General features: G+C 51.5%; 3 protein-coding genes across 6 annotated transcripts; 2 read left to right on the top strand and 1 right to left on the bottom strand.

Annotated features, from left to right (window-relative positions):
- Positions 1–12,797: 12,797 nt before the first annotated feature.
- AKAP1 (A-kinase anchoring protein 1) lies at positions 12,798–21,609 on the top strand (the record flags this gene model as incomplete). The annotated part of the gene is made up of 10 exons (XM_080630256.1): positions 12,798–14,394; positions 16,347–16,480; positions 16,858–16,984; positions 17,443–17,573; positions 18,359–18,536; positions 18,992–19,142; positions 19,774–19,841; positions 20,766–20,839; positions 21,276–21,341; positions 21,486–21,609. 10 exons carry the CDS (start codon positions 12,798–12,800, stop codon positions 21,543–21,545), a joined length of 2,586 nt encoding a protein of 861 aa, XP_080486382.1. The 3' UTR covers positions 21,546–21,609.
- Positions 21,610–38,001: 16,392 nt separating this feature from the next.
- Positions 38,002–251,436, top strand: MSI2 (musashi RNA binding protein 2; the record flags this gene model as incomplete). Of its 4 annotated transcripts, none has more annotated exons than XM_080629938.1 (13): positions 38,002–38,063; positions 38,232–38,272; positions 38,416–38,497; positions 38,767–38,851; positions 42,947–42,988; positions 114,332–114,424; positions 166,973–167,021; positions 201,863–201,945; positions 209,306–209,420; positions 215,019–215,093; positions 229,541–229,603; positions 247,035–247,243; positions 251,312–251,436. In XM_080629938.1, 13 exons carry the CDS (start codon positions 38,002–38,004, stop codon positions 251,351–251,353), a joined length of 1,041 nt encoding a protein of 346 aa, XP_080486064.1. In that variant the 3' UTR covers positions 251,354–251,436. The 4 variants fall into 4 exon arrangements, with proteins under 4 accessions (XP_080486064.1, XP_080486065.1, XP_080486063.1 ...); XM_080629939.1 differs by having other exon boundaries at positions 229,541–229,648; positions 247,089–247,243; XM_080629937.1 differs by lacking the exon at positions 251,312–251,436 and adding an exon at positions 248,982–249,031.
- Positions 251,437–287,420: 35,984 nt separating this feature from the next.
- MRPS23 (mitochondrial ribosomal protein S23) lies at positions 287,421–290,008 on the bottom strand. Its single transcript, XM_080630090.1, has 5 exons — positions 289,903–290,008; positions 289,634–289,801; positions 289,020–289,097; positions 288,783–288,906; positions 287,421–287,804 (listed from the first exon to the last, which is right to left on the bottom strand). The coding sequence occupies exons 1-5, from the start codon at positions 289,944–289,946 to the stop codon at positions 287,649–287,651; spliced, it is 570 nt and encodes a 189-aa protein (XP_080486216.1). The 5' UTR covers positions 289,947–290,008; the 3' UTR covers positions 287,421–287,648.
- Between the last annotated feature and the right edge of the window lie 208,974 nt (positions 290,009–498,982).

The raw sequence follows: 498,982 nt of genomic DNA, 5'->3' as shown, positions 1-498,982 counted from the left end.
AAATCCTTCCGCAGCAGACAAATCACTGCTGGTAGACCTGAAGAGCTCCTGGTTGCCTTTGACCTCTGCTGCCACCTGGCAATGAGGATGAGAAGCTTTTAGCATGTGCTATGGCTGATTTTTGACTCCTGTGTATAAATAGCAGCAGTTCCTGGCAAAAGCTCATGATCTGCGTGTGCCTCTTGTGTTGGGGACGTTAGCTTTGCATAGGGATGAATCTGGGAATTGGGAATATGGAATGAGGATTGGAGTGTGTGTCTCCATAAACCTTAGGGCCTTGTTTGTTATTAGTTTGGACTTGTATTCCATTTCTTGTTGAAATGCAGGGTTAAGGAAAATATTTTGGTGTTCAGGGGTGCAGGAAAGAAATCTGCACATCACTTCCCTAAAGTATTTCAAGTTGGAGTATAGCGTTCTGTTTGCCTGGTGAGAGGATGGGCTTCTGTCTCTCAAGTTGGAGCACCTATTTGCCATTCATGTCTTTCCTTCAGCTTGATGTGGCCATAGGAAGGTGACTTAATCTGTCTTGGCTTTGCTTTTTAAAGGAAGGGCTGCCAAAGCTGAGGCAGGGAGGCAGCCTGCAGTCTTCAGGGGAAGCCTTTCTGTCTCTGAGAACAGGCCCTGGTGTAATTTGGGCAAGGGCTTGTCAGTGCTACTGTAATACAGATCAAAGTGAAACAGGCCTCTCTCATCAGTCTCAAGTATGTTGTGTAACTTCTCTAAGCAAGCTGGTTCAGTGCATACCAGTTATCTTCCTGCTCATTCAGTCCAAATGACTCTCTGGAGCCTTTGCAGTTCCTTCCTAGTGCAGATGAATATAAAGTGCCTTTTCCACTAATATTTGCTGTTCTTCTCTGGGTGCTTCTGCTACTTGCTCTCAGCAAGCCAAGCCTCAGGCACAGAACTTCCAACTGAAAACCACTACTCCTTGCTTTCTGTTTATGTCTAGTGCAGCTTTTGTTTTGAGAAGCTGCTTATCAAGCTCTCATTGCTGTGCACAGTAAATCTAGTGAGTAGGTCTTGATGCTGTTCTCCAGATACCTGCTTGGTGTCGGTGCTGCCTGTTTTCTTGCTGTTCTTACAGTGGTATCAGTGTGTTGTGATTTAAACCTCACCAATCTGTCTCCTTGAAAATGCAAGCCTGGTTCTTGTCTTGTGTGCAGAGAATATTGGAAGCCTTTGCTTTCTTCAGTCTCTGCTCCGGAGTGTTGTACATGCCTGTTTTGTGGGAATTGATCTGGATATTGGGCACTTGACTTAGCTGGTTGCTTTGAAATTTCGATTTATAAGCTGTCCTGTAGTGGACACTCCACTACTGCCCATAGCAAGGGCTGCATGAACTTCACTGTGGAGAAGCAAACACAAAATGCTAAGCATTGGATGTAGTTTCTGTGAAATTCTGCTTTGCCTGTATGGCAGAGGATGCTTTTAAAAGTAATTAGAAGGCTAAATGCTTTTAAAAGAGTTGAATCTGGACCGGAAGGTGTGTTGAGGAGGTAGCTGTTTGGAAAGAGTCCCAACAAGTGATACTAAGTGGGTTGTTTGTGACCTGAAAGATCATCAGTTCCAGCCGCCCTTGGCTTTAGATGGCTTTACCCAGTCAGGGGTACCTGTGCACAGAGTGCATTAGCCTCAGTCGGAGGACTTTCACTGCAGTTTAAAGCTGGGTGAGAATAGAAAGGCCGTGTGGCCTCTGGCTTGTGGGCTAAACCCTTCTGGGTGGTTTGAGGCAGAACATTTGACCTGACTGTTTCTGGAGAGGACACCGAAGCTGGCAAAATAAAAAAAGCCAGCAACAAACTTCCACCAAATCCTGAGGACCAGCCAAGAAAGATAAAGGTGCTATTGGTGAAGTGATGCAAAAGCAGTTTCTGAAGTCTGCTTCTGCATCTGAGACACCTTTCTGGCAAAATGGTGTCTGTGATAGAGGATTCATAGGGAGACACTCTGAGGAAACCATAAATGATGAAATGATTGGAGTAGGAAGGTAATAGGATAGAACATGCATTAAGGAGCTTGATAGTCAGGGCTAATGTTAACTACTGAGTGTAACCTGTGATGAGTTGTGTAGCAGGAGTGATGAGCTCAGGGGTGATCAGTGCCTGTTGGGAGGGTTGCTGGTGGTCTGTGTTAGTGTATACAGGTGCTCCTTGGTGATTTCCAAAACATCAGTAAAAAGCCTGCTGCAGTTTAACTGGGCTGATACTTGTGTTGTAAACTGAGTGTAACATAGAAACCCTTTGGGGTTCTGCTTTGACCCAGAAGTGGTGCTGCTGGAGTGTGGAGCTGTGCTGGGACAGTGTTTGGTGCCTGGGGTGTGAGAAGGACACAGAAGAAGTGACTATAAGATGAAATACTAATAAAGCCTGGGCCATCGGCAGAGCAGCCTCAGCTGCAAAGGTGGGGAGTGAGCTCTTGTAGGAACATCAAGAGCAGGTTTTTGTCTCGGAGATAAGACAGCCTGGTGTTGGTAGCACTTCTTGTTCCACAGCCCTACTTTAGCTCTACAACAACCAGCTTTTTCAGCCTTTTACTTATGTCATAATTTACCCCTCTGCACGTATGACTTAGTTCTTAAATAGTTTAAGGTTGTGGAGTGGCTTCACTCATAGTTTTCATTCACACAGGAGCTTGTGTTAACTGGGCTGTGAAAAGGTGATATTGCTTAAGGGGAGTCTCTTGCTGTTCTTGTCTCATAGTACTGGTGTTTAAAGCAGCAGAAATGGATGCACAACACCTTTAATTATTGAAGTATAGAGACACTTACCTGTTCAGTTCTTTTCAAAAGCGCCATCGAGATGAGACCTTGCTCGCCTGGCTCCTGCCTGTCTTCGTGTGCTTGCAGCTACTGAGTCATGTTTGGTGGCCCCCACCTCTGAGTGATGGTTGCTTACCCCACCAAAGAGAGAGGTATATAGGAAGGCTGTACAGCCTGACTGGTGCTCAGAGTGTGCCGTGTCAGGGCCTGCAGCCTGGGGACACGGGCACCAATTCAGCTGTCAGGGAAAACACACCTGATGGCAAGGGTAGGTCGAATAAGTCTGTTTCTGTGCAATAACTGATTTTTAAAGGTGTTGCCTCCAGTTCTTTAGGGTTTTGTCAACTCTCGTTCCTACGCCTCCTATAAGGCAAAGCATGTGCTACTGGTTATTTTTAGCATGGAAAATTTTAAGAGCCCACGTGGTCCCATTTAGTTTGAACTCTGCCAGCCTTGTCCAGTTCTCTTTCACCCAGATAGGATTTATTTCCTGAGTGCTCTATCACTAACTATAGGGTCTACATGGAGTCATCCTGTCTCTGCTGTTGAAGCTGCATTTCCAATTTAGCTGCCTGCTTGGTTGCTCTGTGATCCTTCAGGACGGTCTTTAATTCCAGCCTCGGTTTCCACTGCTTTTGGAGTTTGGAAGCGTAACCTCTCAAGTGCTGGGGCAGGAGGGAAGCAGAAGAGGCAGGGACTGGCAACACTGTGGGGAACGTCCCTGCAGGGCATGGGGGCTCCATCATTTGGGAACTGTCCTTGTCTCCCAACTTCTAGAGACTGGAAGCACCTTGCCCCCAGAACAGGCCTTCCTGTGTGTGGAAAGCCCTGGAAATCTGGAGCAAGTGCCTGCTGAACTCTCCTCTCGGACCTTGAGAATGAATTATCTGGCTTCTGTGTGAACGTTATGCTGCAAACATTTCTAACCTTATACTGATATAAGGAAAGCAAGTGCCTGGAAAACATAGGGTTAAGGTACTTCTAACTAAACTTAGGTCTAAGATAGAGAACAATGTTTGTGTTGTAAGTCTGCGGTGTGATAACAGAATTTCGTAGTCTTACTAACAAGACTGAACTATTTCTTTCCATCCTTCTAATGAGTGACCATCCTTCTAATTATCAGTTAGTTTGGAGGCTCCTCTGGGAGCCCTCGAGATTTCTCGGGAGGACTCCCTCAACTCACTCAGATCACCGCAGGGGCAGACAAGGACCATCCCTAGTGAATCGTCAGGTATCTTTGAACCAGGTAAAGGGGATACCCATCAGTCGTAAGGAGACGTCCTACGCAAGGTAAAGAGCGCCGGTGCTCCCCCCAAGGGTTTGGTGTATCAATACATGGGTGGTAGGTAAAGGCGTATACCTGGCTGCTGGTAGACACAAGAAGCAGAGGCATCTTGTGGTTTGGGTCCTACAAAACACAAGGGGTGTCTTGTGGAAATGGTTTTGGGTCTTACTGGTATTTGACTTATTTTGTGGCTTGTTACAGTAATGGCTTTGGTCTTGTGATTTTGGTATTGGTGACAGGATGTTATAACGGTGTTATTGATTGTTGTTTGTTTGATTTAATTTTAGTCTCTGTCTCAAGTGTTGTAGCTGTGTGGAATGTGTCTGTGGGATGCCGTGTGTGTGTACATGTGAGATTGATAATGGGAAATCAGCAGAGTGGAGAGATCTTGGAAAAGAGTCCTTTCGGGTGCATTTTGGTGCATTGGAAAGAACTGGGGGGGTTTCTTGGGGGCTCGGTAAATGAGAAGACGTTGGTAAAGTATTGTAACCAATGGTGGCCTTTGTATACCTTGGAAGATCAGGAAAAATGGCCTAAAAATGGAACTCTGAACTATAACACATTGTTACAATTAATGTTGTTTTGAGGGGGCAAGGAAAATGGGATGAAGTAATGTATGCAGATACTTTTTTCACTTTAAGAAACCACCCGGAGTGACAGACAGAATGCGAAATTAATATAGCTCCGCCAGATCCCTTTGGCTATGGAAAAGGACAGGGAAAACCAGAAAGCTAAGCTGGAGAGATGTTGTTCAGCCTGTGATATTGGGGGAATGATGTTTAGAGTTAAGAATAAAACAGAGTAATCAGGAAGATAGGTAGGAAAATTATGTATCAGAGGTACCTCCAAGAGGAGCACCTCTGCATCTGTCTTATCTGATATTGATGACTATTGATGATAGAGATGACTGTCCCTGGCAACAAGCAGCAGATTCCCATTCAGAGTTAAGACAGGGTCAAAGCAGAAGTGCTGTTGCAGAAGCAGGCCTCTGCAGCCGCTGCAGAGCAGGGTGAGCAGCTGTGAGGAAAAGAAAAAGGGGAAAACCAAAGGGGAAAGGAGGAGAGCTCGTGCAGCTCCTGTGTTTGAGCATGGGATGAGTGCTGGGGCAGGCAGACAAGTGGGAGCAGACGGACTGAGGGCTTGTTGGATAAATGCGGAGGGGAGTGAAGGAGGAAGCATGGAGAGCGTATAGGAATCGGGAACAGGTAGAAAAGAAAAAGCTGAGTTGTGCTATAGCCATGGCAATGGTGGTTGCTTTGAAACTGGTGGAGGAGGAATGTCAGGTGGAGGTGGGGGAGAGAGTTCTTACTGGATCGGTGTGCGTGCTGGACGTTGGAAGTGGAGGCTGCCCTGGGGAGAGCGCCATGGGGTGGCTCTGGTGACTGAATTGGAACTAGACTGATGGGGCCCTGGGGAATCTACCCTAGCAGATCCACTGGTTACATTAAAGCTAGGGGCTAGAGGAAATGAAGTGGAATTTTTAGTGGATACAGGAGCAACTTATTCAGCGTTAAATCAGAGGGAAAAGAATTGTTGCAGTTGTAGGAGCTACTGGCTGCCAAGGAAAAGGGAAAAAAAAATGGGCATTCTTTCTGAAACCTTTAGAGTACAAATTGGGAAACCAAATAGGAATGCACAAATTTTTATGCATGGCAAATTCTCTAAAATCTTTATTAGGGCGAGAAGCAACATTTAAAGAAGGCAAAATGGGATTAAGAGTTAAAACCGATCAATTAATTACAGTTTTGAGTTTATCTTTAATTCAACAGAAAAGTGAACAGGAGGACCTCCCTGAAATAGAAGAAATCCTGAATCAGTTCTGTCTGGGAGCATGGGCTTCTGAAGGTCCAGGTAAGGCGAAAAATGCTTTGCCTGTTATAGTGGAAATAAAAAGAGGGGGGCCTGCCCAATTAGAATAAACCAATATCCCTTAAGATTAGAAGATCAAAGGGAATCAAAGAAATCATTGTTAGATTTTAAAATATAGATTATTAATTGAATGTGAATTGGAAGATAATACTCCTATCTTGCCAGTAAAGAAATATGATGGGAAAAGTTGCAGATTGGTTCAAGATCTCAGAGCAATCAATAAAATTGTAGAGGATATTCATCCAGTAGTAGCTAATCTGTATACCTTATTGACTAAATTGAATAATAATCAGAAATGGTTTGCCATCTTGGATTTAAAGGATGCTTTCTTTTGCTTACCATTGGCCAAAGAAACCCCAAACTTATTTGGTTTTGAATGGAAAATCCTGACCTGGGAAGGAAAACCCAATTAACTTGGACTTTATTACCCCAAGGGTTTAAAAACAGTCCAACGAGTTTCAGAAGTCAGTTAGCACACGAACTAGAATCACGGAAGCCACCCACTCAGACAGGGACTCTGTTACAGTATGTGGATGACCTAGTAATTGCCACAGAAACAAAGGAAGGACGTGTCCAGTGGATGGTGGGATTATTGAATTTCCTGGGTCTGAATGGTTATTGGGTATCCAAACAAAAGGCCCAACTAATTCAAACCTGAGTTTCCTACTTAGGATATGAAGTAACAGGAGGACAGAGAGAACTTGGAATTGTTAGAAAAGAAGCCATTTGTCAAACTCCACGACCATTGACCATCAAGGAGCTCCAGATGTTTGTGGGAATGACCATATGCCGCAGACTTTAGATTCATGATTATGGTGTTCTGGTAAGACCATTATATGAACTGTTAAAAGGAAATCCTCCCTCTTTGGAATGGACCGATTCAGCAGAGGGGGCTTTTAGAAATTCAGAAACAGAGCTAATGAGAGCTCCAGCTCTGGGACTTCCAAATGTAAGCAAATCCTTTTGGCTATGTTCTTATGAAAAACAGGGAATAGCCTTGGGGGTCCTTGCTCAGAAACTAGGACCCTATAAAAGGACAGTGGCATACTTTTTGAAACAGATGGATGAAGTGAGCAAAGGATGGCCTGAATGCCTAAGGTCTGTGGCAGCGGTTGTCATGAATACTGAAGAGGCTTGCAAGTTCACCTTGGGACAAAAGATTACTGTGCTGGTGTCCCATGTTGTATCAGCAGTCCTGGAACAGGATGGAGCCCACTGGTTATCTCCTTCATGGTTTTTAAAATACCAGGCCACCCTTGTGGAACGTGATGATACGATAAGTGTGGTCACTAATGCTGTGAATCCAGCATCCTTTTTGCAGGAACAACCAACAGAACCACTAACACGACTGCTTGGCCACTGTAGAGACTGTATATTCGAGCCGACCAGGTGTGATTCTTGGTTTACTGATGGTAGTAGCCCCATGAAAAATGGTGAGCGAAAGGCAGGATATGCCGTTACCACCACTTCACAGGTAATAGAAGCTAAACCTTTACCTGCAAGCACCTCTACCCAAAAGGCAGAATGGAGCCCTGGAATTGGCTAAAGACAAAAGGATAAATATTTGGACTGATTCTAAATATGCATTTGGTGTGGTCCATGCACATGGTGCCATCTGGAAAGAATGAAGACTTTTGAACATACAAGGGAAACAGATTAAACATGCTACAGAAACTGGTGCTCAGCTACCTGAGGAAGTAGCTATTTTGTATTGTAGAGGGCATCAACAAGGAGGCCTTAATCAGAAAATTGGAAATGATTTGGCCGATTTTGAAGCCAGACAAGAAGCTGAACAATCTAAAATCATGTCCTTAATCCCTGATGGCAAGCTAACAATTGAGAAATCTGAGCCTAGATATTCAAGGCAGGATAAAAAGTTGATTGAAGATCTGAAAAGACAGGAAAACAGAGGGTTGGGTTCAGATACCTGATGGGCGAATTGTAATTCCCTATAACCAACTCTGAAAGCTAGTTCAGGAGGAACATAAAAAAACCTCATTGGGTAGCAACTCTTTATATACAAATTATAGGAAGGAATCTATACACCATAGTTCAGTTAGTGACAGAGCAATGTCAGCTCTGTCTTAAGAATAATCCTAAAACTGAAAATAGGAATTGAATTGAGACAATTGGGAGAGGAAGTTATCCAGGGCAACAGTGGCAAATAGATTTTTCTGAGTTACAGAGAAAAGAAGGTTATTGATATTTATTGGTGTTAAAAGAATATTAGGGACAAGAGCGACAGGTTTGGATTATCCGATTCACCCTTTCAGATCTGGAGACTGGGTTTAAGAATATTAGACCTGTGTACAAAGAAATGCCACAGGTGTAGGTCACTATTCAAATTGCAATCACACTATTAATAGAGATGGTATCATAAATCAGTGGTGGCCCGTGCCTGAAGGGAAAGGATGGTATTGATTATGTGGAGAAAATGCTCCTAAGACTCTACCCCACCTGAAAGGGGCATGCACCTTAGGTGCTGTGGTACCCAATCTTATTGGCTTCACAAGGAGGGGTTTGTTCCATAATCAATGGTTCCTATAGAGATCAAAGTGGCAGAATTGAAACAGATGTGGAGGAAATTTGGAAACAAACTGAAATATTTCATGCAATGACCAAGGATGGTACATACCTCTTGGGGTTTTGAGGAAATATGGAGAAAGTTAACTTCATGGTTACCTAATCTGTCCTAGTTGAGGCAACTGGTTGCAGGAATCTTAATACTGATTGTTTTAACACTGATTACTTGTGGCATGATAGTGTTCTTTCTGGCATTGTAAAAGGTCCATAACTGATTATGAAGATTGGAAAAGACATAAGGTTAGGCAACAAGTTGAAAGTGGTAGATACTTTGCCAGAACTCCTGAGTAAAATGGAGTTACATAGCAAAAGGATTTGCAAAGGTAAAAGAAAAGGGGGGACTTGATATAAGGAAAGCAAGTGCCTGGAAAACATAGGGTTAAGATACTTTTAACTCAACTTAGGTCTAAGATAGAGAACAACATTTGTGTTGTAAGTCTGTGGTGTGATAACAGAATTTAGTACTCTTACTAACAAGAGCGAATTATTTCTTTCCATCCTTCTAATGAGTGACCGTCCTTCTAATTATCAGTTAGTTTGGAGACAGTGACTCCCAAGCATCTGCTAGCTTGGGAGGCAATAAATTTTGTGGATGAAGGTCCCACTGTTCTATGTCTTTGCCAGCTATCAGAAACTTGCAGATACGGCTGGTTTCAGCTCCTTTGTGATTACTGGCGCATCCAACTGTGCCAAAGGTGAGAAGTGCACCCTGAGGAAGACTGCTTACTTCATCTTGAAGACCCCTGCCCATGACCATCGACCATTGGAGGGCAGTGCGCAAGCACCAAAAGGAAGGAGACTTATGATAATGAGTACCCAAACTAATTGTAATTTCCCCACCTAACTCTTGAACCTAATGAATATGCATGTTTGTGTGTAATAAATATCTGCTTGCTTAACCCCTCGGGGTGCAAGTTAGGAGGAGCGATCCCCCTTGCACCTGGTGCTGTAATAAATATACCTGCTTTATAACTCTCGTTGAGTTGTAGAGTCTGATTTCGTGCTTCAATACGGATGTGTCTTCTGAGGGGTTGTTTGTGCTGGCGAGAGAAACAAAGCGGCTTAAAAGTGCTCTGGGATCCTAATGCAAGCAAGTAGAATAAGTTGACTGTCCTTGCCTTTGTTTTGTAAGGTAGGCGAGTGTGTGGATTCATTCTTGTCCTCATCCCCCTGATCTTTACCAGGAGTTTTCCATAAATCAAGTCAGGATACAGATTTGCAGAGCCGACTGACCCCTATTCTCCCCTTGGTGTCTTAATCCTATCCTGACCTACTGTAGGGATTATTTAGCAAGTTGGAAAAGCCTCATGCCCTCGCTGCAGCTCCCTGTGCCTTGATACAAGGTGTGACATTTAGAGTGGATTCCTGACATGCCAGGAGGAAGAAGTGGAAGCGGCTCATGGTCTGGGGCAAGCATGTACAGTGTGCGAGCTCTGCGCTATTTCTGGCGCAGGACTGCACGGAGCCCTGCATGTTGGGGAATGGCACTGGTGCATCCGGTGTTCACACTGGTTCTGGCTTCCCCAGGTTGCTTGTCTGTGCCTCTGGAGCTGCTGTGCTTCCCCAGCTGGCTCCTCCTGCCTGGAGAGCGCAGGGGCTGCTGGGCCAGGCTCCTCCAATTTGGCGCTGCTTAAGGCCGTGTGATTTGACAAGTTGCCATGTTCTATTCTGCTGCTGGCAGGAGAATCCCAGGCTTGCTTCCCCCCCTCCATGTGTTTAAATGATCCCTTTGCTCCTGCGGTCCTGAACTGGCTGTCGAGTTGGCAATGGAGAGGGGGTTTTGTCACTTTTAAACCTGTTGGAAAATCGGATGCGGGCTGTAGGAGCTCCCCTGTGGAAGAAATGAGAGAGAAGTATGTGCTGCATCTTACAATGGCTGTGTTGAGCAGGTTGAAAATCGGCTGTCTTCAAGGCATCACATGAAAGTGGTGTTGTGACCAGCATATTAAAATCAGGCCACCAAAGTCTTCCTGTCGTGTTTATGCAAGGAGATGTTTGTTAATGCTAGCTGTCCCCTGGCCAGCCCAGTGCTTTAGGATGTCTGCTTGTGTCTTGTGCAGAGCCACTGCCTTTTGTCCCTTTCTAGCTGAGAAGGATGTGGAATTCCCATTTAACACATCACTGGCAGTATAATGCAGCTCTTGATGAAGCTAGTCAGATTAAAAGCATGAACTGAAATGAGCTTTGCAAGGAGCAGTGAGCGAACCCACCACTGATCTAAACATCACGGAGTGGAGATCTTTAACTTAAATGGTATCAATGTGTAAAAGGACTCTTGGAATTGCTTTGTCTGCCAGGTTTGGGATGGGCCTGGCCCTCTGTGAGGCATCCTGCTGTCTCGCTGTGCTGCAGAATTGTGGGGGACCATTGTTTGTACAGTTGGTGCAACATAATAGGGAACAACGTAATAACAGGGCTGTCTGTTTAACCAGGGAAGCTTGCTGGGAATGGACTTGTGAGCTACTTTGAGTTTGTGGTGCTCTGTGAGCCAGCTTGTGGAGTGGTTCTGCATGAATTACAACAACTTAAGCAGGCAGCAGATGAGCACTTGAAGTCACTCTCAATGTGCCATTGTGCTGGAGAGCAGAAATGGGTACCTTTTGTTTCAGGAATGTATGTACAGGCTTCATGCTTTCCACTTACCAAGTTCCAAAACCCAAACATCCAAATAACTGCATAGATTTATTGTGGTGTTCTGTTTTTTAATTCCAAGTCTCAGATGTTGCTGTTAACTGAAAGTTGTCCTCAGCAATAAGCCCTGCTGTCTGACTGGAAGGAACTTGGATTTAAGAGACATCAGACATGAGTGTCGCAGAGTGAACAAGACTCAAGTTTCCTGTGTAGATCAACATTGGTGATATGCTGGAGATGTTACTGGCCTTCTTAAGTCATGTCTGCAGCTGAGCTTTGATTTGGGGTTGAGCAAGACATTTTCTAGTCCCTGTTCCTGCTGTTCGTTTATTTACTTGCCTTGACCAGGTTGGACTTGGAGCAACTTTCTCTAGTGGAAAGTGTCCCTGCCCATGGCAGGGGTTTGGAACTGGATGAGCTTTAAGGCCCCTTCCAACCCAAACCATTCTGTGACTTTATGACTGTATGACTCTGCAGCAAGCAGTACAGAAGCCAGGCTGGTGTCTGAGATAGCTTGGATGAAATTGTGTGTTTGTTCCTGTGGGATAGGAGATTGTGGCTGGAGGAGGTGAGAAATCTGGAGTGTATATTACATGCTCCAGGTCTTGGATGCTCGGTTTGGGTCTGAGGGAGGCATGGTTTTGTCCTTAGCTAAAGTGTAATCAGCTGCTGGGAAAATCAAGGCCCTGAAGGAGGTATCTGGAAGCAGGCTTGCTCTGATAACAAAAGGTGTTTTCTGGTTGAGACAGACTAAGCATAGTTGAGAGACTGACTTGATTGTCTCGTCTTTTTATACTTCTTTCTACTTCTGAAGAGGAACTAGATAATACTGTTTTCCAGTGGGTGGTTCCCATCCCTAGGATTTTATCTCCTGAAAACAATCTTTGTCTTTGTTGCTTACTGGTGAAAGTCTTTGGGCCTGTTTGGAGAAAAGCCTGTTGTGTGTAAGCATTGTCAGACACGTGGGTTCTGCTTTCATTCCTGCCCAGTGAAAATATAAACTGAGTGTCCTTTGCACTCTTTGTTCTGGGGATGTGGGGAACTTCAGCTCTGTGTGCCAGCTGTAGGCTTGCCTGAAGGAAATAGAAAGGCCTCTCAGCCCTGCCTCATATAACCTAGATGAGGCTTGTAGATGGAGGAGCATGGCTGGGACATGAGTCCCAGTAGTGTCCAGGCAGGGAAGGGTTCACACGCTTTCTGGAGTAAAAGAGAAAGCTTTCAGCTCAGAAGTCAGAGTAGCAGCTGTCCATGTAGGAAATGTAATGTGGAATAAACTGGTGGTCCAGCAATGCTATGAACCCAGCCTGCTGCTGGAGAGACTGCAGCGCTGGATGCTGTCCCTGTGTGTAGCAAAGGGGAGGCAGGGGAAAGAAGATGAAATGGGTTTGAGTGAAAAGGAGGGTTAAGGTGAAACTGATGACTGTAATGGGGAGAAATGTCCAGAGATCCCTGGTCTTAGGTAAGGTTAGGTCTTAGGAAAGGATCTTGTTCTGTGGTCTCTTGTAGAGCAGAGATGTGAATTTAAAAAGCAAATGGAAAACAAGCCTGTTCATACTACTAGAGATACCTCAAGGCATTTATGAAACTTTAGTCTTCCTGTTCCCTTTCCTGTGGCTATTGTAACATGTTTTCTGTTTCTCCTTCTAGGTATAACTGCTGAGACTTTCTAAAATGCCGTTATGCTTCCGGAATCACGTCACGTATGCCGTACCTGGAGTGCTGGCACTTCTTGGGTGCTGGTGGATTTATTCCCATAGAAAAAAGCATGGAACCTATCAAGATGAAGAATCAGTAGCTGCTGAAGAGCAGCAGGAAGAAGTGACAGAGCAGGATTCAGCACCAGGAACAGAACCATGTGTTCCTCAAAGACAGCTCTCCTTGCTGGAAGAGGAACACGCAGAGAACAAAACCTCGACCTCCCTGCTGACAGCAGGGTTGATGATGCCCTCTGTTATGTGTCACACTGATGAGAGGCTGGATCTCTCACCAGACTTGCCAGTAACAACAAATCAGCCCAGCACCCTTGAGAACGACAGTGAAAAACTAGAAGAAACGGGATCTCAAGACAAAAAGAGTGTCCCTGCTTATGTTTCTCTCCCTTGGGAGTCTGCCTGTTCAGAGCAGCCAGGGGAAGAAGACGTGTCCAGGTCAATTGCCAGTACTGTACCTGTGTGCCAGGAGGAGGAGGACACACAGCCAAAAGGAGATGAATTGAGAAGAGAGAAGATTAGAGGAGTGGGTTTGTGCAAGGAAGACATTGAGAAAATTGAGCAAGTGACAATACAGATTGTTTCCAAGGTCATTTTGGCAGCAACTGAGGAAGTGCTGTCGGGTGCTGCAAGTGATGGGTCCACTCAGATCTGCCAGGCTGCTGCCAGTCGAGTTGAGACACCTCTGGAGATGGCAAGTGTCGTTTCCTCTGATCAGATGCTTGCAGAGGAAGCTCCAGTAGCCAGTGAGAATGCTAGGAGTGATGCTGTGGTACCAACATCCCTGCAGGCAGAGGAACAGGGTCAGAATGTGACACGTTCAAGCTGTTTAACACGTGGCTGTTCATCCAGCCCTGAAGAGGGAGACACAAAAGACTGTTGGAAGAAGAACCCTGTACGCAGTGAGGGAGTGCTGCCTGCTCCTGCAGGTGATGGGTCCACTCAGCTCTGCCAGGCTGCTGCTAGCCAAGCTGAGACACCTCTGGAGATGGCAAGTGCTGTTTCCAGTGATCAGACACTTGCAGAGAAAGCTCCGGTAGCTGATATGAACACTGCTGGAACGAATGATGCTGTGGTCCTGACATCCCCACAGACAGAGGAACAGGATCAGGATGTTACATGTTCAAGCTGTTTAACACAAAGCCCCATTGAGGGAGCCACAACAGACTGTCAGATGAAGACCCCTGTGTGCAGTGAGTCCCGAGGAGGTGGTCGGACTCCTGTGGGAAACCACAAAGGTTCTCCAGAAAAGGCGCCTTTGGTTAGGGAGGGCTCTGCATGCAGCACATCCACATGTGAAGGTGGGGCATGTGTGCAGGGCCCGCTGCAGAGCACAGTGCTGGCTGTTGCATCAGGCCAGCATTCAGAGTTACGGAGTTTATCTGCAACCCCAGACACAAGTGCTGGGCAGAGCTCCGGCCCAAGTGAAACTCAACCTACTCTGAAGCTGCCTGAAGACAATGAAGTGCCATACAGCAATGGAGTACTGCGAGAGGATGGTCCAGACCTGTGTAATGAGTGTAGCAAGGCACCAGGAATAGATGGAGACTGCCCACAAGGTAAGCGATTTGCAAATGCTCTTACACACACAGAGTGAACAAGCATTTTATGTGCTGTAACCCTCCTGCTTCAGGACATGTGCAGGTAAATCTTCATGTTTAATTTCCCCAGGAAATGACTATTTAGCCCTCAGGTGCAGGTGGGTCTGCATTTGCTCTCAGAATTCGTATCTCTGTAGGATCCAGTGTTAGCTGATTGATCTTCAGGGTATACTGCAAAGGGGTGAACAGGTTAGTCCTCATTCAGCGCAAAGCTTCTTGTCTAAAGCTGAGCACGTACTTGAGTAGCCCAGTGAAATGGACTGTGTCTGGATGGAGGCCAGGCTGCTGAACACCTTGCTGGTTTGAAACCTGCTCATCCCAATGGTTTCTGCTTCAGTTTCAGCAGCCTCTAGCAAACCCTGGGCTCTTCTCTGTGTCTGTGAGCTGCTGCTGTAAGGGTCCATGAGACAGGTTTCTGAGGTGCTGCTGGATGAACCTGGGAAGTGCTCTCATGAACTGTGATAAGATCAGTTGGTTGCAGACCAATTACCCTGAGGCCTTTTTACTTGGAAGGGAAGGTACATGCCAAGAAATCCCAACAGGGAACAGTGGTCATGGAGTTTCCCCATCTGTTTGTGTTGCTTTTGTCTTCTAGATCCTGGATGAGGTGTGTGTGGCAGAATGCAAAGCTCTCTGAGCAAGTGTTAACCTGTGTGACCTTGGGATGGATGTTAAAGTCCTTTATAAGACCCTGTGGTGCCAACAGCCCTTAATGACAGGGTGCCTTTTGTAATTGCTGCAGAGTAGTTGGAAGGCTGCTTGTTGCAGGGCATATGGACTGAGTTTGCCAACAAGTAAGGATTAAACCCACAGAACGTTTTCTGTAGTGAGAGTCACTGTAGGAAGATGATAGGTTTGCCTTGTTGTGAATGCTGGTGTGGCAAAAGGTACAAATGTGTTGTGGAGCCTGGTGTTGATGAGCTGAGATCTCGGCACCCAGACAGCAGATGAGCAGGGAGAGGGGTCAGAGCAGGGTGCTAATGTGGGATCAGAGGTCACACAGCTGACCCTCACACCCAGGCTTTGAGGCTTCCATCCCCATCCTTGCCTTTCCAGGCATCTGTGCTGTGTTCCTGGTTAAGATGTGGCAAATGTGAAGCAGGTGTTTGGTTTATTTTTCTCTTTGGTCCTGCTCTGGATGGCCTGAATACTTGCAGGCAAGTGAGGGTCTTCATGCTTCTGCTTGGTAATCTGAAGGAAGGATCAGCCATGTGTCACGCTCATTGTATCTGGGATGTGACCAGGAGGAAGATGTTCGAGTTTGCCCCCCTCCCAAGTAGAAACGTTCCTGGTATCAGCTGATGGTTTGGGAAGAAGCTGTAGCTTGCCTCTGGCACCTTGCTTCTTCAGGCATATGACAGATTTGGGCAAGAGGCAGTCCCCTACCACCACTAGCAGTGGACCACCCCTGGCACTCAGGTCGCTGTGCACCATCTGCTGGGGCAGGAGTGTAATGTCAGCACAAAGAGCAGATGAACAGGTTGCACATCCCTCCTTGCCTGCTAAACTCCCCGTGAGGAGCCCTGCCCAGGCCATGGGTAGAATGCAGGATTCCTTGGGCAGCAGCAGGCTCTCATTCAGCTTTTGGTAACTTTGACTTTTAGTGTCTTTGTCTCAGCCACTGTGTAAGAGGTCACTGTGTTTGAAGGATGATGGCTCAAGTTGGGCTGCTTCCTGTTGCATTCCCAGAGCTGTGCAGGCTTTTCTCTAAGAATAAAAGCTTTCAGTAGGCTGCATGTGATGGGAACCCTTTCTGACACACTGGAGAACCCGATACAGGAACACCCTGAGTGAATGCATGAGAACAACTCTATGTAACCTCTCTATGAAATGATGTCTTTTCATGGCCTTGTGCCTGGGAGCTGGACTGGGGGGTTGTCTGAATGCTGATACATGTGCATGTCTTGCAGGATTGGATGAATATGGCACGGATTTTGTGAACAGTGGCTGTGCCATGAAGAAGACAGTGTCTCAGCAGAACACTAAGATAGGGAAAGAAGCCAGCAAGTGCGACCACGTCATCTGGGAAATAGAAGTCCCAAAGGTAAGCAACTGCTGGCCTGCTCCTGCATCCTGCCCTGCCCTACACAGCCATCTTCTGGCTCTTCCTGTCCTGCACTGGCTTGGTGCTGTCCCAGGGACATTAACAACAGATGAGGGTTTAAGTGATTAGCTCCCCTTAGGACTCAGCAGGAGGGAAGAGCCAGGACAAACTGTAAACAGGAGGCACTCAAGGCTGTTGCACTCATTTTTCCTCATGATCTTCCACTTCAATCTGTTGGTCTGATGCTTTGAAAGCATTCAGAAGCTTTTGAGGGTGCACAGTTATTAAGAGCAGGTGATGAAATAAGCTGCGGAGAAGAGTGTTGTTTGATCAATATTTCTCTTGCTGACTGTTGCTTTCTTGTCCCTTTCGTAAAGGAATTAGTTGGCCGCTTGATCGGCAGACAAGGAAAATTTATGAGCTTCCTGAGGCAGAAATCTGGTGCCAAAATCTATGTCTCGACAAAGCCTTATTTCCAAGACTCCCAGGTCTGTCACATTGAAGGTAAGTGGAAAGTCTCTTAATTCATTGTCTAATATGATTCTATGTACCTTGGGGGCCTTAATTAGATGGGCAAGGAGTTTAAACAGGGTTAGTGCCTCTTAGTCCAGTGCTTTACAAAGCTGTCTGTTCAGTGCTGTTACAGTAGAGGTCTGTGCCAGGTCACCTGTGCCTTGGCATGTGAGCCCTCTGTTCTAGAGCTGAGAATGTGTTTCAATGTCTTCATCTGCTGTAGTTTAACCAACACCATTTGTAGGATCACTTTGGGCCTACAGGAGGAGCTATGGGATGTGTATGAGCTCGTGTTGGTCTCGTATCAGGTTACATGGCCAATCTGCTAAAACTTAAGTTGTTGCTGTAGTGCAGAAGGCTTCTGGTAGCTATACTGGTTCATGTGGCAAGGCTGGGGTTGTCCTCACCAAATCCGTGCTACAGACCTTCTGTGGGACTTTGTCTTCCAGGTTTCCCACATCAAGTAGAAAAAGTACTGAGCCTGATTGGCATGAAGTTCAAGGAGCTGTGTCTCGCCAACGTCCACGGTCTACCTCCACCAGCACCACTGACGCTTCATTCCCTCCTTATGACTGCCTGGGTGAGTCCCAGCTTGGTGGCTATGCTGATGTCAGGGTGGAAGGCTGTTGCTGGTCACTGCCATTGTAGGATGCTGTATCCGTGTGGCTGGCTCACAGATGCCCTCAAACCCAGTTTGATTTTGTGTGGCTGGTTGTTGTTGTCCAGCTGATTGAACTGTTAATAGATCAGGTTTATCTACCTGTTCTTCCACTACTGTTCCCATTGTGCCTGTAGTAACTGTTTCCTTGGATGTGAAGATAGGCTTTATTCTGGAGAATTGAATTTATGCTGGGAAATTAAAGGCATTTTGGATGTATTCCAAGCACAGTAATGCTCGGAAGCTGCCCGGCACAGTGGCTCTCTAGCAGCCAGGGCAAATGACTTCGAAAATGAGGCCTCTGTGACAAATCTTGGACAATCCCTGTGAAGATTACCTTGATGTTTAAAACCTCCATGGGCAGGGAATCCTGGCAAGTTGCACAGCGTTGATAGTGCAGCATGGCTTGACCCATCATTCCTGACTCTGCTCACTGATCTCTTGGGTAAATAAGTCTTGCAGCTGCTCTGTGCTGATAGTCTTTTTGGGTACAAGATGGACCCCAGCCCAAGTCTGATTTCCTTGAGAACAGCACGCAGTTAACAATGGGTAGCCTTCTGCTCCTGATCCAAAGCAGTCTTTAGAAGTGAAATACTACAGTGCCGTGGCTGTAAGCCTCAGGAGGTGCTGGTGGAACAAGGAATTGCTGTGAATGAAGCTTGAGTTGCAGTGAACACTAATGAGAGCTTCTTTTCTCCACACGACAGCTCTTCCTTCCGGATGGAGTCACTGTGGAGGTGGTTGTGGCTCACCAAGTCGATGCAGGGCACATGTTCCTGCAGCAGCACACTCACCCCACTTTCCATGTCCTGAGGAGCCTTGACCAGCAGATGTGCATCTGCTACTCTCAACCTGAAATTCCAACCCTGCCAACTCCAGTAGAAGGCAAGTAACTTGACCGTTCAGTTGAGAAACTTCGAGGGTCATGTGAAATCCTGCTGCCTTGAGTTAGGCTTGGGAGGTTTCCCAGTGCGTGAGATGTGATAGTTTGTTTGTTATTCCATTTATTTGGGCTTTTTTTAATACATAAAGCACAAGGCGTTGCTCTGTTCTTCCTTACCCCACTCATCCCTGAATACTTCTCCAGCCACTTAGTTGCATATTGAAATTCAGAAGGAGATAAGGCAGTCTTGGGTTATTTCTTATCTACCTGGCACCTGGTATATTTTTGCTGACTAAGTGTGGAGCTACTCCCACATCTTCATAGTGTCACTGTCTGTACATGGTCTAAAGTGGAGGGTGCATCACATGGAAAGGAGTTACTAGTCATAACTGATGCCTGAAATGCTGATTTCTGGAAATCCACTGAGCTTTCTTCTCTGTACCCTTATGTTCTGCAGTTGGTATTATCTGCGCGGCTCCAGGCCTGGATGGGGCATGGCTACGGGCTCAAGTTATCAGTTACTTTGAAGAGACCAGTGAAGTGGAACTCAGATATGTGGACTATGGAGGATATGACAAAGTGAAGGTCGACACACTCAGACAAATCAGGTCTCTAGCTCCTCTTCCATGGCCTGAGGCCATATCTGGCTTGAATCTTCTTCAGAGGCATCTGTATTGTTTGAATTATTCTAGGTTTTTCCACAGCTGAAGTGGGAATTGGTAGAAAGGTTTGTCTCAGCAGCAGGGATGGGTTCCCTGGCAGCACAGCAAGCTCTTGCAAGGCTTTACTGAAGGGGAGGGAAGAAGAAATTGTGACTTCTGTCACTTCAGCATGGCAGCTGAGCAAAAGGATGCCTTTGGGAGGCCCCAAGGTGTAGTTAGTTGCTGAGCTAGGAATAAGATTGGGATTCTCTATGCTTCAGCCCCACTGTCTGGGAGAGCTGTATTGGATGAGGGTTTTCTTACACAAGTCCATTAAATACTTGCTTGTGCCTAGAGGTGGGAGGAAAGCAGTCAAGCTTCCATGGTGCAGGTGGCTTTTGCTTGGAGCCCAGTCCAACCTGGCATGCTCATCAGACAATAGACTGCTGCTGCTTATGTTGCTGGGAGGTTGTTTTTGACTGTCATCAATTTTAAACTAAATCCCTGTTACAGCAGTTGATTAATCAATGTCACCTGAAAGAACACAGGAGTGACTTAAAGCCCTGTTCTTATTCTGATGGATTCTCTTTTCTTTAAGGTCTGACTTTTTATCGCTGCCTTTCCAAGGAGCAGAAGTTTTACTGGACAATGTGGTGCCTCTTCCAGGTAATGGAGCTCCTGACAAGTACTATTGGCGGTCCTACTGCAGTGTCAGTGGGTGCCAGCGGTGAGCAAGCAATGATTTTGCCTGAACCTGCCCTCTCCTATTGCAAGCACAGCTCTGATGTGACTAGAGCAAGGACTGGAAAAAATGAATGTTATTCTTCTAAATGTGCTAGCATGGCAGAACCTGTCAGACTCCAGGGGAAAGATGATAAATGTCCAGGCTTTTTCCTGCTTGGAGGAGAGAGTGAATTACTCTCCTAAAGAGCAAGTCGGCAGGGCTGGCAGTGTAGTAAGTGAAGTAGCTGTAACTACTCTGCCACCTTCTGTCATAAAGTAGCTGTAAATGCGAACTTAGTTTTAATGTGTTAAACCAATATCTGATACTTTCCTACTAAAGTGACTGATGTGTATGGTTCTGTGTTCAAAATGCTACCTGTGTTCAAAATACTCAAGCCCTGGCAGAGTGTCACAGTGGTAGAGATGCCTGATGTCTGGGGGCCTAAAAAGCTGCCTTGTACGGAAGGGGTTTCTGTAGGAGCTGGGGGTCAGGCGGGTCAGTAGTGTCTTCAGGGTCAGTCAAGTCCTGAGGCCCTTGAGCTTAGTTTATTAAAGATCAAAATACTAATGACAGCTCAAAGGTACTGCAGATACGCACTTTTCTATCTTTAAAGCCTCCTAATTCATCAGCCACTTAAATTCGTATTAACTTAGCTAGTGGCTTTAGAAAGCACTTCGTTCTTCCCTTCAGCAACCCAGCAGGCATAATGCTTGTGTGATCTCCAGCTTAATAGACTGGTTTCAGCAACAGTGGGTGAGGATTCAGTGGCCTAATGGATGTAGGAGGTCAGGCAGGATGAGCTTAATAGTCCCTTCTGACCTTTGAAGCCTGTGACTCTCATTTGTTTTCTCCTGCTCTTCCCCAAGATGAGGATCACTTCTCCCCTGAAGCTGACGCGGCTGTTGGCGAGATGACCAGAGGCGCAGTCCTTGTGGCGCAGGTACGTGGAGCTGTTGGGAAAAGTCTTGTTGCTGATGGTGCTGCTGCTGTGACTCTGTGCACCCCCCATCCTGTGTGTGTGTGTGTGTGTGTGTGAAAACAGACAACAAAGCCAGAGCCTGGAAGTCTGGCTGCTGGGCAGGGTCTTGCTGAGAACTTCCTGGTGTAGCATCAGTTACCGCTCAGGGCTGTGTGGCTGGGAAGGGATGAGTATTCCCTCTTGTGGGTGATGTGGGCAGAAAGCCAGGGTATGGATTTGAGTGATGAAAGTGAACTTGCCCACAGGGTGTTCCAGCTGCTGCCTGGTGGCAGGAGCTACATTTCCTCCAGCCTACACATAGGAAGGGGTATCTGATAGGGAGTGAATGATGCTGGCCTTGCATCCTTCATGGCTCACACCAGAACTGCTGCCCACTCTGGTTTTTCTGTGTTTCCAGGTCACAAATTATGACAGTGCAACAGGACTGCCACTGATACAGCTGTGGAACTTGACGGGCGATGAGGTGCGTGTATTGACACACCTATTTTGTTGGAGTTGATGCTAATGCAGGCTTTCTGTTGTTGATTAGGAACTTGCTGATTGGTTTTTCTCTAGTGGGTTGTTCACCTTTCTACTTTTTGTTTTCTTTCTTTTCACCTCCCTTTAGGTGGTGTCCATAAACAGAACTCTGGTGGAAAGAGGCCTTGCTCGGTGGCTTGACTACTAGCAATGTCCTACCATTTCCCTAGAAACACATACCTCATCTTGGTGAAAGGCGGGGTTATTAAAAGCCATAATGACAAATACTGTAGCTTTAAAGCAAAAAATCGTCTCTGGCCTCTATTCAAAAGCTGAATGGGAAAAACCTTAAAACCTTACGGCTCGTTCGAAGGTAGCAAATGCCCTTTAAGCTGTGGTTGTTCCCCATGTATAATACCCATGAACTTAGTGTCTGCTTTTCCTTCAAAGTTACATTGGTTGTCCTTTTTTAACAGGCTCTGCCTATGAAATTAATGAATGTGATTAAGGAATTTAATGTTCAGTTATGGATTTCTCTGTATTGTGCCACTAACCTGCATAAACAATATTCATCTTGTGTCTTCCTTATGCCAGGAGGTAGATGAATTGCATTCGTTGCACTTACTGTGGCACATGTCTCACTGCAATCATGGTTTTTAGGCTTGATACGCTTAAGGAAGAAAGCTGCTCTGTGCAGATGCTTGAAGGCAGGATGTGTTACCACTACAATTTTTTCTCTGAAATGATGTGTATTTAAAGAAAAAAACTGATTGCCAAGCCCAATTGTAGTTTATATTTTTCTAGCTGTGCAAGTCTGTAAATATATATAAAAAACCCCAACACTGTAATATTTTGTACAAGAAAAACACTGGAAACAAAGGGAACTTTACAGAAACTTTTTCACACCAAAATGTTCTCTGTAGGTAGAACTGGTTTGGGGAGTGCATTAGGGTAGCCAACATTGGAGCATCTGAATGTTGGGAGTGTTTCAGCTCTGCTGTATAGAGGATTAGGATTCCCTTAGGTTGCTGTCTGGTTGGAATTGTCATCACTGCGTTCTTTCCTATGTTGCTGTACAGTTCTGTTTAAAAAGAAAGTAATAACTTGGCATTAAAGCTGCAGTGGTGTTCTTCTCTCTTTCCTTTTATTTTTCTTTTTTCTCCTTTTGAGATTTCTATGACATATTTAAAATTCTGTTCAAATAATTTAAGCTGACTTAATACTCTTTAAACACATGGCCTCTAATGTATATCATGTTAGGTATGTACTGAGCTGGGATTTATGGCTGGCAGAGAAGATACTTGCCAGGAAGAGGTTGATGTAGTCAGTCCTCAGAAGCTTTTTCAGGTGGATTCAAGTATGTCTTTGCATCCTATGAGCTAACATGTCAGTGTTTGGGTAGTTCCCTACAAAAGCATTTGGTCCAGCCCTTCTGATATGATATGGTTATATCTCTTTCTTTTGAGTTCTCTTCAGTGCTTATGATTTGACGTTCATGTTTGCAGTAACATCCAGTGAAAACTCAATTTGGTAACTAAGTGAAATCTATAAAACACGTATTATCTTGGAATGTTTCTTTCCATTTCAATTAAAGCTCAAATTTTAAGCTGTCTTAATCAAACTGTGATGACTAAGAGCCTTCATTTCCTGACCTCTTGTGATGTAGGGTTGGGAAGGGAGCTTAATGGGGTAAGCAGGTGAGATCAGACCCTGATCCTGGCTTTGCAAGAGATGCAGAAAGGTCAAGCTTCAAATCTCCGGGGCTTCATTTTACTTCCAGCTGAAACCTAGGTTTATTTTTTATGATGAATTACTTATTAGAAAGCCTTAGTCTGAGCACTGGTACTCAAGGCTGTTGGGACTGTTACATATTTGTGGAATTAACTTACTCTGGATTCAGGGTGTCCCTTTTGTCACACTTGTGCGTTGAAAAGAGAAACTTGGGAGTCTGTTTCTGTTGTGCAGGCTGTGAAATCCCCTCTTTAAAATGATGACAGGTTTCTTGTTGAAGCCAAGTAGTGCAATGATGTCAACAGTTTGTCCTTGCTCTCAGTACTCAAGGTATTTGAGCACCTTGCAACTGGAAAAGTCTGTTCTTGCAGTAAGCTGGATTCACACTCCCTGTGTGGAAAAGGGAGGGCATGGGCTGGACTGGCCACACTGGGGCTTCATGGAACCACGTGCATTAAACACAAGTTACTGCAACAAGACAAAAAGAATTGAGGAGGAACAATCACACAATCCTTTTGATGCTGTGAGCTTGAACCTGCCAGTGCTGGCACTGCTTTTGCACTTCTGGAGCCGTGGTGCATCCTCCTGCTGTTGGCATGTCTGGTGGTGGGAGCGCTCCACGTTCTCACAAGTAAAGGAGCAGTTTTCTAAGCAGGGTATTAGCAGGAAACGCACAGAACAGGCAAGTCTGGAAATCCTTACAGGACCTGCGACCACCCAAGTTCAGCTCCACCAAAAGCAGGAGGCTCACAAGTTGAGGATGAAGCCAGACAAGCTTTATACCTGATGCGTGTCTGTTCCTGAGAAGCTCTGGATGTTCTCTGCAGGCTGAGGAAACTCTGTTATGTTTTGCTAAAAGAATAAAAAAAGTTGAAAAAGTGTTTCCTGTTTGTTTTCTGAATTGCCTGGAAGCATCCTTGGCTAATCCATCATCCTGAGACCATGGAAAAGTGAGTAATGGCCCCTGCTTTGGCTTGTCTATGCTGCTTGCGAGTTTATAGACTTCTCTGTCATCTGTCTCTGTTCCAGGCTGAAGCATCTGAGGTGTTTAGCAACTTGGGTTGGAGCTAGTGGATGCCATACCTCCTCCCTGACACCCAGCCTGCACTTTCCTAGCCCTGTAGAGCTTTTCCTGAGGTGAATGCATGCCAGAAGCTTTCCTTCTTTTGCTGAATCGAGTAGAAAAGCTACTGCAGATTCCGAGGTGAGTATTTTGGTGTCTAAAACCAGGGTTGGCTGTTTATGAAGGTGTTCTCCATCCTTGTGGAGAATTTATGAAGGTGTTCTCCATCCTTGTGGAGAGCAGGAGGTGACAGGAGTTGTGCTGTAGCTGTGACTGTGTAGCAAGGTTTCAGCCTTCCCCTAGGAGAGGGGAGAGGGGATCAAAGGGACTCACTGGTTTGTGTGGTTCGTGTCCCACCTTCAAAGCTCTATGTGTTGCTCCTTCCCCAGGAGGCCACTAGAGTTTGGTGGTCTTGTTTCAAGCATGAGAACAGGGACCCTCAGCTCCTGAGCCGAGGTGGGTGAGCAAAGCGTGGCGCTCATTGCCTGTCCCATGTTGGAGCACTGGGAGCAGTGGGAGAGCAGCAGATGGCACTCGAACCTCAGCTGAGCATCGCTGCTGGCCGCTGCTCTGGGTGGTTTCCGCAATCGAAGCGCAGCTGTTCCGGCTCCCAGTCCTTGAAGGAATATGTGTAATCTTGAGCCATAAGATGTGGCTATAGGACCTTGATTTACATGCTTGGGATGTTCTTCTCTGCTTGCAGGTCCAGATTGTATCTCTGCTTGTGCCGATTCGTCCTTACACAGTGTCTGGACTTGAGATGATAACAAAAAAGTGTTCCTTTTCCCTTGCAGAGACTGACCCCTGATTTGGTTGGGTTTTCCTCCGGTGGCTGTGCCTTTCTGCATACAGCTACCCCAGAGCACAGAACCAAGATCACTTCTTCAATCAGATAATTTCTTTCCCACCCCCAACCAAACTGAAGTGAGCAAATTGTGCTCACGCTGAGAAATGGACTTGTAGATGTGGATACTGAAAAGCACAGCTCAGTGTGCTGTGCAAAGAGGCAACAGCCAGACAAGTACCAATGAGTCAGAAAAGGAAATTCCTGTTGAGATGCCGCAAAGATAGTGCATGAAGGTGTTTGTGTTTTGTTTAATTATAATAAATTCAAACCTTATTTTCATATTTCTAGGCCCATTTATATTTGAGACAGATCACAAACTGAGAGCATGACATTACTCTGACACAGGCAAACCCAGTGCTTTTAGGAGCCTTTAGGTAGGTGAAGGACGCTGTACATCACTATTGTAATCTCACTTTGTTTATTAAGACCCAACAGAAGTAATTCAAACCTGCTCCCACTGCTCAATGGCAGTGAGCACTGTGTACACCTGCTTGGATGTGAGCTTGTGTTGACAGGCACAGAGTATGGCAAACTGTAGGATGAATCATCTTGCAAAGAAGCCTGGCTCTAGCACAGATCTTAGTCAAACTGGGGACCTGTGGTGGTGTCCGTGCAGACACACGCATTTGAGGGCTCTTTTTTAGCTCCTGTAGTGCTCTGTGCTGCTCTGCTCCCTGTGTATTTGTGATTTTCCTCCCTTAGTTGGCTTTGCTTCATGTGAACTGGGCTGTTGTGTTCCCAGTGATGCTTCTGAAGCCTCTGGGGTGGGGGCTCATGGTCTGTGCCTGCTGCTTACTCAGGTTTTGCCCTTCAGCAAGACACCCAGGATGGGTTTGCCCAGGAACACCAAGGAACTTACCCTGTTCCCTGCTGGAACAGCCCAGCCTCCAGCTGTATGTGCCTGGACACCCCCCCCCCCCCTTATGGAAAATGAGGAGAAAAAGCTACTTCTGAGGCCCTAGCTCTATCGTGTGTGAGATCCATATAAATACATGGACTTCAGTTAGCAGCTTGACCTCTCTGGCACTGTTCTTGCTCTGCAGTGAAGAGGTGCACTCTTTTTCCACTCGTCTGACTCCTGTGTAATAGAAGGGCTAAATGCTTATTACCTTTCTGTAGCCTTTTCCAGTTGCCAATCAAATGTGTCTGGTTTGGAGTTTTGTTTTGTTTCTTTGTTGCTGTGACTATGCAGGATGCTCTATCTCACTGTAATTATGGTTCCATCATTGTCTTGGCATGGAAACATCTGCTGTCTCCCTGCGATCTCCACTTCTGTTTCTGTAGAGAATTTCATGGATCACGATGACCTTCTATTTTCCATAACATCTCATGCACCTCGGCTGTTTGTCTTGTGATACCCTGCCTCTCCATCTACTTCTTTTTCCTATCAGCATCTCCACTGCATTCAGGATTTCAGCTCGTCTGGTTATCAAATCAATATCTCACTCACCATCTCCTCTGCATCACATCCACTGTAAGCGCAGCACCTTTGCACCTGACTGCCTGGGCTGTTTTCTCCTCTGAGCTCAATTCATCATCCAGCCCATGTCTAATATCTTTGTTCTTCTCATTTAACATCTTAAAGTTAATTTTCTCAGCCTTTTTCATTTGCATGATGTTGTACCCTCCGGCTGTGTGGGTTTGAGGCCGCTGCTCCTCCCGGCAGTGGTGTGCCCCAGGATGGATGGAGGATGTTGCCATTCAAGGTGAAGTCGCTGCTGGCTGCTTGTGACAAACTGCAGTGAAGTCGGAGCATGGCGAGGGTTGGAGCTGAAGGGCTGGAGAAATACAGGTTCAAGTACTGGGTTTGTGTGACCTTGTTTAAAGATCACAGGGTCCATGAGAGTGATGAACAGAGACACTTCAGTTTTTATTTCATTCTGGCACCTTTTATCACCAGGACTTTACTGGTATGCCTATTCTCTTAAAAAATATTCATAAGAAAAGTCAGTCCTGTATCTGCTGCAGAAGGGCCAATAAAACTCTTGAGAATGACAGGGTCTTAAATCGTAGAATCAGTTGGGTTGAAAAGACCTTTAAGATCAGAGAGTCCCACGTTGCCATACCCCAAAACCTTTGACCAGATCAACTTGAGGGAGTGAAATTCTCTTAAGTCCTGTTACCTCCTCCAGCACTCCTTGCTTTGTGCCCCATCTGTAAGATGCACATCCCAGTTCTCCACCTCCTCGTCCTGAGTCTCTCCTGGCAGCAGGAACCCCCCCATCCCACAGCTCCTCCATACAGCTTTAGCACCGTGGCCACCAGCCTGGCCCAGGGCGCTGGGTGATGCTGCAGCAAACCTAATCCTGAGAATATTAAAAGCACGTGTTGGGGGTTTTATTCACCCTCAACCCATGGTCTTTGTAAACTGAGCCAGGAATGTCCTATTCTTGAAAAGCTTTGGCCTCTGGAAGGTGTGACTGAGAAATGGCTCTCTATATGCTGGCAGAGGAGAGGGGTGTTGGTGGAGAGCAGAAGGCAGGGTGGAGGTTAATGAATCATGCAATAACTTCTTAGAAGGGTGGAAATTAAACTGTGCAGACATAGTTTTGTCCTCTTTCAGGAGCGTAGCTGTTTATGAAGGGATGATGTGTGTACTTTTTTTATACCATTTTAGAATATGCAGTGCTTGTGTATACTTGTATATAAGTAAGGCTGTAGAATCATAGGTGAAGGGACCTATTCATCCGAAAGGAGTTACGTGGCTGTCAGTGCCTATGTGTTTGGTCAGGGTTTGGCACACTGTGTCCTTGCCCAGGCAGAGCTGCCAGAGCATGGCAAGATGGCTGCATTCACATGGACCCAGCTGGAATTCCCTGCAAGCAGATGAAGCTGCACAAGCCTCTGCATGGAGAGATGCTGTGGTGTGAGGGATGCTGCGATGTGAGGGATGCTGCGGTGCGGGTGCTCCTCTGCTCCTTAGGAGGCTGCCTGGGAGGGCAACACCAGGCAGGTTGTAACACTGGACACGGGCTGGCTCTCTGGCAAAGGCAGGTACCTTCAGAACACGCTGGTGCTGGTTTCTGCCCTTCCCACACTGTGGCTGTGCTGCCTGTCTCTTGGGCAAATGGCTTAGCCCCTAAGCCTCAGTTAAACGGTGCGATAAGGCTTGTGCTTTTGTCTCTGTAAAGGGAAGGATGCTGTAGCTCCAAAACAGGGTTCAAATGCTGGGCCAAGTGTTGATCTGGAATGGGCTGAACTAGAGCAAACCAGACAGAAATCAACTAGGGAATAAACATTATAGGAAGTAATCTCCATCACTTCATGCTCCAGTGGCTTTGAAATAATTGGCTATTTCCTGGGCACATCCAGATGAGCTGATCAGTGTTCTCCCTGTTCCCTTTTCTGTACTTGTGCTCCCTTGGAGACCTGATTGTCCACTTCTCCCTTCCCCTTCACCTCTTGGCTCCCCCCCTCCCCTAAATTTCTACTGGAGTTTGTATTTCCCCCCCAGCAATGTCTCTGGAGAACCACAAATGTGTAATATGTGTCCCAACGCTTGTATTTCAATAGTGTGAAGCAAAGCACATCAGCACAGGCAATTTCCCATTCACCACATTATTGCTATTTAAAGCACAGAGGTATAAAGATGATTGGCAATCCAGCTCTCCCAGCACTGCTGGCTGCTGCTGCCTGCCAGATTGGGAGGGTTTAATGTTGGCTGCTCCATGCAGTCATTCCCTCACCTTTGACTTGCAGATTTCCTGGTGTTGAAATAGGGAAATCATTTTTGGTGGCAACAGGCACATTGCTTGCTGCTGAAAAGAAGGAATTATTAAGTATGTATACGTGTGTATATGCACAGCGCTTCCATCCATACAGGGGCTGGTCAGGTTTTCCAGCTGAGCAACCTTTCGCAGTTCCCAGCTTTGCAGATGTGTTTTACCTGAGGTTTCGGAGGGGAGAGGGGCTGGATGGGAGGTGAGAGATGGTTTCGTGTCTATTACTGTTATGGAAGAGGGAGGTGATCTATGAGGGCTTGCGGTTTTCCTTCTCTCCGGGCTCTAATAGGGCTCTCTGGCTGAGCTGAAGGGTGGTGGTGGTGTCAGTGCTGTTTACAGAGATGTGTTGCTCTGGGTTAATGTGCAGTGTGATTGAAGATTAGACCTTTATGAATTCCTGTTTAAGACGACCTTGCCCTGGTTATATTTAAGTATGAAGTGACAAACAATAGCTATTCTTACATGAAAATAAGACTTTGCCTTTACTGGAAATAGTGGCCTTGGAGGTGTTTTATTTATGCCATATAAAATCTCATGAATACAGCATAGGTGGGTAGGTTTTTCCTGATGTTGCTTGTTGAGGTCCATACTCCGTGCCCTGCTGGGAGGTGTTCTGTAGCCCCATTCCTGCCCATGGCTCCCAAACCACCTCCCTGTCCTGCTCTGCACTGCGCCACGCTGGCTGGAGCTGTTGTGCTGTGTTAACAGTGTTGGGGGACACGAGTGGCTCCCATCTGTGTTCCTTCACCCTGAGGTGCCTTTTCAGGGCTGGGTGTTGTCTCCATGCTGGTGATGCCGGCCTGGGTGAAGCAGTGTTGTTGGTGTGAGCAGAGCTGTTGTGGGTGCTCTGGGCTCACTGTGAGGGCTGTGGGAGAGCTGAGAGCTCCAGCAGGCTCCTGGGCTGGGAAAGGGAAGAGCTTTTGGGTGATCTTGGAGGAATGTTGGTCTCCTGCAGAGGCACAGACCATGCAGAGCCCTGGCAAAAGCTGCCTTTGGAGCCAGGGAGCCGGTGGCGGCACTTTGTCACCATATTTACACTTGCACTGGCCCAATGTGAAGCATTTGGCTCTCCTCCACTTGCGGAAGGGATTAGTTACTTCATAACATCCAGACAAGATAATCTCTCCAGTTTTGCCTGGAAGAAGTCCCTGACAAAGAGCAGCAAAGCTACACTAACGCCAGATGAAACAATAATTGAGTTTGCCTTCTTATTACTTTCTTGGCTAAGTTTGTGTTGGTTTTAATTTCATTTTTGTTGTTGTTGCTGTTGATACGGAACAGCTCAATACTGCCCCTGTATTGATTCGAACCAGCAGCATTATGTCTCTGGTAAACTGCAGCCACACAGGGAGCGGAGCATGAAGGGGAGGGAGGAGGAACTCCGGAAAGTTTGGAATGCTTCCATGCGGTTTGAAAAGAGAAAGGAATGGGAGTTGTTCTCCAGACACCTGAAAATGGTCCCACCGGTCCCAGCTGGGCACCCAGAAAGGAATAAACCCGAGGATCAAAGTAAATAATCCAAGTTTCCCAAAGTTCCTGAAAGCAATGAATGAAAAAGTACCGTCTGTCCTGAGCTTGCTCCTGCTGGTGGATGCTGGGGTGGCAAGAGGCTAACGCTATGTGACGAGTAATGCATCACCGGAGCAGTGCTGCTCTGATGATGCATTGCACTAATACATCATGGGAGCGGCAGAGCCCTAATGATGTATTACACCAAAGTGGCCTCACTCGGGAAGAAGGAGCCCAGGAGGCTCTGTCCACCCCAGCTGAGCACTGCACGAATCCTCCAAGTGTTTTCTTCCCTTTGAAATATCCTGATGGGACATGAAGGGCACAGCTGAGGGTGCTGAGGGGCCTCCAGGCCTGGTTCCCAGCTTGTGGAGATCTTGATGTGGAAAGGTGAAGCTGAAATGTTCCCAAGTGCCAGCTAAGCAAATGTCACCCTCTGGAGTGCCACCGTGCCTTTAGCCCAGCCTCCTCGAGCATCTTTGCACCAGCTCTGCTGGAATCATCAACAGCTCAAGTGCAGTGCCTGGTCCTGCAGCATACAGCAAGCAGCATCCGTACAGGAGGTTTTTCGCCAGTACCAACTTATCCCACCACTATTTTAAGGGTAATATAAGAGGCTGCCGTCAATCTTGGCCTCTGAGCAAGACCTGTCATCCTTATTTCCTTTCTCTGCTCGCTAAGTAATAGCCTCGTATATTTTTAAAGGGATTGTCCTTTGGGTTCTTTTTATTTGTCATTCGGTATCAAAGCTGTAAAGGTCACGTCCAGTCCTTCCCTTGCAGCTTCAAAGACCATGCGTTTATTTTAAACAAAGAGGAAAAACCCAGCAATTTCAGAAAACCACTCCACACCCAGGGACTAGGGAAAGCTCCAGGCATCAGCACCAAAGCTCAGTGATCCCAGCTCAGCTTAAGAGCAGCTTCATTTTGCTTAGCTAGAACTGGTTCACAAGCATGCTTACACTTAGAAATCACATCTCTGTAGTTGTGCCTGTTCAAAACCAAGGTACCAAACTCAAGTGTCGAATCCCCAGTTCTTATTTGAGTTAAATGTGGTGCCTATGGCAGTTTGATCTGGCTCAGGACGACACGCAATACCTCATCTGGCATTAAGTTAGAGGGGAGGGAGACAATGCCCCATCCAGCTGAGAGCCTTCGGTATGGAATTAGCTCATCCAAGTAAGTGGAATAAGTATGAAGTGGCAGAGTGACTTTTTAGAGGGTGCTGCTCCACATGGGATCACGGTGGTTCTTTATTTGGTGTCTGGAGCCTGAAAACCAGGTTTGCTGTGCTGTAAGGTGCGGCTTGCACAGGCTTTTATACATGGTTAAGCGTGGATGTGAGCTGCTGCACGGCAGGTGGATGATGCAGGAAAAGAAATGAAGGACCCAAAGCTCTGGATCTGGCTCAGGACCATAGGAAGCATCATTATAGATCCTATTGCCCAGAATCTCTTTCCTGAGGAAGCCTGTTCAAGTTCTTTGCATAGCTTGATCTTGACATCGATGAAAACTCCAGCTGAACTTCAGCCAAGAAGGGACAGGTACGTCAGCACCAGTTGCTTAATTGTGTTTGCATCCAAATTGCTGCAGTAGATCTTTGCTTCCTCGAAAGCGATTTTCTTCTGCTCTTTAATTCTGTGGAACAATATGAAAGACATGAATCTTCATGAAACTGCACTCCTAATGCAGCAGAGGCTGCACAGCGGTTGCAGGCTTTGCTTTTTATCACACAAAGTCCCGGGGGAAGTTCAAGGTAGGATCCTTGCATCTCAGCTCAGCAATCACAAAGAGGCAAATAAATAAAGCAGGAACTTGGCAAAGCCCTGATTCAGCAAAGGCACGAGCACAAGTTCAGCATTAAACTCTGCTGAAGATGATGTGGAGCAAAAGAGTTAATCTTGTGGATGCCCGAAAGTCAGACCAGGAATCCAGGACCTTGACAGTCAGTGCATTGGTGTTTTAAATCTGTTTTAAAGGGGAGAGGGTGCTTAAAGATGAGGAATTTCTTGAATATGGGAAAAGAATGCTTCTCGTATGAGGATATTTCTTGGTATTAACTCAAAGACTAGTTTTGGTCCATGGTGCTCTGGCATGATTTTGGCCAAGACACTGATGCCTTGATGGAGGCAGTGTGTGTGTGTGTATATGGACAAGTCCAAAGGAGGCTGTTGTGGGGGCCCAGTGACTCTGGGCTGGGATGCTGGAGATCCCTGGATAACGTGGTGAAGGGCTGGGCTGGGGTCGTTGTGTCCCAGCAGAGCAGGCAAGTACCAGCTTCATCTCTCCTGAGCTCTTTGTGCTTATCTGATCTGTGCCTCTGTAATGATGTGGTTAGAATTAAATTAGGGTGTTTTAATGCAGTTACAGCTACATTTACCAGGCACATCTCTTCCTGACGTACGATGCTGGAATTTAAGATATGGCCGGAGGCTGCATAGGAGTTCTTGTCTCCCAGGCTTGTTGCAGCCTTCCCACTTGCCACCCCAGGCCCTGGCCAGAAAGGCAGACTCAGGATTCCAATTCACATCTGCTGCTGGAAGGCCAGGGAATGACGCTGAAGGTAAATCCGGGAGGGAGGGACCAAAGAGCCTTGGTAATGGCCTTGGTCATAGCCAGTGACTCCTACCAGCACACAGCCGTACTTGAGGCTGTAATGGAACCAAGTGTTGCTGAGGACACAGCCCTTTGCATGGAGAGGTTCACACAGTGGGACCGGAGCCTTTTTATCCTGGCTTTTCAGGTGCAGGAAAATACCTTCAAAGGTGATGCATGAGTGGCTGATCTTTAACCAGCGTCCCTTCTTAGTGTAACCCTGACAGCTTTATATCCATTGAAGGTCTGTGCTGAGCTATTCCTTGTTGTGTGGCGTGTCCAGATCTCATAACAGGCTCCCCCACACGGTCCCTATTAGGGGTGAACTCACCTGATATGTCAGCATCCCCAGTGAGCCTGGTTCCTCAGCCTTTTGGGGTGTTTTCATCTGTGTTGATGTGCCTGATGGAAATTCATAGCGACGATGCCCTCTAGGGAGTGCCTTGTTTTTCCTACCCCTGATTCAGCTTCAGCCTCGTGCATTTTAAGTGCATATGCATATCTAAATGTGTGTATTTATACAGACCCTGCCAGTGCGTGTTTTGCAGTAATTCTCCTTGGATGCTCTTGCTTTCTCCTGCAGTCAATTTGTTTGAATGACATGGAACTGATAATGAACGTGGTTTCGGTGCTGAGCAATTGGGCTGGCTCCTCATTCCACCTCTCCTCGTTTTGAGCAAGAACGTGAGCACTTGCTGTGTCTGTTTTAGATTCCATCATGGAAGGAATAATTGAGATTGAGATTCTTAGTCACTCAATGCAGAAGGTCAGGGAATTAATGCTGTGTTACATCCAGACCATTCATTTATTGTGCCTCTGTTTTCTTCCTCCCTTAACTGTCTGTGGAGGAAAACAAATGTGCCACGGAGAAGGTAACATATCTTCAATGCTGTGCACATCCCCAGCCTCTGATAATGCACACTGTTTATCTTTATTTTGGGGGTGTTCCAGGGTACTTTTATCATCATAATTGATTCGTGGCGGCAGGGGAAAAAACATCCCGGAGTAAGAGGAAGAAATGATTCCAGTGAATCCATTGACTCCGTGGTAGCATTGATCTCCTTCTGGAAATTATTTATAGGAGAAGATTCATAGTTACTAATACTGGTTTGGACGTGGGGAACAGTTTATCAGAGGGTCTTAAAGGCCTTTGGTAACAATTAATCAGGTAGAGAAATAAGGTAGGGAGCCTTGTTTGGGGAGAGGGAAGGAAATGGCATTCCTGGCATAAATCTAGCTACAGCTATTTGTGGTCCATAAAGCGTCTCCTTAACACACGAGAGCTGCACAGGGGCAAATGCAAACCTCTTCTTCCCCTGCCTCGCCTCCCTGTTTTGTACTGTACTTCATCTGTATCCTGCAATTCTGCAGGAGGAATGGCACATCTGAAAGGGCACGGTTTGTTTCAAGGGGTCTGGTTGGTTGTTTTTGGTGTATATAGAGAGCGAATTGCCTGGAAGTGGTGAATAGAATTAAACACTCCAGTTCTGAACAACAAAATTCTCAGGGCTGTCTGTTGGTTTCAAAGCTGATGAAAACAAAGCAGGCTTTGAAATCTTTCCTCACAGAGCTTCCCCCCTCTGCTTTATCTCAAAGATGGGCTTGATAATATTTGGGTTTTATTCTTTTGAAACAGTTGGAAAATGCCGTTTTCCCAGTTCAGATGAAAATCTCGATGTTTTTAATAAGGTCAGTGTGACATCTTCATTAGCAAGGTGCTAAAATAACTTGATGCAGATCTGGAACTTGCACTGGAGAAAACTACTGTGTCTACCCAAAAAGTCTAGAGCCACGTTTGCCCTAGGTGCGAACTGGGATTGCTTCCCAAAAACTGTGGGTTCTGGGATAACCTGTTTCAGTTGGAGCACTGGCCAGGGTGTTTTTAAGCGACTCCTTTGTGTGCAGCCAAACTCCAGTGGCTTTTGTTTGGTTTTCCCTGGTCTCAGGGAGCTGCAAGTCCCATGGACGGGCAGTGCTCTGATGCTGGGTTTTGGGGTTTTGCTTCACATGACTCCAGGGTAGTTTTGTCATGAGGATTGATGAGTGATTGAGCAGCTGGTAATGGAGCAGGACTGACAGTGTGCGGGGACCGGCAGAGCTCTCCACTCAGGAATGCAGGTGGGTATTGAAGGGTGGGCAGCCCAAAAGAGAAACATCTCAGTTCTGTGGCAGCTTTGTTTGTAACTATCCCAGGGAAGCTGCTGGGTGCTGTGCATGTGAAAGCCTCTCCTCTGCTGTGACTGCTTTAGGGTATGTAGAAAGCCTTCACCCAGCTCTTTGGAGATGTCCTCTGTGTCTGGCCAATCTTCCCTGGCCCCCCAGAGAAGTCTGAAACCATGGTCCCCAGAGACATCGCTTCCTTTCTTTGTGCCATATCTCCTCCAAGGCAGAGCTGATCTCCCAGCGTGTTCCTGTACCTTGCTGCAGACACTGAGGGTAACACCAAAGGCAGAGATGCACCAACAAGGCCAACTCTTTGCAAGGACATGTTCTCCATTTCACGTGATCTTTGATCTCCTGGCAGCTCCCCATGTACTGCCCCTCTGTGATGCTGCCTAAATGATGTTTGCAGGTGAAGCCACATCTGGGCACCAGGAGACCAGGCCCCAGTGCACTGTCAGTCACCAGGGGTTCCAAAACCCACCAGCCAATCAATCTCAAGAACTAAATGATAGATGGAGTATAATGTAGGTTGTTATTTCTTCCTTATGCACAAAAATGAATTATTCAGTAAAGATTTAGATCCTTTTTATTATGACACTGGATTTACAGAGCGTACAAAACATAAATGCAGATTTCTCCAGCGCCAGACAGATGAACTCATCCTCCAGGCAGCCTGAGTTAGATGCAGCCATTCAGCATCGCTGCACGGCAGGGACAGGATGTCCCGATGGCTGCAAGGTGGGTACCAAGGACCTACACCTCCTAAGCTGCCAGCTTCTTTACCTAGCAGAGGATTCCCCAAAGCCCCATGTTGGTCTAGGAGCCCAAGATGTGTTTATTTCAGGAGTCAGGCTCTCAGGACCCATGCATCTTGTATGGCATTTGGAATCATGTGTCACTTGGGCCTTATAAATGCTTATCTGCATCTCAGCCTCTGATCTGGACAGAGCTGCCATGGATCAAAAGGAAATCAATTGTTAATGAGAAGTGGGTGCTATATGATTATGTGGCTAGATAGAGTGTTCCTGAATAGCTGTCTATGGAGCTACCCTCTGGAATTTGGGTTGGTTTGTATCAACAGCAGTAACTTTGCTTGTTAGTGGGATAAATGCTCCTATTTTTAATTGTGCGGCTGGGGAGGTCGTTCCCACTGACCAGCAGTTACTGATGTCAGCTTCATGGTTCATTAGCTGCTTCCGACAGTCTGCTGGGAGCTCAGCCTTAGCATGAACATGAGAGGTCAGAGAGAGGAGAGCAAAGGGCAAGGCTGCCAGTGCTCCCTGGGTTGGAGAGGAGGCTGGAACAGCACCTTTGGGGATGGGTGGTACCCAAGGAGCAGGACAGTGGGTCCTGGTTTGTCACTGTGGGCTTCAGGCACTGAAGCCACCTCCAGAGCATCCCTGGTGAAGTGGGTATGGCTTTTGCTTGCTGGGACAGAGAAAGGGGTAGGATCCTTTTCTAGGGCCATGCTGACCCTGGAGGGTTTGCCCCTTATGAAGAGGGGGTTTAATTGCTTGTCCCGGATGTGTGCTGACCAGGATGCAGTGGCAGGTCACTGGGCTTACTGGTTTTTAGTGACATTCCAGAGCATCAGATGTGCTCCATATGCACACTGTTTTGCATTGGGCTGTTATCTAATGCTGTGGCATCTCCCACTTCCCTCGGGCACACTGTGTTCTTGGGAAGCAGAACTGGTTTCTGAGCATCTGGAGGAGAGGGGAGAGCTCTGCACCCCCTGTCCTGCCTGTGCTGCCCTCGGGTTCCTCACAACCAGTCCTTAGTGGGGTTTCCATCTTTCTATATCTACATCATTTAAGGTTCGTAAACCTCACCAAAATTGGAGCTAAACTGGTGAATCTCAGCTGCGTGTGCAGGGGAAACAGGGAAAACCACTGCACAGATTGGAACTGCTCACCTGCTGAACCCGGCTGTGGCGCTGGGAAAGGCGGAAAAGAGGAAGTGCCGATAAAGTCCTTCAAGAGCCATTTGACCTTTACTGCTCACCGACGGCAGGGATAACAGTGCCGATTGGGTTGTAAGAGAGAGAAATCCATGTTTTCTTCTCACGGGAGTTCCCTCGGTCCATCAGCAAAACCTGCCTCGTGCTTCCTCACCCCAGGAAGGCAGAGGCACTAAAGGGGTGATGGAAGCCCGGGACCCGCACTCCTCACTTGCAATTGCCCGGTGATTGTAAGGAGAAATAGCCAAGATCTACAGGAGGCTCCGAGGATGGAGGGGAAAGGCTCTTCTTTAATACCCCCATCCATTTATTTGCACGCTGGTGCCGCTTGCCCCGCGGGGGCAGGGCCTGCTTGGTTCCTGTCCCGGCTGGAGTAGGGATGCGGGGGCACTGGGCTGCGGTAACACAGGACGTGGGGGTACCGGGACGCAGGAGCCCCAGGCACAGGGATGCGGTGGCACTGGGGCTCTGCGGAGGGCAGAGCGGGTTCCGATGGCCGCCCGGGCTTGGGGACGGGATAAACGCTGCCCCACGGCTCTGCTCCCTAAACTTCCGCTTGGCCTCCTGGGCCGGACCCGTCTTTCCCTCTCCAGCGGGTTGTTCCCAGCCTCTGGAATTGCCTCATGGCCATCAGCGCTGCGGGCACGGGAAGGGGAAGGGGGGGGGAAGAACAGCTCGGTGCCGCGGGGCGCGCGCGCGGCGGTGACGTCACGGCCGGGCCACGCGACAGCGGCGGGCTCCGCCCCGCGCGCGCGGGGAGGGCGGGGAAGGAGGGGTTGGGGGGGGGGGGGGGGGGGGCGGTGCGGGCTGAGGGGAGGGAGGGAGGGAGGGGAGATGGCGGCGGGGGGGAGGAGGCCCGGCGCGGCGCTGAGCTAAGCCGATCCCACGTGTGACGGATCTGGCTGCTGCCCCAGCGCCTCTCCAGTGAGATCCTCCGGTAGCGGAGGGAGGAGGAGGGGGGAAGGGAAGGGGAAAGGCAACCGGAGCGAGCCGAGCCCGAACAGGAGCCGGGCCGGGGGGGGGCGGGTTGGGCGGGCGGGGGGGGTCCTCTGAGGGGGTCTCGCTCGGCGCGGCCATGGAGGCGGACGGCAGCCAGGCTACCTCGGGGAGCCCCGGCGAGGCGCAGCACGACCCCGGGTAAGTCGTGGAGCGGCGGGGCGGAGAGGCGAGGACCGGCCGTTTCCCCCCCCCCCTCCCCTCCTTTCACCCCTCACCCCCCGCCCCGCGCCGCGCCGCCGTGAGGTGCCCCGTCAAAATGGCCGATCCCGCACCGGCGCTCAACTCCGCTCTCTTGTCTCCCTCCAGCAAGATGTTCATCGGCGGCCTCAGCTGGCAAACCTCACCAGGTACGGACCGCCGGCCCCCCGCGCCCCTCACCGCGCACCCCGCGTCCCGCCCCGCGTGGGCCGCGTCCCGCCGCGCCGGGGCCTGCCCCCCCCCCCCCCCCCCATTGCCTCCGCTGCCTCTCGGCTTCTCTCTCTCTCCGCAGACAGCCTTAGAGACTATTTTAGTAAATTCGGGGAGATCAGGGAGTGCATGGTCATGCGGGACCCCACCACCAAGCGCTCCAGGTAACGCCGCCGCCGCGCTCACAAACTTCGCGAGTTGCCGTCGGGGCGGGCGGACCCCGGCCCCCAACTCCCCTCCGCTGCCCCTCGCGTGGGGTCTGCGGGAGGTTCCCCCGCGCCGCGTCCCTCCGAGCCGGGAGGAAGGGAACAAAGCGGCCGGTGGAGGCGGAGAGGGGCCGGGGGGGTGGGGGGACAGCGCTGTGGGTTTGTGGCTTCTCTCCCAGTCTCTGGTTCTCATCACCCCCCATCCTCTCGCTCTTTGTCTCTCGCAGAGGCTTCGGGTTCGTTACGTTCGCGGATCCGGCGAGTGTAGACAAAGTCCTGGCTCAGCCCCACCACGAGCTGGACTCTAAGACGGTAGGTCCGTGCGTGGGGCTGCCCGCCCGCCCCTCGTCCGCGGCGTCAGGGCGACATGGTGACAGGGCGACAGGCGACGTTACAGGGATCCTGCCCTCGGCCGCAGCTGCGGCTTCGGCTGGGTTTTTCTGCGGGGCGGCGTCAAGCTGTCATTGAGCGGGGACTTGGCATGGCCGCGTTTGTCCTGGTTTTTCCCCAGACTCTGCCTTTAACTCACCGAAAGCGGTAACTTTGGTTTATTTTTCAATGCGAATTCTCCCCCACCGCCCGGTGGCTCCTCCCCCAGCAGCGGGTTGCATTGAGCGGTGACATTGAAAACATCGTGAAGTAAAACCCAACTTTTTTGCTCGGTGTTCCGGTGCAGAATGCGTTCTGCAGGGAACTTTCCACTTCTGCCGATTGATTATTTCTCTCTCGGTGCGCGTGTGTCAAGGTGGGAGTGCTTGCTGCCAAATCCTAGGAGCTGCTTCCCGTGCCGTTTCCCGAAGTCGTTTTTTGGCAGGAGCCCCCTCACCTGTGTTGCCAGGGCCCTTGGGAAACCTGGATGTTAATCTATGGGAGGCTCTGCGAGGGCTCCGGAGTGGATGCGGTCGAAAAGCACAATTCCCTGTTTGTTGTTGTTTCTCTTGAGCTTTTTGCTGTGCTCAGTCTCCAGTGGATAACATAAGGAATATGCTCCTGGGATTCAGCTCAGCTCTTTTTTTTTAATGAGTATTACACTTGCTTTTATTCTTTTTTTCCAATAAAACCCCTATACATGCATTTTCCCCCCTTGACCTGATACGTTATGTTTGACCTGGCACTGAAAATGCCGTTTTGGGCTTGTGTAGCTCTAGGCCCTGTTTTGTCCCTGCCATCAAGGCCATGCACAAAGAACTAAGTTTTGTGCCTCTTACTTTGTTGCCATGTAAAGCTTCAGCAAACCTGGAAGGGGAGGAGGGAAGGACACTGGTAGAGGTCATTATCGCTTTGGTGCTGGTTGGTCTGGAGGGGGCTGTGTTTGGGAAGGGAAGGATGGTGTTGGTGGAACTGTGTCTGGCAGAGCTGCTGCTGGATATGCCAAGTGTGCTCGTTGCTGTCACTGTCTTTTGTAGTATATGTGCTGGATCTTAAAGGTTTGATTTAACGTGAGCACGGTGCTAGGAGGAATCCTGACTCAGTGCTGGAACGTCTTGTGTGTGCCTGTGTGTGCGAGATTACGGTTAAACGAGGGATAGACAAAGCAGGGAGCAAACACGAGTGTGTGACTTTTTCCAAATGTAATTTATATGGAAACAAAAAGCCCAAAGCTCTCATAGAAGCAGGTGGAATCTCGTGTTTTAATTCGACCCACAAATTCTGCTGGGCTTGTCTAAACATGTAGCCCATGCTTGCACATGCCTTAATGATTTGATTTTAGGTTTAATCAGATATGGTAAGATAACTGATTCAACTGTGCTCCCTGAGATTAAACTCCTCAGACTTTTCGTGTAGAGCTCTGTTCTCTATGTGTTTTTAAAGCTAATTTTAGATAAGAAGAACAAAGGCAAACAGTGTCTTGAACGAGGGTTCTTAAAATCCTAAATCCTGGGAGGACACCCTGTCATATTTCTGACTATAATTAGGTCCTCCCCCAGCTTTTTCCTGTAGCACAGTCTCGTCCCTGCAATGTATTAATTTGCTCAGCTCTGGGGGAGGGGTGAGAAGCTTCGCCAGGGCAAACGTGCCTCCGTTTTGATTGTGTGATAGTGATTGGATCAATCTGAATCAGAAATTAACCTCAGAATCAGTAAAGCAGCTTCAAAGTACGATCCAGAGCTAGGCAGGTTTCCCCTTCAGCCCTGTGTGTGTAGACATATTGTAGTAACTGTTCTTTAGCATAACATAGCATTTGACTCTGTTTCAACGTTCAGCGCAGGAGGCAGATCGGTTGGGTATTGGCATGGAAACGTCGCTCTTGTTTACAGTTACGTTAAAAGCTTTGTTTAGGTAATGGCCATTCCTATCAGAAATAGTATTAGAGTCATTCCTAGAGGACTTGTAGATACAGTAAGTAGAGTTGTACCTAACTAACTAATTATTTTTTTGGTAGAAGTTTGTTTTTTTATTTTGGTTGTTTTTTAAATAGTTGACAGGGATATGCAAAAGGTATGGATTTGCCGTGTCCATGGCTACTGTTCCTCTTCCAAGCCCACGGGTGCTTATCCAAAAGGTTTTGTGAAGGAAAACCCAGTTATTCAAGCAGGGCTGTCGCTGTGGTGCAAAGAACTCCATGCTCTTTGAACTGACCTTCAAAAATGAATGTGTTGCTTTCGAGTTTAATGGCCCCTTCCAACTTTTTCCCGGCGGGACTGTGCAGTGATGCCCTTCTGGTGGGACTGGTGCTCTTTGCTGGGAAAACTTTGGCTTTTGAAGAAGCAAATGTAGAAATGTGCACATTTGCCTCCACATTTGGGTATTGCTGTGGAAAATCCGTACCTGTTGTATTTCCCCAGTAGACAAATGCCTAGTCAGTGCTGAATATATTTGTAGATAATGTTAATCTCTCTGAAAAGGTTAGCTTTCTAGAGAATTAATTTTACTTTTGATGCTTTTTGAACAATAAAGTGGCATGTAATCGCTCATTTCTCAGGTGTGTCCTAAAAAAAGCTACTACATTTATATCTGGTGCAGGCGAATCAGTTTATCGGTTGCACATCAAATGTTTGTGATATTTCCAATTTTGACAAATTAATTGAGTAAAACTGCTTTTTAGGAGAGTCTCGTGGTTACTGATCAGTGACAGGAATACGTATCACCACAGAAATAACAATACCAAATGGAAACAGCTCCTTTTCCTGGTCAGGGTTAGCTTGAGGGGGGGAAACCTGACAAAAATCAAACCCAAGCTACTAATGAAAGCCTCTGCTTCAGAATATGCCTTAACACAAGCAGGATTAGTTTCATCAGCGTGTTACAGTCAAGACACTGAAAGCGGTTGCAGGTAGCACAGTTAAGGTAGGATTTAGACCTTTAAAACATCGTTTTCCAGATTCTTTCTTTAGAAGATGCGTGCGTGCAGATGCTGCTAAAACCAGAGGTGAAATCAGCAGCACGGAGATGTTTTATTGCAGTCATTTTTACAGATGACAGTTGAGGCTGGGCAGTTGTTGGAAAGGTTTTTCTTCCCCTCCAGCCATGCCTCTGCGGTGGTGTCTTTTTGTTCTGAAGTGATTTTTTGAGTGGTAGAGAGGAGCCACTTTCTGAACGTGACCCGTGTGGAAGTTGTTTTTAAAACTGCAGAATTAGCATGTGGGCACACTTTGGAATGGGAGTCGATGCTGCACCTTAGAACAAGGGAGCAGGGGCTAAAACAAGGGTATTTTTTCTTCCTTTTTGTCTCTGTGATAGCGTGCTTCGCTGGGGAATACTCCAGGGTAATTCCTTCATGGAAAATAATTAAGAACTTGGTTTCTCTGGTTTAAAACACTTGTATGTTTTATGTGCCTTGCTCTCCTCTGCCCACCCCTTCCCATAAATGCCCCTTTGTCATTTTTATTGCTCACATGTGTTCTTTGAGGGGGAGCAAACCAGATCAATTTGGCATATTTTTGTCAAGGGTAACCTAGTAGTTCTTCTAACGTTTTAGTTTTAGCAATTGAAATGCGAATTGGCTTTGTGTTCTGCATTTCTCTCTTTGTGTGGTGTTGCCAAGTCAGTTGACAAAACAAAGCAGAAAAGAAAAAGCAACCCCAAACCCAACTGAAGGAAGGTGCAGGTGTCAGGAACAGCAGGTGAGGATCTGATCAGGCGTGCTGGCTGTCTCTGTGCGGCCTCCAGAGCATGCAGATAAGGGTTAACATGCAGTTTTGGTTGTAGAGGCAGCACCTAGAGACTAAGAGGGAGCTCCCTGAGCACCAGTGGAGGTTGTTGCGTAGAAGATGATGGAGGAGGTGTACAGAAGAGATGTTTTCTTCTACTCTTCCTGTCTCCTGTTCCAGAGCAGTTCTGGATGAGCCGGTGTGCTGAATGATAAGCCTGAGAAATGAGGGATTAATAATTCAGTGATTTAAAAACAAAATAATATAAACTGACAACAAAAGCTATGTTGTTGATTTCCCCTTTCTTTTTCCTCAGATTGACCCTAAAGTTGCATTTCCCCGACGAGCACAGCCTAAGGTAAGTAGGAGGATCGATAATAGGATTTTAGGCACACAGAGAATCATTGTTGCCAGGCAGTTCAGGTTTCACACAGGGAATTGGCAATGAAAGCTTTTAAAGCCAGTGCATGGCGTCTTAAGGGTATCAGTGTATGGCTGTGAAACTACAGGAGAGCTGCTTTGTGCACTGTTACGTGTCTCCAGTTTAACTGTCTCCGTGCGGAGCCCCGGTCGGTCGTGGCTGGCTGAGGAGGGGAGGCTTCTCCCATGGTGGTGGGAGATTGTTGCTGCTTTACTCGAGTTTGTTACGCTGTTTTACGCAATGTGTTTTGCCTGGTGTTTATGAAGAGCAGTCAGATTAAGTGCAGACTTCAGGCTTGTTTTGAGCTGAGCTTTCAGTTCTGTGGTTGTGATGGATGGGAATATATCTCTGCCTTCATTGTTTGCAAATTTCCTTTTGTATAACTTCAGAGATGTGCTTGGAGACTAATAAGCGTTGGGTAGCAAGTTGCTGGTGAGGCTCTGAACTCTTCAGGCTACGGGGTATTCTTTTGCAAGAACAGTGAAACAATGAGCTTTAAGTCTCCAGCCGATGAGGCTGACTGGAGGAGTGACCTCCTCCTTCCAGGGGACTTGTGGTAGTGCAGCCAGCTTCCACGCTGGGACAAAGGCAGTGTAGTGATGTGCAGAGGAACTTGTGTCTGCGTGTGCTTACTCTGACACGTCGCTGGTGCCATTTCTGCTGGAGGAGTTGCTTATGGAATAGAAGTGGTTGTTGCTCTTCAGGCTGTGCCTAACAAAACCAGCAGATCCGTTTTAAATCCAAATGTGCAGCCGGTTGTATTTGAATTTTGAAAGCCAGAGGCTGAAAGAAAACTTTTGTAATTGACATTTTCTTTTGTGTTTGTTTTTTGGGACTCGGTTCAGCTGGTGTGTGTCACTTGTATCCAATGATCAGCTTGGGCTAGCTCAGTATTCCTTAAAAATGGAAGGGCAAGGCTGCAAAGCTGCAGATGCAAGTCAGTAAGGAAAAGTGCTTTAAAGTTGGTGGCAGGAGATACCTGAACAAGTCAACCCAACAATTTTATTGCAGATAGCTCCTCAGGAAAGCAAGCAGTTTAATAGCGTGTGGAACCGTAATGTTAAATACTGTACAGAACACAGAGCTAGTGTGTAATTTAAACCCCTGGGTGTGTAGCAGGAGAGGTGCTAGTGATTTCTTTAAAGGAAGAAAGAAAAAGAGATAAACCCCAACATTCTACTTGCAGAATTTTAAACCAGACTAATGTAGTCAAATATTTAGAGGTTCTTTTCCTCATAGGCCATATCTAATAACTACTTAGTGAGTAATGACGTGCCTGGCTTGCTTCTGTGCTAGCAAATTGTTTCTAGTTTGTAGGTTTGTGGCTTGCGGATTCTGCTGTTGGATTAATGCTGCCTTTAGAATACAGTTCCAAGTTATCAGGATTTTGAAGGGTTTCCTAATGGAATTATGAAGATGATTTTGTGCTGTGACTGATGTTTCTTTCCCCCTTCCCAATACCTTTTAAAGCCTTATTTACATTTTAAACTGTCTTCAATTACCGGTTATCTGTTTCTACAGTGTTCTTTGTACAAGTTTAGAACTTGGAGCAGAGCTGTTAAGCTGTCCCGTGTGATTTCTTCTATAACAATTAAAAAAACCAGGGCATGTCTTATGCCGAGGATATTAGTGAGTTAAATTTCCCTGTTAATGTAAAACCAGGTCAGTTTTACAAAGGGGAGTTTGTTTTTCTCCACGTAGGGTTTTTTTTTGGTGGTGGTTGTTTCTTTTGGTAACAGACCTCTTTCAAGCATGGGGCAAATGCTGGAACGCAGGCTGGATTCCACTCTTAGCAGGGACTTGCTCTCTGGAGAGGTCATCAGGATCTGCTTCTGCTTTTTACACACATCTCCTCCTTCCTAAAGTGTCAGGATTTCTACGGGCTCTTGAAAGAAAAGCTTAAGATTGGAAGGAGCCTTATTAGGAAACTGGAGAAAATCAGCTGCAATAAAGAGCAGATTGGTATCAATTGTAACATTATCCTGGGCAGCATTTCATCATCTGCATTTTCTTGTTTTCTGTTTTTTTAATTAGATACTGAATTAAGGTTTTGGACTTGTTCCTTCATCCCAGTTGAATAGCGAATGCTCAGTGTTCAAATGTGACTGTGCTTTAGTCTAATTAACCAGCAAATGCTCGGGCCTGTGGAGATTAATGGCATTTAATGAAACGCCTGTGTCTTTCTCTGGGTGCAAGGGGAGATATTTTTTCTGGTCTTCCTTCCTGGTGTGTTCAGCAAAATGGGGATTGGGTTTTTTCTGTCGCCTTCCTGGCAGTGACTGGGTGCTGAGGTGGAGGCCAGGCTGGGGTGCGTTCCCCCTTCTTGTGCAGACAGACCTTCTGGCAGGCTTCCCTCCATCCATCCCATCCCTTTCCTTCAGGAGCCCTTTTGACCTGCCTCGGCAGGATTAACTCTTCAGTAGGCAGCAGTTCTCGGGCTCCTTTGCCAGCTCACATGCTTGCTGTGGCTGTGGGGTCACGCTCGCTTATTTGTGCACGCACAAGAATCCCTGCTTGCTCCTTCTCCCCTTTTCTGGTTCACTTTAATTGGCGAGTCTTCCCCTTTCAAACGGCAGCCCAGTAAAAGGCTTTCTTTGGGGCTTTTTAAACTGCATCTCCATGATTTGACACCTCTCTGGTGATGCAAATTGGTTCCTGAGCAAGAAATGGCAGGTTGTAACAGCGGAGCATTCTTCCCTGATTTTCTCAGAATGACCCTCGCAGAATATCCTGGGTGTTTGCCTCCAGTGGATGATGCCAGGATTTGTAATCCCGCTCTGCTTGTGAAGTCCGGGAGCACTTGCAGCCATTGTTTTAGGAAATCTGCTGCAGGGGTTGAACTTGTTGAGGTTCTGGTGTATGGCTACCAGTGAGATGAAAAGAATAGCCAGAATAGCCGTATGCTTTCTCGCTGCTGCTGTTCCTTGATAAGAATCTGTCTTGCTTCCAAGTGCTGGAAGGCACTTTGTAACAGTTGAGCATTTATAACTCTGCTGACTTAAAAATCCTTAAAAAGCAGCAGTGACGGGGTAGTAGTTTTGTATCTCCTTTTGAATACTGAAGACTACAGTAATGTGACTTTTTAATACATGTAGCCTGTCAGTTCTGACGGTATCTGCTGTATTAGGTGGAGAAGCCTTATCAAATTTAGCATGTTCAGTAGATATTCTCAGTTGTAAGCAATTCCCTGCCTCACCCCTCTGCCTTGGGGATTTACTTAAAGAACAAAATAAACCTGAAGAGCAAAAGGACAGCAGCCTCAGTCCGTGAAGCAGCTCCGTGGCCATAGGAATACCTTTGTGTGATGTGTTAATATAGAAATTTGGATGCTTTGTCGTACAAAGCCACGTATGAAAGGGAAGCGTCAGTCAGAGTTTACAGTTAGTGAGGTGACCCACTGAGGTTTTTGTGCTCAGGTTTGTCCAGTGTGGGAGTGAAGTCCCTGTTCTTCCCAGCACTTACTGCAAGGGTGTAATGCATATGGCTGGAATTGCTTTGGCAAGTCAACAAGCTGCAGCTCCTTGTAGTAGTATTCGGTGTCACAATTCTGTTATCATTGTGTATGTGACTTGCTGACTGTAGTCTGTATCCTTCCTCTTCAGTGGCTGTTAAATGAAGTTAAAATCTGGTCTGTGTGGGTTGGGTAGGGTCTTCTGGTGACCATTTGGTCACAAAACAGCAAAAGGGCTTTATCTGATGAAGGAAATGAGATGGTGATGCTGAGTATCGATGGTTTTGTCAGATGTATTTTATTCTAACAGAGAACGGTTCAGAACTGGTAAATGGTTCTGGCATGCCTGCACTCCAGTCAATCTATCTGCAAACTGTGTGTACCCTTGTGTGTGGAGTAGCTGGTTTCCTGCCTGGTCAGGCACATGGGCTGTAAGAGGTGCAGTTGTGCACATCTGTTCCTCCTTCTTGGGCAAAAACCAGCAGTGTCAACAGCTCTCTTTTCATTTGGGTGGCTGCTGGTTGAACCCACGTGAAGCTGGCTATTCCAGAGCAGTGAATGGGGGGCATGCCCTTTTGGAGTAACACCCAGGCTAACCTGGGAGAGACTTTTTAAAGCTAACCAGTGGATGTGGATGTCTGATTCCAATTAAGTTGAGTGTGGGTGGGGTGTCTGCTTCCATTGGCTGCCTGATAAGCATGAGCCAAAGTAACAGGGAGAGATTTCATTCCAAAGCAAATGGTGGACCTTGAAAATCAAGAGTTCTGTTGTTTGTTTCCTCCCGTGCTCCTGCCTGGAAACTCCTCCAGGTTAGTTCACTGCTTCCCATCTTATTGTAAGTATTGGGTAGGCTTTGAAGTCTTTTTCAAAAGAATGTGAACTGAGCACACGAGCAGAGCTCCGGGTTCTTCCTTTCCTGCCACCCTTCCTTCCCCGCCAGGCTGTGGAGAGCAGCAAGGTCAGACCTGTTCCCTAGGATTCCTTTTTGTCTTTTTAAATTCCTCTGTGTTTGCAGGTCTGGATGGAGTAAGAGGAAGTGTTTCCTGCTTTTGCCAATGGGCGTTGATGTGTACCTTAATAACATTGCTGTATCTTCTGCATACAGAAGTCCTTACCAGGCAGTATGAGGGATTTCTTTTCATGGTTGATGGCCGGTGTTTGGATATCTTCTTCAACCAACCTTGACGTGTAGATCCCTTGCCCAGGGTAAGCTGCTCCTAGAATTTGTCTGTTTCTAGCATTGGATGGTTAAATGGAAAAGTTCATGAGTCTGAGTATTGGCAAATCAACCCAGGTCTTCTCAGGTAGGAGGGGATCAGGGTTTTGAAACCCACTATGCTGGACTCAGATTCCTGCTCTCTCTGACCTGTTCAAGCAGAGCATGATCTCTGTTCTTCGATGCAGCCAGAGGAAGGAAGTGGCTATGCAGGCTGTTTTGTGGAGTGCAGTGAGTTGTGTCAGGAGCAAGAGCTGAGCTGGGGTTTTGTTATTCTGCTGGTTTGGGAGATGTAAACACTCATTTCTTCCCCCCAACTACTCAGGTGGATTGTTCACATTGACCTTAATCCCCACAGACTGTCTTTATTCGTGTAAAATGGATGTCTTTCCGTTGTTACTGCCTAAGGTTGTCTTTCATGTTAAGAGTAGTGTTAACGTACTGATGTGCTTTCCTTCCCTTTGCCTTACTGCTAACTAAAAATTAAAATGAACATTATCTAACTTGGGAGTTTTAATTTTTGGGGTGTTTTTAAAGCGGATTCCCCATTCCCTGTGCTTTCCTGTATTGCTGGGTTCTTTTTAATGGTGTCTGCCAGGTAACTTCTCTGCCCCGAGACTTTGCTGCTTGGATACGCCAGGAAAGGGTTGGTGGCGAGAGGGTCAGGGAAATGGGAGAGCAGCATCACGCTGACACCCTTGTGCACTCCTCTCTGCTTCCAGATTGAGCACATCGAGTCTGCAAAGTGCTGAGCCTTTACCAGCCCGAGGGTAGGTCTACTAATGACTGATCTAAACCCATCAAATTCATTTATTTGTCACTGCCAGTGACAGGCCAGTTAATGCTAATGGATTCTTTTTTTAGCCTGTTGACTCTGGTGATAGTCTCATAAATGTTGTGAAATCCAAAGCATTAAGGGAACTTGTAACTTGTTTTTAGAGGAGAGCTATTGAAACAGGGTAACATGTTGCGTGTGGACCAAGGTATATGTTATGTTGGGAAGGAAAAAGAGCAGCTCCTCTGTTTCATTAAGCCATACATAGATGTCTTTGCTATTCCTAATAGTTATTTGACTTTTCAATTGTGTTTTTGTGTTCTCTTTAAACACATTTTGGGTCATGCTCTAAAGGGAGGAGAAGCTGTAAATAGAGCCAGTCATCTTAGGAAAAAAGGGCTTGTTTCAGATAATGGTTCATCTGCAGGGCCTGAATCTTCTCTGTCCCTATTGTGTGAAAGCACTTAAGCATATACTTAAGTTGGCGTAAGCATGTGGGTGAGTGCTTTGCTGAATCAGGGTGGACTAAAAGCATATTATTAAATGCTTTGTTGTAGTGTGGAGCCTGTAGCAGAAAAAGATTGAGATGACTTTGTGTATCTGACAGTACTTTGTATATGGTCAGTCCCATCACTTCTCTTTCAGAGAGAGCCAGTTTCATCTCTCCTTTTCTCCTTCTACCAGATGATCTCACTCACAAGAAAATATTAATCTGCTGTTTCCTCAAAAAAGTGATTGCAAGGTCAATATTGAACAAAGAATAAAGTAAAAAAATCATTGTCTAAGCTTAATTTAGTCTCAGCCTTGCAATCACACATTCTCTTTGCCTTAGTCACCGGAATAATTCTTTAAACTATGTGAGCAGTGTTCAACGTGGCTTAGGTTTGTAAGAGCTTATTGCTGTAGAAATTGTGGTTTGCTGAGTAATTTGGAAGTTACTGTGGGTCTCTGTACTCAGGGCAGCATGAGGTACTAATAACTTCTAACTGCTGGCATTTTGCTGCTCTCCTCTTGGAAAGATTTCCTTCATTTTCTGAGTGCAGAGAAAATCTGGGGAATGTTGGGAAGTTCTTCTCCCTGCTCAGTCATTCCTGGTGCTGGGACATCTGCAGCAGCTGGGTGTATTGTTGTGGAGGATTGAATTAAGATTGTACTTTGGGTACTTTGTATTATAAAGAAGGAGCCTACCCTGCCAAGACTTGAGCAATTCTACACATGAGGAATAGCTGCAGAGACCTCAGCAAGCACAGATAAATGCAGGCAAGGCTTCTTAATATGTTGGTGAAGTGCATGTGGCAAGAAGGGTGAAGGAAAAGAAGCATTGACAGGAGCAGAAAGCGTTGTTCCCTCTGCCCTTCCCTCCCCCAGCAAAGACTTGCATTAATTTCCCATTGACTCTGATGTACAATAGGGAAGAGGTTTCAAGCTGACTGAAGGGGCAAAGGTCCAAGGAAACTACTGTAGCAAGAGCTGATGCAGAGTGACAGTAATGAGGTGGCCTGGCAGGTGGGAGGGAAAATGGTGGGGTGGGAGAAAGAAACTAATATCTGCTGAATTAAGTAGTTCCCAGGGTTTGAAGTTGTTAAGTCCTCTTGGGTTTATTTTCCCCTGTATGTGCCCTACAACTGTGAGATATGGCTGGAGCTGAGAACATGGGCAGGGTCCTGGTGCAGGTCCTTGTGCTTCAGTGCTGGGTCTCTGGCAGTGCTGGGTCTCTGGCAGTGCTGGGTCTCTGGCAGTGCTGGGTCTCTGGCAGTGCTGGGTCTCTGGCAGTGCTGGGTCTCTGGCAGTGCTGGGTCTCTGGCAGTGCTGGGTCTCTGGCAGTGCTGGGTCTCTGGCAGTGCTGGGTCTCTGGCAGTGCTGGGTCTCTGGCAGTGCTGGGTCTCTGGCAGTGCTGGGTCTCTGGCAGTGCTGGGTCTCTGGCAGTGCTGGGTCTCTGGCAGTGCTGGGTCTCTGGCAGTGCTGGGTCTCTGGCAGTGCTGGGTCTCTGGCAGTGCTGGTGCTGCCCAGAGGACACGGGATTCTTCTGCAGTGTCCCCAGATGTGCTCTGTGCTGTTTTCCTTTCTGTTTTTTGTATTCCTGACTTTGAGCTCATCGTTCTGTGGGTCAGTTGTACGTCAAAAAAGGAGGTGAGGAGCACAGAGTGGAGAAGTGTTCTGAGACTCTGGTTTATTTAAAGTAGGGACTGTGAAGTGCTGGTAAGACTTTCAGTTTCTTGAACGCTGGTGGAAATGCAGTGCCTATTAGAAAGTCAGTAGAGGTTTTTATAACAAGTGTTGACCAAACATCATTCAGGAATCTTCTCAAAGGGTTATTTGGGGTGTGAAGAACTTGCAAGGAGCTGAGCCTTTGTCCCAGGTATCTGTAAATCTCGCCGGACTGAGAGGTATGGCTCAAGTGGGAGGACAACTTGAGGCAAGAACTGTTTTTTTGTTTGCAGACCCTCAGTGCTGCAGGTTTGCTGTTCTGCTGCTGGAAAAGGTGTTGCTGAAGGGGATGTTGTGGTTGTTCTTTTGCAGCCCGTGCTGGAAAAATGGAACTTGTGTATTGTTTCCATTTGACCATGTTATCAATCATTTATGTTCAGAGATGTGTCAGTGCTGTTCCCTGCTCTCAGCCCGAGCTGTGCACAGAGCCTAGTACGTAACTGAGCCTTTTGCCAAAGGTTTGCTGAGTGCTGTGACTGTAAGGATGTCCATTTGCTAGGGAAAGTCACCTACTCCTGGTGTTGTGTTTGGCAGACCTACAAAGCCTAAAGCAGTGCTGGGTGCTCAGAATGGTGGGAGGGAGCAGAAAACATGGGAAAGCAATCTGAAGTTAATGCTGAGCTGTGAAACATGAGGAGTTTTCTGAGGACACAGCGGGGATCAGCCCCATCTTGGGGTCTGGGGCTGCTACCAACCATTGGGATGGATGGTGTCTCTGCCATGTCTTTAGGGCCCCTGGAGATGTCTCATGGGAGTCCTGAATGAGCCAGCTGCAGTGAAGGATGTTGGCTTCTTACAGCTGGGGCTTCCTCTCCTCAAATAGTCTCTAGTATAAGGTGTTTGGAGTTCTTTTAATGTGTTTGTACTGGAGAGCTCGTCTTCCTCTCCAGTTGCTTTCTGTAGGTGAGCTCTAACTCCAGCCCTGGATGGGTGGCCAGCTGAGTGCTCAGCATACCTGCCATTTGAACCCTGTCCTGTTCAAATGTTACTGGGTGGAAAGGTCCCTTTGAAACCTGCTGTGATCGTATCCCAGGAGCACTGTTAGCTGGGTTTGGCCACTGAGGAAACACAGAGTTGATGCTGGTAGGAGTTTGGTCTTTCTTGGCCCTGATGGGCCTGGTACTGATGCTGCCGTTGAGCCTGGAAGAGGCAAGGCTGGGAGGGAAAAGGGCGGTGGGATTATCCAAAGCATCTCAGTGCGGCAGAGAATGTTTCCTGGTGCTCAGGTTTGGTACCATGCAGTAAACATCTGCTTCTGGCTGAAAAAGCTGTTGGCAGCGTCCCTGGACGTTGGGAAGGAAGTGTGTGAGCGCAGCGCTATCGTACGCTGCCAGCTCTTTGTGACTTGTGTCGAGGGGTTAAACTGAGGCTGGTTTTTTGTTTTTAACGACTTTTGATTGGAAAATTTATAAGGGAGGCCCTGCCTGGAGGGGCAGCGCTGTGCTGTGAGGCAGAGCTTCCAGCTGCGGGGTGCTGAGGTTCCAACTGCTGCGTGCTGGGGCTTCCGAATGGCAGCACTGAGGTGAGGCTTCGGGCAAGGGGGAAGTGAGATAAGAACACTGGGAGAGGTAGATTGTTGTATGAATTATGGCTGAGGCTGGGTGGTTACAGACTCATGTTGGGGCTTGGGAGGCAAGGGGAGGGCTGGCAGTAGATTTAAATGGGCTCAGCAGTGCATTGCAATGCAGGGTTGATCCTGGTGCCCTCAGCGAGGAGAGAGGAGGAAGCGTGCTCAGCTGCAGGTGGCCTGGAGTCCCTCTGCCTCCAGATAAGCGCTGGGTGCTTAGCCATGCTGGACGCTCCTCCACCCCATGGGCCTGCTCCTAGACACTGGCTTTCTACTTTGTGCTGTAGGACCATGCCCATTGCTCTCTGGGTGGCCTGTCCTGTCATTGCTCCCTCTTGGAGCTTGAAGGGATGGATGCGATGGTTTCTCCATGGTATGCAGAGGAGGAGTGCGTCCTGACATGCGTCCCTTGCAAAGCGTGGCACCAGAGATGGGCTGTGCTGTGATTGTTCCCCTTCTGAGTGGGGATTTCCTGCCCTCACCAGCCTGGGATCCAGGGGTGGGTGAATGCAGGGAAAAGCACCTGGAGAGAGTCTCCTGCTGCAGTACCTTTGTGCTTTAAATTCCTGACTCACCTAATCCCATGAACTGTGATCAAAGCAGCAGTTGATGCATGCGATGTGCTGGGCAATGTATGTATGAAGAGGGAGTTGTGATCAGCTTGTATGATTTTTAATCTCCCACCCCCTTTTTCATCTGGTCACATCCTCTGTGTCATTAATCTTCCAGATCAAATAAAGTGATAGTTGAAAGTCCTCCATAGTTACGATTCCCCTGAAGTTTTGTGAATATGGCTTTGATTTTGTTGTAGTCAGTTTAGATTTCCGGAGCCGTGTTTTGTAGGTGTCTCCATGGGATATTTTAGTAGGGATATTTCTCTCTCAATCATGTATGTGTATGCCAGAGGAGAAGAACAAAATATATTACAGAATAAACAGCAATTTAGTTACCAGTCCGAAAGCTTTAATGCTAAGGAGCCATGAAGTATAGTTTATTGGAACCATAATTGCAGACATAAGCAGTGATTATCTGTCTTCATGCTTTTATAGTCCCCATCACTGTCATCTGAACACATGAAGCTGATGAGAGTGTGAGCAGAACGTTATTCAGCTGATGCTGTTTAATCCTCATGTCTTGCAATATGTGGAAAGTAAAATAAAGTGTCAATTCATTTGAAAATTATGGGGAAAGAAAAAGGAGGGAGAGGGCAAGTGTCCTTGCGGAGAACATAACCTTATTTCATCCAGCTTGGAGCTGAAGGGATGCAGTTGACAGGGTAAGCATCTTACATGGATGTGGTCACAAGGAATTTTGCTGTTCTTGATGTTCTTGGAGGTCCTTGGCAAGTGCAGGACTTCATCTCTGGAGGTGCCTCCCTTTGTTGCCTTGGAATGCTCTGAATTTCCTGCAGCTGAAGGGAGGGCAGCAGCACCTGTTTGTCCTGTGCTCCAGAGAGCTGGAGAGCGTTGGATCAAGGCAGACAAATGGATGCTGCCAAGTGCTTCTTGAGGTGGAACAGAGATCAGAGAGCAAGTCCTGAATTGCTTGGCCTGATTATTGGTGCTGGTTATGCAGGTGAAAACGTGCTCTGGGCTGTGAAGAGGCAGAGGGAGGAAGAGGTGATTTGGTTGTGTGCAAGGTTCTTTTCCTGCTGCTTGGCAGGCCTGAGGATCTGAAATGGTCAGGATTAACGGAAAACTGGGAGTGGTGGTGAGCTCACTGGGGCTTCAGAGGGCTCAGCTGAGCTGAGTTTACTTGACTGAGGCAGGTCTTACTGGGTCTGCTTGCGGTGTTGCTGCCTTGCTCTTCACTGCTCTTCACACAGGTGTGTTCATTGCCTTTGTTAATTTGCCTAATTATCACTGAAATCACCTGCTTGGGGTGGGGGAAAGTGGAGAACAAAGGAGTAGGAGTCAGAAGGGCTGTGATCTCCAAAGGGACAGCACAGGAATGGTCCAGAGTTACATTTGGGCTTTAAGGAGGTACCTGTTTTGTGGGGGATTTTGGGGTTGGGGGGTGCACATGTTGGGCAGGAGATTGGTTGTACTTCATTTCCTTTTTTTTCCGAAAACGTAGTGGCAAAAAGTCTCTATTTTGAAGGAGGAAAGTGGATGCAGAGGAATCTGGAACTTCTAAATCTGTTTTTATGTACTCTAGCACTGATTAGGACCAGGTCAGAAACAGAACTGATAATGTGTGGGTTTGATGGGCTTTTCTGAATTTCTTAGTGAAATTAGCAGGAGTTAACCACTAAATCCTGTTATTAGAGCAGGTCAAAGTGTTATTCAAAATGTAGCTGAAAGTGTGTGGGACGTAGGTTCCTGGAGGCCTCACCATCCTACTTTCACAAAAGACTTATGTGCTGAAATGGCTTCAGCTAGTTTAAATCTGACCCTTGTTCTTATCATATGGAGATGAGGTAAGAGATTGTCATCACTCTTGTTTTATGGATGTGGAAACAGGAGTGCTGTTCATGTGTTCTGCAATACTCGAAACAGTGGGAATTGCTGGTGCCTTGGGAGAGGGTTATTCCAAACCTGGTGCACTGCATGTTTCCATGTGTTGGTGAAGAGGGGAGACGTGGCTTTGGCAAGCTAGGTACTGGCTGTGCCATGGTCAGTGCTCTATGAGTAACTCTATTTTCTTCAGCCCCCACAAAGTGACGAAGTGATGTGCAAAGATTGCTTTAGTGTTGCATCACTTGAGACAGGCATGAGTCAGGCGTGAAAACCCTCTGCAGAGGGCTTTTGGAGCTAATAGTGGCTTATTGGAAACAGTTGTTGGGAACAGGCCTTGTTTCACTGAGCATTTGAAGCATCTTAAGAATGGTGCTGGTGGTGCTCAAAGCCTGAGCAGGGCACAAGCAGAGGCTATAAAACGTTTAAGATGGAGGGGCTAGCACCTGGAGGAACAGACTGAATGAAGTGTGCCCATCTGGTGCTTCAGAACCTGTGGTGAGCTACTGTAGTATGGGGCAAGAAAGGAAAGCAAAGGGCACAGAGCTGCTCCCTGCCAAGGTTTGATTAATTTCTGGGGGAGGCTCCATGTGTGTGTGAATACACACAGCACAAAGCAGTGCTGGAACCAGGGCTCTGTGCATGGAGGTGTGCTGCTGAACTTGGCTGCTGAGGAGTCTTGCTGTCTGCGTGGTAAGGGGAGGCCGTGTGGGAGGCAGTGCTCTGTGCTTGCTTCTGAGCAGTATTTAACCTCTCTGTCTGCTTCCATTGCTGTGAAATGCTGCTTTTCCAAACACCACCACTGCTGCCATGGCTCTGAGCACCCTGCATGCACTCAGCATCCTGCTGCCTGTGGAACGGAGCTGCCCCTCTGCACGCAGATGACTTGCTGCATGGCATGTCTGTAGAGAAGGGATTGCATACTAGGCTTGGAGTCCCAAGCTGAACAGCTTGCAGACCTTGCTGTCCTCCCTTGCTGCTGCAGGCTCCTCTGCCAGGCGAGCTGGAAGCTGTAATCCGTGTGCTTTGGGATCCTCTGGCAGGCAGGGCTGTAGAAATGAGGAGTATCATTGTGTTTTATTGTGGCTTCTAAGAACGCAGTGTGTTTGTGCTTCGGGGAGCCCCAGGGGCTTTGTTTTGCACCAGGCCCCAGCTATTCTTCAGCAGAGCTTTCCCGGAGCGTGATCTAGTTGTGCCCATTAGGAGTGAGAGACGGGCCTGACTGATTTCTGCTCCCTGCTGCATAATAAATCTGATACTAAAATTAGTGCTGGTCTCCCTAGGCCATAATTCTTGCTGAGATTATAGAGAATTGTGTGTGCAGAGAGGAATTGTGGTTTGTGTTTGGGTGTTTTTTATAACCTTGAGTGTTCAATTTCCAGGTTTTCTACTAGCCCCCCGCCCCCCTTCTTTTTCCCCCTTTTCCTCTCTTTTGGGAAGTGCTTAGCCGTTCTGTGTATTTTGGCTATTTAAGCCTCTGTCACTGCAGGCAGATGAGTTCCTTGGGAGCTCTTCTGAAGGTTTTGTAATTGAGTCTTTTACCACGGCGACAGGATATTATTAACCTTCAGTAAAGCAATTTATTTCATACTCCTTTGTGGGGATAAGCTTTTTTCCCCCCAGGAAAAGATGGATGCGGGAAGGGGTGTACGTGCAGGGTTAGAGCTGGACTTGCAGCAGTGATTATGGTTTAAAAAAAATTAATAATTTCCATGAAAAACCAGCCAGTTCTGTTCGTGTCAGTTTAAAAGAAACCTTCAATCCTGAATGGCTTCCACCCCTGCCCAGTGCTTTATTTTAAAGACCATCCTTTTTGCCTATCAGTGCCTTTGAAAGGGAGTTGTATTTCATCTTGGAGCTCCAGCTATTTGGCCCCTGTGAGCACTAAACCATTTTGTTTTCATCTTTGAGACGGCCTTAAAAGTGAACTGAGAGCTGGAGGCAGGAGTTGCGTGCGGGGTCTCCCTCTTGGCATGGCCTTTGCCCTCAAATCAAATGCAGACTAGTCCAGAAGCTGTTAAAGATTGGAGAGCTCCTGGAATAGCAATTTCCAGTGGGCAAGCGGGAATGCTGGATAAGTGGCCAGCCTGGCTGAATAACTTGTGTTTTCTATTCAGCATGGGGACAAAAGCCCCGGGCTGGGATTGTGGGGATCTGGGCTGGTCTGTTGTGTCATCGCATCTCCCAGTGCCTACGTTTGTCTTTTAAAGGAAGATAAGACTCTTTCGTTCCCCGTCTAGTTAGACTTTGCTTTTTGCTTCAGTAGACTGTTAAACTTTAAATCAGCAACGTGCTGGTCCTGGTTCATGTCTCACTTCAAACTTTGCACTGTCGCCGAGCCTGCTTTCGAAGGAGTTCACCTTGTCTTGCTCTATGAATCTGTTCTCCTAGCTATTATATGAGATAGATGTGGTGTTATTGCCCCATTCTACAGGAGAGCTTGGATGAGAGTTCAAGTCTTTTGTCTAGAGCTTTACGTTGGTTAACACACTTGAATCTCTTGGCGCTGTGTGCAGGCTTTAATTGCAGAGTCATTAGTTGTTCCACACTGTGTGTCCTTAGCATGTGAACTGCTTCTGCCTTCCTGCTGGAACGAGCATCCTAGAGAAAGTATTTTGGTCTGCGAGGGTTTGAAGTGACCTCTGTTAGGGCTGTGCTCCAGAACCACGGGCTCCCAAGATGATTTTCCTGCCTTCTACCCACTTTCTGATTTTCCAGTTGCATTCAGTTATTTTTATCCAGACTTTCTAGCACCAATTCAGTGGTTCCATCCCTTTTTACATTACATTTCCATAGGCTGTGGCAGGAAGCTGTTACTGTGGACCTGCTTTTGCTTTGAGTGTGGACTCCTCGTGGAAAGGGCACCTCTTGCTTGGTGGCCAGGACTTTCAGCAGCAATGCTGTGTGCCTGGCATGTGTCTTGGTGCCAGAGAGAGGAAGGCTGCTGGCCCTTGCCAGCCCTGCCATCTCTGGGATGCTACAGGAGGACACTGAGCTCTGCTGCTCACGTCCACAGCTCATGTGGGCTGAGGTTATGAACCATGGCACAGAGCGGGGAGTAAGGCAGTTGCAGAAAGGATGGGTCTGAGCCCAGGAGCAGACACACTGGCATGTGTTCCTGGGAGCAGGTACTGCTGATAGTAAACATGTTTTGTTGGGATAAAGGGGAAGCACATTGTGCGCACTGTCCTTCAGTGGGGTGCATGGGTCTGCAGACCGGACCTGCCCCTTCTGTTGAGGTTTTGAGTATCTCTGTGTGTTGTGGGTAGCATGAACCGAGACTTCTCAAAACAAAGATAAATGCCACAACCTTGCTTTGATCCTGCAGTGTTCAAACGCTGGCAGTTCAGTTCCTGTTGTGTCTTGTGGCTCTCCAGGCACGGTGTGATGGTGGCGATGCTTCAGGGGATGAAGGGGCTGCTGCAGAATTTGCCCTCCCGCGTTGCCTCTCCTGTGCTTATTCCCCTTGGGAAAGGGGCACTTCCCTGTGTGGTCCTGCGACCTCTGCTGAAGTTCCAGAGATGTGTTACACGCAGCAGAACCTTTCTGCTACCAAAACACTTCCTGGCCTCTCCACACGCTGGTTTTGTAGAACTTTGCAGCTGGTAGATTTATTCTTAGGTCTTCAACCAGGAATCTTTCTATTTTAAAATGCTCAAAGCACCTTTTTCCCCTCCCTTCCTGCTATGCCCGTTGTTGTCAGAGCCCCACAATCTGTAAAAAACCAGTTTTTCTTTAAAGCTTCCCCACCAGAGATTTAATTAAAATATTGTGAAAGGCAGTCATTGAAACGAGAACCCTTTGGAGTGGAAGGCACCCTGGTTTCCCTCCGCGCAGCTTTTTGTCACCATAGAGATGAAAAGAGAAGCTCAAAATTGCACTTTCCCCTTGTGTGTTGCTACTGAGGCAGGTAGCAGCTGCTGAAATCTAAAGGGATGGGCCTGAGGGGGGGGCATGGCTGGGGCTGCAACGTTAACTCTTTAGCACTGGATCGGGATTTCCTTTCCCAATGGAAGTTTCATCTTGGTTTGTTATTCTGGTTTGATTTCATGTAGCTCAGGGCTGGAATTACGTGGGCTCGCGAAGGGGAGGACCAAAGGAGCCCATCCTTTTTGTGTGGATGAAGCAGAGCTGAAGAGCTCTGTGGGCAGCGTGGCTGTTGGGTCTGTGCCGGGGTGTTGGGAGCGGGGTGTGCAGCACCACGTTGGTCTCGAGGTGTTTTTGTATCAAGCCAGTGTTGAAATCCACCTCAGCCTTTTAATGCCATCGTGTGAGTGTATAAATCAGAGCTGCCCTTGCTCTGCAGCGGGGTTCAAGCCTGTCTGGGTCTTACTCAAAGCATCTCAATGTTAGGACTTTTCTGGTTTATTTTTCTTTTATAATGAATGGGTTAAGGTTTTTTCCTTTCAGTGACCCCTCTGGAAGTGCAGGGATTAAACCAGGAATCCGTGCTGCGAGTGATCAGACTGCTCTGATAGAGTTTTGCAGGCAGTAAGACAGATGAAGAGTACTGGAGGGTGCGTGGCAATGGGCAGTGTTTTGCTTTTAATCATTTTAAAAACAAATTTTTCTCCCTAATTGAGGGAAGAGGAGGCTCAAGTGGATTCTTGGCACAAACACCTCAGACAAATGAAAGCACAATATATATCCAAGCTGTCTGCTGTTGTGTATTTTACACAATACCTGTGCCTGTGCCTGATCTCAGATGGATGCAACGGTTTAATCTGAAGCTGTTTGAGTGAGACCTGTTGTGTTTAAACTTCCAGCTAGAAAGTGAACATAACCCATGTAATGGCATTATTAATGGGGAGTAGCACTAAATTGTAATTTGCAAATTAATGGTTTAACTCTGAGATTAAATATACAGCTGGGTTCTTGTGTAATGTTACAAGGCAAAATTAGATCACGTATTTAAAACCAGAAGGGCCTCCTCCAAAGCCAGCGGGTGCCTTCCCAGGGACTAAGCTTTTGTGTTCAGCCTTTTCCACCCCATAGCAAGGTGCAGACCTGTAACACCAGCAAAGTTACTTGAGTGTGGATTGTGCCCTCAGGAGCGGGCTGTCAACCTCTGGCTACCTGAGTTACTGATGCATTTGGACCAGAACAATAAAATGACCTGTTTCCATGGCGGGAGTGACTGGGGCCACCCATCTGCTGGGTAGGTTCAGCTTGTACCTGGCAGGCTGGTCCGAGCCATGCTGTTGTGCATTCATATTTGAGCTCTTGCAAGATTATAGATGAATTTTTAAATGAGGCAGGATTTGGGAGCCGGGCTCAGCTCTGATGCAGTTTGCCCTTGTGCTTTCCTTGGCTGTTGCTAATAGAAGTGCTGGCCTGAACCAGTGTCTTGGAGACTCATCGATTTGCTAATTGCAGATAATCGAGTCCCTGCTCACACTGAGACCACTTTTGTTCTCTGCCGTTGCGGCAGGATTCAGGCAGTGCCATAGCCAGAGAAGTGGGGTTTGAGCTCTCATGTTGTTAATTCCCAGGGGTGACAGAGTGTTTGGTATTGCAGCTCGATGAACAAGGAGCTATTGTACCACTGACCTTTCCGGCTGGGGCTGAGGCTCACCGGTCGAGCTGGGGAAAGGGATGCTCTGGGAACTGTGTGTCACAGACTTCAGCACTTGTCTACATTTGGTGCAGGCCTTTTTCTGTTCCCCAGCTGCATTGAATTGCTGAAGGATGAGGGGCAAGGGGCGATCATGGCTGACAAGCCTTTCTAATGGCTGTACGTAGAACAGCAACTGATCTCAGGCCATGAAAAACCAGGAGGAAGTAAGAGCCTTTGAGGAAGACCCCATCAGCTATGGGCATGCCTTCTTTTTGCAGGTGTTGCTCTCCTGAGTCACGAGAGCAGGGCAAATCCTCTTCAGCTGCCCTTGCTTTGCTTTGCAGGTGGAGAAGCTGAGCACACTGCCTTGGCTGAAGCATTTTGCAGAAGTAATGAGGGTTTTTCCTTTTGCCCATGTGTGTGCAGGGCAGTGCATGCCTCAGACAGAGGTGAAGGAACAGGTTGGCTTTTCCCAATGCTTACTGCAGGAATTTAGAAGCAGGATGCAGCATTTGAACGGCAGAGCAGAACCAGCTTTGGTCACTCACAGTGTAAAACGTGTGTTAGTGCATCTTGCAGTGGAGAAGGGAATAATGTGTGTTTGTGATGCTCAGAGAGCACAACAGTTGACTTGGGGTGCACAGGATGAGGGATCCCAGCCCAGGTTCCCCTAGAGCCTGTTGTCACTGCGCTGCCGCTTTAAAGCCAGACCAGAGGAACAGATGATCACTGGACAGCTTAGGCTACATAATCTCTTTTGGGTTTAATGTCAGGCCTCCCTGAGCCCCATCCAGTGCCAACTCCCAGTCTGGCTCGTAATACTGCTGAACTTCCTGTTAATTTCTCTCTTTATTAACAGTTCTGTCACTGTAGCATGCTCTCTCACTGGCTCTGTGCGATATGCGTGCCTTGGAGTCTATTCCTCTGCTCTCTGAGGTCTCCACTGCCCGTGCTTCCTGCTCCTCCACCAGCCTGCAGCTTTCCACATGTGTTTTCTTTGCTGGTTCCAGAGAGGTTTATGAAAGTGGCTGTGGGGAGGGCATCGGGAGGCTGACTAGGCATGGAGCTGGCACGAGGAGTTGGCTCTTTGCATTCATGAGTGAAGCTGTGAAGGGAGAATGGAGGCCTGGTAGGAAAGACCAGCGCAGTGGTGGTGAAGTGATGGAGCTGATGGTGATGGTGAAGGTGAGATAGGAGAGGCAGCAGCTGGATGGCTCTGGTTCCACCTGGATGGAATCCTGCTGCTTGCAAGCACAGATCCATCAGCCAGGCTACATTTTAGTTAAGTTTAGCTTGTTTGTTTCTAAAAGGGCTGTTTTAGAAGGGGGAAAAAACAAGGGGGAAAGCTATTCAGATAATCCACCTATTTTCTGTTCTCACTATTTTTCTGCTTAAAAAGGAGTTGATGTGTTCCAGGGCTGAGTAATGACTGGTTATCTGCAAGTTTAGCTTGTTTGTTTCTAAAAGGGTTGTTTTGTTTCTGTATGGAGTTACTAATTGTTGTAAGTAAAGTTCAGGCTCTTGTTTGATCTTTCTCTGATCACTGGCATGTAGTAAAAGACCAGCGAATGTGTGCAGTAGAGCAGTGGTGATTTTGGATGGTCAAGGGTTGTGTGTCAGGATGCCAGTGCTTTTTCCCTCATCCCTAACTCCATTCTCCCCACCTGCTAGGATTGTCACTGATATCTTTTATGTGTCCTGATGGCAGCATGTTTCTGGCAGTCCCAGCACTGATTGTGTCCATGTCAGTCCTTATTTTTATTTAAAAGGAGAACATAATTAAAGTATATCCATACGTATGTGCATATATTTGCAGGGGGGAGGAAGAACTGAGATGTTATTTCAGATCCAGGTCTCAGAATCAAATGGAAATTGCAGAATGTGTGTTCAGAGCAGGCTGTGATTTAGCAACAACCTGGAGCCCTCGAAACACTTCTGCACCCAGCGCGGCAGCTTCCCGTGCATTAGCTGTTGTGTGACGGTGTCGTGTCTGTTAAAGCAGTTGGAAAATGTTGCAGGGAAAGTATTTAATGTGTTATGAATATCAGTGCAATGAGGCAGCTGCTTATAAAAATGGCGATAAAGCCCTGAAGAGCAGAGAGCAGCACTGGGCTTTCTGCAGACACACTGGTGCTGTGCTGAGCTGAGGTACAGGATTCGAGCTCTTAGTGTCTTTTAATCTCATGGGTCCTTGATTTATGTTTGCTGCTTTAAATGATGGCTTAGCTAGGAAGGAGGCTAGATGAGGGGGGAAAGGGGTAGGGAGGTGGGCAGGACAGATATGTTCACTTTCTTTTGTTAACGTAAGCGATATTGCCCTTCCACCTTGTATGGCGGTAGCTAGGACTTCCTAAACTCTTAGTGTCAGTGAATTATGAAGCAAAACTGATAATGCCATCATGATCTTGACCGGGAGCCAAATTGTGCATAATCCGGTAGTGTTTCTGGATGTCTGAACCACTCCAAATAAATCACAAAGTGCTGGTACTAGTCAGCTGTGGCTGTTTGCTGAAGTGGTGGATTGCAGGTGCTGATCCCGAGGTGAGGAAGTCTCTAAATTGTATTTGGAGAATGGGGTATGGCATTGCTGGAGCACTACAGCATCATTGCACTGTGTAACATGAAGGAGCAAGAACCCAGGACTGCTGTGTTTTCTTTGTTTAATTTCTATTTTGTTTTATTCAATTCATGGGTTTAACATTTTGGGCTGTGTCATTTTGATAGCAGATGTGTGCAAACAGAAGTCAGGACCGAGATGTGTGGGGAACATTGATTTTATTTTAAATATAAATAAATGTATGAACACACATACACCCATAATGGATGCCAGCATCTTTTACATATTAGTGTTTGTTCAAGTGTACAAGAAATGTGATTGACACCACTGAAAAAGGGAAGGGGAAAGCAAAATGAGTTATAGCTTCTGGTCCCTAAACTGCTATTTCTTACAGTATCCTGGAAGAGCCTTCCTGCTAATGATGCTGAGCAATAAATAACAGGGAAGATTAATAGCCGCCTATGGTAGCAAATTATAGTTGATTTATTGCCCATAATATATACAGGTGCAGTTAATTTAATTAAACACAAGACCTTTTTAATGCTGTGAACACATCGCTCTCTAAAAATGCAACAGCACTCTGGTACCATAATAAGGCTTTAAGTGAAATAAGCATCATTACAAGCAGAGCTGTAGCTGGGCTGATCAGCCTCCCATGTATTTGGGGGAGGGAGTGTTTTTCCATAACCATTAATGCCACTTTGAGTCAACTTACGCCATAACAAAGTCTAATTTAATAGACTGATGCAAGTTACCCCATCTCTGCTTCCTCGTGGAGCAGCAGCTTCCATGAAGCAGCATATGTAGCTTGTTATTTTCTTGGCTGCCTTGACGGTGCTGTGCAGGGAGGGCTGGGGCTTGGTGGTGTGGGATCTCACCCCAGGGATGTGAACATACAACAAACAAGAAGTCATCGTTCCCTGGAGCCTCTCCACTTCTAGTGGGTTGTCTGTTATTCGTCCCCTATCTGAGGCTGAAGCAGTGGGCTGTGTTAAAACAGACTCTGATAGGAGAGCCAGTACAAGGTGTATGCAGGCAGTGCTCTGGGTTAGCTTGTCCTCATGCTTACTTTTTCTGAAATCCCTTCTTCCTTTCAAATTAAGTGAAGTTGAAGTGGGTATTCATGGCTATATGCATAAACCCACAACTTTGGCCTGCCTTTAAGCTGTTCCCTCTGCTTCCTGTTTTGTATCCTCACCGAGCAGGGGATGGTGAGCCTGCCCTGCAGTGGAACCTTTTGCAGCTCATCATGATGCAGAGTCAACTACTTCTCCCTGCACATAATGGGAAGATGTTCTATGATACTCTGCCACCATTACTTGATTATTTGTGAAAGTGTAAAAGGCTCAAGTAGCTGATTGATTAATTTTTCTCTAAGTTTTTCTTCCCTCTGTTGCCTTCATTTGGAATATGTAATCAGCAAAGGAAAATGTATCAAGAATAGATGGGGATGCAGATGAATGCTTAATTTTCTCTAATTCAGGCATTCCTGGGGGCCTGTGTATCCTGGTGCATGCTGTGCTAAACAAATCCCTTCCAGCGTTTGCTGGGGAGGGAGGAGTGACAGCGACTTTGGTGTGTTTTTCTTCTTCTGCACTGTAGTTTCTCTGTTGTGCAGCAGTGGAAGCTGCTCGGGGAGTCTGAGGAGCACCCGTGGGCATGGCTGGAGGGGGCTGCGTGCGAAGCGCGGTATCTCCTCACACAAATCAAACATCTACTTGACCTTTCTGTCCCTCAGCACTGGGAAGAAGTCCAGCAGCTCTTTGACATAAATCTTTCCAGTCCGTTTGCTTTGGTCCAACACTTCAGTTGGTCACTGTTAAGGCTTCCGAGTTTAGCTTTAAACAGAGACCTGTTGTCAGGAGCTGGGGGGGGAAGCGTGGAGGAATGCAGGATCACCCATGAGGGGGTTGAGGTTGAGAAGAACTGGACAGGGGTCCGTGTAACCCTGAGTAACTGCAATCATGTGGTAAAGTACCGGTGTGATACTGAGTGCTTCCATGGCTCTGCTCCCAGGTTGAGTAGTGGAAGCCTCCAGGTAGTGTGAATTAAGGCACAGGAGGAAGAAAAGCAGAGATTCCTCATTTGGGCAAAATGTGCTATTTTAAATACTTTTCCAAAATAAATAGCATTCCCAAGCAAAAGAGAGCAAAAACTATGCTGATGGCAAGTACAAGTCCATACCTGCCTGTATGAAAGCAACCACTTCCTTTCTTTCTCTTTTGGGTTCTTTTTCTGTAGAGGGCTGGCTGGCTGGCTGTGTGCTTTCTGGATGAGGATCTCCACGTCTTGGTTTTTTACCTGTTTAATGGGTGGAGTAACAATCTCACTTCTCAAGGAGTCTGTTGTGAAGTGCTTATGAGCAATTGGGGCTGAAATGTCACATTTGATAAGGCTGCTTGAGAGCTTCATAAAACCTACTTTTAATCCAAATTATGTTTGATGATAAAATCCTGCAAGATGTACTGCTTCAGTCTGGCTTTTGCTCTTCTCTGTGGTCACTGTCTGTGTTAGGATGTGGAAGGGAGCTGAGAACAAAACCTGTACCATTACTTTTATGCTTTGAGCAGAGGGGGGAGAGTTGACTGAAAACTTCCTTGAGAATGGAAATACTAAAGGTATGTTTTAATTGCCGATACAAATGAAGGCTGTGTTCTAACGAGGTCCAGTGTTTGCCCTTCTGTGCTGTACTAATTCTTCTTGTACTCATAGTTCTGATTCTGTTCCCTCAGCCGGTGCTTCAGGAAACGTGTTCCTCTTTGAGCATGTCTGGTGACTCAGAGGCGTCTCCTTAGCATCTGGTGAGCCTAATTGTCATTATTAATCTGCCCCATGCCAATCTGTCTGCAGAGCAGTGGTGAGAGGAAGGGAAGGTGCTGCATGACTGGGTGTACATCCCTGTGCCTTGTTCTGCAGAGAGCTGGGACTTTGGACGAGGGGTTAGTGAGAAGCCTGGGCTTGGCTGATATTCTTTCGCTTCTCGTCATTGCCTCCGGTGCCATTGGAAATGAAGAGTTAGTTCTTGATGGGTGTTGTTAATTTGATGATTTTAAGTTGTGTTTATAGAATCACAGAGTGGTGTGTGTTGAAGCGACCTTAAAGCTCAGCCAGCTCCAACCCCTGCCGTGGGCAGGGACACCTTCCACTAGAGCAGCTTGCTCCAAGCCCCTGTGTCCAACCTGGCCTTGAACACTGCCAGGGATGGGGCAGCCACAGCTTCTCTGGGCACCCTGTGCCAGCGCCTCAGCACAATCTCCCCTCTGTCAGCTTAAATGCATTGCCCCATGTCCTGTCACTCCTTGCCCTTGTTTAGGGCATGAATGTATGTGGAATAATTGAAATAAGAGTCTGAAGGGTAGCAGCTCTGCATGGATGAAATACTGTAAGATTTGGGTTTTAATGTACACTGCTGCTCTGACTGGCTTGGACAGCAGTGGAAAAATTCTGGTGTGAGCAGTTCCACTTGCACGTTACCTCATTAGAAACTGCGATGAGGTTCCCTGGATCCCACTGGGTTTTCCTTGGAAGCTGCTTAGTTTTCATGCAAGCCTACTAGTGTCTCTTACAAAGCCCCTACATGCTGCTGAATGGCCCTGCTCAGGTACAAGGCAGCTGCCATGGCTCTGAAGGAGGAGTTCATTGCTGCAGTGGCTGGAAGCAGTGTCCTGCCTCACTTGGCCATCCATGTTCTAATTATGTAATGCTTCTATTCTGGATGCTGTGGGCGAGTGTGGGGTAAGTTAATACCTCACTTCAGAGTTCAGAGACTCACTGGAACCAGATACAACTTGGCATTATCTCCAGAGCATTTTCAGTTTTAAACACACTTGAATGAAATCTCCCACAGTGAAATCCATTCTCCTCTCTGGGTCCTGTAAGGGTTCTGCATTCCTCTGCTCTAACCCCAAGGTGGGCAATACCTTAGTTTTGAAATCATCTTTTTTCTTAAGCCCAGACACTCTCTTCCAGTGCCTGTTCCTGGGGAAGGCTTTCAGCACCTTCTCTGCTGTCTATCTTTAGGGCTGTAACTCTCACTTCCCCATTCACTTAATCACAGGCTTTTCCTTGGTTCTCCTCGTTCATCAAACTTGACTGGCTGCTTAATGCCATTTTTCCCCCCTTTTTTTTTTCCTGACATAGTGATTTTTGCTATTACTCCATACCAGCACTTTATTGCCTTTGGCTTCACAATAAATTGGGGAAATTAATAGTGCACGATTGAGAGCCTCTACTTTAAAATAGACCCAGAAATAGATATTTTTATTGCTATAAAAAAATCTCTTTTTTGGCATTCCTTTTGTTTTGAGCGAGGGGCACATTCTGCTTTAACAATTTTATCATATGTGTGCTATTGCAATTTACATAAATGAATTTTAAATACAGTTACGAGCTGTGGGAAGATGTTATTGTCTCTGCACAATGAGTGTGGGGATTTATGCTGTGCATACATCTTGTGTTAGATTAACATTTGTTCCCCTGTCTCTGTTGGATAGTGTCGTGATGGAGACTTGAAATCTTTACATAGGTACTTCTCAGGCTTATTTAAAACAGCAATGGAATTATTCTTCTTTCAGTCCATTCATTTCATGTAAATATGCCTTTTGGATAGTTGACTTAATTCTGACGGCATTGACGGAAATCACTTGTGTTACAAAGGAGATGGAGCTGCTGGTAAGGCCTTCCCATCCCCAGAGATAAACCAAGTCTTGTTTTTGCCCAGGTTTGTGTGTGTGGAAGTCAAGCACTTGAGCTGTTCGAGTGAAGTGGGTCCAACCATGTGCTGAACCTTCTGTTGCTGTGATGGATTGGGACCTTCGTCACAGACGTTTTCTGCTGTGTTTGTCTGTCTTTTGTCCAAAGCCATCAGTGGCAGAAGTTGGTTCAGCTCCTGCCAGGACTGTTACAGTCCCCAGCTCTGCTGCTTGTGACCCGAAATCAAAGCGGGTTTCCATGTGGGGAGGTGGCAGCCTTGCCATGGTTAGTGCTTGGTGAGCAGGCCCCTCTTGGGGGTGAAACCTCAATGCAGTACATTTGTGCTCCGTGTGTCCCGGGGGAGGTGATGGCAGAGTTGTCAATGGAATTACAGCAGTTTGGAATGAGGATCCGCTCTCTTCCCACCCTTTCCAGTTCCTGCTTTTCCTCCAAGGGGAAAACAACCTGCAAAATGCCTGTTTGCAAATCCTGCACGTTCTTGCTCAGGATGATGTGGTGATGAAGCATGCTATGGAAGAGAGGACTTTTTTTAGCTGGAGATCTGGGTTTGGACAGACTGGTCACATAGCACCAAAATGAGTAAGAGACCATTCCCGAACACGTCTGGAGAGGAAAGCTAACCAAGTGTAGCGAGGCTGCTTGCTGACTTGCCAAATCCCAGCCTCTGGTAAATGCTCTTGCGGGAGCAGTTAGCATGCACGTTGTGAGGAGGGAGAATACAATTTGACTTCAGGCTGCTGATTATCCGGTTGCAGTGGTTGAATTCCTTTCAGCTGTAGTGGTGGTCTGAGTTCTGGGGACAATTACGAGCTCTTTTAGATGTCCCTTTATTTCCACAGCTTAAAACCGGCCATTTGGGGCAGATTCACTTGGATAATGTGGCTTGCTTTCAAGGCTACCTGTTGAGTCCTGACTACCAAGAACTGGATTTTAAAGAGGTTCCCAGCCAAGTAAGGGCCTGTTGCTGGGAACTGGTGTGCACAGGCACGCGGAGGGGTGTGAGGGAAGAGTGCACACACCTTTTCTGTGCACACCAAAGGGAATAGATTGTTATTCTTAATTTATCCTCCGCGCAAGCCTCCATCTGGATTATTTAAAGCGGACTTCATTGGGCAGCTGTTCAATTAATCTCAGTTTGTGTCAGTGTTGCCTAGAGAAGGGGGATGGCGCTTCAGCCACCGGCAGCACAGGCACATGCACCCAGGCAGTGCTGTTTCACGTGCACGGTGCTGGCCGTGGTAGACCGGCTGTGTGGGTGCTGAGGTGCCTGCTGCACACCCTCGTTTGCTGCTCTGCAGGTGAGGGCGTGGAAAGCGAAGTGGCTCTCCCAGGGCTGAGGGAGGGATCCTGAGCTGGGTCAAGCATTCCCATTCTCCAGCCCATGCTGTGGGTGTACTTAGCTGCCAAAACGCGTGTTGGTGGTGTTTGTGAACGTCACAGCCCTTGCTTTCCTGCCAGCTGGAGGCTTGTCCCATTGTGACTGAGAGCAATGCACTCGCCAGAAATGTTTTCTCTTAAAATAAAACTGAACACAAGAAAAGCACAGAGGTTGGGTTGTGCCTGAGGGCGCTGCTTGGAGAAGGGAGCACTGTTATGCAAAGCCATGGTTTTAAATCTTCCAGCTGATTTGGAAGGATAAGGGACAAGAGAGAGATACTGAGGTTGAAGAAGGGGGAAAGCTATTCAGATAATCCACCTATTTTCTGTTCCCACTATTTTTCTGTTTAAAAAGGAGTTGATGTGTTCCAGGGCTGAGTAGTGACTGGTTATCTGCAAAGGGAAGTTTCTTTCAGGGGCTTTTGGAGAGAGAAGAGATTTGGGCTCATGGGATAGTGTGGTTTTGGTCTTTTTTTGTTTAATCATTACTTGACTGAGCCAATTCTGCTTCTAAACTGTACCTGAATGTTTCAATGAGGGGGGCTTGTGTTATCCAGTTGGTACAGTGAAAGCTTTGTGTGCTCTAAGCTTACCCCCCTTGCTCTTTCCACTCCTGCTCTTGGCATTGCCTTTCCTGACTGAGTCTCATTTTTGGGCTGTCATTAGCTTTCATGGAAGGGCATGAATAACACTTCTTGTTAGGTACATGAAGGTGCTGCGTGGTTTTCCATAGCCCAGCGCCCACCTGGAGCTGGTTTTAGACCTCTCTGAGGAGTTCCTGGTGGATTTGGTAGATCAGTCTGCTGGGAGATGTCCTGCTGGGCAGACAACGGTCAGGTTCTTCTGGCATCTCTGAGGCCTCTCTGGAGTCACCTCCATCAGGGGAAATGACTGATTGGTGCTGCGTGAGTGTATTTGAGTTAACTCCGGGTGCCTGTGCCAGTTTCAGGGGTTGGATGCAGGGTGCCTGCTGCAACTTTTTGTCTAGATCAGCTGTTTGCTCATTGAGGGCTATGAGGGAAGGCAGCTTTGACAAGATATTGCTAGGCTGGAGATGCAGCCATTCACATATGCCAAGGTTGATTAAACTGCTGAGGAATAAGTGCCCTGGAACACAGTGCTGCTGGTACACTGATGGTCCCTGCCTGCCCTCCTGGAGTCATTACAAAGGCACCAGGAGAAACATCTGGAGTCAGAAGCTTTATCCTCTGAGACAGTGACTGCACTGGCCTTGCTGCAGAGGAACAGCGTGGACTGCGAAGTCAGGGTGTGATTGTCACCGAGGTGGATGCTGTGTGCTGAGGCGCTGGCACAGGGTGCCCAGAGAAGCTGTGGCTGCCCCATCCCTGGCAGTGTTCAAGGCTAGGCTGGACACAGGGGCTTGGAGCAAGCTGCTCTAGTGGAAGGTGTCCTCACCTGTGAGCTTTAAGGTCCCTTCCAACCCAAACCAGTCCCATTCTGGCAGGAATTGTCTCCTTTAGTGGCACTGCAGCATGGCCAGGAGCTGCTGTTAGGGACCCTGCACTGGTGGTGGAGCACACACAGCTGAGAGGTGGTCTCCTTTTCCAAAGGCCTTTCATCTTATTGACAGGATGGGGCTAACGTGGCCATCCTCAATTTGACCTTACTTCTGTGGCTGCTCAATAGCTGAGGGAATGGCTGAGCCTTGAAGTGGATGCAGGAGTTCTGGTTTGCGGCCTGTTTCGTCTTTGGTGTCTTTGAAGGTCCCAGCTGGTGTTTCTGGCCAGCCTAACCCATCCCTTGGGAGAAAACATTAGGTCATTGCGACTCCATTTGCAAGGGCACGGAGCAGGGTAGGAGGCAGTGGTTATTTTCAGCTTTGACTGACCAAGGCAAGATTTTAGACAATAAAAAGGGTTTGTGTTCTGCTGCCCATTAGCTCTGGTTGTCCAGATTCAAGAGTTTATATCATCTGGTATGGAAGGAACCAGGCAAGAGGAAATAACTGGCCATGGGAGTATGTTTGTGCAAGTGTTTTTGGTGGGTATTTTGGAATGCTTGGGAAAGCTTGGCTCTGGCAGCCCTGTGAGGTAATGCAGTGTATTGACACCCTTTGGGTTGTGCTGAAACCTCCCGATAGTGGAAGAAACACGTGGCAGCTCTCCCTCTCACACCCAATAGCTGCTGGAGGGTTGTGTGTGTATTTATAGTCACGTCTTTCGCTTCTGAGTTTTCCCTTTCCTGTGTTCAGTGCCTCATTCCCGGAATTTCAGCCTACTTTGCAAAGAAGACTTGACTGTCAAAGCAATGCAAGGGTGCTGGGGTTGGTGGCCAGCCTGCTGTGCTGGGTATCCAACCTGCACCCGCCTCCTTCCTCATGGAGCCTCCAGCGCTTCCCTGTCTCTGTTTATCTTGTCTGCTCTCACTGTGAGTGTTCTGGAGCAGGACTCTCGCTCTGTTGATGTGCCGTGCTGCAACAGGGTAGGGCCTGATTCTCTCTAGACCTCCATGGGTGCTGGGATAACAGGAGGAGAACAGCAGTGCTGATGAAAGCATCCTCAAATGCCGTTTGACACGCTGCAACTCGAATTCCACCTCTGCCAAAGGAAAACGTTGTTAGGCAGTTTAATCCAGAGCGCAGGGAAATGGCAGGGAGTTGTATAAATATTGCAGGGAAGAGCCACTGGTTCCAGATGTATGGAAATGTTGGACTGAGAGCAGGTGGAAGTAGTTGGATTCAGTCTTGTTTGTTTGCTTGGTTTGGGTTTTGGTTGGTTGGGTTTGGGGGGTTTGTTTAGGTCATTTCAGCTCAGCAGAGTCTCCCTGATTTGAGAGTGGAAGGAAAGGGTGGAGAAGGGAATGTTTGCAATTAGCTCCTTACATGATAAACATATATATCAGAGTGACTGATCTATCTATCATAATGTGATTTCCATCACTTTGATATATTTGAGTGATACTGAGGGGAGAGGAGGCTTGCTTTCCCTGCAAAATGGATCTGAAGCGCATGTTAATGTTGTTTTCTGTCCTTCCAGTCTCCTCCCTGACAGAGTTTAAAGTCTGGAGGGGGGAAAGCAGCTTTAGTGCCATCGCTGTCATGCCTTTGCATCTTGATGTTGCTTGCAGCTGCCATCCTACAGATAAAAACTTGTTTCCTGAGCCAGCGGGACTGCTGCTGGAAAATCTGATGCGTTCCCTTTTCCAGGCACTGAGGATTCCTTTTTTCCTTGAGAGTGAGGCCCAGGGACCCTTTAGGTGCCCTGCGAGGTTGTATGTATGATGTTAAGCAAATAACTTCTCTTCTGCTTGCTGTTTTTTATGGCTTTCCCCTTGTTTAAGGGTGGGTGCTTGGACTCCGTGTTTACTGAAATCCCGGTTTGCTGCGAGATCCGAGTATTTGCCAGAATGTAAACAGCAGTGACCTTGGGATTTGGAGCCCTTATTCAAGGAGCCAGGAAAGGACAAGGTCTGCTGGGATGTGGGATGTGGCTGTGCGTAGTGGAGTGAGCTGTAGGGAAGCGCTATCGGAGCTCTTTGTAGCATGAGCTTTAGGATCCAGCTGAACTTGTTAAGGATGTTCCTTGCGGCAGGAACTGTGTAGCCCAAAAGAGGAAGAGTTTGCTGCCTAGATCAGGAGGGGAATATTGTTAAACATGTTGTAGTGTAAAGACTATCTCTTATTAATGAAATTTGAAGGGAAGTTCTTACTGGAAGGAATCTCTTGAGCTTCTTTTAATGAAATGTGAGGAGCACCTTTAGTGCTCTCTTTAAGTAGGACAGCGGGTGAAAACAGGAGAGCTTGGGAGCAGGACCATGGAGAATGCATTTTTAAGGCCTTAGTGCAGTCTCCTCTCATTCCTTCCTGTCTTTAGCCACCTTTATAGTGTCTGATTATGGTCTTCTTGCTCCAGCTTCGTTTGCACAGCACCAAGGTCTCAGCATCAGAGATGGTGCACTGCCAGAATATGGCTTATTGCACCCATTTAATGATGGAGTGGGGATCCAAGACTAACCAACGTGAAATGGAAGAGATTGAAGCAAATCTTCCCACCTGCTCCATAAAATGAATATTTTCTTTTCTATCTTGAGAACTTGGATGTTGCTTCTCTTCTGTTGACTTGTATAAGTTATGTCTCCACGAGCAGCGAGCTCCTCCTCTTCCATAGATCATCTTGAGATCCCTGGTTTTGCTCTGTTGCAGCAGGAGGGTGGGTGGCATGAGGAGCTGATCGATGCCAACTGGGTTTTAAGCATCCCTAGTTTCAGAGTTTAAATATTGTACCAGCCTTTCTGATTTGAGGTGGTTTTAACCTCCTGCCTCTGAGCTAAAACAGCTCATCTGCCTCTCGTTTTTCAGGCTTCTGTATTTATATGAAGCCATATGTAGAATATGTAAGAGCTTGTAGCTCTCGTGGTAGCAGTTAAAGAAGGGGAGGGAGTGATGTGAGTGCCACGGGCTGCTTGACAGTTAATACTCCCCCAGCTTCTGATCGGAATTCAAAGTGGGTTTGCACCATTTGCCTTCCATCTCATTTTACTGCATTAGTGGTTAACCTCAGCAGGACACTCCCATATTGGTATTATTTTCTTTCAGGAAAATTGCCCAAAGAAAATGAAGTTCAAGTCATATCAGGCAGGGGTTTTAAGCCCGTAAGGGGAATTCCTCTGCACGGGGCACTGCTGGGGAAGGAGGAGAGGCACCAGCCTTGGTTAGAGAGAGGTAAATCAGGAGATCTGTCTCCTCCCACAGCCAGCCAAGGCTGGGAAATATGATGGTGAAAGAGGCTGATAGTTGCCCTCCTCTTCCTCTTGCACAGCTTCTGATGACAGTGCCAGAGGAGGTAGTGAGGAATATGAGCTGTGGTGCTACCAAAGTGCACGATTAAGATGTTCACTACCAGCCTGCTTTCATTTCACTCTTTCAATAAAGTAATCTGCCCTCCCCAAACTCCTCTTCATCATCTTTTCTTTCTTTGTTTCTGGTCCCTTGTGTTACCATCATTATGTGTTGCTCTGGAGATGGTTCTGCACATCTGACCATGCTGCAGCAGATGGGTTGAGTCACTTTGGAAAGCAACTGGGATCCTCCAGGACTGAAAGGCTGCATGAATGAAGGGGATTTTCTGGTTTTGTGTGTATCCTTTGTGCAAGTCTGTGTCTGGTTTTGTACTTCTGGTTTTGGCTAATGATGGTTTCAAGCTTTTTTAAGGGGTGTTTTACAGAACAAGGTTGGTGCATGCCCTGTTCTCTGGTTTTTAGCGTTCAGGTAGCAAGCTGTGGTGGCTGAGTGTTCCTCACCAAACGTGGAATGCTGCACAGGGGTGCAGGTGGTTTGGATGATGCATATTTCCATTACTCTTAAGCTGGATTCTGATTTCAGTGGTCGGGTTTCCATGTCCTGAATTGGTTTTGGCGATAGGAAACGCTTGCTAGCAAAAGTGATTTCCTGTGCGTTTCTCTTCCCCCTAAAGGAAGATTGAACACTTAGTCCTGCTCTCCTAATCTGAATTGCTCTGTGAAAGCTTAATTTCAGAGTGTGCTCCTGAACCGAATTTGCTGTTCCCCACTGGCAGGCAGTTTTGAAAGCGTATCTATAACATACACACAGGATGGTGAGGGGGAGTCATTTTAACCTCTGCCAAGAGGGAAAACACAACAGTTGGGAGAGGCACAATGTAATGATAAATATTTTATTGACATGTTCCAAACATATTGGATGTAAATTGACACTTGCTGAGGGTTTTTTGAAGTTTCCCTGTGAATTTTTACATTCTTGTGAATCTGGGTTCGTTGAAGTGGCTGTAAAGGAGCAAACCTCGAGCCAGTCCTTCTCCAGCAAAGGGACCTGTGTGAACTGTGGTGGGTGATGGGAACCTCCCTGTGTGGATGAACCCCCTCGGACAGCCCTGCTATGAGCTGGGCTTGCTCTTCTCCTTGGGAGGTGCTGGCATATGGAAGGAGTGCATGAAAACCTGCTTGGCTTGGCTCTTCCCACAGTACAGGAGAGAGAAAACTCACCTTTGTGTGAGTGAAGGATGGGGCAGGAGGTGTAGGAAACTATTCCCCAGCTCCTAAAGAGAGCTGGCGGCTCTAGGGAAGTGGTAAGTCAGGTTTCTTGTGTAACCTTAACTCAGTTCTTGAGTAGCTCTGGAGAAGCAAAAGAGCTTGCAGCAGAAGCAGACGTGGATCCCTCTGCTCCATGTCCCCGAGCACGTGGGATTCTTGTCCTCTGTGTTCCCTTCATAGGGCAGGAGCAGAAAACTTGGGGTAGGAGGACTGAAGAAGAGCTCCCAAGGGTGACTGGATGGCAAAGTGACCCTGGCTGGCGGGCTGGTTCCTGGGAATTCTCACCCTCCCATTGCCAAGGAGCAGAAAAGCTTAGATCCAGTCTGCAGCTTGCCGTGGTGGTTGTGCTAGGATTTTAGAGAGGTGTCCTGAGTTTATCGGCCTCCTCAGAACTTGAAGGTTCTCCATTAGATATGCAGTAACAGTTTTGACTCTTGCAGCATTCTGCTGCCTGCCCTTGGCTGTTGGCTTTCTAATTGGGGATGGTTAGAAAGGAAAAGGAAGCCCAGGTTTGGATGTACAATTTGGCTGCAAAAGGTTATACAGCACTGACTCCATTGCAGTTGTACAATTCCTTTGCTGGAGTATTTTGAGGCTTTTGTGATTTTTAGTCTGTCTAATTAGATTTCTGGGGCTTGGAAGCCTCTGCTCTGACAGAGCCCAACTGGCAGAGTTAGCCAAGGCTTTGATGCCATGAGGAATCCAGAGGCAATAATGATGTCTGTGTTTCAGTAGTTAACTGCAGGGGTTTGCAAGAACAAGTGATTCGAGCTGTGGCTTTCCAGCTGAAAGTGGCCCGGTGGCAGCGATTGCTCTGCTGAGTTGGTTGTAACACCGGGGGCATGGTGTGTGAGTGTGTTTGTGCGTTCGTTCTTTCATGGACTTTCCAGGAGTCAAATCTCCCATTCCAATGCAAGGTTAGGAAAACAGCCTTTTAAAAATAAACAGAAGAGGCTTATCTGCTGCAGTGAATCTCCCTTCTGGAGCCTCAGCCTGGCTGAGGCCATGCTAGCTTTGTTTGAAAGATACTTCTTTAGAAAGGAAGAGCTTGGGGGAGTGAATAAATCACTGGAGGTGCCTTGGGCCTGGTGCAGGGGTTGTTGAACTGACCCTGTCTGCAGCCTGCCACATCCTCACATTTCAGTCTCATCCCCTGCAGAAAGCAGGACATGGAGGATTAAGACCTGAGTAATGCTTCCAGGAGGGTGCTTGCAGGCTGGGACACCTGATGCTGCTTTGTTAAATGTGCATTTTCTGATGTTTGCTGGATTGTCACAGGAGGCAGGCAGGGAATCTGTGTAAGCGTGTCTCATCCTTCATTTAGTAGCATGTCATGCAGTAGATGTACCCGGTGATAACCCATTTGTTCATGTTGTACGTAGTTTATTTGGAAGGTTTTGGAGCCTTCCCCTCTCCTGCACTCTCTTGGTGACAGCATCACCTCTGCTGCCAGCTCCTGCTGCCAGACCCCATGGGACAGCACTGTGGGAGCCGTTGGAAGTGTCCTACTGCCCTTTTCCTGCTGCTCAAAGTGAAGTTCTAGGCATGTGAATGCCCCTGACAGTAAGGGGAGAATAGACACTATTACTATGGAGGCTGTTCTTTGCCAGCTACTAGCAGTGACACAATACTGTCAGAGTCCTACACTGTTGTCTTTTTACCTGCCTTATTTTGGTGGGTTTTTTTCCCCCTGTCTCTCATTAGATTGGCTGTTGGATGAGATGATGGTGGTTACAGTCTCCAATTCTGCCTTTCAGAAGCAAGACCTTCTGGGTAATCACAGCAGAGCAAAAGAATTAAACTTGCCAATAGCCCCAGGAAATGTGGCTTGGAGGAAGCAGGAAACACAAGGAATCTTTACCTACAGCCTTCATTAGAAACGCTCTGCATCATGCAGTGTCTTTCTGCTCCGTACCCACCTGGATCTCACGTGGTCCTGTTGAGGAAGTGAGTTCATATGCAAACACCAAGGAATGCAGTTCACAGGTCTGTAGCTCTCCGAAGAAAATGCCTTTAAAAACTCTTTTGAGGAGGATAAAGGGAAAGATCAAAAGGAGCCGACCTTTTGTCATCTCCGAACAAGCCAAACGCTCTTCCCAACTGTTCGCTATGGAAATATCCCTCTTACAGAAAGGAGTGTTGTCCTCCCACCATTGTGTCTAATCTTCTCCTGACCTGAAAGCAGGAAGCCTTTATGCACATGGACTTCTTTTCCTCCTGCATCTGCTTTTATCTTGCTTAGCTCACCTGGCTTGGGCCTGTCTAGTGGTATGTGCGAATGTGCCAGTGCAGATGTGATAGGACTTGAAGAGAACTGAAGATTAGCTGAGCAATGCTTTTTTTCCTCTTTTGCCATTTTAATCTTGGTTAAACCTCTTAGTCAGAGGGTGATTTCCATTTCATCTTGAGTTACTCTGGGCTTCCATGGCGCCTTTCAAGCTATAGCTTGCCTCCTTAAACTTCTGATGTAACCCCTATTACTGCATTACCCCGATGGCTGCGAGGAGCTGTACCTACTTCTGGGTGTATAAGTATGTTCTCTTCTTTGCCTTCATTTGTCAGTGGTTTGGGTTTGGTATGAGCAGGAACAGAAAAGTTTATGCTTGTTTCAGAGGGAAGGCAACAAATGTTTTTCTGTGATCAAAGCAGAACTTGTGGGGATATATAATGGAAACTATTCCAGGCTGTTTAGAAGCTGATGTAGAGGAGTAAGCCAAAAGGAGGAGAGATGAGTGTACCGAGTTCACTTTTTCTTTCTAAGGCAGACTTTTGGGCCTTTCCTGGTCCTGAACTGCAGCATCCTTTCACTAAGCAAATGCCTTTTCTTTGCATGTGTCTGATATTTACTGTGGATTCATGATGTGCAGCCAAAGGGATGTGAAGAGCACCGGCCCTACTTGTGATGTGCTACCTCAGCAGAGCCACAGAAAGTGATGTTTTTATTTGGAGTTGGTTGGTACTGGAAGGGAGCTGGTTCTATAGGAAGTAGGGATTCATATATGTGCCTTACATGGCTTAGCAAATGTATTTCAATGCTTTTAGAATGCTACAACCAAGCTAAGGGTATGTCTGAAGATGTACTTGGCATGAAGTTGTAGCAGGTCTGCTGCTACAGCAAACCTGTAACTAAACCTGGTTCTTTGATAAGTAAATCAATTGTATGCTGTGTTTTCCTCCTCTCCTTGCATCAGGGAAGTGCAGGTAGCTGTTAAGCTGACTCTGCAGCCTCACAAACAGCCCCAGGGTGGTTGGTAGCCCTTTCCAGGCCAGACCTGTCGGGAATTACTTTTCATCTGCAAATGGTAGTCCATGCATGACCTGGTGGCCTCATTCCTTGGCTTTGGCAGCCCGTGGCCTCTCCTTCAGAGCACAGAAATGCCTCTTGATTTCCTGACTGAACTGCTTGTTCCTGAGGAAAACCGAGTGTGTCTGCAAGGCTCATTTGGTAACAGACCCCGTGAAGCCTTAGTGCAGTTTGTTTTACCACCAGTTAGGATCCTTTAACTTGAGCCAGCTTTCTTCTGTCTTGTTGAGAGCTTGCCTTTGGGTCTAGGGGTGTAAAACCCTCTGCCACCCAGAATACTTTGCTATTCCTTGCAATGGCAGCTTCAGGCTGTTGCTGGACTGAGAAAAGCTCTTCATTATGAAGTGGAAATCAATGTAGTTAATATCATACCAGCTAAAGCTGGGCTGTGTTTAGAGGGCTGTATGTTGGAAAACTAAAGATGGTCAAGAGCTTCTATTGCTTTCTTCGCATCCACCAGCCCTCTCCTTCTTGCTGTTTTATCAAGAGATAGTCCTGTATAGCTTCTGAGGTGTTGCAGAACAACATTCATGTTGTGGAGCTCATGTGGGCCATTCCCAGATGGATAAAATAGTAAATGCATGGAGAATGTTTTAGAGTGGGGAAAAATACTTTGTGTATCTCATATTTAATGCTTTCACTGTCTTTTAATGACAACCACCATGGCACATGTGTCAGTGAGCAGCATCACCTTGTGATGGATGAGGCTGAGCTGATGGAGAATTGGAAGAGGCAAGAGCTGCCCTGTTTGCATCTCATCTCCCCCAGCACTCTGCAGACCTGCCAGTGCAGCAGGACCCTCCACTGTCCTCCTCGTGATCCCTTGAGTGCAGCCTCGCTCAGTGCTGGGGTCGAACTGCAGAGCCAAAGGTTAGCGCAGCTCTTCCAAATCAGCCATGGCTCCCTCCCACACTTCACATCTGAGCAGCAGCCTCCAATTATGGCCCGAAGATGCTGCAAGAGCCTCACTGAAGGGTCATTATTTTGTCACCAAGGTGACAGTTTGTTACCCTGCCAGTTGTCTGGAGTGCAGCAGGGCACTTCACATACAGCTGACGTGGGTTAGACACGTTCTAGTGAACAGACTGGAAAGCTGTATCCGTGGTTGTTGCCTGCCCGAAAAAACAGTTCCCAACAGTTGCATCTGTGAAGAGGCTGCTTTGAATTGGTGACTTCTGCAGCAGTTGTCTGCTTTGTCCTTTTTCTGCCTGGAAAAGGGGATGTGGAGAGAGTTGTCCTGATTTGGAAGTGCGTTTGGAAACATGAATCTTCAGAAGGTGCTGGGAGATAGGGAAGGGCTGTTCTGTTTCTCAGATGGGTAAACCGAGACGTGGCACAGTGACTTGTGCAGAACTGCCAGAGGCCACCCAGGGATCTCCTCTTAGACCGAAACCAGGTTTCTGTGCTTATATTAACATATATTTATAATACCTCCCTTTGGGAGGGTTCTCCAGACTGTCCACTGTGGATTTTTACTGCGGGTCATGAACCTTTGGGGATGCCAAGTGTAGGTTCAGGGTTTTAATTCTTCTTGTACGTTAGATTTTTATGCTGCACCTCAGTAACTAACGCTGAAGCTGCTGCTTTGCCAATAGCTAAGTACTGAACAACCATCCCTTGCTACAGGGGAAAGAAACAACATCTCTGCTGTGTGCCTCTTGCTCTTCTTCAGGGCTGGATTACGTGCATAGCGTTAAAGTCGTGTTGCACATAACATCGTGTTAAGCATTTAACAACTCTCATTGCCACAGGTTGTGTTTTGGGGGAATCCTCTGCTGTCTCCTCACAGGAGGGATGAGATTAATTCCAAACTCTGTTCCTTCCATTTTAAGCATGGGCTTTGGCAAGGGCTGGGTAAGACTTTGCCTTGTCTGCTTCTCCTGCGGTGCACCCGCCTTGTGCCCTCTGCAGTGTGTGGGGCAGAGCTCCCAGCAAAGGAAACCAGTGGAAGAGGAGCCACTGGGAGTAAAGCAAGCTGCTGGAGCTTGCCAGCTGGCTTTTCTTAGTACTCTGCCACCTCTCAAAGGTACCCTCAGCTTGGGGAGCGCACTGTAATCCTGACAAGTCACTTAAAGCAGTGTAGGCAGTTAAAGATTAATTTTGCATGCAGTGACCTCTTTATTTTTAACTGCTTTTGCCTCCTGCATCTTTAGAAGTAACAAACAAATGCTCCAGCCCCCTTGGAAAGACAATGATTTCACTGGGACTGTGGACATGCCATGCATTACATAAATATTGGTGCTTACATGCCTGCTGGTTCTTTGTCCTTGGATGCTGAGCCTTCCAGCCCTGCTGATCATGTTTCGTAAGAGCCTGGGAGGAAACACAATCAGCATTTAAGGCACTGATGTCACTTATGGGTCAAAACTGCTTCTCTAGCTCAGGCTGCTTAGCAAGGTGCATAGATCTTTATTAGCGTGATCAGACTGGTTTATCTGTTACTCCAGTTTAGCAAACCACAGCTGCTGTTGCACTCATCTTGAGCTTTTAGATGTCTTTGTGGTGTTTATTGCAGGATGCAGAAGAGCTTTACAAGCACAGTTCAAGCCTTGTGTCATCTCTGGAAGAAAAGTAACAAAGCCTTATCCTTTTGAAGGCAGGGGGAGTTAGAGCAGTGATGCACAGGGAAATTGTCCTTGTAGCACCCTTGATGTGTTGCATTATGCCCCTTCCTCCCCCAAGGCTTCTGCACGTGGACAGCAGTGTTCTCCTCCCACGATGCAGTCATGCTGCTCTTTTAGCTCAAGTAATGGGGTATTGTGTTAAGGAGCTGCAAGGCCCAGTTTTCAAACCCTGCTGCTGAGTGGTGTTGGAGGTAGTTTTAATTTCCTGAAGACTACATAAAACTCCAGTGGAGCTCGGAGTTGTTCTCTGCTTGTTTCTGCAGCTAGGCCACACTTCCTTGCAGAGAATGAAATCTAAATCTCTACATGATCTAACAGTTGTTGCCTAAAATATGAGCAGAATCAAAGAACGAAGAATGTGTGTTGTTAGAGCAGCTTGAGAAGCTGAAATACCGACTGAGGCAGCTGAGGGCAGAGAAAGAAGGGGTTTTATGGGGTTTTTCTAGAGTATATAATGTGTTAAATTAATCTTTGCTAGCAAAGCCTTTTAAATGAACTCAAAGTAATTGTGTATGTGTGCTGCTGTAATTGTAAGGTCACTACTCAGATACAGCCCTGGAGAGGATAATTTTTGGTGCATTATCTCACTCCTTGGATCAGAAATCCTTCATAAAGAACTGGGATGTATGCATAAGATAACTGAAGTGTAACCTGCAGGAACGTCGTGGGGCTGGGGGAGAGCCTGGTAGACTTGTTTAACCTTTGACCGCCTCTTGGCTCAGTGGCCCTTGGATACTGCTACTTCATGGAAAAAGTTCTAAATATAGTTCTCGTTTGTTGTTGAATAATGACTTTAGAGGGTGGATGTTGGAGTTTCCAGCTCCTTGCAGGGCTGAGCAGTGCAGGAGCTACGTCCTGTAAATGAGACCATTAGTGAGGATTGAGGTCAGTAATACTGCTGAGCACTGCCACGACTGACTTGTTGATTTATTTGTAGAATATTCTGGTCAAAGTCTGTCTTGAAAAGCTCCCTAAGATGAAACCTGACGCTTGGTTTTGCCCTGAAATGATGATTTTGCCTTTCCAGTCCCTTTATTGCCTGGTACATATCAGCTGCCAGGCACAGGACCTCGCTGTCTGTACATCTGCTTGTAGAGCTGGAGGGATTTTGGAGGTAAAGAGAATGGGCAGGAAATGTTTTGGGGAAAGGGATCAAAATGATCATCTTTGCCTAGAAGAGAAGAGCAAATCTAGGGGCAGGTGAAGAAGTTCACCCAGAAGTCTCTGATGAAGCTGGGATCTGAGCCTCTTGTTTTTCAGCAGCCAGTCCTGTAAGTGGACGTTCAAAAACCCTCTTGGCTTTAACCACCCAGTGAGTGAATCTGCTTCCTTTGTTGCTCTGTTTTCCCAGAGCTTTTACCTTAGAAGACCCTGCCATCTTGAACAATTTCCCTGTATAATGCTTGCTCTGCTGCTGTTACATTTCACTAACTTTCACTTGAAAATCAGATGCTTCCCTATCTCTTCTTTTTACTTCCTTATGCAGCTTTTCCCTGTGCTGTAGCTCATTAAGTTGTGCAGCTGTGTGTTATTTAACATCATAAAGCGCTTTAGAGATATCATTCATAGCAAAGGATACAAAATGAATGTGCATTGTAATTCCAGTCTCGAGGTAGCAAACTTGTCTGTGGAGTTGCGACTTTAACTTTATGGCTTTGTAGAAGCCCTTTTCTTTATTTAGTGCTTTTCTGATTCGTAATGATTTGTGTGTAAATACGTTTATGATGCAGTTATTAAGTAATCTGTATAATCATGTACATTAATATAGGCACGAAGCTGTATGGAAAATGTCAGTTGTTTTTCTTTCCACCAGTTCAGCAGTGGGTGATGTGCTGAACCGGGCTGCTGCTTGCTGGCACAGCCTGCGGGTATGTCCTGACCTGTGGGCAGAGGGTTCCTGCTCTGCTGCAGGCTGATGCAAACAAGAGCAAGCACCAGCCCATGCCCTCCGGGAGGCCGGTGTGCTAATGCCAAGGGGCTGACCTCGGAGGCAGAGGAGATGGCAAAGCTTTGCTTCTCAATTGGTTGGTACCGAGAGTGTTGCTGGAGCCTGGCAGCACAGGTTTGGAGCAGGCAGGCCAGCTCTTCTCTGTTGTATTGAGGGTTTGTAACTCAGGATTGAAGTGTAGCTAGCTTTTGATCTTTCTTTTTCCTTTCTAAAGCAGGTTACTGAGCTTTTGTGTGTCTGGGTTTTCTCATCTGAACCACGGAGGTCATGTATTTCCACTCCAGGAACACAGAGAGCCGGTTGATGTCAGTCACTTAGGAAGCCAGGGATGATAGGATTGGCTCTGTCTATATCTGATTTCCTTGATGTTTGTTTTGTGTGTGTGTGGTTTGTTGTTGTGTGGGCTTTTTGTTTGCGTGCTTTTAAATTCAAGTGCTCATTTTGGGGCCTAATTGCCATTGCTTCTGCCTGGATCCTGGATCCCTGTCAAGGAGCTTGCTGGTAGCTCTGCAAAGCTGCTGGAGAGCCGGAATGTTGGTATTGGAGCCTGCAGGGAGCCGCGGGGATGGGGAGGCAGCGAGGGCTGGTGCTGGGAGCTGCAGTCTTGCTCCTGGCATGGAGGTGAACCAACCTCTGCTGCCTTCAGTGGTGCTCAGCCTGGGGTGATGGGGGAACCAGGCCAACTTGTTTGTTGGGGCACAAGAGCAAGCTTGTGTGGGGCAGTGGAAGCAGCCGATGTAGAAGTGTGTCCCATGGCGCACAAGCATGGTGCTCTTGAACGTGTGCTTGCTTGTGTTCCCATGAGGGATGGATTGTGTATCTTTTGCCCAACAGTGGTGGGTGGGAAATGGCTCTTCGCGGGTTCACTGTGTGCATGTGAAAGCTGCGTGGTCCCTCGTACATTTTGCAGTGGATGTTGGATGCCTTTAGGAGCGTCCTTGTGTCTTGCAGAACATCCCAGTTAATACCTTTTCACATATCCCCTTAAATAATCATTAAAAGCATTTTTCTTCTTTCCTTTTTTAATGTAAGTATCCTGGCCAAAGCAAATAGGATGAGGAATTAGAGCAAGCTGAGGCTGGTATAATGTACTAACCCATGACTCCTAACAGCAATTAACGCAAAGGAATGAATGTTTTACAGTGCCCTGCAGTTATCCTTACTCCTGGTTGTAAACTGCAATAAGCCTGGTATCTGTGTGCTCACCAGACTAACTGCCATCTTTATTACATTACATGGTTTATTGCTCAGTTTTTCTTCCATTTCCAGGCCTCTCTCAGGCTGCTCTCCTTCCCCTTCCAGAGTGACCCCAAAGAAGAATATTATAGTTGGTGCAGCTGATTTTTGATACAGTTGGGTCCTGATGCTTGTGCTCTGCACAGCTCGGTGTTGGTCCGTACTGTTCTGTTGCCAGGGTTGGAGGTGGCTGGGACAACCTGTCCTCTTGGAGGGGGGAAGAGATCCGAACTGTACCCTGTTGCTCTCCAGTGCTGTGTCTTGGACTCCTTAACTTGTAGTAAGTTTGGGGCAGAACCTGTAGGTAGAATATCACAAAGTGAGCTTGTTTTGGCTGTGCAACCACGAGATGGATAAAAGCAGAGCTGTTGGTGCTTCCCAAGTCAAGGTTACCACGTCTAGCCCCTAAGTCTTACCAGTGTTTATGTGCAGAGGAGGAGATGGGAGAGAGCCTGAGCTTTAGGAGCTTGCTGCACATGTATAGTATTGATAAGTGAAGACCATCTGTGTGAAAACTTGAAGAGCTGCACTCTTCGGGCAAGAAAAAGAATGTGTAATGTAAAATGCTGTTACTTAATACATTTTTTGCTTGGAAGCTATAGTCAACACATGCTGTAATAGTTCTCACTCGTGTGATACAGTAGCAGTGTGACACTTCAGATTTATTACTTTTGGTTTCTCTTTAAAGAAACCCGGTCTCTGGAAGCAGAAGAATGCTGCTTGCTCTTGAGCTACAGAAGGGAAAATGTTTCAAAATGACATAAATCAAAAATATATTAAAGGCCAGCAAAAGAGATGAAAAGTTTTTTGGAAGATTGTCTATAATGTTTGGCAGAAGAGCTGAATGTGCTGTGGTTTTTGGCTGAATTTGTAGATGTGAAATACTCCAGGGTCCATCTCCTTGAAATGAGCTATTTTTATGTATTTTAGATATAAACGCGGCAGTATTGGTGTGTGAATATAACGTATGTATTAGCGTGTGTATAATTTGTCAGATATATATTACATGATATAAATTCAAGTGCTGTTTTACGTAGAGTATTGAGTTACAGTTACTTGTGTAGTGTGCAACTCGCTGGATACCTTGATCTCAGCCAACACATTCCTGTATCCTCCTGTTGACTACAGGGCTGGCAGTTCATAATTTTTCATGTAGATTCATTTCTCTCTGATACATGCATCTGAAGATAGACTTTATAACAAGCATGTTACTGTATGGATGTGCTAAGCCGTTTCCTGATGAACTGCACCTAATCCTTGGGAAGCTGCGCTGGGATTGAGGGAAGCCAGCTTTAGAGGCTCGCCTGTGTCCCAGCGCGGCCGGATGGGAGTAGTCAGGCCAAGTGGACCAGAAGGAGCTGGCTTTGTGCTTGCTTTCAGTGAACTTTTTCATGACATGTTTCTTCCCCTTTTAATGCATTTTGAAGTTCAGTTCTGTGGTTGTGCTCTATGTAACCAGCTCACACCACAAAGGACATAGTGTGGGATAATCAGTTAAAGCCACTGCTTCCTCCTCTGATGCTTTGGCCTTCTGCCTCTGATTTCGAGGAGGTTTCTGACATTGTGGGCAGTCACCCTCTGACTGTACCCCTTTACTTTTAATCAGGGATGGTTGTTTCAAGTCAAGTTTCTCTAGCCCTTCCTCCTGGATGGAGGGATCTGGTACCATCACTGCCCCATGGTTCATGCATTACAAGGCTTTTCCATTCTTCCCTTTTTCTCCCTAAATGGAGACTGAAGTTTTGCAGGGGAAGAGATTTGAACCCTCGTACCCCAGTCACTTCAGTGGCCCTGTCTGGCACAGTTTGTACTCCTAAACTCAACTGCAGACCTAGGGCTCAGGTCATCTTACAGAGATCTCTGCATTTCCATCTTATGTGTCTGTGGATACAACAGCTTCTGAATTGTTACTGACACTGCTCAAAGTGTTTATGAGAGGCTGACACTTGAAAATGATCCATGAGAAGTGAGTAGAGTGATGTGAAAACAGTGATGGGTTTGGCTTCCAAAATGAATCTCCAGGCTGACCCTCCAGGCATGGCTCCTGGGTTTGGAAGTGACAGTGCTGGAGAAGATGGAGCCTTCTTCTCATCTGCTGCCAGCAGGGGCTTCAAGGGATCTGCAGATCAGTGCAAATGGAAGCCAACAGTGGTATGTGGCTGTGAGTGTGTTTGAATGAACAGACTCCAAAGTAGCAGAGACTTACCTTAAAGCTTTTATGGTAGAACATAGCCAGTGGTTATTACCAGTAAGGAGATGTGTTATGATGAGGAGTCTGTGCACCTTGACCCCAAAGGACTTCCCTTTTCAAGGCTGTTGGTGCAGCATCTCCCACTTTGCCCCGAGTTGTACCAAGCAATGCGTTGTAAAGCTAGGCTCTAACTCTTTACACTTATGTCCTTTCTGTTATAACTCTTTCCCAAGGTGTAGCAATGCCCATAATGCTCCAGAGTTTTGCTGTTTGCAGCGGGGCCGTAACAACGAAAAGCTACATGTAAACAGCTTTGTTGGCTACTTTTACTTTCCTTGCTCATATTGTACACCTTAAATGTGCTATTTCTTTTGGCATAATGGCAAAATCGCTGCTTATGGGAACTGCCGTAGATAATACAAAAAGCTCTTTGAAAAGAGCTTTATCAGAGTACAAAGTACTTGGAATTGAAAGCCCCTAGAGGGTTGCTTTATTTTCCCCCTTCATTCAAACTTGTAGTGGTGCAGGATCGAGATACATCGTGCCCTATTTTCAGCTGATTTGCATGTTAGAGAGAACGGAGTAATTGGTGTTTAACCAGAACAAAAGAGGATCTGTTTGCTAAAAGAAAAAGAATTCTTGAAGTAGACCCTAATACATATACTGCCTTTGTCTCTCCTCTCATTAAGGATTGAATGGGATGGCCTGGTAATTAGAATGTGGAAGGCATTGCTTTGGTGTTGATGCTTTTTGAGCTAATTGGTTTGAAAATTATATTTGATGTAGCTCTAAGGGATGTTGGCACAACACCTTCTTGGGACATGGACATCCTGTACTCCATTCAGCTGCAGGAACAGGCACTCTGAGGCAGGGATTTGTCTTTTGGGTCTTTTATTTATTAAATCCATATTTACCTTCCCAGTTGAATACACAGGATGCATTGTCGCATGTAAGTCATTCATCTCTCGCTGGTATGAAAACCTTGAAGTGACCTTGGAAAGAGATTAGCCCCTCTTTTCCCAAAGAAGTACTTAGTTCAGACCTCAGCAGAGCGGAGATTGGAGCTAACCTGGGTTTGGAATTCTGCCTTTCCGCATTCTTGGAAAGGTTTCGCCGTTGTTGCTTTGTTGTTTCTTTGCTTTTGTTCTGACAAAAAGGTTAAAACAAATGCAGTTCTGGAGCAGGCTGGAAGAGGAGGCAGGCCTGGAAACATGAGTGGGCTTGCTTTGGTCAGTGTTTGTCCTCCTCCTCTTCCGATGGTGAGGACGCTAGGGAGATGTTGGTTGCCTTTGTAGATCCTTCCCTTAAATGTTGAAATGGGATCGTTTTAACCTGGAAACCTGAAGTGAGAAACTTTAGAACCACGTTTTGGATCTCTTGAGTTGCAGAGGGAATCTTTGCCTCGAACAAGCCCATTGAGTGTGCTTCTGTTTCATATCCCCTACATGCACAATGGACTTGGGGTGGGTGGAGGCACTGGGAAATTCAGAGAAGGAAGATGTCTTGCTTAGACCAAGAGATGAAGAGCAGAGAAGCAGCTGTGCAGAATAGCACAAACCCAAGCAAGATGGAGTGTTGTACATAAATGCTTTTACACTTGGTATTCATCCAGCACATGGGTGGCTCAGCGAGGTTTCCTGGCATGCCATTCCTTGTTGGCTGCAGTTTGGATATCCCCAATGGCACCACAATGCTGCTCTGAGGTACCCACAGCACCTGCAAGTGCATTGGGGTGTGTGACATCAATAGCATCTCCAAAAGATGGAGCTTGGAGAAGGGTAGGAAGAGAAGCTCGAAAGACCACACATACATTGGAGGCCACAATGCTGATACTTCTTTTGTTCCTTTCCTATGAGTTCTCCCTATGTAAAAGTGGGCCTGAAAGACAGAAGGTTTATCAGGGGTTAAACAGACTGAAAACAAAGGCAGTGCAATTCTGGTCAGAGTTAAAACAAGATGTTGTGGATTGACTCAAACTGAAACTTTTCTTTTCCCCCTTCCCTTTAAGTTTTGCCAGCAAGCCAAAAACATGTTTGTTTAATCACAGGCAAGCTTCTCCTCCCGGTTTGTTGGTTCTGTTTTGTTTTCAGTTTAGCCAGCAAATTGCAACATGAAACTGTTCTGCCAGTGCTGCTTCCAGTTGGGATTGCTCCGAGGAAGCCGCGTGCGGCTCCCTCTCTCTCACACTTTCTCTAGGAACCATCAGAATATGTTCACTGATGAATACCTCGGAAATTATAAATGAACCATATGGAAGTGCTTCCCTTTAAGTAACTTGTATGTTCTGATGATAGCTAATCCCCTTAAAATGTGTTTTTAATGACCAGTTTGCTTTCACCTGGGGTCATTAATGCTCTGAAAATGGCTGTTAACTGCACCAAAGACACAGTTTTTTGCCCAAGCAAGAGTGCTGCTGAGCACCATCTTTAATGGTCTAACAACACTTTATTCCTGCCCTGCCTTCCGGATACGCTGGCTCTGTTTTTAATGGCTGTATTGGAGAAAAGCTGTTTATTTTCTGTCTGCTAATGACTGATCTCGCAGGCTCTGGAGCGAGCCATGTGCGGTGTGCGGGCACTGGAGCAGCGCCATGGGGCTGCGCAGGGACCGGGTGCGGGGCTGCGATACTGGGAATCGTCATCAAGTCCTTAAGGAACATTTAAACTTCAGACCAGGGGCTGTGGTAATTCTCCTGCCTCCTTCTACTTAATTTGGGTGCTAATTTATTGCTTCTCTCTATTCCTCCTTCTATCACCTACATGCAAATGCCCTGGCAGCCTGCTTTATGGATAACACTTAAAACATAATGGTGCAATAATGGCTGGTGAATTGCAGTGGAGATCTTGCTGAAGTGCTTGCAGTATCTGCATTAATTTCAAATGAATTAATTGCAGTTAATACTATTGTATTTAAAACCTGTCAGAAGACATAAGGATGATTAGGGTGTAAGTGTAAAACGTTATTTCGGAGCAGCATCAACATGTATTAAAATAGCAATATGTGGTGTTAAAGCATGTCTGACCTAATGGCCATCACCGTCATCTTTTTTGCGAAGAAGAGATGAATCAAAACTATCTCATTGAGGAAAAAGAGCGGCCTTAAGCCCATTCATTTTTATCCTTGATAGCAGTTGAGCTTGTTCTTTACCCCGGTGCTGTAGTTAAGCGCAGTGGCAGGATGAAGGAGGGGGTTTATCCGGCTGGGCTTTGGATGTTATTGATCTCCGGTGCTTGCACATGCTGCTGCTAAACCTCATCTGTCACCAGTGGGTGGTTCCAGCACAGACGCAGGAGAAAGTGGAAACAGACTGCATGGAGCTATGTAAGAAGCATTTATTTCATGTTTATTTCCAGTCCCTCAGAACAAATTGATGCTATGGCGAATATATTTATTACCCAGCAGTTAATACTTTAAACCAGAAATGTCCCAGTGCCTTTCACTTGAGTCCTTGCGGGTGATGCCTTGAGCATCTACAGCAGTGCTGGGAATTACCCCCTTGGGCATGTGTCTCCTGAGAGGTGAATTGGGTGGTTGGTCCCTGTGTAAGCCTTCATGGGATGAACTGACACTGATTGGAATGATGAAGGCTGCAGCACTGCTGGGCTGCCGGAGGGATTGCAGGCATATCCCAGCACTGCTCCTGTGCTGTGCGAGAGGCTGGGATGCTCCTCGCCTCCAGGAATGAGACACAGAACTGCCTGTCTGGGTACGGGCTGGAGCTGCGCGAAGGTGCTGCGAAGTCGGCAGCGCTTAGTGATTCACCCTGCAAAGTGGGTGAGAACGGGATGTGGGCTCCAGGCTCTGTGCTTCCCACTGCCCCCGCTCCCCAGGGCTGCGTGGCCCAGTTTGAGCACCCTGGGAACGGGAGAGAAGTGACTTAAACACCAAGAGATCCGCAGTGGTGCTGCAGGGAGGATGCGCGGGAAGGGGCCGGTGCCTCGGATCATCCCCATGATTGCCTCTTTCGTAAGATACCTCTTTCATAAGTTGTGGATGCTGCAGCAGAAGTGTGACCCTCCTGCGTGTCAGCTCCTGTCCCCGTGCAGCGTCTGCTCTGCTGGCTTGATCCCATCCACACGACCAGCCCCTGGTCCTACTGCATCTTCATCACTGTCCACAGTGAATGTTACCGCTGAAACCCTTTCCCAGCATGTACTGATGGGGATCAGGGGTCCTTAAGGCTGGACTGGTAAGGTCAAAAATGAAGTCTTTTAAGGTGAGGCAAGTGTGAATGGAGTTGAACTTTATTTAATGCTTCCCCCAATGTAAGAGCAGTCAAAGGCTAGACCCAAAGATGTGGTAGCACGTGGGCAAAAGACCTCTGCTCTGCCGCATCTTCATGAAACCTGGAGGTTCAGAAGAGCAGGGAGTAAGAGCAAGTCACTGCTGATGTTCTGCAGCCATCATCTCATTCTGGGCTCCTGCCACACCATCAGAGAGGGTTCCGCGTCCTCACAGATGGCTTAGAGAAGCAGGCATGTGACTTCTTCCAGTTTACACTTGTATTTCTATTTTAGTTCTTGGTGTCTGGCTCTGAAGAGCACTACACCTGCAGGTTGTCCCCTGATGGTGGAAAGCACAGGATGCAGCTAACAGGTTAAGACAGCTGTGTTCTGTTCATCTCAAGCTAAGTTCTGTTTGATGACTTGTAGATGTGGTTTCCATCTGACGCAAAGGTAGGGGTTTCAGGGCACATCTTTTTCTTTTAACCACCCAAGCAAACCCCCTTGATGTGTTCCCTAGTTCAATAATCAGTTTCCATGGTCTCTAATTAAAACTGTGCTTTAGCTGACTTAGCTGCATGTCTCAATACACAAATGATTTATAAAGGGGGGAGAAAAGGATGTGCTAATCTGCAGCGAGTGATACTCTGTGCTGAAGTCACTTTGTGCTGCTTGTGTTAGATATGCTTAAGTGTTCGGTCCTCCCTTTAACAAGGAGTTTGACTTCATTTTTTGAAAGGAATGGCAGTTGTACTGTTAAAAGCTTTTTATTGATGTAGTTTTGTATGTGTGTTTACATTTATATGTAAGCGTAATTATGTAGTGGAGATTAGCAGTCACTTGAGGCCCTGTCTTTCCATTTGGTGTGTTACTAGTCATTTGCAAATTTGTTTCAGTGCGGGTCAGAAATTCTGGTTACCATTAAACATAATACACGGAGTGTTCCTGACGCACCATTTCCTCGGCCAGCCCTTCTGCTGCGAATCTTATCTGATTTCCTAAATGCAGCAGGGAGTTCATCATAGTCTTTCCTGTTCTTAATCCATCCTGATGTGGTAGTTTGGTAGCCACTTCCTGATGAAGAAACCCAGGCTGTGGAATGTTCTGAAGCCACAGATAACCCTCTGTTTAATCAGTTACCTGGTAGTGGAGATGTAGGGTTACATGAGTGCATCTGAGCTGTGAACATGCGTGTGGTGTTGGGCTGTTCTGTGCGGATTTCTTGGGTCTGTTGCTGTTGGCTGGTGGAGTTTCTTCATGGTCAAAGAGCTGCTCCGTTGGCAGCACACTGTGGTGTGTGTTAGTGTCACCTCCCTCCTGTGCCCAAAGACCAAGTGGCTGCTGGGCTTGGTCCATGCGGTGCTCCAGGAATGATTAGAACCATTCTGCTTCCTCCTCTCTCCCTTCTCCGCAGTGAGAATAGAATGTGAGGCCTGAGGGTGTCCTGGCTCCCTCCTGTAATTGCATCATTCCCACTATTAACTGAAAAGAGCAGATTCTTTCTTTTTAATAAAAGCTTCCTCCTATGCATTCTTGAGCGTTGTTTCAGTTTGCAGCTCCTCAGGCTGGAATGCATCCAGACGCCGAGTCCTTATGTTTCCTTCATGTCCCCAAACTCTCTTGCGAGCAATTTGCATTCCAGCACTGCTCAGTTGCACTTTGCTCAGTGGAAAGGAGGAAGGTCCGTGTGGAAGCGTCTGCTGATGTACGCATGGTGCTAGTAGGAGCTAATTGCAGTGTGGATGCTTGGCTTCCTCCAGGCAACCGGAGCAGGATATTTCTGTTGTAAGATCCTGTTGGTTTAAGGTGAGAGGTAAGTCAGAGCTTGCTCTGCTTGATTTACAGCTGGAATCTTGGTTTGAGGTTTGGTGGTGAAGATCTGAGGCGCTCGGGGGGATGTGATCAAAACCAGTGAGCTGAAGGCTGTTCCTTGAAGAGTTGTTGCAGAAACTTAGGAAAATAAACTTTGCAGTTCACTAACTGAGAATAATAAAGGGAAGAAACACTCCAGGGCACTGGTGAGGAGCAGCATGATGTGTCATTTGATGGCTCAGCCTTTAGCAAACACTACAACATCATAGGCAGCTGTAAAGGTTTGTTACTGTGTCCCAAGGGCTGGTTTGTTGGAAATACATGAGTTTCCAGGTATCACAGCATGCTGATCCATCTTCTGTGTTGTGTAACAAAATCGGGGGGGGGGGGCGGGGAATGATACTGGGAGGGGAGACTAATAAATCCCAGGTACGAGGTTTCCACTCCTGCCCCATGGTTGTGTGAGATGCAGATGGTTCTCAAGCCTTCCCAAAAAAGTGCTCCCTGCTTGCATATTGAATTTGGGCTTTCCCTTCCCAGGCTGGTGGGATATCCTGGTTGCTTTTCTCCATGTGTTTTGTAGCTGCAGTGTGGCTTCATGATGGAAACGAGCCTCATGCTGGAACAAAGCGAACCTCTACGCAATCCTAGCAGCATCCTACCCAAGCACTTCCCACGGCTTTACATGGCTGTGTTCTAACTTTGGTAACAGCAAACACTCCGTGTTTTGAAACCCTCTTAATTTGTGCTGTGAGGAAATGGGCATAAAAATAAAATGGGCCTGCACAGAGACGTTGGATTGAATTTTGACTCCGCAGAGAGGGCTGCAGATGGTGACGGCGCAGAGCAGCGCGTTGGGTCCTTGTCAGAGAGATACCTCCTGAGAGCTCTGGAGCTGTTCCCTCACCACATTATCGTCATTATTGTTGTTGCTGTGATTATGATTATTGTTATTATTGTTGTTATTGTTATTACTGTTATTTGCAGTTCTAGTGAGTGAACAGTTCAAGACAGGTCGGGTGCTACACAAAGGCTGACCTCTGCTCACAACACAAGGAGCAAGTTCTTGCCCACAGGCCTTGTTGCACGTTGCAGTGGCAAGTGGAATGCAAAGCTTCCTCCCCCATTCTTGCCCTCCTTTGATGGAAACACTTGAAACACCTTTTTAAGTCTGTTTTAAATGCTCTTTTATAGCCATGAAATACACCCTTATGTGGTTTTCAGGGCTCTTTAATTTTTAAAAGCCTTCCTTATTGCTGCTGCATGAGGAGAAATTTTTAGATGATGGGCAGAAGCAAATGTGACATTCTGTTCTGTATTAAAAGTTAATTTAGGGCAGAATGGCAGACCAGGAAAAGTGTCTTGTCTTTTCATATACCTCTTTGTAATGTAATTGACCCCTGCTACCTCTGCAAGGTCTGGCACTCCAGCAGTGGAAGCCGACTGCCCTGGGGTGCAGTGAAAGGAGTGTGCCCAACCAGAATACATGCAACTTGCTGCATTGGAGGGTTTTGAAGCTGTTAAAGCATGTCCTTGTCTGAAGCAAAGCTTGAGGCACCAGGTTTGGGCACTGAGGGAGATGAAGCAGGTTCCCTGTGAGGGCAGAGCAGGGAAGGCTGCTTTGCATGGATCTAAAGGGGTGAATTCAGCACCAGGCTCAAAGCCTGGTTAGTCTTGAATGTAGATGGGTACCTGGGTGTGAGGACTGACCTCTAGGCCACTGGGTCTTGAGTGCAAACCATGTTGTTATTCAGAGCTATAAAATCACTTCTGTGCCTCAACTGATCTGAAAGGAGTACCTCATGCTGCCTCCAAGTCTTAGCCCTGAGTCGGTTTGTGTCCTGTTGTCTTACAGGAATGCTTTGGTCTTGTGCTGACTTTGGGCATAGCAGACTATTAAAAATAACAAATTAATTCAGATTGCGGTCATGGAAACAAGGTTTTCTCTAGGACAGCTGTTGTCACTGTAGAGATTGGTAAAAGCCTTTGATACCAGGAAGCTGGAGAGAAGATTTGTAAAACATAAAGGCAGGAGACATCCAGGATGGTCTCAGCCTTCTGGAAGACGAAACACAACTTTGCCATAATCCTCATGGTTCCCTTCCTCCCCTGGTAGCATTAAGTGGAGCCTCTCTCCAAAGGCTTTCTGCAGGCCCTGGGCTGAAGGAGTCACAGGCATCGTCCATCCTTCCGAGCGCTCCCTCCACACTGGAGCTGTGGGGAGAGCAGCCCAGCAGCATCCCTTGGCCCTGCGTTAGCTGTGTGGTCTCCATCAGAGGTACCAGCTGGGGGTTGCTACTGGGACTTAATTATGCACTTCTATAAAATGCATCATAAAACCTGTTCATGCCTTCTGTTGGCTTGAAGGAGTTATTCTCCCCTCCAATTGTGGAATGCACACAGTAGGAAATTGCCTGGGTCTGTAGTTTTGTTGGAGCAGCACTGGTCAGCCCCACAGCTTGCTAGTAAATATTTCAGAGCCACCTATGAAGGAGTATTGAAATAATTCTGATATCTATATGAGTGGCTGTCCTTGGCCCAAGCAAATACCCGGAAGCTTTGGTTCTGTTCTGGGACCTCTCTTGGCATGCCACTGGAATGCCCTAAATTGTAGACCCTACATAAACACTGGCCTGTTCTTGTTGGCTTTGGATGTCTTTGCCATTAAATCTGATCCACTTTTTTTTAGCAGTAGTAGGTACAATGTGTTTTTGTACTTCCACAGCCCTTGCAAGGAAGGATTTAAAAATATCGGACATGCATTAATTTAGCATGAGCCCCATCAGGGCTGGGAAATGCTTTTCCCATGTCAGCAGTCAGAAAGGTAGGAGGAGAACCCGTGTCTCCACCTGCCTCAGTTCTTGTGTTGTGTTTTATCCCTCCCATTGATATAAGAAATTAGAAGGGGAAGAGAGAGGCTGACACAGCAACCAGCATAGCTGAGAAATGGGTGAGCATAACATTGATTTCCTACAATCTTGTATTTATCTGGAGAGTGAGCTTATGCCGGTTAAAATCACAGAATCCGAGACTGGTTTGGGTTGGAAGGGACCTTAAAGCTCATCCAGTTCCAGCGCCCTGCCTAAATCCACTTAAATCAGCTGCTGCCTTGCAGGGTCCCTGCATTGCTGACCATGGTGGGGCTGCCCAGGAGGTCTGTGGGATGGAGCCCCTGGAGCAGAGCAGTTGTACAAGTCATTTGTGACAGTGATCAAGCACAGATCCAGAAATGAGTGTGCTGGGTGATGGGCTGAGCTGGCATTGCTCGGGAGCTCTCATCCTACGTGTTGGATGAGTTAGTTACTGCTCAGTATGGGTAGGTCTGACAGCTCATCTCTCTTTATGGTGGGGTTACTCCCAGCAGCAAGTCGTATGTTTGACAGTATTTGTGGGCTTTTAGGGCTCTTCATCCTGTTAATTTGACATTATTGAAGTTCTGTTTCCCAAACTGCTGTGAGTTAAAGAGAGAATGACAGCTCGATCTTTATTTGAGTGCGCAATATTTATCTATGTAAATTGCTAGTATGTTTGCCTTTATCTGGAGATATAAATAGAGGAGATGTATACAAATATAATGAGGAGGCACAGGAAGCTGTTTTGTTTAAGCAGAGTGCAGCACATTAAGCCGTCATGTCCTGACACTTGTTTGGTGGTGGAAAACAAAAAGGGAAGCATCTCGCTTTTGTTGGGAGGCATGGAAGTTGCTGCTTCTTTACATGTGGGGTGTTACGGCTTTAGCACGCTGGAATCACTGGGGGCTTTATTATTATTATTTTTCCTTTTGGCAAAGACAGAAAAAAGACAAAGGCTCAGAATAAAGCCCGTAATTTCTGCTGGAACTGTGGAAACATGGTTAGTTGTGCCGCAGCAGGCGGCTGCGGGGCTGGATCGGCGGGCACCAGCAGTGCACTCGCTGCAATCAAAGTTAAGTGCAGAGATTTAATTAAATGGCAGCAAGGCTGGCAGCAGCCTTGTCAGGCAGCAGCACGTTGTCACACCCAGCAGTTCCTTCAAGGAACATAGTCCACAGATGGTGTCTAATTGATAAATTAAGGTTCTGGTGCCTGATTCTGCTTACGTTTAAAGGTTTCTCTTTCCTTAAACAAAACCTTCAAATTGGAAGAGATCTGAAAGCACAAGGAGCTGTGTTTCTGCATTGAGGGATGCACACTTGCTGTGTTAAATGGAGAAGGTGCTTGTGTTATGTTTTCCGTGTCTGTTTTCCATCCTGGAAAAGGTGCAGCATGTCATTGGTGAGGTACTTAACTGGAATCCCGGGTCCTTAGTGCTCAGCTCCTGTGGACCTCCCCCATGTGCTGGGGCAGGTAGTCACATAATCTCTTACAGCTTTTAACAGCTTTGCAGCGTGCTGGTCTCTACCTTAAAGCTCTCTGACAACTTTTGGACCTCATTAGCAGCAAATGGAGATCCTTCAGAGCTCCATAACCTGCTTGGCAGAGCGAGGCTGATCAACAAGGGGACCGAGCCTGGAAGGACTTGGTGACTAAGTGACTAAGATCTCACTGCCATGGTCACCTGCATGTATTGCCAATCTGTTATATCTGTATTATGTATATAATATATATGTTATATCTACATATCAGAACCCCTATTTATTTTGGGGTTCTGGGCTGGTTTTATGTTTGCCCCCTTGCTTGGGTGTTGCTGAGAGCTCCCCACCATGTTGTGTTGCTGTGAGGGAACCCAAAGTCCTGCAGCAAACCTGGGGAAAGCTTCATGTGCCATTGTGGATGTCTGTACTTGAGTAAAGGAAGCCAGCAGGCCCTGTTTTCCCTCTTTTAACATGAAGATCTATCGGGAGTATTTTGTCTCGGTGTGTTTTTGATTTCCATGGGTAAATACAGTTCAAGGTTTAGCACAGCACTTCAGAGGAGGGGACAGAAGAGATTGCATTCAGCTCTTCAAACACACTTTGCATCATGTCCTTTAATGCTGGAGAGGGCCTTCTGCCTGAGCTAGTGGCACCTTCCCTCTCTACATAAGTGCTTTGAACAAGGATGGGAGTTGAGAGAGAGGGCATTGGGCTAGGTAATAGATCTGTGTACTGTATGTGTGTATGCACACCTATAAGCATTTGTATATCTAAACATACAATATTCATTTGTCCCTTGCTAAAAACAGAAGAAAATTGTTGACCTTCCAATGTCATACTTTAGTCAGGGAATTTCAGAAGATGCATGCGAGAGGGCAGTGACCATTTCACTGTAGATGGGATGTAAACCCAGGGCGCAGATTCCCTAATTGCTCTTCTGAATGTGTTGTGTGTCTTTTTTGGCTTTGCCCTTGTGGTAGTAAATTCTCCATTAGCCGGATTCTACGTGATGGAGCTGAATCCGTTCTGAGCGATGGAGCTGAATCAGTGCTTGTTATTTTTGGTTACTAACAGTATACTTGAATTCAGTAACTCGACTGCTCCCTTCCCCCTTTCTCCCCTCTGTGCCTAAATATATCCAGCCAGTCAATCAGCACTGGCAGGCATCAGTGCTATGGCTGTCAGATTGAGTTAGCTGTGGATAGCCTAAACTACCCGCTTGTTTTGGGGCTTGAAAATGTATTCAAATAGTGGCATCATAATTTGACTTGCAAATAAGTACAGTCTGGTAATGGGGCCCTTGTATAGAAAGAATGATGCAGCACTTTAGACAAATATATGTCTCCTTCCTGGGAAGCAGATTAGGAATAATACAATACATGCTGATGTTTATGGCTGCACGCTCAGTGAACAGAGACCGTTCTGAATTGTCATTAATGGTGGGTTTTGTAGTTTTTAATGGAACAAAGGAAAAACACTGGAAATTAAAGAGATGCTAATGGCTTCCTGGGAAACTTGGCAAACATTTGGGTTAGAGGCAGATCTGCTCCGGTCATCGCTTCCTCTCTTAATTTCTCCCCCCTCCCTTATCTAGGCTTGTTGGTTGGCTTAGAGCAACACTTACACAAACACATTATCTGTGTCGCTGCTCCTTCCCAAAGTGAGGGACTGGCCTGTGCTGGTGACGGCATAGCTATTGCCACAGCAACCAGGCAGGATGTCACAAATTCAGAAGTGTGATTTTACATGCAGAACAGCAGCAGGAGCAGATGGATATTGGAAACAAAATCCCCACCCCCTCCCTCCGCCGCCTTACCCTTCTTCCGAAAGGAATAACAGCGTTCCTCGCAAGGTCTCTGTGCGAGCCCTCCTGGATGCAGCATAACTTCCATGGCTTGTGTCTGTGCTCTTGTTTCATTAGCTTTGATCGTGGCCTGGCTCGGAGGTTAATCCTGAGCTTAAAAGTGAACAAACCAGCCACCCCTCACGTGGGGCATCCAGACACATTTGGTACCCATCTCACATAGAAGTTTATGGTAACACCCACCCACCGTGTGGGCAAAAGCCTCAGGAACATATGCTCAGTCTGTTTGCTCTAAAGAGATGATATCGGGAACAGACGCAGAGAGAGGTTTGCACTTATCACGTGGGAGGTCAGGGCCTCTGGTTTGGAAAACATGGAATTGGTTCAGTGACCCAGTTGAAGACTCTCTGGGCAGCTTGCAGAAGTCACCATGGGATGGACACGCACCAAGTAAAGCTGGGGTGCAGGAGGAGCCCAGACAAGCTGTTCTTTGTGCTCCCTGCTGAAGCTTGATGCATACAGGAGGAATGAAGCCAGATGTCCACTGTTCACACATCATCAGGTCATACGAGATGGTTATTACAGCATCCTCAGATGGGGAGGAGCTGTAAGAACCTGTTGGGACATCCCGTGCTGAAAACAAGGGCAGAGTAGTGAGTGTCCTGTGCAGAAGGGTTGGCATTATCTGGGAGGGATTGTCCCCACTTGCCCGTGGGCTAGTGCTGTGTAGGGTTTCTCCTTACTGGTGAGCTGTGGATAACAGATCCTGTGTTGCCAGTGTTGCTCAGTGTATTCCTATTGGAACTGCAGGACGTGTTGGTGTGTCAGAGGAATACCTGCAGGGTGATGGGTGAAGGCTGACTGCAGAGGTGCAGCATCCGTGCCGCTGCTGACCCCCTTTGTCACGGCCGCCTCTGACCTTGCATTCCCTCCTCCCGTTGAAGTAACCTTGGCACTTCTTTAGGAGCCTGATTGATCTTGTGGTACTGTAACACAAGTGCCTGGGTTTCAGGAAGCGTGCCAGAGCCTCGCAAATGTCAAAGGGATGTGCCCTTGTGGGCTTACCATTGACGAGAAGCAGGGGAACCTCGGTGATCCCCGTCTCAGCTGATGCTGGTTGTTCCTACAAAGCCTCGAGCAGCGTCTTCTGTCAGACCTCCATTTATCAGAAAATACGTTGTAGTTGTTTGTGTTACAGCCACTTCAGTGCTGATACAGGAAAGAAACAAGACCTGGGGAGTCCTGGAGCCCTGATCGCTTCCATAACCTGGCCCTGGGGTCCTCAGGGCTCCTGTTGTGGTGGGATTTGTAGGCTCTGGTCCGGTGGGCTGAGGCACTCTGCCTTGCCCTCAAGTTTAAAGTTTCAAAGGAGCTGGGTGTCAAGCTTGCACTGACTTGAATTTCAGCAGGAGCTGGGTGTCTATTTTGGTCTCGTGGCAGTAGGGTTGCAGACCAGGATCCCCTGTATTCTTAGGTTGTTACTTGACTTTGAACGCACCAGCTGTGAACCTCTGTGCCGTTATTGGTATGGATCACATGGAGTTCTAATTAGCTTGGGTGAAGAGAAATACTGTAATTGATTTAATATACAAATGTCCCTTTGCTTTCTTTGGTTTATGTGCTGGAAAGATTGTATTAGAAATTTTCCATTGCAAGGGAGATTTAAATGAGGTTTTAGGGTTTTCTTGAAATCAAAACGTGCCTCTAAACCATCTAGATGAAATGTACTATTGATATTTCACTATTTCAGATAAAGTAGATAATAAACCCAGTATTATTATTGTTATTATCATTAGCTTAATGGAACCAGTCTCTGGTGGTGGAATTGATGCAGTCGGAGGTGACTCAACAAATCCAAGTGCTCTTTGGTTCAGCCAGTCACAAAGCACAATCCCTTTGCCATGAAGGTTACAGCACATGTTTTATTGCAGAGGGATATAAAGTGTTTTCATCTGCATGCAATAGGGATTCGTGGAGGTAGCATCCTGTTTGTGAAATGCAGCTGGAGGTTCATGTCGTGGTCATTCACCGAGACCGAAGCAGGAGCCCAGCTCTGCTGGTGATGGCTGGGGTGGCTGCTGAAACGTGAACAAAGTAGGTGGTAGTGCTGTCAGTCATGCGTCCTCTGAGGCATGGCCAGGGTGGGCAGACTCTGCTGTCACTGTGTCATGTGTTGGCGGGTGGTTTTGTTGCTGGTTAATCCATTTGCCAGGTTTACCCTCGATGTCCCTTGAGGGGCAGTGCGCTGGGTAACAAACTCAGTGTTTGGGGTTCCTGGTAAAGGTGCTTTCACCATCAGATGTGGACACTGTAAAAGTCAGGCTGTTGTCAAAGGGTAAAACGGAACTGCTCCAGGAATGGGCGTTTCCTAGGAGGAGATCCCAAAGCTGAGATGCGTTTGATCTGCAGCTGGTTGCAGGCTTCAGTCAACCTCTTCCGGTTTTATTTCTTCAAAACATTATGGGATTTTTTTTTTTTTATGGTCACTTTCCCACAAAATTTCCTGTAAAGAATGACTTTTTTTTCTTGGAAAAAAAAGAAAACATCAAAACCAAAAAACCCCGAGCCCACAGGGCTTTGTCAGAAAGCAATTTAACCTGCTCTAGCCCATGTGGTTCTATAAAGGGCTGTTAGTTAAGCTTCTTGTGTTCTAACGTGCCCAGAAATTCCCTTTTGGGGTGTGGAGATAACGCTGTCTTTGCTTTATTGAGGTACAGCACTGATCCTGGCGAGCTTTTTCACTTGGGAGATGCCCTTATGGATAATGTCTGGAGGACTTTGCCTTTTGAGGCTGGTGCTGTGATCAGGGGATGCTCTCAAATCAGGACCCGTCAAGTACACGTTTCTGCTTCAGGAAATGATCCTTTTCTCTTGCCATTTGCCTTTCCTGGCCCATCTTGCATTCATCTGCAGTGCCACTCCTTTCGCTGTCACTTCAGTCTTCCTCCCAGTTAATTGACTTGGGAGATGATGCTAATTTTCCCTGGTTGGGGCTGCCACCTTTGCTTTCTCCTCATCTCGCATGCACATCCTCTCTCTTCACCTGGTTCCTTGGTTCCTAAAAGCCTGTAGGCAGATTCCCTGTGCTGCACAGGGAGAAACCCAGCACATGATAGCGGCTTCTGCAACAAGTGGTTGTGTCTCTGTGGACTGGCTTTATCCTGGAGGCCGGGTTTTATTTCTCAGTGCAGATATTACTGTCAGCAGCAGGACTCCTGCTCTTTACCTGCTCAGAGCCTTTGGTCTTTCCTCCTACCTCTATCCCTCACTCATTTCATTTCTGTTGTTCTTCTCTGTGTTCTTTTATTGCATGCTGCTTAAAACCCCATAGACTCGGAGCACCTCCAACCTCCTCAGGTAGCTCCATAAGAAATACAGCAACCCTGATATTAATACCTGTTCTATCAGGGATAGGCTGTTAGTGCTGGAAATGATCTCTCTTCTCCCCCAGTACTTTACAGATGAGCACTGAAAAGCTTCTTTATTCAGTTTGACTGTTGCCATTATGTGGCGAGGCATTCAATAAAAGTTGTGATTTATGAGATGTGTGTGGCCGTTGTTGTTTTTTGCTCTGTCATCCATCAGGGAGAGAAAAGCCAGGCCTGATAATTCTTGGCACAGAGCTTTTTCAGTTAAGAATGTCAGCTGTCAGCCTGTCAGGAGAAGTTATTTCTCCGGGTTTGTTTTAAATAGGCAGAGATCCTGCTTCTTGCTGCGCCCCGTTGATAAGAGAGCGCTTTCTGTACTGCTGAAAAGTGTGTCCCATGGCAAGGCCCTTAGTGCATGCCCACTTCAGCTTCCCCAGCTTTGTGTTTTCAGTGTGTGACAGCGCTTGATTGCTTAATATAAAAATGCATTCAGTGTCCCTTTTGCAGCTTTTCTGTGGGATTTTCCCCCTTTCTCCCGCACTGAATGCAGTGCCCTTCCCCCCCCTTCTCTGTGACTAGGTGTTCTAAAAGGGGTCTTTTGCAAAATATGTGCACATTAGATAATCTGGGGTTGCATAAAAGCTCTTTCATATTTGGGGGGCTTTGTGCATGCATAAAGTAGACCTAATTGAAGGCAGAGGCTGTTTGGCACGAATGTGAATACAAGGGTGGGGGACAGAGGGGAAGATTTATGTTAACTCAGGGTGAGGGGGGTTTTTTTCCTTATTAGTTATTTGCAAAAATGTCTCAAAAAGTCATTTTGATGCAGCGTACAATAGTATCACAAACTTGTGCTTTGCATCCTAAGTGCCTGGTTAGAGCACAGTTAGAAGCTGAAATCATTCCTCGATTAGTCCCTGGAGTCCTATCTAAGTCTTTAACTCTCAGCATGTGGTCTGTGATTTAACAATGGATGAAGGATTGCTGAACTCGAGCTGAATGTATAACCTGACATTTCCAAACCTGCAGCCCCTTTGCTTTCTCCTCTCCCCTTCTTCCTGGAGAAGATCCATCAAACCCTCGCCGCAGCTGGCAGTGTATTTGCCTGCAGGGCAGAACTTTGGAGCTGGGAAGAGTGGCAGACCACGGTTCATGAAAATGGATGGGAAACCACTATCAAACAGAGGCGAGGAAGGTGTCTGTGCAGTTCGTGGGTATTACATTAGGGCTATAAGTTCTCTTGGAAGGCAGGAGGGAATTGGTCCTGCTGTCTGCATGCAGCTGTGGGTGCAGCTCGTGATGACCTCCTTATTTTGATGCTGTAAGCCTTCATGTAAAAAGGAAAACATTTCCCATGCATTAATTCAGTCCGGACAGCTCATTTACATACTTCACATCATTTTAAAGATAGGAGGCTGGAGAGGTGGGATGTAAACCTCTGTGAGAGGCTTTGTTGTTAACCTGCATGAACTATTTTGATGTACAGCACCACACACTTAGCTTATAGATGCTCTCATGGTTCATAGGTTATTTCTGACAAATGCTGGCGTGGTCTCCAGCCCTGTGTCTGGCTGTGGGAGTCCAGGTACAGGGCTTCTATCTTACATTGAAATTCCCAGTGCAGTTACAGACCCTGTGGTTCCTTGGGAGGAATGAAATTCCCCACCATGCTGTGAAGCGGCATTCTCTCTGTGTGCACGTTGGGACTTCAAGCTGAGGGAGGTTTCTCCAGTGCCAGCAGCACATCTGCCTCTTGAGGGGTGACCTGCTGGGAAGGGAGTCGCTGCTTCCCTCCTGGCACTGTATCCTCTGCATCCCTCTTCTGTGATAGAGTTTAAGCTCACATTACAAGAGATAGCTCCAGAGGTCTTCAGCTCAATACCCATATACCAGCCAGGAGGCACATGTTAATAGCCTTCAGATTTGGCTTGAGTCAAACTACACAAGTGGCTGTTCATGGGAAGTTGTCCCAGCTTTTCATGTCCTGCCGACCTGGAAATCCACTCATCCCGGTGACTTGGCCTTTTAATGTGAGCTTTTTGGCAGTGTTATAATGATGTAGGTACTTTCAAGTCTGTAAGTGTATTGAGCTGTGATAGTCTTTGATACTGGCAGAGTTCTCGTACTGGGGAGGGAGTGTGATTGCAGCCAAATGCTTATTTTCAGTAACAGAATTATTATTGGAGACCTTTTGGTATTACAGATCAGGTGAGAACGAGTCTCTTCACATAGCAGGCATTGCTCTGGGAGCCAGTAGGGCACCTGCACAGGAGAGAGCCTTGAGGGGAAGGAGGGAACCAGCAGCCCCTCTTGTGATCCTTCTAGGAGGCTTAAGCCGTTGACCAAAATGCCACAATTCAGTGATTTCTTTGAGCTGTGCAGCTCTTGCAGCCCCGGGGGAAAAGGAGATGACAGGACTGTCAGAATGACAACAGTTTTCTTTTAATCCACTCCCTGCGCCAAGTTTTGTGAGCGCTGGAACAAGGGGAGCCTCGAGTTTGAGAACAGAGAGAGAGGCACGGGGCAAAAGTGCCTGCGGTTTTGATGTCCTGATCTGCAGGGAGTTGGTTCTTGCTGCTGTCATGGGAGGGCCAGGCTCAGAGTGGAGGTGTTGCCCAGATGTTCAGATCATTTGCATGCTTGGCTGACAGAGAGCAGAGTCTGTGAGCTCCGGTGTGGTTTGCTGGCTCCCTGCCTCCTGTCCTGGAGCTTCCCCTTCCACGTTGTTTTTCTTTCCCCCACATCCTCACTTTGCAGAGGAAGCTGTGATGAAGCCATCCTGAGGATCAGTCGGACCATGGCTGCAGCACAAGAGTTGGCTCAATCTGGTGGATGAAGTCTGCCTGAACCCATCAAGGTCTTGCTTGGAGATGGTCTCATTAAAGCGCGGGTGCTGAGTCACTCGGTGTGTTCTGCCATCCAAATGCTAATGTATAAACACATCCGTTTGCACAGAATCTCTTGCCAAGTACTTGGGTTTACAATGTTAACAGCTTTAAATAAATTCTTCCTGGAGATAACTGATTTATTAGGCTCCTATCCTTCCGAAGGCAGAGCTAGTCACAATTAACAAACAAAGCAGCGTGAGGCAGTTATCATTCTGGGTAATAAATCTCCCAGTGTTGGGTACCACTTGCTAACGGGCTTTGGAAGTGCAACTATACGTCAGTCAGAGCGTGCCTTCAGCCTGGGCAGCGTGTGCGTGTGGTGCAGTAGCTGTCAATGTGCTGCAGTGGTGATTGCTGTTTGTGCACCCGGGGGTGTGCTGGGGGGGTGATGGGTTTGTGATCAGCAAGAGGCAGCTCTGCGGTGGGTGCAGCCCCTTGCAGCGTGCCAGGGTCCATCCGTGCTCCGCTGCTGGGGTTGGGTTGCGTTGGTCGCACGTTGCGTCTCGGCAGGACTTGTAGGTGTAGAAACCAGGGATCTTGCTTCAATGGGGTTACTGCTGCAGAAGGGCAGCGGGTCAGTGGTTTCCTTTCTCTAATGAACAGAAGTGTGTGAGCTCCAGGGCTCAACGTGCTGTGGATAAATGAGGCGGTTTGATTCCTTTGCTGGTGCTTTTGGGGGATCCAGAGCCTGGAAAAGGAAACGGCTCTGCACTGGGAGTGGATGCAGGGATTAACTCTGCAGGTATCTGCTCTTTCTCCTTTGCTCTCAGGGGTTTACCAGTTGTCCTTGGTCCTTCCTTACTTCCATGTTGTTTGTATTGATCCTCCCCTACTCCTTGGCCACAATTTCTCACACTTACCCCCTTTCCTGCCCCTTTGTCTCAATGCCAGCTCCTCTTTCAGCCCAACATCCTCTTCTGACTCTTGGTCTTGATGGCGCATGGCTAAGAAATGAGCCCTCCAAGTTTTGATGGTGGTAGTTGTTGTTGTTGTTCCCTGACAGCATCTTTGGTTGGCTAAACCCTGGTCCAGGACCTGTTAGTGTGATTCCCAGCACTGGGAGAGATTTCTTGCCGGGTTTGTAAAAATGATGTAAATGGATCCGACATCCTGGCTATAAAACATCTGTAACATTACACATTTAGTTATGTTACTAGAGACTTGAGTTCATTTTGATGGGTAATATTTTATCTGCTACTTTCCCCCTTCTGAAAGCAAAGCTTTCTGTAGAGGAGGATTTATAGAAATATATTCCCAGCACAAAAAAAAGTCCTGCACATTAAGACATTGGGGTAAAGGAGAAATAATGTCTTTGTGTGGAGACCTTGGCTGATTTATCTCTTGCTCGGTAGTTTGGTGTGACCTTCCTAGCTAGGAACAATATCTTTTTATTCTTCCTTTAGTAACAGTAATGTCACTAACGATGTCTTGCACTATTCCAGCATCTTCAAATCAGCCTTTCAGCGGGTTAGATGTTTAATGAGTGAAGCCTCACGGGCTCCATTGAGCTGTGGGGGTATAGTTTTGTTCTTTTTGTGGAAATCAAGGCACACCGCACTCGATTGTGCAACGTACTCAACCTAATGAGGCTTCCACAAACGCTGCGGGTTAAAATGTGTGCCTGAATGCTGAGCCCTGCAGACTCCAGCTGAGCTTCTCCCCAGACTCTTTGATACATCAGCCCTACGGAGACTGAAGTGGCTTGCCCCGTGGTCAAGAAGTGAGTAAACATCACACAAGGGAAGGAAGCTCTTGTAGCTGCACGGTGCTGCCTTCCCTTGGAAAAAAGTAGGAATGTTTTCTCTTGTCTTGCTTCCACTCTTCATTCGTGATGCTGCTCCTCAGGGGCCCTTTTATTCCTAGTCAAGGGTTATTTGATGTGCTTTAGAGCGACAACTATGTTGCTTTCATAATGGCTGGTGGGTTCCCTCCCTCGCAAGGGAAACATCTCTCTTTTGTGAAGGTAGGAGTACTGTAATTCCTGCAATTCACCAACCCATTTGTAGGGGGGAAGAGGAGAGAGGAAACTGCAGCATTTCAGGGAATTGTGGAAGTGTTTCAGCAGCAGCAATAGGCAAATCTGGACATTGTGCAAGATTGCAGTGGTCTCGCATCGGAGGAGAAGATCACCCTTGTGAAGAAGCCAAGCAGCATGTTGCATAGACATTAGCTTGACTCAGCAGATGAAGTAAAACTTGCTCATCAGTACCTGATTGCCATGTGCATCTGTATTATGTAGATGAAATTAATCAAGGCTAAGGGTTAAAGTTTTCCATTTGTTCTTTTCAGAGAAATCATCTGGAGTACGTAGGGAGGGAGGTAAATTGCTTCACGCATTTCTTTTCCCTTCCTGTGAATTTCCCTTGCTTGAGCAGAACATTATCTAGACTCCTACCAGAGAGCTCTCATCCCTGATTTGACAGGGTTATCATGAGGAATTAGTTGATACTAACTTAGAAGTATTTAAATTATGTTCTGCTTTCTGCACTGTAGAGGCAATAAACTTCTCTTTGGAGTGAGTGACCTCAGTGCTTGGAGCTGGGAGAATTTATAAACTCCCACAGAATGCCTCTTCTCAGCCTCTGCACTGGGCTGTGCTATCGGATTTTGTTAAATGCTGTGTTCAACCTCCAAATGCCTTTCTTCCTTCTCCTTCTTGTGAGTGCATGCTGAAAGAAAGGGCCATTGCCAGCAGCAGAAAGGCCATTGTAGCTGTAGGACCACATGTGTTTGGGCATACTGACAGAGCAAGCTGCTTGCATGCTCAAGGCATGGCTGGTGGAATGGTGTAACTGCTTTCTCCATGGTGTGGCAGTGTGAGTTCGTGGGCTTGAGAAGCCCACCTGGTTGGTGGACAGCAGCCTGTGGTTGAGCTTTGTCTGGGCTTCCATGGGCTATTTGGTGCTCAGCCTTGGGAAGGGCTTTGAGGCTGGCGGGTGGCACCACAGCTTTTCAAGTGTGGGCCTTTGTGATCAGTTGTCTTTGGAGCCTTCCTCCACATTGACCTTGAGCATGCCCTTGTAAACGTGTTCTTTCACAATTGAAGGACACAGGTTTTCTGGGTGTGTTGTGGATATGGTACATGCTGGTTCTGTCTAGAAGGTGGTACAATATAAACAGCGGAACTGATGAACGTTGTAGTGCTCACTTAATGCTGTGTCCCCATCAGATACTGCTGCCATGTCTTTGAACGCGAGGTCTCTGGGCACAAAGCCATCTCTGCCTCTTTTTGCCTGCACAAGGTGAAGTTTTGCCAGTAGCCTGCAGATTTAGGACTGGAGTCTTAATTGCTTCCCATTGGGACCTTTGTCCCTGCATTACATGGACATTGCAGAAATCCCACCCCAGTGCACAGTCACATTGGGCAGTGCTCTGCATCTGTAGTCCTGAGGTGTGTTCATTTAGAAATAATTATCTTCATTTAACCTTACTGATGCAGGTTTTAAGCTGAGGAGTAATCAGGCCTTAGAGGAGCTGTCTGCACTCAGCTAATGTGGAGAGCTGCCTTCCTCACCATACCGTGCGTGAGGAGCTAAAGCAACCAGAGGGACTGGAATAGATATTCCTCTGTGTTCCCCTCTTCCTGCCTCTGAGCCTGGCTTCTGTCACCCAGAGAAGAGTTAACAACTAGAGCACGGTGGAAGGGAGCAGCCCCGGGGGATATGATAAAACTGGTTATAGCAGGGCTGTGGGGCTATGATCTATTCCTGCTCTCCGAAGGAGGGGCAGTTTGGCTCGGGTGGATTTTGCTGTGTCGTTTCATACAAAGCTTGAAGCCAGATTCTGCTCTCGCAGCTGGGGCTGATTTGCAGGAGATTTGGTCTCCCATGAAGAGAGCTCTTCGTGGTGGTGCGTGTGAATGGGTTGCTGTGCCCAGGGTGCAGGGGGTGGCTTGCAGGGTGCTTTGGGGAGGGTATGGGATGCTCCCCCCCCTGTTCCCAGAGTTAGGTTGTGGCCTGTGATGGGCTGCTGCTGGTTAACTGTACCTGTGAGTGAATGAGGGGCTGGTCCTCCCAGGGGACCGACAGGAGAGTTCAGTTTGGTCGTGGCTGGGGAGATGAGCAGGAAGGGCTGCGCTGGACCCAGGCCAGGTTTGCTTGTGAAACGCCACAAATGGCTTCGGTGATTGCTGCCAATTCAATCTGTCACAGAAAAACCACTGTGTGTGTTCTGCCTCCTGCCGATGCCAGAGTCATGGAGGGAGAGAAGTCAAACACCAACCCAAACCTGACCCTTGCAAAGGTGACAGCAAAACCAGAGACAGCCAAAACAGGGACAGAGTCAACGGTTTTGTTTATGGATGGATACGGAGAATACAACCCATCTGTATTGTCCACAGCAATGGAGGGAACTGATTTAGCCAGCTGGGAATCTGTGCTGCTCCTCTGGATCAAAGAGCCCTTTCATCCCTGCATACCTTCCTATAGCTTGAGTTGGTTGTCAGGGGATGGCGTTAGCTTGCACAGGGGTCAGGCACAAGGTATTTGCACTGGTTAAGTCTTGCTGAAATCCTATTTTGAATACTAAAGGCATATTACGTGTGGCATATAAAGCATTGCTGCCTTTGCACACGATGGAGTTCCTCTTGCTGTTGGGGAGCTCGGGAGTCTAATATTTGCTTAGCTGATGGTACGTGGTCAGCAAAACACGTCCATCATTTGTCAACCATACAGTAATGCCTGGGGACAGGGATGGATCCTGGGTGTTCTCTTGGTGAGTGCAGGAGGGATGTCAGCTTTCAGCACATGTTGCTTTGCATCATGTTTCAGTTTGGGTTTAATAGCTTTTTGGAACTTCCTGTAAGGATCCTGGAGGCAAAAGGGAAGAAACTTGGAGAATTCTTGCTTATGGTTTGTGCTCTGCCAAAGCAGCCCAGCAATTTAGTTAACAAGATCACTTCCCCTGTTACATGAGTTATTGTTGGTTTTAATTAGAGGTAATGCTGTAGTTTGAATGTACAACACAATGGGGTATAAAATGCAGTTCAGCGTATATAGCAAAGATGATTTTTTCCAATTATAAACCTATTTAGAAGGCGGATACGTTAGAAATGATGAAATGTCGAGCTGCAGGTTAGGTGAGCAAGCTGGAATGCGCATGCACCCACGCATCCGCGGGGCCGTGCAGGAAAGAGGGAAGTGCTCTGGAAAACAGGTCTGTGTGCATAATTAGCTCAGTCTGACATTAATGCTAATTTCAGCATTTGTGATGCAGGTTCAGTCTTAGTACCCTGCCCCACTTCTACCCCACAGAGAAGCTGAGGCTGCGAAGCTGTGATGAACTCCAAAGGGTGCGCACCAGAGCCAAGTTCCTGCGCAGGTTTCCAGGGTGTTCTCCGATCCTCATGTGTGTTCCTTTGCTTCAGTGCCTCTTTCTGCCTCCTGCTCATGGAGAAAGTGCTCCTGGTTTAAGTAGAGGCTTGGAGAGCATCCTGGTGTTCTGACTCCGCTGCCGTGTCACTTCCTAACTGTATGGCACCTCTGGATAACCCATTCACAAAGCACATGCCTGAGGTCTGAAATTCTGGGAATTCTGCCAATTATTTCAGGAGCTTAAACTCCCCTTTGGGCGTTTTTAATGGTTGTGATGTCAGACAGGTTCAGTGGGGAAAGAAAAGCCACCAAGAAACTAAGTTGGTGCCTGAGTACGTGGGGATGTGAACGGCAGTGGAACTGAAGGCTCTGACTGTGCAAAACTCCAGTTCCTTCATTTTCCTTGAGCGGTTTGGGATTAGCTCATGGAGTGTATTGACAGGTTTGGGGCGGGATTTTTGTTTCCAGAGACTGTGTCTTCAGCCTGTGGTAGAGATTCCCCTGATAGGTCCCAGTCCAGTCTTAATTACAGCCTTAACCTTGCAGAAAGTGGCGTAAAATCAGAAGACTCATCCTGCTAAAGCAGGGTGCTGGTTTCCTGCTTCTGCACCACCTGGAGCGTCTGCTCAGCTTCAGAACACAGAGGTGAATGTGTTTCTCACAAGCCAAGGCAGTGAAGAGCTTGTCACCTTGACTGGCTCTTCACAGCAGTAGTCACATGTGTTTTGATTAACTGCAACCCCAGCACAGCACACAAACAAAGCAATTCTGCAGGTACTTACAATTAACGGGCTCTGTAACCAGCCTTAGATCTCCCTGTCCCCTGTTGATTCCTTCTGCAGCGAGACAGACGCCTTCAGTATACAAAAGCTTCAAACCCATCTAAGATCTGCTTTTGCAGAGCCCTGCGATAGTGAGTGATAGATGAATTATACTGCAAATTCCAAACAAAGACATGAAGCTGGAAGTGGTGTGGTTTCGCTGTGACCCAGACCTCTCGGAGTCATTCATAAAACATGGGCTTGTGATTGATTCACACAAATCACTTCCCATTGCCCAGGCGCTGCTGTTCCACCCCAGGCAAGGAGCAGATGGAGCCGCTCTCTGAGGGGCTTGAACCCCAAATCACTGCGGGTGACTGAATCCTTTTGCTGGTTGTGGGAGCCCCCCCCACTGCAAATGACCTCCAGAAAGCAGATTCTGAATTAACTTACAGGGAAAGACTCCTCAGTGGCTTTCACTGGGGGACTGCAGGCTGGGACCCATAGGTTAGGGCTTTTTGTTATAATAAAATAACTAGAATGAGTGTTTTCCTTAGATATATACATAAATGTTTTTCTGTACTTACGGGGTTTTGTTATAGGTAAGCTGATTTATTTTCTGAGCCAAATGAGAAACTTTGATTTTAAAAAACCTTCAGTTTTTAAAAGAGAAACTCCTTGCTTGGCTCAGTTCCTTGTGCCTCTGATCATTTGTCATCTTTAATGGTTATTTCTTCCTAATATCTAATCTTACTCTCCCCTCTGGCAGGTTAAAGCCATTCCCCTTGGCCTGTCCCTACAGGCCCTTGTCCAAAGCCCCTCTCCAGGTTTCTTGTAGCCCCTTTAGGCACTGGAGCTGCACTAAGGTCTCCCCTTCAGGAGCCTTCTCTTCTCCAGGCTGACCCAGCCCAGCTCTCCCAGCCTGGCTCCAGAGCAGAGCTACTTTGAAACCTGTTACTGGTGATTCAGTGACTTGACCTCACAGAAGGTGCAGTAAAATCCCGGAGTTAGGGAATACTTGTGGGTATTTGTACTGTTTCTTGAATGCTCTCTCCTGTTTGGCCAATGTGTTTGCAAACCTTTGGTATTAGACTGTTTGTGCTGCGAGGCTCTGGGCTGTGGGTCTGGTGCAGGGCTCTGTGGGAGCTCTGCAGTGTTCACCCCCATGAAGCTCTGCCTCCTGACTCCTCTGTTGGGCTGGCGAAGGAGGATTTGCAGGTTAGAGCAGGACTTGGAGGCTTTGTTTCCAGTTGGTCCCAGTCCCGCTGCAGTCATCTAATAACTGCAGAGCGATGAGGCTGTACCAGCACGGACAAGTCAGCAGCGTGCAGCAGTTACCTGGCATTGGTGTTGGAGACAGCACGGGGGGCTTCCAGCACAAACAGCAGCTCCTCTGCTTGGCTGAGGCTGTCCTGGGTGCCCTGGGCTCCATCCGAGCTGAGCACGGTGCTGGTCTCACCGCTGGCTGTGGGCAGCCCCATGGCACCGTGGTGAGATCCAGATCCATAGGGGTAGAAAGCTGGTTTCCAACCCCATGCGTGTGTCTTGGCCATGTCTCCTGGGCTGATTGTTGGGTTGGGGGTGAGAAGAGGACTCTGTGGTTGAGTCTGATGGGGCTGAGCCCATGGTGGGGCTGGGGCGTGTTGTTACCTTGTGCTGTGGGTGAAGGGAAGGCAATGAACCTTCCTGTTGAGGCATGTCAGGATGGGAGAATTGCCCAGGCTACACGTTCCTTGTGTTCCTTTGCTGAGGGGAAGACGTGTACCAAGGCAGTCGAACCGTCTCTTCAGGAACAGGCAGATTGTAAAAGCAGGCTTAATTTTGTGCTTCACTTTTGTACCAAAGAGCTGATTTCTGAACCCATTTCCCATCCCGCAACACATCTCAAGGCATTAAAATATTGTGAATCTGCTTGTCATTGCCAATATTTCCTTTGACTGAAGCTATTGAAACAAAGTAGGGTTTTTTTTCCTTTCTTCCTTAACCTTCAATCTTGCCTCTAAAAGAAGGAGCTCTTTTCTGCCTTTCTTTCTTGGTCAAATATAAAAATGATGATAATTTCAAATATTGCTTTAGAATAATTGCTTTCCTCCCCCTTTTGTATGACAACAGAAGCTTGGCCTGATCTTAAATCAGATGCTGGCAGGCAGAGGGCTCTTGACAGCCCTGCAAAATCCTTTAGTTACAAGTCGGCTTTAGCCAATTCTTTATTTGTAAATGACAATTTTCTACAGAAAAATATATGCTTGGGCTTCAATTTGGGAGCCCAGATTGCGGCCAGGGAAAATAATTGAATTTTTACACTGGGTTTTTTCTCTTTTCTTCCTAACTTAGGAAAAAAACCTCAACCGAAGCTCTGTGAAGTACGTTAGGGGCTGATGGAGGGGAAATACCCACCCCGCTTCATTTGAGCAGCAGCGATGTGATGTTTAATGTGCTCTGCGCTCAGAGTATTTGGGGCTCCTGCTAGGTTTTGGGGGGATGGCTCAGTTCTGTGCCTGTGCTGCACAGCACCATGTGTCACAGAGCCTGGGGGGCAGTTTGGGGAGCCCCACTGCTCACAGTGGGTCTGATGTGTGCCCGGCCATCTGCCCTGTGGTGCTCCCTTTGCATTGCTTCTGCATCTGCTGGCTATTGTGTAACCAGGCAAGTCCTGGTGCTGGAGTTAGGGGGCATTTCTTGCCTCCGGTCTGTGTAAGTTGGCTTCTGTCATCCAGAAACCAAACTCAGGTGCTTTACTGCGTGAATTTGTTATTGATGTGAGTGTTGGCTTCCTGAGTTAGCAGTCAGTGTTGTGTTCAGAACATCTGTGTGTGGTGGGGTAGGCTGCTAGTGAGCTGTCTCCAGTTGTAAGGTCACTGCCTGCTCTAAGCTGGGGCATTTCCCCTCTGTCCAAGTGTACAGGGACGATGCCAACCCCATCAGAGCATGGTGGGTCAGCAGGAGGAGCTGGGTGCTCAGCTGGGGTCTTGGGAAACACAAAGGAGTTTCTGATGGGCCTGATCCAGCCCTAATGGACAGTGATACATAAACATTTTGGGTGGAAGGTGGTTTGTGGCAGCTGGAGGAGCACTGGATCAGCAGCTCTCACCATCTTCCTTAGTCTGGTTGTTTCTAAAGTAACTGTGCAAGTTCTTTGTAAACTGACCCATGGAAACTGAATAACACAACTCTTCAATTCGATCTAATCACCTTTTGCCTACCAAGGAGCATGCACTCTGCCTTTAGGAGGGGAAATGGCTCGTTGTCTTTGAGACAGCAGCTATGAGGATACCACACTTGGCCTCCTTCACTCCTCTTTGCATTGAGAAGCACAATAAAACCCACTTATTAAAACAAAATATCCAGGGGCTACAGTTGTTATTGAGGGGCCGTGCTCAGCCGTGCCTCGGGTAAAACCCAAGCAAGACAGAGTGGGGAAAAGTATCTAATCAAATAGAATCTGAACTGCTCTGTAAAGGAATATTCCCATTAAGTGGCTTAGGGATGGTATCTGAAGACTGTGTCTGTTCTGCACGTACTGTTTGAAATAACCCGGTTAAACCATGTGCTTGTCTTGTCGTTTCTTACAGATGGTCACAAGAACAAAGAAAATATTTGTAGGTGGATTATCGGCTAACACGGTAGTGGAGGACGTAAAGCAATACTTCGAGCAGTTTGGCAAGGTAAGGTCCTGCCCCAGTGCGCGTGGCATGGTTTGAATTCCTGTCCTTGGCTTTCTTCCTCCTTTCTTTCTGAAGTGTGTCTTGAAAACACAAGTGCAGGGAGCTCTGTGCTCGGAGGAGGCCACGCTTGGTGCCTTGCAGAGCAATTTCTTGTAGCCTCTGGAATCCCTGTTCTGTTTGGTGCATGTGTACAGCATTGCAATGCTGTTTCATTAAAGAGGGTCACTGGGAGGTGAATCTGTGTGTGTGTAAATCAGCCTTCTGTTTAGCCCTGACTGCAGGGGCAAAAGGAGCAGATAGACCTGTTGGAGGGAGCTCATTAGGTGGTGAAAATGCCTGGAGGAGCCAGTGAATAGGCAGTAATGTGGAAGCCACTAGAATATCCATTTCATTTCTTATTTAAACATCCTCACGCAACATCCTGAGGAAATTTATGTAGAATCCTGACATCATTTAGAAGAAAGTGTGTGCACAGCAGGAATCCTGGCCCTTGCCAGAATAGTCCTGTCTGTGATGGAGCAGCTCAGACCCAGGGCTGTGACTGGGGCTTAGTGCCATCAGCTTCCATGGAGCTTCCTGGACCCGAAGGCTTTGGGATGCTTGGTCAGGAGTCCAGCAAGGCGATGAAGAGCTTGTAGAGCCATCTGCTCCAAGAGCAGTTCGTGGTATCACCTTCCATGGAGACTCCTGTCAGCCCCACTGCCTGCGGGGCTCTGTACAGCTCGATTCCTCTCTCTCAAGTACACCAGCTGATGGTTTGGGTGCGCGATCACATGAAGACGCAACAGGATATCCCAAAGCAAAGCAGCTCCCATTCCTTGTAGTTCATTTATGTTTCTCTTATCTGCCCCAAAAGCCTTGGTCGGGCAGTGCTTTGTTGAGGGCTGAGGGGGTGAGTTTATAAATGATCCCTGTGCTGGATTGATGGTTGTTTTGCAAACCTTTCATGTTATTTGCAATAATAATCTTCGATTCTGGCAGGATGTTTACAGCCTGCTGAGCCTTTTATTAAAGGATTACACGAGCTTTTGGATGTTTCTTCTGTAGTTACTTCTAATTGCAGAACTCTTCTAACCTGTATTTTTGAAGTTAATAATAGTTTCAATGGAAGTGCTTTGCATATTGTCTGGATGCTGCCTTAATACAGTCTTTTTAATTTCACCATCTGGTAGTTTCATGCTTGCAGTTTTACAGTCCCTGAGCATGCAGACAACAAGGCTGTGTTTTTCAGGAGTGACTAGTGATTCGGGGCACTTCAGTCCTGCCTTTCTTGAGGTGGCTTGAAAGGGGGTTTCCTTTCCAAAGGCAATGCTTTTGGAAAACCAAGTGTTTTTTTCAAGTGTCTTAATTTGAAGGCTTAAATTAAGGTGCTGAAAATAACTGCACAAGGTGTGATGGAGGCTGGAACCTGTTCCTCTGGCGGTTATGTGCTGCGTGGTCCAGTCCTTAGAGACCAGCTCCTGTAGGACTCAGGCTCGCAGGGCTCGGTCCCTGTGATACCAGGTGACATTTTCCAGGTGGATCCCTGTTTGATGGATCCCTATTCTAGCTTGTGAGGAGGATGAGGTTGGTGATGTTTTGAGGAGAGGCTTCTTGGCCCTGTCACTGCGTCTTGACCTTGCATACAGGCATTTGGGTTCTCTCTGCTGTGCTTTGCTGTTCATCAACTGAGACAGTTTGGATTGTGGGGTCTTTCAGGTGCTTCTCCCCAAGGCTCTGGTAGTGAGGAGATGCAGAGCTGATGGTTAATGACCTGAGGAACCTGTGGTCCAGCTGAATTAGAAGACTCATTTATGTGCTGTGGTGGGTGTGATGTTGCATTCAGCTATAATGACCCAGAACTGGTCCTATGGGACCTTCTGGGAGCTGCTTCCTTCTCCATTTGCTTCCTCACCTTTCCTTGACTCCCTTGCTCAGATTGCAAGCTCTTTGTGGCAGGTGTTGGTGACCCATCCATGCACTGCTTAAGGGACAAGCTTCGCTCTCCAGTCAAGCCATTGCAATGCAGACAGCGCATGGTGATGAATTAGCAGGGTTTGCATTTGCTTAGCACCTCCTTAAAATAAAGCAAATTGCATTAGCTAAGGTGCAGAGGAGCCGCCCATGTTTGATAAGAGCATCTCAGGTGACTTGCTCTTTGAAATGCTGAGCTTATTTATTGGTGTGGAAAAAATTGCTTACCTACTGCTGCGATTCTTGAAATCCTGTTTGTACTTGCTGCAGAGAAGAGCTTTGCAGCCAGGGAGGTTGTTTTGGTAACTGGATGCAGCTCTCAGCATACACGACGTGTTTAGAACAGCTCCCAGCTTTGGGGCTCGCTCCTTTAACTGGAGCTGGCAGGAAAGGACGTCAAGTGTTGAATTGAAAACTGCAGCTTTTTGGAAAGTAAATGGCAGGATCTTTTTTTCCTCCAATAAAAAGTGCTTTAATGAACCTTCTTCCCTGACTGCACCACTGAAAACGCCTCCTGTGAGAGCACCAAAATACGTCGTGATGAAAACTCCTGAGACTTTGATTGTGAAATTCCTGATAGCGATTATTTATTTCTTCCTGTAAAGCCCAGGATCTGCAGGAGTCCCAGCTTTGATTTCAGGAAGATGGGCATCCCTGGCTGCTGTAAGCTATGGAGGAAAACTGGGGAATCATAGAATCGTGGAATGGTTTGTGCCTGAAGGGACCTCAAAGCTCATCCAGTTCCAACCCCTGCCACGGGCAGGGACACCTCCACTAGAGCAGCTTGCTCCAAGCCCCATCCAGCCTGGCCTTGACTGTCCTGGTACCTGATCCCGGTAGTCGAATGCAGTTGTTTCTGTGATGCTCTGCTATTTCACTCAAAGATGGTTCAAACATTCTGGCAAACAAAATAATTCATCGGCAACATCACCCATCTGCAGCACTGCCCTTGTGCTGAGTGAAAAGCTGGCTGTTAAGACGAGGTTGTAAATGAGGAAGTGCTGGAAGTGAGGAGATCCAAAGAGAAGCTCAGTGGGGCTGCGCTTCCCTCCCCTTTGGAGAGGCCCCAGGTTCTGCCTGAAGCCATCAGCAGGTCTGTGGCTTTCTGGAGTTGTAAGCAAAATGGTGCTGGAGGAGATCAGGACGAGCTGGAGCATTTCAGGCTTCTGGTGTCATTTAAATAAAAGGGGAAAAAGAAGCAAGAGCCTCTGAAAGCCTCACTCTGGCTGTGCCCACCAGAAGAAAGCCCCCAGCCACTAAGGAATTGCACTTCTCGGGACGTGAGTGTTCTGCACCTTTTCAACTGGAAGGAACTGATGATGAGGGCATTCTTAGGGTCCGTTTTTACTGGCTAATGCTCCCTTTAGAGAGCTCCTGTGAAAGTTGTGCAGTCCTTAGTTTGCGACTTGCAATTATACTTCACATGGCGAACTGTGTAATTAGTTTGGAAGACTTATGCCTAGTCATTGGTTTATCCTAATCGGCTTTGGCTTTTCCCAACAACAAAGTGAGCTTATTTTCCTAAGCTGAAACAACTCTGCTCCCTTTGTTCCTCTCTTTTATTGTCTCATTCCTTTCATTCTGTTTTACTGCCAAAGTTTTGTTTCATTAGGCCTACAAGTCATTTCCAATCCAGTGGGCTGCTACAATAAGGCCTTTATAACTCAGCTGCCCTGGTTCCCATGTCCCTTCTGGTCTGGAGCCAGGACTTGCTGTTTGACATGGGATTTTAACCCTTTCGGTGCCCCAGCTGCCAGCACCCCCTTTGTCCTCATCAGAGAGGTGAAGGCTGGGATCAAGGTAGATTGGTGGGACCATGGGATGAGCCCATGGACCCAAACGGTCGCGTGTGGCTGTTAATGGATGTGTCCATGTGGTTGGGCTCCAGGTACAACGTTTGGACCCAATTACCACAAACCAGTTCCAAGTCAAATTCTTCTTGCTGGAATGCTGTAATGAGCCTTGGTGGGAACAGCCCTCTGAATGAAAAGGCCACTGTGTCCTTCCAGCCGCTGCTTCCAGCACGATGGGAGCAGGGTTGTGTTAAAGGTACGTTTCAGTTGTCTTGAGCTATTAGATCAGCCCGTGTATGAGTGGTGGTGTAGAAAAAATGCTGTTTTGTTGTGTGGGAGAGAACCCGTTCAGATTGATACCCTTGAACAAGAAGGGTGATTTGTAGATGAGATGTGGAAATAGTTCTGTGCGTAAACAGTATTTTTCCATACTGTTATTTCTAAGTGCTGCAAGAGCAGTGCTGCTGCTGGTGCTTCCAGCTGCTTCCCTCCTCCGAAAACTCTCAAGCAGGACCATTTGCTCTACATTTGCTCCTTCACAGCAATCCTCAAGCAGTTTTTGGGGAAGGGGGCTGTGGCATCTGCTTTTTACTTGGGATTTTCAGATGGAACTGGGACCAAGCGCTGTGCATGAATCCTGTGTTCTGTTCTGGCTTGCCACGAGGCCCCCAGACAACTTGCAGGCGTGTTTCGACTCTGCTTGGAGTATGTTGCTTCCTCAAGAACGGCTTTTAAGGTTTGGGAATTTTGAAGCAAGGCAGGATTTCACAATTACCTCTCTGGATCTGAAGGGGTTTGTGCAGACACTTGTTATTTCCTGTGAGACGCAAAGCAGGCCAGTGGAATAACAGCATCTTGCTTCTGATGAAGGGGGGGGTCTGCTGTGAAACTGTTGAGCTTCTGAAGCTTGTTGTTTTCTCACCTCTCCCTTCTATAGCCAGGACTTGCTGTTTAGTGGCAGTTGAGCAACTGAGAGGAGAGTCACTTCTTTGCTCCAGGCTCTGCTCAGGAAGCTAAAGCTGGAAGCAGCGAGGAGCTTGTGGACACAAAGTGTGAGAATGAGAGTTTCTCCTTTGCTTGTCCATCCCGACGCACTGTAACACAGACAGCAGTGTAAATAGGGACCAGTTTAACCACTGAAATCTGCTGTAATTGGGTCCCTCTGCTTTCTCCATGTGCTGGGAAGGGGAAGGTGTGATCCGGGCGGAGGAGTTGAGCCCAATGGGGTGGTTTTACATAACGTGCTTCCTACGTGCTTTCCTCTGACAGCTGTGAAAACATGGGAGAGAGAACTCCTTGTTTGGCAGAGCTGCCTGGGTGTGAAGGAGTTAATGTGCCCTCCCAGCATTAACCACTCCAGTGGTTTACTTTTCCCTGAGACCTTGAGGTGGCCTCTGAAGATGTTATTACAATAGAGTTGTTAGCATGAGAAAAGGTGGTTTTCTCGCCATGGGTTCATTTTGGGGGGATTTGGAAGTCTCTGTGAGCTGGGGCTGAGGCCAGAGTCAGGAATTCTGCTTGTCTGAAAGTGAAAGCTCAGTTAATTTAGCTTTGGCATCCAGTTTGAATTGTATTGTTAGGTCTGGTGGACATTGATATGTAGATTTAATGGTCAATAGGATACACGGATGGTCTATTCTTGAAGTATTTGCTTTGCAGGAGAGTTGGGGTTTGGTCTGACAAGTTGTTAGCCTTTCACGTTTTCCAGCAGGTTCAGTATGGATGAATTGGTGACATCTTCGGAAATGGACAGATCTGGACTCTTAAGTTATGTTCCAGTCTGTAATAGCCAGAGTTCCCAAAACATTTGTGATGTGCAGTAATAGAGAGAATGTGTTGGCATTGTTTTAACTGCTGCTAACCTCAGTGTTCCCTTGCAGAGTGACTCGGAGCTCAAGACCTGGTGTGGAGTACCTTATTGCTCATTATATTCTTTTTTCTATCTACATTATGTACCTTGGGAGAAGCTGCTCCATCTGAATCCCTGCACCTCCTCAAAACAGCGAGCAATAGGCAAACACGTCATCGTTTGCAGCATCTGATGAGTTTGGGGTGATGAAAACCAGGGTTTGGGGGTCCTGTTCTGTTACAGTGGCACAGAACAGGATCCAGCCTTGCTCACACTCCTGCTCTGCCCTTTGCTTGTGCTTTAAAGTGCCACTACGTCCAGATTGCCTTATTAGAATGTTATGTCCATGATATTCCAAAGGATAATGAATGTTCCTTTAAATGTGACAGAGGCATCTGAGATGCAGGGGTCCCTCATGGCCTAAAGCACTTTGATTATTCCTCCTCCGTCCCGCACCTGGTTGCCTCTCAGATTTTAAGCAGACTGAGAAACTCGATCATTGCTCAAAGAGAGGTCGGTGTTTGCGTTCCATCAGTGCACGGTCGGGCGCAGGAGTCACTTTTTCAGTGATCTGCAATAAGGCGCACGTGTTGTGGAAGTGGTTTTGGTACAAATTAGGCCTTGGTTTCTACCTGCACTTTATAGACGAGGAAATGCTGTGCAGGGTTTGTGGGCACGGAGGCTCTATCGGGGCTCGGCACTGGTTTGAAGCACAGTTTTAGTTCCCTTTCTGCTCTGGTTAAATGAAATGGGAGGAAGCTGCTGTGCTGCAGCGCTGTAACCGTGTGAGGTGAGGTAATGGTGGCAAGCCCCCGAGCATCTGCCTTCTGTTTCCTACATGCCACCCACTTGCTGTCTGACTTTGGGCAAGCTGCTTTATCTTGCCTTACGTTTCCTTGCGTTTCCTACATAGTGAGCTCTGCAGGGCATGGGAAGTGCAGATAGGCCAACGCTTGGGACACACTTTGTCAGTGTGGACTCAATGCAGACGAGCACAGTCATTCTGGTTGTGTCCGTGGCCATGGTGGCAGCACCCGGGCTGGTTCAGGTCACGGGATCACAGCCTGGTTTGAGTTGGAAAGAACCCCAAAGCTCATCCAGTTCCACCCCACTGCCATGAGCAGGGACACCTTCCCCTAGACCTGGCTGCTAAAAGGAACCCGGCACCAAGGAGCCCTAACAGCAGGGCCTGCATCCTTTGCTTAAAATGCACTGATTTTAAGACAACTAAATGAGCTTTCAGGTTCCTTCCAACCCAAACCATTCTAAGACTCTATATTTCCAATATATGCTGCAAAATTGCATCAGATTCCACTTTGACACTTGAGGTGCAAGCTCCTGGACTCTCCAGGAGGTTCTTTACAAGTGCAGGCACTGCTCCTGACATCCATCAGATGCTAACCTGCATCCAGAGCTTGTGTTCCTTGGGTAGCTCCAGCTGAGGGTGCCAAACTCAGGTTTTAACATTGGTTCTCTAAGGAAAAAATAGCAGTGGTTATTTAAAACTTTGTGGGGAGCAATTGGAGCTTGCACTGGGTTGCTCACAAATTTGGGGTAGGCTCACCAGGTAAAGTGAACTCCTTAAAGCTTAATCACTTGGAGAGTGTGTTTGATCATTGTCATCGTGCTCCATAATGAACACACCAGTATTGAGTGACAGGCTGTGAAACGGGAGGGTTTTTTGCTCTGATTCTGGGCCCTTAAGAAAAGGGATTTTAAATGTATCCATGGAGGAGCTTCAGATCAGTTGTTCCAAATGTGGAAAAAGGGCACAGGTTGCTGGAAGGAGGTGTAACATCTCTTCCATGTGAAAGTGAGTGGTACTGGGGTACCCATCACCCGCTGAGCTGGTGCAGTGCAGGGTGGGACCTGGTGGTTCTTGTTTTGGTTGTGTGCTTGGTCTTATTATTTATCCCTATGGTTTTCCATGCAGGTGCTAAAACTCCACAAGAGAGTTTTCAGGCAGTGCTAGGGGTGCAATAACCCAGCTTTGCTCACACATACAACAGTGAGGTACAACCAGCTTAATTAAACTCATGCTACTTCTGCAGAGGTAGACTATGCAGTTCATTGACATCCCTCTTCCACATGTGTATCTCTCTTAGGAGAGCTTAGTGTTTCTTTTTCTGGGGAAGAAATGTGCCTGGGAACATTTTTTCCCTAGAAAACCAGTTTCTGGTGAAAAATGTGTGTGTTTTGGTGCAGTGGAACAGCAGCCAAGCGTGGCAGCATGGTCAGCATCAGTCCTGTCAGTAACCGTCCGGTGGTGGGTGATGTGCCAGCCCAGGGAGGGAGAGATGGGGGGAGTTGTGGTGTAGTGTATGTATTTATATAGAAAGAGGCATGTGGCGCAGGATATGCATTTATATAGATAACTTCAGAAATGGGGACAAGGGCAAAGTAGCTCAAATGAAGAGCCAATTAAGATAATCTAAGCAGAATGGGGATTAACTGCCTCTTAATCTGAAGGATACCTAAAATGCATGTGGCTAGTTTAGATCCGTCAAATGTTGTCTCTGGCAGGGGCATTCAGAAGGGGTTGGGGGTCAGTAGGAATTAACAGTGGTGCTTTCAACTTATTGTCCAGGGCTAAATGTTGTTGAAATAGTGATCTGGGCTCTGATGGGTCCTGCCAGCGGAATATATCACAGGATATGCCTCTTTGCTGTAATGTCATAGCCGTGGAGGTTTGAAGAAGTACTGGATGTATTGTAAAGATTGCTCATATAAAAGGAGTTCACCTTTTGCAGTTTTTCTTTTCAGTGGCAAATCTATCAGGGAAAAGCTGCTGTGTGTTCTCTTACTTAAAGTGAGTTGCAGTGCCCATCGTGACCTTTGCTGAGGCTCCAATGAGGCAGGTTGGTCCAAAGGAGCCAGTGATGCACCTTCCCGTACCACTGGCTGGTTGTGGAGCCGAGGTTATGTTTGCACCGCTGCTCCAGGACGTGGATGCTAAATCTCAGCCAACACACATGTGTGCAGGGTTCCACTGAGTATCTTCATTGTAAGGCTGGTGCTGGAGGAAGGGGTGCGTGGTAAAGCCGTGGCGATGCTCCGCTTTGCGGGACCTGCTGTGCAAAGCGCTGACTTTTCGGGAGAAGGTCCCTGTGTTGACTCTATTACTGTGATGAGTGGTTTAGCGAGTTCAGATCGGTGCCATGTTAATTGTCAGGCCTGGGAGGGTGGGAGCAGATTTCACCAGGGGCAATGGAAGAGATCCAATGAATTTCCACTCTGTTTCCCTGCTTGGCAAACCAGCACTTACTGTCACTTTGCATAAATAGGTTTATTTCAGAGGGTCAGCCGTCAGCACTCCCCCTCTTCGCCTCCCGGCCCACCCTCCCCTGAAGGATAGGAGGCCGACGAGCATTTAATTTCCCCAACAGCAGGTGCTTGTCATCCATCTGAAGATAGCTGCCAACATCTGGTGCAATTGCCTCAGCAAACGCCGTAACAAGGCGGCCTGCAGTTCAAACGCAGAGAGAGCATTGCCTCTTTAATGATAACAAGCTGTTGGCTTCCCCTCGGAGATGAATTCATCTCACAGATGTTTGTCTAGTTTTGGCAATCTTATCACTATAGCTTTGGTGATTATGCTCAACTGGAGACTATTACTATAAAAGAAGTTTGAACTTGTTCCATTTTTGCATTATTTATTTATTTAGCCATTTATTTCTTTGCTTTCTGGATATAATTTGTATCAACAACTGTAATGTTGAGCCCATTACCCAAGTACCCTTATGATTTTGTACTGCATCTGTTGAACAGTAGCGCGCTACTTGACATTCCCCACTGGCAAATGTCTTTCAGCCACGCTGACGTTTCTAACATTCCCCATCAACAGCTTTGTGGTTTGAACCCTCTATTTAACACTACATTTTCGGGGATGACTTGGCTCTCGCTCTGTCTCTTCTCTCTAATAACTGCAATAGACTTACTATTTCTGCAAAGCGGGAGTCGCCAGGCATGTTCTGGATACTTCCATTTGGATAGGGGCACGCTGGTGACCTTGGCAGGGGTTTGTAATGACAACGTAGGAGCATCTTCATTGTTGTATCTTGAACGCTTCCAGCCTCAGAGTGATCGTGTGGAACGCGGAGACCTGGAGGCTGAAGCCTTCAGAGCTGCTGTTTGCTTTTCTAACACGCCTGTTTTGTTGTGTTCTGTTTGGTTTTTAAGGAGACAGTTTTCTCCTGAGCCTGTGGAAGTTAATTCTGGTAAATGGGATTTATTTTTGGAAACATGCTTGTGAATAGGTGACTCATGCCTCAGTGAAGATGTGTCACTGTTGGTGGGGACACCACGTATATAATTTCTTAGCCTATAAATAGATGTCAGTCCGAGTATTGGTGACACGGTGATGCTTTGCCTGGACTCGTTAGCTGCAGAGTGGCTTCTGAGGAGAGTGCTCAGTGTCAGTCCCTCCTGCTGGAGCAATAATTCCTGCTGATGCTTAAGGCATAAACATCAATAGCTTTATGAAATACTGGGAGTACTTTAATTGGCACAGGGAAATCAAAACGGAGGCACATTCCGTGGCACCATCGTGGGGTGTACACTCATAGTGCTGCTTTCCCCTGCAAAGGTGGGAGAAACTGAGTTGGGGGGTTTGGGTGCTTGTCAGAGGCCAAGGGTATCTCCTGCATGGTCCTGGATTCAGACACGCTTGCTGCTGTCACGGGTGCCTTCCCTTCTGTCACTGAGGGGGATGTCAAGCTGAACATTGAGGATTAGAGATCACCACTGTTTTCAAATACTGGAATTAACAGCTCCTTTTTTCCCCATCACTGATGCTAAACTGGTTCCGTGTTGTTGATGTTTGCTCAACACCATTTACCCACCGACACAGCACATATGGTTTAATGTCTGTCCTTTTTTCCTGCTCCTGCTGTAGTTACAGTATTATTAAAAATCCATTAAATTTTGATGTACATCATAAAGTGTGTGCTCCCCTGAACGCGAGCGCCGGTAATTATTTCTGATGAATAAACCAAAAGGACAAGTATGTAAGAAGTTCATCCTGCAGCTTTCAATTTTCATTATATACATCTCCTTCAGGGGCAATCGTTGTGATGTTGCAGCTGGTTATTTCTGTGGCCTGGCTCTCCCTAAGGATGGGGGATGACAATGCAGACTTGAACCAGCACAAGTGCCAGAAGTGTGTTTGTGGGCAGATTTGCAGAGAAGTGGTTAAAGCAGAGGAGGTGCCTCTTGGGGAGGGAGAGGATGCGATGAGCACTGCAGCACAACAGCAACTTTCTCTTGAGTTCTTGTTCGTTGTGTATGGGCTTTGTGGGATCTTGGAAAGTAACCCAATTATTTCTCATTAAGGTAACCCAGAAATCCAGCAACAAGCAAGGTGTCATTGCTAAAACCCCACCAGGAAGCTAGGCAAGCTCTTCTTGGTTTCCAGGGCCTGAAGCAGGCAAGGGAATCATTAAAAATAATGCATTACAGTGTCCATAAAGTTTCATGCAGTATATAGCAGTCCATAGGGGCCTTACCTAGTTTTCTGTATATGATACGTACATAATGGTTACAGCGTCTCATTAACTTGCCCATAACACTGAATGTGCTTCTCTTTAACACCCCCTTCAGGCTTCACATGATGTGCCAAGCATTTCCTGATAAGCAGGAACTTAAACATTTATCAGGCCTGTCTCTTATCCCCACCAGGCTGAAGAAGCTGTTGGCTCGCTCGTGTCCATTTAGTTTCCTATCCCTGGCTGCTTTGGACAGAACCCAGCTCTGGCAGGGCCCATTCTCTCCCTGACAGCATTTCCCAGGCTTCTGCTCTGGTTTTGAGACACCCCCAGGTATTTCTTGAGCTTAAGAGCATGTCTGCACCCAGAGAATGAGTCTTGCACATAAACCCTCGCAGGGCCCTTGTTCTTAGCAGCAGCAGCTGCACACAGCTTTTAGCTGTCCCAAATAAGAAAGCCCAATTATCCCCGAAGTCCTATAGATCCCATCAAATCCTTTGTACTTGTGTGGTTTTTTGCACTTGGGTATTCGTGCTGAAACTGCTCAGGACTTGATGGGATCTCCAGGGTGACTTGGTTGCTTTTTGCCCAGGAAAGATGTTTTTCAGGGCTTTGCACTGCTGCGGTGGGAGGTTTAGCTGAGTTTCGATAAGTTAGCACTGAGGAAAGGTGATGTTTTGAGCTGCTGTGGCTGTCAGGGGAGCTCAGGGGGGAGGAGGAGGGAGACAGAGTTGTGATTGTGCTGAGGCCACAGTTTAGGAGTTCAGCTTTGCGACGTGGCACTGATTCCCTTTGTTATTTTGGCCTTATTTGGCTTTCCATCCAAAATGTGGGACAAATCGTGTGGCTTTTGTACCGCTGCTGTAAGTGCAGGCTGCTCGGAGGGGGGGCGAGCGTGGCTGTGTGCAGCACCTTGCCATGACCTTGATCAAAGTCATCGTGCTGCTGTGATACCCAATGGTGACGAATAAACTCACCTTCGTGCGGTTTAGGCTGGCTGGCTTTGTTCCTTCAGCCCCATCCTCCCTGGGAAGGATTTTGTTTACTTTTCCTGAATGGAAGAGGCCCTGTTATCCATAGTCCTCGTTCAAAAATAAACCTCCAAGAAGGAAAACAGAAGGGAAGGAACAAAGCTCAGATGTTGTCTGATAACACAGAGCAGAGGCTGATCTGGAGTTCAAGGCAACTTGAAGCAGAGGTTTGTGTAAGCGTGACCCAAATCCTAACATTTTTGGGTGGTTTGAACCTCTGCCTCCTGCACCTTTGGAAAACAGTCAAAAAAGAGAAGAATTCTGCAAGTAACATGTATTAATCTTTTTGTTATTGTTTCCTTCCCCCCCTCCATCATCTTCAGTTAGATTTATGCTCTGGAGTTCACGAAGTCCAGTGCTATGGGAAAGCTGTATTTCATTTGACCTTCTGACTGTATTTTGAGTTTAAGAAAGTCAAAAATACCCGGTAGAGACCAAGCTGCAACACTTCTAAGCCCAGCAGCAGCTTCTTAAACTGGGAGAATAAACAGGGGTGAGAAAGAGGGGAGGCCTTTGCCTGCTGCCAAGGGGACTTGTGGGACCACAGTGGCCCACCCCATGGGACAGCCCCTGCTCAGGCCTCTGCCAGCTCCATGAGCTGCTCTTTGCTAAGTTCAGCAAGCTTTTGTTGTCTTTAGTTACTCTCTGGCCACTTGAAATGCCTTATTCCTGTTTAGAGCCTGGAAAGCCCTCCTGTCTAATGGACATGAGCTCTCCATAGCCAGTGATGTGGGAGGGGAGTGAGCTGTGCTGGCTGCTTATGAGATCTGGAGTCGTTTACTTGATGGGCTCTTTAGGCTGTGATGGCTGCCCATCGTGTCAGGAGGAAAAAGCCACAGAGATTGAACACCAGGATTGTGAAAGCAAGTGAATCAACACAGACATCACCCCATGGCGCTGCTCTCTGCAGCATCACCTCCTCTGCTGTGCTGCGGGGTCCCCAGTGCCACCACAGTGTGTGTGCAGGGGACAGCGTCCTCTTGCCTGGACCTTGAGTACCCAGATCTGCCTGTCCTGGGGCTGGAGGCTGCGTTTGCAGGAAGAGCTTATGGGGAGAGAGAAGGGGGCTCGGGTGTTTCTTGTAGTGAGGAGTTCAGCTTCTTTGTCCTGCAGGCGGACTAACGCTGTGTTGGATTTTTAACAGGAAAGCAAGACTGAGCATTAGAATCACAGCTGAAGGCAAGGTGCCCTCTCCCTCCCTGCTGTGTGATGCTTCAGAGCGCACCACGTAGCACAACTGACTCCTTTTGGTCAGCTGGGGAGGCTCACGCACCTCGCCAGGCTGCCTGGTGGCAGTGGCAGAGCGGTCATTGTAACCCCAACGCTTCCCTTGCTGAACGTGGAGCTCAGGAATACACACACGAGCGGCTGGGACGCGGCCACGAGCTGGGTCACACGTGGGAGTGCTCGGGTCACTGCAGTCACGTTGGGTGGCTTCATGCTGCCCGACACAGGGCGTGAGGCTTCCTGCCTGGCTTAGCTGGAACCCAGCCCCTGGAGCGCCACTGGCTTAAATACCTTCAGTGGCACCAGCACGTGCGTCTTTAGCACTTTGTGGTTGTCTTTCTGGAGTAAATAAGTAGTGAATGTTGGCTGCTCCCTGCCCCCAAAGGGCTGAGGAGGATAAAGGAAAACCTGGGTAATGCCAGACCTGCACCTTGCTCATCAGTAATTAGGGTGCAGGTTCCTGGAGGAAAGAGCTTTGTGCTCAGTTGACTCATAGGTCATGTTTTCCATTCCTACTTTCCTGTTTAAGTGGATGGGTTTATATACTGTCCCTTGACCTAAAAATTTGCTCTGTGAAATGTACAGAAGGTGCAGCCTGAGTAAAGCATCTTTTGGGACTGGAGGCTTGCTTCTGACCTCTATTTACTTGATGTAAATCGAAGTGGAGTTAGAGTTGTGGAAATAGGACAGGCCAGCTCTTGCGTCAGGGGCTGTTCAGCCTTAGCTGTGGTAATAATGCAGTGTAAAAATGCTAATGCGTGGTACGGCTCTGCCGTGGCCTTTGGTGATCAGGGAGCAGCTCTAAAAATAAGAGAATTGGAGGTAATTGATGATCTCAGCCAGATTGATTGGGAATATGAACTGGCAAAGCTCCTTGAGATGAACAGAGCTGTGCTGATGGCACGCTGGTTGACCTGAGATGTGAATGGGATACTCGTGCTGGAAAAGACATCCCTAATGAATGAAGGACCTGCCTGTGCTTTTCCATGTCTCATTCCTCTCCATACTCATGTGGCCTTCACGAGCAGGAGGTGGTAGTGGAGCACCGGTGTCACACACAGCCCCAGCAGCAGCCGCGGGAGCGTGTGCTGGTTTCTTACAGCCCAGGAAGGAATCACTCATTTGCTTATAGTGCTCCTGAAATATTAATGCAGAACAAATCATCCAGTTTAAGCCAAACATCAGAGTGAGGAGAGAGAAATGGTGTGTGATGCTCTCCGTGGTTTGTAAGGGAAGTGTGCCTCTGCTGTGATCGAGTCCTCCTGGCACAGAGCCCTGTGTAGGGAGCAGAGCATCCCTGGTTGCTGGGGCAGTGAGAGCTTTGGTCCCTCACCCTGCCCTGGTCCCTGAGGTGGGATGGGCAGAGGAACTGCACTTACTCTGCATGCTCTGTGGCTGATGGGGAGGCTACTTGGAAAATGTTACCTGCTTTTGGGACTTTTTCAACCAAACTGTTTAAAATATGAATAAAAACTGTTTAAAAGATGGTGAATACGGGAGACATCCTCAGCAGCCTGCTAGTGATAATAACACTTACATGGCACTTTACATCTTCAAAGTGCTGTCCAAGTAGTTGATCTGTCTTGTCTTTTGCAGCGATGTGTAGTTAAGCTGGAAGGATATTGGCCGGAATTTGCAGCAGTTCATCAGCCACATCTGTAGGTGAATTTACTTTTCTGCTGTTCCGTGCTATGTGAGTAAACTGCTTTCTCCTGTGTAGCTTGACATTGATTCCAGCCTTTCATCTTGGTAGTGAAGATGATCTTTAAGCAGAATGGAGGGAAAAGATGTCTGCCTGCCTGTTGCGCTACAAAAAAGATGAGACAGCTTTACAGAAAGAGGATGTTCCTTTTTTTCAGCCTATATAAGTACAAATGAACTTGGACCCTCTTAAAAGGAGTGTGCTTTCTTCCAGACGAGTGACCTCCCTACCTCTTAGCCACACACCAGCTCAATATGGGCTTTATGTATTCAGGTGCAGCTAACGGCAGTCAGTGTTTGTTGTTTCCTTGTCACTGGGGTGAAACTCAGCCTTGTTCTGCCCGATGGAGTTCTGGAGCTCTGGGATGGTTCATTGCCTTAAACCTGGATTTAAACTGGTTTCTGTTTCCTTAGGTTGGAGGCAGGGACAGGCAGGGGGGCAGAGGTAGTGTAACTGACAGCTTGCACCTTGTTGGTGTGGGTCAGATGAGGGTCCTTGTGGACCCCAAGGAGCCTGGATGTGCTCCATGCTCTGGCTGCCTGTCTCCATGTGGCACACAGGCTGCTGCTGTGGCTCTGCCATGCATCTCTTGGATAACCTCCCCAGGGGTTTTCTCTCCTTTAAAGGTGTTCCCAAAGTGCATTGGGTGAGGCAGAGGAACTGCCTGCGATCAGGTACTTTGTTTTTTTGCTCCTTAATGTTTTATGACAGTCACAAGCACAGTCTGTGCAATGCAAAGCTGTTGTTAAGCCACGTGCATAACGCTCGCAAATGAGCTGCTCCACACCCAGGCCCACTTCCCATTCCCTCAGTGCCTCCTGCTCCCTGCAGTGTGCCTATAGGAACCCCGGATGTCCAACCTGAGCAGTGCCTGGGCAGGAACTGGAGCACAGAGGCTCCCAGTGCTGGGGCTTGTGGGGAGGGTGCAGGAGGGACGCAAGCATCCTTAATGAACAGGGCCAGGGAGCGAGCGCCAAGTTCCTAGAAAGAGGACCTTGCAAGGAATGTGCAGATGACATGAAAAAGTAATTAAAAGGAAAGCCCTAATGCGACGTTAGGGGGAGATGCAGCTGGAACTTGAATAAGCAAATGTAAAGAGGGAATTAGTTTGCAAGCTTTCCTCTGAGGAACTGATGGGGAAAACACAGCAGCAGCTTCTGCTGATGTAAATTGGCATCGAGTCCCTTTGCTGAAGAGCTCTGGCTTGCGAGTCTGGTTCAGCTTATATGTGCTAGTCCTAGACCTTGAGAACACCCAGCGAAGAGGATGTGGTGTTTTGCAGAGGTGACTTGAAGGACACTGGTTTCCAAAGCGGAGGAGACTGCCTTCAAAACCAGATTGAAACCCTTGGTAGCGTAGCTTGCCCGGGGCAAACTGGTGGTTTGCTATAAGTAATATTAATGTAAGTGCAGAATGCTTTAAATTATCGGGATGATTTAATCTGTGTGATTTAAGAAAATCATTTATCAGCACAGCTCTTGAATAAAAATAAAACCCCAAGTGAAACAGAAACCTTCAATTAATATTAGCACTTCTCGTTGCCTCTGGAGGGTAATACACAGAGACATTTATTTTTAGCCGTGCAGAATTTGCATGTGTGTTTCCAGATGTATTCTTAGACTTTGTTCTGCTTAAAATTCAGCTGCCACAGTATGGAAGAGCCACATTTTCTTCTCGTTCTGTGGCCTTCTGTCTCTGCCACTTTGGATGTTATTTTTCCCCCCTCTTTTTCCTCTCTCTTCCCAGCAGGGTGCTGGGGAGGGGATGATTTAGGCACCGGTAAAGCTCTGCTTCCTCTGAACTTTGGTCCCTCTGTGGGGAGCGACCTATTTAGATGAGGCCCTTTGATGCCGTGGGGAGGTCAGGGGAGGTCAGAGCCCTGGTCCTGCCAGCAGTCCCACAGATGCAGGAAGCCAGGCTCTTGTGGAGGCTGCGGTTGAACCAGGCCCTTGTTCCTTTCTCTCTGTGTGCGTTTGTTCTCTTCCTACATTCCTGAGACACAGAGGGCCGGATCCTCCGCAGTGCAGGGAGCAGGGCAGGGGTGAGGACACGGCGCTGGATTCTCTCTGGCTCCCATTCCCTGATGGGTGGATCGCGCAGTGCTTCCACAGACACACGCTAATCGCTACCCTGCCTGCCCAGCTCCTCCTTCGCAGCCCCGGCGGGGCTGGCTCCTTCCTTACAGCTTGTTTGCTGAAGAAGGGGGCTCTGCAGATGTGTTACATCCTCCAGCCTTTTGAATCTCTCTAATTGCCATGTGGAAGAAAGGGAAGGAGGAAGAACGCTCCTCTCCTCTGCTTGGTTGTCCCGAAGTAAAATCCCAGCTGAGCAGCTGAAAATAGATGGTCAGCTGGTTGTGAGGGCCGGAACTAGCCCGGGGAGCATGGCATCTGTCTCCCAGGAATGCTGCCTGGCCATCAGGCCGGATAAATCAGGGCTAGTGCTGCTCTGTGTCAGCGTGAGGCAGGCTGTGCTGGGGATGAGGAGCTGCCTTGCTCCAGTCCTCTAACATCTGCCTGGGACTCGATAGCTCACTGATCATGGACACTGCAGGTTGAAATCACTGATGTGATTCCGCTGCCCTGGCAGTGCTGCTCCTCCTCTTCCTCTTTGGTCTGCCCAGGAATCCCTGTCTATGAAGCCACTTTTAATGGTGCGTTGAATAACTGATCCAGCTTTAATAAAGAGTTAAGAGATAGGATTACAGCTGTGCTATCAGCACAATGACCAGGTCTGTGTTTTACCTCCTGGTCCTTCCCTCCACACACTGCCTCCCTCCCTCCCTGAGGCTGGGCTGCTGCAGTGACAGCGCTGCTTTCCCTCAGATGCAGCACAAACCACATTTTTCTAGTGGCTGAATTTAATCACTGAGATGCAGAACACTGATAGACTGAATCAATTTAATTCCTATTGCTCACGACTGGGAGGGGAGCGAGGGGAAGGGGAAGGTCATAACCATTTAGCAAACAACAACTTGGCTTAAACATGTCACCACCAGGTCAGTCGTTGGGGTGGGTTTTGAACCTGCCCAGGCCAGGACCTGTGGCAAGCTTGGGAAGTGGGCAAGATGCTCTCACACGGTGGGGAGAGGTCGTTTGTTGCTGTGTGAGTGCTGAGATGCTGGAGGAGCACCTCCCGTCACGACATGAAGTTGATGCTACCCCTGCTTTTTTTGAGGGAGCTGCTGGAAACGGCATCTTTTGGGTCTCTAAATGTCTGGAATGATGCGTGGTGGTGCTGGGTGTTTCGGTGCTGTGAGTGTTTGCCTCAGAACATCTCTGCCGATGGTGCCACATCTCTTTGGGAGCCCTCAGTGACCTCCTGTGGCACAGTCCTGCTCACTGAATAAGGGATTTAACTGGAAGTGTATGGAGACAGGCTGAGAAAGTTGGGGCTGTTCAGCCTGGAGAAGAGAAGCTGCATGGAGACCTCATAGCAGCCTTCCAGTATCTGAAGGGGGCTACAAGGATGCTGGGGATGGACTCTTCATCAGGGACTGCAGTGACAGGACAAGGGTTAACGGGTTCAAACTGAAACAGGGGAAGTTTAGATTGGATCTAAGGAAGAAATTCTTTACTGTGAGGGTGGTGAGGCACTGGAATGGGTTGCCCAGGGAGGTTGTGAATGCTCCATCCCTGGCGGTGTTCAAGGCCAGGTTGGATGAGGCCTTGGGTGCCATGGTTTAGTGTGAGGTGTCCCTGCCCATGGCAGGGGGGTTGGAACTGGATGAGCTTAAGGTCCTTTCCAACCCTAACGATTCTATGATTCTATGATTCTCTGAGGCTTCTGTCAAAATAAGGCCTGGCTTTTCCTAGTACCCCTTGCACTTACATTGAACCCGTTTCATATGGAGCCCAAAGCTGAGGGTTTGTTGGCAGTGGTTTTTCTAAGGCTGTTCAGAGCATGGGATGTGCGGGTGTCCGCCCAGCCCCACATCTGGGATGCAGCCGGTGCTTTCAGACAGTGCTGCACTTTCAGTGATCCCAGGAGATGAAACTCCAGTGACAAGAGATCCCCGGGATTCTCCAGGTGAGCTGTTGATGTTGGGTTCCTCTTTTACAAGCATCCAGTCCTCCCAGGAGAAACCTGAGGTGCATCAGCCAGCCTTGAGTGCATTTCAGAAGGGTCTTTAACAGTTTCTCACGTGGCTCTCACCCAGGTGGGTGCTGTCACTTCTTCACTAGGCATTAATAACTCAGCAGTGATGCTGTGCTGCCCTTTGTAGGGAACCCACCTCCTCCAAGGTACCGTCCTGCTGGACCAGGCAAAGCAGCAGAGCCCCACGTCCAACTGCTGCAATCCCCCGGGAGCTGGCATTGGAAGCAGCCTCTGTTCCTCAGCGAGACATGCACTAGTAGTGAAGTAATAAAAAGCAAACTTGGCCAGCTTGCCGGCAAGCTTGGTAGCCTGCCACAGCCATCAGCCCATATGCACAGTGGTAAATAAAAGCTGTAGTTGAATTTCTGTCAAGTTTTATATAATACTCATTATGATATGGAATGGAACGGAGGGGGAATCCCTCTTCAGAGTATTCCTACCAAGAAAGAAATCTGAATGTCTCCTTCATTAAGTAGCTGTGCAAAGGGCAGTGATGCTGTTGCAGAGGGAGGTCTTGTTCATTGCAGCCTCTCTGCTGCTTGTGGTACCTCCAGGAACTGCCCCAGGGCTGCCCTGTGCAGGCTGGTGTTCAGGGACAGCCTGGGGCTGAGGAGCTGCACAAGGATGCAGCAAGCTCCATATGCAGAGTTAACACAGAGGGGTTTGCCTGCTCTGCTCCTGGAGCCTGGTGCTGCCTGCACAGCGGAGCAAGGACGTAAACCCTAGCAATGACAGCGGGAGCAGAAGGGGAGGAAGTTTGCCTGCGCTTAGCGATGGTCAACTTAAAAATAGAGCCGTTTATTTATAGCTTGGCAGCACGCTGCTGCCCCTCAGCGAGTGGCACAGCCTGTCTGCAGCCGCACGTGTGTGCATGCAGCTGTGGGCAGGGAGGTGATGTGCGCGCTTGAACATGCTCCGTGGATGTGGGGAGGCCACGTTCCCAGTGGGATGGGGGTGCTGCTCCATTGCTCCTCTCCCAGCCTTTTGCTGCTTCCTCTCCAGCACAAGCCCGTGTCCATGCTCCTTGCTGTCTGGTCGCCATGTGTGGGGTATCAGTGACATCCCACCCGTCCTGGGGCTGTTACTGTACATGCCCTTGTGCTGTGTTTCATTGCAGTGGGGCAGAGCTGTGTCCTTCCCAGAGCTCCAGCACTTTCCTCACGTTTGGCCTAAGAGCAGACCAAGACTGGGGGGAAATCCAGCAGCACAGTGCCTTGTGTGCCATGGCCAGGAGGCTGCTTGTCCCCAGCCCCAGCACTGTGAACCAGGTGTTGTTTGCGATCCTAATTCATCCCTTCCTTCCTTTTGTTCCTACACAGGTATTTTTGTCATCATTGATGTTTTCTGAGCTGGCTTTTTTGAATGTAAGTGGAAAAACTGAGATGGTTTTGACCTAGTGGGGAGGAGAGGAGATAGAGCCTGAGTGGAGAGAAGCTCTTAGGATGGCTCATGCTGGAGGTGATGCGGGGTAATGGTATAGGGTTTTATTTGTACAGTCACTTGCATATTCAATTCTGACCTATGGTATTTCTGGAATAATCAGCAGAAGAGTGTAAGCTTTTGATGGAGGCACTGTCAGTCATAAAGGCTGGCACTCGTGAGAGTAAACATAGCTTTTAGGAGGGATTTGAATAGAGAGGAAGGTCCAGTACCTGGACTGAGCTTGACTTCCCAACGCGCAGCATGCGAGGCGGAAGCATTCCAGCCTTTCCAGCAACTGCTGACTCTCTGCCTAAATCTATTCTTACCTAGAGGACCCTTTGCCTAAATTAGACATGAAGCTTCAGTAACATTTGTGAGGGAGTGTTTTGCGCTTGAAATGAAACCAACTGGTTTGATTCCAAAGAGCATATTGAGGGGAGATGAATGTCTTCCCATACACAATCCATCTAAGAGCAGTTGTCGGTTCTTTCTGGGGTTGTTTTGTACTGAAGAGGGATTTTGTATTAAGGTGTTTCAACTGTGGACTGCCAGTTCAGGTTAGGAAGTTGGGGCTGCTGTTCCACTCGCTGCTGTACACTTAGGGGTAGGATTTCTGCTTCAGTTTTCAATCTCCTGAGCTTTTGTCATTTTTTCTCACAACCTCATGTGCTATTTAAACACTTTTTTATTTAATCAGTTATTCTTTTAAGCAGGCTTTATTGTATAAAGATTATCATGCATAAGAGACGTCTATAATTAGAAGGGGGAATTGGAGCTATCAGACAGTGTTTTAGTGAAGAAAATTACAGTGTTCATAAACTGTTTGGAGAATGGAGGCAGCATATATTAACATAGAACAAGTTTTGTGTAACCCTAACTGAGGATTGCCTCTTGCTCACTTGGGCTGCTCCAGGGTTCCTTCTGCAAGCTTCATCCTTGGCTCTCATCCTTCTTGTCCTCTGTCTTTCCTCCTGGCAGGGAAGGGGAAACAATCCTGTCTCTGCTTTATTGCAATGCTGTGGGGCTGGCTTGAAGAACTGAATGTTACGTGCAGGGTTTAGTCCATTCACTTCAATGGCAGGTGAGGTTGAATGCTGGTCAGTGGAAAGCTTCCACAGTTCCTGCTCCTGCTGGTTTGTGAAATCCAGATGCAAGCTCTGGTTTGGAGTTTTCTTTATGGGAAACAAAATCAAAATAGCTTTCCCCTCCTGCTTGGAAGCAGGCATTACTTCTATGGCAAACATCAGTTGGCAACTTGACATCGGTTGGGCTTTCAAAGCCTGACAAGAGATTTGGCTTTACCTGCTCCACTGCCTTGTGCTCCCCTGCTCCTCTCACTAGCGCCCAGTGGCTGCTGGGGACCTGCCATCACTCAGATGGACAGCCCAGATGATTTCCAGCTCCAGGGATTCAGCAGTGGGATGAACACAGGGGGATTTATAACCTCGTTGGCATTCTCCTGTTAACAGTGTGCATAAGCCAAAGTACAAATGAACATACAAAGCTATTGTGATATTCCGTATGCAGGTAGGTAATTTATTGGGAACAGTTACTGTGCACATCATTTGTGAGCAGGAATGAGCAGGAGAAGGTGGTGTGTGCTGCAGCTTGGCACTCTGCCTGCAGAAGGTGTATTGTCAGAGTTTCTTCTCCCTCCATCTCCTCTCCTTCCCCATTGAGCTGACATGACAGCAGGGGACCATTGATTTCTGCTCTCCACGTTGTTAATGAAAAATTCCTTGTTGGTTCCTAGCTCTCTAAATCCTTTGAGACAGCTGCAACAGTTTAGATACTTGAGGAGCAAACATGCCAGCCCGGGTGATGGATGACTTTGTGAACTTTCAGGGGACAAAAGGGTAGGCTTTTGTTGGCTGAGAGAGACTTGTATCCCTGTAATTATTGTGTTTCTGTATCCAGTTTGCTGGGCACATTGTGGTAACTCAGTACACAGTTTCCATCTCAGATGGCAGATCCGATTTATCACGTTTCTTAATGCTTAATAATTCTATTTAGAAGTTTAGATCTAGGCCTGAGTCTTGGTGATGCTAAATAAAGGCTTCTCCTGCTTTTCCTAGGACTCCGAATGCAGCCCTGATTTTCTTCTCTGCTGCACATCTTTGCCAAGCTACAGCCATTAATTCTGAGAGAAGGGAAGCATTATTTTAGATCACCTTGTGATGCTTTGTTGCCACATTTTATGTTCCTGGACAGCACGGTAGTAGAACGCTCCCGTTTTATGGAGTGCAGGGTACAGATGGCAACTCATTAAAACTTTAGTGATAATCACCCTTCCTATGGAATTACCACTTAAATCTGGTTAGTGGAGGAGGAGGAGGAGGAGTGTCACGGAAACATGCTTCTTCTGGGTGATTTAAAAGCATATGGGATGGAGTGTTTTATGTGCACCCCCTTGTCAGGAGTGCCCAGAGCAGATTGCCAGAATTGGTGAGCAGTTAGAGTTTAATGGAGGTACAGGAGCTTTTGCTCTTGATCCCTTTGACAGTTGAGCTGTCTCCTTCAAGTGCATTTAAAAGGGAAGTCTTTTAAATACCCCTTTTTTTCTTAGCAGAATAAATGGAGGCCAGAACAAGTGTGTGAGGCAGCTGGTGAGGAGCTGTTTGGTCATTTCAAGGTTGGGAAGTGTTCTTTGGGGAGTAATGCATCATTGTTAGATGGCTTCAAAGCAAAAAAGGTACTTGCTTGTTTGTCCTCACTTGTGCAGATGGGAAGAGGAATGGTCCCAAGGGCTCCCTGAGAGCTGGAAGTGCCTGGGAGCTAGGAAAATATTTGGATTCAAGTCTCAGCGCTGCTACAGATTTTCTTTGGGGCTTGAAGCAAGTCACTGATTTCTTTTCTGCCTCGGTTTCCCATCTGTAAAATCTGATTGTCACTGCTGTTATTGGAGCAGAGTACCGGAGGTGTGTGCAGAGGAGATTAGGAAGTATTGAGGTATGAGCAGGATTGAGCATTAGCTATGGGTAGACACAGTCTTGCAATGTATTTTGAGACTTAGAGGCAGGAGTCTTAACTGGTGAGGCCCCGATTCCCAGAGGCAGGAGGGGATTGTCTCCTCCTCCAGACACCTGCATCCGGAGGGTACTGAGCAGCATCTTGAATGTACCAACACATTTCAGCCCAGCGGTGTCTGAGAAGCCCCCCACATAAATTGCTCTTGTTAAAAATGTCACCATTTTCTCGTAATATATTGTTTTAAAATGGAGCTCAAGGGTTTGGGTTTGTAACCCTGGAACAGGCACCAGGATTTCTAGGCAGTGACATCCGAGGCTTTTTCCTGGATTGTTTTTCCTCCCATCACCCCAGCATCCCTTATTGCCTGTTTGCTGCTAGGAGGGCTTTTCATCTCATGCTTCGAGTCGGCAGAGCGGATGTGTGATGCTTCCTGCCTTTCCCTGTTCCTCCCTGTCCTCTTTCTTAGCAAGTGCAGCATCTCCAGAGATGAGTCGTGCTCAGAGAAGCCAGGGTGAGGATGCTGGATGATGCCAGCACACCTTCACACCGAGCTATCGCATTGCAGCAGCGGGAGCAGCGCAGTCCAACTTGGAGCAGCCCAGCAAATTATCCCTTACAATAACCTAAATTATCTGCGTAATGCAGGTACAGGCAGGGCCTGGAACCCTTTTTTCCCATTCCAAGGACTCGTGTGGAGGTATCCCTGTGTGCACAGCCCTGCAGAGCTGTCTGCTCATGAGCTGCACTGGAGGGCAGCCAGTGCCGGGCCGGGCTCTGCTCCTGCTGTTGGCTGCAGGTTTGCTGGCGTGCGTGGGGTGAGCCACCAGCCCGAGTTTGGCTCCTGTCCCCTCTGAGTCACATCTGTCTGCTCTTCCGACAGCAAACAGAAAAGCTTTGCTGTTTTTTGGGTGCTGCAGAGCCAGGAGCTGCGTTCAAGCCTGCGCCCTGCTTCACTCTATAGCTGCTGCGGGCAGGCCTGTGCCTGGCTACAGCGCGGGCCAAGAGCTTAAGTTCCGTGTGCCAGGGAAGTGGTGGATGCTTGGGGGGAGCAGAATGAAACGTTTCGAGCAGCATCCTACCCTCAGTCCGTTTTTATGCGGGAAAACCATGATGCAGGGTGGGACTCAGCCAGATCTCTTAAATATGGACCCTCGTCCTCGTTACATCTAGATTTGAAGTGATAACTGTCTATTCAGTGTATTTGCATGAATCCCTGATTCTGTCCTTGCATCTTGCAGGCTGGCTGTGGCTCAGTCTCCGCCCTGCACTCCGCTGTCACTCAGCCAGTTGTTGGAGACTGGATTTAAGTGCCTTTGGGTGCTTTGTGCTTATCTGGTAGGCTGCGTTTTGCCTCGTTCGTCAGCAGTCAGAGCTTCCCGCAGCCTGAGCCCTTGTCTGACAGCACTGACGTGACTGAGAGACAGCAGAGGTGACCAGCAGCTCCCTCTGGTACCGCTGCTGTAACGCGCCCTCCTGTGAGTTCTTGAGGGACCCCAGGACCGTGAGTGAGGACACGTTGGGACCTGATGAGCGGGCTCGCCCGTTGTCTCAGGGGAGTGTGGAGGTGCAGAGGAGCCCCATGTGCTTACCAAGGAGCCAGCAGCTCTTGGCCTGTGGGAGAATCTGAAACCACAGCCCAGGAGCTGCGGGGTGCTATAGAGCATCATGGAATGGTTTGGGTTGGAAGTCGGGTTAAAGCCGTTCCCCTTGTCCTGTCCTTACAGGCCCTTGTCCAAAGCCCCTCTCCAGGTTTCTTGTAGCCCCTTCAGGCACTGGAGCTGCTCTAAGGTGCCCTTAAGGAGCCTTCTCTTCTCCAGGCTGAACAAGCCCAGCTCTCAGCCTGAAGAGGCTGTCAGCTTTGGAGCCATGCGTGTGCTGCCCTCTCCTGTGGTGGCTGTGGGAGACTCAGCAAAGCAGATGAGTGTGGGTTTTTCTGCCTGTGTATTTGTGTGCAGGACAGTGAGGAAGAGCAGAGCCCACCCTCTTGAAGGGATCATCTTTACACAAGGCACATTGGACAAAACACAATAAGATTTGTGTGTCGTTTGTTCCAGGGTAAACACGTGCTCAGCAGCAGCAGATGTGGAGGCCGTGGGGCTGAGGCATCACACGTGCGTGGCTCGGGAGTGCTGTGAAGCAAGCTGAGCAGCTCCTGTGTGCATGGAAGTGCTTAGTTCTGCTTTATTACCACCCCTACCCCCAAAAACAGACGGAAAAGGACATCTGCTATTGCATAGCTTAAAAAAGAAGCTGCAAAGGAGAGCCCGCTGCCTTCCCTGCTGCTGAGCTCAGTGGGAAGTTCACCGAGGGGCATGGGAGCTGCTCTGTGGTCAGGCATCACACCTTGACGTGTGTCTGTGGTGCTGCTTGGTGGGGTTTATGTGCGGTTATAAGTGATGTGTAATAATAGCCAATGCATATTCATTTTTAATAGCGTTCTGCAACAGCTCCCGATGCTGAAATATGGTGTCTCTGTTGACAACTGCTATTTTTGGTGGGTACAAACCCCGAGGCCTCTGCAGAGCTTCTGTGTGTTTATAAACACTGCTGCCTGCAATGAGGAAATGTGGTTTTCAGCATCTCAGAGCAGTCAGTAATTCTTCTCTCTAATACATTGGAAAACTTCAAAGTCACTTACTTGGACTCCTGATTGCAGCAGTTAAGTTTTCTTTTGCCCTTCTTGTCTTTCAAATGTATTTAGCTACCAAGTGCACAGATACTGGGAAGTGGGGGTAATTTAGACAGAGACCCCCCTGCTTTTTGTATGGCTTCAGGAAAAGTTTTCCTGGACATAACAGTCTCGGAATACATGGGAATGCTCTCGGTGTTGTAAGCATCACATTTTGTTTGGTCTCTCGGAAGGAAGTCCAGTTCCAGGTGCTGGGGCATTGCTGTTTGGTCTCAGGCAACTATAGCTGCCCGTTTAACCACCTCTTGCACTTGTAGCATCTTTCTCAGTGGTCTTTGGAGGTTCAAAGGCATTTTTGGCTCTCCCAGGAGCACGAAGAGTCCTCGTGGCTGTTGCTGCGATCTGTGCATGTGTATATCTCATTTTTCTGGTTACGGTAGTTTAAACCCCATGAGCTCTCTGTGCTGGTGGGGATGTGCGATGCACTCCCAGCCGCTGCAAGGGTATTGACCCAAACCTAATAATGAAATAGATCTATTTTAGACCAAGTAATTTTCACTCAGCTCGGTACCCAGCAGCCCTGGGCAGGGCTCTGAGTGTTGTGCTGGTGGGGATGGTAGGACACAGGGGACCTCTGTCCGGCTCCCCAGGAAGGTGAGTGAACAGTTAAAGGCAGCATCTCAAAACGCAGCGACTTCCCTGTAAGGAGTCCAAGCTCTCAGTGTCTGCCATAGAAGGGTTTTCTGATACAAAAGGAAAACAAGTCCAGATCTTCCTTGCAGCACAGGTGAGCAGTGATGGTGTTGGTGGTATTAGGCTGGCAGAGCTTTGACCTGGCTGGGGCTGGGTTGGAGCACTCTCTATCAGGGGTTCTCACTGTTTGCTTGTCCCCAGGCAACCCTGGGGACAAACTGTTCCAAGTTTTAACCAGTGTCCCCTGTTTAAGTTTGAGCCCGCTACCCCTTGTCCTGTCTCTACAGTCCCTAATAAGAATGCTCGGGAGTGACTCTTCATCAGGGACTGTAGTGACAGGACAAGGGGTAATGGGTTCAAACTGAAACAGGGGAAGTTTAGATTGGATCTAAGGAAGAAATTCTTTACTGTGAGGGTGGTGAGGCACTGGAATGGGTTGCCCAAGGAAGTTGTGAATGCCCCATCCCTGGCCGTGTTCAAGGCCAGGTTGGATGAGGCCTTGGGTGCCATGGTTTAGTGTGAGGTGTCCCTGCCCATGGCAGGGGGTTTGGAACTGGATGATCTTAAGGTCCTTTCCAACCCTGACTATTCCATGATTCTAACCATGGTAAGCAGGCAGGCAGCACACGAGCTAGGATTTGATCATTACCAGTTCTTTTGCCCCTCTGTCTTCCAGCTTTTACTTGGTTTCAGGGATTCTTCCCTTTGCCTGGAGATGAGAATTCCTCTTAGTAATTTTTCTAGGAATTGTTTTCTCCCTCTTCCTGAAAGTCAGTCCAGAAACAGCTGGAGACTGATGCCTCTGGAGAACATGGGGCTGTTTACCAAGCACTTCAATCACTGCAGCAGTCATTGCAGTTTGTTCTTCAGCGTCTGCTGGGTCATCTGCACAGGTTTGGCTTTTATCTTTACCCTGCACCAGGAGCAGACACCAATAGCCACAATCCTGCTGCTTTTCCCTGTTGGGGGGGGAACCCAACCCCTTTTCCCTGAAGGGTTGGGGTCTGGGTACCACTGACTCCTCACTCCAGCCCCAGCATTGTTGAAAAGGGTGAGCATGCACATACTGTTTTTTTAATGGTGAAGGTGAAGATTGCAAGTGCCCATAGCCTATAGCTGTGTCTGTGGTTTACCAGCCCCTCGAGAGCGTTTGTTTTCCCAAATAACCCTCTGAATTAGTCTGTGTAATTAACTCGTGAACTTATTTGAAATGATAACGGGGTAGGAGGGAGGAGCGGAGCCGTCACGGAGCCGAGTAAGCCGATAGCAGGGCCTCACCTCTCCCCACTGCTCGCAAGGTCGTCTTCGACAGCTGTTGAGGCGTAATTAGCCAGCGCGGGCTCCGTGGGCTCCACAATTGAGAAATTACAGGGGTCAGTGACTCGCTGCCTTAAATTTTCATAAGTACATAAAAACAAAGTGCTGCGGCATTAAAAATTAATCCCCCCGAGCGGCGGCTTCGTCTCCTTGCCCATGGAGAGCCTGAGCGTGTCCGTTTGTCCAGCGGGGCTGGGCAGGTTGCGGGTGGTTATCTCCGGCCCGCGCTGCTCTCCAGGCAACAGTTCAATGGGAATGTGGAGCTGGGTTGTGAATGTAAGCAAGGTCACGTTTTGTTTATGCAGACGCAGAGTGAACTGTGGCCCTCAGTAATCCTTCCTCTCCTCGCTAGCTCAGCCTTTGTAATTCCTCTAAGCTGCTCACAGAGCAGAGTCGGGATATTCACACAGTCAAGTGGATATTGTGCAAGTGTTGATGATAGTGTGCGGCTCGTCTCTTCCTAAGCACAGCGATGTTCTATTAACACGGGGGGGTTGAATCTGTCAGCATTAACTTTATAAGCCTAATTTCTTTACCTTATTTTTCTCCTCTCCCTTTTGGAGCCTAGTTCTAAAACTTGAATCAGAGCTTAAGCATGGCGAGGGCGCTCTCTCCTCTCCGTGCATTCCTCAGGAAGCATCCAGCCAGGGTGTTTATACAAGAGCAGATCTGGGAGCTCTGATTTTACAGCTTGGTGCATGTGCGCCCTTCTGTGAAGCCACCAGAACTTGGTGCAAAGCAGGAGATCCCCGTCCCCGACCCACCTGGCATTGTGTTCATTAAAGATGAGCAGCACGCAGAGCAGGGAGGATGGGTTGAGCCTGGGGGTGGGTTTTGGTATGAGACGTTTATTTCCTTAAGTCGTGTGCAGGAATTCGTAAAGGAATCCAATGAGAATATTTGCTTTTATTTAAACATGAAAGTATTGGGAAGATGCGTGTTCTCAGAGTGCCCCAGGGGTAGCTAGGAAAAACCAGGAGGTGCATTAGACATAGAAGCTGACTTTTCAGATTGCTGGAGAGAGGATATTAGATCTTCTTCCTCCATTCCAAGCACAGTCCTTTGAGTTAGCCAAGGTTATTGCTGACCAGCTTCCAGCCTGCATAATGTGACGGGGTTTATATAGCAGTTCATAAGGTTCCCTAAACAACAGCTCCGGTGAAACTCTGGGGACCTTCTGGCCAAACTCCCCTCATAGGAGGAGAGAGCTGGGGACAGGGGCATCCCTGGAAGCTAAGCTTCCCAGTCCTGCTCTGCTCCCTGCCAGCGTGACCTTGAGCTGCTGAAATACGCAGCCAGGAACAGGAAGGTTAAACTGCTGCTGATGTTCTGTAGTTCACAGCAGAACATGCCCTGCCATGCAGCAGGGTCATGGTACAACCGCCGGACAGGCTGCAGGGTCCATAGGTGCTCTGTGTCCACACTGGGTGGTAAATAAGGTGCATACCCACGATGCTCCCAGTGCAAGGAACCTGCTGAAAAGAACCTTCCTACTTTTGACTGGTGCAGGGTAGCAGTGGGGATGAGAGGTGGCTTCCTCCCGGCCTGTTTCTCCACACTGCAAAGAAACTGGGGGTTTTTACCCCCAGCCCTTTAGTAAGGACTCAAGGCAGGGCTGCATGGGGCAGGATGTGGACCTCTCCCTCATCTGGCTGTCCTGAGGGGGTGATTGCATCCCTTTGGAGGTGGCTGACATGGACCATCCTCTCCTCCCCACAGCTGCCTGCACCCAGCTGCCTTTTGCCATCTCCCCTTTTGTAAGCAGTGAGGTGAAAGAATAGCAAGAGCCTGATTAAGATGTTTTTAGGTAACGTTTGCTCAGCTGCGAGACGGCACAAGGATTCTCGGAGTCTATTGGGCAGCCGGTGCCATTGAATCGTGAGGCTGATGTGAAGAATTGGCACCTAATGGCTTACAACTGGAATAAATTCCCAGCAATTGGACCACGGAGAGAAGCTCCTCTGTGTGTGTGTGTGTGGGGGAGCCCGTGGCCCTGCGAGGGGCCGCCTCTCGCTTCAATCACCAGCCGGGATTTTTCCCTCCTAATTAGGGAACGTGAGGAGTTCAGATCAGCCTCTATTCACTGCTCTGTTTTGACAAAGCTCTTTGATGGGGAGCGGGTTGCTGGGGGGATGCTCTTCTCCCCTTCCCTTCTCCTGCCGCGTTTTGTGAAGGCCAAAGCTGGAGAATTCCTGAAAAATTAATGGGGCCTCAATGGGTGCTTTGCATCCGCTGCTCCCCCTTCTCCTGCACCCACCACGGGGCACCACTGAAGAGTTTGCAGCATAATAACTGCACAGCGGCTGCTCTTTTGTATGTAAATATGACCTAAAGCAGTGCAGGGAGCCCCTTGGCCGCTGTCACCCCAGTGTGGGCTCGGACCAACACACTTTGCTCTCTGAGATGCTCCGCTGGGATGCCACACATGTCACCGGGAGCTGCATCGCCATCCTGCTCCATGGGTGCCACCGTCTCCTCCATCCCCAAATGCAATCACTGTGCTGCTCAATAATTTAAAGAGCTGCCTCAGAGGAGTTGGGGGCAGGGGAGAGGGCTCTGCCTTCAGAAAACACCAGGTCTCTCATTTTAGTGTTTGAAATATTCAGGAGCATCCTAGAGGGCTCTGAACTCATACGCGTCTGCCTTTTTTCCATTACCCAGCAGTCCGGTGTGGTTTTCATTACTGTTATTATTACCTCTTTCCAGTTAGCCCGGGCTTGTATTCCAGCCTGGCTTTAAAACGAAAGGTGCTGGGAAAGCTTTGTTTTAAAGTCAGACCTGGCTGTGTAGGTCTTCCATCTCCTAAGGTTTCTGACTGTGTCTCTTCCTCCAGGACACTTGCTTTCCTGTCCAGGTTTGGAGCTTGGCTGAGAGTTGTTAAATCCCTTATTGTTAAAGTTAGTTGTTAAACTAATCTCTGTAGTTGTTAAATCTTATGTTAAGTCTCTTCTCTTCTCCTTCAGAACTTAGAGTTCGCAGTTTGCTGTAGTGATTACTTGCCTCATCCAATGAAAAAACCCCAGCCTGAGTGCTAATCCATGTTTACCATCGGGGATGGGACTGTGGGCTATGGTCCTGCATCTCCCAGGCTTCCCAACCTTGACCTGGTGCATTAAGAGTGGAGGTCAAAGGCCTTCCCCTTTCCCTAAGTAGGCTGCTGTTGGTTTTATTCCCTTTGTTAATGCAACACACAGCCCCAAAGGGGAAAAAAACCCAAAATGAAGTGAGAAGTCTCCTCAATTTGGCACTGTGTAAAGGCTTTTTAAAGCTAAACAAGAAAACCAATTATTTTTCTAACTGCTTTACTCCTTCAGATCTTTCACTGTAATGGAGATTTAGAATCCATCACTGTTTAGCTATTATTTCTGTGTAAAGAGTCATGCCCTATTGCACCAAGCAAACAGTCAATTTTTTCCATTATACTTAGCTGCAAATAACAAGGGTATAGAATAGATGACCCAGGTTGGAGCCTATTTTTCTCCATGTGGAGCTCTGCGTGCCCATGTCCCTGGAGGAAGGTGAGGAGGGGTTAAAGGCATTGCCTGGGCTTTCAGTGGACATGCTTCTCACTCCCTATGGCTTGTGCCCAGGGAAGAGGCTGCAGGGATGGCAAGGGCAGGATGCGGGGATGGCAAGAGCAGCCACTTGCACATCCAGACCCTTCCGAGCCCTTCTATGAAGGTAAACTTGATTTAACAGCGTCACAGTGACTGTATCCACAACCCCAAACCTGCAGATGCCTTGTGGTGAAGAGCTGGACCACGGGGAGCCATCACCATGGCTGGTTGTCTTCTGCTGTTGTCTCCTTTGGATGGGAGCTGCCCACACCTCCCCATGGACCAGGATCAAAACATGTTCTAGAGGGATGCAGGGTGCACGGGGTGCAGGAGGTCCCTGGCTGCCTGCGAGCAGCTGGGACTCGAGAAGGTTGCTCCTATTCCCGTTCGAGTTGGCTCCTTCTGATGGGTGTTTGAACGCGGGAGCCTCGCGGCGCTGTGTTGTGTGAAAGCGTGGCAGGAGCCAGCAGCTGCTTTTTAGACTTAAACAGACACTTGAGGTTAACCCCCCCCAAGTTCGATGTAAACTTCCTTCTGTGCTATTGAGTTTGGACTGCATCCAAAACCGGGATAATTTCACTTTATGTCATTGACTCTGTTTAGGTTTTGCGTTTCATGCACGTGGCACTGCTGGGTTTTGCTGTCCCACAGGGAGCAGCGTTCACGTTGTTTTCAGGGTGGGGTGGTCCATACCCAAAAGCTTATTTTATTGTGTGAATTACTATTTATCGAATGTGTTTTAATGAAATCAATGCTTCTGACACAGGGTGCCCAGAGAAGCTGTGGCCGCCCCATCCCTGGCAGTGTTCAAGGCCAGGTTGGACACAGGGACTTGGAGCAAGCTGCTCTAGTGGAAGGTGTCCCTGCTCGTGGCAGGGGGTTGGGACTGCATGAGCTTTGAGGTCCCTTCCAACCCAAACCAACCTGTGATATAGGATGTCCCTTCCAGAGCTGAATTCCCATGACTTCCCCATTTACATTTCCATTCCTCTTCCATGTGTTTGACTTGCATGACGAAGAAAGGACTTCTTTTTTTCCCCTCCTTTCTTTTAAAAGTATTTCCTGTATCGCCTGTTCCCAATTGAGGCTTTATTGAGAAACAAATGCTTCTGGTTAGCTTCTGTATGGAACACGTCCAGCTTTAAACCATTGCCATGAGCAAAATTCATTGATGGTGGAAAAACCCCAAACCCAAACATTCGCTGAGCTGGGGCCCTTCTGCCTGTGGGCCAGTGGGAATTGCTGTAAAGGAAAATAACATTTATATATACTTACAATGGATTAATGTATACATGCACGTGTAGACAGGCAGAAAGAGCCCCTGCTCTGCTGGGCTGCGGAGCAGTGCCATGGATGGATTGCTTTGTTTCTTCACTTGTCTTGCTCCGAGAGCACAGATCAAACCAGAATCTCGTGAGGAGCTGGGTCCTCCTCATGCAAACCTGTTTTCCTCTTGTTTTATCTCCCTTTGGGCATGGGAAGAGCCCAAAGAAGTAAAGGAAGGCTAAGGAGAACCTCCTCTGTGACCTGCAGAGCTGCCCGAAGCTCAGCGCTGTCTCTGCTGCTTCTGTCCTCCTTCTCCCGTCTTTTTTCATTGCAGAGCAGCATATTGAGTGGTTTGGTTTGGTTTGGTTTGGTTGTAGCTTTTGTTTTCCCAAAGCGATGCACATGTGTCAGGCAAGCAGAATGGAACCATTTACAAATAAATAAATACAAGGAATGGAAATAACCTCGTGTAAAGCGGCAGAAAAGCCCCACGATCAGCAGCATCAGCCACACTCACAACGAGGCACACAAATGTGCGTCAAAGGCACATTTGCTTCCTGTGAGAACCCCTGTGTGGAGGCATCTCTGTGATGCACCCGCTTCTGGGGCTGCACGAGGAGGCTGTGATGGGTTTGGGTTTGAGTTGGTTTGTTTTCGTCCAGGGTTGTTTTGGTTATTTTATGGTTGTTCCCGATTGCTGCGGTTTTGATACAGCCTCTTAAAGAGAGCTGTGTGATAAGCAACAATCATTAAACCCAAACGTCCTGCCTGACTCGTGGTGGGTTTTCCCTTCACTAAATGGTTGCAAGGATGGGAATTGCTTTGTCTTACTTTGGTTTCCCATATATCAGCACCTCACCTGGTTTGGAAAACTGTGTTTGTTAGGAGATGCTTGTGGTGTGGGTGTGGGGCCCTTGGGTCATTTTCTGACCTGCCTACAGAAGCAACTGTCCTTTATGAGGGTTATTGTTAGAGTATTAATGAACTGAACCCCATCCTGTCACAGGAATCCTTAGCAAGGTGTTTATTTCTCTTTAAAAAGGGAAGCCAAATAGTTTCTTCCCTATTTTATTAAACAGTAATATAGGTTCAGCCTCTGTTCTGGTGAGTCTTTAATTGGCACAAAAGGGCAGTTTAGCTTCATCTTAAGGAAGGGTTGTCAAACCAGCTGGAATTGTTTGCTGCTCAGAAGCAGAGAGAGCTATATACTATGATTTGCATCTTCTTTTCAACCATTATATAGTGCAGCAAGTTGCTTCATTGGCATGAAAAGAGCATCTAATGAGGACACTTCTCCATCTCTGATGCTATCCCTGCAAGGAATAGACTTCTTAATAGAAATCTAATTTCTGGGCTGGGGATGGCAGATTTATACCCTGTGTGTCGTGTCTGAGGGTGAAGTAGCTCACTTTGGCTCCTGACTCCATGGAGCAAGGACCTAATGAGCCAGGCTGTAATAGGCTCTCCATTAAATACAGCCCAGGCCTGTGTCTTGTCATTCCCTTTCCCCATCCCCTGCATTTCTGGAGGTGATAAACCCCCAGATCTTGTTTTGATCAGCGTTCTGGAACATCTTGGCTTGAATCAAAGCAGCAAGAAATTGGGTTTTGTGAAGAAGTTCTTAAATGAAAGAATTCCATTAATGTGGTTTTTGTATTTTTAAATCCATGCAGTGATTCACAGTAATTCCTTTATATTCTGCTGTGTCTCTCTTGTACAACACAGTGGTTTGGACTGTTAACTGCAGCATATTTCATGTAAATGGTTTTCTGCTTCCTGAGTGTGTTCTGGGGTTCTCTGTCCTGGTTGGAGAGGAGATACCACCCCATGCTGCAGACACTCGCATAGGTCAGTGCATACTCAGGGTAAGCGTGGAGGAGAGAGCGCACTGTTACGGGTGATAGTACAAGTACCAGCCTGGGCCTGTGGGCGATGGCACAAGTCTTGCTCAGCCTCCAATGTTCACTTGAGTTTGACATCAGAAACCAAGGCCGTCTCCTCCTCCAAGTTGTTCATTTAACCTTTTGTTCTAATCCCTTTGGTTGCGCTGATGATTTAAGAGAAGCCCAAGGAGGGAAGGGAGCGCTGTTACTCTTTATAGGTCAGGACCAGCATTGCCACTGCTGCGTAGGAAGGAAGCGTTGAGGATGCAGGAGAGGGAAGGCAGAGCACAATGAGCAGGGGCACAGCACGTCTGCTAGGAAAGCACTGGGGAGGTGAAGAGGGGCTTTTGTTGAGTGGCTGCTCCGTGGCAGCCGGCTCTGCTCCATAGGGAATGCGCACCCAGCATTCTCAGGATGCTCTCTGTTTGCCCAGGGAGTTCTGTGCTGTGTGGACACAGGATGTGCTGCGGGAGCCCGATGGGACCGATGCTGCCAGCATGGGCTGTGTGTGGTGCTTGGCACGGCACAGATCTCTGCTGCCCCTTTGCAAGCGTTCTGTGCTATATCTGCAGCACGGCGTCCCCACGTGTGTCCTCCAGCGGGGCACTAAGCTGAGCAAGGCTGGCACTTAGCAGCTCCTGGAAGAAGCTGTACAACCCAAACAGTTGGCCATTTACTGCAAACAATGCACCAGCATGTCTTAACCTTTAGGTTAGCTGGGAACAGCAGAGATCTGTCCTTTTGGTTTCATTGAAGTACACAGCAACCTTTTAACAGCAGAGGAGCTGCAGCAGCTCTTCCAGAGCCCGTGTCTGATGCCACTTATTGATGTGGGGGGAAAGGAGCACCCGCTGTGAGTTCAGCTTCTGCTGCTTTATGGCACAGAATTAAAACTTCCTGGCAGAATAATGAGGGATTCAGCCTAAACCCTCTCCATTGCCGTGCATGTGGCTTGAGTGCTTGTCCCCAGGCATTGCTCTCCTCCTGGGATGGGATGTCCCATACCCGGTGGGTGCTCTGCAGGGAGCTGTCTCCTGTATTCAACGCTCACTGAAGTCGTCAGCAGAATACCCTTCCTTTAACAGAGGCAGGTGTTTTAATAGCAGTGGTTGAGAATTTTGCTTGAAAACCCCAAAAGGAAGTGATTTTGTGAAGCTCTCGGTGGCTGTGTTGTGATGGTGGTGCTTGGCGGGCTCCAGTCTGAGAGCAAGCCATTAATGCAGATTAAGCGACACAGACACAGTGGGAGCAGGTAATGTTTGTTATTCCTACACTATTTTATTTGAAAAATAATCAAGATCCATTTTATTTTATGGCCTTAGGAAGATGTGAAACTTTTCCTAAAGGATCTGGTTTAAAGGAACTGAATAGCCTGGTCCCCTCTGGGCAATGGTCAGTGCCTGGGGGGCTGGTATTGCTGTGCTGGGGTACAGGGAGCACCGGGTAGTTCCAGTATCCCAGTTGTAGAACATGAAGGTGAGGTGCCAGCGTTGCAGGGGCGCCTGGGGTAGTGCGATCAGTGCTCATGAAGTGCTCAGCAGTGTCTGTGGCGAGTGCTCTGGTCCCATCACACCCCTGAATTCCTGGGATTGTTATTTTTGCTGGCAGCGGGGTGTCTCTGCTGGCTCTGATGCCAGCAAGCGCTGTGATGCCTGCCCTGCAATCCAGGGGGATTGGGAGGGAGCGAGGAGCTTTATTTGGATGGAGACAGCTTTCAGGTCTTGGGTTTCATTTTGTTGTTGTTATTGTTGTTCTCCAAATTCCCTTCCAATCCATCTGCTCTCCTGACATCCCTTTTATGTTGTTGGAAAGACAGGCCGGCGGCTGCATTGCGAGTGTGCTCAGGTCAAACTCCTGGCTTTTATCTTTGTTCTCTTGTAGGTGATGGGTGTTTGGGGAATAAAATGCTAATCGCAGGGTTTAACAGGCCTTTGTTTGCTATTGTCCAGCTGTGCTCCAGGCAGCAGCAGAGATGGGGAACAATAAACAGCGAAAGGAAGTGGGGATTTTAAACAGAACTCTTTCTTTTCCTCTTATTCCGGTGTTCCTGGAATATGACACATTCTGCCTTTTAGTCCCAACTACATTAGTAAAAATAACAAGGCAAGGTGCATTCAACACAGCTCTCAGCAGCTGAGGGTTTGGCTTCATTTTTTGATGCATGTATCTCCATCTTTCTGTATGTGTTTATGGGGCATGAATGTATGCTCTGAAGGTGCTGAAAAAGAAGTAATTGTGTTTAATGACTAACCCTCCTCATGTCGATGTATTCTCCACGTCATTGTCCCTTGGGCTACCACGGTGGTTTAGCCTGGGCTTTGGGGAGCACCATGCTGGAAGGGGCTTGAGAGCCAAGGTTCTTGCCTCTTTGGGCAGCCTCACAGAGTGGCCTGTCCAAGGCTCTTACCCTCCCTAGCACTGTTGAGAGCTCATTTGGCACCTTGCTGCTGCGATGGCTGGAAGCAAGTGCCGAAGTCTTCACTTCTACACTGCCAGGGATGGGGCAGCCACAGCTTCTCTGGGCACCCTGTGCCAGTGCCTCAGCACCCTCACAGGGAAGAACTTGTGCCTAAGAGCTCATCTCAATCTCCCCTCTGGCAGGTTAAAGCCGTGTCGCACACTGAGGTAAAGCTTTCCCACTTAAACCATTCTCCATGCAAGCTTTAGTCTCGTTTTGCTCTGCCAAGCACTGCTGAGCATCCCCGGACGCAGCTGGTTCTTCTCCATCACATTAAAAAGCCCAGGGCTCCCATGTAATAAAATAAAGTGTCCCCACTGTTCTTGTTTCAGATCATAAATACCAAGTAAGTAATATTGTGCTCTCCCCTTCTTTCATCTGGCTTTAAAATTGAATCTCCAAGTGATTTGCCTGCTGGGTGCCTGTGGACTCGCGGGAGATGCTGTTTGTGTCCATGGTCTCTATGGGCTGTGCCAGCACCGAGTGCTGCCGGCTGTGCTGTGCCATAGAGCCCTGCCTTGGCTGCTGTCTCTTGGGTCCTGGGCTCTTAGGACAAGTTTAAAGAGGTGTTGTTGCACCCAGGCTCTGAGATGGGTCTGTCTGTGTCCCCCTGTCCTTCCTGGGCTTCAAACCCACCCCTCCTCGTTGTAAGTTATCTGAATCTCCCTTTGAAAACCACCTGCTTCAGAAGCGGTGTTTTTAATAGCTGCAATGTTCTTCAGTTTTAAACCCCGAGAGTGGCTCTCCAGTAGGAATAGAAGCTGAAAAACAAAGCAATCAAAGGGAAGCTGTCCCGCTTGCTGGGCATGTTTGGTTAGCAGCATCCCGTGGGATGCTGATCTAGTTCTTTACACCAATGCCTCTCCATGGGGTGAAAAGCTGGAAAGTTGCAGCCCGCAGCATGTCTCAAACTCATCCATGGCTTGTAACGTCTATGGAATGGAGATATCCGTTCTGCTAGAGAGCGTATAGCAAAAATAATCTAACCTATTCCACCCAAATAAATCAGTCTGAAAATAAATCTCTCGTCGTGCTGTCTTTATAAATACCTTTTAAATTGAGTATGAGTGACAAGATGTGGTTGAGTCACTAGAAGAGCATCTCTGATAGTGTTGGAGAAGCCTTTTTAGATATATTTTATATCCCAATTGTCATTGCAGCCGTCCGTACCGCCTGCGCTGCCCTTCACTGGCTGCAGGGTTTAAAATGACAATTGGGAGATTGAAGATGGAGATAGACTTCTGAATGCTGCTTAGGGCTTCCTTGATGGGGCCTGGATAGCTAGGAAGGGGAAAACATCTCCCTGCAAGCAAGGGGCACTGCTCCTGGAGGCCACCTCCCCATGCCCCTCGTACAGGGGACCAGGAACACGGGAAGTGGGAGATGAGGCTGCGCATCCCTCGCCCGGAGCAGGGCGCCTGCATGTGCTTATTAGATTTTCAAATGTTATTTAGCTTGATTGCAGCCTTTTTACAAAAGGAGTTAAGACGTGGGTATAAAAGATAATAGAAGTATAAATTGCAAGGCAGGTTCTTATGAAATCAGTGGATTACTCATTTGAGCGCTCGGTGCGTGCTAATTTCACGTTGCTATGGCACCTCCGGGTGCAGGGGGGGCAGCCCGCAGAACACGGGGCCCGTGGACCTTTGTGCGAGGCAGATAACGCCTTGCAAACAACCTGGGCTGAGTGATGAATTGCCTCTATCTAGCACTGTCCAGAGGGATCCAGGGCAGACAATGAAAGAGGTGTATCTGACTAGTGAGTGTTTTCTGGAGTTAGACCAGAAATCACCCATTTCAGCCTTGAAATCTCTGTGCATTGTCTTTAGTGGCGGCGCTTCCCGGTCTGTCTCCGGGGCAGACAAATCTCAGCAAGGTGAAAGTGAACAGCTCTTTGGTCTGTTTGCAGAGCTGCAAGGGACTGTTCTCAGGGTTCTCTGTTGAATTCCTGTGGTGTTGGACACTTGCATTTTCACTCCTTGGCATTCCCGAGGTGCTCGGACCGATCATGACTTTCTGCAGTGGATGGTGATGCAGTGCTGGGGCCACTGAGCCAGCCAGTGGCACTGGAATGCGATGGGAAAGGGGAGGCACAAAGCTGGTCCTGGATTGTTTGTGTCTAAAATGTGCTGAGACTCGGTGTCAATGCAGAAACAATCATTTTGGAAGTGGGAGTCTTTGGAGATTTTTGGGTGCAGCAGCCAGGCAAGACCGGTTCTATAGCGTGCTTGTGTCTTAACAAAAGTCCTGAGTGTTCCCTAGGCAGGCGGATGTAGGACAGACAAATCCACCGGGCTCACAAACCCCAGGTGTGTTCCATCAGACACACACGACTCCAGGCTGGCACCTTCCTTCCCCTGCTGCACTGTGCTCCCTGCAAGCTCTCATCCATCTCTGAGCACACTGAAGCAGATCTGAGGGCCTTTGGTACCGGTGACCAGAAGGAAGGCAGCATTACCCCGAGGGAAACCCCCACTGTTCCACCATGCTGGTACCTTCTCCTCAGTGCTTGGTTAATTGAGCCCAGTGCGAGTGCTCAGGAGCACGGGTAGCTAATTCTTTTCCCCCAAGACACCAAATGCAGAGAATATCTGTGTGTATATGGGGAAGCATTTGTGGTGGTTTGCACTGCATAGTCTTAAGTCTTCCTGCTGGCACACGTGCTAACTGCTGCTGCACTTCAGGTAAGAAGATAATGATCACATCATTAAGACACTACTACAGCTGGCATTACTTGTTAGGTCAACATATCGATCTTGACATTACGCTGCAAGATTGTTTTTAGATAATGCCTGTCCATCCTGCCTCTTGCTCCAGGAGGAGAGAAGAGGGAGAGAGGAAATGCAAAACCAGAAGCAACTTGGCACAGGTCTTTCCCCTCCAAATACAAGCTCTTTGCTCCTGAAGAGGTCTGTTCTGCTGCGGAGGCTCCTGCCTTGTTGCTGCTGATTGGGTTAGTGGGAGAGTTCCTTTAAGTCAGTAGAAATCCCAAGGGAGTTGCTGGGCTTGTGGGTGGGTGGGTGGGTAAAAAAGGCTCTCCTTTAGCCTTTTGTGTTGTGTTTGTGGGTGATGCTGGTTTACACCCACCATGGATGATGCCCAAAGAGCTGAGGCTCTTCGAGTGCAGGACCTTCTATCTCAAGCTCCGATGTGCTTGGGGTCCTCCTGGACTCAGCACATGCCAAGAGGAGGTTGTGTCTGCCATTGCATTGGGCTTTGCAGGGCTCTCTGGGTGATGGGGGCCACACCAGACAGGCTCTGTGCTTGCCACGGGCACCAGTAGCACCAACAGGCTGTTGCCTGTCCCCAGGGAAATGACCCATCAGCTCACTCCCTGAACAACCGCTCTGTAACTGCAGAGCTTCCCTCTGAAGCCTGGTGTACATTTGCATTGTGCCTGTATTCCGAGCATATTAGAAATGTTGGCAATACCATTTCTATCTTGCTGGAGAAGAAAACACCTCTCACTTTTTAATAAATCTCTGCTTGTCTTGTTATCTCTGCTGTATTGAAGCTGTCCAAGGCAGTTTTTCTCATTTCATTGGGCTCCTTTTATAGCAAACTACTTACAGGCATTTTGTAAAAATAGCAGTAATGTTACTTTTTATATATCTGTGTATGTGTTTTATATCACTGAGGCTTTATTTGGTATTTTAATCTGGGCTCCCTGACTGCACTTTCAAATCAAAAGTGATAGTTCACAAAATGTGTGATGTTTTTAAGTCTCTGGCTTGCAAAGAAGTGATGCTTGCACAGTGCTGAGCTACTTTAGTATCCCCCTCTAAATATATTTCATTAAGAACGGTCCATATGGTGTGTCAGGGAGAAGGGGAATGCAGAGCAGAACCTGTGTCTGCCAAAGAAAACTGTTTTGATCTAATGCTCAGCATAGTACAACTTGGGGGGGAAGAGAAATAAACACTGTCAGATGGGTGCTGCCAAATTCCATGAGTTACCGAGGGTTTCAGGCTGTTCAGTGATGGTTTTTTCCTTCTGGATACTCGAGTTTCTGGAGTCTTGTGATTTACACAGGACTGTTCATTTCCATTTAAAAACACCGTAGGAAACAGCCTCAAAATACAGGCCCAGGAAGCTCTGGTGTCGCAGGTTCATAGAACCCTCGGCTGCATTAGATGTGAAATCTGGAGGCTTTGTAAGCGCATCCCCTGCTTTGGAGAGGGTGGGTTGTGCAGTAACTTGCTGCAGAGACAGTCAAAGCAGAATGGCTTCATAAATAATAGGAAATGATGTCTCTATGATGCTGTGTTTCCATCGGTTTTGGTGAGGCAAAGTTGAGAGGAGCTGGAAGGGTTTCATCCTGATGGGCAGCAGCTTTGGTTACCTGAACAGGGTGTTTTGCAGAGCTCCTCACATGGAGCAATGGAAAACCTCACTCAGGTTGTCAGAGAGCGTAATGAGAGCGTAATGTGAAGTGCAGGGTCTGTTTTCATGGTGTTACAAAATGACCCTTTATGGTAGTTGTGCTGTGAGTCAGTAACAAGTGACTCAGGTAAAATAATCCTTTCCATCACCCATAGCCTCCTGGCATTAAACTGCTGGGAAAGCCCTCGGGGACAACAGGGACTGCTCAGGAAGGGAAATCACTTCGTTCCCTTCAGTCTGGGTAGCATTTTGGCTAATCCTTACAGCAGTTCTGGCTCTCACTAAATGGGCTGGAGGAGGGGAGGGATGAGGGGAGTTGTTGGTGAGTGTTACAGGAAGGGCCAAGCGAGTCCTGCACAAGGTCTGTATGTTGAGGGTGGTTTGTGCCTCAGCCTTGTGGAGGTGGGACAGATCCCTCCACTTTTCCTTACAGTCATTCCCCAGCTCACAGCCAGCACCTGAAAACGCACTAGGATGAATCTGTGAACCTTTTCATTGGTGGCTTCAGGTTCTTTTCCTTTCCTTCCTTTTCCTTTTTTCCCCCTTTTCCCTGTTTTCAGCATTGCCTACAAAATAAACGCTGTGCTCACTACAGCCCTTCATCATCGCAGTGTTTTCAGCAGACACTCAAGAATTAAATATGTACAGTTTCCATAATACTGATTATCCCTGGTTAAGTGCTATTTTAGAGGTATTAATTTCTGTTGCAGTAACAGCCTCAGCACTTAACACCACCAGGCGTGCTTTCCTCAGTGCCTGAGGCTCGCTGTGAGCCAGGATTTGCCCTCATGTCCATGGCTGGGAGTAGGAGCTGGGTTTGATGAAGGCTGCCTCTGTCACTTCTGATACCTTCTGGGTTTTTGTATGCAGCAACACAAAGCACAATTAGAATACAGTTATATATTCTCATAGTTATTAAAGCTTGGATTAACATGACATAAAGTTTTGTCTGGGGAGCCTTTTGCTATGGCTCAGGGAGCATTTTCGTGTGACAGTAATAGGCTGCAGTTAATATACTTGAATGATACCAGAATCTGTGTAATAAGACAGAACAAAGGGGGTTTATTTGAAGCTGAATTACAAAGGTGGAATTATCATTGTGAACAATCCACTGAGATCGCAGCTTAATTATTGTATCTCGCGTTACTTCGGCATAATAAAGTGCAGTCAGTGAAGCAAAGTTAAGGCAAACACATCCCCACAACACCCTGTCAGTCATACGGGATCGATGTGTGCACCTGACACCTTGTTCTGAACACCCAGATCCTCTCTTTGCCCGTGTTTTGCCGTTTGTTTGATTTACCGAGCCTGTTTGCTGTGATTCAAGAGACTCTTGTAACGTTTCTGGGAGAGATTCATCGCTGGATGTAATCCATTCAAATAGCTGTTGGGCAAGAAATAAGAAGTGTCTGAAGCCAAGAGGGTTCAAACAAACCCTTCAAAGGCAGCTGTTGGGCCCTGCAGAGGAAGAGGAGGGAGGGCTCTATTGTTCCACGGGGCTTGGGGAGAAAAGGAGTGAAGAGGTGGGAGCTTCCTTTGGAATCCCGTTTTCCCACTGTGGGTGAGTGCGCAAAGGTCTCTGCAGCGAGGTGTCCCCTGGGAATGCTGGGCTGGGGGGCCCTGAGGACCAGAGGGGTTTGGGGAGTGAGGAGAAGGGGCCAATGTCCCCTGTAAAATCCACCTCAAGGTGATGTTCAGCCTGAGCTCCCTGATTGAGCTTGAATTAAAGGGGGCCAGGCTGGAGCAAGCATCCGAGGTCTTGAGTGATGACAATGGCATTTCATGTCCAGTGCTCCTCGTGCTGTAAGACCCTTGGGACAGAAGTGGGCTTGATGGCAGCTTGTCAAGGGGTGATTGCCGCCAAGGGTTACAGGTAGCGATGCTGTTCTGCACGACCAGACTTAAAGGCACAATCCCACGAGCGGCTCCGTGCCTCTGTCCTCTCATCAGGACTTCCTGGCATATTTTAAAAGAGGTAAAGGAGGAATTTAAACCCACAACCAACAGAAATCAGAGCTAGAGCTTACTTTGTGTTATTTCCCTGCTCCTAAAGGTGGGTGACGTGATGCTGGCTTGGGATTCAAACTCAAACAGGGGAGATTTAGGTCAGATATAAGGAAGTTGTCACTAGGAGGGTGGTAGCCTGGACCCCTGAGCTGAGAATTTGGCACCTTGAGTGAGGCACTTGTTACGGTAAGGTCTGGGTTGTGAATGCTTTTGCCATAAATGAAAACCATCCCTAAACGTAGAGCTATAAACTGTGTGAGATTTGAGGTCGAAAGACAAGGGAGAAGAGAATTCTGCTCAGAAGAAACAGCCCTGGAAAAATACTGTTTAATATGCAAGTCAGTTTGAAAAGAACAATAAAAGGAAACAGGATCTCGCAGGAAATAAAATGAAACTTTTTTTCATTACAGTCAAGGGAAACTTAGATGAGTTTTCCTTTGCTAATAAAGCGCACTGTTCGTTTTGCAGCTGAGCCTTCGCCGAAGCTGACTGTGGCAATTGTTCATCTTTCTGCTTGCCTTTAAACTCTGGGCAATAAAAAAGCCCTTCATGCATCAGGAAACATAGTAATGCAATCCTTGCCTTATCTTCACACTTATTCAGCAGGTATTTACCAAAGGGCAGCAGGAAGCTCTTTAAACTTGATCCTGTGCCTTTGCTCAGGATGTCTCTTAATCAGATCTGTTTACCTGGGTCTGTCCTGCGCTGGATCGTGCTGCAGAGGCAGCAGGAGCAAACCCCTTGGTTCTTGTGGACGGTGTTCTCAGCATACCCTGTCACAACCACAGCCCTGAGCTCCTGTTACTGTGCAGCTGAAGGGCACTGAGCAAAATCCCTGTAGGTTATTATGGTCTGTTTAGTGGGTAAGAAAGACTGATGCTTGAAATGCTGTGTGTTTGTACTCCCAAATGGGAGAGGGAGGTGTGTGATTAGGTTATTTCTCTGTCAGCTTTGTCACTGGGTGAACAGGAGCTTCTTTTCTGCTCAGAGTGATGAGTAACACAGAGATGCAGTGAATTGTGATGTGCTGACCCTTAGGTCTTGATTCCACAAGGTGCCTGAAAGGAAAATGAGTAAATGCCATTGATGTCTTCAGGAACCACATCTTAGAAGGATTTAATTGTGCTTAACTGCGTGCTTGACATTGAGTCATGCTTAATCAGAGAATGGTTTTCTCAAAGTAAATCAGAAATAGTAACATAAATAGTAAATAGTTCATTGTAGTTCTTATTTCTGAGGTGTTGTTCCCGAAATGGTCAGTATGTGACTCAGAGACACATTGTACTTTGGTGTTCAGAGAAATGATTGCTGATGCTCTTTCTGGCATGTGGCTTTTAATGGTCTCTCTGCATCTCATTCTCTGGCATGTATACCAGCAGTAAACCCACCAGCTGCTTGTGCTTTAGTGTTGCCCCAACAGGGAAAGTGCCGGGTTTGGAAGGACCAGACTTCACCCCATGTGCAGCGCACTTCACCTGAGGACCTGCAAGTGCTCCACAGATACTTGAAGCTCCTTCTCCTCTGAGAGAGCTTGTGGCCCTATTTGTTGTGGGTGTTGCTGGGTCCAGCTCCCATGTGGAGCCCTGGAGGAGGCTGTATGCTACCCAGACCCTATGGGAGGGTCTGGAGGCAGCCATCCTCTGCCTGTGTCCATATGGAGCATCGCAGCAGGGCGGTGGGATGTGCACACGTATGTTCACCAGCCTCTCTTCTGGCTGGTGTTTTCACAGCCCCATGGATTCCAAACTCTGCAGCTAATGGGCAGCACCTCTCAAGTGTTGTCTGGCAAAGCACACAGATTGCAGCTTCACGGTGCTAATATGCAGAGGAGCGCTGTGAGGGGAGGAAGCATTATTCCTGCTGACGGCAGCTAATGTTCCATGACACTGGAATCACAGAGCGCCTCGCACCTGCCTGGCTGAAGTGCTGAAGGAGCAATGTTCCTCCGGAGCTCCCCTCGTGGCATCACCGTGGTCCAGCCCTGCCCTCCAGCACCTCTTGGGGTATGGAATGGGGTGGGAAGACTCATCCCAAGAGCAGCTGGTGGAGTGATGGAGCTGAGCTGAACCTCGGTGCTGTCGGCTCCTGTGGTTGTGCCATGGCTCTGGGGATATTTGATATATCTCGGCTTTGGTTTGAGTGATGTGGTTACGTGGAGGTCTCAGCATTTGCTTTCAAAAGAGCCAAAGTTCTCCTGTGTTTCAGTGGCAGCTTAAACACATAAACCCTGATGGGCTCGTGTGGGCACCAAAAAGACTGCGTTAAAATCATTGTGATGCATTTAATAAGTGCAGTTTGTGCGTTTGCCGCATGGTTTGATCCTGCAGGCAGCTGGTGAAGAGGTAGGGCTGGAGCGGGACGGATGGAGCTGGGGTTCTTCACTCAGTTGTGGATCTCACAGGAAAATACTTACCAGAAGTTACTCAGTTTGAGGGAAATTTGTAGGAAATAGTGCACAATATGTGCACGTGTGCAGGGAGATGGGACGTGTCGAATGAACAGCTAGACAAGGATGCCTGCGGGAGGGAGATCTGATGCTGGCAGGGAACCAAAGGCAAAGGTTTCCGGGATCGCGGCTGGGGCTACATACGGGTCACTTGCAATGCCAGTAGCTTGATTTCCCTCCTGGTCCCTCCCTCTTCCTTGTCTGTGAGGTGGGTGAAGCACAAAGCTGTCTGGAGGCAGGGTGAATTAAATGCTTGTAGCAGGGTTTGGAGGCTCTCCAGCAGATGGTTTGAACTAGGTTCTGTTCTTGCCTCTCCAGCGAAGGGCGGCAGTGGGAGCGCTGGGATTTAACGCTGGCTTCCAATGAGCAAGGTCGGAATCTGCTCCTCCTCTCGCCTTGTAACACGCACTGGAGGGTTTCTAGCTGTTGACACGTATTTGTAAGGTCTCAGTCGGGCCCTGTCTCGTGCTGTAGCACGGACCAGCTTTGATCAGTGCAGACGTGCCTGTGGCACCGGTTTCTGGCAGGATTGGAGGTTGGAGTTTTATTACAGCAGAGATGGAGGCGCTGCTCGGATTCATAAATACAGTTTTTAACCAAATGCTGGTTTGATGGGAGCTAAAACACTGGAGAGGCAAGAGGGGAGCAGCAATGCCACAGGAGACGTGTCCCCAAGAGAGCGGGGTCCGCAGCATTTAACACATTGTTCTTAGCCCGTCTCTGTGTGTGTTACCAGTGACCACGTGTACCAGATGCGTGCTGGAAATCTGATGGGGACAAGGGAAGTTCTCAGCCAAGACAGCAGGTTAAAGGAGAACTCCAAGAGCCCTTACATATTCTATAGCTTGAGTATGGCAAAGAGCCTTGCTATCATCAATACTTCATATTCTTGGTGACAGAGAAGGAATTCATGAGAAACATCTATGGGGTCATCTTTAATTTGTCCTGCTGTGGAAGGCTGTTTTTCTGGACACCATTAGTCATTCTTACACCCCCTTGGTAGAGTAAGCATTGGGTAACATGTTTGTGTTTTGCAGGAGCGTTTTGAAGTCCAGGAGTAGCCACTGTGCACTTTGGCAAGCAGTTGGGATGCTCTTTGCCATGTCACGGCTGGTGAGCAAGCCCTGAGATTAACGTGATTGAATGACTGTCTTAATTTCAGCCCTGATGGAGCAAAATTAGTCACAATGATATGTGTGTGTTGAATAAAATTGTGGGTTTATTAGCTATAATTGCTGAAGAAGACTTTTTAAAGCCTTGACTGCTGGGGGGAAAAATTTGCTAGCACTGGAATTTGTTCTTGCACAGTATGGCATTGATTATTGTCATGGTGCATAATATGTCGATCCTTGTCTGATAAGTTGTTACTGTGGAACACTGGGAATGCTCAGCGAGGGACCGTGCTGTGTGTGAGATGAAGGGCAGTGGATGGGGATGAGGATGCTGTGGGTGCCTTCAGATGAGGAGCCGTGATGGGAATAGCAGCTTGACAGAGAGGAGGGGGAAAGGTTAAAGCATTTGTTGCTTTGTTTAATTCCCCTGTAATCACACCCAGAAGCGTGCTGGAACCATCTTCTCTTACCTGTCTGGTGCAGGGTATGCATTTGTCTTAATTCCTGTGGAGGGGAGGCTGTAAATCCGCAGGAGCACGTTGCTGGTGCTTGGATTTCACACACGTGTTTTGAGTACCAGCACCTGAGAGGTTACTGGCAGACAGCTCAGAGGTTTTTCTGCTTCAGAAAGCAAAATAGTGGAGGGGTTGTGCCGTGTGTATAAAGAATTTGAGGAATTAGACCAGGATATCCAGCACTCTTTTCTTGGGAGAGCAGAAGAAGGGATAGAGCTGTAAAGTTCACAAGTTGTAGATCAGAGGGGAATGGGAACAGCCCAGCTGTGTTCAGCTCAGTGTCATCCTTCTGGACCTTCTGTTCTCCTAGGGCCCAGTCTGAATTGCCACAGAGTTTGACAACAGTGTGTTACTTCGTTTGTCTGCCCTCATTCTTCTTTATGTTGAAGGGATAGAGAGCATAGCACCAAACCTGCTTGGGAGTGTTGAGAGGACACTTGAGCAAATGCAGGAACATCTCAGCCTGCTCTGGATGTGTCAGAAACTCAGGGTTTGGGTCAGGAACATCTTTCCTGGGCTGGATGCAGAGTGTGAGGCATAGAAAAAGCTGGTGTAGTTATGGTGGTCTCCCTGTGTAATTTACTCAGTGAGTAAACCTGATTCAAATAGCAAAACAAGAGCTTGGATATGTGAAGTAGTGGCTGTTGTTGCTCCTGGGGACGTGCAGCACCTTGTAAATGACCATTGGCTTTACAAGCTGCATGTACATGGGGCACCTCTTGGGTTTGCTGCTCCATCACATGGCTGTAGAAATACAACCAGAAAACATCCTGGTTTGGCCACTGCAGCAGTCAGTGGAAGCTCCTTGCTCTGTGTCTGGAGCACTGTCCTCCAGAGGCTCACTGAGTCACTGCTGGTCCTCACTGGGCACTCAGCCTGGTCATTACAGTGCGAGCAGGTTTGATCCTCCCTGATGGCTCAGGGCTGCCCCATGGAAAAGAGGAGCTGAAAACCCTGAAGAGGGAAGTGAGAGGAATGAATGGAGAATACGGTGTGTTCTTGTGCCATGCCAGATCAGTGGCATTAAATTCAGAGCCTTTCTGAGTACAATTAATGGTCATTTTATTTAGGTCACCCTGGTTTTGTTGCTTTAAATGTACACCTCCGTTAAAGTGGAAGAAAATCAAATACATTTATCTCTGTGGAGCCTTTTGTGAACTGGTTGGGCATATTTTAAATAACCCTGGGAACTGTTAGGATTATTAAAGCCTTTGGCTCCTCCAGGTTTTTTTCTTTCCTCCTATTCTCCCGTATTCCTCCTTCCAGGCAGTGAGTAATGAAGTGGTGCAGCCCTTCCTTAGCTCAGAGCCCCAAGTGGGTTGAAAAAGGAAAGTTAAATAAACTAAAGCCCATTAGTTAGGCTTTATGTAAGAAACTGGGTCTAAATTGGATGTATGGGAAGGGTATGCTGGGACAGAGGAGTCTGTTGGGCTTAAGTGTCTGTTTGTAACTGGTATTATCTGGCAAGTCTTCATTGTCTTTATTTTATTTACCCTATGTGCTGAGGCTGTTCATTGTGTAACACGTTCTCATGCCCAGGACTAGCTCAGACTCATCAGCTCCTTTAAGCCTCCCTATTGAGCCGTGATACATCTAAAAGATGTACATTTTTGATGGCTCTGCTCAGGGGCTCAGCATCTGCACGGATGGCACCCAGCTCTTCAGTGTGCTGTTCTTCACCATGCCCAGAGAACACACTCGCAGGAGCCACTTCAGTGGCTGGTAGCTAGGGTCAGTGCTGGTGGGTGACCAGCCAAGCCTCAGAGGTGGCAACTGCATCTTCCAGCCCTGTTTTGACACAGGAAAAGCTTCTCTGTGTGGAATCCAGGTTGAATGGGTTGAGTTGAGACCTGGCCGTTTGCACTTCAAGCATCTTTCAAACGCCGGTTGGAGGAGGGGGTTAACGTTCGGACACTCACAGCTCCTCAGTGTACTTGAGTTTCATCTGTGGGTTGGTTTTTTTCCCCCCTCCTTCCCCCGAAACAGGGCTCAATTTGCTTACTGCAGGGTTTACTGCCGGTTACCTTGACTGCGTCCCTTAGTTCTCCTTGATGCAAACTTGAACAAGCCGCTTGTGTTTGATTCACGGAGACCCGTGAGAAACGGGCTGTGTGTGTGAGGCACTGTGGCTTTCTCATTCTATTCAGCCCTTTGTATATTCAAATTCTTCCAGTTTCAGTTCTTGCTGTTCTGCCAGATTTCCATACCATTGATGGGCTTTCTGAATTAATAAGTCTCTTTCTCCCCCCTCCCTCCCATACCCTCACCACCTTTTTGCAAGTGGTGAAAAGTTTCTCTGCGCGCTGCCCCTCGCATTGATTTCCCTCTCCCTTGTCCAGGCCGCTCTCAGATGTTTTATTTTGCAAAGCCTTAATAGAATTTTCCCTTTGCCGTTGCACTTTATCTATTCAGGAGGTTTCAAGAAGTCTCATTGTGTCAGCGGACTATGGAGGCAAGAGGCTATTCTTCTGCTACAATGCCTGCCCTAAAAAATAACGCAGGGTGGGGTAGGCTCCGAAAGGGCAGAGACGGAGATAAAATGTTCTGACCTTAGGAAACAGAAAAGATAACCAATTAGACATTGTTGAAAGGGCACCAGCTGGCTTAAAGAACACCCCACTGATTATTCTCTCTTAAAGACAGGCTTGGTCCACATCTGAAGCTCAGCTGCGGAGCCGCTTCTCCCCTTTGCAGGCTTTCAGGTTTGAACTGGTGGGGCTGACCCTTTCCAAGGTAGCTGCGTGTCTGGTTCTCATCCCAGAAGCAGGTCTGGGGGATGAAGTGCCCATCTCCAGGGTACCAGCGTGCCTCAGGGTCCCAGCCAGCGCATGGAAACCTCCTGGATCAGCCCATGCAGGCTGCGTTGTTACTGCTAATAGGGGTTTATTTGCATAAGAAAGCCCTCTGCCAAGATCATCATTCCAGCAAGCAGGGCCCTCCTACATGGCACAGAGCGTTGCTTGCCCAGAGGACTGTGTCTGGTGGGGGAGAGGATGTGTCACGTTGTGGAGGTGGGAAAGGTGAACAAAACTGCAGCTCCCACTGTGACCAGGGACTGTACCCAGGGCCCCTCATCCCTCTCAGTGCTGGTCTTGTGCCAGGACCTGTCCTTCTGCCCTGGCAGCACTTGGAGGAGCAGGATGAGGCTGCACAAGAGGCTCAGATCAGATCCATAGTGGTGCCGCTGAGCCCAAGGGGTTTGCACCCCACAGCTTCGGCTGCCGGGAGGCTTTGGGCTCAGGCATGGCCATGCTAAAGCGAGGTTAGCATCGTGCCTCATTTCACGTCTCTTCTCCTCCTAACAGCGATGCAGGCAGCCCTGTGAAAGTCCCCAGTAATGTCCTCGCAGGAGAAGGAGTCATTCTGAAATGACAGCCCTTTCAGTGTGGGTCCAGCCTGCAGCCAGCATCACCTCCTGGGCAGGGGACCAGGGCTGGTGGATCTGTGCTGCAGTGTGTCCAGGACCACTCTGGGCTCTGGTTTGGGATGTGAGGCAGGAAGGTTGCACTGGGAGAGCTGAGTGTTAGAACTTACTGGTGTGGTTGGCACACTGGGGTGGACCGAGGAGGAGGAAGCAGGGATGCTGCAGGAACCTGCACGAGGTGCAACATGTAGGTTTGGGATGCAGGGAGGCCAAGACCTGTGAGAATGGAAAGTAAAGATTGCTGTGCAAACAGAACCCCAGGGCAGAGATAAGCGGTGGTGCGGGGTGAAGGGCAGCTGTGTCCTTATCTGCCTCCTGGTATTGCTCATACTCGTGAGTTTTCTTCCTTGGAGTCAGGAAAGACAGCAGGACAAATAGCTCTGTGCTCAATGTGCTTTGGATTTTTCAGTGCCTCAGCACCTTTAGGTCTGGCTCAAGATGGGTATCGAGGAGCCGTGCTGTTCCCCACCATCTCAGGCCGTTGCTAACCCAGTTTGCAAACCACTCTGAAAAAGTGAAGTACAGAGGCAGGTTTTAGATGAGGACGTTTCCTGCAGCACCTAGGACCAACCTGCCCAGCTCCTACAGCCTCGGAGCAGCCGTTTGAACATGGGATAATGCTGGAAAATAAACTCCAGCACAACATCCTTCTAAAATAAGTGTAAAATTTTAGGTGTGGCTGCACGGATTAAATGGAGGTGGAATAAATCATGCAAATAGTAATGAAAGTTGAAAGCAATTTGGTTGCACTTCAATACGTTTCATCAGTCATCTCTCTTCTGAAGTGGAAATGCCAAGCCTGATGCGAATTGAACCTTCTCCCTCCTCCCTCTCCCCTCCTTCCTCTGGCTTTTCAAAAGGCCTTTTGAAAGCCTCTGAATACCTTTCTTGCCTGACCAGGTTTTACCCTGCTCATACTTCTTGTAACCTCCTTATTCTCAGCCAAGACAGTGACTCTAATTTGGAGAAGACATGGGCTTGATTTGCATCCCCGGTTCCTCTCTTGATCCTTCCTTATCTCCCTGCAAAAGGGAAAAAGGCTGGGATGAGGCACGGCCAGGGACCGACAAGAGGAGGAAGAGCTGCTTAGATACGTGGTTTTTTAGGGCAGCAGAACTTTCGGTGCTGGCTTTTCTGCTTTGGGATCAAGTGTCAGCTGGGATGGGGGTGGAAAGCAGCAGATTCCCAAAAGGAAGAGCTGACTGAGCACAAGGAGATCAGATGCATCGTTTGTACCTGAGCTGAGGCTGCTGCTGCCCTCATCTCCCCTCCTGTCTGTCTGCTGTCTTTGTGAAGGTGTTAAAGCACACATCTCCCTTCTCTCTTGCAGGTAGAGGACGCCATGCTTATGTTTGACAAGACAACCAACAGGCATAGAGGTAAGAGAGAACGGGAGCTCAGGCGTCGCATTGTATGGCAGCTTCTGCATGTGAGCACAGCCCAAATCACTGCCAGCGTGATGACCCGGTGCTTAAATCCAGTGGTGCTAAACCCCTCTGTCCTGCAGGTGCTGCAGAGGAGGGGCTGTTTGGCACGTAATGCCATGTGTCCTGTGGATTTGCTCATCAGAGTTGATTTTTCTGGTCAGTCTAATGACATATCTTTGGGAGGACCATTGCTGGGCTCTGTACCATGGTGGCTGTCATTAGGTTAAGCTGGACATAAGGCCAGTGAAGCTGAGATACCAGGAAATTAAGGTGCTGAACCCCTCCGCTGGGGTTTCAAGCATGCTGGGGTTTTGCAGCTGAGGACTGCTCGTCCTCTGGCGATGGTAGCTCAGAAAAGCAGGATGTGCAGAAGAGGAATTTCCCTGCCCATATTTCACAAGAGAGACAAGGCTTCATCACTGCTTGTACAGCTCAGTGAAAATGAGCTGAGGATTACTTTCAATGTTATGGCCATTCCTTTCAGCAGAAATAGATGATGCTCCTCTGTCTCTCAGCGAGCGGCTCATGTTATCGCTGCAGGCAGAGAGCAGCTCAGCATCCGCTCCGTTTGTCTGGGATGGGGTTAGATGTACCTGGGCTCTCACAGGGGCACCAGAACTGCCCTGGGGACAGGCTCAGAGCCCCTCTTCCCTTTCCTCTAAATGGCATTGATTTTATGCCACCAATCTCCCTGCTCTACCGTGTGTGTTTGGAGGCAGTGCAGGAAACCAGTGCAGCTTGTGGCTTCTGCCCCCGTGCGACAGCATGGACATGTAACCCTGAGGTTTGTCGTTTGCCCTTTGCACTCCGGCCTCTTTGAGGGGCTCTCTTGATGGATGTGGTTACTGTCTCCGTGGTGGATGCAGCCTGTCTGTTTAGAGGCTGCTCCAAGGTGTTAAGGAGCCTGTGCCCGGCCAGGCAGCAGTGGGAGCATGGGGAATGGGAGAGGGGAGCAGCCCAGCTCATCTTCATCTCCGTGGCAGGGTCAGAAGAGCTGACCTCCCAGCACTGTGTGAATTATTCACTGCTCTGAGACTCGCCTTAACAAGGAACTTGGTTTGTGTGGATGGTTGGGGGAGTCGGGCGAACCTCCAGGATAGCGTTCCCCCCCTCCAGCACTTCCTTCCCAGGCACTGGTCCCTCTCTGTCAGGGATCGTAGTACCCTGTAAAAGACTTGCTTGGAAGGATAAGCTCCTCAGAGAAGGCGAGTGACCCCCCAGCGCCCATCAGTTTGTAACAGGAACCAAGTGTTCAGAACCCTTACATACTTTGCAGAGTTCAGCCACTGGCAACTTCCTTTTATATCCAGGAATTTTCTACCCTTCTCTTTGCAACCACCCTGAAACGGGCCATAAATACCCTTCTCCATTCAGGATCTTGGCATGTTGTTTGTTGCGTTGAAAGCTGTGTTATGCGGTGCTTTTGTGCTGGGCACAAGGGCTCTGGCCCTGCTCTGACGTGATCTGCAGGCAGCTTGGCTCTGGTACTGGGGGGTCTGGTCCTGGGAACACACATGCTGAACAGACTGGGCCCTGGTGAATGTGTTCCAGCAAGGCTCCTGTTTGTATTCCGTGTTTTCCTCTCTTAAACCGTTCCTTTAACCTTGCAAGTTTATGCAGTGTGCATCAGGCTGCAAACACATCCTGGTGTTCATCTCCACCAGGCTTTTGCAGCCTGTTTTCCAAGTCCCCAACCTTGTCTCTCTGCCCCTGTCACCCCACAGAGCAGGTCTTTGCTATCCCTCTCTAAGGGCATCAGGGGCTCCATGGGGCTGGCTTGTCCTGGGGGACATCAGCCTGTCCTGTAGCCCATCAGCAGGGCTGGATGGCTCCAGCAGCTGCCCCGTCTCCAGATAAGGGCTCTGCTCCGGAGATAGAAAGTCTCCATTTGCTGCCGTGTCCCAAATCGTGGAGTTGGTTCTCACTGGGGCTCTTGGCTGTGCCCACAGCGAGCTCTGTTGCTCCCCAGCAAACTCACTGGTGGTCACCAGTTAGTGCTTGCCTTCACTGGGATTCATTGCCCCGGCAGGCAGAGACTCTGCAGGGACAGTAATCGAGCAAGGTGCATTAGTCCTTCCTTTGCTTCCTGCAGGCAAGGCACTCGTCCCCTCCCTGTGTACCTCAAGGTGATCCCTCCTTTGTCCCCGCCGGTGGCACTGTGCTGCTGTAAGCACTTTGCAAGGCGCGCGGGCACCGGGAAGCGTCCGTGTTTGTGCTCTGCTCGTGCTGAGCTCTGCTCTAACAGCTCTGCTTCAGCTTCTCTGTGCTCTGTGGGGAGCCCTGCTCTCAGCTGTGAACCTGAGTGAGCAGCCCCACAGGATGGATGCCTCTTCCAAGAGCATCTTTCCACTGTCTTGTCTGAAGAAATGGTCCGTAACTGCTGAAGGTGAGGGCTGCAGATGTGGGGGCACTTTTAGCTGCCATGGAACCTTCTGTGTTCTCCACAAAAGGGCTTTTTCCCCACAATGTCTATTGGAGACAAGAGGCAACAGGTCTTCCTTTTTTCCCCAGGAATCCTATGACTTTATTTCATTGTTTTATTTTAATAGCCTGGTTTACATGCAAGCCACAACATTTCTCTTTGTATTAGCATTCTTGTGTAATCTCTTTACGTGAGATATAAGGGGGGAGGAGCGAAAAGTCCAAGAGGATCAAAAGCAGACTCCAAATGCTGTTGAGTAGAGGTGATGCTGCCCACACCTCTGGTGTGCTTCATCAGTCAGGTTCTGAACCCACGTCTATCCCTGCCCATGTGGTCCAAGGGTGCCTGGAGCTCCCTCCCCAGGTCTTTACCCCTGCAAGTCCAGGTGGAAGGAAGAAACAAGTGCAAAAGGCAGATTAAAAAGTCATCTTCATCTTCACACTTGAATTTGTCCAGTCCTTAGTGACATTTTTCCTTCTCCGCACAGTAGCTGGGGCTAATCAGGCTAATCCACTGGCTAGTGGGCTCTTGTGATGAAGCGAGTCCTGCTGCATCAGTGGCTGATAAAATCAGCCCAGATTTTACAAATGGTGCCATTCTGATTGTGTAGGAAAGCGTGTTTAAAATGCAGCAGCGTGCAGCAACAGTGGCAATGGCAATTCTGAAATCCACTTGCGGGTTGCAATCTGTATCTTCAAATTAGCCCAGGCAAAGAGGAACGGCAGATAAAATACCTGTTGTGGTTTACTGTAGGTAGGCCATGCCTGGAATAATCAGCGTGGGCCAGGGGAGGGAAAAGCATTAACATCCCCTCCCTGCTGCTCCAAGGTGAGATGAATTTCCTGGAAGCAAACTGGGGAGATCTGTTGCCATAATTCTGGCACATGTGTGTTACTCGTGTGTACGTCTTCTGGTAGCGTGTAACCCGCCTGCACACGCGGTGCTGGCCCGACACCAGTTAGTAAGTGCAAACACACAGATGTCACCAGATGTAGTAAGAGGGGTTTCACAACTGCTCATCACTGCTTGGAAACCCCACTCAAAATAAACCTCAAGGCCTTGCCAATGGAGCACATAACTTCAATAGCATTGAAAGTGTCATCAGGCTCATCATGATGTTGCCTCCGCTGGTGTCTTTCTCTTGCTTAATGTCCAGCTATTTCTGGGTGTTCTCTAAGGAAAATAAGACTCAGGGCTATTGCAGTTCATGCCTGTCTGTAGCATTATTAAAGGCAGGCTGCAAAATCTGTATTTGATAGTAATAAGGAGCAGTTAATTCGGGGAGTATTATAGGTAAAACAATCCCTTGCTTCAATGGGATGCCGCATCTTCTCAGTAGGATTCTCCTTCTAGCTGGGCTGCTTAATTGTAATAGTGGAACACAGTGAAGTAACACTTGCAAGGCACATGTCTCTGGGTTAGTTTAATTAAAATGCCATTTCTTCTTAGAAACGAAGTGTTGGTGATGCTCTGTTTCTGTAGCCTGTACTGTACTTCTGCACGTCCATACAGGGAGCAAAACCACATGCAAAAGTTCTCCGACCACTCTGGAAGATCACTTTCATCATGTTCTTCACTGCCTAAAGTTTCGTAAGCTGGAAATTACTGGGTCAGTCCTGAAAGGATTTAGTAATTGGAAAGAAGAAAAAAAGAGGGTGGTGTTATTTAGTTACCCTTGCAAAGTGTAGATAAAATCTGGAGTTCAGCATTAGTTATTGATCTTTAGGGTTGGAGGGAGCCTGGCAAGATGATGGTGTCCTTCTGACTTCATTATGGAAAGCAGCTCCAGAAAGCACAGCAATTCACTGCCAAGCACAGCCGCCAGCGGGGCAGCGCGGCCACATTGTCCTTGTGTTTTGCTGGGTGATCCCAGACAGAAGCCTTGGCTGCTGCATCCAGCCATATGTGGAGAGAAGGGTTGGATGGAAGTGTCTGAGCTGAGAGGTGAAGGAGCGGGCTCAACCCTTCCCAAGCTTTGCTCCTGCAGTGGAGTATCTCCTGATAAATCTTTGCAACTGCCTTTCCTCCCCTTTCTGCAGTTGTTGAGCATCGAGGCAGAGATGAGTCAAAGGAATGTGGTATATTGTTTAGTCATCATAATGGGATGCTCTTGATCACAGCTTTTGATGCTCTCTACCCGCATGTACTTGTTGCTGCTCCAGAAGCTCTCCTTTTGTGACAGTCCCACGTCTTGAACTTGCAAAAAGACAAAGCTTTTGAGTGATTGAATCCCCCAGGCTGTAATTGCCAGTATTGAAGGTAATACTATATGGTTTTCAAAGCCGTACAGCCCCCAGAGTTATTTTCATATCAATTAACTCTCTCTCACGGTTGGGAATGGCAGGGAAGAGAGGAGGGAAGTGACAACATGTGATTTGGACTTCTTTAATCTTAGAACTAAACAAAGTTGAAGAAATGTGAGCTATCTGTGTGACACTGACAATATCCTATGTGTTAGGGGTTAAAACATCTCCCAAAGACAGGCAGTGATTGTGGCAGAGCTTTAAAATGGCTTGGATTTGTACAGGGAGACTGCTGGTACCCTCATGTAGCATCGCAGCAGCCTTCTGGAGATGTGGGAGCTCTGGAGATGTGGTTTGATCTAAAGCCACCGAATTCAGACCAAAAGATGCGTTCACCTCGTACCACTGCGCACGGGAGCACGGCGTCTGCTGCGTCCTTCCCGTGCCTCCGCTCTCAAGCAGGAACGTGAGGGTCGTGCTTCGTGTTTGTGCCATCCCCATCTGCAGATTTCAGTGCAGGAAAGTAATTGTCCAGGTGGAAGCGGTTGGTATAATGGTTGTCTTTATTGGAAGAGACAGGAGTGATGTTGTTAGTGAGATATCGTCTGTGCCTCGGCAAAGGATGATGCTTTTCCTAGGAGAGAAATAGCCTTTTGCATCCTGTGTGGCTGCCAAAACCTCAGGTTTGGAGTTGACCTCTGAAGTTATAATTGACATTTTTATAGATGAGATATAAATATAATTAAGAGCCACTGCAATTATTTGTTTAGTGCCATCTCCCTCAAGCAAGGCAAGGTCGTGTGCATGTGCAAATACCTCCCCAGGCACTTTGGAGTAAAGAGTAGTTAAAATATATAGAAATAATTGCCTAATTTGGTCATTCTCGGCGTCGTTTTTCTTGGCAGCAGCCTGGCGATAGCAGCGAGCAGCAGCTCTTGGGCTGCTCGCACAGTTCTGCTTTCAGAAGGATGGAGCTGAAGGCAGAGCTGCTGTTTGGCCAGGTTTGACCGCAGGATTTTGGAGAAGCATCCACAAACACAGTGGGGATGGGGTTTTTTCAGAGCATAAAGTGCTTTGAGGGCTTTGGATTAAAAGTGTAACCTCAGATATAAATGGAGGCAGTATTATTGTTATTGCTTCCCTGGATGAGACGGGCTTTTATTTCCTTGTCAGTTTGTACCACTTCATAAATGGGACTCCAGAGAGTGCAGTTGTTTTGTGGGAAGTTGAAATTCATCCCAGGGACCTGAGGACTGCAACAGGGAGAGATTTAACCCTTGGTGCACAGAGATGCTGTGTGTTTATCTGCTGCCAAAGGCACCGCGGATCAGAGGGAGGGGAGCTGCAGATGGGGGGGGTAGGGTGATTTTTAGGCAAATATTTGCTTCAAACTTCAAATGAGGGCTGTGAGGAGTCGCCGGGATGGTGATGGCTGAGCACGACCGCCGTCACTCAGACCTGTCTGTTCAGATTGCCGCTATGACACTTTAGATGTGCATGGTTTTAATATTACACCCTCCCTTATAAATATTCATGTCCTAAACCGCATTAACGCTGACGAGCGATATTCACATCCCTGCTTCATGTCGTGAGCTCACCTCCTTCCCAGCTGGATCCAGGGTGGGAGCTGGCATGGCTGACGGTGTTGAGATGGAGCACAGGGAAAGGGCTCATGGTTTCAGCCCCGCTCATGGGGCTGAGTGGCCATAACCCACCAGTTTTCTTATTGGCATCCATTCCATTTCCCTCCTTTGCCTTTGTACCAGGTGGTAAGCACTGTCTATGAGTGTTACCCCCCTTTCAGGGTGACCGCCTCTCTTGGATTGGTGGCGTTCACACAGGGACATGCCAGTGGCCCTGAGCTTGATGGGCTTAGTGCTGCTCCCTGCGTTGGTGTTAATAAACACAAAACAGAAGGGAAAAGCTGCCAATTCTTGGATCCATCTCCCTTGCCTTTTAATTTCCTGGCCAGCGCCTATTGCTGCTGCATCGGGGCACCTTACGTGGAGTGTAAAACTAAATGCATTCAAGCCAGTATGAGCCCTGCATCCCAGTAGACTCCGTCTCAGAATAGCAAATAAGGCTCCTGGCCACGCTTTTCAAGGCGATTATTGAACATCTCGGGTGGTTACAGTCATCCTGCCCCCAGCCTCATGCTGGATAACGCCACCTGAGGCTTGGAATAATTGCCCAGCTCTGTACTGTCTGTCATACCTTATTGCTTAATTTTATACCAGTAATGAAAAGTACATCCAGAGGAGGAGAAAGAGCGAGCAGCTGCACCGGCCGGGGCGCACGGAGGGATGGATGTGTGCAGGTCTTGCTCTGAAGAAGGGAGAGGCTCAGCTTGGCAGCAGCACTCAGGAGAAGACTTGACATTTTTATTCTCTTGTTTAACAAACAAGTGCAATAATAATACGGGGGGAGGGGGGAAGATCCCAGTACCATTAAAGGATGCAGACACAGCCCAGCAGTTAGTTTGGAAGTCTCCAGTTACACAGACTTTCAGGTAAATATCAGCTTAAAAGTACATTGTAAAGGACAGTAGGTTTGTAAAACTCGTTTGTATCTTGTCTTCATAGTTAACAAGTTACTTAATTCCCCCTCCCCAGAGGAGAGCCCTACACAGCCAGATGTTTTTGACCTTTTCCAGCCTCTTCTTTATTAAGCCTCATGCTGGTAGTAACAGGCTGGGGGCTCTCCCTCAGCTCCTGCAGTGCTGGGTCCCTGATAGCTCTGCAGAGGGGGTGTCAGGTACCAACAGAGGCAGGATCCTGCTCCTGCTCTCATGCCCGAGATGGAAGTGGCCGCAGGAAGGGAGGGTCAGAGCCAGAGCGTGAAACCTGCAGGCAGGAAGCGGAACAGGAGGAAATCTGGCATTTTCTGTGGCACCTGTATAGAAGATATTAAATGACTTTTCAGATATCAGTTAAGCTTCGTGGGATGCAATAAATGATGGTTTTGTACCTTGGCAGAGGCTGGCACCCATTTGCCTCAGATGGGAAAGCAGAGACACAGGAAGATGGGAGATGGACTCACAGAGGTATCTGTATGGTGTCCAGGGCTAGACATAGGCAGGACCATGAGGAGGAAGCTGGGTATTTCATTCCTGTAGAACTGCAGTTAACTGTTGCTATCTTGAGAAGAAAAATCTTCCTATTCACTTGTACTGGGCAGCATCAGTAACTTCATGCAATTGGGCTGCAGTTGTATTGCAGAGTAAATCAGTGAAGCCTCTCTCATCTCTGAAAGGTTCTTCAGGAAATGTAAAGCAAGAGTTGTGCAAATGTTCAAGAACTTCCCTCAAATGATGGTACAGACTCTGTTCCACTTGCAGACGGTCGCTGTGGGGGAGCTGTGCCAGGGTGAGGGCTGTGTTAGAGCAGACAACGTGATCTTCCCAGCTGGGGCTGCGCTGAGGAGACGGAGAGGTCATTTTAATATGCCTCCAGTTTGCCGTCTTTATTGTCACTGCTGAGCAGCCAGTGTGAGTGGCAGATAAATTAGCAGAAATCCTGATGATCTGTGAATGGAAAGAAACTTTAATGCCCTGAATAAGTCCTTGCCTATGAATCTACTCTGCTGATGAAACCAAACCCCTTTGCTTCCCAGAACGCAGGAGAGAAGTGATTAGCAGGTAGCTTCAGGTCTTGGGGGACTATTTGAAAATGTTAATTGAGGAAAGGCCAGAAACAGGAGGAGAACAAACTGCAACATTTACATAGGGAGGCAGTCTTCCTACAACAAGCAGCATTAAAATCAGCGTGGTGACCTTGAGAAAATAGGCAGCTACTCACAGCAGCCCCATGCCCAAAAATGTGATGTGAAGATATGGAGATGCAGTGCACAGCTTCGACTCCCTGGTGTGTTTGCTGTTCCCAGTGGATCAGTGAAGGCAGACTGGCCAAGTCCTCTCAGATGTGCACTGGGCAAGGAGGAGCTTCTATTTTTCATGTATCTGTGCTTTGTATCTGCTGATTGTCATAGAATCCCAGCCTGGTTTGTGTTGGAAGGGACCTTAAAGCTCATCCAGTTCCAAGCCCCTGCCGCGGGCAGGGACACCTTCCACTAGAGCAGCTTGCTCCAAGCAGTAACACATCCCCTGTCCCCAAAACCTTGAGATTCAGCAGAAACTCAGGTTACACAAACAGTGCTGGTAGCAAAGGCTTTTACCCTTGAATGGGCTCTTCTGCTTCATCTCTGCTGTCGTCACCATCCCTGGCAGTGATTTGGGTTTTTTGGGCATTTATTTGTTGGTAACTCAGATGAGGGATGCTGGTCCGAGCTGTAAGATGCATCTGCATGGGAACATGAATGCAGTCTCCTGCCTTGCTGGCTGGGCTGGTGTGCTCAAGCATGTGGCTGTCCCCAAAACCCCACTCTGTGCCCAGGGTCATTTTTGCAAGGCAAAAGCTCTGAGTGCCTGCTGCCAAAGGATGGCTTGGCAACGGGGATGTGTCTGGAAACATCCCTGCCCTGCAGTGAACACTTCACAGCTCTGGCACAACATTTCACCTGATCACAAAGGCAAATGAGAAGCTGCTCAGATCACCAGTGTGGGTATGTAAACTGTGTGCAGGGTGTGCAGGCTCACATGGGCTCATCACCGTTTCGCATCGCTGTGCTCTTTCTTACCTGTGCTCAGTAGTGGTTTTCCCAAAGCGTTGAGTTTTGACTGAGGATTTCTTTAATTAGGTTGATTAATACGTGCTGGTGAGGAGAGGTTTTGCTTATTCTGGGTGTTTTGTGTATGTAAGCTGAAGTCAGAACATCTGGTGCTTTTTTTTGCTGGATCCGATAGAATAAGTTGAAAAATGGCTGCTTTCAGAAAAGTGCAGGTCGGCGGGTTTGGGTGCTGGGGTTTTATTTACTTGAATTTAATGAGTGTTTTCTGGACCAAAAGGAGCATCCTCACCTGCTGTAATCATTCACAGGTTGTTCTCCATGTTAAAACACCCAGCAATGCTAGCAACTTCCTCAGTTTTCTGCTTTGGAGTGACAGATACAACATTAGTAACCTTACACAGCCCTCCCTTGAGTGATTTCAAAGCTCTTTGCAGGCATGTGGTGAATTAAGCTTTGCGTTGTCCCAGTGAAGCCAGTAAGGGTAAGGTGGGGATCAGGGTGCGGGGTGATGAATTGCTTTGGTGCTGAGCATGGGTCTCAGTCTGACTCTGTGGCACCATCTCTCTATGCTCACTCTTAGTGGGGCCATCGCCAGCCCCAGTATAAGTCATCTGAGAGTTGTGTGGTTGACTTCAGTCCCAGCAACGCCCTGGTGATGGAAAACATCCGCCTCATCCGTAGCACGAGTCACACGTGAACACACGTGTCCAACCGTGTGCTCAGAATTAGAGCAGGATCCATAGGGAGAAGCCTGGCAGGAGAATACACTTAGAGCATCATTGGAGCAATAAATATTCCCCCGTCAGCTCGCAGGATGTTCGGATGAGCTGAAATCACTTCAAGCTATCAGTGGCGGGTTTGGCTGTTGCCAGTCCCTGTTCCTGCAGGCCTGTTTCCCCCTGGATCAGAGGAGCAGAGGGTTTGCTGCCCTCCTGCAGCAGAGCTGGGCTGTTGGCAGAAGGTGCTGGTCCCTTCCCGAGCTCCTAAGCTCTGTGCAGGCTCCTCACCCCAAGCAGGTCCCTTGGGCATGGGCTGGGGCTGGGCATTGAGCAGACACCCACCAAGAAGATGGTGAGAGCCTGTTCCAGCAGCTCTGTTCCTCTTCACCCACAAAACAAACTATAATAAAGCACTAAAAACATTTGTTTTCCAACAGCCTGTGGATGTAACTGCAGGAAAACAAAACAGGAAATCGCATTCCGTAAGTGTGGGACTTGTTCTGCTGCAAATCAGGAGCCTGTTCCCCTCTGCACAGGGTTTCTCCCTGATTTCCCTTTGTCCCTCACAGGGCAGGACCCTGGGTGCTGGGATTTTGGGGGGGTTCGGAAGCAGCACGAGGGCGGTGGGAGCTGGAGGTGGGCTGATAACCTGCCTGTCTGCTGGGGAAGGAGCAGCTGCAGAGGGAGAAGGGAGCAGCTGTGGGTATGAAATTAGTCATTCTGTGGAGAAATGGGTTTGATAAATAATAAAACAGTGGTATTAACAACAGATGCTTTCCAGGTCAGATGACTTTGATAAAAGCATCCAACAGCCATGGCTAATGGTATGAAAAATGTGTATCTATATTTATAGCTCTATCTATATGAAAAGGCATAGAAACAGGCACGTGTTTGCGGATGGATGTGTGCGTGTGTGTGTGTCCATGCTCACGTCTAAATGTACCTGGCATTTTGTTTCAGTTTTCAAGTGACAGGGAGAGTGTCGCTGCTCCTGTTGTTTGCAGCCTTTGCGACTCGCCAAGAAAACCTGGAATGTGATCCGTGTCTCCCTCCCTCCTCTCCTTAGCTCCATTTGTTTTTGTGTTCATCCCTTTTCATTCTGGTTTGATGTGTAAAAGGCCGTGCCTTACGCAGTGTTTCCTTTCTGTGATTTGCTGTGCCCTTCTTCTTGTTCACCTTAAATCTCCGATAAGAGCTCCCGGCTGCTGCCAGCGGAGAAGGGAATGGCGAGGAGAGGGGCTTGAGGAAGCCTTCCCGAGCATCGTGAGGAGTGCAGGACCTGGGTTGCAGGTGGGATGGAGGAGGCTAAGGAAGGGGAGGAAGCACAGTGGCACCAGCTGGGGTCTTCTCACCCAGCCATTGCCTTTGAACTCCCCTTGCCACGGCAGCCCAGCAGCAGGGACCTCTATCACCATGTTGCATCCATTGTAGCATGGTGAATGCTGATACTTTAGCAGGGGTTGGTACCAGCCCCATCCCAGTGATGCCAATGGTTGTTGACCATTTCCCTCTCTTTTCTCCTGCTAAATTACTTATTAGTGTAATTGATTTTAGTCTGATTATTGCCACCACCAATGCTGTGCATCAGGGGAGAGGCAGGAGTTGGCTCAGTGGTGGGGTCAGTTTGTTCTCCCCTCAAAGCCATAAAAGCAAACCTGGGGATCGTGGTGTTTTTAGAGGGTGACCCAATGTTGCCTGCGAGTTTCCAGCGCATCCTGGTAATTGAAATGCTTTGGGATAACTTGGTTGTGCCGGCTGAATATGATTTATCAGGGGAAGGCATCAGCAGTGGGAATATCAGTAAATAGAACTGTCTGACATGGCAGGTCATTTTTAGTTTAATATAGTAGATTTAATGAACTCTTGTCTTTATAATTCATTGTACTTACCGAATGCATCCATTTCCCCTCCGTAATGACGTTCGTTACAGATCTGTCCTTCGTTAAAGGCTTTATTAGGGCAGGCAAACTCAACTCGCTGAGTCGCAGCGCTGCGTTCCCCAAGCGCGAAGGGTTATCTAATGGATTGTTGCCTTTTGCATCCAATACTATTAGTAATAAACGTGGCCAAAAACTTCCCTGAGCAGTTCATGTATTATTAATCATTATTATTATTGAATGTCTTGAAAGGTCCTTTGCAAAGACCTTTGGTGTGTGTTTTTCCAGCTCGTTGGGGCACGTTTATCAGCTCTTGTTGCCACGACACCTCTCCAGTAGTTCGTGCCTGTTGGAGTGTGTTTGGGTCAGAGCCGACAGCAGTCCCCAACTCTGCTGTCAAGTGATTTAATAGCATTTGTGTCCAGCCTAACCCAATCTATCTCACCTCGCCGAGGAGAAAAAAATAACCCTGCATCAAAATTACTGCTTTTGGAACTGTCTTGTCTCTTTTGAGTGGGAACTGGAGACAACTAGACAAGCTTCAATGAGAGCGAATAAAGAAACATTACTTTCTGAACACAATCTTCTGTTACCAGTCACTTTTCAACAGACATTCAATCAAAATGCTAATAGCAAAGGCAACAAGGGAGCAGGGTTATTGTAATACTAATTGATAGGCTGCAGGGATGGGTTTTGATAAGTGCTGTTGAAGATAGATTTTTGAAATATGATTCTCTTTAATTACAATGATGATAACAAAAAAAGAACAAACGATTTAATGATAGTTTTCTAGGTAAGAGCTTGAGGATTTTTTTGTTCAAGTTATTTTGTAGGGGTTTTTTAAGCCAGAAATCACCTTAAAAAATAAAGCCATAGAGGAATGTAGTGACTTTATCTAGACTTGTGTGGCTACTTTGCATCAAAATTAATGCTGTCGAATCTGAAGCTCTTGAATAAGAAATCCAGTCATTTATTTATACAATAGACTCTGCTGAAAGCCCACAGTTGAAGCCACGTTGCATGTAGGAACACATTTAATATCTAATGCTATAATAATTAGGATCAGTTATGCCAGCAAGGATTTTAAAATGCATTTTGAGAGAGGGGAAGAATGGGCTGAGGGGGATGCGCTGAGGTTTTAAGTTCTGTGGGTTTATCTGGGGTACCAGGTTTGATCATATTAATGGAGATTGTAACACTCAATGATGGGAAGCTCTAAGCTAAGACCCTTTTCCCTGTGCAGCAGCTGGTTTTCCATGTCCCGGATGATGGGAGAGCAGTCCCCAGCCATCTCCATCCCCATCTGAGCCTCTTGCAGTCTCCGTGGGGCACACAGCATCCCACCTCCTCTGGCCCCTAGGAGATGGGAAGGCAAAGAGGAAGGGCAGATCCATCAGTAACAGGCAGCCTCTGCTTCAGCTAATTTGTGATGAATTAATTGATACCAAACCAAAGAAGGGAGGCTGAGGGAGTGTGTGTTTTGCCTTTGTTGATGTGTGTGGGGGCTCTTTCTTGGGCAGGGAAGGGTGATCTCTCCTGCCTTTCAATTTGTCAAGCTCTCTCTCAAAGATCTGCCAGAGAAGAAAGGGTAATTAATAGGCTTGAAGTCATTTCCGATGTGTCAGTATTTCTGCCTTGCTTCCAAGTGATAATGTTCGCTGGCTCGAGGCCTCCAGGGAGCCTTCCATCTTATTAACTTGTCTGGGAGAAGCAGTGAGTGGGGACAGCTTGGGCCAGTGGGTGACATGAAATAAGGATTTGTGGTGTAGTGAGCTGTAAACACGGGGGCTGGCGAAGTAAAGGGTGGAAAGGAAAAAATAAAGGGAGAGAAAGATGTTAAAAAGGCCACTGGTCTTGTGTACTTGGGGGGGGGATGGAGGTTGTTCAGGGCAGCCTGTACCCAGCCTGTAGAGATGGACCTGGTGTTGTGCTGTGTCGCCCGTGGGCAGGCTTTTATTGAGAAGTTCAACACAAGGTGCTTGGTTTTCAGCAGACCAAGGGCTGGATCCTTCTCATCACTGCTGTTTGCCAAGCCGGTTGCCAGTTTCTGTGGCTTTTCTTAATTGCATTTGCAAGCTTAAGTGTTAAACATAGTACACTTCTGCGTGAAGACACCTTCGTTCTCAGAACACTGCAAGGACTCTGTCAGGGCAAGCAATAAAATGGTTATAGGTGGGTTCTGGGTTTGGATGTGCTCAGTTGCCTTCTGGCCTTTGACTTCAGTAAAAGCTGCAGGATGCCCTGGGAAAGAAGGAGAGAGGGATGAGTGAGTCACGTCCCAAAGTTCACCGGGATCAGACGGGAGATGTCTCGGAGCAATTCTCTGTGCAACTGAGCTGATGGGTTTGCGCAGCATTGAGCATCGGTGCCGCTGGAGCTCTGCCCTTCATCACAGACGTGGCCTTACATGAGAGCGATGCCTATCTACATATTTAACCTTCTCTGCTTTTCCTGGTGTGTTTCCAAATTCTCCTTTGTAGCAAAAGCACAGGAGGAGGTGGCATTAGCCCCAGGAGGAGAGCGGGATGGAAGCAGTGCTGGTCTCCTCCGCGTACACGCTGTTCCTTGGAGATTGTTCCCTTTTCCTTTTTGAAGTAGCAAACCACGTGTCTCGGGTCACTGGGAAGGAACAGGATGTCTTTCACATATTGACAGGTTTTCTTCTTCTCCTCTTCTCTGATCTCGCTCCTGTTTGTCAAGCTCACTTTTCATTTTCCAGAGAAACGATGATGACTGAACAGCTCTGACAACCTCTTTGCAAAGTGTGCGAAGGCCACAAGGGGAGGGGGAAAAAGGAGCCTCCTCAAAGCTCTTCACTGAACTGGCAACTTTTCCTCTTCTGCTGCAGAGCATATTTCCATACAGTGGAGTTCCCTTTGCAAGCACTTATAGGGGGGCTCTTGTATAATCTAATTAAAACTTGGTTTAATATTCTATGGCAATGAAAACTGAATCCTTCCTGTTAGAAAGAGTGATGTGCAGGTATTAGTCCTCTTTGGCTTCTTGTTGTTAGCTTCTTCAGCTGTTAACACTGGTTTGTGTCCATTAACAGCGCTTACTTCTCAAATGATGAGTGATAGATAGGGATAGGTGAAAGCTGGGTGCTGGATTTTACTCTTTAATGCTGATGTTACTTCCTGGAGGTAAATAAGGGGAGGGGATGCTGCGCGGTGTTATCTGTGAAATGAAAACACAGTCTCATTATTTGAGGGTGGAATTTGGTGAAGGTTTTCATCTGAAGCTTCATTCTGACTTCTTGCAGCTAATTGCCTGCTGGTGAGTTGAGGCAGGTACTGCTAATGCTGGCCTTGAGCAGGAAATCATCTCCTGCAAAGCCTTAGACTCAGAGCGGGAGCCCTCGGTAGGGTGCGGGTGTTGTTGCAGGTGAACATGAGGACGGGTTCTCCCTGATCCCACATTCCCTGCCCAGCTGGATTGGAAACAGGAGAGGAGGATACAGCTGTGGGACAGGATGGAGCCACCCAGCAGAGCGAGTCCCTCTTGATTTATACTTCCTGCCTATCCCGAGCTGCCATCGGCCCCAGCAATGCCCATTCCAGGTTTCGGGATGCCTGTGCCAGGCGGAGCATTGTGCTGGCTGCGAGCAGGTGGCAGCAGCATTTGCACTCCCTGACTGCCCGTGTGTTTAATGCACTTTCTGCATTCATTTACAGTATTCTTTTCTGAGAGCTTTGAGTTCTTCCCATTTAGAGGACAGAGAGAGCTGGGGTAGGTGTGTTCTGTATGCACGTGGAGGTGAAGGAAGTGCTGACCTCCAAATAGCAGGTAACAGCAACCTGCCTCCATTACCAGAAAGGCAGAGCATCTGCAAATACCCGAATGATTCCTTCTCTTTCCTCAGCTGTCTTCCTGAACTTGATGTGACACGTGCTGCAGATATCTCTGTTGCTGATCTATTGGAAGTTTCCATCAGTGACTGACAGCAGGGCTGCTTCTGTGTGTGTCTTGCTTGTGGGCAAAAGATAACTTTCAAAAGCCTCGTGTTTATCTGGAGAGAGCAGAGTGGTGAGGCAGGAGCCCCAGGCCAGCCACGGGGACGGATCAGAAGCTTCCTCTGCACGGGAGCAGAGATGGGAGGATCTGCCATGGAATGTGCTTCCAAAATCCCCTGCTCCCTCCTCCTCTTTGGGGAGCCAGGCACTAATGAATCTGTACCAGGCTGCAGGGACCCAAAAGCAGTGCTCTGTAGTGATGGCAACTCGGGAAATGGGAGCTGCATGGAGTATTTGGAAGGAGAGGGATTTGCTGTGCTATTTCTGAGTCCTGCACTCTCTGGCAAAGGATAAAGTGTGAGTCCTAGGCTGGATGAAACACTCGGGCAGGTTTCAGTCTTGAACGACAATGGCATCATGCAGTGGTTCAGCACGTTAAGTCTTTAAAACCATATGTTCAATGTGTCCTATCACCAGAGCTTTATATTCTTGGTGATAACAATCTGCAGCACGTTATCTATGTGCTCTCGCTTGTATGTTTCTTATAAGCTGATAAACTTTGAGCTGGATGAGAACCAAGTGTGCTTCCTTGTTAATGTCTTGATTGGGGCTGGAATAGCCTGTCTGGAGGTTGATAACGGAAGAGCCCGTTTTGGATGAAGCTCAGCACCTCTGGTCTGGGTCCTCCCGCTCATTGGGCTCCAAGCATTGCAGGGATCCTGCTGGCTCTGCCCCTAGTCCACAGCCAGGTTGCTGGTGGGCACAGAAATAACTAATACCAGTGGTGTCTCAGAAGAGGGATGCTTCACTTCGCTTGGCATTTTAATCTCTTCCAGCACCAGGTTGGAATAAGCACTTTTTTGGTGCGCAGTGATTTATTGTGCTAAGAACTGAGGCATTATTCATAATTATGCAGTTTATGAGAGGATCCCTGGCAGTTTCCTCCCCTGGTAGCCTGTGGGAGCTGGCTTAATATTTAAATAAGGGCCCTGGGGACAGGACACGCCTGCTTTCAGCGTGGGGCTCAGTGCGGTTGCAGGCTCAGCCTTATTGAACCAGTGTCTAATTACCTCCATCCAGCACCGCTGCTCCCTTATCAGCCGGCTGTGGGGCAAGGCCAGCGTTTAAAATGACATGGATTGTTAGAGAGCATCAAACTTTTTAATACAGTTAATGATCCTCGGCTATAAATAGTCTGCTCCCCTTGGCTGCAGTAAGGCTTTGGTGCCGTGCCTCAGAGCTGCAAGGCTTTGCTTGGCTTGTTGGGGTTTCTTTTTTCCCTCTGTATATACTGTAGGTCTTGCTGGATTGGGAAGTGAGGGTCTGCAGAGCAGGAATTTGCCCAAGATCATGTAAGGGGTTGGTGGATGAACAAGGTGGGGAACCTTGGCAACCTTGGCAACCTGTGTATGCTGTGCCCCGAAGTTTCCTTGCTATCTGTCAGGTTGAAATAGGTTCATAGAGGAGAGTTTGGAAGCAGAGCTCGCTGAGCTCGGTGCCTGTACTGCTGAGGCAGCAGCTTCTCAGCTGCAGCCCAGGAGCTGGAGTCAGTGAGGACCTGGTCCTTGTCCTGCTCCGACCCTGAATCCTTGAGCAGGTGTCCATCTGCAGAGGGGAATTGTCTGTGTGAAACCTGCCCGGTGTGTTTCTGTGCGCTCGAGCTGCATCGTGAGGAGTTCCTGTGCTCTGTGAGCACTCACACATCCCTGGGGATTGCTTTACCCTTTACAGAATGGGATCTGAACCAGCAGAGAGACCCGAGAGCAGCACTTAAAACCTCCGAGTGCTGCGAACACTCTGAGCCGGGTGCTGGGAGCAGTGTGGGACTCGGGCAGGGTGTCAGGCTGAGCTGTTGTGGTGGGTTCCTGCTCCTCAGCCCTCGTTGAATCTCCCAGTGAAACAGCAGCAAGGGGAAAGCCCTCCAACCCTGACCCCACTCCTTGCCTTCCAACAGCAGCAATGAGATGGCTGCATCACCCAGAAGTTGCAGCAAGATTCTGCCCCAGCTTTGTTCTCAGGTGCCTGCAGGCACAGTAGGAAAAGGTCACTGCATAAACACCATTCTCCAAAGGCAATTCCTTTGTCTGTTCTGAAAGCCAGGAAGCAAAGGGGATTCTAATCTGAACTGCTCTGCAGTGACAGCACCAGGAGTGCCTCCCTGCGCCTTCCTGGTTTCAGGCACATCCTAGGCCAAAAGCCATCCTGTGCTGGAGAAGCACACTCGATCTGTGGGGTTTTGGCTTATCTTTTGAGGTCCCTTCCAACCCTGGGGATTCTGTGATTCTGTGCCATGTGTTTGCTCCTGCTGCGGGTGAGGATGGAATCTGGTGGGCTGGGACGAGCACGGGTGGGAGAGATACTGGAGGTGTGGGCTGGCAGCACTGGAGGGAACGCTCTGGTGGGTGTCATTAGTTCACCTTTCCCTCTGCCTGCAACTGCTGGTGGTGGCACTTCTGTGTTTAAGCGTAAAGGTTTGAGCGTTGTCCCTGATGGTTTGAGCAAAGGTTGGGGAAATCCATAAACCAATGTCACCAGGAATGCAGGGAGAAGAAAGCTTTTAATAAAGGCCTGCTGCTGGGCGGATGCACCTGGGAACCGGGCTGGGATGAAGTCGGATGGGAGGGAGGCTGCTGGAGAAGGTCACCTCTGAAGGTGGCGGATGAAAAGCAGCATGGGCCGTGCTTCTGGGGGAGCACTGGCAGGAACCCATCAGTCCACAGGTGTTTGCTTGGCCTGTCTGTGGTGTGCAATTCCCTGCATCCCGGGGCTCGGCTGAGCATCAGCTTGAGGAAGGTGCTTGTGCTTGGATCAGGGCAGGGAGTGATGGAGGGGAGCAAACTGGAAGGGAACCATCCGCATCTGGCGTAACTGCCCTGAGCAGGCTGTCAGGGAGGCTGGAAGGTGACATTAAGGCACTTGGGGATGACCAAACCATGGTCATTGGATGTCCAGTGCTCAGCAAAGTGCCTCTCTTTTGCCTCATTTATCCATGCATGGTCTCGAACAGCAGCTGCAGAGGCAGGAGAGCATCTTCTGCATCTGAGGAACAGTAGAAAGCTGATTGAAGTTATTGACATGATTATTAGCAAAAGGCTCTGGATTTTGTGCCTGCAACATGCCTGCCTGAGCCTTGTTTTCCTTTCCCATTACCAGCAGATGTGTTTTATAGAGCTGTTGGCCTCTGTGTGGTCCCTATTAAAAGTTTCCTTTCCCAGGGTGATTCTGCGCTTTTGTCGCATCTGGTTCTTGAGCACTTTGTACTATCAAACAGCAAAACTGCTTTTATTGATGCAGCAAAGAACATCGGGATTTTCCCTACAGTGCTCCCAAAATACACTCTTGGCATATGTTTTTTATGCCTGGCTTCCAACAGTAGAAAAAAACCAATGAGAATATGTGAGGTTCAATGGGAGATGGGCAATATCAACATCGGATAGCAGCAAAAGCATTGCATCCACAGTTCTGGTGAGCGTAAAGCCTCCTACAGTGTCCTGCCTCTGGTTAGGGCAGCCTGAGAGTGGTTGCGGGTGCAAGGGGCGGAAGATGCTTCTGCAAGTATCCTTTGGTTTGTGATATCCTTAGAAACAAGCAAACCCCTCAAAACATGAGGGCAGAGTTGTGTTTAGGGTGCACTGACCTGGCAGAAGGGCGCATTTCCAGCCTCAGGGAACATAAAGGGGTTGAATTCAGTCAGTGCCTGTGCTCTGTCATATTGTTATTTATCAGTTCTTTTGGAGGGTCTTATTATGTGGCCTTTGTTTTCCTTCAGATGCAAGGTGCTTGTTACAACCCTTTACTCGCCTGCCTTCCACTTCTAAACTGCCTTTCCGCAGCAGGTTGCATGTGGCGTAGTGGGAAAGAAAAAAGTCTGTGTACAGTGATTGAAGATTTCTCCTTTATATAGCACCTTTGTAAAAAAAGAGTGTAGTGCCATTGAAATCAAAGCCCCGCTCTCCGGGATAAAGGGCCCTGCAAATTGACCACAGGGTCTTTCAGAGCAGGCCGTCTCCTTTTGATACAGACATTGCCAGGGGAAAAGAAAAGGGGAAAATAAGGTTGTGGTGCCCATTCCATCGTGTTTACGTGCGGCTGGGCTCTCGACAGGCTGTCACCCCCCAGGGGTGGGGGAATGGAACGTCACTCGGTGCTCCCGCTGCCAGCCAGGGAGGAAAACCATAGGAAAACCAAGTCCCTGTCCCCTAGAGCTACAGCCGCTTCTCTGGTTGTCAAGGGAAAGCTGACGTGGATTTCTACATGGTGTTGCTGTAATGAATGAGGGCTTTTCCCCCATATACCAGCTCTAAATTTATATGTAAGGAAGTTATTATCTTAATGTAATTCATCATGTGATGCTAAACCTGAGCCGGTCCACTCTGGTAAGCGTTCATGTGCTGAAGGAATTGATGTTACCTCTCTCTGCCAGTGGTCTTGAACAAGAGCACACTTGGAGCTTATACTAAAAAGGGCATTTCCCCCATCTCCCCTATTTCCTCTCATCAGAGCTTCCCTGGGCACATCACACATGGGTATTTGAGCATGTTTGAGGCTGTATCATGCACCCCTCGGTCAGACTGGGCTTGCTGACCTCCCCTCAGTGGTGGGAGCTGGCTTCCAGGAATAGCTCAGCAAATACTTTGCTCTTTACATGTGTATCCAGAGGAACAAATGGTGCGTGTATTGAAAGCATCTGTCATGGCCAGACTCTCTCCCTCACAGTAGTATGTGCTGTTTGCTTAGGCAAATGCTGATACGGTGCATGAGCAGCAGGGATGGAGTCCTGGCCAAGGATATTAATAGTGTCCAAGAATGCTGTGTGCTGCCTGAAGCTATAGCCTGGAGGGGTCATACTGCACAGCTCAAAGGTATTATTGTAACCTGAGGCTAAACTTCTCATTTTTGCTGGTATTTCCCTTGACCCTTGTCAGCATTTATTTCAATTCCTTTTTCTGTTGTTTGGTGCCTAATTCTGTATTCCTTTGCATTGATATATGTCAAGTCAGCAGAGCCCATGCTCTCCTTCCCAGCCAGGACTTGCAGTGCTTTGGGATGCAGCCCAGGGTGGGCAGAGCCCCCATGCAGAGTGCAGACCTGTCAGGAAACACATGGCTGAGTATTGTAATTGGCTTTTTCATGCAGCAGCGTTGGACCTGGCAATGAGCTGCAAATACAGCAGGTAACCCACAGCTGTGACAATTGGATTAATGAAGGATGGGGACAGTTTGTGGGTCCCTCCATGGAGGTGCAGCCTGTAGAAACGAGTCCTTGTGTGCTCCTTAAGTGATCTTTGCATTGATTCAGGCACCAAGCTGGTAGGGGCTGTGGTGATGGGGCTGTACCAGTCTCACACTGGCTCTCCTGTCCCCTCCCAGTGCAGGAGGTGCTGATCTACTTGAAGATGTTGGGACCTTTGAAAGGTCCCTTGCAACCCAAACTATTCTATGAGTCTCGGGTGGGATGTTCCCATTGGAGCACAGCCCTGGCTGGGTGCTCTGCCTGTGGATTGCAGCCAGCAGCACCCCTGCAGCCTGCTTTTGGAGCAAGCCCAAGGTAAAGCATGGCCTTGCACCTCCCCACTTGTCTGAGCTGATGCTTGTGCGTTAATGAGAGGACAGACACCTGCATGTTCGCAGTGAAGTGCCCTTCGCTTTGCATTCCATCCTCTGCAGTTGCAGAGGGAGGGCTGGCAGTGTGATGTGTTGGGGGAGGCACAGTGGGTCTGTCCCCCAGCCCCGAGCTGTCACAGCGCCAATGCAGTATCCAGGTAGCAGGAGTCACCTTGAGCGCAGCCCCGCAGCCACTGACACATCTCCCCCTGCCAAGTGCGCTCTGTCGCCAGCGTCGTGTCTCTGGGGGTGCCGCTGGCAGCTGCGGGGCTCTCCGGTGGTGGAGATGAGGGTTCGGAGGCAGGAGCAAGGAGAAGGATCTGGGTTGGGTGGATTGGAAGGGGAGTGGTGGCAGGTTTGGGCTCGTGCCTTCACCGCGGAGCTGCCTCGCGCCTCCCCTCCGCTGGCTGAAATCAGAGCACAAATCCCTGTCCTTGCACATCCCGGTTTCTGGCTGAGGGGCTGGTCAGCTCCGAGGACATGGGAACCGAGCAGGGGCTGCCGGGCTCGGCAGTGCTGGCTCACCATGGTGGTGGTGAACCCATCACCAAACCCAGGCTATATCCGCACCAAGGGCACTGATTTACCGGTGCCTCTGGTGGCACATTGTCTGGTGAAAGAGCTTGAAACTGGACCAAGACACAAATGGGCCTTGATGGGGCCAAGCTGGAGGTCTGTGGGATGGGTAAGAGGTGCAAAGCCCTTTGCAAGGTCAAGCATGCAGCACTGTGGATGCTCTGCTTTACTCTCCTTTCACCACGAGCAGAGCTACTGCTGTGCTGAGGTAGAAACCATCCCCTTCCTCGTGCTGTTATCAGCCTCTGTGTTTGCTGTATTTGTGCATCCTCAGGATGCAAAGGCACTTCACAGTTTTACACTTTACTTTTACAAAGTTGATGAATCCTAAAAGCTCCTGCTCCCGGGTCTGTCAGTGAGGTTTTGGGAGGCAGGGAGCTCTTCTGGGCTCTGTCACAGGAGAAACTCCTCTGGGGAAGCATACGTCCAATTTTTAATAATCCATTTCTATAATTGAAAGATTTCACATTTCTTTTGTAAGAGCAAACGTCTGCTTAAACATGGAGACAAATACAGCCAATAATATGTACTTGAAATTTAATGCAAGCTAATTCAGTTTGGCACAGTCCCAGATACGCTGATTAAATGGCCTGTGAAGTGCTACAATATCTTGATAATGTACATTCTACATTTGATTATATCATCAATTATGGGGCACCTCATAAAGTCTGGAATTAGGGAAAAAGCTGGGAGCAGATTGTGCCGGTGCAGAGTGGGGTTTGGGGCAGCCTTGAACAAACTTCTGCAAGGGAAGGTGTCTGGGTATCTTCAAAGGACCAGCCTTTAGTAAACCAGGCGCAGCAGAGCATCCCTGTTCAGCGAGTGACTTGGTCTAAAGTGAAATGAAGTGCCTACAGCTCCTGCTGGCCTTGCTAAATCTCACAGGGATGTGTGGCCACCATGGAGAGGTGACTGTGAAGCAGATGCACAGCACAGTTGGTGTGTGAGTCTCATCCCTGACTCCTTTTCCTGGAGTTTCTCCTGGTTTCTGGAGCACAGAAGGGATGGATGTGGGCTCCTCCTGGGTGCCTGTTGCATGGTCAGGGTGAAGAGGAAATAGGGTGCAAGAAATGTCTTCCCCCATCACTCCCTTGATTTTTCTTGGCACATTTACTGTTTTCTATCAAGAGGTGACCTTGCACCATGTTTTGAAACAGTTTATGGCAGTGATTCCATGGTGGGTTTAGAAGGGAAGTCCCACTCCTTGGCCAGAGTCAGAGTTCACCTCTGTGAACTGGGGTTTTCCTGCAGCCATCAGTGGTAGCAACCTCAAAGCAAGAGCAGAGCCACCGTTCACCAGCACTTCCTTGCTTGGGGGAACCCAAGTGTCCATCCCTAGTTGGAAAGCACATCGCAGCCAGCTCCTCCATCATCTGTCACTGGTGATGCTTGGCATGGTGGGGAGCCCCGAGCTGTCACCCCATCTGAGCCACACACCCAGGAGCATCCATGACCATTTGGCAAGCGTTTCTCATCCCTTTCCAGGGCAGTTAGTGTTTCTGGGTGACTGGCTACAGCAGGTTAGGGGGGATTCGGCCTGGGTTTTATGGCCCTCCCATAAGGGAGGGTTGATGGGAAACAAATGCGTTATGGCCCCAGACAAGCTGTTGCTACATTTTTTGTTTCGTTTTAAAGCAGCACTATCAACCAGTTGGAATATAGGCCTGGAGTATCGCAGGGAGTAATCTAATTAGTATGAAGTCAATTCACTAGTTCCTTTTGTATCTCGTGATTAAATAAGTGGGAAAATGGCTTGAAAATTAGGTGCTAGAACAACCCAATTACATTTCTGTAGCTTTTTGTATTCAATTTCATAAACAATTTTGCTCTTCGCTGGTTAATCAGTGAATGCCTTTTTCCAGTTTGAAAAGCACTTTTGAAATTATAATGCAATTAAATTGTGTGTGGATGTTCTGGCATAGCGAGTGTGAAAGCTGGGGGCCTGGCAGCAGGCCACGGTGTACCTTGACAGTAATGAGTTCCTGAGCTGGCAGCTTGCTGGTGTCGCTCATAATATTGTCCATGCTGGGTTACTGTAAAATGCAGGCGCCTCGACTCCCTTCCAGCCAGGATCTGGGTATCGGATCCTCTCCCTCCCTGTGCACTGGGACAAGTCCTTGTTGGATCCATCACCACTGCGGGTGCAGAGACCAGACCCTACGATGTGCTTTGTGCTTGGGGAGCAGGTCGGGATGCATGTCATGGGCAGTGAGGATGGAGAGGATTATTTTCCTGGGGGACATAACTGGGACAAGTAGGAAAACATCTCAGCGTCTTGTCCTTCTCAAAGTCAGCACAGATTTGCCCTTGGCCTCCTTACCTAGTAGCTCTTGGCTTGGGGAAGCTGTGCATCCAGTCAGTGTCCTCTCACTGAGCACGTTCTCCCCAAGTGAGCTTGTCCTATGGGCTCTGAAGCTGCTGTTTCTCTTATCATTCGCAAAATCCATAAGCACTGAGGTGTTGTTTAAGCTCTTCACAGCCAAAATGCCAGTGGTCCATGCAGTATGTGAATCACGGTGCCACATGGCATCTCATCAGATGCCAGCTGCAAGCCACTTGCAAGGGCCGCCTCTTTAAGGCCATCAGACTGTGAAGACCACTGCCTGCCATAGGTTTCTGCTGTGCTGTGGCCTGTCTCCATGGGCCTTTTAAGGTCAGAGTGTTTCAAAGCATGGTTTTTATTCTTGTGGGGTATTTGTCTTGTGTTCAGCCTGCTCAGGGCGAGCAGGAGCTAAATTCAGCCTCTTAGGGGAGGCAGCTGAGTGTGATCACTGCCTCCTGTGATTTACAGCCGAGCACCTCATGGGAAAGGTAGGAAGCTGGGTTAAAAGAAAAAGAAATAATGTTAGAAATAATGACTTGCTTGGCAGGCTTTAACAAGTTCAGTAATGGCATTAGGTGCCCTTGGCTCAAGATAGTAACCTCCTCTTAAATGATCATTACCTGGCTAATAAAGACCTCAGAGCAGGTCATTACAGCTTAATTTAGACATAGCATCCTGTTTGGTTTGCGCAGCATTGCCATCTTTCAAGTTGTGGAATCTATTGCCTGAATGCCGTGCTCGGGATTGGGATTTACTCAGGTTTTTCCTCTCCCAGCAGCTTCATGAGGAACTGATGCTCAGTCTTGAGCTTAGCAGCTTGTGGGGATGGGGATGGATGTGCATGGGTAGGGGAGAGAATGAGGGGCTTTTCCAGCTTGCCTTCAGCTCTATCTTCATGAGCGTTGGTTCAAGGCAGGGCAGGAAGAAGTGATGGGAATGGATGATGCTGTTTGGGAAAGCTCTCAAAACGTGTTTAATGTCATGTCTTTAAAATCAAAGGGGTTTAAATGAAGGCTGTAGGGCTTTGCTCTGTTGAAACACATTGTTTCCCTTGGGAAGAGGAGCTGGTTTCAGAGATGGGTGATGGCAGCCAGGTAGGAAGGTGTGCAGGAGCAGGGGTGCAGCCTCGTACCCCCTGTGCATCCACCTCTGCTTGCTCACGATGAGCCATCACACTTCCCTACCCCCATTAGCAGCAAGTCCCGAACACCGGTAATTACAATAACCAACCCCCCTGTTATTAATACTTCGCAGCCATCTCTTTGATAAGCCCATCTTCCCAGCCAATTTCCTATTTCCACTGAAAGCGAAGCCCCTTCCCTCCCAGTTTTGTAACTCTGTTGTTACAATGAAGAAAAGGAAATGGAAAAAAGGATGGTCCCCACCAACCAAACCGTAACCCCCGGCTCGGTGCTGCACCACCTTTGTCAGCTCCGCGTAGAATTATGCATCATGAATAAAAACTGCTGTCAACATGCATTGGTTTGAAAACATCAGAGCATATGGTATGTGATTATCTGTATTGTCAAATGCAATAAAGTGAATTTGGATATAATAAAAAATGTAATATTTTAGAGATTTAGTAATAAACTGTGGAAGAATTGACAGGCAGAGAGGGTTTGATGCCTGTAGGCAAGCAGATGAAGATGGCAGGACGTTGTGCTTGGTGGGCAGCAGCTACTGCAGCTGCATGAGGAGCTGGGTTAGCTGGCACCCAGGGCACGATGGCCTCCATCCCTGCCATCACCCTTCACGCTGCTGCTCCTCTTGTCCTTGTCCTCTCCAGGCTGGCAGGGGCAGAGACTCAACACCACCACCACTGGCTCCCGTGGCCAAGTCTGCACCCTTTGGCTGCAGGAGAGGTGGTGAGTGGTGTCCGAGTGGTGATGAGTTTCCTGGGCTTGCCCCATGGCACAGTGAGGGGCTGCAGGGTGCTCATTCTGGGGACAGAAATCAGTGTTCAGGTTGGTCACTGGCTCTGTGTGCTGTGGGTCTCGCTGGTGGATGGTTGGAAATGTTCATTTGGAGCATGAGGTTCCCATTGTGGTTGTGGATGGATTCATTGCATTTTGCAAGCGTTTGGGGCTCTGTTCTTTGATAGCAAAAATTAATCTGTTCGATGAGGCCACACTTCTCCCACCCAGCTCTCCCATTGCTTTCAGACTCATTAGAGCTGGGAAGTTCATACCTAACCTGAACAGAGCAGTGAGAAGCTGTGAGGAGCAGGAGTGAGTGGTCCCAAATGCGAGTTAAATACAGCCAAAAAAGCAAACGCTGCCCAAGACAGCTTTTCCTTCAGTCTCTCACATTTCAGCTGGTGCCTTACTTCTCGAGCTGCTGACCAGAATGTGCCCATTGAGAAATGATCTCTCCAACGGAGAGAAGTTGAGTCAGGAACAGACTTTGGGGCCTCCTGTGAGAAAATTCAGCTGCAGAAAGTGCAGACGCAGGAGTATCACACGTACGTGCAATTTGTCTTAGGTCACCGCTAATGCTTCTAAATGATCTGTGAATTCATTAATGGTTTCTGTTAATTAACAATATGATAAAACTGGCATTTAGTGAGTTGCCGTGTAGTGTGCGCTTCAGTCATTATGTACTCAGCGCTTTGGTTTGATTTCAGGACGTTAATAGGAGCGTGTTTTAATGAAGATTTGTTGTTATGAAGAATTCATTACGAAAAGTTCAGGTACCACTTCTGGGAGTGACTGCAGGGACTTTGGCCGGAACCAGCATCCTAGCGCCTGCAAGGGAGGCAAATGTGCCCTCCAGCCTGGAAATCTATGGCCAAAATGGGTTGTTTGAGAGGGACAAGTCCCTTTTCCATTCCTGCATCCTCCCATCCAGGGAAATCATTCCCAAAAGGCAACTAGGGTGGATTTTTGCCTGTTCATCGGGGCAGGCTGCTCTGTGGCGCAGCGCCTGCTCATCCTAAGGTGCCTTTTTGTTTTCCTGAGCGATGCTCCCATTGCAAATGTCACGCAGTCGTGGGAGGATGGAGCAAGGACCCTGAGCCTTGCAGCTTTCCGGAACAAAAGCGAAGGAGAGTCTTGCTGGTGCCCTTTATCCAGCTGCGCGGCTGACCTCAGCCCTTGGCTCTCCTGCCGCGCTGGTATTGAAGCGCTCGCACCTTGCGTGGAGGGTTTGATCCAAGGCACTCATCTGCTGATTTAATTCTGAGACTCCACTCTCATGCCATGGAGTATTTATTGACGCTTTAAATACCTGCCCGTGGCTGCCGGCAGAACCTGACTTGTTTTCCATACCCGACCCAAGATGTGCTTAAACACCAAGTGGATGTGGGGGCTGATGAGCAGCATTCACAGCAGCGCTGCCAGAGCACACTTTACAGTTACATAAGGGTGATACTTTCTATCCTAGACCATAGGTGTTAACCTTCTCTTTCCTCTTCCATCTCCTGGTGCATCCCTCTCCCTGTCTGGTGGGCTGAGTTCTTGTTCTCCATGGAGCAGGAATGGTAGAAACCTCTCCTTAGAGGAAGTGTGCCTCAGACTAAGTCTGTGTTTTGTGAATCTGGAGAGAGTTACTTAATTGGAAACTGAATCCTCTCCTTTGGTGTGTTTGCAGCACAGGAAATTGGAATAACAGGAAATAAGGAGTTGACAGGTTTTGTCGTGGATTTTGAGCTTTGGTGAGCTGAGTTGCAGTACAAGATGAAAACTTAAAGGAAGGGACTAGAAAGTGGGGGGAAGAAATGTGGGACCTGGAGCACAGGGAAGATTTAAGTGACTTCTCCAAAGACACATTTTAAGAAGGCAGCAAAGTCAGGGCTGAGTTTTCACATCCTGTTCTGATGCTAACAACCAAATGGCTTTTCCCAGAGGCAGGAGTACACCCACAGGTCCCCGTTCCCAGGCTCTCAGGGTAATGACTTGAATTACCTTTGCAGACAGCAAGGGGCTAGAAACATCCCTGGTTCACTGTCTGAGCAATTAAGATGTCCCAGCCCCTCATTCTGTTTGTCGGTGAAGAGGAGACTCGGTGGCAGTGATTACAGGGCTTGGTTTCCTCTGTTCCCATGCAGGTTTATCATCATCGTCATTACTATTTCTATGAGGCGGTTTGGCAGTCTGGGGTGCCTGGCACTAAGTAACTTTTTCCCCTCTGATTACAAGGGATGTGTGAATAAAGGAGGATGGTATCGATTCACACCAATCTATGCATCGACTGTGTGGGAGCCACTTGCAATTCCCAACAGCACCAGAAAGCTTTGCAACAGGGAGAAATATGACCAGGCAAGTTGAGAAAATAAATTAAACTAGTGTCAACGTTCCTTGTTTCTTCCCTCATTATTAATGGATGGAACGGGGCTCGTTTATCAAGGAGAGGAAAAATTAATTGACACGGGCTCTAATGCCATTATGCCTGGCTTGTCTGGTCACATTGCTTTAGTTTGAATTTTTCTTTACCTTTTGAAAGGCATTTTATTACAGTTTACAGGACCAGCTGCCAAAACCATTGCTATAAATAAGAAGCAGGTGCATAAATAATGCCACAGCAGGACTGGACCTTTCTCTGTTGCAAAGCTTAAGAAACTTAAATGTGGGGAGAAGAGAGGAGGTGTGAAACAAACACAAATGAGCAGGTCAGGTGCTAGACTGAACACAAAAGGGGAATGGAGCCTGAACTGATGTTTCCTCATTACAAGGCTGCATGCTGCAATGGGTGTCAAAGTAGATATTCCTATCTTCATCATGGAGTATAGTGATAGGACAAGAGGAAATGGGTTCAAACTTAAACAGAGAGATTTAGGTTAGATATAAGGAAGAGATTCTTTCCTTAGTGAGGGTGCTGAGGCGCTGGCACAGGGTGCCCAGAGAAGCTGTGGCTGCCCCATCCCTGGCAGTGTTCAAGGCCAGGTTGGACACAGGGGCTTGGAGCAAGCTGCTCCAGTGGAAGGTGTCCCTGCCCACGGCAGCGGTTGGAGCTGGGTGAGCTTTAAGGTCCCTTCCAACCCAGACTGTGTTGTGATTCTATGATTCTCTCTGTTGGCACAGTCACTTGTCAGGCAGTGCCAGGGGCCAGTGGGACCACAGGGACCCAGGGCCAGGCTCCACAATGGAACTGTGCTGGCTGGTTGGGAGTCTGGAGCAGGGCAGTGCTGCTGGAGCGTGTTCCATGTATAAGAGGAGGCTGATCCCGCATTAACAAGAGCAGCAGCAGGCGACTGGGGGGTTATTCTTGCCTAGCAGCAGGAGTGAGATTTAAGCAGAGCCTGCATCACTTACTGGTACGATGTGGACTATGTAAATCTCTTCCTTTCTCCTCTCCGTGCTCTTGTCTCCTGCCCTTGGTCTTTGGGATTATTGTGCAGGCACAAAAGAGCCCTGGTGATTACTTACTTCCCAGAACTCTTTAAGGAGCTCTCTGGTGCTTTGGTGTGCTATAAATGCAGTAAGAGGCAGCCCCAGCTGCACAGACCCTGCCGGGTCACCAGACAATACAGACTCAGCCTGGGTGAAGAGGAGCACTGCAGATGAGACAAAGCGACTCTCTCCACATCATCGGGTGACCCCAGGACAGCCTGAGAGCTGAATCAAGACTCCTCCAGCTCTTGTCCCAGCGCCTTCCCCCACCAGAGCATCTCTTCTGGTGAAGAGCCTCTGCTCAGAGCAGCAGTGCCTGCAGCAGGCAGTGGTGTACGTGCCTCTAATGACAGTGGGTTTGGCTCAGGGGTCCCGGTTTGCTCATCAGAGCCCATCAGTGGCTCACCCCAGCATTAACCTGGGTTTAACCTTTCCGGTGCAGGATGCAATCACCTTGTTTTCCTTGTTTTAATGCCATCACAGGCTTGAAAGAGCGAGACCTTTAACCTGGTAAGCTGCTTTCGTGCGATTCTCCTGATGAGTGTCGTCCTCTGTGTGTGCAGACGCAGCTGCAATATATAACACTGAGCACACAGCTAAACCTCGGGCTGTGGAAAAGTTGCTGCCAGCAAGCAAGAGAAAGCAGACATATTTCATCGCAATGGTGTCGTCATCTCGGCTGTATTTTACTGAGGTTGACTTAAAAGCTCTCAAGTGATGACAAAGGTGTGAAATATAGTTGGTTCGAGTGTGAAAAAACCCAAAATGCAGAACACAGGAGCACTGACATTTGGTATCTCCAGCATGGTTCTTAATATTATTTATGGCTTCTACCCAATGTTTTTAACATCATTTTAATCTTTTGATGGTTTCAGTCGTTTTCTCTGAACAATTTCTCTTCTTTCTGGAATACCATGGCAGAAAGTGCTGCAGCTGAGCTCTGCTTCACTGCCCAGAGCCATCCACCCAGTGCTGTTCAGCTTTCTTGGCTGAACAAAGCTCTGGATCAAAGGGGCTTCTTGATATAACCAAGGTGGGTCAGAGGATGTCCCCAGCACCGTCGGATGTCAAGTATCTGGGTTGTGTCTCTAGGCTCATTGTAGACGTTTTCTGGGGAACTCAGGGTGGTTTGGATGCTTGGGACTGTCTTGCCTTGTGCTAAGAAATAACCAGATTTTCCTTCCCCTGTGAATAATGCTGTTTCCTAGTCACTGTTGATAAAGCCCTGTTCTGCAGGCGTCCAGCCCAAAAGGGACCTGGTCTGCGGGGTACCAAGGACCTTCAGCTTTGGGTACTTCAACTGAAGGCAGCTGCATCCTCTGGTAACTGACCCCCAGGTATTTCAGGTTCTCGTTAGCAGATGAGTGAGTAAAAGAAGTCCACCTGAAGCAGTGGACTCCTGTTCATTGTGTGTTGCTGGGAGCAGGAGCAGTTCCACAGCTGGACCAGGCTGGAGCAGACCTGGGATGCTGGAATCCTCTCACCAAAACCTGCTGCCATGGGAGGCAACGAGGTTGGACTGGATGGGGACAGCAGAAGTGCCCAGGTAGAGCAAACCCTCTCCCTTTGGAGATCGTCCCATCCAGGCTCAGGATGATCCTCATACGTTGTCTGAGTGCCTGGCAGTGCTCATTAACCACCAGATGAATAGGGTGAAATGACTCTGTTTTCTGAGCCGATGCTAAAGGAAGGGTTTTAAACTGAAGGTCACAAATGCAGGTCTCAGCTTCCTTCAGTGATCAGGTTTGGCTTGAAGCCTCTCGTTTGGGGGGCATCCGTTTGCCTCTTACTTTATTTTTTCCCTCTTCTTTGTCTTTTCTTCTACAGAAAAGATTATTCAAATGAATATTCAGTTTTATTCATTTGAATAAAAACCCCAACCGTTTGACTCTGTTAAATGCTTATCTCTTAAATAGAGCTTGTTAGCTTCCAATAATAGCTTCATTCAGAAGGATGCGGTATAATTTCATTTTTAAATGGGTGCTCCTTGACAACCGGAATCCTATTTCTGTCACCATTTTAAAGAGCTGCCTTTGTTTTGTGTTAATCTTTTTCATACACTTTCCCAGAACCATTTTTTTTGTTGACTCTTAGTACCTCTCAGCAGAAATAATTGTCTGTGCAGTCCAGGCAGGTTTCTGAGAGTTTGGGTAATTTAAATCGAGCATGTATTCATTATGCCAACTAATAAGGCATGCGTGCAGTAATTGTGTATGTGTGTGTGTGTGCGCAATTATTACAAGTCAAGTATTACACCTATTGCAGTCTGAGTCAAAAAGCGACCCATTGCCCATCACTTTCATGTAGTTTTTCAGTCTGGGGCATATGATCTCTTGGGGACTGTTCATTGAAGGAGTAGTGGCATCTCTTGAATAGCATCCGATGGATTTTAGAAGCCTGGATGTGTGTAGATTAAAATCCTCTGGTTGCTTCCCAATCGGTTAAGATCTTGGTAATAGTAAAGGTAAAGTACCCTTAGCCTTTGGCTATGGATGGAGTACCGCGTGTGCTGCTGGAAGGAATAAAAGATGGAGTTGGATTTCCTTACAGACCCCATCCCATGTTTTTCCTTGCCAAGCCAGCTAGACTGGCCTATGTGGAAGTGTCATTGATTTTCTAACGACCTGCAAATGAGTGTTGACACCTAGGGGTTGTTATTTGATTCTTGTGATGAAATCTGTAATGCAGAAAGCTGGGTGGGTATCCAGTGTAATCAGACAAGTAATTCCTTGATAAACCTGTGTTTAAGCCATATGGAGTGGGATGAGAATGGGAAACTTCTTTCGTGAGTCCAAATGTGTAATGACTGCAGTGGGCTTTCTGGCGGTGGTAGGCATATTAAGGCTAATCTCCTCTAAATTCCCTCTCCCCTCCATCCTGGCACTGAGACCTGCCTAAAGTTGAAAGAGAAACCCCTCCACTGCAGAAGTTGCTAATGAGCTGCTAATGATGAAGATGTTGCTGGTGCTCGAACAAGTAATGACTCGTAGCCCTGGACCGGTCCCATAGCTGGTCCCTGGTGAGGTGCCGGTCCCAGCTCCAGCGCCGTGCGCTCCGAGATTCCTGGGATGCCGTGCGCAGGCAGTAAACCACAAACATTCTAGTTTAACTATGGGTCTGTTTCAGGTAGGTTTAAATGGAGTAATTCAGAAGGCAAATGAAGGACTGGGGTTAAGTAAAATACTTCAAGCTGCTACATGCTTTAAGTGCAAAGGAAAAGAGCATTCTGAGCGCTGGGCTTGAGCCTGATGTGCTGCCGGATGATGTGCTATGCTGTGGAGGAGCTCTAGAAACCATTTCTGGTGGGTTTTCCCCCAGTAAGAGGGTCTAAAGAGGGATGGGAGCATTCCCCATCGCTACACGTACTGTGCCTTCCCAAACAACGTGTCTGGGAGCTGTTCACACCTCACCTTGAAATGTACTTCACAGCTTCCAATATTGTAGCCTGCAGAATACATCTTGTACCTGTAGGTTGCTAAAAAAAACAACCCTTCTAGCTTAATATTTCTACTGTGCCCCACTGCAGCAAATTATGCTTAGAATGATGAAGTACTGCTTTGGGACCCTGGCACAGAAAGTACGTGTTGCTGGGCACAGACTTGGAGCACTGGGTCTGCTGGGGGGAGCAGGCTGCTGGTGCTAATCACAGATGGGAATTGTCCATAGCCAAGTGGACTGGAGATGAGAGCTCAGTGCTGTGTTCCCAAACAGCCAGGGAACTGGGATGAGCAGCGGATGGATGGACATGCAGATACGAGGCAGCAAAGACAAACTGCTCTAATGCTGTGCATGGCTGAGCGGAGGGGTTCTCACAGTGCAGAGCTATCTATGGAGTACATGGACAATAACACTTGGGAGCATTGGGTTCCTACCCCTTTCCCAGGGGTAAGGGGTGCTGGTGGAGATGCCCCAGCTCTGCTCCTTTGGCTGGGAGCCTGGGGTGAGGAAGACATCACGTGCTGTTCCACCAGAGTTGGAAGCAGTGTTGGAATCTCCACCATGGGAGTTTCCAGTGCAGTCTGGAGGATGAAGTTCATCTTGTTGTCGCATCCGTAAGATTTCATTAGCTCCATTGGTGTCAGTGTTGACTCACACATCAAGCCTTTGCCAGAAATGTAGCACATTGGCTTGGTTTTTGTTTGTGAGCTTGGTTGTTATTTTCTGCTCAGGAACATGACAGTAGAGCTGTGGTGGGCTGCCAGATTTCTTTCATGTGGCCCCAGCAGAGCAAATCCCATGTACAGCTACAGGCAGGCAGCAGGCATCAAACGGCCCTAAACCAGCCCAAATCCAGGGCTGCTTTGAAGCAGCGGCAGAGAAGAGAGGAATTATTAGATCAGAGGCCTTCAACGTAATGGTTTCTTGGAGGCCTCAGGATGTCCTGATGAGGTATTAGAGGAAGTAATTCAGGAAGAAAGGGACAAATAACCACCTCCGGAGCGCACTGCCCCGCGGGGCCGGCTGCATCCGTGCGGATGGAGCTGCTGTGGCTGCGCTGCTGGCCCCAGCACACAGCAGTGGGGACCTTTGGTGTCCCATCAATGGAAGCAGAAAATGCTGCTCCATGTGTGGGGAAGCATTGGGGTGGGATTTTCCTTGCCCCTAAATGAGGAATCATCTCCTGTCTTCCCGTATTTTTATTTCTTTGGGTCTCTTAATGAGTCGGCTCTAATGGAGAGGTCCTGTGGAATTAAACAAGAGATAAAATCAATATGGTTCCATAGAAATATAATTGGGTTTTGTCGAGATTGCTCTTAAAAACCTATAAGGTGTGAAAAAAAAATACGACCTTATTGTAGTTTCTGAGCCATCATGTAACTGGGGTGTAACTATCCATTAAATTCTGCAGGATGGATCAAAAAATCCATAAGGAGATTTTAGTTCTCCATTAAATCCTATGGAAGAGCTGGAACAGAACCATATTCATTTTCCTAGAGACAATGCTTCTTCCCTCCATTAGTCTGTAGCAAGTTCAGCAGCAGCTCCATGGACAGGAGGTGTATTTATATATCCATATTTTTAGGAAAGCTTTCCCAAGTCTCTGAGTGATGCTTCACTGAGATGAAATTGGACTTAACTCATGGTTTTCTTTCCCCCTCCCCTTTTTCTTTCTTTACTAAACAGGATTTGGCTTCGTAACTTTTGAAAATGAAGACGTGGTGGAAAAAGTCTGTGAAATTCATTTCCACGAAATCAATAATAAAATGGTAAGTTGGGGTTGTCCTGCAGTGCCCATTGTCACAGACACGCGCCATGCCGGGTGGTGGCCCTTTGGGACAGCCTCCTCCATAAGGTTCACTGGGTGTCGGCACACTGCACTTGGTGCTGCTGCTGGACCATATCCCCTGGGAAGTCACGGCTTTGTCATCAAACCACAATCAGTTTCCAGGCTCAGGCCATGAGGGAAGTTTCTCCTAAGTGACAGTCAGGTCCCAGGTTGCGGGTTGCCCTGTCAGTAAAGCCACTGCGCCAGATGAAGAAGGGCGTTTGTGTTTCAATTGATGCAGTAACTTTGATATTTTCAGCTAAAATATTCTTTTTCCCTTTGTCAAAACATCCTCTGCTTCTCAAATGTGTATTCAGATATGCATTGTATATTGGTCTGATATGTGTTCACAGACTTTAAATTCAATAATAGAGCTTTTAGTGTGGATAAGATCAAAGCAATCTCCTTGGCATATGCTGGAGGCCTGATCCAATATTTGACTTGCTAATTTTTCCCAGGGCACTGAAATAATATTCCTCATATTGTTCCTCTCTGCAGTATGCATCAGAAATAAGAGGAAGGGTCCCCTTGGCAAGCTGAGAGGTGGGATGGCAGGGCAGGGCTGGGGCAGTTCCCCTGGCCCTGCAGGAAGCCTCTGGCTCCATCTCAGATGGGTGCCACAGGCTTTACCTCTGCCCTGTCCAAGCATCTCGCTGCTTCCCTGCCTGCCACCAGCGATACCTCGCCTGAGACACGTGTGGGTTGTGGAGGAGGCTCATTTCCCTATATAGAGTTACTAAATGCTGATTAATCTGCCTTAAAATAAACCACAAAGAACAAACCCCAGCCACCCCCACAACATCCAGCCGACAGACCCAGCAACAGAGTATTAACACCCCGAATGTAAATGTAGGTAAGATTGTCACTTGGGAGGGAAGAGCTGCGGTGCTGCACTCCAGGATACTCCTACTGCTTCATCACGGGTGGGTGCGTGTCACGTCACACTCTGTGGGTTTAGTTACTTCACACAACAAGGCTCAGCCTTCCCCTGGTACAAATCAGTGCTCCCCAGTATTGTCCTGCTGAGGAGCTGGATGGAGGATTCTGGTGTATCCCAGCAAAACCAGTGCCAGCAGCGAGGCAGGTCCCGTTGTTTGATGCTTCATAGCAGGATCTGCACTCGTGCATGGTAACACTCGTGTTGGCACAGCCCCATTAGGGGAGGAGTGGTGGGAGGGTTTCTTCCCAGCTGAAAGGCTCCCCAGGAAGGTGACAGCAGTGCAGGGAATGTGGAGGATGCGACAGGGCAAAAGCAGTCGAGGAACATCACAAAGAGGCAAAGAAACAGCGTGGGCTGGTGGTGTTTTGTTGTTGTGGGTCATTAAAATGTGCCTGCTTGGTGCACGATCCAGGTGCCAGGAGGCTTTGAGAGTTCTCCTCTTGTCACTTCTTCTACAGCGCTAATTTTAAAGCAGCCCACGAGGGAGGAGATGAGACATGATCCTGTCTTGGGACTGACTCATCGTCTTGCTGATGTGTCTGCAGATGAATTACCAAACCCATGCAGGGCCAGGAGAGCTTGTGCAGGCGCGTGTGACCGGGAGCTGGTACAGATGGCCAGAGGTGACACATACCTGGCTGGGGGTCAGGGATAGGCACTGCTGGACCTTCCACAGCGCCCTTGGAGCCTGACCACCCTGGCTCCATTTTTAATATGTCCTCCTCTAACACTGAGCTGCGATGGGGATGGGTTCCAGCTCGAGGTGATGAGGTCTGCTCAGTAAGCTGGGGCAGGGATGCCCCATCCTCATCCCTGGGCTGCTCAGATGGAGCATCTACAGCTCCATGGGCATCTGTTTGCCTGGAGTTCGCTCCTCCTCATCTCCTGGATGCTGTCGTTTCCCAAAACATGGGGGCAGGCAAAGAGTACTGGGGCTGCTGTTGTTCAGGAGCCTATTTCTAGCCTCCTGTCTCCCTGGCAGGCTATTTTTAGCATTCTGCTTCTGTTGCCATCTGTAAAGCTTAGAATGTCAAATGTAATATTAACCGAGCGGTGTGAAAGTGAAAAGAAAATGCCAGCGAGTTATTTAATAAATGAAACTTGGAATTTACGTGGGAGGCCAAAGATGCTCTCCAAACATTGCAGGGAGGGGGAACAAATAGAACTCAACCAAGCTATCCCCTGAATATAGTTGCTTTGATGTGAGGAGACTGCTTTGCAAAGAGAAACCTGGTTTTCTAAGGGCAGCTGGAAAAGAAACGGGATGGAGTAATTTGTTTGCCTTCAGATCCCACTGTAATGGAGTGGTTCACATCATGGGTATAGTGGGATAAGTGCTGGTGAGCAGTGTGGTGAGCCTGGGCACTTGCGTGGAAGTTGGGATTTAGAGTCAAGACTCTGGAGCAGCTGACTAAGGTGTTAGGCTGGTTTAAACGAGGTTTGGATGCTGCACAGCACCTGTGGCTGTTTCTCGCTCTCATGGTGGGTTTTGTGGGGCTTTTTGGTGTGGGTTTTATTAATGGATCAGGGCTCTCCAGGCTTCTCCCTGGACTGGAAGCCTTCACTGTGTGCTGATGCTGTAGGCGTATGTATCACACACCATGTGCCTTTGAGTTTTCATCCACATACGTTGTAGTGTAAGGCACCTCCATCCCTGCAACCAGCTTGTAGAGCTGGAGCCTGGCACATGGCAGGGTGTTGTGTGAAGAGGCTGATGGTCACAGTGGTGGGTTCTTTGTACAGGGCTCATTGCAGCGAGGGTGACAGGACCCGGTGCTGGGCAGGCAGGTACCCAAGGTGCCGCTGACATCTGTGGTGCTAGGGAGAGGCTGGAGGTGCTTTGGAAACCCATCAGTCAGCTGAAGGACACTGCAGACCTCTTGCAGGTTGGATGCATTCCTATAGCGTTGTCTTCAGTGTGCTTTAAATGGCACCACTCCTGAGCTGTAGAGTGATGCCGTCCTTGCCAGGTTCTCCAAGGGTGGCTGGGTCCTTCAGGACAAGGAGGAGCTGGGTGCTTTGGGGACACACTGAACTGATGAACCACAAGAAGCTCTTGCAGGCTCTGCTCACCCATAGCTGCTCTTAACAGTCTGAGGACGTGACGTCCCATTGTCCCTACCCCACCTTTGGCGATGATCTAATGCACGTGTTTAAATACGCTTCTAACCTTTCTTCTGTTTCTGGTGTAGCCCTGCCTTTGCAGCAGGACTACCTGAATACTGATTTCTCTGTTAGAGGAGGGATAGTTTGGGCTGGCCGCAGCAGGAGTGACATGGTGTCCCCAAGGTAATCGAATCTCAGCTAACCGTGAATCGCACGTTGCTGGCAAGACAAAGTTGCCTTGTCTTTGGGTGGTAAAATGGGGGTTTTGTGCATTGTGAATACGTGAGCATTCTGCTTTCCTCAAAATAGCCCAGGTTTCCTTGGAAAGCTTTAGCCATGGGGGTTTGAGACATCCTGGTGCTGAGAGCTGACAGCCTGTTTTGTTGCGCTGGGTATAAGAGGCTTTTCACTCCCCATCTCAGCCGTCCTTGGTTCTAGTGGCTTTGACTGCTCGGCTTCACCCAAGAGTACCCCAGTGTAACGTTCATTCTCCAAAGTAGACTAAACAAAAATAGTGAATTTGAGTTTCCCTGCCTTATTTTATTTTCTTAGCCTTAGAGTTAAAACTTTCTTTGTTGGGCTGCTCAAGCGAGGCACATCCCTCGTGCAGGGGAGCTGGGAAACCTGGAGAGTATTAAGATGTACAGAAATGCTGAACTGGAAGTTTGTGCAAGATCCAGATTTATGTACTGAGAGCCCACGTCGGGCAGGCTCTTGGGGGTGATTCTGTACAGAGCTGAGCATGGACTCGTAAATCCAGGTACGTTCCCTCTTGGAGAAGCCCTGTTGCACATCCCGGCACACGTGTGATGTCCCTGCTGCCTCCAGGGTTTTACCCTCCTGGCTGTGTGATGGTTATGGGCATCTCCATCCCATGCCCCAGGAAGGAGAGGGATGGCTTCTTGCAGAAAAGCAGCTTGGCCCCTATTTTTCCACTTTTCCTGCCTCTGTTGGTGTAGAGGCACCATCCAAACCCACCACATTGCCCACTAACGTGGGGCTGCACCTCCTGTTGCTGCTTTTCCCCTGTTTGCCCATGGAATGGTACTTGAGCAGCTTCTGAAGAGCACCCCAAAGCCTGACGTTGCTGAATGGGGAATGTAAAAATCTACCCAAGATGTGCTGCCGTGGATGGGGTCATGCAGCCCCTTCCCAAGGGATGGCACTGGGGGACAGGGCTTCTGGTCCCCTATCTTGCATTTCATCCCTCTCAGGAGGGAAGAGTCTCTGCTGGATAACAGGGAATATTTTTGCCCTCGATACGGGGTAAATGTGTTTACAGAGGCTTAGGAATCATTTTTCTTTCCTACTGGTGACTTTTCCTCCCCCTTTAAATCCCAGGTAAAACTCCTTTGCAGCTCACTGCCATTCCCTTTATATCCTGTGTGCTGTGAAAATCATCCATCACGCTGGTCCTTCAGAGAGCAGTGGTAGGCTGGTCCGTGGCTGCAGAAGCTAATTGCTGGGTTATTGTTTCTAACGGTGCTAATCCAAACTTCATTTTGCTGTTAATTGTCAGTCGAGCCAGGCTGGATTGTCTTTGTCATCCCGGCTGTCTGCAGCACGAGGTGTAACCAGTGCTGCTGCGGCGCTGCGGGTGATGGCCAGCCCAGAAAGATGCAGTTGTGAAATGAAATGACACACTTGTGGTGCTGGAGAAATTAGATGGGCTACTCCTGTGAAATGACCCCCGGATCCTGAATAAGTGAAGGACAGTTTGAGACAGTGTTGTGTTGGTGAGAGGAGGCTGGTGCTGGTGCTCAGCGTTTGAGCTTGTGTGTCCTGGAGCTTTCGGGGTGGTTGATGGAGAGGGCTGTGGGGCTTCTGGGGGAGGCACACAGCCCGATTAGGCTGAGACTCAACCATTGAGGCTCAGGCTTAAGGCTCCCTGGGAAGCTCTGAAGGCTTCATCCCTATAGGACAGTGATGGAGCTGGGTGCTGGGCACACATATCCCGTACTGTCCTTGCTCTGACAGCAGCACCTCCACGAGCATCATTGCATGGAAGTTTTCTTTCCTTTCTTTTCTCTTTTGTCTTAATATTAGGGCTCAGGAACCATGTGAGGCACCTTGGGGATCTCCATTGCACACTCGATAGTGATAGGCTGAGAAAGTTGGGGCTGTTCAGCCTGGAGAAGAGAAGGCTGCATGGAGACCTCATAGCAGCCTTCCAGTATCTGAAGGGGGCTACAAGGATGCTGGAGATGGACTCTTTATCAGGGACTGTAGTGACAGGACAAGGGGTAACGGGTTCAAACTTAAACAGGGGAAGTTTAGATTGGATATAAGGAAGAAATTCTTTACTGAGAGGGTGGTGAGGCACTGGGATGGGTTGCCCAGGGAGGTTGTGAATGCTCCATCCTTGGCGGTGTTCAAGGCCGGGTTGGATGAGGCCTTGGGTGCCATGGTTTAGTGTGGGGTGTTCCTGCCCATGACAGGGAGTTGGAACTAGATGATCTTAAAGTCCTTTCCAACCCAAACTATTCTATGATTCTATCTGCATTGCCATGTGTCTGCAGGAATCTGTATGTGTGTGTGTGTGTGTGTGTGTGCAGGGGATGGGGTGATGTGCAGGTTGATGGCCCTGCCAGGAGGATGCGCTGGTCCTCACCCCAGCCCTTGCTGGGGTATTTCTCTCCCAGAGGTCTTGCTACCCCAACAGCACTGAAGAGGAGGCAGAGGAAACCCTTGTCCCCCTCTGCTCTTATCCCGCTGCCTTCTGCAAGGATCCAAATGCTTCTTGGCAGAGAAATAGCAAAAGAGGAGCTCCAGAAGAATTTTGCTTCAAACTTCACTGGGTTGGGGCCGTTTGTGTGCAAGAAGAGTGTGTTTTGACAGCATTGGCAGTGTCTGAGCATTGTAGCTTCAGGAAGTGTTGCAAGCAAGTGAAGTAAATACGGTCTGTGGAGATCTGCAGCGGGAAGGGAGGAGTAGGTGGTTTTGTTTAAAATCCTCCCATTACAGGCAGTTAACCTTTATGTTACCTAAATGAAAATTGTATAAACCTGGAATTTCCACTGATCAGGTTGCCTAGGAACAGGCGGTTGGTTTTCATAAGACAATGAACACACAGTCACTGATCGGGCTATTAGGCACCTATTATCCTGCATCCCGGCTTTGTCTGGGGTGGTTGCCTGCTTGTGCGAGTGATGGAGGTGATACAGGAGGCACAGAGAGCAGCCCCATTCCCAAGCCCTTGCCTGCAAGCTGATGGTGATCCCACTCTGCTCCCACTCTGGCCAGGCAAGGGATGGGGGGTACCTAAATGTGCAAAGAGGGTTCAAGAACTGATTGAAAAGCAAAGTTAGAGGCATAAGGCTCCGACCTCTCCATTCAGGCTAAGACCCTTAACCTCAGAGCAGCAATTCTCATTGTGCCAACCATACAGATGGGGCAGGCAGCGGCTTGGAGATTCCCTGCATCCTGTGCAGGGATGCACTGTGTGTCTGCACATTTTCCTGTTGCTCAGAGCAAGGTGTAGAGCCATAGAAATGGGTTGGGATAACTGGTTAGTTCCAGAGCAGCTTGCTGGCACAGAGACAGTCTGCTTGACGGGGCAACTTGGTGGTGCTGGAGCTGGAAAACAAGGGAAAGTGCTTTATTTCTCCCTTTCCCTACCCGAGGAAAGGCAGGAAACCATGACCTGGTGTGGGGTTGCTGGATCCTGGGTGTCCTGATGCTGGCTGGGCTGGATTGCTTTCTCTCCCAAGGCATTGGTGGAGACTCACAATTGCTTTGAGTGGCATTAAGCAACTTCAGAAGGCAGCAGGAGTAAGTGGAAGTGAAAGAATGCAGAGCATTTATTAATAGGGTTTACAGAAATTTTCTGCTGGGTAGAAATATCGATTCTTTATTCCTATTTTAAAAGGAGCCTTTTGTAATGATCACCGAGAGTCATTTTCTGTTATCGATTGCAATAGAGCTGTGCTGGAGACCTCCCTCCATTCATTCCACTCCCGCGAGTACCATTGAGAAAGGAACGCAGCCCAGGTTTTCCTTTCAGGAACTTCTTAAATCAGCAGTTCTGTCATCTTTCCAGTGGGGTTTGCTCTGTGTGTTTAAAGAGACATACACGTTTGCTCTTTGAAATCCGGTTACGCTGTTCTTAAAGTTCACCTTAGAGGGGGAGGCGGTGTGGGGAGGCAGATGCTAAAAATAAACCTCCCCCCCGGCCCCCCCCAAGTAGATCAGTTCTGCATTTGACATTTACATGGAATTCATTTGCATCTCATTTGTACATGTTTCTGCTCAATAGGTAGAATGTAAGAAAGCACAACCTAAAGAAGTGATGTTTCCGCCAGGGACGAGAGGAAGGGCACGTGGATTACCGTATACCATGGACGCTTTTATGCTAGGGATGGGAATGTTGGGTAAGTGCCGTGGCCACCACACGTCTCCCGGAGCCAGCGGCTCCCGTGTTGTGTCTCTCCCTGCTTCTTGAACCCTTAAGCCATAGGGGTGAGCAGATCCCTGCACCCGCGTGGGTGCGGGTCTAGGACTTCAGCAGGGGTGGAGTGGGGAGAATGATCCTGTCTGGTAAATGATTAACTCCCCCCCCCCCTCCTCGAATATAGAAATTTGCATTTAAATGGATGTTTTAAAGAGGCTGTTTTACTCTTCCTGGCAAAAATAGAATGATGAAAGACGCAGGGTGTTCATTCTGACTGAAAATGATCTCTCCCCTTTTTTAGAGGAATTGAGTCACACATTATTCCCCTTCTTTTAAAGGTATCTCTGACAGCTCAGCATAGATAATTGAAAATCCTGCCGGCTCCTCAATGGCCTGCAGGATGGGGAGAGCAGGGAGGAGCGCACCAGTGCAGGGCACAACAGTAATTACAAGTTTGAAGGCGATGGAATGGTATTTTAGTCCCGAGTATTGTGTCCAGGAAATACTAATTAAATGGGATAAATGATATTTAATGGCAACATTCCATTTGTGCACGAGGTCTGCTTAGTTACAATTGGTTCTCAGTTGTTTCTGCCTAGATAGTTCTTTCTTTATAGCGTGACAGCCTCTTGATGCTCTCTCCTCAGATTTGCTAAGCCGATCCACTGCCAATGTACTTTTGTACAACTCCATGCATTTTCAGCCTCCTGCTCTAATTGTATCACTGGACTTCCCCTTGGTTGTCACCCTGTGTGTCCATAAGGCATGCATGAACAAGAGGGCATCTGAAGGTGTTCCCAGGCAGAAATGAGCCTTTTGCAGGCTGGTGTCCCTCGTATGTAGCCTCTCTGGGCTGCTTTGAGTTTTCTGTCCTGGATTTAGATGATCCCAGAAACTCGAGCATAAAAACCAGCTTGAAAGCTGGTGCTTGGTTGTCCTCAGCTCTGCCAAGCAGGTTGAGATGAGCTGGCTGAGATGCTGGAGGATCCCAGAGCTTCTGGATTGAGCATCAGGTCAGAGGAGACTGTCCTATGAGGATCAGGCTGTTACAGAGACATCTGACTTCAGGCCCTGCTTGATTTGATAGGCAAAACTTCCCTGCCTTATTTGCTTTCTCTCTGAATTAATAGTGCTTCTGTTTGCGTGGCTGGAATGATCCATTTCAGGGATGTGTAATTCAGTTACTTCCACTGATCATCTATTTTTCTGTCCCCACACTCTACCACCACCCTGCCCCGTAGTGTTTGGAAATCGCATTTTATGGTTAGAATACTTCTCTTGTCCTAGTCAGTCTGTGGTTTGGTTGCCGGTATGTTCCAGGGTGCTGGAGCATAGACACTTCATTGCTCTCATTTCTCTTTCTTTACCACTCGTGGTGCCCGAGGTTTGGGGTAGTGAAGGTGGTGGAGGAGAGAGCCCGGATCACCCTGGGCAGGTAGAAGGACCCGGGGCAGGATCCCTTATCCACACACCACGGACAGAGCAGCCTCAACCCCTCTCCCTCCAGCTGGGCAAGGAGTGAATGGAGCCAGAGTCCACCCCAGTGACCTGAAGGGAAAATTCAGTCCTTGGGTGCAGTGTGATTCCCACCAGGATGCCGCACGGGAAAAAGAGCATTTCAAGCCATAAGAAGCAAGGGAAGAAGCCCTCAGCGAGCAGATCTGCATCTGCACAGAGCCAGCAATTTGGGTGCCCCTTGGCAAATCCCTGTCCCGTTGCAGTGGGGTGGGTCAGGTCACCCCCACCAGCCCTGCTCCGGCCGGTCTCACAACACACTGGTTAGATTGCAAATCAGGGTGACTTGCTCAGAATTAATGATTGATTCGTGTTGAAGGCCAGATGCTTCATTATCTGCTCGAGCTGCTTTTTCATCTTCCAAGTTCCTGCTTTGCTACAGTGGCACCGTGTTAAATAATTAAGTGCTGAACAAGGAAATCACAACACACAAAAGCAAAGCTGTCTGGATGGCCATTATAAAGCCCTGTGTTCAAAGGCTGCCTCCAAGTGTTGGGAAGGGGGATGATGGGCAGCACCTCAGTGGGGAGCCCGAATTGCTCCTTCCCAAGCCCTGAAGCTGCTCGAGGTAGGGCCCCATCCCACAGGGAGAGGGGGGTAATTAACCCATCAAGTGATGAGATGCACAAAGTAATGCCCCGCCGGAGGCAGCGTCTGCAGTAGCCAAGGATCCCAGGAGGCTGGTGCCAGCCCTGCCCCGTTCCTCCTTTGCTGGACTGGAACAGAGCGGCTGGGGCTGCTGTTGGAGGATTTTTATACCTGTTTCCAGAAGCCCTTGTTCAAGGTCACCTTCTCCAGATGCTGCTCATGGGCAGAGGAGGGAATGGCAGGAACGAACGCACAAGACAGCCCAAAGGAAAGAGCGGGGAGCGGCTCCCTCCGAAGCTATTAAGGAAGTTGGTCTTTTTCATTAATCACAGCCTCCCCGAGGAGCCTGCAGCAGCCGGGGTCTAAAGGTGCGTAGGCAGCCGCTTCTCTGATGATTTGGTTGATTGGAACAAAATTAAAGTGTTCTTCTGAAAGGATTTTCTGACTCGGGGAGCGTGGGCAGACTCAGCCTTTTGCCAGGGCTGCTCCTGGGCTGTCTCAGGCTCTGTCTGCTGATGGGACACACACAGGCTCAGGGGAGGCCAGGGACATCCATTAGCCACTCTGCATAAAGAACAAGCTGGCGTGGGTTCAGTTCCAGGATCTCTGTCTCCCTGGCAGCCCACCCGGCCTGAAGAGCTGCTCCCCAGCACCAGGGATGCTCGTGAAGAGGCCCCGTATACCCCCTCCCAGGCGGGACACATCTGCGGCTGAGTGGGGGATGTTCAGTGGTCCAGAAGCTTGCCATGTGCCCAGAAGCCTCACCTCTGTCACCCAGGGGCATGCGGGTGTCACTGCATTGCCCCACGGCTTTTTGCCCCTCCATTCAGGACAGAAAACTTGGAAAAAGAGAGAAGAGAAGGCAACTGAGGAGCAAGGATAATAGGAGTTGTCTCTGCCTCCCCTCCCATCTGAAGCAGCTTGCTGTGGGACATCATGGTTGCTGTTACGGGGTTCAGCTCTGGAGGCAGCTGAAGCACTGCTCAGTCTGAGCTGGGGCCCCACAGGACTCGCTTCTTCTGGCAGTGGGCGTCTTGGACCTGCTGGTGTTTAATATTAAAGTTGGGCTCTGTTTAACTTGCAAACCCCTCCCAGGACAGGAGCACTCGGCACATAAAACTTACACTCCCAGCCAGCTGAAACAGCGTCTGTATGAGCACCAGGTTTCAGGTCTCTACCAGGCTCAAGGCAGAGCAGGCTCTGCGTTACTGCACACGCTCAGTCTAGGTAGGCTGAAGTCATGCATAAAAGAAGCTTGTGCCCTTCAAAGAAAGTCATTCCTTTTTTCCATCAGGCTGTGTTTAATAGAGTAGCAGCTGCCTCTGAGGCAGGATTTGGGATGGGGAGCCTTTCGTTAGCACTGGATTCCTGGGGGCTGGCACAGCTCAATGACCCCCCCAGGCTCCCACAGCAGCACTGCAAACACAGCCACAGCCTTGCTCTTTAATTCCCACGGAGCAGGAGATAGGTCAGCTTTGGAGAGGGTGGGATAGAGGGGAGTCAGGAGTCCATCTTGGGTCTCCTGTCTTTCCAGGATCCTTGTCCACCAAGAGCGTGATGGGCTGATGGCCACCCAGCCTGCAGGATGGGTGCATTGGACCTGCTGCCGCTGGGGTCAGAGGCAGGAGCTGGGTGGAAGTGGTGCTGGGAAAGCAGGTTTGGTTGTTGGTTTTGAGTTTAGGGGGTTCTCACTTTGGAGGAGGTAATCCAGGCAAAACTTGGGGTTTGGTGTAGCAACAAGGGATGATTAGAGATTGATCATTCCCCAGGACTCCTGAAGCAAATAAACTGCTCGGTGCCCAGTGCGGGATGAGAATGGCATCTAATGGGAATGGTGGGTAGGTCAGCATGGCCATAATTTGGCTTGATGAAGCATCCACATGGGCACGGTGTTAATGCGCTATTGATATTCAGCCAGGCAATTTCCCCTGCGCGGCTCCGGCTTTGACTCGTTAGAGCAGAGCTGGGCACTGCAGCAGCAAATGAAGAGGAAAATTGAAGTAATGTTGTATTACAAATTTATGATTTCATCTGCCCGACCTCGAGCGTGCCGAGCGCTGGCGATGCAGGCGAGAGCCCCCCCCAAGGCAGCGCTGCCACCAGCTTCCCGGCCTGGATGCATTCCGCACCCCACTGACAGCTCCTGAAGTTGGTTGGCTCAGAGCAAAACTTGGTGGTTTGCACGTGGAGAGGACAGAGGTGTTTCTCCTGGTGGAGCTCGCAGCGCTGTTAATGGCACTGCGTACTCAGCAAACAATCCATTTATCAATATTGTTGTTTTTTAAAGAAAGAGGAGGAAAGATTTGTAAAGCTTAACTCCGAAAGAGCTGATTTAATGACAGAGGTGATTAATTTCTAAGGGAATCCAGCTGTTGAGCTGTGAAATAAATAAGCAGGGGCTAAGCAGTGTGTACACAGCGCTGAAAGCCGCTGCGTGCTGTCCGGGTTCGCAGGGCTGCTTTCCCCTGGCACTGCTTAATCCCGTAATCAAAATTCATCCAAGCAATTTTATCTTCTGGTTTTAGGTTATGATTAATAGTACGTTCTATGTATGTATAAATCTCATCAGGAGCGGAGGGACTTGCAGCGGCAGAAGAATAGCTGTATGATATATGAGCGTGTTAAAGAAGAAATAAAAGCAGAGATAGGAGACCCCCCAGAAGAGCCACTCGGCTGCTAAACGTGTGCCTGGGCTCCAGTGGTTTGGGTTGGAAGGGACCTTAAAGCTCATCCAGTCCTCAGACACAGGCAGGGACACCCTCCACTAGATCAGGTTGCTCCAAGCCCCGTCCAACCTGGCCCTGATGCAGTAACTCGAGCATCTTTATTAACCAATATTCTCATGATTAAGCTCAAAAGCTGCCCGAGGTTGGATGTGTTTCTGTGCCTATCTCAGAAGGTGCTCTCAGAAGCACTTCTCGTGGCTGGGTTTTACTTTCCTGAAAAATTAAAAGCTCTTTGACTCCCTGGCTCATTGCTGTGGCTGCCTCCAACTCTTGATGTGTTAACTGTTGTCCTTCACACTCCCGGGATAAAGAATTACTACTACCTTAATCTCCAACTGTCAATAGCTCTGAAGCAAAGTACATTCATTGTAAGCTCTCCAAATGTCAGAGCAAACCTGTGTTATGTGTTTAGCCTTAGCATTTGGCATTTACTCTTCCAGCTAACAAGTATGCACAATCCTTGGACTTGAGATACCAAAGTGCATGTTAATTACCTGAGTGACAGATCTCGTGCACAGAGCCCAGCAGTCAGCGAGTGGGGAGGGCAGCCAGCTCCAGGGGTTTCTGTTCAAGATAATACCCAAACCTTTGGCAGCTTGGCATGAGCAGAATAAATCTTGGGGTTTGATACCTTCTGTAGCATCGCCTCACCCATCCTCCATGCCATTTTGCCTTGTATTTAACAACAAAAAACCTTCATTAATCTTCAAATTTCTCTTTCTTTCTCTCTTTTTCTACATTTGATCAAGGTTACCCAAATTTTGTTGCAACGTATGGCCGAGGATATCCCGGATTTGCCCCCAGTTACAGCTATCAGTTCCCAGGTATGTACATTTCATGTCCAGATTTGCTTTTTTCCCCTTTCCTTCCTTTTCTTCTTTTTCTCCTATCTTTTTAACTCCATAGCTGCAAGCTGAGACAGGCAGGTCTGCAGGGAGCATCTCACATACCAGCAGATCCTCTTGCTATTTTAAAATAGATATCTATATATACATCCTTTAAATCCATTTTTTGCTAACGTGTAAATTGGTACTGGTTATTTGAAAACAAACTTCTTAAAACATACAGCAACAGAGATAATTTAAGAGCTATTACCCTCCCTTTGATGGGCTTTTCCTTTCATGTATATTATAGAGACGCACGCACAAACTCACACATTCCCATTCTGTCCTCTGGTAAGTATGTATTCATTACAAATGAAGTCTTGGAGTGTAAGGTCCAACCTTCCTGTGTTCTTTATTGATACCTCTGGTGTCCTTCACAGTTTCTAGCCTTGTGCTGATGGTTCAGTTTGGCTCTGGTGTGGTTTGCCCCTTTCCGTGATGTGGCTGCCAGCAGCCGCAGCATTGGGACCGAACTGGGGCTGAACACCCTCATGGGAAGGTCCTTTAGGGTGGGTGAGGATGTGGAGGGATGCTTGGCTCTACCCATGGCACACTGAGGTGAAGATGCAGCCTCGTGTTTCGCTCTGGGTCATTAGAATGAAACACCGTGTTGGAAGCATGCGTGTTATTTACATCCATCAGACAAACAGTGTCCTTGGGACGGTAGTTTCTGGTTTTTGCAGGACTGACAACACCAAAGGAGGCAGTGCTGTAAGGATTGAGTTTTATTGCCATTTCACTTCACAAATGCTAGGGCTCTACTTACAGCTCATCTGCCTCTTTCCCACCCGTGCTACACCCTCCCAGTCAGAGCCAGCTTTGTGACAAGCGGGTGGCAGAGGTCCAGGCTGGCAGGGTGCAGCGTTAGTTGAATTAAAGAGGAGGCTTCAGAAGGCATTCGCATGTTGTCTCACACTTTCCTCCTCCTTTCCTTGTACCAGCTGATTCGTATGAAGACAGCTGAATTAGAGGTACCTTTGATAAGTTAAATGATGAAAATCGGCAGCTTTTAGATGACTTTAATTATAAACATGTCTAAAATGAGCATGTCTGCTGGCTGACAGCAGAGGCACCGTTTGACTCTAGCCCTCATTTTAATATAAGGGCCTTGTTTTTCAAATCAGGCCTTCCAGTTGTTTGCCAGTTGTTTTCAGTCTCTTGCAGAGATTGAATAGGCAGGAGGAAACCAAAGTGCATTGTCAGCACTGGAAAGGAGGTGCACCCACCTGCAGGCACCAGTTATGCCTTTGGGAGCAGGGCAGCCAAGGGGAGATGCTCAGTCCTCTGTTGCCTTGCTTGGATTTCCCTGCCCTGTTGCTCTGCCCGTGTTGTTTGCTCCAGTCCCACTAAGATTATTTATTCCTTAACAGCGGTCAGAACCATTCATAGCATTGTTAGGTGGTTTGTCCCAGGTGATGTGGGACTCTGGTCTTTAGAACCATGACCTGTCAGAGCAGTGTGATGCGCAGGAGCCTGGCCAGAGGCATAATGCGAAGGGTTTGATGCCCATCAGCAGGATGGGGTGTCCTCACTGGAGTCAGGCATTGGGAGGGAGGAATGCTGGCAGCAGAGAGCCCTGTGCCATGGGAGCACAGCCCAGGGTGCCCAGGGAGCAAGTCAGGAGTTGAGGATGGGGATGTGCCAGCACTTGCTACTCACGCCTGCCATGGGAATGGCAGTGGAAGTGCCACTCACACGGTTGTGTCGTGCTGTGTCCTAGCTGTCTATGGGGCTCTGCCACTCTCACCCTTCTCTGGTGGAGGGAGCCATGTCCTGTGGCATCCAGCACCTACTCTTCCCCCAGACACTCATGGGAAGGAATGGAGTTGGCATCCTGACCGACCAGCCATGGGGAAAGGCACTTAGTGCTGCAGGATGAATAGCTTGAGCGTGCTTCTAGCACATAGTCATCCACCTTAAAAGAGCCTGAACACCCCAGCCCTTCCCTTACAGTGTTCTGGCACTTGCAGAACTGCCCGTGGCACCCACAGCATGACTGTGGCTCAGGGTGTGAGATAGGAGCACGTGTGGACCTGAGCGAAAGCTGAAATCTGTGTTTTTAATGAGCTGTCTACCCAAATGCTCGGTGTCTGATAGGAAAAGAGAAATCCTTGGCTCTTCCTGCAGGAGCATCCCAGGCAGCCCCGCCTGCCTCCCAGCTCCACGGTGCCTGACCAGCAGTGGGGTTGCGACTGCGCTGATGTGTATGATAAGTGTAGATATAAAATAATTCATCTAAATACAGAGCTGTGTTCCTGCAGCTCGTTACGGAGACCTGGCCGTGCTTTCTGCTACAGTGCAGTTGTGTTGTAAGCCCTGTTCTGCTGCCGGTGCTGCAGTAAACCAGCCTGGGCTGGAGCCAGGGCTGTCCTGGGAGGGTTCATTGTCCCTGGGGGGTGTCATCACAGAGCTGTGCTGGTGGCAGTCACCATCCCACAGGCTCCTCGCCTGCCACTGGGCTTTATTCCGGGTCCTCCTTGCGTTGTGCTGCCTATTTACTTCATTAATAAAAATCCCTAATGGAATGCCCACCTGAATTGAGCTGTCCCGTTGGTGCTCACCACTGTCCCAGTGAAACGAGGGTACAGATGTCATGATCCATCTATTTGCATTTCAATTTCCATACTGGAGCTGCTGGCAGGTCCCCTGGATGGGTCCAGTCCCGCATCCTCCTCTGCTCCCTGTCCGCATGGGCGAGACACACGCAATCGCTTTGGTGACTGCTCTGTCTCCTCCCATCATGTTATTTTTCCTCTATAACTCAGTCCAAAGCCTTTTCTTTTCTTTTTTATTGCAATCACTCCCTTTCTGTGTCCTTTTTTTTTTTTTTTTTTTAATTTCTGGGACTTATCTTTTCAGTTTAATCTATTAATTTCTGTTCTTATTTCACTTTGCAGACTATTTGCCGATTTCACAAGACATAATTTTTATCAACTAGTTCTTAAAGATGCATAACAAATTAATCGGGGTTTACTACAGTGCTAATGAGAGAGAGACAAAGCCTGGGTGGTCCATGTTTAATATCAATGTCCACTGAAAAATTGCTGCTCTTACTGGCTGGTTTGAATGACTGGACTCTTTAATTCTCTTTTTTGAAGGCTCCATATCCTCACTGCTTTGAGTTTGCTTTTTATTTCCTTTTTGGTTTTATTGGGGTTTTTTCCTCTGCTTTGTGATGAGTTTTTAATGCCCACTTGGAATGTAACTCACAAGGATGGGGATCAGGGGCGTTACGAAGGCATGACTTCTCACAAACTTCTTAGAAGTGATTTTATCGTGGAAGCAAAACAGGATGATGGGGGTCTCACAAACAGCCCCAAAGAGGGACACTGGCTCTTGTTAACACAGAGACATTGAGCAGTAGCACAAATCATGACCAGCGTCTCCTGTCACTAGGATCATTAGCAACACAGGGTTTAATTGCTCAAAATGAGTGCCCTGTGCCTGCAGGTGTCACCCTGTGGCTGGTGGCTGTGGGTGCAGCAGACCCACATGTGGTTTCTCCTCTTCCATTCCCTTTGGTTGGTGGCTCTTTCTAGAGCTCTCATAATCATCATAGAATCATGGAATGGTTTGGGTTGGAAGGGACCTTAAATCTCATCCAGTTCCAACCCCTGCCATAGGCAGGGACACCTTCCACTAGAGCAGGTTGCTAGAAGCCACCAAAACCAGGGCCTGGGGAGCTGCTGCCCTGCCCCATGCCTTGTCACCAGTAATGCTCTCACATTCTCTGTGCAATTGCTTCTAATTCCAGCCTTTGCTTGCAAATCATGGGATGAGCTCTTCCCTGCCAGCTTCAGCTGTATCGCACCTCTTAATCTCCACCCAAATCTCAGAGGAGCTGCAAGCGCATGTGGCCATGGCTTCATCCATTGGCTTCATTAACAAGACCAGGTTCTGACTTTTGGGCAGCAAACACACATCTTATTTAAATGCTGGTTTTCTTGAAGTGTTTCTACCCATTTCATAAGTTTGTGAGAAGTAAATTGCATGCTTACAGTAGAACTGTAATGCATTTTAATGTTTGTTAATCCACTTGTTCAAAATGTCAGTGTCAGAGGCTCTACAATACACGGCTGTGCTGTTCATTTCATTAAAGATGCTTGATGTAATAATTGGGTAGTTTTCTTTTGGCTTTCCTGCAAGCAATAGCATTTTTTCTTTAATCTGTATGGCTTCTTATTATTTTGTTTGGGGTTTTTTGCTATGAATTGCTTTGCTTTTGTGAACTTGTCCTGGTGTGCATGATTTGCAAACATTTCTGCTATTGTGAATTTTCTCATTTGTTGTAAATAGTCCATCTGTGCTTTTCTTTTTTTTTTTTCTTTTTTTTTCCTTTTTTTTTTCTTTTTTTATGCCTTTTCTCCTGTAAGTACCTGAGGTAGAAAATGATAATAAATTGTTTACAACGGCTGTGCTGTGTTGCTGCTCTCTTAGCTTGCAGGTTTCATATATTGGTTTGGACGCACCAAATAACCAGTACCAATGACAGTTGAATAAAAGACTAAAACAACCATCACTCACAGTGTGTGACCCGGTGTTTGAAGAACCTGCAGATGAACAGTTACGCACGAGGTGTGTTTACAGCAAAAACTAAACTCAGTGCACTTGTAATTGGGGGAGAGGAGTGATGCTGGGTCACAGTTAAAGTGTTGCACCACTGTGGTCAGTGCAGACCGTGCCAGCGACCGAGGTGGGTTTAAGCATCAAACCCATAAGTGTATTAGAAACCCTTGTGGCCAGCTCTGCAGCACTAAAGGGCAGGAATCTGTTCCTGCTGTTTGGAAATTGAAAGGAAAATCGGGTGATTCCTGTCGCTGTGAAGGGCCCTGGCTGCAGTGGCAGCCGGGGTTCTCAGTTATCCCATCCTCCATTGTTACCTGGATGTTCAGGGATGCTCAAAGCTATTTAGAAGCCTTCAGCTCAGGAATTTAATATTAGGGTTATTTTAATTAAGGGTTTGTTTGCTTGTCTGTTTGTTAAAGCTGATTAAAACCTTTGTGTATGGGGAGAGGTGGGAAAACCCAGATATTTCCACAAACTTCTCAGAGCTCGGGGAAATACACTTGCTTATTAACACTGGTCCTCCATAGTCTGCAGAGCCCAGCCTTGGGTCACGCTCCTGCCGTGCTAGGTGCTGTGAAAACAGCACAAGATCAGTTTGAAGTCTTAAGTTGATGGTTTTCATTATTATAAGAGTATTTAAGACCATCTTTCTGTTAATCTGTAGAGGTTAATTTGGTTTCTTTCCTGGTAGCAGTCACAAACTGTTGACTTGTCAGCCGTAGGAGCTGGCCGGAGGTGTTCTGGTGTGGTAGTTACTTGTGATGCTTGCCTGGTAGGTCTAATCATTATTTTCTGGGTGAGGAAAAGGAGCTGGTACCAAAGACAAGGGTAATTACTACAGTAATGACATGCTTAAGGCTTGTTTTTCATAGTGACTGAGAAGAGGGGAGGTAAGGAAGTTCCTGTATCTGTTATTCAGGACACCCAGCAGTATGAGACCAGGCTCCTGCAGGTCTCACTCTTGGTTATTAGCCTCTTAACAGGGAGTGCAGGGGGAATGGGAGGAACAGTTTGTAGAGCTAGCATCCTGCAGAGCTTACCATCCCCTCTGTGTCAGGTTGTGGTGGCACAGAGCAATGGCCACACCGAGGAGGTGCAGCTTTGCTTTGCTGAGTGTGGCCTGGCACGGTCCAGGAGTTGGTACGTGCAGCTCCTTGGAAGGAGCATAAACCAGACCCCACACAGCACTTGACTGATTCACCAGCCAAGGTGTGGCTCCCAGTGTGATGCACATGGTGCCTCAATGACCCAGAGACACATTCCCATGTGCAAAAGCACCCAACTATCCACTGTGGTGGTGTAAAGTGATTTTAAAGTGGAGATGCTGCCTACACGTGGCTCCTTTGCCAGTAGGGAGTAATGAAGTCAGTATTAGTAACAGTCAGCTCTGTAAAGCACTCATTTAAAGCGTTGTTACACAAGTCTAAGATTGTATAGCATTTAGTAATGGGAGCAAAGTTTGTCTGGTCATGATACCTTAATGATCAAACTTAACATTGAGAAAGAAGGAGAAATTGCTGGCAGCTGCAAAATAGGAGAGAGAAATATAAAAGATACTTTAAATTGTCTGTTCCGTTGGTTAAGCCTTGTAACAGTACCAGATGCGGAGCAAAGCTGGGAATGTTTCTCACTCCTTTGTCTAATCATTAACTGCTTAAAATCTGCTCTGCCCATCCCTGTGCTGCATGCCTTAGTTTTGTCCCCTTAAAATGTTATTGCATCTGCATGGCATAAAAGTGCATTTACAAAGTGCATTTGAATCTGCTGGAACCACCTTAATCACCACTCTTCAACCTCTCCGTTTCAGCCTCCATCAGTGGAAACAAAGCCCATAGGCTGGACCTGATTTACAATTAGGATCTGGGGGTTTTTTTGCTGGCAGAGGGCAGGCTGAAGAGGGACCATTCACTTTGCAGGTGCATCCCTGGAGTGAGGAGCAGCTGGAACCGCAGACAGCAAACTGAGAAATTAATATAGCAAACCCATCAATTTCCAGCCAGAAGGTGTTCCTTCAAGTTGTGCTTAGGTGACAGAAGCTTTTGTTTTGACACAGGAAAAAATGGTACCTGGAGATGTTCCCTGAGGCCAGGCAGAGTTTATGTGCTTTGCCTCTTGGGCATATTTTGTCTGGGAAGAGCTGCATTTTTGTGATGTAGAGAATTGCATAAAATTCCTTTTTCATGTCCCATTTTTCCCACCCCTTAAAATAGTTTCTGGATGTTAAATTGAAGGTGAGGTTTTCAAGGGATGCACTGTTGATCTGAGTCAATGGTCCAGCCTCCACCACTTTCCATGGCAGCAGAGTGTGGCCAGTAACAAAGCTGCCTGTCCCCTTTTCCTGCCCTCTCTGCATGAGCAAGGCTGCTCATGAGGCTAAGGACCAAAGCTGCCCAGATCCTTCATTAGGTTTTCTCTTCTGATACCTTGGGTGACTGCTTGAGCAATAAGAACATCTTGAACGTTGAACTTCAGTGCTGATTGTCCTATTATTAACTGCTCACTGATCCGTGCGTGGAGTTCGGGACAGGCTTTAAAACTTCAGGGTCATTGCCCTGAAAATGAGTGATCATAAAGGGACAGGGAGGAGAGAAGAGGAATAAAAACACTCTTTGCATTTTGGGGTGATGCTGCAGCAACAGAATTCCTGAGTGATGGTTCCTGCTGTGAACAGGCCCCAGCTGCAGCAACTGGGAAGTGTAATGAGACTGGCTATGCACGAGAGTAAGGAGGCATAATGCAAACACACACGTATGGAAGAAAACATGGATAAGTCCTATAGAAAGAAGAATGTGGTCTGGTTAATGCCAGTTCTGCTGTAAGGGATTCCACGTGTCTGAGCTAGCCAGAAGCACAATGGCTAGCTGCTTTTACACCTTATGTCTCTGTAGATACAGGTTTTAACTGTAAAGCTGGAGGTTGCAGAGAACTTAAGGAGATTCCTGTCCTCAAAGCACAAAAACATTGAAATGTGAATGTTTTTCAAGCACACTTGGGCGGATTTCAAGCTCTTAATTAAGCGTCCAAGTCCTCCTTTGCCCAGAGGCGGTAATAGGTACTCGCTGCAGTGATGTCCTGAAGGTTTCTGGCCTCAGCATCACAATCCTCTCCCCTAACCTTTTTCATAACGTGGATTAGGAAATCCCTAGGGACAGTTCCTCCAGCGAGGCAGTGGGAAGCTCCCTATCTGCCAGCCATGGCTGTTGCTGCTGCATCTCTCTGAGAGGAGCATTCACTTGCGACTTCAACTCACATAGGTTGTGAAGAGTTTCCTACCTCTGATAACCTTGTCCCCTGATTAATTCTCTTCTCTTTTACATACTTGCCTCTTGTCTGCATTGAATTTTTCCACCTTCATCCTCCAGACATTAGTTCTTTCTATGCCTTTGCTCATCATCAAAGATCTGTCTTTTAATAATGCTTACCCAGTTTAGGTCATTCATAAAAATTTAACCAAGCAGTTTAACCAAATAGCTCATTTTCTGTACCATCGAAGCAACTGAAATGAAGCTTGAAGCAAATCAGTGCCACTTTGCTGAACTTTATATATATTCCCTCCCGTGGTTCCATCTAACCTGCCCTTGTTCATTCAGCAGCAGGTGACTGAAATGCAGAGCTGCTGTGCTGCCTGGCAGCCTGGGTACAGTGAATTCACAGGTATTCCTCCCCCTGCAGCGGTCCTTTCATTTATACTTACGTGGTTTATTAAAAATCAATAGTAAATGTTTGGCTTTGGGCTTTCAAATGAGAAATGCTTTCATCGGAGTGCTCAGCTTGGTATTAACCAGAATTGCTTTCAGGAGGCCATTTGGTTCAGCTTCTCTTTCACCCACATCAGCTGCATTCACCTCAAGCTCATAATTCTCTGTGTTTCACCAGTGACTAAATTAGGGAGAATCCAGATTACGTCTTGAGATTGACTGGTGGGAGGCATCGTTTTCATAGGACACATCACAGAAGTCTGGCAGATGCCTTGAAGCGGCTTTAGGATGGGAGCAGTTTCTCAGTAGAGTAAATAAACTCCATCAGCTCCCAGCTTCGGCTTTTTGGTTTGCGGTTGTTTGAATAAATAGTTTTCTTAGAATAAACTATTTGCCTTTGAGAAGTTTCCCAGTTTTCTGCACAGTGAAATAACCTCAAAGGGGTTATTGCACTTGAAACAACACAGAACGATAATGTGGAGACAAACAAGCCTTTGTCTCACTGATGCATCAAGTAATTACTGGGCAAAAGTGCATCATTCTCATTTTAAAACCCCTGGCCTGAGAGTGATAACAGCTGAAAAATGGGTCATTTGCTGTACATAAAGTGGAAGTGCCCAAGTTGAAATGAACTCTATTTGGGGTTTATTGTTTGGTTGAAATTCCAAAGCAGAAGTATTTGTTCATAATAACATCCATCTGCAAACATGCATCCGGTGTGCAGCGCGTTACAGTGGCTGACATGGGGAATTCTACAGAGTCTTGCCACGCACGGTACATTTTAAGCAGGAGATGATTGTGCCTTGGCTAGCTGCAGCGAGCTGCTTAATGAGGCTTCCATTATGCGTGATGGGCTGTAGCTGAAGTTCACTAATTTTCTGACCTGGTGAAATAGATTTTAATAAGCTTGATGTAACACAGCGCATAAAGACAAAGGGAAGCACTTAATGGGGCTGTCACAAGCAAGTACTCTGGGTGGGCTTGGAGGTGCTAAAAGTGTTAATAGAATTGATCAAAAGCTTAGGAAAGCAATTCTCATTGCCACGGAGGTCTGCCCTGCGCCTCGCCTCGTCCCTTCTGCTTGCTGCTGTGTGGATGCCGCTATCCCACTGCTTTAAAGACAAGCCAGGTGGGAAACACGAGACATTCCAAGCAGGGCTTGGAATCGCCTCCGCGTTCAATTCCTACAGCAAGAGCTGTGGGAGAGCTTAGGGAGAGTCTTCAATCAAATCCCAAAGAGTTAATTGCTACTAAACTGTGATAATGAATTGCGAATGATTGGTAGAATCCCGATCTTTCATCAATTCTCGCTGAAACTTGATTTCTCTGGGTATATTCTTCTCTAAACATTGAGCGTTTAATCTAAAGCTTCAAATGGGAGCAGGGCTTTTTTCCTTCTCGTTCTTGTTTCCTTATAGAAAGCTGGGGGGGAGTCTGAGACAGAGAGGCCTGAACGATGAAGGGTTTGAACATAAAGGGATTGTTTTGGGACGGAGCTTTCCCTCTTGCGTGCTCACCAGTAAAGGCTACATTCTGTCCGGTAAATGGGACCCACGCCTGCCTGCCTCCCAAAAAAAAGCCACCAGGCTCTTCTGCTTCATGGGTGTGAGTCTCTGATACTTTTGAAATGAAGCCTAAAGATCCTACAAAGAGGATAACGCTGCCTAATGGAAAGAATAATGCAAGCGAGAACCCATTTGAAATGACAGCTCTGAGCCTCGCAAAGCTTTTCAGTGCTGATCAAAGCTGCTGGTAACCGTGTTTGAAAAGAGGGGGTCGGTTTTTCCCCCTCTCCTTTTCCCACTCAACCTGCAGATGATTTTATATTCCAGACTTTGCACTTGTCCCCTGGGAGATCAAGTGAACCTCCTAAAGGATGGGTGTTCGCATCAGCACACTGGGGAGCACTACTGGGGCCAAGTGGTGTGGGGGGGTACAGCCTCAGAGCTCCATCCCGTGTGCATAGAGCCCCCCCAGGGAGACGTGGTGCTTCTGCCGGTGTGTGCAGATACTGCAAGCACTCCATAAACACAGAGGGAGGATTCTGCTTGCGAGGCGCAGTTTTATGGGGCCCTTTATGTTATTCCCCATGCGTGTCCCATCATTTGGGTTGTTTTCTGAAGTCTGGTGGTGATTTGAGCATCTCAGCTGCTGGTTTTATTCCTGTTTTAAATCCCTGTGCTTATTGCTGGAGTATAAACATATGCCCTTGTGTGCCCCAAGTGCTTTTGCCGTTACAAGCAGAGAAAAGTCTGTGTGTGACATTTTTTAATCGAAGAACTAATTTCATCATCTTTGTGACTGCTTTTTGGTTTGATTCCTATGGTCTGGCTGTTTGTAGAGGATGGGGTCTTGTGTCCTCTGGGGGTGCAAGACATTTGGGGTCTTCAGGGGCTGAGCAGAGCAGGTCTGAAGGAGTCAGTGGTAGCTCCTAGGGAAAGCCAGGGCTGCTCATGAGTCTTGGCAGCATGCCTGGAGTAAGGGGTTTCCAGTTGCTCCTGGTGGCCTCGTAGCCAGCTTCAGGCTGGGGTAAAGGAGAAGTCAGTGGTTTGGGAAGGAAGCAATCCCACCAGAGCAGGAGGGAGCGTGTCCTTCCCCAGGAGCCCTTGATCCCCTCGAGTCCTCTGTAAGCACTGTCCCTCCTCAGGCACTGTGGCTCCCACCAGATCTGTTCACAAAGCCATAGAAAATCCACTAAATCCCAGGCTCCTGGTGTTGCCTCCTGGGTAATGCCAAGTGCAGGACTGAGCAGCCAGCCCGGATCCAGCCCTGCTCTGGGCTGCCCCTCGATCCCACTTCTCCAGGCTCTTGTGCCTTGGGGAGAGCAATTGCTTGCAGGCAGTCATTGACTAAATCTGTCACCTTAGGGCAAAGCACTCGAAGCAGCCGTCCATCTTCCCTGGCACAAAGCTGCCTCAGGATTTAAAGTGGAACTGTTGGTGCAGGGAGCAGCAGAATTCATCTGTGAAACATGGAACTCCAAACACTGGCTTTAGCTCATTGGGAGCAATGCGAGAGCATGAAATCAGTGTGAGTCCTCAGGGCTTCCCTGAACAGTGTGCGAGCCCATTGCAAAACACTTAGTGTAAGGTATCTTCTAATTGCAATGCCTAAAGTGGGCACTTCCATCCTGTTAAGCAGCTTTGGTACCTGGCTTTCTCTAGGCAATTGTAAGCAGCGGATACACAAAGGACAGGGATCATTTCAGCAGGAATCGGAGTGCTTTAAACAGACACCGAATGAGTTGATCTCTGCTTTGGATTTTCCAGTTGACTTCAGAGAGCAGAGGGCCAGGGGAGGGCACTGCGCAGGCACACAACCTTGCCCAATCATCAGTGTGGTCTGCGGGACCAGAAACAGGCTCTGTGGACAAGCAGGTTCCTTCTGGGGGCTGGCGACCAGCAAAAGTGCTTGCTAATGCTTTCCTCTTCTCTAAAGAGCTGCAGATAGCTCAGCTGTCAGATGTTCATCCGATGGTATGGGAATACAGGCGGAAAGGTGGTAGAGACAGGAGCTCTTGGAGTACACAGAACAGGTTCAGTGTTAATTGTACCGTCACTGTGGTGCCATCCTTTGAAGTCTTTGCTGATGTGGAAGTTTATAAACAATGGGAGGCAATAATCCAGTGTGACCAAAGTGCTTAAATAGGGCCCTAGGGCTGGTACGAGGGGAATTACAGAGATTAGTGCTGGAGCTTGAGACCAGAACCTGTGAGCATCCCTGGCTGCTGCAAATGTCTTTCGCAAGTCGTTTTGCTTCTTTGTGCCTGGTTTGATCCCGTTTGCGACGTGGGGACAGCGTCAGCTGCTGATCACTGCTGCAAGGTTCAGGAACAAACAGCACAGAAGTAGGCACAGTCGTGAGCAGCATTAGTGCAGACGAGCTGATCAATGCAGTGCCTGGCAAATGTCATTCCAGTGGTGAGGATTAGTTACTTTCAGTACCTTGCATTGATTTCGGGATCCTCCAGTGATGGAGCCAGCCTGGGATTCTGTATCGGTGAGCAGGTTTTGCCAATGATAATCAATCCTGGTTCCATCTCCCGCTGTGGCTCTGCCCTGCTGCCAACTGCAGCGTTCCTTGGCCGAGCGCAGGCAGCCCATCACACTTGAGTTGTTTGGAATGCCATGTCGTGGAGATGCTTTTATCTCAGAACCGGGATAATGGCTTTCTTTGGGGTGGAGGGATTAATTTTTCACACATCTGTCCCCTGGAATGCAATAACAGAGCCTTTGTTCGGGCGCTTTCTGTTGCGTGCCATCTCCACCCTTGTTATTTCATCATTCTTTTGCATGGCAAAACTTTTTGTCCTGCATTTCAAATAGATACTGAGCGTCCCTGGCACTTGAACAAGAGAAACAAACTTTCCAGTTCCACTTTTTATGCTGTTTGCGGGCGATGCTGGGTGATTTGAAGGGGATTTGATTGGGTTTGGCAGAGGCGTTTTATTCCATGGAAAATCCGCAGCTCCTCTGATCCCCTATTGATGGTTTAGGGAGGCCCTGGAGTCTCCAAATGCGATTTGCTGGTGGCCAGCTGGTCCTGGATGTGCCTTGGGAACGCTGAAGACACTGCTCTTGGGACATGGGCAGGGAGTGGAGGAGGAGAGGCTGTGGGGATGGTGCCAGCTCTGCTCCTGCCTTACCCACAGCAGGAGGGCTCGGGGCTTGGCCTTGGCATGGCTCTGCATGGAAACAAAGACCCAGAGCCTCAGCCCTTGTCCTGCAGATGCTTTCCTGCTGTTTGGAGGTTGGTTTGACTCTAACACTGAGGTCTTCTCACTCCAGCGTATCACAGGTCCAGCCCTAAATGTATGTTGGGGGTCCCAACCAGGGTTGGTGGCTCCATCACCAGCAAGGAGGAGTTTAGCACTTGGGTATTTGGTTAGAATAGTCCCCTATCTGGATGCGCTTCCTCCTGCATCCCACTCCACACATTCTAGCAGTTCATCACATCATAAAACCAAACACATTCCCACTGACATGAAGGGACAGGATTTGATCTGTGTTTCGTAGGCTCTGCGCACAGGGAACAGCAGCCAGGGGTAGCAGAGCCTCCATTTACCTCTACTGTTTTTTTCCCCCCGCAGCCCTATTACCATATTTAAATGCAAGTATGTCTGGTTTTAATTGCTGTTTTCAGTAGCTTCAAGTCTCTGTAGCCTAGTTGTTCTCTGCTCCTTTCCTCCTGGTAGATTGCCAGTAGCTGAGATGATCGTGCTAGAGGTAGCGGGGCTTGTAGTCTGCTCATGCCTCTGGGTCTTCTCTCTTCTGTCGCCTCAGTTGTTCCTCTGTGGTCCTGCAGCATCGCAAAGCAGCTGTGATCAAAGTCCTGGAGCCCTCTCAAGGGGCAGGTCCATGGTGGTCACTACCCCCAGGGTTGTCCTGTTGGGAGCAGTCGGAGCTCCCCAGAGGCCAGGAACCACCAAGGGTTTGGTTGCGTTGCAGCAAGGGGGGTTTGGGGTTCTTGCTGGTCATTGGACCTTATTGCCCTCCTAAAACACCAGTGTTTGAAGTCAGAGCCTGCGGCAGACCTTTGAATATTAATGAAGTAGAGAGCCTAAACCTGCACTCTCGCCAGCAGCATTTCATTCCTGTGTAAGGGCTCGGGCCCCTGTAGCAGGGTGTGTGTGTCTTAGAGCTCCTTGATCTGCAGCTGGTTTGCTTTCAAGAGCTTTTTCCTTTCTCTCTTTCTGTTTTAAATTACATTCCAGTGATTTTTTTTCTGCTTGATCCCAGCAAATCTGTGATCTCGACATGAGGGCCTCCTCGTATTTTCCATTAGTGCTCTGTCTATAGATCAGCATGTTATTATCACGTGCAAATAAGCAAAGAGGAGAATTCCCTGTTGTTTTGGGAAGCCGTCTGACCCCAGCCGATCGAGGGCACAGGGATGTAAGCGCTGTGCCGTGGCCAGGCACCACCAACACATTCCTCTCTGCCAAGGGGATTTGAGGCACCTTTGTGCCAGCAGAGACCACTGGCAGTGGGCACGTGGTGATGGCTCCGTTAGTGGCATGGAAAGCCGGGATGGCAACCTGCGGGAGTGCCGCCGCATGCCCTGCACTGACTCGTGGTACCCGCTGGCTTCTGTCTTTACCCTTCTCCTTCTCTCCACGGCCAGGTTTTCCGGCAGCGGCCTATGGACCAGTAGCAGCGGCAGCCGTGGCGGCAGCAAGAGGATCAGGTAGGGGGGCCCGCGGAAGAGCAAACCCTCAGAGTGCAGGGTCAGGTAAAAGCTCTGTCGGTATTCTGTGTGGCTGCAGCTCTCCATCATTTCTCTGATTTCTTCCTCACACTTATCCCGGGGACCTGAAAACAAACGATCAGAAACCAAAAATCATAGAAAAGCGTTAAATCAATCAATCCCAATCCAAACCCAAACTACAAGCAGAGGCCATGGAGCACCTCGCAGGAGATTGGCATAAGAACTGCCAAACCTGGGGTAGATATTCTGACTTTTCTTTCTTTATTCCTTTATTATGTTGGTTTCTTTGGTTCTTTGGTTTAAATTTGAGGTTATAAAAGAGACACCCCCCCCCCAAAAAAAAAAAAGAAGAGATTAATTTGTGGTTTTGAAGAAAAGCTTTGGTTCCTCATGGAAAGCTGGTGCTGGGTTGAGGGGGTGGCAGTGGCACTGGGTGCTCCCGCCATGCCCGGAGCCTCTCTCACCTCCTCCACCATGGCCAATGTGAGGGGTCCAAGTCCCCCTGGGGACAGTGCCTTCTCTTGGCATGGGGTGATCACAGCAGCTGGCATTGGCCACCCCGTGTGTTCAAACCCAGCCTGCCTTCATGAGAAGCAGCGAAGCTTTCCTTCCTGCCCTTCTGAAAACCTTTATATTTTTCCCTTTAAGGGGAATAAATAAATCATTGCCAATTTACGACCTTAGGTTTGAAATTCAGCTCAACACGGGGATTCTAGCGCTTTGCTCAGGGGATGAAGTGTTCAATGCAGCCATCAGTGAGCTGCCGGCCTCAGCTCAGCCGGGCCTGGCTCGTGGCTATGGCAGCGGCTCTGCAGCTCACTCATGGCACAGTCCTCCAGCGGGGGCTCCTCGGAGGCTTTTCCGGCATTCCCGGTGGATAAACCCGGCTCTTCCCGAAAAGATCCGACCGAGCCGCTGCAGGAGGGGTTGCGAGGAGGGCGCAGGTGTGTCTCGAGTGCGAGCCTGATGCCATGGAGGCCAAAGAAAGACACCAGGAGAACTCCGTTCCATGCAAACTGGCACTGCTTGCAGGCTACAAAGGATTATCTGTACCAGTTTCATCTTGTGGCATGTAGAGAGCGCCTAAGGGGTGACTTGCCAGACTGGTTGTGGGCATTCCCCATCTCCCGGCTTCTCCTTCTGCCCCGTCGTGGAGGGGAAAAATCCAAACCCAAAGAAAACAAACAAAGACAAAAAGAGATTGATTTTCCATGCGATTTCAGGAAAACAGACTTCATCGTTTCTGCCTCTTCCCCATGTTTTGCCCTTCAGGTTTTGTTTTACGTGCAAACAGAGCTGGTGAGTTGCCCCTTAGCAAGGCACAGAGGGTTTGGCTGGATTAACGTTGCTTCCCTGATGATTATTCCTTTTCTTTTTAATCGGAGTGCTTTTGGTGCCCATTACAACTGAACTGAGCATTGATCAATTCTGTGCCTGAAAATCATTTGTCTTTAATTTGAGTGTCTTTTGGTTTTCCTTCTGTTGGGTTTCCTGGTTTTGGTTTTGGTTTCTTTTCGGTTTTGTTCTTTTTTCATTTGAACTTGCAATACGAAACTAAACCTAACCCTACATTAACAGCACCCTTTCTGGCAAGTTTAAAGAGCAGTATGGTGTTTGGAAACGTCCTTCAAGCCTCAAAATTGCCTGTGTGCACTAAACTGGCAAAACTGAATCAGAATGAGCCCCCATCCCGTCCCCAGCCCTGAGATCTCAAGGAGGAAGATGGGTTTGTCACTGGCCCTGTTCACATTGGCAGCAGAACATGCCCTGGGAGCAGTGATGTATCACGTAGAGTCATTTCCATCCAAAGCCAGATTTGGAAGGGACATCCTGGGTTCGCCACTTCCATCCAGCAACGGTAGTGAATTGTATTCAGGAGCAGTCGAGAGCAATCAATCTTGTGCTGCAGTGTATGGGCCCGATTCATTACAAGAAAAATGGTTGGGGTTTGGGGTTTTTCCTTCTTTTCCTTGGGTTTCTTTTTCCTTTGCAAGTTTGCACAGCCTTCCTTCACACGTGCCTAATCCAAAAGCACAGCTGGCCCATACTGGCTCCTTTCTGCCAGGAAATGGAAAAGAGCTGGGAAACATCCAGGCAGGAGCATCCCACCACCCCTCTGCTCACTGGGCAGTGCTTTGCTGAGAGGTCCCCATTGCTGCTGCCCCTTCTTGCAGCACTCCAGCCCCACCAGCTCACTCCAAATTGACCTCCTCTGCTCTCTGGCCCCATCCTGCTGGCTCTTCCCCACCTTCTTGGTGTCACTGCCAGAATGATGGGCACTGATCGCCTTGGTTTCTCCATGGGGTGTTATTCCTCCTCTTAGGAAGCCATCCAGCAAAAGGAGCCCACCCAGGGGCAGTTACCTGCACGGGGGCATCTTCCCTCACCCTTTCCTTTCCTATTGCAGCATGCAAGGATGCAGTCACCAGTTTACCGTGCTAGATAAGCAAGTTCTGTGATCTATCACAGCAGCGCTCTGCTGCAGCCAGCAGAAAGGGACATTTCCCCTTACTCGTGCCTCAGTGCCACTCATAAATTCAGGTCTAGCCAAGCTGCTCACGTGCCAGCAGGGTGAACGCAGCGATGCTTCTTATAAATCATATCCCCAGTCGACATCCCAGTGACAGGGCGATAGCTGAGGTCCCTCGAGCAGACAGAGGGGTCTGGCCACATCCATTCACGCCGAATGGGATTGTGCTGCTGAGTCCCTCAGCTCCTCGTGACAACCTCATCCATTCTTGGATTTTTTTTTAATGAATTGGGACCTGAGCCATGGAAAATGAGCAAACCTGAAAGCCCGAATGTGCAAACTCCTCCTAAACAACTTCACTATCAGTGTCACGTTTCGTTTGCATTCACCTGACATGTTTTACGTGTAAAACATTCTTGTCTTGTAAGTAAATGCAGTCATGAGGGAGGGGGGACACACACATTTTTGACATGCATTTGACATGGGAGGGATTCATTTGGCAGGAGAGCGAGACAAGGAAAATTTGCCAGGAGAGGGGTTTCATTCCTTCCTCTGTGGTTCATTGACAAGTCTGAGGTTTTTCCAGTTCCCAACCTGTTGCCACCAACTATTCCTCCCTGAGGACTGGAGACAAAACCCATAAGGCCATCCATAATCCAGCCCAATTCCTACTGCTTGGCACCAGGAGGAGCAGCACAGGCTCCCAGGGGCACACTTTGCCCACCCAGATGGCTGGTGGCACACAGAGGTGGGACAACACGGTGCCACGGCACCAAGAGCTGCTCCCCCCATCCCCAACCCCTGGCACATCTGGATTTTGGGCACCAGTCCCCGGCTTGCCAGCGCTGCCTTTGAGCCCTGCGCCCTGACAACCCCTTACTGTACTTTATACTTGCCAGCTATAACAAATCTCGTAACGTGAGCTACTGACCTTGATGGTGAGTGTGAGCAGTTATGTTTTGTTGTTTTCTCTCTTGCTTGGTTGGGGCTGCTGTGAGAGAGGGTGTCTCTGAGGCATACTTTCCGGCCTCTCTTACACTCGGACGTGCACACCTCCTCTCAAACACTCTTCTGAGCGCTCTCAGCGGGAAGGTTTGTCCACACCTATTAATCCTCTCTCAGTGTCCAGCTTCTTGTTAGTAGCAGCTGGTTGCATGTTTTTTGCTTGTTCGGACGAAACGGTTCAAGAAACGACTCATATCAACTCTTGAGAAATGTCTCTATTTTTTTGTACACTTTCTTTCTTTTGATGTTTTTATTAATTTCCCTTACTTAAAAAACAACACACTTGTCGTCCCGTAAAACATTTCACATCTCCCCTTGCCTGTTCTTAGAGTGTATGTATCTGTGGGACTGAACTAAATGCATGCACTGTAGTAGTCGTACTGGTAGCAGTAGATGTAGTTGTAGAACATGCATTGTTGAGTTGATATTATAGGTATAACGTGAACTAGCGTGGCAGATAAAAGCATAGCCTTGGTCTGATTGAAAGCGTAGGGCTATCGATACAGCAGAGAGCTGCTGATGGCTTGGATCCATAGTGCCCTGTTTGTTAAATCCCTTTATCTGGAAGTTTCAATTGAAGCCGGCTGTAGGTAACCTACACCCTCTGTACAAGAACCCGCACATGCTCTGATGTTGATAGGAAAATTGCCTCTTTTTTTCAAATTAACCCCCCTAGGAATGAAAACACTAACGACAACGATATTCTCTTCTTTTTATTTTGTATTAAAAAGAACCTGAGATATTTTTTAAGTCATTTTACAATCATGGTTTCTTCATCAGCCTGTTACTCGTCCATGTTAGCCCATAGAATCATTCGTTGGCAGTCGTAGACCAGATTTGCCCAATGCGGATCACTCCATTTGGGTATCTAAGTGGTGGTGTGTGTGTGAAGCAGCTTCCCACAGACTGTCCTGAGACATGAAGCCATTGGGTTTAGGTCATAAACCTCAAATGTTGTTATGCAGCCGAGGCACTGAGCGAGTGATGGGTCGTACTCATTGCCATGTCACCCAGCTTAAGGAATGTTTCGAAATGAAGATGTAGCATTTCATAAACAGCAGCATGAGGAGGTCGAGGCAAGTCCATCATCTCTGCCATCGAGCCAGCACGTGTCTTTGCTTCCTGTGCCCAGGTTTCTGTGCTAAACTTCTTCCACAGGTGAAGCTGCAGGCTGTCAATTTAACAGCTGGTAATTGAGACCCTGCATTAGGCTTTGGATTATTTGTTTGGTTTGTTGCTTGACAGAAAGCATCCTGCTGGGAGTAGAAAAGATCCTGTCTGGCATGGTCACACCTTCCCTCCTCCCTGCGGCCGTCTCTGCAATCCAGATGTGCTGAGCTGGAGCATCTTCCCGCTCCGCTGGGGGTAGTCAGGGCAGGCTTTAGTGCACGTATTCCAGCAAGCGCTTGCAGAGGAGATAAAATATCCAGAATGGGCTTTCAAAATGTAATTAAGGATTTGTATCCGCTCCTTACCTCTAATAGAACATAAAGTAAATCAACCAAACAACCACGCGGATGGGGCTGACGTGGTGCAAGCCTGCGCGAGGCAATCTGAGCCACCCCTATGGCTTTCCTTAGTGCTACCAGGGAGCTGAGACACTTGTGCATCGGGAGGGAGAATAATTTCCCCCTTAGATCTCAATCTGCCGAGGAGACGGGGGACCCACTGTTTAATGCGCCAGGCATATGATGAAGTGAGGAGTGTATCTGAAAGTCAGCAGAGCGACAAATTGCATGGGGCTTAAGAAGCCTTGTCTTACACTTAAAGAAGGGGCTCTAAAAATTTAGTCTTGTCATTAGGCACCCATCGTGTTGGCAAATGACGGTCATAAAAAGGGGGACAACAGTTGGTCTGTGTGTGCAGAAGAAGAGGAGCCAGCACCAGCTCAGAAATGTCCTAAGGAGCGTTTCAAAGAGCCGGTGATGAACCAATTTGGGATTTATACGGCCCGTTGATAGGGCTCCCTTGTGGCACAGCGGCTCTGATGGAGCTGCCCTCCCTCTTTTATTGTACTATATAAAAGTACATAAAGTTTAAGGCGAGCTGTGTAATCTCAAAAGCCAGAACCTAACAAGTGGACCACTTGGGAGCAGCGGGCGGGCTGGAATTTCTCACTGTGCTGGAACCGCCAGTTATTGTGTGACAGAACCTGGCGACAGATGCATCAGGAAATTAATGGCTGCATCACTTTTATCCTTTGCTTATCTTCATAGCAGAGGCTCTGGGGAGTGTTGCAGGGGGCCCGGCAGGGAAGGAGAGATGGGGGGACCCCACGCCATGGTGGGCTTTGGGGAGGGATGAACGCAGAGGTAGTGTTGTGTGTTAAAGAGAAATCACAGCAGCCGGGCTGTGGTGAATTCACCGTGCATCTCTACTTAGTGTGGCGTGGCTCTAGAGGAGGCCACGCTGCATTTCTTTGGGTGGTTTTGGCCTCATTCTGGGCTATATCCTCTTTTCTGTAGGCATTGTAGTTACTTTTATGACTGCTATCCCAAATAAAGAAAGGGAGTCATTTCTGTCTGCAGACAGCAGCGCTATGCTGGTTCAAGGTGGGGATCGCACATCCTACAGTGCCAAGGAGAAGATTCAGTAGATCTAAAACAATCGGGTGCTGCTGCTGTTAGGCCTTGACCACAGCAGCGGTTGTTTCACAGGGCTCCTGGCTGAAGTCTATTGTGGTTAAAATACATCAGCTTTAATCGATAATTTTGTAATAGAAAACCTTGTGCACTTGCTAAATCATCGCCAGTGCAATTAGTGACCACCTCTGAAGTGCAAGGCTTAAGTACAGGGGAAGTTAATCTTGAACGAATTTAGCAGCTAACTTTTAATAGTCGTTTCAATCAAGAGAATTATTTTCAATGGGAAAACACTCCTCATCCGAGCTCATCCCTGTGTCCTTGCTGCTGCTCTTGGCACACAGGAAGTGGTAATGGTGTGGATGCTGCCTTGTGCAGGCTCATTGCCCATTCAGGGACTGGTTTGCTGGTGCTCTGGACCACACCAACCACTGGGCAGTCATGCTCCAGCCCTGCAAAGCCCTGCAGCAGCCAGTTATCAATGTTCCATTCCCTTTCACTCAGTGGAAGGGGAGGGATGGAGCTCTTGGCTGTTGTAATCAGACTTTGTTCCACGGGAGATGCAGACGAGTCATTGTAAAGTTTGAAACAGGGACCTTCAGCATGAGCTCTGCAGTGCAATGAGATACTTGGGCCCATGAGCACATCTCATACATTTTAATCACCAAACATGTAAAGTATTCATTGAGCTGAGGGGTAACTTGGCTGGCAGCAGTAGCAGGCTGCTCCCCATTAGTGCAACAGCTACTAAATGGGACGCGGCGCACGTTTTACTGACGTACTGTTGTGAGTATTTTCATGCTGATTCTTTCCCCAAGTGCTTTAAAAGTTAATACATAATTACAGTTATTGTTTTATCCCCCTCTCCTTTCTGAAATAGAAAACTGAGAAAGAAGCAGTGGAGTTTTGCCTTGCAGCAGATGCTAGCGTGCATCTGGCACTGGATTAGCTTGAGCGCGGTGGATTAGTGGTTGCCAGAGAACACAGAATTGGTCTGCAGGTATAGAAACTTGAGCTATTTGCAAACAATAAACTCACACAGTGGGGTCTTTGTAGGGTGTTTCCTGACAGTGAAGAGCCCAGAGCTTTGTGCCATGGGGAGTCTCGGGTGTCTGTGCCCAGATCCTCCCTTGCCAGAAGCTGGGGTGTTAGGTGCTGACAGCAGAGCCGGTGCCACCCGCTCTGGTGGGCAGCAGCTTCTCTTGGTGTTTTCTCATCAGTGAGCTCAGGTTTTCCTCTGGGCGGGTGTTACCATCCGCTCATGCCATTGAGGACCCCTCGCTCCACCTTGCTCAGCCGTGGCTGTTGATGTCTGTCTGGCCAAGAAGGGATGCTCGAAGTGCCAGCTCCTCTCTCTGTACAGGCGCCTGGTGCAGACTCTCCCACAGATCATTGCACAGGAAGCACTGGGGGCTGGGGGCAGGATTTCTCTTCTGCTCCCAGGATAACCCCCCTGTGCTCCCTCACATCCATCCATCCATCGCACCGGGGGTCCATCAGCAGTGGGAAGGTGCCCCCTGGGCAGTGCCCTCCTGCTACGGCAACTTAAAATATGCAGCAAAGCAAAGAGCAGCTTTTGTTTTAATCTTCCCCCTCTATTGTCTGTTATTGTACAAAAGGCTTCAATTTAAAATTAACAGGAGTGATAGCCAGTTAATGTGGTACAGTGGGAGGCCAGAGTTTCTGTTGCTATGGCAATGGAGTTCGGCTCATTTGTTTTGTAGATGAGTAATTACTACGCAATTAGAGTAGGCTAAAAATAAAGGGGCCTTTTTTTCCCTGTTACTCATTAATATTAATAAAAGACCTGTCCGGGCTGTGGTAAACAATTAATGCGGATGTGGTTGCCTGTGGTAAAAGTAGCAGCAGCTTTCGTGTTCCTCAGTGCGAAGTGAAAGCACCGGCATCGCCTGGCTCAGCTCTTCTTTCATTTTAAAGAGAAGAATTATTAGAGCGAGGTCTGCGTTAGCACAGCATCAACAGCTTGGGCCTTGTTTGCCACTTGGGTGGATGGTAATAAGTGTTAGAGCTTAATGTGCAGGCACAGACAGCAGGTACCACGCTGGGGTCAGGTCCTGCGAAACAGGGAGCATCTGAGTTGGGAGCCAGAGAAGCACAATGGCAGCAGTTCCCTGGTGCAGAATTCTCTCTATTTATTCCCCCTCGCCTGGTGTTGCCCAAGGAAGAGCCCAGGGCAGTGCTGCTGCTGGTGCCTTCTCCAGTGAGCAGCACTGGCTGCAGGTGCTCCGATGCAGCACATTAACAACCATCGAACACCAAAGAAGAGTGAAAGGAAACAGTCCCAAGCACTTGGTGTGAAGTGTGTAAACATTAAAGTACGCCAGATTTTAAATTAACTGTAAAACCAGTTAAATTGACAGAGAAACCTGTTAGGAAGATGACTAATGGGATGATTTAGTTACCTCTCTGTTTGATTTGCTTGTCGCAGGGCAACTGGTGAGCATCCCTTGCTGGCAGGGAGGGCAGGAGAGCTGGGCCATGCCTGTCTGGTGGGCACAAGGAGCTGTGGAGTAGGCACCTCATGGCCCCAGGATGCTGAGCACCCCTAGAAGTGGCCATAAGTAAAGTGGAGCCTCTCCAACAGGCAGCAGAGGCACTGAGTGCCCCTGACCCAAACCCCTCAAGCGCTGTCCTGGGGGGGGGTTGCAGCCAAATGGGAGCTGCATCCCTCCCAAACTGTTTAACTAATGGAGGGAAGCCTAGTACAGCCTTTGTAAGGTCGACATTTGTTTGTTGTTAAGGATCTAATTAGAAACATGAGAGGGAGCTGAATGGCTGCTTGCTCGGCTAATTAGCGACATGCACGAAGACCACTTTGAACTTCAAGGACACAAAGCTATTAGCGCTTACATCAAAAATGGATTAAACTTCTGTGCTTTTATAATGATTAAAGATGAGCCGCTCGAGAGGAAATCCTTTTGTACGGCTGTGACAAGAGCTGGCTCCCTGATTGCAGCTCCTACAAGCGCAGCTTTGTGTGGCCTCCGTGTAGCGCTCAGCCCGCCGCGAGGGTGACACCGCTAACTTGCAGTATGGAAAAGGAGATTAGGCAATAAATATTGATTGCTGGCAGAAGATTGCAGCCAAGCTGTAAGTGCATTTATTTGTGCTGCAGGGCTTAGAAAAGATGAATATGTTGAATTTTGTATCTTTTCTTCTGCAAATTGGTGCAAATCGACAGCTTCCAGGTGTTGCCGATGCTTCGGATGGGTTAATCACAGTATTTCATAGAACTACAGAATCCCAGACTGGTTGGGGTTGGAAGGGACCTTAAAGCTCACCCAGCTCCAACCCCTGCCACAGGTAGGGACACCTTCTACTGCAGCAGAGCATCCAACCTGGCCTTGAACACTGTCGGGGATGGGGCAGCCACAGCTTCTCTGGGCACCCTGTGCCAGCGCCTCCGCACCCTCACAGGGAAGAGCTTCTGCCTAAGATCTAACCTAGATCTCCCCTTTTTCATTTTAAAGCTGTATTTAGCAGAAGCAGGTGCTGCTCACCCACCAGCAGCATGCACAAGAGGGACAGTGGTTGAATTTCCAGCTTGCCCAAGCTCGTGGGACCCCCCAGCTCTTGCTCTCTGCTCATCTAAGGTAGTTTAGCAGTTAATATTGTGTCTCTGCCGCCTGCTCCTCACCGTGCTGCTGCACGAGTCCCTGTGCTGCACGGAGGCCGTGTCAGGAACAGTTGCCACAAGATCCCAACTTCCATTATCACACTGACGTGCCCAGCTCGGTTCCCAACAGCTCTGGCTGCTGTGGGTCCGAGGGCTGCGAATAGCTGTCAGCATCCCTGCGCAGGGGCTGTGCAGCGCTCCCTCCCCAAGCTCTGCTCACTTCCAGCAGTAATTGCTGAGCTGGGAACCTGTTCACCACCCACTGCTTTCTGTCGTTAGCCCTGCGATATTTTGATGTGTGAAGCTGTTTCCGAAGGGGCTGCAGAGGCAGGACAACCTTTTAAAGTGTGACTGCAGATAGAAAATAGCGTACAAATAGCACCTTGTTACGGCAGATCGCCGCTCTCCGTGTCTCTTGGCTTCATCACCACTTATTTTACTGATGAGCCCAACACTTGCTTTATTTTTCTCCCTGCAGGGCCAGTATAGCTGCAGGGGAGGGACAACTGCTGGTAACCCGGGGCTGCCTGCCTGCTCCCCATTGCAGAGCCGTGACAGGGGAGGCACAAAGCTCGTGGTTTGATTTTCCAGAGTCAGGACTGAGCTGGCTGTCAGAGGCAAGACATCCCCGGGTCTCTTCAGTTGCAGAGGAGCTCTGTCTGCCACGGGCATCTTACAGAGAGGTGTTTGCTTTTCAAGGCTGGTTGGGAAGAGCAGAGCAGGGAGGTCCCCATGAGAGATGTGCTAAATGGCACCTCTAATTGTAGCGCAGGGTTTATTTGGTTTCCTGGTTTGTCTCCCTCTTCCTGTTTCAGTTAGTTGGGAGCTGTTTGTACATTGTTCCTGCCCAGCGTATCCGTGTGTGTGCAGCTCATTATCTCCTGAGACATTTTGGAGTTGGAGCATTGATGTGAACTGGAGGTTGTGCCGTGTGCTGCCTCAGACATAAAGCAATACTGGGGGTAAAAGCGCAGGTACAAGAAAGTGATGCTTCAGCCTGACCGCAAACGAACGTGTTTGTGCCTCTTGCTGGAGCTGTGTGCAGGGATGGGTATAGAAAAGAAAGACCCTGAATGTGAGCATTTAGTTCTCAGCGCTGTGCCTGTGCGCTCTTGTGGCCTCGACAAGCAGTGGAGGACCAGGAGCACTAACGTCCTATTGCAGACTGGCATTAATTTGTACATCCAATCTTGGGTAAATCACATCTTGCTTGTTAGCATCTCTGAAAAGCAAGGGACAAGCTCCCATTAACTTCAGCCATGAATGCACTAAGAATTAGTGTTGGCCAGGCTGTGTGTAATCTGGGTGCAGTGCTAGCTGATGGCATTCATAAGGCTCTGAGCACTAATGATGTTTGCATGTGGTGGTGAAGTTTTCCTGCAGTCCATACTGTGGCTTGTTATTTAAAGTGTCAGCATCCCACTGTGGTCGCTGCTGTGTTGGTCACGCACACTGCAGTGTGGTGTTAGTGCTTATGCTACACAGGATCCCCAAGGAAGGATGTGATCTTCCCTGCTCCAGTCTCTGTGAGTTTACTGTAATGTCCTCTGCTGTTTGTGTGTGGGTCATTGCAAAGGCAGGGCAGCAGGCTTGAATGCTTGGGAACGGGGTATTCCTTCTGTGAAAACTTCCTATTAAAATCCAATTAAATGCCTCCAGACTGTCATGGAGTCTCCTGTCCTAGCTTGGCTGCTCAGGACCCTGCTTTGCTGAACCCATCGTGGGCAGAGGGATGGGCAGCAGTGTACAGATAAATACCATCCACTCCCTGCTGCCACCAGGGCTGGGGTACCTGCTCCCCATCAGCTCACCCTGCCAAGCTGCTGCCAAATGGCACCTCCCTGCCCTTGCCCTCGTGCCTTGCCCTGTTTCCATCCCTGTCAGCAGCGTTCCATGTTGTTATATCATTTACTGCTTCGAGCTGGTAGATGATATTTGCAGCGTGTTATATGAATTTTTCATAAAGCTAGAAAAACAGCCTAATCTTGTGAGCTTTGAGTCTTGGTAGTGGGTAATGGCTTTGATTTAAAGCGTTTTGTCTTAATGATAGTTATATTGAAAATTTCCTGCTGCTTTCAAGCACATTTAGTTATTATCATAAACATTGATGGTAGAAATGCCTGCCAAATCGTGCGTGGCTGTTTATGGTAGATGAGAGAGTCATCCAGAAATTAGAGAGCTGCATCAACAAGTTGTCAGGAAGCCTGTTGGTACAGGAAGCCACCCCGGGGCTGGTGGGACAAGGCAGGGACAAGGAGGGCATCAGAGGACAGAAGTACAGATGTGTCTCTGCAGGGTGCAGGTAGGGACGTGGGTGCTTGGGAATGGGGAGGAGCTGGGGCAGCTCCAGCCAGCTCCGTTCCACTCTCCCAAGTGCCAGATGTATTTGTGGCTGGGATAACGGCGCTGTAGCTCGTCCTGACGTATCCTGCCTCTTCTCAAAGAGGAGATCCAGTAAATCATGTGCTGGTTTCTTGCAGTCTCGAGGTTTCTCCCTCCTGTGCTCTGTGGCTGGAGGGCAGCCACAGGTCTCTGTAACCACATTTTGCACTGCTCTTCACCTTCCTTCGGTTTTGTTTTGACTTTTGAAATAGTCTCATTTGTTACGTATTAAAGACAAGCAAAACCACAGTAGTTAACAGAAGGAGCCAGTGGTGTTCAAGTCTGTGTGGTTTGGTGCTATAGGAGAGGGATCAGTGTTGTCACCAAAGGCTCCATGTGGGCTGTGTGCAGGGGACGGTGATCCCCATGCAGGTCCTGTCTTACACCTCAGAACATATTTCACATGGTTTATTTCCTTCAGAATACAACATGCTCAAAAGCGTTGCTTTGTCATCACGTCTAACAAGGCCCTAAGGGACCAACCATCAGCCCAGTACCAAGCAAGTTCTCCTCATCAAAACCCTTACCTTTCTTCTCCCTTTCCCTCCCTCTTTCCCTTCATCATCCATGGCTGCATTGAGTTTATTTGGGTGGGATTCCAGCATCCGACTTGTGCTTTCCCAGCTGCCCAAGGCGTTCAGAGCCTCATTAGTGTAATGCACTGCTCACCAGGGCTAACACCGTAATGACTCTAGAAATTTCTCAAGAGTTCATTGCAGGAGAGTTTATCTTTCAGTGGTGACCTTTCTTGCTGAACGCAGATTAATGCGTGCGGGGTCTGTGTTAACATGGCAGCGTGCAGGAGAAGGCACTCGATAAGCGAGCACCATCCCTGCTCCCAGCAGAGTGTATGTAGCACCGAGCATCCTGCCCCTGTGTGAGCCTGGGCTGCCAGGGGCATTTTGGGCTCCAGCTCTTGGCTCCTTGACGTAAATCACTTGTCTGAGTGGTGCGTTGAGAAGCATCGTACATGGGTGTTAAATGTGGATAAAGGCAGCTCTGCCAAAGGACACCAAGATGAGTCAGTAATAAACCAGCTTTGCTTGTTGAAGCACTGTCTTGAGGCTATGGATGCGTGTTGAAATCCTCTGCAAATTCATATTTATTTTAGCAGGAAGACTTTGAGCAGATTCTCTTTCAAGGAGGTGCAGCTTGGGCAGAGGAGAGGGTGCAGTGAACATGCATGGTTGCACCAAACACGTCCCTGAGATGAGACGGGCACAAGCTGCACCAGGGAAGTACAGCAAACCCTGGCCTTTGCCAGCAAAACCTGACCGCTGTAAATACTAAATGCTGGCAGTTGTATATGGCAAGGCACCAAAGTCCTTTTATCCATTTCCAGCCTTGGCAGCAATGGCATTTCTCTGTCTCTTCCCATCGCCTCTGGAATACGGAGGCAGCACCAATGTTTGTTGTGGCTCTCCCTGCCACCCATTCAGACAAGGTCCAGCTCTCGCTGTGCCAGCCAACGCTTTGCATTTTAAACAAGCCTGTTCTGGGGCTGCCTTATGAACCCGCGTTTGCTTCAGTGTCTCGTGCCCCTTCTTGCTTTCTCTTATTGCTTTTCAGTGCTCCCCCAGCCACCGCAGTGCTGGGCAGGGTAGAGCCTGAGGCTCCCCAAAGCCCGTCCCTCTGGCCTGCAGGCAAACGTGCACTCACTGATCAAAATTCAGAGGCTCAGAGAAAGTTAAGGTAGGAAAAACCACAGCAAATTCAAAGTGAAGCAAGCACCATTAAACTTCCTTGTTCCCATCACTGCCACATCTCTTGGCTGCTGTCTCTTGATCTCCACCGGCATAGGAAGGAGCTTCTGTAACCCAGAGGATGGGGGATCGTTGGAGCTGAAGAAGATAAAAGTTGGTTAGCGGTGACTTACAGACACATTTAATCTTCTCCACATCTTTGCCGACTTTGATCTATTCCAGGGCTTCCTGGTGATAGCTGGGATTGCAGATGATGTGTAGAGGAAACCCTTGAGTTGGAGGCACTGATCTGCAGTCTCGGAGCTCTGAAAGCATCCCGTGCAGGGTGTTTTCCTGTGCAATTGGTTGTTAAATTGGACCTGACCCTTTCAGAGCATGCTGGAAATGGGTACTTTGACTGCCAGGCCTTTCTGAGTGCTGGCAATGCTTGTAAGGGGAGGAGATGGCCCTGCCAACCCCCAATCAATGGTGAATCAATCCGATGGGTCCTCCCAACCCAAAGTCAGGCGATCAGACGAGGCAACAGGTCAGGCTTTGCTCCTGGTCTCTATTGACTGGCATCAAGACATGGTCAGTGATTGCCTCCCCTTTCCTGGGACAGCACAGTCTCCTGATGGTTTTTCAGCAGTGTGCTTCCAATCTCCTGCCCTTCATTATTTCCCATTCTTACTGCAGGATGTCGGTGGCCAGGAGAGAATCTCAGATTCCTTCCAGCCTGAAAGGCATTAATCTTAATGATTCCAGCACCTCAGAGCAGCCACGGCTCTTGGACAGCTTCTGCCTCCTCCAGCAACTGAGCTGCCATTGGGAGCGTTGTCATACATATACATGTCCCCAGGGAGTCTCACATTTGCTTTGAGGACTGAAACAGTGTCTGCAGGATTTGGGGTTTGGTTTTTTCTCCTTCATTTTAGTCCCAGATTGCTGCAGGTGTGTGTAAAACAGATTTGTTCCCAGGTATTTCTTACCAGAGCACGTCATGGTTTGCATGTTGGGAAGGTTGTTCAAGGTCCCTTTACTGTTGTTTCAGAGCGATGGTTAAAGTGCCTCTGGCTCCAGGTGAGCTTGTGTGCAGCTGTTGGAAGAAGACAACTACTTAGCAGCTCGCCATGGCTGAGTGAATCGTTTCTGAGGGGTGCTCACCCTCCTAGCAATTACAAGAGCTTTTCTGTTTCATTTATTGGGGCTGGAGCAAAGTGTCAGCTCTGTAAAAGCTTCCAGCCCTTCCTGTGCAGCGTTCCAGGCATTGTTCTGCAGGGAGCACGGAGCGGTGCCGGGGCATCCCAAGGCTCTGCAGCAGTTCTCGGGTGATGGAGCAGCGGGTGTGCTTTTGGCATGCCCGGTTCTCTGCAGGCACTCCTGTGAGCAGTGTGGGGTCCTCAGCTGGTGTGCAGCAGGTAGAAAATTACCTTTTCCTTGCATTCCATACCCACAGTCAGAAGGACTTTTGAATAACCAGTTGCCAGCTCTTTCTGTGTGTATGAAAGCCGAGATTTCCACTCTTCTTAGGGATGTAAATGACAGTGGCTGGGGTGGTATGGTTGATGGGGACTGAGCATCTCTCCTGGCTTACCAGTCTCTGTTTGCTGTTCTCTTTGCAAGGTTTAAGGACATGACAAAGCGTGTCCCCTTGTCACCCATGCACAGTCTGTAGTTGCAGGTTAATGACACAGAACTGTCTCTCTGGATGCCACGGTGTCTGTCTGTCCCGTTAGCCACAGCATCACCACACTCATGAGCACATGGCGTGGACAGGGCAGCAGGTGACTTTGGCCATTATGTGAGCCAAGGCTGGTCCCTGCTCCTAGTCCCAAGGTGGTGATGGTGCCATGGGCTCTCCTGGTGCTGCTGTGGGGCCCCACAGGAGTACAGTACTAACAGGATCCCCCCTTAACCTTGCCCCGTCCCTCTGCTCGCACCGGCCAGCTGGGTTTTCTGTGTGACTTGGCAGTAAAACTCACATCCATTTTATTGAACCAGGAGGAAGAAAGGGGGGAAGAAGCGCTAGCTTAGAGTAATAAAGGGCTTTTGAACATCTCAGCTGGATATTTTTTCTTCATGAGTGAGCAGGCCAAATGTTATCTTGACATTTAATCTTTAATAATCAAAAAAGGCGCTTTGTTTGCCAGTGAATTCCAAAATCTGTTTATTCTCCCATGCCTTATTTCTTTTAACTTGCTAGCTTAGATGTCCTACTTACTTTCCCCTGCTGCCAGTTCAGAGCTGCGTTAAATCAGTCATTTTGTGAGATTTAGTTTCCTGTCACTGCAGAGCTGCCAGCTTGGCTCTTTTTGACCAGTTAATTCATTCGCTTGAGAAATGGGGACCTCTTGGGTGAGTGGTGCAGAGAGGGAAGGGGTCAGGGCAGGAGAGGTGGTGGCCCGCTGGACTTGTCCCACCCCGGGCATGTGTACACCAGCGTGCTCAGCCTGAGTAAGCAGGAAGGCCAGTGTTAGCTGTTTGCAGTGTGTGTCTCGGTGCTGCCAGTACCTGCATGCAGCAGGGATGTGGTGGGATGCAGTGTGTGCGGGCAGGGAGGTCTCCATGTGCTTCCAAAGGATTGTGCAAGTACCACTGAGGTGTAGCTCCAGCTTCCCACAAGCCATCTCCATCCAGCTCCTCCCAGTCCGCTGACTTTTCGTTTGCATTGAAACTCCTTCCTCATAAATCCTACATCCAAAAGCAACTGTGAGAAACGCCAGAAGCCTGATCATCTAACATGCTTTAATACCGAACCTTCTTCTTTAGTGCCATCCTTATTTACGTTGTTTTTCTGTCTCAAAACTAAAAAAAAAAATAGAAAAAAGGGAGGAAAAAAAATCAGGTTTTGTTTTACTTCCACGTTAGGAGGTGAGTTCTCATCCCCCCTCTGCAGTTCTTTTTTGCTTTTGATCTTTATTTCTTTGTTTGGTTTTGGTTGATGTCCCAAGCATGAGTTTGGAGACGAAGGTAGGTCTTCGCTCTCCAAATCGAAAGGAAAAAGATTAAATAAAGCCACACTCTCCTTGGTTCATACTTAAAACAAACAAAAATCAATCCAAACCGTTCCGTTCCGTACCATTTAAAACAAACAGAAATGAACTATTGAGCTATTTCAACAGCTTTCTGATTGAAAAGGGCGGGTTTTTTTCCAAAGTATCGAATGGATCCAAAACCGATTTTCCTAGACGTGATTGAAGTTATTTGCTGTCAACATTTTAATATCAATATTACCACAATGTGTAGTCTCAAACTAGTTCCTTTGTAGTTTGCATGGGATGTGAATGCTGTCTCGGCGTGCCCAGACCTAGAGAACTTGTTACTACTGCATGAGCATCAAGTCAGATGTTGAAAAATACCTATTATATTTTGTGATAATTTGGTGAAAATGAGCACCTCCAGTCTCTGGTTGCAGTAGTGTGTTGAATGATTGTTCTTTTTTTTTCATATATATCCATATATATATATTTTTGGAGCTCTAAGCTTCGTAGTAGTACGGGCTGACTCTTATCCAGTACTTGCTCTCCTATCGCATGGCCTTGGTTAAGTGTTAGAAGTTGGGCCTAGGCTGTTTATTCTGGTGTTTGGCTTTGTAATAACGGTGCATGCCCGGCGTCTGGCCTCATACCCAGCTTTATTCTCTGCACACCAGTCTTGAATAGCTACAGTGCTCAACCGAATTTTGGCGCACCCGCTTCCCCGGCAGGCTCCAACCCAGCCCGACCCGGAGGCTTCCCCGGGGCCAACAGCCCAGGGCCCGTCGCGGATCTCTACGGCACGGCCAGCCAGGACTCCGGCGTGGGTAACTACATAAGCGCCGCCAGCCCGCAGCCGGGCTCCGGCTTCGGCCACGGCATCGCCGTAAGTACCGCGCGCGCGCCGGCGACGCTAATTCATGGGCAAGGGTTGGCGGGGGGGGTGTCTTTGTTTAATGACGGGGGTAAGGGGTGTGTTGGGTTGTTGGTTCATTGTGACCTGACGGCGAGCGTGGTAGCGCCTTGCTGCTGTAACCTGCTAGAGCTGTGCCCAACTGGAGATGCCAACAGGCTGTGCTGTTCCAGGCTCCATCGGGGCTGGAAACGCCGGTCTGGTGCCTTCTGATTTGACACGTTTCAAAAGGAAATAATTAATAATTATGGGCTTTAAAGTTCTGCTTACCTACAGGGGCTTTATATCAGCCCACCCACCCATCCCAGCTGATGCACCCATTTGTAGACAACGCACTCGCACTTAAACAAGCAAAAAGGGGCTCATTAATTTGGCTGGGAAAAGGGGTTCATTCATTTGGCTGGAAAAAGGAGCTCATTAATTTGGCTGGCAGGACCCCAGGGTGGCCGACAGTCACCCCAGTGAGGGGATGGCAGTCCCACCACTGCCTGTTGCTCATCCCTACAACTGCAGCATCGCTGTGCACGGGGATGGATGCTGGCGTTTGCTGACCTCCTGTGTCACATCCAGCCGGGTGCAGCATCCTTAAATCCTGAAGGTTACAAGTGAGTCGCTTCCGTTCTGTTGTCAGGTCGTTGGAAAAGTGGCTCCTGCCTGGCTCGTGGGTCTGCAGCCGCACTAATGAGGGCAATGAGATCTGCTTAACAGAGCTGCATGCTGGTTTTCGGATCGCACTGTTTTACCTGTGTGTGTTAGCATGAATGTGGTTGGCCCTCTTTGGTGGCTGTCAGTCTCTCAAACAGAACAATCGTAGCTGAAGTTGTTTCCCTTTTTGTAGTAAAACAATGAGGGGTTTTTTTCCTCTTGTGGTAAAGTACAGAGGTCTCCCACAAAATCCCTCAGCCAGAGCAGAGGATTTCGCTCTCTGACCCAATTGGATGAGTGGGGGGCACAGGAGCGTAGTGCAGACAAAGTTCCTGAGATTCACTATTACTGTATAAGCAACCAATACCCAAAAAGACAAAACCTTCCGTTGGTGCCTCTGTGCTCAGTTCCCATCCCAGTCCTCCCCTTCCCGTGGCCACACCAGGGACTTGACAACCCCTTTGGATCAATTCTAATACCAACCAGGGAATACGACTGCTCTGCTAAGAGCTGCATCAATTTAAACTGCCATCTCTCACCACTTACAACACCTCTTATTTCTATTTTTCACCTAAAGAGAAAGACCTGTTTGTTCTTGAAAACTTGGGCACTTTGACCTCAGCAACATCCTGATCTGTCAAGTAATAGGATATGAGGTACAAGCCTGGGAGCCCGGATTTGTCTGCACTAACGCTTCTCCAAAGAACTGCTCTGTATTTGACTTGCAGATTGGCAGCCTCTTAATTCCCCCAATAACTGCAAAGAGTCCTGTAGCTTTTTTTACATATATCTTCCTTTAACACTCGCCATTTACTAACTCTGGTTGAAAAAGAAAGAAGGGAAAACCCAAAGCTTATTTTTTGGGGAATGAGAAGGTGATGGTCTTGGAAAGGTAACCCTAGGGTGCAGCACACCGAGTCCCTGGTGGCCAGAACAGCTCCTGGAGATACCTGTTCATGCTGGCAACACAGTCCTTTCAAGTCCTGTGATAATTTCTTGGCAAAATTAATGATCAGCTGTTCCCATGTACTGAGCACTGATGAACTTAACAATTGTGCAATTTTAGGGCCCTTTGATTGCAACGGCTTTTACAAATGGATACCATTGAAACGTTACACATGGTTGGTTGCCATCTCACTTGGAGGTATTACAGTATATCCCATTTGTACTTCGTGCTGAACTACCATCTCCCCTATATTTACTTTAAGTGAACAGTTTTTTTTATCTTCATTTTGTCTTTCCTTGGCCTTTAATCATTCCTTTCTGTGATTTGTGTTACTCAGATCGATCTCACGGGTTGGAAACTGGAAGGTAAATTGGGAGCTAAACACCCCCAAAGTCACGTTTTCATAGCCATGGCACTTAGTGCAATAACTTGGAGAGTCAAAAGCCCCACAGAAACCAGATTGATCCCAAAATCCAGTGGGGAAACGACCAAGTGCCAGCTAACGGCATCCTGGTTGGGGTTATAGATCTGCTACCAATACACTGCTCTAAAACCAGACAAGCCCTAGTGCCTTATTACAGAGCGCCCATCATTCTTAATTAAGTGCCGTACCCAATATTAGAGCTAAAAGATAACATTGGAACTAGTAACCATAGAGCGATTATTAAGATTAAACCAAAAATGAAACCTAAGCAAATGAAATTAAAGCCATTACCTGTGTAATGCCCCCTTGGAGTGCCGCCAGTTTCCTCCCCTTTGAACTAAGCTCAAGTTAATTAAATGTTTAATTACTAGTATTTTATTTTCCTGGCCTTTGGCATGCTCATCTTTGCAAATGAATATTCTTACACCAGGAGTAAGAGATGAGGAAAGTCACTCGGTAAAAGCAGAAGTTACCCCCTTGAAAAGGCACAGGTTTCCCTCTAGAGCTCTTAGTCCGTACAGACAAATGTGATGGATGTGAGAGATTTCATTGCTCTGCCTTTTACCCAGCACGACCTGATCGATGTCACATGTTTTGCATTCAAAATCAGTGCATGGAATTAGAATCACAGTTAGTCAAGGGGCTGGGAACTGTGGAAAACGTCTGGAGGCTTTAAATTACATAGAAATAGATTTTTATCTAAATACTAGTGGATAAAGGGGGTTTCTGTTTGCTCTTCACCCACTCACACACGCCCCAGATTACCTGAAATTGTGCCATCAATTGATTTGCTGCACCAGATAATACTTTTTATGGGAAAGAAGAAAGTGGCTCGAGCACTTTTGCTCTATATCAGCCTGTTACTATTTGCACGTATCAGTGTGTGTTCAGGGATCAATTTATTAGAACCCTTCACGTTTCCCAGGCTGTCAGGTGTTGTAATACCACAGTGGTACACCCCACCAGTGGGAGACCTCAGCACAACAGCCTAACTCACGCTAAGAACGCTGCAATAAAGGCAGTGTTTATCATACTAATGTATTGTAATCATTTTACACTTACCACAACACATCAAACTGTAACCATCATTTACTGGCCAGTATTAAGATCCAAACCATTAACGACTTAAAGCCAGAAAGTGCTTTTAATGGCACTCATTACTAATTAAAATAGATTTTTGTGAGGAGGAAATGAGCCTTATTATTAATTCTTCAAGGACCACTGAGTTTGAAATCTTTATTGCGGCGGCACATCCCGAGGCGTCTGGTCCCTCGGCTGCCCCGGGGCAGGATGCGGCTGTAGAGGATGGATTTGGCTGAGCTGTGGGTCCCTGGGGCAAGATGTGGCTATTCCCATAGACCTGTGGGTGCTGGTGGCACCTCGCCATGGGCACAGACACCTGGGGGTGGTTTTGGAGGTCATCCCCAAAAATGAGTGACAAGGGTACCAAAAATGAGTGACCAGTCCTGGCCATAGCCAGCCCTGCAAGGGCTGCTGCAGAACCGGTCCCCCAGTACTTATTTCCATCTCAACATTAAGCACGATAGGAACAGAGCTTTAGAACCTGAAGCTTCTGTTACAAAATAAATCATCGGCACTGCAGTGTGTCCGTGTAAAAGTTGTTATTTTCCAAGTACTTTAGCTGTGCCTTTAGAAAAACCTCATTTTAGCCAAGCTGTGTAAATTCCTGGCCGTAACAGATGCCCAAGGAACAGGCTTTGTCCTTCTGATATATCAGGCTGCATTTTATTGTTCCTAAAGCAGACTAGCACACAGCTAACCCCTGCCTGCCTGGAGCCCAGGCTGCTCTCCACAGGGACTGGAAAGTAGGACCAGCCAATACATTAAACACGTTCCCAGAGCTGGGAATGCTGCTGCATTTCAGCCGTGTCGCTCTAATTCACCCTTAGCGTGGATCAGAGCACGCTGCGGCTTTGCAGAGCATCTAGGAGCAATCAGGGGGGTTAAAAATCCTACTTGACCTCGATTAACTCCATGTCCTGTGTCTCCCTTCTCCTCCCTGCAGAGTCTCTCTGGATGTCCGGGCAAGACGGGGCGAAGTTTCTGACGGGCCCCACGTTTGGGTGATCTCATCAGACTTTGAGCACATCATCATCACCGGTAACGCAAACTGGAGGTGGCACTCGACGGACTTAGGTTGTCTGAAACAAAACAAATCTCTCTCATCATCTCATGAATCTGCTGTACTATAAAAACAACAGCTTTTAAAAGTATGTATATAAAATCCATTTCTTGGTCGTTTTATTTTCTTGATGGGTTTCCCCCCCTCCCTCTTTTTAAACCTCTCCAAACCACGTTTTTTTGGTAGCGTTTTGACATAGTCTCGTAGCCACGTAGTTCTAATTCTTTGTGTATCTAGCAAGAGCCTAACCATAGCGTAACTGTTTATATTAAGAGGTTTCTTTCGTTTCTTCTTTCCCACCTCCCCTCCTTCTCCCTTCTGTTTTACGTAGTTGTTGTTGCTTAAAGGATGCTGAGATGGTGACAGGAGTCTCAGCCGCTGGTACCGGCTCCGCAGCCGGCAGCAGGCACGGTTACGGGGTGGCCTTGCAGGGCATGGGGGGGCATGGGTGAGCAGCAGGTTCTCTAGCCCTTCTTTTCATTTGTGGTGTCTTCTTTAACCTATAATTCTCTCTATTTTGGGCAATAAGGCAAGGACTACAAACTTTTTGTGCGTCCTTTTTTTCTATAAGTGCTTTTTTTTGTTGAAAGAGGTGATATAAGGTTTTTTGAAATCGTGAATTCTGAAAAAAAAAAAAGAAAAAAAAAAAGAAAAATACTGTAAATACAATTCCATTAACTACATAGAAACTATTAAGAAAGAGAAATACAAACCTATTTTTGTGATGGAGTCAGCCTAAGGCAGTTTCTCTATGAAACAAATGGAAGAAAAGAGACAAGGTGTTAGAGGTTTGCCTGGCCGCCGGCGCTGGCCCGCGGGAGGTAGGTGATGCCCACACTGCTCGGCTTGCTCCGTAGGCATGGTAGACCTTCCAGCTCTCCTAGCGTCATACCAGCATCTTCGCTATCAGACGTGCACAGCTTACAAAGGAACAGTCTAGTGGTATCGGTTATTTTCATTTCAAAACCTGCTTTTTTTTCTTTCCCAAGACTGAAAAAAAAAAAAAAGAAGCTGCGATTTATTTTTTTTTGGTCCTATTTAATGCATTTACGGTTCAAAGCACACCTTTCGTTCTGGGGGTTTTTTTAAGTTGTTTTCAACTCGATCAACTTGCTGTCCAGTCATTTCAGCTGCTCTGGGTAGCCTGGGTGGAGGTGAGGTCCTTCCTCCTCCTCCTCACTCACTACTGCAGGCAGAGCAGCTTCCAAGCTCGCATGGTTACCTGTTTCATCCATTACTTTCCGTAGTGACAAATTAAGAAAGCAACTTTCGGTTGTGGTTTTTTGGGTTTTTTTTGGGAATACCTCAGTGCTACAAGTTTTACCCTAGAAGCAACGGAAGATATTTTTTTTGTTGTTTCCTTTGGTTTTTTTTTTTTTTTTTTTAATTTATTGTAGTTATAAACAGAATTTAAAAAAAAAAAGAAAAAAAAGAAAAAAAAAGAAAAATAAATAACTATAAAACATCATTGCACTGTGACTGGTAGGGGAAAAACTGACAGTTTCCTATTTGCACATGTTTAATATTTGGCTGTTATATATAATGGTCCTCTTGTCGGGGGAGGAAACTTAATGAAGGATGTCTTTTAATTTAAGTTGTGTAATATGGGTTGCTAGGGCCTGCAAACAGCAAACCTAGAAGTACAGCCTGGTCGAGGTGGCATTACGGACATACTGTAGCGCGGCTAGAGTTCTTCTTTTTTTAACGTACTCTGGACAAGGGTTTTCTTGCTATTTTTTTAACTTGTTACGTTTATAAACTTGGTACTTTGGGTACAGGCAGTACAAGACACTGAATGCGACATTTGTTACCAAGAGCTGCTGCACTCCTATTTTTGTAATCTTTACTAACAAGTAGACTTAACGTAGACGTTCACTAGACAAGGTAGAGCGAGGCATCTGTAACAAAACCAAGGCACCATACTGCTAACGGAAAGGAGAAATCCTTGGTTCTTCTTGTTTTTAAACAACAAAAGAAAAGAGAAAGAGTCATGCTTTTTATGTGATCTTTTAGGTTTTTTTCTTATTTCCGAACAACCAGGTTTAAGCAAAATGCTGGACGCTTTTTAACTCTTGAGACTTGATCAAGTAATAAAAGAAATGAAACAATTCTTTAAAAAATAAAAATGTTAAAAAAAAATACAAAAAAAAAAAAAACAACCTTACGAACCAAATTCCCTGGAATTCAATATACCGTCAGGGAATTTTTTATTGCTATTTTGTCAATGTTGATGATGTACTGTACTACCAGTTGGTTTTCCTCTCCATTCCCTGTCACCTCATAGACTCTTCTTTGTTGATCATTGTTGTATGTTAATAGTGTATAAAATGCTATCTTGTAAGAGTGCTGTCCTGATGCTAGTGTAGTGAATTTCTCCCCCCCTCTTTCTCTCTTCCTCTTCTAGTACATATTGGTAGGTGTATCGTAATTAAGGTTATAAATTTAGATGTAGTTATTCAGATTTAGGACCAGTAAGGATAGAACTTTCTCTTATTTAAGGAAAAAAAAAAAAGCTAATAATTTTGGGAAGGTTTTCCTTTCTTTTTCTCTTCCTTTTTTCCTTTGATTTCTTTTATTTCTTTGGTTTCTTCTTTCTTTTGCTGATCTGATGCGGTTTCAACTAACCAAAGGTCTCACAACGTTAAAAAATGCTGGCAAACTCTTTAAGGCATTTGTAGATCCCCCCCTTGACGTTGAGAGGGGATGTGCCATACTACCTTAAATGCTAATGCTAGATATGCAAAACTGGATTTTTTTAGTTTATTTTTTAACAGAGGGAGGCACGGTATATTAAAAATGATTTTACTAAGAGAAAAACAAAAAAAAGAACCATATTTTTTTAAGAATGCTCAGAAGAAATTGCTAATCTGTGTGAATATGTTTTAGATGTTTATATACCTTTTGAGAAGTCCCAGTGGCCCATAGCACAAATGTCGTGGAATCCGATATGTTTTGATGTGGCTACCTAGACTTAAGGTTCACGTTAGTCCCCCCCCAGCTCATCTAGAGATCCATTTCGAAGGGGGTTTTGGTTTATTCTCTCTTTGTTCAGGGAGTTTGGATCAATTTTTTGGCGCAAAGGTGCAGTTTCACCTTTGTTTTAGTCAAGTGCAGCGAGCGAAGGCTCAGCCTGAGGGATGTTGCCCTACTCGGCATCCTGCTACCCTCAGAGTGACCAAAAAGAGCAAGAGTTCCATCTTAAGCTGTATGAAATGGGCACCCAAAGCACTGCAGGGGGGCCATCCCCTGCCCAGCGCTCCCATGCCATGGGATGGGCTGTATGCCAAACACAAGGGATGTTTAAGAGCAAGCCCAAGAGCTCGGGTACCCTCCCCTTCAGTCTAAAGCAGGCCTTTGCCACGGGCTTGATTAAAATGAAGCCTGATCTGTCCTGTTTTAGTTTTTCTCTCCTCCATCATTGTTCATTCTAAGTTGAATTTGTAGCTTGGACTTTAAGGTAGCATGGCTCTCTTTGCTGTAAGTTGATTTCTTTTTCCATTGTACAGCAGTGAATGTTACACATCTTTGCTAGGCTAGTTCAACCATCGTTGTTGGTAATACCGACCTGAAAGGTGTTCACGTTTCTTTTCTTTCCTGCTCGGAAGCCTAGGATGCTGTTTTCATCTGTAGTGTGAATGAGGGCTAGCGACTCCAGCCACAGTTCCCTTCCTGTTTCGTTTCTGCCATTCACTCAATGCAACATAATCAATAATAAAGCAATATAGTTTACTGCATTTTTACTGAAGGCCAGCCATGGTTATGTATGATATTGCATATGAAACTGTTTACAAAACCAAACAACACTAACTCATAGCTGTCTTTTATGCTATGGAAATGTCTCTTGGGTGGAATTTTCTGAGTTCTCTCTTTGTTTTAGTGGTTTGGGGTTGTTTTTTCTCTTTTTTAAGCGAACTAGTTCAAAACAGAGAAGTGAAGTTAGTGTCAGGTGAAGAGACAGGATGCATCGAAGACACACCGGCAGATCCCAGTCTGCGCACAGACACTGTAGAGTTTCATACGTACAGAATCCGAGTCAAGGCCGTTGCCGTGTGCGAGCGCTGCGCGAGGCGATTCTGTAAGCTAAGCAATACTTTAATACTGTACTTTAAATTACCAAAAACAGCAAAATACTCACAAAAAAAAAAAAAGAGTCGTTTGAGAAAGCAAATCCTCGTGCTCTCGGTTCCCAAACAGTCCGACCGTGTTGTCTCGAGAGCTCCGTGTCGGAGCGGGGGCAACCCCGGCTCCGTCCCTACCCGTAACACCGCGCGCGGGCTCGTGTGTCGCGTCGACCGTCGTAGGTAGCAACCCCCCCATCATCCCCCGTTGTACGAGGTCTGAACTCCATCAGTACTAGGATGCAAGTCTAAAGCATTTCAGGTGGTCATAAATGTACCTAAATAAACTATGGCACAGTGGCAGGCCTAGCCCTTCCTTTTATACTTTAGTATGAACTGATGAGAACTTTGGTAGTGACTTTTTTTTTATATATATACATATATATATGTATCTATATATATCAAGCATCTTTCAGGTCTCTGTGTATGGCTTTCTGAAGCCCTGTTGTAAAATACTATGTGGATGGGGGTCTCTCACATCACAGATGTGGAAAGTATAATTTTATATTTGTATTTTCAAATAAATAAGTTTGTGAAAGGTTTCCATCCTCTACTGTGGTCCAGAAATCAATGTGTTTGTCTGACAAAAAATACAATAAACTGTTTTGAACAGATCCACGGAGTCCCTTTCATTTGGGGGTGAAATTCCTGGGGGGATGCCGGTGCACGGCCCCATCCTCCTGCCTGCTCCCACTGGGCAGGGCTGGACCAGCACATCCCTGACCTCAGCCCCTTTCCCAGTGCTCCACGTCTAATCCCTCGTAGTGTGCACCGTGAGGCACCGTTTTGGCATCACATCCCTGCCCCAGGGAGTGTGCCTGTCCCTGGAGCAAGTCCAGATGAAGGAGGATGTGGACATGAGTGAAAATGTCACCATTTTTAATGGATTTCACTCAAAATCCTGTTCCTAACCCATGTGTGGGTGGCTCTGCTAGCTCTGACAAAGCTTCACTCTGTGGCTTAGATGTGTTTCTATGTAGGCATCTCTTGGTGTATCTGTTTATCAGTCTTCATGTGTCCTACACAGGTACTTGAGGGGGAAAGATAAAAGCCCTACCTGCTCTTTGCCTTCAGACCATCTCATGGTGCCTCAGAGGGGACACAGAGCCGGGACACTCAGGGCCCTGCTGAGAAAGGAGAGAATAAACCTCACACAGAAGAGAAGGGAAAACAGCTCCAACCTCCCCATCCAGGGCTGAACTCCAGGCCTCTACCACAAAAGGCAGCAGAGCTGGGATGTGAGCTCATCCTTGCTGCGGCAGCACTCATCCCACTTCCAGGAAGGGCAGCGGGTGGCAACGTGCTCCAATCCAGTTGGATAAATTCCTTGACCCCCTGCAAATGCTCATTGCCTATTTTTCCCAGTAAGAGCAATGTACATCCCTCTTCCCCGCTCAGCTGTGCCACCAGAGGATGTTTTACTTTGGCATTTGGAGTGTAGCACCAAACCCCCTTCCTCCTATCTTGAGTACTCACCTTATTCCATCCAGGATGACACGGTTCCTGCAGGCAGGAATGTGGGTTTGGGCTGGGATGGAGCCCCACTCACACCTCCATGGGCATCACCTCCAGGTCCAGCCCTCCCATGGGCTCCTGGGGGGATGCAGCAGCGCCAGGGGCTCCATTGGGCTCATGCCGGTGACGGTCACCGCGCAGCAGGACGCAGGATGGGCTCCTTCTTCTGTGGAAAGCAGGCAGCGCACGGAGCCCGTGATGGGGCTGCTGATGAGTGGAGCACCGAGGGGGAAATTAGATTAGCAAAACAAATGAAAATCATTGTGGAAGTGGTGTTTATTGGGGGTGGAAGCAGCCGGGGCCGCAAGAAACCGTTTGACTGCGAGCCAGAAGGAAAGGAGCGCGGGTCTGGAGTACATTAGTGTGGTGGGAGGCCGGGAATAGCAGCCACTTAACCCTGTCATTCAGCAAACATTAGTGAATTATGAGTGCGTTATGTGTTGGGTTGTGTGCATCGTGCAGGGCCTGGGGGCCCGCGATAGCGGCACTGAAGCGGTAGCAGGGGCTGTGTCAAAATGTGCATTTTTATACCGACTCCGGGATAAAATCCCCATTTTGAGCTCGCCTCCAGCCCCTGAACCAAGCGGCAGCCAAAACCAGCTGTAAAACAAGCAAAAATCTCCCTTCCCTGTCAAATGAGTGCCCCGCTAAAGCAAACAAGGGCTATAAATGTGATTTACCGCTTTTCCCTGCCGTCATAAACATTTATGACCCAGCCATAACGATGGCTTTCAGGAGGCAGCCGGAGCTCTTTGGGGTTTTGCCATAGAACCCACAGAAGCTGAGCCCCGGGCATGGTACCACCGCACTGCGGTACCCATGGGGGGCTTTTGAGCCCCTGCATCCCCATCCTGTGCCCCGGAGCCCTCCAAACCTGCACCATGGGGCACGGCTGCGTGATGGATAAAGCCCCACAGCACAGCCTGTCCTGGGACACAGCTTTATTAGCCTGCACCAGCACCCTCCACCGTTGCAGCAGAGCTCTATATCCCCCATTAGGCATCTTGAGCTGTAGTTCATTAGCAGAAACCAAGCCAGCACTTATTAATTATGAGCTTAAGCACTCCCTTTCATGGCTATTTACAAGGGCCGCCTCATTATTAATGATGAGTAATAAAATAAGAGGGTTTTAAAGCTCATTTGTTCCGCAGGGCATTGATCCCTGCAGTGGGCCCGAGCCCGGATACCACCCAAGAGCACTCAAACTCTTGAGTCTAAACACACCTCACACCCCAAACCCCACCCTTTACCCCATTCTGCATTCATGATACAAGCAGACATGAGCAATTCCATCAGGCTCCACGTTCCAAGGGTGCCTGGCTGTGGGTCTCAGCTGGGCATGAGCTGATGCCTGCTCTGTGTATGGAGAGCTACTTGTCATTCACCAGCTATTTGCTAAGGGCACCAATACCTTCATTCCCGAGCCAGTCGAAGCTGCTATTTACCTCCATGGCCGTGGCTGTCATTAGCACTGGCTCCCATGGGCCAGGCTGGTGCCTGCCGCTTGCATCCCTCACTCCATCATTTCTCGTCTGCAGGGTGAACAAAGACAATTCAAGCGTCTTTATGGTGTGAGTGGAAGAGCCCAGTCCCCAAAACCACTCCATCCCAGAGAGGTGGGTCCCCAGCACCCAGCCCGACCTCACAGACACTGATACCTAAACCATGATGGGGCTGGTGATGCTCAGGCACATCCCTGCTGATTAACACCTGGTTAAAGAGGCAATGGAGACTGAAACGTGCATTAACCAAGAGACCCCATCTCGAGCCAGCCATGGAGGGATGAGAGCAGACACAGAAGAATCACCTGCAGCATCTCCAACACTAATCCTACAGCTTGACCTTCCCCAGGAGTTATGGTGATGCAGCTGGATGGAGTTTAAATAAACCTGGGGGGTGCACTGCATCCTCAGCACTGCATGGGATGCACCCGTGGTGCTGGCGAGCCCTGTGCCCAGGATCCCTCCTCCCATCCCGCCCCTGTCCCATGTAATGCAATGACAATCCAACTGTGCACTGCAACAGGAATAACAGCTTCATCCCCCGCTCCAGGCTGCCACAAAACGAGGGTGGCATTAGCCAGGGATACAGGAGGATGAGCAAGGTGGGAAGGGCGCTGGTGCCTGCCCCTCAAAGGGAAAATGAACAGAGGCAGTTGCTGCTGTTTCTTACCCTGTCATTGAAGGGACCGTTCTGTGTGGTTTGGGAAATGGGGCAGAGCAAGATTCCTTTTCTTAGCAAACCCCCCAGGATGCAGCACCCAGGGCTGTGCTCAGCATCCCTGCCTGGACACTGGGCTCAAGCTACCAGTGACCCCCGCCAGCCCTTTCCATGGGGCTCAGGCAGCCACTGGGACATCAATAACCCGGTGCTGGCAGCCCGAAGGACACACACCCGAGCTGTCAATATCGATGGCTGTGACACTGTGTAAACGCAACCTCCCCGCTCTGGCCCTATCGATCCAGCCGGGAGCATCCCAGAAGCGTGGCCAGGCACAGGAAGGGCACCAGCGCATCCCAGCCCCGTAACCCTTTGCTGCACCAGCAAAGGCAGCTCCGGGTGCGAAGCCTCCCACTGCACCCCCCCGCCCCGTGCCGTTTGCATCAATCAGACTCAAACGAGGTCCCAACCGCAGCCCGTAGTGAGCGGGAGATGCAGGCATCCCACCCCGAGCCAGCACAGAACAATGCGGGGCCATTAGCAATCAGCGCGGCAGCACGGCCCGCTCCATACAAAATCAAGAGGCAAAATAATTGAGTCAATAGTGACACGAAAGGATTGCTCCTTCTGCCCTATTCTTGTGCGAACAATCCTGCAGCAGGGCTCAGGGATTCAAAAGCTCGGGGAATCAAAAAGGGAATTGATTTGATTCAGAGCTCCAGCCCAGGCTGTATTTAACACATCATTCTTTGCTTGCTCTACATAGAATAGATGCTGTTTGAAGGCAGAAGGGCTGCCTTCTGCACACGGAGGGCAGGAAGCACGGGGGCAGGAGAACATTCCCAATGCGATGCTTCCCAAAGGGCGGCTGGACCCACAGTGTCCCCATTGATGGACCCTGGGGAGCCTCCCCCTGCAGGGACACCCCCCGAGCATCCCCCAGGCACCCACATCCGCAGGGTCCAGCTGGGCTGGAGGGGAAAAGGGGACCAGGGATAATGAAGGAAGCAGCGAGTGACGCGGATGGGTGCTCTGTGTCCGCTCTGCTCCACCGGAGCCGCCGCAGCTCCATCCATCAGGCTCAAGGGCAGCTGCTGTGGTTTAAGGGCACAGGGAGAAGGCAGAAGGTGCCTTTTGATCCCCCCCCCCCATACCCAGGCTCTAGCGCAGGGTCACAAAACCTCCCTCTGCATTCAAGCAGCACAAGAGAAAATGCACAATTCCCACCCAAACGGGGGGATGCATTCGTCAGAGCTCCCCAGCAGGTCCTTGGGTGCTGCAGCACTGGGCCTGCACCCGTTTTCTGCTCCCCTCACAGCAGCAACCATCACCAGCACTGTGAAAAGCAGCAAGTCCTACACAGGACCAAACCCAGGCATCATTTAACACAAAGGAGCTGCAACCACTAGAGCAGGTTGCTCTTAGCCCCTGTGTCCAACTCGGCCTTGAACACTGCCAGGGATGGGGCAGCCACAGCTTTTCTACACAACCCGTTAACATCCTGCTCCAGCAGCCCCCCAGCATCCCAGTTACAACAAAGACAAACCAGGAGGTGCAGAATCCCCCTGGATTCCAGCAAACAGGAAGGCAACGACCACTTGAAGAGGTCCATCAACAAGAACAACCCCAGGGTCCCCTACCCGAGGGGTACAGAGCATACCTACACCTCTGGCAAAGCCGTTACAGCTCAGAGCATCCAGTCTGGTGCAAAATCAAAGTTCATTGTACAACAAACCCCAATATCCAACACTTTGGGCAGAGGAAGGGGAAAGCACTGAGACCATCCCAAAGTGCAGGAGCAGCCTCAGGGCCATTACACCCTGACACAGCAGGGACCCCCAACCCACCGCCCAGGCCCCATGTGATGTGTTGATGATCAATCTGTGCTGCTGTAATAGGAAGTGTTTGGCTGAATAACAAGGTCAGGAGTTGAGGAGTTGGTATTCCACTCGTGTGAAGCCGTTTGCACAGTGTCACTAATAATTAAAGGGGCTTTTTGCCTAATCTGGTTGCTCTTCCTAAATATACTCTGCTCCGTTCAAGAAACTCATCACAGCAGCCAAGTGATCTTCGAGGTTATTAATCTCCTTTGCTCCACAGCTGGAGCACATTTATTTGCTTGAATTAGCATGTAATAAACTTATAATAAAGCTGCCATAGCCCTCTCTTTAGAGATAGAGTTTGTGTAATGGGGAGTTAAATCTAGGTGATGCAGCAATAGTCTTTAGGCTCGGAGAGCAGGGCAAATTAAAGAGGAGAGGTATTGCTGCGCTACTGCCAGTGCTGGGGTTGCAATGGGAATCCTTCCAGGTCAGGCTGTCAAGGAAAGTCAGCCTTGTTAGAGACCACTGGAGGGAGAAGAGGGGAGCTTTTCCAGGTGGGAATTCCTGGCTTTGCCTGCAGGAGCTGCTGGATCCCATCATTAACCCACATTGAAACAGCTCAGTGACACCGCGACCCCAGCATCCCGACCAGAAATCCAGGAATGATTGGGAGCTGTTCAGCAGCACCCCCACTTCTGCAAAGGGGGGATCCTTTCCAGCACCTTCCCCAGCCCAAAAGCAGAATTAATCCCCCAAAAGGCACCCTCAGTGCGGGCCACAGCAAAGACCTGCTTGGAGCACTGTGGGTGCTCAAGTTGGCACCAAACCCACTAACACCAGCGGGACACATGGAGAGGGAATGGTTTGGATGGGGCTGACCTTGGCGCAGGGTGTCCAAGTAAGAGGAATTCATTTGCTTCAGTTCACTAAGTTGAGCCTTTATAGTCCCAGTTCCCCTCAAACAGCAAATCCCATCTCTTCTCCCTGCCCATCAACTGCTGCGCGATGTTCCAGCCATCAGGAATGGGCACATGGAGACGAATGTGGGCAGAAACCAAAGCTGAGCTGCACAGGGGGGGCTGGCCCCCACCTTTTCTCCTCAAAGGCTCTGATTCACAGGCAGTAAATCATTTCTCTCTCTATCCCTTTCCATTTCAGCTCTTTTCTGTTTCTGCTGTGCTGAGAAGGGCCTGGGCATTAGCCAGAGGTGTCAGAGGTGTTAGACAGGGTATTAAGGAGGTGTCAATGGTGAAATAGCTGGGATTACAGTAAAGTCTAAATAAGGTGTAAAATAAAACCAAAGGTGATAAAGGCGTTGATAAGAAAAGCTGGAGGAAAATAGGAGTGCAATTATTTTCCATCCCGGCTGTTCAGGCTCGCGGTGCATTATCTGTGGCTTTGCAAAGACTTAAGTAAGATGTTTTTCCTGCTCTATGGGATTCGGCTGGGCTGCTGCCCGCCCTGGGTGAGCACATCCTATTGTAGCGATGGGAGCCCCTGTGCACATCCAGCACCAGCACCCAGATGGCTCTCAGCTCCCAGTGAGACCCAGGTGAGGGGTCCCTCTCCACCAGCACACCCAGACCCATCCCAAACCCCTACTTCTTCCCATACAAAGCAGCCTGGACAGTCAGCACCTCTTCAAGCACACCACCACGTTACAGAAACACTCAGCATTCCCTGCCTGGGAGATATCCAGGCATTCAACAGCTGGGAAAACCCACTTATGTGTTACTAAAGCCACCTCCAGCCACACATTTCTTTCCCTCTGACACGTTCCTTTCTGCCTCTGCTGACATCTTTTTCCACCCAGAACTTACCAGGACACCACCAGGACATTAAACCATCAATTTGCAGGGACTGGCCCTATCCTGACCTGCTTCAGCACCCAACAACCTGATATGGAAACACTTCAGTGCGCTCAGGCAGGTTCAGCATCTTTGGAACCAGAGGTTTGTGTCCTTCAGAGCCAGAGGGACTGGATGCAGACTGTGTTAAACACTCGCCTTGCCCCAGGGCTCGGCCATGGGGATGCTGGAAGGACTCACCTGGCACAATGAAGAGAAGCATCTGCTATAAATACTGCAGCAAAGCCAGCCTTTGCTCAAGGAGATGCCAAACAATCCATCACTGAAGGGTTTCACCTTGGCTCTGCCCTCTGAAGGCCAAGTGCAGGGCTGACCTCGCCACTCCTGCATCCTGATGCTGAGGATGCCCCATCTGGTGGCAGTGATGGAGCCAGAGACCAGCCCTGCAGTGAAATGCACGTTACTGGATGGGGGGATAAACATCTTGAGGAGCTGAACAACAGAAATTACTCAGTTCCTGCATGTCCAAGTGCAATTATCCTGTTCCAATGCCAGCTCTGGCACCTGAAGTCCTCTATTAGGAGGGTTCACCCACTGTAATTTGGCTCCATCAGCTCCTCCCTTTGGGGGTTCTTCAGGCACCCTCGTTTGAACAGCTCAGGTGATGCTGCCCCATTTTCCCTTTCACCAAGGATGGATCACATCCAGCACCAGCCCAGGGACCTGCTCACACCTCAAAGCACACGTCTTGGAGCACCCTGGGTGTTTTGCATTGCAGTAACAGGGGATCCAGCTCTTAGGGCTGAGCATCCCATTGTGCCAGCCCCTAGGAGCTCACCTCCTGAGCAGAAGATGCCCAAGCATGGGTTTCACAATGGTCACCAGACCTGATTGCCCAGCAGCTGGAGGAGTGAGGGCTCACAGCATTCCTGCTGCCACAGCCTTGCTGTCTGACCTCAAAACCCGCACCACTTCACATCATCAGTGTCCCAACCAATCTATCACCGTCAGGCAGAGGATGGGCAGAGCCTTCACCCTGCAGACACACAGTGACCTGCTGCAAGGGGCAAGCCTTGACCTTACCATGGAGCTCTCTCCCGCTCCAGTTCTTATCCATGGATCTAAGGGGCCATCCTGGGGAGGACACCTGAGGTCTGGACGCTTTGACCTTCACAGGACACACGCAGGGGAGAGCAGAGCCCCGATAGCACAGCCTGGCATTGTCCGGGGTGGAAAAGTACAGGTACTTGAAGGGGAGGCTGCCAGCGAGGGCCTGTCTGCTCCTGGCTGTCACAGCAAAGGGACTCACCTTCTCCTGCAGGAACACATCAATCATCCTGACAGCCCTTAATCAGGCAGAAGGAGCTCGCTCAGAGGAGGCAGGGGATGGAGGCTCGCGCTTCCCCTGCCCTCCCCAAGGCAGGCAGCAAATTGTGTGTGATGGGGGTGGGGGGGAATAATGCAAGGAACTATTCCAGATGGCAAATCAACAACTGAGCCCTGACCACCATCCAGGTCCCAAACCTGCTGCTCTCATGTCCTGCAGCTCTCATCCACATGCTGGGCGGCTGGGGCTCAATGCAGCATCTCATGGGGGGACCACCAAGTAGGGATCCCCGTGATGCTCCCATTGGATCCTCCTCCAGCAGCTGGAGGCTCAGGGGGAGCCACCCTAAAGGACAAAGGTGCTTTTTCAGGAGCCAGAATGGTGCAGGAGGATGCGATGGTAAAGCTCTGCCTGGCTCCGGGTTCCGAAAGCAGCCGCGTTTTGTGTGAGATAGAAACTGAAATGAGGGGTTTTTTTTGCAGTAAAAATCCAGAGGAATGATTCTGACAAGGAAAAAAGTTATTTCAAAACCTTCATCTGCAATTCTGCCTCCGCCGTGGAGTGTTATTCACTGATTGGGACCCATCACACCACGCTCTGCTGCCGCCGAGGCTGATTGTCCCCTATTTGCATTTCCCTTGGACAAGCAGCTCCATTGAGCTCCCATGCTCCCGGCAGGCACCGGGCCCTGCTCCCCAGCCCCAGCCCTGCTCCTGTGCCCTGTGATGGCAGCGGGAGCTTCGCTCCATCACACCACAGCTGATGCATCAGGAACAGCTCTATAAGGACCCCTAAGGTCTATGGCCATCAGGTGTTCCATCCCCTGGGATTCCCCCTTGCCCACAGGCTGGGAGCAGGGAAGCATCCGCATTTCAGACATGGGCTTTTTGAAGTTAATTTGGTTTGATCCTTTTCAATGGCACAAAGAAGCCGGGCATCAAGTGAGGGGGTTCTCAACAATGGGTGAATCCAGGTGATAGATGGATGCGCTGGTCAAGCACAACCCAGGTGAGCTCAGGCGCATGAGCTTGGTGCACCCTCCCTGCTTAGAGCCTTCATTAACAACGTCTTTACAGTGAAACCATTTCCATCATCACAGCTTTGCAAGCAATGCTGCAACGCAGCTCACCGCATCCTGCTGCTATTCCAATCTTCTCACAGAGCAAGCAGCAAAACAAGTGAGGTTAAAACCCAACAGAAACAGCCTTCAATGTATCAGAGGGGGAGTTATTTAAGCACAGGTTAAACACTAAGATCCCAGGCAGAGGAAAAGGCAGCAGAGGCATCACTGCCCCACCAGCATCGCCCAGGTCTGGTGGCCTCATGCATGGGGTCATTAGAGATGTGACATTAAATAACATGAGCAACATGAGGCAGGTATTGAGGACCTGTCAGACTGATGGGACCACACCGAGCTCAAGGGAGGGGATGCCAGGAGCACCCCAAACCCAAGCCTCACAGTGCTGTAACTCCCATCCCCAGCAGCTTCCTTCTGCTGCAGCCGTGGCTCCAGAGGAAACAAGCTGAGACACGTAATAAATCTGTGCTTCACTCTGCTCATCAATCAAACCCTACCTCCCTTCCCATCTCCGGGTCTACGGATGGGAAGTGTTTGCGCACCGAGATGGTAGGTGCCAGCTGGGCAGGGATGAAGCTCAGCCTCTTCCCAGCCCCATGCATGTCCCCACCACCACCTCTTACCAGGGAAACCTGAGTTTTACAGTGCATGGGCAGCAGGAATAGCACCTCCTCATCCAGAGCAGCAGGGATGTGTTGTAAGTGCTATTGCAGGCACTTCGGGATGGTTTAAGCGCATTGAGATGTCGCATCTCCTCTTCCTGGTGTCCCCAAGGATGCTGCTTTCATTTCCCAGCACTGGAAAGTGTCCTGGCTTTTCAGACAAGAGGTGCTAGGGAAAAACCACAAGGTGCTATTGAAAAGGCTGATGAAGCAAACTCGTTTGCCCAGGTTTGCATTAGCCAGGTCTGACAATCACCATATGAACTGCTCCATCCCAGCTCACGTGTCCCTCAGCCCGCCAGCGTGTGACCCACCATGGGCTGGGGTTGTCACCCAGCACATTTTCACCCTCACACACAACACACAGCGGAGGGAAGCAGCAATATTAAGTGGCTGATTTACATAGTAATCTGCAAGGGGAGAGATGTTCGGGGCTGCAGCTCAGCCTTAATCATAACACTTGTCATATTTGTGCTTCAATTTGAGGGGGGAGGAGAAGGGGAAATGAGTCCTTATTGCTTTGCACATGCTGTCTTGTATGGAAGCAGGGACCTGCTGCAGCAAATCACACCCAGTGTCCCACCAGCACCAATGGCTGGACCCCAACAGCCCCCTTTGGGGGCTCACGCAGCATCTGGGGTCTTAATGAAGCAGGGGACTCATCCTGCTGCCCCAGGTCAGCCCCTGCACCAGCCTGGGGTACACGAGCAGCGAGGGGGGCTGAGGAATTGGGCAGAAAATGATCAACATTAAAGTTCTCAATACAACAACGGGTGTCATCACACAGCCACGCTGAGGCTGCACCCATGGGTGCCCCCGCTCCCCTCACCAACACCTCTCTCATGGTGTTAGCAATGCATTCCCACATTTTCCTTCTTCACGATAAGAGCATTGGTATTTATGAACAGCTCTGTCACTACCATATGTTGTGCTCCTCTCCCATGTATGAAACAAGCTGTTGTCAAGCTTTTAATCATACAAAATTGAGCAAAAGTCTTAGTAGAACCATTAGATAAAGGGGAGGAAGGGAAATCATTTCTCCCTGTTCCTACAAGCAGATGCAAGGGTTTCCATCTCCTCGCAAGGAGGGAGTTAGGGGTCAAATTTGGGGCCAGATCTGGGGTCACCTCAAGAAGAAGGGGATAATTCTACCCACCATGCGATGCTGAGCTAAGAAGGAAGATCTAGATTAGATATGAGGCAGTTCTTCCCTGTGAGGCACTGGCACGGGGTGCCCAGAAGAGAAGCTGTGGCTGCAGGGAGGCAGCAGGCACAGTCCAGGGACATCAGAAGATGTAAACCACCACCTTATCCTGCTTCTGGCCCTAAACTACCCACGTTGTGCAGTTTCTTCTCTCATTTAAGCCTGAATTTCCATCACGCAGACAAGTGCACAAGCAGCTCTGGCCACATACGTGCCCCTGATGCTTTGGTTTCAGTGGAGCCACCCTTTACCCTTACAGCCCCTAAACCAAACGTCCCCACACTCAACCCCATGGCCCAGGCTCTGTCCTGATTGCGGCAATCACAATCTGAACCAACGCAGATCAGCTATTCCAAACCTGTCAGCTCTTATTAATGCAGCTTGAGCAAGCCAAGATAAAGCAGCAGTTTCATTAGTCTCTATGTGCGTGGTGTGTGCAGGTGTCATGTCCCACCCTGGCCCCACTGCCCTGGGAGATTAAGAGATCACAGTGAGGATGGAGAGAGCCCAGTCAGTTCCCAAGGGCTGGAATGGCAGCATCCCCAGGCAGGAAGCTCTGCAGAGCATCCAAGCCTGGTGCAGGGTCTCACTCAGTTTAAATGTAACCTCCCTAAAGAGATGTGCACCAATTCTGCACCTGTGCACAGGGTGCCATCCCACCCCTGGCATGGCCACCATGAACCAGGCACGCTGCAAGGCTCCACCTCCCAAAACATCTCTTGGACCCCTGGTAGAGCAGCAAACCCCAGACAGGAGCTGAGCTGCATCCCCATCGCCACAACACCGGCTGCTCCATCAGCACTGGACCAGCACACGGGTGATCAATACTGAACAGAACCAACAAACCAAGTGAAAAGTCAACATTTCGGGAGGAGAGGGCCCCGCATCCTCAGGGTTATTTTAAGCTTAGGAAATGCCAGCTCTAAATAATCAAACCCCACGGTTGCAACGCAGAAACCACCACCTACGGCTGATGCTGGCTTCAAAACGCATCCTCAAGTCAATCTCTGTAAATTCCACATTAAATATTGATCAACCCCGGAGGGGGCTGGTGCAGGGTTTAGCATGGAGGTGCCAAACGGCAGCGGCTCAGCGTCACCATTTGTCCATATCCTGTCCCAGGCCACTGTCACTGTCACAGCAAGGGCTCCACAGCAGGGAGGTGCTGAGCAGGAACAGAGGCCTGGATCATCAGCACTTAAAAACACACAGAGGAGAACAGCAAGGAAGCACACCCGGCATCCCCATCCATCCTGGAACTGATGTTTAAAGAACCATAAGGAATACTTAAAGATGGACCCAAGAGGAGGAAGGAGGCAAGTGCCGGTGCTGCCTTTCTATATACACCTCCATCAGAGGACTGCAACCAGCTCTAAGCGTATACCATCCCCTGCATGAGAGTGACAACTGCATGGCCACGTAATTCCAGTTACACCATCAGGTGAGATGAGCAATCGTTCTGACTCCCAAATTCACACCATAACAGAGGCTCACAAGGGTGAGGTCTGCGCCACAAACTCTTCCAACGATCCCATTGAGAAGGGGTTTAACCAAAACATGGTTGTTGGGAAGTGATGCTTTTATTTCTGAATCCCCAAACATTGCACATATATATATATATATGCCTCTAGTGTTATGAAAATCATGATTGAAGCCCAGATTCCAACTCCATTTCCTATAAAATTTCCATTACAGATTACTGCCCTGTGGTGAAACAGAGGGCAACTTTATTAGAAGACGTAGCAGAGGAGCCTGGCAGCAGCAGAATGAGCCCGTTGACAGCTACAGATATTCCTCTGCCAGATAGAGCAGAGTGCTGGGAATGAAACAGATTATATATAAGAAAGCAATCAGAGCAATTCCTAGTAAAGAGCCAAAGACCCATTTAATCCAACACTTACATAGACAAGGCTTCAAGGGAGCTCAGCTAAAAAGAGGAGGACTGGAGGTGATGGTTAGAAACTCTGGCTTGATTTTGCCCCCGTTTTATGTATTTCTTGTTTAATCAGCCCTGCTGGTTTGTGCCATCCTTGGTCTCCTGTTGGAAAGGTCCTGTTGGAGAGCCCTCAGTGCCTGTTTGACTGCTGCTGCCTCCCCTCCTCTTCCTCCCTACCTGACACAGGTCCTATGTTTCCTAAAGACTTCGCCAGCAGCAATCTCTTTGTGTACAAGCCATGGGTGGGGGATGATCCTCCCCAGTGCAATCCTGCTCTTCCCCATCTCCCCCCCTCATTCATCGCGCTATAAAAGGAGCAGAGCAGACAATCTTCTTTCTCTGTGACTGAGGAAGGCCGCGGTGGGACCCCGAGGCGCGGAGCATCCTCGGTACCTGTATCCTTTCCAAGGTGCTGCAGCTGCAACAACGCGCCGCAGCCCCGTGACTTCCCCCCCCGTCATTTGTCATTGCCTGACACTGATAAAGAGCTTCTCCGGCGCTGTGTCTTTGCAAGGGAACATATCCATATCAAAGCTGCTTGGATCATCCCTTTGCAGACTATAACTAGCTGCTGCTGCTGCATCTTCTGGCCTAGTTTCCTTTCCGATCTCAAACTCTTGTTCTTTCCCTCCATGCGGACATGTACCGCTCCATCCTGCCCTGGAATGATGCTCCTCCAGCACCCAGGGCTTAAAGGCTCTTGGGAAACACAAAGGGGTCACTCATCTTCTGCACTGCTCAGCACGACATCTTTGCTAACTCAGGTTAACATCATGCATCAGCCTCAGACATGCTCCTGTATTTTAACTGCAGCATGCACCCAGTTGTGTCCAGAGAATGGGGCTCCCTTCCCTGGTCGGCACATCCTTCAGATTCGTTTGGGCCTCAACCCTTTAGTCTTCTAAATGGCATTAAAAGGTTTCCATGTGCAATGAAGACCCATTCTCCAGCAGCATTTGACATGGGATAGGCCTCCCTAGGACATGAGGATGGAAGTGCTGCAAGCAGGTACAATGGAGCCACAACTGCCTGGGGGAGGTGGCCTTGTGAGAACAGCACCTAAATCCCAATATTCCCTCAAGTCAGGGTGTTTGCTCAGCAGCAAGGCAAATGCTCCCCTCTCCTGGGATGCACCACAGCTATAGGAGCAGGTTTGGGCAGCCAGAACTTGAGCAGTGTAGTTATAGCCATTAGGAAAGTCATCTCCTGCCTTTCAAACAGAGCAGATTTCATCTGGAAGACCTGGGAAGGGAGCAACAAGGACTGGCAGCATTTCTTTTGTAGAGAAATGCTTTTCTTTTATGATGGCACTTTAACAAGAGCTTAATGAACAGCATTTTCTTGTGTTTGAGAGGCACAGACAGGCCAGATAAAGCTACCAATTCATTAACATCCCATCATGAATGTAGCCTCCGTATTCCCCAGCCATATGGTCAGCACGATATGCTTCCAAAAAACAGGGACATCTACAAAGGCTTTATTACCATCAGCCATCATGTTAAAGTAGCCTGTGGTTATATGGGGATGGGGAACAGTTTATTTCAGGATGCTTTGGGAGTGAAGGAACACAACATGGAAAGGGAGGCAAGGTGACCTTGTGGGATGTGAGCATCCCTCTTACTGCTGGCAATCACCCCTTGGTCCTGAGCAAAACAGTCTCCAGACGGGATGGATACACATCTTCAGGAGCTACCTGCCCAGGTGGGAGACATGGCATCTGCTGCCATCTCTCTCTAGATTAATTCCCCATACGATTAATTAAACTGCCCAGCAGGCTGAATCCTGTGTCCAGCAATTAGCCATATCGGAGCTGAATCCATGGAAAACCAAGAGGTTCTCCCCATTCCCACTACATGCAGCCCCCAGCAAGCAGAAGCAGCATCTGCAGGCAGCATTAGGTGGCCATAAATAGATGTTAAGTCACCATATGCAGCTGCTGAAAGTAGTAATCTGTAAAAGGCTCCTCACTCTCACCAAGGCAAGCACAGTGCCATGCAAACCCATGTGGAAAAGCACCCAGAATTAGTGCAGGTAATTATAGCATCCTGAGACGGCAATCATGGAATGGCTTGAGTTGGAAGGTAAAGCTCATCCAGTCCCAACCCCCTGCCACGGGCAGGGACACCTTCTTCTAGAGCAGGTTGCTCCAAGCCCTGTCCAACCTGGCCTTGAACGCTGCCAGGGATGGGGATGACCATAGACCATGGGGGCTCTTCCAGGCTTTCCTGGAGGAGCAAAGGAATTTGCTTTGATGCACATGGACCAGCTGCAGAGGAGCACATGGGGGTCCTATGGACCAATTCCTCTGCTCACACACAGCCTGGGGACACTTGTCCTTGAAGCCCCCAGGAGGCATCTCCCACCCTTCCAAAGATCAAGCCACCATCTCCTCTCTTCAAGCACCATCAAAACCTGCCTCTGGGTTCCAAGCACCAGGCTGTGAGTTTCCCAACAGGCAAATCACTTCTTCCTTACTCTGGAGCTCCGTTTGCAGTTCAGTGAGGCGCAGCGGGAGGGTTTGTGCTCCTCCTGCATCAGCCAATCTGTGTCAGCATTTCATTCTGCAGCCCTGTGGGGTGTTCAGTGTTTTTAAAGAAGAGGAGTTTTCAAAGCTGAAATGGCTTTGAAAACAACGTGGAGAGTTCTCCTTACTGCAGGAGAGGTTAACGATCGCCCTCTGCTACAGAACTAAACCGGACATCATCATAAGTAATTGTAATAAGACATAAAGTATCACCTGGAGTCATTCAATACAAAGAACAGGTAGGAGTCGCGACGCATTTCCATGATTCAGGGTAACTGCTAGGTGGGAAATCTTCAAAGTAAAGGCAGTCAATTAAAAAGTGAAAAGCAAAAGCCTGAAATTAGAATATTACTTAAATAGAAATCATAGAATCATATAATAGTTAGGGTTGGAAAGGACCTTAAGATCATCCAGTTCCAACTCCCTGCCATAGACAGGGACACCTCACACTAAACCATGCCACCCAAGGCCTCATCCAACCTGGCCTCGAACACCGCCAAGGATGGAGCATTCACACCTCCCTGGGCAACCCATTCCAGTGCCTCACCACCCTCACAGTAAAGAATTTCTTCCTTATATCCAATCTAAACTTCCCCTGTTTAAGTTTGAACCCGTTACCCCTTGTCCTGTCACTACAGTCCCTGATGAAGAGTCCATCCCCAGCATCCTTGTAGGCCCCCTTCAGATACTGGAAGGCTGCTATGAGGTCTCCATGCAGCCTTCTCTTCTCCAGGCTGAACAGCCCCAAATAGATTATATCTTATTATATCTTAAATAGACTATATCTTGTCTTGCCTGGGAAAACCAAACGCTCTGGCTCCTGGCTGTGGCTTTAATGCACAGGGGTCTTTTCTCCTCCTCCCTGCATCCCAAGCTGAAGCACCAGCAGCTTGATGCTGCGCAGCCCTGTCACCAAAGCCCACGGTGGCACTTGCAGATGGGTTTCAGACCTCTGCTCTCCCTGTGGTCCTCACTCCAGCTGCCCTTGGAGGTGCAACTGCCTTGGTTACATTCCCACACACTGGTTTTATTCAGGCACATCCACAAGGACATCTCACAGAACGGTTTGAGAAGGGACCTTAAAGCTCATCCAGCTCCAACCCCTGCCACAGGCAGGAACACCTTCCCTTAGAGCAGGTTGCTCCAAGCCTCATCCTACCTGGCCTTGAACACCAGGTATGGAAGAGACCTTACAGGAGCATCCCTATTTGGGTTCATAGAGATCAGAAGCACATTGCTTCGGCTCCTTAACTCCTCTGCCCCATCCCTATGCCAGGGAAGAACATGGTTTTGCAGGGGTAACACGATGGGTACCTGGACTCCAGGGGAAAACAATATAAACTCCATCAGAAACATCAACAGCAGCACCGGGGAGCGACACAACCTTATAAACCTCAGCACAGGGGTGACAACCCTGCTGCCACCACCCTGGCCCCTCACTCATGGACCGGGAGCATGAGCCCATCCATCACCAGCAGCAGGAGGTACCCCCGGCACAGTGCTAGTGAGCGGAAGGGACCAGGTCCCTATCTAATGGCATTAATCACCTTTCCCGAGGCTCTGCACACGCTGGACAGAACTATTAATCAGGGGCGTATCAGCCCTCCAGCCTGGCCAGGGCCCCTTTGTGCAGGTCCCTTCCCATCACAGCCAGATAAGATTATCAGTGACGAGCAAGACACCCATTGAGGAGCACCCGGCTTGAAGAATGGGATTATTTTGATGTTATTTATCCCCCTGTCTCAGAGATGAGCTGTTTCTTGTCTTGTCAAACCACATCCTTTTCTTTCAAGAGCCAGCTTTAAGAATCCAATTTGTCAAGCTGGACAATCATTGGAGAATCCATAAAAAGCCTCAGTGACTTTATCAAAAAAAATAAATCAGAAGGTTTTAAATGGTAACAGAAAGGGATTTGGAAATGGGTTGAGTGGCCTACATCAATTAATCTTCAGACAGCCAGGGCTTTGTGAAGCTCAAGTGGCAGAGAAGTGTCAAAGGCTGGGTACCGGGCTGGAGGAGATGGAAGTTATTGATATTTCTCCCCTCTTTTTCCCCTCTTTCCCTCTGTCTCTACAGAACACAGCAAGGCACTATCCCCTGTCACAGGGAACTGAGAGCCAAGAAGGGCTGGGGTGGCCAAGGCCACTCTTTCCTGGTGAGGTTCTTCTGCAGTCATTCCAGTGTTGGATAACATCCAGACCTGCTCTCCCACTGAGGTCTCTGTCAATGACACTGGCACCAGGACAAGGCTTGGAAGGAGCCATTGGATGCTGCTGACACTTAAAGGCACCTGGGGATCCCAAGGCACATGATGAAAGCTGAGGGTCCAGCCACCTCCATCACCAGCTCAGCTCCATCTGAGGAAGGAGGTAAGAAGGGGACAGAAAGGTAAATAGCTTCAGCTCAACCCCAGAGCTTTAAAAGCACTACAAACCAACAGAACATCAGGGCTTGGTAAAACCCAAATGAAGCAGCCAGTAAAGGAGGTATTTGGCTGAACAGACACAGACCCTGAAACAGGGATGGGTTTCCTCACACATGTAATGAAAGCAGACAGCCCCTATTGCTCTTCAATATCCAGCTACGCCACCACCCTGAGGAACACACGGGATGTAATGGTGCTGAGCCCCCACAAACACAGTCAGGAATTAGAGAGACTCAAGAATTAGGGGACACACAGATGAAAACAACAGACTGGAGAGTTTGCCATAGGGAGGAATCAAAGCGCTGCATAGAGAAGGGCCACGCTGCCACTCGCCGGTACCAGAAGCAGGATGTGAGATGCTCCAGATGGCTTTTTGGTTTAGTGCAATAAAAAACCTAATCTGACAGGCGAGTGTGGGGCTGGATAATAACAACACGAATAATTTCCTCTAAAAAAGGGGAAAAAAGAGGAATCTAACAGCTCAAAGATATCTTCATCTGCTGCAAAGAAAAGAGACTCTGTTACTGCAGTTGGGCCTGCGTTCACGAGCTCTCACATGGCATTCTGTTGCAGAAGTATAACGTAAGGACACTTTACTCACTTTCCAGTCTGGGGAAACAGATCTGCCTTGGAAACAGGCCAGAAGGGCTGGAAGTTGGGGCTCTGAAGTGAAGGTGATAACTTGGCCAATTAAATATGGATGTGATTTTTTTCCCCTCTCCTTCCCCTGAATACTTTTGCCCTGTCATTAGGTGATGATATAAAGACAAAGGCCTCCTGATGCAGCTTAATTGCTCACATATAGAAAAATGATGAACTCTGTTGCACTGCCGTTGGCTGCTGCTGCCTTATTAATAGGTGATACCAGCACCAGCTTAATTCTTCTGCCCAAGGAAGAGGAGAGACATAGCAAACCCCACCCAGCAGCGTACTTCAGCACCCTCTCAACTGCTCTGCTCAACAGCAATGGGCTGAGAGCAAGCTTCTATTTGATCACACAGTTAAAGTGGTTTGCTGAGTTGATGCTTGGTGTGCAGGAGATGGGATGGACTTCCCATTAAGTGAGTTCTCACTTCCATATCCTCACATGTTTTCTATTGTTACACAGTGCGGATGATCCTGTGTTTTGCATCTGGTGCTGAGTGATTTCTAGTTCAGGTTGAAGCCTGGGCAAGCTACGGATAAAAAAAGGCTGTTGTTTAAACCAGCATAGATCTCAGCACTTCAGAAGGGGACAGCCTGAAAAGGCAGAACACAGAACTGGAAAGGCTCAAAGCTTGGATGGCCAAAGGATGCTGCCTGCTTAATAATGACGATAATAATGATGTTGATGATGTTGCTAATATTAATAATTAGTAAATAACAAGAATACAACCTTCAGGAAAGCAATGTCACTGCATGTTTTCGGTCTTCACTTCCTCAGCAGCCAATAGGGCACTCCTAAAACTCCACATTTGTACCTGCTTTGTAACACTCTCTCTATGGGAAAGCTTTTAAAGGGATTGACCCTCTCCCCCCCAAAACTGGGAATTGCTACGTGCAATTCATGCTGTCTGCATGAAAAGCTGATGGGCACAGGCTTGGAAAGCCTGGCTGCAGGGGCAGGGGATTTGCATTTACATCTGCCAGGGCTCTGAAGGCCAAGTTTCATTCCCAAATAAGCCGTGGTTAGCACAGGAGAGGCTGTGGCTAAATTGATGGCAACAGCAAAAGCAGGAGGTACAAATGGCTTGAGAAAAGGCGTGATGAGATGTGACTGCCCTGGGTCCTGGGACAGGGAAGAGCAAAATGGGAAAAGACCACCTGGACGAAGCCAAAGTGCTTCTGATTGCTTGGGGAAAAATGGAGTTAAAGATCATTGGAACGGACAAGGCAATCTGGCGGCAGCGCGGAGCTTTGATTGCTTCCAGCGCCATGAGGGATGCAGGGAGAGGGCTGCAGCCCTCTGAGGGTGCCTGATGCTGAGGAGGGATGGAGACAGTCACCAGCACAGGGCATCATCACCCAGAGGGGATGGACGTGTGGGTGCTGGACCCATGTTTTAGTGTGTATAACTGAAAGTCTGGGTTGGGATGGACCCATGCATCTGCCCTAACCCCAAGTGATGCTGCTGCGCATTCCAGGAGCACGAGTGCTCTGGGCTTTGGATTCACACATCCAAAGGTTTTCTAAAGGTTATGCAAAGGTTGCCACACAATTAATGCACACAATCAGCACGCTGGCTCTGTTTGCCTAATTTCCAATGTCTGAAGGCTACCAGGCAGCTCAACAGCACGGCACGAAAGGCTCCAGCTCCCCCCGTGTGCTTGTACCGACACTTTGGTCCTAAACCACATTGTGATGAAGATAAACCACAGTGATGAAGATAACACGAAATAATGATGCATCCATTCCCTCTACCTTGGGCATTTTTAGGTTCTCATCTCAGAAATGAGCCAATTTGAGCGCTTTGCATGATGACCTGTTGGTCTCTCTCTCGGTGATAGGCAGATGGTTGGGTTTGTATCCACACAATACCTCTGATGCTGTTAGACAGGCTGGGACCCCAATGACTGCTCCATTCCAAATTGACCCAGCCTTCTCTATCTCATCTGCCTTAAGGCCTCTGAACTGCTGCATTTCAACAGGGGAGGCAGAGCCCAGGAAGATGGAGCATTGAGTTTGCTGTGGGTTACTGAATAAATTGGCAGCAGATTCAGGATCCCGACCGCAGTCTGTAGCTGCAGGGTTAACGTTATGAGCAGTACACGCAGAGATGGATGGGTTCGAAACAGGCACAATACATATTCTTTCCCAATGTCCCTACTCATGTTATTAATTATATGTCTCAGGTTACTAAGCACAAGCAAATTAGGCTGATTTCCTTCCCAGCACCACCAGCCTGCAGCTCCCTATTCCCTTTCACTCAGGAGCTTCATTCGCCTTGCAAGACAATCTCCCTGTCAGGCTTCCCATGTACGAGCACGGCTTCCCAGCTCCCAGCATTTATACCCAGCCAATCTATTCTCATTGCAACCCAAAGTGCTTCACAAACTCTTTGACTTCTATTTGCAATTGCACATTCCTAAATACCGGCTTTAATAGGAGAAGCTGCTTCCAAACTAAATGAGCCAGGAAAAAAAAGCATTCCAAACCATTTTCACTCGGGCGTTTGTATTGTGAAGGGCATTTTAAAGGCAGAGAACATAACCTGGCTCCTGCTGGTGTTCATAAGGACCTCATCATTTACTTGAATGAGGAATAACAAGTGGGTATGAGAGTGCAGCAAGGAGGTGAAGTTTGATACGACAGTAAGAGGATGCAACTTACTTCTGCAATCATCCCAGATGTCCCACGGAGCAGGGCAGGCTGGTGGCCTTGGCTGTGCTTTAACAGGTCCTGTATGAGAAAAGAAAGAGCCATGAGCAGCAGCAGATGGAGACCGAACAACCTTGTTTATCCCAAGGAACAGCAAAAGCACGTGCATCTTCAACAGCTGCTCTTTCATTGGGCCCCACCATAAACCCACACGTGAAGAGCCTCGAGAAGCAGCTGCGCACAATGGAGACATTCCCAAAACAAGGAGCAACAATGTCACTGTGAGACAGGCACCTCCGGCACATGAAGGCAAACTGGATCTCAGGCTGGACACCTCCCAGGAAGGGCCTGGATTTCCTTCCAGCACTGCCAGGGGTGTCACAGGCTGCGGAAGCCGCTTGGAGAGGAGATGCTGAATGAAAGAGCTTGCAAATGTCTTATGGTCAAGCCCCATAGGAGATCAGACTGCAACATCCAGCTCACCCAAGGGACCCATACACATTGAAGGCACCCTTCCTTAGGTATATACTGGCTGTTACAGCTGCTTGATGGAGGTTTTCATGTTGGTGGTTTCCCTCCAGCACCTGAAACCTGGTGGTCCCCAAGCCCCCCAGGACACCCCCATGCACCCATCCTGCCCCACAGAGCCAGAAAGGACACAAAACAGTGGCAGAAAGTAGGAAACTTTCCATCTTCCTCCTGTTAATTAGGACCTTATTTTGCACACAGAACCCGTCACTCAGGCTGCTCCAATGGACAGATTCCATTCCAATTCTTCCTCCACCCTATTATCTTTGATCAAATCCAGCGGGGCCAGGTGATGGATTGATAAGGGCCGGTCCCACCGGGAGCCTCTCAGCTCGCTCGGAATGGCTCTCATGTGCGCCCAGCTTCTGCATCACCTTAAATATTCCACTTGTTGGAGATCTTTATTTCCCATTTCGATTTCCTGCAGTACAGTGAATTTATCTCAGTCACCCAGTCAGGTTCTCCCCAAGCCCCTTATCTGCTCCTCCTCTGTACAACTGAAAGCACCTACGTTATCTGTGCTGCCAATAGCGGCTGTGCCAATCTGCAGATCGCACCCAAGACGAAAAGGGGCCTTGGAAGCCCCATGCTTGGAAGTTCATCGCTTAAACCCAGCATCGGCTCCTCCTGGAGCTGCCTGAGGACCCCAAGGGATGAGGGCAAAGGCAGATGCTCCCTGGGTCCGCAGTGCGAGGGATGCTGGTCCCCACCCCAGGCATGGGTGAAGAGGATGAGCTCCATCCTCCTCCTCCTTAGCGGCACTTGCTGCTTCCCAGAGCTCGGCGATGCTCTTCCGAAAGCAAGCAGTTGCCTCGGTTTTGAAGCGTTCCATAAACATGCACAACCACCTCCTGATTTTACTGCCTATTTGCATAGCCAGAAACAACACCAGAGCTTCCCATGGGCAAGGGAGGATGGGATGGGGCTCCTGGGAGACCCCAGCTACGGAAACTGAGCCAGGACTGACAAGAGCAGTGCAGTGGCTGTGCACCAAGGGCAGACGAAGAGGGTCTTGGTGTGCTTGGGGGGGTCCAAGCACAGGGCTTGGGATGCCCTGGAGCTGTGGTACCACAGCACTGCATGAGGGAAAGGGTTAAGGCAGTGTCTCCCATGGCACAGCATGGAGCATCGCAGGGCACGGCACAAGTCCGCACGTCACAGATGACATTTAAGAGTATATAAAGATCCCAAGATACGGGGTTGCTTTGTGCTCCCTCTGCCCAGCCCTGGCCTTCAAGGTCCCAAAGGGACCAAAGAGGACACAGTGACTCCAGACTGAGCCTTCCCCTCCCTGCTGATGCCTGGAGGGGTTTGCCATCACCTCTATGCCTGTGGAAAAGAGGGTCCCTGCAAGGAAAATCCCATCTGGGACCATTTGGGATGCCCTCAATGGAGTGGGCTGTTCCCAGCGGAGGGGTCTGCAGCAGCCCTGTTGAGGCTGCTGGAATAAAAGGACGTATTTTCCCTGAATAGACCACAGAAGTTTAAGTAGCTCAACAGCAGGGAGAGCACCTGTGGGAAACCCCATCGGAATAGCATCCTCATCACCCCGGGGTAGGAGCTGGAAGCAATCAAACAAAACCAGCAATAAGAAAAGCCACAGCAAACAGGTAAAATGAAGTCACCTTCTCGCTGTTCCGCTTTGGCACTGCACCATCGAGTGTGATCAGGCAGCACCCCCTGGTGCCATCACCATCGCCCAGGGCCGGCTCTGCCGTGGGGTACCCAGGGCTGTGAGCATGGAGCTGGACCAGGCTGGGATGGGGACAGCGAACTGAGAAACCACATGGCAAAACCTCAGGGAGCCATTAAGGGAATTAAACCTGGTTTCTCACACACAAACATGTGCCCAGTGAATGCTTCAGAGGTGATGGGTGCGATGAGACAGGCAGGAGAAAGTGGCCTGCTCAGTTCCCAGCACAAACACACTGGTTTGGGACCGTATCCATCCCAACAACAGGAAGGAGCCAGGGGATTTTGATGGTTTCCTTCCTGGGTACCAGTTCCCACCTTGCTGGTTACAGTGCAAGGAGCTGGGGTCCTGCCCTCGCTGTGCTGTTATGGTCAGCAGCAACTCCTGTGACAGCACCGGGTCTTTTATCCAGGATGTAAAGAGGAAGAGATGCTCGCACATCCTCTTACAGCATCGTGAGGCTGCAAAGAGCATGCTGGAACTTGACTATGATTATAGAGCAATAAACTGTCTCTGAGTGTGTTGAACCGGGGTTTTACACACTTCGAGGTGTTTGTTGCAGTGGGAAGAGGCAATCAGGCTTCACTTTCAGTCTGCTCATGGCTTTCCAGCCCCAGCAAGGCAGGGATGTGGGGAGGAAAACTGACTCCATCCTAATCCGATGCTCCAGACTTTGTTCCATGCTTTAGTCTCCCATAAAGGCACCCATCCAGTGCAAGCTTTGAGGGTGACTTAAGCCCTCATGGACCCTTGGGAATATGGGAGTGGGACCAAACCTCCTTGCACACCAGCCAGCAGCTGAATGCAGCTTTGAGGCAGGCTACACGCAACCCAGCAGCCTGAAGCGAGGAGCTCACCAGCTTCCTTCCAGCTCTTGCAGTGATTTTGTCCCCTGGCCTCTAATGCAGCAGCAGGACACCCAATAAACGTGTCTGCAGAGGGGTGATTTATCCGAGGGAGAAGCCATGGAAATTCCCAAGCCCTCTTAAATGTCTGCTTCTTGGCTGTGAACAATCCGGAACTTGCCAACTGGAGAACGCAGTTTTTCTGCTCCCTTCCATCTATCCTCCAGTTTTCATTATGATTTGCTAAATAATACATTACAATGAGTTATTCATCACGCTCGACGGCGATTCCCTCCTCCAGCCAGGGGAACTTCACCCATAAACCCATGGCACAAGCAGCTGTGGGCATTGCTGCAGCCCCAAGGGTCCAGCATATTCCCAGCCAGCCCCCAGGCTCTGCTCTGAGCTAACACCCCAGTTAAACACCATCTCTTTCCCTTATCTGTCTCTGTTGCTCCTCTCCTTGATGCCTGACCTGAACAACAGAGAAAGGGGGAATAGGAGTAATAGAAGACACCAACCCAGATAAAGGAAGCAGAGGAGAAAGCTCCGTTTCTCCCATTCCTGCAATTGGGACTTTATTGGTGGGAGAAGCAAAAGTGGCACCAAGAGGTAAAGGAGAGTAAAACTCATTGGAATAAGGCTCTGAGGACATAAAGGGACCCTGGCTATTTCTGACCCTCAAGTCTGGGTTCCTCCAGGAGCACACACAGGGATTCAGAGGACACAGGGATGCAGTAGTTTTCCAGGGTGGGTGCCTGGGGAATTCCAGCCTGAGTCATGCAGCAGGGAAAAGGAATCAGTTTATTCAAATCAGCATTGCAACCTCCACAAGCTTTCACCCTCTGCCTTGCAAAGCGATGCCCTCAGGACACTGCAAGGGAGCCTCACAACATCCATCCCAGAGAAGCAGTACCTCGCTTTACAGGTGGGGAAATCAAGGCATGGAAGGGGACAAAGAGCAGAAACAGGAACAAAGCCCTCTCTCTGCGCTTTAAGCACAAAATCATCTTTTCTCATTAGCAGCTAATCAGAAATACCAGAGGGGAAGAGATTCCAGACAGGGTGGAGAGGGGAGTAACAGAGAGAAATACAGACATCAAACCAGACCTTCATTTAGGTACTCATTTATCACAGGCTCTGAATTTGGGGATGCCATCTCCCCAGTCTAGCACAGGTCATGGGCCAGAGGCAGAAACTACCTCCGGAAGGAGAACATCCCCAGCCTGGGGCTGGGCTCAGGAGGTCTGATGCTGCTTTGCCTGACGGATTATAAGAAACCACCAATCCCCCTTCGCAGCCTCCTCATCCCTGTGGCAGCCCCCATCCCTCCTCTCAACCCGCTGTAGCTTGGTGATGATTTGAGCGGCTCTCAGACCCAGGGAACAGGCAGAGGGGGGCAGAGGTGGGGTTTGGTACCCGGTTAACCCGGGTGCTGCATCCCGCGCCGTGCCAGTGATGATGCTGCCGTGGGAGCCTTTTGGTGAAGGCCAGCACAGACTCAAACCTCAAACATCTGATGTTTGCTTTTTATCTCAGCTGTGTCTGGGCTGAGCAGCCCCATATGAGAGGGTCCAGCAGAAGTCCCTTCTCTTCTGAACATCCCCATGCAAGCTCCTACCCACTTTTGTGTATTTAGACACCAAAATCAGCAATTTGGGGGCTTTCTCCCATCCCTTTTTGCCCAAAAATGACTTGCAAGAAGCTGAGTGCTTTATTTACTGCAGGCAGAGAATGCCTCACCTTCAAACTCTTCTTCCCTTATTTCATCCTCAATTTCCGTAAGTGAGGAAACACAGTCCATGACATCCATCTGACCACAACCACGGTGCCACGCGGGCTCCGAGGCATCCAGAGGGAAGAAGCCTCCATAACCCAAACCAGCCCCAGGATGCTCAAGAAGGTCATTTCGTGCAGCATTCCCAGCCCCAGGCGCAAGCCCATGGTGGGAAATGAGGAACATGTATTTAAATCAGAGGAGGAAATGGTGTCTTTGTGTCAGGCAAGTGGAAGAAACGTGGGACCAAGAGACTGCAGAGCCTTTCCACTTCAGACAGCAGGTGCTCTCCAAGATGTGGTTATGGCAACAAAATAAATGATGGATAATTGCTTTTGTGACAACTTGCCAATTAAATTAGACTCAGCAGAATAACATAATGACAATTTGTTATGCTCTGGTGGGCACTAACACACCAATCATAATTAAATGCTATGACTGAAATAGAATGCTGCTGTACACAGGAATATATAACCCCAATTCCCTCCCAGTGAAACATTATAGGTTCAGACTTGATTTCAATTTCTGGAGGATAATAGCATTAGTGCACATCAGAATGAGCCTGCAATATGCAAACAGGCAGCGGCAGCACAGGGAGACAGACAGAGCCAAGGACAGCTGAGCCAGGTCCAGGGAGAACTCTCCCGTGCATCCCTGATGCTCCAGGTTTCAAAGCACCAGGGAACATCCCAAATGTGGGAAGATGTTGGGATGCTGTGGTCTCATCGCAGCCCGGACTCAGGTGTGAGATGGACACAGCACAGTCAGCCCTTCCTTGGGTGGTTATTATCTGTTCATTAGAACAAAACCTACTGCAGCACTCAACATTGCTTGTGCTCACAGACGGGTCCGTCTGGGGCTCAGCCCTTCCAGATGATCCAGCCACAAACTGGGGAACAAAACTGCTGCTGGCCCTTGTCAACCAATGGGAACTGAACAAGGAGCAGGGCAGGTCCTGGGATTGCTTAAAATGTACTGGTAAAACAGCCTGAGCCTTGGCTGTCCTCATGGGGATGCTCCGACCCTCCTGCCCTGCCCAGGGCTACTGTCCTGCATCTTGTTCATCCCAGAGCTGTTGGGCTGGGGATTACCATTGCATGGGCACTTCTGGTGCTGCAGAAGGAAACCACCACAAGGAGCATCAATCCCTATTCATTAAAAAGCTTTCACTTTTAACAGACCCAGGCAGATGGCAGGAATTGATGCTGTCGAGACCTTGCAACCCTCCCATCCCAAAGCAGCAGCCACCCATGTGCCATCCCCTCTGGAGAGCAGCACCAAGCCCTGCTCCTTCAGCAAAGCCAGCACTTTATCCAAATCAGAGTGATGCATTCGGGTGATGCAGAGGTGGCTACTGCCCCACTTCAAGTGCTTCATCCCTGGGTTGCCCAGGCCACCATACTCCAATAGATCTCAGCGTAACTTTTATCAGGTGTTGCATAGGGCAGCAAGCATAAAACCGTAATAAAGCCAAGGTAAGAGCCTAACAGATACAGGTTTCTGGAACATTCCAAAGCTCAAAGTAGTGAGATTTGAAGACCAAATGTGTGTGTGTGTGTGTGTGTGTGTGTGTGCAGGCAAGAGTGGGCAGAGGTGAATCACAGAACTACAGTGCAGCAATGCCAACATTGTCATATCTTACTCAGAGCCACACTCTGAGTGCAGCTAATATAATATATATTATATTATATATAATAATAAAGCATTAAAGGCTTTATTACCTGCCTCAGTGAAGCCTGGCACTGGGGAGGTCAGATCACTTGGTTTTCCAGCAAAGCCTGTGAATCCTTTGGCTGCTCCAGACATCAGACCTGATCCCATTAAATCCAAAGGTGTTCCTTCCACTGGGACACATCCTGATGCTCTTTGGCAAAGCACCGGTCTGAATGACACCACAGCATCCCCAGGCACCTTCCTCCCAACTATTCATCGCACCAACACACCTGCATCATTCACTGCCTCTCCAGCCATTCACCATCAGTGCAGGACACATCACTGCACAAGGTACCATTGCCCAGGGTCAGAAGCATCCCTGAGTGTTGGTCCCCAGTATTCCAAATGGAAAAGGGCAGGAGTTTCCCCTCCCAGTGAAGCCACTTTGCTGGTTTCATTGCTAACACCACTGGGCAAGCCAACCTGGTGCACAAGAGGAGCAGACTTTGCAATCCAGACTTCGCTGTCCTATGATGGGACCCAATAGAGAGCAATGTTCTTCATCCTGAGATTTACAGACGAGGTTTCCAGCTTCAGGAACTGACCTTGGAAAACCTTCCGCCCGGCTTTTGGAGCTGTAAACGTGTTACCAACTGCCTGCGACCGTCTTTGTGATGCCTCAAGGAGTAAGGAACATTGTAACTGATCCTTTGGCATTTATTGCCCCTTAAAATAGCCTGGCAATCAGGGAGCGGAACTGCCACACACACACACACTGCGGGAAGGAGGTCAGCAATTCAGCCCAGGAAGGTCACAGATCCCCTCCACAACGGGGTGTGGGATGAGAGGCAGCAGCAGCTTTGCTCTAAGGCATTAACAGGCATTACAATGGGACAGGGCAGGTTTGCCCAGGGATAAGGCAATTCCTTGGCTGCCCCACAAAGCAAAGCACTGGTCCCATTGTGGATCCCACAGCATGGCCAGTGCCAGGTCACCCCCATCAAACCCTGCTCCTGCAGAGCCACTGACCTTTGCCTGGCAGCAGGAGGGGAAATAAGGGCTGATCAATAATCCATAACTTCCCCTCCTTACCCTTAATGAGGCAGCTCAGTTACCCTCAAGCCAGAGGGATGGGCATTCCAATCTCAGCCCAGCCAATGCATCCATCAAACCAAAACCCCACAGAACTCTGGTCTTAATTGTTGTTTTCCCCCAATTGCACCAAAATATGAACTCCTTTGGCTCACACCCTTTACCCGGTGGGTTCCACATTACCCACCAGCTGTAAGGAACCCGCAGCGCAGAACGCCTCTCCCTGCTTCTCCTCCCAGAGCCACATGGATGGAAGCACCTCCTCACCAGAGGCAGCCAACAACCTGCCTGAGCCCCCAAGGCTCTGCCCCAACAGCTTCTTACAAATAACTTCATAGAATCCCAGCCTGATTTGGGTTGAAGGGACCTTAAAGCTCATCCAGCTCCAACCCTGCCACGGGCAGGGACACCTTCCACTAGAGCAGGTTGCTCCAAGCCCCTGTGTCCAACCTTGCCTTGAGCACTGCCAGGGATGGGGCAGCCACAGCTTCTCTGGGCACCCTGTGCCAGCGCCTCAGCACCTTCTCTGGGAAGAGCTTCTGCCTGAGATCTGCTGCACAAACTCAGGTTTCTTTGTGGTTTCTCAGTCCCAGCTTGCCTTGCCAGGCTCCCTGGGTCTGGGCTAGCATAGAGGCAAGTGCAACAAAGCAAAAGGAAGAGACAATCAAGCTCAGCAAAGCTGCAAGGCTGAAGCAAATCACAGCAGACGATAAGATAAAAAGCTCTTTAAGTAATGCTGGCAATTGTTTAGAGAAGCAACAGCAAACAGGAGACCACCGAGCTGTGACTAAAGCCAGGGAGAAAGCTCCTGGGTTACCACATTCAGCTCTGCAGCACTTTAAAGCACTTCCCTTTGCAGCCTTTGTCAAGCAAAGAGCATCACCAACAGTTAAAACCACAAAACAGGGTGCTCAAAACAGAACTTTTAGCTTTAAAAATCCAGAGAAGGCGAAGACTTGGAGCTGCAGCACAGGAGATACGGAGCTGGTGGTCCTTTCCCTTGGGCTGGTGGTGATTGCCCGAGCAAGAGAACTGGGTCCAGGTGCTGGCAATCACATCACAGCTGCTGGTGATTTACTGAGGAGGGTCTTGGTCTGCTCCTGAGGTGGGAAACCCCACATGAGGCTGGCTGCACGGGAGCAAAGGGCTCATTATGGCTCACCCACAGCACATGGCTCCTCCCAGGGCCATTTCAGGCCAGATCCCATTTTCAATGCTTGTTACCTGTTTACATTCAAATTTGAGCATCCAAATCGGGCTGGTTCAGCCTGGAGAAGAGAAGGCTCCTTAAGCGGAGAGCTTAGAGCAGCTCCAGTGCCTAAAGGGGCTACAGGAAACCTGGAGAGGGGCTTTGGACAAGGGCCTGTAGGGACAGGACAAGGGGAATGGCTTTAACCTGCCAGAGGGGAGATTGAGATGAGCTCTTAGGCAGAAGCTCTTCCCTGTGAGCTCCACATGGAAGAACCCGGTCAGGCATCCTCCAGAGCTGGCAGCCCCATGGTGCTCGGAGAGGGAAAGGACTTGCTGCTCTTTGGCATGAAATCCTGCTCAAGTTACAGACCTAGGAATAAAGTTTGACCTTCCAAGGATAACCGAGGAATTCTACTGTAGTTACATTGCTACCGGGAAGCAAATGAAGCCACACAGAATCAAATCACCGGCATTTTTAAACCCTCCTTTCATATATATATATTTATTGGTTTAATATAAAATAATACAGATGGATAATAGTTTTCTTGTATTGCATGGCGGCAGCAGCAGCAGGGTCACCAAACTGTGTCACAGAGAAGCAACCAAATTGTGTCTGGAAGGAAAGCACGAAACCAAAAGGAAAAAACCCCATTTCCATCATAGGGGAGAGGCCAGACAAAGAGGTGAAGAAGAGATTTGACATCACTGAACTGCTGGGTTTTGGTGCTGGTGGCAGTTTGGACTATTAAAAAGGAAAACACACAGACACAAAGGAGAGAAAGCCACAAGCAGTAAATGGGTTAAAATCCTTAATAAGAAGCAAGGTTCTGGATCTCCCCAGCATGGGAAGATCCAATCAGCTCTGAATTCCTGTAGGATTGTTTCCTTACATTGCCCTATAGCAAGGTTTCTGTGATTGTCTTGCAGCAGCGCTCAACTTCCTCCACAGCAAACATCTGTAACACTTTGGAGGTGACCAACTTCATTAAGTCACTATAAATGTGCAAAGGTCCAAATTACCTGGTACTGTTGCACTTTATCCTATGCTGAATTTAAGCAGGTGATGGACGAGGAAGAGCTTATCACAATGTTTATATAAACAGCAACTCTCCTCCATAAAGAGCTATAGAAAGAGGACACTTGAGGCAGCTGCTATAGAGCATCAAGCCAATGGTACCTGCCACTTTGACAGCAGGGCCGCCACTAGGCCTGTCCCATCAAGTGCAAGAAGAAACATCTTTACTACTGCAAATAAAACACCTGAAGAGGCAGAACTTCCAATCTTTAAAGAAAATTGTTTAATTTTCCATGTTTATACTCATGTTTTCCAGCTCACAATTGGACAGAATAGTCTTTAACCCCCAAAATAATTATTAGCTCCAGATTTTACAAATGGGGAGACGGAAAAGCATGTATGGTGTGCCACATACAGAGTCAGGGAAGGCACTAGAGCTGCATAACTGACGCATATTCCCCTCATCCCACAGCCACTGAGTTGTGGAGGCAGAATGCTGGCTCCAGGGCTCATCCTGCAGCTGAGCAGCACAGGACAACACCACAGCCCTTAGGAGGGCAAGGGGTTCTCCTTCTGCTTGTCTGCTGGCCCTGGTGTCTGCCCCTCCTGATCCTTCTTCTCCTGCATCTCTTCCAACCCAGTTTGGAGATGCAGGTTAAAGACAGAATCCCTGGTTTCAGCATCCTTATGATCCTCGTGTGCTACCTACAGGTGAAGAGAGAAACAGTCGCACAATGTTTCTGTCAAAGCGTGGCTGCGGAGAGCAATGAATGGTAACAGCCCAGCCCCAAAAAGCTGATAAAAAAAGAGTTCTAATTCAAGCTTAGATTGTTGTGAAGGGATAGAACAGTGTCACAGTGTCACCAGGGCAAGAAATATTAAGTGAGACCGCTGACCTCAAGCTAAAAAGATGAACTAAAGTCAGTGATTCCCTTTTAACCTACTCTGCAGTCAGTGCACTTTAACCAGACCCAATTTCTGTCCTTTCAGCCTCTTTTATTGGGAAAACCAGAACAGACACTTGGCCCAGAGATCACTGGTGATGAGGAGGATGAAGAGTGTATTACAAAGGAGAATAACAAATGAATTTTTAATGTTCACAGTTCCATTTTGAACAGTTTTAAGCTATTTTTCAGGGTACTCAACTACAAGGACAGCATTCTCCGAAGAAATGGCCATCAGTTATAACAAGGTGAATTTCTACCCCTCACAGAGCAGCCATGCTCTGCTCTGCCTTCTGTGCTGTTCTAGAAGCTTCTTCAGGTTGTTCTTTTACCCTGTGGTATGTTGAGGGTTACCCAACATCTGCCTGAAGGAAGGAGGAACAAGACTCCATGTGCCCAGGAGCCGGTTCCTCTCTTGTACACCCAAGAAAACAGAAAGCGGCAGCAGAACACTTTGGAGAGCAATTCTGGACAGTTATTTTCTTCTCCTTCAATACCTTTAAAGAAAATAAACTCAAAATCCCCCAAAACCACAACCACCCAAACTGCAAGATTTAGGCAAGAAATTCCACTTTGGGACGAAGACTGAAGACCAAGACCATCCCAACCATCAGGCCTGTTTGGCTGCGACTTCCATTCACACCAAACTCAACATTAAGGGCCTGGAAATAAAGTTTTCTGATCCACTGGCCAAATATATAATGAATAATGATAAATATAATGAATATTTCAGACTTACTTTCTCCGTCCCTCTTCTCTGTAGCAGTATCCCACTGGCTAAAAGGGCTTTTCCCGTTTCTTCAAACAATTTTTCCTCTTCAATTTTCCCTTCTTGCTTCAGTTCATTGTATTTCTCAACAAACCTACACGTCAGGATTGTATTTTTACTCTCAATACCATTGTGATTCACTCACCTGGGGAGGGGAAAGGGAGATGCTTCAGGAATACTTCCAGTTCATTCACACATAAGCTTTACCTCTGGCAAGTAGATTTGTAGTGTGATTGGGACAGGTCGAAAGGTCTTGTGCCACTGCCATAAACTCTGTAAAATCTCCTATTTGAGAAAAAGAACAGTTTAGTTTTTCATATCATGAAAAAGCAATGTTTTGGAGTAAAGAACATAGCTAATCCTGCAAGGCGGAGTATTCACATAACTACATCTACTTTTCCCATTAGACATAACGTTATACAGAGATGCTCATCCCAACATTCTTAATTGTTCTAATAATCACAGCCTGGTTTGGGTTGAAGGGACCTTAAAGCTCATCCAGTTCCAACCCCTGCCACGGGCAGGGACACCTTCCACTAGAGCAGGTTGCTCCAAGCCCCTGTGTCCAACCTGGCCTTGAGCACTGCCAGGGATGGGACAGCCACAGCTTCTCTGGGCACCCTGTGCCTTTGGTACCTCCACCAGCGACTACAAACACAATGAAGGAAGGCACGAAGCCGTTTCTCTGCCATGTAAGCAAGCGGCGAACACGCTGCTGCTGGGCTGCTCGCACCAGCGATGGGGCAGAGGGAGGTCTCCGCGGCCCGGCAGCGCTCCGGCACCCCTCGGCGGCCATGCCGGGAGGGAACCGGGTCACTCACGCTCGCACTTCATCCTCGGGGTAGAAGATGGGCCGGATGACATCCTTCACCTTGCCATAGCGCGGCCGCGGCACCTTGTAGACCGGCTCCCTCAGCGGCGGGAAGGCGGAGTACACATCGAACCACAGCGGCTTCTTCACCACGCCGATGCGGAGCAGGTTCCGCGTCCTGCGGGACACAGGAGCTCAGGGGCCGCCCGCACACACCCGACCCTTGCACACCCCACCACCCCTCCCGGAACACCCCGAACACGCCGCTCCCGCCCGCACCGGCTGAACACGCTCCCGGTCTTGTGCAGGCGGTTCCCCGCCATGCCGGCCAGGCCTCCCGTAGCAACGCGGCCGCCCTAGAAACGGCCTGGCCTCACACCCGGAAGTGGAAACGCGCGATGCGCCGCCGCCAGGGCACACAGCCAATAGCCGAAGGGGGGCAGTGGAAGGTGGCGCTCAGGCAGCGGCAGCCGATGGCCGAGCGCAAGCTCAGCCGGATTGTGCCCCCTCCCCTCTATTTAAAGGGCCAGCGCCGCCGCTCCTGTGCTAACGAGAGCCCGTGGAGCCTGGGGGGCTGAGGGATACGGGGATGGGAACCCCTTCCACGGGGCTTTGGGACATGGACTCTGATGACTGGAGGAGCCATTGGGGCTGTCCAAGCCGCTGCAGTGACCCAGGGCCAGGACACGGTGCCAAGGGGAGGAGGAGCTGATGACACCAGCGCTGGCAGGGGATGCATTGGATGCTGCTGCCTCAGGGAAGTGGTTTCTGTCCAAAGGCAGGAACGGTGTTTCCTAAAGCTGGAGCTCATCCTCTCCACTTTACATCTGCCCCATCTGCTGTCCCACAAGCACCATTATGTCCCTATTGCAGCTCTTGGCTGTCCAGCATCTGAGTGAGTAGAGCACGAACGGTTGGCCTTTGCTCCCACAGCCAAAGAGCCAGGACAAAGAACTTGAGCTGTGCCTCTTCTGCAGAAAGTCAGCTTTGCAACGGTGCCATCCGCATTGCTGTCGCTCCTCGATTTCCCAACTCAAAGTCCATTACAATAGAACCTCTGTGGCACCAGCTCTCGGCTGTCCAGCGTCTGAGTGACAAGAGCACAAATGATTGACCTTCACTCCCACAGCCGAAGAGCCAGGACAAAAAACTGGAGCTGTGCCTGTTCTGCAGAAAGTCAGCTTTGCAACGGTGCCATTAGCATTGCTGTCGCTCCTCACTTTCCCAACTAAAAGTCCATTACAATTGAACCTCTGTGGCACCATCTCTCGGCTGTCCAGTATCTGAGTGAGTAGAGCTCGAATGTTTGGCCTTTGCTCCCACAGCCGAAGAGCCAGGACCAAAAACTTGAGCTGTGCCTCTTCTGCAGAAAGTCAGCTTTGCAACGGTGCCATCCGCATTGCTGTCGCTCCTTGCTTTCCTATCTAAAAGTCCATTGCAATTTAACATCTGTGGCAACAGATCTCTGCTCTCCAGCATCCCAGTGAGTAAAGCACAAATGTTTGGCCTTTGCTCCCACAGCTGAAGAGGCAGGGCAAAAAACTTGAGCTGTGGCGCTTCTGCTTTGCAACGGTGCCATCTGAGTTGCTGTCGCTCCTTGCTTTCCTATCTAAAAGTCCATTGCAATTGAACCTCTTTGGCACCCGTGCTCGGCTGCCCAGCATCCCAGGGAGTAGAGCACGAACGTTTGGCCTTTGCTCTCACAGCCGAAGAGCCAGGACCAAAAACTTGAGCTGTGCCTTTTCTGCAGAAAGTCAGCTTTGCAATGGTGCCATTCGCATTGCTGTCACTCCTCGCTTTCCCAACTCAAAGTCCATTACAATTGAACCTCTGTGGCACCCGCTCTCGGCTGTCCAGCATCCCAGTGAGTAGAGCACGAATGTTTGGCCTTTGCTCCCACAGCCGAAGAGGCAGGGCAAAAAACTGGAGCTGTGCCTCTTCTGCAGAAAGTCAGATTTGCAACGGTGCCATCCGCATTGCTGTCGCTCCTCGATTTCCCAACTCAAAGTCCATTACATTGGAACATCTTTGGCACCCGTGCTCGGCTGCCCAGCATCTGAGTGAGTAGAGCATGAATGTTTGGCCTTTCCTCCCACAACTAAAGAGCTAGGACAAAAAACTTGAGCTGTGCCTGTTCTGCAGAAAGTCAGCTTTGCAACGGTGCCATTTGCGTTGCTGTCGCTCTTCGATTTCCCAACTCAAAGTCCATAACCATTGACAATCTGTGGCACCTGCTCTCGGCTGACCAGCATCTGAGTGAGTAGAGCACGAATGTTTGGCCTTTGCTGCAACAGCCGAAGAGCCAGGGCAAAAAACTGGAGCTGTGCCTCTTCTGCAGAAAGTCAGCTTTGCAACGGTGCCATTTACGTTGTTGTCGCTCCTCGCTTTCCCAACTAAAAGTCCATTACAATTGAACCTCTGTGGAACCTGCTCTAGGCTGTCTAGCATCTGAGTGAATAGAGCACGAATGTTTGGCCTTTGCTCCCAGAGACGAAGAGCCAGGACCAAAAATTTGAGCTGTGCCTCTTCTGCAGAAAGTCAGCTTTGCAACGGTGCCATCCGCATTGCTGTCGCTCCTCGATTTCCCAACTCAAAGTCCATTACAATGGAACCTCTTTGGCACCCGTGCTGGGCTGCCCAGCATCCCAGGGAGTAGAGCACGAACGGTTGGCCTCTGCTCCCACAGCCGAAGAGGCAGGGCAAAAAACTGGAGCTGTGCCTCTTCTGCAGAAAGTCAGCTTTGCAACGGTGCCATCCGCATTGCTGTCGCTCCTCGATTTCCCAACTCAAAGTCCATTACAATGGAACCTCTTTGGCACCCGTGCTGGGCTGCCCAGCATCCCAGGGAGTAGAGCACGAACGGTTGGCCTCTGCTCCCACAGCCGAAGAGGCAGGGCAAAAAACTTGAGCTGTGCCTCTTCTGCAGAAAGCCAGCTTTGCAACGGTGCCATCCGCATTGCTGTCGCTCCTCGATTTCCCAACTCAAAGTCCATTACAAGGAACCTCTTTGGCACCCGTGCTGGGCTGCCCAGCATCCCAGGGAGTAGAGCACGAACGGTTGGCCTCTGCTCCCACAGCCGAAGAGGCAGGGCAAAAAACTGGAGCTGTGCCTCTTCTGCAGAAAGTCAGCTTTGCAACGGTGCCATCCGCATTGCTGTCGCTCCTCGATTTCCCAACTCAAAGTCCATTACAATGGAACCTCTTTGGCACCCGTGCTGGGCTGCCCAGCATCCCAGGGAGTAGAGCACGAACGGTTGGCCTCTGCTCCCACAGCCGAAGAGGCAGGGCAAAAAACTGGAGCTGTGCCTCTTCTGCAGAAAGTCAGCTTTGCAACGGTGCCATCCTCATTGCTGTCGCTCCTCGATTTCCCAACTCAAAGTCCATTACAATGGAACCTCTTTGGCACCCGTGCTGGGCTGCCCAGCATCCCAGGGAGTAGAGCACGAACGGTTGGCCTCTGCTCCCACAGCCAAAGAGCCAGGACAAAAAACTGGAGCTGTGCCTCTTCTGCAGAAAGTCAGCTTTGCAACGGTGCCATCCGCATTGCTGTCGCTCCTCGATTTCCCAACTCAAAGTCCATTACAATGGAACCACTTTGGCACCCGTGATCAGCTGCCCAGCATCCCAGGGAGTAGAGCACGAACGGTTGGCCTCTGCTCGCACAGCCGAAGAGGCAGGGCAAAAATCTGGAGCTGTGCCTCTTCTGCAGAAAGTCAGCTTTGCAACGGTGCCATCCGCATTGCTGTCGCTCCTCGATTTCCCAACTCAAAGTCCATTACAATGGAACCTCTTTGGCACCCGTGCTGGGCTGCCCAGCATCCCAGGGAGTAGAGCACGAACGGTTGGCCTCTGCTCCCACAGCCGAAGAGGCAGGGCAAAAAACTGGAGCTGTGCCTCTTCTGCAGAAAGTCAGCTTTGCAACGGTGCCATCCGCATTGCTGTCGCTCCTCGATTTCCCAACTCAAAGTCCATTACAATGGAACCTCTTTGGCACGCGTGCTGGGCTGCCCAGCATCCCAGGGAGTAGAGCACGAACGGTTGGCCTCTGCTCCCACAGCCGAAGAGCCAGGACCAAAAACTGGAGCTGTGCCTTTTCTGCAGAAAGTCAGCTTTGCAATGGTGCCATTTGCGTTGCTGTCACTCCTCGCTTTCCCAACTCAAAGTCCATTACAATTGAACCTCTGTGGCACCAGCTCTCGGCTGTCCAGCATCCCAGTGAGTAGAGCACGAATGTTTGGCCTTTGCTCCCACAGCCGAAGAGGCAGGGCAAAAAACTGGAGCTGTGCCTCTTCTGCAGAAAGTCAGCTTTGCAACGGTGCCATCCACATTGCTGTCGCTCCTCGATTTCCCAACTCAAAGTCCATTAAATTGGAACATCTTTGGCACCCGTGCTCGGCTGCCCAGCATCTGAGTGAGTAGAGCATGAATGTTTGGCCTTTCCTCCCACAACTAAAGAGCTAGGACAAAAAACTTGAGCTGTGCCTGTTCTGCAGAAAGTCAGCTTTGCAACGGTGCCATTTGCGTTGCTGTCGCTTTTCGATTTCCCAACTCAAAGTCCATAACCATTGACAATCTGTGGCACCTGCTCTCGGCTGACCAGCATCTGAGTGAGTAGAGCACGAATGTTTGGCCTTTGCTGCAACAGCCGAAGAGCCAGGGCAAAAAACTTGAGCTGTGCCTCTTCTGCAGAAAGTCAGCTTTGCAACGGTGCCATTTACGTTGTTGTCACTCCTCGCTTTCCCAACTAAAAGTCCATTACAATTGAACCTCTGTGGAACCTGCTCTAGGCTGTCTAGCATCTGAGTGAATAGAGCACGAATGTTTGGCCTTTGCTCCCAGAGACGAAGAGGCAGGGCAAAAAATTTGAGATGTGCCTCTTCTGCAGAAAGTCAGCTTTGCAACGGTGCCATCCGCATTGCTGTCGCTCCTCGATTTCCCAACTCAAAGTCCATTACAATGGAACAACCTCTTTGGCACCCGTGCTGGGCTGCCCAGCATCGCAGGGAGTAGAGCACGAACGGTTGGCCTCTGCTCCCACAGCCGAAGAGGCAGGGCAAAAAACTGGAGCTGTGCCTCTTCTGCAGAAAGTCAGCTTTGCAACGGTGCCATCCGCATTGCTGTCGCTCCTCGATTTCCCAACTCAAAGTCCATTACAATGGAACCTCTTTGGCACCCGTGCTGGGCTGCCCAGCATCCCAGGGAGTAGAGCACGAACGGTTGGCCTCTGCTCCCACAGCCGAAGAGGCAGGGCAAAAAACTGGAGCTGTGCCTCTTCTGCAGAAAGTCAGCTTTGCAACGGTGCCATCCGCATTGCTGTCGCTCCTCGATTTCTCAACTCAAAGTCCATTACAATGGAACCTCTTTGGCACCCTTGCTCGGCTGCCCAGCATGCCAGGGAGTAGAGCACAAACGGTTGGCCTCTGCTCCCACAGCCGAAGAGGCAGGGCAAAAAACTGGAGCTGTGCCTTTTCTGCAGAAAGCCAGCTTTGCAACGGTGCCATCCGCATTGCTGTCGCTCCTCGATTTCCCAACTCAAAGTCCATTACAATGGAACCTCTTTGGCACCCGTGCTGGGCTGCCCAGCATCCCAGGGAGTAGAGCATGAACGGTTGGCCTCTGCTCCCACAGCCGAAGAGGCAGGGCAAAAATCTGGAGCTGTGCCTCTTCTGCAGAAAGTCAGCTTTGAAACGGTGCCATCCGCATTGCTGTCGCTCCTCGATTTCCCAACTCAAAGTCCATTACAATGGAACCTCTTTGGCACCCGTGCTTGGCTGCCCAGCATCCCAGGGAGTAGAGCACGAACGGTTGGCCTCTGCTCCCACAGCCGAAGAGGCAGGGCAAAAAACTGGAGCTGTGCCTCTTCTGCAGAAAGTCAGCTTTGCAACGGTGCCATCCGCATTGCTGTCGCTCCTCGATTTCCCAACTCAAAGTCCATTACAATGGAACCTATTTGGCACCCGTGCTGGGCTGCCCAGCATCCCAGGGAGTAGAGCACGAACGGTTGGCCTCTGCTCCCACAGCCGAAGAGGCAGGGCAAAAAACTGGAGCTGTGCCTCTTCTGCAGAAAGTCAGCTTTGCAACGGTGCCATCCGCATTGCTGTCGCTCCTCGATTTCCCAACTCAAAGTCCATTACAATGGAACCTCTTTGGCACCCGTGCTGGGCTGCCCAGCATCCCAGGGAGTAGAGGACGAACGGTTGGCCTTTGCTCGCACAGCCGAAGAGCCAGGACCAAAAACTTGAGCTGTGCCTTTTCTGCAGAAAGTCAGCTTTGCAATGGTGCCATTTGCGTTGCTGTCACTCCTCGCTTTCCCAACTCAAAGTCCATTACAATGGAACCTCTTTGGCACCCCTGCTCGGCTGCCCAGCATGCCAGGGAGTAGAGCACAAACGGTTGGCCTCTGCTCCCACAGCCGAAGAGGCAGGGCAAAAAACTGGAGCTGTGCCTTTTCTGCAGAAAGTCAGCTTTGCAACGGTGCCATCCACATTGCTGTCGCTCCTCGATTTCCCAACTCAAAGTCCATTACAATGGAACCTCTTTGGCACCCGTGCTGGGCTGCCCAGCATCCCAGGGAGTAGAGCACGAACGGTTGGCCTCTGCTCCCACAACCAAAGTGCCAGGGCAAAAAAGTTGAGCAGTGCCTCTTCTGCAGAAAGTCAGCTTTGCAACGGTGCCATCCGCATTGCTGTCGCTCCTCGATTTCCCAACTCAAAGTCCATTACAATGGAACCTCTTTGGCACCCGTGCTGGGCTGCCCAGCATCTGAGTGAGTAGAGCACGAACGGTTGGCCTCTGCTCCCACAGCCGAAGAGGCAGGGCAAAAAACTGGAGCTGTGCCTCTTCTGCAGAAAGTCAGCTTTGCAACGGTGCCATCCGCATTGCTGTCGCTCCTCGATTTCCCAACTCAAAGTCCATTACAATGGAAACTCTTTGGCACGCGTGCTGGGCTGCCCAGCATCCCAGGGAGTAGAGCACGAACGGTTGGCCTCTGCTCCCATAGCCAAAGAGCCAGGACAAAAAACTGGAGCTGTGCCTCTTCTGCAGAAAGTCAGCTTTGCAACGGTGCCATCCGCATTGCTGTCGCTCCTCGATTTCCAACTCAAAGTCCATTACAATGGAACCACTTTGGCACCCGTGATCAGCTGCCCAGCATCCCAGGGAGTAGAGCACGAACGGTTGGCCTCTGCTCCCACAGCCGAAGAGGCAGGGCAAAAATCTGGAGCTGTGCCTCTTCTGCAGAAAGTCAGCTTTGCAACGGTGCCATCCGCATTGCTGTCGCTCCTCGATTTCCCAACTCGAAGTCCATTACAATGGAACCTCTTTGGCACCCGTGCTGGGCTGCCCAGCATCCCAGGGAGTAGAGCACGAACGGTTGGCCTCTGCTCCCACAGCCGAAGAGGCAGGGCAAAAAACTGGAGCTGTGCCTCTTCTGCAGAAAGTCAGCTTTGCAACGGTGCCATCCGCATTGCTGTCGCTCCTCGATTTCCCAACTCAAAGTCCATTACAATGGAACCTCTTTGGCACCCGTGCTGGGCTGCCCAGCATCCCAGGGAGTAGAGCACGAACGGTTGGCCTCTGCTCCCACAGCCGAAGAGGCAGGGCAAAAAACTGGAGCTGTGCCTCTTCTGCAGAAAGCCAGCTTTCCAACGGTGCCATCCGCATTGCTGTCGCTCCTCGATTTCCCAACTCAAAGTCCATTACAATGGAACCTCTTTGGCACCCGTGCTGGGCTGCCCAGCATCCCAGGGAGTAGAGCACGAACGGTTGGCCTCTGCTCCCACAGCCGAAGAGGCAGGGCAAAAAACTGGAGCTGTGCCTCTTCTGCAGAAAGTCAGCTTTGCAACGGTGCCATCCGCATTGCTGTCGCTCCTCGATTTCCCAACTCAAAGTCCATTACAATGGAACCTCTTTGGCACCCGTGCTGGGCTGCCCAGCATCCCAGGGAGTAGAGCACGAACGGTTGGCCTCTGCTCCCACAGCCGAAGAGGCAGGGCAAAAATCTGGAGCTGTGCCTCTTCTGCAGAAAGTCAGCTTTGCAACGGTGCCATCCGCATTGCTGTCGCTCCTCGATTTCCCAACTCAAAGTCCATTACAATGGAACCTCTTTGGCACCCGTGCTGGGCTGCCCAGCATCCCAGGGAGTAGAGCACGAACGGTTGGCCTCTGCTCCCACAGCCGAAGAGGCAGGGCAAAAAACTGGAGCTGTGCCTCTTCTGCAGAAAGTCAGCTTTGCAACGGTGCCATCCGCATTGCTGTCGCTCCTCGATTTCCCAACTCAAAGTCCATTACAATGGAACCTCTTTGGCACCCGTGCTGGGCTGCCCAGCATCCCAGGGAGTAGAGCACGAACGGTTGGCCTCTGCTCCCACAGCCGAAGAGGCAGGGCAAAAAACTGGAGCTGTGCCTCTTCTGCAGAAAGTCAGCTTTGCAACGGTGCCATCCGCATTGCTGTCGCTCCTCCATTTCCCAACTCAAAGTCCATTACAATGGAACCTCTTTGGCACCCGTGCTGGGCTGCCCAGCATCCCAGGGAGTAGAGGACGAACGGTTGGCCTCTGCTCGCACAGCCGAAGAGCCAGGACCAAAAACTTGAGCTGTGCCTTTTCTGCAGAAAGTCAGCTTTGCAATGGTGCCATTTGCGTTGCTGTCACTCCTCGCTTTCCCAACTCAAAGTCCATTACAATTGAACCTCTGTGGCACCAGCTCTCGGCTGTCCAGCATCCCAGTGAGTAGAGCACGAATGTTTGGCCTTTGCTCCCACAGCCGAAGAGGCAGGGCAAAAAACTTGAGCTGTGCCTCTTCTGCAGAAAGTCATCTATGCAATGGTGCCATTTACGTTGTTGTCGCTCCTCGCTTTCCCAACTAGAAGTCCATTAAAATTGAACCTCTGTGGAACCTGCTCTAGGCTGTCTAGCATCTGAATGAATAGAGCTCGAATGTTTGGCCTTTGCTCCCAGAGACGAAGAGCCAGGACCAAAAATTTGAGATATGCCTCTTCTGCAGAAAGTCAGCTTTGCAACGGTGCCATCCGCATTGCTGTCGCTCCTCGATTTCCCAACTCAAAGTCCATTACAATGGAACATCTTTGGCACCCGTGCTGGGCTGCCCAGCATCCCAGGGAGTAGAGCACGAACGGTTGGCCTCTGCTCCCACAGCCGAAGAGGCAGGGCAAAAAACTGGAGCTGTGCCTCTTCTGCAGAAAGTCAGCTTTGCAACGGTGCCATCCGCATTGCTGTCGCTCCTCGATTTCCCAACTCAAAGTCCATTACAATGGAACCTCTTTGGCACCCGTGCTGGGCTGCCCAGCATCCCAGGGAGTAGAGCACGAACGGTTGGCCTCTGCTCCCACAGCCGAAGAGGCAGGGCAAAAAACTGGAGCTGTGCCTTTTCTGCAGAAAGTCAGGTTTGCAACGGTGCCATCCGCATTGCTGTCGCTCCTCGATTTCCCAACTCAAAGTCCATTACAATGGAACCTCTTTGGCACCCGTGCTGGGCTGCCCAGCATCCCAGGGAGTAGAGCACGAACGGTTGGCCTCTGCTCCCACAGCCAAAGTGCCAGGGCAAAAAACTTGAGAAGTGCCTCTTCTGCAGAAAGTCAGCTTTGCAACGGTGCCATCCGCATTGCTGTCGCTCCTCGATTTCCCAACTCAAAGTCCATTACAATGGAACCTCTTTGGCACCCGTGCTGGGCTGCCCAGCATCCCAGGGAGTAGAGCACGAACGGTTGGCCTCTGCTCCCACAGCCGAAGAGGCAGGGCAAAAAACTGGAGCTGTGCCTCTTCTGCAGAAAGTCAGCTTTGCAACGGTGCCATCCGCATTGCTGTCGCTCCTCGATTTCCCAACTCAAAGTCCATTACAATGGAACCTCTTTGGCACCCGTGCTGGGCTGCCCAGCATCCCAGGGAGTAGAGCACGAACGGTTGGCCTCTGCTCCCACAGCCAAAGAGCCAGGGCAAAAAACTGCAGCAGTGCCTCTTCTGCAGAAAGTCAGCTTTGCAACGGTGCCATCCGCATTGCTGTCGCTCCTCGATTTCCAACTCAAAGTCCATTACAATGGAACCACTTTGGCACCCGTGATCGGCTGCCCAGCATCCCAGGGAGTAGAGCACGAACAGTTGGCCTCTGCTCCCACAGCCGAAGAGGCAGGGCAAAAAACTGGAGCTGTGCCTCTTCTGCAGAAAGTCAGCTTTGCAACGGTGCCATCCGCATTGCTGTCGCTCCTCGATTTCCCAACTCGAAGTCCATTACAATGGAACCTCTTTGGCACCCGTGCTGGGCTGCCCAGCATCCCAGGGAGTAGAGCACGAACGGTTGGCCTCTGCTCCCACAGCCGAAGAGGCAGGGCAAAAAACTGGAGCTGTGCCTCTTCTGCAGAAAGCCAGCTTTCCAACGGTGCCATTCGCATTGCTGTCGCTCCTCGATTTCCCAACTCAAAGTCCATTACAATGGAACCTCTTTGGCACCCGTGCTGGGCTGCCCAGCATCCCAGGGAGTAGAGCACGAACGGTTGGCCTCTGCTCCCACAGCCGAAGAGCCAGGGCAAAAAACTGGAGCTGTGCCTCTTCTGCAGAAAGTCAGCTTTGCAACGGTGCCATCCGCATTACTGTCGCTCCTCGATTTCCCAACTCAAAGTCCATTACAATGGAACCTCTTTGGCACCCGTGCTGGGCTGCCCAGCATCCCAGGGAGTAGAGCACGAACGGTTGGCCTCTGCTCCCACAGCCGAAGAGGCAGGGCAAAAATCTGGAGCTGTGCCTCTTCTGCAGAAAGTCAGCTTTGCAACGGTGCCATCCGCATTGCTGTCGCTCCTCGATTTCCCAACTCAAAGTCCATTACAATGGAACCTCTTTGGCACCCGTGCTGGGCTGCCCAGCATCCCAGGGAGTAGAGCACGAACGGTTGGCCTCTGCTGCTACAGCCGAAGAGGCAGGGCAAAAAACTGGAGCTGTGCCTCTTCTGCAGAAAGTCAGCTTTGCAACGGTGCCATCCGCATTGCTGTCGCTCCTCGATTTCCCAACTCAAAGTCCATTACAATGGAACCTCTTTGGCACCCGTGCTGGGCTGCCCAGCATCCCAGGGAGTAGAGCATGAACGGTTGGCCTCTGCTCCCACAGCCGAAGAGGCAGGGCAAGAAACTGGAGCTGTGCCTCTTCTGCAGAAAGTCAGCTTTGCAACGGTGCCATCCGCATTGCTGTCGCTCCTCGATTTCCCAACTCAAAGTCCATTACAATGGAACCTCTTTGGCACCCGTGCTGGGCTGCCCAGCATCCCAGGGAGTAGAGCACGAACGGTTGGCCTCTGCTCCCACAGCCGAAGAGCCAGGGCAAAAAACTGGAGCTGTGCCTCTTCTGCAGAAAGTCAGCTTTGCAACGGTGCCATCCGCATTGCTGTCGCTCCTCGATTTCCCAACTCAAAGTCCATTACAATGGAACCACTTTGGCACCCGTGCTGGGCTGCCCAGCATCCCAGGGAGTAGAGCACGAACGGTTGGCCTCTGCTCCCACAGCCGAAGAGGCAGGGCAAAAATCTGGAGCTGTGCCTCTTCTGCAGAAAGTCAGCTTTGCAACGGTGCCATCCGCATTGCTGTCGCTCCTCGATTTCCCAACTCAAAGTCCATTACAATGGAACCTCTTTGGCACCCGTGCTGGGCTGCCCAGCATCCCAGGGAGTAGAGCACGAACGGTTGGCCTCTGCTCCCACAGCCGAAGAGGCAGGGCAAAAAACTGGAGCTGTGCCTCTTCTGCAGAAAGTCAGCTTTGCAACGGTGCCATCCGCATTGCTGTCGCTCCTCGATTTCCCAACTCAAAGTCCATTACAATGGAACCTCTTTGGCACCCGTGCTGGGCTGCCCAGCATGCCAGGGAGTAGAGCATGAACGGTTGGCCTCTGCTGCTACAGCCGAAGAGGCAGGGAAGAAACTGGAGCTGTGCCTCTTCTGCAGAAAGTCAGCTTTGCAACGGTGCCATCCGCATTGCTGTCGCTCCTCGATTTCCCAACTCAAAGTCCATTACAATGGAACATCTTTGGCACCCGTGCTCGGCTGCCCAGCATCCCAGGGAGTAGAGCACTAACGGTTGGCCTCTTCTCCCACAGCCGAAGAGGCAGGGCAAAAAACTGGAGCTGTGCCTCTTCTGCAGAAAGTCAGCTTTGCAACGGTGCCATCCGCATTGCTGTCGCTCCTCGATTTCCCAACTCAAAGTCCATTACAATGGAACCACTTTGGCACCCGTGCTGGGCTGCCCAGCATCCCAGGGAGTAGAGCACGAACGGTTGGCCTCTGCTCCCACAGCCGAAGAGGCAGGGCAAAAAACTGGAGCTGTGCCTCTTCTGCAGAAAGTCAGCTTTGCAACGGTGCCATCCGCATTGCTGTCGCTCCTCCATTTCCCAACTCAAAGTCCATTACAATGGAACCTCTTTGGCACCCGTGCTCAGCTGCCCAGCATCCCAGGGAGTAGAGGACGAACGGTTGGCCTTTGCTCGCACAGCCGAAGAGCCAGGACCAAAAACTTGAGCTGTGCCTTTTCTGCAGAAAGTCAGCTTTGCAATGGTGCCATTTGCGTTGCTGTCACTCCTCGCTTTCCCAACTCAAAGTCCATTACAATTGAACCTCTGTGGCACCAGCTCTCGGCTGTCCAGCATCCCAGTGAGTAGAGCACGAATGTTTGGCCTTTGCTCCCACAGCCGAAGAGGCAGGGCAAAAAACTGGAGCTGTGCCTCTTCTGCAGAAAGTCAGCTTTGCAACGGTGCCATCCACATTGCTGTCGCTCCTCGATTTCCCAACTCAAAGTCCATTAAATTGGAACATCTTTGGCACCCGTGCTCGGCTGCCCAGCATCTGAGTGAGTAGAGCATGAATGTTTGGCCTTTCCTCCCACAACTAAAGAGGCAGGGCAAAAAACTGGAGCTGTGCCTGTTCTGCAGAAAGTCAGCTTTGCAACGGTGCCATTTGCGTTGCTGTCGCTCTTCGATTTCCCAACTCAAAGTCCATAACCATTGACAATCTGTGGCACCTGCTCTCGGCTGACCAGCATCTGAGTGAGTAGAGCACGAATGTTTGGCCTTTGCTGCAACAACCGAAGAGCCAGGGCAAAAAACTTGAGCTGTGCCTCTTCTGCAGAAAGTCATCTATGCAATGGTGCCATTTACGTTGTTGTCGCTCCTCGCTTTCCCAACTAGAAGTCCATTAAAATTGAACCTCTGTGGAACCTGCTCTAGGCTGTCTAGCATCTGAATGAATAGAGCACGAATGTTTGGCCTTTGCTCCCAGAGACGAAGAGCCAGGACCAAAAATTTGAGATATGCCTCTTCTGCAGAAAGTCAGCTTTGCAACGGTGCCATCCGCATTGCTGTCGCTCCTCGATTTCCCAACTCAAAGTCCATTACAATGGAACCTCTTTGGCACCCGTGCTCGGCTGCCCAGCATGCCAGGGAGTAGAGCACAAACGGTTGGCCTCTGCTCCCACAGCCGAAGAGGCAGGGCAAAAAACTGGAGCTGTGCCTGTTCTGCAGAAAGTCAGCTTTGCAACGGTGCCATCCGCATTGCTGTTGCTCCTCGATTTCCCAACTCAAAGTCCATTACAATGGAACCTCTTTGGCACCCGTGCTGGGCTGCCCAGCATCCCAGGGAGTAGAGCACGAACGGTTGGCCTCTGCTCCCACAGCCAAAGTGCCAGGGCAAAAAACTTGAGCAGTGCCTCTTCTGCAGAAAGTCAGCTTTGCAACGGTGCCATCCGCATTGCTGTCGCTCCTCGATTTCCCAACTCAAAGTCCATTACAATGGAACCTCTTTGGCACCCGTGCTGGGCTGCCCAGCATCCCAGGGAGTAGAGCACGAACGGTTGGCCTCTGCTCCCACAGCCGAAGAGGCAGGGCAAAAAACTGGAGCTGTGCCTCTTCTGCAGAAAGCCAGCTTTCCAACGGTGCCATCCGCATTGCTGTCGCTCCTCGATTTCCCAACTCAAAGTCCATTACAATGGAACCTCTTTGGCACCCGTGCTGGGCTGCCCAGCATCCCAGGGAGTAGAGCACGAACGGTTGGCCTCTGCTCCCACAGCCGAAGAGGCAGGGCAAAAAACTGGAGCTGTGCCTCTTCTGCAGAAAGTCAGCTTTGCAACGGTGCCATCCGCATTGCTGTCGCTCCTCGATTTCCCAACTCAAAGTCCATTACAATGGAACCTCTTTGGCACCCGTGCTGGGCTGCCCAGCATCCCAGGGAGTAGAGGACGAACGGTTGGCCTTTGCTCGCACAGCCGAAGAGCCAGGACCAAAAACTTGAGCTGTGCCTTTTCTGCAGAAAGTCAGCTTTGCAATGGTGCCATTTGCGTTGCTGTCACTCCTCGCTTTCCCAACTCAAAGTCCATTACAATTGAACCTCTTTGGCACCCGTGCTGGGCTGCCCAGCATCCCAGGGAGTAGAGCACGAACGGTTGGCCTCTGCTCCCACAGCCGAAGAGGCAGGGCAAAAAACTGGAGCTGTGCCTCTTCTGCAGAAAGTCAGCTTTGCAACGGTGCCATCCGCATTGCTGTCGCTCCTCGATTTCCCAACTCAAAGTCCATTACAATGGAACCTCTTTGGCACCCGTGCTGGGCTGCCCAGCATCCCAGGGAGTAGAGCACGAACGGTTGGCCTCTGCTCCCACAGCCGAAGAGGCAGGGCAAAAAACTGGAGCTGTGCCTCTTCTGCAGAAAGTCAGCTTTGCAACGGTGCCATCCGCATTGCTGTCGCTCCTCCATTTCCCAACTCAAAGTCCATTACAATGGAACCTCTTTGGCACCCGTGCTCGGCTGCCCAGCATCCCAGGGAGTAGAGGACGAACGGTTGGCCTCTGCTCGCACAGCCGAAGAGCCAGGACCAAAAACTTGAGCTGTGCCTTTTCTGCAGAAAGTCAGCTTTGCAATGGTGCCATTTGCGTTGCTGTCACTCCTCGCTTTCCCAACTCAAAGTCCATTACAATTGAACCTCTGTGGCACCAGCTCTCGGCTGTCCAGCATCCCAGTGAGTAGAGCACGAATGTTTGGCCTTTGCTCCCACAGCCGAAGAGGCAGGGCAAAAAACTTGAGCTGTGCCTCTTCTGCAGAAAGTCATCTATGCAATGGTGCCATTTACGTTGTTGTCGCTCCTCGCTTTCCCAACTAGAAGTCCATTAAAATTGAACCTCTGTGGAACCTGCTCTAGGCTGTCTAGCATCTGAATGAATAGAGCTCGAATGTTTGGCCTTTGCTCCCAGAGACGAAGAGCCAGGACCAAAAATTTGAGATATGCCTCTTCTGCAGAAAGTCAGCTTTGCAACGGTGCCATCCGCATTGCTGTCGCTCCTCGATTTCCCAACTCAAAGTCCATTACAATGGAACCTCTTTGGCACCCGTGCTGGGCTGCCCAGCATCCCAGGGAGTAGAGCACGAACGGTTGGCCTCTGCTCCCACAGCCGAAGAGGCAGGGCAAAAAACTGGAGCTGTGCCTCTTCTGCAGAAAGTCAGCTTTGCAACGGTGCCATCCGCATTGCTGTCGCTCCTCGATTTCCCAACTCAAAGTCCATTACAATGGAACCTCTTTGGCACCCGTGCTGGGCTGCCCAGCATCCCAGGGAGTAGAGCACGAACGGTTGGCCTCTGCTCCCACAGCCGAAGAGGCAGGGCAAAAAACTGGAGCTGTGCCTCTTCTGCAGAAAGTCAGCTTTGCAACGGTGCCATCCGCATTGCTGTCGCTCCTCGATTTCCCAACTCAAAGTCCATTACAATGGAACCTCTTTGGCACCCGTGCTGGGCTGCCCAGCATCCCAGGGAGTAGAGCACGAACGGTTGGCCTCTGCTCCCACAGCCAAAGAGCCAGGGCAAAAAACTGCAGCAGTGCCTCTTCTGCAGAAAGTCAGCTTTGCAACGGTGCCATCCGCATTGCTGTCGCTCCTCGATTTCCAACTCAAAGTCCATTACAATGGAACCACTTTGGCACCCGTGATCGGCTGCCCAGCATCCCAGGGAGTAGAGCACGAACGGTTGGCCTCTGCTCCCACAGCCGAAGAGGCAGGGCAAAAAACTGGAGCTGTGCCTCTTCTGCAGAAAGTCAGCTTTGCAACGGTGCCATCCGCATTGCTGTCGCTCCTCGATTTCCCAACTCGAAGTCCATTACAATGGAACCTCTTTGGCACCCGTGCTGGGCTGCCCAGCATCCCAGGGAGTAGAGCACGAACGGTTGGCCTCTGCTCCCACAGCCGAAGAGGCAGGGCAAAAAACTGGAGCTGTGCCTCTTCTGCAGAAAGCCAGCTTTCCAACGGTGCCATCCGCATTGCTGTCGCTCCTCGATTTCCCAACTCAAAGTCCATTACAATGGAACCTCTTTGGCACCCGTGCTGGGCTGCCCAGCATCCCAGGGAGTAGAGCACGAACGGTTGGCCTCTGCTCCCACAGCCGAAGAGCCAGGGCAAAAAACTGGAGCTGTGCCTCTTCTGCAGAAAGTCAGCTTTGCAACGGTGCCATCCGCATTACTGTCGCTCCTCGATTTCCCAACTCAAAGTCCATTACAATGGAACCTCTTTGGCACCCGTGCTGGGCTGCCCAGCATCCCAGGGAGTAGAGCACGAACGGTTGGCCTCTGCTCCCACAGCCGAAAGGCAGGGCAAAAATCTGGAGCTGTGCCTCTTCTGCAGAAAGTCAGCTTTGCAACGGTGCCATCCGCATTGCTGTCGCTCCTCGATTTCCCAACTCAAAGTCCATTACAATGGAACCTCTTTGGCACCCGTGCTGGGCTGCCCAGCATCCCAGGGAGTAGAGCACGAACGGTTGGCCTCTGCTGCTACAGCCGAAGAGGCAGGGCAAAAAACTGGAGCTGTGCCTCTTCTGCAGAAAGTCAGCTTTGCAACGGTGCCATCCGCATTGCTGTCGCTCCTCGATTTCCCAACTCAAAGTCCATTACAATGGAACCACTTTGGCACCCGTGCTGGGCTGCCCAGCATCCCAGGGAGTAGAGCACGAACGGTTGGCCTCTGCTCCCACAGCCGAAGAGGCAGGGCAAAAATCTGGAGCTGTGCCTCTTCTGCAGAAAGTCAGCTTTGCAACGGTGCCATCCGCATTGCTGTCGCTCCTCGATTTCCCAACTCAAAGTCCATTACAATGGAACCTCTTTGGCACCCGTGCTGGGCTGCCCAGCATCCCAGGGAGTAGAGCACGAACGGTTGGCCTCTGCTCCCACAGCCGAAGAGGCAGGGCAAAAAACTGGAGCTGTGCCTCTTCTGCAGAAAGTCAGCTTTGCAACGGTGCCATCCGCATTGCTGTCGCTCCTCGATTTCCCAACTCAAAGTCCATTACAATGGAACCTCTTTGGCACCCGTGCTGGGCTGCCCAGCATGCCAGGGAGTAGAGCATGAACGGTTGGCCTCTGCTGCTACAGCCGAAGAGGCAGGGCAAGAAACTGGAGCTGTGCCTCTTCTGCAGAAAGTCAGCTTTGCAACGGTGCCATCCGCATTGCTGTCGCTCCTCGATTTCCCAACTCAAAGTCCATTACAATGGAACATCTTTGGCACCCGTGCTGGGCTGCCCAGCATCCCAGGGAGTAGAGCACTAACGGTTGGCCTCTTCTCCCACAGCCGAAGAGGCAGGGCAAAAAACTGGAGCTGTGCCTCTTCTGCAGAAAGTCAGCTTTGCAACGGTGCCATCCGCATTGCTGTCGCTCCTCGATTTCCCAACTCAAAGTCCATTACAATGGAACCACTTTGGCACCCGTGCTGGGCTGCCCAGCATCCCAGGGAGTAGAGCACGAACGGTTGGCCTCTGCTCCCACAGCCGAAGAGGCAGGGTAAAAAACTGGAGCTGTGCCTCTTCTGCAGAAAGTCAGCTTTGCAACGGTGCCATCCGCATTGCTGTCGCTCCTCCATTTCCCAACTCAAAGTCCATTACAATGGAACCTCTTTGGCACCCGTGCTCGGCTGCCCAGCATCCCAGGGAGTAGAGGACGAACGGTTGGCCTTTGCTCGCACAGCCGAAGAGCCAGGACCAAAAACTTGAGCTGTGCCTTTTCTGCAGAAAGTCAGCTTTGCAATGGTGCCATTTGCGTTGCTGTCACTCCTCGCTTTCCCAACTCAAAGTCCATTACAATTGAACCTCTGTGGCACCAGCTCTCGGCTGTCCAGCATCCCAGTGAGTAGAGCACGAATGTTTGGCCTTTGCTCCCACAGCCGAAGAGGCAGGGCAAAAAACTGGAGCTGTGCCTCTTCTGCAGAAAGTCAGCTTTGCAACGGTGCCATCCACATTGCTGTCGCTCCTCGATTTCCCAACTCAAAGTCCATTAAATTGGAACATCTTTGGCACCCGTGCTCGGCTGCCCAGCATCTGAGTGAGTAGAGCATGAATGTTTGGCCTTTCCTCCCACAACTAAAGAGGCAGGGCAAAAAACTGGAGCTGTGCCTGTTCTGCAGAAAGTCAGCTTTGCAACGGTGCCATTTGCGTTGCTGTCGCTCTTCGATTTCCCAACTCAAAGTCCATAACCATTGACAATCTGTGGCACCTGCTCTCGGCTGACCAGCATCTGAGTGAGTAGAGCACGAATGTTTGGCCTTTGCTGCAAAAGCCGAAGAGCCAGGGCAAAAAACTTGAGCTGTGCCTCTTCTGCAGAAAGTCATCTATGCAATGGTGCCATTTACGTTGTTGTCGCTCCTCGCTTTCCCAACTAGAAGTCCATTAAAATTGAACCTCTGTGGAACCTGCTCTAGGCTGTCTAGCATCTGAATGAATAGAGCACGAATGTTTGGCCTTTGCTCCCAGAGACGAAGAGCCAGGACCAAAAATTTGAGATATGCCTCTTCTGCAGAAAGTCAGCTTTGCAACGGTGCCATCCGCATTGCTGTCGCTCCTCGATTTCCCAACTAGAAGTCCATTACAATGGAACCTCTTTGGCACCTGTGCTCGGCTGCCCAGCATGCCAGGGAGTAGAGCACAAACGGTTGGCCTCTGCTCCCACAGCCGAAGAGGCAGGGCAAAAAACTGGAGCTGTGCCTGTTCTGCAGAAAGTCAGCTTTGCAACGGTGCCATCCGCATTGCTGTTGCTCCTCGATTTCCCAACTCAAAGTCCATTACAATGGAACCTCTTTGGCACCCGTGCTGGGCTGCCCAGCATCCCAGGGAGTAGAGCACGAACGGTTGGCCTCTGCTCCCACAGCCAAAGTGCCAGGGCAAAAAACTTGAGCAGTGCCTCTTCTGCAGAAAGTCAGCTTTGCAACGGTGCCATCCGCATTGCTGTCGCTCCTCGATTTCCCAACTCAAAGTCCATTACAATGGAACCTCTTTGGCACCCGTGCTGGGCTGCCCAGCATCCCAGGGAGTAGAGCACGAACGGTTGGCCTCTGCTCCCACAGCCAAAGTGCCAGGGCAAAAAACTGGAGCTGTGCCTCTTCTGCAGAAAGTCAGCTTTGCAACGGTGCCATCCGCATTGCTGTCGCTCCTCGATTTCCCAACTCAAAGTCCATTACAATGGAACCACTTTGGCACCCGTGCTGGGCTGCCCAGCATCCCAGGGAGTAGAGCACGAACGGTTGGCCTCTGCTCCCACAGCCGAAGAGGCAGGGCAAAAAACTGGAGCTGTGCCTCTTCTGCAGAAAGTCAGCTTTGCAACGGTGCCATCCGCATTGCTGTCGCTCCTCCATTTCCCAACTCAAAGTCCATTACAATGGAACCTCTTTGGCACCCGTGCTCGGCTGCCCAGCATCCCAGGGAGTAGAGGACGAACGGTTGGCCTTTGCTCGCACAGCCGAAGAGCCAGGACCAAAAACTTGAGCTGTGCCTTTTCTGCAGAAAGTCAGCTTTGCAATGGTGCCATTTGCGTTGCTGTCACTCCTCGCTTTCCCAACTCAAAGTCCATTACAATTGAACCTCTTTGGCACCAGCTCTCGGCTGTCCAGCATCCCAGTGAGTAGAGCACGAATGTTTGGCCTTTGCTCCCACAGCCGAAGAGGCAGGGCAAAAAACTGGAGCTGTGCCTCTTCTGCAGAAAGTCAGCTTTGCAACGGTGCCATCCGCATTGCTGTCGCTCCTCGATTTCCCAACTCAAAGTCCATTAAATTGGAACATCTTTGGCACCCGTGCTCGGCTGCCCAGCATCTGAGTGAGTAGAGCATGAATGTTTGGCCTTTCCTCCCACAGCCGAAGAGGCAGGGCAAAAAACTGGAGCTGTGCCTGTTCTGCAGAAAGTCAGCTTTGCAACGGTGCCATTTGCGTTGCTTTCGCTCTTCGATTTCCCAACTCAAAGTCCATAACCATTGACAATCTGTGGCACCTGCTCTCGGCTGACCAGCATCTGAGTGAGTAGAGCACGAATGTTTGGCCTTTGCTGCAAAAGCCGAAGAGCCAGGGCAAAAAACTTGAGCTGTGCCTCTTCTGCAGAAAGTCATCTATGCAATGGTGCCATTTACGTTGTTGTCGCTCCTCGCTTTCCCAACTAAAAGTCCATTAAAATTGAACCTCTGTGGAACCTGCTCTAGGCTGTCTAGCATCTGAATGAATAGAGCACGAATGTTTGGCCTTTGCTCCCAGAGACGAAGAGCCAGGACCAAAAATTTGAGATGTGCCTCTTCTGCAGAAAGTCAGCTTTGCAACGGTGCCATCCGCATTGCTGTCGCTCCTCGATTTCCCAACTCAAAGTCCATTACAATGGAACCTCTTTGGCACCCGTGCTGGGCTGCCCAGCATCGCAGGGAGTAGAGCACGAACGGTTGGCCTCTGCTCCCACAGCCGAAGAGGCAGGGCAAAAAACTGGAGCTGTGCCTCTTCTGCAGAAAGTCAGCTTTGCAACGGTGCCATCCGCATTGCTGTCGCTCCTCGATTTCCCAACTCAAAGTCCATTACAATGGAACCTCTTTGGCACCCGTGCTGGGCTGCCCAGCATCCCAGGGAGTAGAGCACGAACGGTTGGCCTCTGCTCCCACAGCCGAAGAGGCAGGGCAAAAAACTGGAGCTGTGCCTCTTCTGCAGAAAGTCAGCTTTGCAACGGTGCCATCCGCATTGCTGTCGCTCCTCGATTTCTCAACTCAAAGTCCATTACAATGGAACCTCTTTGGCACCCGTGCTTGGCTGCCCAGCATGCCAGGGAGTAGAGCACAAACGGTTGGCCTCTGCTCCCACAGCCGAAGAGGCAGGGCAAAAAACTTGAGCAGTGCCTCTTCTGCAGAAAGTCAGCTTTGCAACGGTGCCATCCGCATTGCTGTCGCTCCTCGATTTCCCAACTCAAAGTCCATTACAATGGAACCTCTTTGGCACCCGTGCTGGGCTGCCCAGCATCCCAGGGAGTAGAGCACGAACGGTTGGCCTCTGCTCCCAGAGCCGAAGAGGCAGGGCAAAAAATTGCAGCAGTGCCTCTTCTGCAGAAAGTCAGCTTTGCAACGGTGCCATCCGCATTGCTGTCGCTCCTCGATTTCCCAACTCAAAGTCCATTACAATGGAACCTCTTTGGCACCCGTGCTGGGCTGCCCAGCATCCCAGGGAGTAGAGCACGAACGGTTGTCCTCTGCTCCCACAGCCGAAGAGGCAGGGCAAAAAACTGGAGCTGTGCCTCTTCTGCAGAAAGTCAGCTTTGCAACGGTGCCATCCGCATTACTGTCGCTCCTCCATTTCCCAACTCAAAGTCCATTACAATGGAACCTCTTTGGCACCCGTGCTCAGCTGCCCAGCATCCCAGGGAGTAGAGCACGAACGGTTTACCTCTGCTCCCACAGCCGAAGAGGCAGGGCAAAAAACTGGAGCTGTGCCTCTTCTGCAGAAAGTCAGCTTTGCAACGGTGCCATCCGCATTGCTGTCGCTCCTCGATTTCCCAACTCAAAGTCCATTACAATGGAACCACTTTGGCACCCGTGCTGGGCTGCCCAGCATCCCAGGGAGTAGAGCACGAACGGTTGGCGTCTGCTCCCACAGCCGACGAGGCAGGGCAAAAATCTGGAGCTGTGCCTCTTCTGCAGAAAGTCAGGTTTGCAACGGTGCCATCCGCATTGCTGTCGCTCCTCGATTTCCCAACTCAAAGTCCATTACAATGGAACCACTTTGGCACCCGTGCTGGGCTGCCCAGCATCCCAGGGAGTAGAGCACGAACGGTTGGCCTCTGCTCCCACAGCCGAAGAGGCAGGGCAAAAAACTGGAGCTGTGCCTCTTCTGCAGAAAGTCAGCTTTGCAACGGTGCCATCCGCATTGCTGTCGCTCCTCGATTTCCCAACTCAAAGTCCATTACAATGGAACCTCTTTGGCACCCGTGCTCAGCTGCCCAGCATCGCAGGGAGTAGAGCACGAACGGTTGGCCTCTGCTCCCACAGCCGAAGAGGCAGGGCAAAAAACTGGAGCTGTGCCTCTTCTGCAGAAAGTCAGCTTTGCAACGGTGCCATCCGCATTGCTGTCGCTCCTCGATTTCCCAACTCAAAGTCCATTACAATGGAACCTCTTTGGCACCCGTGCTGGGCTGCCCAGCATCCCAGGGAGTAGAGCACGAACGGTTGGCCTCTGCTCCCACAGCCGAAGAGCCAGGGCAAAAAACTGGAGCTGTGCCTCTTCTGCAGAAAGCCAGCTTTCCAACGGTGCCATCCGCATTGCTGTCGCTCCTCGATTTCCCAACTCAAAGTCCATTACAATGGAACCTCTTTGGCACCCGTGCTGGGCTGCCCAGCATCCCAGGGAGTAGAGCACGAACGGTTGGCCTCTGCTCCCACAGCCAAAGAGGCAGGGCAAAAAACTGGAGCTGTGCCTCTTCTGCAGAAAGTCAGCTTTGTAACGGTGCCATCCGCATTACTGTCGCTCCTCGATTTCCCAACTCAAAGTCCATTACAATGGAACCTCTTTGGCACCCGTGCTGGGCTGCCCAGCATCCCAGGGAGTAGAGCACGAACAGTTGGCCTCTGCTCCCACAGCTGAAGAGGCAGGGCAAAAATCTGGAGCTGTGCCTCTTCTGCAGAAAATCAGGTTTGCAACGGTGCCATCCGCATTGCTGTCGCTCCTCGATTTCCCAACTCAAAGTCCATTACAATGGAACCTCTTTGGCACCCGTGCTCAGCTGCCCAGCATCCCAGGGAGTAGAGCACGAACGGTTGGCCTCTGCTCCCACAGCCAAAGAGCCAGGGCAAAAAAATGAAGCTGTGCCTCTTCTGCAGAAAGTCAGCTTTGCAACGGTGCCATCCGCATTGCTGTCGCTCCTCGATTTCCCAACTCAAAGTCCATTACAATGGAACCTCTTTGGCACCCGTGCTGGGCTGCCCAGCATCCCAGGGAGTAGAGCACGAACGGTTGGCCTCTGCTCCCACAGCCGAAGAGGCAGGGCAAAAAACTGGAGCTGTGCCTCTTCTGCAGAAAGTCAGCTTTGCAACGGTGCCATCCGCATTGCTGTCGCTCCTCGATTTCCCAACTCAAAGTCCATTACAATGGAACCTCTTTGGCACCCGTGCTGGGCTGCCCAGCATCCCAGGGAGTAGAGCACGAACAGTTGGCCTCTGCTCCCACAGCCAAAGTGCCAGGGCAAAAAACTGGAGCTGTGCCTCTTCTGCAGAAAGTCAGCTTTGCAACGGTGCCATCTGCATTGCTGACGCTCCTCGATTTCCCAACTCAAAGTCCATTACAATGGAACCACTTTGGCACCCGTGCTGGGCTGCCCAGCATCCCAGGGAGTAGAGCACGAACGGTTGGCCTCTGCTCCCACAGCCAAAGAGGCAGGGCAAAAAACTGGAGCTGTGCCTCTTCTGCAGAAAGTCAGCTTTGCAACGGTGCCATCCGCATTGCTGTCGCTCCTCCATTTCCCAACTCAAAGTCCATTACAATGGAACCTCTTTGGCACCCGTGCTGGGCTGCCCAGCATCCCAGGGAGTAGAGCACGAACGGTTGGCCTCTGCTCCCACAGCCAAAGAGGCAGGGCAAAAAACTGGAGCTGTGCCTCTTCTGCAGAAAGTCAGCTTTGCAACGGTGCCATCCGCATTGCTGTCGCTCCTCCATTTCCCAACTCAAAGTCCATTACAATGGAACCTCTTTGGCACCCGTGCTGGGCTGCCCAGCATCCCAGGGAGTAGAGCACGAACGGTTGGCCTCTGCTCCCACAGCCGAAGAGGCAGGGCAAAAAACTGGAGCTGTGCCTCTTCTGCAGAAAGTCAGCTTTGCAACGGTGCCATCCGCATTGCTGTCGCTCCTCGATTTCCCAACTCAAAGTCCATTACAATGGAACCTCTTTGGCACCCGTGCTGGGCTGCCCAGCATCCCAGGGAGTAGAGCACGAACGGTTGGCCTCTGCTCCCACAGCCAAAGAGGCAGGGCAAAAAACTGGAGCTGTGCCTCTTCTGCAGAAAGTCAGGTTTGCAACGGTGCCATCCGCATTGCTGTCGCTCCTCCATTTCCCAACTCAAAGTCCATTACAATGGAACCTCTTTGGCACCCGTGCTGGGCTGCCCAGCATCCCAGGGAGTAGAGAACGAACGGTTGGCCTCTGCTCCCACAGCCGAAGAGGCAGGGCAAAAATCTGGAGCTGTGCCTCTTCTGCAGAAAGTCAGCTTTGCAACGGTGCCATCCGCATTGCTGTCGCTCCTCGATTTCCCAGCTCAAAGTCCATTACAATGGAACCTGTTTGGCACCCGTGCTCAGCTGCCCAGCATCCCAGGGAGTAGAGCACGAACGGTTGTCCTCTGCTCCCACAGCCGAAGAGGCAGGGCAAAAAACTGGAGCTGTGCCTCTTCTGCAGAAAGTCAGGTTTGCAACGGTGCCATCCGCATTGCTGTCGCTCCTCGATTTCCCAACTCAAAGTCCATTACAATGGAACCTCTTTGGCACCCGTGCTGGGCTGCCCAGCATCCCAGGGAGTAGAGCACGAACGGTTGGCCTCTGCTCCCACAGCCGAAGAGGCAGGGCAAAAAACTGGAGCTGTGCCTCTTCTGCAGAAAGTCAGCTTTGCAACGGTGCCATCCGCATTGCTGTCGCTCCTCGATTTCCCAACTCAAAGTCCATTACAATGGAACCTCTTTGGCACCCGTGCTGGGCTGCCCAGCATCCCAGGGAGTAGAGCACGAACGGTTGGCCTCTGCTCCCACAGCCGAAGAGGCAGGGCAAAAAACTGGAGCTGTGCCTCTTCTGCAGAAAGTCAGCTTTGCAACGGTGCCATCCGCATTGCTGTCGCTCCTCGATTTCCCAACTCAAAGTCCATTACAATGGAACCTCTTTGGCACCCGTGCTGGGCTGCCCAGCATCCCAGGGAGTAGAGCACGAACGGTTGGCCTCTGCTCCCACAGCCGAAGAGGCAGGGCAAAAAACTGGAGCTGTGCCTCTTCTGCAGAAAGTCAGCTTTGCAACGGTGCCATCCGCATTGCTGTCGCTCCTCGATTTCCCAGCTCGAAGTCCATTACAATGGAACCTCTTTGGCACCCGTGCTGGGCTGCCCAGCATCCCAGGGAGTAGAGCACGAACGGTTGGCCTCTGCTCCCACAGCCGAAGAGGGAGGGCAAAAAACTGGAGCTGTGCCTCTTCTGCAGAAAGTCAGCTTTGCAACGGTGCCATCCGCATTGCTGTCGCTCCTCGATTTCCCAACTCAAAGTCCATTACAATGGAACCTCTTTGGCACCCGTGCTGGGCTGCCCAGCATCCCAGGGAGTAGAGCACGAACGGTTGGCCTCTGCTCCCACAGCCGAAGAGGCAGGGCAAAAAACTGGAGCTGTGCCTCTTCTGCAGAAAGTCAGCTTTGCAACGGTGCCATCCGCATTGCTGTCGCTCCTCGATTTCCCAGCTCGAAGTCCATTACAATGGAACCTCTTTGGCACCCGTGCTGGGCTGCCCAGCATCCCAGGGAGTAGAGCACGAACGGTTGGCCTCTGCTCCCACAGCCGAAGAGGGAGGGCAAAAAACTGGAGCTGTGCCTCTTCTGCAGAAAGTCAGCTTTGCAACGGTGCCATCCGCATTGCTGTCGCTCCTCGATTTCTCAACTCAAAGTCCATTACAATGGAACCTCTTTGGCACCCGTGCTGGGCTGCCCAGCATCCAAGGGAGTAGAGCATGAACGGTTGGCCTCTGCTCCCACAGCCGAAGAGGCAGGGCAAAAAACTGGAGCTGTGCCTCTTCTGCAGAAAGTCAGCTTTGCAACGGTGCCATCCGCATTACTGTTGCTCCTCGATTTCCCAACTCAAAGTCCATTAAAATCGAACCTCTTTGGCACCCGTGCTGGGCTGCCCAGCATCCCAGGGAGTAGAGCACGAACGGTTGGCCTTTGCTCCCACAGCCGAAGAGGCAGGGCAAAAAACTGGAGCTGTGCCTCTTCTGCAGAAAGTCAGCTTTGCAACGGTGCCATCCGCATTGCTGTCGCTCCTCGATTTCCCAACTCAAAGTCCATTACAATGGAACCTCTTTGGCACCCGTGCTGGGCTGCCCAGCATCCCAGGGAGTAGAGCACGAACGGTTGGCCTTTGCTCCCACAGCCGAAGAGGCAGGGCAAAAAACTGGAGCTGTGCCTCTTCTGCAGAAAGTCAGCTTTGCAACGGTGCCATCCGCATTGCTGTCGCTCCTCGATTTCCCAACTCAAAGTCCATTACAATGGAACCTCTTTGGCACCCGTGCTGGGCTGCCCAGCATCCCAGGGAGTAGAGCACGAACGGTTGGCCTCTGCTCCCACAGCCGAAGAGGCAGGGCAAAAAACTGGAGCTGTGCCTCTTCTGCAGAAAGTCAGCTTTGCAACGGTGCCATCCGCATTGCTGTCGCTCCTCGATTTCCCAACTCAAAGTCCATTACAATGGAACCTCTTTGGCACCCGTGCTGGGCTGCCCAGCATCCCAGGGAGTAGAGCACGAACGGTTGGCCTCTGCTCCCACAGCCAAAGAGCCAGGGCAAAAAACTGGAGCTGTGCCTCTTCTGCAGAAAGTCAGCTTTGCAACGGTGCCATCCCCATTGCTGTCGCTCCTCCATTTCCCAACTCAAAGTCCATTACAATGGAACCACTTTGGCACCCGTGCTGGGCTGCCCAGCATCCCAGGGAGTAGAGCACGAACGGTTGGCCTTTGCTCCCACAGCCGAAGAGGCAGGGCAAAAAACTGGAGCTGTGCCTCTTCTGCAGAAAGTCAGCTTTGCAACGGTGCCATCCGCATTGCTGTCGCTCCTCGATTTCCCAACTCAAAGTCCATTACAATGGAACCTCTTTGGCACCCGTGCTGGGCTGCCCAGCATTCCAGGGAGTAGAGCACGAACGGTTGGCCTCTGCTTCCACAGCCGAAGAGGCAGGGCAAAAAACTGGTGCTGTGCCTCTTCTGCAGAAAGTCAGCTTTGCAACGGTGCCATCCGCATTGCTGTCGCTCGTTGATTTCCCTACTCAAAGTCCATTACAATGGAACCTCTTTGGCACCTGTGCTCGGCTGCCCAGCACCCCAGGGAGTAGAGCACGAACGGTTGGCCTCTGCTCCCACAGCCGAAGAGGCAGGGCAAAAAACTGGAGCTGTGCCTCTTCTGCAGAAAGTCACCTTTGCAACGGTGCCATCCGCATTGCTTTCGCTCCTCCATTTCCCAACTCAAAGTCCATTACAATGGAACCACTTTGGCACCCGTGCTGGGCTGCCCAGCATCCCAGGGAGTAGAGCACGAACGGTTGGCCTCTGCTCCCACAGCCGAAGAGGCAGGGCAAAAAACTGGAGCTGTGCCTCTTCTGCAGAAAGTCAGCTTTGCAACGGTGCCATCCGCATTGCTGTCGCTCCTCCATTTCCCAACTCAAAGTCCATTACAATGGAACCTCTTTGGCACCCGTGCTGGGCTGCCCAGCATCCCAGGGAGTAGAGCACGAACGGTTGGCCTCTGCTCCCACAGCCGAAGAGGCAGGGCAAAAATCTGGAGCTGTGCCTCTTCTGCAGAAAGTCAGCTTTGCAACGGTGCCATCCGCATTGCTGTCGCTCCTCGATTTCCCAACTCAAAGTCCATTACAATGGAACCTCTTTGGCACCCGTGCTGGGCTGCCCAGCATCCCAGGGAGTAGAGCACGAACGGTTGGCCTCTGCTCCCACAGCCGAAGAGGCAGGGCAAAAAACTGGAGCTGTGCCTCTTCTGCAGAAAGTCAGCTTTGCAACGGTGCCATCCGCATTGCTGTCGCTCCTCGATTTCCCAACTCAAAGTCCATTACAATGGAACCTCTTTGGCACCCGTGCTGGGCTGCCCAGCATCCCAGGGAGTAGAGCACGAACGGTTGGCCTCTGCTCCCACAGCCGAAGAGGCAGGGCAAAAAACTGGAGCTGTGCCTCTTCTGCAGAAAGTCAGCTTTGCAACGGTGCCATCCGCATTGCTGTCGCTCCTCGATTTCCCAACTCAAAGTCCATTACAATGGAACCTCTTTGGCACCCGTGCTGGGCTGCCCAGCATCCCAGGGAGTAGAGCACGAACGGTTGGCCTCTGCTCCCACAGCCGAAGAGCCAGGGCAAAAAACTGGAGCTGTGCCTCTTCTGCAGAAAGTCAGCTTTGCAACGGTGCCATCCGCATTGCTGTCGCTCCTCGATTTCCCAACTCAAAGTCCATTACAATGGAACCTCTTTGGCACCCGTGCTGGGCTGCCCAGCATCCCAGGGAGTAGAGCACGAACGGTTGGCCTCTGCTCCCAGAGCCGAAGAGGCAGGGCAAAAAATTGCAGCAGTGCCTCTTCTGCAGAAAGTCAGCTTTGCAACGGTGCCATCCGCATTGCTGTCGCTCCTCGATTTCCCAACTCAAAGTCCATTACAATGGAACCACTTTGGCACCCGTGCTGGGCTGCCCAGCATCCCAGGGAGTAGAGCACGAACGGTTGGCCTCTGCTCCCATAGCCAAAGAGCCAGGGCAAAAAAATGGAGCTGTGCCTCTTCTGCAGAAAGTCAGCTTTGCAACGGTGCCATCCGCATTGCTGTCGCTCCTCGATTTCCCAACTCAAAGTCCATTACAATGGAACCTCTTTGGCACCCGTGCTGGGCTGCCCAGCATCCCAGGGAGTAGAGCACGAACGGTTGGCCTCTGCTCCCACAGCCGAAGAGGCAGGGCAAAAAACTGGACCTGTGCCTCTTCTGCAGAAAGTCAGCTTTGCAACGGTGCCGTCCGCATTGCTGTCGCTCCTCGATTTCCCAACTCAAAGTCCATTACAATGGAACCTCTTTGGCACCCGTGCTCAGCTGCCCAGCATCCCAGGGAGTAGAGCACGAACGGTTGGCCTCTGCTCCCACAGCCGAAGAGGCAGGGCAAAAAACTGGAGCTGTGCCTCTTCTGCAGAAAGCCAGCTTTGCAACGGTGCCATCCGCATTGCTGTCGCTCCTCGATTTCCCAACTCAAAGTCCATTACAATGGAACCTCTTTGGCACCCGTGCTGGGCTGCCCAGCATCCCAGGGAGTAGAGCACGAACGGTTGGCCTCTGCTCCCACAGCCGAAGAGGCAGGGCAAAAAACTTGAGCTGTGCCTCTTTTGCAGAAAGTCAGCTTTGCAACGGTGCCATCCGCATTGCTGTCGCTCCTCGATTTCCCAACTCAAAGTCCATTACAATGGAACCTCTTTGGCACCCGTGCTGGGCTGCCCAGCATCCCAGGGAGTAGAGCACGAACGGTTGGCCTCTGCTCCCACAGCCGAAGAGGCAGGGCAAAAAACTGGAGCTGTGCCTCTTCTGCAGAAAGTCAGCTTTGCAACGGTGCCATCCGCATTGCTGTTGCTCCTCGATTTCCCAACTCAAAGTCCATTACAATGGAACCTCTTTGGCACCCGTGCTGGGCTGCCCAGCATCCCAGGGAGTAGAGCACGAACGGTTGGCCTTTGCTCCCACAGCCGAAGAGCCAGGGCAAAAAACTGGAGCTGTGCCTCTTCTGCAGAAAGCCAGCTTTGCAACGGTGCCATCCGCATTGCTGTCGCTCCTCGATTTCCCAACTCAAAGTCCATTACAATGGAACCTCTTTGGCACCCGTGCTGGGCTGCCCAGCATCCCAGGGAGTAGAGCACGAACGGTTGGCCTCTGCTCCCACAGCCGAAGAGGCAGGGCAAAAAACTGGAGCTGTGCCTCTTCTGCAGAAAGTCAGCTTTGCAACGGTGCCATCCGCATTGCTGTCGCTCCTTGATTTCCCAACTCAAAGTCCATTACAATGGAACCTCTTTGGCACCCGTGCTGGGCTGCCCAGCATCCCAGGGAGTAGAGCACGAACGGTTGGCCTCTGCTCCCACAGCCGAAGAGGCAGGGCAAAAAACTGGAGCTGTGCCTCTTCTGCAGAAAGTCAGCTTTGCAACGGTGCCATCCGCATTGCTGTCGCTCCTCCGTTTCCCAACTCAAAGTCCATTACAATGGAACCACTTTGGCACCCGTGCTGGGCTGCCCAGCATCCCAGGGAGTAGAGCACGAACGGTTGGCCTCTGCTCCCACAGCCGAAGAGGCAGGGCAAAAAACTGGAGCTGTGCCTCTTCTGCAGAAAGTCAGCTTTGCAACGGTGCCATCCGCATTGCTGTCGCTCCTCCATTTCCCAACTCAAAGTCCATTACAATGGAACCTCTTTGGCACCCGTGCTTGGCTGCCCAGCATCCCAGGGAGTAGAGCACGAACGGTTGGCCTCTGCTCCCACAGCCGAAGAGGCAGGGCAAAAAACTGGAGCTGTGCCTCTTCTGCAGAAAGTCAGCTTTGCAACGGTGCCATCCGCATTGCTGTCGCTCCTTGATTTCCCAACTCAAAGTCCATTACAATGGAACCTCTTTGGCACCCGTGCTGGGCTGCCCAGCATCCCAGGGAGTAGAGCACGAACGGTTGGCCTCTGCTGCCACAGCCGAAGAGGCAGGGCAAAAAACTGGAGCTGTGCCTCTTCTGCAGAAAGTCAGCTTTGCAACGGTGCCATCCGCATTGCTGTCGCTCCTCGATTTCCCAACTCAAAGTCCATTACAATGGAACCTCTTTGGCACCCGTGCTGGGCTGCCCAGCATCCCAGGGAGTAGAGCACGAACGGTTGGCCTTTGCTCCCACAGCCGAAGAGGCAGGGCAAAAAACTGGAGCTGTGCCTCTTCTGCAGAAAGCCAGCTTTGCAACGGTGCCATCCGCATTGCTGTCGCTCCTCCATTTCCCAACTCAAAGTCCATTACAATGGAACCTCTTTGGCACCCGTGCTGGGCTGCTCAGCATCCCAGGGAGTAGAGCACGAACGGTTGGCCTCTGCTCCCACAGCCGAAGAGGCAGGGCAAAAAACTGGAGCTGTGCCTCTTCTGCAGAAAGTCAGCTTTGCAACGGTGCCATCCGCATTGCTGTCGCTCCTCGATTTCCCAACTCAAAGTCCATTACAATGGAACCTCTTTGGCACCCGTGCTGGGCTGCCCAGCATCCCAGGGAGTAGAGCACGAACGGTTGGCCTCTGCTCCCACAGCCAAAGAGCCAGGGCAAAAAACTGCAGCAGTGCCTCTTCTGCAGAAAGTCAGCTTTGCAACGGTGCCATCCGCATTGCTGTCGCTCCTCGATTTCCCAACTCAAAGTCCATTACAATGGAACCACTCTGGCACCCGTGCTGGGCTGCCCAGCATCCCAGGGAGTAGAGCACGAACGGTTGGCCTCTGCTCCCACAGCCGAAGAGCCAGGGCAAAAAACTTGAGCTGTGCCTCTTCTGCAGAAAGTCAGCTTTGCAACGGTGCCATCCGCATTGCTGTCGCTCCTCGATTTCCCAACTCAAAGTCCATTACAATGGAACCTCTTTGGCACCCGTGCTGGGCTGCCCAGCATCCCAGGGAGTAGAGCACGAACGGTTGGCCTCTGCTCCCACAGCCGAAGAGGCAGGGCAAAAATCTGGAGCTGTGCCTCTTCTGCAGAAAGTCAGCTTTGCAACGGTGCCGTCCGCATTGCTGTCGCTCCTCGATTTCCCAACTCAAAGTCCATTACAATGGAACCTCTTTGGCACCCGTGCTGGGCTGCCCAGCATCCCAGGGAGTAGAGCATGAACGGTTGGCCTCTGCTCCCACAGCCGAAGAGGCAGGGCAAAAAACTTGAGCTGTGCCTCTTCTGCAGAAAGTCAGCTTTGCAACGGTGCCATCCGCATTACTGTCGCTCCTCGATTTCCCAACTCAAAGTCCATTACAATGGAACCTCTTTGGCACCCGTGCTGGGCTGCCCAGCATCCCAGGGAGTAGAGCACGAACGGTTGGCCTCTGCTCCCACAGCCGAAGAGGCAGGGCAAAAAACTGGTGCTGTGCCTCTTCTGCAGAAAGTCAGCTTTGCAACGGTGCCATCCGCATTGCTGTCGCTCCTCGATTTCCCAACTCAAAGTCCATTACAATGGAACCTCTTTGGCACCCGTGCTCAGCTGCCCAGCATCCCAGGGAGTAGAGCACGAATGGTTGGCCTCTGCTCCCACAGCCGAAGAGGCAGGGCAAAAAACTGGTGCTGTGCCTCTTCTGCAGAAAGTCAGCTTTGCAACGGTGCCATCCGCATTGCTGTCGCTCCTCGATTTCCCAACTCAAAGTCCATTACAATGGAACCTCTTTGGCACCCGTGCTCAGCTGCCCAGCATCCCAGGGAGTAGAGCACGAACGGTTGGCCTCTGCTCCCACAGCCGAAGAGGCAGGGCAAAAAACTGGAGCTGTGCCTCTTCTGCAGAAAGTCAGCTTTGCAACGGTGCCATCCGCATTGCTGTCGCTCCTCGATTTCCCAACTCAAAGTCCATTACAATGGAACCTCTTTGGCACCCGTGCTGGGCTGCCCAGCATCCCAGGGAGTAGAGCACGAACGGTTGGCCTCTGCTCCCACAGCCGAAGAGGCAGGGCAAAAAACTGGAGCTGTGCCTCTTCTGCAGAAAGTCAGCTTTGCAACGGTGCCATCCCCATTGCTGTCGCTCCTCCATTTCCCAACTCAAAGTCCATTACAATGGAACCTCTTTGGCACCCGTGCTGGGCTGCCCAGCATCCCAGGGAGTAGAGCACGAACGGTTGGCCTCTGCTCCCACAGCCGAAGAGGCAGGGCAAAAAACTGGAGCTGTGCCTCTTCTGCAGAAAGTCAGCTTTGCAACGGTGCCATCCGCATTGCTGTCGCTCCTCCATTTCCCAACTCAAAGTCCATTACAATGGAACCTCTTTGGCACCCGTGCTGGGCTGCCCAGCATCCCAGGGAGTAGAGCACGAACGGTTGGCCTCTGCTCCCACAGCCGAAGAGGCAGGGCAAAAAACTGCAGCTGTGCCTCTTCTGCAGAAAGTCAGCTTTGCAACGGTGCCATCTGCATTGCTGTCGCTCCTCCATTTCCCAACTCAAAGTCCATTACAATGGAACCTCTTTGGCACCCGTGCTGGGCTGCCCAGCATCCCAGGGAGTAGAGCATGAACGGTTGGCCTCTGCTGCCACAGCCGAAGAGGCAGGGCAAAATACTGGAGCTGTGCCTCTTCTGCAGAAAGTCAGCTTTGCAACGTTGCCATCCGCATTACTGTCGCTCCTCGATTTCCCAACTCAAAGTCCATTACAATGGAACCTCTTTGGCACCCGTGCTCAGCTGCCCAGCATCCCAGGGAGTAGAGCACGAACGGTTGGCCTCTGCTCCCACAGCCGAAGAGCCAGGGCAAAAAACTGGAGCTGTGCCTCTTCTGCAGAAAGTCAGCTTTGCAACGGTGCCATCCGCATTGCTGTCGCTCCTCCATTTCCCAACTCAAAGTCCATTACAATGGAACCTCTTTGGCACCCGTGCTGGGCTGCCCAGCATCCCAGGGAGTAGAGCACGAACGGTTGGCCTCTGCTCCCACAGCCGAAGAGCCAGGGCAAAAAACTGGAGCTGTGCCTCTTCTGCAGAAAGTCAGCTTTGCAACGGTGCCATCCGCATTGCTGTCGCTCCTTGATTTCCCAACTCAAAGTCCATTACAATGGAACCTCTTTGGCACCCGTGCTGGGCTGCCCAGCATCCCAGGGAGTAGAGCACGAACGGTTGGCCTCTGCTCCCACAGCCGAAGAGGCAGGGCAAAAAACTGGAGCTGTGCCTCTTCTGCAGAAAGTCAGCTTTGCAACGGTGCCATCCGCATTGCTGTCGCTCCTCCGTTTCCCAACTCAAAGTCCATTACAATGGAACCTCTTTGGCACCCGTGCTGGGCTGCCCAGCATCCCAGGGAGTAGAGCACGAACGGTTGGCCTCTGCTCCCACAGCCGAAGAGCCAGGGCAAAAAACTGGAGCTGTGCCTCTTCTGCAGAAAGTCAGCTTTGCAACGGTGCCATCCGCATTGCTGTCGCTCCTCCATTTCCCAACTCAAAGTCCATTACAATGGAACCTCTTTGGCACCCGTGCTGGGCTGCCCAGCATCCCAGGGAGTAGAGCACGAACGGTTGGCCTCTGCTCCCACAGCCGAAGAGGCAGGGCAAAAAACTGGAGCTGTGCCTCTTCTGCAGAAAGTCAGCTTTGCAACGGTGCCATCCGCATTGCTGTCGCTCCTTGATTTCCCAACTCAAAGTCCATTACAATGGAACCTCTTTGGCACCCGTGCTGGGCTGCCCAGCATCCCAGGGAGTAGAGCACGAACGGTTGGCCTCTGCTGCCACAGCCGAAGAGGCAGGGCAAAAAACTGGAGCTGTGCCTCTTCTGCAGAAAGTCAGCTTTGCAACGGTGCCATCCGCATTGCTGTCGCTCCTCGATTTCCCAACTCAAAGTCCATTACAATGGAACCTCTTTGGCACCCGTGCTGGGCTGCCCAGCATCCCAGGGAGTAGAGCACGAACGGTTGGCCTCTGCTCCCACAGCCGAAGAGGCAGGGCAAAAATCTGGAGCTGTGCCTCTTCTGCAGAAAGTCAGCTTTGCAACGGTGCCATCCGCATTGCTGTCGCTCCTCGATTTCCCAACTCAAAGTCCATTACAATGGAACCTCTTTGGCACCCGTGCTGGGCTGCCCAGCATCCCAGGGAGTAGAGCACGAACGGTTGGCCTCTGCTCCCACAGCCGAAGAGGCAGGGCAAAAAACTGGAGCTGTGCCTCTTCTGCAGAAAGTCAGCTTTGCAACGGTGCCATCCGCATTGCTGTCGCTCCTCGATTTCCCAACTCAAAGTCCATTACAATGGAACCTCTTTGGCACCCGTGCTGGGCTGCCCAGCATCCCAGGGAGTAGAGCACGAACGGTTGGCCTCTGCTCCCACAGCCGAAGAGGCAGGGCAAAAAACTGGAGCTGTGCCTCTTCTGCAGAAAGTCAGCTTTGCAACGGTGCCATCCGCATTGCTGTCGCTCCTCCATTTCCCAACTCAAAGTCCATTACAATGGAACCTCTTTGGCACCCGTGCTGGGCTGCCCAGCATCCCAGGGAGTAGAGGACGAACGGTTGGCCTCTGCTCGCACAGCCGAAGAGCCAGGACCAAAAACTTGAGCTGTGCCTTTTCTGCAGAAAGTCAGCTTTGCAATGGTGCCATTTGCGTTGCTGTCACTCCTCGCTTTCCCAACTCAAAGTCCATTACATTTGAACCTCTGTGGCACCAGCTCTCGGCTGTCCAGCATCCCAGTGAGTAGAGCACGAATGTTTGGCCTTTGCTCCCACAGCCGAAGAGGCAGGGCAAAAAACTTGAGCTGTGCCTCTTCTGCAGAAAGTCATCTATGCAATGGTGCCATTTACGTTGTTGTCGCTCCTCGCTTTCCCAACTAGAAGTCCATTAAAATTGAACCTCTGTGGAACCTGCTCTAGGCTGTCTAGCATCTGAATGAATAGAGCTCGAATGTTTGGCCTTTGCTCCCAGAGACGAAGAGCCAGGACCAAAAATTTGAGATATGCCTCTTCTGCAGAAAGTCAGCTTTGCAACGGTGCCATCCGCATTGCTGTCGCTCCTCGATTTCCCAACTCAAAGTCCATTACAATGGAACATCTTTGGCACCCGTGCTGGGCTGCCCAGCATCCCAGGGAGTAGAGCACGAACGGTTGGCCTCTGCTCCCACAGCCGAAGAGGCAGGGCAAAAAACTGGAGCTGTGCCTCTTCTGCAGAAAGTCAGCTTTGCAACGGTGCCATCCGCATTGCTGTCGCTCCTCGATTTCCCAACTCAAAGTCCATTACAATGGAACCTCTTTGGCACCCGTGCTGGGCTGCCCAGCATCCCAGGGAGTAGAGCACGAACGGTTGGCCTCTGCTCCCACAGCCGAAGAGGCAGGGCAAAAAACTGGAGCTGTGCCTTTTCTGCAGAAAGTCAGGTTTGCAACGGTGCCATCCGCATTGCTGTCGCTCCTCGATTTCCCAACTCAAAGTCCATTACAATGGAACCACTTTGGCACCCGTGCTGGGCTGCCCAGCATCCCAGGGAGTAGAGCACGAACGGTTGGCCTCTGCTCCCACAGCCAAAGTGCCAGGGCAAAAAACTTGAGAAGTGCCTCTTCTGCAGAAAGTCAGCTTTGCAACGGTGCCATCCGCATTGCTGTCGCTCCTCGATTTCCCAACTCAAAGTCCATTACAATGGAACCTCTTTGGCACCCGTGCTGGGCTGCCCAGCATCCCAGGGAGTAGAGCACGAACGGTTGGCCTCTGCTCCCACAGCCGAAGAGGCAGGGCAAAAAACTGGAGCTGTGCCTCTTCTGCAGAAAGTCAGCTTTGCAACGGTGCCATCCGCATTGCTGTCGCTCCTCGATTTCCCAACTCAAAGTCCATTACAATGGAACCTCTTTGGCACCCGTGCTGGGCTGCCCAGCATCCCAGGGAGTAGAGCACGAACGGTTGGCCTCTGCTCCCACAGCCAAAGAGCCAGGGCAAAAAACTGCAGCAGTGCCTCTTCTGCAGAAAGTCAGCTTTGCAACGGTGCCATCCGCATTGCTGTCGCTCCTCGATTTCCAACTCAAAGTCCATTACAATGGAACCACTTTGGCACCCGTGATCGGCTGCCCAGCATCCCAGGGAGTAGAGCACGAACAGTTGGCCTCTGCTCCCACAGCCGAAGAGGCAGGGCAAAAAACTGGAGCTGTGCCTCTTCTGCAGAAAGTCAGCTTTGCAACGGTGCCATCCGCATTGCTGTCGCTCCTCGATTTCCCAACTCGAAGTCCATTACAATGGAACCTCTTTGGCACCCGTGCTGGGCTGCCCAGCATCCCAGGGAGTAGAGCACGAACGGTTGGCCTCTGCTCCCACAGCCGAAGAGGCAGGGCAAAAAACTGGAGCTGTGCCTCTTCTGCAGAAAGCCAGCTTTCCAACGGTGCCATTCGCATTGCTGTCGCTCCTCGATTTCCCAACTCAAAGTCCATTACAATGGAACCTCTTTGGCACCCGTGCTGGGCTGCCCAGCATCCCAGGGAGTAGAGCACGAACGGTTGGCCTCTGCTCCCACAGCCGAAGAGCCAGGGCAAAAAACTGGAGCTGTGCCTCTTCTGCAGAAAGTCAGCTTTGCAACGGTGCCATCCGCATTACTGTCGCTCCTCGATTTCCCAACTCAAAGTCCATTACAATGGAACCTCTTTGGCACCCGTGCTGGGCTGCCCAGCATCCCAGGGAGTAGAGCACGAACGGTTGGCCTCTGCTCCCACAGCCGAAGAGGCAGGGCAAAAATCTGGAGCTGTGCCTCTTCTGCAGAAAGTCAGCTTTGCAACGGTGCCATCCGCATTGCTGTCGCTCCTCGATTTCCCAACTCAAAGTCCATTACAATGGAACCTCTTTGGCACCCGTGCTGGGCTGCCCAGCATCCCAGGGAGTAGAGCACGAACGGTTGGCCTCTGCTGCTACAGCCGAAGAGGCAGGGCAAAAAACTGGAGCTGTGCCTCTTCTGCAGAAAGTCAGCTTTGCAACGGTGCCATCCGCATTGCTGTCGCTCCTCGATTTCCCAACTCAAAGTCCATTACAATGGAACCTCTTTGGCACCCGTGCTGGGCTGCCCAGCATCCCAGGGAGTAGAGCATGAACGGTTGGCCTCTGCTCCCACAGCCGAAGAGGCAGGGCAAGAAACTGGAGCTGTGCCTCTTCTGCAGAAAGTCAGCTTTGCAACGGTGCCATCCGCATTGCTGTCGCTCCTCGATTTCCCAACTCAAAGTCCATTACAATGGAACCTCTTTGGCACCCGTGCTGGGCTGCCCAGCATCCCAGGGAGTAGAGCACGAACGGTTGGCCTCTGCTCCCACAGCCGAAGAGCCAGGGCAAAAAACTGGAGCTGTGCCTCTTCTGCAGAAAGTCAGCTTTGCAACGGTGCCATCCGCATTGCTGTCGCTCCTCGATTTCCCAACTCAAAGTCCATTACAATGGAACCACTTTGGCACCCGTGCTGGGCTGCCCAGCATCCCAGGGAGTAGAGCACGAACGGTTGGCCTCTGCTCCCACAGCCGAAGAGGCAGGGCAAAAATCTGGAGCTGTGCCTCTTCTGCAGAAAGTCAGCTTTGCAACGGTGCCATCCGCATTGCTGTCGCTCCTCGATTTCCCAACTCAAAGTCCATTACAATGGAACCTCTTTGGCACCCGTGCTGGGCTGCCCAGCATCCCAGGGAGTAGAGCACGAACGGTTGGCCTCTGCTCCCACAGCCGAAGAGGCAGGGCAAAAAACTGGAGCTGTGCCTCTTCTGCAGAAAGTCAGCTTTGCAACGGTGCCATCCGCATTGCTGTCGCTCCTCGATTTCCCAACTCAAAGTCCATTACAATGGAACCTCTTTGGCACCCGTGCTGGGCTGCCCAGCATGCCAGGGAGTAGAGCATGAACGGTTGGCCTCTGCTGCTACAGCCGAAGAGGCAGGGCAAGAAACTGGAGCTGTGCCTCTTCTGCAGAAAGTCAGCTTTGCAACGGTGCCATCCGCATTGCTGTCGCTCCTCGATTTCCCAACTCAAAGTCCATTACAATGGAACATCTTTGGCACCCGTGCTCGGCTGCCCAGCATCCCAGGGAGTAGAGCACTAACGGTTGGCCTCTTCTCCCACAGCCGAAGAGGCAGGGCAAAAAACTGGAGCTGTGCCTCTTCTGCAGAAAGTCAGCTTTGCAACGGTGCCATCCGCATTGCTGTCGCTCCTCGATTTCCCAACTCAAAGTCCATTACAATGGAACCACTTTGGCACCCGTGCTGGGCTGCCCAGCATCCCAGGGAGTAGAGCACGAACGGTTGGCCTCTGCTCCCACAGCCGAAGAGGCAGGGCAAAAAACTGGAGCTGTGCCTCTTCTGCAGAAAGTCAGCTTTGCAACGGTGCCATCCGCATTGCTGTCGCTCCTCCATTTCCCAACTCAAAGTCCATTACAATGGAACCTCTTTGGCACCCGTGCTCAGCTGCCCAGCATCCCAGGGAGTAGAGGACGAACGGTTGGCCTTTGCTCGCACAGCCGAAGAGCCAGGACCAAAAACTTGAGCTGTGCCTTTTCTGCAGAAAGTCAGCTTTGCAATGGTGCCATTTGCGTTGCTGTCACTCCTCGCTTTCCCAACTCAAAGTCCATTACAATTGAACCTCTGTGGCACCAGCTCTCGGCTGTCCAGCATCCCAGTGAGTAGAGCACGAATGTTTGGCCTTTGCTCCCACAGCCGAAGAGGCAGGGCAAAAAACTGGAGCTGTGCCTCTTCTGCAGAAAGTCAGCTTTGCAACGGTGCCATCCACATTGCTGTCGCTCCTCGATTTCCCAACTCAAAGTCCATTAAATTGGAACATCTTTGGCACCCGTGCTCGGCTGCCCAGCATCTGAGTGAGTAGAGCATGAATGTTTGGCCTTTCCTCCCACAACTAAAGAGGCAGGGCAAAAAACTGGAGCTGTGCCTGTTCTGCAGAAAGTCAGCTTTGCAACGGTGCCATTTGCGTTGCTGTCGCTCTTCGATTTCCCAACTCAAAGTCCATAACCATTGACAATCTGTGGCACCTGCTCTCGGCTGACCAGCATCTGAGTGAGTAGAGCACGAATGTTTGGCCTTTGCTGCAACAACCGAAGAGCCAGGGCAAAAAACTTGAGCTGTGCCTCTTCTGCAGAAAGTCATCTATGCAATGGTGCCATTTACGTTGTTGTCGCTCCTCGCTTTCCCAACTAGAAGTCCATTAAAATTGAACCTCTGTGGAACCTGCTCTAGGCTGTCTAGCATCTGAATGAATAGAGCACGAATGTTTGGCCTTTGCTCCCAGAGACGAAGAGCCAGGACCAAAAATTTGAGATATGCCTCTTCTGCAGAAAGTCAGCTTTGCAACGGTGCCATCCGCATTGCTGTCGCTCCTCGATTTCCCAACTCAAAGTCCATTACAATGGAACCTCTTTGGCACCCGTGCTCGGCTGCCCAGCATGCCAGGGAGTAGAGCACAAACGGTTGGCCTCTGCTCCCACAGCCGAAGAGGCAGGGCAAAAAACTGGAGCTGTGCCTGTTCTGCAGAAAGTCAGCTTTGCAACGGTGCCATCCGCATTGCTGTTGCTCCTCGATTTCCCAACTCAAAGTCCATTACAATGGAACCTCTTTGGCACCCGTGCTGGGCTGCCCAGCATCCCAGGGAGTAGAGCACGAACGGTTGGCCTCTGCTCCCACAGCCAAAGTGCCAGGGCAAAAAACTTGAGCAGTGCCTCTTCTGCAGAAAGTCAGCTTTGCAACGGTGCCATCCGCATTGCTGTCGCTCCTCGATTTCCCAACTCAAAGTCCATTACAATGGAACCTCTTTGGCACCCGTGCTGGGCTGCCCAGCATCCCAGGGAGTAGAGCACGAACGGTTGGCCTCTGCTCCCACAGCCGAAGAGGCAGGGCAAAAAACTGGAGCTGTGCCTCTTCTGCAGAAAGCCAGCTTTCCAACGGTGCCATCCGCATTGCTGTCGCTCCTCGATTTCCCAACTCAAAGTCCATTACAATGGAACCTCTTTGGCACCCGTGCTGGGCTGCCCAGCATCCCAGGGAGTAGAGCACGAACGGTTGGCCTCTGCTCCCACAGCCGAAGAGGCAGGGCAAAAAACTGGAGCTGTGCCTCTTCTGCAGAAAGTCAGCTTTGCAACGGTGCCATCCGCATTGCTGTCGCTCCTCGATTTCCCAACTCAAAGTCCATTACAATGGAACCTCTTTGGCACCCGTGCTGGGCTGCCCAGCATCCCAGGGAGTAGAGGACGAACGGTTGGCCTTTGCTCGCACAGCCGAAGAGCCAGGACCAAAAACTTGAGCTGTGCCTTTTCTGCAGAAAGTCAGCTTTGCAATGGTGCCATTTGCGTTGCTGTCACTCCTCGCTTTCCCAACTCAAAGTCCATTACAATTGAACCTCTTTGGCACCCGTGCTGGGCTGCCCAGCATCCCAGGGAGTAGAGCACGAACGGTTGGCCTCTGCTCCCACAGCCGAAGAGGCAGGGCAAAAAACTGGAGCTGTGCCTCTTCTGCAGAAAGTCAGCTTTGCAACGGTGCCATCCGCATTGCTGTCGCTCCTCGATTTCCCAACTCAAAGTCCATTACAATGGAACCTCTTTGGCACCCGTGCTGGGCTGCCCAGCATCCCAGGGAGTAGAGCACGAACGGTTGGCCTCTGCTCCCACAGCCGAAGAGGCAGGGCAAAAAACTGGAGCTGTGCCTCTTCTGCAGAAAGTCAGCTTTGCAACGGTGCCATCCGCATTGCTGTCGCTCCTCGATTTCCCAACTCAAAGTCCATTACAATGGAACCTCTTTGGCACCCGTGCTCGGCTGCCCAGCATCCCAGGGAGTAGAGGACGAACGGTTGGCCTCTGCTCGCACAGCCGAAGAGCCAGGACCAAAAACTTGAGCTGTGCCTTTTCTGCAGAAAGTCAGCTTTGCAATGGTGCCATTTGCGTTGCTGTCACTCCTCGCTTTCCCAACTCAAAGTCCATTACAATTGAACCTCTGTGGCACCAGCTCTCGGCTGTCCAGCATCCCAGTGAGTAGAGCACGAATGTTTGGCCTTTGCTCCCACAGCCGAAGAGGCAGGGCAAAAAACTTGAGCTGTGCCTCTTCTGCAGAATGTCATCTATGCAATGGTGCCATTTACGTTGTTGTCGCTCCTCGCTTTCCCAACTAGAAGTCCATTAAAATTGAACCTCTGTGGAACCTGCTCTAGGCTGTCTAGCATCTGAATGAATAGAGCTCGAATGTTTGGCCTTTGCTCCCAGAGACGAAGAGCCAGGACCAAAAATTTGAGATATGCCTCTTCTGCAGAAAGTCAGCTTTGCAACGGTGCCATCCGCATTGCTGTCGCTCCTCGATTTCCCAACTCAAAGTCCATTACAATGGAACCTCTTTGGCACCCGTGCTGGGCTGCCCAGCATCCCAGGGAGTAGAGCACGAACGGTTGGCCTCTGCTCCCACAGCCGAAGAGGCAGGGCAAAAAACTGGAGCTGTGCCTCTTCTGCAGAAAGTCAGCTTTGCAACGGTGCCATCCGCATTGCTGTCGCTCCTCGATTTCCCAACTCAAAGTCCATTACAATGGAACCTCTTTGGCACCCGTGCTGGGCTGCCCAGCATCCCAGGGAGTAGAGCACGAACGGTTGGCCTCTGCTCCCACAGCCGAAGAGGCAGGGCAAAAAACTGGAGCTGTGCCTCTTCTGCAGAAAGTCAGCTTTGCAACGGTGCCATCCGCATTGCTGTCGCTCCTCGATTTCCCAACTCAAAGTCCATTACAATGGAACCTCTTTGGCACCCGTGCTGGGCTGCCCAGCATCCCAGGGAGTAGAGCACGAACGGTTGGCCTCTGCTCCCACAGCCAAAGAGCCAGGGCAAAAAACTGCAGCAGTGCCTCTTCTGCAGAAAGTCAGCTTTGCAACGGTGCCATCCGCATTGCTGTCGCTCCTCGATTTCCAACTCAAAGTCCATTACAATGGAACCACTTTGGCACCCGTGATCGGCTGCCCAGCATCCCAGGGAGTAGAGCACGAACGGTTGGCCTCTGCTCCCACAGCCGAAGAGGCAGGGCAAAAAACTGGAGCTGTGCCTCTTCTGCAGAAAGTCAGCTTTGCAACGGTGCCATCCGCATTGCTGTCGCTCCTCGATTTCCCAACTCGAAGTCCATTACAATGGAACCTCTTTGGCACCCGTGCTGGGCTGCCCAGCATCCCAGGGAGTAGAGCACGAACGGTTGGCCTCTGCTCCCACAGCCGAAGAGGCAGGGCAAAAAACTGGAGCTGTGCCTCTTCTGCAGAAAGCCAGCTTTCCAACGGTGCCATCCGCATTGCTGTCGCTCCTCGATTTCCCAACTCAAAGTCCATTACAATGGAACCTCTTTGGCACCCGTGCTGGGCTGCCCAGCATCCCAGGGAGTAGAGCACGAACGGTTGGCCTCTGCTCCCACAGCCGAAGAGCCAGGGCAAAAAACTGGAGCTGTGCCTCTTCTGCAGAAAGTCAGCTTTGCAACGGTGCCATCCGCATTACTGTCGCTCCTCGATTTCCCAACTCAAAGTCCATTACAATGGAACCTCTTTGGCACCCGTGCTGGGCTGCCCAGCATCCCAGGGAGTAGAGCACGAACGGTTGGCCTCTGCTCCCACAGCCGAAAGGCAGGGCAAAAATCTGGAGCTGTGCCTCTTCTGCAGAAAGTCAGCTTTGCAACGGTGCCATCCGCATTGCTGTCGCTCCTCGATTTCCCAACTCAAAGTCCATTACAATGGAACCTCTTTGGCACCCGTGCTGGGCTGCCCAGCATCCCAGGGAGTAGAGCACGAACGGTTGGCCTCTGCTGCTACAGCCGAAGAGGCAGGGCAAAAAACTGGAGCTGTGCCTCTTCTGCAGAAAGTCAGCTTTGCAACGGTGCCATCCGCATTGCTGTCGCTCCTCGATTTCCCAACTCAAAGTCCATTACAATGGAACCACTTTGGCACCCGTGCTGGGCTGCCCAGCATCCCAGGGAGTAGAGCACGAACGGTTGGCCTCTGCTCCCACAGCCGAAGAGGCAGGGCAAAAATCTGGAGCTGTGCCTCTTCTGCAGAAAGTCAGCTTTGCAACGGTGCCATCCGCATTGCTGTCGCTCCTCGATTTCCCAACTCAAAGTCCATTACAATGGAACCTCTTTGGCACCCGTGCTGGGCTGCCCAGCATCCCAGGGAGTAGAGCACGAACGGTTGGCCTCTGCTCCCACAGCCGAAGAGGCAGGGCAAAAAACTGGAGCTGTGCCTCTTCTGCAGAAAGTCAGCTTTGCAACGGTGCCATCCGCATTGCTGTCGCTCCTCGATTTCCCAACTCAAAGTCCATTACAATGGAACCTCTTTGGCACCCGTGCTGGGCTGCCCAGCATGCCAGGGAGTAGAGCATGAACGGTTGGCCTCTGCTGCTACAGCCGAAGAGGCAGGGCAAGAAACTGGAGCTGTGCCTCTTCTGCAGAAAGTCAGCTTTGCAACGGTGCCATCCGCATTGCTGTCGCTCCTCGATTTCCCAACTCAAAGTCCATTACAATGGAACATCTTTGGCACCCGTGCTGGGCTGCCCAGCATCCCAGGGAGTAGAGCACTAACGGTTGGCCTCTTCTCCCACAGCCGAAGAGGCAGGGCAAAAAACTGGAGCTGTGCCTCTTCTGCAGAAAGTCAGCTTTGCAACGGTGCCATCCGCATTGCTGTCGCTCCTCGATTTCCCAACTCAAAGTCCATTACAATGGAACCACTTTGGCACCCGTGCTGGGCTGCCCAGCATCCCAGGGAGTAGAGCACGAACGGTTGGCCTCTGCTCCCACAGCCGAAGAGGCAGGGTAAAAAACTGGAGCTGTGCCTCTTCTGCAGAAAGTCAGCTTTGCAACGGTGCCATCCGCATTGCTGTCGCTCCTCCATTTCCCAACTCAAAGTCCATTACAATGGAACCTCTTTGGCACCCGTGCTCGGCTGCCCAGCATCCCAGGGAGTAGAGGACGAACGGTTGGCCTTTGCTCGCACAGCCGAAGAGCCAGGACCAAAAACTTGAGCTGTGCCTTTTCTGCAGAAAGTCAGCTTTGCAATGGTGCCATTTGCGTTGCTGTCACTCCTCGCTTTCCCAACTCAAAGTCCATTACAATTGAACCTCTGTGGCACCAGCTCTCGGCTGTCCAGCATCCCAGTGAGTAGAGCACGAATGTTTGGCCTTTGCTCCCACAGCCGAAGAGGCAGGGCAAAAAACTGGAGCTGTGCCTCTTCTGCAGAAAGTCAGCTTTGCAACGGTGCCATCCACATTGCTGTCGCTCCTCGATTTCCCAACTCAAAGTCCATTAAATTGGAACATCTTTGGCACCCGTGCTCGGCTGCCCAGCATCTGAGTGAGTAGAGCATGAATGTTTGGCCTTTCCTCCCACAACTAAAGAGGCAGGGCAAAAAACTGGAGCTGTGCCTGTTCTGCAGAAAGTCAGCTTTGCAACGGTGCCATTTGCGTTGCTGTCGCTCTTCGATTTCCCAACTCAAAGTCCATAACCATTGACAATCTGTGGCACCTGCTCTCGGCTGACCAGCATCTGAGTGAGTAGAGCACGAATGTTTGGCCTTTGCTGCAAAAGCCGAAGAGCCAGGGCAAAAAACTTGAGCTGTGCCTCTTCTGCAGAAAGTCATCTATGCAATGGTGCCATTTACGTTGTTGTCGCTCCTCGCTTTCCCAACTAGAAGTCCATTAAAATTGAACCTCTGTGGAACCTGCTCTAGGCTGTCTAGCATCTGAATGAATAGAGCACGAATGTTTGGCCTTTGCTCCCAGAGACGAAGAGCCAGGACCAAAAATTTGAGATATGCCTCTTCTGCAGAAAGTCAGCTTTGCAACGGTGCCATCCGCATTGCTGTCGCTCCTCGATTTCCCAACTCAAAGTCCATTACAATGGAACCTCTTTGGCACCTGTGCTCGGCTGCCCAGCATGCCAGGGAGTAGAGCACAAACGGTTGGCCTCTGCTCCCACAGCCGAAGAGGCAGGGCAAAAAACTGGAGCTGTGCCTGTTCTGCAGAAAGTCAGCTTTGCAACGGTGCCATCCGCATTGCTGTTGCTCCTCGATTTCCCAACTCAAAGTCCATTACAATGGAACCTCTTTGGCACCCGTGCTGGGCTGCCCAGCATCCCAGGGAGTAGAGCACGAACGGTTGGCCTCTGCTCCCACAGCCAAAGTGCCAGGGCAAAAAACTTGAGCAGTGCCTCTTCTGCAGAAAGTCAGCTTTGCAACGGTGCCATCCGCATTGCTGTCGCTCCTCGATTTCCCAACTCAAAGTCCATTACAATGGAACCTCTTTGGCACCCGTGCTGGGCTGCCCAGCATCCCAGGGAGTAGAGCACGAACGGTTGGCCTCTGCTCCCACAGCCAAAGTGCCAGGGCAAAAAACTGGAGCTGTGCCTCTTCTGCAGAAAGTCAGCTTTGCAACGGTGCCATCCGCATTGCTGTCGCTCCTCGATTTCCCAACTCAAAGTCCATTACAATGGAACCACTTTGGCACCCGTGCTGGGCTGCCCAGCATCCCAGGGAGTAGAGCACGAACGGTTGGCCTCTGCTCCCACAGCCGAAGAGGCAGGGCAAAAAACTGGAGCTGTGCCTCTTCTGCAGAAAGTCAGCTTTGCAACGGTGCCATCCGCATTGCTGTCGCTCCTCCATTTCCCAACTCAAAGTCCATTACAATGGAACCTCTTTGGCACCCGTGCTCGGCTGCCCAGCATCCCAGGGAGTAGAGGACGAACGGTTGGCCTTTGCTCGCACAGCCGAAGAGCCAGGACCAAAAACTTGAGCTGTGCCTTTTCTGCAGAAAGTCAGCTTTGCAATGGTGCCATTTGCGTTGCTGTCACTCCTCGCTTTCCCAACTCAAAGTCCATTACAATTGAACCTCTGTGGCACCAGCTCTCGGCTGTCCAGCATCCCAGTGAGTAGAGCACGAATGTTTGGCCTTTGCTCCCACAGCCGAAGAGGCAGGGCAAAAAACTGGAGCTGTGCCTCTTCTGCAGAAAGTCAGCTTTGCAACGGTGCCATCCGCATTGCTGTCGCTCCTCGATTTCCCAACTCAAAGTCCATTAAATTGGAACATCTTTGGCACCCGTGCTCGGCTGCCCAGCATCTGAGTGAGTAGAGCATGAATGTTTGGCCTTTCCTCCCACAGCCGAAGAGGCAGGGCAAAAAACTGGAGCTGTGCCTGTTCTGCAGAAAGTCAGCTTTGCAACGGTGCCATTTGCGTTGCTTTCGCTCTTCGATTTCCCAACTCAAAGTCCATAACCATTGACAATCTGTGGCACCTGCTCTCGGCTGACCAGCATCTGAGTGAGTAGAGCACGAATGTTTGGCCTTTGCTGCAAAAGCCGAAGAGCCAGGGCAAAAAACTTGAGCTGTGCCTCTTCTGCAGAAAGTCATCTATGCAATGGTGCCATTTACGTTGTTGTCGCTCCTCGCTTTCCCAACTAAAAGTCCATTAAAATTGAACCTCTGTGGAACCTGCTCTAGGCTGTCTAGCATCTGAATGAATAGAGCACGAATGTTTGGCCTTTGCTCCCAGAGACGAAGAGCCAGGACCAAAAATTTGAGATGTGCCTCTTCTGCAGAAAGTCAGCTTTGCAACGGTGCCATCCGCATTGCTGTCGCTCCTCGATTTCCCAACTCAAAGTCCATTACAATGGAACCTCTTTGGCACCCGTGCTGGGCTGCCCAGCATCGCAGGGAGTAGAGCACGAACGGTTGGCCTCTGCTCCCACAGCCGAAGAGGCAGGGCAAAAAACTGGAGCTGTGCCTCTTCTGCAGAAAGTCAGCTTTGCAACGGTGCCATCCGCATTGCTGTCGCTCCTCGATTTCCCAACTCAAAGTCCATTACAATGGAACCTCTTTGGCACCCGTGCTGGGCTGCCCAGCATCCCAGGGAGTAGAGCACGAACGGTTGGCCTCTGCTCCCACAGCCGAAGAGGCAGGGCAAAAAACTGGAGCTGTGCCTCTTCTGCAGAAAGTCAGCTTTGCAACGGTGCCATCCGCATTGCTGTCGCTCCTCGATTTCTCAACTCAAAGTCCATTACAATGGAACCTCTTTGGCACCCGTGCTTGGCTGCCCAGCATGCCAGGGAGTAGAGCACAAACGGTTGGCCTCTGCTCCCACAGCCGAAGAGGCAGGGCAAAAAACTTGAGCAGTGCCTCTTCTGCAGAAAGTCAGCTTTGCAACGGTGCCATCCGCATTGCTGTCGCTCCTCGATTTCCCAACTCAAAGTCCATTACAATGGAACCTCTTTGGCACCCGTGCTGGGCTGCCCAGCATCCCAGGGAGTAGAGCACGAACGGTTGGCCTCTGCTCCCACAGCCGAAGAGGCAGGGCAAAAAATTGCAGCAGTGCCTCTTCTGCAGAAAGTCAGCTTTGCAACGGTGCCATCCGCATTGCTGTCGCTCCTCGATTTCCCAACTCAAAGTCCATTACAATGGAACCTCTTTGGCACCCGTGCTGGGCTGCCCAGCATCCCAGGGAGTAGAGCACGAACGGTTGTCCTCTGCTCCCACAGCCGAAGAGGCAGGGCAAAAAACTGGAGCTGTGCCTCTTCTGCAGAAAGTCAGCTTTGCAACGGTGCCATCCGCATTACTGTCGCTCCTCCATTTCCCAACTCAAAGTCCATTACAATGGAACCTCTTTGGCACCCGTGCTGGGCTGCCCAGCATCCCAGGGAGTAGAGCACGAACGGTTGGCCTCTGCTCCCACAGCCGAAGAGGCAGGGCAAAAAACTGGAGCTGTGCCTCTTCTGCAGAAAGTCAGCTTTGCAACGGTGCCATCCGCATTGCTGTCGCTCCTCGATTTCCCAACTCAAAGTCCATTACAATGGAACCACTTTGGCACCCGTGCTGGGCTGCCCAGCATCCCAGGGAGTAGAGCACGAACGGTTGGCGTCTGCTCCCACAGCCGACGAGGCAGGGCAAAAATCTGGAGCTGTGCCTCTTCTGCAGAAAGTCAGGTTTGCAACGGTGCCATCCGCATTGCTGTCGCTCCTCGATTTCCCAACTCAAAGTCCATTACAATGGAACCACTTTGGCACCCGTGCTGGGCTGCCCAGCATCCCAGGGAGTAGAGCACGAACGGTTGGCCTCTGCTCCCACAGCCGAAGAGGCAGGGCAAAAAACTGGAGCTGTGCCTCTTCTGCAGAAAGTCAGCTTTGCAACGGTGCCATCCGCATTGCTGTCGCTCCTCGATTTCCCAACTCAAAGTCCATTACAATGGAACCTCTTTGGCACCCGTGCTCAGCTGCCCAGCATCGCAGGGAGTAGAGCACGAACGGTTGGCCTCTGCTCCCACAGCCGAAGAGGCAGGGCAAAAAACTGGAGCTGTGCCTCTTCTGCAGAAAGTCAGCTTTGCAACGGTGCCATCCGCATTGCTGTCGCTCCTCGATTTCCCAACTCAAAGTCCATTACAATGGAACCTCTTTGGCACCCGTGCTGGGCTGCCCAGCATCCCAGGGAGTAGAGCACGAACGGTTGGCCTCTGCTCCCACAGCCGAAGAGCCAGGGCAAAAAACTGGAGCTGTGCCTCTTCTGCAGAAAGCCAGCTTTCCAACGGTGCCATCCGCATTGCTGTCGCTCCTCGATTTCCCAACTCAAAGTCCATTACAATGGAACCTCTTTGGCACCCGTGCTGGGCTGCCCAGCATCCCAGGGAGTAGAGCACGAACGGTTGGCCTCTGCTCCCACAGCCAAAGAGGCAGGGCAAAAAACTGGAGCTGTGCCTCTTCTGCAGAAAGTCAGCTTTGTAACGGTGCCATCCGCATTACTGTCGCTCCTCGATTTCCCAACTCAAAGTCCATTACAATGGAACCTCTTTGGCACCCGTGCTGGGCTGCCCAGCATCCCAGGGAGTAGAGCACGAACAGTTGGCCTCTGCTCCCACAGCTGAAGAGGCAGGGCAAAAATCTGGAGCTGTGCCTCTTCTGCAGAAAATCAGGTTTGCAACGGTGCCATCCGCATTGCTGTCGCTCCTCGATTTCCCAACTCAAAGTCCATTACAATGGAACCTCTTTGGCACCCGTGCTCAGCTGCCCAGCATCCCAGGGAGTAGAGCACGAACGGTTGGCCTCTGCTCCCACAGCCAAAGAGCCAGGGCAAAAAAATGAAGCTGTGCCTCTTCTGCAGAAAGTCAGCTTTGCAACGGTGCCATCCGCATTGCTGTCGCTCCTCGATTTCCCAACTCAAAGTCCATTACAATGGAACCTCTTTGGCACCCGTGCTGGGCTGCCCAGCATCCCAGGGAGTAGAGCACGAACGGTTGGCCTCTGCTCCCACAGCCGAAGAGGCAGGGCAAAAAACTGGAGCTGTGCCTCTTCTGCAGAAAGTCAGCTTTGCAACGGTGCCATCCGCATTGCTGTCGCTCCTCGATTTCCCAACTCAAAGTCCATTACAATGGAACCTCTTTGGCACCCGTGCTGGGCTGCCCAGCATCCCAGGGAGTAGAGCACGAACAGTTGGCCTCTGCTCCCACAGCCAAAGTGCCAGGGCAAAAAACTGGAGCTGTGCCTCTTCTGCAGAAAGTCAGCTTTGCAACGGTGCCATCTGCATTGCTGACGCTCCTCGATTTCCCAACTCAAAGTCCATTACAATGGAACCACTTTGGCACCCGTGCTGGGCTGCCCAGCATCCCAGGGAGTAGAGCACGAACGGTTGGCCTCTGCTCCCACAGCCAAAGAGGCAGGGCAAAAAACTGGAGCTGTGCCTCTTCTGCAGAAAGTCAGCTTTGCAACGGTGCCATCCGCATTGCTGTCGCTCCTCCATTTCCCAACTCAAAGTCCATTACAATGGAACCTCTTTGGCACCCGTGCTGGGCTGCCCAGCATCCCAGGGAGTAGAGCACGAACGGTTGGCCTCTGCTCCCACAGCCAAAGAGGCAGGGCAAAAAACTGGAGCTGTGCCTCTTCTGCAGAAAGTCAGCTTTGCAACGGTGCCATCCGCATTGCTGTCGCTCCTCCATTTCCCAACTCAAAGTCCATTACAATGGAACCTCTTTGGCACCCGTGCTGGGCTGCCCAGCATCCCAGGGAGTAGAGCACGAACGGTTGGCCTCTGCTCCCACAGCCGAAGAGGCAGGGCAAAAAACTGGAGCTGTGCCTCTTCTGCAGAAAGTCAGCTTTGCAACGGTGCCATCCGCATTGCTGTCGCTCCTCGATTTCCCAACTCAAAGTCCATTACAATGGAACCTCTTTGGCACCCGTGCTGGGCTGCCCAGCATCCCAGGGAGTAGAGCACGAACGGTTGGCCTCTGCTCCCACAGCCAAAGAGGCAGGGCAAAAAACTGGAGCTGTGCCTCTTCTGCAGAAAGTCAGCTTTGCAACGGTGCCATCCGCATTGCTGTCGCTCCTCCATTTCCCAACTCAAAGTCCATTACAATGGAACCTCTTTGGCACCCGTGCTGGGCTGCCCAGCATCCCAGGGAGTAGAGGACGAACGGTTGGCCTCTGCTCCCACAGCCGAAGAGGCAGGGCAAAAATCTGGAGCTGTGCCTCTTCTGCAGAAAGTCAGCTTTGCAACGGTGCCATCCGCATTGCTGTCGCTCCTCGATTTCCCAGCTCAAAGTCCATTACAATGGAACCTGTTTGGCACCCGTGCTCAGCTGCCCAGCATCCCAGGGAGTAGAGCACGAACGGTTGTCCTCTGCTCCCACAGCCGAAGAGGCAGGGCAAAAAACTGGAGCTGTGCCTCTTCTGCAGAAAGTCAGGTTTGCAACGGTGCCATCCGCATTGCTGTCGCTCCTCGATTTCCCAACTCAAAGTCCATTACAATGGAACCTCTTTGGCACCCGTGCTGGGCTGCCCAGCATCCCAGGGAGTAGAGCATGAACGGTTGGCCTCTGCTCCCACAGCCGAAGAGGCAGGGCAAAAAACTGGAGAAGTGCCTCTTCTGCAGAAAGTCAGCTTTGCAACGGTGCCATCCGCATTGCTGTCGCTCCTCGATTTCCCAACTCAAAGTCCATTACAATGGAACCTCTTTGGCACCCGTGCTGGGCTGCCCAGCATCCCAGGGAGTAGAGCACGAACGGTTGGCCTCTGCTCCCACAGCCGAAGAGCCAGGGCAAAAAACTGGAGCTGTGCCTCTTCTGCAGAAAGTCAGCTTTGCAACGGTGCCATCCGCATTGCTGTCGCTCCTCGATTTCCCAACTCAAAGTCCATTACAATGGAACCTCTTTGGCACCCGTGCTGGGCTGCCCAGCATCCCAGGGAGTAGAGCACGAACGGTTGGCCTCTGCTCCCACAGCCGAAGAGGCAGGGCAAAAAACTGGAGCTGTGCCTCTTCTGCAGAAAGTCAGCTTTGCAACGGTGCCATCCGCATTGCTGTCGCTCCTCGATTTCCCAGCTCGAAGTCCATTACAATGGAACCTCTTTGGCACCCGTGCTGGGCTGCCCAGCATCCCAGGGAGTAGAGCACGAACGGTTGGCCTCTGCTCCCACAGCCGAAGAGGGAGGGCAAAAAACTGGAGCTGTGCCTCTTCTGCAGAAAGTCAGCTTTGCAACGGTGCCATCCGCATTGCTGTCGCTCCTCGATTTCCCAACTCAAAGTCCATTACAATGGAACCTCTTTGGCACCCGTGCTGGGCTGCCCAGCATCCCAGGGAGTAGAGCACGAACGGTTGGCCTCTGCTCCCACAGCCGAAGAGGCAGGGCAAAAAACTGGAGCTGTGCCTCTTCTGCAGAAAGTCAGCTTTGCAACGGTGCCATCCGCATTGCTGTCGCTCCTCGATTTCCCAGCTCGAAGTCCATTACAATGGAACCTCTTTGGCACCCGTGCTGGGCTGCCCAGCATCCCAGGGAGTAGAGCACGAACGGTTGGCCTCTGCTCCCACAGCCGAAGAGGGAGGGCAAAAAACTGGAGCTGTGCCTCTTCTGCAGAAAGTCAGCTTTGCAACGGTGCCATCCGCATTGCTGTCGCTCCTCGATTTCTCAACTCAAAGTCCATTACAATGGAACCTCTTTGGCACCCGTGCTGGGCTGCCCAGCATCCAAGGGAGTAGAGCATGAACGGTTGGCCTCTGCTCCCACAGCCGAAGAGGCAGGGCAAAAAACTGGAGCTGTGCCTCTTCTGCAGAAAGTCAGCTTTGCAACGGTGCCATCCGCATTACTGTTGCTCCTCGATTTCCCAACTCAAAGTCCATTAAAATCGAACCTCTTTGGCACCCGTGCTGGGCTGCCCAGCATCCCAGGGAGTAGAGCACGAACGGTTGGCCTTTGCTCCCACAGCCGAAGAGGCAGGGCAAAAAACTGGAGCTGTGCCTCTTCTGCAGAAAGTCAGCTTTGCAACGGTGCCATCCGCATTGCTGTCGCTCCTCGATTTCCCAACTCAAAGTCCATTACAATGGAACCTCTTTGGCACCCGTGCTGGGCTGCCCAGCATCCCAGGGAGTAGAGCACGAACGGTTGGCCTTTGCTCCCACAGCCGAAGAGGCAGGGCAAAAAACTGGAGCTGTGCCTCTTCTGCAGAAAGTCAGCTTTGCAACGGTGCCATCCGCATTGCTGTCGCTCCTCGATTTCCCAACTCAAAGTCCATTACAATGGAACCTCTTTGGCACCCGTGCTGGGCTGCCCAGCATCCCAGGGAGTAGAGCACGAACGGTTGGCCTCTGCTCCCACAGCCGAAGAGGCAGGGCAAAAAACTGGAGCTGTGCCTCTTCTGCAGAAAGTCAGCTTTGCAACGGTGCCATCCGCATTGCTGTCGCTCCTCGATTTCCCAACTCAAAGTCCATTACAATGGAACCTCTTTGGCACCCGTGCTGGGCTGCCCAGCATCCCAGGGAGTAGAGCACGAACGGTTGTCCTCTGCTCCCACAGCCAAAGAGCCAGGGCAAAAAACTGGAGCTGTGCCTCTTCTGCAGAAAGTCAGCTTTGCAACGGTGCCATCCCCATTGCTGTCGCTCCTCCATTTCCCAACTCAAAGTCCATTACAATGGAACCACTTTGGCACCCGTGCTGGGCTGCCCAGCATCCCAGGGAGTAGAGCACGAACGGTTGGCCTTTGCTCCCACAGCCGAAGAGGCAGGGCAAAAAACTGGAGCTGTGCCTCTTCTGCAGAAAGTCAGCTTTGCAACGGTGCCATCCGCATTGCTGTCGCTCCTCGATTTCCCAACTCAAAGTCCATTACAATGGAACCTCTTTGGCACCCGTGCTGGGCTGCCCAGCATTCCAGGGAGTAGAGCACGAACGGTTGGCCTCTGCTTCCACAGCCGAAGAGGCAGGGCAAAAAACTGGTGCTGTGCCTCTTCTGCAGAAAGTCAGCTTTGCAACGGTGCCATCCGCATTGCTGTCGCTCGTTGATTTCCCTACTCAAAGTCCATTACAATGGAACCTCTTTGGCACCTGTGCTCGGCTGCCCAGCACCCCAGGGAGTAGAGCACGAACGGTTGGCCTCTGCTCCCACAGCCGAAGAGGCAGGGCAAAAAACTGGAGCTGTGCCTCTTCTGCAGAAAGTCACCTTTGCAACGGTGCCATCCGCATTGCTTTCGCTCCTCCATTTCCCAACTCAAAGTCCATTACAATGGAACCACTTTGGCACCCGTGCTGGGCTGCCCAGCATCCCAGGGAGTAGAGCACGAACGGTTGGCCTCTGCTCCCACAGCCGAAGAGGCAGGGCAAAAAACTGGAGCTGTGCCTCTTCTGCAGAAAGTCAGCTTTGCAACGGTGCCATCCGCATTGCTGTCGCTCCTCCATTTCCCAACTCAAAGTCCATTACAATGGAACCTCTTTGGCACCCGTGCTGGGCTGCCCAGCATCCCAGGGAGTAGAGCACGAACGGTTGGCCTCTGCTCCCACAGCCGAAGAGGCAGGGCAAAAAACTGGAGCTGTGCCTCTTCTGCAGAAAGTCAGCTTTGCAACGGTGCCATCCGCATTGCTGTCGCTCCTCGATTTCCCAACTCAAAGTCCATTACAATGGAACCTCTTTGGCACCCGTGCTGGGCTGCCCAGCATCCCAGGGAGTAGAGCACGAACGGTTGGCCTCTGCTCCCACAGCCGAAGAGGCAGGGCAAAAAACTGGAGCTGTGCCTCTTCTGCAGAAAGTCAGGTTTGCAACGGTGCCATCCGCATTGCTGTCGCTCCTCCATTTCCCAACTCAAAGTCCATTACAATGGAACCTCTTTGGCACCCGTGCTGGGCTGCCCAGCATCCCAGGGAGTAGAGCACGAACGGTTGGCCTCTGCTCCCACAGCCGAAGAGGCAGGGCAAAAAACTGCAGCAGTGCCTCTTCTGCAGAAAGTCAGCTTTGCAACGGTGCCATCCGCATTGCTGTCGCTCCTCGATTTCCCAACTCAAAGTCCATTACAATGGAACCACTTTGGCACCCGTGCTGGGCTGCCCAGCATCCCAGGGAGTAGAGCACGAACGGTTGGCCTCTGCTCCCACAGCCGAAGAGGCAGGGCAAAAAACTGGATCTGTGCCTCTTCTGCAGAAAGCCAGCTTTCCAACGGTGCCATCCGCATTGCTGTCGCTCCTCCATTTCCCAACTCAAAGTCCATTACAATGGAACCTCTTTGGCACCCGTGCTGGGCTGCCCAGCATCCCAGGGAGTAGAGCACGAACGGTTGGCCTCTGCTCCCACAGCCGAAGAGGCAGGGCAAAAATCTGGAGCTGTGCCTCTTCTGCAGAAAGTCAGCTTTGCAACGGTGCCATCCGCATTGCTGTCGCTCCTCGATTTCCCAACTCAAAGTCCATTACAATGGAACCTCTTTGGCACCCGTGCTGGGCTGCCCAGCATCCCAGGGAGTAGAGCACGAACGGTTGGCCTCTGCTCCCACAGCCGAAGAGGCAGGGCAAAAAACTGGAGCTGTGCCTCTTCTGCAGAAAGTCAGCTTTGCAACGGTGCCATCCGCATTGCTGTCGCTCCTCGATTTCCCAACTCAAAGTCCATTACAATGGAACCTCTTTGGCACCCGTGCTGGGCTGCCCAGCATCCCAGGGAGTAGAGCACGAACGGTTGGCCTCTGCTCCCACAGCCGAAGAGGCAGGGCAAAAAACTGGAGCTGTGCCTCTTCTGCAGAAAGTCAGCTTTGCAACGGTGCCATCCGCATTGCTGTCGCTCCTCGATTTCCCAACTCAAAGTCCATTACAATGGAACCTCTTTGGCACCCGTGCTGGGCTGCCCAGCATCCCAGGGAGTAGAGCACGAACGGTTGGCCTCTGCTCCCACAGCCGAAGAGGCAGGGCAAAAAACTGGAGCTGTGCCTCTTCTGCAGAAAGTCAGCTTTGCAACGGTGCCATCCGCATTGCTGTCGCTCCTCGATTTCCCAACTCAAAGTCCATTACAATGGAACCTCTTTGGCACCCGTGCTGGGCTGCCCAGCATCCCAGGGAGTAGAGCACGAACGGTTGGCCTCTGCTCCCAGAGCCGAAGAGGCAGGGCAAAAAATTGCAGCAGTGCCTCTTCTGCAGAAAGTCAGCTTTGCAACGGTGCCATCCGCATTGCTGTCGCTCCTCGATTTCCCAACTCAAAGTCCATTACAATGGAACCACTTTGGCACCCGTGCTGGGCTGCCCAGCATCCCAGGGAGTAGAGCACGAACGGTTGGCCTCTGCTCCCATAGCCAAAGAGCCAGGGCAAAAAAATGGAGCTGTGCCTCTTCTGCAGAAAGTCAGCTTTGCAACGGTGCCATCCGCATTGCTGTCGCTCCTCGATTTCCCAACTCAAAGTCCATTACAATGGAACCTCTTTGGCACCCGTGCTGGGCTGCCCAGCATCCCAGGGAGTAGAGCACGAACGGTTGGCCTCTGCTCCCACAGCCGAAGAGGCAGGGCAAAAAACTGGACCTGTGCCTCTTCTGCAGAAAGTCAGCTTTGCAACGGTGCCGTCCGCATTGCTGTCGCTCCTCGATTTCCCAACTCAAAGTCCATTACAATGGAACCTCTTTGGCACCCGTGCTGGGCTGCCCAGCATCCCAGGGAGTAGAGCACGAACGGTTGGCCTCTGCTCCCACAGCCGAAGAGGCAGGGCAAAAAACTGGAGCTGTGCCTCTTCTGCAGAAAGCCAGCTTTGCAACGGTGCCATCCGCATTGCTGTCGCTCCTCGATTTCCCAACTCAAAGTCCATTACAATGGAACCTCTTTGGCACCCGTGCTGGGCTGCCCAGCATCCCAGGGAGTAGAGCACGAACGGTTGGCCTCTGCTCCCACAGCCGAAGAGGCAGGGCAAAAAACTTGAGCTGTGCCTCTTTTGCAGAAAGTCAGCTTTGCAACGGTGCCATCCGCATTGCTGTCGCTCCTCGATTTCCCAACTCAAAGTCCATTACAATGGAACCTCTTTGGCACCCGTGCTGGGCTGCCCAGCATCCCAGGGAGTAGAGCACGAACGGTTGGCCTCTGCTCCCACAGCCGAAGAGGCAGGGCAAAAAACTGGAGCTGTGCCTCTTCTGCAGAAAGTCAGCTTTGCAACGGTGCCATCCGCATTGCTGTTGCTCCTCGATTTCCCAACTCAAAGTCCATTACAATGGAACCTCTTTGGCACCCGTGCTGGGCTGCCCAGCATCCCAGGGAGTAGAGCACGAACGGTTGGCCTTTGCTCCCACAGCCGAAGAGCCAGGGCAAAAAACTGGAGCTGTGCCTCTTCTGCAGAAAGCCAGCTTTGCAACGGTGCCATCCGCATTGCTGTCGCTCCTCGATTTCCCAACTCAAAGTCCATTACAATGGAACCTCTTTGGCACCCGTGCTGGGCTGCCCAGCATCCCAGGGAGTAGAGCACGAACGGTTGGCCTCTGCTCCCACAGCCGAAGAGGCAGGGCAAAAAACTGGAGCTGTGCCTCTTCTGCAGAAAGTCAGCTTTGCAACGGTGCCATCCGCATTGCTGTCGCTCCTTGATTTCCCAACTCAAAGTCCATTACAATGGAACCTCTTTGGCACCCGTGCTCGGCTGCCCAGCATCCCAGGGAGTAGAGCACGAACGGTTGGCCTCTGCTCCCACAGCCGAAGAGGCAGGGCAAAAAACTGGAGCTGTGCCTCTTCTGCAGAAAGTCAGCTTTGCAACGGTGCCATCCGCATTGCTGTCGCTCCTCCGTTTCCCAACTCAAAGTCCATTACAATGGAACCACTTTGGCACCCGTGCTGGGCTGCCCAGCATCCCAGGGAGTAGAGCACGAACGGTTGGCCTCTGCTCCCACAGCCGAAGAGGCAGGGCAAAAAACTGGAGCTGTGCCTCTTCTGCAGAAAGTCAGCTTTGCAACGGTGCCATCCGCATTGCTGTCGCTCCTCCATTTCCCAACTCAAAGTCCATTACAATGGAACCTCTTTGGCACCCGTGCTGGGCTGCCCAGCATCCCAGGGAGTAGAGCACGAACGGTTGGCCTCTGCTCCCACAGCCGAAGAGGCAGGGCAAAAAACTGGAGCTGTGCCTCTTCTGCAGAAAGTCAGCTTTGCAACGGTGCCATCCGCATTGCTGTCGCTCCTTGATTTCCCAACTCAAAGTCCATTACAATGGAACCTCTTTGGCACCCGTGCTGGGCTGCCCAGCATCCCAGGGAGTAGAGCACGAACGGTTGGCCTCTGCTGCCACAGCCGAAGAGGCAGGGCAAAAAACTGGAGCTGTGCCTCTTCTGCAGAAAGTCAGCTTTGCAACGGTGCCATCCGCATTGCTGTCGCTCCTCGATTTCCCAACTCAAAGTCCATTACAATGGAACCTCTTTGGCACCCGTGCTGGGCTGCCCAGCATCCCAGGGAGTAGAGCACGAACGGTTGGCCTTTGCTCCCACAGCCGAAGAGGCAGGGCAAAAAACTGGAGCTGTGCCTCTTCTGCAGAAAGCCAGCTTTGCAACGGTGCCATCCGCATTGCTGTCGCTCCTCCATTTCCCAACTCAAAGTCCATTACAATGGAACCTCTTTGGCACCCGTGCTGGGCTGCTCAGCATCCCAGGGAGTAGAGCACGAACGGTTGGCCTCTGCTCCCACAGCCGAAGAGGCAGGGCAAAAAACTGGAGCTGTGCCTCTTCTGCAGAAAGTCAGCTTTGCAACGGTGCCATCCGCATTGCTGTCGCTCCTCGATTTCCCAACTCAAAGTCCATTACAATGGAACCTCTTTGGCACCCGTGCTGGGCTGCCCAGCATCCCAGGGAGTAGAGCACGAACGGTTGGCCTCTGCTCCCACAGCCAAAGAGCCAGGGCAAAAAACTGCAGCAGTGCCTCTTCTGCAGAAAGTCAGCTTTGCAACGGTGCCATCCGCATTGCTGTCGCTCCTCGATTTCCCAACTCAAAGTCCATTACAATGGAACCACTCTGGCACCCGTGCTGGGCTGCCCAGCATCCCAGGGAGTAGAGCACGAACGGTTGGCCTCTGCTCCCACAGCCGAAGAGCCAGGGCAAAAAACTTGAGCTGTGCCTCTTCTGCAGAAAGTCAGCTTTGCAACGGTGCCATCCGCATTGCTGTCGCTCCTCGATTTCCCAACTCAAAGTCCATTACAATGGAACCTCTTTGGCACCCGTGCTGGGCTGCCCAGCATCCCAGGGAGTAGAGCACGAACGGTTGGCCTCTGCTCCCACAGCCGAAGAGGCAGGGCAAAAATCTGGAGCTGTGCCTCTTCTGCAGAAAGTCAGCTTTGCAACGGTGCCGTCCGCATTGCTGTCGCTCCTCGATTTCCCAACTCAAAGTCCATTACAATGGAACCTCTTTGGCACCCGTGCTGGGCTGCCCAGCATCCCAGGGAGTAGAGCATGAACGGTTGGCCTCTGCTCCCACAGCCGAAGAGGCAGGGCAAAAAACTTGAGCTGTGCCTCTTCTGCAGAAAGTCAGCTTTGCAACGGTGCCATCCGCATTACTGTCGCTCCTCGATTTCCCAACTCAAAGTCCATTACAATGGAACCTCTTTGGCACCCGTGCTGGGCTGCCCAGCATCCCAGGGAGTAGAGCACGAACGGTTGGCCTCTGCTCCCACAGCCGAAGAGGCAGGGCAAAAAACTGGTGCTGTGCCTCTTCTGCAGAAAGTCAGCTTTGCAACGGTGCCATCCGCATTGCTGTCGCTCCTCGATTTCCCAACTCAAAGTCCATTACAATGGAACCTCTTTGGCACCCGTGCTCAGCTGCCCAGCATCCCAGGGAGTAGAGCACGAATGGTTGGCCTCTGCTCCCACAGCCGAAGAGGCAGGGCAAAAAACTGGTGCTGTGCCTCTTCTGCAGAAAGTCAGCTTTGCAACGGTGCCATCCGCATTGCTGTCGCTCCTCGATTTCCCAACTCAAAGTCCATTACAATGGAACCTCTTTGGCACCCGTGCTCAGCTGCCCAGCATCCCAGGGAGTAGAGCACGAACGGTTGGCCTCTGCTCCCACAGCCGAAGAGGCAGGGCAAAAAACTGGAGCTGTGCCTCTTCTGCAGAAAGTCAGCTTTGCAACGGTGCCATCCGCATTGCTGTCGCTCCTCCATTTCCCAACTCAAAGTCCATTACAATGGAACCTCTTTGGCACCCGTGCTGGGCTGCCCAGCATCCCAGGGAGTAGAGCACGAACGGTTGGCCTCTGCTCCCACAGCCGAAGAGCCAGGGCAAAAAACTGGAGCTGTGCCTCTTCTGCAGAAAGTCAGCTTTGCAACGGTGCCATCCGCATTGCTGTCGCTCCTCCATTTCCCAACTCAAAGTCCATTACAATGGAACCTCTTTGGCACCCGTGCTGGGCTGCCCAGCATCCCAGGGAGTAGAGCACGAACGGTTGGCCTCTGCTCCCACAGCCGAAGAGCCAGGGCTAAAAACTTGAGCTGTGCCTCTTTTGCAGAAAGTCAGCTTTGCAACGGTGCCATCCGCATTGCTGTCGCTCCTCCATTTCCCAACTCAAAGTCCATTACAATGGAACCTCTTTGGCACCCGTGCTGGGCTGCCCAGCATCCCAGGGAGTAGAGCACGAACGGTTGGCCTCTGCTCCCACAGCCGAAGAGGCAGGGCAAAAAACTGGAGCTGTGCCTCTTCTGCAGAAAGTCAGCTTTGCAACGGTGCCATCCCCATTGCTGTCGCTCCTCCATTTCCCAACTCAAAGTCCATTACAATGGAACCTCTTTGGCACCCGTGCTGGGCTGCCCAGCATCCCAGGGAGTAGAGCACGAACGGTTGGCCTCTGCTCCCACAGCCGAAGAGGCAGGGCAAAAAACTGGAGCTGTGCCTCTTCTGCAGAAAGTCAGCTTTGCAACGGTGCCATCCGCATTGCTGTCGCTCCTCCATTTCCCAACTCAAAGTCCATTACAATGGAACCTCTTTGGCACCCGTGCTGGGCTGCCCAGCATCCCAGGGAGTAGAGCACGAACGGTTGGCCTCTGCTCCCACAGCCGAAGAGGCAGGGCAAAAAACTGCAGCTGTGCCTCTTCTGCAGAAAGTCAGCTTTGCAACGGTGCCATCCGCATTGCTGTCGCTCCTCCATTTCCCAACTCAAAGTCCATTACAATGGAACCTCTTTGGCACCCGTGCTGGGCTGCCCAGCATCCCAGGGAGTAGAGCATGAACGGTTGGCCTCTGCTGCCACAGCCGAAGAGGCAGGGCAAAATACTGGAGCTGTGCCTCTTCTGCAGAAAGTCAGCTTTGCAACGTTGCCATCCGCATTACTGTCGCTCCTCGATTTCCCAACTCAAAGTCCATTACAATGGAACCTCTTTGGCACCCGTGCTGGGCTGCCCAGCATCCCAGGGAGTAGAGCACGAACGGTTGGCCTCTGCTCCCACAGCCGAAGAGCCAGGGCAAAAAACTGGAGCTGTGCCTCTTCTGCAGAAAGTCAGCTTTGCAACGGTGCCATCCGCATTGCTGTCGCTCCTCCATTTCCCAACTCAAAGTCCATTACAATGGAACCTCTTTGGCACCCGTGCTGGGCTGCCCAGCATCCCAGGGAGTAGAGCACGAACGGTTGGCCTCTGCTCCCACAGCCGAAGAGGCAGGGCAAAAAACTGGAGCTGTGCCTCTTCTGCAGAAAGTCAGCTTTGCAACGGTGCCATCCGCATTGCTGTCGCTCCTTGATTTCCCAACTCAAAGTCCATTACAATGGAACCTCTTTGGCACCCGTGCTGGGCTGCCCAGCATCCCAGGGAGTAGAGCACGAACGGTTGGCCTCTGCTCCCACAGCCGAAGAGGCAGGGCAAAAAACTGGAGCTGTGCCTCTTCTGCAGAAAGTCAGCTTTGCAACGGTGCCATCCGCATTGCTGTCGCTCCTCCGTTTCCCAACTCAAAGTCCATTACAATGGAACCTCTTTGGCACCCGTGCTGGGCTGCCCAGCATCCCAGGGAGTAGAGCACGAACGGTTGGCCTCTGCTCCCACAGCCGAAGAGCCAGGGCAAAAAACTGGAGCTGTGCCTCTTCTGCAGAAAGTCAGCTTTGCAACGGTGCCATCCGCATTGCTGTCGCTCCTCCATTTCCCAACTCAAAGTCCATTACAATGGAACCTCTTTGGCACCCGTGCTGGGCTGCCCAGCATCCCAGGGAGTAGAGCACGAACGGTTGGCCTCTGCTCCCACAGCCGAAGAGGCAGGGCAAAAAACTGGAGCTGTGCCTCTTCTGCAGAAAGTCAGCTTTGCAACGGTGCCATCCGCATTGCTGTCGCTCCTTGATTTCCCAACTCAAAGTCCATTACAATGGAACCTCTTTGGCACCCGTGCTGGGCTGCCCAGCATCCCAGGGAGTAGAGCACGAACGGTTGGCCTCTGCTGCCACAGCCGAAGAGGCAGGGCAAAAAACTGGAGCTGTGCCTCTTCTGCAGAAAGTCAGCTTTGCAACGGTGCCATCCGCATTGCTGTCGCTCCTCGATTTCCCAACTCAAAGTCCATTACAATGGAACCTCTTTGGCACCCGTGCTGGGCTGCCCAGCATCCCAGGGAGTAGAGCACGAACGGTTGGCCTTTGCTCCCACAGCCGAAGAGGCAGGGCAAAAAACTGGAGCTGTGCCTCTTCTGCAGAAAGCCAGCTTTGCAACGGTGCCATCCGCATTGCTGTCGCTCCTCCATTTCCCAACTCAAAGTCCATTACAATGGAACCTCTTTGGCACCCGTGCTGGGCTGCTCAGCATCCCAGGGAGTAGAGCACGAACGGTTGGCCTCTGCTCCCACAGCCGAAGAGGCAGGGCAAAAAACTGGAGCTGTGCCTCTTCTGCAGAAAGTCAGCTTTGCAACGGTGCCATCCGCATTGCTGTCGCTCCTCGATTTCCCAACTCAAAGTCCATTACAATGGAACCTCTTTGGCACCCGTGCTGGGCTGCCCAGCATCCCAGGGAGTAGAGCACGAACGGTTGGCCTCTGCTCCCACAGCCAAAGAGCCAGGGCAAAAAACTGCAGCAGTGCCTCTTCTGCAGAAAGTCAGCTTTGCAACGGTGCCATCCGCATTGCTGTCGCTCCTCGATTTCCCAACTCAAAGTCCATTACAATGGAACCACTCTGGCACCCGTGCTGGGCTGCCCAGCATCCCAGGGAGTAGAGCACGAACGGTTGGCCTCTGCTCCCACAGCCGAAGAGGCAGGGCAAAAAACTTGAGCTGTGCCTCTTCTGCAGAAAGTCAGCTTTGCAACGGTGCCATCCGCATTGCTGTCGCTCCTCGATTTCCCAACTCAAAGTCCATTACAATGGAACCTCTTTGGCACCCGTGCTGGGCTGCCCAGCATCCCAGGGAGTAGAGCACGAACGGTTGGCCTCTGCTCCCACAGCCGAAGAGGCAGGGCAAAAAACTGGAGCTGTGCCTCTTCTGCAGAAAGTCAGCTTTGCAACGGTGCCATCCGCATTGCTGTCGCTCCTCGATTTCCCAACTCAAAGTCCATTACAATGGAACCTCTTTGGCACCCGTGCTGGGCTGCCCAGCATCCCAGGGAGTAGAGCATGAACGGTTGGCCTCTGCTCCCACAGCCGAAGAGGCAGGGCAAAAAACTTGAGCTGTGCCTCTTCTGCAGAAAGTCAGCTTTGCAACGGTGCCATCCGCATTACTGTCGCTCCTCGATTTCCCAACTCAAAGTCCATTACAATGGAACCTCTTTGGCACCCGTGCTGGGCTGCCCAGCATCCCAGGGAGTAGAGCACGAACGGTTGGCCTCTGCTCCCACAGCCGAAGAGGCAGGGCAAAAAACTGGAGCTGTGCCTCTTCTGCAGAAAGTCAGCTTTGCAACGGTGCCATCCGCATTGCTGTCGCTCCTCGATTTCCCAACTCAAAGTCCATTACAATGGAACCTCTTTGGCACCCGTGCTGGGCTGCCCAGCATCCCAGGGAGTAGAGCACGAACGGCTGGCCTCTGCTCCCATAGCCAAAGAGCCAGGGCAAAAAACTGGAGCTGTGCCTCTTCTGCAGAAAGCCAGCTTTGCAACGTTGCCATCCGCATTGCTGTCGCTCCTTGATTTCCCAACTCAAAGTCCATTACAATGGAACCTCTTTGGCACCCGTGCTGGGCTGCCCAGCATCCCAGGGAGTAGAGCATGAACGGTTGGCCTCTGCTCCCACAGCCGAAGAGGCAGGGCAAAAAACTGGAGCTGTGCCTCTTCTGCAGAAAGTCAGCTTTGCAACGTTGCCATCCGCATTACTGTCGCTCCTCGATTTCCCAACTCAAAGTCCATTACAATGGAACCTCTTTGGCACCGGTGCTGGGCTGCCCAGCATCCCAGGGAGTAGAGCACGAATGGTTGGCCTCTGCTCCCACAGCCGAAGAGGCAGGGCAAAAAACTGGAGCTGTGCCTCTTCTGCAGAAAGTCAGCTTTGCAACGGTGCCATCCGCATTGCTGTCGCTCCTCCATTTCCCAACTCAAAGTCCATTACAATGGAACCTCTTTGGCACCCGTGCTGGGCTGCCCAGCATCCCAGGGAGTAGAGCACGAACGGTTGGCCTCTGCTCCCACAGCCGAAGAGGCAGGGCAAAAAACTGGAGCTGTGCCTCTTCTGCAGAAAGTCAGCTTTGCAACGGTGCCATCCGCATTGCTGTCGCTCCTCGATTTCCCAACTCAAAGTCCATTACAATGGAACCTCTTTGGCACCCGTGCTGGGCTGCCCAGCATCCCAGGGAGTAGAGCACGAACGGTTGGCCTCTGCTACCACAGCCGAAGAGGCAGGGCAAAAAACTGGAGCTGTGCCTCTTCTGCAGAAAGTCAGCTTTGCAACGGTGCCATCCGCATTGCTGTCGCTCCTCCATTTCCCAACTCAAAGTCCATTACAATGGAACCTCTTTGGCACCCGTGCTCGGCTGCCCAGCATCCCAGGGAGTAGAGCACGAACGGTTGGCCTCTGCTCCCACAGCCGAAGAGGCAGGGCAAAAAACTGGAGCTGTGCCTCTTCTGCAGAAAGTCAGCTTTGCAACGGTGCCATCCGCATTGCTGTCGCTCCTCGATTTCCCAACTCAAAGTCCATTTCAATGGAACCACTTTGGCACCCGTGCTCGGCTGCCCAGCATCCCAGGGAGTAGAGCACGAACGGTTGGCCTCTGCTCCCACAGCCGAAGAGGCAGGGCAAAAAACTGGAGCTGTGCCTCTTCTGCAGAAAGTCAGCTTTGCAACGGTGCCATCCGCATTGCTGTCGCTCCTCGATTTCCCAACTCAAAGTCCATTACAATGGAACCTCTTTGGCACTCGTGCTGGGCTGCCCAGCATCCCAGGGAGTAGAGCACGAACGGTTGGCCTCTGCTCCCACAGCCGAAGAGGCAGGGCAAAAATCTGGAGCTGTGCCTCTTCTGCAGAAAGTCAGCTTTGCAACGGTGCCGTCCGCATTGCTGTCGCTCCTCGATTTCCCAACTCAAAGTCCATTACAATGGAACCTCTTTGGCACCCGTGCTGGGCTGCCCAGCATCCCAGGGAGTAGAGCACGAACGGTTGGCCTCTGCTCCCACAGCCGAAGAGGCAGGGCAAAAAACTGGTGCTGTGCCTCTTCTGCAGAAAGTCAGCTTTGCAACGGTGCCATCCGCATTGCTGTCGCTCCTCGATTTCCCAACTCAAAGTCCATTACAATGGAACCTCTTTGGCACCCGTGCTGGGCTGCCCAGCATCCCAGGGAGTAGAGCACGAACGGTTGGCCTCTGCTCCCACAGCCGAAGAGGCAGGGCAAAAAACTGGTGCTGTGCCTCTTCTGCAGAAAGTCAGCTTTGCAACGGTGCCATCCGCATTGCTGTCGCTCCTCGATTTCCCAACTCAAAGTCCATTACAATGGAACCTCTTTGGCACCCGTGCTGGGCTGCCCAGCATCCCAGGGAGTAGAGCACGAACGGTTGGCCTCTGCTCCCACAGCCGAAGAGGCAGGGCAAAAAACTGGAGCTGTGCCTCTTCTGCAGAAAGTCAGCTTTGCAACGGTGCCATCCGCATTGCTGTCGCTCCTCCATTTCCCAACTCAAAGTCCATTACAATGGAACCTCTTTGGCACCCGTGCTGGGCTGCCCAGCATCCCAGGGAGTAGAGCACGAACGGTTGGCCTCTGCTCCCACAGCCGAAGAGGCAGGGCAAAAAACTGGAGCTGTGCCTCTTCTGCAGAAAGTCAGCTTTGCAACGGTGCCATCCGCATTGCTGTCGCTCCTCCATTTCCCAACTCAAAGTCCATTACAATGGAACCTCTTTGGCACCCGTGCTGGGCTGCCCAGCATCCCAGGGAGTAGAGCACGAACGGTTGGCCTCTGCTCCCACAGCCGAAGAGCCAGGGCTAAAAACTTGAGCTGTGCCTCTTTTGCAGAAAGTCAGCTTTGCAACGGTGCCATCCGCATTGCTGTCGCTCCTCGATTTCCCAACTCAAAGTCCATTACAATGGAACCTCTTTGGCACCCGTGCTGGGCTGCCCAGCATCCCAGGGAGTAGAGCACGAACGGTTGGCCTCTGCTCCCACAGCCGAAGAGGCAGGGCAAAAAACTGGAGCTGTGCCTCTTCTGCAGAAAGTCAGCTTTGCAACGGTGCCATCCGCATTGCTGTCGCTCCTCGATTTCCCAACTCAAAGTCCATTACAATGGAACCTCTTTGGCACCCGTGCTGGGCTGCCCAGCATCCCAGGGAGTAGAGCACGAACGGTTGGCCTCTGCTCCCACAGCCGAAGAGGCAGGGCAAAAAACTGGAGCTGTGCCTCTTCTGCAGAAAGTCAGCTTTGCAACGGTGCCATCCGCATTGCTGTCGCTCCTCCATTTCCCAACTCAAAGTCCATTACAATGGAACCTCTTTGGCACCCGTGCTCAGCTGCCCAGCATCCCAGGGAGTAGAGCACGAACGGTTGGCCTCTGCTCCCACAGCCGAAGAGGCAGGGCAAAAAACTGGAGCTGTGCCTCTTCTGCAGAAAGTCAGCTTTGCAACGGTGCCATCCCCATTGCTGTCGCTCCTCCATTTCCCAACTCAAAGTCCATTACAATGGAACCTCTTTGGCACCCGTGCTGGGCTGCCCAGCATCCCAGGGAGTAGAGCACGAACGGTTGGCCTCTGCTCCCACAGCCGAAGAGGCAGGGCAAAAAACTGGAGCTGTGCCTCTTCTGCAGAAAGTCAGCTTTGCAACGGTGCCATCCGCATTGCTGTCGCTCCTCCATTTCCCAACTCAAAGTCCATTACAATGGAACCTCTTTGGCACCCGTGCTGGGCTGCCCAGCATCCCAGGGAGTAGAGCACGAACGGTTGGCCTCTGCTCCCACAGCCGAAGAGGCAGGGCAAAAAACTGCAGCTGTGCCTCTTCTGCAGAAAGTCAGCTTTGCAACGGTGCCATCCGCATTGCTGTCGCTCCTCCATTTCCCAACTCAAAGTCCATTACAATGGAACCTCTTTGGCACCCGTGCTGGGCTGCCCAGCATCCCAGGGAGTAGAGCATGAACGGTTGGCCTCTGCTGCCACAGCCGAAGAGGCAGGGCAAAATACTGGAGCTGTGCCTCTTCTGCAGAAAGTCAGCTTTGCAACGTTGCCATCCGCATTACTGTCGCTCCTCCATTTCCCAACTCAAAGTCCATTACAATGGAACCTCTTTGGCACCCGTGCTCAGCTGCCCAGCATCCCAGGGAGTAGAGCACGAACGGTTGGCCTCTGCTCCCACAGCCGAAGAGCCAGGGCAAAAAACTGGAGCTGTGCCTCTTCTGCAGAAAGTCAGCTTTGCAACGGTGCCATCCGCATTGCTGTCGCTCCTCCATTTCCCAACTCAAAGTCCATTACAATGGAACCTCTTTGGCACCCGTGCTGGGCTGCCCAGCATCCCAGGGAGTAGAGCACGAACGGTTGGCCTCTGCTCCCACAGCCGAAGAGCCAGGGCAAAAAACTGGAGCTGTGCCTCTTCTGCAGAAAGTCAGCTTTGCAACGGTGCCATCCGCATTGCTGTCGCTCCTCCATTTCCCAACTCAAAGTCCATTACAATGGAACCTCTTTGGCACCCGTGCTGGGCTGCCCAGCACCCCAGGGAGTAGAGCACGAACGGTTGGCCTCTGCTCCCACAGCCGAAGAGGCAGGGCAAAAAACTGGAGCTGTGCCTCTTCTGCAGAAAGTCAGCTTTGCAACGGTGCCATCCCCATTGCTGTCGCTCCTCCATTTCCCAACTCAAAGTCCATTACAATGGAACCTCTTTGGCACCCGTGCTGGGCTGCCCAGCATCCCAGGGAGTAGAGCACGAACGGTTGGCCTTTGCTCCCACAGCCGAAGAGGCAGGGCAAAAAACTGGAGCTGTGCCTCTTCTGCAGAAAGCCAGCTTTGCAACGTTGCCATCCGCATTGCTGTCGCTCCTCGATTTCCCAACTCAAAGTCCATTACAATGGAACCTCTTTGGCACCCGTGCTGGGCTGCCCAGCATCCCAGGGAGTAGAGCACGAACGGTTGGCCTCTGCTCCCACAGCCGAAGAGGCAGGGCAAAAAACTGGAGCTGTGCCTCTTCTGCAGAAAGTCAGCTTTGCAACGGTGCCATCCGCATTGCTGTCGCTCCTCGATTTCCCAACTCAAAGTCCATTACAATGGAACCTCTTTGGCACCCGTGCTGGGCTGCCCAGCATCCCAGGGAGTAGAGCACGAACGGTTGGCCTCTGCTCCCACAGCCGAAGAGGCAGGGCAAAAAACTGGAGCTGTGCCTCTTCTGCAGAAAGTCAGCTTTGCAACGGTGCCATCCGCATTGCTGTCGCTCCTCGATTTCCCAACTCAAAGTCCATTACAATGGAACCTCTTTGGCACCCGTGCTGGGCTGCCCAGCATCCCAGGGAGTAGAGCACGAACGGTTGGCCTCTGCTCCCACAGCCGAAGAGGCAGGGCAAAAAACTGGAGCTGTGCCTCTTCTGCAGAAAGTCAGCTTTGCAACGGTGCCATCCGCATTGCTGTCGCTCCTCGATTTCCCAACTCAAAGTCCATTACAATGGAACCACTCTGGCACCCGTGCTGGGCTGCCCAGCATCCCAGGGAGTAGAGCACGAACGGTTGGCCTCTGCTCCCACAGCCGAAGAGGCAGGGCAAAAAACTGGAGCTGTGCCTCTTCTGCAGAAAGTCAGCTTTGCAACGGTGCCATCCGCATTGCTGTCGCTCCTCGATTTCCCAACTCAAAGTCCATTACAATGGAACCTCTTTGGCACCCGTGCTCGGCTGCCCAGCATCCCAGGGAGTAGAGCACGAACGGTTGGCCTCTGCTCCCAGAGCCGAAGAGGCAGGGCAAAAAATTGCAGCAGTGCCTCTTCTGCAGAAAGTCAGCTTTGCAACGGTGCCATCCGCATTGCTGTCGCTCCTCGATTTCCCAACTCAAAGTCCATTACAATGGAACCACTTTGGCACCCGTGCTCAGCTGCCCAGCATCCCAGGGAGTAGAGCACGAACGGTTGGCCTCTGCTCCCATAGCCAAAGAGCCAGGGCAAAAAACTGGAGCTGTGCCTCTTCTGCAGAAAGCCAGCTTTGCAACGGTGCCATCCGCATTGCTGTCGCTCCTCCATGTCCCAACTCAAAGTCCATTACAATGGAACCTCTTTGGCACCCGTGCTGGGCTGCCCAGCATCCCAGGGAGTAGAGCACGAACGGTTGGCCTCTGCTCCCACAGCCGAAGAGGCAGGGCAAAAAACTGGAGCTGTGCCTCTTCTGCAGAAAGCCAGCTTTGCAACGGTGCCATCCGCATTGCTGTCGCTCCTCGATTTCCCAACTCAAAGTCCATTACAATGGAACCTCTTTGGCACCCGTGCTGGGCTGCCCAGCATCCCAGGGAGTAGAGCACGAACGGTTGGCCTCTGCTCCCACAGCCGAAGAGGCAGGGCAAAAAACTGGAGCTGTGCCTCTTCTGCAGAAAGCCAGCTTTGCAACGGTGCCATCCGCATTGCTGTCGCTCCTCGATTTCCCAACTCAAAGTCCATTACAATGGAACATCTTTGGCACCCGTGCTGGGCTGCCCAGCATCCCAGGGAGTAGAGCACGAACGGTTGGCCTCTGCTCCCACAGCCGAAGAGGCAGGGCAAAAAACTGGAGCTGTGCCTCTTCTGCAGAAAGTCAGCTTTGCAACGGTGCCATCCACATTGCTGTCGCTCCTCCATTTCCCAACTCAAAGTCCATTACAATGGAACCTCTTTGGCACCCGTGCTGGGCTGCCCAGCATCCCAGGGAGTAGAGCACGAACGGTTGGCCTCTGCTCCCACAGCCGAAGAGGCAGGGCAAAAAACTGGAGCTGTGCCTCTTCTGCAGAAAGTCAGCTTTGCAACGGTGCCATCCGCATTGCTGTCGCTCCTCGATTTCCCAATTCAAAGTCCATTACAATGGAACCACTTTGGCACCCGTGCTGGGCTGCCCAGCATCCCAGGGAGTAGAGCACGAACGGTTGGCCTCTGCTCCCACAGCCGAAGAGGCAGGGCAAAAAACTGGAGCTGTGCCTCTTCTGCAGAAAGTCAGCTTTGCAACGGTGCCATCCGCATTGCTGTCGCTCCTCCATTTCCCAACTCAAAGTCCATTACAATGGAACCTCTTTGGCACCCGTGCTGGGCTGCCCAGCATCCCAGGGAGTAGAGCACGAACGGTTGGCCTCTGCTCCCACAGCCGAAGAGGCAGGGCAAAAAACTGGAGCTGTGCCTCTTCTGCAGAAAGTCAGCTTTGCAACGGTGCCATCCCCATTGCTGTCGCTCCTCCATTTCCCAACTCAAAGTCCATTACAATGGAACCTCTTTGGCACCCGTGCTGGGCTGCCCAGCATCCCAGGGAGTAGAGCACGAACGGTTGGCCTTTGCTCCCACAGCCGAAGAGGCAGGGCAAAAAACTGGAGCTGTGCCTCTTCTGCAGAAAGCCAGCTTTGCAACGTTGCCATCCGCATTGCTGTCGCTCCTCGATTTCCCAACTCAAAGTCCATTACAATGGAACCTCTTTGGCACTCGTGCTGGGCTGCCCAGCATCCCAGGGAGTAGAGCACGAACGGTTGGCCTCTGCTCCCACAGCCGAAGAGGCAGGGCAAAAAACTGGAGCTGTGCCTCTTCTGCAGAAAGTCAGCTTTGCAACGGTGCCATCCGCATTGCTGTCGCTCCTCGATTTCCCAACTCAAAGTCCATTACAATGGAACCTCTTTGGCACCCGTGCTGGGCTGCCCAGCATCCCAGGGAGTAGAGCACGAACGGTTGGCCTCTGCTCCCACAGCCGAAGAGGCAGGGCAAAAAACTGGAGCTGTGCCTCTTCTGCAGAAAGTCAGCTTTGCAACGGTGCCATCCGCATTGCTGTCGCTCCTCGATTTCCCAACTCAAAGTCCATTACAATGGAACCTCTTTGGCACCCGTGCTGGGCTGCCCAGCATCCCAGGGAGTAGAGCACGAACGGTTGGCCTCTGCTCCCACAGCCGAAGAGGCAGGGCAAAAAACTGGAGCTGTGCCTCTTCTGCAGAAAGTCAGCTTTGCAACGGTGCCATCCGCATTGCTGTCGCTCCTCGATTTCCCAACTCAAAGTCCATTACAATGGAACCACTCTGGCACCCGTGCTGGGCTGCCCAGCATCCCAGGGAGTAGAGCACGAACGGTTGGCCTCTGCTCCCACAGCCGAAGAGGCAGGGCAAAAAACTGGAGCTGTGCCTCTTCTGCAGAAAGTCAGCTTTGCAACGGTGCCATCCGCATTGCTGTCGCTCCTCGATTTCCCAACTCAAAGTCCATTACAATGGAACCTCTTTGGCACCCGTGCTCGGCTGCCCAGCATCCCAGGGAGTAGAGCACGAACGGTTGGCCTCTGCTCCCAGAGCCGAAGAGGCAGGGCAAAAAATTGCAGCAGTGCCTCTTCTGCAGAAAGTCAGCTTTGCAACGGTGCCATCCGCATTGCTGTCGCTCCTCGATTTCCCAACTCAAAGTCCATTACAATGGAACCACTTTGGCACCCGTGCTCAGCTGCCCAGCATCCCAGGGAGTAGAGCACGAACGGTTGGCCTCTGCTCCCATAGCCAAAGAGCCAGGGCAAAAAACTGGAGCTGTGCCTCTTCTGCAGAAAGTCAGCTTTGCAACGGTGCCATCCGCATTGCTGTCGCTCCTCCATGTCCCAACTCAAAGTCCATTACAATGGAACCTCTTTGGCACCCGTGCTGGGCTGCCCAGCATCCCAGGGAGTAGAGCACGAACGGTTGGCCTCTGCTCCCACAGCCGAAGAGGCAGGGCAAAAAACTGGAGCTGTGCCTCTTCTGCAGAAAGCCAGCTTTGCAACGGTGCCATCCGCATTGCTGTCGCTCCTCGATTTCCCAACTCAAAGTCCATTACAATGGAACCTCTTTGGCACCCGTGCTGGGCTGCCCAGCATCCCAGGGAGTAGAGCACGAACGGTTGGCCTCTGCTCCCACAGCCGAAGAGGCAGGGCAAAAAACTGGAGCTGTGCCTCTTCTGCAGAAAGCCAGCTTTGCAACGGTGCCATCCGCATTGCTGTCGCTCCTCGATTTCCCAACTCAAAGTCCATTACAATGGAACCTCTTTGGCACCCGTGCTGGGCTGCCCAGCATCCCAGGGAGTAGAGCACGAACGGTTGGCCTCTGCTGCCACAGCCGAAGAGGCAGGGCAAAAAACTGGAGCTGTGCCTCTTCTGCAGAAAGTCAGCTTTGCAACGGTGCCATCCACATTGCTGTCGCTCCTCCATTTCCCAACTCAAAGTCCATTACAATGGAACCTCTTTGGCACCCGTGCTGGGCTGCCCAGCATCCCAGGGAGTAGAGCACGAACGGTTGGCCTCTGCTCCCACAGCCGAAGAGGCAGGGCAAAAAACTGGAGCTGTGCCTCTTCTGCAGAAAGTCAGCTTTGCAACGGTGCCATCCGCATTGCTGTCGCTCCTCGATTTCCCAATTCAAAGTCCATTACAATGGAACCACTTTGGCACCCGTGCTGGGCTGCCCAGCATCCCAGGGAGTAGAGCACGAACGGTTGGCCTCTGCTCCCACAGCCGAAGAGGCAGGGCAAAAAACTGGAGCTGTGCCTCTTCTGCAGAAAGTCAGCTTTGCAACGGTGCCATCCGCATTGCTGTCGCTCCTCCATTTCCCAACTCAAAGTCCATTACAATGGAACCTCTTTGGCACCCGTGCTGGGCTGCCCAGCATCCCAGGGAGTAGAGCACGAACGGTTGGCCTCTGCTCCCACAGCCGAAGAGGCAGGGCAAAAAACTGGAGCTGTGCCTCTTCTGCAGAAAGTCAGCTTTGCAACGGTGCCATCCGCATTGCTGTCGCTCCTCGATTTCCCAACTCAAAGTCCATTACAATGGAACCTCTTTGGCACCCGTGCTGGGCTGCCCAGCATCCCAGGGAGTAGAGCACGAACGGTTGGCCTCTGCTCCCACAGCCGAAGAGGCAGGGCAAAAAACTGGAGCTGTGCCTCTTCTGCAGAAAGTCAGCTTTGCAACGGTGCCATCCGCATTGCTGTCGCTCCTCCATTTCCCAACTCAAAGTCCATTACAATGGAACCTCTTTGGCACCCGTGCTGGGCTGCCCAGCATCCCAGGGAGTAGAGCATGAACGGTTGGCCTCTGCTGCCACAGCCGAAGAGCCAGGGCAAAATACTGGAGCTGTGCCTCTTCTGCAGAAAGTCAGCTTTGCAACGTTGCCATCTGCATTACTGTCGCTCCTCGATTTCCCAACTCAAAGTCCATTACAATGGAACCTCTTTGGCACCCGTGCTGGGCTGCCCAGCATCCCAGGGAGTAGAGCACGAACGGTTGGCCTCTGCTCCCACAGCCGAAGAGGCAGGGCAAAAAACTGGAGCTGTGCCTCTTCTGCAGAAAGTCAGCTTTGCAACGGTGCCATCCGCATTGCTGTCGCTCCTCCATTTCCCAACTCAAAGTCCATTACAATGGAACCTCTTTGGCACCCGTGCTGGGCTGCCCAGCATCCCAGGGAGTAGAGCACGAACGGTTGGCCTCTGCTCCCACAGCCGAAGAGGCAGGGCAAAAACTGGAGCTGTGCCTCTTCTGCAGAAAGTCAGCTTTGCAACGGTGCCATCCCCATTGCTGTCGCTCCTCCATTTCCCAACTCAAAGTCCATTACAATGGAACCTCTTTGGCACCCGTGCTGGGCTGCCCAGCATCCCAGGGAGTAGAGCACGAACGGTTGGCCTTTGCTCCCACAGCCGAAGAGGCAGGGCAAAAAACTGGAGCTGTGCCTCTTCTGCAGAAAGCCAGCTTTGCAACGGTGCCATCTGCATTGCTGTCGCTCCTCGATTTCCCAACTCAAAGTCCATTACAATGGAACCTCTTTGGCACCCGTGCTGGGCTGCCCAGCATCCCAGGGAGTAGAGCACGAACGGTTGGCCTCTGCTCCCACAGCCGAAGAGGCAGGGCAAAAAACTGGAGCTGTGCCTCTTCTGCAGAAAGTCAGCTTTGCAACGGTGCCATCCGCATTGCTGTCGCTCCTCGATTTCCCAACTCAAAGTCCATTACAATGGAACCTCTTTGGCACCCGTGCTGGGCTGCCCAGCATCCCAGGGAGTAGAGCACGAACGGTTGGCCTCTGCTCCCACAGCCGAAGAGGCAGGGCAAAAAACTGGAGCTGTGCCTCTTCTGCAGAAAGTCAGCTTTGCAACGGTGCCATCCGCATTGCTGTCGCTCCTCGATTTCCCAACTCAAAGTCCATTACAATGGAACCTCTTTGGCACCCGTGCTGGGCTGCCCAGCATCCCAGGGAGTAGAGCACGAACGGTTGGCCTCTGCTCCCACAGCCGAAGAGGCAGGGCAAAAAACTGGAGCTGTGCCTCTTCTGCAGAAAGTCACCTTTGCAACGGTGCCATCCGCATTGCTGTCGCTCCTCGATTTCCCAACTCAAAGTCCATTACAATGGAACCTCTTTGGCACCCGTGCTGGGCTGCCCAGCATCCCAGGGAGTAGAGCACGAACGGTTGGCCTCTGCTCCCACAGCCGAAGAGGCAGGGCAAAAAATTGCAGCAGTGCCTCTTCTGCAGAAAGTCAGCTTTGCAACGGTGCCATCCGCATTGCTGTCGCTCCTCGATTTCCCAACTCAAAGTCCATTACAATGGAACCTCTTTGGCACCCGTGCTCAGCTGCCCAGCATCCCAGGGAGTAGAGCACGAACGGTTGGCCTCTGCTCCCATAGCCAAAGAGCCAGGGCAAAAAACTGGAGCTGTGCCTCTTCTGCAGAAAGTCAGCTTTGCAACGGTGCCATCCGCATTGCTGTCGCTCCTCCATTTCCCAACTCAAAGTCCATTACAATGGAACCTCTTTGGCACCCGTGCTGGGCTGCCCAGCATCCCAGGGAGTAGAGCACGAACGGTTGGCCTCTGCTCCCACAGCCGAAGAGGCAGGGCAAAAAACTGGAGCTGTGCCTCTTCTGCAGAAAGTCAGCTTTGCAACGGTGCCATCCGCATTACTGTCGCTCCTCGATTTCCCAACTCAAAGTCCATTACAATGGAACCTCTTTGGCACCCGTGCTGGGCTGCCCAGCATCCCAGGGAGTAGAGCACGAACTGTTGGCCTCTGCTCCCACAGCCGAAGAGGCAGGGCAAAAAACTGGAGCTGTGCCTCTTCTGCAGAAAGTCAGCTTTGCAACGGTGCCATCCGCATTGCTGTCGCTCCTCCATTTCCCAACTCAAAGTCCATTACAATGGAACCTCTTTGGCACCCGTGCTGGGCTGCCCAGCATCCCAGGGAGTAGAGCACGAACGGTTGGACTTTGCTCCCACAGCCGAAGAGGCAGGGCAAAAAACTGGAGCTGTGCCTCTTCTGCAGAAAGCCAGCTTTGCAACAGTGCCATCCGCATTGCTGTCGCTCCTCCATTTCCCAACTCAAAGTCCATTACAATGGAACCTCTTTGGCACCCGTGCTGGGCTGCCCAGCATCCCAGGGAGTAGAGCACGAACGGTTGGCCTCTGCTCCCACAGCCGAAGAGGCAGGGCAAAAACTGGAGCTGTGCCTCTTCTGCAGAAAGTCAGCTTTGCAACGGTGCCATCCCCATTGCTGTCGCTCCTCCATTTCCCAACTCAAAGTCCATTACAATGGAACCTCTTTGGCACCCGTGCTGGGCTGCCCAGCATCCCAGGGAGTAGAGCACGAACGGTTGGCCTTTGCTCCCACAGCCGAAGAGGCAGGGCAAAAAACTGGAGCTGTGCCTCTTCTGCAGAAAGCCAGCTTTGCAACGGTGCCATCTGCATTGCTGTCGCTCCTCGATTTCCCAACTCAAAGTCCATTACAATGGAACCTCTTTGGCACCCGTGCTGGGCTGCCCAGCATCCCAGGGAGTAGAGCACGAACGGTTGGCCTCTGCTCCCACAGCCGAAGAGGCAGGGCAAAAAACTGGAGCTGTGCCTCTTCTGCAGAAAGTCAGCTTTGCAACGGTGCCATCCGCATTGCTGTCGCTCCTCGATTTCCCAACTCAAAGTCCATTACAATGGAACCTCTTTGGCACCCGTGCTGGGCTGCCCAGCATCCCAGGGAGTAGAGCACGAACGGTTGGCCTCTGCTCCCACAGCCGAAGAGGCAGGGCAAAAAACTGGAGCTGTGCCTCTTCTGCAGAAAGTCAGCTTTGCAACGGTGCCATCCGCATTGCTGTCGCTCCTCGATTTCCCAACTCAAAGTCCATTACAATGGAACCTCTTTGGCACCCGTGCTGGGCTGCCCAGCATCCCAGGGAGTAGAGCACGAACGGTTGGCCTCTGCTCCCACAGCCGAAGAGGCAGGGCAAAAAACTGGAGCTGTGCCTCTTCTGCAGAAAGTCACCTTTGCAACGGTGCCATCCGCATTGCTGTCGCTCCTCGATTTCCCAACTCAAAGTCCATTACAATGGAACCTCTTTGGCACCCGTGCTGGGCTGCCCAGCATCCCAGGGAGTAGAGCACGAACGGTTGGCCTCTGCTCCCACAGCCGAAGAGGCAGGGCAAAAAATTGCAGCAGTGCCTCTTCTGCAGAAAGTCAGCTTTGCAACGGTGCCATCCGCATTGCTGTCGCTCCTCGATTTCCCAACTCAAAGTCCATTACAATGGAACCTCTTTGGCACCCGTGCTCAGCTGCCCAGCATCCCAGGGAGTAGAGCACGAACGGTTGGCCTCTGCTCCCATAGCCAAAGAGCCAGGGCAAAAAACTGGAGCTGTGCCTCTTCTGCAGAAAGTCAGCTTTGCAACGGTGCCATCCGCATTGCTGTCGCTCCTCCATTTCCCAACTCAAAGTCCATTACAATGGAACCTCTTTGGCACCCGTGCTGGGCTGCCCAGCATCCCAGGGAGTAGAGCACGAACGGTTGGCCTCTGCTCCCACAGCCGAAGAGGCAGGGCAAAAAACTGGAGCTGTGCCTCTTCTGCAGAAAGTCAGCTTTGCAACGGTGCCATCCGCATTACTGTCGCTCCTCGATTTCCCAACTCAAAGTCCATTACAATGGAACCTCTTTGGCACCCGTGCTGGGCTGCCCAGCATCCCAGGGAGTAGAGCACGAACTGTTGGCCTCTGCTCCCACAGCCGAAGAGGCAGGGCAAAAAACTGGAGCTGTGCCTCTTCTGCAGAAAGTCAGCTTTGCAACGGTGCCATCCGCATTGCTGTCGCTCCTCCATTTCCCAACTCAAAGTCCATTACAATGGAACCTCTTTGGCACCCGTGCTGGGCTGCCCAGCATCCCAGGGAGTAGAGCACGAACGGTTGGACTTTGCTCCCACAGCCGAAGAGGCAGGGCAAAAAACTGGAGCTGTGCCTCTTCTGCAGAAAGCCAGCTTTGCAACAGTGCCATCCGCATTGCTGTCGCTCCTCCATTTCCCAACTCAAAGTCCATTACAATGGAACCTCTTTGGCACCCGTGCTGGGCTGCCCAGCATCCCAGGGAGTAGAGCACGAACGGTTGGCCTCTGCTCCCACAGCCGAAGAGGCAGGGCAAAAAACTGGAGCTGTGCCTCTTCTGCAGAAAGTCAGCTTTGCAACGGTGCCATCCGCATTGCTGTCGCTCCTCGATTTCCCAACTCAAAGTCCATTACAATGGAACCTCTTTGGCACCCGTGCTGGGCTGCCCAGCATCCCAGGGAGTAGAGCACGAACAGTTGGCCTCTGCTCCCACAGCCGAAGAGGCAGGGCAAAAAACTGCAGCAGTGCCTCTTCTGCAGAAAGTCAGCTTTGCAACGGTGCCATCCGCATTGCTGTCGCTCCTCGATTTCCCAACTCAAAGTCCATTACAATGGAACCACTCTGGCACCCGTGCTGGGCTGCCCAGCATCCCAGGGAGTAGAGCACGAACGGTTGGCCTCTGCTCCCACAGCCGAAGAGGCAGGGCAAAAAACTGGAGCTGTGCCTCTTCTGCAGAAAGTCAGCTTTGCAACGGTGCCATCCGCATTGCTGTCGCTCCTCCATTTCCCAACTCAAAGTCCATTACAATGGAACCTCTTTGGCACCCGTGCTGGGCTGCCCAGCATCCCAGGGAGTAGAGCACGAACGGTTGGCCTCTGCTCCCACAGCCGAAGAGGCAGGGCAAAAAACTGGAGCTGTGCCTCTTCTGCAGAAAGCCAGCTTTGCAACGGTGCCATCCGCATTGCTGTCGCTCCTCGATTTCCCAACTCAAAGTCCATTACAATGGAACCTCTTTGGCACCCGTGCTGGGCTGCCCAGCATCCCAGGGAGTAGAGCACGAACGGTTGGCCTCTGCTCCCACAGCCGAAGAGGCAGGGCAAAAAACTGGAGCTGTGCCTCTTCTGCAGAAAGTCAGCTTTGCAACGTTGCCATCCGCATTACTGTCGCTCCTCGATTTCCCAACTCAAAGTCCATTACAATGGAACCTCTTTGGCACCCGTGCTGGGCTGCCCAGCATCCCAGGGAGTAGAGCACGAACGGTTGGCCTCTGCTCCCACAGCCGAAGAGGCAGGGCAAAAAACTGGAGCTGTGCCTCTTCTGCAGAAAGTCAGCTTTGCAACGGTGCCATCCGCATTGCTGTCGCTCCTCCATTTCCCAACTCAAAGTCCATTACAATGGAACCTCTTTGGCACCCGTGCTGGGCTGCCCAGCATCCCAGGGAGTAGAGCACGAACGGTTGGCCTCTGCTCCCACAGCCGAAGAGGCAGGGCAAAAAACTGGAGCTGTGCCTCTTCTGCAGAAAGTCAGCTTTGCAACGGTGCCATCCGCATTGCTGTCGCTCCTCCATTTCCCAACTCAAAGTCCATTACAATGGAACCTCTTTGGCACCCGTGCTGGGCTGCCCAGCATCCCAGGGAGTAGAGCACGAACGGTTGGCCTTTGCTCCCACAGCCGAAGAGGCAGGGCAAAAAACTGGAGCTGTGCCTCTTCTGCAGAAAGCCAGCTTTGCAACGGTGCCATCCGCATTGCTGTCGCTCCTCGATTTCCCAACTCAAAGTCCATTACAATGGAACCTCTTTGGCACCCGTGCTGGGCTGCCCAGAATCCCAGGGAGTAGAGCACGAACGGTTGGCCTCTGCTCCCACAGCCGAAGAGGCAGGGCAAAAAACTGGAGCTGTGCCTCTTCTGCAGAAAGTCAGCTTTGCAACGGTGCCATCCGCATTGCTGTCGCTCCTCGATTTCCCAACTCAAAGTCCATTACAATGGAAACTCTTTGGCACCCGTGCTGGGCTGCCCAGCATCCCAGGGAGTAGAGCACGAACGGTTGGCCTCTGCTCCCACAGCCGAAGAGGCAGGGCAAAAAACTGCAGCAGTGCCTCTTCTGCAGAAAGTCAGCTTTGCAACGGTGCCATCCGCATTGCTGTCGCTCCTCGATTTCCCAACTCAAAGTCCATTACAATGGAACCACTCTGGCACCCGTGCTGGGCTGCCCAGCATCCCAGGGAGTAGAGCACGAACGGTTGGCCTCTGCTCCCACAGCCGAAGAGGCAGGGCAAAAAACTGGAGCTGTGCCTGTTCTGCAGAAAGTCAGCTTTGCAACGGTGCCATCCGCATTGCTGTCGCTCCTCGATTTCCCAACTCAAAGTCCATTACAATGGAACCTCATTGGCACCCGTGCTGGGCTGCCCGGCATCCCAGAGAGTAGAGCACGAACGGTTGGCCTCTGCTCCCACAGCCGAAGAGGCAGGGCAAAAAACTGGAGCTGTGCCTCTTCTGCAGAAAGTCAGCTTTGCAACGGTGCCATCCGCATTGCTGTCGCTCCTCGATTTCCCAACTCAAAGTCCATTACAATGGAACCTCTTTGGCACCCGTGCTGGGCTGCCCAGCATCCCAGGGAGTAGAGCATGAACGGTTGGCCTCTGCTCCCACAGCCGAAGAGGCACGGCAAAAAACTGGAGCTGTGCCTCTTCTGCAGAAAGTCAGCTTTGCAACGGTGCCATCCGCATTGCTGTCGCTCCTCGATTTCCCAACTCAAAGTCCATTACAATGGAACCTCTTTGGCACCCGTGCTGGGCTGCCCAGCATCCCAGGGAGTAGAGCACGAACGGTTGGCCTCTGCTCCCACAGCCGAAGAGGCAGGGCAAAAAACTGGAGCTGTGCCTCTTCTGCAGAAAGTCAGCTTTGCAACGGTGCCATCCGCATTGCTGTCGCTCCTCGATTTCCCAACTCAAAGTCCATTACAATGGAACCACTTTGGCACCCGTGCTGGGCTGCCCAGCATCCCAGGGAGTAGAGCACGAACGGCTGGCCTCTGCTCCCATAGCCAAAGAGCCAGGGCAAAAAACTGGAGCTGTGCCTCTTCTGCAGAAAGTCAGCTTTGCAACGGTGCCATCCGCATTGCTGTCGCTCCTTGATTTCCCAACTCAAAGTCCATTACAATGGAACCACTTTGGCACCCGTGCTGGGCTGCCCAGCATCCCAGGGAGTAGAGCATGAACGGTTGGCCTCTGCTCCCACAGCCGAAGAGGCAGGGCAAAAAACTGGAGCTGTGCCTCTTCTGCAGAAAGTCAGCTTTGCAACGGTGCCATCCGCATTGCTGTCGCTCCTCCATTTCCCAACTCAAAGTCCATTACAATGGAACCTCTTTGGCACCCGTGCTGGGCTGCCCAGCATCCCAGGGAGTAGAGCACGAACGGTTGGCCTCTGCTCCCACAGCCGAAGAGGCAGGGCAAAAAACTGGAGCTGTGCCTCTTCTGCAGAAAGTCAGCTTTGCAACGGTGCCATCCGCATTGCTGTCGCTCCTTGATTTCCCAACTCAAAGTCCATTACAATGGAACCTCTTTGGCACCCGTGCTGGGCTGCCCAGCATCCCAGGGAATAGAGCATGAACGGTTGGCCTCTGCTGCCACAGCCGAAGAGGCAGGGCAAAAAACTGGAGCTGTGCCTCTTCTGCAGAAAGTCAGCTTTGCAACGGTGCCATCCGCATTACTGTCGCTCCTCGATTTCCCAACTCAAAGTCCATTACAATGGAACCTCTTTGGCACCCGTGCTGGGCTGCCCAGCATCCCAGGGAGTAGAGCACGAACGGTTGGCCTCTGCTCCCACAGCCGAAGAGGCAGGGCAAAAAACTGGAGCTGTGCCTCTTCTGCAGAAAGTCAGCTTTGCAACGGTGCCATCCGCATTGCTGTCGCTCCTCGATTTCCCAACTCAAAGTCCATTACAATGGAACCTCTTTGGCACCCGTGCTGGGCTGCCCAGCATCCCAGGGAGTAGAGCACGAACGGTTGGCCTCTGCTCCCACAGCCGAAGAGGCAGGGCAAAAAACTGGAGCTGTGCCTCTTCTGCAGAAAGTCAGCTTTGCAACGGTGCCATCCGCATTGCTGTCGCTCCTTGATTTCCCAACTCAAAGTCCATTACAATGGAACCACTTTGGCACCCGTGCTGGGCTGCCCAGCATCCCAGGGAGTAGAGCATGAACGGTTGGCCTCTGCTCCCACAGCCGAAGAGGCAGGGCAAAAAACTGGAGCTGTGCCTCTTCTGCAGAAAGTCAGCTTTGCAACGGTGCCATCCGCATTGCTGTCGCTCCTCCATTTCCCAACTCAAAGTCCATTACAATGGAACCTCTTTGGCACCCGTGCTGGGCTGCCCAGCATCCCAGGGAGTAGAGCACGAACGGTTGGCCTCTGCTCCCACAGCCGAAGAGGCAGGGCAAAAAACTGGAGCTGTGCCTCTTCTGCAGAAAGTCAGCTTTGCAACGGTGCCATCCGCATTGCTGTCGGTCCTTGATTTCCCAACTCAAAGTCCATTACAATGGAACCTCTTTGGCACCCGTGCTGGGCTGCCCAGCATCCCAGGGAGTAGAGCATGAACGGTTGGCCTCTGCTGCCACAGCCGAAGAGGCAGGGCAAAAAACTGGAGCTGTGCCTCTTCTGCAGAAAGTCAGCTTTGCAACGGTGCCATCCGCATTACTGTCGCTCCTCGATTTCCCAACTCAAAGTCCATTACAATGGAACCTCTTTGGCACCCGTGCTGGGCTGCCCAGCATCCCAGGGAGTAGAGCACGAACGGTTGGCCTCTGCTCCCACAGCCGAAGAGGCAGGGCAAAAAACTGGAGCTGTGCCTCTTCTGCAGAAAGTCAGCTTTGCAACGGTGCCATCCGCATTGCTGTCGCTCCTCCATTTCCCAACTCAAAGTCCATTACAATGGAACCTCTTTGGCACCCGTGCTGGGCTGCCCAGCATCCCAGGGAGTAGAGCACGAACGGTTGGCCTCTGCTCCCACAGCCGAAGAGCCAGGGCAAAAAACTGGAGCTGTGCCTCTTCTGCAGAAAGTCAGCTTTGCAACGGTGCCATCCGCATTGCTGTCGCTCCTCGATTTCCCAACTCAAAGTCCATTACAATGGAACCTCTTTGGCACCCGTGCTGGGCTGCCCAGCATCCCAGGGAGTAGAGCACGAACAGTTGGCCTTTGCTCCCACAGCCGAAGAGGCAGGGCAAAAAACTGGAGCTGTGCCTCTTCTGCAGAAAGCCAGCTTTGCAACGGTGCCATCCGCATTGCTGTCGCTCCTCGATTTCCCAACTCAAAGTCCATTACAATGGAACCTCTTTGGCACCCGTGCTGGGCTGCCCAGCATCCCAGGGAGTAGAGCACGAACGGTTGGCCTCTGCTCCCACAGCCGAAGAGGCAGGGCAAAAAACTGCAGCAGTGCCTCTTCTGCAGAAAGTCAGCTTTGCAACGGTGCCATCCGCATTGCTGTCGCTCCTCCATTTCCCAACTCAAAGTCCATTACAATGGAACCACTTTGGCACCCGTGCTGGGCTGCCCAGCATCCCAGGGAGTAGAGCACGAACGGTTGGCCTCTGCTCCCAGAGCCGAAGAGGCAGGGCAAAAAACTGGAGCTGTGCCTCTTCTGCAGAAAGTCAGCTTTGCAACGGTGCCATCCGCATTGCTGTCGCTCCTCCATTTCCCAACTCAAAGTCCATTTCAATGGAACCACTTTGGCACCCGTGCTGGGCTGCCCAGCATCCCAGGGAGTAGAGCACGAACGGTTGGCCTCTGCTCCCACAGCCGAAGAGGCAGGGCAAAAATCTGGAGCTGTGCCTCTTCTGCAGAAAGTCAGCTTTGCAACGGTGCCATCCGCATTGCTGTCGCTCCTCCATTTCCCAACTCAAAGTCCATTACAATGGAACCTCTTTGGCACCCGTGCTGGGCTGCCCAGCATCCCAGGGAGTAGAGCACGAACGGTTGGCCTCTGCTCCCACAGCCGAAGAGCCAGGGCAAAAAACTGGAGCTGTGCCTCTTCTGCAGAAAGTCAGCTTTGCAACGGTGCCATCCGCATTGCTGTCGCTCCTCGATTTCCCAACTCAAAGTCCATTACAATGGAACCTCTTTGGCACCCGTGCTGGGCTGCCCAGCATCCCAGGGAGTAGAGCACGAACGGTTGGCCTCTGCTGCCACAGCCGAAGAGGCAGGGCAAAAAACTGGAGCTGTGCCTCTTCTGCAGAAAGTCAGCTTTGCAACGGTGCCATCCGCATTGCTGTCGCTCCTCGATTTCCCAACTCAAAGTCCATTACAATGGAACCTCTTTGGCACCCGTGCTGGGCTGCCCAGCATCCCAGGGAGTAGAGCACGAACGGTTGGCCTCTGCTCCCACAGCCGAAGAGGCAGGGCAAAAAACTGGAGCTGTGCCTCTTCTGCAGAAAGTCAGCTTTGCAACGGTGCCATCCGCATTGCTGTCGCTCCTCCATTTCCCAACTCAAAGTCCATTACAATGGAACCTCTTTGGCACCCGTGCTGGGCTGCCCAGCATCCCAGGGAGTAGAGCACGAACGGTTGGCCTCTGCTCCCACAGCCGAAGAGGCAGGGCAAAAAATTGCAGCAGTGCCTCTTCTGCAGAAAGTCAGCTTTGCAACGGTGCCATCCGCGTTGCTGTCGCTCCTCGATTTCCCAACTCAAAGTCCATTACAATGGAACCACTTTGGCACCCGTGCTGGGCTGCCCAGCATCCCAGGGAGTAGAGCACGAACGGTTGGCCTCTGCTCCCATAGCCGATGAGGCAGGGCAAAAAACTGGAGCTGTGCCTCTTCTGCAGAAAGTCAGCTTTGCAACGGTGCCATCCGCATTGCTGTCGCTCCTCGATTTCCCAACTCAAAGTCCATTACAATGGAACCTCTTTGGCACCCGTGCTGGGCTGCCCAGCATCCCAGGGAGTAGAGCACGAACGGTTGGCCTCTGCTCCCACAGCCGAAGAGGCAGGGCAAAAAACTGGAGCTGTGCCTCTTCTGCAGAAAGCCAGCTTTGCAACGGTGCCATCCGCATTGCTGTCGCTCCTCGATTTCCCAACTCAAAGTCCATTACAATGGAACCTCTTTGGCACCCGTGCTGGGCTGCCCAGCATCCCAGGGAGTAGAGCACGAACGGTTGGCCTCTGCTCCCACAGCCGAAGAGGCAGGGCAAAAAACTGGAGCTGTGCCTCTTCTGCAGAAAGTCAGCTTTGCAACGGTGCCATCCGCATTGCTGTCGCTCCTCGATTTCCCAACTCAAAGTCCATTACAATGGAACCTCTTTGGCACCCGTGCTGGGCTGCCCAGCATCCCAGGGAGTAGAGCACGAACGGTTGGCCTCTGCTCCCACAGCCAAAGAGGCAGGGCAAAAAACTGGAGCTGTGCCTCTTCTGCAGAAAGTCAGCTTTGCAACGGTGCCATCCGCATTGCTGTCGCTCCTCGATTTCCCAACTCAAAGTCCATTACAATGGAACCTCTTTGGCACCCGTGCTGGGCTGCCCAGCATCCCAGGGAGTAGAGCACGAACGGTTGGCCTTTGCTCCCACAGCCGAAGAGGCAGGGCAAAAAACTGGAGCTGTGCCTCTTCTGCAGAAAGTCAGCTTTGCAACGGTGCCATCCGCATTGCTGTCGCTCCTCCATTTCCCAACTCAAAGTCCATTACAATGGAACCTCTTTGGCACCCGTGCTGGACTGCCCAGCATCCCAGGGAGTAGAGCACGAACGGTTGGCCTCTGCTCCCACAGCCGAAGAGGCAGGGCAAAAAACTGGAGCTGTGCCTCTTCTGCAGAAAGTCAGCTTTGCAACGGTGCCATCCGCATTGCTGTCGCTCCTCGATTTCCCAATTCAAAGTCCATTACAATGGAACCACTTTGGCACCCGTGCTGGGCTGCCCAGCATCCCAGGGAGTAGAGCACGAACGGTTGGCCTCTGCTCCCACAGCCGAAGAGGCAGGGCAAAAAACTGGAGCTGTGCCTCTTCTGCAGAAAGTCAGCTTTGCAACGGTGCCATCCGCATTGCTGTCGCTCCTCCATTTCCCAACTCAAAGTCCATTACAATGGAACCTCTTTGGCACCCGTGCTGGGCTGCCCAGCATCCCAGGGAGTAGAGCACGAACGGTTGGCCTCTGCTCCCATAGCCAAAGAGCCAGGGCAAAAAACTGGAGCTGTGCCTCTTCTGCAGAAAGTCAGCTTTGCAACGGTGCCATCCGCATTGCTGTCGCTCCTCGATTTCCCAACTCAAAGTCCATTACAATGGAACCTCTTTGGCACCCGTGCTGGACTGCCCAGCATCCCAGGGAGTAGAGCACGAACGGTTGGCCTCTGCTCCCACAGCCGAAGAGGCAGGGCAAAAAACTGGAGCTGTGCCTCTTCTGCAGAAAGTCAGCTTTGCAACGGTGCCATCCGCATTGCTGTCGCTCCTCGATTTCCCAACTCAAAGTCCATTACAATGGAACCTCTTTGGCACCCGTGCTGGGCTGCCCAGCATCCCAGGGAGTAGAGCACGAACGGTTGGCCTCTGCTCCCACAGCCGAAGAGGCAGGGCAAAAAACTGGAGCTGTGCCTCTTCTGCAGAAAGCCAGCTTTGCAACGGTGCCATCCGCATTACTGTCGCTCCTCGATTTCCCAACTCAAAGTCCATTACAATGGAACCTCTTTGGCACCCGTGCTGGGCTGCCCAGCATCCCAGGGAGTAGAGCACGAACGGTTGGCCTCTGCTCCCACAGCCGAAGAGCCAGGGCAAAAAACTGGAGCTGTGCCTCTTCTGCAGAAAGTCAGCTTTGCAACGGTGCCATCCGCATTGCTGTCGCTCCTCGATTTCCCAACTCAAAGTCCATTACAATGGAACCTCTTTGGCACCCGTGCTGGGCTGCCCAGCATCCCAGGGAGTAGAGCACGAACGGTTGGCCTCTGCTCCCACAGCTGAAGAGCCAGGGCAAAAACTGCAGCAGTGCCTCTTCTGCAGAAAGTCAGCTTTGCAACGGTGCCATCCGCATTGCTGTCGCTCCTCGATTTCCCAACTCAAAGTCCATTACAATGGAACCACTTTGGCACCCGTGCTGGGCTGCCCAGCATCCCAGGGAGTAGAGCACGAACGGTTGGCCTCTGCTCCCACAGCCGAAGAGGCAGGGCAAAAAACTGGAGCTGTGCCTCTTCTGCAGAAAGTCAGCTTTGCAACGGTGCCATCCGCATTACTGTCGCTCCTCGATTTCCCAACTCAAAGTCCATTACAATGGAACCTCTTTGGCACCCGTGCTGGGCTGCCCAGCATCCCAGGGAGTAGAGCACGAACGGTTGGCCTCTGCTCCCACAGCCGAAGAGGCAGGGCAAAAAACTGGAGCTGTGCCTCTTCTGCAGAAAGTCAGCTTTGCAACGGTGCCATCCGCATTGCTGTCGCTCCTCCATTTCCCAACTCAAAGTCCATTACAATGGAACCTCTTTGGCACCCGTGCTGGACTGCCCAGCATCCCAGGGAGTAGAGCACGAACGGTTGGCCTCTGCTCCCACAGCCGAAGAGGCAGGGCAAAAAACTGGAGCTGTGCCTCTTCTGCAGAAAGTCAGCTTTGCAACGGTGCCATCCGCATTGCTGTCGCTCCTCGATTTCCCAATTCAAAGTCCATTTCAATGGAACCACTTTGGCACCCGTGCTGGGCTGCCCAGCATCCCAGGGAGTAGAGCACGAACGGTTGGCCTCTGCTCCCACAGCCGAAGAGGCAGGGCAAAAAACTGGAGCTGTGCCTCTTCTGCAGAAAGTCAGCTTTGCAACGGTGCCATCCGCATTGCTGTCGCTCCTCGATTTCCCAACTCAAAGTCCATTACAATGGAACCTCTTTGGCACCCGTGCTGGGCTGCCCAGCATCCCAGGGAGTAGAGCACGAACGGTTGGCCTCTGCTCCCACAGCCGAAGAGCCAGGGCAAAAAACTGGACCTGTGCCTCTTCTGCAGAAAGTCAGCTTTGCAACGGTGCCATCCGCATTGCTGTCGCTCCTCCATTTCCCAACTCAAAGTCCATTACAATGGAACCTCTTTGGCACCCGTGCTGGGCTGCCCAGCATCCCAGGGAGTAGAGCACGAACGGTTGGCCTCTGCTCCCACAGCCGAAGAGCCAGGGCAAAAAACTGGAGCTGTGCCTCTTCTGCAGAAAGTCAGCTTTGCAACGGTGCCATCCGCATTGCTGTCGCTCCTCGATTTCCCAACTCAAAGTCCATTACAATGGAACCTCTTTGGCACCCGTGCTGGGCTGCCCAGCATCCCAGGGAGTAGAGCACGAACGGTTGGCCTTTGCTCCCACAGCCGAAGAGGCAGGGCAAAAACTGCAGCAGTGCCTCTTCTGCAGAAAGCCAGCTTTGCAACGGTGCCATCCGCATTGCTGTCGCTCCTCGATTTCCCAACTCAAAGTCCATTACAATGGAACCTCTTTGGCACCCGTGCTGGGCTGCCCAGCATCCCAGGGAGTAGAGCACGAACGGTTGGCCTCTGCTCCCACAGCCGAAGAGGCAGGGCAAAAAACTGGAGCTGTGCCTCTTCTGCAGAAAGCCAGCTTTGCAACGGTGCCATCCGCATTGCTGTCGCTCCTCGATTTCCCAACTCAAAGTCCATTACAATGGAACCTCTTTGGCACCCGTGCTGGGCTGCCCAGCATCCCAGGGAGTAGAGCACGAACGGTTGGCCTCTGCTCCCACAGCCGAAGAGCCAGGGCAAAAAACTTGAGCTGTGCCTCTTTTGCAGAAAGTCAGCTTTGCAACGGTGCCATCCGCATTGCTGTCGCTCCTCGATTTCCCAACTCAAAGTCCATTACAATGGAACCTCTTTGGCACCCGTGCTCAGCTGCCCAGCATCCCAGGGAGTAGAGCACGAACGGTTGGCCTCTGCTCCCACAGCCGAAGAGGCAGGGCAAAAAACTGGAGCTGTGCCTCTTCTGCAGAAAGTCAGCTTTGCAACGGTGCCATCCGCATTGCTGTTGCTCCTCGATTTCCCAACTCAAAGTCCATTACAATGGAACCTCTTTGGCACCCGTGCTGGGCTGCCCAGCATCCCAGGGAGTAGAGCACGAACGGTTGGCCTCTGCTCCCACAGCCGAAGAGGCAGGGCAAAAACTGCAGCAGTGCCTCTTCTGCAGAAAGTCAGCTTTGCAACGGTGCCATCCGCATTGCTGTCGCTCCTCGATTTCCCAACTCAAAGTCCATTACAATGGAACCACTTTGGCACCCGTGCTGGGCTGCCCAGCATCCCAGGGAGTAGAGCACGAACGGTTGGCCTCTGCTCCCATAGCCAAAGAGGCAGGGCAAAAAACTGGAGCTGTGCCTCTTCTGCAGAAAGTCAGCTTTGCAACGGTGCCATCCGCATTGCTGTCGCTCCTCGATTTCCCAACTCAAAGTCCATTACAATGGAACCTCTTTGGCACCCGTGCTGGGCTGCCCAGCATCCCAGGGAGTAGAGCACGAACGGTTGGCCTCTGCTCCCACAGCCGAAGAGGCAGGGCAAAAAACTGGAGCTGTGCCTCTTCTGCAGAAAGTCAGCTTTGCAACGGTGCCATCCGCATTGCTGTCGCTCCTCCATTTCCCAACTCAAAGTCCATTACAATGGAACCTCTTTGGCACCCGTGCTGGACTGCCCAGCATCCCAGGGAGTAGAGCACGAACGGTTGGCCTCTGCTCCCACAGCCGAAGAGGCAGGGCAAAAAACTGGAGCTGTGCCTCTTCTGCAGAAAGTCAGCTTTGCAACGGTGCCATCCGCATTGCTGTCGCTCCTCGATTTCCCAATTCAAAGTCCATTACAATGGAACCACTTTGGCACCCGTGCTGGGCTGCCCAGCATCCCAGGGAGTAGAGCACGAACGGTTGGCCTCTGCTCCCACAGCCGAAGAGGCAGGGCAAAAAACTGGAGCTGTGCCTCTTCTGCAGAAAGTCAGCTTTGCAACGGTGCCATCCGCATTGCTGTCGCTCCTCCATTTCCCAACTCAAAGTCCATTACAATGGAACCTCTTTGGCACCCGTGCTGGGCTGCCCAGCATCCCAGGGAGTAGAGCACGAACGGTTGGCCTCTGCTCCCATAGCCAAAGAGCCAGGGCAAAAAACTGGAGCTGTGCCTCTTCTGCAGAAAGTCAGCTTTGCAACGGTGCCATCCGCATTGCTGTCGCTCCTCGATTTCCCAACTCAAAGTCCATTACAATGGAACCTCTTTGGCACCCGTGCTGGGCTGCCCAGCATCCCAGGGAGTAGAGCACGAACGGTTGGCCTCTGCTCCCACAGCCGAAGAGGCAGGGCAAAAAACTGGAGCTGTGCCTCTTCTGCAGAAAGTCAGCTTTGCAACGGTGCCATCCGCATTGCTGTCGCTCCTCGATTTCCCAACTCAAAGTCCATTACAATGGAACCTCTTTGGCACCCGTGCTGGGCTGCCCAGCATCCCAGGGAGTAGAGCACGAACGGTTGGCCTCTGCTCCCACAGCCGAAGAGGCAGGGCAAAAAACTGGAGCTGTGCCTCTTCTGCAGAAAGCCAGCTTTGCAACGGTGCCATCCGCATTGCTGTCGCTCCTCGATTTCCCAACTCAAAGTCCATTACAATGGAACCTCTTTGGCACCCGTGCTGGGCTGCCCAGCATCCCAGGGAGTAGAGCACGAACGGTTGGCCTCTGCTCCCACAGCCGAAGAGGCAGGGCAAAAAACTGGAGCTGTGCCTCTTCTGCAGAAAGTCAGCTTTGCAACGGTGCCATCCGCATTGCTGTCGCTCCTCGATTTCCCAACTCAAAGTCCATTACAATGGAACCTCTTTGGCACCCGTGCTGGGCTGCCCAGCATCCCAGGGAGTAGAGCACGAACGGTTGGCCTCTGCTCCCACAGCTGAAGAGCCAGGGCAAAAACTGCAGCAGTGCCTCTTCTGCAGAAAGTCAGCTTTGCAACGGTGCCATCCGCATTGCTGTCGCTCCTCGATTTCCCAACTCAAAGTCCATTACAATGGAACCACTTTGGCACCCGTGCTGGGCTGCCCAGCATCCCAGGGAGTAGAGCACGAACGGTTGGCCTCTGCTCCCACAGCCGAAGAGGCAGGGCAAAAAACTGGAGCTGTGCCTCTTCTGCAGAAAGTCAGCTTTGCAACGGTGCCATCCGCATTACTGTCGCTCCTCGATTTCCCAACTCAAAGTCCATTACAATGGAACCTCTTTGGCACCCGTGCTGGGCTGCCCAGCATCCCAGGGAGTAGAGCACGAACGGTTGGCCTCTGCTCCCGCAGCCGAAGAGGCAGGGCAAAAAACTGGAGCTGTGCCTCTTCTGCAGAAAGTCAGCTTTGCAACGGTGCCATCCGCATTGCTGTCGCTCCTCGATTTCCCAACTCAAAGTCCATTACAATGGAACCTCTTTGGCACCCGTGCTGGACTGCCCAGCATCCCAGGGAGTAGAGCACGAACGGTTGGCCTCTGCTCCCACAGCCGAAGAGGCAGGGCAAAAAACTGGAGCTGTGCCTCTTCTGCAGAAAGTCAGCTTTGCAACGGTGCCATCCGCATTGCTGTCGCTCCTCGATTTCCCAATTCAAAGTCCATTACAATGGAACCACTTTGGCACCCGTGCTGGGCTGCCCAGCATCCCAGGGAGTAGAGCACGAACGGTTGGCCTCTGCTCCCACAGCCGAAGAGGCAGGGCAAAAAACTGGAGCTGTGCCTCTTCTGCAGAAAGTCAGCTTTGCAACGGTGCCATCCGCATTGCTGTCGCTCCTCGATTTCCCAACTCAAAGTCCATTACAATGGAACCTCTTTGGCACCCGTGCTGGGCTGCCCAGCATCCCAGGGAGTAGAGCACGAACGGTTGGCCTCTGCTCCCACAGCCGAAGAGGCAGGGCAAAAAACTGGAGCTGTGCCTCTTCTGCAGAAAGTCAGCTTTGCAACGGTGCCATCCGCATTGCTGTCGCTCCTCCATTTCCCAACTCAAAGTCCATTACAATGGAACCTCTTTGGCACCCGTGCTGGGCTGCCCAGCATCCCAGGGAGTAGAGTACGAACGGTTGGCCTCTGCTCCCACAGCCGAAGAGGCAGGGCAAAAAACTGGAGCTGTGCCTCTTCTGCAGAAAGTCAGCTTTGCAACGGTGCCATCCGCATTGCTGTCGCTCCTCGATTTCCCAACTCAAAGTCCATTACAATGGAACCTCTTTGGCACCCGTGCTGGGCTGCCCAGCATCCCAGGGAGTAGAGCATGAACGGTTGGCCTCTGCTCCCACAGCCGAAGAGCCAGGGCAAAAAACTGGAGCTGTGCCTCTTCTGCAGAAAGTCAGCTTTGCAACGTTGCCATCCGCATTACTGTCGCTCCTCGATTTCCCAACTCAAAGTCCATTACAATGGAACCTCTTTGGCACCCGTGCTGGGCTGCCCAGCATCCCAGGGAGTAGAGCACGAACGGTTGGCCTCTGCTCCCACAGCCGAAGAGGCAGGGCAAAAAACTGGAGCTGTGCCTCTTCTGCAGAAAGTCAGCTTTGCAACGGTGCCATCCGCATTGCTGTCGCTCCTCCATTTCCCAACTCAAAGTCCATTACAATGGAACCTCTTTGGCACCCGTGCTGGGCTGCCCAGCATCCCAGGGAGTAGAGCACGAACGGTTGGCCTTTGCTCCCACAGCCGAAGAGGCAGGGCAAAAAACTGGAGCTGTGCCTCTTCTGCAGAAAGCCAGCTTTGCAACGGTGCCATCCGCATTGCTGTCGCTCCTCGATTTCCCAACTCAAAGTCCATTACAATGGAACCTCTTTGGCACCCGTGCTGGGCTGCCCAGCATCCCAGGGAGTAGAGCACGAACGGTTGGCCTCTGCTCCCACAGCCGAAGAGGCAGGGCAAAAAACTGCAGCAGTGCCTCTTCTGCAGAAAGTCAGCTTTGCAACGGTGCCATCCGCATTGCTGTCGCTCCTCGATTTCCCAACTCAAAGTCCATTACAATGGAACCACTCTGGCACCCGTGCTGGGCTGCCCAGCATCCCAGGGAGTAGAGCATGAACGGTTGGCCTCTGCTCCCACAGCCGAAGAGGCAGGGCAAAAAACTGGAGCTGTGCCTCTTCTGCAGAAAGTCAGCTTTGCAACGGTGCCATCCGCATTGCTGTCGCTCCTCGATTTCCCAACTCAAAGTCCATTACAATGGAACCTCTTTGGCACCCGTGCTGGGCTGCCCAGCATCCCAGGGAGTAGAGCACGAACGGTTGGCCTTTGCTCCCACAGCCGAAGAGGCAGGGCAAAAAACTGGAGCTGTGCCTCTTCTGCAGAAAGTCAGCTTTGCAACGGTGCCATCCGCATTGCTGTCGCTCCTCGATTTCCCAACTCAAAGTCCATTACAATGGAACCTCTTTGGCACCCGTGCTGGGCTGCCCAGCATCCCAGGGAGTAGAGCACGAACGGTTGGCCTTTGCTCCCACAGCCGAAGAGGCAGGGCAAAAAACTGGAGCTGTGCCTCTTCTGCAGAAAGCCAGCTTTGCAACGGTGCCATCCGCATTGCTGTCGCTCCTCGATTTCCCAACTCAAAGTCCATTACAATGGAACCTCTTTGGCACCCGTGCTGGGCTGCCCAGCATCCCAGGGAGTAGAGCACGAACGGTTGGCCTCTGCTCCCACAGCCGAAGAGGCAGGGCAAAAAACTGGAGCTGTGCCTCTTCTGCAGAAAGTCAGCTTTGCAACGGTGCCATCCGCATTGCTGTCGCTCCTCCATTTCCCAACTCAAAGTCCATTACAATGGAACCTCTTTGGCACCCGTGCTGGGCTGCCCAGCATCCCAGGGAGTAGAGCACGAACGGTTGGCCTCTGCTCCCACAGCCGAAGAGGCAGGGCAAAAAACTGCAGCAGTGCCTCTTCTGCAGAAAGTCAGCTTTGCAACGGTGCCATCCGCATTGCTGTCGCTCCTCGATTTCCCAACTCAAAGTCCATTACAATGGAACCACTCTGGCACCCGTGCTGGGCTGCCCAGCATCCCAGGGAGTAGAGCACGAACGGTTGGCCTCTGCTCCCAGAGCCGAAGAGGCAGGGCAAAAAACTGGAGCTGTGCCTCTTCTGCAGAAAGTCAGCTTTGCAACGGTGCCATCCGCATTGCTGTCGCTCCTCGATTTCCCAACTCAAAGTCCATTACAATGGAACCTCTTTGGCACCCGTGCTGGGCTGCCCAGCATCCCAGGGAGTAGAGCACGAACGGTTGGCCTCTGCTCCCACAGCCGAAGAGGCAGGGCAAAAAACTGGAGCTGTGCCTCTTCTGCAGAAAGTCAGCTTTGCAACGGTGCCATCCGCATTGCTGTCGCTCCTCCATTTCCCAACTCAAAGTCCATTACAATGGAACCTCTTTGGCACCCGTGCTGGGCTGCCCAGCATCCCAGGGAGTAGAGCACGAACGGTTGGCCTCTGCTCCCACAGCCGAAGAGGCAGGGCAAAAAACTGGAGCTGTGCCTCTTCTGCAGAAAGTCAGCTTTGCAACGGTGCCATCCGCATTGCTGTCGCTCCTCGATTTCCCAACTCAAAGTCCATTACAATGGAACCTCTTTGGCACCCGTGCTGGGCTGCCCAGCATCCCAGGGAGTAGAGCACGAACGGTTGGCCTCTGCTCCCACAGCCGAAGAGGCAGGGCAAAAAACTGGTGCTGTGCCTCTTCTGCAGAAAGTCAGCTTTGCAACGGTGCCATCCGCATTGCTGTCGCTCCTCGATTTCCCAACTCAAAGTCCATTACAATGGAACCTCTTTGGCACCCGTGCTGGGCTGCCCAGCATCCCAGGGAGTAGAGCACGAACGGTTGGCCTCTGCTCCCACAGCCGAAGAGGCAGGGCAAAAAACTGGAGCTGTGCCTCTTCTGCAGAAAGTCAGCTTTGCAACGGTGCCATCCGCATTGCTGTCGCTCCTCGATTTCCCAACTCAAAGTCCATTACAATGGAACCTCTTTGGCACCCGTGCTGGGCTGCCCAGCATCCCAGGGAGTAGAGCACGAACGGTTGGCCTCTGCTCCCACAGCCGAAGAGGCAGGGCAAAAAATTGCAGCAGTGCCTCTTCTGCAGAAAGTCAGCTTTGCAACGGTGCCATCCGCATTGCTGTCGCTCCTCGATTTCCCAACTCAAAGTCCATTACAATGGAACCTCTTTGGCACCCGTGCTCAGCTGCCCAGCATCCCAGGGAGTAGAGCACGAACGGTTGGCCTCTGCTCCCATAGCCAAAGAGCCAGGGCAAAAAACTGGAGCTGTGCCTCTTCTGCAGAAAGTCAGCTTTGCAACGGTGCCATCCGCATTGCTGTCGCTCCTCGATTTCCCAACTCAAAGTCCATTACAATGGAACCTCTTTGGCACCCGTGCTGGGCTGCCCAGCATCCCAGGGAGTAGAGCACGAACGGTTGGCCTCTGCTCCCACAGCCGAAGAGGCAGGGCAAAAAACTGGAGCTGTGCCTCTTCTGCAGAAAGTCAGCTTTGCAACGGTGCCATCCGCATTGCTGTCGCTCCTCGATTTCCCAACTCAAAGTCCATTACAATGGAACCTCTTTGGCACCCGTGCTGGGCTGCCCAGCATCCCAGGGAGTAGAGCACGAACGGTTGGCCTCTGCTCCCACAGCCGAAGAGGCAGGGCAAAAAACTGGAGCTGTGCCTCTTCTGCAGAAAGTCAGCTTTGCAACGGTGCCATCCGCATTGCTGTCGCTCCTCCATTTCCCAACTCAAAGTCCATTACAATGGAACCTCTTTGGCACCCGTGCTGGGCTGCCCAGCATCCCAGGGAGTAGAGCACGAACGGTTGGCCTTTGCTCCCACAGCCGAAGAGGCAGGGCAAAAAACTGGAGCTGTGCCTCTTCTGCAGAAAGCCAGCTTTGCAACGGTGCCATCCGCATTGCTGTCGCTCCTCGATTTCCCAACTCAAAGTCCATTACAATGGAACCTCTTTGGCACCCGTGCTGGGCTGCCCAGCATCCCAGGGAGTAGAGCACGAACGGTTGGCCTCTGCTCCCACAGCCGAAGAGGCAGGGCAAAAAACTGCAGCAGTGCCTCTTCTGCAGAAAGTCAGCTTTGCAACGGTGCCATCCGCATTGCTGTCGCTCCTCGATTTCCCAACTCAAAGTCCATTACAATGGAACCACTCTGGCACCCGTGCTGGGCTGCCCAGCATCCCAGGGAGTAGAGCATGAACGGTTGGCCTCTGCTCCCACAGCCGAAGAGGCAGGGCAAAAAACTGGAGCTGTGCCTCTTCTGCAGAAAGTCAGCTTTGCAACGGTGCCATCCGCATTGCTGTCGCTCCTCGATTTCCCAACTCAAAGTCCATTACAATGGAACCTCTTTGGCACCCGTGCTGGGCTGCCCAGCATCCCAGGGAGTAGAGCACGAACGGTTGGCCTCTGCTCCCACAGCCGAAGAGGCAGGGCAAAAAATTGCAGCAGTGCCTCTTCTGCAGAAAGTCAGCTTTGCAACGGTGCCATCCGCATTGCTGTCGCTCCTCGATTTCCCAACTCAAAGTCCATTACAATGGAACCTCTTTGGCACCCGTGCTCAGCTGCCCAGCATCCCAGGGAGTAGAGCACGAACGGTTGGCCTCTGCTCCCATAGCCAAAGAGGCAGGGCAAAAAACTGGAGCTGTGCCTCTTCTGCAGAAAGTCAGCTTTGCAACGGTGCCATCCGCATTGCTGTCGCTCCTCGATTTCCCAACTCAAAGTCCATTACAATGGAACCTCTTTGGCACCCGTGCTGGGCTGCCCAGCATCCCAGGGAGTAGAGCACGAACGGTTGGCCTCTGCTCCCACAGCCGAAGAGGCAGGGCAAAAAACTGGAGCTGTGCCTCTTCTGCAGAAAGTCAGCTTTGCAACGGTGCCATCCGCATTGCTGTCGCTCCTCGATTTCCCAACTCAAAGTCCATTACAATGGAACCTCTTTGGCACCCGTGCTGGGCTGCCCAGCATCCCAGGGAGTAGAGCACGAACGGTTGGCCTCTGCTCCCACAGCCGAAGAGGCAGGGCAAAAAACTGGAGCTGTGCCTCTTCTGCAGAAAGTCAGCTTTGCAACGGTGCCATCCGCATTGCTGTCGCTCCTCCATTTCCCAACTCAAAGTCCATTACAATGGAACCTCTTTGGCACCCGTGCTGGGCTGCCCAGCATCCCAGGGAGTAGAGCACGAACGGTTGGCCTTTGCTCCCACAGCCGAAGAGGCAGGGCAAAAAACTGGAGCTGTGCCTCTTCTGCAGAAAGCCAGCTTTGCAACGGTGCCATCCGCATTGCTGTCGCTCCTCGATTTCCCAACTCAAAGTCCATTACAATGGAACCTCTTTGGCACCCGTGCTGGGCTGCCCAGCATCCCAGGGAGTAGAGCACGAACGGTTGGCCTCTGCTCCCACAGCCGAAGAGGAAGGGCAAAAAACTGCAGCAGTGCCTCTTCTGCAGAAAGTCAGCTTTGCAACGGTGCCATCCGCATTGCTGTCGCTCCTCGATTTCCCAACTCAAAGTCCATTACAATGGAACCACTCTGGCACCCGTGCTGGGCTGCCCAGCATCCCAGGGAGTAGAGCATGAACGGTTGGCCTCTGCTCCCACAGCCGAAGAGGCAGGGCAAAAAACTGGAGCTGTGCCTCTTCTGCAGAAAGTCAGCTTTGCAACGGTGCCATCCGCATTGCTGTCGCTCCTCGATTTCCCAACTCAAAGTCCATTACAATGGAACCTCTTTGGCACCCGTGCTGGGCTGCCCAGCATCCCAGGGAGTAGAGCACGAACGGTTGGCCTTTGCTCCCACAGCCGAAGAGGCAGGGCAAAAAACTGGAGCTGTGCCTCTTCTGCAGAAAGTCAGCTTTGCAACGGTGCCATCCGCATTGCTGTCGCTCCTCGATTTCCCAACTCAAAGTCCATTACAATGGAACCTCTTTGGCACCCGTGCTGGGCTGCCCAGCATCCCAGGGAGTAGAGCACGAACGGTTGGCCTTTGCTCCCACAGCCGAAGAGGCAGGGCAAAAAACTGGAGCTGTGCCTCTTCTGCAGAAAGTCAGCTTTGCAACGGTGCCATCCGCATTGCTGTCGCTCCTCGATTTCCCAACTCAAAGTCCATTACAATGGAACCTCTTTGGCACCCGTGCTGGGCTGCCCAGCATCCCAGGGAGTAGAGCACGAACGGTTGGCCTCTGCTCCCACAGCCGAAGAGGCAGGGCAAAAAACTGGAGCTGTGCCTCTTCTGCAGAAAGTCAGCTTTGCAACGGTGCCATCCGCATTGCTGTCGCTCCTCCATTTCCCAACTCAAAGTCCATTACAATGGAACCTCTTTGGCACCCGTGCTGGGCTGCCCAGCATCCCAGGGAGTAGAGCACGAACGGTTGGCCTCTGCTCCCACAGCCGAAGAGGCAGGGCAAAAAACTGGAGCTGTGCCTCTTCTGCAGAAAGTCAGCTTTGCAACGGTGCCATCCGCATTGCTGTCGCTCCTCGATTTCCCAACTCAAAGTCCATTACAATGGAACCTCTTTGGCACCCGTGCTGGGCTGCCCAGCATCCCAGGGAGTAGAGCACGAACGGTTGGCCTCTGCTCCCACAGCCGAAGAGGCAGGGCAAAAAACTGGAGCTGTGCCTCTTCTGCAGAAAGTCAGCTTTGCAACGGTGCCATCCGCATTGCTGTCGCTCCTCGATTTCCCAACTCAAAGTCCATTACAATGGAACCTCTTTGGCACCCGTGCTGGGCTGCCCAGCATCCCAGGGAGTAGAGCACGAACGGTTGGCCTCTGCTCCCACAGCCGAAGAGGCAGGGCAAAAAACTGGAGCTGTGCCTCTTCTGCAGAAAGTCAGCTTTGCAACGGTGCCATCCGCATTGCTGTCGCTCCTCCATTTCCCAACTCAAAGTCCATTACAATGGAACCTCTTTGGCACCCGTGCTGGGCTGCCCAGCATCCCAGGGAGTAGAGCACGAACGGTTGGCCTCTGCTCCCACAGCCGAAGAGGCAGGGCAAAAAACTGGAGCTGTGCCTCTTCTGCAGAAAGTCAGCTTTGCAACGGTGCCATCCGCATTGCTGTCGCTCCTCGATTTCCCAACTCAAAGTCCATTACAATGGAACCTCTTTGGCACCCGTGCTGGGCTGCCCAGCATCCCAGGGAGTAGAGCACGAACGGTTGGCCTCTGCTCCCACAGCCGAAGAGGCAGGGCAAAAAACTGGAGCTGTGCCTCTTCTGCAGAAAGTCAGCTTTGCAACGGTGCCATCCGCATTGCTGTCGCTCCTCGATTTCCCAACTCAAAGTCCATTACAATGGAACCTCTTTGGCACCCGTGCTGGGCTGCCCAGCATCCCAGGGAGTAGAGCACGAACGGTTGGCCTCTGCTCCCACAGCCGAAGAGGCAGGGCAAAAAATTGCAGCAGTGCCTCTTCTGCAGAAAGTCAGCTTTGCAACGGTGCCATCCGCATTGCTGTCGCTCCTCGATTTCCCAACTCAAAGTCCATTACAATGGAACCTCTTTGGCACCCGTGCTGGGCTGCCCAGCATCCCAGGGAGTAGAGCACGAACGGTTGGCCTCTGCTCCCATAGCCAAAGAGCCAGGGCAAAAAACTGGAGCTGTGCCTCTTCTGCAGAAAGTCAGCTTTGCAACGGTGCCATCCGCATTGCTGTCGCTCCTCGATTTCCCAACTCAAAGTCCATTACAATGGAACCTCTTTGGCACCCGTGCTGGGCTGCCCAGCATCCCAGGGAGTAGAGCACGAACGGTTGGCCTCTGCTCCCACAGCCGAAGAGGCAGGGCAAAAAACTGGAGCTGTGCCTCTTCTGCAGAAAGTCAGCTTTGCAACGGTGCCATCCGCATTGCTGTCGCTCCTCGATTTCCCAACTCAAAGTCCATTACAATGGAACCTCTTTGGCACCCGTGCTGGGCTGCCCAGCATCCCAGGGAGTAGAGCACGAACGGTTGGCCTCTGCTCCCACAGCCGAAGAGGCAGGGCAAAAAACTGGAGCAGTGCCTCTTTTGCAGAAAGTCAGCTTTGCAACGGTGCCATCCGCATTGCTGTCGCTCCTCGATTTCCCAACTCAAAGTCCATTACAATGGAACCTCTTTGGCACCCGTGCTGGGCTGCCCAGCATCCCAGGGAGTAGAGCACGAACGGTTGGCCTCTGCTCCCACAGCCGAAGAGGCAGGGCAAAAAACTGGAGCTGTGCCTCTTCTGCAGAAAGTCAGCTTTGCAACGGTGCCATCCGCATTGCTGTCGCTCCTCGATTTCCCAACTCAAAGTCCATTACAATGGAACCTCTTTGGCACCCGTGCTGGGCTGCCCAGCATCCCAGGGAGTAGAGCACGAACGGTTGGCCTTTGCTCCCACAGCCGAAGAGGCAGGGCAAAAAACTGGAGCTGTGCCTCTTCTGCAGAAAGCCAGCTTTGCAACGGTGCCATCCGCATTGCTGTCGCTCCTCGATTTCCCAACTCAAAGTCCATTACAATGGAACCTCTTTGGCACCCGTGCTGGGCTGCCCAGCATCCCAGGGAGTAGAGCACGAACGGTTGGCCTCTGCTCCCACAGCCGAAGAGGCAGGACAAAAAACTGGAGCTGTGCCTCTTCTGCAGAAAGTCAGCTTTGCAACGGTGCCATCCGCATTGCTGTCGCTCCTCCATTTCCCAACTCAAAGTCCATTACAATGGAACCTCTTTGGCACCCGTGCTGGGCTGCCCAGCATCCCAGGGAGTAGAGCACGAACGGTTGGCCTCTGCTCCCACAGCCGAAGAGGCAGGGCAAAAAACTGCAGCAGTGCCTCTTCTGCAGAAAGTCAGCTTTGCAACGGTGCCATCCGCATTGCTGTCGCTCCTCGATTTCCCAACTCAAAGTCCATTACAATGGAACCACTCTGGCACCCGTGCTGGGCTGCCCAGCATCCCAGGGAGTAGAGCACGAACGGTTGGCCTCTGCTCCCACAGCCGAAGAGGCAGGGCAAAAAACTGGAGCTGTGCCTCTTCTGCAGAAAGTCAGCTTTGCAACGGTGCCATCCGCATTGCTGTCGCTCCTCGATTTCCCAACTCAAAGTCCATTACAATGGAACCTCTTTGGCACCCGTGCTGGGCTGCCCAGCATCCCAGGGAGTAGAGCACGAACGGTTGGCCTCTGCTCCCACAGCCGAAGAGGCAGGGCAAAAAACTGGAGCTGTGCCTCTTCTGCAGAAAGTCAGCTTTGCAACGGTGCCATCCGCATTGCTGTCGCTCCTCCATTTCCCAACTCAAAGTCCATTACAATGGAACCTCTTTGGCACCCGTGCTGGGCTGCCCAGCATCCCAGGGAGTAGAGCACGAACGGTTGGCCTCTGCTCCCACAGCCGAAGAGGCAGGGCAAAAAACTGGAGCTGTGCCTCTTCTGCAGAAAGTCAGCTTTGCAACGGTGCCATCCGCATTGCTGTCGCTCCTCGATTTCCCAACTCAAAGTCCATTACAATGGAACCTCTTTGGCACCCGTGCTGGGCTGCCCAGCATCCCAGGGAGTAGAGCACGAACGGTTGGCCTCTGCTCCCACAGCCGAAGAGGCAGGGCAAAAAATTGCAGCAGTGCCTCTTCTGCAGAAAGTCAGCTTTGCAACGGTGCCATCCGCATTGCTGTCGCTCCTCGATTTCCCAACTCAAAGTCCATTACAATGGAACCTCTTTGGCACCCGTGCTCAGCTGCCCAGCATCCCAGGGAGTAGAGCACGAACGGTTGGCCTCTGCTCCCATAGCCAAAGAGCCAGGGCAAAAAACTTGAGAAGTGCCTCTTCTGCAGAAAGTCAGCTTTGCAACGGTGCCATCCGCATTGCTGTCGCTCCTCGATTTCCCAACTCAAAGTCCATTACAATGGAACCTCTTTGGCACCCGTGCTGGGCTGCCCAGCATCCCAGGGAGTAGAGCACGAACGGTTGGCCTCTGCTCCCACAGCCGAAGAGGCAGGGCAAAAAACTGGAGCTGTGCCTCTTCTGCAGAAAGTCAGCTTTGCAACGGTGCCATCCGCATTGCTGTCGCTCCTCGATTTCCCAACTCAAAGTCCATTACAATGGAACCTCTTTGGCACCCGTGCTGGGCTGCCCAGCATCCCAGGGAGTAGAGCACGAACGGTTGGCCTCTGCTCCCACAGCCGAAGAGGCAGGGCAAAAAACTGGAGCTGTGCCTCTTCTGCAGAAAGTCAGCTTTGCAACGGTGCCATCCGCATTGCTGTCGCTCCTCGATTTCCCAATTCAAAGTCCATTACAATGGAACCACTTTGGCACCCGTGCTGGGCTGCCCAGCATCCCAGGGAGTAGAGCACGAACGGTTGGCCTCTGCTCCCACAGCCGAAGAGGCAGGGCAAAAAACTGGAGCTGTGCCTCTTCTGCAGAAAGTCAGCTTTGCAACGGTGCCATCCGCATTGCTGTCGCTCCTCCATTTCCCAACTCAAAGTCCATTACAATGGAACCTCTTTGGCACCCGTGCTGGGCTGCCCAGCATCCCAGGGAGTAGAGCACGAACGGTTGGCCTCTGCTCCCACAGCCGAAGAGGCAGGGCAAAAAACTGGAGCTGTGCCTCTTCTGCAGAAAGTCAGCTTTGCAACGGTGCCATCCGCATTGCTGTCGCTCCTCCATTTCCCAACTCAAAGTCCATTACAATGGAACCTCTTTGGCACCCGTGCTGGGCTGCCCAGCATCCCAGGGAGTAGAGCACGAACGGTTGGCCTCTGCTCCCACAGCCGAAGAGGCAGGGCAAAAAACTGGAGCTGTGCCTCTTCTGCAGAAAGTCAGCTTTGCAACGGTGCCATCCGCATTGCTGTCGCTCCTCGATTTCCCAGCTCAAAGTCCATTACAATGGAACCTCTTTGGCACCCGTGCTGGGCTGCCCAGCATCCCAGGGAGTAGAGCACGAACGGTTGGCCTCTGCTCCCACAGCCGAAGAGCCAGGGCAAAAAACTGGAGCTGTGCCTCTTCTGCAGAAAGTCAGCTTTGCAACGGTGCCATCCGCATTGCTGTCGCTCCTCCATTTCCCAACTCAAAGTCCATTACAATGGAACCTCTTTGGCACCCGTGCTGGGCTGCCCAGCATCCCAGGGAGTAGAGCACGAACGGTTGGCCTCTGCTCCCACAGCCGAAGAGGCAGGGCAAAAAACTGGAGCTGTGCCTCTTCTGCAGAAAGCCAGCTTTGCAACGGTGCCATCCGCATTGCTGTCGCTCCTCGATTTCCCAACTCAAAGTCCATTACAATGGAACCTCTTTGGCACCCGTGCTGGGCTGCCCAGCATCCCAGGGAGTAGAGCACGAACGGTTGGCCTCTGCTCCCACAGCCGAAGAGCCAGGGCAAAAAACTGGAGCTGTGCCTCTTCTGCAGAAAGTCAGCTTTGCAACGGTGCCATCCGCATTGCTGTTGCCCCTCGATTTCCCAACTCAAAGTCCATTACAATGGAACCTCTTTGGCACCCGTGCTCGGCTGCCCAGCATCCCAGGGAGTAGAGCACGAACGGTTGGCCTCTGCTCCCACAGCCGAAGAGGCAGGGCAAAAAACTGGAGCTGTGCCTCTTCTGCAGAAAGTCAGCTTTGCAACGGTGCCATCCGCATTGCTGTCGCTCCTCCATTTCCCAACTCAAAGTCCATTACAATGGAACCTCTTTGGCACCCGTGCTGGGCTGCCCAGCATCCCAGGGAGTAGAGCACGAACGGTTGGCCTCTGCTCCCACAGCCGAAGAGGCAGGGCAAAAAACTGGAGCTGTGCCTCTTCTGCAGAAAGTCAGCTTTGCAACGGTGCCATCCGCATTGCTGTCGCTCCTCGATTTCCCAACTCAAAGTCCATTACAATGGAACCTCTTTGGCACCCGTGCTGGGCTGCCCAGCATCCCAGGGAGTAGAGCACGAACGGTTGGCCTCTGCTCCCACAGCCGAAGAGGCAGGGCAAAAAACTGGTGCTGTGCCTCTTCTGCAGAAAGTCAGCTTTGCAACGGTGCCATCCGCATTGCTGTCGCTCCTCGATTTCCCAACTCAAAGTCCATTACAATGGAACCTCTTTGGCACCCGTGCTCGGCTGCCCAGCATCCCAGGGAGTAGAGCACGAACGGTTGGCCTCTGCTCCCACAGCCGAAGAGGCAGGGCAAAAAACTGGAGCTGTGCCTCTTCTGCAGAAAGTCAGCTTTGCAACGGTGCCATCCGCATTGCTGTCGCTCCTCGATTTCCCAACTCAAAGTCCATTACAATGGAACCTCTTTGGCACCCGTGCTGGGCTGCCCAGCATCCCAGGGAGTAGAGCACGAACGGTTGGCCTCTGCTCCCACAGCCGAAGAGGCAGGGCAAAAAATTGCAGCAGTGCCTCTTCTGCAGAAAGTCAGCTTTGCAACGGTGCCATCCGCATTGCTGTCGCTCCTCGATTTCCCAACTCAAAGTCCATTACAATGGAACCTCTTTGGCACCCGTGCTCAGCTGCGCAGCATCCCAGGGAGTAGAGCACGAACGGTTGGCCTCTGCTCCCATAGCCAAAGAGCCAGGGCAAAAAACTGGAGCTGTGCCTCTTCTGCAGAAAGTCAGCTTTGCAACGGTGCCATCCGCATTGCTGTCGCTCCTCGATTTCCCAACTCAAAGTCCATTACAATGGAACCTCTTTGGCACCCGTGCTGGGCTGCCCAGCATCCCAGGGAGTAGAGCACGAACGGTTGGCCTCTGCTCCCACAGCCGAAGAGGCAGGGCAAAAAACTGGAGCTGTGCCTCTTCTGCAGAAAGTCAGCTTTGCAACGGTGCCATCCGCATTGCTGTCGCTCCTCGATTTCCCAACTCAAAGTCCATTACAATGGAACCTCTTTGGCACCCGTGCTGGGCTGCCCAGCATCCCAGGGAGTAGAGCACGAACGGTTGGCCTCTGCTCCCACAGCCGAAGAGGCAGGGCAAAAAACTGGAGCAGTGCCTCTTTTGCAGAAAGTCAGCTTTGCAACGGTGCCATCCGCATTGCTGTCGCTCCTCGATTTCCCAACTCAAAGTCCATTACAATGGAACCTCTTTGGCACCCGTGCTGGGCTGCCCAGCATCCCAGGGAGTAGAGCACGAACGGTTGGCCTCTGCTCCCACAGCCGAAGAGGCAGGGCAAAAAACTGGAGCTGTGCCTCTTCTGCAGAAAGTCAGCTTTGCAACGGTGCCATCCGCATTGCTGTCGCTCCTCGATTTCCCAACTCAAAGTCCATTACAATGGAACCTCTTTGGCACCCGTGCTGGGCTGCCCAGCATCCCAGGGAGTAGAGCACGAACGGTTGGCCTCTGCTCCCACAGCCGAAGAGGCAGGGCAAAAAACTGGAGCAGTGCCTCTTTTGCAGAAAGTCAGCTTTGCAACGGTGCCATCCGCATTGCTGTCGCTCCTCGATTTCCCAACTCAAAGTCCATTACAATGGAACCTCTTTGGCACCCGTGCTGGGCTGCCCAGCATCCCAGGGAGTAGAGCACGAACGGTTGGCCTCTGCTCCCACAGCCGAAGAGGCAGGGCAAAAAACTGGAGCTGTGCCTCTTCTGCAGAAAGTCAGCTTTGCAACGGTGCCATCCGCATTGCTGTTGCTCCTCGATTTCCCAACTCAAAGTCCATTACAATGGAACCTCTTTGGCACCCGTGCTGGGCTGCCCAGCATCCCAGGGAGTAGAGCACGAACGGTTGGCCTCTGCTCCCACAGCCAAAGAGCCAGGGCAAAAACTGCAGCAGTGCCTCTTCTGCAGAAAGTCAGCTTTGCAACGGTGCCATCCGCATTGCTGTCGCTCCTCGATTTCCCAACTCAAAGTCCATTACAATGGAACCACTTTGGCACCCGTGCTGGGCTGCCCAGCATCCCAGGGAGTAGAGCACGAACGGTTGGCCTCTGCTCCCACAGCCGAAGAGGCAGGGCAAAAAACTGGAGCTGTGCCTCTTCTGCAGAAAGTCAGCTTTGCAACGGTGCCATCCGCATTACTGTCGCTCCTCGATTTCCCAACTCAAAGTCCATTACAATGGAACCTCTTTGGCACCCGTGCTGGGCTGCCCAGCATCCCAGGGAGTAGAGCACGAACGGTTGGCCTCTGCTCCCACAGCCGAAGAGGCAGGGCAAAAAACTGGAGCTGTGCCTCTTCTGCAGAAAGTCAGCTTTGCAACGGTGCCATCCGCATTGCTGTCGCTCCTCCATTTCCCAACTCAAAGTCCATTACAATGGAACCTCTTTGGCACCCGTGCTGGACTGCCCAGCATCCCAGGGAGTAGAGCACGAACGGTTGGCCTCTGCTCCCACAGCCGAAGAGGCAGGGCAAAAAACTGGAGCTGTGCCTCTTCTGCAGAAAGTCAGCTTTGCAACGGTGCCATCCGCATTGCTGTCGCTCCTCGATTTCCCAGCTCAAAGTCCATTACAATGGAACCTCTTTGGCACCCGTGCTGGGCTGCCCAGCATCCCAGGGAGTAGAGCACGAACGGTTGGCCTCTGCTCCCACAGCCGAAGAGGCAGGGCAAAAAACTGGAGCTGTGCCTCTTCTGCAGAAAGTCAGCTTTGCAACGGTGCCATCCGCATTGCTGTCGCTCCTCGATTTCCCAGCTCAAAGTCCATTACAATGGAACCTCTTTGGCACCCGTGCTGGGCTGCCCAGCATCCCAGGGAGTAGAGCACGAACGGTTGGCCTCTGCTCCCACAGCCGAAGAGGCAGGGCAAAAAACTTGAGCTGTGCCTCTTCTGCAGAAAGTCAGCTTTGCAACGGTGCCATCCGCATTGCTGTCGCTCCTCGATTTCCCAGCTCAAAGTCCATTACAATGGAACCTCTTTGGCACCCGTGCTGGGCTGCCCAGCATCCCAGGGAGTAGAGCACGAACGGTTGGCCTCTGCTCCCACAGCCGAAGAGGCAGGGCAAAAAACTGGAGCTGTGCCTCTTCTGCAGAAAGTCAGCTTTGCAACGGTGCCATCCGCATTGCTGTCGCTCCTCGATTTCCCAGCTCAAAGTCCATTACAATGGAACCTCTTTGGCACCCGTGCTGGGCTGCCCAGCATCCCAGGGAGTAGAGCACGAACGGTTGGCCTCTGCTCCCACAGCCGAAGAGGCAGGGCAAAAAACTGGAGCTGTGCCTCTTCTGCAGAAAGTCAGCTTTGCAACGGTGCCATCCGCATTGCTGTCGCTCCTCCATTTCCCAACTCAAAGTCCATTACAATGGAACCTCTTTGGCACCCGTGCTGGGCTGCCCAGCATCCCAGGGAGTAGAGCACGAACGGTTGGCCTCTGCTCCCACAGCCGAAGAGGCAGGGCAAAAAACTGGAGCTGTGCCTCTTCTGCAGAAAGCCAGCTTTGCAACGGTGCCATCCGCATTGCTGTCGCTCCTCGATTTCCCAACTCAAAGTCCATTACAATGGAACCTCTTTGGCACCGGTGCTGGGCTGCCCAGCATCCCAGGGAGTAGAGCACGAACGGTTGGCCTCTGCTCCCACAGCCGAAGAGGCAGGGCAAAAAACTGGAGCTGTGCCTCTTCTGCAGAAAGTCAGCTTTGCAACGGTGCCATCCGCATTGCTGTTGCCCCTCGAATTCCCAACTCAAAGTCCATTACAATGGAACCTCTTTGGCACCCGTGCTCGGCTGCCCAGCATCCCAGGGAGTAGAGCACGAACGGTTGGCCTCTGCTCCCACAGCCGAAGAGGCAGGGCAAAAAACTGGAGCTGTGCCTCTTCTGCAGAAAGTCAGCTTTGCAACGGTGCCATCCGCATTGCTGTCGCTCCTCCATTTCCCAACTCAAAGTCCATTACAATGGAACCTCTTTGGCACCCGTGCTGGGCTGCCCAGCATCCCAGGGAGTAGAGCACGAACGGTTGGCCTCTGCTCCCACAGCCGAAGAGGCAGGGCAAAAAATTGCAGCAGTGCCTCTTCTGCAGAAAGTCAGCTTTGCAACGGTGCCATCCGCATTGCTGTCGCTCCTCGATTTCCCAACTCAAAGTCCATTACAATGGAACCTCTTTGGCACCCGTGCTCAGCTGCCCAGCATCCCAGGGAGTAGAGCACGAACGGTTGGCCTCTGCTCCCATAGCCAAAGAGCCAGGGCAAAAAACTGGAGCTGTGCCTCTTCTGCAGAAAGTCAGCTTTGCAACGGTGCCATCCGCATTGCTGTCGCTCCTCGATTTCCCAACTCAAAGTCCATTACAATGGAACCTCTTTGGCACCCGTGCTGGGCTGCCCAGCATCCCAGGGAGTAGAGCACGAACGGTTGGCCTCTGCTCCCACAGCCGAAGAGGCAGGGCAAAAAACTGGAGCTGTGCCTCTTCTGCAGAAAGTCAGCTTTGCAACGGTGCCATCCGCATTGCTGTCGCTCCTCGATTTCCCAACTCAAAGTCCATTACAATGGAACCTCTTTGGCACCCGTGCTGGGCTGCCCAGCATCCCAGGGAGTAGAGCACGAACGGTTGGCCTCTGCTCCCATAGCCGAAGAGGCAGGGCAAAAAACTGGAGCAGTGCCTCTTTTGCAGAAAGTCAGCTTTGCAACGGTGCCATCCGCATTGCTGTCGCTCCTCGATTTCCCAACTCAAAGTCCATTACAATGGAACCTCTTTGGCACCCGTGCTGGGCTGCCCAGCATCCCAGGGAGTAGAGCACGAACGGTTGGCCTCTGCTCCCACAGCCGAAGAGGCAGGGCAAAAAACTGGAGCTGTGCCTCTTCTGCAGAAAGTCAGCTTTGCAACGGTGCCATCCGCATTGCTGTTGCTCCTCGATTTCCCAACTCAAAGTCCATTACAATGGAACCTCTTTGGCACCCGTGCTGGGCTGCCCAGCATCCCAGGGAGTAGAGCACGAACGGTTGGCCTCTGCTCCCACAGCCAAAGAGCCAGGGCAAAAACTGCAGCAGTGCCTCTTCTGCAGAAAGTCAGCTTTGCAACGGTGCCATCCGCATTGCTGTCGCTCCTCGATTTCCCAACTCAAAGTCCATTACAATGGAACCACTTTGGCACCCGTGCTGGGCTGCCCAGCATCCCAGGGAGTAGAGCACGAACGGTTGGCCTCTGCTCCCACAGCCGAAGAGGCAGGGCAAAAAACTGGAGCTGTGCCTCTTCTGCAGAAAGTCAGCTTTGCAACGGTGCCATCCGCATTACTGTCGCTCCTCGATTTCCCAACTCAAAGTCCATTACAATGGAACCTCTTTGGCACCCGTGCTGGGCTGCCCAGCATCCCAGGGAGTAGAGCACGAACGGTTGGCCTTTGCTCCCACAGCCGAAGAGGCAGGGCAAAAAACTGGAGCTGTGCCTCTTCTGCAGAAAGTCAGCTTTGCAACGGTGCCATCCGCATTGCTGTCGCTCCTCCATTTCCCAACTCAAAGTCCATTACAATGGAACCTCTTTGGCACCCGTGCTGGACTGCCCAGCATCCCAGGGAGTAGAGCACGAACGGTTGGCCTCTGCTCCCACAGCCGAAGAGGCAGGGCAAAAAACTGGAGCTGTGCCTCTTCTGCAGAAAGTCAGCTTTGCAACAGTGCCATCCGCATTGCTGTCGCTCCTCGATTTCCCAATTCAAAGTCCATTACAATGGAACCACTTTGGCACCCGTGCTGGGCTGCCCAGCATCCCAGGGAGTAGAGCACGAACGGTTGGCCTCTGCTCCCACAGCCGAAGAGGCAGGGCAAAAAACTGGAGCTGTGCCTCTTCTGCAGAAAGTCAGCTTTGCAACGGTGCCATCCGCATTGCTGTCGCTCCTCCATTTCCCAACTCAAAGTCCATTACAATGGAACCTCTTTGGCACCCGTGCTGGGCTGCCCAGCATCCCAGGGAGTAGAGCACGAACGGTTGGCCTCTGCTCCCACAGCCGAAGAGGCAGGGCAAAAAACTGGAGCTGTGCCTCTTCTGCAGAAAGTCAGCTTTGCAACGGTGCCATCCGCATTGCTGTCGCTCCTCCATTTCCCAACTCAAAGTCCATTACAATGGAACCTCTTTGGCACCCGTGCTGGGCTGCCCAGCATCCCAGGGAGTAGAGCACGAACGGTTGGCCTCTGCTCCCACAGCCGAAGAGGCAGGGCAAAAAACTGGAGCTGTGCCTCTTCTGCAGAAAGTCAGCTTTGCAACGGTGCCATCCGCATTGCTGTCGCTCCTCGATTTCCCAACTCAAAGTCCATTACAATGGAACCTCTTTGGCACCCGTGCTGGGCTGCCCAGCATCCCAGGGAGTAGAGCACGAACGGTTGGCCTCTGCTCCCACAGCCAAAGAGGCAGGGCAAAAAACTGGAGCTGTGCCTCTTCTGCAGAAAGTCAGCTTTGCAACGGTGCCATCCGCATTGCTGTCGCTCCTCCATTTCCCAACTCAAAGTCCATTACAATGGAACCTCTTTGGCACCCGTGCTGGGCTGCCCAGCATCCCAGGGAGTAGAGCACGAACGGTTGGCCTTTGCTCCCACAGCCGAAGAGGCAGGGCAAAAAACTGGAGCTGTGCCTCTTCTGCAGAAAGCCAGCTTTGCAACGGTGCCATCCGCATTGCTGTCGCTCCTCGATTTCCCAACTCAAAGTCCATTACAATGGAACCTCTTTGGCACCCGTGCTGGGCTGCCCAGCATCCCAGGGAGTAGAGCACGAACGGTTGGCCTCTGCTCCCACAGCCGAAGAGGCAGGGCAAAAAACTGGAGCTGTGCCTCTTCTGCAGAAAGTCAGCTTTGCAACGGTGCCATCCGCATTGCTGTCGCTCCTCGATTTCCCAACTCAAAGTCCATTACAATGGAACCACTTTGGCACCCGTGCTGGGCTGCCCAGCATCCCAGGGAGTAGAGCACGAACGGTTGGCCTCTGCTCCCACAGCCGAAGAGGCAGGGCAAAAAACTGGAGCTGTGCCTCTTCTGCAGAAAGTCAGCTTTGCAACGGTGCCATCCGCATTGCTGTCGCTCCTCCATTTCCCAACTCAAAGTCCATTACAATGGAACCTCTTTGGCACCCGTGCTGGGCTGCCCAGCATCCCAGGGAGTAGAGCACGAACGGTTGGCCTTTGCTCCCACAGCCGAAGAGGCAGGGCAAAAAACTGGAGCTGTGCCTCTTCTGCAGAAAGCCAGCTTTGCAACGGTGCCATCCGCATTGCTGTCGCTCCTCGATTTCCCAACTCAAAGTCCATTACAATGGAACCTCTTTGGCACCCGTGCTGGGCTGCCCAGCATCCCAGGGAGTAGAGCACGAACGGTTGGCCTCTGCTCGCACAGCCGAAGAGCCAGGGCAAAAAACTGGAGCTGTGCCTCTTCTGCAGAAAGCCAGCTTTGCAACGGTGCCATCCGCATTGCTGTTGCCCCTCGATTTCCCAACTCAAAGTCCATTACAATGGAACCTCTTTGGCACCCGTGCTGGGCTGCCCAGCATCCCAGGGAGTAGAGCACGAACGGTTGGCCTCTGCTCCCACAGCCGAAGAGGCAGGGCAAAAAACTGGAGCTGTGCCTCTTCTGCAGAAAGTCAGCTTTGCAACGGTGCCATCCGCATTGCTGTCGCTCCTCGATTTCCCAACTCAAAGTCCATTACAATGGAACCTCTTTGGCACCCGTGCTGGGCTGCCCAGCATCCCAGGGAGTAGAGCACGAACGGTTGGCCTCTGCTCCCACAGCCGAAGAGGCAGGGCAAAAAATTGCAGCAGTGCCTCTTCTGCAGAAAGTCAGCTTTGCAACGGTGCCATCCGCATTGCTGTCGCTCCTCGATTTCCCAACTCAAAGTCCATTACAATGGAACCTCTTTGGCACCCGTGCTCAGCTGCCCAGCATCCCAGGGAGTAGAGCACGAACGGTTGGCCTCTGCTCCCGTAGCCAAAGAGCCAGGGCAAAAAACTGGAGCTGTGCCTCTTCTGCAGAAAGTCAGCTTTGCAACGGTGCCATCCGCATTGCTGTCGCTCCTCGATTTCCCAACTCAAAGTCCATTACAATGGAACCTCTTTGGCACCCATGCTGGGCTGCCCAGCATCCCAGGGAGTAGAGCACGAACGGTTGGCCTCTGCTCCCACAGCCGAAGAGGCAGGGCAAAAAACTGGAGCTGTGCCTCTTCTGCAGAAAGTCAGCTTTGCAACGGTGCCATCCGCATTGCTGTCGCTCCTCGATTTCCCAACTCAAAGTCCATTACAATGGAACCTCTTTGGCACCCGTGCTGGGCTGCCCAGCATCCCAGGGAGTAGAGCACGAACGGTTGGCCTCTGCTCCCATAGCCGAAGAGGCAGGGCAAAAAACTGGAGCAGTGCCTCTTTTGCAGAAAGTCAGCTTTGCAACGGTGCCATCCGCATTGCTGTCGCTCCTCGATTTCCCAACTCAAAGTCCATTACAATGGAACCTCTTTGGCACCCGTGCTGGGCTGCCCAGCATCCCAGGGAGTAGAGCACGATCGGTTGGCCTCTGCTCCCACAGCCGAAGAGGCAGGGCAAAAAACTGGAGCTGTGCCTCTTCTGCAGAAAGTCAGCTTTGCAACGGTGCCATCCGCATTGCTGTTGCTCCTCGATTTCCCAACTCAAAGTCCATTACAATGGAACCTCTTTGGCACCCGTGCTGGGCTGCCCAGCATCCCAGGGAGTAGAGCACGAACGGTTGGCCTCTGCTCCCACAGCCAAAGAGCCAGGGCAAAAACTGCAGCAGTGCCTCTTCTGCAGAAAGTCAGCTTTGCAACGGTGCCATCCGCATTGCTGTCGCTCCTCGATTTCCCAACTCAAAGTCCATTACAATGGAACCACTTTGGCACCCGTGCTGGGCTGCCCAGCATCCCAGGGAGTAGAGCACGAACGGTTGGCCTCTGCTCCCACAGCCGAAGAGGCAGGGCAAAAAACTGGAGCTGTGCCTCTTCTGCAGAAAGTCAGCTTTGCAACGGTGCCATCCGCATTACTGTCGCTCCTCGATTTCCCAACTCAAAGTCCATTACAATGGAACCTCTTTGGCACCCGTGCTGGGCTGCCCAGCATCCCAGGGAGTAGAGCACGAACGGTTGGCCTTTGCTCCCACAGCCGAAGAGGCAGGGCAAAAAACTGGAGCTGTGCCTCTTCTGCAGAAAGTCAGCTTTGCAACGGTGCCATCCGCATTGCTGTCGCTCCTCCATTTCCCAACTCAAAGTCCATTACAATGGAACCTCTTTGGCACCCGTGCTGGACTGCCCAGCATCCCAGGGAGTAGAGCACGAACGGTTGGCCTCTGCTCCCACAGCCGAAGAGGCAGGGCAAAAAACTGGAGCTGTGCCTCTTCTGCAGAAAGTCAGCTTTGCAACGGTGCCATCCGCATTGCTGTCGCTCCTCCATTTCCCAACTCAAAGTCCATTACAATGGAACCTCTTTGGCACCCGTGCTGGGCTGCCCAGCATCCCAGGGAGTAGAGCACGAACGGTTGGCCTCTGCTCCCACAGCCGAAGAGGCAGGGCAAAAAACTGGAGCTGTGCCTCTTCTGCAGAAAGTCAGCTTTGCAACGGTGCCATCCGCATTGCTGTCGCTCCTCCATTTCCCAACTCAAAGTCCATTACAATGGAACCTCTTTGGCACCCGTGCTGGGCTGCCCAGCATCCCAGGGAGTAGAGCACGAACGGTTGGCCTCTGCTCCCACAGCCGAAGAGGCAGGGCAAAAAACTGGAGCTGTGCCTCTTCTGCAGAAAGTCAGCTTTGCAACGGTGCCATCCGCATTGCTGTCGCTCCTCGATTTCCCAACTCAAAGTCCATTACAATGGAACCTCTTTGGCACCCGTGCTGGGCTGCCCAGCATCCCAGGGAGTAGAGCACGAACGGTTGGCCTCTGCTCCCACAGCCGAAGAGCCAGGGCAAAAAACTGGAGCTGTGCCTCTTCTGCAGAAAGTCAGCTTTGCAACGGTGCCATCCGCATTGCTGTCGCTCCTCCATTTCCCAACTCAAAGTCCATTACAATGGAACCTCTTTGGCACCCGTGCTGGGCTGCCCAGCATCCCAGGGAGTAGAGCACGAACGGTTGGACTTTGCTCCCACAGCCGAAGAGGCAGGGCAAAAAACTGGAGCTGTGCCTCTTCTGCAGAAAGCCAGCTTTGCAACGGTGCCATCCGCATTGCTGTCGCTCCTCGATTTCCCAACTCAAAGTCCATTACAATGGAACCTCTTTGGCACCCGTGCTGGGCTGCCCAGCATCCCAGGGAGTAGAGCACGAACGGTTGGCCTCTGCTCCCACAGCCGAAGAGGCAGGGCAAAAAACTGGAGCTGTGCCTCTTCTGCAGAAAGTCAGCTTTGCAACGGTGCCATCCGCATTGCTGTTGCCCCTCGATTTCCCAACTCAAAGTCCATTACAATGGAACCTCTTTGGCACCCGTGCTGGGCTGCCCAGCATCCCAGGGAGTAGAGCACGAACGGTTGGCCTTTGCTCCCACAGCCGAAGAGCCAGGGCAAAAAACTGGAGCTGTGCCTCTTCTGCAGAAAGCCAGCTTTGCAACTGTGCCATCCGCATTGCTGTCGCTCCTCGATTTCCCAACTCAATGTCCATTACAATGGAACCTCTTTGGCACCCGTGCTGGGCTGCCCAGCATCCCAGGGAGTAGAGCACGAACGGTTGGCCTCTGCTCCCACAGCCGAAGAGGCAGGGCAAAAATCTGGAGCTGTGCCTCTTCTGCAGAAAGTCAGCTTTGCAACGGTGCCATCCGCATTGCTGTCGCTCCTCGATTTCCCAACTCAAAGTCCATTACAATGGAACCTCTTTGGCACCCGTGCTGGGCTGCCCAGCATCCCAGGGAGTAGAGCACGAACGGTTGGCCTCTGCTCCCACAGCCGAAGAGGCAGGGCAAAAAACTGCAGCAGTGCCTCTTCTGCAGAAAGTCAGCTTTGCAACGGTGCCATCCGCATTGCTGTCGCTCCTCCATTTCCCAACTCAAAGTCCATTAAAATGGAACCTCTTTGGCACCCGTGCTGGGCTGCCCAGCATCCCAGGGAGTAGAGCACGAACGGTTGGCCTCTGCTCCCACAGCCGAAGAGGCAGGGCAAAAATCTGGAGCTGTGCCTCTTCTGCAGAAAGTCAGCTTTGCAACGGTGCCATCCGCATTGCTGTCGCTCCTCGATTTCCCAACTCAAAGTCCATTACAATGGAACCACTCTGGCACCCGTGCTGGGCTGCCCAGCATCCCAGGGAGTAGAGCACGAACGGTTGGCCTCTGCTCCCACAGCCGAAGAGGCAGGGCAAAAAACTGGAGCTGTGCCTCTTCTGCAGAAAGTCAGCTTTGCAACGGTGCCATCCGCATTGCTGTCGCTTCTCCATTTCCCAACTCAAAGTCCATTACAATGGAACCTCTTTGGCACCCGTGCTGGGCTGCCCAGCATCCCAGGGAGTAGAGCACGAACGGTTGGCCTCTGCTCCCACAGCCGAAGAGGCAGGGCAAAAAACTGGAGCTGTGCCTCTTCTGCAGAAAGTCAGCTTTGCAACGGTGCCATCCGCATTGCTGTCGCTCCTCGATTTCCCAACTCAAAGTCCATTACAATGGAACCTCTTTGGCACCCGTGCTGGGCTGCCCAGCATCCCAGGGAGTAGAGCACGAACGGTTGGCCTCTGCTCCCAGAGCCGAAGAGGCAGGGCAAAAAACTGGAGCTGTGCCTCTTCTGCAGAAAGTCAGCTTTGCAACGGTGCCATCCGCATTGCTGTCGCTCCTCCATTTCCCAACTCAAAGTCCATTACAATGGAACCTCTTTGGCACCCGTGCTGGGCTGCCCAGCATCCCAGGGAGTAGAGCACGAACGGTTGGCCTCTGCTCCCACAGCCGAAGAGGCAGGGCAAAAAACTGGAGCTGTGCCTCTTCTGCAGAAAGTCAGCTTTGCAACGGTGCCATCCGCATTGCTGTCGCTCCTCGATTTCCCAACTCAAAGTCCATTACAATGGAACCTCTTTGGCACCCGTGCTGGGCTGCCCAGCATCCCAGGGAGTAGAGCACGAACGGTTGGCCTCTGCTCCCACAGCCGAAGAGGCAGGGCAAAAAACTGGAGCTGTGCCTCTTCTGCAGAAAGTCAGCTTTGCAACGGTGCCATCCCCATTGCTGTCGCTCCTCCATTTCCCAACTCAAAGTCCATTACAATGGAACCTCTTTGGCACCCGTGCTGGGCTGCCCAGCATCCCAGGGAGTAGAGCACGAACGGTTGGCCTCTGCTCCCACAGCCGAAGAGGCAGGGCAAAAAACTGGAGCTGTGCCTCTTCTGCAGAAAGTCAGCTTTGCAACGGTGCCATCCGCATTGCTGTCGCTCCTCGATTTCCCAACTCAAAGTCCATTAAAATGGAACCTCTTTGGCACCCGTGCTGGGCTGCCCATCCCCCCAAGGAGTAGAGCACGAACGGTTGGCCTCTGCTCCCACAGCCGAAGAGGCAGGGCAAAAAACTGGAGCTGTGCCTCTTCTGCAGAAAGTCAGCTTTGCAACGGTGCCATCCGCATTGCTGTCGCTCCTCGATTTCCCAACTCAAAGTCCATTACAATGGAACCTCTTTGGCACCCGTGCTGGGCTGCCCAGCATCCCAGGGAGTAGAGCACGAACGGTTGGCCTCTGCTCCCAGAGCCGAAGAGGCAGGGCAAAAAACTGCAGCAGTGCCTCTTCTGCAGAAAGTCAGCTTTGCAACGGTGCCATCCGCATTGCTGTCGCTCCTCGATTTCCCAACTCAAAGTCCATTAAAATGGAACCTCTTTGGCACCCGTGCTGGGCTGCCCAGCATCCCAGGGAGTAGAGCACGAACGGTTGGCCTCTGCTCCCACAGCCGAAGAGGCAGGGCAAAAATCTGGAGCTGTGCCTCTTCTGCAGAAAGTCAGCTTTGCAACGGTGCCATCCGCATTGCTGTCGCTCCTCCATTTCCCAACTCAAAGTCCATTACAATGGAACCTCTTTGGCACCCGTGCTGGGCTGCCCAGCATCCCAGGGAGTAGAGCACGAACGGTTGGCCTCTGCTCCCACAGCCGAAGAGGCAGGGCAAAAAACTTGAGCTGTGCCTCTTCTGCAGAAAGTCAGCTTTGCAACGGTGCCATCCGCATTGCTGTCGCTCCTCCATTTCCCAACTCAAAGTCCATTACAATGGAACCTCTTTGGCACCCGTGCTGGGCTGCCCAGCATCCCAGGGAGTAGAGCACGAACGGTTGGCCTCTGCTCCCACAGCCGAAGAGGCAGGGCAAAAAACTGGAGCTGTGCCTCTTCTGCAGAAAGTCAGCTTTGCAACGGTGCCATCCGCATTGCTGTCGCTCCTCGATTTCCCAACTCAAAGTCCATTACAATGGAACCTCTTTGGCACCCGTGCTGGGCTGCCCAGCATCCCAGGGAGTAGAGCACGAACGGTTGGCCTCTGCTCCCACAGCCGAAGAGGCAGGGCAAAAAACTGGAGCTGTGCCTCTTCTGCAGAAAGTCAGCTTTGCAACGGTGCCATCCGCATTGCTGTCGCTCCTCGATTTCCCAACTCAAAGTCCATTACAATGGAACCTCTTTGGCACCCGTGCTGGGCTGCCCAGCATCCCAGGGAGTAGAGCACGAACGGTTGGCCTCTGCTCCCACAGCCGAAGAGGCAGGGCAAAAAACTGGAGCTGTGCCTCTTCTGCAGAAAGTCAGCTTTGCAACGGTGCCATCCGCATTGCTGTCGCTCCTCGATTTCCCAACTCAAAGTCCATTACAATGGAACCTCTTTGGCACCCGTGCTGGGCTGCCCAGCATCCCAGGGAGTAGAGCACGAACGGTTGGCCTCTGCTCCCACAGCCGAAGAGGCAGGGCAAAAAACTGGAGCTGTGCCTCTTCTGCAGAAAGTCAGCTTTGCAACGGTGCCATCCGCATTGCTGTCGCTCCTCGATTTCCCAACTCAAAGTCCATTACAATGGAACCTCTTTGGCACCCGTGCTGGGCTGCCCAGCATCCCAGGGAGTAGAGCACGAACGGTTGGCCTCTGCTCCCACAGCCGAAGAGGCACGGCAAAAAACTGGAGCTGTGCCTGTTCTGCAGAAAGTCAGCTTTGCAACGGTGCCATCCGCATTGCTGTCGCTCCTCGATTTCCCAACTCAAAGTCCATTAAAATGGAACCTCTTTGGTACCCGTGCTGGGCTGCCCATCCCCCCAAGGAGTAGAGCACGAACGGTTGGCCTCTGCTCCCACAGCCGAAGAGGCAGGGCAAAAAACTGGAGCTGTGCCTCTTCTGCAGAAAGTCAGCTTTGCAACGGTGCCATCCGCATTGCTGTCGCTCCTCGATTTCCCAACTCAAAGTCCATTACAATGGAACCTCTTTGGCACCCGTGCTGGGCTGCCCAGCATCCCAGGGAGTAGAGCACGAACGGTTGGCCTCTGCTCCCATAGCCGAAGAGGCAGGGCAAAAAACTGGAGCAGTGCCTCTTTTGCAGAAAGTCAGCTTTGCAACGGTGCCATCCGCATTGCTGTCGCTCCTCGATTTCCCAACTCAAAGTCCATTACAATGGAACCTCTTTGGCACCCGTGCTGGGCTGCCCAGCATCCCAGGGAGTAGAGCACGATCGGTTGGCCTCTGCTCCCACAGCCGAAGAGGCAGGGCAAAAAACTGGAGCTGTGCCTCTTCTGCAGAAAGTCAGCTTTGCAACGGTGCCATCCGAATTGCTGTTGCTCCTCGATTTCCCAACTCAAAGTCCATTACAATGGAACCTCTTTGGCACCCGTGCTGGGCTGCCCAGCATCCCAGGGAGTAGAGCACGAACGGTTGGCCTCTGCTCCCACAGCCAAAGAGCCAGGGCAAAAACTGCAGCAGTGCCTCTTCTGCAGAAAGTCAGCTTTGCAACGGTGCCATCCGCATTGCTGTCGCTCCTCGATTTCCCAACTCAAAGTCCATTACAATGGAACCACTTTGGCACCCGTGCTGGGCTGCCCAGCATCCCAGGGAGTAGAGCACGAACGGTTGGCCTCTGCTCCCACAGCCGAAGAGGCAGGGCAAAAAACTGGAGCTGTGCCTCTTCTGCAGAAAGTCAGCTTTGCAACGGTGCCATCCGCATTGCTGTCGCTCCTCCATTTCCCAACTCAAAGTCCATTACAATGGAACCTCTTTGGCACCCGTGCTGGACTGCCCAGCATCCCAGGGAGTAGAGCACGAACGGTTGGCCTCTGCTCCCACAGCCGAAGAGGCAGGGCAAAAAACTGGAGCTGTGCCTCTTCTGCAGAAAGTCAGCTTTGCAACGGTGCCATCCGCATTGCTGTCGCTCCTCCATTTCCCAACTCAAAGTCCATTACAATGGAACCTCTTTGGCACCCGTGCTGGGCTGCCCAGCATCCCAGGGAGTAGAGCACGAACGGTTGGCCTCTGCTCCCACAGCCGAAGAGGCAGGGCAAAAAACTGGAGCTGTGCCTCTTCTGCAGAAAGTCAGCTTTGCAACGGTGCCATCCGCATTGCTGTCGCTCCTCCATTTCCCAACTCAAAGTCCATTACAATGGAACCTCTTTGGCACCCGTGCTGGGCTGCCCAGCATCCCAGGGAGTAGAGCACGAACGGTTGGCCTCTGCTCCCACAGCCGAAGAGGCAGGGCAAAAAACTGGAGCTGTGCCTCTTCTGCAGAAAGTCAGCTTTGCAACGGTGCCATCCGCATTGCTGTCGCTCCTCCATTTCCCAACTCAAAGTCCATTACAATGGAACCTCTTTGGCACCCGTGCTGGGCTGCCCAGCATCCCAGGGAGTAGAGCACGAACGGTTGGCCTCTGCTCCCAGAGCCGAAGAGGCAGGGCAAAAAACTGGAGCTGTGCCTCTTCTGCAGAAAGTCAGCTTTGCAACGGTGCCATCCGCATTGCTGTCGCTCCTCGATTTCCCAACTCAAAGTCCATTACAATGGAACCTCTTTGGCACCCGTGCTGGGCTGCCCAGCATCCCAGGGAGTAGAGCACGAACGGTTGGCCTCTGCTCCCAGAGCCGAAGAGGCAGGGCAAAAAACTGCAGCAGTGCCTCTTCTGCAGAAAGTCAGCTTTGCAACGGTGCCATCCGCATTGCTGTCGCTCCTCGATTTCCCAACTCAAAGTCCATTAAAATGGAACCTCTTTGGCACCTGTGCTGGGCTGCCCAGCATCCCAAGGAGTAGAGCACGAACGGTTGGCCTCTGCTCCCACAGCCGAAGAGGCAGGGCAAAAATCTGGAGCTGTGCCTCTTCTGCAGAAAGTCAGCTTTGCAACGGTGCCATCCGCATTGCTGTCGCTCCTCCATTTCCCAACTCAAAGTCCATTACAATGGAACCTCTTTGGCACCCGTGCTGGGCTGCCCAGCATCCCAGGGAGTAGAGCACGAACGGTTGGCCTCTGCTCCCACAGCCGAAGAGGCAGGGCAAAAAACTGGAGCTGTGCCTCTTCTGCAGAAAGTCAGCTTTGCAACGGTGCCATCCGCATTGCTGTCGCTTCTCCATTTCCCAACTCAAAGTCCATTACAATGGAACCTCTTTGGCACCCGTGCTGGGCTGCCCAGCATCCCAGGGAGTAGAGCACGAACGGTTGGCCTCTGCTCCCACAGCCAAAGAGCCAGGGCAAAAAACTGGAGCTGTGCCTCTTCTGCAGAAAGTCAGCTTTGCAACGGTGCCATCCGCATTGCTGTCGCTCCTCGATTTCCCAACTCAAAGTCCATTACAATGGAACCTCTTTGGCACCCGTGCTGGGCTGCCCAGCATCCCAGGGAGTAGAGCACGAACGGTTGGCCTCTGCTCCCACAGCCGAAGAGGCAGGGCAAAAAACTGGAGCTGTGCCTCTTCTGCAGAAAGTCAGCTTTGCAACGGTGCCATCCGCATTGCTGTCGCTCCTCGATTTCCCAACTCAAAGTCCATTACAATGGAACCTCTTTGGCACCCGTGCTGGGCTGCCCAGCATCCCAGGGAGTAGAGCACGAACGGTTGGCCTCTGCTCCCACAGCCGAAGAGGCAGGGCAAAAAACTGGAGCTGTGCCTCTTCTGCAGAAAGTCAGCTTTGCAACGGTGCCATCCGCATTGCTGTCGCTCCTCGATTTCCCAACTCAAAGTCCATTACAATGGAACCTCTTTGGCACCCGTGCTGGGCTGCCCAGCATCCCAGGCAGTAGAGCACGAACGGTTGGCCTCTGCTCCCACAGCCGAAGAGGCAGGGCAAAAAACTGGAGCTGTGCCTCTTCTGCAGAAAGTCAGCTTTGCAACGGTGCCATCCCCATTGCTGTCGCTCCTCCATTTCCCAACTCAAAGTCCATTACAATGGAACCTCTTTGGCACCCGTGCTGGGCTGCCCAGCATCCCAGGGAGTAGAGCACGAACGGTTGGCCTCTGCTCCCACAGCCGAAGAGGCACGGCAAAAAACTGGAGCTGTGCCTGTTCTGCAGAAAGTCAGCTTTGCAACGGTGCCATCCGCATTGCTGTCGCTCCTCGATTTCCCAACTCAAAGTCCATTAAAATGGAACCTCTTTGGCACCCGTGCTGGGCTGCCCATCCCCCCAAGGAGTAGAGCACGAACGGTTGGCCTCTGCTCCCACAGCCGAAGAGGCAGGGCAAAAAACTGGAGCTGTGCCTCTTCTGCAGAAAGTCAGCTTTGCAACGGTGCCATCCGCATTGCTGTCGCTCCTCGATTTCCCAACTCAAAGTCCATTACAATGGAACCTCTTTGGCACCCGTGCTGGGCTGCCCAGCATCCCAGGGAGTAGAGCACGAACGGTTGGCCTCTGCTCCCATAGCCGAAGAGGCAGGGCAAAAAACTGGAGCAGTGCCTCTTTTGCAGAAAGTCAGCTTTGCAACGGTGCCATCCGCATTGCTGTCGCTCCTCGATTTCCCAACTCAAAGTCCATTACAATGGAACCTCTTTGGCACCCGTGCTGGGCTGCCCAGCATCCCAGGGAGTAGAGCACGATCGGTTGGCCTCTGCTCCCACAGCCGAAGAGGCAGGGCAAAAAACTGGAGCTGTGCCTCTTCTGCAGAAAGTCAGCTTTGCAACGGTGCCATCCGCATTGCTGTTGCTCCTCGATTTCCCAACTCAAAGTCCATTACAATGGAACCTCTTTGGCACCCGTGCTGGGCTGCCCAGCATCCCAGGGAGTAGAGCACGAACGGTTGGCCTCTGCTCCCACAGCCAAAGAGCCAGGGCAAAAACTGGAGCTGTGCCTCTTCTGCAGAAAGTCAGCTTTGCAACGGTGCCATCCGCATTGCTGTCGCTCCTCGATTTCCCAACTCAAAGTCCATTACAATGGAACCACTTTGGCACCCGTGCTGGGCTGCCCAGCATCCCAGGGAGTAGAGCACGAACGGTTGGCCTCTGCTCCCACAGCCGAAGAGGCAGGGCAAAAAACTGGAGCTGTGCCTCTTCTGCAGAAAGTCAGCTTTGCAACGGTGCCATCCGCATTACTGTCGCTCCTCGATTTCCCAACTCAAAGTCCATTACAATGGAACCTCTTTGGCACCCGTGCTGGGCTGCCCAGCATCCCAGGGAGTAGAGCACGAACGGTTGGCCTTTGCTCCCACAGCCGAAGAGGCAGGGCAAAAAACTGGAGCTGTGCCTCTTCTGCAGAAAGTCAGCTTTGCAACGGTGCCATCCGCATTGCTGTCGCTCCTCCATTTCCCAACTCAAAGTCCATTACAATGGAACCTCTTTGGCACCCGTGCTGGACTGCCCAGCATCCCAGGGAGTAGAGCACGAACGGTTGGCCTCTGCTCCCACAGCCGAAGAGGCAGGGCAAAAAACTGGAGCTGTGCCTCTTCTGCAGAAAGTCAGCTTTGCAACGGTGCCATCCGCATTGCTGTCGCTCCTCCATTTCCCAACTCAAAGTCCATTACAATGGAACCTCTTTGGCACCCGTGCTGGGCTGCCCAGCATCCCAGGGAGTAGAGCACGAACGGTTGGCCTCTGCTCCCACAGCCGAAGAGGCAGGGCAAAAAACTGGAGCTGTGCCTCTTCTGCAGAAAGTCAGCTTTGCAACGGTGCCATCCGCATTGCTGTCGCTCCTCCATTTCCCAACTCAAAGTCCATTACAATGGAACCTCTTTGGCACCCGTGCTGGGCTGCCCAGCATCCCAGGGAGTAGAGCACGAACGGTTGGCCTCTGCTCCCACAGCCGAAGAGGCAGGGCAAAAAACTGGAGCTGTGCCTCTTCTGCAGAAAGTCAGCTTTGCAACGGTGCCATCCGCATTGCTGTCGCTCCTCCATTTCCCAACTCAAAGTCCATTACAATGGAACCTCTTTGGCACCCGTGCTGGGCTGCCCAGCATCCCAGGGAGTAGAGCACGAACGGTTGGCCTCTGCTCCCACAGCCGAAGAGCCAGGGCAAAAAACTGGAGCTGTGCCTCTTCTGCAGAAAGTCAGCTTTGCAACGGTGCCATCCGCATTGCTGTCGCTCCTCCATTTCCCAACTCAAAGTCCATTACAATGGAACCTCTTTGGCACCCGTGCTGGGCTGCCCAGCATCCCAGGGAGTAGAGCACGAACGGTTGGCCTTTGCTCCCACAGCCGAAGAGGCAGGGCAAAAAACTGGAGCTGTGCCTCTTCTGCAGAAAGCCAGCTTTGCAACGGTGCCATCCGCATTGCTGTCGCTCCTCGATTTCCCAACTCAAAGTCCATTACAATGGAACCTCTTTGGCACCCGTGCTGGGCTGCCCAGCATCCCAGGGAGTAGAGCACGAACGGTTGGCCTCTGCTCTCACAGCCGAAGAGCCAGGGCAAAAAACTGGAGCTGTGCCTCTTCTGCAGAAAGTCAGCTTTGCAACGGTGCCATCCGCATTGCTGTTGCCCCTCGATTTCCCAACTCAAAGTCCATTACAATGGAACCTCTTTGGCACCCGTGCTGGGCTGCCCAGCATCCCAGGGAGTAGAGCACGAACGGTTGGCCTTTGCTCCCACAGCCGAAGAGCCAGGGCAAAAAACTGGAGCTGTGCCTCTTCTGCAGAAAGCCAGCTTTGCAACTGTGCCATCCGCATTGCTGTCGCTCCTCGATTTCCCAACTCAAAGTCCATTACAATGGAACCTCTTTGGCACCCGTGCTGGGCTGCCCAGCATCCCAGGGAGTAGAGCACGAACGGTTGGCCTCTGCTCCCACAGCCGAAGAGGCAGGGCAAAAATCTGGAGCTGTGCCTCTTCTGCAGAAAGTCAGCTTTGCAACGGTGCCATCCGCATTGCTGTCGCTCCTCGATTTCCCAACTCAAAGTCCATTACAATGGAACCTCTTTGGCACCCGTGCTGGGCTGCCCAGCATCCCAGGGAGTAGAGCACGAACGGTTGGCCTCTGCTCCCACAGCCGAAGAGGCAGGGCAAAAAACTGCAGCAGTGCCTCTTCTGCAGAAAGTCAGCTTTGCAACGGTGCCATCCGCATTGCTGTCGCTCCTCCATTTCCCAACTCAAAGTCCATTAAAATGGAACCTCTTTGGCACCCGTGCTGGGCTGCCCAGCATCCCAGGGAGTAGAGCACGAACGGTTGGCCTCTGCTCCCACAGCCGAAGAGGCAGGGCAAAAATCTGGAGCTGTGCCTCTTCTGCAGAAAGTCAGCTTTGCAACGGTGCCATCCGCATTGCTGTCGCTCCTCGATTTCCCAACTCAAAGTCCATTACAATGGAACCTCTTTGGCACCCGTGCTGGGCTGCCCAGCATCCCAGGGAGTAGAGCACAAACGGTTGGCCTCTGCTCCCACAGCCGAAGAGGCAGGGCAAAAAACTGGAGCTGTGCCTCTTCTGCAGAAAGTCAGCTTTGCAACGGTGCCATCCGCATTGCTGTCGCTCCTCCATTTCCCAACTCAAAGTCCATTACAATGGAACCTCTTTGGCACCCGTGCTGGGCTGCCCAGCATCCCAGGGAGTAGAGCACGAACGGTTGGCCTCTGCTCCCACAGCCGAAGAGGCAGGGCAAAAAACTGGAGCTGTGCCTCTTCTGCAGAAAGTCAGCTTTGCAACGGTGCCATCCGCATTGCTGTCGCTCCTCGATTTCCCAACTCAAAGTCCATTACAATGGAACCTCTTTGGCACCCGTGCTGGGCTGCCCAGCATCCCAGGGAGTAGAGCACGAACGGTTGGCCTCTGCTCCCACAGCCGAAGAGGCAGGGCAAAAAACTGGAGCTGTGCCTCTTCTGCAGAAAGTCAGCTTTGCAACGGTGCCATCCCCATTGCTGTCGCTCCTCCATTTCCCAACTCAAAGTCCATTACAATGGAACCTCTTTGGCACCCGTGCTGGGCTGCCCAGCATCCCAGGGAGTAGAGCACGAACGGTTGGCCTCTGCTCCCACAGCCGAAGAGGCAGGGCAAAAAACTGGAGCTGTGCCTCTTCTGCAGAAAGTCAGCTTTGCAACGGTGCCATCCGCATTGCTGTCGCTCCTCGATTTCCCAACTCAAAGTCCATTAAAATGGAACCTCTTTGGCACCCGTGCTGGGCTGCCCATCCCCCCAAGGAGTAGAGCACGAACGGTTGGCCTCTGCTCCCACAGCCGAAGAGGCAGGGCAAAAAACTGGAGCTGTGCCTCTTCTGCAGAAAGTCAGCTTTGCAACGGTGCCATCCGCATTGCTGTCGCTCCTCGATTTCCCAACTCAAAGTCCATTACAATGGAACCTCTTTGGCACCGGTGCTGGGCTGCCCAGCATCCCAGGGAGTAGAGCACGAACGGTTGGCCTCTGCTCCCAGAGCCGAAGAGGCAGGGCAAAAAACTGCAGCAGTGCCTCTTCTGCAGAAAGTCAGCTTTGCAACGGTGCCATCCGCATTGCTGTCGCTCCTCGATTTCCCAACTCAAAGTCCATTAAAATGGAACCTCTTTGGCACCCGTGCTGGGCTGCCCAGCATCCCAGGGAGTAGAGCACGAACGGTTGGCCTCTGCTCCCACAGCCGAAGAGGCAGGGCAAAAATCTGGAGCTGTGCCTCTTCTGCAGAAAGTCAGCTTTGCAACGGTGCCATCCGCATTGCTGTCGCTCCTCGATTTCCCAACTCAAAGTCCATTACAATGGAACCTCTTTGGCACCCGTGCTGGGCTGCCCAGCATCCCAGGGAGTAGAGCACGAACGGTTGGCCTCTGCTCCCACAGCCGAAGAGGCAGGGCAAAAAACTGGAGCTGTGCCTCTTCTGCAGAAAGTCAGCTTTGCAACGGTGCCATCCGCATTGCTGTCGCTTCTCCATTTCCCAACTCAAAGTCCATTACAATGGAACCTCTTTGGCACCCGTGCTGGGCTGCCCAGCATCCCAGGGAGTAGAGCACGAACGGTTGGCCTCTGCTCCCACAGCCGAAGAGGCAGGGCAAAAAACTGGAGCTGTGCCTCTTCTGCAGAAAGTCAGCTTTGCAACGGTGCCATCCGCATTGCTGTCGCTCCTCGATTTCCCAACTCAAAGTCCATTACAATGGAACCTCTTTGGCACCCGTGCTGGGCTGCCCAGCATCCCAGGGAGTAGAGCACGAACGGTTGGCCTCTGCTCCCACAGCCGAAGAGGCAGGGCAAAAAACTGGAGCTGTGCCTCTTCTGCAGAAAGTCAGCTTTGCAACGGTGCCATCCGCATTGCTGTCGCTCCTCGATTTCCCAACTCAAAGTCCATTACAATGGAACCTCTTTGGCACCCGTGCTGGGCTGCCCAGCATCCCAGGGAGTAGAGCACGAACGGTTGGCCTCTGCTCCCACAGCCGAAGAGGCAGGGCAAAAAACTGGAGCTGTGCCTCTTCTGCAGAAAGTCAGCTTTGCAACGGTGCCATCCGCATTGCTGTCGCTCCTCGATTTCCCAACTCAAAGTCCATTACAATGGAACCTCTTTGGCACCCGTGCTGGGCTGCCCAGCATCCCAGGGAGTAGAGCACGAACGGTTGGCCTCTGCTCCCACAGCCGAAGAGGCAGGGCAAAAAACTGGAGCTGTGCCTCTTCTGCAGAAAGTCAGCTTTGCAACGGTGCCATCCCCATTGCTGTCGCTCCTCCATTTCCCAACTCAAAGTCCATTACAATGGAACCTCTTTGGCACCCGTGCTGGGCTGCCCAGCATCCCAGGGAGTAGAGCACGAACGGTTGGCCTCTGCTCCCACAGCCGAAGAGGCACGGCAAAAAACTGGAGCTGTGCCTGTTCTGCAGAAAGTCAGCTTTGCAACGGTGCCATCCGCATTGCTGTCGCTCCTCGATTTCCCAACTCAAAGTCCATTAAAATGGAACCTCTTTGGCACCCGTGCTGGGCTGCCCATCCCCTCAAGGAGTAGAGCACGAACGGTTGGCCTCTGCTCCCACAGCCGAAGAGGCAGGGCAAAAAACTGGAGCTGTGCCTCTTCTGCAGAAAGTCAGCTTTGCAACGGTGCCATCCGCATTGCTGTCGCTCCTCGATTTCCCAACTCAAAGTCCATTACAATGGAACCTCTTTGGCACCCATGCTGGGCTGCCCAGCATCCCAGGGAGTAGAGCACGAACGGTTGGCCTCTGCTCCCACAGCCGAAGAGGCAGGGCAAAAAACTGGAGCTGTGCCTCTTCTGCAGAAAGTCAGCTTTGCAACGGTGCCATCCGCATTGCTGTCGCTCCTCCATTTCCCAACTCAAAGTCCATTACAATGGAACCTCTTTGGCACCCGTGCTGGGCTGCCCAGCATCCCAGGGAGTAGAGCACGAACGGTTGGCCTCTGCTCCCACAGCCGAAGAGGCAGGGCAAAAAACTGGAGCTGTTCCTCTTCTGCAGAAAGTCAGCTTTGCAACGGTGCCATCCGCATTGCTGTCGCTCCTCGATTTCCCAACTCAAAGTCCATTACAATGGAACCTCTTTGGCACCCGTGCTGGGCTGCCCAGCATCCCAGGGAGTAGAGCACGAACGGTTGGCCTCTGCTCCCACAGCCGAAGAGGCAGGGCAAAAAACTGGAGCTGTGCCTCTTCTGCAGAAAGTCAGCTTTGCAACGGTGCCATCCGCATTGCTGTCGCTCCTCGATTTCCCAACTCAAAGTCCATTACAATGGAACCTCTTTGGCACCGGTGCTGGGCTGCCCAGCATCCCAGGGAGTACAGCACGAACGGTTGGCCTCTGCTCCCACAGCCGAAGAGGCAGGGCAAAAAACTGGAGCTGTGCCTCTTCTGCAGAAAGTCAGCTTTGCAACGGTGCCATCCGCATTGCTGTCGCTCCTTGATTTCCCAACTCAAAGTCCATTACAATGGAACCTCTTTGGCACCTGTGCTCGGCTGCCCAGCATCCCAGGGAGTAGAGCACGAACGGTTGGCCTCTGCTCCCACAGCCAAAGAGGCAGGGCAAAAAACTGGAGCTGTGCCTCTTCTGCAGAAAGTCAGCTTTGCAACGGTGCTATCCGCATTGCTGTCGCTCCTCGATTTCCCAACTCAAAGTCCATTACAATGGAACCTCTTTGGCACCCGTGCTGGGCTGCCCAGCATCCCAGGGAGTAGAGCACGAACGGTTGGCCTCTGCTGCCACAGCCGAAGAGGCAGGGCAAAAAACTGGAGCTGTGCCTCTTCTGCAGAAAGTCAGCTTTGCAACGGTGCCATCCGCATTGCTGTCGCTCCTCGATTTCCCAACTCAAAGTCCATTACAATGGAACCTCTTTGGCACCCGTGCTGGGCTGCCCAGCATCCCAGGGAGTAGAGCACGAACGGTTGGCCTCTGCTCCCACAGCCGAAGAGGCAGGGCAAAAAACTGGAGCTGTGCCTCTTCTGCAGAAAGTCAGCTTTGCAACGGTGCCATCCGCATTGCTGTCGCTTCTCCATTTCCCAACTCAAAGTCCATTACAATGGAACCTCTTTGGCACCGGTGCTGGGCTGCCCAGCATCCCAGGGAGTACAGCACGAACGGTTGGCCTCTGCTCCCACAGCCGAAGAGGCAGGGCAAAAAACTGGAGCTGTGCCTCTTCTGCAGAAAGTCAGCTTTGCAACGGTGCCATCCGCATTGCTGTCGCTCCTTGATTTCCCAACTCAAAGTCCATTACAATGGAACCTCTTTGGCACCTGTGCTCGGCTGCCCAGCATCCCAGGGAGTAGAGCACGAACGGTTGGCCTCTGCTCCCACAGCCGAAGAGGCAGGGCAAAAAACTGGAGCTGTGCCTCTTCTGCAGAAAGTCAGCTTTGCAACGGTGCCATCCGCATTGCTGTCGCTCCTCGATTTCCCAACTCAAAGTCCATTAAAATGGAACCTCTTTGGCACCCGTGCTGGGCTGCCCAGCATCCCAGGGAGTAGAGCACGAACGGTTGGCCTCTGCTCCCACAGCTGAAGAGCCAGGGCAAAAAACTGGAGCTGTGCCTCTTCTGCAGAAAGTCAGCTTTGCAACGGTGCCATCCGCATTGCTGTCGCTCCTCCATTTCCCAACTCAAAGTCCATTACAATGGAACCTCTTTGGCACCCGTGCTGGGCTGCCCAGCATCCCAGGGAGTAGAGCACAAACGGTTGGCCTCTGCTCCCACAGCCGAAGAGGCAGGGCAAAAAACTGGAGCTGTTCCTCTTCTGCAGAAAGTCAGCTTTGCAACGGTGCCATCCGCATTGCTGTCGCTCCTCGATTTCCCAACTCAAAGTCCATTACAATGGAACCTCTTTGGCACCCGTGCTGGGCTGCCCAGCATCCCAGGGAGTAGAGCACGAACGGTTGGCCTTTGCTCCCACAGCCGAAGAGCCAGGGCAAAAAACTGGAGCTGTGCCTCTTCTGCAGAAAGCCAGCTTTGCAACGGAGCCATCCGCATTGCTGTCGCTCCTCGATTTCCCAACTCAAAGTCCATTACAATGAACCTCTTTGGCACCCGTGCTGGGCTGCCCAGCATCCCAGGGAGTAGAGCACGAACGGTTGGCCTCTGCTCCCACAGCCAAAGAGCCAGGGCAAAAAACTGGAGCTGTGCCTCTTCTGCAGAAAGTCAGCTTTGCAACGGTGCCATCCGCATTGCTGTCGCTCCTCGATTTCCCAACTCAAAGTCCATTACAATGGAACCTCTTTGGCACCCGTGCTGGGCTGCCCAGCATCCCAGGGAGTAGAGCACGAACGGTTGGCCTCTGCTCCCACAGCCGAAGAGGCAGGGCAAAAAACTGGAGCTGTGCCTCTTCTGCAGAAAGTCAGCTTTGCAATGGTGCCATCCGCATTGCTGTCGCTCCTCGATTTCCCAACTCAAAGTCCATTACAATGGAACCTCTTTGGCACCCGTGCTGGGCTGCCCAGCATCCCAGGGAGTAGAGCACAAACGGTTGGCCTCTGCTCCCACAGCCGAAGAGGCAGGGCAAAAAACTGGAGCTGTGCCTCTTCTGCAGAAAGTCAGCTTTGCAATGGTGCCATCCGCATTGCTGTCGCTCCTCGATTTCCCAACTCAAAGTCCATTACAATGGAACCTCTTTGGCACCCGTGCTGGGCTGCCCAGCATCCCAGGGCGTAGAGCACGAACGGTTGGCCTCTGCTCCCACAGCCAAAGAGGCAGGGCAAAAAACTGGAGCTGTGCCTCTTCTGCAGAAAGTCAGCTTTGCAACGGTGCCATCCGCATTGCTGTCGCTCCTCGATTTCCCAACTCAAAGTCCATTACAATGGAACCTCTTTGGCACCCGTGCTTGGCTGCCCAACATCCCAGGGAGTAGAGCACGAACGGTTGGCCTCTGCTCCCACAGCCGAAGAGGCAGGGCAAAAAACTGGAGCTGTGCCTCTTCTGCAGAAAGTCAGCTTTGCAACGGTGCCATCCGCATTGCTGTCGCTCCTCGATTTCCCAACTCAAAGTCCATTACAATGGAACCTCTTTGGCACCCGTGCTGGGCTGCCCAGCATCCCAGGGAGTAGAGCACGAACGGTTGGCCTCTGCTCCCACAGCCGAAGAGGCAGGGCAAAAAACTGGAGCTGTGCCTCTTCTGCAGAAAGTCAGCTTTGCAACGGTGCCATCCGCATTGCTGTCGCTCCTCGATTTCCCAACTCAAAGTCCATTACAATGGAACCTCTTTGGCACCCGTGCTGGGCTGCCCAGCATCCCAGGGAGTAGAGCACGAACGGTTGGCCTCTGCTCCCACAGCCGAAGAGGCAGGGCAAAAAACTGGAGCTGTGCCTCTTCTGCAGAAAGTCAGCTTTGCAACGGTGCCATCCGCATTGCTGTCGCTCCTCGATTTCCCAACTCAAAGTCCATTACAATGGAACCTCTTTGGCACCCGTGCTGGGCTGCCCAGCATCCCAGGGAGTAGAGCACGAACGGTTGGCCTCTGTTCCCATAGCCGAAGAGGCAGGGCAAAAAACTGGAGCTGTGCCTCTTCTGCAGAAAGTCAGCTTTGCAACGGTGCCATCCGCATTGCTGTCGCTCCTCGATTTCCCAACTCAAAGTCCATTACAATGGAACCTCTTTGGCACCCGTGCTGGGCTGCCCAGCATCCCAGGGAGTAGAGCACGAACGGTTGGCCTCTGCTCCCACAGCCGAAGAGGCAGGGCAAAAAACTGGAGCTGTGCCTCTTCTGCAGAAAGTCAGCTTTGCAACGGTGCCATCCGCATTGCTGTCGCTCCTCCATTTCCCAACTCAAAGTCCATTACAATGGAACCTCTTTGGCACCCGTGCTGGGCTGCCCAGCATCCCAGGGAGTAGAGCACGAACGGTTGGCCTCTGCTTCCACAGCCGAAGAGGCAGGGCAAAAAACTGGAGCTGTGCCTCTTCTGCAGAAAGTCAGCTTTGCAACGGTGCCTTCCGCATTGCTGTCGCTCCTCGATTTCCCAACTCAAAGTCCATTACAATGGAACCTCTTTGGCACCCGTGCTGGGCTGCCCAGCATCCCAGGGAGTAGAGCACAAACGGTTGGCCTCTGCTCCCACAGCCGAAGAGGCAGGGCAAAAAACTGGAGCTGTGCCTCTTCTGCAGAAAGTCAGCTTTGCAACGGTGCCTTCCGCATTGCTGTCGCTCCTCGATTTCCCAACTCAAAGTCCATTACAATGGAACCTCTTTGGCACCCGTGCTGGGCTGCCCAGCATCCCAGGGAGTAGAGCACGAACGGTTGGCCTCTGCTCCCACAGCCGAAGAGGCAGGGCAAAAAACTGGAGCTGTGCCTCTTCTGCAGAAAGTCAGCTTTGCAACGGTGCCATCCGCATTGCTGTTGCTCCTCGATTTCCCAACTCAAAGTCCATTACAATGGAACCTCTTTGGCACCCGTGCTGGGCTGCCCAGCATCCCAGGGAGTAGAGCACAAACGGTTGGCCTCTGCTCCCACAGCCGAAGAGGCAGGGCAAAAAACTGGAGCTGTGCCTCTTCTGCAGAAAGTCAGCTTTGCAACGGTGCCATCCGCATTGCTGTCGCTCCTCGATTTCCCAACTCAAAGTCCATTACAATGGAACCTCTTTGGCACCCGTGCTGGGCTGCCCAGCATCCCAGGGAGTAGAGCACGAACGGTTCGCCTTTGCTCCCACAGCTGAAGAGCCAGGGTAAAAAACTGGAGCTGTGCCTCTTCTGCAGAAAGTTAGCTTTGCAACGGTGCCATCCGCATTACTGTCGCTCCTCGATTTCCCAACTCAAAGTCCATTACAATGGAACCTCTTTGGCACCCGTGCTGGGCTGCCCAGCATCCCAGGGAGTAGAGCACGAACGGTTGGCCTCTGCTCCCACAGCCGAAGAGGCAGGGCAAAAAACTGGAGCTGTGCCTCTTCTGCAGAAAGTCAGCTTTGCAACGGTGCCATCTGCATTGCTGTCGCTCCTCGATTTCCCAACTCACAGTCCATTACAATGGAACCTCTTTGGCACCCGTGCTGGGCTGCCCAGCATCCCAGGGAGTAGAGCACGAACGGTTGGCCTCTGCTCCCACAGCCAAAGAGGCAGGGCAAAAAACTGGAGCTGTGCCTCTTCTGCAGAAAGTCAGCTTTGCAACGGTGCCATCCGCATTGCTGTCGCTCCTCGATTTCCCAACTCAAAGTCCATTACAATGGAACCTCTATGGCACCCGTGCTCGGCTGCACAGCATCCCAGGGAGTAGAGCACGAATGGTTGGAGTCTGCTCTCACAGCCAAAGAGGCAGGGCAAAAAACTGGAGCTGTGCCTCTTCTGCAGAAAGTCAGCTTTGCAACGGTGCCATCCGCATTGCTGTTGCTCCTCCATTTCCCAACTCAAAGTCCATTACAATGGAACCTCTTTGGCACCCGTGCTGGGCTGCCCAGCATCCCAGGGAGTAGAGCACAAACGGTTGGCCTCTGCTCCCACAGCCGAAGAGGCAGGGCAAAAAACTGGAGCTGTTCCTCTTCTGCAGAAAGTCAGCTTTGCAACGGTGCCATCCGCATTGCTGTCGCTCCTCGATTTCCCAACTCAAAGTCCATTACAATGGAACCTCTTTGGCACCCGTGCTGGGCTGCCCAGCATCCCAGGGAGTAGAGCACGAACGGTTGGCCTTTGCTCCCACAGCCGAAGAGCCAGGGCAAAAAACTGGAGCTGTGCCTCTTCTGCAGAAAGCCAGCTTTGCAACGGAGCCATCCGCATTGCTGTCGCTCCTCGATTTCCCAACTCAAAGTCCATTACAATGAACCTCTTTGGCACCCGTGCTGGGCTGCCCAGCATCCCAGGGAGTAGAGCACGAACGGTTGGCCTCTGCTCCCACAGCCAAAGAGCCAGGGCAAAAAACTGGAGCTGTGCCTCTTCTGCAGAAAGTCAGCTTTGCAACGGTGCCATCCGCATTGCTGTCGCTCCTCGATTTCCCAACTCAAAGTCCATTACAATGGAACCTCTTTGGCACCCGTGCTGGGCTGCCCAGCATCCCAGGGAGTAGAGCACGAACGGTTGGCCTCTGCTCCCACAGCCGAAGAGGCAGGGCAAAAAACTGGAGCTGTGCCTCTTCTGCAGAAAGTCAGCTTTGCAATGGTGCCATCCGCATTGCTGTCGCTCCTCGATTTCCCAACTCAAAGTCCATTACAATGGAACCTCTTTGGCACCCGTGCTGGGCTGCCCAGCATCCCAGGGAGTAGAGCACAAACGGTTGGCCTCTGCTCCCACAGCCGAAGAGGCAGGGCAAAAAACTGGAGCTGTGCCTCTTCTGCAGAAAGCCAGCTTTCCAACGGTGCCATTCGCATTGCTGTCGCTCCTCGATTTCCCAACTCAAAGTCCATTACAATGGAACCTCTTTGGCACCTGTGCTGGGCTGCCCAGCATCCCAGGGAGTAGAGCACGAACGGTTGGCCTCTGCTCCCACAGGCGACGAGGCAGGGCAAAAAACTGGAGCTGTGCCTCTTCTGCAGAAAGTCAGCTTTGCAACGGTGCCATCCGCATTGCTGTTGCTCCTCGATTTCCCAACTCAAAGTCCATTACAATGGAACCTCTTTGGCACCCGTGCTGGGCTGCCCAGCATCCCAGGGAGTAGAGCACAAACGGTTGGCCTCTGCTCCCACAGCCGAAGAGGCAGGGCAAAAAACTGGAGCTGTGCCTCTTCTGCAGAAAGTCAGCTTTGCAACGGTGCCATCCGCATTGCTGTCGCTCCTCGATTTCCCAACTCAAAGTCCATTACAATGGAACCTCTTTGGCACCCGTGCTGGGCTGCCCAGCATCCCAGGGAGTAGAGCACGAACGGTTGGCCTCTGCTCCCACAGCCGAAGAGGCAGGGCAAAAAACTGGAGCTGTGCCTCTTCTGCAGAAAGTCAGCTTTGCAACGGTGCCTTCCGCATTGCTGTCGCTCCTCGATTTCCCAACTCAAAGTCCATTACAATGGAACCTCTTTGGCACCCGTGCTGGGCTGCCCAGCATCCCAGGGAGTAGAGCACGAACGGTTGGTCTCTGCTCCCACAGCCGAAGAGGCAGGGCAAAAAACTGGAGCTGTGCCTCTTCTGCAGAAAGTCAGCTTTGCAACGGTGCCTTCCGCATTGCTGTCGCTCCTCGATTTCCCAACTCAAAGTCCATTACTATGGAACCTCTTTGGCACCCGTGCTGGGCTGCCCAGCATCCCAGGGAGTAGAGCACGAACGGTTGGCCTCTGCTGCCACAGCCGAAGAGGCAGGGCAAAAAACTGGAGCTGTGCCTCTTCTGCAGAAAGTCAGCTTTGCAACGGTGCCATCCGCATTGCTGTTGCTCCTCGATTTCCCAACTCAAAGTCCATTACAATGGAACCTCCTTGGCACCCGTGCTGGGCTGCCCAGCATCCCAGGGAGTAGAGCAGAAACGGTTGGCCTCTGCTCCCACAGCCGAAGAGGCAGGGCAAAAAACTGGAGCTGTGCCTCTTCTGCAGAAAGTCAGCTTTGCAACGGTGCCATCCGCATTGCTGTCGCTCCTCGATTTCCCAACTCAAAGTCCATTACAATGGAACCTCTTTGGCACCCGTGCTGGGCTGCCCAGCATCCCAGGGGGTAGAGCACGAACGGTTCGCCTTTGCTCCCACAGCTGAAGAGCCAGGGTAAAAAACTGGAGCTGTGCCTCTTCTGCAGAAAGTTAGCTTTGCAACGGTGCCATCCGCATTACTGTCGCTCCTCGATTTCCCAACTCAAAGTCCATTACAATGGAACCTCTTTGGCACCCGTGCTGGGCTGCCCAGCATCCCAGGGAGTAGAGCACGAACGGTTGGCCTCTGCTCCCACAGCCGAAGAGGCAGGGCAAAAAACTGGAGCTGTGCCTCTTCTGCAGAAAGTCAGCTTTGCAACGGTGCCATCCGCATTGCTGTCGCTCCTCGATTTCCCAACTCAAAGTCCATTACAATGGAACCTCTTTGGCACCCGTGCTGGGCTGCCCAGCATCCCAGGGAGTAGAGCACGAACGGTTCGCGTCTGCTCCCACAGCCAAAGAGCCAGGGCAAAAAACTGGAGCTGTGCCTCTTCTGCAGAAAGTCAGCTTTGCAACGGTGCCATCTGCATTGCTGTCGCTCCTCGATTTCCCAATTCACAGTCCATTACAATGGAACCTCTTTGGCACCCGTGCTGGGCTGCCCAGCATCCCAGGGAGTAGAGCACGAACGGTTGGCCTCTGCTCCCACAGCCAAAGAGGCAGGGCAAAAAACTGGAGCTGTGCCTCTTCTGCAGAAAGTCAGCTTTGCAACGGTGCCATCCGCATTGCTGTCGCTCCTCCATTTCCCAACTCAAAGTCCATTACAATGGAACCTCTATGGCACCCGTGCTCGGCTGCACAGCATCCCAGGGAGTAGAGCACGAATGGTTGGAGTCTGCTCTCACAGCCGAAGAGGCAGGGCAAAAAACTGGAGCTGTGCCTCTTCTGCAGAAAGTCAGCTTTGCAACGGTGCCATCCGCATTGCTGTCGCTCCTCGATTTCCCAACTCAAAGTCCATTACAATGGAACCTCTTTGGCACCCGTGCTGGGCTGCCCAGCATCCCAGGGAGTAGAGCACGAACGGTTGGCCTCTGCTCCCACAGCCGAAGAGCCAGGGCAAAAAACTGGAGCTGTGCCTCTTCTGCAGAAAGTCAGCTTTGCAACGGTGCCATCCGCATTGCTGTCGCTCCTCGATTTCCCAACTCAAAGTCCATTACAATGGAACCTCTTTGGCACCCGTGCTGGGCTGCCCAGCATCCCAGGGAGTAGAGCACGAACGGTTGGCCTCTGCTTCCACAGCCGAAGAGGCAGGGCAAAAAACTGGAGCTGTGCCTCTTCTGCAGAAAGTCAGCTTTGCAACGGTGCCATCCGCATTGCTGTCGCTCCTCCATTTCCCAACTCAAAGTCCATTACAATGGAACCTCTTTGGCACCCGTGCTGGGCTGCCCAGCATCCCAGGGAGTAGAGCACGAACGGTTGGCCTCTGCTCCCACAGCCGAAGAGGCAGGGCAAAAAACTGGAGCTGTGCCTCTTCTGCAGAAAGTCAGCTTTGCAACGGTGCCATCCGCATTGCTGTCGCTCCTCCATTTCCCAACTCAAAGTCCATTACTATGGAACCTCTTTGGCACCCGTGCTGGGCTGCCCAGCATCCCAGGGAGTAGAGCACGAACGGTTGGCCTCTGCTCCCACAGGCGACGAGGCAGGGCAAAAAACTGGAGCTGTGCCTCTTCTGCAGAAAGTCAGCTTTGCAACGGTGCCATCCGCATTGCTGTTGCTCCTCGATTTCCCAACTCAAAGTCCATTACAATGGAACCTCTTTGGCACCCGTGCTGGGCTGCCCAGCATCCCAGGGAGTAGAGCACGAACGGTTGGCCTCTGCTCCCACAGCCGAAGAGGCAGGGCAAAAAACTGGAGCTGTGCCTCTTCTGCAGAAAGTCAGCTTTGCAACGGTGCCATCCGCATTGCTGTCGCTCCTCCATTTCCCAACTCAAAGTCCATTACAATGGAACCTCTTTGGCACCCGTGCTGGGCTGCCCAGCATCCCAGGGAGTAGAGCACGAACGGTTGGCCTCTGCTCCCACAGCCAAAGAGCCAGGGCAAAAAACTGGAGCTGTGCCTCTTCTGCAGAAAGTCAGCTTTGCAACGGTGCCATCCGCATTGCTGTCGCTCCTCGATTTCCCAACTCAAAGTCCATTACAATGGAACCTCTTTGGCACCCGTGCTGGGCTGCCCAGCATCCCAGGGAGTAGAGCACGAACGGTTGGCCTCTGCTCCCACAGCCAAAGAGGCAGGGCAAAAAACTGGAGCTGTGCCTCTTCTGCAGAAAGTCAGCTTTGCAACGGTGCCATCCGCATTGCTGTCGCTCCTCGATTTCCCAACTCAAAGTCCATTACAATGGAACCTCTTTGGCACCCGTGCTGGGCTGCCCAGCATCCCAGGGAGTAGAGCACGAACGGTTGGCCTTTGCTCCCACAGCCGAAGAGCCAGGGCAAAAAACTGGAGCTGTGCCTCTTCTGCAGAAAGCCAGCTTTGCAACGGAGCCATCCGCATTGCTGTCGCTCCTCGATTTCCCAACTCAAAGTCCATTACAATGAACCTCTTTGGCACCCGTGCTGGGCTGCCCAGCATCCCAGGGAGTAGAGCACGAACGGTTGGCCTCTGCTCCCACAGCCAAAGAGCCAGGGCAAAAAACTGGAGCTGTGCCTCTTCTGCAGAAAGTCAGCTTTGCAACGGTGCCATCCGCATTGCTGTCGCTCCTCGATTTCCCAACTCAAAGTCCATTACAATGGAACCTCTTTGGCACCCGTGCTGGGCTGCCCAGCATCCCAGGGAGTAGAGCACGAACGGTTGGCCTCTGCTCCCACAGCCGAAGAGGCAGGGCAAAAAACTGGAGCTGTGCCTCTTCTGCAGAAAGTCAGCTTTGCAATGGTGCCATCCGCATTGCTGTCGCTCCTCGATTTCCCAACTCAAAGTCCATTACAATGGAACCTCTTTGGCACCCGTGCTGGGCTGCCCAGCATCCCAGGGAGTAGAGCACAAACGGTTGGCCTCTGCTCCCACAGCCGAAGAGGCAGGGCAAAAAACTGGAGCTGTGCCTCTTCTGCAGAAAGTCAGCTTTGAATGGTGCCATCCGCATTGCTGTCGCTCCTCGATTTCCCAACTCAAAGTCCATTACAATGGAACCTCTTTGGCACCCGTGCTGGGCTGCCCAGCATCCCAGGGCGTAGAGCACGAACGGTTGGCCTCTGCTCCCACAGCCAAAGAGGCAGGGCAAAAAACTGGAGCTGTGCCTCTTCTGCAGAAAGTCAGCTTTGCAACGGTGCCATCCGCATTGCTGTCGCTCCTCGATTTCCCAACTCAAAGTCCATTACAATGGAACCTCTTTGGCACCCGTGCTTGGCTGCCCAACATCCCAGGGAGTAGAGCACGAACGGTTGGCCTCTGCTCCCACAGCCGAAGAGGCAGGGCAAAAAACTGGAGCTGTGCCTCTTCTGCAGAAAGTCAGCTTTGCAACGGTGCCATCCGCATTGCTGTCGCTCCTCGATTTCCCAACTCAAAGTCCATTACAATGGAACCTCTTTGGCACCCGTGCTGGGCTGCCCAGCATCCCAGGGAGTAGAGCACGAACGGTTGGCCTCTGCTCCCACAGCCGAAGAGGCAGGGCAAAAAACTGGAGCTGTGCCTCTTCTGCAGAAAGTCAGCTTTGCAACGGTGCCATCCGCATTGCTGTCGCTCCTCGATTTCCCAACTCAAAGTCCATTACAATGGAACCTCTTTGGCACCCGTGCTGGGCTGCCCAGCATCCCAGGGAGTAGAGCACGAACGGTTGGCCTCTGCTCCCACAGCCGAAGAGGCAGGGCAAAAAACTGGAGCTGTGCCTCTTCTGCAGAAAGTCAGCTTTGCAACGGTGCCATCCGCATTGCTGTCGCTCCTCGATTTCCCAACTCAAAGTCCATTACAATGGAACCTCTTTGGCACCTGTGCTGGGCTGCCCAGCATCCCAGGGAGTAGAGCACGAACGGTTGGCCTCTGCTCCCACAGGCGACGAGGCAGGGCAAAAAACTGGAGCTGTGCCTCTTCTGCAGAAAGTCAGCTTTGCAACGGTGCCATCCGCATTGCTGTTGCTCCTCGATTTCCCAACTCAAAGTCCATTACAATGGAACCTCTTTGGCACCCGTGCTGGGCTGCCCAGCATCCCAGGGAGTAGAGCACAAACGGTTGGCCTCTGCTCCCACAGCCGAAGAGGCAGGGCAAAAAACTGGAGCTGTGCCTCTTCTGCAGAAAGTCAGCTTTGCAACGGTGCCATCCGCATTGCTGTCGCTCCTCGATTTCCCAACTCAAAGTCCATTACAATGGAACCTCATTGGCACCCGTGCTGGGCTGCCCAGCATCCCAGGGAGTAGAGCACGAACGGTTGGCCTCTGCTCTCACAGCCGAAGAGCCAGGGCAAAAAACTGGAGCTGTGCCTCTTCTGCAGAAAGTCAGCTTTGCAACGGTGCCTTCCGCATTGCTGTCGCTCCTCGATTTCCCAACTCAAAGTCCATTACAATGGAACCTCTTTGGCACCCGTGCTGGGCTGCCCAGCATCCCAGGGAGTAGAGCACGAACGGTTGGTCTCTGCTCCCACAGCCGAAGAGGCAGGGCAAAAAACTGGAGCTGTGCCTCTTCTGCAGAAAGTCAGCTTTGCAACGGTGCCTTCCGCATTGCTGTCGCTCCTCGATTTCCCAACTCAAAGTCCATTACTATGGAACCTCTTTGGCACCCGTGCTGGGCTGCCCAGCATCCCAGGGAGTAGAGCACGAACGGTTGGCCTCTGCTCCCACAGCCGAAGAGGCAGGGCAAAAAACTGGAGCTGTGCCTCTTCTGCAGAAAGTCAGCTTTGCAACGGTGCCATCCGCATTGCTGTTGCTCCTCGATTTCCCAACTCAAAGTCCATTACAATGGAACCTCCTTGGCACCCGTGCTGGGCTGCCCAGCATCCCAGGGAGTAGAGCAGAAACGGTTGGCCTCTGCTCCCACAGCCGAAGAGGCAGGGCAAAAAACTGGAGCTGTGCCTCTTCTGCAGAAAGTCAGCTTTGCAACGGTGCCATCCGCATTGCTGTCGCTCCTCGATTTCCCAACTCAAAGTCCATTACAATGGAACCTCTTTGGCACCCGTGCTGGGCTGCCCAGCATCCCAGGGAGTAGAGCACGAACGGTTCGCCTTTGCTCCCACAGCTGAAGAGCCAGGGTAAAAAACTGGAGCTGTGCCTCTTCTGCAGAAAGTTAGCTTTGCAACGGTGCCATCCGCATTACTGTCGCTCCTCGATTTCCCAACTCAAAGTCCATTACAATGGAACCTCTTTGGCACCCGTGCTGGGCTGCCCAGCATCCCAGGGAGTAGAGCACGAACGGTTGGCCTCTGCTCCCACAGCCGAAGAGGCAGGGCAAAAAACTGGAGCTGTGCCTCTTCTGCAGAAAGTCAGCTTTGCAACGGTGCCATCCGCATTGCTGTCGCTCCTCGATTTCCCAACTCAAAGTCCATTACAATGGAACCTCTTTGGCACCCGTGCTGGGCTGCCCAGCATCCCAGGGAGTAGAGCACGAACGGTTCGCGTCTGCTCCCACAGCCAAAGAGCCAGGGCAAAAAACTGGAGCTGTGCCTCTTCTGCAGAAAGTCAGCTTTGCAACGGTGCCATCTGCATTGCTGTCGCTCCTCGATTTCCCAATTCACAGTCCATTACAATGGAACCTCTTTGGCACCCGTGCTGGGCTGCCCAGCATCCCAGGGAGTAGAGCACGAACGGTTGGCCTCTGCTCCCACAGCCAAAGAGGCAGGGCAAAAAACTGGAGCTGTGCCTCTTCTGCAGAAAGTCAGCTTTGCAACGGTGCCATCCGCATTGCTGTCGCTCCTCCATTTCCCAACTCAAAGTCCATTACAATGGAACCTCTATGGCACCCGTGCTCGGCTGCACAGCATCCCAGGGAGTAGAGCACGAATGGTTGGAGTCTGCTCTCACAGCCGAAGAGGCAGGGCAAAAAACTGGAGCTGTGCCTCTTCTGCAGAAAGTCAGCTTTGCAACGGTGCCATCCGCATTGCTGTCGCTCCTCGATTTCCCAACTCAAAGTCCATTACAATGGAACCTCTTTGGCACCCGTGCTGGGCTGCCCAGCATCCCAGGGAGTAGAGCACGAACGGTTGGCCTCTGCTCCCACAGCCGAAGACGCAGGGCAAAAAACTGGAGCTGTGCCTCTTCTGCAGAAAGTCAGCTTTGCAACGGTGCCATCCGCATTGCTGTCGCTCCTCGATTTCCCAACTCAAAGTCCATTACAATGGAACCTCTTTGGCACCCGTGCTGGGCTGCCCAGCATCCCAGGGAGTAGAGCACGAACGGTTGGCCTCTGCTTCCACAGCCGAAGAGGCAGGGCAAAAAACTGGAGCTGTGCCTCTTCTGCAGAAAGTCAGCTTTGCAACGGTGCCTTCCGCATTGCTGTCGCTCCTCCATTTCCCAACTCAAAGTCCATTACAATGGAACCTCTTTGGCACCCGTGCTGGGCTGCCCAGCATCCCAGGGAGTAGAGCACGAACGGTTGGCCTCTGCTCCCACAGCCGAAGAGGCAGGGCAAAAAACTGGAGCTGTGCCTCTTCTGCAGAAAGTCAGCTTTGCAACGGTGCCATCCGCATTGCTGTCGCTCCTCCATTTCCCAACTCAAAGTCCATTACTATGGAACCTCTTTGGCACCCGTGCTGGGCTGCCCAGCATCCCAGGGAGTAGAGCACGAACGGTTGGCCTCTGCTCCCACAGGCGACGAGGCAGGGCAAAAAACTGGAGCTGTGCCTCTTCTGCAGAAAGTCAGCTTTGCAACGGTGCCATCCGCATTGCTGTTGCTCCTCGATTTCCCAACTCAAAGTCCATTACAATGGAACCTCTTTGGCACCCGTGCTGGGCTGCCCAGCATCCCAGGGAGTAGAGCACGAACGGTTGGCCTCTGCTCCCACAGCCGAAGAGGCAGGGCAAAAAACTGGAGCTGTGCCTCTTCTGCAGAAAGTCAGCTTTGCAACGGTGCCATCCGCATTGCTGTCGCTCCTCGATTTCCCAACTCAAAGTCCATTACAATGGAACCTCTTTGGCACCCGTGCTGGGCTGCCCAGCATCCCAGGGAGTAGAGCACGAACGGTTGGCCTCTGCTCCCACAGCCAAAGAGCCAGGGCAAAAAACTGGAGCTGTGCCTCTTCTGCAGAAAGTCAGCTTTGCAACGGTGCCATCCGCATTGCTGTCGCTCCTCGATTTCCCAACTCAAAGTCCATTACAATGGAACCTCTTTGGCACCCGTGCTGGGCTGCCCAGCATCCCAGGGAGTAGAGCACGAACGGTTGGCCTCTGCTCCCACAGCCGAAGAGGCAGGGCAAAAAACTGGAGCTGTGCCTCTTCTGCAGAAAGTCAGCTTTGCAACGGTGCCATCCGCATTGCTGTCGCTCCTCGATTTCCCAACTCAAAGTCCATTACAATGGAACCTCTTTGGCACCCGTGCTGGGCTGCCCAGCATCCCAGGGAGTAGAGCACGAACGGTTGGCCTCTGCTCCCACAGCCGAAGAGGCAGGGCAAAAAACTGGAGCTGTGCCTCTTCTGCAGAAAGTCAGCTTTGCAACGGTGCCATCCGCATTGCTGTCGCTCCTCGATTTCCCAACTCAAAGTCCATTACAATGGAACCTCTTTGGCACCCGTGCTGGGCTGCCCAGCATCCCAGGGAGTAGAGCACGAACGGTTGGCCTCTGCTCCCACAGCCGAAGAGGCAGGGCAAAAAACTGGAGCTGTGCCTCTTCTGCAGAAAGTCAGCTTTGCAACGGTGCCATCCGCATTGCTGTCGCTCCTCGATTTCCCAACTCAAAGTCCATTACAATGGAACCTCTTTGGCACCCGTGCTGGGCTGCCCAGCATCCCAGGGAGTAGAGCACGAACGGTTGGCCTCTGTTCCCACAGCCGAAGAGGCAGGGCAAAAAACTGGAGCTGTGCCTCTTCTGCAGAAAGTCAGCTTTGCAACGGTGCCATCCGCATTGCTGTCGCTCCTCGATTTCCCAACTCAAAGTCCATTACAATGGAACCTCTTTGGCACCCGTGCTGGGCTGCCCAGCATCCCAGGGAGTAGAGCACGAACGGTTGGCCTCTGCTCCCACAGCCGAAGAGGCAGGGCAAAAAACTGGAGCTGTGCCTCTTCTGCAGAAAGTCAGCTTTGCAACGGTGCCATCCGCATTGCTGTCGCTCCTCCATTTCCCAACTCAAAGTCCATTACAATGGAACCTCTTTGGCACCCGTGCTGGGCTGCCCAGCATCCCAGGGAGTAGAGCACGAACGGTTGGCCTCTGCTTCCACAGCCGAAGAGGCAGGGCAAAAAACTGGAGCTGTGCCTCTTCTGCAGAAAGTCAGCTTTGCAACGGTGCCTTCCGCATTGCTGTCGCTCCTCGATTTCCCAACTCAAAGTCCATTACAATGGAACCTCTTTGGCACCCGTGCTGGGCTGCCCAGCATCCCAGGGAGTAGAGCACAAACGGTTGGCCTCTGCTCCCACAGCCGAAGAGGCAGGGCAAAAAACTGGAGCTGTGCCTCTTCTGCAGAAAGTCAGCTTTGCAACGGTGCCTTCCGCATTGCTGTCGCTCCTCGATTTCCCAACTCAAAGTCCATTACTATGGAACCTCTTTGGCACCCGTGCTGGGCTGCCCAGCATCCCAGGGAGTAGAGCACGAACGGTTGGCCTCTGCTCCCACAGCCGAAGAGGCAGGGCAAAAAACTGGAGCTGTGCCTCTTCTGCAGAAAGTCAGCTTTGCAACGGTGCCATCCGCATTGCTGTTGCTCCTCGATTTCCCAACTCAAAGTCCATTACAATGGAACCTCTTTGGCACCCGTGCTGGGCTGCCCAGCATCCCAGGGAGTAGAGCACAAACGGTTGGCCTCTGCTCCCACAGCCGAAGAGGCAGGGCAAAAAACTGGAGCTGTGCCTCTTCTGCAGAAAGTCAGCTTTGCAACGGTGCCTTCCGCATTGCTGTCGCTCCTCGATTTCCCAACTCAAAGTCCATTACTATGGAACCTCTTTGGCACCCGTGCTGGGCTGCCCAGCATCCCAGGGAGTAGAGCACGAACGGTTGGCCTCTGCTCCCACAGCCGAAGAGGCAGGGCAAAAAACTGGAGCTGTGCCTCTTCTGCAGAAAGTCAGCTTTGCAACGGTGCCATCCGCATTGCTGTTGCTCCTCGATTTCCCAACTCAAAGTCCATTACAATGGAACCTCTTTGGCACCCGTGCTGGGCTGCCCAGCATCCCAGGGAGTAGAGCACAAACGGTTGGCCTCTGCTCCCACAGCCGAAGAGGCAGGGCAAAAAACTGGAGCTGTGCCTCTTCTGCAGAAAGTCAGCTTTGCAACGGTGCCATCCGCATTGCTGTCGCTCCTCGATTTCCCAACTCAAAGTCCATTACAATGGAACCTCTTTGGCACCCGTGCTGGGCTGCCCAGCATCCCAGGGAGTAGAGCACGAACGGTTGGCCTCTGCTCCCACAGCCGAAGAGGCAGGGCAAAAAACTGGAGCTGTGCCTCTTCTGCAGAAAGTTAGCTTTGCAACGGTGCCATCCGCATTGCTGTCGCTCCTCGATTTCCCAACTCAAAGTCCATTACAATGGAACCTCTTTGGCACCCGTGCTGGGCTGCCCAGCATCCCAGGGAGTAGAGCACGAACGGTTCGCGTCTGCTCCCACAGCCAAAGAGCCAGGGCAAAAAACTGGAGCTGTGCCTCTTCTGCAGAAAGTCAGCTTTGCAACGGTGCCATCTGCATTGCTGTCGCTCCTCGATTTCCCAATTCACAGTCCATTACAATGGAACCTCTTTGGCACCCGTGCTGGGCTGCCCAGCATCCCAGGGAGTAGAGCACGAACGGTTGGCCTCTGCTCCCACAGCCAAAGAGGCAGGGCAAAAAACTGGAGCTGTGCCTCTTCTGCAGAAAGTCAGCTTTGCAACGGTGCCATCCGCATTGCTGTCGCTCCTCCATTTCCCAACTCAAAGTCCATTACAATGGAACCTCTATGGCACCCGTGCTCGGCTGCACAGCATCCCAGGGAGTAGAGCACGAATGGTTGGAGTCTGCTCTCACAGCCGAAGAGGCAGGGCAAAAAACTGGAGCTGTGCCTCTTCTGCAGAAAGTCAGCTTTGCAACGGTGCCATCCGCATTGCTGTCGCTCCTCGATTTCCCAACTCAAAGTCCATTACAATGGAACCTCTTTGGCACCCGTGCTGGGCTGCCCAGCATCCCAGGGAGTAGAGCACGAACGGTTGGCCTCTGCTCCCACAGCCGAAGAGGCAGGGCAAAAAACTGGAGCTGTGCCTCTTCTGCAGAAAGTCAGCTTTGCAACGGTGCCATCCGCATTGCTGTCGCTCCTCGATTTCCCAACTCAAAGTCCATTACAATGGAACCTCTTTGGCACCCGTGCTGGGCTGCCCAGCATCCCAGGGAGTAGAGCACGAACGGTTGGCCTCTGCTTCCACAGCCGAAGAGGCAGGGCAAAAAACTGGAGCTGTGCCTCTTCTGCAGAAAGTCAGCTTTGCAACGGTGCCTTCCGCATTGCTGTCGCTCCTCCATTTCCCAACTCAAAGTCCATTACAATGGAACCTCTTTGGCACCCGTGCTGGGCTGCCCAGCATCCCAGGGAGTAGAGCACGAACGGTTGGCCTCTGCTCCCACAGCCGAAGAGGCAGGGAAAAAAACTGGAGCTGTGCCTCTTCTGCAGAAAGTCAGCTTTGCAACGGTGCCATCCGCATTGCTGTCGCTCCTCGATTTCCCAACTCAAAGTCCATTACTATGGAACCTCTTTGGCACCCGTGCTGGGCTGCCCAGCATCCCAGGGAGTAGAGCACGAACGGTTGGCCTCTGCTCCCACAGCCGAAGAGGCAGGGCAAAAAACTGGAGCTGTGCCTCTTCTGCATAAAGTCAGCTTTGCAACGGTGCCATCCGCATTGCTGTCGCTCCTCGATTTCCCAACTCAAAGTCCATTACAATGGAACCTCTTTGGCACCCGTGCTGGGCTGCCCAGCATCCCAGGGAGTAGAGCACGAACGGTTGGCCTCTGCTCCCACAGCCGAAGAGGCAGGGCAAAAAACTGGAGCTGTGCCTCTTCTGCAGAAAGTCAGCTTTGCAACGGTGCCATCCGCATTGCTGTCGCTCCTCCATTTCCCAACTCAAAGTCCATTACAATGGAACCTCTTTGGCACCCTTGCTCGGCTGCCCAGCATCCCAGGGAGTAGAGCACGAACGGTTGGCCTCTGCTCCCACAGCCAAAGAGCCAGGGCAAAAAACTGGAGCTGTGCCTCTTCTGCAGAAAGTCAGCTTTGCAACGGTGCCATCCGCATTGCTGTCGCTCCTCGATTTCCCAACTCAAAGTCCATTACAATGGAACCTCTTTGGCACCCGTGCTGGGCTGCCCAGCATCCCAGGGAGTAGAGCACAAACGGTTGGCCTCTGCTCCCACAGCCGAAGAGGCAGGGCAAAAAACTGGAGCTGTGCCTCTTCTGCAGAAAGTCAGCTTTGCAACGGTGCCATCCGCATTGCTGTCGCTCCTCGATTTCCCAACTCAAAGTCCATTACAATGGAACCTCTTTGGCACCCGTGCTGGGCTGCCCAGCATCCCAGGGAGTAGAGCACGAACGGTTGGCCTCTGCTCCCACAGCCGAAGAGGCAGGGCAAAAAACTGGAGCTGTGCCTCTTCTGCAGAAAGTCAGCTTTGCAACGGTGCCATCCGCATTGCTGTCGCTCCTCCATTTCCCAACTCAAAGTCCATTACAATGGAACCTCTTTGGCACCCGTGCTGGGCTGCCCAGCATCCCAGGGAGTAGAGCACGAACGGTTGGCCTCTGCTTCCACAGCCGAAGAGGCAGGGCAAAAAACTGGAGCTGTGCCTCTTCTGCAGAAAGTCAGCTTTGCAACGGTGCCTTCCGCATTGCTGTCGCTCCTCGATTTCCCAACTCAAAGTCCATTACAATGGAACCTCTTTGGCACCCGTGCTGGGCTGCCCAGCATCCCAGGGAGTAGAGCACAAACGGTTGGCCTCTGCTCCCACAGCCGAAGAGGCAGGGCAAAAAACTGGAGCTGTGCCTCTTCTGCAGAAAGTCAGCTTTGCAACGGTGCCTTCCGCATTGCTGTCGCTCCTCGATTTCCCAACTCAAAGTCCATTACTATGGAACCTCTTTGGCACCCGTGCTGGGCTGCCCAGCATCCCAGGGAGTAGAGCACGAACGGTTGGCCTCTGCTCCCACAGCCGAAGAGGCAGGGCAAAAAACTGGAGCTGTGCCTCTTCTGCAGAAAGTCAGCTTTGCAACGGTGCCATCCGCATTGCTGTTGCTCCTCGATTTCCCAACTCAAAGTCCATTACAATGGAACCTCTTTGGCACCCGTGCTGGGCTGCCCAGCATCCCAGGGAGTAGAGCACAAACGGTTGGCCTCTGCTCCCACAGCCGAAGAGGCAGGGCAAAAAACTGGAGCTGTGCCTCTTCTGCAGAAAGTCAGCTTTGCAACGGTGCCATCCGCATTGCTGTCGCTCCTCGATTTCCCAACTCAAAGTCCATTACAATGGAACCTCTTTGGCACCCGTGCTGGGCTGCCCAGCATCCCAGGGAGTAGAGCACGAACGGTTCGCCTTTGCTCCCACAGCTGAAGAGCCAGGGTAAAAAACTGGAGCTGTGCCTCTTCTGCAGAAAGTTAGCTTTGCAACGGTGCCATCCGCATTACTGTCGCTCCTCGATTTCCCAACTCAAAGTCCATTACAATGGAACCTCTTTGGCACCCGTGCTGGGCTGCCCAGCATCCCAGGGAGTAGAGCACGAACGGTTGGCCTCTGCTCCCACAGCCGAAGAGGCAGGGCAAAAAACTGGAGCTGTGCCTCTTCTGCAGAAAGTTAGCTTTGCAACGGTGCCATCCGCATTGCTGTCGCTCCTCGATTTCCCAACTCAAAGTCCATTACAATGGAACCTCTTTGGCACCCGTGCTGGGCTGCCCAGCATCCCAGGGAGTAGAGCACGAACGGTTGGCCTCTGCTCCCACAGCCGAAGAGGCAGGGCAAAAAACTGGAGCTGTGCCTCTTCTGCAGAAAGTCAGCTTTGCAACGGTGCCATCTGCATTGCTGTCGCTCCTCGATTTCCCAACTCAAAGTCCATTACAATGGAACCTCTTTGGCACCCGTGCTCGGCTGCCCAGCATCCCAGGGAGTAGAGCACGAACGGTTGGCCTCTGCTCCCACAGCCAAAGAGGCAGGGCAAAAAACTGGAGCTGTGCCTCTTCTGCAGAAAGTCAGCTTTGCAACGGTGCCATCCGCATTGCTGTCGCTCCTCGATTTCCCAACTCAAAGTCCATTACAATGGAACCTCTATGGCACCCGTGCTCGGCTGCACAGCATCCCAGGGAGTAGAGCACGAATGGTTGGAGTCTGCTCTCACAGCCAAAGAGGCAGGGCAAAAAACTGGAGCTGTGCCTCTTCTGCAGAAAGTCAGCTTTGCAACGGTGCCATCCGCATTGCTGTCGCTCCTCGATTTCCCAACTCAAAGTCCATTACAATGGAACCTCTTTGGCACCCGTGCTGGGCTGCCCAGCATCCCAGGGAGTAGAGCACGAACGGTTGGCCTCTGCTCCCACAGCCGAAGTGGCAGGGCAAAAAACTGGAGCTGTGCCTCTTCTGCAGAAAGTCAGCTTTGCAACGGTGCCATCCGCATTGCTGTCGCTCCTCCATTTCCCAACTAAAAGTCCATTACAATGGAACCTCTTTGGCACCGGTGCTGGGCTGCCCAGCATCCCAGGGAGTAGAGCACGAACGGTTGGCCTCTGCTCCCACAGCCGAAGAGGCAGGGCAAAAAACTGGAGCTGTGCCTCTTCTGCAGAAAGTCAGCTTTGCAACGGTGCCTTCCGCATTGCTGTCGCTCCTCGATTTCCCAACTCAAAGTCCATTACAATGGAACCTTTTTGGCACCCGTGCTGGGCTGCCCAGCATCCCAGGGAGTAGAGCACGAACGGTTGGCCTCTGCTCCCACAGCCGAAGAGGCAGGGCAAAAAACTGGAGCTGTGCCTCTTCTGCAGAAAGTCAGCTTTGCAACGGTGCCATCCGCATTGCTGTCGCTCCTCGATTTCCCAACTCAAAGTCCATTACAATGGAACCTCTTTGGCACCTGTGCTGGGCTGCCCAGCATCCCAGGGAGTAGAGCACGAACGGTTGGCCTCTGCTCCCACAGCCGAAGAGCCAGGGCAAAAAACTGGAGCTGTGCCTCTTCTGCAGAAAGTCAGCTTTGCAACGGTGCCATCCGCATTGCTGTTGCTCCTCGATTTCCCAACTCAAAGTCCATTACAATGGAACCTCTTTGGCACCCGTGCTGGGCTGCCCAGCATCCCAGGGAGTAGAGCACGAACGGTTGGCCTCTGCTTCCACAGCCGAAGAGGCAGGGCAAAAAACTGGAGCTGTGCCTCTTCTGCAGAAAGTCAGCTTTGCAACGGTGCCATCCGCATTGCTGTCGCTCCTCGATTTCCCAACTCAAAGTCCATTACAATGGAACCTCTTTGGCACCCGTGCTGGGCTGCCCAGCATCCCAGGGAGTAGAGCACAAACGGTTGGCCTCTGCTCCCACAGCCGAAGAGGCAGGGCAAAAAACTGGAGCTGTGCCTCTTCTGCAGAAAGTCAGCTTTGCAACGGTGCCATCCGCATTGCTGTCGCTCCTCGATTTCCCAACTCAAAGTCCATTACAATGGAACCTCTTTGGCACCCGTGCTGGGCTGCCCAGCATCCCAGGGAGTAGAGCACGAACGGTTGGCCTCTGCTCCCACAGCCGAAGAGGCAGGGCAAAAAACTGGAGCTGTGCCTCTTCTGCAGAAAGTCAGCTTTGCAACGGTGCCATCCGCATTGCTGTCGCTCCTCGATTTCCCAACTCAAAGTCCATTACAATGGAACCTCTATGGCACCCGTGCTCGGCTGCACAGCATCCCAGGGAGTAGAGCACGAATGGTTGGAGTCTGCTCTCACAGCCAAAGAGGCAGGGCAAAAAACTGGAGCTGTGCCTCTTCTGCAGAAAGTCAGCTTTGCAACGGTGCCATCCGCATTGCTGTCGCTCCTCGATTTCCCAACTCAAAGTCCATTACAATGGAACCTCTTTGGCACCCGTGCTGGGCTGCCCAGCATCCCAGGGAGTAGAGCACGAACGGTTGGCCTCTGCTCCCACAGCCGAAGTGGCAGGGCAAAAAACTGGAGCTGTGCCTCTTCTGCAGAAAGTCAGCTTTGCAACGGTGCCATCCGCATTGCTGTCGCTCCTCCATTTCCCAACTAAAAGTCCATTACAATGGAACCTCTTTGGCACCGGTGCTGGGCTGCCCAGCATCCCAGGGAGTAGAGCACGAACGGTTGGCCTCTGCTCCCACAGCCGAAGAGGCAGGGCAAAAAACTGGAGCTGTGCCTCTTCTGCAGAAAGTCAGCTTTGCAACGGTGCCTTCCGCATTGCTGTCGCTCCTCGATTTCCCAACTCAAAGTCCATTACAATGGAACCTTTTTGGCACCCGTGCTGGGCTGCCCAGCATCCCAGGGAGTAGAGCACGAACGGTTGGCCTCTGCTCCCACAGCCGAAGAGGCAGGGCAAAAAACTGGAGCTGTGCCTCTTCTGCAGAAAGTCAGCTTTGCAACGGTGCCATCCGCATTGCTGTCGCTCCTCGATTTCCCAACTCAAAGTCCATTACAATGGAACCTCTTTGGCACCTGTGCTGGGCTGCCCAGCATCCCAGGGAGTAGAGCACGAACGGTTGGCCTCTGCTCCCACAGCCGAAGAGCCAGGGCAAAAAACTGGAGCTGTGCCTCTTCTGCAGAAAGTCAGCTTTGCAACGGTGCCATCCGCATTGCTGTTGCTCCTCGATTTCCCAACTCAAAGTCCATTACAATGGAACCTCTTTGGCACCCGTGCTGGGCTGCCCAGCATCCCAGGGAGTAGAGCACGAACGGTTGGCCTCTGCTTCCACAGCCGAAGAGGCAGGGCAAAAAACTGGAGCTGTGCCTCTTCTGCAGAAAGTCAGCTTTGCAACGGTGCCATCCGCATTGCTGTCGCTCCTCGATTTCCCAACTCAAAGTCCATTACAATGGAACCTCTTTGGCACCCGTGCTGGGCTGCCCAGCATCCCAGGGAGTAGAGCACAAACGGTTGGCCTCTGCTCCCACAGCCGAAGAGGCAGGGCAAAAAACTGGAGCTGTGCCTCTTCTGCAGAAAGTCAGCTTTGCAACGGTGCCATCCGCATTGCTGTCGCTCCTCGATTTCCCAACTCAAAGTCCATTACAATGGAACCTCTTTGGCACCCGTGCTGGGCTGCCCAGCATCCCAGGGAGTAGAGCACGAACGGTTGGCCTCTGCTCCCACAGCCGAAGAGGCAGGGCAAAAAACTGGAGCTGTGCCTCTTCTGCAGAAAGTCAGCTTTGCAACGGTGCCATCCGCATTGCTGTCGCTCCTCCATTTCCCAACTCAAAGTCCATTACAATGGAACCTCTTTGGCACCCGTGCTGGGCTGCCCAGCATCCCAGGGAGTAGAGCACGAACGGTTGGCCTCTGCTTCCACAGCCGAAGAGGCAGGGCAAAAAACTGGAGCTGTGCCTCTTCTGCAGAAAGTCAGCTTTGCAACGGTGCCTTCCGCATTGCTGTCGCTCCTCGATTTCCCAACTCAAAGTCCATTACAATGGAACCTCTTTGGCACCCGTGCTGGGCTGCCCAGCATCCCAGGGAGTAGAGCACAAACGGTTGGCCTCTGCTCCCACAGCCGAAGAGGCAGGGCAAAAAACTGGAGCTGTGCCTCTTCTGCAGAAAGTCAGCTTTGCAACGGTGCCTTCCGCATTGCTGTCGCTCCTCGATTTCCCAACTCAAAGTCCATTACTATGGAACCTCTTTGGCACCCGTGCTGGGCTGCCCAGCATCCCAGGGAGTAGAGCACGAACGGTTGGCCTCTGCTCCCACAGCCGAAGAGGCAGGGCAAAAAACTGGAGCTGTGCCTCTTCTGCAGAAAGTCAGCTTTGCAACGGTGCCATCCGCATTGCTGTTGCTCCTCGATTTCCCAACTCAAAGTCCATTACAATGGAACCTCTTTGGCACCCGTGCTGGGCTGCCCAGCATCCCAGGGAGTAGAGCACAAACGGTTGGCCTCTGCTCCCACAGCCGAAGAGGCAGGGCAAAAAACTGGAGCTGTGCCTCTTCTGCAGAAAGTCAGCTTTGCAACGGTGCCATCCGCATTGCTGTCGCTCCTCGATTTCCCAACTCAAAGTCCATTACAATGGAACCTCTTTGGCACCCGTGCTGGGCTGCCCAGCATCCCAGGGAGTAGAGCACGAACGGTTCGCCTTTGCTCCCACAGCTGAAGAGCCAGGGTAAAAAACTGGAGCTGTGCCTCTTCTGCAGAAAGTTAGCTTTGCAACGGTGCCATCCGCATTACTGTCGCTCCTCGATTTCCCAACTCAAAGTCCATTACAATGGAACCTCTTTGGCACCCGTGCTGGGCTGCCCAGCATCCCAGGGAGTAGAGCACGAACGGTTGGCCTCTGCTCCCACAGCCGAAGAGGCAGGGCAAAAAACTGGAGCTGTGCCTCTTCTGCAGAAAGTTAGCTTTGCAACGGTGCCATCCGCATTGCTGTCGCTCCTCGATTTCCCAACTCAAAGTCCATTACAATGGAACCTCTTTGGCACCCGTGCTGTGCTGCCCAGCATCCCAGGGAGTAGAGCACGAACGGTTGGCCTCTGCTCCCACAGCCGAAGAGGCAGGGCAAAAAACTGGAGCTGTGCCTCTTCTGCAGAAAGTCAGCTTTGCAACGGTGCCATCTGCATTGCTGTCGCTCCTCGATTTCCCAACTCAAAGTCCATTACAATGGAACCTCTTTGGCACCCGTGCTCGGCTGCCCAGCATCCCAGGGAGTAGAGCACGAACGGTTGGCCTCTGCTCCCACAGCCAAAGAGGCAGGGCAAAAAACTGGAGCTGTGCCTCTTCTGCAGAAAGTCAGCTTTGCAACGGTGCCATCCGCATTGCTGTCGCTCCTCGATTTCCCAACTCAAAGTCCATTACAATGGAACCTCTATGGCACCCGTGCTCGGCTGCACAGCATCCCAGGGAGTAGAGCACGAATGGTTGGAGTCTGCTCTCACAGCCAAAGAGGCAGGGCAAAAAACTGGAGCTGTGCCTCTTCTGCAGAAAGTCAGCTTTGCAACGGTGCCATCCGCATTGCTGTCGCTCCTCGATTTCCCAACTCAAAGTCCATTACAATGGAACCTCTTTGGCACCCGTGCTGGGCTGCCCAGCATCCCAGGGAGTAGAGCACGAACGGTTGGCCTCTGCTCCCACAGCCGAAGTGGCAGGGCAAAAAACTGGAGCTGTGCCTCTTCTGCAGAAAGTCAGCTTTGCAACGGTGCCATCCGCATTGCTGTCGCTCCTCCATTTCCCAACTAAAAGTCCATTACAATGGAACCTCTTTGGCACCGGTGCTGGGCTGCCCAGCATCCCAGGGAGTAGAGCACGAACGGTTGGCCTCTGCTCCCACAGCCGAAGAGGCAGGGCAAAAAACTGGAGCTGTGCCTGTTCTGCAGAAAGTCAGCTTTGCAACGGTGCCTTCCGCATTGCTGTCGCTCCTCGATTTCCCAACTCAAAGTCCATTACAATGGAACCTTTTTGGCACCCGTGCTGGGCTGCCCAGCATCCCAGGGAGTAGAGCACGAACGGTTGGCCTCTGCTCCCACAGCCGAAGAGGCAGGGCAAAAAACTGGAGCTGTGCCTCTTCTGCAGAAAGTCAGCTTTGCAACGGTGCCATCCGCATTGCTGTCGCTCCTCGATTTCCCAACTCAAAGTCCATTACAATGGAACCTCTTTGGCACCTGTGCTGGGCTGCCCAGCATCCCAGGGAGTAGAGCACGAACGGTTGGCCTCTGCTCCCACAGCCGAAGAGCCAGGGCAAAAAACTGGAGCTGTGCCTCTTCTGCAGAAAGTCAGCTTTGCAACGGTGCCATCCGCATTGCTGTCGCTCCTCGATTTCCCAACTCAAAGTCCATTACAATGGAACCTCTTTGGCACCCGTGCTGGGCTGCCCAGCATCCCAGGGAGTAGAGCACGAACGGTTGGCCTCTGCTCCCACAGCCGAAGAGGCAGGGCAAAAAACTGGAGCTGTGCCTCTTCTGCAGAAAGTCAGCTTTGCAACGGTGCCATCCGCATTGCTGTCGCTCCTCCATTTCCCAACTCAAAGTCCATTACAATGGAACCTCATTGGCACCCGTGCTGGGCTGCCCAGCATCCCAGGGAGTAGAGCACGAACGGTTGGCCTCTGCTTCCACAGCCGAAGAGGCAGGGCAAAAAACTGGAGCTGTGCCTCTTCTGCAGAAAGTCAGCTTTGCAACGGTGCCTTCCGCATTGCTGTCGCTCCTCGATTTCCCAACTCAAAGTCCATTACAATGGAACCTCTTTGGCACCCGTGCTGGGCTGCCCAGCATCCCAGGGAGTAGAGCACGAACGGTTGGCCTCTGCTCCCACAGCCGAAGAGGCAGGGCAAAAAACTGGAGCTGTGCCTCTTCTGCAGAAAGTCAGCTTTGCAACGGTGCCTTCCGCATTGCTGTCGCTCCTCGATTTCCCAACTCAAAGTCCATTACTATGGAACCTCTTTGGCACCCGTGCTGGGCTGCCCAGCATCCCAGGGAGTAGAGCACGAACGGTTGGCCTCTGCTCCCACAGCCGAAGAGGCAGGGCAAAAAACTGGAGCTGTGCCTCTTCCGCAGAAAGTCAGCTTTGCAACGGTGCCATCCGCATTGCTGTTGCTCCTCGATTTCCCAACTCAAAGTCCATTACAATGGAACCTCTTTGGCACCCGTGCTGGGCTGCCCAGCATCCCAGGGAGTAGAGCACAAACGGTTGGCCTCTGCTCCCACAGCCGAAGAGGCAGGGCAAAAAACTGGAGCTGTGCCTCTTCTGCAGAAAGTCAGCTTTGCAACGGTGCCATCCGCATTGCTGTCGCTCCTCGATTTCCCAACTCAAAGTCCATTACAATGGAACCTCATTGGCACCCGTGCTGGGCTGCCCAGCATCCCAGGGAGTAGAGCACGAACGGTTGGCCTCTGCTTCCACAGCCGAAGAGGCAGGGCAAAAAACTGGAGCTGTGCCTCTTCTGCAGAAAGTCAGCTTTGCAACGGTGCCTTCCGCATTGCTGTCGCTCCTCGATTTCCCAACTCAAAGTCCATTACAATGGAACCTCTTTGGCACCCGTGCTGGGCTGCCCAGCATCCCAGGGAGTAGAGCACGAACGGTTGGCCTCTGCTTCCACAGCCGAAGAGGCAGGGCAAAAAACTGGAGCTGTGCCTCTTCTGCAGAAAGTCAGCTTTGCAACGGTGCCTTCCGCATTGCTGTCGCTCCTCGATTTCCCAACTCAAAGTCCATTACAATGGAACCTCTTTGGCACCCGTGCTGGGGTGCCCAGCATCCCAGGGAGTAGAGCACGAACGGTTGGCCTCTGCTCCCAGAGCCGAAGAGGCAGGGCAAAAAACTGGAGCTGTGCCTCTTCTGCAGAAAGTCAGCTTTGCAACGGTGCCATCCGCATTGCTGTCGCTCCTCGATTTCCCAACTCAAAGTCCATTACAATGGAACCTCTTTGGCACCGGTGCTGGGGTGCCCAGCATCCCAGGGAGTAGAGCACGAACGGTTGGCCTCTGCTCCCACAGGCGACGAGGCAGGGCAAAAAACTGGAGCTGTGCCTCTTCTGCAGAAAGTCAGCTTTGCAACGGTGCCATCCGCATTGCTGTTGCTCCTCGATTTCCCAACTCAAAGTCCATTACAATGGAACCTCTTTGGCACCCGTGCTGGGCTGCCCAGCATCCCAGGGAGTAGAGCACGAACGGTTGGCCTCTGCTCCCACAGCCGAAGAGGCAGGGCAAAAAACTGGAGCTGTGCCTCTTCTGCAGAAAGTCAGCTTTGCAACGGTGCCATCCGCATTACTGTCGCTCCTCGATTTCCCAACTCAAAGTCCATTACAATGGAACCTCTTTGGCACCCGTGCTGGGCTGCCCAGCATCCCAGGGAGTAGAGCACGAACGGTTCGCCTTTGCTCCCACAGCTGAAGAGGCAGGGTAAAAAACTGGAGCTGTGCCTCTTCTGCAGAAAGTTAGCTTTGCAACGGTGCCATCCGCATTGCTGTCGCTCCTCGATTTCCCAACTCAAAGTCCATTACAATGGAACCTCTTTGGCACCCGTGCTGGGCTGCCCAGCATCCCAGGGAGTAGAGCACGAACGGTTGGCCTCTGCTCCCACAGCCGAAGAGGCAGGGCAAAAAACTGGAGCTGTGCCTCTTCTGCAGAAAGTCAGCTTTGCAACGGTGCCATCCGCATTGCTGTCGCTCCTCGATTTCCCAACTCAAAGTCCATTACAATGGAACCTCTTTGGCACCCGTGCTGGGCTGCCCAGCATCCCAGGGAGTAGAGCACGAACGGTTGGCCTCTGCTCCCACAGCCGAAGAGGCAGGGCAAAAAACTGGAGCTGTGCCTCTTCTGCAGAAAGTCAGCTTTGCAACGGTGCCATCCGCATTGCTGTCGCTCCTCGATTTCCCAACTCAAAGTCCATTACAATGGAACCTCTTTGGCACCCGTGCTGGGCTGCCCAGCATCCCAGGGAGTAGAGCACGAACGGTTGGCCTCTGCTCCCACAGCCGAAGAGGCAGGGCAAAAAACTGGAGCTGTGCCTCTTCTGCAGAAAGTCAGCTTTGCAACGGTGCCATCCGCATTGCTGTCGCTCCTCCATTTCCCAACTCAAAGTCCATTACAATGGAACCTCATTGGCACCCGTGCTGGGCTGCCCAGCATCCCAGGGAGTAGAGCACGAACGGTTGGCCTCTGCTTCCACAGCCAAAGAGGCAGGGCAAAAAACTGGAGCTGTGCCTCTTCTGCAGAAAGTCAGCTTTGCAACGGTGCCTTCCGCATTGCTGTCGCTCCTCGATTTCCCAACTCAAAGTCCATTACAATGGAACCTCTTTGGCACCCGTGCTGGGCTGCCCAGCATCCCAGGGAGTAGAGCACGAACGGTTGGCCTCTGCTCCCACAGCCGAAGAGGCAGGGCAAAAAACTGGAGCTGTGCCTCTTCTGCAGAAAGTCAGCTTTGCAACGGTGCCTTCCGCATTGCTGTCGCTCCTCGATTTCCCAACTCAAAGTCCATTACTATGGAACCTCTTTGGCACCCGTGCTGGGCTGCCCAGCATCCCAGGGAGTAGAGCACGAACGGTTGGCCTCTGCTCCCACAGCCGAAGAGGCAGGGCAAAAAACTGGAGCTGTGCCTCTTCTGCAGAAAGTCAGCTTTGCAACGGTGCCATCCGCATTGCTGTTGCTCCTCGATTTCCCAACTCAAAGTCCATTACAATGGAACCTCTTTGGCACCCGTGCTGGGCTGCCCAGCATCCCAGGGAGTAGAGCACAAACGGTTGGCCTCTGCTCCCACAGCCGAAGAGGCAGGGCAAAAAACTGGAGCTGTGCCTCTTCTGCAGAAAGTCAGCTTTGCAACGGTGCCATCCGCATTGCTGTCGCTCCTCGATTTCTCAACTCAAAGTCCATTACAATGGAACCTCATTGGCACCCGTGCTGGGCTGCCCAGCATCCCAGGGAGTAGAGCACGAACGGTTGGCCTCTGCTTCCACAGCCGAAGAGGCAGGGCAAAAAACTGGAGCTGTGCCTCTTCTGCAGAAAGTCAGCTTTGCAACGGTGCCTTCCGCATTGCTGTCGCTCCTCGATTTCCCAACTCAAAGTCCATTACAATGGAACCTCTTTGGCACCCGTGCTGGGCTGCCCAGCATCCCAGGGAGTAGAGCACGAACGGTTGGCCTCTGCTCCCACAGCCGAAGAGGCAGGGCAAAAAACTGGAGCTGTGCCTCTTCTGCAGAAAGTCAGCTTTGCAACGGTGCCTTCCGCATTGCTGTCGCTCCTCGATTTCCCAACTCAAAGTCCATTACTATGGAACCTCTTTGGCACCCGTGCTGGGCTGCCCAGCATCCCAGGGAGTAGAGCACGAACGGTTGGCCTCTGCTCCCACAGCCGAAGAGGCAGGGCAAAAAACTGGAGCTGTGCCTCTTCTGCAGAAAGTCAGCTTTGCAACGGTGCCATCCGCATTGCTGTTGCTCCTCGATTTCCCAACTCAAAGTCCATTACAATGGAACCTCCTTGGCACCCGTGCTGGGCTGCCCAGCATCCCAGGGAGTAGAGCACAAACGGTTGGCCTCTGCTCCCACAGCCGAAGAGGCAGGGCAAAAAACTGGAGCTGTGCCTCTTCTGCAGAAAGTCAGCTTTGCAACGGTGCCATCCGCATTGCTGTCGCTCCTCGATTTCCCAACTCAAAGTCCATTACAATGGAACCTCTTTGGCACCCGTGCTGGGCTGCCCAGCATCCCAGGGAGTAGAGCACGAACGGTTCGCCTTTGCTCCCACAGCTGAAGAGCCAGGGTAAAAAACTGGAGCTGTGCCTCTTCTGCAGAAAGTTAGCTTTGCAACGGTGCCATCCGCATTACTGTAGCTCCTCGATTTCCCAACTCAAAGTCCATTACAATGGAACCTCTTTGGCACCCGTGCTGGGCTGCCCAGCATCCCAGGGAGTAGAGCACGAACGGTTGGCCTCTGCTCCCACAGCCGAAGAGCCAGGGCAAAAAACTGGAGCTGTGCCTCTTCTGCAGAAAGTCAGCTTTGCAACGGTGCCATCCGCATTGCTGTCGCTCCTCCATTTCCCAACTCAAAGTCCATTACAATGGAACCTCTATGGCACCCGTGCTCGGCTGCACAGCATCCCAGGGAGTAGAGCACGAATGGTTGGAGTCTGCTCTCACAGCCGAAGAGGCAGGGCAAAAAACTGGAGCTGTGCCTCTTCTGCAGAAAGTCAGCTTTGCAAGGGTGCCATCCGCATTGCTGTCGCTCCTCGATTTCCCAACTCAAAGTCCATTACAATGGAACCTCTTTGGCACCCGTGCTGGGCTGCCCAGCATCCCAGGGAGTAGAGCACGAACGGTTGGCCTCTGCTCCCACAGCCGAAGAGGCAGGGCAAAAAACTGGAGCTGTGCCTCTTCTGCAGAAAGTCAGCTTTGCAACGGTGCCATCCGCATTGCTGTCGCTCCTCGATTTCCCAACTCAAAGTCCATTACAATGGAACCTCTTTGGCACCCGTGCTGGGCTGCCCAGCATCCCAGGGAGTAGAGCACGAACGGTTGGCCTCTGCTCCCACAGCCGAAGAGGCAGGGCAAAAAACTGGAGCTGTGCCTCTTCTGCAGAAAGTCAGCTTTGCAACGGTGCCATCCGCATTGCTGTCGCTCCTCCATTTCCCAACTCAAAGTCCATTACAATGGAACCTCTTTGGCACCCGTGCTGGGCTGCCCAGCATCCCAGGGAGTAGAGCACGAACGGTTGGCCTCTGCTCCCACAGCCGAAGAGGCAGGGCAAAAAACTGGAGCTGTGCCTCTTCTGCAGAAAGTCAGCTTTGCAACGGTGCCATCCGCACTGCTGTCGCTCCTCCATTTCCCAACTCAAAGTCCATTAAAATGGAAATCTTTGGCACCCGTGCTGGGCTGCCCAGCATCCCAGGGAGTAGAGCACGAACGGTTGGCCTCTGCTCCCACAGCCGAAGAGCCAGGGCAAAAAACTTGAGCTGTGCCTCTTCTGCAGAAAGTCAGCTTTGCAACGGTGCCATCCGCATTGCTGTCGCTCCTCGATTTCCCAACTCAAAGTCCATTACAATGGAACCTCTTTGGCACCCGTGCTGGGCTGCCCAGCATCCCAGGGAGTAGAGCACAAACGGTTGGCCTCTGCTCCCACAGCCGAAGAGGCAGGGCAAAAAACTGGAGCTGTGCCTCTTCTGCAGAAAGTCAGCTTTGCAACGGTGCCATCCGCATTGCTGTCGCTCCTCCATTTCCCAACTCAAAGTCCATTACAATGGAACCTCTTTGGCACCCGTGCTCGGCTGCCCAGCATCCCAGGGAGTAGAGCACGAATGGTTGGCGTCTGCTCCCACAGCCGAAGAGGCAGGGCAAAAAACTGGAGCTGTGCCTCTTCTGCAGAAAGTCAGCTTTGCAACGGTGCCATCTGCATTGCTGTCGCTCCTCGATTTCCCAACTCAAAGTCCATTACAATGGAACCTCTTTGGCACCGGTGCTGGGGTGCCCAGCATCCCAGGGAGTAGAGCACGAACGGTTGGCCTCTGCTCCCACAGCCGAAGAGGCAGGGCAAAAAACTGGAGCTGTGCCTCTTCTGCAGAAAGTCAGCTTTGCAACGGTGCCATCCGCATTGCTGTCGCTCCTCCATTTCCCAACTCAAAGTCCATTACAATGGAACCTCTTTGGCACCCGTGCTGGGCTGCCCAGCATCCCAGGGAGTAGAGCACGAACGGTTGGCCTCTGCTCCCACAGCCGAAGAGGCAGGGCAAAAAACTGGAGCTGTGCCTCTTCTGCAGAAAGTCAGCTTTGCAACGGTGCCATCCGCACTGCTGTCGCTCCTCCATTTCCCAACTCAAAGTCCATTAAAATGGAAATCTTTGGCACCCGTGCTGGGCTGCCCAGCATCCCAGGGAGTAGAGCACGAACGGTTGGCCTCTGCTCCCACAGCCGAAGAGCCAGGGCAAAAAACTTGAGCTGTGCCTCTTCTGCAGAAAGTCAGCTTTGCAACGGTGCCATCCGCATTGCTGTCGCTCCTCCATTTCCCAACTCAAAGTCCATTACAATGGAACCTCTTTGGCACCCGTGCTGGGCTGCCCAGCATCCCAGGGAGTAGAGCACAAACGGTTGGCCTCTGCTCCCACAGCCGAAGAGGCAGGGCAAAAAACTGGAGCTGTGCCTCTTCTGCAGAAAGTCAGCTTTGCAACGGTGCCATCCGCATTGCTGTCGCTCCTCCATTTCCCAACTCAAAGTCCATTACTATGGAACCTCTTTGGCACCCGTGCTGGGCTGCCCAGCATCCCAGGGAGTAGAGCACGAACGGTTGGCCTCTGCTCCCACAGCCGAAGAGGCAGGGCAAAAAACTGGAGCTGTGCCTCTTCTGCAGAAAGTCAGCTTTGCAACGGTGCCATCCGCATTGCTGTCGCTCCTCGATTTCCCAACTCGAAGTCCATTACAATGGAACCTCTTTGGCACCCGTGCTGGGCTGCCCAGCATCCCAGGGAGTAGAGCACGAACGGTTGGCCTCTGCTCCCACAGCCGAAGAGGCAGGGCAAAAAACTGGAGCTGTGCCTCTTCTGCAGAAAGTCAGCTTTGCAACGGTGCCATCCGCATTGCTGTCGCTCCTCCATTTCCCAACTCAAAGTCCATTACAATGGAACCTCTTTGGCACCCGTGCTGGGCTGCCCAGCATCCCAGGGAGTAGAGCACGAACGGTTGGCCTCTGCTCCCACAGCCGAAGAGGCAGGGCAAAAAACTGGAGCTGTGCCTCTTCTGCAGAAAGTCAGCTTTGCAACGGTGCCATCCGCACTGCTGTCGCTCCTCCATTTCCCAACTCAAAGTCCATTAAAATGGAAATCTTTGGCACCCGTGCTGGGCTGCCCAGCATCCCAGGGAGTAGAGCACGAACGGTTGGCCTCTGCTCCCACAGCCGAAGAGACAGGGCAAAAAACTGGAGCTGTGCCTCTTCTGCAGAAAGTCAGCTTTGCAACGGTGCCATCCGCATTGCTGTCGCTCCTCGATTTCCCAACTCAAAGTCCATTACAATGGAACCTCTTTGGCACCCGTGCTGGGCTGCCCAGCATCCCAGGGAGTAGAGCACAAACGGTTGGCCTCTGCTCCCACAGCCGAAGAGGCAGGGCAAAAAACTGGAGCTGTGCCTCTTCTGCAGAAAGTCAGCTTTGCAACGGTGCCATCCGCATTGCTGTCGCTCCTCCATTTCCCAACTCAAAGTCCATTACAATGGAACCTCTTTGGCACCCGTGCTCGGCTGCCCAGCATCCCAGGGAGTAGAGCACGAATGGTTGGCGTCTGCTCCCACAGCCGAAGAGGCAGGGCAAAAAACTGGAGCTGTGCCTCTTCTGCAGAAAGTCAGCTTTGCAACGGTGCCATCTGCATTGCTGTCGCTCCTCGATTTCCCAACTCAAAGTCCATTACAATGGAACCTCTTTGGCACCGGTGCTGGGGTGCCCAGCATCCCAGGGAGTAGAGCACGAACGGTTGGCCTCTGCTCCCACAGCCGAAGAGGCAGGGCAAAAAACTGGAGCTGTGCCTCTTCTGCAGAAAGTCAGCTTTGCAACGGTGCCATCCGCATTGCTGTCGCTTCTCCATTTCCCAACTCAAAGTCCATTACAATGGAACCTCTTTGGCACCCGTGCTGGGCTGCCCAGCATCCCAGGGAGTAGAGCACGAACGGTTGGCCTCTGCTCCCACAGCCGAAGAGGCAGGGCAAAAAACTGGAGCTGTGCCTCTTCTGCAGAAAGTCAGCTTTGCAACGGTGCCATCCGCACTGCTGTCGCTCCTCCATTTCCCAACTCAAAGTCCATTAAAATGGAAATCTTTGGCACCCGTGCTGGGCTGCCCAGCATCCCAGGGAGTAGAGCACGAACGGTTGGCCTCTGCTCCCACAGCCGAAGAGCCAGGGCAAAAAACTTGAGCTGTGCCTCTTCTGCAGAAAGTCAGCTTTGCAACGGTGCCATCCGCATTGCTGTCGCTCCTCCATTTCCCAACTCAAAGTCCATTACAATGGAACCTCTTTGGCACCCGTGCTGGGCTGCCCAGCATCCCAGGGAGTAGAGCACAAACGGTTGGCCTCTGCTCCCACAGCCGAAGAGGCAGGGCAAAAAACTGGAGCTGTGCCTCTTCTGCAGAAAGTCAGCTTTGCAACGGTGCCATCCGCATTGCTGTCGCTCCTCCATTTCCCAACTCAAAGTCCATTACTATGGAACCTCTTTGGCACCCGTGCTGGGCTGCCCAGCATCCCAGGGAGTAGAGCACGAACGGTTGGCCTCTGCTCCCACAGCCGAAGAGGCAGGGCAAAAAACTGGAGCTGTGCCTCTTCTGCAGAAAGTCAGCTTTGCAACGGTGCCATCCGCATTGCTGTCGCTCCTCGATTTCCCAACTCAAAGTCCATTACAATGGAACCTCTTTGGCACCCGTGCTCGGCTGCACAGCATCCCAGGGAGTAGAGCACGAATGGTTGGCCTCTGCTCCCACAGCCAAAGAGGCAGGGCAAAAAACTGGAGCTGTGCCTCTTCTGCAGAAAGTCAGCTTTGCAACGGTGCCATCCGCATTGCTGTCGCTCCTCGATTTCCCAACTCAAAGTCCATTACAATGGAACCTCTTTGGCACCCGTGCTGGGCTGCCCAGCATCCCAGGGAGTAGAGCACGAACGGTTGGCCTCTGCTCCCACAGCCGAAGAGGCAGGGCAAAAAACTGGAGCTGTGCCTCTTCTGCAGAAAGTCAGCTTTGCAACGGTGCCATCCGCATTGCTGTCGCTCCTCCATTTCCCAACTCAAAGTCCATTACAATGGAACCTCTTTGGCACCCGTGCTCGGCTGCCCAGCATCCCAGGGTGGAGAGCACGAACGGTTGACCTCTGCTGCCACAGCCGAAGAGGCAGGGCAAAAAACTGGAGCTGTGCCTCTTCTGCAGAAAGTCAGCTTTGCAACGGTGCCACCGCATTGCTGTCGCTCCTCGATTTCCCAACTCAAAGTCCATTACTATGGAACCTCTTTGGCACCCGTGCTCGGCTGCCCAGCATCCCAGGGAGTAGAGCACGAACGGTTGGCCTCTGCTCCCACAGCCGAAGAGGCAGGACAAAAAACTGGAGCTGTGCCTCTTCTGCAGAAAGTCAGCTTTGCAACGGTGCCATCCGCATTGCTGTCGCTCCTCCATTTCCCAACTCAAAGTCCATTACAATGGAACCTCTTTGGCACCCGTGCTGGGCTGCCCAGCATCCCAGGGAGTAGAGCACAAACGGTTGGCCTCTGCTCCCACAGCCGAAGAGGCAGGGCAAAAAACTGGAGCTGTGCCTCTTCTGCAGAAAGTCAGCTTTGCAACGGTGCCATCCGCATTGCTGTCGCTCCTCCATTTCCCAACTCAAAGTCCATTACAATGGAACCTCTTTGGCACCCGTGCTGGGCTGCCCAGCATCCCAGGGAGTAGAGCACAAACGGTTGGCCTCTGCTCCCACAGCCGAAGAGGCAGGGCAAAAAACTGGAGCTGTGCCTCTTCTGCAGAAAGTCAGCTTTGCAACGGTGCCATCCGCATTGCTGTCGCTCCTCGATTTCCCAACTCAAAGTCCATTACAATGGAACCTCTTTGGCACCCGTGCTGGGCTGCCCAGCATCCCAGGGAGTAGAGCACGAACGGTTGGCCTCTGCTCCCACAGCTGAAGAGGCAGGGCAAAAAACTGGAGCTGTGCCTCTTCTGCAGAAAGTCAGCTTTGCAACGGTGCCATCCGCATTGCTGTCGCTCCTCGATTTCCCAACTCAAAGTCCATTACAATGGAACCTCTTTGGCACCCGTGCTGGGCTGCCCAGCATCCCAGGGTGGAGAGCACGAACGGTTGACCTCTGCTGCCACAGCCGAAGAGGCAGGGCAAAAAACTGGAGCTGTGCCTCTTCTGCAGAAAGTCAGCTTTGCAACGGTGCCACCGCATTGCTGTCGCTCCTCGATTTCCCAACTCAAAGTCCATTACAATGGAACCTCTTTGGCACCCGTGCTCGGCTGCCCAGCATCCCAGGGAGTAGAGCACGAACGGTTGGCCTCTGCTCCCACAGCCGAAGAGGCAGGACAAAAAACTGGAGCTGTGCCTCTTCTGCAGAAAGTCAGCTTTGCAACGGTGCCATCCGCATTGCTGTCGCTCCTCGATTTCCCAACTCAAAGTCCATTACAATGGAACCTCTTTGGCACCCGTGCTGGGCTGCCCAGCATCCCAGGGAGTAGAGCACGAACGGTTGGCCTCTGCTCCCACAGCCGAAGAGCCAGAGCAAAAAACTGGAGCTGTGCCTCTTCTGCAGAAAGTTAGCTTTGCAACGGTGCCATCCGCATTGCTGTCGCTCCTCCATTTCCCAACTCAAAGTCCATTACAATGGAACCTCTTTGGCACCCGTGCTTGGCTGCCCAGCATCCCAGGGAGTAGAGCACGAATGGTTGGACTCTGCTCCCACAGCCGAAGAGAAAGGGCAAAAAACTGGAGCTGTGCCTCTTCTGCAGAAAGTCAGCTTTGCAACGGTGCCATCCGCATTGCTGTTGCTCCTCGATTTCCCAACTCGAAGTCCATTACAATGGAACCTCTTTGGCACCCGTGCTGGGCTGCCCAGCATCCCAGGGAGTAGAGCACGAACGGTTGGCCTCTGCTCCCACAGCCGAAGAGCCAGAGCAAAAAACTGGAGCTGTGCCTCTTCTGCAGAAAGTCAGCTTTGCAACGGTGCCATCCGCATTGCTGTCGCTCCTCCATTTCCCAACTCAAAGTCCATTACAATGGAACCTCTTTGGCACCCGTGCTTGGCTGCCCAGCATCCCAGGGAGTAGAGCACGAATGGTTGGACTCTGCTCCCACAGCCGAAGAGAAAGGGCAAAAAACTGGAGCTGTGCCTCTTCTGCAGAAAGTCAGCTTTGCAACGGTGCCATCCGCATTGCTGTTGCTCCTCGATTTCCCAACTCGAAGTCCATTACAATGGAACCTCTTTGGCACCCGTGCTGGGCTGCCCAGCATCCCAGGGAGTAGAGCACGAACGGTTGGCCTCTGCTCCCACAGCCGAAGAGGCAGGGCAAAAAACTGGAGCTGTGCCTCTTCTGCAGAAAGTCAGCTTTGCAACGGTGCCATCCGCATTGCTGTCGCTCCTCCATTTCCCAACTCAAAGTCCATTACAATGGAACCTCTTTGGCACCCGTGCTGGGCTGCCCAGCATCCCAGGGAGTAGAGCACAAACGGTTGGCCTCTGCTCCCACAGCCGAAGAGGCAGGGCAAAAAACTGGAGCTGTGCCTCTTCTGCAGAAAGTCAGCTTTGCAACGGTGCCATCCGCATTGCTGTCGCTCCTCGATTTCCCAACTCAAAGTCCATTACAATGGAACCTCTTTGGCACCCGTGCTGGGCTGCCCAGCATCCCAGGGAGTAGAGCACGAACGGTTGGCCTCTGCTCCCACAGCCGAAGAGGCAGGGCAAAAAACTGGAGCTGTGCCTCTTCTGCAGAAAGTCAGCTTTGCAACGGTGCCATCCGCATTACTGTCGCTCCTCGATTTCCCAACTCAAAGTCCATTACAATGGAACCTCTTTGGCACCCGTGCTGGGCTGCCCAGCATCCCAGGGTGGAGAGCACGAACGGTTGACCTCTGCTGCCACAGCCGAAGAGGCAGGGCAAAAAACTGGAGCTGTGCCTCTTCTGCAGAAAGTCAGCTTTGCAACGGTGCCATCCGCATTGCTGTCGCTCCTCGATTTCCCAACTCAAAGTCCATTACTATGGAACCTCTTTGGCACCCGTGCTGGGCTGCCCAGCATCCCAGGGAGTAGAGCACGAACGGTTGGCCTCTGCTCCCACAGCCGAAGAGCCAGAGCAAAAAACTGGAGCTGTGCCTCTTCTGCAGAAAGTCAGCTTTGCAACGGTGCCATCCGCATTGCTGTCGCTCCTCCATTTCCCAACTCAAAGTCCATTACAATGGAACCTCTTTGGCACCCGTGCTTGGCTGCCCAGCATCCCAGGGAGTAGAGCACGAATGGTTGGACTCTGCTCCCACAGCCGAAGAGAAAGGGCAAAAAACTGGAGCTGTGCCTCTTCTGCAGAAAGTCAGCTTTGCAACGGTGCCATCCGCATTGCTGTTGCTCCTCGATTTCCCAACTCAAAGTCCATTACAATGGAACCTCTTTGGCACCCGTGCTGGGCTGCCCAGCATCCCAGGGAGTAGAGCACGAACGGTTGGCCTCTGCTCCCACAGCCGAAGAGGCAGGGCAAAAAACTGGAGCTGTGCCTCTTCTGCAGAAAGTCAGCTTTGCAACGGTGCCATCCGCATTGCTGTCGCTCCTCGATTTCCCAACTCAAAGTCCATTACAATGGAACCTCTTTGGCACCCGTGCTGGGCTGCCCAGCATCCCAGGGAGTAGAGCACGAACGGTTGGCCTCTGCTCCCACAGCCGAAGAGGCAGGGCAAAAAAATGGAGCTGTGCCTCTTCTGCAGAAAGTCAGCTTTGCAACGGTGCCATACGCACTGCTGTCGCTCCTCGATTTCCCAACTCAAAGTCCATTACAATGGAACCTCTTTGGCACCCATGCTCGGCTGCCCAGCATCCCAGGGTGTAGAGCACGAACGGTTGGCCTCTGCTGCCACAGCAGAAGAGGCAGGGCAAAAAACTGGAGCTGTTCCTCTTCTGCAGAAAGTCAGCTTTGCAACGGTGCCATCCGCATTGCTGTCGCTCCTCGATTTCCCAACTCAAAGTCCATTACAATGGAACCTCTTTGGCACCCGTGCTGGGCTGCCCAGCATCCCAGGGAGTAGAGCACGAACGGTTGGCCTCTGCTCCCACAGCCGAAGAGGCAGGGCAAAAAACTGGAGCTGTGCCTCTTCTGCAGAAAGTCAGCTTTGCAACGGTGCCATCCGCATTGCTGTCGCTCCTCCATTTCCCAACTCAAAGTCCATTACAATGGAACCTCTTTGGCACCCGTGCTGGGCTGCCCAGCATCCCAGGGAGTAGAGCACAAACGGTTGGCCTCTGCTCCCACAGCCGAAGAGGCAGGGCAAAAAACTGGAGCTGTGCCTCTTCTGCAGAAAGTCAGCTTTGCAACGGTGCCATCCGCATTGCTGTCGCTCCTCGATTTCCCAACTCAAAGTCCATTACTATGGAACCTCTTTGGCACCCGTGCTGGGCTGCCCAGCATCCCAGGGAGTAGAGCACGAACGGTTGGCCTCTGCTCCCACAGCCGAAGAGGCAGGGCAAGAAACTGGAGCTGTGCCTCTTCTGCAGAAAGTCAGCTTTGCAACGGTGCCATCCGCATTGCTGTCGCTCCTCGATTTCCCAACTCAAAGTCCATTACAATGGAACCTCTTTGGCACCCATGCTCGGCTGCACAGCATCCCAGGGAGTAGAGCACGAACGGTTGGCCTCTGCTCCCACAGCCGAAGAGGCAGGGCAAAAAACTGGAGCTGTGCCTCTTCTGCAGAAAGTCAGCTTTGCAACGGTGCCATCCGCATTGCTGTCGCTCCTCGATTTCCCAACTCAAAGTCCATTACAATGGAACCTCTTTGGCACCCGTGCTCGGCTGCCCAGCATCCCAGGGAGTAGAGCACGAACGGTTGGCCTCTGCTCCCACAGCCGACGAGGCAGCGCAAAAAACTAAAGCTGTGCCTCTTCTGCAGAAAGTCAGCTTTGCAACGGTGCCATCCGCATTGCTGTCGCTCCTCCATTTCCCAACTCAAAGTCCATTACAATGGAACCTCTTTGGCACCCGTGCTGGGCTGCCCAGCATCCCAGGGAGTAGAGCACGAACGGTTGGCCTCTGCTCCCACAGCCGAAGAGCCAGGTCAAAAAACTGGAGCTGTGCCTCTTCTGCAGAAAGTCAGCTTTACAACTGTGCCATCCCCATTGCTGTCGCTCCTCGATTTCCCAACGCAAAGTCCATTACAATGGAACCTCTTTGGCACCCGTGCTGGGCTGCCCAGCATCCCAGGGAGTAGAGCACGAACGGTTGGCCTCTGCTCCCACAGCCGAAGAGGCAGGGCAAAAAACTGGAGCTGTGCCTCTTCTGCAGAAAGTCAGCTTTGCAACGGTGCCATCCGCATTGCTGTCGCTCCTCCATTTCCCAACTCAAAGTCCATTACAATGGAACCTCTTTGGCACCCGTGCTGGGCTGCCCAGCATCCCAGGGAGTAGAGCACAAACGGTTGGCCTCTGCTCCCACAGCCGAAGAGGCAGGGCAAAAAACTGGAGCTGTGCCTCTTCTGCAGAAAGTCAGCTTTGCAACGGTGCCATCCGCATTGCTGTCGCTCCTCGATTTCCCAACTCAAAGTCCATTACTATGGAACCTCTTTGGCACCCGTGCTGGGCTGCCCAGCATCCCAGGGAGTAGAGCACGAACGGTTGGCCTCTGCTCCCACAGCCGAAGAGGCAGGGCAAGAAACTGGAGCTGTGCCTCTTCTGCAGAAAGTCAGCTTTGCAACGGTGCCATCCGCATTGCTGTCGCTCCTCGATTTCCCAACTCAAAGTCCATTACAATGGAACCTCTTTGGCACCCATGCTCGGCTGCACAGCATCCCAGGGAGTAGAGCACGAACGGTTGGCCTCTGCTCCCACAGCCGAAGAGGCAGGGCAAAAAACTGGAGCTGTGCCTCTTCTGCAGAAAGTCAGCTTTGCAACGGTGCCATCCGCATTGCTGTCGCTCCTCGATTTCCCAACTCAAAGTCCATTACAATGGAACCTCTTTGGCACCCGTGCTCGGCTGCCCAGCATCCCAGGGAGTAGAGCACGAACGGTTGGCCTCTGCTCCCACAGCCGACGAGGCAGCGCAAAAAACTAAAGCTGTGCCTCTTCTGCAGAAAGTCAGCTTTGCAACGGTGCCATCCGCATTGCTGTCGCTCCTCCATTTCCCAACTCAAAGTCCATTACAATGGAACCTCTTTGGCACCCGTGCTGGGCTGCCCAGCATCCCAGGGAGTAGAGCACGAACGGTTGGCCTCTGCTCCCACAGCCGAAGAGCCAGGTCAAAAAACTGGAGCTGTGCCTCTTCTGCAGAAAGTCAGCTTTACAACTGTGCCATCCCCATTGCTGTCGCTCCTCGATTTCCCAACGCAAAGTCCATTACAATGGAACCTCTTTGCCACCCGTGCTGGGCTGCCCAGCACCCCAGGGAGTAGAGCACGAACGGTTGGCCTCTGCTCCCACAGCCGAAGAGGCAGGGCAAAAAACTGGAGCTGTGCCTCTTCTGCAGAAAGTCAGCTTTGCAACTGTGCCATGCGCACTGCTGTCGCTCCTCCATTTCTCAACTCAAAGTCCATTACAATGGAACCTCTTTGGCACCCATGCTGGGCTGCCCAGCATCCCAGGGAGTAGAGCACGAACGGTTGGCCTCTGCTCCCACAGCCGAAGAGGCAGGGCAAAAAACTGGAGCTGTGCCTCTTCTGCAGAAAGTCAGCTTTGCAACGGTGCCATCCGCATTGCTGTCGCTCCTCGATTTCCCAACTCAAAGTCCATTACAATGGAACCTCTTTGGCACCCGTGCTGGGCTGCCCAGCATCCCAGGGAGTAGAGCACGAACGGTTGGCCTCTGCTCCCACAGCTGAAGAGCCAGAGCAAAAAACTGGAGCTGTGCCTCTTCTGCAGAAAGTCAGCTTTGCAACGGTGCCATCCGCATTGCTGCCGCTCCTCGATTTCCCAACTCAAAGTCCATTACAATGGAACCTCTTTGGCACCCGTGCTGGGCTGCCCAGCATCCCAGGGAGTAGAGCACGAACGGTTGGCCTCTGCTCCCACAGCCGAAGAGCCAGGGCAAAAAAACTGGAGCTGTGCCTCTTCTGCAGAAAGTCAGCTTTGCAACGGTGCCATCCGCATTGCTGTCGCTCCTCGATTTCCAACTCAAAGTCCATTACAATGGAACCTCTTTGGCACCCGTGCTGGGCTGCCCAGCATCCCAGGGAGTAGAGCACGAACGGTTGGCCTCTGCTCCCACAGCCGAAGAGGCAGGGCAAAAAACTGGAGCTGTGCCTCTTCTGCAGAAAGTCAGCTTTGCAACGGTGCCATCCGCATTGCTGTCGCTCCTCGATTTCCCAACTCAAAGTCCTTTACAATGGAACCTCTTTGGCACCCGTGCTCGGCTGCCCAGCATCCCAGGGTGTAGAGCACGAACGGTTGACCTCTGCTGCCACAGCCGAAGAGGCAGGGCAAAAAACTGGAGCTGTGCCTCTTCTGCAGAAAGTCAGCTTTGCAACGGTGCCATCCGCATTGCTGTCGCTCCTCGATTTCCCAACTCAAAGTCCATTACTATGGAACCTCTTTGGCACCCGTGCTGGGCTGCCCAGCATCCCAGGGAGTAGAGCACGAACGGTTGGCCTCTGCTCCCACAGCCGAAGAGGCAGGACAAAAAACTGGAGCTGTGCCTCTTCTGCAGAAAGTCAGCTTTGCAAGGGTGCCATCCGCATTGCTGTCGCTCCTCGATTTCCCAACTCAAAGTCCATTACAATGGAACCTCTTTGGCACCCGTGCTGGGCTGCCCAGCATCCCAGGGAGTAGAGCACGAACGGTTGGCCTCTGCTCCCACAGCCGAAGAGGCAGGGCAAAAAACTGGAGCTGTGCCTCTTCTGCAGAAAGTCAGCTTTGCAACGGTGCCATCCGCATTGCTGTCGCTCCTCCATTTCCCAATTCAAAGTCGATTACAATGGAACCACTTTGGCACCCGTGCTGGGCTGCCCAGCATCCCAGGGAGTAGAGCACGAACGGTTGGCCTCTGCTCCCACAGCCGAAGAGGCAGAGCAAAAAACTGGAGCTGTGCCTCTTCTGCAGAAAGTCAGCTTTGCAACGGTGCCATCCGCATTGCTGTCGCTCCTCCATTTCCCAACTCAAAGTCCATTACAATGGAACCTCTTTGGCACCCGTGCTGGGCTGCCCAGCATCCCAGGGAGTAGAGCACGAACGGTTGGCCTCTGCTCCCACAGCCGAAGAGGCAGGGCAAAAAACTGGAGCTGTGCCTCTTCTGCAGAAAGTCAGCTTTGCAACGGTGCCATCCGCATTGCTGTCGCTCCTCCATTTCCCAACTCAAAGTCCATTACAATGGAACCTCTTTGGCACCCGTGCTGGGCTGCCCAGCATCCCAGGGAGTAGAGCACGAACGGTTGGCCTCTGCTCCCACAGCCGAAGAGGCAGGGCAAAAAACTGCAGCAGTGCCTCTTCTGCAGAAAGTCAGCTTTGCAACGGTGCCATCCGCATTGCTGTCGCTCCTCGATTTCCCAACTCAAAGTCCATTACAATGGAACCACTCTGGCACCCATGCTGGGCTGCCCAGCATCCCAGGGAGTAGAGCAGGAACGGTTGGCCTCTGCTCCCACAGCCGAAGAGGCAGGGCAAAAAACTGGAGCTGTGCCTCTTCTGCAGAAAGTCAGCTTTGCAACGGTGCCATCCGCATTGCTGTCGCTCCTCCATTTCCCAACTCAAAGTCCATTACAATGGAACCTCTTTGGCACCCGTGCTGGGCTGCCCAGCATCCCAGGGAGTAGAGCACGAACGGTTGGCCTCTGCTCCCACAGCCGAAGAGGCAGGGCAAAAAACTGGAGCTGTGCCTCTTCTGCAGAAAGTCAGCTTTGCAACGGTGCCATCCGCATTGCTGTCGCTCCTCGATTTCCCAACTCAAAGTCCATTACAATGGAACCTCTTTGGCACCCGTGCTGGGCTGCCCAGCATCCCAGGGAGTAGAGCACGAACGGTTGGCCTCTGCTCCCACAGCCGAAGAGGCAGGGCAAAAAATTGCAGCAGTGCCTCTTCTGCAGAAAGTCAGCTTTGCAACGGTGCCATCCGCATTGCTGTCGCTCCTCGATTTCCCAACTCAAAGTCCATTACAATGGAACCTCTTTGGCACCGGTGCTGGGCTGCCCAGCATCCCAGGGAGTAGAGCACGAACGGTTGGCCTCTGCTCCCATAGCCAAAGAGCCAGGGCAAAAAACTGGAGCTGTGCCTCTTCTGCAGAAAGTCAGCTTTGCAACGGTGCCATCCGCATTGCTGTCGCTCCTCCATTTCCCAACTCAAAGTCCATTACAATGGAACCTCTTTGGCACCCGTGCTGGGCTGCCCAGCATCCCAGGGAGTAGAGCACAAACGGTTGGCCTCTGCTCCCACAGCCGAAGAGGCAGGGCAAAAAACTGGAGCTGTGCCTCTTCTGCAGAAAGTCAGCTTTGCAACGGTGCCATCCGCATTGCTGTCGCTCCTCGATTTCCCAACTCAAAGTCCATTACAATGGAACCTCTTTGGCACCCGTGCTGGGCTGCCCAGCATCCCAGGGAGTAGAGCACGAACGGTTGGCCTCTGCTCCCACAGCCGAAGAGGCAGGACAAAAAACTGGAGCTGTGCCTCTTCTGCAGAAAGTCAGCTTTGCAACGGTGCCATCCGCATTGCTGTCGCTCCTCCATTTCCCAACTCAAAGTCCATTACAATGGAACCTCTTTGGCACCCGTGCTGGGCTGCCCAGCATCCCAGGGAGTAGAGCATGAACGGTTGGCCTCTGCTCACACAGCCGAAGAGGCAGGGCAAAAAACTGGAGCTGTGCCTCTTCTGCAGAAAGTCAGCTTTGCAACGTTGCCATCCGCATTACTGTCGCTCCTCGATTTCCCAACTCAAAGTCCATTACAATGGAACCTCTTTGGCACCCGTGCTGGGCTGCCCAGCATCCCAGGGAGTAGAGCACGAACGGTTGGCCTCTGCTCCCACAGCCGAAGAGGCAGGGCAAAAAACTGGAGCTGTGCCTCTTCTGCAGAAAGTCAGCTTTGCAACGGTGCCATCCGCATTGCTGTCGCTCCTCCATTTCCCAACTCAAAGTCCATTACAATGGAACCTCTTTGGCACCCGTGCTGGGCTGCCCAGCATCCCAGGGGGTAGAGCACGAACGGTTGGCCTTTGCTCCCACAGCCGAAGAGGCAGGGCAAAAAACTGGAGCTGTGCCTCTTCTGCAGAAAGCCAGCTTTGCAACGGTGCCATCCGCATTGCTGTCGCTCCTCGATTTCCCAACTCAAAGTCCATTAAAATGGAACCTCTTTGGCACCCGTGCTGGGCTGCCCAGCATCCCAGGGAGTAGAGCACAAACGGTTGGCCTCTGCTCCCACAGCCAAAGAGGCAGGGCAAAAAACTGGAGCTGTGCCTCTTCTGCAGAAAGTCAGCTTTGCAACGGTGCCATCCGCATTGCTGTCGCTCCTCCATTTCCCAACTCAAAGTCCATTACTATGGAACCTCTTTGGCACCCGTGCTGGGCTGCCCAGCATCCCAGGGAGTAGAGCACGAACGGTTGGCCTCTGCTCCCACAGCCGAAGAGGCAGGGCAAAAAACTGGAGCTGTGCCTCTTCTGCAGAAAGTCAGCTTTGCAACGGTGCCATCCGCATTGCTGTCGCTCCTCCATTTCCCAACTCAAAGTCCATTACAATGGAACCTCTTTGGCACCCGTGCTGGGCTGCCCAGCATCCCAGGGAGTAGAGCACGAACGGTTGGCCTCTGCTCCCACAGCCGAAGAGGCAGGGCAAAAAACTGCAGCAGTGCCTCTTCTGCAGAAAGTCAGCTTTGCAACGGTGCCATCCGCATTGCTGTCGCTCCTCGATTTCCCAACTCAAAGTCCATTACAATGGAACCACTCTGGCACCCATGCTGGGCTGCCCAGCATCCCAGGGAGTAGAGCAGGAACGGTTGGCCTCTGCTCCCACAGCCGAAGAGGCAGGGCAAAAAACTGGAGCTGTGCCTCTTCTGCAGAAAGTCAGCTTTGCAACGGTGCCATCCGCATTGCTGTCGCTCCTCCATTTCCCAACTCAAAGTCCATTACAATGGAACCTCTTTGGCACCCGTGCTGGGCTGCCCAGCATCCCAGGGAGTAGAGCACGAACGGTTGGCCTCTGCTCCCACAGCCGAAGAGGCAGGGCAAAAAACTGGAGCTGTGCCTCTTCTGCAGAAAGTCAGCTTTGCAACGGTGCCATCCGCATTGCTGTCGCTCCTCGATTTCCCAACTCAAAGTCCATTACAATGGAACCTCTTTGGCACCCGTGCTGGGCTGCCCAGCATCCCAGGGAGTAGAGCACGAACGGTTGGCCTCTGCTCCCACAGCCGAAGAGGCAGGGCAAAAAATTGCAGCAGTGCCTCTTCTGCAGAAAGTCAGCTTTGCAACGGTGCCATCCGCATTGCTGTCGCTCCTCGATTTCCCAACTCAAAGTCCATTACAATGGAACCTCTTTGGCACCGGTGCTGGGCTGCCCAGCATCCCAGGGAGTAGAGCACGAACGGTTGGCCTCTGCTCCCATAGCCAAAGAGCCAGGGCAAAAAACTTGAGCTGTGCCTCTTCTGCAGAAAGTCAGCTTTGCAACGGTGCCATCCGCATTGCTGTCGCTCCTCCATTTCCCAACTCAAAGTCCATTACAATGGAACCTCTTTGGCACCCGTGCTGGGCTGCCCAGCATCCCAGGGAGTAGAGCACAAACGGTTGGCCTCTGCTCCCACAGCCGAAGAGGCAGGGCAAAAAACTGGAGCTGTGCCTCTTCTGCAGAAAGTCAGCTTTGCAACGGTGCCATCCGCATTGCTGTCGCTCCTCGATTTCCCAACTCAAAGTCCATTACAATGGAACCTCTTTGGCACCCGTGCTGGGCTGCCCAGCATCCCAGGGAGTAGAGCACGAACGGTTGGCCTCTGCTCCCACAGCCGAAGAGGCAGGACAAAAAACTGGAGCTGTGCCTCTTCTGCAGAAAGTCAGCTTTGCAACGGTGCCATCCGCATTGCTGTCGCTCCTCGATTTCCCAACTCAAAGTCCATTACAATGGAACCTCTTTGGCACCCGTGCTCGGCTGCCCAGCATCCCAGGGAGTAGAGCATGAACGGTTGGCCTCTGCTCCCACAGCCGAAGAGGCAGGGCAAAAAACTGGAGCTGTGCCTCTTCTGCAGAAAGTCAGCTTTGCAACGTTGCCATCCGCATTACTGTCGCTCCTCGATTTCCCAACTCAAAGTCCATTACAATGGAACCTCTTTGGCACCCGTGCTGGGCTGCCCAGCATCCCAGGGAGTAGAGCACGAACGGTTGGCCTCTGCTCCCACAGCCGAAGAGGCAGGGCAAAAAACTGGAGCTGTGCCTCTTCTGCAGAAAGTCAGCTTTGCAACGGTGCCATCCGCATTGCTGTCGCTCCTCCATTTCCCAACTCAAAGTCCATTACAATGGAACCTCTTTGGCACCCGTGCTGGGCTGCCCAGCATCCCAGGGAGTAGAGCACGAACGGTTGGCCTTTGCTCCCACAGCCGAAGAGCCAGGGCAAAAAACTGGAGCTGTGCCTCTTCTGCAGAAAGCCAGCTTTGCAACGGTGCCATCCGCATTGCTGTCGCTCCTCGATTTCCCAACTCAAAGTCCATTAAAATGGAACCTCTTTGGCACCCGTGCTGGGCTGCCCAGCATCCCAGGGAGTAGAGCACGAACGGTTGGCCTCTGCTCCCACAGCCGAAGAGGCAGGGCAAAAATCTGGAGCTGTGCCTCTTCTGCAGAAAGTCAGCTTTGCAACGGTGCCATCCGCATTGCTGTCGCTCCTCCATTTCCCAACTCAAAGTCCATTACAATGGAACCTCTTTGGCACCCGTGCTGGGCTGCCCAGCATCCCAGGGAGTAGAGCACGAACGGTTGGCCTCTGCTCCCACAGCCGAAGAGGCAGGGCAAAAAACTGCAGCAGTGCCTCTTCTGCAGAAAGTCAGCTTTGCAACGGTGCCATCCGCATTGCTGTCGCTCCTCGATTTCCCAACTCAAAGTCCATTACAATGGAACCTCTTTGGCACCCGTGCTGGGCTGCCCAGCATCCCAGGGAGTAGAGCACGAACGGTTGGCCTCTGCTCCCACAGCCGAAGAGGCAGGGCAAAAATCTGGAGCTGTGCCTCTTCTGCAGAAAGTCAGCTTTGCAACGGTGCCATCCGCATTGCTGTCGCTCCTCGATTTCCCAACTCAAAGTCCATTACAATGGAACCTCTTTGGCACCCGTGCTGGACTGCCCAGCATCCCAGGGAGTAGAGCACGAACGGTTGGCCTCTGCTCCCACAGCCGAAGAGGCAGGGCAAAAAACTGGAGCTGTGCCTCTTCTGCAGAAAGTCAGCTTTGCAACGGTGCCATCCGCATTGCTGTCGCTCCTCCATTTCCCAACTCAAAGTCCATTACAATGGAACCTCTTTGGCACCCATGCTGGGCTGCCCAGCATCCCAGGGAGTAGAGCACGAACGGTTGGCCTCTGCTCCCACAGCCGAAGAGGCAGGGCAAAAAACTGGAGCTGTGCCTCTTCTGCAGAAAGTCAGCTTTGCAACGGTGCCATCCGCATTGCTGTCGCTCCTCGATTTCCCAACTCAAAGTCCATTACAATGGAACCTCTTTGGCACCGGTGCTGGGGTGCCCAGCATCCCAGGGAGTAGAGCACGAACGGTTGGCCTCTGCTCCCAGAGCCGAAGAGGCAGGGCAAAAAACTGGAGCTGTGCCTCTTCTGCAGAAAGTCAGCTTTGCAACGGTGCCATCCGCATTGCTGTCGCTCCTCCATTTCCCAACTCAAAGTCCATTACAATGGAACCTCTTTGGCACCCGTGCTGGGCTGCCCAGCATCCCAGGGAGTAGAGCACGAACGGTTGGCCTCTGCTCCCACAGCCGAAGAGGCAGGGCAAAAAACTGGAGCTGTGCCTCTTCTGCAGAAAGTCAGCTTTGCAACGGTGCCATCCGCATTGCTGTCGCTCCTCGATTTCCCAACTCAAAGTCCATTACAATGGAACCTCTTTGGCACCCGTGCTGGGCTGCCCAGCATCCCAGGGAGTAGAGCACGAACGGTTGGCCTCTGCTCCCACAGCCGAAGAGGCAGGGCAAAAAACTGGAGCTGTGCCTCTTCTGCAGAAAGTCAGCTTTGCAACGGTGCCATCCGCATTGCTGTCGCTCCTCCATTTCCCAACTCAAAGTCCATTACAATGGAACCTCTTTGGCACCCGTGCTGGGCTGCCCAGCATCCCAGGGAGTAGAGCACGAACGGTTGGCCTCTGCTCCCACAGCCGAAGAGGCACGGCAAAAAACTGGAGCTGTGCCTGTTCTGCTGAAAGTCAGCTTTGCAACGGTGCCATCCGCATTGCTGTCGCTCCTCGATTTCCCAACTCAAAGTCCATTAAAATGGAACCTCTTTGGCACCCGTGCTGGGCTGCCCATCCCCCCAAGGAGTAGAGCACGAACGGTTGGCCTCTGCTCCCACAGCCGAAGAGGCAGGGCAAAAAACTGGAGCTGTGCCTCTTCTGCAGAAAGTCAGCTTTGCAACGGTGCCATCCGCATTGCTGTCGCTCCTCGATTTCCCAACTCAAAGTCCATTACAATGGAACCTCTTTGGCACCCGTGCTGGGCTGCCCAGCATCCCAGGGAGTAGAGCACGAACGGTTGGCCTCTGCTGCCACAGCCGAAGAGCCAGGGCAAAAAACTGGAGCTGTGCCTCTTCTGCAGAAAGTCAGCTTTGCAACGGTGCCATCCGCATTGCTGTCGCTCCTCGATTTCCCAACTCAAAGTCCATTACAATGGAACCTCTTTGGCACCGGTGCTGGGCTGCCCAGCATCCCAGGGAGTAGAGCACGAACGGTTGGCCTCTGCTCCCACAGCCGAAGAGGCAGGGCAAAAAACTGGAGCTGTTCCTCTTCTGCAGAAAGTCAGCTTTGCAACGGTGCCATCCGCATTGCTGTCGCTCCTCGATTTCCCAACTCAAAGTCCATTACAATGGAACCTCTTTGGCACCCGTGCTGGGCTGCCCAGCATCCCAGGGAGTAGAGCACGAACGGTTGGCCTCTGCTCCCACAGCCAAAGTGCCAGGGCAAAAAACTGGAGCTGTGCCTCTTCTGCAGAAAGTCAGCTTTGCAACGGTGCCATCCGCATTGCTGTCGCTCCTCGATTTCCCAACTCAAAGTCCATTACAATGGAACCTCTTTGGCACCGGTGCTGGGCTGCCCAGCATCCCAGGGAGTACAGCACGAACGGTTGGCCTCTGCTCCCACAGCCGAAGAGGCAGGGCAAAAAACTGGAGCTGTGCCTCTTCTGCAGAAAGTCAGCTTTGCAACGGTGCCATCCGCATTGCTGTCGCTCCTCGATTTCCCAACTCAAAGTCCATTACAATGGAACCTCTTTGGCACCCGTGCTGGGCTGCCCAGCATCCCAGGGAGTAGAGCACGAACGGTTGGCCTCTGCTCCCACAGCCGAAGAGGCAGGGCAAAAAATTGCAGCAGTGCCTCTTCTGCAGAAAGTCAGCTTTGCAACGGTGCCATCCGCATTGCTGTCGCTCCTCGATTTCCCAACTCAAAGTCCATTACAATGGAACCTCTTTGGCACCGGTGCTGGGCTGCCCAGCATCCCAGGGAGTAGAGCACGAACGGTTGGCCTCTGCTCCCATAGCCAAAGAGCCAGGGCAAAAAACTGGAGCTGTGCCTGTTCTGCAGAAAGTCAGCTTTGCAACGGTGCCATCCGCATTGCTGTCGCTCCTCCATTTCCCAACTCAAAGTCCATTACAATGGAACCTCTTTGGCACCCGTGCTGGGCTGCCCAGCATCCCAGGGAGTAGAGCACAAACGGTTGGCCTCTGCTCCCACAGCCGAAGAGGCAGGGCAAAAAACTGGAGCTGTGCCTCTTCTGCAGAAAGTCAGCTTTGCAACGGTGCCATCCGCATTGCTGTCGCTCCTCGATTTCCCAACTCAAAGTCCATTACAATGGAACCTCTTTGGCACCCGTGCTGGGCTGCCCAGCATCCCAGGGAGTAGAGCACGAACGGTTGGCCTCTGCTCCCACAGCCGAAGAGGCAGGACAAAAAACTGGAGCTGTGCCTCTTCTGCAGAAAGTCAGCTTTGCAACGGTGCCATCCGCATTGCTGTCGCTCCTCGATTTCCCAACTCAAAGTCCATTACAATGGAACCTCTTTGGCACCCGTGCTGGGCTGCCCAGCATCCCAGGGAGTAGAGCATGAACGGTTGGCCTCTGCTCCCACAGCCGAAGAGGCAGGGCAAAAAACTGGAGCTGTGCCTCTTCTGCAGAAAGTCAGCTTTGCAACGTTGCCATCCGCATTACTGTCGCTCCTCGATTTCCCAACTCAAAGTCCATTACAATGGAACCTCTTTGGCACCCGTGCTGGGCTGCCCAGCATCCCAGGGAGTAGAGCACGAACGGTTGGCCTCTGCTCCCACAGCCGAAGAGGCAGGGCAAAAAACTGGAGCTGTGCCTCTTCTGCAGAAAGTCAGCTTTGCAACGGTGCCATCCGCATTGCTGTCGCTCCTCCATTTCCCAACTCAAAGTCCATTACAATGGAACCTCTTTGGCACCCGTGCTGGGCTGCCCAGCATCCCAGGGAGTAGAGCACGAACGGTTGGCCTTTGCTCCCACAGCCGAAGAGGCAGGGCAAAAAACTGGAGCTGTGCCTCTTCTGCAGAAAGCCAGCTTTGCAACGGTGCCATCCGCATTGCTGTCGCTCCTCGATTTCCCAACTCAAAGTCCATTAAAATGGAACCTCTTTGGCACCCGTGCTCGGCTGCCCAGCATCCCAGGGAGTAGAGCACGAACGGTTGGCCTCTGCTCCCACAGCCGAAGAGGCAGGGCAAAAATCTGGAGCTGTGCCTCTTCTGCAGAAAGTCAGCTTTGCAACGGTGCCATCCGCATTGCTGTCGCTCCTTGATTTCCCAACTCAAAGTCCATTACAATGGAACCTCTTTGGCACCCGTGCTGGGCTGCCCAGCATCCCAGGGAGTAGAGCACGAACGGTTGGCCTCTGCTCCCACAGCCGAAGAGGCAGGGCAAAAAACTGCAGCAGTGCCTCTTCTGCAGAAAGTCAGCTTTGCAACGGTGCCATCCGCATTGCTGTCGCTCCTCGATTTCCCAACTCAAAGTCCATTACAATGGAACCTCTTTGGCACCCGTGCTGGGCTGCGCAGCATCCCAGGGAGTAGAGCACGAACGGTTGGCCTCTGCTCCCACAGCCGAAGAGCCAGGGCAAAAATCTGGAGCTGTGCCTCTTCTGCAGAAAGTCAGCTTTGCAACGGTGCCATCCGCATTGCTGTCGCTCCTCGATTTCCCAACTCAAAGTCCATTACAATGGAACCTCTTTGGCACCGGTGCTGGGGTGCCCAGCATCCCAGGGAGTAGAGCACGAACGGTTGGCCTCTGCTCCCACAGCCGAAGAGGCAGGGCAAAAAACTGGAGCTGTGCCTCTTCTGCAGAAAGTCAGCTTTGCAACGGTGCCATCCGCATTGCTGTCGCTCCTCCATTTCCCAACTCAAAGTCCATTACAATGGAACCTCTTTGGCACCCATGCTGGGCTGCCCAGCATCCCAGGGAGTAGAGCACGAACGGTTGGCCTCTGCTCCCAGAGCCGAAGAGGCAGGGCAAAAAACTGGAGCTGTGCCTCTTCTGCAGAAAGTCAGCTTTGCAACGGTGCCATCCGCATTGCTGTCGCTCCTCGATTTCCCAACTCAAAGTCCATTACAATGGAACCTCTTTGGCACCGGTGCTGGGGTGCCCAGCATCCCAGGGAGTAGAGCACGAACGGTTGGCCTCTGCTCCCAGAGCCGAAGAGGCAGGGCAAAAAACTGGAGCTGTGCCTCTTCTGCAGAAAGTCAGCTTTGCAACGGTGCCATCCGCATTGCTGTCGCTCCTCGATTTCCCAACTCAAAGTCCATTACAATGGAACCTCTTTGGCACCCGTGCTGGGCTGCCCAGCATCCCAGGGAGTAGAGCACGAACGGTTGGCCTCTGCTCCCACAGCCGAAGAGGCAGGGCAAAAAACTGGAGCTGTGCCTCTTCTGCAGAAAGTCAGCTTTGGAACGGTGCCATCCGCATTGCTGTCGCTCCTCGATTTCCCAACTCAAAGTCCATTACAATGGAACCTCTTTGGCACCCGTGCTCGGCTGCCCAGCATCCCAGGGAGTAGAGCACGAACGGTTGGCCTCTGCTCCCACAGCCGAAGAGGCAGGGCAAAAAACTGGAGCTGTGCCTCTTCTGCAGAAAGTCAGCTTTGCAACGGTGCCATCCGCATTGCTGTCGCTCCTCGATTTCCCAACTCAAAGTCCATTACAATGGAACCTCTTTGGCACCCGTGCTGGGCTGCCCAGCATCCCAGGGAGTAGAGCACAAACGGTTGGCCTCTGCTCCCACAGCTGAAGAGGCAGGGCAAAAATCTGGAGCTGTGCCTCTTCTGCAGAAAGTCAGCTTTGCAACGGTGCCATCCGCATTGCTGTCGCTCCTCGATTTCCCAACTCAAAGTCCATTACAATGGAACCTCTTTGGCACCCGTGCTGGGCTGCCCAGCATCCCAGGGAGTAGAGCACGAACGGTTGGCCTCTGCTCCCACAGCCGAAGAGGCAGGGCAAAAAACTGGAGCTGTTCCTCTTCTGCAGAAAGTCAGCTTTGCAACGGTGCCATCCGCATTGCTGTTGCTCCTCGATTTCCCAACTCAAAGTCCATTACAATGGAACCTCTTTGGCACCCGTGCTGGGCTGCCCAGCATCCCAGGGAGTAGAGCACGAACGGTTGGCCTTTGCTCCCACAGCCGAAGAGCCAGGGCAAAAAACTGGAGCTGTGCCTCTTCTGCAGAAAGCCAGCTTTGCAACGGAGCCATCCGCATTGCTGTCGCTCCTCGATTTCCCAACTCAAAGTCCATTACAATGAACCTCTTTGGCACCCGTGCTGGGCTGCCCAGCATCCCAGGGAGTAGAGCACGAACGGTTGGCCTCTGCTCCCACAGCCAAAGAGCCAGGGCAAAAAACTGGAGCTGTGCCTCTTCTGCAGAAAGTCAGCTTTGCAACGGTGCCATCCGCATTGCTGTCGCTCCTCGATTTCCCAACTCAAAGTCCATTACAATGGAACCTCTTTGGCACCCGTGCTGGGCTGCCCAGCATCCCAGGGAGTAGAGCACAAACGGTTGGCCTCTGCTCCCACAGCCGAAGAGGCAGGGCAAAAAACTGGAGCTGTGCCTCTTCTGCAGAAAGTCAGCTTTGCAATGGTGCCATCCGCATTGCTGTCGCTCCTCGATTTCCCAACTCAAAGTCCATTTCAATGGAACCTCTTTGGCACCCGTGCTGGGCTGCCCAGCATCCCAGGGAGTAGAGCACAAACGGTTGGCCTCTGCTCCCACAGCCGAAGAGGCAGGGCAAAAAACTGGAGCTGTGCCTCTTCTGCAGAAACTCAGCTTTGCAATGGTGCCATCCGCATTGCTGTCGCTCCTCGATTTCCCAACTCAAAGTCCATTACAATGGAACCTCTTTGGCACCCGTGCTGGGCTGCCCAGCATCCCAGGGCGTAGAGCACGAACGGTTGGCCTCTGCTCCCACAGCCAAAGAGCCAGGGCAAAAAACTGGAGCTGTGCCTCTTCTGCAGAAAGTCAGCTTTGCAACGGTGCCATCCGCATTGCTGTCGCTCCTCGATTTCCCAACTCAAAGTCCATTACAATGGAACCTCTTTGGCACCCGTGCTTGGCTGCCCAACATCCCAGGGAGTAGAGCACGAACGGTTGGCCTCTGCTCCCACAGCCGAAGAGGCAGGGCAAAAAACTGGAGCTGTGCCTCTTCTGCAGAAAGTCAGCTTTGCAACGGTGCCATCCGCATTGCTGTCGCTCCTCGATTTCCCAACTCAAAGTCCATTACAATGGAACCTCTTTGGCACCCGTGCTGGGCTGCCCAGCATCCCAGGGAGTAGAGCACGAACGGTTGGCCTCTGCTCCCACAGCCGAAGAGGCAGGGCAAAAAACTGGAGCTGTGCCTCTTCTGCAGAAAGTCAGCTTTGCAACGGTGCCATCCGCATTGCTGTCGCTCCTCCATTTCCCAACTCAAAGTCCATTACAATGGAACCTCTTTGGCACCCGTGCTGGGCTGCCCAGCATCCCAGGGAGTAGAGCACGAACGGTTGGCCTCTGCTCCCACAGCCGAAGAGGCAGGGCAAAAAACTGGAGCTGTGCCTCTTCTGCACATAGTCAGCTTTGCAACGGTGCCTTCCGCATTGCTGTCGCTCCTCGATTTCCCAACTCAAAGTCCATTACAATGGAACCTCTTTGGCACCCGTGCTCGGCTGCCCAGCATCCCAGGGAGTAGAGCACGAACGGTTGGCCTCTGCTCCCACAGCTGAAGAGGCAGGGCAAAAAACTGGAGCTGTGCCTCTTCTGCAGAAAGTCAGCTTTGCAACGGTGCCATCCGCATTGCTGTCGCTCCTCGATTTCCCAACTCAAAGTCCATTACAATGGAACCTCTTTGGCACCCGTGCTGGGCTGCCCAGCATCCCAGGGAGTAGAGCACGAACGGTTGGCCTCTGCTCCCACAGCCGAAGAGGCAGGGCAAAAAACTGGAGCTGTGCCTCTTCTGCAGAAAGTCAGCTTTGCAACGGTGCCATCCGCATTGCTGTCGCTCCTCGATTTCCCAACTCAAAGTCCATTACAATGGAACCTCTTTGGCACCCGTGCTGGGCTGCCCAGCATCCCAGGGAGTAGAGCACGAACGGTTGGCCTTTGCTCCCACAGCCGAAGAGGCAGGGCAAAAAACTGGAGCTGTGCCTCTTCTGCAGAAAGCCAGCTTTGCAACGGAGCCATCCGCATTGCTGTCGCTCCTCGATTTCCCAACTCAAAGTCCATTACAATGAACCTCTTTGGCACCCGTGCTGGGCTGCCCAGCATCCCAGGGAGTAGAGCACGAACGGTTGGCCTCTGCTCCCACAGCCAAAGAGCCAGGGCAAAAAACTGGAGCTGTGCCTCTTCTGCAGAAAGTCAGCTTTGCAACGGTGCCATCCGCATTGCTGTCGCTCCTCGATTTCCCAACTCAAAGTCCATTACAATGGAACCTCTTTGGCACCGGTGCTGGGCTGCCCAGCATCCCAGGGAGTAGAGCACGAACGGTTGGCCTTTGCTCCCACAGCCGAAGAGCCAGGGCAAAAAACTGGAGCTGTGCCTCTTCTGCAGAAAGCCAGCTTTGCAACGGAGCCATCCGCATTGCTGTCGCTCCTCGATTTCCCAACTCAAAGTCCATTACAATGAACCTCTTTGGCACCCGTGCTGGGCTGCCCAGCATCCCAGGGAGTAGAGCACGAACGGTTGGCCTCTGCTCCCACAGCCAAAGAGGCAGGGCAAAAAACTGGAGCTGTGCCTCTTCTGCAGAAAGTCAGCTTTGCAACGGTGCCATCCGCATTGCTGTCGCTCCTCGATTTCCCAACTCAAAGTCCATTACAATGGAACCTCTTTGGCACCCGTGCTGGGCTGCCCAGCATCCCAGGGAGTAGAGCACAAACGGTTGGCCTCTGCTCCCACAGCCGAAGAGGCAGGGCAAAAAACTGGAGCTGTGCCTCTTCTGCAGAAAGTCAGCTTTGCAACGGTGCCATCCGCATTGCTGTCGCTCCTCCATTTCCCAACTCAAAGTCCATTACAATGGAACCTCTTTGGCACCCGTGCTGGGCTGCCCAGCATCCCAGGGCGTAGAGCACGAACGGTTGGCCTCTGCTCCCACAGCCGAAGAGGCAGGGCAAAAAACTGGAGCTGTGCCTCTTCTGCAGAAAGTCAGCTTTGCAACGGTGCCATCCGCATTGCTGTCGCTCCTCGATTTCCCAACTCAAAGTCCATTACAATGGAACCTCTTTGGCACCCGTGCTGGGCTGCCCAGCATCCCAGGGAGTAGAGCACAAACGGTTGGCCTCTGCTCCCACAGCCGAAGAGGCAGGGCAAAAAACTGGAGCTGTGCCTCTTCTGCAGAAAGTCAGCTTTGCAATGGTGCCATCCGCATTGCTGTCGCTCCTCGATTTCCCAACTCAAAGTCCATTACAATGGAACCTCTTTGGCACCCGTGCTGGGCTGCCCAGCATCCCAGGGAGTAGAGCACGAACGGTTGGCCTCTGCTCCCACAGCCAAAGAGGCAGGGCAAAAAACTGGAGCTGTGCCTCTTCTGCAGAAAGTCAGTTTTGCAACGGTGCCATCCGCATTGCTGTCGCTCCTCGATTTCCCAACTCAAAGTCCATTACAATGGAACCTCTTTGGCACCCGTGCTGGGCTGCCCAACATCCCAGGGAGTAGAGCACGAACGGTTGGCCTCTGCTGCCACAGCCGAAGAGGCAGGGCAAAAAACTGGAGCTGTGCCTCTTCTGCAGAAAGTCAGCTTTGCAACGGTGCCATCCGCATTGCTGTCGCTCCTCGATTTCCCAACTCAAAGTCCATTACAATGGAACCTCTTTGGCACCCGTGCTGGGCTGCCCAGCATCCCAGGGAGTAGAGCACGAACGGTTGGCCTCTGCTCCCACAGCCGAAGAGGCAGGGCAAAAAACTGGAGCTGTGCCTCTTCTGCAGAAAGTCAGCTTTGCAACGGTGCCATCCGCATTGCTGTCGCTCCTCCATTTCCCAACTCAAAGTCCATTACAATGGAACCTCTTTGGCACCCGTGCTGGGCTGCCCAGCATCCCAGGGAGTAGAGCATGAACGGTTGGCCTCTGCTCCCACAGCCGAAGAGGCAGGGCAAAAAACTGGAGCTGTGCCTCTTCTGCAGAAAGTCAGCTTTGCAACGGTGCCATCCGCATTGCTGTCGCTCCTCCATTTCCCAACTCAAAGTCCATTACAATGGAACCTCTTTGGCACCCGTGCTTGGCTGCCCAGCATCCCAGGGAGTAGAGCACGAACGGTTGGCCTCTGCTCCCACAGCCGAAGAGGCAGGGCAAAAAACTGGAGCTGTGCCTCTTCTGCAGAAAGTCAGCTTTGCAACGGTGCCATCCGCATTGCTGTCGCTCCTCGATTTCCCAACTCAAAGTCCATTACAATGGAACCTCTTTGGCACCTGTGCTCGGCTGCCCAGCATCCCAGGGAGTAGAGCACGAACGGTTGGCCTCTGCTCCCACAGCCGAAGAGGCAGGGCAAAAAACTGGAGCTGTGCCTCTTCTGCAGAAAGTCAGCTTTGCAACGGTGCCATCCGCATTGCTGTCGCTCCTCGATTTCCCAACTCAAAGTCCATTACAATGGAACCTCTTTGGCACCCGTGCTGGGCTGCCCAGCATCCCAGGGAGTAGAGCACGAACGGTTGGCCTCTGCTCCCACAGCTGAAGAGGCAGGGCAAAAAACTGGAGCTGTGCCTCTTCTGCAGAAAGTCAGCTTTGCAACGGTGCCATCCGCATTGCTGTCGCTCCTCGATTTCCCAACTCAAAGTCCATTACAATGGAACCTCTTTGGCACCCGTGCTGGGCTGCCCAGCATCCCAGGGAGTAGAGCACGAACGGTTGGCCTCTGCTCCCACAGCCGAAGAGGCAGGGCAAAAAACTGGAGCTGTGCCTCTTCTGCAGAAAGTCAGCTTTGCAACGGTGCCATCCGCATTGCTGTCGCTCCTCGATTTCCCAACTCAAAGTCCATTACAATGGAACCTCTTTGGCACCCATGCTGGGCTGCCCAGCATCCCAGGGAGTAGAGCACGAACGGTTGGTCTTTGCTCCCACAGCCGAAGAGCCAGGGCAAAAAACTGGAGCTGTGCCTCTTCTGCAGAAAGCCAGCTTTGCAACGGAGCCATCCGCATTGCTGTCGCTCCTCGATTTCCCAACTCAAAGTCCATTACAATGGAACCTCTTTGGCACCCGTGCTGGGCTGCCCAGCATCCCAGGGAGTAGAGCACGAACGGTTGGCCTCTGCTCCCACAGCCAAAGAGCCAGGGCAAAAAACTGGAGCTGTGCCTCTTCTGCAGAAAGTCAGCTTTGCAACGGTGCCATCCGCATTGCTGTCGCTCCTCGATTTACCAACTCAAAGTCCATTACAATGGAACCTCTTTGGCACCCGTGCTGGGCTGCCCAGCATCCCAGGGAGTAGAGCACAAACGGTTGGCCTCTGCTCCCACAGCCGAAGAGGCAGGGCAAAAAACTGGAGCTGTGCCTCTTCTGCAGAAAGTCAGCTTTGCAATGGTGCCATCCGCATTGCTGTCGCTCCTCGATTTCCCAACTCAAAGTCCATTACAATGGAACCTCTTTGGCACCCGTGCTGGGCTGCCCAGCATCCCAGGGCGTAGAGCACGTACGGTTGGCCTCTGCTCCCACAGCCGAAGAGGCAGGGCAAAAAACTGGAGCTGTGCCTCTTCTGCAGAAAGTCAGCTTTGCAACGGTGCCATCCGCATTGCTGTCGCTCCTCGATTTCCCAACTCAAAGTCCATTACAATGGAACCTCTTTGGCACCCGTGCTGGGCTGCCCAGCATCCCAGGGAGTAGAGCACGAACGGTTGGCCTCTGCTCCCACAGCCGAAGAGGCAGGGCAAAAAACTGGAGCTGTGCCTCTTCTGCAGAAAGTCAGCTTTGCAACGGTGCCATCCGCATTGCTGTCGCTCCTCCATTTCCCAACTCAAAGTCCATTACAATGGAACCTCTTTGGCACCCGTGCTGGGCTGCCCAGCATCCCAGGGAGTAGAGCACGAACGGTTGGCCTCTGCTCCCACAGCCGAAGAGGCAGGGCAAAAAACTGGAGCTGTTCCTCTTCTGCAGAAAGTCAGCTTTGCAACGGTGCCATCCGCATTGCTGTCGCTCCTCGATTTCCCAACTCAAAGTCCATTACAATGGAACCTCTTTGGCACCCGTGCTGGGCTGCCCAGCATCCCAGGGAGTAGAGCACGAACGGTTGGCCTCTGCTCCCACAGCCGAAGAGGCAGGGCAAAAAACTGGAGCTGTGCCTCTTCTGCAGAAAGTCAGCTTTGCAACGGTGCCATCCGCATTGCTGTCGCTCCTCGATTTCCCAACTCAAAGTCCATTACAATGGAACCTCTTTGGCACCCGTGCTGGGCTGCCCAGCATCCCAGGGAGTAGAGCACGAACGGTTGGCCTCTGCTCCCACAGCCGAAGAGGCAGGGCAAAAAACTGGAGCTGTGCCTCTTCTGCAGAAAGTCAGCTTTGCAACGGTGCCATCCGCATTGCTGTCGCTCCTCGATTTCCCAACTCAAAGTCCATTACAATGGAACCTCTTTGGCACCCGTGCTGGGCTGCCCAGCATCCCAGGGAGTAGAGCACAAACGGTTGGCCTCTGCTCCCACAGCCGAAGAGGCAGGGCAAAAAACTGGAGCTGTGCCTCTTCTGCAGAAAGTCAGCTTTGCAATGGTGCCATCCGCATTGCTGTCGCTCCTCGATTTCCCAACTCAAAGTCCATTACAATGGAACCTCTTTGGCACCCGTGCTGGGCTGCCCAGCATCCCAGGGCGTAGAGCACGAACGGTTGGCCTCTGCTCCCACAGCCGAAGAGGCAGGGCAAAAAACTGGAGCTGTGCCTCTTCTGCAGAAAGTCAGCTTTGCAACGGTGCCATCCGCATTGCTGTCGCTCCTCGATTTCCCAACTCAAAGTCCATTACAATGGAACCTCTTTGGCACCCGTGCTGGGCTGCCCAACATCCCAGGGAGTAGAGCACGAACGGTTGGCCTCTGCTCCCACAGCCGAAGAGGCAGGGCAAAAAACTGGAGCTGTGCCTCTTCTGCAGAAAGTCAGCTTTGCAACGGTGCCATCCGCATTGCTGTCGCTCCTCCATTTCCCAACTCAAAGTCCATTACAATGGAACCTCTTTGGCATCCGTGCTGGGCTGCCCAGCATCCCAGGGAGTAGAGCACGAACGGTTGGCCTCTGCTCCCACAGCCGAAGAGGCAGGGCAAAAAACTGGAGCTGTTCCTCTTCTGCAGAAAGTCAGCTTTGCAACGGTGCCATCCGCATTGCTGTCGCTCCTCGATTTCCCAACTCAAAGTCCATTACAATGGAACCTCTTTGGCACCCGTGCTGGGCTGCCCAGCATCCCAGGGAGTAGAGCACGAACGGTTGGCCTCTGCTCCCACAGCCAAAGAGCCAGGGCAAAAAACTGGAGCTGTGCCTCTTCTGCAGAAAGTCAGCTTTGCAACGGTGCCATCCGCATTGCTGTCGCTCCTCGATTTCCCAACTCAAAGTCCATTACAATGGAACCTCTTTGGCACCCGTGCTGGGCTGCCCAGCATCCCAGGGAGTAGAGCACGAACGGTTGGCCTCTGCTCCCACAGCCGAAGAGGCAGGGCAAAAAACTGGAGCTGTGCCTCTTCTGCAGAAAGTCAGCTTTGCAACGGTGCCATCCGCATTGCTGTCGCTCCTCGATTTCCCAACTCAAAGTCTATTACAATGGAACCACTTTGGCACCCGTGCTGGGCTGCCCAGCATCCCAGGGAGTAGAGCATGAACGGTTGGTCTCTGCTCCCACAGCCAAAGAGCCAGGGCAAAAAACTTGAGCTGTGCCTCTTCTGCAGAAAGTCAGCTTTGCAACGGTGCCATCCGCATTGCTGTTGCTCCTTGATTTCCCAACTCAAAGTCCATTAAAATGGAACCTCTTTGGCACCTGTGCTGGGCTGCCCAGCATCCCAGGGAGTAGAGCACGAACGGTTGGCCTCTGCTCCCACAGCCGAAGAGGCAGGGCAAAAAACTGGAGCTGTGCCTCTTCTGCAGAAAGTCAGCTTTGCAACGGTGCCATCCGCATTGCTGTCGCTCCTTGATTTCCCAACTCAAAGTCCATTACAATGGAACCTCTTTGGCACCCGTGCTGGGCTGCCCAGCATCCCAGGGCGTAGAGCACGAACGGTTGGCCTCTGCTCCCACAGCCGAAGAGGCAGGGCAAAAAACTGGAGCTGTGCCTCTTCTGCAGAAAGTCAGCTTTGCAACGGTGCCATCCGCATTGCTGTCGCTCCTCGATTTCCCAACTCAAAGTCCATTACAATGGAACCTCTTTGGCACCCGTGCTGGGCTGCCCAACATCCCAGGGAGTAGAGCACGAACGGTTGGCCTCTGCTCCCACAGCCGAAGAGGCAGGGCAAAAAACTGGAGCTGTGCCTCTTCTGCAGAAAGTCAGCTTTGCAACGGTGCCATCCGCATTGCTGTCGCTCCTCCATTTCCCAACTCAAAGTCCATTACAATGGAACCTCTTTGGCATCCGTGCTGGGCTGCCCAGCATCCCAGGGAGTAGAGCACGAACGGTTGGCCTCTGCTCCCACAGCCGAAGAGGCAGGGCAAAAAACTGGAGCTGTTCCTCTTCTGCAGAAAGTCAGCTTTGCAACGGTGCCATCCGCATTGCTGTCGCTCCTCGATTTCCCAACTCAAAGTCCATTACAATGGAACCTCTTTGGCACCCGTGCTGGGCTGCCCAGCATCCCAGGGAGTAGAGCACGAACGGTTGGCCTCTGCTCCCACAGCCAAAGAGCCAGGGCAAAAAACTGGAGCTGTGCCTCTTCTGCAGAAAGTCAGCTTTGCAACGGTGCCATCCGCATTGCTGTCGCTCCTCGATTTCCCAACTCAAAGTCCATTACAATGGAACCTCTTTGGCACCCGTGCTGGGCTGCCCAGCATCCCAGGGAGTAGAGCACGAACGGTTGGCCTCTGCTCCCACAGCCGAAGAGGCAGGGCAAAAAACTGGAGCTGTGCCTCTTCTGCAGAAAGTCAGCTTTGCAACGGTGCCATCCGCATTGCTGTCGCTCCTCGATTTCCCAACTCAAAGTCTATTACAATGGAACCACTTTGGCACCCGTGCTGGGCTGCCCAGCATCCCAGGGAGTAGAGCATGAACGGTTGGTCTCTGCTCCCACAGCCAAAGAGCCAGGGCAAAAAACTTGAGCTGTGCCTCTTCTGCAGAAAGTCAGCTTTGCAACGGTGCCATCCGCATTGCTGTCGCTCCTTGATTTCCCAACTCAAAGTCCATTAAAATGGAACCTCTTTGGCACCTGTGCTGGGCTGCCCAGCATCCCAGGGAGTAGAGCACGAACGGTTGGCCTCTGCTCCCACAGCCGAAGAGGCAGGGCAAAAAACTGGAGCTGTGCCTCTTCTGCAGAAAGTCAGCTTTGCAACGGTGCCATCCGCATTGCTGTCGCTCCTTGATTTCCCAACTCAAAGTCCATTACAATGGAACCTCTTTGGCACCCGTGCTCGGCTGCCCAGCATCCCAGGGAGTAGAGCACGAACGGTTGGCCTCTGCTCCCACAGCCGAAGAGGCAGGGCAAAAAACTGGAGCTGTGCCTCTTCTGCAGAAAGTCAGCTTTGCAACGGTGCCATCCGCATTGCTGTCGCTCCTCGATTTCCCAACTCAAAGTCCATTACAATGGAACCTCTTTGGCACCCGTGCTGGGCTGCCCAGCATCCCAGGGAGTAGAGCACGAACGGTTGGCCTCTGCTCCCACAGCCGAAGAGGCAGGGCAAAAAACTGGAGCTGTGCCTCTTCTGCAGAAAGTCAGCTTTGCAACGGTGCCATCCGCATTGCTGTCGCTCCTCGATTTCCCAACTCAAAGTCCATTACAATGGAACCTCTTTGGCACCCGTGCTGGGCTGCCCAGCATCCCAGGGAGTAGAGCACGAACGGTTGGCCTCTGCTCCCACAGCCGAAGAGCCAGGGCAAAAAACTGGAGCTGTGCCTCTTCTGCAGAAAGCCAGCTTTGCAACGGTGCCATCCGCATTGCTGTCGCTCCTCGATTTCCCAACTCAAAGTCCATTACAATGAACCTCTTTGGCACCCGTGCTGGGCTGCCCAGCATCCCAGGGAGTAGAACACAAACGGTTGGCCTCTGCTCCCACAGCCGAAGAGGCAGGGCAAAAAACTGGAGCTGTGCCTGTTCTGCAGAAAGTCAGCTTTGCAACGGTGCCATCCGCATTGCTGTCGCTCCTCGATTTCCCAACTCAAAGTCCATTACAATGGAACCTCTTTGGCACCCGTGCTGGGCTGCCCAGCATCCCAGGGAGTAGAGCACGAACGGTTGGCCTCTGCTCCCACAGCCGAAGAGGCAGGGCAAAAAACTGGAGCTGTGCCTCTTCTGCAGAAAGTCAGCTTTGCAATGGTGCCATCCGCATTGCTGTCGCTCCTCGATTTCCCAACTCAAAGTCCATTACAATGGAACCTCTTTGGCACCCGTGCTGGGCTGCCCAGCATCCCAGGGCGTAGAGCACGAACGGTTGGCCTCTGCTCCCACAGCCGAAGAGGCAGGGCAAAAAACTGGAGCTGTGCCTCTTCTGCAGAAAGTCAGCTTTGCAACGGTGCCATCTGCATTGCTGTCGCTCCTCGATTTCCCAACTCAAAGTCCATTACAATGGAACCTCTTTGGCACCCGTGCTGGGCTGCCCAACATCCCAGGGAGTAGAGCATGAACGGTTGGCCTCTGCTCCCACAGCCGAAGAGGCAGGGCAAAAAACTGGAGCTGTGCCTCTTCTGCAGAAAGTCAGCTTTGCAACGGTGCCATCCGCATTGCTGTCGCTCCTCCATTTCCCAACTCAAAGTCCATTACAATGGAACCTCTTTGGCACCCGTGCTGGGCTGCCCAGCATCCCAGGGAGTAGAGCACGAACGGTTGGCCTCTGCTCCCACAGTCGAAGAGGCAGGGCAAAAAACTGGAGCTGTTCCTCTTCTGCAGAAAGTCAGCTTTGCAACGGTGCCATCCGCATTGCTGTCGCTCCTCGATTTCCCAACTCAAAGTCCATTACAATGGAACCTCTTTGGCACCCGTGCTGGGCTGCCCAGCATCCCAGGGAGTAGAGCACGAACGGTTGGCCTCTGCTCCCACAGCTGAAGAGCCAGGGCAAAAAACTTGAGCTGTGCCTCTTCTGCAGAAAGTCAGCTTTGCAACGGTGCCATCCGCATTGCTGTCGCTCCTCGATTTCCCAACTCAAAGTCCATTACAATGGAACCTCTTTGGCACCCGTGCTGGGCTGCCCAGCATCCCAGGGAGTAGAGCACGAACGGTTGGCCTCTGCTCCCACAGCCGAAGAGCCAGGGCAAAAAACTGGAGCTGTGCCTCTTCTGCAGAAAGCCAGCTTTGCAACGGTGCCATCCGCATTGCTGTCGCTCCTCGATTTCCCAACTCAAAGTCCATTACAATGAACCTCTTTGGCACCCGTGCTGGGCTGCCCAGCATCCCAGGGAGTAGAGCACAAACGGTTGGCCTCTGCTCCCACAGCCGAAGAGGCAGGGCATAAAACTGGAGCTGTGCCTGTTCTGCAGAAAGTCAGCTTTGCAACGGTGCCATCCGCATTGCTGTCGCTCCTCGATTTCCCAACTCAAAGTCCATTACAATGGAACCTCTTTGGCACCCGTGCTGGGCTGCCCAGCATCCCAGGGAGTAGAGCACGAACGGTTGGCCTCTGCTCCCACAGCTGAAGAGGCAGGGCAAAAAACTGGAGCTGTGCCTCTTCTGCAGAAAGTCAGCTTTGCAACGGTGCCATCCGCATTACTGTCGCTCCTCGATTTCCCAACTCAAAGTCCATTACAATGGAACCTCTTTGGCACCCGTGCTGGGCTGCCCAGCATCCCAGGGAGTAGAGCACGAACGGTTGGCCTCTGCTCCCACAGCCGAAGAGGCAGGGCAAAAAATTGGAGCTGTGCCTCTTCTGCAGAAAGTCAGCTTTGCAACGGTGCCATCCGCATTGCTGTCGCTCCTCGATTTCCCAACTCAAAGTCCATTACAATGGAACCACTTTGGCACCCGTGCTGGGCTGCCCAGCATCCCAGGGAGTAGAGCACGAACGGTTGGCCTCTGCTCCCACAGCCAAAGAGCCAGGGCAAAAAACTGGAGCTGTGCCTCTTCTGCAGAAAGTCAGCTTTGCAACGGTGCCATCCGCATTGCTGTCGCTCCTCGATTTCCCAACTCAAAGTCCATTACAATGGAACCTCTTTGGCACCCGTGCTGGGCTGCCCAGCATCCCAGGGAGTAGAGCACGAACGGTTGGCCTCTGCTCCCACAGCCGAAGAGGCAGGGCAAAAAACTGGAGCTGTGCCTCTTCTGCAGAAAGTCAGCTTTGCAACGGTGCCATCCGCATTGCTGTCGCTCCTCGATTTCCCAACTCAAAGTCCATTACAATGAACCTCTTTGGCACCCGTGCTGGGCTGCCCAGCATCCCAGGGAGTAGAGCACGAACGGTTGGCCTCTGCTCCCACAGCCGACGAGGCAGGGCAAAAATCTGGAGCTGTGCCTCTTCTGCAGAAAGTCAGCTTTGCAACGGTGCCATCCGCATTGCTGTCGCTCCTCGATTTCCCAACTCAAAGTCCATTACAATGGAACCACTTTGGCACCCGTGCTGGGCTGCCCAGCATCCCAGGGAGTAGAGCACGAACGGTTGGCCTCTGCTCCCACAGCCGACGAGGCAGGGCAAAAAACTGGAGCTGTGCCTCTTCTGCAGAAAGTCAGCTTTGCAACGGTGCCATCTGCATTGCTGTCGCTCCTCGATTTCCCAACTCAAAGTCCATTACAATGGAACCTCTTTGGCACCCGTGCTGGGCTGCCCAGCATCCCAGGGAGTAGAGCACGAACGGTTGGCCTCTGCTCCCACAGCCGAAGAGCCAGGGCAAAAAAATGGAGCTGTGCCTCTTCTGCAGAAAGTCAGCTTTGCAACGGTGCCATCCGCATTGCTGTCGCTCCTCGATTTCCCAACTCAAAGTCCATTACAATGGAATCTCTTTGGCACCCGTGCTGGGCTGCCCAGCATCCCAGGGATTAGAGCACAAACGGTTGGCCTCTGCTCCCACAGCCGAAGAGGCAGGGCAAAAAACTGGAGCTGTGCCTCTTCTGCAGAAAGTCAGCTTTGCAACGGTGCCATCCGCATTGCTGTCGCTCCTCCATTTCCCAACTCAAAGTCCATTACAATGGAACCTCTTTGGCACCCGTGCTGGGCTGCCCAGCATCCCAGGGAGTAGAGCACGAACGGTTGGCCTCTGCTCCCACAGCCGAAGAGGCAGGGCAAAAAACTGGAGCTGTGCCTCTTCTGCAGAAAGTCAGCTTTGCAACGGTGCCATCCGCATTGCTGTCGCTCCTCGATTTCCCAACTCAAAGTCCATTACAATGGAACCTCTTTGGCACCTGTGCTGGGCTGCCCAGCATCCCAGGGAGTAGAGCACGAACAGTTGGCCTTTGCTCCCACAGCCGAAGAGGCAGGGCAAAAAACTGGAGCTGTGCCTCTTCTGCAGAAAGCCAGCTTTGCAACGGTGCCATCCGCATTGCTGTCGCTCCTCGATTTCCCAACTCAAAGTCCATTACAATGGAACCTCTATGGCACCCGTGCTGGGCTGCCCAGCATCCCAGGGAGTAGAGCACAAACGGTTGGCCTCTGCTCCCACAGCCAAAGAGGCAGGGCAAAAAACTTGAGCTGTGCCTCTTCTGCAGAAAGTCAGCTTTGCAACGGTGCCTTCCGCATTGCTGTCGCTCCTCGATTTCCCAACTCAAAGTCCATTACAATGGAACCTCTTTGGCACCCGTGCTGGGCTGCCCAGCATCCCAGGGAGTAGAGCACGAACGGTTGGCCTCTGCTCCCACAGCCGAAGAGGCAGGGCAAAAAACTGGAGCTGTGCCTCTTCTGCAGAAAGTCAGCTTTGCAACGGTGCCATCCGCATTGCTGTCGCTCCTCCATTTCCCAACTCAAAGTCCATTACAATGGAACCTCTTTGGCACCCGTGCTGGGCTGCCCAGCATCCCAGGGAGTAGAGCACGAACGGTTGGCCTCTGCTCCCACAGCCGAAGAGGCAGGGCAAAAAACTGGAGCTGTGCCTCTTCTGCAGAAAGTCAGCTTTGCAACGGTGCCATCCGCATTGCTGTCGCTCCTCGATTTCCCAACTCAAAGTCCATTACAATGGAACCTCTTTGGCACCCGTGCTGGGCTGCCCAGCATCCCAGGGAGTAGAGCACGAACGGTTGGCCTTTGCTCCCACAGCCGAAGAGGCAGGGCAAAAAACTGGAGCTGTGCCTCTTCTGCAGAAAGCCAGCTTTGCAACGGTGCCATCCGCATTGCTGTCGCTCCTCCATTTCCCAACTCAAAGTCCATTACAATGGAACCTCTATGGCACCCGTGCTGGGCTGCCCAGCATCCCAGGGAGTAGAGCACGAACGGTTGGCCTCTGCTCCCACAGCCAAAGAGGCAGGGCAAAAAACTGGAGCTGTGCCTCTTCTGCAGAAAGTCAGCTTTGCAACGGTGCCATCCGCATTGCTGTCGCTCCTCGATTTCCCAACTCAAAGTCCATTACAATGGAACCTCTTTGGCACCCGTGCTGGGCTGCCCAGCATCCCAGGGAGTAGAGCACGAACGGTTGGCCTCTGCTCCCACAGCCGAAGAGGCAGGGCAAAAAACTGGAGCTGTGCCTCTTCTGCAGAAAGTCAGCTTTGCAACGGTGCCATCCGCATTGCTGTTGCTCCTCGATTTCCCAACTCAAAGTCCATTACAATGGAACCACTTTGGCACCCGTGCTGGGCTGCCCAGCATCCCAGGGAGTAGAGCACGAACGGTTGGCCTCTGCTCCCACAGCCGAAGAGGCAGGGCAAAAAACTGGAGCTGTGCCTCTTCTGCAGAAAGTCAGCTTTGCAACGGTGCCATCCGCATTGCTGTCGCTCCTCGATTTCCCAACTCAAAGTCCATTACAATGGAACCTCTTTGGCACCCGTGCTGGGCTGCCCAGCATCCCAGGGAGTAGAGCACGAACGGTTGGCGTCTGCTCCCACAGCCGAAGAGGCAGGGCAAAAAACTGGAGCTGTGCCTCTTCTGCAGAAAGTCAGCTTTGCAACGGTGCCATCCGCATTGCTGTCGCTCCTCCATTTCCCAACTCAAAGTCCATTTACAATGGAACCACTTTGGCACCCGTCCTGGGCTGCCCAGCATCCCAGGGAGTAGAGCACAAACGGTTGGCCTCTGCGCCCACAGCCGAAGAGGCAGGGCAAAAAACTGGAGCTGTGCCTCTTCTGCAGAAAGTCAGCTTTGCAACGGTGCCATCCGCATTGCTGTCGCTCCTCGATTTCCCAACTCAAAGTCCATTAAAATGGAACCTCTTTGGCACCCGTGCTGGGCTGCCCAGCATCCCAGGGAGTAGAGCAGAAACGGTTGGCCTCTGCTCCCACAGCCGAAGAGGCAGGGCAAAAAACTTGAGCTGTGCCTCTTCTGCAGAAAGTCAGCTTTGCAACGGTGCCATCCGCATTGCTGTCGCTCCTCGATTTCCCAACTCAAAGTCCATTACAATGGAACCTCTTTGGCACCCGTGCTGGGCTGCCCAGCATCCCAGGGAGTAGAGCACGAACGGTTGGCCTCTGCTCCCACAGCCGAAGAGCCAGGGCAAAAAACTTGAGCTGTGCCTCTTCTGCAGAAAGTCAGCATTGAAACAGTGCCATCCGCATTGCTGTCGCTCCTCGATTTCCCAACTCAAAGTCCATTACAATGAACCTCTTTGGCACCCGTGCTGGGCTGCCCAGCATCCCAGGGAGTAGAGCACGAACGGTTGGCCTCTGCTCCCACAGCCGAAGAGGCAGGGCAAAAAACTGGAGCTGTGCCTCTTCTGCAGAAAGCCAGCTTTGCAACGGTGCCATCCGCATTGCTGTCGCTCCTCGATTTCCCAACTCAAAGTCCATTACAATGGAACCTCTATGGCACCCGTGCTGGGCTGCCCAGCATCCCAGGGAGTAGAGCACGAACGGTTGGCCTCTGCTCCCACAGCCAAAGAGGCAGGGCAAAAAACTGGAGCTGTGCCTCTTCTGCAGAAAGTCAGCTTTGCAACGGTGCCATCCGCATTGCTGTCGCTCCTCGATTTCCCAACTCAAAGTCCATTACAATGGAACCTCTTTGGCACCCGTGCTGGGCTGCCCAGCATCCCAGGGAGTAGAGCACGAACGGTTGGCCTCTGCTCCCACAGCCGAAGAGCCAGGGCAAAAAACTGGAGCTGTGCCTCTTCTGCAGAAACTCAGCTTTGCAACGGTGCCATCCGCATTGCTGTTGCTCCTCGATTTCCCAACTCAAAGTCCATTACAATGGAACCACTTTGGCACCCGTGCTGGGCTGCCCAGCATCCCAGGGAGTAGAGCACGAACGGTTGGCCTCTGCTCCCACAGCCGAAGAGGCAGGGCAAAAAACTGGAGCTGTGCCTCTTCTGCAGAAAGTCAGCTTTGCAACGGTGCCATCCGCATTGCTGTCGCTCCTCGATTTCCCAACTCAAAGTCCATTACAATGGAACCTCTTTGGCACCCGTGCTGGGCTGCCCAGCATCCCAGGGAGTAGAGCACGAACGGTTGGCGTCTGCTCCCACAGCCGAAGAGGCAGGGCAAAAAACTGGAGCTGTGCCTCTTCTGCAGAAAGTCAGCTTTGCAACGGTGCCATCCGCATTGCTGTCGCTCCTCCATTTCCCAACTCAAAGTCCATTACAATGGAACCACTTTGGCACCCGTCCTGGGCTGCCCAGCATCCCAGGGAGTAGAGCACAAACGGTTGGCCTCTGCGCCCACAGCCGAAGAGGCAGGGCAAAAAACTGGAGCTGTGCCTCTTCTGCAGAAAGTCAGCTTTGCAACGGTGCCATCCGCATTGCTGTCGCTCCTCGATTTCCCAACTCAAAGTCCATTAAAATGGAACCTCTTTGGCACCCGTGCTGGGCTGCCCAGCATCCCAGGGAGTAGAGCAGAAACGGTTGGCCTCTGCTCCCACAGCCGAAGAGGCAGGGCAAAAAACTTGAGCTGTGCCTCTTCTGCAGAAAGTCAGCTTTGCAACGGTGCCATCCGCATTGCTGTCGCTCCTCGATTTCCCAACTCAAAGTCCATTACAATGGAACCTCTTTGGCACCCGTGCTGGGCTGCCCAGCATCCCAGGGAGTAGAGCACGAACGGTTGGCCTCTGCTCCCACAGCCGAAGAGGCAGGGCAAAAAACTTGAGCTGTGCCTCTTCTGCAGAAAGTCAGCATTGAAACAGTGCCATCCGCATTGCTGTCGCTCCTCGATTTCCCAACTCAAAGTCCATTACAATGAACCTCTTTGGCACCCGTGCTGGGCTGCCCAGCATCCCAGGGAGTAGAGCACGAACGGTTGGCCTCTGCTCCCACAGCCGAAGAGGCAGGGCAAAAAATTGGAGCTGTGCCTCTTCTGCAGAAAGTCAGCTTTGCAACGGTGCCATCCGCATTGCTGTCGCTCCTCGATTTCCCAACTCAAAGTCCATTACAATGGAACCACTTTGGCACCCGTGCTGGGCTGCCCAGCATCCCAGGGAGTAGAGCACGAACGGTTGGCCTCTGCTCCCACAGCCAAAGAGCCAGGGCAAAAAACTGGAGCTGTGCCTCTTCTGCAGAAAGTCAGCTTTGCAACGGTGCCATCCGCATTGCTGTCGCTCCTCGATTTCCCAACTCAAAGTCCATTACAATGGAACCTCTTTGGCACCCGTGCTGGGCTGCCCAGCATCCCAGGGAGTAGAGCACGAACGGTTGGCCTCTGCTCCCACAGCCGAAGAGCCAGGGCAAAAAACTGGAGCTGTGCCTCTTCTGCAGAAAGTCAGCTTTGCAACGGTGCCATCCGCATTGCTGTCGCTCCTCGATTTCCCAACTCAAAGTCCATTACAATGAACCTCTTTGGCACCCGTGCTGGGCTGCCCAGCATCCCAGGGAGTAGAGCACGAACGGTTGGCCTCTGCTCCCACAGCCGACGAGGCAGGGCAAAAATCTGGAGCTGTGCCTCTTCTGCAGAAAGTCAGCTTTGCAACGGTGCCATCCGCATTGCTGTCGCTCCTCGATTTCCCAACTCAAAGTCCATTACAATGGAACCACTTTGGCACCCGTGCTGGGCTGCCCAGCATCCCAGGGAGTAGAGCACGAACGGTTGGCCTCTGCTCCCACAGCCAAAGAGCCAGGGCAAAAAACTGGAGCTGTGCCTCTTCTGCAGAAAGTCAGCTTTGCAACGGTGCCATCTGCATTGCTGTCGCTCCTCGATTTCCCAACTCAAAGTCCATTACAATGGAACCTCTTTGGCACCCGTGCTGGGCTGCCCAGCATCCCAGGGAGTAGAGCACGAACGGTTGGCCTCTGCTCCCACAGCCGAAGAGCCAGGGCAAAAAAATGGAGCTGTGCCTCTTCTGCAGAAAGTCAGCTTTGCAACGGTGCCATCCGCATTGCTGTCGCTCCTCGATTTCCCAACTCAAAGTCCATTACAATGGAACCTCTTTGGCACCCGTGCTGGGCTGCCCAGCATCCCAGGGATTAGAGCACAAACGGTTGGCCTCTGCTCCCACAGCCGAAGAGGCAGGGCAAAAAACTGGAGCTGTGCCTCTTCTGCAGAAAGTCAGCTTTGCAACGGTGCCATCCGCATTGCTGTCGCTCCTCCATTTCCCAACTCAAAGTCCATTACAATGGAACCTCTTTGGCACCCGTGCTGGGCTGCCCAGCATCCCAGGGAGTAGAGCACGAACGGTTGGCCTCTGCTCCCACAGCCGAAGAGGCAGGGCAAAAAACTGGAGCTGTGCCTCTTCTGCAGAAAGTCAGCTTTGCAACGGTGCCATCCGCATTGCTGTCGCTCCTCGATTTCCCAACTCAAAGTCCATTACAATGGAACCTCTTTGGCACCTGTGCTGGGCTGCCCAGCATCCCAGGGAGTAGAGCACGAACAGTTGGCCTTTGCTCCCACAGCCGAAGAGGCAGGGCAAAAAACTGGAGCTGTGCCTCTTCTGCAGAAAGCCAGCTTTGCAACGGTGCCATCCGCATTGCTGTCGCTCCTCGATTTCCCAACTCAAAGTCCATTACAATGGAACCTCTATGGCACCCGTGCTGGGCTGCCCAGCATCCCAGGGAGTAGAGCACAAACGGTTGGCCTCTGCTCCCACAGCCAAAGAGGCAGGGCAAAAAACTTGAGCTGTGCCTCTTCTGCAGAAAGTCAGCTTTGCAACGGTGCCATCCGCATTGCTGTCGCTCCTCGATTTCCCAACTCAAAGTCCATTACAATGGAACCTCTTTGGCACCCGTGCTGGGCTGCCCAGCATCCCAGGGAGTAGAGCACGAACGGTTGGCCTCTGCTCCCACAGCCGAAGAGGCAGGGCAAAAAACTGGAGCTGTGCCTCTTCTGCAGAAAGTCAGCTTTGCAACGGTGCCATCCGCATTGCTGTCGCTCCTCCATTTCCCAACTCAAAGTCCATTACAATGGAACCTCTTTGGCACCCGTGCTGGGCTGCCCAGCATCCCAGGGAGTAGAGCACGAACGGTTGGCCTCTGCTCCCACAGCCGAAGAGGCAGGGCAAAAAACTGGAGCTGTGCCTCTTCTGCAGAAAGTCAGCTTTGCAACGGTGCCATCCGCATTGCTGTCGCTCCTCGATTTCCCAACTCAAAGTCCATTACAATGGAACCTCTTTGGCACCCGTGCTGGGCTGCCCAGCATCCCAGGGAGTAGAGCACGAACGGTTGGCCTTTGCTCCCACAGCCGAAGAGGCAGGGCAAAAAACTGGAGCTGTGCCTCTTCTGCAGAAAGCCAGCTTTGCAACGGTGCCATCCGCATTGCTGTCGCTCCTCCATTTCCCAACTCAAAGTCCATTACAATGGAACCTCTATGGCACCCGTGCTGGGCTGCCCAGCATCCCAGGGAGTAGAGCACGAACGGTTGGCCTCTGCTCCCACAGCCAAAGAGGCAGGGCAAAAAACTGGAGCTGTGCCTCTTCTGCAGAAAGTCAGCTTTGCAACGGTGCCATCCGCATTGCTGTCGCTCCTCGATTTCCCAACTCAAAGTCCATTACAATGGAACCTCTTTGGCACCCGTGCTGGGCTGCCCAGCATCCCAGGGAGTAGAGCACGAACGGTTGGCCTCTGCTCCCACAGCCGAAGAGGCAGGGCAAAAAACTGGAGCTGTGCCTCTTCTGCAGAAAGTCAGCTTTGCAACGGTGCCATCCGCATTGCTGTTGCTCCTCGATTTCCCAACTCAAAGTCCATTACAATGGAACCACTTTGGCACCCGTGCTGGGCTGCCCAGCATCCCAGGGAGTAGAGCACGAACGGTTGGCCTCTGCTCCCACAGCCGAAGAGGCAGGGCAAAAAACTGGAGCTGTGCCTCTTCTGCAGAAAGTCAGCTTTGCAACGGTGCCATCCGCATTGCTGTCGCTCCTCGATTTCCCAACTCAAAGTCCATTACAATGGAACCTCTTTGGCACCCGTGCTGGGCTGCCCAGCATCCCAGGGAGTAGAGCACGAACGGTTGGCGTCTGCTCCCACAGCCGAAGAGGCAGGGCAAAAAACTGGAGCTGTGCCTCTTCTGCAGAAAGTCAGCTTTGCAACGGTGCCATCCGCATTGCTGTCGCTCCTCCATTTCCCAACTCAAAGTCCATTACAATGGAACCACTTTGGCACCCGTGCTGGGCTGCCCAGCATCCCAGGGAGTAGAGCACAAACGGTTGGCCTCTGCGCCCACAGCCGAAGAGGCAGGGCAAAAAACTGGAGCTGTGCCTCTTCTGCAGAAAGTCAGCTTTGCAACGGTGCCATCCGCATTGCTGTCGCTCCTCGATTTCCCAACTCAAAGTCCATTAAAATGGAACCTCTTTGGCACCCGTGCTGGGCTGCCCAGCATCCCAGGGAGTAGAGCAGAAACGGTTGGCCTCTGCTCCCACAGCCGAAGAGGCAGGGCAAAAAACTTGAGCTGTGCCTCTTCTGCAGAAAGTCAGCTTTGCAACGGTGCCATCCGCATTGCTGTCGCTCCTCGATTTCCCAACTCAAAGTCCATTACAATGGAACCTCTTTGGCACCCGTGCTGGGCTGCCCAGCATCCCAGGGAGTAGAGCACGAACGGTTGGCCTCTGCTCCCACAGCCGAAGAGCCAGGGCAAAAAACTTGAGCTGTGCCTCTTCTGCAGAAAGTCAGCATTGAAACAGTGCCATCCGCATTGCTGTCGCTCCTCGATTTCCCAACTCAAAGTCCATTACAATGAACCTCTTTGGCACCCGTGCTGGGCTGCCCAGCATCCCAGGGAGTAGAGCACGAACGGTTGGCCTCTGCTCCCACAGCCGAAGAGGCAGGGCAAAAAACTGGAGCTGTGCCTCTTCTGCAGAAAGCCAGCTTTGCAACGGTGCCATCCGCATTGCTGTCGCTCCTCGATTTCCCAACTCAAAGTCCATTACAATGGAACCTCTATGGCACCTGTGCTGGGCTGCCCAGCATCCCAGGGAGTAGAGCACGAACGGTTGGCCTCTGCTCCCACAGCCAAAGAGGCAGGGCAAAAAACTGGAGCTGTGCCTCTTCTGCAGAAAGTCAGCTTTGCAACGGTGCCATCCGCATTGCTGTCGCTCCTCGATTTCCCAACTCAAAGTCCATTACAATGGAACCTCTTTGGCACCCGTGCTGGGCTGCCCAGCATCCCAGGGAGTAGAGCACGAACGGTTGGCCTCTGCTCCCACAGCCGAAGAGGCAGGGCAAAAAACTGGAGCTGTGCCTCTTCTGCAGAAAGTCAGCTTTGCAACGGTGCCATCCGCATTGCTGTTGCTCCTCGATTTCCCAACTCAAAGTCCATTACAATGGAACCTCTTTGGCACCCGTGCTGGGCTGCCCAGCATCCCAGGGAGTAGAGCACAAACGGTTGGCCTCTGCGCCCACAGCCGAAGAGGCAGGGCAAAAAACTGGAGCTGTGCCTCTTCTGCAGAAAGTCAGCTTTGCAACGGTGCCATCCGCATTGCTGTCGCTCCTCGATTTCCCAACTCAAAGTCCATTACAATGGAACCTCTTTGGCACCCGTGCTGGGCTGCCCAGCATCCCAGGGAGTAGAGCACGAACGGTTGGCCTCTGCTCCCACAGCCGAAGAGGCAGGGCAAAAAACTGGAGCTGTGCCTCTTCTGCAGAAAGTCAGCTTTGCAACGGTGCCATCCGCATTGCTGTCGCTCCTCGATTTCCCAACTCAAAGTCCATTACAATGGAACCTCTTTGGCACCCGTGCTGGGCTGCCCAGCATCCCAGGGAGTAGAGCACGAACGGTTGGCGTCTGCTCCCACAGCCGAAGAGGCAGGGCAAAAAACTGGAGCTGTGCCTCTTCTGCAGAAAGTCAGCTTTGCAACGGTGCCATCCGCATTGCTGTCGCTCCTCCATTTCCCAACTCAAAGTCCATTACAATGGAACCTCTTTGGCACCCCTGCTGGGCTGCCCAGCATCCCAGGGAGTAGAGCACAAACGGTTGGCCTCTGCGCCCACAGCCGAAGAGTCAGGGCAAAAAACTGGATCTGTGCCTCTTCTGCAGAAAATCAGCTTTGCAACGGTGCCATCCGCATTGCTGTCGCTCCTCGATTTCCCAACTCAAAGTCCATTACAATGGAACCTCTTTGGCACCCGTGCTGGGCTGCCCAGCATCCCAGGGAGTAGAGCACGAACGGTTGGCCTCTGCTCCCACAGCCGAAGAGGCAGGGCAAAAAACTGGAGCTGTGCCTCTTCTGCAGAAAGTCAGCTTTGCAACGGTGCCATCCGCATTGCTGTTGCTCCTCGATTTCGCAACTCAAAGTCCATTACAATGGAACCTCTTTGGCACCCGTGCTGGGCTGCCCAGCATCCCAGGGAGTACAGCACGAACGGTTGGCCTCTGCTCCCACAGCCGAAGAGGCAGGGAAAAATCTTTAGCTGTGCCTCTTCTGCAGAAAGTCAGCTTTGCAACGGTGCCATCCGCATTGCTGTCGCTCCTCGATTTCCCAACTCAAAGTCCATTACAATGGAACCTCTTTGGCACCTGTGCTGGGCTGCCCAGAATCCCAGGGAGTAGAGCACGAACGGTTGGCCTCTGCTGCCACAGCCGAAGAGGCAGGGCAAAAAACTGGAGCTGTGCCTCTTCTGCAGAAAGTCAGCTTTGAAACGGTGCCATCCGCATTGCTGTCGCTCCTCGATTTCCCAACTCAAAGTCCATTACAATGGAACCTCTTTGGCACCCGTGCTCGGCTGCCCAGCATCCCAGGGAGTAGAGCATGAATGGTTGGCCTCTGATCCCACAGCCAAAGAGGCAGGGCAAAAAACTGGAGCTGTGCCTCTTCTGCAGAAAGTCAGCTTTGCAACGGTGCCATCCGCATTGCTGTCGCTCCTCGATTTCCCAACTCAAAGTCCATTACAATGGAACCTCTTTGGCACCCGTGCTGGGCTGCCCAGCATCCCAGGGAGTAGAGCAGAAACGGTTGGCCTCTGCTCCGACAGCCGAAGAGCCAGGGCAAAAAACTGGAGCTGTGCCTCTTCTGCAGAAAGTCAGCTTTGAAACGGTGCCATCCGCATTGCTGTCGCTCCTCGATTTCCCAACTCAAAGTCCATTACAATGGAACCTCTTTGGCACCCGTGCTGGGCTGCCCAGCATCCCAGGGAGTAGAGCACGAACGGTTGGCCTCTGCTCCCACAGCCGAAGAGGCAGGGCAAAAAACTTGAGCTGTGCCTCTTCTGCAGAAAGTCAGCTTTGCAACGGTGCCATCCGCATTGCTGTCGCTCCTCGATTTCCCAACTCAAAGTCCATTACAATGGAACCTCTTTGGCACCCGTGCTGGGCTGCCCAGCATCCCAGGGAGTAGAGCACGAACGGTTGGCCTCTGCTCCCACAGCCGAAGAGGCAGGGAAAAATCTTTAGCTGTGCCTCTTCTGCAGAAAGTCAGCTTTGCAACGGTGCCATCCGCATTGCTGTCGCTCCTCGATTTCCCAACTCAAAGTCCATTACAATGGAACCTCTTTGGCACCTGTGCTGGGCTGCCCAGAATCCCAGGGAGTAGAGCACGAACGGTTGGCCTCTGCTCCCACAGCCGAAGAGGCAGGGCAAAAAACTGGAGCTGTGCCTCTTCTGCAGAAAGTCAGCTTTGCAACGGTGCCATCCGCATTGCTGTCGCTCCTCGATTTCCCAACTCAAAGTCCATTACAATGGAACCTCTTTGGCACCCGTGCTGGGCTGCCCAGCATCCCAGGGAGTAGAGCACGAACGGTTGGCCTCTGCTCCCACAGCCGAAGAGGCAGGGCAAAAAACTGGAGCTGTGCCTCTTCTGCAGAAAGTCAGCTTTGCAACGGTGCCATCCGCATTGCTGTCGCTCCTCGATTTCCCAACTCAAAGTCCATTACAATGGAACCTCTTTGGCACCCGTGCTGGGCTGCCCAGCATCCCAGGGAGTAGAGCACGAACGGTTGGCCTCTGCTCCCACAGCCGAAGAGGCAGGGCAAAAAACTGGAGCTGTGCCTCTTCTGCAGAAAGTCAGCTTTGCAACGGTGCCATCCGCATTGCTGTCGCTCCTCGATTTCCCAACTCAAAGTCCATTACAATGGAACCTCTTTGGCACCCGTGCTGGGCTGCCCAGCATCCCAGGCAGTAGAGCACGAACGGTTGGCCTCTGCTCCCACAGCCGAAGAGGCAGGGCAAAAAACTGGAGCTGTGCCTCTTCTGCAGAAAGTCAGCTTTGCAACGGTGCCATCCGCATTGCTGTCGCTCCTCCATTTCCCAACTCAAAGTCCATTACAATGGAACCTCTTTGGCACCCGTGCTGGGCTGCCCAGAATCCCAGGGAGTAGAGCACGAACGGTTGGCCTCTGCTCCCACAGCCGAAGAGCCAGGGCAAAAAAACTTGAGCTGTGCCTCTTCTGCAGAAAGTCAGCTTTGCAACGGTGCCATCCGCATTGCTGTCGCTCCTCGATTTCCCAACTCAAAGTCCATTACAATGGAACCTCTTTGGCACCCGTGCTGGGCTGCCCAGCATCCCAGGGAGTAGAGCACGAACGGTTGGCCTCTGCTCCGACAGCCGAAGAGGCAGGGCAAAAAACTGGAGCTGTGCCTCTTCTGCAGAAAGTCAGCTTTGCAACGGTGCCATCCGCATTGCTGTCGCTCCTCGATTTCCCAACTCAAAGTCCATTACAATGGAACCTCTTTGGCACCCGTGCTGGGCTGCCCAGCATCCCAGGGAGTAGAGCACGAACGGTTGGCCTCTGCTCCCACAGCCGAAGAGGCAGGGCAAAAAACTGGAGCTGTGCCTCTTCTGCAGAAAGTCAGCTTTGCAACGGTGCCATCCGCATTGCTGTTGCTCCTCGATTTCCCAACTCAAAGTCCATTACAATGGAACCACTTTGGCACCCGTGCTGGGCTGCCCAGCATCCCAGGGAGTAGAGCACGAACGGTTGGCCTCTGCTCCCACAGCCGAAGAGGCAGGGCAAAAAACTGGAGCTGTGCCTCTTCTGCAGAAAGTCAGCTTTGCAACGGTGCCATCCGCATTGCTGTCGCTCCTCCATTTCCCAACTCAAAGTCCATTGCAATGGAACCTCTTTGGCACCCGTGCTGGGCTGCCCAGCATCCCAGGGAGTAGAGCACGAACGGTTGGCCTCTGCTCCCACAGCCGAAGAGGCAGGGCAAAAAACTGGAGCTGTGCCTCTTCTGCAGAAAGTCAGCTTTGCAACGGTGCCATCCGCATTGCTGTCGCTCCTCGATTTCCCAACTCAAAGTCCATTACAATGGAACCACTTTGGCACCCGTGCTGGGCTGCCCAGCATCCCAGGGAGTAGAGCACAAACGGTTGGCCTCTGCTCCCACAGCCGAAGAGGCAGGGCAAAAAACTGGAGCTGTGCCTCTTCTGCAGAAAGTCAGCTTTGCAACGGTGCCATCCGCATTGCTGTCGCTCCTCCATTTCCCAACTGAAAGTCCATTAAAATGGAACCTCTTTGGCACCCGTGCTGGGCTGCCCAGCATCCCAGGGAGTAGAGCACAAACGGTTGGCCTCTGCTCCCACAGCCGAAGAGGCAGGGCAAAAAAATGGAGCTGTGCCTCTTCTGCAGAAAGTCAGCTTTGCAACGGTGCCATCCGCATTGCTGTCGCTCCTCGATTTCCCAACTCAAAGTCCATTACAATGGAACCTCTTTGGCACCCGTGCTGGGCTGCCCAGCATCCCAGGGAGTAGAGCACGAACGGTTGGCCTCTGCTCCCACAGCCGAAGAGGCAGGGCAAAAAACTTGAGCTGTGCCTCTTCTGCAGAAAGTCAGCATTGAAACAGTGCCATCCGCATTGCTGTCGCTCCTCGATTTCCCAACTGAAAGTCCATTACAATGAACATCTTTGGCACCCGTGCTGGGCTGCCCAGCATCCCAGGGAGTAGAGCACGAACGGTTGGCCTCTGCTCCCACAGCCGAAGAGGCAGGGCAAAAAACTGGAGCTGTGCCTCTTCTGCAGAAAGTCAGCTTTGCAACGGTGCCATCCGCATTGCTGTCGCTCCTCCATTTCCCAACTCAAAGTCCATTACAATGGAACCTCTTTGGCACCCGTGCTGGGCTGCCCAGCATCCCAGGGAGTAGAGCACGAACGGTTCGCCTCTGCTCCCACAGCCGAAGAGGCAGGGCAAAAAACTGGAGCTGTGCCTCTTCTGCAGAAAGTCAGCTTTGCAACGGTGCCATCCGCATTGCTGTCGCTCCTCGATTTCCCAACTCAAAGTCCATTACAATGGAACCTCTTTGGCACCCGTGCTGGGCTGCCCAGCATCCCAGGGAGTAGAGCACGAACGGTTGGCCTCTGCTCCCACAGCCGAAGAGGCAGGGCAAAAAACTGGAGCTGTGCCTCTTCTGCAGATAGTCAGCTTTGCAACGGTGCCATCTGCATTGCTGTCGCTCCTCGATTTCCCAACTCAAAGTCCATTACAATGGAACCTCTTTGGCACCCGTGCTGGGCTGCCCAGCATCCCAGGGAGTAGAGCACGAACGGTTGGCCTTTGCTCCCACAGCCGAAGAGGCAGGGCAAAAAACTGGAGCTGTGCCTCTTCTGCAGAAAGTCAGCTTTGCAACGGTGCCATCCGCATTGCTGTCGCTCCTCGATTTCCCAACTCAAAGTCCATTAAAATGGAACCTCTTTGGTACCCGTGCTGGGCTGCCCAGCATCCCAGGGAGTAGAGCAGAAACGGTTGGCCTCTGCTCCCACAGCCGAAGAGGCAGGGCAAAAAACTGGTGCTGTGCCTCTTCTGCAGAAAGTCAGCTTTGCAACGGTGCCATCCGCATTGCTGTCGCTCCTCGATTTCCCAACTCAAAGTCCATTACAATGGAACCTCTTTGGCACCGGTGCTGGGCTGCCCAGCATCCCAGGGAGTAGAGCACGAACGGTTGGCCTCTGCTCCCACAGCCGAAGAGCCAGGGCAAAAAACTTGAGCTGTGCCTCTTCTGCAGAAAGTCAGCATTGAAACAGTGCCATCCGCATTGCTGTCGCTCCTCGATTTCCCAACTGAAAGTCCATTACAATGAACATCTTTGGCACCCGTGCTGGGCTGCCCAGCATCCCAGGGAGTAGAGCACGAACGGTTGGCCTCTGCTCCCACAGCCGAAGAGGCAGGGCAAAAAACTGGAGCTGTGCCTCTTCTGCAGAAAGTCAGCTTTGCAACGGTGCCATCCGCATTGCTGTCGCTCCTCCATTTCCCAACTCAAAGTCCATTACAATGGAACCTCTTTGGCACCCGTGCTGGGCTGCCCAGCATCCCAGGGAGTAGAGCACGAACGGTTCGCCTCTGCTCCCACAGCCGAAGAGGCAGGGCAAAAAACTGGAGCTGTGCCTCTTCTGCAGAAAGTCAGCTTTGCAACGGTGCCATCCGCATTGCTGTCGCTCCTCGATTTCCCAACTCAAAGTCCATTACAATGGAACCTCTTTGGCACCCGTGCTGGGCTGCCCAGCATCCCAGGGAGTAGAGCACGAACGGTTGGCCTCTGCTCCCACAGCCGAAGAGGCAGGGCAAAAAACTGGAGCTGTGCCTCTTCTGCAGATAGTCAGCTTTGCAACGGTGCCATCTGCATTGCTGTCGCTCCTCGATTTCCCAACTCAAAGTCCATTACAATGGAACCTCTTT

The sequence above is a fragment of the Psittacula echo genome (assembly GCF_963264785.1).
Source record: "Psittacula echo genome assembly, chromosome: 15".
NCBI classification, from domain to species: Eukaryota; Metazoa; Chordata; class Aves; order Psittaciformes; family Psittacidae; genus Psittacula; species Psittacula echo.
The sequence above is the reverse complement of the archived record's forward strand: the minus strand, read 5'-3'. Positions and strand labels throughout refer to the sequence as shown.

Coding starts and splice junctions, on each gene's coding strand:
- MRPS23 (XM_080630090.1), bottom strand. CDS start 289,946: ATGGCGGGGAACCGCCTGCACAAGACCGGGAGCGTGTTCAGCCG. Junction 289,098..289,633: donor CCCGAGGATGAAGTGCGAGC/GTGAGTGACCCG, acceptor TTTCTCAAATAG/GAGATTTTACAGAGTTTATG. Junction 288,907..289,019: donor TACAAATCTACTTGCCAGAG/GTAAAGCTTATG, acceptor CCTGACGTGTAG/GTTTGTTGAGAAATACAATG.